General features: G+C 43.5%; 1 protein-coding gene across 1 annotated transcript; it reads right to left on the minus strand.

Annotated features, from left to right (window-relative positions):
• Positions 1-316244: 316244 nt before the first annotated feature.
• On the minus strand, positions 316245-317039 carry LOC133768205 (translation machinery-associated protein 7-like). Its single transcript, XM_062202576.1, has 2 exons — positions 316863-317039; positions 316245-316313 (listed from the first exon to the last, which is right to left on the minus strand). Exons 1-2 carry the CDS (start codon positions 317037-317039, stop codon positions 316245-316247), a joined length of 246 nt encoding a protein of 81 aa, XP_062058560.1.
• Positions 317040-576716: the final 259677 nt, after the last annotated feature.

Below are 576716 nucleotides of genomic sequence, written 5' to 3' on the forward strand. Positions count from 1 at the left end.
CCTTGAAGGTTGACTGAAGGATGAGGGCCAGGGAGAGGGACCCTATCCCAAGGACTGTGGCCTGGCTCAGGAACCTGGCATTCTGAGAAACAGCACTTTGGAATCAGACCTCCCTTGTATGTGGCTACATCCAAATGCCTAAGTGTGGTGGTTCCTGTTCTGCAAGAAGATTGAACTTTTTGTGAATGATCACCTTTTATTTCTATAAGTATTAAGTCTCAGAGGAGTTGTCTTCTGGTCCAAAGAAAGAGAAAGGTCAGAATTCAGTATTTGGCTTTGAGATGTGTCCGAACGGGAGTGGTTGGAAGGCAGAGTGCACAAAAGGCCCCTCCAGTAACGTGGAGAATTTTCTTAACCTAGCTGGGAAACCAGCCTGAGCTAGAAAGCAAGTTTGATATTGAAGGAGACATAAAGAAGTTCATTGATCAGTAGGGAAAAAAGCAGGCTCTGGATTCAAGGTCACATACAAGGCCAGGTGACTGGGGTTTTCTGTGACCAGTCTTGGGAGTGTGGTGAAGATAAACAGCTCCCATGACAGGGCCCAAAATGGAACTTTTTCTTTGTTCTGTAAGAAATGTTTCATGATTTACATATAAACCCCCAGCGCAAGAAAGCTGTGGAACTCTATCCGCTTCTGATTATATTCACAGGAATTTCTTATCTTCCCTTCCTAATAAACTTTCTTTTTTCTTTTTTTTTTGACAGAGTTAGACAGGGAGAGAGAGAGACTGAGAGAAAGGTCTTCCTTCCGTTGATTCACTTTCTCTTTTTTTTTTTTTTTTTGGACAGGCAGAGTGGATAGTGAGAGAGAGAGAGAAAGGTCTTCCTTTTGCCATTGGTTCACCCTCCAATGGCCGCTGTGGCCGGCGCACCGCGCTGATCCGAAGCCAGGAGCCAGGTGCTTCTCCTGGTCTCCCATGCAGGTGCAGGGCCCAAGCACTTGGGCCATCCTCCACTGCCTTCCCGGGCCATAGCAGAGAGCTGGCCTGGAAGAGGGGCAACTGGGATAGAATCCGGTGCCCCAACCGGGACTAGAACCCAGTATGCCGGGCTGTAAGGCGGAGGATTAGCCTGTTAAGCCACAGCGCCGGCCAAGTTGATTCACTCTCCAAATGGCCTCAACGGCTAGCGCACTGCGGCTGTTGCGCTGCCCCGATCCAAAGCCAGGAGCCAGGTGCTTCCTCCTGGTCTCTCATGTGGGTGCAGGGCCCAAGCACTTGGGCCATCCTCCACTACCCTCCCGGGCCACAGCAGAGAGCTGGAATGGAAGAGGAGCAACTGGGACAGAATCTGGCGCCCCAACCGGGACTAGAACCCAGGGTGCTGGTGCCACAGGAGGAGGATTAGCCCAGTGAGCCGCGGCGCCGGCCCCTAATAAACTTTCTTGCTAAAATCACCTTCTCATGTGTTCATCTGCTGTATCATACTTCGCTGCAGATAGAGCAAGTTCCTGAGGTTCATTCATCTCAACTGTTAGCTTGCCTTTCACTTCTTGTTTGTTTCTAGGGGAAATAATGGCTTCTGTAATGTTTCAATTCACTTTTCAGTCAAATCAATTGATAACTTTGTTTTTCAATGATAGATGCTGTTTGAAAGCCTTGTTGCAGGGCCTTGATTATGTTCTGTTCGGCAGCTGTCCCTGCACATAGTGCTGGGGGAGTGGTGATATTTCTGTTTATCTGGCTGTGGATCTCCGGCTCTTCCTTTCAGTCTCTGATTCATGGACCCTTTCCTGACCCCACATCCTGGACTTGTGCAATCTTTCACCATACTTTTGTTGTGTCTTTAAGCACTCATACCATTTGTCTTGTGACCAGTAGGGGCAGCAGGGTGAATGTTGTTCTGTGTCCACCTTCCCTTTAAAGAGTATTCCCTCCGTGAGCAAGGAAACCTCCACTTGGTTCCCACCCCCCGTTGCGTTGCTAATGCTAGACATTTAGCCAATAAGAATTTGCCTATCATTCAAAGCACCTGGGACTGCCTGCCTCAGGGCTTTCTCTGGCTGTCTGGGCATGCTTATTGGGGCAGGTGGGATACCCCATGTAAATAATTTGCACCCAAGTGTTTGTCTCAGGCTTTCCTTCTGGAGGACCTAGATAGAAAATATATGTGGGGCACTGTGGTGCAGCAGGTTAAAGCCCTGGCCTGAAGTGCTGGCGTCCCACATGGGCGCCGGTTCTAGTCCCGGCTACTCCTCTCTGCTACTCCTTGGCTACTCCTCTCTGCCATAGCTCTCTGCTATGGCCTGGGATGGCAGTGGAAGATGGCCCAAATCCTTGGGCCCACGCATCCATGTGGGAGACTCGGAAGAAGCTCCTGGCTTCTGGCTTCAGATTGGCGCAGCTCCAGCCATTGCAGCTATCTGGGGAGTGAACCAGTGGATGGAAGAACTCTCTCCCTCTGACTCTACCTCTCTCTGTAACTCTTTCAAATAAATAAAATAAATCTTTTAAAAAATATATAAATGCTTACCAAGTAACCTGCATGTGGACGGTACTAGACCTGGTTAATTCAGTGGCTCAGCAAGGCCATCAAGCACTTAGACCTCTCTGTTCCAATTGTCCATCCTCAACAAATGACTTTTCATCTTCGGTGATATCTTTTTTTTTTTTTTTTGGACAGGCAGAGTTAGACAGAGAGAGACAGAGAGCAAGGTCTTCCTTTTTCCGTTGGTTCATCCCCCAAGTAGCTGCTACGGCTGGTGCGTTGCGGCCGACGCACTGCGCTGTTCCGAAGCCAGGAGCCAGGTGCTTCCTCCTGGTCTCCCATGCGGGTGCAGGGCCCAAGCACTTGGGCCATCCTCACTGCCTTCCTGGGCCACAGCAGAGAGCTGGACTGGAAGAGGAGCAACCGGGACAGAATCCGGCACCCCGACTGGGACTAGAACCCTGGGTGGCGGTGCTGCAGGCGGAGGATTAGCCTAGTGAGCCGCGGTGCCGGCCGGTAATATCCTTTTATGATGGCAAGATGGCAGGGTGGCCATGCAAGCTTCAGAGAGAGCTGCACCATCACAGTTGGATGTTCTGAGCACGGGTAAGAGTAGAAGAGCAGCAGGTAGAAAGGGTCTTTCTTTACATATATCTGTCCTTGATACAGGAACACAATCTTTCCCAGAATGCTCTTCTTCATGTCCCATTGACCACAAGGCCAGCACTTGTTGCAAAGGAGGCTTGGAAGGTAGTCACCGGCGGGTCAAGGTGTTGGGGATGGGCAGGCATGGCCACAACATTCACTGGGGCAAGTTGTGTTTTTCTCTTTTTGCGTAGTTTTGTAGCAGTGGGTGCTGAGAGCTACAATCTATTTGTCAGTGAAAAGAGGGAACACAAAGCCAAGTGTGCCTCCAGAAAGGAATTTTAATCTGTTCAGGGCTGAAAAGTTTAAATCTTACAGCAAAAGTTTGAAATCTCTGTAAACGACAGAGATGAAAAGGTCGGCATTTAAATCTGTTTCCTTAACAGATGGTTCCCCGAGTGAGCTGAGATCGGAATTCGCTTTCCAGGCTCCGTCACTCTCCATAAAGCTGGTCGTGCGGAGTATGACATCAGCGGAGCCCCGGAGTGAATTACGGCTTACCCTTGTGTTCACTCTGGTGCCATCTATTATGCTCCTGTGTGTAATGTTGATTAGCAAGGTGTCTTTGATAGCTCAGTGGAGGAAGAAGTGCTCGTGTGAGAGGCCTGAATTACAATAATGGTTAAAGACAAAGGTTTCGAAAGAAGAGGTTGGACCTAAACAGCCTTTCATACATTTTTGTGTCTATATGAGAGAGGGCAGAGTTGGATGATAATTGTTAAAAAGAACATTCTCTGTATATTGATAAACAAGGACTTTCCTCTTCCCTCTTCCTCAAATAATTGTTGATCGAGCTCTATGCATCCCTTTAATAGAGTCCTGCCATTTATCTAATGCTAGGAGCAATACTTTTGAGTCTGAAAAAAGAGCTATCACTCCTGACCTCTCAAAGTCAAAATAATAGGTCAGAGTTCATTGCCAGAAATCCAAAAGAATGGTCAAAATGCCGTTTCTTCTGGAATTTTACTGGTGGGGGTATTGCTTCCAATAAGCCATTAGTTGTGGCTGGGATATTTTTTGTGGTAATGGAATTCTTCTAGTTAGGATACTTATGTTATTATTGGGCCTGGCTGGCGCCACGGCTCACTTAGCTGACCCTCTGCCTGCGGCGCCGGCACCCCAGGTTCTAGTCTTGGTTGGGGCGCCGGATTCTGTCCAGTTCTCTGCTATGGCCTGGGAGAGAAGTGGAAGATGGCCCAAGTGCTTGGGCCCTGCACCCACGTGGGTGACCAGGAGGAAGCACCTGGCTCCTGGCTTCGGATCGGCGCAGTGCACCGGCCATAGCAACTATTTAGGGGGTGAACCAACAGAAAAAGGAAGACCTTTCTCTCTGTCTCTGTCTCTCTCTCACTGTCTAACTCTGCCTTTCCAAAAAAAATACAATTGACCTCTCAGACTTTTAGGTCTACCAGATGCCATGGAAGTTTGTAAACTTTGTTGTATCAGAATCTTGGAGGGCAGGGTCAAGGATACCTGTGGTTTTAACAAGCTCCTCAGGATATTATTAGGCATATCTAAGTGCCATAGAATTGCACATTAGCAGGGAGCCAGATTAGAAGTGGAGCAGTGAAACTCACACTGGCATCCATATGGGATGTCGACCTCACAGGCTTCTTATTATATCCCAGGGCCATCTACCAGTTTCTGTGCTGGCCTTAGGGATTAGACCCATCGCATATAGTAGCCACCAACCACATGAGGCTATTTCAGTATTAGTTTAATTAAAATTAAGCAAAATAAAAAATTCAGTTCCTCAGTTGCAGAAGCCACTTTTCAAGCATTCAATGGCTGTGGGTGGTGAGTGGCTAACATACTAGACTGCAAAGATATAGAGCATTTCCATCATCACGGAAAACTCTGTTGGACAGCACTGGATTAGCCAGTGAACAAGATGGGTACAGTGTCTGCCTGAATGGAGAAAACAGATCAACCCTTCCTGCCCCCACCCCCATAAACTGACAAATCAACAATTGTGAATTCTGTTTTATCAAGGTAACAAAGGAGTAGGATGAAGACTGGCTTCCTTGTCTGTGGGACTCAGTGGAAAATGAAAGTGCAGGGTCCTTTGTTAAAAAGATGTTATGAATTTCAAGTGATTTTTGCAGAGCATTAAGCCATCTCTTCTAGCACAAGTTGCACCCTCAATCTGGCTGTAGCAGACCTAGGTCAAAGAGGATGGAGACCTTTTATGTTAAAAATGTGATAAATGCTTCCATGAGAAATGACAAATAATCTCAGGTGGAAAAGAGGAAAAGGAAGTAGAAATGCAAAGTGTGCAGGAGAAGAAGGCTTTTGGCAAAGAGAACCCAGGTGGTAGAGAGGGTGGGTCCCAGCACGATGGAGGGAGGGAATGACAGCAGGACCCAGGGCAGAAGAGCTGGGCAGGGCCAGGCCAGTGGTTGTGAAGTCAACCACAAACCCTTGCATCTGCTCGCTTGCGTGGTTTGGTATAGGGCTCCAGTTTTTTGTTTCATTTGTGAGGCTGTGCACTCCCTAACTAGTAAGAGACCTTTATAAAACAGACAGGATTCTACTTTGTATTTTTAAGAGGGAGAGGCACAGGAAGCTGCTTGCTCGGATTCACAATCTGGTGCAGTAGCAAGGTAAGGAAGTTGCGGAGAATACCGAAGGCTTCTGTGCTCCTTTGCAGCGACTCTGGGAGGCAGGCCCTGGCATGCAGACTCGTGACTCGCCCATGTGTCAGAGACAAGCGCTGCCTTGCACCTGCTACTTCTCAGAAAGGTGTTTCACCAACAGAAATGCTGATTCTCTGGCTTCCCGATGCTATATTTAGAAATGACATTTCCGTTTGCACAGATCCACAGCCCCTGTTTGGACACAATTCCAAGAACCTTGCTGAGACTCTCTGCTTCCCTGTTTCCCTGTCCTAGCTGTTGGGAATTAATGAAATTGCAGGAGTCTGTAATTGGATAGATGAAAATAGTTGAAATGATAAATTCATACATTTTTAAACAGGTCAAAATGAACCAGTATCTTGACTTTCAAGAAAGTTTGGGAGAAAAGTTATCCTACACTGCACTTTCCATCTGATTCTTTAAAAAAAAAAATACCTGCACAGGCTCTGGCCAACACATCTCTACAACTCCAGATTTTTTCTTTCCTTTTTTTCAGCCAATTCTGAATCTGAAAGGGTTTCCAATACCTCAGGTGGCTTCCTTAGTTCAGATCCAAAGAGGAGCTTATTTTACCCAGCAGTAAAGTACCATTTCAGTGAGACTTTATGTCTGCAGCATTGGGTGCGTGTTATTTGTGTCTGATGGAATTCAAGCATCCTAAGGCTTATGCTTTGACGTATTTCCATCTTGGCACAATAGCTCTCACAGTATTAATAACAAAGGGAAGGATCAAATGTCTTCTTTGTCAAGAGGGTCGAAAAAATGGAAATAGGAAGGATAACCCTTGGCTGTCATCAAGCCACAGGATGATTGATCTGCCTGTGGTAGTGACATCCTACAGCCTCCTGGAACCTGATCAAGGGACCCCATAAACTTATGAGCACCTGTCACCATAAGAGGGCAGTGTGCACTCTCGCCAAGAGCCCATAAAAATTACATGTTTCCCTGCCATAGTTAAAAGGATTTGTCTGGCAAAGGGCAAACCCATTAGATATAAACATTTGGCATTTTTTGCTGTTGCTTGTCATAATGGAAACAATGATTTGAAAGTTCTGATTAAACACACAAGATTTCCTATCTAGTGCATGTCTTCAAACATATACTTACTAAGATTACTTCTTTTGATTTCCAACTGTGCTAGAGACATGAGTTAGAGCTAGGATAACTTTTTCAGGACTTTGGTAGGGAACACCCATTTTAATCTCAGCATTGAAATCCTCATTTGAGTATATGAATAGATGATTATTATGTAACAGGAAAGTCTTTAACAAAAACGCAGGACCTGGGGTAGGTGTTGTAGAGTGGGTTAATCCGCTGCTTTGGGACTCCCGCATCCCATATTGGAGTGCCTACTGTGAGTCCCAGCTACTCCATGCCTCTGATCCAGCTTCTTGCTTCATGTGGGAGACCCAGATAGAGTTTCTGGCTCTTGTCTTCAGCCTGGCTCAGCCCCAGCTGTTTTGGATATTTGCAGAATGAACCAGCAGATGGAAGATGTCTCCCCGTCTCTTTCACTCTGAGTTTCAAATAAATAAATAAATCTTTAAAAAAACCTATAATATCTTAAGCTTTAAAAAAAGTTATGTCTGCCTCCCTATCTCCCCCAAATGTCATTATTAGTTCTAACATGTGCTGGAAATTTCTCACCTACTAAAACCTAATACTAACATGAAGAATTTGTGAATTACTTTTTCAGTCCTGGTTTTTCTGCACTGCATAAAAAAGAAGATTTGGTATATGTAACTGTTGTAACCCAGTAAACAAAGGCCAGAGAAGACATTTGTACAAACCTGGGTATTTGCATTTAAAATATAGTCTAGTGTGACTTTGTAGAATATCAGAATTTGATTCATCTGTGGGCATAAAATCATTGTGTTGGCTGCTGGACCCAGAATTGGCAAAATTACGACTGCGTCAACATGCGGGCCAGAATCAACTCCTTGCTCAGGTGTGAGATTGTAAAGGAAGGGTCTGGTAGACTCGTCTTTCAAAAAATTCAGCAAATAAATTGTTTGCTTTACAACTGCCAGGCGCAGTTGCCTCTGGCAGCGTTGTTTTTCTGCTGACTGCGACAGATTGAGCTCTTCTGCTGGAATTTCTCTAGAGGGCAGTAAGGATTCGAGGCTCTTTCGGTATTTTTCTGAAATGACGGATCATCATTGTGCAGCTGCAAAGGTTAGGGAGGGCAGCCCAGGCTCTGGTGCTGGGAGAGTGGCCGAGTATTCCAGAAAGGAGCCACTGCTGCTTCTGGTGCGTCCTCCAAGCTGATGTTTTGTGATAACCTACGGAGAAGCAGTTCTCCTTTTTCAAAAAGAAACATCTGGGCTGATTAATAGAGGATCACTACAGATACAACATCTATGTGTTAATTGTTGACCAAGGATTTAAAAATTAAATGACTCCTGGGACGGGGCCTTGGAAGTTGGGTGAAGCCAAATATGGTAAATCCAAACAGAGTAGTCAAGAAACAGAAATTCATAGAATCCAAGTTCCTCAGCCAGGGACAGTTTCTCCCAGGGGTTTTTGGAGACATTTTTAATTATTGCAACTGGGTCAGGGGGCTCGTGGCATCCTGTGGTAGAGGCCTGGGATGCTGCTCAACATCCGACGATGCACAGAACAGTCCCCTGTAAAGTGCTGCCTGAAATATCAATAGTGCTGAGGTTGGGAAGCACTGAAACAATCCGGTTGCCAGGAAGGAAATGTGAAAATAGATTTTAGAGAGCTAAAGGGAATCTAGTTTTTATTTTCTGAGTCTCGGACTCTGAAGATGAAAAGCCAGAATGTTTGTGATATTCAGGGTCGTTTTTTCTGTGCCTTCCATGTCAAAACCTTAAGTTCTGGGACCCAAGGGAGTTTGAGTACACTTAGCCAGAGATGTTTAAGGGAAATTGTACAGTGGCCCTCAGTGGTTCCCAGGCTGAGGAGGTCCCCGTGGGCTGCAGTTTGAGTTTAGCTGCTGCTTTATGTGCTCCCAGGCTCAGACCCTCCAGATGCTCATCTTTTTTTTTTTTTTTTTTGAAGTCCAAGTTCAGCTTGGATACACTGATGGGCCCCTGCAGAACTACTCTTTTTGGAGGCAGAGGGACTCAACGTGGGATCTTTTGCAAATGGTAGATGGTGATTGAATGTTTCAAAGCTTCCTGACCATAATGCTCAACCAGGGGAGGTTTTGTCCAAAGGGGCATATTTGACAGTGTCAGGAGACAGTTTTGGTTATCATGATTTGGATGGGGGGGGTGCCACTGGCATTGAGTGGGTGGAGGCAGGGCATGCTGCTATTGATCTCGCCAAGCCCCAGTCTACAACCTCAGTAATGCTGAGGCCGAGTGAGACCTGACATTGGGTCCTGATGTTGCATGATGGATTTTCCGTCTGCATCAACTTGAGTGTCCACAGTTCTGAAAGTTCTCTGTCCTCCAGCATTCCATAGATGGCTCTCTGTTACGAAACACGAGAAGGTCATTACACTCATGGTGTTTGTAAGGATTGGCTTTGTATTTATCTGCATTGAGAGAGACAGCTCTGCGCCGACACTTAGACAAGAAAGCAGCCTGAGGACATGTACTTGCTTCTTTTGCCTGGGTTACCCCTGTGCTCAGTGAACTAAAGTGAGCAGGTACAAAATGATCTTGGAAACAATTAGTTTTTGGGAGGTCCAGGCACAAGACCAGCCTTTGCAAAGAACTAGAAGGTGACATGACTTCAAAGAAATATCCTGGAAAGAGTGGATGTGATGACCTCTCAGGAGACAGGTGGGAACAACAAGAGCAACACAGGTGCAGAGCTTGCAGTTCGGAGTTGAATATCAACCCCACTGTTTACTAAGTCTCTCAGCTGTAGTTTGTTCCTCTGCAAAGTGGAGATGATCATATGCTTTAATGTTAATTAAACTAGGACCATCATTGTGGTAGCATATTACATAGCTCTGCAGAGTGCTTCTAATAGTGTTTAACAACTCCCACCTCCTATATGATTATGCTCATCATTAATGTCATCGTTATTATTTTCATTTTATGCATCAAGACTTTATGCATTCAAAGACACTGCTTATTCTCCATTTCTCCCTTTTTCGAACATCTGAGAAGTTAGAATTTTAATTGTTTGATTTTTGGGGAAACCTGTTTCATAGAGTTCTTGCATTCTGAAGAATAGGCTGCATAATGGAAACATTTTAAAAGATTAGGTATGGTGTAGTCATTTTGGTTATTTGCTTATGCAAATAGAAGAAGATGCATTTCTTTGTTGCTGTTTGGATTAAAATGATCAGAAATTAGATAAATAACGTGGTAAGTAGAAAACATTTTCCTGACAGGTGGCACTAGAAGTTCTCAAAGATGTGAAAATTAATCTTTGGGAAAATAATTTCAAGATGTACTAGGGAGCAGCAGAGCCCCTGTTGAGAAGCAAAATATAGAGGAAAGAGCAAAAGTTCTCTGCAGGAGACAAAGAGAAGAACTTGCTTATTTGGCTTGGGAAGGGAGGTGGGCAGGTCAGAGAGAGAGGGAGGAAACTGGTGGGGTAGTACTAGGATGAGCATATGACCCAGGCCTGGCCAATCAGGTGAGAGCAACTCCCGAGCTCCAGAGGATGACTCTGGGATAAATATGCAGAGCCTATTTGTGTGATCTCCGGGACATTACAAGGAGCCAATGAGAATGTGATGGTCTCTGTGTGGATGTGAGCCATGAGGATGTTAGTCTGGGTCTGCTGCAGCTATTTTGTCACCATGAAGCATGAGCTCCGAAACAGAACCTAGAGGCAGGGAGACTATGTCTGATGACACGGTTGAACCCCTAAATCCAGCTAAGCCAGATCTGATCCACCTAGGTTTTTTTGAAGGCCATTTATGTCTTGTGCTGAAATCAGGTTTGAGTTGGTGTTTCTGTCACCTGAAACCAGAGGAGTGCTGGTAATACAGAGAGGCTTCCAGTGAGGGAGTGAGATAGTTCAGAGCCACTCCAGCCTGACTCTGAAGTCTAGGTCCATCTTACTACCAGGCACTTACTCTGTAATATTAGGTGGAAAGAGAGTATTTAGACTCATGTTATTCATCTGTAAAATGGAAAACTTGGAAATGAATCAGTGGTTTCCAGTCTAGGGTATCCAGACCCTTAGGCTACTTGGAGTTAAAAATGAGGATCCTAAAGTGTAAAATTTTCTGTTTTCCGGAATTTTTTTTTTTTTTTGACAGGCAGAGTGGATAGTGAGAGAGAGACAGAGAGAAAGGTCTTCCTTTTTGCCGTTGGTTCACCCTCCAATGGCCGCTGCGGACGGCGCATCTCGCTGATCCAAAGCCAGGAGCCAGGTGCTTCTGGTCTCCCATGCGGGTGCAGGGCCCAAGCACTTGGGCCATCCTCCACTGCCTTCCCGGGCCATAGCAGAGAGCTGGCCTGGAAGAGGGGCAACCGGGATAGAATCCGGTGCCCCAACCGGGACTAGAACCCGGTGTGCCGGCGCCGCAAGGCAGAGGATTAGCCTGTTAAGCCACAGCGCCGGCTGTGTTTTCCGGAATTGAAATCCTAGATTTACATAATGTAAGTATCCATAAATTAACTGTAACATCATATTTCCTTGCTTTTTCTTGGGACTTAAAAATCATGGAGGAAATGCCAGTGTGCTAATGCCAATCAGGACACCGAATGTGTAGTTCTGAACTATGTGTTTTTAATTAATTTTTCAAAATGGGAACACAGATAGAGCTAGATGTTCATCAACTGATGACTGGATAAAGAAAATATATATATACTGTGGAATATTACTCATCCGTAAAAAGGAATGAAATTCTGACATTTAGAACAAAATTGATGGAACTAGAGATCATTATGCTAAGTGAAATAAGTCAGACACAAATATCACATTTTCACTTATGTGTGGAAATTTACATATATGTGGATATATATATATATAGAGAGAATAAAAATTACTTGGATGTCATATTATTTGGTATATAGATAGTTGTAACTATTTTCTTCACTGAATTCTACCATGTACATGACAATACACCCCTCTTTTTCACTCTGGTTGTCATGAACCCTACATTTTGTGATGTTAAAATCCCTGTTCTTAAGAAAAAATAGTATATAGATATATGTATATACTATGTATATATGAAGTGAATACAGCAAAATGTAAAAAAGGTTAAATCTTAAAATTAAAAAATATTTAGGAATGCATTTTAGTAGATGCAAACTTTTGAGAGCCCTAGAGGGTAAAATGTTGGGAGAATTGTATCCTTCTGATCTAGACACAGGTGATAGGAACCCAGCCCACCTGTCAAGGGTTTAAAGTCTATGCTCCTCCATTTATTTGTTCCAGGCTGAAACAGGCTGGCATGCTTCATCATTAATTATATGTGAAATGAGTTTACTGAAACACTCTTCCATTTAAAAAATTTTGGGTATTATTCACTTATTCTTTTAATACATCACTTTGTGACTTCATTCATTCATTCAACCAACATTTATTTCATGGCTTCTCTGTAATCATGCATTTTCCTAGGTGCTGGGAATGAAACAAGCAGAAATATCCCTACCTGGGGGACAGGTGACACCAAAATAAAGAGGTAGAATATATATTTTGTGATAGAGTGATGAATACTGATCAGAAAGCAAAGAAAGGAGAGTGGAATTGCTAGGTGGGATGTTATTTCACGTTGGTTGGTCAAGGATGCCTCAGACTAGGGAACTTTTACCAAGAGGTGTACAGAGGGTGAGGGAGGGGCTGTGCAGATGACTGCGAGTGCTGTCTCCTGGGCTCAGGGAATGGCAAGTGCAAAGTCCCTAAGTAGCATGAACCTGGAATAGTCAAGGAGAACCTTGGAGGACAGAATGGGACAGAGTGGGGTGAGGTGAACTCGGCCAAAGGTGATGAGGTCAGTCACAAGGCAGAGGTGGGAAGTGAGACCACCAAGGCCTTGCAGAGCTGAGTTCCCACCTGTAGCACTGTTGACACAGGTACTTGATCATTCTTTGTTGTGAGGGCTGTCCTGTGTGTTGTAGGATGGTTAGCATCCTTGGCCTCTACCTCCTGAACACCAGTAACACCCTCCTCCTCTCTCCAAATGGTAACCACCCAAAGTGTCTCCAGACAGCATCACCAGCCCTCTGATGTTGAAAGCAGCCCTTGGTTGAGAACCACAGCTGTAGGGACCTTGTGAAGACTTCAGCTTTTAGCCTGAGCAAGATGAGTGGCTGAGAGAGTTTTGAGTTCAGGAGACAGAGTGGGTGAGAATTCTTCCCTGGACTGCCTGGGATTGGCTAAGGAGCTTAGGGCAGAAGCTGGGTGCCTAGCAAGGAGAGCTCTGGGATGTCCTAAAGGAGCAGGGAACCATGGGAAGGGAGGGAAGGAGGACTAGCCAGTGAGGGTTTGTTCTGGGTTCCATTAAAAAATATTTAGGGACCCAAGAGCCATGGTGCTGCAGGATCAGAAAGGTAGATGGGGCAGCGGCATCCCTGGTACGGCTGTAGGGGCAGTGTCAGGGCGACTGTTTTGCATCAGTCCTGGTTGCTTGTCTATCTGCTTATAATTCTGAGCTACTTACAATTCTGAGCTGCCTTATATATTTTGTGCTTCAGGCCAGGCTTGATGGGGTAAAGCAGACAGCCTGTTATTTGTATGTAGTAATAGAGCCAACTGTAACACAGGAAAGACCGGATTCCCAGGATGCTTCTTGAAGGCACACGTGCAGAGCGTTTTTGCCCCAAGACAGCCTGCACTGGGTATCTCAGCTCCTGATGGCTGATGGCTAGGGGTAAGGGTTGTTGTCCATTCCTTCCTTTACTCAGCCATTCCAGCATTCAGTGAGGCATTCTCTCGAGTAAGACGAGCGGCAGCCTAGCCATCGAGATGAACCCGACAGCCACTTTGTCCTCAAGGAGACTGCAGACCTATGGGCCGTCCCAGTAAGTTCAGGTGTCAAGTGCCTTCGGTGCCTCCTCTAAGCTGCGTATCTGGCCACGTGGCCTCTGCTCAAAACCTTCCCAGCTCCTCGTCTGACTTGTAAGCACAGCAGTGTATGGGTACACTGCGAGGCCTTGCTCCGAGGCAGACAACCTTTTACTTGAGAGTAACTGTTTTCTGCTTTGGGTCCTTTAGTCTCTGACACAACTGCTCAGCCCTGCGCTTGTGATTTGGGAGCAGCTATGGGCAGCCTGCAAGGAGATGGGTGTCGGGGCCAGTGGCCCTGGCCCGACATGAGATGCAGCAGGCTGAGGCTGTCCCTTATCTAATCCTGTTTCCTGCACTTATTGTCCTGATGGCCGAAGGCACAAGATTTTTCATCCCACATTCCTGCAGGCAGGATGTGACTTCTGATGAAGGTCTATGATGTTCTTTGCTCTATCTGCAGAGCTTGTACCCTGACCATTGCTACTTTGTAAACTTGCTCTGTTCCTGTGCTATGCATGATTGCACACAATGAATGTTATCTGTATGGGGTCTGGGGTATATAACCTTGTCTTTCTGTGTGCTCGGGGCTGGAGGCTGAAGAGTTTCTTCAGGGAGACTGCCTTCAGTCCCTCTCGCCGGGCCCCCTACTTTGGCCTGGAACGCGATGAGGCAATAAACGTGGTGATGAATTGACTGAGTGCTGCGTGTCGCCGTGTGGTTTGTCGGGTGGCCTCCGACAGATGGGCATGGCTGTCTTTCAATTCAACTTTATTTATAGATGGTGAAGTCTGAATGTCATGTAATTTTCATGCAATAAGATATTACTCTTAAATTCTTTTCTCAGTTATTAAAAAATGTAAAAGTCATTTTTGGCTCCTGGGTCATCTGAAAAACCGGTAGCAGACTGCATTTGCTTCTGTCTGCCTCTTGCATAGGACATGACAAAAAAGCAAAAACTCCATTCTTCTTCTACGTCCACCAGTTCCCCTTTTTCTTTCTGTAAGTTGAAGGACACCACCCCAGGCATTTGGGACTTGGCTTGGTTAACACTACAGAGATTCATCTCTGAACTTCTTGACCAGATCATCTCAGGTGCTGCTACTCAGCCCTGCCATTTGAAGCAGGGACAAAGCATAATGGGTGGTACAGCTCTGTTCCAAGAAAACTTTGTTTATAAATCCTGGCAGATTTGGCCCCCTAGTCCTGATTTGCTTACTGTTGCCCTACATGATCTAAAAATGCCCATCCACCCTCTGATGTTCTCTTCTTCCTCTTGTTGTTTCTCTCAATTTGTTCTGTTCCTTTAGGAATTCTGTTCCTAGGTACACCATGCATGTGCCTACATCAGGGATTTGACACCTGTTGCATCAGCTTGAAATGTTCTTTCCCAGGTGTCCCTGGAACTTACCCTACCTTCTGTAAAATATCGTTTCACCTGTTACTCCTTGGCCATGTCCTCCCTGACTATTCCATATGATAGCAAGGCCTGTTGTCCTAGCACTCCCTACCATCTACCCAGCTTTATGTTCTTCATACTTCATATTCTTCCTAGGCTGTGAGTTCTTGGAGAAAAGGGACTTAATTTTTTCCACGACTGTTTTCAGTGCTTAGGAAAGTACCTTTTATGTAGTAGGTGCTCAATAAATATTTCTGGAAGGATAAGAAAAGATATTTATTAGAGGCAGGCATTTGGTCTAGTGGTGGAGCTGCCAGTTGGGATGCCTGCATTCCATATTGGAGTGCTTGGGTTTGAGTTCTGGCTCTTCTCCTGATTCCAGGTTCCTGCTAATGTGCAGCCTGGGAGGCAGAGGTGATGGCTCAAGTAACTGGGCCCCTGCCACCCACATGGGGGATCTGGACTGAGTTCACAGCTCCTATGTTCAACCTGATCTGTCCCTACCAATTGTGGGTATTTGGGGAGTGAACCAGAATATGGGAACTCTTTCTCTGTATCTCTCAAATTAATAATAATAACAACAAAAAGAAAATACCATTTATAGTGTTTATAATCCAACTGTAATCTCTTATCTGAACCTACTAAAAATCTTTAGGTTTATTTTATTTCAAATGCTTAACTTTTTAATTTTTCTGTTTATGGACACAACAGTCCAGCAACACTGAAACTAAAAATAATGGAAGCCAAAACTACAATAAAAAGTTTTTTTTGGCAGCTATATTAAAAAAGTAAAGAGAAAACAATGAACTTAATTTTAATAATATATTTTACATTATCCACTAGATGCAAAATATGATTTTAACACATAATCAATGTGAGAGGTTTTTGGTACTTTTTTGTACTAATCCTTCAGTGTTAGATGTTATTATATCAGTGGAGTACTTCTGAATGTTTGGATCAGTGACAAGTCAAACCTCACTAGCCAAATTGGTTATTGGCTACCATATAGGATACATATATGCATTATATAGCATATATAATATACATATATATGCTATATATACACATACACATATGTATATATAGCACATATATACATATATACATATATAATTTATGTATTATATATTACATATATACATATATAGCATATATAACTTATGTATTATATAGCATAGCATTCAACTATAGGGTTTGAGCTTTTTTCTTTTAAAGATTTGTTTATTTATTTGAAACTCAGAATTACACATAGAGAGGCAGAGACAGAGAGGCAGAGGCAGAGAGGGAGAAATTGAGAGAGATTTTCCATCTATTGGTTCACTACATGGCTGCTACATCCAGGGCTGGACCAGGCCAAAGCCAGGAGCCAGGAGCTTTTTCCGAGTCTCCCATGTGGGTGCAGGGGCCTAGCTACTTGTTTCCCACCTGGAGACAGGGGCCCAACCACGTGGGCCATCTCTACTGCTTTCTCATGCATGTTAGCAGTGAGCTGGATTGGAAGTGGAGCAGCTGGAAGTTGAACTGGTGCCCATATTGGGGTACTATACATGGTGGCTTAACTTGCTAAGTCACAGTGCTGGCCCTGGGCTTGAGCTTTAGAATGACATGAGATAGCATTGTCTCCTAGTGACTCATAAGTAGCTCTTCAGGAGCAGTTAAATACCTGTTTTTGGCCAACCTTTGTTGTGATTCAGTCTGCCAAAGTTTTGGGTTTAAAACATAACTGTCAAAATTTATTGGCACTCAGAGGGAAATCAAGCTTTCTGTGGCATAATGCAGCATCATAAATTAAAGCAAATGCTTTAAAAACTTATGATGTTACATCATGCTTTGATGTAATGTAATGTGACAGGCTGTAACTTTTTGTAAGATTTCAACTATAACATTTAAAGAACAAACTCCAGTTCTTCTCAAGCTATTCAAAAACAGTTTCAAGGGAGGAACTCCTTCCAAATACTTTCTATGAATCCAGTATCACCTTAATTACTAAACCTGAAAAAGATGCAACAGAGAAAGAGAACTACACACCAATTTCCCTGATGAACATAGACACAAAAATACTCAACAAAATACTAGCCAATCAAATGTAACAACACATCAGAAAGATTATTCACTTGAACCAACTGGGATTTATCCCTGGTATGCAGGGATGATTCAACATTTATAAATCAATCAATGTGATACATCACATTAACAAACTGAAGAACAAAAACAATATAATTATCTCAATAGATGCAGAGAAAGCATTTGATAAAATACAATACACTTTCATGATGAAAACTCTTAAGCAAATTGCATATAGAAGGAACATTCCTCAACACAATCAAGGCAATTTATGACAAACCCACAGCAAGCATCCTAGTGAATGGGGAAAAGTTGGATGCATTCCCACTGAGGTTCAGAATGAGACAAGGATGCCCGCTCTCAACATTGTTATTCAATATAGTCCTGAAAGTTTTAGTAAAATCCATTAGTCAAGAAAAAGAAATCAAAGGGATATAAATTGTGAAGGAGGTAGTTAAACTATCACTGTTTGCAAATGACATGATCCTATATATAAGAGATCCACTAAGAGACTATTGGAACTCATAGAAGAGTTTGGTAAAGTAGAAGGATATAAAATCAACACACAAAAATCAACAGCCTTTGTATACACAGTCAATGCTGTGACTGAGAAAGAATTTATACGATCAATCCCATTCACAATAGCTACAAAAAAATCAAATAACTTGGAATAAATTTAACCAAGGATGTCAGGGATCTCTACAATGAGAATTATAAAACATTAAAGAAAGAAACAGAAGAAGATACAAAAACATGGGAAAATCTTCCATGTTCATGGATATGAAGAATTGATATCATCAAAATGTCCATAGTACTGAAAGTGATCTACAGATTCAATGTGATCCCAATCAAAATACGAAGGATATTCTTCTCAGATATAGAAAAAATGATGCTGAAATTCATATGGAAATACACAAGACCCCAAATAGCTAAAATAATCTTATACAACAAAAACAAAACCAGGGACATCACAATACCAGATTTCAAGACATACTACAGGGCAGTTATAATCAAAGCAACCTGGAAACAGCAGAAATCAACTCAAGCAACTACAATGAACTTATATTTGACAAAAGAGCTAAAATCAACCCCTGGAGCAAGGACAGCCTCTTCAACAAATGGTGCTGAGAAAACTGGATTTCCACATGCAGAAGTATGAAGAAAACTCCTACCTTACACCTTACAAAAAAATCCACTTGAACTAGATTAAAGACCTAAATCTATGGACTGATACCATCAACTTAGAGAGAACAATGGGGAAACCCTACGAGACATTGGCACAGGCAAAGAGTTCTTGGAAAATGCCCCAAATGCACAGGCAATCAAAGCCAAAATTAACAAATGGGATTACATCAGATTGAGAAGTTTCTATATGGCAAAAGAAACACTCAGGAAAGTGAAGAGGCAACTGACAGAATGGGAGAAATTATTTGCAAACTATACAACTGGTAAAGGATTAAAACCAGAATATAGAAAGAGATTAAGAAATTCAACAACACAAAACAAACAACCCAGTTAAGAAATGGGCAAAGGACTTAAACAGACATCTTTCAAAAGAGGAAATACAAATGGCCAACATACACATGAAAAAAATGCTCAGGATCACTAGCCATCAGGGAAATGCAAATCAAAACCACAGTGAGGTTCATTCACTTATGAATGAAAGATTGGCTTTCATTCATAAATCAACAAATGCTGGCGAGGAAGTGGGGAAAAAGTACTCTAATCCATTGGTGGTGGGAATGCAAACTGGTAAAGCCACTATGGAAGACAGTATGGAAATACCTCAGAAATCTGAATATAGACCTACCATATGAGTCTGTCATCTCACTCCTGGGAATTTATCCAAGGGACATGAAATCACCAAATGAAAGAGTTATCTGTATCCCTATGTTTATTGCAGCTCAATTCACAATAGCTAAGATAAGGAATCAACCCAAATGCCCATGAACTGAAGATGGATAAAGAAATTATAGAATATGTACACCATGGAATACTACATAGCAGCAAAAAACCCCAAAACAACAAAATCCGGTCATTTGCAACATAATGGATGAAATTGTAAAACATCATATTTAGTGAAATAAGCCAGTCCCAAAGGGACAAATACCATATGTTCTTCCTGACCTGTGACAACTAATAGAGCACCTAAAAGGCAATCTAGATAAGTGAAATTCGTACTCTTGAGAAGCAGTGTCTTTGAACAGCCCTTGTCTTGACTGTTAAGGAGCAGTTTTTTTCTCTTTCATACTATTTATCCAACTCTTTACTTAACATAGAGTTAATCATATATGTATAAAGTTAATTGAAAATAGACCTTAGTAAAAAAAATAAGGATGGGAATAAGAAGGTGGAAGAGGGGTGGGAGGGTGGGCACAGTGGAAAGGATCACCATGTTCCTAAAGTTGTAATTATGAAATGTATGAAGTTTGTAACTGTAAAGCTGTATAGTTCTGCAAACATTCCTATGGTCTTACTTCTAAGAGTACAGTTTAATAACTTGCCATGGGATGCCAAAGCTCCATAAGCAGGATAGTAAAAAAAAGTGTTTTAAGTGTTAAAGTGATCATTGGGATAGGATTAAGTGTAAAAGTGATCATATAAATAGAATGAAGTGTTTGGTAATAATAATAGATAGAATTAAAAAGGTGTGAATGCTTCAACATGGGAAGCAGTCCATACAGCCAACTCAGGATAACAGTAACTTAAAGGAGCACTCTGACCTCAGAATCAGCCCTTAAGGCATTCTGATTTGGCTGAAAATCTCACAAGAACATTTCAAGCATGTCAAGCCAAAACACTGTGGCAAAAAGTGTCCTACATGAAGGACCTCTGTGGGTAAGACCCCTGTGGAAAGAAGTGGTCATCAAAGAAGGATGTACTTTTCTCTGAAGGGAGGAGAGAACTTCCACTTTGCTTATGGCCTTGTCTAAATACTGAAGGAGTTTGTGGATTCAAAAGGCTTCTGTAGCCTAGGCAGCTCATGTCAAGAGCCTTGGGGGATCACTGACATCATACAGAAGAACGTTAATTGTTAAATTAACAACAGTAGGCTGGCGCTGCGGCTCACTAGGCTAATCTTCCACCTGCAGTGTCGGCACCCCGGGTTCTGGTCCTGGTTGCTCCTCTTCCAGTCCAGCTCTCTGCTGTGGCCCAGGAGGGCAGTGGAGGATGGGCCAAGTGCTTGGGTCCCTGCACCTGCATGGGAGACCAGGAGGAAGCACCTGGCTCCTGGCTTCGGATCAGCGCGTGCCGGCCGTAGTGGCCATTAGGGCTGTGAACTAACAGAAGGAAGATCTTTCTCTCTGTCTCTTTCTCTCTCACTGTCTAACTCTGCCTGTCAAAAAAAAATTAACAACAATAGTCACTGTGCACTAACTTCCCATGCAGGACATCTGTCTTCAAAGAGTTGTATTATGAGAGTTAACAGTAAAACTTGTTCTCAAAGATTTACTTCATTTTAGTGTATTAAGTGGAGGGTATTCTTATGTCTGATAAGTTTTAGATAAGCCTAAGTGCCCAACTCCTTTGCTTGTTTTCTTAGGTGCTTTGCCAATAAATGATAAAACTTGTTCTCAAAGAAAAGGAAAAGTTTATTATCGCAAAAATTAAAAGAAAAATAAGGAAGGAAGTAGGAGGAAGAGTGGACATGAGGGAAGGAGGGAGGATGGAGTGGGAAGTGTCATTGTGTTCTTAAAAACATATGTATTAGATACATGAAGTTTGTTCCATTTATATAAATAAAATTTATATTTATTTTTTAAGATTTATTTTATTTATTTGAAAGACAGAGTTACAGAGAGAGGTAGAGACAGACAGAGAGGTCTTCCATCCACTGGTTCACTCCCCAGAGGACTGCAATGGCTGGAGCTGCACCAATATGAAGCCAGGAGCCATAAGCTTCTTCTGGGTCTCCCATGAGGGTGCAGGGGCCCAAGGGCTTGGGCCATCTTCTATTGATATCCCAGGCCATAGCGGAGAGCTGGATTGGAAGAGGAGCAGCCAAGACTAGAACCGGCACCCGTATGGGATGCTGTTGCTTCAGACTATGGCTTTAACCTGCTGTACCACAGCACCTGCTGAAATTTAAATTTAAAATAAGATGATTTCCTCTGTAAAGAAGAAAGTAGATTGGGGAAAGTTTGCCCTGCCCAGGACCTCGGAATCTAGTCTACTTTTCTAGTCAGCCACAGTAATGTGGAGTATGTTGGCGCAGCATTTCCTGCTGGTTTCTTACTCCTCTTTGCTTGTGGTCCCTCTGTGGTCCATTTTGTTGTTGCTGTGCTCATTGTAAGAATCTTGTAGGAATCAACAAAGAGAATTCTTTGCAACCTAATTCACTCTACAGAGCTGTGTGATTTTGGACCTTGAATTCCCACTGATTGATGTGGCATGACTGGCAAATAAATCTCATCTCGAATGTGAATGGAGATTGAGTTCTAGGTTAAGAAAATGTCTCAGGATGTATGAGAGAACTCTTAATTCCACTGGTAATGTTTGCTGAGGGCTTCAGAAGGGGAATTTGTAGTTTACTATTATTTTTATTATTTTTTGAGAGTCAGAAAGTGAGAGCTCCTATCCTTTGGTTCAATCTCCAAATGCCCACAATATGTGGATCTAGGCCAGGCTGAAGCAGAGCATCGTTAATTAAATTGAGATCTTCCACATGAATGGCAGGAACCCAACAACTTGAGCCATTATCACGTACTTCCCGGTCTACATCAGCAGGAAGCTGGAGTCCAGAACCAGAGCCCAGCACTTTGAAGTGGGACGCTGGTATCTTTTCTAGCGTATTAATTTCTAGGCTATATATCATCCCCAAATTATAGTTTCAAGAATAAGTATTTGAGTCTCCTGATCCTTAGTGTATGTTTTGTGACCCTGAGATGGACACATCATGGGAGTTTGATAAAGTAAAAGGGAGGCAGGCTGGTACCCTGGCTCACTTGGCTAATCCTCCGCCTGTGGCGCCAGCACCCCGGGTTCTAGTCCTGGTTGGGGCTCTGGGTACTAGTCCCGGTTGCTCCTCTTCCAGTCCAGCTCTCTGCTGTGGCCCAGGAGGGCAGTGGAGGATGGGCCAAGTGCTTGGGTCCCTGCACCTGCATGGGAGAGCAGGAGGAAGCACCTGGCTCCTGGCTTTGGATCGGTGCAGTGCTGGCTGTGGCGGCCATTAGGGGAGTGAACCAACGGAAGGAAGACCTTTCTCTCTGTCTCTCTCTCACTGTCTGTAATTTTGTCTCTCTCTCTCATTGTCCATCTCTGCCTGTCAAAAATAAATAATAAATAAGTGAAAGGGAGGCTTCCATGCATGGGTTGAGCTCTGAGAAATCAGTTTGCTTAAAGCAGCATGGTTGTTTGAAATGCATGAACTGTGGCCAGTGCCTAATGGAAGTCGTTGGGTGAGAAACAGTACCAGTGCTACGTCCACAAACTGAGTACAGGATGATGTAAGTCTGAAGACTAGGAGGAGTGAGAAAAGAATGGAATAACGTATGTAAAATAATAAGAGTAAGCAGTTCTGACAGGATGAGAGTCAGTAGAATAAGGAATTTAATTTCATGGTAATCCAGATTGCCCAGCAGCATTGCCTGGAGCTCTCGAGTTGGAGGGATTTTCCCAGGGTATAGGGAAAGAGAGTCATGATTGACTGGTAATGTTTGCCATGGGTGTAAAAGCTATGCAAGACAACACATGTGCTACATATTCGCAATCCCTAATTTAGAGAAATTGCTTTGCTGGGGATCAGAGAGAGAACCATGATTGATGGGTACTGTTGGTCATGGGTGGAAGAGTTAGGAAAAGCAGCACGCATATTCTATATCGGCAGTCTGTGATTTAGAGGCTTGGTATAGTGATGGCATAATGAAATTCCCCACTTGTCTTTGACAGGCACATGTTTTGTTTTCATTCCCCTTATGTGCTTTTCATTTAACAAATGCCCATTAGTTGTCTAATTTTGTTTTAGCTCCTCTTACGTATTTTTTCATTTAATAAGTCTGTGCTTGGACTAAGCTATGTTCATTCAGTAATAATAAAACAAGTCTCTTAAAAAACATGAAGTGTCATTGAACAGTTGGAGGAACCAGGGGTCAAAGAAGGTTTTCATGAAGGATGTGGCAGTTGGAGTATGGAAGACTGAGATGATCTGGCTGTATGTGGACAAGGGAAAGGGAATCTGGGTGGAGGTGGGACAGCTGGAATGTTTGTTGGAGAGAGCAAGAAGGTGCTACACCAGGAATGGTGTGTAGAAAGCACAGGGAGATAGGGTACTGAGGTTGAATGGGGCAGCCTTTGGTGAGCTTTGACTACCAAAATAAAGAATTTGGACCAACAATTGACTCTATTGAGCTAATGGAATGTTCAGATGTGTCTACAGTGCAACTTCAGGAAGCACCAGGTAGGTGCCTCTCTATCTGGCATAGTTTAAATTCTTAGAACCTTAAGAATACTTTAAGTTCTTGGAGCCTTAAAAAAAATCTGATTTTCAAGGCTCCTCAATGGATGACAGGTAAAAATTGTGTTAGTTATGGAATGTTCTTCACCTTTCCCACATTCCTGGCCCCCTAGAGAAGCTCTGGCTTAGCTGGTTCCTCTCTCTTCCTTTTATGGCCTTCCAAATGGGCCTGGTGTCACTTAGATCATTGCTATGTGAACAGGTAAGAGGAGAAGGAAGGTGAGACCAGGTGTGTGGTGGATGGAGTGATAGCATTTCAGAGTGGCTTGAGGTGAGAAGGTAGGCTGTGTGAGGCAATATGGGAGACAGGAGAAACATTTAAGGGATATTTCCTGCAGTCAGAGATAACAAATGAAGGGTTGGAGTAATTTCGGAGTCACTTTTGTTTACATGAAATTTGTTCCTTTAATAGAGACACAGATCAGAGCTCCATAGGAAGGACCCTGGTCCCAGTTTGGCAAGCATCACCCATGGAGGTCACCTTGGGTCACACTTCTTTCTCCTCAATCAGTATGAAGACTCACCTGCAACAGGAGTCAATTCTCAAGTCATCACTGATGAGGGTATTCCCTTGGTGTCAAAATCCCTCAGCAGCAACAGAAACACGCAGCCCCTCTTGGGGCGTCTGAGCGCGTCAGGCTTTCTTGCAGAGTTGGGGTGGATCTTTGGGGCAGCTCCAGATGCAAGAGTGGGCTTGTGTTGAAGGGGGACGTGCTGTGTGAAAACTTTGCATCTTTCAACACGAACTCTGTGCTCGGTGAGGTGGACTGCTCGCCCTGTGGGAGGGATGGGGAGAGGCCCAGGCTCTCAGCCCTCTGCTGCACCCATTCTGGGCCACACACTCCCTGAGGGAAACAGAAACCAAATCCCCCACAGGAATGGCTGTTTTCCTGTCTGCCTCTCTCCCTCAACCTTGTGCAGGAGCTTAAGGCATGTAGTCTGTGACTCCATGGCATGGCAGTCTCATGAGATGGATTCACAGGACTGCGGCTTGGGGGAAGATCAGGAACCTCCCATTTCGGGCCGCCCACAGCCTATCTGGTTGGGGACAGAGTAGTGCTCAGGCCGATTTCGATGGTCGGCGGAGGAAAGTACGTGGAGTTTCCACAGACTGTCTCCTTCTGGTGCTGGTTCTTAGGTTCTCAGTAAATGCAGCCCTGAGTAAACACAGTGAACACACTGCAGCATGTGCCGGGGCCTTACGGGTGCCCACTCTCTGGAAGCCAGCTAAGACCTTCTCGTTAGCAAGAACAACAAATGCTGTTCTGCCAGAAGCCTGTGGAATCTGATAAAGGAAGACCCACCCACCACCCCTGCTCCCTGTGCTCGGTTTGTGACCAAACCATGCACCTCCCTGCCCCCTGCAGGCAGAAGCTGCTCTGGAAACAGCAGTAACTCTGCAAGACCACAGCGATGGACATGCTTATCTGGTCCTCAGAATGGCAGAAATGAGTGGGTGAGGCGGGTGCTGTGCACCCCATTGTTTCCTTGCCAAATGTGGTGGGATTGGTCAGGATTGGCAGGCTTTCTGTGTTCCACCTTTGCTCTTCTCTCATTTCTCTCCGGCCTTTTCCTTTCACCTTTTGAAGTCCCTCCTGTCTGCTTTTTTCTCTCAACCTGCCCTTCTGTGGCTACTAGAAGAAAGACTGGAATTTTGCTTGGGAAGAAAAGGTAGTCTGCAGCTTTCATGCTGGCATTTGTTCTATGAGGGCAGGGACGGGAGGGTGGGTAGAAGTCCGTGGCAAGTATCTGCACTCCTGGAGGCTCCGCCCACATGGCTCTTCATTCACCTGTGCCACCAGGCCTATGGAAGCCCCACGTGACAAGCAGCAGGTGTCCTTTGGCTTCTCTGGGAAGCAGAAGAGCTGGAAAAATGAGCTCACTCCACCACATCTTCTTAGCCACAGAAGGCAAACCATTTTCTTTGTTCTTAGGATTCTTGACTCCTTTAGGTTTTAAACATTTGTGGTGTTAGAATGGAACATATCTAAACGTTTCCTACAAACTCTGTCAGTGACCTTCTTTTTTTGTATTCTTGGATTTGGGAATTGTATACAGTAGGATATTAAAACTGTGAAGCCATAAGCATCAGCCAATCAGAAGACATGCTGAAAATGAAAAATTGGTACTGCCTGGCCAGGGCCCCAGCTGAAAGTGGCCTTCAATGTGCTCCATGCTGCTAGTGCACTTCGTGTGTTTTGCTCACGCAGGCAGGGACTAGTAGAGCCCATCATATTTGCTTTTAGAATATATCCATTACGGTTACACAAAGCAAAGAACAAGAGGAAAATGATCTAAATAAACCTAGTGAATACACTCACCACTCTAATATTCTAAGCTCCAGAGGGAACGTGGGTTGGGATATGAAAGTTTGCTGTTTCTTCAATTGGTCTTGGTTCCTGTTTTTTACTCCAAAAGTGAGCTGTTCACCCTGTTTGCTGGGGTTCTAGCATTGACAGAGGCATAGCAGTCTTATAACATGGTCCTTAAATGTACGTGGGCTGTACTGTGAACCATAAAAACAAACATCTGTTTCAGTTCTGTGGGAAAAATGGACTGTGATAGGTTCACTGGGAGTTAGTGTGCAGTTGATATGATATCCTCCCTTTAAAAAAAGATTTATTTATTTATTTATTTATTTGAACGGTAGAGTTACACACACACACACATACACACAAACACACAGATAGAATCCATCTGCTTGTTCATTCCCCAAATGGCCTCAATGGCCAGAGCTGAGCTGGTCTGAAGCCAGGAGCCAGGAGCTTCCTCCAGGTCTCCCAGGTGGGCCCACACACTTGGACCATCTGCTGCTGCTTTCCCAGCCCCATTAGCAGGGAGCTGGATTGAAAGTGGAGCAGCTGGGACTTGAATCAGCACCCATAAGGGATGCTGATGCTACAGGTGGCAGCTTTACCACCACACCACAGTGCTGGCCCATGATGTGACACCCTCCTTAAGATAATTTTTAAGGAGTGAGCATTGTGGCGCCATGGATAGGCTCCTACATAGGGTATCTGCATCCTACATTGGATTTAAGGTCTTGACTTTGCTTCTGATCCAACTTCCTTTTTTTAATTTTTAAATTTTTAAATTTTTTTATTTTTAAAATTTATTTTTTGCATACATTCCATAAATACAACATTAGGAACACTCCGCCCCCCCACACTCTCCCACTCCTCTTCCTCTTCCCTCTCCTGTTCCCTGTCCTGTTTTTCACTAAGATCTATTTTAATTTAACTTATTAACTCTATTCTAGGTAAAGAGTTCAATGCTTAGTATGAGAAAGAAAAAAAGACAAAGACAAAAACAAACAAACAAACAAACAAAAAAACCCAGCAGCAACAACAAACTGTTCCTCAATGGTCCAGACAAGGGCTGTTCAAAGTTATTGCATCTCAAAGGTGATTTTGCTTCCCCCCTCCTTCCTCTTTTCCCTTCCTTCCTCCCACCTCTCCTTTTAGAAACTTAATTTCTTTAAAGAAAAACTCAAGAATGATACATCTTCTGCGAGCTCTTAGACATAACTATAACTTCTGAGACATAAAAATATCCTCCACTTAATACACTAAAAGGAAGTGATTCTTAAGAATAAGTTTTACTGTTGAGTCTCATGATACAACTCTTTGAAGACAGAGGTCCTGCACGGCATGTTAGTGCACAGTGACTCTGCACATCCTGAGAGAGGCAGTAGGTGACAGCTCAAACATGGATCCCTGCCACACCCATGTGGGAGAACCAGGTTGAGTTCCAGGCTCCTGGCTTCAGCCTGGTCAAGCCCCACCTTTTGCAGGTATTTGAGAAATGAACCGGAAGATAGAAGATACGTTTCTCTCTACCTTTCAAATAAACATGAATAAATACAACTTTGAAAAGATAATGTTTCAGGGTAATGGTGACCATTGGTAAATTGCATATCATATGCTGCCTTTAGAGTCCAGCTCCTGGGTAAGTTGTCACTCCGTGTTCTTTGCTTCTTAGTTCCTGGCCATTCAAGAGATCTTCTCTTTAAAGAATAGACTGAAGCTTCTGGAAACATGAACATCAACTGAAAACCATGCAAAATCATTGCCTTCTTACAGTCATTATTTATTTCTTGGAGTATCTAGGCCAAGTAATCCCCACATTTCATCATTCTGTCTCTTCTCCCTGGAATAAACCAAGATAATCCCAAATTTCTGGTGGCTTCAAGTGTTGTGCCTGTAGAGTGCAAATAACGTGGATGTGTGTTCAACATCTGGATCCTCCGCTTCCCATGTCCCAGATGCATCTCAGCAGCTGGGCTTCCCACTTGTAAACAAGTTCAGATTTACAAAATAGTTTAAATTATGATTTTGTCTACATAAATAGCCTCACAAATCTGGAAGGAGAAGATTGGTTTTCTTAAATTTGTTTGCAGAATATGGGCTAGTAGAGAAGTACTTAGTCTATCAGTTATTTATTTTTTCCTGAATCTTTGGGGCAACTAATAAATTTTAGATCCTAAACAGAGTTTAGGAAGTTCAAAACAAAGTCATATGTGTTCTCTGTGTGCTGACAGTACTGTGTATTTTGAATTAAAATTCTATTATTCACTTTAAATCAAAAGATATTGGATACAATTCAATGAAATAAATAAAATTCAAATAAAATGTGGATTTCAGAGCTAAAAAGTAGTAGGAAATACAAAAAGGCAAAAAGAAAATTTAGTCTCTTAGTCCTAGATGTTTTATTAATAACCACTGTTCAATAAGGCTTGTTGGCTTGATTTAAATTGAAAAGAGAAATGAATAATTGGCATTTCTTGTTTTAGTGACATCGGTGAAGATCAAAATGGAACTTCATAAAGCTGCGTAAAGGTCAAACTTTGAAAGAAAACCATATGTATTTCAAAGTAATGATACCAGCAATATTCCAAAAATGGTATGAGGAATATACATTTGCGATACAGATGTTGTTACCTAATCCCTTTAGTAGTAAACAAGCTTTGCGTATGCCCTGGAATAAAATAAGAGTCCAGGAAGACTTTAGGCGTTTACTGAGCAGAGTGTGAACTCTTTTCTTTGAAGGCTGAAGTCCTCTTGACTAATGCTTGTTTTAAAAATTATGAACATTTCTATTTGGGAAGCAATTGACTAATTCAAAGAATAGCTTTAGAAACCTTCCATTTACATATTCATTTTTAATTAAAAATAAGTTATAATTAAAACTCTTCTTTGAAAAACACAGGTGTGACAAACTTTACTTCCTGATAAATGGAACCAATTGCTCAGATGAGGTTTCCCCCTGACAGTCAGTCATGGGCATGGGCTGTCCACAGTGATTTAGAGGTGGTTTTAGTGTTCAGTTTTTTTTTTTTTTTTTGTTTGCTCTAAAGAGGTCAGCAAGCAGCAGCCTTGATCATTTGGTCTTTTCTCTAAAGACCGAAACTAACTCCCTCCCTCCTTCCCTCCCTCCCTCCCTCCTTCCCACCCTCCACTCCTTCCTCTGTTTCTGGAAAACGGAAGCCTTAGAGGACTAGTCCAGCATGGCATGAATACAGGGGCCAGTGGAGTATGTCTGCACACTTCCCTACCTGGTTCTGCCCTGGTCACAGCTAGGGTTGTCTCATACTTTCTGTATGTATGTTATCTCATTATTCCCACTCTCTGTCCATTACAGATAAACCTACCTGAAGACGACACAGCTGAACCAGTCAGCAATTAGGCTCCCCTGACTCATTTAGATGCCACACCTTGGCTGTCTCCTTGCCCTCTGGAAACACTTTTGTGGTCACACGTTGGTAATCAGTTTTCCACCAGCACATCTCCCCACCTACTCTGTGTTGTTGTTCTTCTTTTTAAATATTTATTTATTTGAAAGGACTAGAAAGAGGAGAGACAGATCTTCCATCCTCTTGTTCACTCCTCAAATGGCCGTAATAGCCGGGGCTATGCCATGAGCCAGGAGCTTCAGCCAGGTCTCCCATGTGGGTGGCAGGGACCCAAGGAGTTGGGCCATCTTGCACTGCTTTCCCAGGCACATTGGCAGGGACCTGCATCAAAACTGAAGGAGCCAGGACTCAAAGCAATGCCCACATGGGATGCGAGTGCTGCAGACAGCTGCTTTACCTACTATGCCACAGTGCTGGCCTCTTCTGTGTTCTTAAGAGTGGTGAATTTATCTTTCATGTTATCCCCAGCATCCAGGAAGGTCTAGAATATTGTGGATCTCACTAGATTCTCCAGTCAGAATAATACAGTATCTTTCATATGCTTTTATTTTTCAGTGGGGGGAGGAGTCTAAAAGTAGGTTCATCAGGGCACTGTGGTAAGCTTGGACTGAGTGTGTTTGGCTAACAGTATTGTGTTTTATTTCATTGTTGGAGTTTATCTTCCACAAAATAACAATTTTGGAGAGTATGACTTTTTTTGTTAAAGGGAGGAACCTCATATTTTAATTATAAAAACATATTTGGAAATGTTTCTTTAATCATAATAACAGTAAACATTTGTTGATCATTTCCTATGGGCTACACCAGGGGAGGTGTGCCAAGAGGTCACCATTGAAATCCGGCCTGGGTGGATTTCGTTGCCTGAAAATGGGCCATTTGCCTGCATCCTAGCTACAAGGGCCGTTTGGAATATGAATAGCTGGATTTTTAGCCTTTATAGCTATACATGGCCACTACCTCTCATCAAGACTTATAAGTAGGAGTTTATCAGTCACATGAAAGAGAGTTCATATTTGGGACAGGCCAGAAAGCATGGCAAGGGCTTCCTTGTCTTCAGCTGCTGCAGGGGCTTGCCTCTGTCCCCTTGTTCTCACCACTTCACTGTACACTAGCCCAAATCCAGCCTCCAGGGCTTGCTTTTTTTTTTTTTTTTTTTTTTCCCCTTGCCAAAGGACTTTCTCTTGTTGTTGGAACAAAGCAAGCCAGAAACAATGGGAAATAAACACCACTGGGGATTAGCCCTTCACCAGTGACCAGCAGGAGTCACTGATGTCTAAGTAACCTTTATACTTCATCCCTTCCGTGAGAAAACTGAGGTATATTTTACCCTGGATGCTGGAGTTCCTGAGAAGGCTAAATCTCTAAGCAGCCAAAACTGTGATTGCATTGCAAAGAACCCTCTCCTGGTCTCTTCCCCTCCTGGGTCTCCCTTTCTCACTCCCCTACTGGCGACCTTGGGCTCACATACAAAATAAACTACTTGTTTTCTGTTAGTCCATTTTCTGTTGCTGTAACAAAGTCCCAGGAAAAGAGAATTATTTAGCTCACAGTTTTGGAGCTGAAAGTACACTATTGGGCAGGCTCCAGCTGTTTGGCCTCTCGTGAGGGCCTCAGGGTGGAGGGAATCGCAGTGGTGTGAGTGCATGAAGAGGAGAGGGCATGGGGAGACAGGAAGACAGTGAGCTTCCTGGTTTTCACTCAGTGAGTTCCAAGGGCAATCCTCACCCCCTGGGATGTAATTACCTCGCACCAGATCGCACCTCTTCATGGTTCCACCAGCCCTCAGCATCATCACACTGAGGATCTAGTATCCAACACATGAACCCTGGGGGAGAGAAGTTCAAGCCATATCCAAACCGTGGCTCCCTCCAATGCTTATCTCAGAGTCCAGTTCAGGGGGATTCAAACTAAGACCTAAACTGGAAGGTTAATGTTAATAAGCTTTACTCTTTGCACTTTGTATCATCAAGTAAAGCCAACTGTACCTCTTTGATTTTCAAATCTAAAATTAAATTGTAATTTTGAATGCTATTCCAGATCACTTCTTCTGTGATTGAGACTTATCATTCTGAGATTGCCCTTCTCAGGAGTGTCTCTGAAATTGCACTGTGGGCTGCCTTGTGCTCAGGAGGGTTTATGTATATGCCGTTGTAGAATGAACATTGCCTTTATCTGTGCGCAGGTGCAATTCAGGAAGGCGGTCATGTCAGAGCTATAGATTTGGTAGGCAAATATTGATCTGGAAGCCATGGGGGGTGGAAGTGGTTGCCTGGGGCAAAGCAATAGGAAGAGAAGAGTAGAGAAAGGATTTGAGGACCAACTTGGCATCTATGTATTTATTTGGATGGTGAGAGAAAAAGAGAAGGCGGTTAGGAGGTGAGATGTAAAAGGGATAGAAAAAACAAACAATAGAATCGAATGGCGTCACCAAAATCAGAATAGGGAAAAGTTTTGAGGAAGTTATGAATCACAGCATCAACTGTCAGGCTATATTGGTTTGAGTGAAGGGAGGATTAGAGTTAGAACAAGGTTGAAGGAATTGGGAGGAGGAAAGTGAGTGGCTGTGAGAGAGACACTGGGGTGGAGAGTTGGGGATGGAAGACAGACTGTAAGTGGTACAGGAGTGAGTGCTGACATGATAGAGCAGATAGAGCTTGATATCCCAAACTTCTGAAATCCCCAAAGTGCTGAGTAAATGTGAAGCTATTTATATATTGTAATTCATCCCTTTTAGTGCAAACATTTCACGTTTTCCTTGAGTATTAACATGATTGAGTTTAGAGTGCTGTCTCAGAGACCCAGGGTGTTATAGAACACACAGGAGATGGGGCCAGCGCCGTGGCTCACTTGGTTAATCCTCCGTCTGCGGCACCAGCATCCCGTATGGGCACCGGGTTCTAGTCTCGGTTGCTCCTTTTCCAGTCCAGCTCTCTGCTCTGGCCCGGGAAGGCAGTGGAGGATGGCCCAAGTGCTTGGGCCCTGCACCTGCATGGGAGACCAGAAGAAGCACCTGGCTCCTGGCTTTGGATCAGCGCAGCGCCAGCCATGGCCGCCATTTGGGGAGTGAACCAGCAGAAGGAAGACCTTTCTCTCTCTCTCTCTCTCTCTCTCTCTCTCTCTCTCTAACTCTACCTGTCAAATAAAAAAAAAGAAATACAGAGGAGATGCCCCAGTGTAGATCAGGATAGGGTAACTCATGCTGCAGTGCAAACCCCTGACAGCAGGGGCGTTACATGCCCATCTTGGGCCAGCTGCAGCTCTGCTTCCTGTTATCCTCAGGAAGGACCCAGGCTGACAGCATGGCCACTAACTGGAATGCTGCTGCTGCCTGTCAGCAAGAAGTGACATCACACTGGGTCTGCATGGTGGCTCTCAAGAGCTCCTTGCAAATGGTGCCTGTTGTTACTGGCCACCTCTCATGGCCCCAGCCAAGTCACAGGGCCATCTGAGCTTAGCAGAATGGAGATAGTCCTTTCTTCTTCTTCTTTTTTTTTATTTTTGACAGGCAGAGTGGACAGTGAGAGAGAGACAGAGAGAAAGGTCTTCCTTTTGCCGTTGGTTTACCCTCCAATGGCCGCCGCGGTAGCGCGCTGCGGCCGGCGCACTGCGCTGATCCGATGGCAGGAGCCAGGTGCTTCTCCTGGTCTCCCATGGGGTGCAGGGCCCAAGCACTTGGGCCATCCTCCACTGCCTTCCCGGGCCACAGCAGAGAGCTGGCCTGGAAGAGGGGCAACCGGGACAGGATCGGTGCCCCAACCGGCACTAGAACCCGGTGTGCCGGCGCCGCAAGGCGGAGGATTAGCCTGTTGAGCCACGGCGCCAGCCTGATAGTCCTTTCTTCTGTAGGGAGGGCCAGCCCGGGGGAGAGTGTGAACATTCTGAACAATAAAAACAGTCTTTTGGGCTGGTGTTGTAATGCTACAGGTTCAGCCACTTCCTGTGACACTGGATACAGTATGGGCACTGGTTCATGTCCCAGCTGCAGTACTTCCGATCCAGCTCCTGTTAATGTGCCTGGGAAGGCAGCAGAAGGTGGCCCAAGTGCTTGGGCTCCTGCACCCATATGGGAGACCTGGAAGAAGTTCCTGATCCAGCTGTGGCCACTGCAGCCATTTGGGGAGTGAGAGAAGATCTCTGTCTCTGTCTCTCCCTCTCTCTACAAGTCTGCCTTTCTAATAAATAAATAAATACAGTATACCATAATTTAGGACCTTTTAAAAATCTGAATTCTGTAACTGCCTAGCTCTCAGAGTCTCAGATAAGGGGATATGTACTTGTATAATCTGCTCTTCCAAAAAGGAAATCTGGTGTATGAAGAAAGAGCAGCTTGAGCAGAAGCTGGGATGAAGAAAGGATGTTCTTGGAAAGATTTGAATATGGAATGAGTTGAAAATCATTTCATTGTAAGTGACATAAATATGACTTAAGCTACCTTAAGGAAAAGTAGGATTTAAAATTTTTTCTTACTGTATTGGTTTCCAGTGGGTGCTATAACAAAATACCATATATTTTGTGCTTTAAAACAACAGAAATGTAATCACTCTCAGTTGCCAATGTCAGTATCATTAGGTCAAGACCAAGGTGTGGCCAGCACTGTGTTCCTTCATAAGCACGTCTGTTCCTTCTTCCACCTTCTTCTTCAAAAATTAACTAATTAATTAATTAATTAATTTTTTGAGGGAGGGAAGGAAGGAGAGGAAGGGAGAGGAAAGGGGAGGAATAGAGAGGGAGAGAGAGAGAGAGAGAGAGAGAGAGAGAGAGAGAGAGACTGACAGAGAGCTCTTATATCTATCCACTGATTCACTCCCCAAATGCCTACGACTGCTGGGGCTGGGCCATGCTGAAGCCAGGAGCCAGGAGCTCCATCTGGATCTTCCAGGAGGGGGACAGGGACACCGTTACCTTCTGCCTCTCAAGGTGTGCATTAGCAAAAAGCTGGATGAGAAGTGGAGCCGGAACTCAAATCCAGGCATTCCAGTATGGGATGCAGGCATCCCAAGCCGTGACTTAATCACTGTGCACGTCATCTGTCTGATGGTTACCGGTGTTCTTGAGTGTATCGCTTTAGTCACGTTGCCTTTTCTATTGCGTGCCAAGTTTCTGTCTCTCTGTCTGAAGATACTTGAGTGAATCCTATCTGCGAAGTCCCTTTGTATTATACAAGGTCACATTTACAGATTTCAGTGATGAGGCTGTCTGTGTCTTTGGGAAAGCCATCCTTCAGTCTACCACACTCGCATAGCCAGTGAGCCTTGGGGGCAGCTCTGACTTTAGGCACAGCTCAATCCAGTTGCTCACAAGGAAATACTTTCCTCTCCTCTGCTGCTGCTTCTGTTTGGCTTCATTCTCAGATAGCTTCTTTCCAATGAGTTGGAGAGGACAGCCACCAGAAACTCTAGACGTGGGATTAGCAAAGTATAATTTTCTGGCTAAATATTTGTTGTTTGTTTTTGTAAATAAAGTTTTACTGGGACACAGGCATGCCTTTTTTGTTTACATATTATCTGTGCCAGAGTTGAATAGTTTGACAAATTTTATGGCCTGAAAATTCTTGTATATTTTCTTTTGCTCTTGACAGAAAAGACTTTGCTGACTTCTTTTCTAGACTAACGTCTTACCAGTTTAACAACTCAAGCAGAAAATTCCAGAACTGAGATGTATTGGCCTAGCTTGGACCAGGTGCTCATCCTTGAACCAGTCATTGTGGTCAGTTGAAGGAGAGCTCTAATCAGACAAGCTGGGGTCCTCTTCCTATATTTGACCCACACATGGAGGGGTGGATGTTTAGTGTAGCAGTTAACTGCAGTTTGGGGGGTGGTGGTGCTATGGCTTAGCCAGTAAAGCTTCTACCTGCAGTGCTGGCATCCCATATGGGCACCAGTTTAAGACCTGGCTGCTCCACTTCAGATCCAGCTCTCTCTTATGGCTTGGGACAGCAATAGAATATGGCCTAAGTGCTTGGGCCCCTGCACCTGTGTGGGAGACCGTGAAGAAGCTCTTGTCTCCTGGTTTCAGATCTGCCTAGTTCTGGCTGTTGTGGCCATTTGGAGAGTGAACCAGCAGATGGAAGATCTTTCTCTCTCTGCCTCTGCCTCTCTGTAACTTTGTAACTCTGTATTTATTTATTTGAAAGAGTTACACAGAGAGAGGAGAGGCAGAGAGAGAGAGAGAGGTCTTCCATCCACTGGTTCACTCCCCAGTTGGTCACAATGGCCAGAGCTGTGCCAATCCGAAGCCAGGAGCTAGGAGCTTTCTCCAAGTCTCCCATGTGGTTGCAGGGGCCCAAATGACCTGGGCCATCCTCCACTGCCTTCCCAGGCCACAACAGAGAGCTGGATTGGAAGTGGAGCAGCCAGATCTCAAACCGGCACCCATATGGGATGCCGGTGCTTCAGGCCAGGTTGTTAACCCACTGTGCCACAGTGCCAGCCCCAATAAGTACATCTTAAAAAGCAAGAAAGATGCAGCTTGGGATGCTTGCATCTCATATCAGGGTGCTTGGGGTTTGAGTCCTAGCCCTGCTCTTCATTCCTGCTTCTGGCTAATGCATACCCTGGGAGGCAGTTGGTAATGGCTTAGGTACTTTGGTTTCTGCCACCCATGTGGGAGACCCCACTGAGCTCCCAGCTCACTGCTTTAGTCTGGCTGGTCTCTGGTTGTTATGAGCATTTGGAGACTAAACCAGAAGATGTGAGATACCTATTTCTCTCCCTCTCTCCCTCCCTCCCTCCCTCCCTCCCTGCCTGTCTCCCTGTCTCCCTCTCTCCCTCCCTCCCTCTCTCTCTCTCTCTCTCCCTCTCTCTCGCTGTTTTTCAAGATAAATAAATAAATAAATAAACCACATGGACCATAGATGGGGGAAGCCTTGTTTTCCAAAGGATATCTTTGTTGACATTAATAAATTGAAGAGAATGATGGTGTACAAACAGAAGAGTAAACCAGGAAAAGCACGCTGCTCAGCAGATAGAAAGCCCCACTGGGGAATGGGAAAGCCTAGAGGTGTGAGAGAAGACGAGGAATACGGGATAGCTATGATGTGAATTTTGATCCCCAGAAATTCCTCACAAGAAGGGCACGTGGAAGATTCTAGAAAAAAATGAGGGGAAAAAGTGTACAGAATGTTAAGAGAACTTAGAGAGGTCGGAGCCACCAAGAAAATTATTCAGAGAATAAAATGCCACTGTGAGGACCAGAGGAGGGTGGAGCTGGGGTGTCGAGCAGGGGTGGGGGCAGGACACTGACAGAACAGCCTGGCTGCGGGTCTGGACTGAATGCCACTGTGCTTTCCCAGGTTGGCTCTTAAGTGTTTCTCATGCTCTGATGCGGCCCTAAGTGCAAGTTTTGCTCGTCACTGTTCCCTAAAACAGGAATTGCTAAGAATAATAAAACTCTTACATTCAGAGCTGTGAACTTACAGGAAATTACTGAAAATGTGCTTAACTCTCAATCCTCATAACCAAAGAACTCTTAAAATACTTCATTTTATCATAATTTTACTTCTCAACAAAATATTTTGAGATAATTTTTAATGGAAGAGTCCATATAAAAAGAAATTGGTTGGAAATGGCAGGGGCTTTAAAAGATTATAATAGATGGATAAAGTGGGTCACCTCCTTACATGTTTGGCATGATGCCCAGAGAAACAAAGTAAGAAAGTAAGAAAGAGGAATAGGGCAGGGGGCATTTTAGCTAAGAATGGCAGCCACACTAATATTCAGTGAGAATAGTAACCTTCCAACTTTCAAAGAGTGACCTTTGTCCTCATGCACAAAATATATTCCAGTGGCAAGCACTCCAGCAACCTTAGGGTTTATGAGAGCTAAAAATAGTGTGTGTGTCGATGTGTGGGAGCTGATGTAGAAATAAAAAGCCGATTATGAGCTATGATCGTCTCCACTTAATATTCCAGGGAAGCTGGAAAAAGTGGAGAAAGTAAGAACCTTTGTCCTTGGGTGGTTAGTACCAATCTAGGAAGCTCGGCTGGTTGTCAATATATTGATGTTTTCCTTTGCACACCTGGTGAAGTCTTTTGGATGCCAGTGAGTATGCCTCTTCCCAGCACGAACCCTTTTAAAAAAATATTGACTTAAAAATACAATATTAATTTGGGCTCAGTACAGAGCCCACAGAGCAGCACAATGTGCAGACCACTCTAGGACTGTGAGACTTTAGACCATGGTTTCATGGGGAAACTCTGGCCTTGGCACCCCTTGAGCTAGTTGCTAAAAATGCAGTGTTTGATTTCACCTTAGACTAAGTGTGTCAGGAAATGGAAATCTGGTCTTTCTTTTACTTCAGATTCCAAAGTTCATATACACACTTAAATTTTATTTGGATGATATATGTTGGTAAGTGTAAATACAGAAGATTTAAAAGCATAGTAGGGAAATCAGGTCCCACCCCTGATTTTTCGAGTATTCGTTCCCTCATGTGGATTCCAACCCTGGAACCAGATCCATAATGGTTGTGCAAGCATATAGGACTCTCTCCCCAATGCATCTCTACCTATGTGATGAAAAGTAAGCCTATGTATAAACACATGTATGTATAGGACTACATGAAGGTACTTCAGAGAGTTCATAGGAAACTGGAATTAGCATAGAATTCATTTTGGTGTAAGAAATTGAAATCCATGTATAGTCTTTTTTTCACAGTACTTATTTTCCAAGAACGTTTTGAAGATCTCTTGTATATGCCTATGAGCTCATATCTATTTATATATATTTCAAATAGGTAGTAAGCTATAGACATGGTTCTGCTTTTTAAGAAAGTTTAATTTTGGAATAATTTCGTATATGCACATTCAGAGCCATCTTGTTAGTGTTCTGGTATTGACTTGATGCTTCATCAGTGATCAAACTCCTACTGATGGATATTTAGCTTGTCATCACATTTGCCTGTGACAGACAATGTCATAATGAATCTCCTTGTTATGCTATCCATAAGCAGAAGATAATTCCATCTGCCAGTTGGCCCTTTCATTTCAAGCCACAGAAAATGAACTCTGGCTTATTCAAACAGAGAGAGGTCTTCAGAGGGACCAGAGGACCAGAGAAACTAGGAAAAGCAATAACATCAGTCTGAGGGAGGAACTGGTTCCGTGCCGCAGCCTTCAGTGCTGGGCCCAGAGCTGCTGCTGGAACCATTGATATCCCCCTAACTGGAAACCGGTTCTCATCTGGAGTCACTACGCTGCCCTTCCCAGAAACCAGCTACAGCTCTGTGGGCTTCGCTGGAGCTGACTGTACACAAAGTTTGCTCTTTGTGTCACAAACTCCTAAAGACTCACTGATCTGCTGTGTGTCCTAGCTGCAGGGAAAGCCAGGAAAGTGAGATGAAGCTGCTTTCTGCCTTGAGTTTGCCTCTGACCCTCACCACGTTTCATAAGGAGATCAAGTCCTGACATCAACGGTGTGGTGCTGGGGGCGGGGGGGGGGGTGGTGTTGTTTGAATTTCTCCTGAAAGCAGCCCCTGGGCCAAGGGTTTGAGCGTGAGAGTGTATTTGGAAGATGATTCCAGGAGGCGTGAGTGAAGGAATAGAGAAACTGAGACAGGAAAGGGAGGAGAATCAGTAAAAGAGACGTTAGGGAGTGGCTGACCCTGGTGGGCATCTGGGCCTCACTGTGTTGAGGAGGTTCTGAGCAATCGTGGACCACTTCGGCACTGGTCCACCACGCAGCGGGAAAGCAGGACGGTGCATCCTCTGACTCTCATTCCTCACTGGCTGAGGCTGGGCTGCTGGGGCCGGAAATCCCCGGCTGAGCAAGCTGTCTTCCCAGGAAGAGGAGGAGTCAGAGCTCTGGGGAGCACTTCAGCCACGGAAATTCCACTTTGGCTCCAGGAACACACGCAGGTGGCCGTGAGCGTGGGAATCTGAGCCTCAGTGATGGGTTCCTACCCAAGAAACACAAGGTGAGAGACGGACAATATCTCAGCAAAGAAGGAAGAAGATGACCTCGTAACAAGAGCGACCATGGGTATGGTTTACTCACTAACTGCTGAACAAGTGCCCTCTTGAAAAAACATGATCGGTGATGAAGAAATATATAAAAATACTGATGTTCGTAGGCTTAATATTGTTAGAGTCTTCCAATTTGTTTACTATTGATTGATATCAGCTAATATGAGGACACTAGATACAATATTTTTCAAAATAATTATCAGCTGGTGAGAATATATTTCTATATGCCAATTTTATTTTTTTCTGAGCAGTACTGATGAGTACACACGAAATCATGACTGCACCATTAGGTTTGATGAATCCATGTAATTGCTGCACAAATATTTTGAATTTAATTGCATGTAATGTAGTTAACACTCAGTTATCAGTGCCAATGAGGGGAGCAGTGGCATGGATAATTCAAAACAGTAGAAAACCAAAAATCATTTATCTGAGACTTGGGAGGCCCACATTGGACTCAGAGTTACAGATTCACCTTTCTAATCATATTTTGTTAAGGCAAGTAGGAAGATTTATTATCATTTGGTCAAACATGAACTGATGGCAGAGGAAAGTTGTTGAGATGAATTCTGGGTGTTGGTAGAAGCTGGCATTAGAAGTTTTCAACAGATACCCACATTTAGGTAATTGAGGGTTTACTGGCTTAAATCCCATTACAGTCAGCTGATTTCTCCTCATTGCTCGTGTATATTAAATCCTTCGCAAAGATGATCTCATTGCTCCTTCACAGCCACCACAATTAGGGTACATAGTGTGGTGAGAAGAATGAAACTTCTCCATCCAATGGTAAGAGTTCACGCCTCCTTTCTACCAAGTTATTATTTACATGAGACTGGTCATGTTGCCAAGCCAGAAGAGTCTCATCTGCTGTTAATGATGGTGATAATGCGAAGAGGAGGTTGTTGACAGCCTGAGGTGCCTATGTTAGACAATCTTCCTAAAGTGTGATAAGGGGATTATGACTGTGATGTCCATTTTGCAGACAGAATTAGTTTCAAAGTCAGTATTGAAGGTTTGTTCTGTTGATCTTTAACTGGAACGTTCAGCGTCCCGTTGGAGTAGAACTCCTTAACCTCCATGCCTATTCAGATCACCTGAGGCCCAAAGACCTTCTGGCTCAGTGGGTCTGGACCAGACCTGAGAGTGTGTGGTTCTGATAAACTCTCAAATGACTCTGATGGTGCTGACCTGGGGCCCTGTCATTGGACAGGGAGATGCTAGGTTGTTCTTATAGAATATTTTAGCTTTCTTTAAGTTTCTTTGTATCCATGACAGGTTTATAGAGGAAATGAGGCTTTCTATCTGTTGTTTTTTGATATGTAAGAAACAACATGTTCTTTTCCCACTTTGAAAACCACTACACACACATACTGTGGTGCTACTCAGACTGGGGCTTGAGTTGAATCTCTGCTACTTACTGACTATGTAACTGAACTTCTGAAGTTCAGAAGTTCTCTGAACTTCAATTTTCTCAACTGTGAAATGAGGTTAACCGTAGCATTCACATGCTAGGGTCACAGGAGATACTTGATAAAGTGTTAGCGGAATACCTGCTGCCAGAGAGGTGCTCAGTGAAGGCTCCACAGGTTGTACACAATATGCACATGCCCACTGTGAGCATTCTGTTGTTATTTTGCCAAGGAGTCTAATCCAAATGTGGCAGATACTCTTTCTTTCCCAGAAATTCACTTTCCCAGCTTCGTTGGTGAGGGGCAGCCATGTGACTAAGTTCTGGCCAGTGAGATGTAAGACCCAGTTTTCTAGGGGTGTTTGGGGTAAAAAATCAAAGATCTGTGAAAGAACAATCACTTGAGGAGATCCCCCTGTCCCCTTGTCTCTTCTGTGTGGGTTTTTTTTTTTTTTGGACAGGTAGAGTGGACAGTGAGAGAGACAGACAGACAGAAAGGTCTTCCTTCCATTGGTTCACCCCCCAAGTGGCTGCTATGGCTGGCGCGCTGTGTTGATCCGAAGCCAGGAGCCAGGTGCTTCCTCCTGGTCTCCCATGTGGGTGCAGGGCCCAAGCCCCTGGGCCATCCTCCACTGCCTTCCCGGGCCACAGCAGAGAGCTGGAGTGGAAGAGGAGCAACCGGGATAGAATCTGGAGCCCCAACCGGGACTAGAACCTGGGGTGCCGGCGCCGCAGGCAGAGAATTAGCCAAGTGAGCCGCGGTGCCGGCCTCTTCTGTATTTTATACATAGCATGTACTGCGATGGTTGGGATATGGCTGCTCTCCTGTCACCACAATGCTACAAATCCTTTATTTATTTTTTATTTTTTTAATTTATTTTTATTTTTTATTTTTTGGCAGGCAGAGTGGACAGTGAGAGAGAGACAGAAAGGTCTTCCTTTTGCTGTTGGTTCACCCTCCAATGGCTGCTGCGGTAGGCGCGCTGCGGCCGGCACACCGCGTTGATCCGATGGCAGGAGCCAGGTGCTTTTCCTGGTCTCCCATGGGGTGCAGGGCCCAAGCACTTGGGCCATCCTCCACTGCACTCCCGGGCCACAGCAGAGAGCTGGCCTGGAAGAGAGGCAACCAGCACAGGATCGGTGCCCGGACCGGGACTAGAACCCGGTGTGCCGGCGCCGCAAGGTGGAGGATTAGCCTAGTGAGCCGCGGCGCCGGCCTCTTCTGTATTTTATACATAGCATGTACTGCGATGGGTGGGATATGGCTGCTCTCCTGTCACCACAATGCTACAAATCCTTTATTGAGGATATGCTGCAGCCCAGCCTTTCCTTTCTCCCTTCCTCCCTTCCCTCCTCCCTCCTTCCCTCCCTTCCTTCCCCTTACAGGTGTCAATCCTAAGGGTACTTCCCAAAGTCCTGTATGATACTCTTCTGTCTCAGAGTCAACTTACGCAGGAACACGATCTATAAAGATACATTTGTGACTATATAAATAAAATGACTTGGATTTTGGCTACCCAGAAGGAATTCTATGCCTATACATAAAAGGTAAGATTTATCTTTTGTTGTTGTTGTCTGTTCCTTTCTGAAAATTTTGTTTGTTTATTTGAGAGGGAGAATGAAAGGGGTGGAGGGTGAGATGGAGAAGGAGAGGGAGGGAGGCAGAGAGAAAGGAGCCCAGATACCCTGACGTGGAATGTGGGTGTGTTAACTGCCAGGCTAAATGCTTGCCTCTAAGTAAAAATTTTTAAGTCATAAAAGAAAAACAAGTGTTTCTTGATTCAAACCATATAGAAGAAAAAAGATAAAAAGGTAACCAGAGGGAGCACATGCTAGCAGTTTCTTTTGTATTCTTCTAGACATTTTCTGAATATGTTTAAGCAGATTGAGGGTCTTTTTTATTTTCTACAGATCAGAGCATATTATTCATAATGTTCTTCAACTTGCTTTTTTCTTGCACTTGATGAAATATCTCAGACATATTGTCAATATCATTGTAAATAGCTTTGCTTAATTCTAGCTGGCGTTCATTATTATATGCTTATACTTTAATCTAGATGGTCAGTCTTCTGTTGATGGGCGTTGTCTTAAGCATTAGTTATGAAGGGAATGAATGAGGCAGGCCAGACCAAGGGAAGACCCCGTAGTCCTCTATGGGATCCTCCAGGGTGCGCTATAATTCTCTAGAGCAGACTGTGCGTTTTGTCTGTTAGCAGCCAATCCTCACTGCTTCTGGAGGCAGGGCTACCCGCCTGCCCGAGGGATCTGGGCAGTTCATCAGCAGCACCAGCTACAGGTATTTGTGTAGTTTCCAACCTTCATTTCTCCATATCAACCACATTGTGATGAGCTTCCTCACATTTATATCCTTGGGTGCTGTGCAGGATTCTTGGAGGTGAGAATTCTAAACTGGAAAAGCTAACTGTCCACTGCCCTTCCTCTTCCCTGATTGATTGCATCATCATTCCTAGTTTAAAAAAAAATTATTCTTCTCAGCCTGCCCTGAACGACTTTTGGCCACTGTGGTATACGTGAAGTCTCTGTGTATAGTTTTTAGGAAACTTCCATGCGGTGGGAGGCAGGAGCAGCCACACTCATCTGTGACAGGTCCTTTGCTCACTTGACCCACACCTTTTTGCTGACCAGAACAGGGATGTGATGTTGGAGGGAATGCAGCCATCTTGTGATCGTGAGGCAACAGGTTCTTATTTATCTGAGGAAGAGACTTTATGGAACATTATATGGAATGTTTAGCAGCCCTGGATGTCCCAATACTGTATTCCATTCAAATAAAGGAGAAAATGCTGCATTTGTTTTAAGCTTATGAAGGATACAAAATACGTGCATTTAAATGTTGGCACACAAAGTGGGATTTGATTTCATGGGACATTTGGCTCTCTCCACTTTAGCATTTTTGAAATTTGGGGCAGGATAATTATTCTGGAGGGCTCTGCTGTGTGTGGCAAGATGTTTGGAGAACCCCTGGCCTTAACCCACCAGATGTCAGAAGCACTACCCTTTCTCAGTTGTGGCAAGGAAAAACACCTCTATACACAGGTGAATGCCTTTTGGTGAAGAGGTGTTGTTCTAAAATCAAAGTGTGAGTAAATCGCATATACTTGAAAATACACTTGAAAATCCATCAAAGTATTGGTAAAATACAGGATTCATTCATTCATTCAGATATATTTACTGAGGAGTTATTATGTGCCACACACTGTTCTTGGAGTTAGAGAAGGAAAGGTATGCAAGGCTCACAAAACAAAGATCCTGACTCTGTGGAAGAAAACAAAACATTTATAGTCTATTTATGCATCCCTGGGAATTTATGATCTTTCTGCATCTTTATCATCACCAATAATTGCAGTAGCTCATGGTTCAGAGAAGGGCAAAAATCTATATATTACAGCTCATGCCAAATCTGGCCCACCACATGGTTTTGTTTTGTTTTGTTTTTAAAGGGAGGGAGGGAGGTGGGAAAGAGAGAGAGAGAGAGAGAGAGAGAGAGAGAGAGAGAATGCGAATACTCCCACCTTTTGGCTTATTCTCCAAATGCCTACAGCAGCCAGGGCCTGGTTGCCCAAATCCAGGAGCCAGGAACTCAATCCCGGTCTCCCATATGGGTGGCAGGGACCCAGCCACATGAGCAATAACCTGCTGTCTCCCAGGGTACATATTAGAAAGAAGCTAGAAAAAGGAGCTGAGCTTGGACTCAAACCAAGGCACTCTGATATAGGATGTGGGCTTAGCAAGTGGTAACTGCTGTGCCAAATGCTTGTCCCCTGTTTTTGTAAATAAAGTTTTATTGGAACATTTTCATACCCATTCATGGTGAGTTGTCTACAGTTACTTTCATGCTACAATGGCTACAATGCAGTTGGATAGTTGCTACAGAGACCCCGTGGCCTATGACGCCTAAACTATTTACTGTCTGGCTTAGAGATTTACAGTAAACAGAATATGTATACACACATTATCTTGTTTATTCCTCTAAGGAATTCTCTGATGTATTTGATTCCCCTCTTGTTTTATAGGTTAGAATTTGAGAGAACTTCATTCAGTTAGCAGTTTAGGGTATCTGGCATGTTGTTAAGATGGAGATTATACATGGTGTGGTCTTGGAGGGACACACCAAGAAGATGACAGAGATGTGGAGGCAGTGACAAGGACAACCATGGAGTATCTGAGGATCCAGTGTTGTGAGCAGAAGGAGGGTACCTCACATACCAGGAACAGTGAAAGGCCAGCTGGGGGCTGATTGAACAAGGGGGCCTACCGGACATGAAGGCTGAGAGAGGAGTGGGTGGCATGGGGGTGGAGGCTAGCAGAACAGAAGTTGCTGTGGGAGGCTGGGGGGATTTGGAAGTCACTTTGAGGGGAGACTGGAGCCCAGCTGGACTGGATGGGTGGGGTAGTTTGGGGGAGAAAGGATTTTGACTTGAGACCTGGAAAGAGGAAGTGGTTGACGGAGACAGAAGAGCCAGTTTGGGAAGAGGTTGGGAATCAGAGTTTCAGCTTGTGGTACTTTGGTCTGAGGTTCCCACTGTGGGCGTCGTGTCTTGGAAACAAGCAGGAGGACAATGTGTGAGCATCTGTTTGGGCCTCCAAGCCCAGCTACCCGACTTTGAGAGAACTACAGGTTTCCCAATGGTGACTGGAAAATGGGTGGGGAATTCCTTATGACTTCAGCTTGCTTGGAAGGGTTCTGAGGATCTGTAAAAGGCTGGGTAGCGAGTACTTTGGGCTCTGTGGGCTGTGTTAATGAGGCAGGGCTACCGTCATGGGATGCTGGGGTGGCTTACACAACAAAGATTTCTGAAATAGTACTGGAGGCCAGAAGTCTGAGATGAGTGTGCCAGGATGGTCAGGTTCTGGGGAGGGCTGTCTTCCCAGCTTGGGGACAATAGCCTTCTCAAATGGTAGGGAGAGGAAGGAGGGTGTGGGAGGAGGGGAGAGAGAGATCTTCTGCTTTTGAATAAGGCCACTGTCCCATCAGATTAGTGCCCCCATCCCCATGACCTCTCTTAATCTTACTTAAGGTTCTATCTCCAGATACAGTTATATTGCGGGCTGGGATTTCAACACAAGGATTTCTAGGACACAGTTTTGTCCATTGCATGGGTCATATAACCTCTTTCGCAACAGCTCAGTGACTTTGTGCACTGCTGAGGCACAAAAATAGCTACATACAAGGTGTCAGCAAATGTGTAGCTCTGTTCCTACACAGCTTGCTTATCAAACAGGCAGAAATATGCATTTGTCTCCTGGGTCAGAGTTTGCCAACCCCTGGCTCATGCCATGCTGCTTAAGTACAAAGCTCCTGTAAGTGTAGCGCACTGATAGATTTGTTTGTGTGAAGGATTGAGGGGATAATAATGTGTACAAAAGCAGCTTAGCATAGAGATTGGCATATAGGAAGATGCTTTCAAAAGTAAATGGAAACATGGAATTAAAACATGTCTTTTTGGGTTCAAAAATTCTTTGAAATACATGCATATTTTAAATTTTTTTTAAAAAAAGTTTATTTAGAGGAGTGACAGAGTGACAGGAAGATAGAGAAAGAGGGAGAGAGAGGGGAGAAAGAAAGAGATCAATTTTCCATCTCTGGGGTCACTCCCCAAATGGCTGCAACAGCTGGGGCTGGTCCAGGCCAAAGCCAGGAGCCTGGAACGCCATCTGTATCTCCCACATGGGTGGCAGGGGCCCAAGTACTTGTGCATCTTCCACTACTTTGACAGGCACATTAGCTGTATTGGAAATGGAGCAGCTGGGACACAGCCTTCTGATACGGGATGCCGGTGTCACAGGTGAGAGCTCAACTGCCGCAAACTGGTGCTGGCTGTTGGCAGGAAACCTCGGCATCTCACCACCCGGGCCTTTCTAGAGTCAGCACAAGAGCCGTCCTGGCGTGAAGCTGACCACGGCTCGGCCGCCATGCATGCTTTTTTCTCAATGTGCATTTCCACGAACTTTTTGAACACCCTTCAGAAGCATGCATTTCAAATATTTTTTCACCAAAATATTCTTGTTTAATCCATTTCAAATCAACTTTTTGAGGTGCCCACATAGTAGGTGCTCAAAATGAGTTGTTTGAATCTCAAGTTGACGTATACATCTTTTCTTAAAGAAAGAAAGAAAAAAAAGAACATGGGTGCCCGTTTTTCCAAGTTGGCACTTCCTGTTCTGTCCTCATCATGTTCACGATCCCTGAGGACCTTCCATGGGATTGCATCTGACATATACACTGGGGTCTAAAGTCGGTGTTGAAGGTAGGCCTGATGCAAAAGCATTGTCACTAAGTTGTTTCTCACATGGCTGTAACCAGTTACAGTCCTGTCAACAGTGTAGGCTGCAGAGGGTGTATCTGGGTCACAGGAGTTTGATCATTTACTCAAGGCTGTGTCCCTACATTTAGGACGAGACGAGACAGAAGGAGATCACGCATCACTAGAATCCAGGGAAAAGCAGAAGCTTCTCTGGTTCTGTAACCTTTCCTGGAACAATAGATGAGGAGTTGCGTACAAGGCAATGGAACCCGTAGTGTTCAGACTGGGTGATAAGATGGGGATTTATTTTGTTGTGCCTGCTCTGGCTTCAGAGGACTGCTACTGCTATGGGCCTAGTTAATAGAAAAATATTAGGCCCATTCCCGCTCTCTGTGAGACTCCGATGGGAAAGATACAACATACAGGAAAAACCAAATTCTTTGCCCAGAGTTATTACCTTATGTGCTTCTCTTCATTGTTTTGTGTTGCTAGGAGAAACCAGAAGAAAAGAAACAAGGCAGTGTTTCAATGGCGGGAATCATAGGGACAGATGGCATATTTGGGATCTGTAAATGGATATTGAAAAATGCAAAGTAGCCTGCTGAATTGTGGTTGTATCAGGGCAGGCGCCCTAGGTGGTGGTGTTGGTAATGGGGTTTTGAACCTCTCAGTGGATATGGTCTTGTGTATTGAATGAGGATTGTGGTCACCTGAATAACAACCACACGAAAACGCAACACATTCACACACACAGAGACAGACACGAAATCCCTTTATTATTTGCTCTTCCTACCCTGAACTGGAGGGAGTAAAATTTATTATGATGGGAAAATGTGTGTTTGGGTGAAGTACAAAGACTGTGGACTTTAACTCCTGCTAACTTAGGGCTTGCTTGAGCGCCATACTGCATAACAAGGTGTGGCAAAAGTTAGTGGCTTGAAGCACAATACAGATGTATTGCCTCACAGTTTCTGTGGATCTAGCAGTCAGGAGTGGCTCAGCTGGGTGTCTCTGGTTTGACGTCCCTCATGAGATGGCAGTCTAAAGGTCAGCTTCCTGGACCACTGTCCTCCTGCAGCTGCACTGTCATGGCCCAGGGATTCCAGTTAAAAGAATTACTGTTATGACTGCAAGCTGGTGCTGGCTGTTGGCAGGAGACCTCAGCATCTCCACATGAGCCTTTCTGGAGGTCCACACAAGAGCCTTCATGGCGTGATGGATGGCATCGCCCGCAGTGGGCTCAGCTACAGAGGCCTCTATGAGCCAGTCCCGGGAAGCATGACCAATGCTTCCACAGTATTCTACAAGGTGCAGCCCTATTTCATGTGACGGTGGTGTGTGCAAGGGTTTCAGTATCAGGAGGTTGGAATCACGGGGGTCACCTTGGAGGCCAGCTACCAAAGAATATGCCATGTGTCTGGCACTGCCTCGATGTGCTTGATCTCATTTGATCTTCAGAGGAAAAGCAGCCATATAAGGAAGGATCTTCTGCCATGAGAAACTGAAGCTCAGAGTTTCACAAATCTTCCATGGCCATGTCTAGTGAGTGGTGGAGCTGGGATTATAATTTACAAACCTGGGGCCAGCACTGTGGTACAGCAGGTTGTGCCATCTGCTTGCAGTGCCAGATGTCCCCTGTTGGAGTGTCAGTTTGAGAAGCTTTGCTTCTGATCCAGCTACCTAATGTACGTGAGAAGGCAAAGGAAGATGGCCCAAATTCTTGGTCCCCTCTTACCCAATGGGGAGACCTGGTTGGAGTACCAGTTTATTGATTTTGGCTTGACCCAACCCTGGCAGTTGTGGCCATTTGGGGAGGAAACCAGCAGATGGAAGATCTCTTTCTCTCTGTCTTTCCCACTCTGTGTCACTCTGCCTTTCAAACAGATGAATAAATCTTTTTATAAAAATTAATTTACAAATCTGAGTTCAGAGCCTGTTGAATAATACAAGCTTCCTTATCTTTCTCTAGCTCTGCCTGTTGCTGGCACTTGATTTTATGATGTAACCTGATTGTACTTGTGCAAGCCAAATGCAGTAACTGTTGGAAAGTACAAATGCATTTATTTGTACTCTGACATGTCAAGGCATTCAGCAGATTAAAAAAGGTCCTTTCTCTTCTTGAATTTTCTAAATGTGGGACACATGTGTAACAGGTAACATAAGATCTAAATTTTACGTCGTGATGGATGAAGTGTTTTTTACAAGTTGTATATTATTGTAATGTATAGTTAGAAAAAAATTAATGGATTTTACTTGACAAGTTGCTTAACTGAAACTTAGTTTTGACATCTGTAAAATTAGCATGAAAATCCTTGCCTTGGGGCCGGCATTGTGGCAGAGTGGGTTAAGCCACCAACTACAACGCCAGTATCTAATATGAGCACTGGTTTGGGTCCTGGTTGCTCCACTTCCAGTCCAGCTCTTTACTATGGCCCAGAAGAGCAGTGGAAGATGACCCAAGTCCTTGGGACCCTGCACTCACGTGGGAGACCTGAAAGAAGCTCTTGGCTCCTGGCTTTTGCTTGGACCAGCCTAGGCCTTTGTGTCATTTGGGGGAGTGAACCAGTAGGATCTCTGTCTCTCTGTCTCTCCTAAATTTCTCTGTAACTCTGTCTTTCAAATAGGTAATAAAATAAATCTTAAGAAAATACAGTTTTATGGATTAAAAGAGATAATGTATACCAAAGGCTTACCAATTCATAGTTCATGACAAGCACTTAGTAATATTTACTACTGTTAACCCATGATAAATGTAAAGTGTTATGGGAAATCTGGAGGTAGTATCGCAGGTTAAGGACATGGAGCCATAATCACTAGTGCGTATTTCGTGCTTTCTGTGTCTGAGGGAGACTTCCTCAGCAACTGGAGTTCCATTTAAGATTGTGAGCCCGTGGTGGAGGAAGCTAAGTAGGAAATGAGATTTTCTTCTTAGTTATGTTAATGACATCAGTGAGAATTAACTTTTACAGCTGCAATCTTGATAAGGTGAGATGTGTAAGGGGCAGATGTTTTTATATTTAAGAAAACTGATTGGCTTCATTGGGTATATAAATGTGCTTTTGGACATTTTTTGCTCTCCATTCTAAGGTTGTCTAATTGCCACAGATGCAGATGTTCTGGTTGCTTGTTCCTTAGGGTCTGGATTCGCATCACCCTGGTTTACCTTAACTAGAGAGACTTACTCTCCCACAATTTAATTTCCGAGCTCTAATGCAAAGCAGGCTCATTTGCTTTGACAGGCAACCACAGGATAAACAGAGAGAGGCACATTTATATAGTCAGCCAGCACTGCCATTATGAGTAATATGGCCTAACAGGAAAGGAAATGAAGAAATAAAAAAAAGATCCCAGATACCATGAGATTTCCCCTAAAGAACTTATTTCCAGTGAACCCTAGAAAATAGAACCAGGCCAGGCTCTCAGAAGAATGGGAGAAACAAATATTGATTGATTGATTCATCATTTGTGTCACATCTTCTGCAAATAATTTGATATAGTTTTAAAAAAAGAAATGTCATTGTATCTTTTTTTTTCCCAGAATATTATTGCCAGAGGCATTCAGATAACTTTGGAATTGATGGTCAAATTTCATGATGTCAAGACAGTGATCTGACTTCCTCTGAGCTTGACATTTTTTAACTTAGTAGATAATATCAGGAATGAAAACAATTGATGCTGAAAGAGGATAATGTGACTTAAAGTGTACTATTTTCCCCTTTAATATAAAATCAAAAGCAATGCACTTTTTTTTTGAGAAATTCAGACAATTAAGTGAAAGTAAAGTGTGCAAGTAAGACGCAGTCCTTTTTCATGGATAGCACTGCTAATTCAGTATGGAGTCATTTCATAGTTCCTGGTCACCCTGCGTCTATTTTCCCCTTCTAAGAACACCACAGTTTACTTTTTGTGGCATTGTTTTCAGCCTCATTTCACCCTCATTTGAGGAACTTGGATATTGGAGACTTCCCCACGTTGTTTGACACACACATTGCTGTTAACACTTTATATATTTTTAAAGATTTATTTATTTATTTAACAGCCAGAGTGGTGGGGAAAGAGAGAGAAAGAGAGAGGAGAGGGAAGGACGGTGGGAGAGAGAGACAGAGAGAAAATCTTCCATCTACTAGTTCACTCCCCAGGTGGGCAATGGCCAGGGCTGGTCCAGGCTGAAGCCAGGAGCCAGGAACTTGGGCCATCATTTTCTGCCTTTCCAGGTGCATTAGCAGGAGCCTGGATCAGAAGTGGGGCAGCTGGGACTTGAACTGGTGCTTCTATAAGATGCTGGCATTGCCTTAACCCTCTACACCACAATACCAGCCCTAGTAATACTATAGCAAATGTCTTTGCCTACTGTGTTTCCTTCTATAAGGCTGGAAGCCGGCATCCTTAGGGGAGGCCCTGAAGCAAGGTTTAGAGTTGTGTGGAGAATTAAAGGCACAGGGAGCTGAGAGGTGACAGGAAACACACTAGCGCTCACTGCGACCTGTCCATGTTCTGTGTTTTACAGAGCAGAGAGGCTACCCCCTGTTGGCTTGGACTGGTTCTTTCTCCAAGTGGAAATTTTATTGCTCTCTGGCCAGAGTCCATTCTGCTTTGATAGCAGCAACTTGCCTTTCCTTTGGGGACCACTGCCCCACTTTCTGCCTGTGTCATTCTAGTGGGCTGACCTCTGAGCCTACCTCCAGGGATGGGCACATAACTCAGATCTGGTCATTGGGCCAGTGGCATTGTCTTGGCCATACAGGTGGCTTCAGGAACAGGAACATGACTCACCTTAGGCCCACAAGACTCAGTTCTATTCCTGTTGTTAGAATTGTCAGGCAAAGGCATTCTTTAATTTGGTTGGATTTGTTTTATGGCTTTGGAAATGCAAGTGCTGATGTCGGCATGGACTCCGAGATTGCACCTAGGACAGAGCTCCCAAATGATTTGAGTAGCAGCAGTGATGGCGAGTTGGAACCCTTGAGCCCCTTTGTCAGTTATGTCAGCCAGGTCATTTCTTTCTTCTGTTCTCTTACTGTTTTTTGCCAAGACATTTTGAACTGCATCTCTGTTATTTTCAACCAAACAAGCCTGAGCAGTAGATGCCACCTCTGACAGTTGCAGTGCCCTGTGCCTCCCGCCCTGCCCTGGTCCCCATGAGCACAGCCCCTTGTGCCCCCCGCCCTGCCCTGGTCCCCATGAGCACAGCCCCCTGTGCCCCCTGGGTGGGTTTTATATGTACTTAGGAATGGATGTTGTTGGTTTTCACAGTGTCTCAGCCGTTTCATCCTCATCCCACCCTGGTTCTCCCCCGCCTGCTGTTCATCACCACTCCTCTGGGAGACCACGAGCTGTCATGTGGCCCTGCCCCCATGTACCTCCACCCTCAAATGCTAGAGGTTGTCTAGCACTCTACTGTAAATTGGGAAAATAAGCCAATCCATATCCCCCTAATTGTTTTTGTTTTTTCATTTAATTAATCTTGATTTTATTTGAAAAGCACACAGAGAGAGGTAGGGTGGGGTGTTGTGTCTTCCGTTTACTGGTTTACTCCCAATGCCCGCAAGGCCTAGGACTGGGCCAGGCTGAAGCCAGGAACCTGGAACTCACTTTGGGTCTTACAAGTAGTCAAACAATCATCTGCTGCCCCCTGGAATGCACATTAGCAGGAAGTTGGATGGGAATCAGAGTAGCTTGATTTGGAATTATGGGCATCCCAAGCTGTGCCTTAAGCTGCTGTACCAAATGCCCACCTCATATTCTCTTTTCTTGTATTTCTGTGTTAATGGGTCTAAGATTTTTATTGCTTGGGATCTCATTGAGTTCTTAGCAAGTAGCTCTTCAGTTTTTATTTTTCTTGTAGCTTTCTCTTTCGTCCACATTAGATATGAATCTGTGGGAGTTAGTGTTTGGAGAAAATTGCAATGTTGAGATCTTTTCTTTTTTTAAAATTTTTGTCAGGCTGAGTTAGAGATAAAGAGAGAGAGAGAGAGAGGGAGAGGGAGAGGGAGAGGGAGAGAGAGAGAGAGAGAGAGAGAGAGAGAGAGTTATAGACAGTGAGAGAAGCAGAGAGACAGGTCTTCCTTCCGTTGGTTCACTCCCTGAATGGCCGCTACGGCTGGCGCTGTGCTGATCCAAAGCCAGAAGCCAGGTGCTTCCTCCTGGTCTCCCATGTGAGTGCAGGGACCCAAGCACTTGGGCCACCCTCCACTGCCCTTCTGGGCTACAGCAGAGAGCTGGACTGGAAGAGGAGCAACCGGGACTAGTACCTGGCACCCTGATCAGGACTAGAATCCAGGGTGCCTGTGCCGCAGGCGGAGGATTAGCCAAGTGTTCCATGGTGCCAGCAAGATATTTCTGTTTTTAGAATTTCTCCTGGCTGGCGCTGCAGCTCAATAGGTTAATCCTCCGCCTTGCAGCGCTGGCACACCTGGTTCTAGTCCCGGTTGGGGCGCCGGATTCTGTCCCGGTTGCCCCTCTTCCAGGCCAGCTCTCTGCTGTGGCCCAGGAGTGCAGTGGAGGATGGCCCAAGTGCTTGGGCCCTGCACCCCATGGGAGACCAGGAGAAGCACCTGGCTCCTGCCTTCAGATCAGCCTGGTGCGCTGGCCTCAGCAGCCATTGGAGGGTGAATCTACGGTAAAGGAAGACCTTTCTCTCTGTCTCTCTCTCACTGTCCACTCTGCCTGTCAAAAATAAAAAAATAAATAAAGAATTTCTCCTGTCCCCACTGACCAAGCTAATCTTTAAATGGTAAAATTTTCTCCTCAAGATCATGATTTTTGCCTAATAATATCCCTGATCTCTCTGGCTTCTGCTGGCCTTGCTCACATAGAGGACACTTTACAAAGCCAGCAATGAGAGGAGATGATGCTCAGCCTAGATCTCATATCTGAGAGGGTCTCTAACAGGGACAGAATTTAGGATTTGACGTCTTCCCTCATTGTTTGACCATGGAGACCTTTTTTTTTTTTAATAGGTTTTCTTGAGGTAAATATAACAATGCCATCTGTCTCTTAAGAGTGAATTAATTACTTTTAGCAAAATAGACACTTGTTACAGGCAGAACTAAAATGCACATCTGCCGCCCAGAATTTGGGTGGCAGACACTGTTGGTTGCTTGCAAATCCATGTCCCTGGTTCCTTCCTTTTCCCCTTGATGCCACCTGTACAATGAGGGCACACATTGCAGACATTCATTCTTCACCCTGCCTTGTACACAGGGCATGGAAATGGGACTTAGTCCAGCTGACGATCCTTCAGGACATGTGCTTGGGGGCAGCTGCTGTTGATTATGCAACTGTGTTTGTTCCTTCTCTTCTCCTTTTTGACAGTTTTATGGAGTTGAGACTACTATACTATAGACTATGTGACTACTATGCCATAAACTACACATATTTAATGAATACAACTTGATAAATTTTTTTTTCCCAAAGAAACCTTTTATTTAACAAGTACAGATTTATAAGTACAACTTTAGAAATATAGTGATTCTTCTCATCATTCCAAGTCCTAGGCTATGGAAACATTTTGAATCCACAAACTCCTTCAGTATTTAGACAAGGCCATTAGCAAAGTAGAAGTTTTCTCTTTCCTTCAGAGAAAAGTCCTTCCTTCTTCGATGGCACTTCTTTCCACTGGCGTCTCACAGAGATCCTTTATGTAGAACATTTTTTTTTTTTGCCACAGTGCCTTGGCTTTCCATGCCTGAAATGTTCTCATGGGCTTTTCAGCCAGACCAGGATGCCTTGAGGGCTGATTCTGAGGTCAGAGTGCTACTTAAAGTGATTGTAATTCTTATGAGTCTGCTGTATGGATACTTCCCATGTTGGGAACCATCTCTCCTTTATAATTACATTATTATTACCAGACACTTGATCCTATTTATATGATCACTTTAACACTTAACGCTATCTATATGTTCACTTTAACACTTAATATGATCATTTTAACACTTAAGATGACATTTTACCACCCAGCTTAATGGGATTTGGGATCCCATGTCAAGTTTTTAAACTGTACCCTTGGAAGTAAGACTGTAGGAATGTATATAGAACTATACAGCTTTACAGTTACAAACTTCCTCCCCCCTCTTTTATTCCCACTCTTATTTTTTACTGAGATCTATTTTCAATTGACTTTATACACATATGATTAATTCTGTGTTAGGTATAGTGTTCAACAGATAGTATGAATAAAACAAACAAAAAAAGCTGTTCCTTGAAAGTCAAGAGAAGGGCAGCTCAAGTCATCCCTTCTAAAAGTGTCATTTTCACTTCTACATACTTCCTTTTAGATGCTCTGTTAGTTATCACAGATCAGGGAGAACATATGGTAATTGTCCTTTTGGGACTGGCTTATTTCACTAAGTATGTTGTTTTCCAGATTTATCCATTTTGTTGCAAATGACAGACTTTTTTTTTTTTGTTACTGTTGTGTACTATTCCATTGTGTACATATCCCATAATTTCTTTATCCAATCTTTGGTTGATGGGCATTTAGGTTGATTCCATGTCTTAGCTATTGTGAATTGAGCTGCAATAAACATTGAGGTGCAGATAGCTCTTTTATTTGCCTATTTAATTTCCCTTGGGTAGATTAAGAGGAGTGGGATGGCTGGGTCATATGGTAGGTCTATATTCATATTTCTGAGGTGTCTCCATACTGTCTTCCATAGTGGCTTTACCAGTTTACATTCCCACCAACAGTGGGTTAGGGTACGTTTTCCCCCACATCTTTGTGAGCATTTGTTGTTTGTTGATTTGTGTATGAAAGCCATTCTAACTGGGGTGAGGTAAAACCTCACTGTGGTTTTGATTTGCATTTCCCTGATGGCCAGTGATCCTGAGCATTTTTTCATGTGTCTGTTGGCCATTTGGATTTCTTCTTTTGATTTTGACCTATTGCAGATAAAGCTGTTTAAAACATTTGTGTACAGGCCTTTGTGTAGACACATGGTCTTGTTTTTCTTGGATTCTATTGTAGGACACATGTGTGATGACCTTTAAAAAGGCAACTGTCAACTGAAATTTCCGGTGGTTGCACATCCTCACCAACACTTGGTATGGGCAGTTGTTTTACATTTAACCATTTCAGAATGTATGCACTGGTATCTCCTTGTGACTTTATTTAGAATTTCCCTAAGGACTGATAACATTGAATGTCTTTCCATGTGCTTATTTGCTGTTCATATATTCTTTGGTGATGTCTCTGTTGAAATCTTTTGGGTTGTTTCCTCTTTTTGTTACTGAGTTTTGAGAATTCTCTCTGTGCTGTAAATACAAGTCATTCATCAGATAGATGATGTGCAAATATTTGCCCCCAGTCTGTGGCTTGTGTTTTCATTCTTTTTTTAAAAACTTATTTATTTATTTGTCAGAATTACACAGAGAGAGGAGAGGCAGAGAGAGAGAGAGAGAGGTCCTCCATCTGATGGTCCACTGCCCAGATGGCCGCAACGGCCGGAACTGCGCTGATCCAAAGCCAGGAGCCAGGAGCCTCTTCCTGGTCTCCCATGAGGGTGCAGGGACTCAAGGACTTGGGCCATCTTCCACCACTATCCCAGGCCACAGCAGAGAGCTGGATCAGAAGTGGAGCAGCCGGGACTAGAACTGGCGCCCATATGGGATGCCGGTGCTTCAGGCCAGGGTGTTAACCCGCTGTACCACAGCGCTGGTCCCTGTTTTCATTCTCTTAACATGAACTTTCAAGCGCAGAAGTTTAAAAAAATTTGGTGAATAGAGCCACTTCAGCTTTCTCTTAATAAGTATTAGCACTGCATATCTCTGTTGCTTGTTTTGCTTTTAATCTGTTTGTGTCTTTATATCTACCCTTGATCTTTGCCAAAAGGCTGAGAAGTGATGTGTCTTTATATCTAAAGTGGTTGTTTTGTAGGCAGAAAAGAGTCCAATCTTGCTTCTTAAGCCAATCTCTTGATCTTTGTCTTAGCACTTGCTTCTTCTGTGAATATTGAGAGTTACGTTTAAATCTATCCTCTTGCTATTTGTTTCATCTATTCTTTGTTCTCTATTTCTGCATGCTTTTGGATTAAATAATAATTCAATGTTTGTTTTGATTCTCTTTTATCTCTTTTATTGGCTTATTATCTGTAACCCTTTGCTTTATTTCGCTGATTACTTTGGGATAAATAGTATAGACCTTTAACTTATCACAGTCTACCTTTAAGTGATGTTATACCACTTCACATTCATTTAAGAACCTTATAGCTGTTAACTTCCATTTCTTCCCTCTTGGGAGAAATTATTATGATCATTCATTTGACATTTAAACATATTGTTGGTTCCACAATATACTGTTAGAAGTTTTGTTGACTACTTATCTTTTTAAGACATTAAATAAGAAAACATGCAGGGTTGGTGCTGTGGTGCAGCAGGTTAAAGCCCTGCCCTGCAATGCTGGCATCCCATTGCTCCATTGTGGAGATTCCAGTTTCCACCTGATACCATTTTCCTTTGGCCTAAGGCATCCTTTAGCATTTTTCTGCAATGTGGTTCTACTGATTTTACTTTTAGAAACTCTAATTTTACAAATATTTAGTCATCTTAAAGTTTTCTGCATGTTGTTGGTGCTCTGTTTCTTTGAAAAATTATTTTAGATAATGTCTGTTGCTGTGAATTCAGTACATATTCTTTGCAATGTCTAATCTACCATTAATCCCATCTGGTGTATTTTTCGTATCAGATATTGTAGTTTTCATTGTTTTATATTTTTAATATTTGACAGATAGAGTTGGACAGTGAGAGAGAGACAAAGAGAAAGGTCTTCCTTCCGTTGGTTCACTCTCCAAATGGCCACTATGACTGGTACTGTGCCGATCCGAAGCCAGGAGCCAGGTGCTTCTTCCTGGTCTCCCATGCGGGTGCAGGGCCCAGGCACTTGGGCCATCCTCCACTGCCCTCCCAGGCCACAGCAGAGAGCTGGACGGGAAGAGGAGCAACTAGGACTAGAACCCCTTGCCCATATGGGATGCTGGTGCCGCAGGTGGAGGATTAACCTAGTGCACCATGGCGCTGGCCCAGTTTTCATTGTTTTATAATGTTTGTTTTGCTTTTTAAAAATATCTGGCACTTCTCAACTAAGTTGTTTGAGCATACAAAACAGATTTTTAAGTTTTAATTCCTTTGTCAGGTAATTCTAACATTTGTGTCAGTTCCAGGTGATTTCAGTAAATTGATTTTCCTCCTAATTTTTTTAAAAAAAATTTGTTTATTTATTTGACAGGTAGAGTTACAGACAGTGAGAGAGAGAGAGAAAGGTTTTCCTTCTGTTGGTTCACTCCCCCAAATGGCCGCAATGGCCGGAGCTGCGCCAATCTGAAGCCCGGAGCCAGATGCTTCCTCCTGGTCTCCCATGCGGGTGCAGGGCCCAAGCACTTGGGCCATCCTCCACTGCCTTCCCAGGCCACAGCAGAGAGCTGAGAGGAGCAGCCAGGACCAGAACTGGTGCCCATATGGGATGCCGATGCCGCAAGTGGAGGATTAGCTAGTGCACCATGGCGCCGGCCCCCTAATTTTGAATATTATGTTCTTGCTACTTTTTTATGCCTGGTGATTTTTGATTGGATAATAGACATGAATTTTACCATTTATTGAAGAGATTATTCTTTGGCTGTAAGTATGTGGATTAACTTCTGTGATCTCTATTCTGTTTCTTTGACCTCTGTGTTGGTTTTAATGCTAGTACCATCCTGTTTTAATTATGATAGCTTTATAGCATGCTTTAAAGTCAGATATTGTTATGCCTCCAGCTTGATTCTTTCCCCCTCAGGATTGCTGCAGGTTATTTTTGGTGACTCCATATTTCATGAGCTTTTTGAAGATCCCTCATATGTGCAGCCACTGTTCTGTGCCCTCTAGCTGTATTAATTCTTCTTATAATCAAGACAGCTTTATGAGGTATTACCTCAGCTTTACAGATACTGCTTCTTGCTTAAGAATATGCCACTTTTCAGTAAGGAACAAGCTTGGTCCCTGGGGTTGTGTTCTCATTAACACACTACACAGCCTTCATGGACGTGGTTGGGGTCATGGAGCTGAGCCCTCTTTGCTCCCCCAAAGAACACTGCTGTGAAGAGAAAGATTAATGGAACCTTCAGATCCACTGCTGCGTGCATGCCAAGGGCCTATTTCCCCCACACCACGCCATCCAAGGACTGAATGTGGGGAGGACATCAGACCTGTGCTATTCCTGGTCAGTGCCCAGACCCCCTCTGGGCAGTCTCTGCTTGCGTGTTTCTGGAATATCAGCGTTGCCACGGCTCTGACAGGTCCTCAGTGCAGCTCTTCCTCCTGAATCCTCTGGCCCTGTGTCTCCTTTTCCATTGTGGGGCTTGCAGTCTCTCCACGCTTGCCTCTGCTTCATCCTCTTTGCCTTTCACGTTTCTGCCCGTTAATCTCTTGTGTGTTGAATCCCATGCTTGTAACTGCTTCTCAAAGGACTTGAACTGATAAGACATTCTCTACTTTTCTTCACAGTACCTAAATAGACTGTAGTTATACATTTATTTGTATGATCATTTTATTAAGGTCTGTCACCTGCACACACGGTAAATTCCACCAGAGTTAGCTCTCCTTTTTCCTTGCTACTGTATCCTTGACTCTCAGCAGAATGCTTGACACAGTGTGTGTCACTCCACAGTTGACGGATGACTATATAAATCCATATCTAAGCTTTCCCTGATCATTAGCATTCATTTTGTGCCTCGTCGAGGTTGGTGGGCTCCTTCAGGTTGAGTCCTGGACAAAATCCACAACGTTGTAAAAGCTGTACTGACATTGATCATGGTGGAGATTCTGGGAACGAATATGCTCACGTAAGTTTGAGCATTAACTGAGGTTTCCTCAAATCAGCTTTGTTTAGAAGACTTATTCATTTGAAAGTCAGAATTACACAGAAAGAGAGGCAGAGGCAGAGATCTATCTATCTATCTATCTATCTACGATCTATCTATCTATCTATCTATCTATCTACCTATCTTCCATCTGCTGATTCACTCGCTAAATGTCCACAATGGTCAGGACTATGCCTGGTGAAAGTCAGGAGCCAGGAGCTTCATCTAGCTCTCCCATGTGGGTGCAGGGGCCTAAGGACTTGAGCCATCTCTGCTGCTTTCCCAGGCCATATCAGGGAGCTGGATGGGAAGTGGAGCAGCAGAGATGCAACCAATGCCCACATAGGATGCTGTTGTCACAGGCAGCAGCTTTACCTGCTACGCCACAGAGCTATACCCTTCCTAGAATCAGTTTTTAAAAATTCCATTTCTTATTTCTTCCAACTAAACCTTTTTTTTTTTTTCGTTTTGACAGGCAGATTTTAGACAATGAGAGAGACAGAGACAGAGACAGAGAGAAAGGTCTTCCTTTTCTGTTGGTTCACCCTCCAAATGGCCGCTATGGCTGGTGCGCTGCGCTTACCTAAAGCCAGGAGCCAGGTGCTTCTCCTGGTCTCCCATGCGGGTGCAGGGCCCAAGCACTTGGGCCATCCTCCACTGCACTCCCGGGCCACAGCAGAGAGCCGGACTGGAAGAGGAGCCACTGGGACAGAATCCGGCGCCCCAACCTGGACTAGAACCTGGGGTGCCGGCGCTGCAGGCAGAGGATTAGCCAAGTGAGCCATAGTACCAACCTCAAATAAACCTTTTTTAAAAGATTTATTTATTTATATGAAAGGCAGAGTTACAGAATGGCAGAGGCAGAAGCAGACACAAAGATCTTTCATCCACTGGTTCACTTCCCAAATGGCCACAATAGGTAGAGGTGGGCTGATCTGAAGCCAGGAGCTTCTTCCGGGTCTCCTATGTGGGTGCAGGGGCCCAAGCAGTTGGGCCTTCCTCTCTGCTTTTCCAGTCACATTAGCAGGGAGCTGGATTGGAAGTGGAGCAGGTTGGACTCAAACTGGTGCCCATATGGGGTGCTGGTGCTGCAGGCGGTATCTTTACCCATGCCATAGCACCAGCCCCCCTAAATCCTTTTTTAAAGATTTATTTAAAAGTCAGAGTTCAGAGAGGGAGAGGGAGAGTGTACTTCCATCTGTTGGTTCACTCTCCAAATGGCCGCAATGACCAGGGCTGGGTTAGGCTGAAGCCAGGAGCCTGGAATTTTATCTTCGTCTCCCACATAGTTGGCAGGGGCTAAGTACTAGTGCCGTCTTCTGCTGCCTTCCAAGGCGCATTAGCAGGGAGCTGTATTGGAAGTGGAGCAGCTGGGACTCTCGAACTGGTGCTCATATGGGGATGCTGATCTTCAGATGGCAGCTTACCCCCCTGTGTAGTAACAGCAGCCTCTATCCCACTACCTTTTAATGAGAATTTCATTCACACAGCAAGAATTTTCAGTGAAAACTTGTATGCGCTTCCTTAGATTCCATCAACATATTTATTTTGATCACATATATCCATTCATTTATTAGTCTATATTATGTTTTTGACTCACATTATATTTTAATCACTATACTTCTGCCAGAATGGTCAATATTCATATTATTAACTAGAGTTCACTATCTCTCTACATTTTTTCTTTTATTTTTTTAAGATTTATTTATTTATTTGAAAGGCAGAGTTCCAGAGAGGCAGAGAGAGAGAGAGAGGTCTTCCATCTGCTGGTTCACTCCCCAAATGGCCACAATGGCTGGAGCTGAGCCGATCTGAATTGAAGAGCCAGGAGCTTCTTCTGGGTCTCTCACATGGTTGCAGGGGTCCAAGGACTTGGGCCATCTTCTTCTACTTTCCCAGGTACATTAGCAGGGAGTTGTACTGGAAGTGGAGCAGCCAGGACTTGAACTGGCACCCATATGGGAGGAGGAGGCTAAACCTTCTACGCCACAGCTCAGGCCACCTATTGAGTCTTTTTTCTAGCTCTTTCTCAGTCAGCCTGCTTCCACTTTCCCAAAGGCAAATAATTCTGACTTTTCCCCATCACTGATGAATTTTGTCTGTTCTAGAACTTCTGTGTATGGCTTCATGTCACTGTTCTGCTTAACAGTCTTCTGCAGATTCCCATATCCCATGGTACACATAGCAAATCTCCGTGATCTTCAGATTTGTCCCCGACAAATAGCCATTCTTTATTACAGTTCCTGAAACCCACCACTTTAGTTGCTTTTGGACTTTTCTCACCTGGGCACTTTGCCTACTCCGTCTAAGCCTTTGCCTGGCATGGTGGTTGACTTGCTTTTTCTGCCCAGTATCTCTTCTTTTGTTCTGGTAACACCATCCCCTCCTCCTTGTGTGAGTTGTCTCTCTTTTCTCACACAGCTCTGGGCTTTCTATAACAGTGCCTGGTTCCTCCTGATTGCTGTCCCAGAAAATCATGTCTATGCATTCCGTTACCTCTTCCAGTGAGTTACTGGGAAGGGGAGGGTGACCTGTGCTAGTCTGATTATAGTCCTTCCAAAGATTTCATTATGTAAAAATTTCAAATTTATGAGAAAGTTGAAAAACATGTAAATTCCATCTACCTATCATCTCGATTCTCCAGTTACCTTTTTGCTATACTTGCTATATCAATTAACTTTTTAACTGTCCAACTATTCACCCCTGTACTCTATCAATCAGTTTATTTTTTGAAGATGTAGTTCTAAGTGAGATGCAGACATCAGTGAGCTCCATCCCTATACAGTTCAGTGTAGGTGTAATCAACTAGAATTCGTACAACTTCTTAGGAATGTGGTTCCTTGACTTCTTTTTTTTTTTTTTAATCCTCATGCAAGAAAATGAGGCTGAAATACTTTATTTACACCATATAAAAACATTAACTCAAAACTGATCATAGACCTAACTGTAAGTGACAGCATTATAAAACCTTTTTTTTTATTAAACTTTTATTTAATGAATATAAATTTCCAAAGTATAGCTTATGGGTTACAATGGCTTCCCCCCTCCCATAACTTCCCTCCCGCCCGCAGCCCTCCCCTTTCCCGCTCCCTTTCCCCTTCCATTCATGTAAAGATTCATTTTCAATTCTCTTTATATACAGAAGATCAGTTTAGTATATATTAGGTAAAGATTTCAACATTTTGCCCATATAGCAACATAAAGTAAAAAAACTACCATTGGATTACTAATTATAGCATTAAATAGCAATGTACAGCACATTAAAGACAGAGATTCTACATAATTTTTTTTCAAATTAATTAATTTTCTATGCCATTTCCTTTTTAACACCAGGTTGTTTTTTTTTTTTCATTTCCAATTCTCTTTATATACAGAAGATCAATTCAGTATATAATTAGTAAAGACCTCATCAGTTTGTGCCCACACAGAAACGCAAAGTATAAAAATACTGTTTCAGTACTAGTTATAGCATCACTTGGCTTTAGACGACACATTAGGGACAGATCCCACATGGGGTGTAAGTACACAGTGACTCCTGTTGCTGATTTAACAATTTGACACTCCTGTTCATGGCGTCAGTAATCTCCCTAGGCTCTAGTCATGGGTTGCCAGGGCTATGGAAGCCTTTAGGGTTCACTGACTTTGATCTTATTCCGATAGGGTCATAGTCAAAGTGGAAGTTCTCTCCTCCCTTCGGAGAAGGGTACCTCCTTCTTTGATGGCCCCGTTCTTTCCACTGGGATCTCACTCACAGAGATCACTCATTTAGGTCTTTTTTTTTTTTTTCCCATGATATCTTGGCTTTCCATGCCTGCTATACTCTCATGGGCTCTTCCGCCAGATCCGAATGCCTTGAGGGCTGATTCTGAGGCCAGAGTGTTGTTTAGGACATCTGCCATTCTATGAGTCTGCTGTGTATCCCGCTTCCCATATTGGATCTTTTTCTCCCTTTTTGATTCTATCAGTTAGTATTAGCAGATACTTGTCTTGACTTCTGAACTGAAAAATAACATTTGCCTTCTTTTGCCCCTTTTGCCTTAGAACCCTAACTCTCTTTATGGAGATTTGCTAACACATTCTGCTGTGTTAATGCCTACTAACTGGCGAGTGTATTCATCTTTGCATTTCATGGCCTCAGATTCTTCTGTGGCGATGGTTTAGCTTGGAGATGTGACAGGGTAGTGCAGTTTCTCCTCAGCGGGGTTGCTACCTGGACTTGGTGATCTGCTGTACCTCACTTTCACATGTTGCATGTCTTATTTCCTTATCCACATGAAGTCTCCCAGAAATGAAGATAAAAAGGTAAATTTATCAGCCACATATTTATGCTGCAGTCAAAAATAAACACAAGATCTCATTGGCTTAAAACAATGAAATGTATTTCTTGCTCATGTAAAGTCTGTCATGGTTTGAACAACATTTCAGGATTCTACCTTCCACCTCCCCATCAGTAGCTGCTTCCTCACTTGGAGCAGACAAGAGTGGAGGAAGTCATAAAATTGTGCACCCACTTTTTAACATATTTGCTCCCATTTCATTGGTCAAAGCACTCACCAGGGAATACACAGTTTCCAGGTGGCAGGAGAGTATAACCCTATCCGATGCTTGAAAGGAGGGGGACTGACAATATCAGGAAAGAGAGTCAATGGCTGACATTCTGCATCTCTTTGATGGAGGTGGGGGGGAGGTGTTAGAATGGGATCTGATGAGCCTGAGTGATAGTTGGACTCTATGGGATTTGAGGTGGGGGTTGCTCAAAGTAAGATCTTCGAGGGTCTTTTTTTTTTTTTTTTTCTGCTTCCACAAAGCACATGTGCTAACTAGGGCATCTACTTCATTTCTCAGCTAGAAAAGATTTATTCTCCCCCAAGTAATTTCAGTGTTAGTCAGCATTCCACTACCAGCATTATTGTGTAGTAATTTGGGAGACTTTTAGATTTTTGAGAGAACGAATCTTGAAAGGGAAGCTCTTGGGTGCACCCAGACTTTAGCTATTTATCTCGAGAAATTTGATCACAATGCAGTAAATGTTGGGCCCCTGTGTTCATGAAAAAAGAAAGAACAAGAAAAAAAGAACTGCTTTTTGTTTTTGGTTTCAGAGTCTTTCTTAATAAGGAATAATGAACATCAACACCCAGTTATTCAGTAAACCAATTAAACTAAATTAGCACAGCCAGGAAACAAAGGAGCCATCCTTCAACTCTTGCATTTATGCTATAGACTCAGCAGTCACAATATGAGACAGAGGAGTAACAATACAGTCTATAAAGACAATTAATATTAATTTTTCATTTTCATCCAGCTAGAATACTTAAAATGCCTCCTTCCCCCCTCAAAAGACAGCTCTAGTGTATTATTTCCCTTTTCTTTTCAATCACGATAAAATTGAGATAAAATTAGCTTTTTGCCTCTTTTCCCATTGCTGGTTTACGTTCAAGGTTATGCCTTTGAAACAGATTTAACCAATCTCCTTCTGGGACTTGCCCATTGCTCACCCTGGTTAGGCTGTAACAAGAATAGGCCATCCCAGTATAGTAAAGAATGCTGGCTTTAGCGAATGGTCTTAGGTCAAGAATTATTATTGCTGGAGGCCTCCTAGATGTGGTTATGGGTTTCTGCAAGCCCTGTGGGCTCTTATGATAATGCTTTTCTCCACTATTATTGTTATAAGGTATTAAATCAGTGAGATTCATGAGCAACAAGAGGTCAATGTCTGATTGAAATTCATAAGGTCAAAAAGGAAACTAAAAATCAATTTATAAGATATGAAGATTTAGGTTCAAACTATATCCATGAGCAATAAAATTTCACATCCATAAATGTAAGAAAATCAGTTATTAAACTTGAGGGGGGAAAGAAGACTTATTAAGTTTTACACACACATAAGGCAGCTAACACATAATTTTATCAGACATTACTGAAATCCTGTGTGTAATATAAGCGATGATGGGCTAAAATGCTAAATGGTTTAGCACTAAATTATTAAGTGATGTATCCCTAAGGTATTAAACAGATAGCAAATGCAGAGCAGGTGTCTCTCCTAGCAAGACTTGATCACCAGTTTAAGTGCATATTGATAACAAATGCACTTCCGAGGGAAAATAGTATTAGTAATATTTTTGCTGCATGAAAGCCTGGTGTCAGGATGACTAAAAGCTTCTCCCTGACAAAGAAACGTTCATTTCTTCTTTTTTTTTTCCCAAGGAAAAAATTAATCATGTTAAATGTTAGGTCCCCATGGAGCACAAGGGGAGCTCTGGAGGGGTTCAGTGTTTCCTTGTCTCTTTTCCTCTGTCATCCTTGCACGCAAAAATAGAACAAATGGAAAAGAAGCTCCATCTACATTATGCAGTAAAAATTGAAATATGAGCGCAGTTAGTGGGGCAAAATAAAGAGATGATTTTGCCAAGATGAGTGTAGAGAGAACTTCATGAAGGCAGACGTGTGTTTAAAACCAACCGGCTTAGAACCACGTTGTGGTCAACATTCTTTGTTTGTCTTAATATCCATTTGGTCCTCTGAGAAAAGGAAAACAGAACTTTTACAGTCTAGTGGGTAAGGAGAGGCTGTAGTTGAACATTAAGTACAGAACTCACTTGGTGAGGTGGAGGGCAAGTTCTTCTTGTCTGTTTAGACCCTGTATAGACACACACACACACAACTTCTGATTGGCTTGTGGAAACATAGTGTTATGTGGGTTTCTTTGCCTCCTGAGAGGTAAGATGGTCTCAGATCCCATTCCACACACTGTAGGAGTTTGGGCCCCCTCCCCAGATTTCACAAATTCCTACGAGACTAGCGTCTTTTAGTCCACCACCCTTGGGTCTTAGTGCTGTGCGTCCTGCATAACTTTGGCTTTTCAGTTTTTGTGCTATTTTACCTTGACCTGTGTTGGCCCATATGTTGAGCTGAATCCCTTTCTTGAATTACATTCACACATAAATGTGTACACACATCCATGCACACCCTATACTCAGAGAAGTCATAGAGGAACATAAATGCAAATGGTGTATAAAAATTCACCTGATCTTTTATTGCTACACAGCAGGGGCTCTGAGAAGTTCAGTAACATGCTCCAGGCTCTGCAGCCTTGTGCATGGAGCTGGCACTCCAACACTGACGAGCTGATTAAGTCCATGGCCTTCTCTGATGTTGCAGCTTGAAATCTTCTGTTGGTTTACACACAGGCCAGCACACTGACCTACACCTGTGTTTGTGGCCCACGTCTTACTGGAATGCAGTCTCCTTTGGCTGCTTTCAGACTGCAGGGGCCAAGATAAGCAGTGGTGATGGACTATCAGGCCTGCGACACCTAAACTATTTACTCATTGGCTCTTTTAAGATGAAATACCAATGTGTAGATGATAGACAACTAGTGTATGGATATTCACAGGTGTGAAATGATTAAAGACAAGGTGTCATGTGGGAAATACTATTTAAGCAAAGTTAAACAGGCTCCTCTTCAGAGCTTTAAATGTACTGTTGTATACAGTTTCATTTCTAGAACGTGATAGGGTATGTGGCATAATTTGAACTCAGGACTTTGTTGTATAAGTAATATTTCATAGCACACATTCGAGAAAGGCTGGATTGGGTAATAAATTGGAGAAGAGATCCCCAAAATATAGATATTAGAAGAGCTGGCTGTGAGGCTAGCACTGTGGCGTAGCGAGTAAAGCCGTCGCCTGCAGTGCCAGCATCCCATATGGGCACCGGCTCAAATCCTAGCTTCTCTACTTCAGATACAGCTCTCTGCTATGGCCTGGGAAAGCAGTAGAAGAGGCCCAAGTGCTTGGTTTCCTGCACTCATGTAGGGGAACTAGAAGAAGCTCCAGGTTCTTGGCTTTGGATTGGCCCAGCTCTGGATGTTGTGTCCATTTGGGGAGTGAATCGGCACATTGAAGACCTCTCTCTGCCTCTGCCTCTCAAATAAATAAATAAATAAATCTTTTAAAAAAGAAAACCTGGCTGTTCTTTGGATACTGAAAAGTAGAATTTACCATTTATATTTAATACTGCTTAATTTAATCTCTAATATGACTTTATACAAAAGTTCTCAGTCTATGGTCCAAAAGGTCAATGAAATTTTCCATGACCTGGAAAGAGTATGATCTTTTTTGACTTTGTAGGAAAATCTAACCCACCAGATAGAATTCTGTTCACATTATTTTCTTTTCCATAAATCTTGAGCCTTTCTGTGGATGAGCAGCATTTGTAGATGATCTGGTGGATAAATAAGAATCTAATGATTGTTAATAAAAAATTGGTTACAAGACTTATTAAGTTTGATTGCTTTTTTTTTTAAAGAAAAATTGTATTTATGGTTGCTGCACTGTAATTGCATCATGGCTGTTTTCTGCCCAATGGGTTGCTCTTTGGATGTGTGGATTATGTGTGTATTATTATGTGTGGTGTATTTCACCGTACTCTGCAAATAGCACACAGGACTTCCAGGGGTTCTAGAGGGTTTTGGAAGGTTTGAATGAAAGTGTTTAATCCTGGAAGATTGGATTATTCCCAACTCATTCACGTATGTATGACAAAAATGCAACTCAAACATGGTACTCAAGTAACTGACTTATGTAATCCGGAGTAGGAGTAGAGATGTGGCTTCAGGCATAGCTGTTTTCAGGAGCTCAAATGATATCACCAGGACTGTGCTTTTGTACTCATTTCCTCTGGTTGATTTATTTTCATGGAGTATGTTAGGCTGTTGGCATCGCTAGTTCCTACTGCGTCTGTTGATAGATCTTCCAGATTTTTCATTAACAGCTTCATGTCATTTCCTGAGAATGTCTTTGATTGGGCCTTCTGACTTATCTGTCTGACCCTGTACCAATCACTCTGTCCCAGTTACGTATTCTGATTGGTCAGTCTGGAGTGCATGATCAGTTGCTGGGCAAGAATGGGACATTTCATGTTTTTTCAGCCCCCAGGGAGTTTTAAGGGGAAGTTTCTGGAGGGGAAGGAAAGGATTGATTGGTTGAAGAAATGGGAAGGGATCTGCTTATTTGGCTCACTACTTCTAACATTGGACTTGGCATCAAGTAAACAGTAAGTTGAGTGAGGGCAGTATTCAAATGGGCTGTTGGAACCTGGGGTTTGATAGGAGGTGTTGTGAACACCCTGCAGATGATGTGTGGCGGGTTATAAAATGCCCAAATGTCTGTAATTGTTCCCTCCTCTCGGGAAGAGGTGGAGGCTGTTTACCTGCTTGGTGCATCCAAGTTGGAAACGTGACCTGCTGTGGACAGGGGAACCTCAGCCCCCACGGCAGGAGTGAGAGCTTGAGCAGCACCCGTGTGTTGGGCCTGCCTTCTCGCTCTTGGGAGTCTGCCACTGTTTGAGCCTGAGCTGCCTTGTGTGGGAGAGAGAGGGGGCTCCCAAGCCACCAGCCAGCCTACTTCCGAGCCCTTCTGGAGACCCATTCCGTAACCAAGGGTGAGTCTCTGCCAAGACAGACAGGCCTGCCTGAGATCAGCAGACTCTCCCAACCTCAACTGCCAGTTTGCAGACTTGTGAAGAAGGTCAAAGTTCACATCTTAAACCACTGAGTTCTGAGAGAACATGCTTACAACATGCTAACTGATGGTGGGCAAATTCTTGGCTGAAGAGAAATGCACCCCTCCCTGGACCAATTTTTCCCTTTCTATTGGTCTCACTTTCAAGCCCTGAAGGTTTAAACATCTTCAAGTTCATGCCTTGGTTTTTCCTTCCCCCGGTGTGCAAATATATGCCTAACATTTGCATTTTGATCAGTCTTTGTATATTTCCCTGCCAGATTTTCAATGGAGGAGGAGAGAATGTTTTATAATTATTAGCATTATTTTATCGCCACATATATATCTCAGTTAAGGCCAACGTGACTGTTCTTGCTGTTGTAACCCAGTTAGGAATTTTCACAGCTGGTGTTGAGCATTCATACTGTTGCACGATGGAGGGAACACAAGACCCCCCCTGCCTCTGAGAAACCAAAACAGCAAGGAACAAGGATGAGGCCAGTAAAACATCAAAACACAGGTGGTATTTTAAGAGGCACTGACTTTATATTTTTTCCTTAAAAACTGAAGCTATTATTGTTTAGTGAGTTTCTGTTATAATAAATATCAATAAAATGGTTTGTTTGGGAGTTCAAAAATACATGCTTATTTGAAATGATTTCCAGGTGAAGCTTTATAGAATTACTCTTGCTTTATTATGTTACATGCAGTTTTATTATATAAAAATATAAATTATATTGCCTAGTGCTATAAATTGTTATTAAAATAATCTGTGGCATAACTAGGAGAGAACTTGAATATAACTGTAAAAATGGAAATAAAAATCTATTAATGCAATAAACCTACTTAATAAAAGTTACTTTCATATTCAAAAACAAAATATTAAGGCACGCTTCAGATCTGAAAGTCAAAAATGAGGGAATAAATTAGCGAAGGTTAAGAACCTTGTAGCAGCTGACTAACAAAGCTCTGGGGGATTATAAAATTTCATGCTCTTGTAATAAAAAGGATAAAGGATTGGCTCGAAGACCACTAAAAGTTAAAATAAATGAACATAAAGGAGATGAAAAAGTCTGACATGACTGAGACCACTAATGTGTAAAGACTAAAGAGATGGCATTAAAGTGTTAGAGGCTGGAATTAAATGCAAAATGAATTCTGGTAGTAGATTAATAGAAAATTATAAAGGTAAATGAGTTCAGTTTCATGGTTTCAGAAAACTTTATATATCTCATTATTTTTCTTAGCACTTAAGAAGAAGCAGAGTGAGACAAATTAAAGTCTGGCATAAACCATATTGGCCCTGGTAGAAGTGCCAATTATCCCCCAGTGCTCGTCTCCTGGTGTTCCCTATAATTGAGCTTTAGTGGTGACATGGGCACATGCTGGTCCCAGGTAAAGCAAGAGTTCCCATATTCCTTCACGCTCAAGTGGGACCACGAATCTAAGTTCTTGTCTAATTAGTTGGAAGAGGACATGATGACTTGTGGGAAATGTATTTAAAAGAAGGTGGTGTGTGCTTCTAGACCTCTCGCCACCCTTCCATCCTGATGGCTGGAATATGGACGTGACAGCTGTGTGCTCCATAACCATTTTGGACCATGACATAATCACAAGACTGGCAATTGTACATGGAGGGGTACAAGGTAATAGGAATCTGGAACCTGCCACGACACAGCCCTGGGCTTCCTAGGATTAAGGAACTTCACCCCTGCTGTTTTTGGTGTCTTAACCTTGCTGTCAAAAACTAAACTAAGAGTGGGTTTCTACAGTCCTATAATGAAACTCAGCGTATAACAATATCAGCTGCCATGTTAGACTTGGGGTGGGAGGGTTCTTGGGATGTGATCACTGCCTTGATTTGGGTTGATGCCTATCAGTTAGAGTCTGCTCCAGAATCCAGTACAACAGATACTTACAGAGAAAAACCTGGTGGTGGTGGGATTTTCTCTTGGATCTGCTTTTCATAGACAAAATGATGATTTTAGGTTGCCTTACAGATCAATATAAATGGTTATTGTGAAAAGTTGATTTTTGTCTTCTTAAGAAGAAGAAAATATCAATTAATGAAATCAAAGATGTTTTACTCTGGCTTATTTGCAGCGATTTTTGAGGAAGGAGAATAGATTTTATGTGATGGGAGGCAGGCTCAAGCCTTCTGCGAATCCCCACCTCATCTGGGCCCCTATGCTGTTGAAAGTGTGCCCTCTCATACTTCTGCTATGACCTGTTCCAGTTCCTTAGACTCTAAGTGTTGAAGCAGCACATGGTTGCTCTGAAGGGAGCATCGAGGACCTCAGTTTCCGGTAACATTTGCCTTTGATCCAGAGTAGGTTTTCCAAGCCGTTAGAACCACTGCTGACCTGTATAGAAATCCTTCTTGCGGTTTGAACTTAATGATGGTGGAACTTTCTCAGAACAAATGGAGAAAAGTATCTTTTGGCCTTTGTTTTATTGTGTTCTCCAGAGAGGCTTCTACCTGTACCACTCTTCCTTTAGGTACCTTCAACATCCTTGCTCTATGCTTACCTCTGTGTGTGCACTGGGAGGCATTCCAATTCCCCTCTGCTTCTTCCCCTCCCTTCCACTACTTCTCCCTCTGCTTCTGCCTCTACTTCTTCTGCCTTCTTTGTTCCCCTACTTCCTCCCTCTTTATTTCAACACTTATTTGACATTTACTGTTATTAGTATTTTTAGCATTACTGTTTATTATTATTTGTTATTTTCTAGGCATGAGAAATATGGCAGGCAACAAAACACACAAAATATGTATTCTCACTAATTTGATGCTCTCTGGAATGCCCTTAAGAAATATTCAATGATGAACTTTACAAAAGTCCAATTTCAATTGATTAAAGTGAGGTCAAGGTGTAGAATGGAACCCCTTAATGACCTAGAATCCAGATTTTACTTAATTATCAACTCTTCTTGTGTACCTGAGAACTCTTGTGAAATTAACAATGATGACAAAAACAACCACAAATTGCTTCTGCTAACAAATATGATGTGAATAAGAAATCCTACAGGTGGTGGAAATAGAAGGGCAATTGGATCCAAATGCCTTAAGGACTGATTCTGAGGCCAGAGTCCTGTTTAGGGCATCTGCCATTCTATGAGTCTGCTATGTATCCCGCTTCCCATGTTGGATAGTTCTCTTCTTTTTAAGTCTATCAGTTAGTATTAGCAGACACTAGTCTTGTTTATGTGATCCCTTTGACTCTTAGAGCTATCAGTATGATCAACTGTGACCTTAAATTGATCACTTGGACTAGTGAGATGGCATTGGTACATGCTACCTTGATGGGATTGAATTGGAATCCCCTGGCACATTTCTAACTCTACTGTTTGGGGCAAGTCCGATTGAGCATGTCCCAAATTGTACATCTCTTCCCTCTCTTATTCCCACTCTTATATTTAACAGGGATCATTTTTCAGTTAAACACATAAGAATAATTGTGTGTTAATTAAAGCGTTCAACCAATGGTACTAAGTAGAACAAAAAGATACTAAAAGGGATAAAGTGATAAGTTGTTCCTCAACAGTCAGGACAAGGTTGATCAAGTCATTGTTTCTCATAGTGTCAGTTTCACTTCTACAGGTTTCCTTGTAGGTGCAGAGTTAGTTGTCACTGATCAGGGAGAACATATGATATTTGTTCCTTTGGGACTGGTTTATTTCACTCAGCATGATGTTTTTCAGATTCCTTCATTTTGTTGCAAATGACTGAATTTCATTGATTTTTACTGCTGTATAGTATTCTATAGAGTACATATCCCATAATTTCTTTATCCAGTCTTCTGTTGATGGGCATTTAGGTTGATTCCAGGTCTCAGCTATTGTGAATTGAGCTTCAATAAACATTGAGGTGCAGACAGCTTTTTTATTTTCCAATTTAATTTCCTTTGGGTAAATTCCAAGGAGTGGGATGGCTGGGTTGTATGGCTGAAGAGCCCATGAGAGTATTTTAGGCATGGAAAGCCAAGACACTCTGGCAAAACAAAAAACAAAACAAAAACAAAAACAAAAACTAAACTAAATGAAAGATCTCTGCAAATGAGAAACCACTGGAAAGAACAGGCCATCAAAGAAGGAGGCACCTTTCTCTGAAGGGAGGAGAGAACTTCCACTTTGACTATGACCTTGTCTAAATAAGATCGGAGTCGGTGAACTCAAAAGGCTTCCATAGCCTTGGCAACTCATGACAAGAGCCTTGGGTGATTACTGGCGCCATAAACAAGAGTGTCAATTGTTAAGTCAACAACAGGAGTCACTGTGCAATTACTCCTCATGTAGGATCTCTGTCCTTAATGTGTTGTTCAATGTGAATTAATGCTGTAACTAGTACTCAAACAGTACTTTATACTTTGTCTGTGTGGGTGCAAACTGTTAAAATCTTTACTTAATATATACTAAATTGATCTCCTATATATAAAGAGAATTGAAAATGAATCTTGATGTGATTGGAATGGGAGAGGGAGCAGGAGATGGGAGGGTTGTGGGTGGGAGGGAAGTTATGTGGGGGGAAGCCACTGTAATCCAAAAGCTGTACTGGGGCGGGGGGGAAGCCACTGTAATCCAAAAGCTGTACTTTGGAAATTTATATTTATTAAATAAAAGTTAAAAAAAAAAGAAGGGCAATTGGAGATAGAAAAAGGTAGCCTTAGCTAGAAAATGGAGTTTTTGAGTAAACTGAAAGGTAGGAGAAAACATTTGAATGATGGCTTAGTATCTGTCTTTGTTTCTATAAATTAATGTGAAAACTTCTTTTGGAAACCCATTCAGGGCAGAAATTCTATTTTATGGCCGTTGCTGCAGCTCACTAGGCTAATCCTCTCCCTGTGGTGCTGGCACACTGGGTTCTAGTCCCAGTTGGGGCGCTGGATTCTGTCCCGGTTGCTCCTCTTCCAGTCCAGTTCTCTGCTGTGGCCCGGGAAGGCAGCGGAGGATGGCCCAAGTGCTTGGGCTCATGCACCCGCATGGAAGACCAGGAGGAAGCACCCGGCTCCTGGCTTCGGATTGGCACAGCGCCGTCCGTAGCGGCCATTTGGGAGTGAACCAACGGAAGGAAGACCTTTCTCTCTGTCTCTCTCTAACTCTGCCTGTCAAAAAAAAAAAAAAGAAATTATATTTTTATTAGAGATAGATAACAGTATATTCAAGAATAGGGGATAGAACATCTAGAATGTGGAAATTCACAAAGGGTGTATCTTTTACCGAGATATTTGTTATCAAATATCACTCAGGATGGGCTAATAACCAACAACCCCCGAATATCCGTGGCCTCACCCACCAGAATTCATTTCTCCTCTGCTATAAACCCAGCAGCTCGCCTCGGCAGCGTCGGGGAGCTCTCCCCTTGCGTAGTCACCCCCTGACCTAAGTTGAAGGAGACAACACTTCAAGGTGGACATAGAAAATCACTCACTCCCTTTTCAAGCTCCCATTTTAAGTAAGACTTCTAACTTTTGCTTACATTACATTGGCCAAAGCAAGCAGGGTCGTGCCTACCCAGGAGGGGAGCCGGAGCAAACCATGCTGCTGTGCACCTCAGCTGAGCGGCACTGGTGTCTACCGCAGTGTGTGTGCTTTACCCCGAGGATGCCGATTGCCACAGTGCCTGGGCAGCCACTTCAGAGCAGAGACCCCACTGTGTAGGTCCCCGAGTCTCTTGTGTCCAATCAAGCGCTTGGCACATAGGAGTTTTTTCGTAAATGCTTGTTGAGCTGGATTGATCTCTACTCCATATCCTGCTGCAAACCTCTCATGATTTAGTGGTAAAATTTTCACCTTTAATTAGTGAAAAAAGAAATGCCTTCTATGAGTTTATAAATTATTTACCTTACAAAGCCCTCTGAGCTCTTCAAGCACACTGTAAATAATTTATACTCATACTTGTGTGATTTCACATTTGTTTATTAATGTTATCTTGGAGATGGAAAACAACCTAAGTGAAATCACACGAACTTATTTTGTAGATCATTTGGAATAAGAAAAAAAGATGCTCTTCTTCTCATGTGAAAATGTTACTAAGGCACCTTTAATAGAGTGTGACGGCCTGGATCTTTTCCAACGGGAAGCGAATACGTATGCTGATCTAAGCCAAGATGTTCCTACAGTTACCAGTTACCGAATTCCTACTATATGCCAGGTACTGACCTAAGACTTAGAGTCTACACGGCTCCCAGGATCTAGCCTGGACCCTTCTCCTCAACTTTGGCCTCATTTCTCCCACTTCTGTCTCTGAATCTCCATGTGGACATATCTCATAAATCCCTCAAATATAACATGTCCAAAACAGGACCCCTAGTTGCCAACTTCCCACCTAATAGCTCCAGAAATTGTTTCCCATCTTGGTGTGGAAACCCAACCCATTCCATTGTTCAAGCCATAGGCCTTGCAGATAGCCTTGACTTTTTGCCTTCCCTAACACCCCATATCTAATATTCTGAAACCTTGTTGGCATACCTTCAAAGTATATCCAGAATCAGTCACTTTTTACTGTCTGCTCGATTCCACTGGAAGCCCACCTGCTCACTTTGCTCCTTTGTTTCATTTATAGAACTCTAACTGACTTCCTGTTTCCATCATTCACTCCTTCGCATTTATTCTCTGCTGAGCGTCTTGGCCCAAAACTCCCAAGTGGCTCCCATGTCATGATAAGGAAAAGCCAAAGTCATCTGGTGTCCTAGAAGGTCCTATGTGGTCGGCATCCCCACCTCCCCAACTGTCCACGTGAGCTTTCTCCACTGCTCTTTCCTTTGCTCACTGTCCCAGGTGGATAGAATGTGCCTAGCTTGCTTTGACCATTCGTGGCATGCTCTAGCCTGAGGACTTTTTTTTTTGTAAAGATTTATTTTATTTATTTGAAAGACAGTTACAGAGAGGTAGAGCGAGAGCGAGAGCGAGAGAGAGAGATCTTCCATCCGCTGGTTCACTCCCCAAATGACTGCAATGGCCAGAGCTGAGCCAATCTGAAGAAAGGATTCTGGGTCTCCCACATGGGTGCAGGGGCTCATGGACTTGGCCCATCTTCTACTGTTTTCCCAGGCCACAGCAGAGAGCTGGATCGGAAGAGGAGCAGCTGGGACTCGAACAGGTGCCCACATGGGATGCCGGCACTGCAGGCTGGGGCTTTCACCCACTGCACCACAGTGCTGGCCCAAGCCTTAGGACTTTTGTTGCTGTTTCCTCTGACTCCAGTGGTTTCCCTTGAGTTAGCTACATGTCTCCTTCTTTCTGTTTCTTCAAGTGTGTACTCTAATGTCACCTTGTCACCAAGGCCTTCCCACCTAACAAAGCCACCCTCCCTGGCACACCCTCTCTTGCTGTTCTCTCTTTCCCCATAGTCCAACTGTGCATTTGCTTGTTTATATCTTCCTCTCTCCACTCTTCCTTCAATGTAACAGGAGGACAAAGGCCTTTGATGGTTTACTTCAAGTCTGCATCTCCAGCCTTCACACTGAATAGTGTGTAGCTGATGCTCAATAAAGACATGTAAAAAAACCAGATTGTACATGTATGTTATTTTATTATTCATGACCTGTTTCTTGTCATTGAGTGCTTGTATTGGTTTTCCCACAGGATTCTGGCTCCCTGAAGACAGACATTAGCAGGGGTTCTTGGGCATTCTCCTCCATTCCAAATGAAAGGTTCAGCAGTAGGAATGATTGACATCTTCAGCTTTCCCAAGTGGCCTTCTTGTTACTCAGAGTTAAAAAATGCACAATCTCAGGCTCAATCCCGGACTGACCAAAGCATGAGGAAGGCCAGTGCTGGCCTCACTTTATATTCATACAGATCACTTGGGGTCCTGATAACGTATAGATCTGGGTTGCCCAGTGAGGGTGTGAGGGTTTGGAAAGCCTGGCCTCTCCATTCAAGCTCTCAGATCTCCACAAGGTGCATCCACAACTGAGACCGTGAGAGCCTCAAATTCATGATGTTCAAACAGCAGCAGCTGTTGTGTTCCCCAGCCTTGTTGGGTGATGCCTAGGGACGTGGTAGGGATTGATATTTCTGGACATGTGTTTTGGGGATCCTCACATTATATTTTTAAACAAAAATTTATCTTTATTTATTTGAAAGACAGTTACAGAGAGTTAGAGACAGAGAGAGAGTTCTTCCATCTGCTGGTTCAATCCCTAAATGGCTGCAACAGCTGGAGCTGAGCCAATCCAAAGCCAGGAGCTTCTTCTGGGTCTCCCATGTGGGTGCGGGGGCCCAAGCACTTGGGCCATCTTCTGCTTTCCCAGGCAATAGCAGAGAGCTGGATTGGAAGTGGAGCAGCTGAGACTCAAACTGGCGTCCATATGGGATGCCGGCACTGCAGGTGGCAGCTTTATCTCCTACGCCACAGTGCTGGGCAGCCCTGCCCTGACTGGACTAAATTCCCTTTACCCTCACACCGTGCCAGGGATGCACATGGGTGGGGGGGGGGTGGACTTGGTGGAGCACTTATCTTGTTCCCTGTGATTGTTTGGGTTTCTGTCACCTCCTCAAGATTCTCAGGGCACCTGAGGGCAAGTTCTGGGTCTTCTCAATTTTGTGTCCTCAGAAGTTGAGCATTTCTGAGGTGTTTACTGGGTAATTGTCTACACTGACCTCTAAATTGAAGCCAAAAACATAAAACAAATCTGCCCTTCAGCCCCACTAAGAATGCCAACCAAAAATTCCCTTGGTGTCCATGGAGATTGGTTCCAGACCCCCCTGCGGGTATCCACGTCACTGGATGTTTAAGTTTCTTGTATGAAATGGTTATATTTACATATAACCCATGTACATCCTTTTATATATTTTATTTCTTATTTGAGAGGCAGGGGGAGAGAGCGCGAGAGTGAGTGCTCCTGCCCACAGTATTCCCCTTCTACAGCTACTGCTTGAGCCATCATCTGCTGCCTCCTAGAGTCTGGATTGGCAGGAATCCGGAATCAGGAGCTGGAGTGGGGACTTGAATCCAGCACTTTGATGTGGTGGGCAGGCATCTCAACCACCAGGCCCAATGCCTGCCCCCTCTCCGATGCTTCAGATCATCTCTAGATTGCTGACTTCTAATACCTAATACAGTGGAAGTGCTATGCAAATAGTTGTTTTGCTATATTGTTTCAGGAGTAGTGAGAATGGAAGCAAGTCTGTCCATGTTTGTTGTTACCTAGGCAATCTTTTCCCAATTATTTATGCCCCTCAGTTGGCTGAATCTGTGGATGAAGCACATAGAACCATGGATGTGAAGGGCCGATTGTACCAGAAAGCACAGAAAACCTAGCAGGGTTTATTTAACAAAGAGTCGGTGTGAAGAGCTCAGAGAAACATCAAAGGCCATTTTTTCAACAATGTGCAATTCTTCCAGGCAGAAAAATTTAATTTTAGGAAGAATAAAGCAGGGATGGATGGAAAACTGTTTGAACAATTTGAACACAGAATGTTTTGGCTGCAGGGGCCGTAATAAACAGAGAACAGACCCTGCAAAGACATGGTGCGTAGACCTACTGCAGGAAGGGATGCCCCACACGGGCGCTTGTCTATGGTACAAGGACGTGCATTGTTGGTTTTAGTAATATCCATTTTAATGAGTTAATCTTACTGTAATGAGAAAAAGAAATGTGATCTTCATATTATCCTGTTTCCAAACTTAATGCTTTAAGAAAAAGCGAGTCAGGTCCAGAAAAGGCAGTGTAGACGGATTCTGGTTGGCTGGGATACTAATGAGTGATGCTGGGAAATATTTATTTCCAGGGAGTTGGACTGGCGGATGAGCATCCCCTTTTGCTGGGTAGGCGACCATGCAGGCAGTGCTGTCCTTGATATTTGAATTCTGTGAGGCTGCACCTTTAATCATCGCCGATTGGACCATTGTTGTCCTCCTGACTTGAGCCAGGCCAATCAGATCCTCCTCTTCAGAAGTTTAAAATTGGGATCAGGGAGACCTCGCAAGGTTCTCGGCGTAGTTTGGTTTGCAAACCTGGTTTCTTGGGTTGCCACAGCTTGCTGTGTGTGTGGAGAAGCCAAGAGCTGTGGTGATACAGGAGGGAGAGAGGGCAACATAAAACAACTAAGCAGATGCTTAGGGGGAGGCAGTGGGAAGAACTGGTTACTTTTGCTCTCCAGGTTCTGCCCTGCCCTGCCCTGCTCTGTATCCCCCCACCCCCATAGGTCTCCCTCTACTCCGCCTTCTTTTCTCCTAGTCCTGTTTGAGCTGTTGCTGTTGCTTGTACCACACAGTCTGTCTCAATACATGCCGAGCAGTAATTTAGTTTCCGTGGGCCTCATCACCTTGTTAGGAAAATGACAAAAGCCGGCCAGTGTTTTGGAAAGTGCAGGAGAGGTGGCCCCTGGAGAAAGGTGAGAAGATCTTGGGAAATATTTAGATTCAGCATCAAATAACACCGAACGACAGTGATTCCTTTTGCAATTGTCCAGTGCTTCCCAATGTCTATCAAGGAGGAAGTCAGGTTGATTCCATCACATGCTTGAAAGCCTTTCTACTGCTTGTTAATCTTTTTAATAAAGAGGAAACAGACACAAGACTGAAAGCTCCAAAGACCTTAGTATCTAGTTAGAAACTTCTATTTTTTCAGTGAATTATTTTATTATCTTTTATTTATTTAATTTAATTAATTTGTTTTTTATTTATTTGAAAGACATAGGGAGAGATAGAAACAGAGAGAAAGGTCTTCCATCTGATGGTTCACTCCCCAAATGGCCACAATGGCTGGAGCTGTGCCAATCTGAAGCCAGAAGCCAGGAGCTTTCTCTGGGTCTCCCATGTGGGTGCAGGGCCCCAAGGACCTGGGCCAACCTCTACTGCTTTCCCAGGCCATAGCAGAGAGCTGGATTGGAAGAAGAGCAGCCAGGACTAGAACCGGCGCCCATATGGGATGCCGGCACTTCAGGCCAAGGCTTTAACCCGCTGCGCCACAGTGCCAGCCCCTCAGTGAATTATTCTTTACAGTTATTAGTTATCACTAGAATTCTTCTTTCAAATCTTTTTTTTAAACTGATACAAGAGAATGAGGCAAAGTTTCGTTTAAAAATAACTTTAAAATGGAGGAGAAAAAAGTTACTCCTTATAGTGAAATTCCAATTATAAATGTAGAATGACAGAAATAGAAAATCACCATTTGGCAAACACCACATTAATAATTTCTGCAGGCAAAACTCATCAATGGATGCTAAAATTAGTGGGCAGAATTAAGGTGAGAAATAGGGTATTTGCATAGTCTAGCAGAATATCCCTACAAGACACTTATTAAGCACAAATGAAGAAATACTAACTTTTCAGTGGAGGAATCCTACAGACGCTGCCTTCCTCAGATGACCAAAGTTAACAGAGCTCTGTACCTCCTGATATGATGCACAGAGAAGGCATAAAACTACTCTGGCGTTCTTGTCAAAAATGCATAACTTCAAATCACAGGAAAATACCAGACTAAACCCAAACCAATGGATATTTTCCAAAACAATTGGTTAGTGCTCTTCAAATATGTCAACGTCATGAAAAAACAAAGACCCAGGAACTGTCACAGATTGGAGTCGGCTAAAGAGACGATGGCAATCATTGTGCTATCCTGATTGGATCTTGGGTTGAGTTCTGGACTAGGAAAAGGGCATGGGTGGGCACTTGGTGATATTCAAGTAAGACCTGTCCATTATTTAATCATATGGTACTGACATTAATTTCCTGGTTTTGGGAAATGGAAAAGTATACAGGAGTACTGTTTTTGCAACTTTTTCCCTTTGTGTCCAAAGTTATTTCAACATGAAAAGCTCCAAAAAACTCAGTTTTTGGTCAGTGGAAGCAATTTTGCCCCCTGGGGGACACATGCTCTGTGTGGAGACATTTGGTTGTCACAGCTGAGGGGAGGGTGCCACTGGGAGCTCAGTGGAAGGAGGCCAAGGGTGCTGTGTAGCATCCTTCAGTGCACCGGGCAGCCCCATCACAGAGTCAGCAGGTCCAACATCACGAATGTCGAGATGAAGAAACTGTTCTAGAGCTAATCAGCTGTTGTAAAAACAAGGACTGTTAGGAGAACTAATGGAACAGGAGTTAGGACACTACGTACAGGCTCAAGCCTCATGGGAACCCGCTCTTCACAGTTCTACTGGAGTCGAACACTTTGGCCTCTGGGACTTCAGCGGCCGATGCCCTTCAAGGCGAGAGGAGCCAGTTGGGAAGCCTGGTGACCACACACTGTGCATGGTCACCATTAGTAAACTGTTTTCTTTCTTCCTCCTGGCCCAAAGCGAGCACATCAATCTGACCACTTCTAATGAGATGTAGGATAGCGCTGTGTGCACGGGCCTTGCTGTCAGCCAATGCCTGGTGGGCTTATAGAAAGAAACGATCCTTCATTAATTAACCTTCACTTTCTATGGAGATGCAGGTAATTAAACCAAGGACCCATGAGGGGAAAACAGCAGTTGGACAGTGGTGTGGTTTTTTGGGTAGAGGACTTGGAATTCTATTTTTATCCCTGTGCAGAATTGTGGAATCGTGTGTTCTTGACTTTTAAATAATCTGGACTTTTTTAACCAGATTCTTAAGTTCACCTCAAAACCGTATCTCAGGAATTTTTAAAGATTAGGTTATAGATACCTTCTGCAGGTTTTAGAAATAAATGTTAAGGCAAACATTTAATTTAGGAGACATAAAACTGTGAGTGAGAGGAAAGAGAATTATGCTGGAGTGAGGGAAACGCATGTTTAGGGGCAGGAAGAGTGCAGTTGCTGTTATCTTCGTTTGCACCATGTATTGCATGCTTTGCATTGTTTGTAGCAGTGGTCTGTGTAATATAGTGCTTAAGAACACGGATTTAGAGTTAGGGAGATGTCAACTCCTAACAGCTCTGCCTTCAACTCAGACCTTGGGAAAATAACTTCACTGTTTTGGCATCTGTCTCTTCATCTGTTAAATGGATCAAACACTGATCCCTGTTCCCCAGTGTTGTTGTCAGGACTCAGTGAAATATGGCCGGCAGTGCAGTAACCAAGGATTCACTCACAGGGTGCTCAGAGAGACGACAGCCCCCTCTTACATAAGGGCTTCCAGGTGCCAGGCTCTGCCTTCAGAGCGAGTACTGCTATTCTGTCTGCTTCACAGATGACAGAACTGAGATACAGAGAGGACCAGGGATTCCCCCCTTCAACACAGCCAGTCAGTAGCAAAGTTGGGAGTTGAACCCAGGAAGTCTGGCTCTGGTGTCCAAGCCTCCTGCCACCATGTGGTACCATTTCAGAAAATCGTTGCCTCTTGTTATACCAGTCATTCCTGGCCAGGCCTTAACAATACACTGATAAAGCAAACCCACTGGGAAATGCATTCCTCTAGAGCTAATGAGTTCTTGGGGTCGACAACCGCCGTTATCACGTAGGTCGGAAAAAGTCCGCTTTCCTTATTGAAAATAGGCACTCGCTGTTGAGAGGCATCGCCACCTGGTGGCAGTCGGCGGCACGACAAGGCAATGTTAATTTTTTTGGCACTACTGTGGATTCCTTTTTCTAGCCTGGCTCCTAACTCTTGCTTTGAAAAAAGATGTCTGCTACGCACTAGTCTTAAGCCGTTTCAGATTCTGACACAAACATATTTGGAATTGAAGTGTCACAGTACAGTACAGTATTACAGCAAAAGCCAATGGCATGTGGCTTGTTAGTGTCCCTTAAAGAGATTGTTCGAATCTCTCAGCTGGCTGCTCTAAGCACTTTTTTTTTTTTTTTTAGAAAACTTTTATTTGTAATAAATAAAAATTTCAAAAGTACAACGTTTGGATTATAGTGGTTTTTCCACCCATAATCACCCTCCCACCTGCAAACCATCCCATCTCCTACTCTCTCTCCCATTCCATTCTTCATTAAGATTCATTTATAATTATCTTTATATACAGAAGATCAACTTAGTATATACTAAGTAAAGATTTCAACAGTTTGTACCCACACAGACACACAAAATGTAAAGTACTGTTTGAAGACTAGTTTTACCATTTAAAGTACTGTTTGAAGACTATTTTTATCATTAATTCTCTTAGTTAAACACATTAAGGGCACAGGTCCTACATGGGGAGCACAGTGACTCCTGTTGTTGATTTAACAATTACACTCTTATTTATTACGTCAGTAATCACCTGAGGCTCTTGTCGTGAGCCGCCAAGGCTATGGAAGCCTCTTGAGTTCACCAACTCCAATCTTATTTAGACAAGGCCATCATCAAAGTGGAAGTTCTCTCCTCCCTTCAGAAAAAGGTACCTCCTTCTTTGATGGCCCATTCTTTCCACTGGGATCTCACTCACAGAGAGATCTTTCATTTAGGTCATTTTTTGCCAGAGTGTCTTGGCTTTCCATGCCTGCAAAACTCTCACGGGCTTTTTGGCCAGATCCAAATGCCTTAAGGGCTGATTGTGAGGCTTAGAGAAGCACTTTTCTTTAGTAATAAAGATAAAATGCTTATTTTGCTAAGCACATACAGAATCAGAAGTTTGGTCAGTCTATGTAACATAGCTTACAGTTATTAAAATCAGTTTTTATTGTTCCAATAGATCATAGACAAGAAATCTGAAAGAAAGGACCGACCCCCTCCCTACACGTTCAAAATTCTGATTGAGGGGTCATTGTTGTGGTGTAGTGGGTTAAATTGCCACCTGCAATGCCAGCATCTTGTATCGGTACTGGTTCATTCCTGGCTGCTCCACTTCTGACCCAGCTCCCTGAGAATGGTGGGGAAAAGCAGCAGGGGATGGTCCAAGTGTTTGGGCCCCTGCCACGTAACTGGAAGACCCAGAAGAAGCTCTTGGTTCCTGGCTAAGGCCTGGCCCAGCCTTGGCCATTATGGCCATCTGGGCAGTGAAACAGTAGATGGAAGATTCTCTGCCTCCCTCCCTCCCTCCCTTTGTTTCTCCGTCTCTCTGTAAGTCTTTCAAATACAATAAATCTTAAAAAAAAAATTCTGATTGAGAATCAGGGCAAATCAGAAGGGTGAGAGCAGCTTAAATGGCAGATGGAAGTTTCAGTTTGGTTGCCATTTGCGTTCTAGGCATGGCTGGCCCCTCTCCACAGGCTGCAGTTTTTCACCAACCCACACAAAACTACATCAGACCTGAGGTCTTCCCCACACACCCAGTTACAGCCCTGGTGTTTTCTCCTTCCCTCTGTCCCTCCCTCCCCCCTTCTTTCCTTTTTGTTTATTTGAGAGGTTGGGTAACAGAGAGAGGGAGAGACACAGAGAAAGGTCTTCCATCCACTGGTGCACTTCCTAAATGGCTGCTATGGCTGGAGCTGGGCCAGTCTGAAGCCAGAGCTTCTTCAGGTCTCCCACGTGGTTGCAGGGGCCTAAGCGCTTGGGCCATCTTCTACTGCTTTCTCAGGCCATAACAGAGAGCTGGATCATAAGTGGAGCAGCCAGGACTGAACCAGCGCCCATATGGGATGTGGCACTGCAGTCAGCAGCTTTACCCGCTGTGCCACAGCTCCAGCCCCAGACCTGGTATTTTCTTAGCCCGCAGCCTCATTTCTGTCCCCTGACAGCTCCTGACCACGTGTAAGCTGAGCACATGCACTGAACTTGTTACGCTTTTCCGTCTCACTTTTCTTCTTTTTGCTCTTTTCACTGGTTCTTCCATTTTGTGATGTCACAAGGGGCTAAGAGCCAATCACCTTATAAACCAAAATGACTCTGCATAATACCACTGGCTTTTGCAACATAACTGTGAGCCCGTTGCCTTATGGGAGAAATAGATTTTTTTCTTTTAGAAATTAATTTTCTTAATCTAAAGATTACCCTGAGGTTTTGTAATAAGTCATGGAGACCTGCATGCAATCCCCGCTCCCCAGTTCTAGTGTTCCAAGAATTCCATGCAGAGAGAGAGGCATCCATGGGTCTGTACTGTGTCTGTTCTCATCCACAGGTGCACAGGCAAATGCGTACACGTGGAGCCTCCCTACTCCTTGGCTTCACTGTGTGTGTAATAGTACAGGTTTCTGATTTGCTTTTCATACTTTTGCAATACAAAAGGTCCCAAAAACCAAAGGTTTTTTCATAACTCATTTGGGAGCAAGACTGAAACTTAACTGACATGAGGCTATTTGTAGCACAGGGATTTGAATGTTTTGATACGGAAATATCAGTGTTTGTGACTCTAAAGGTATTGGCTCCACTGCACACGTTAGGAAATCCGTGGACTGTGCTGCTGCGGTAGGTGGCCTCCAGGGTGGCCCCAAGATGACCTCCGTGCTGGACCTCGTGCTCTTGTGCAGTCTCTCTCTCTGAACTTGAGGTGGGCCTGCCAACACGCAGTATATGGCAGTGGTGACAGAATGCTGTTCCCAAGATTAGATTGTACGGGATGTCACTTGAGTCTGGGCTGCTCTCTCTCAAACTGCTTGCTCTGGGGAAGCTGGCCACCATGTTGTTAGAGCATCTGTGGAGACATCCAAATGGTGAGGGACTTGGGTAAGGCTGGGATTGGAAGCAGGCTCCCCCACCCCAGTCAAGCGTTCAGATGGGCTGCAGCCCCGGCCAGCGTCCTCCTGGTAACCAAGGTCCAGGCGCCCAGCGGGGAGGCCCCCCCAGCCACGCCCATATTTCTGACATTGGAGACTGTCCACGTAATACATTTTTGCTATTTTAAGTTACTCACTGGGCATTTGTTACACAATAGTAGACAACTAGTACAACACCACATTGATTTCTTTATTTTTTAATTTCATTATTTTTAAAATTTTTTTGACAGGCAGAGTGGACAGTGAGAGAGAGACAGAGAAAAAGGTCTTCCTTTGCCGTTGGTTCACCCTTCAATGGCTGCCGTGGCCAGAGCACCGTGCTGATCCGAAGGCAGGAGCCAGGTGCTTCTCCTGGTCTCCCATGGGGTGCAGGGCCCAAGCACTTGGGCCATCCTCCACTGCCTTCCCGGTCCATAGCAGAGAGCTGGACTGGAAGAGGAGCAACTGGGACAGAATCTGGTGCTCTGACCGGGACTAGAACCCGGTGTGCCGGTGCTGCAAGGCAGAGGATTAGCCTATTGAGCCACGGCGCCGGCCCACATTGGTTTCTAAAATGTATGTTTATTTAGCACCAAAACATTAGAATAAAAACAAAATGAGAGATAGTAGATCTGTAGTATCTACTCCATATGGTTTTTATGATAATTAAATGGGATTAAAATTTGTATAGTACTTAGAATTCCTTAACGGTAAAGCTAGTACTCAAACTATACTTTGTGTGTCTGTGTGGGTGCAATCTGTTGAAATCTTTACTTAGTATATACTAAGTTGATCTTCTATATATAAAGATAATTAAAAATGAATCTTAATAAAGAATGGGATGGGAGAGGGAGTAGGAGAGGGGATGGTCTGTGGGTGGGAGGGTGGTTATGGGGGGAAAACTGCTATAATCCAAAAGTTGTACTTTTGAAATTTATATTTATTAAATAAAAGTTTAAAAAACTACTTAGAATTATTGACACGTGGAAGTGGTCAATCAATGTTAACTACTTTTAATCTTAGCAAGATCCTCCCCATTTATTTAAAAAATGATATTATAAATCTACTTCAGGCATTTGTATTATCACTTTTACCAACACATTATTCTGCAGCTTCATCACCCCCCCCCAACAATACTTTACATTCCAAGTAAATATTTGCAGATTTAAATAATTTTTAAAAACGAATAAAATTCCCTACTGGTAAATATTTATGTAGTTTCTAGTTTTTTTTTTTTTCTTGTTTTGGGCACTACAGGTGGTGCTACAGAAAGTATTTTTATGAATAAAGATTTATTTATTTGAAAGCAGAGCAACAGAGGAAGAGATTGGGGGGAGGGGAGAGAGGTTTACTCTCCAGATGGCACAACATGGCTGGGCCAAGCCAAAGCCAGGAGCCTGGAACTCCATCTGGGTCTCTCATGCGGTTGTCAGGGGCTTAAGCACTTGGGCCATCTTCTGCTGCTTTCCCTGCTGCACTAGGAGGAACCTGGGTCAGAAGTGGAGGAGCTAGGACTCGAACCAGCTTTGCAATGTGGGATGCCAGCCTCGCAAGCGGAGGCCTAACCCACTGTGCCACAATGCCGGTCCTACAAAAAGGATCACAAAAATATTTTTAACTCAGCGGAGTAGTCAGAATCCAATTTTTTGAATGTCAGGTTTATGGAGGCATAACTTACACACAGTAGAATTCAGTTCTGGAGTGTGCAGTTCTGTGTGTTTTGACAAATGCACCCAGTCCTGTAGCTACCACTGTAATCAAACTATGAAACAATTCCATCATCCCCCAACAAATCCAATTCTGCTTAATATCTTTTGTTTAAAAAGGTAGCAACTGAAAAGCAATATCTGCGTAACCTTTTAGGCCATCACTATGTAACCGCCCTCCTCTCCCTACTCTGACATTTAAAAAAAAAAAAAATCCAGCCAAACTGGAGCAGCTCTTCCCTGGCTCTCAAGTTTTTAAACCTTTGCCAAAAGTGTTTGAGCTTAATTAAGTTAGGAAATTTCAAAGGGAACCCAGTTGTAATAATTTGTTTATGATACAAGCTTCTCTTTGATCATGAATGTTCACTTTTATAGAAACCCTGTTATCATTCTTGGGATAAGGGATAAAGTAAATTAACTTTCTGTTGGAAAAATACAGGAAATTAAAGAAGTACCTGAGGTGAACTGCCTTATTAATAGCAGGAAGATGGGACTTTATTGAGCTGGTGGGTGAGTGGGGAGGAAACAGATGTCCGTGGGGGAATAGAAGGAATTGCCTTGATATTATGGATATAGTTTATTTAAAAAAATAGCTTAAAAAATGTGCTTGACATCCCTCGTTCTGGTCTCATCATGAACCCTCTTGGTTCTTGCAAAAGGCAAACATTGCCTTGAGAAAGTGAATTTAGCCGGTGACAGTGAGGCTCTCTTTCTTAATTTGGCTATCAGGTGGATCTGGGGAGGGGTTTGCCAACTGTGCTTGTGGTGGCCCCCAGCTGAGTGCTGTTGTTTTAGTTTTCCTTCCGAAGGTTCTTATTGGCTTTGAAGAGTGGGTGTGTATGTAACCCAACTGTGTGAAGGATCCAGGTTTCAGGCTTCAGGCTTCCTGTGACTCTCCTGCAAGTCCTGCTTTTCCTGGGCTTAGTTTTATTTTGGTTTATTTACAAGCTGTCAGCATTAAAATAAAGGTAGCAATTTAAAATTAATTAAAGGATAGCTGGAATGCTCCGAGTATTCCGGGTGGGGGTGAGCTGGGATTGGCTTCAAGGTACTGACAATGATGTGTTTCTCAGAGAGAGAGAGAGAGAGAGAGAGAGAGAGAGGATTTTTTTTTTTTTTTTTTGCTAGAGACTTAGCTTAGGATGTCAGCTCTAAGACTTGAAAGCTGGGAGCACTTTGGCATTTAATGACCTTCTGTGTGACTCAGTTTTTGCATCTGTAAAATGGGACTCATAATTTTTTCATCAGATTATTGGAAGTATCAAGAGATTAAATAAGGTAGGGGGCAGGACCTTGAAAACAGGGAAGGACGCTGTACATGACTGGAGAAGCATTTGTGGAATCCAAGCGACAGGATGGACTTGGATTGGGTCCTGGCTCTGTCCCTTACTGCCCACTCAGCGTTCTTGGGTGTCCTATTCTTTGCAGGTAAAATGGGCATGACTACCTCCTCGTTGAGCTGGCGGAGGCTAAAGTGCTCTGTGCACCCTAACACAGGGATTGGAAAGCTTTTTCTGTGGAGAGTCAGATCGTTAATTTGGAAGGCCTTACAGCTGTGTGGTCTCTGTCACAACTAATGAGTTACACCATTATAGTACGCAAGCAGCCATGGAAAATGAAAGCAGAAACACACTGGAAGAAACCATGAGACAATCACTTGGTAACTTTGATCTGGGAGAAGATAATTTAAATGTGTCTCAAAGTCAGGAAATCATAAGAGGAAAAGATTGATAAACTTAAGCATATTATTAAAAATATGCATGGTCAATATGTATGTATATAATGGACCAGTGTTGTGGTACAGTGGGTTAAGCCACTGCCTCCCATATTGAAGTGCTAAGTGGAATCCCAGCTCCTCTGGTTCCAATCCAGTTCTCTGCTGATGTGCCTGGGCAAGCAGTGGAAGACAGCCAAATTGCTGGGCCCCTGCTGGCCATGTGGGAGACCCAGATGGAGTTCCAGACTCCTAGCTTCAACCTAGCCCAGCCCTGGATATTGCAAACATTTGGGGAGTGAACAAGTGGGTGGAAGATCATTCTCTTTTTTCTCTCTCCCTCTCTCTGCCTTTCAAGTCAATAAAAGAAATCTTAAATAAAGTGAAATGATAAACTAGGGAATATTGCAACTTTTATCACAAGTCAGAATTAACTTCCTAATATGTAAAGAGCTCCTAGAAATTGATAAGAAAATTACCAACAACCTAAGAAGAAAATATTTTAAAAGTATGAGCGGTGATTCATCAGGAAAGGGATAGCACAAAGGCAAAACCATGAAAACAGAAGGCAGCAAAAGCCCTGAGGTTGTGGGGCCACTAGATTACCTGACTTGGGAAGTACCTATCTTCCAACTTAGTGATATGAGGTAAAAATGCATATTATTTGAATAATTTTGACTCCGTCTTACTCCATTATTTTAGCCCAAATCATCCTAACTGATGTACAAATTAATGGCTAGGAGATCCTTTCTCTAATTTCAGGAGGTTAAGTAAAGATCCCATTCTCCCCTCTAGAGAGAAGAAAGTAGAGATTCCTGTAGTAATTGACTTTAAATCCTGAAATGATAGATTAATCCCTGATCTGAATGTGATTTCTTCAAAAGAATGCATTGGTTATTTTTTATTATTCAGCGAATTATTTCAAGAGTTAGCCATTGAAAACAAAGTATTTGTTGTCTGACGGTTTCTGAGGGTCAGGAATTGAGCAGTGGCTGAGTGGCTTGCTGCTGAGTCGTGGATTCTCACCAGGACGTGGTCAGGATGCTGGCCAGGGCTGCCACCCCTGCTGGTGTGACTGGGGCTGGATGGTCGGCCCCATCATGGTCTCATTTTCTCCAATATGGACCTCCTCCCACCCGCCATCATGGGCTACTTGAGGGTCCTCACAACATGGCATTTGGCTTCTCATGGAGCAAGGGAGCCAAGAGGGACAAAGCCAAAGCTGCAGCTTGCTTCAGGACCAGAGAGACCTAGTCTCAGAAGCCCCACAGCCTCCTGCCCACAGGGTCTTACAGGGCACCCCATCAGCACTTGTCGGGCCGGGACCCAGGAAGTAAGGGTCACCAGAGGCCACAAGTGGCTATAGTTCTCCTCCTGTTGCTCTGGGTTAAGTTCAGGTGTAGGAAAGTAGAGAAAATCACACCTAGATGTGTGATTGTAAGATCAGCTCAACAGGAGCTGGGTCACAGATGGTTAGAAAGTGAATATATCTTCTCATCAGAGAACGTTCTGTGACACTTTTCTTGCCACCAGATTCCTATGTTTCGTTAGGTAGCATCCAGAGCTGCTTCTGCCGGGCCCCCAGGGTCTTACCAACATGGGCCTCCGAATCTGTGATAGAGGCCACAACACTGATCATTTTCAGCCCCACCTCTACAGACTAATGATCTATCAGTTAACTCTTGAATTTCCTGTATTACAGAGCAGGGCCAGGTAATTTCATCTTGAAAGATTTTCACCACAGCTGTTATTGTCCCCTGGGTCAGCGGTTGTGGAAAATCTCAATAGCACGCTTGTGAATCATTGCGACTTAAGCCACAACTGTCGTGGTGAACTCACAGGGAAAAATTAATTGTAATATGTGCCCCCAAGTGGCTCAGCAAGTTAACTTGCTGTATGGGATTGCAGGTGTTAAACCAATTAAATTTTAGAGCTCATCTGTCAAAATTAATGATTTTTATTTTCAGAGTAGTTAATATTAAGACATTTCTAAAAGTAGTTAAACAGCAGGACCAATGGTCTATTTAGATGGATCCAAAATTGTGTCAAGGAAATTATCACCGCAGGGTTAGGAGGCCCTTGTCCTCATTTGTGCTGTAGCGTTTACCCATGCCTCCAACAAGTATTATGGAGGACCCACTGTGTGCCAGGCACTGCACACAGAATATTCATAGACAGCCCCAGAATGGCTTTATGTAACTACAATAATTAAGGCAAAATTTATTTTCAAACAAAACGGGCTAGGCATAGGGAGAAAGTTTAACGAAATTATTTTTCCTTCTTTAAACTGCTTGACATGATTTGCTTCTCCGTGAGCCCATTCCAAATAGTCCTTTTTATTTTAGGGAACACAACATGCATGTATATATATGTGTGTTCATGATGCTTTTTTTTTTCTAAAGATGTATTTATTTACTTGAGAGGCAAACTTACAGACAGAGAGAGGGAGATACAGAGAGAGAGGTCTTCCATCTGCTGGTTCACTCCTCAGATGGTGGCAGTCGCCAGAGCTAGGCCGATCTGCAGCCAGCAGCCAGGTGCTTCATCCAGGTCTCCCTTGTAGGTGGCAGGAGTCCAAGCACTGGGGCCATCTTCCACTGCTTTCCCAGGCCATAAGCAGAGATCTGGATCAGAAGGGGAGAGCAGGGACACGAACTTGTGCCCATGTGGGATGTTGGCATCACAGGCAAAGGCTTAGCCTACTGTGCCACAGCACTGGCCCCCATGATTTTTTTACAGATTATTGTAAGCATGTATTAGTTTTATGAAACAGTAGAAAAACAGAAAAAAAAAAAATAGGAAAATACTCTATTTGCCCATAATGTCATCTTACAGCCATTGTTAATGTCTTATTTCTATTCACATTTTCTATCTTCATAGAGATGCATAAAATTGACTGTTTTAAATATTCTCATTGACAGGTTAGTGGGTTGTTGCCAGACACTCACTCTAAGTAACACCACAGTAAGTCCGTCCCTGTGTGTTGGACACACACGTTTCTCAGAGAGGATACACATATTTTTGTTTGTTTTAAGAGCGGAAATGATGATGGTTCTAGTTCATTTCTCCATCAGCAAAACATGAGTACGTGGCTCATGGTGGTACCCTTACCAATAATAAAAATCATCTTTTTTCATATTTGCTAATTGTTCTTTGCTTTTGCAGTTATTGACAACAAATAAAGTTGAACATTTTTTTCATTTTCATTGGCAATGTCTTTTTTTCCTTTTATGAATTGGCCATTCACATTCTTGGATAATTTTCCAAAAGGAGCTATTACATTTCTTGTTGATGATTATCAAGATGATCTATTTTTGACAAAATCATAACTTGTATCTCCTATTGCATTATCACATAATACTTGGATTTTTTCTTTTATTTTTATCACTTGGGGTTTTTGACATGTATATATTTAAATAAACTTAGTTACAAATTATAATTAAATATAAAAATAGTTAATAAAATTAAAAATTCAAGAAAATCTCAGATTTAAGTTGAAATTGCCTCCTGCCTTCAATTTACCAACTCTTTTATTGGATAATTTATAATTTCCATACAAATGTAAAGATTGTCTAATTGCACCCCCATAAATTGTCAGCTGCTATTAGCTTTTTTTTTGGACAGGCAGAGTTAGACAGTGAGAGAGAGAGAGAGAGAGACAGAGACAGAGAGAAAGGTCTTCCTTCCATTGGTTCACCCCCCCCCCCCCCAAATGGCTGCTACTGCCAGCGCTGTGCCGATCCGAAGCCAGGAGCCAGGTGCTTCCTCCTGGTCTCCCATGCGGGTGTAGGGCCCAAGCACTTGGGCCATCCTCCACTGCCTTCCCAGGCCACAGCAGAGAGCTGGCCTGGAAGAGGAGCAACCGGGACAGAATCTAGCACCCCAACCTGGACTAGAACCCGGGGTGCTGGCACCGCAGGCAGAGGATTAGCCTAGTGAGCCATGGTGCCGGCCAGCTGGAATTAGTTTTTACACACATGTATTAACTCTTTATTATTATAATTTTTTCTTGTGAGTGTCATGGTCCACCTGGTGACTGGACTCAGAACTCCTTCTCTCCCTATAGTTTGTTCATATGACGTATTCCTCTCAGCTTCGGCAAGCATTATCTTTTGACCTCTATTGGACTGAACTAATTGTAGAAGGTGAGGGACTAAGGAGAGTGATCTGCAGGCTGCTGTAGCTGGCTGGGGAAAGGGAGAGTGGCAGTGCACGGGGTCACGGTGGGGGCCACAGAGAGAATTGCTAGGAGGATGTGTGATCTAGGTTCAAGATCTGAAATCTGAGATATGTCCTGGACAGATTTGTTGGGAGATAGAAAATGGATGGTGAGAGAAAGAGATGGATCAAAAAGCTTTAAAAATTCTAAAAGTAAACCCTGTTCATTATGGAAAACTTGGAAATAGAATGAAAACATAAAAATTAAAAAAAGAAATCCCAATCCCATTATAAAAGTTTTAGAGTATTTCATCTCGAGCTTTGATATACTGACAAAAGCAGAATTAACTTTGTAATGTTTGGTCCAGATTGATTTAAACCAAATTTGGAGGGAGGATTTATTTCCCTTGAAATAAAGGCTGTGTACCACTTACAAAATCCACGTTTGAAAGACAATTTGAAAAAGTAGATGATTCTTTTGTAGAGGAATTGCAATTAAAATAGAATGTGGGGGGATGGGCAGTGCTGTGGCATAGCAGGTGAAACTGCCGCCTGCAGTGCTGGCATCCCATATGGATGCCGGTTTGAGACCTGTCTGCTCCACTTCTGATACGGCTCACTCTATGGCCTGGGAAAGCAGTGCAGGATTGCACAAGTCATTGGGCTCCTGCACCTTCGTGGGAAGACCTGAAGGAAGCTCCTGGCTCCTGGCTTCGGATCGACGCAGCTCTGGCTGTTGCAGCCAATTGGGGAGTGAACCAGTGGATGGAAGATCTCTTTCTCTCTCTCTCTCTGCCTCTCCTTCTTTCTCTGTGTAGCTCTTTCAAATAAATAAAAATAAATCTTAAAAAATAATAGAAAGTGGGGCTTCTCGAGCATTGACAAAGAGAGATCTACATGTTTATGAAGGTTCTGTGTCCAGAAGAAAAAAGTGATTTCAATTATGGGTCCCTGGTTGAAGAATTCAGTTGTATTTGGGTGTGCTCCTGTGATTGGGATCAAGTTCTTGCAATGAAATTTTTACCTGGGCTGCATGACACAGTACTCATAGGTGAATGGCAATCAGGACTTCTTAATCTGATGTTGTTTGCCAACACTGGCAAGGTTAAATAATTTAATTACATCTATCTATCTCTACACATCTATTTCCATTTATATTTCAGTACTGAGATAATTGTGGTTGTGTATATATGGAGATTAAAGTCTGTGTTTTTCAATCACATTATATCATAAACATTTTCTAACTGATTATCCTTGGCATGTTTTCAGCATTTATGTTGCATCTGGTCAATTTACTAAACTTTTATTTCTAATTGTTTTTCAATTGATCTGCCTGGATTTTCCAGAAAATGTTCAGATAATTTGCCAATACTTCTGTCTAGTACTTTCCAATAATCATGCTTATAATTATTTTCTCATTTAACTTTATTAGCTACATTTTCAGAAAAGAAGTTTAATAATAATGGCAAGAAAAGATGTTCTTTTTTGTTGTTATTCTGATTCTGGTTTTCATGGGTCTGCTGTTAGGGTTTTAAAAGCATGACATTGTTGATTTGAGATAGATATTTTTTATTATATTTTAAAGTTTACTTTTATCTCATTTGTTAAGATTGTATCAGTATTGCTAATTGGAAATTAGTATTGAATTTTATCTAGTGCCCTTTGAGATTAAGATGACTATGATTATGTTTTGTGGTTTATGTTTATATTTTAAATTTATTTTGAGCTCCAATAATTGTAATTTTTGGAAAAAGTTTCAATTTTTATTTTAAGCATGCAAATTCTTAGATAAACTATTCATTGATTATCTTCTGTATGCAGACCCTGGGATACAACAGTGAACACTGTAGACACATTGTTTTCCTTAATGACTTAATGAACTAAGGAGAGAAACAAGAAAAAAGTGTGAGTTTTGATGTTTGCTGTCTTCTTGCAAGTGTTTTCAGGGCTCAGCATTGTTTTTAGACCAGCAGAGCTCTCATTTAAAAATGGAGAAGAGGAAGCAATGCTCTAACTCAGAGGATCATGCCATTAAAGCCAGTGGTTTAGGAATGAATTCTTATGATGAAAAAAAGACCTATTTAAATCTACGTTAAATGTTCCTGGAGATACATTTGTGACTCTGAGAAAGGTGATGTAGTCCAAAGTTTGCGGATACTGGAGGCTCACTGGTTCCAGCAGTTAGAATTCCTGCTTTGATGCTGTGGCTAACGCTGCTTAGGATCCTGTTCAAAGTAGACACATCTAAAGGAAAGGAGGTTTTAATGTCCTTGAGGTGCATGATTTTTCACTAAGAGACAACTAACTCTCTTTCTTGGCTCTACTGTGGCAGGCACTACTAGTTGCCTGGACATTATCCATATTCCTTTCTTAAGTACTAATAAAACTCCCCTTTTCTCTGGGGATCAGAGATGCTTAACAACAGTGCTACATCTGATGCCCTTACAGCCTGAGATGGCCAGTTAACCCAGTTTTAAAAAAATTTTTTTTCAGGGGCTGGTGCCGTGGCTCACTTGGTTAATCCTCCACCTTGCAGTGCCGGCATCCCAAATGGGCGACGGGTTCTAGTCCCGGATGCTCCTCTTCCAGGCCAGCTCTCTGTTGTGGCCCAGGAGGGCAGTGGAGGATGGCCCAAGTGCTTGGGCCCTGCACCCACATGGGAGACCAGGAGAAGCACCTGGCTCCTGGCTTACATTGGATTTAAGCGGCCATTTGGGGAGTGAACCAACGGAAGACCTTTCTCTCTGTCTCTCTCTCTGTCTATAACTCTACCTGTCAAATTAAAAAAAATTTAAAAAAAAATTTTTTTTTCAAAGATTTATTTGAAAGGCAGAGTTACAAAGAGGTAGAGGCAGAGACAGAAAGAGAGGTCTTCCATCTGCTGGTTCACTCCCCAGATAGCCACAACTGCCAGTACTGTGCTGATCTGAAGCTAGGACTGCACACAGGTGCAGGAGCCCAAGCACTTGGGCCATCTTGTACTGCTTTCCCAGGCCATAGCAGAGAGCTGGATCAGAAGAGGAGCAGCTGGGACTTGACCTGGCGCCCATATGGGATGCAGCACTACAGGCGGTGGCTTTATCAGCTATGCTGCGACGCCAGCCCCTATTTGAGGATAAAAAAATTTTTTTTTAACTTGCAGCCAAACACTTTTGTAACCAATGAAAGGAAGAAAACTCTGTCACAAGATGGAACTAATTCTGTCAGGACAGACTTTGTGACAAAATGGACTGGATAAGGGTGCATAATTTTCAAAGGACTTGCCCCTGAAAACTGCGAAACGTTTTGAGAGAATACTAGGGGAGGAGATTGGGAGAGTGTCCAGACTAGAAGGCACCCTGCGGTCCATGCCTTTCTATGAAAACAGAGTCATCCGGTCAAAGATGAAGTGGCTGTGTTAGCCTAGAGCCTTGTGAATAGCGTTTACTGCTGATCACACAAGCAGTTCACCTGTAGGCCCTAACAGCCCAGGCTTCAAAGGCTCCTCCCATTGAAAGGGAATTTGTCCCCTGCAATTCAAATGATATAAATGCTCCATGAACTCTGGACATGGCCTGCTGCTCTGGCTTTCATCTTTGAAAGAGCAGGAGACAATATCATGGATCGCGGATTTAAAAATTCATTTGTAAAAGGAGACGTCTCCCTTTTAAACACTGAGTGTTATTAATTGCAGTTTTGTTATTGATCTTTTAAAGAACACAAATGTTTTTGAAATGATCTCTTTGAGAACAACTCAGTGGGTGGAAGTGTATATTGTATGGGATACCATAGGTCAGACTCCGGTCTTGGCCTTGAAGAAACCAAGGCAAGGTGAAACCATGTATATGTGGCAAAATTCAGCAATGTATATTAGACCAAAAAAAAAAAAAAGACCCAAAACACAGGAACAAATCACGTTTGATTACCAGCTAGCCTCATAGAATTCTTAACAATTGCTGCTGGTGATCACGGCCATAAAATCAAATTTCTTACTTTCCCATAAAGAGAGACGTTTTACAGTTTGCACAATCCTTGTCAAATGGCCATTCTGTCCATGGAAATCAATAATATGTGTCTGGGGTACAGTGTGCACTGTGGGGAAAAATTTCTTTATCTTCCTCTGTCAAACCCTCGGCCAACCACTTTCCTCAGGTCACCTGGGAAGCTATAGGGGAAGGAGGGTACCGGGTGGACGAGGCACAGGAAAAAGAACTCTGGGAGGTGAAGAGGATGAGAAAGAGCCCCATGACCTCTTAGAGGGCAAGATCCAGGATGTCTTAGGAGAAGAGCTGCTGCTGCATGGAAGTGTTCCTGGCAAAACCAGGGATGAGGCTCCAAAATACAACCCCAATCCCGCCCCAATGCCACCCTGACTGTGGCAGCCCCAGCCCCGGTGAACTTGGTTGCTGTGTCCAGGTTCCTCAGGATGCTGGTTTAGAAGTTATGGCTCAAGAGAAGTGAGGTCAGAGGACATGGGACTGCCACGCTGCACAGTGCTCATCTGTCAGCATCTCTGGTCTTCTGAGCACCACTGCAGACAGTGGTTGGCTCAGCAGCTATGAGGTGTCCCTGACCAAGGAGAGAGTAGAGATGAACTTGGGACAGGCATACATTGTCAGGGTTGTAGCAGGAGAGCTGCTTCCAGTGCAGAAATTTCTTAGTTGAACATCTGACTTCATCCAAGTGAAAAAGTTTCTCATAAAATGTAACCATAGCCCTGAGAATCTCCTCAATTCATCATCTTTTTTTTGGGTACAAACAGGATAATTTTGAAGTGAAGATTAGAGAGATCCAGAGGTTCCCTCCCCAGAATAGTGTCTTATAAAAACATGTTTCCAGGTCATTAGATTATTAGCATGTTCAGTGAAACTAGAGATCTCTCAACTCATCACAAGGATCAGAGCTGCAGCATGACACTGAGAATTTCTCAGTGCTCTAGGAAGAAAAGCCATATATTGAAAATGAAGCTTTGCAAAGCAGAAAGGGAGCTCCTATTTGTTGGTCACCTGCTCCTAGGTACTCGGCAATATGCTTTCAGGTAGTAATGCACACAATAAAAACGGTACTAGTGCTTCTCTTGAATGATGGCAAATGGAAACTCAAGGTCACCATTGGTGCACAGCTGTGTTCACATGCACGACTGAGTGGTAATACTGCAGAATCACGGGCCTCAATTGAGTCATGTTGGCTCAGTCTCATTGTAGACAGCACAGCCTAGTAGGAGATGTAGACATGAACACAGGAAATGTTAAATAGCAAAGCAAGTCTGAAGACATGACAATGCAGCCTGTGACTAACTGGCGAACCAGAAATAAGAGAGAATTGTGAGCTCATCCTGAACTAGAGTAATCTTAGAAGTAATCTGGCTTCTTTGGTTACAGTGAATTCCAGGAAGTCATAAAAGTGTGAGTTTTGTGGTTCCTGGTTCAGTTTGACTATAAGATGCTATGCAGGAAGCTTGAGGGTAGACTTTGAGGATCTTGAACTTGAGGCTCTCTGGACCTTCAGTCAGTTTCTCTCTTCCCTAGATCAGTGGATTGCCTTTCCACTCCCTGCACCTTGGGGGCCCTAGCATTTATTGTCAGGGATTATGAAGCTTTCTACAAAATTTTGCTTTCAATTGAAAAGATTTTTGATAATCATAAAAATACTAAACATATTATGGAAAAGGAACCCTATTACTGTGTGCCATCTTGTGATGGTCTTGCCAAGTGAATGCTGAATTCTCTCCCAGTTGCTAAATGCACAAAGTTTTCACAGTTGTTTGTACAGAGACAAGTGTGGGAACTGACTCTGTGTGCAGCATCCAGGAGGACAGACAGAGCAGATCCCTTTCTCCAGTGGAGGCCCACCTGTGGGAGTGGGTTCTGTGAGTTGAAACACTGAGTATTGGAAAGGGTAGCTGCTGATGCCCCATGCAGAAGTTATCTGCTCCCAGGCCAGGTGCTTGCTACAGGTGCATTCTCTGTATCTCCTTGGTGCTAACTCTGTGTGTACCAAGCTGTCCAGTTACAGCACCTCTGATTTTTGTGGGCCTGGGACTTTTTCTTGGCAGGTATGTACTTGGGGTAGACCAGATGTGTTAATTTGGGGGGCATGCATTCACCCATGACAAATTGGGGGCTGAGGATACTACAGCCTTCTAGGCTCTCATGTAGGTTTCTTCAGAGAATGCTTGCTGTGTCTCCCTGAAGGTCCCAGTGGGCTATGTCCCAGTGGTCTGTGGCTGGAACCTACTTCCTCATGCATGATGTGTTGGCCTCCCTCCTCTGCCTCACTTGCTCTCATGGCTGAGCAGAGCTGACAGGTTGCTTCCCCAGTAAATGCTCATACTCAAGTATTTCTCAAGTTTTCTTTGGAGGGAACCTAGCCCAAAATAACTACTGATTGCAAATACTCGTCTGGTGGAGATTTGTAGAATCCAATGCTAGCCTTATCTTTAAGTGAGCAAAATAGCTGTGCAGAGCTATCAGTGGGTACCTCAACACAGCTGTCCTGTGAGGGTTATTCTGAAACAGGCTTTTGCTTCTGATTACCCTGAATTAGAAAATAGAAAATGGTAGTGATCAATGCAATTTTATACAGTGTGCTTTTGAGAATGGTTATTCCTTGCTTTATTGAAGTTGAAATACAGAAACAGATTAAATATACATACAAACCTGAGTCCGTATCTTTCCTCTATTAAGCCAAACATCAGCTATTTTGTTTCAGCAAAATAGCATCATCTGTCATGTTAAATTAATGTTGGGAATGTAAATTTGATTGGTTTTGTAGTTGTGTTTGAATATAATTTGAAAATTTATTCTGGATTTATATTTATATCAAAGTTGTCATTATAAAGAGTTTATAACTAGTTTTGTGTTTATGTATTGAAATTAAATTACAATGAATTTAAAAAATTATATTGTGGTTCCACCAGAACATGTATATAATTGTGTGTTTTCCTTTAGAAGGGAAACTCTTTAAGCCTGAAGAAAAACCTCTTTTGGTGATTGGGAGCCATTGAAAGGTTTTGATCAACCAGGTGATCTCATGAAAATAGTTTCAGGATGAATAAGAGGAAGATGAACTTAAGTAAAAAGTACCAGATCCTAGAATATCATAGATACACAATACTGTTTGCTGAATAGATGGATGAAATAAAAATAAACCAAATTGGCATTCTCTGATAGCAAGCAGTGAAGTAAATTATAGACTATATACTGTGTGTATGTGTGTGTGTATCTGACTCAGGATACTGGAATCAGAAAACAGTTAAGAACTTGATGACCCTGTGTGTGGGACATGGGTTCTTCTAGTTCTGCTTAGCAGAACTCTGGGACAAGTGTTCATGTGTGAGTGATTTTACAGGGACGGGCTCCCAGGAGAAACCAGTACAAGGAGGTCAACAGGGAGAAGAAGCCAAACTTTAGCTCAGACGCCTTCTTCTTGCAGAGGCTTTTGTTGGGGCTGTCCATTCCGGGCATGGTTAGGGTAGAACTTGCTGCTCCCTGTGGCTGAGTGGAGTGCATGTCAAGTGCTAGCTAGTGGCCCCTGAGCACGAGTGACAGGTGTTAGTTTCCGGTTGCAGCACTTAGTGGCTGGTGTGGGACCTTCCAGAGCTTTTGTTTCTCTGCCTGGGGAAAAACTGTGAGGCCTGAGTTCATAGCTTCTGTACCAGCCCAAGTTCCTGCATCAGTTGGAGGTTGGTTGGGGAAGTAGAATCCCATTAATCATGTAGAGTAAGGCATTTTCTATAGAGATTTGCATTTACATGGTTGGGGGCATTGGTCAAGATGCCCACATAAGGTAGCTGCCTCTGCAGATGGGTCTGGGCCTGCAACCTGCATCTGTCTCTCACCTGCAGCCTTGCCGCTGCACCTGAGCTGCAGAAGGGGCTGGTGCCTTTGCCCTGGAGTTGCTTATGAACCTGGCTCAGGACTCTGAGGATGCTGACGGAGGCCCAGTGGGCTTTTCACCTCTGTCTTCCAGATCACACCCAAAGTCTCTCGTGGCCAACCATGATCTTCAATTATACAAGAGAGGAACCCTGGGGAATGTAGTTCAGGGTAAATTGATTTGCAGAGTATGAAGCTACCACAGTTTTGGGTGAATCCAAGTAGTGGAATTTCCCTACCGCCCTGTGTTGGACATGTGGTGTAAAGGAGAAACCAACCTTTGCTGTTTTAATCCTCTCATATTGGGGACTATTTGTTATCACAGGATAACCTGGCCAGTCTGTCACACCTTCCCCGCCCATGATGTTAAGGAGCACAGCCTTCTCTCCCCTGAGCGTCTACTGTGCCAACCAGTTTCTTTCACAACATTGATTACCATTCAAGATTATTTCACATAGTTTCTTGCTTTTTACAAGTTTCTGCTTTCCCTGTCAGCTCCATGAGGACAGGGGCTTATGTATCTTATTCATGGTTGCACTCTCATTCCACGAATAGTGCCTGGCCTTACTTGGGGCCCAATTGATATTTGTGGGATGGGGCAGTTGTGGCACAGCTGGCTAAGCTACCACTTGGAACACCTGCAACCCCTTGTTGGAGTGCCTGGGATTGAGTCCTGCCTGTGCTTCTGATCCAACTTCCTACTAATGAGCCTGGGAGGCAGAAGATGATGGCCCAAGTACTTGAGTTCCTGCTACCCATGTAGGAGACCCAGATGGAGTTCCCGGCTCCTGGCTTCACCTTGGCTCGGCATTGGCTGTTGGAGGAATTTGAGGAGTGAACCAGCAGATGGAAAATCTGTCTCTCATTCTAACACTCTGCATTTCAAATAGATAGGAAGATAGATAAAACCTTAAAACTATGTGTGGGGTTAAAGAATGAGTTTGTAGTGCTCATCCTCCTATATTTTAAGGTGTCCTGTTTCTCTGCCTCTCATCCATCCATTCTATTAGAATAGAACCCTTTGGAGTCTGGGGCATGTGTGGGTCTCAGTGCCTGTCATAGTTCCTGCCATATTGAAGCTACTCATCTTGGTTGAAATTAACTTGAGGGAATACATAATGGCTGGGGATGTAGACTCATGAATTGTGCAAATGGAGGTGACAAAGCCATAGTGTGGGTGTGACTTTCAAGTTGCAGATGTGGTCTGAGATTTTTTTTTTTTAATTTTTTGACAGGCAGAGTGGACAGTGAGAGAGAGAGACAGAGAGAAAGGTCTTCGTTTGCTGTTGGTTCACCCTCCAATGGCAGCTGCAGCCGGCGCACTGTGGCTGGTGCACCGCGCTGATTCGAAGGCAGGAGCCAGGTGCTTCTCCTGGTCTCCCATGGGGGTGCAAGGCCCAAACACTTGGGCCATCCTCCACTGCCTTCCCAGGCCACAGCAGAGAGCTGGCCTGGAAGAGGGGCAACCGGGACAGAATCTGGCGCCCCGACCGGGACTAGAACGCGGAGTGCCGGTGCTGCAGGGAGAGGATTAGCCTATTGAGCCATGGTGCTGGCCTCAGGAGATGTTTTAAAGAGTTGCTTTAGTTCCAGTTTAGATACCTGCTACATTTGAGTGGTTGCTGACTTCCCCTTCCGCCAGTCCCCTCCCAAGAACAAGCATTATCAAATTGATTATAGAAAGCTAAGAATTTCAGAGCTTACCATTCCACACTCATGGTCTCATTACATAAATGTTTACTTTCATGGTACACCTATAGGAATTAATTATAAAATAGTATTAGATAATCCACATAATACCAAATTCAGCCATGATTAAACAACAGTTTTTAGGTACAAAAAGCAAGTACTTGTATGATATTACTCACCATATACTTCACTTATTTTTTTGTGTGGACTCCTGTTATAGCCTTTCCTGTTTCAGCTCATTCTAAGATGATAAATATTTTATGGGCTGGTATTTAAATAGCCCACGAATACCTCTTTAGTTGATATTTGCAATAAGCTTTAAACAGTATCTATCTGGTGTGATTCTTCTCTGCTTTTCAAAGCAGTTTGCCTCTGTTGAATACTTTTGAGTCTTCCATCAAAGCCTTCTAAAGATGCCTATGTGTGTTGTTTTCTAGAGCAACCCTGCTTCCTTGCCTCTCTCTTCAGAAGCATTCATACCCCACTAGGGAATAGTTGTAATATTTGCAAACCAACATGCACTCACTGTTCACCCTTTTATTGTCACAATATTTTGAATGTTCACCAGGAAACCAATTCCAGACCACAAGCTTTGGATGGGCATGCCACCCGACTTACTCTCTCAGTGCATGGTATTTCTCTGCTCCCTACTGGGCACTTGGCCCCGGTCTGAGCTAATGAGTTATAGTATCATGAGAACTTCAAGAGACTTCTGGGAAAGGGACTTTCTTTTCCCATCAGACATGCACTTGTGAAAACGTGAGTTCCTGGAGTCACCTTGTAGATGTGAGGGGTGACCCTGCCTGGGAGAGGAGCCTTATGACTGAAGGCAGAACCCACAGGTACAAAAAAGTAGCTGGTACCATCATTTATATCTTGCTTGAAGTTATTCCTGCTTTTGGAATTCGCAGAAATAAAACCAATAAATTCCCATCATATCAAAGCTGCTTTGGCTTGAGTTTCTGTAACTAGCAGCCAAAGACGTCCTAAGGCATACATTGCTCAAGGAGTTGGTTTTTACAACAGGTAGGGAACAATCAGATCTCCACACTCCTGAAAATGGATGGCCTAGAAAGGAAGGCTGGGAGTCAAGGCTCATAGCTGAAAGAAGTAACACAGATGGGATTGAAACCAAAGAAAGCATTAGGGTCAACAGGGACTATGATTCTTGCATACTGCAAGACCCCAAGGGGGTTTCACAACATGGGTGCCTGCGTCTCGCCCAGGGTTGCTGATTTGGTTGGTGTGGAGTGCAGCCTGGCATTAGGAGTTTTCAAAGTGACTTCCATGTGCGGTGAAGTTTAAGATGCTGTGCTCTAGGGGATACTTGAGTTTGACGGAAAGCAAAAATAAGCCAGAGGAAAGGGAACAGTTGAAGATACTGCAGAAGGATTAGGGTGAGTTAGTTATGTAACTCTCAAAAGCAGTGCTGAAAAATACTGAAGCACTGGAAAATTTAGCACCAGATTGGTCACTGGTAGAAAAAGTAATGAGTATGCCTTGTGTTTTCTCAGAGTTACATCTGTGAAATTTAATCTTTTAAAATTCTATCATTGGATCCAGTCCTAGACAGAGCTCATATTCACTTCAGATGATTTGATCATTCCAATCATTTTGCATATTTTTCTCCTTTGAGTGATGGATTTCAATAATAAAATGAGCAAATAATGATCATTAGATTGAGGATCTAATAATAACCCTAAAATCCTCCATGTTTTATTTTTAAATTCAATGATAGCTTTATTTTGAAAAATATTGTTTTTGAAAGTTCTAAATCAAATTACTCTCTGAACATGATTCATTTTAAGTTGGTTTAAACACATGTGATTGATTTTTTGGTATATACTATAGGAGCTTTCAGTTCCTAAAAACTCTTTTTTTTTTCTTTAAAAAAAAAAAAGGTTTATTTATTTGAAAGAGTTGGGGAGAGGAGAGGAAGGGAGGGGAGAGGAGGGGAGGGGAGGGGGGAGAGAGAGAGAGAGAGAGAGAGAGAGAATCTTCTGTCCACTGGTTCACTCTTCAAATGGCTAGAGCTGGGCCAGGCTGAAGTCAGGAGCCAGGAGCTTCATCTGGATCTCCCACATGGATACAGGGCCCAAACATTTGGGCCATTTTCCCACTGCTTTCTCAGGTATATTAGCAAGTGGCTGGGACTTGAACCAGAGCCCATATGGGATGCCAGAGTTGCAGGCAGTGGCTTAACCCACTACACCACAACACCTTAGTTCCCCCAAACCCTAAGGAGACAAAGATTCTTTAGAATTAAAGACACAATTATATATATATATATATATGTATATATATATATATATATATATATATACTTATATATATGGTTTATAACAGGCAGAGTGGACAGTGAAAGAGAGAGAGAGACAGAGAGGAAGGTTTTCCTTTTCCGTTGGTTCAGGCGCATCGCACTGATCCAAAGCCAGGAGCCAGGTGCTTCTCCTGGTCTCCCATGCAGGTGCAGGGCCCAAGGACTTGGGCCATCCTCCACTGCACTCCCGGGCCATAGCAGAGAGCTGGCCTGGAAGAGGGGCAACCGGGACAGAATCCAGCGCCCCGACTGGGACTAGAACCCATGGTGCTGGCGCTGCAGGCAGAGGATTAGCCTATTGGGCCGCAGTGCCGGCCTGACACAATTCTATTTTAAATAATAAGTTGCAAGGATGGACATTCATCCCGTATTAGTCCCACATTGGAGTGCCTGAGTTCCATATCTGTCCCCACTCCTGACTCCAGCTCTCTGCCGATGTAGACCCTGGGAAGCAATGGTGAAGGCTCAACTGGATGGGTCCCTGACACCTGGGGAACCTAGATTGTGTTTCCAGGCCATTGTGGGTACTTGGGTAAACCAGGAATGCACGTGTTCTTTTTCTCTCAATTAAAAATTACCCATAAGGTAATAAGAATGTATTTTCTTTAAAAAAATGTACAAAATTTAGATCATCAAAAGAAAAGTCAGCTGCCTAATCTTTATCTCCTAAAAGCAAGTAACACTATTTTAACTTGTTTTTTCTATTTAATAAAAAATTGAGATTATCATTATATTAACATTTCTAGATTATTTCCTGTAATGATTTATTGCTTCAAATCTTTTGTACATGGAAGAAAGTTTGGAATTGATAAAAAAAAAAACAGGGAAAAAATAAAGCACTATAATTTCATGATACAAACATTCCTATTTAAATTGGAGATGAAAAATGTTTTTCCTTCTCAGCATTGCATAAAATAGTGACAGCCTGCACCTTGTTTAACTCACTGAATCTATAACTTAACAGTATACTGTGAGCATTTTTCCAGGTTAAAATACTCTTTTATATCAAATTTTTAAATTGAATGTGTATTATAGATGGGCTATACTTTTATTTACCCAACCTCTACCCTTAGACATTTGACATTCTCCAATATTTTGCCATTTTGTGATACTGTAAATAAATATATTTGTAGCCAAGTCATTGTACTCACACAGTACTGTTTCCCTGTATGCATTCTATTTTTTTAAAAGATTTATTTCATTTATTCGAAAGTCAGAGTTACACAGAGAGAGGAGAGGAAGAGACAGATAAAGAGTCTTCTATCCACTGGTTCACCCCCCAGATGGCTGCAATGGTTGGAGCTGCACCCATCCGAAGCCAGGAGCTAGGAGCTAGGAGCTTCTTCCGGGTCTCCCACACAAGTGCAGGGGCCCAAGGACTTGGACCATCTTCCACTGCTATCCCAGGGCATAGCAGAGAGCTAGATCAGAAGAGGAGCAGCCGGGGCTAGAACCGGTGCCCATATGGGATGCTGGTGCTACAGGCCAGGGCGTTAACCCACTGCACCACAGCACCGGCCTCTAGAAGAGGAATTGATGAATCAGAGGATTCGAAGTAGAAATTCTTGATGTGCAGTTTTGGATTGGGCAAATAAGACAATTAAGAGGTGATCCACACTGGGAATCATTGAGATGGAGATGACGTTGGAGCCTCTCAAATCAAGCGCATGTTTCTCAGGATCATCAACTTGTTCATGCTCTAGACCACAGTGTCCTGCTAATAGACCCCTTCCCCCCACCTCGCTGCCCCACCATTGATGCCCAAATTCCACTGAGTTCCCAGCCTTACAAGTTGCTTTCTTTTGCCCAGCTATATTATGGGTGTGTTTATACCTCTGTGCCACTTTGTTTTCTTGAGAGAGCTTTTTCACACTGTCTGTCTTTCAGTACTTACCTCAGGAGAAAGTCAGTCAACACCTCCTTTGTCTTCCCATTGTCTTTGAATCTTACTGTTAGTAGAGCCCTTAGTGTTCTACACTTTACTTCTGTTCCAGGCACCTCTTCAGGACAATGGGGACCATATCTTGTATCTGCTATTCCCATCAGAGACTAAGATTCTACTCTCCACCATCATCTTCAGTCTTCATTAACTGTAGCCCATGCTAAGAAATCTATTTTTGATTAATAATCTATTATATATTTTTATAACATACATATGCATGTACACACATGCAAAAACCACATATAGTTGAAATGAAGTTTTGTGGAATAAAATTTAACCATAACTTACTCTCACATTTTCTATTCTGTTCTATTAGTCATCAGAAAAGTTCTGGTCACAGTCTACCAAATCAATTTATGTACTAGTGAGTCATGATTCTGTTTGCAAAAATCTACTTAGCATAAGCTCAACGATTATTTTTGAACTGAATTGCAAAACATTGGCTTATTTTGAAGCAAATCTCAGACATTATGCAATTTTATCCAAAAATACTTCAGTATTTATTTCTAAAACAAAATTTTTATTTTTTTGCACTCAAATATAATTTTTGCATCTAAAATAGAGGTTAATTTATTGATATAATCAAGTATACAGTCAGTGTCCAGTTTCCTCAATGATTTTGCAAATGGTTTTTAAAAATTGCATCTGATTAATATTTCTTTCAGATTGCTTTTAGTCTATTAGATATTCCTCTGGATTTCTTTCATCTTCTCCCCAACATTTTAGGCATTTTGTGATTTGGATTTGCTGTATTGTTATTCAAATTTGCTATAGGAGACATGAAAGCAAATGGGGTGGATGTAACCTCTGAGAAATTTTAAGCATAGATGCTAAGTAAGTTAGTGGCTTGTGAAGCGTAGGTGGTCCTCACAGGCTATGTTAAGAATAAACAATGAGTAAGGAAGAATCTCATGGGATATATATCTCATGGGATGCAGGTAGAATTCATAAGATATGCTAAATAGACCAAGTTGGTACAAGACTAAAAAAAGGAACAAATGGAATGTTTGCTGGAACAAACAAGAATCTTATTAGGAAAGCAAAGTCATAACAAATGATAACATCATCTCTACCCTGACAGCTATGACCTCCTTGAATCATTTCTCAGTGGAGGCACCCAGGATGCTGCCATTCTGTCCTTGCTTGTGTTCTACACAAGAAATGCAAATAAAACCCATGGTTGCTTGGCAGGCTACTTGGCTAACTATGACTGTGGTCAGATATATTTGCCCAAGTCTCTCTGGTAGACAAAATATGTGTCTTTGGTCTTAGGCCTCTTCTATCTGTGGATCCCTGTTCAGATCTCAACTCTGGTTTTTATGACACCACCACAGAGTGGGAGAGGCCAGCATAGGTGAGAGAGATGGGAGGAATGAAGGCTTTCTAACCCATGATCAAATGGTCTTTGCACTCACTTGCTTCCTACCTTAAGTGTGTTGACCAACCCATCTCTTTCTCCTTGCTTTTCCTCTTTTTCTTCCTCTTTCTTCTTTTGATTGTGGTAACTCTCCCCACCCCCACCTAATGTTAAATTTACCATCTTAGCCATTTTAAATGTTCATTTCAGTGGTTTAAGTATATTTACAGTGTTGTGAAACATCTTTAGAACTTTTTCATGTTTGGAAAACTGACACTCTGTACACTTTAAGCACTAGTTCTGCCTTCCACTCCCCTGCCCTTGGCAACCAGCACTCTTTCTGTTCCTATGATTCTGACCACTTTAGATGCCTCATATATGTGGACACATGCAGTATTCGTCCTTCTGCAAAACATCCTTGAGGCTCATCCACATTCCAGTGTATGTATAGATTGTATTTTCTTTGTCCATTCAATTATTGATGGACGTTAGTGAATAATACTGCAATTGAACATGGATGTACAAATATCTTTTTAAGGTTCTAATCTGAATTCACTGTATACTCGGAAGGGGAAGAGCTGGATCATGCAGTAAATCTATTTGTCATTTTTTGAAGAACACCCATACCATTTCCCATAATGATTCTACCCTTTTAGATTCCAACCAACGGTGCACAAGGGTTCCAGAGCAGAGAGCTGGACTGGAAGAGGAGCAACTGGGACTAGAACCGGTGCCCATATGGGATTCCAGCACCTCAGGCGGAGGATTAACCAAGTGAGCCACGGCACTGGCCCCGTGACTCATTTTTTTAAATGCACTAGTGGTGGACCCTCTCAGTTGCTGGTCTACTTTTCTCCCTACCCCTGTTTCTCCTTCCTATTTAATAGAATGTGTTTTTTTTTTTTTGGACAGGCAGAGTGGATAGTGAGAGAGAGAGACAGAGAGAAAGGTCTTCCTTTTTGCCTTTGGTTCACCCTCCAATGGCCGCTGCGGCCGGCGCATCGCGCTGATCCGAAGCCAGGAGCCAGGTGCTTCTCCTGGTCTCCCATGCAGGTGCAGGACCCAAGGACTTAGGCCATCCTGCACTGCCTTCCTGGGCCACAGCAGAGAGCTGGACTGGTAGAGGGGCAACCGGGACAGAATCCGGCGCCCCGACCGGGACTAGAACCCGGGGTGCCGGCGCCGCAAGGCAGAGGATTAGCCTGTTAAGCCACGGCAACGGCCAATAGAATGCTAATTTCTTCAGATAGCCACAACTTCCACATTCAGTCAGTTGCCTCCAGGGTACTCACCTCATCCCTGTACTTCAGTGCACCTGACTGATGTAAGATATTTTCATTCCCCTCCTTCCCCGCCCCCTTATTACAGATTGGCTGAGGAATGACCCGGTGATATAATTCTGGTGGGGTGGGGGTTTTCTGGTAAAGATTTTTCCAGTCCTATGAGAGGAGGGGCTCAATAGGAAGAAGAGGCCGTCTGTCTTCTACCTGTATGGGTTGGGCTAGGAAGTGACACTCACGGTGACTGCAGGCATCCTGCCAATAGCCCCTGGGGATGTAGAGAGAGAGGACAGGCCCTGCCTTGCTGATGTAGATTCCCCTGAGCTTCCGCATCACCTCTTTTTTTAAAATTTATTAGTTTATTTGGAAGAACTACACAGAGCAAGAGAGGCACAGAGAGAGAGAGAGAGAGAGAGAGAGAGAGAGAGGTCTTCCATCTGTAGTTTCACTCCCTAATTGGCTGGAGCTGCGCTGAACCAGAGCCAGGAGCCCTTCCCGGTCTCCCACTCAAGTGCAGGGGCCCAAAGACTTGGGCCATCTTCCACTGCTTTACTAGGCTACAGCAGAGAGCTGGATTGGAACTGGAACAGCCGGGACTCGAACTGGCATCCATATGGGATGCCGGCACTGCAGGTGGTGGCCCTATCTGGTATGCCACAGCACCGGCCCCCACATTATCTCTTTATTTTCTTAAAGTTTCTTCATTCTTGAAACCAGTCTAAGTCCACATTTTTCATTTCTTCTAACTGAAGGCATCTTTAATGGAAAGAACTCCCTAAAGTTATGACTTAAGTCACTTTATCTGGGTGTTTCTTAATGTGAATGTAGACTATCAGCACTAGAGTAATTTTTAAAAATTATTTATTGAGAGTGTTCCCACCTACTGGTTCACTTCCAAAATGCCTGCAACAGCCTCTGGCTGGGACTAAAGCTGGGAACCCAGAATTCAATCCAGCTCTGACATGCGTCACCATTGCCTCCCAATGTCTGTGTTAGTAGAGGCTGGACTCAGGAGCTGGGGCTTCGGATTGAACTCAGACACTCTGATGTGGGATGCAGGTGTGTTAACTGCTAGCCCAAATACCCTCTAGACTCATTTTGGGAGTTACAGCATACTTTCTGGGCCCCCTCTACAAACATGTTGAACCATAATCTTAGTAAGACACCTGCATTATTATACACACTAAGACATTAAAAATAACTGTGTAAACTTGAAGAGATCATTAAGAAAAATTATCCAAATACAGTTGAAGATGAGCCCATTTCCTTTCAGTGTGAGTGTTGAGCAAATTCATGCAAGATTAATTATCTAGGAGAATGCACCTGTGTTTAGTTTGCAATTTGCTATTTTGTTAGAACCAGATACTTTAAGTTGTATGTTGACTTGTAGGTCTCTATCTGGGTGAAAAAATACCCCCAACTTGTTGAAGTTCAGCAACTCTACAGGATATCACCCAGTTTTAAATTCTTAGCTGACCCCTTTCAGCATTCTTTTGGCCAACTTGTGATGTAAGTCTGCACTCTTTGACTTCTTTGAACCAACCCGGACCTTGTAATAGTTTCTTCATTAATTGATGAATTGCACATTTTTGGACACATGTTCATATATTTCTGTATGAATCATTTTTTTCTTTCTTTTCTTTTTTCAGATTATATTTTAATGGAGTCTTAACTCCTTGGTTATTTTCTCCCTCCCAAGGAGGTATGCTGTAACTCCTTCCTCATTACCAGTCAACAGTTGCTTCTTTTGACACCTGCAAGAGAAAGGTAAGGAAAAGACTCGGGTTTTCCTGCAGTCCAATTCTAAAACAAGCTTGATTGAGGCTATCATTTTTCCCTTTGGCTACTGTCCTTTGTGATTTTACACATTGTCTCAAATGCAGTTAGGTGCTGAGCCAATTTCCTGTTTTACCAGCCAAAGACTAGTGGTTCTAGAAGGGCTGTGGTTAACTCAGTGGTAGGCCTGGGTTTGGGAGGTTACTAAGTATCATCACGTAAGTAAAGACTAACTAGGAGTATAAAAGATGTGTTTACATTCAGGTCCAGTGTGACCAGAAGTTTTAATTAGGTACTAGTTAAAACCTAGTTTCCAACAGTTTGTATAATCATTTAGAGTAAGTTTCTTTGGAGGAGGGTGGCATAGTGGCAAGCATCCAGCCCTTCGGACCTGGGTTAGAATCTCAGCTCTGCTCTGTGATCATAGTGCAACCTGGGAGAGGTTTCTAAGTCAGTTTTCTTTCATGTGGGAGGGGATCAGAGCAGCAATTTTCAAGTGAGGGGGCAGAAGTGGAATGGAGGAGCCCAGAACTCACCTTTGAGATCCTGCTCAGGTCCTACCACTGTGATACTGAGTAAGTTATCCAATTTCTTTGAGTATCATTTTCCTTGAGTGAAAAGTAAAGAATAGTTCCTAACTTGTAGGGTAGCAGTGAATACCTAAGGAGAGGAGGACATGTTCTTTGACCTTAGTTGTCTCTGTTCTACTTTCTCATATTTTATCTCCATCCCAATTTGTATGCAATTTGTCACAAATGTTGCTGCATTTGTACCACTGACACTATCATTTACTTAGTATTTCCATTTAATTCATTTCATTAAACAATGCCAAAAGACTATATAATGCAGTGCACAAATAAGAGGAAGCTCCCTGGCTGCATGGAGTTTATATCTCAAATGAATTTATTTGCACTCAGTATTACTGTCACCAATGGAAAAACAGTGTCACTTGAAAAGGGTGATGATTTGAAAAATAAAAATAATGAAACAGATCCTCACAAATTCCAGCCAGATATAGTTGTCCTTTCTTTATAAAAGAGATCTTCCAGTATTCCAGAGGTGTTCGAGACAAACTTACCACACGGAGACTTTCTCCTTGATGTTATTGGGAAAATCAATAAAGAACCAGAAGGGGGGTCATTTTTCTGTGTGGGACCGGCGTTGTCGAATCCTGTCATCCACGTTGACTTGGCGCTGACTTCATTCATCAACAGGCAAACAAGACGGGCTCCGTGCTTTGGGGCCACCATTAGCATGCATGTGTAGCTGTGAGCACAGGTGCGGGCACAGAGCTCGCGGAAGGTCACTGTCGACTGCAGCTACGTTCGTCATTAAAGAGGGTGTTATCCTCTGCACCTGCGAAGGTAGGCAGGGTCTGAGCATCCCTTGCCGAGCCGTTAATTACTCATGGATCTCATGCGTGTTTCCATGAGGGTGCTGTTTAGTGAGACCATTCTAGAGTGTGCCTGCAGAGCCCGGAGAGCTCCCGGGCGTCTTGTCTTTGTATCATTTGGCTCCTAGTACTAAAAGCCACATCCTGTTATGTTTGGTTGCTAGGTGGAGAAATGTTATCATGGGCTTCAGCAATAATTTATCCACAGAGCTCAAGGAGTTGTCATGTCCTCCTGACAGTGAGCTGCGGCACTTCATCAGCTCGCCTGTAAATCAGGCGTGTGTGGGTGCGGATGCCAGCACTGTTTGATCTCTTGCAGACACTGTAATAATCTGCTTTTGTCTGATTGATTCCTTCACATCACCACGCACATTGCAACAGAGAGTGGAGTGCCCTCTGTTTATCTCGCCTGGTCATCTGCAGGAGGCCAACAGGGCAGAAAATGCTCTCCGTGCCGAGATGTAAGAGTTTTTTGGAATTAGGGCCTTTCCATCATATCCCCAGGCTGGTTTTGTTCAATAAATCAATGATAGCAGAATTGAATGCACCATAAATACCTCAAACCATATCTCTTACAAGAATGTAAGAGTAATTCATAGAAACAGGAAAGGTAACTTTGTGGGAAAGAATTACGAGCCCTACAAGCCACAGACGTTCGGGGCTTTTTACTGCCGTGTTCACATCTCACCCCTTGAACTTGGGGGTAGTGGGGGAAGGAGAATCCACAACTGGCTGGCATTTGCTTCCAGGAAGTGCACGGGTAAGACTGAGAACGGATCCTGTGCAGACTGATAACGGCCTTTTAATCTCAAAGTCAGTTTTCCGCCGTTTCCGTCTGCTCCCGTTCCGTGTGTTCTGGCTTTATTTCCAGTGTCGAAGGACACCAGCCTGACCACAATGGATCATATGTGGACTCTCTCATTTGATGGTTTGAGGGTCACCCTTCTGCTACCCCCACCCCAGGCCTGCTCTTGTCGGGAGTGGGGGTCACCATATTTTCTGATACTTAACATGTCTCCCTATTGGATGAGCCTGGTCCCTATTTCCTGGGCTCTTAATTGCGGGCAGGTACTCTGGGGCACATTTTGGCATCCCAAGCCCCAGGAGTTGGGTTGAAGTCTAAGAGCTGATGACTTCCTGGTGCGTGGCAGCAGCTTTCTGTGCCGTGACCCCAGAGCAGGCGCCGACATTCACGCCTGCCCCAGTTGAACGCAGAGGTCAAGCTGCATTGTCGATGTGATGGACTAAATCCCATCGGAGAGGAGGATTCGTTGTGGCATCCCCCTCTCAGCACGTAGCCAGATGAAATTACATGAGGAAGCCTTTCTGCTCAGAAATATATGAATGTAGCTGTAAAAAAAATTCTGGAGTCAGATGTTTGGTGCCTTGAAAGACATACAATTTTCATACTGATGGTCAATAATAATAATTATCCCAGTCCTATTGTGTGGACATTGATGTTTCAGGCACCCACAATGCATTAGTATAGGCAGTGTTATTTAGTGGTTGCAGTAGGAGTGGGCAAACCACAGCCAATGGGCCAAATCCTATTACTTGTTTTTGTCAATAAAGTTTTATTGGAACTCATTTGCTTACATATCATCTATGACTGCTTTTCCATGTAGTATCCCAGCTGACACTGCCTGCAAGGGTGAAAACATTACAGTCTGGCAGCCTTTTACAGAAAACATGGGGTTAAAGGGTTAGCTCTGGGGCCAGATCGCTTGTTCGAGTCCTGGCTTTACCACTTACCAGCTGTGTGACTTTGGGCATGTTACACAGCCTCCATGCCTCTTGGTTTCCTTGTGTGTAAGATGGGGATTAGGGTAATACGGATTTATCTTGTGGAATTGTTGATGGGTTGATGAGCACTATAACCCAGCTGGATAGCAGCATTCCCTCTGAGCTGCTCATTATCTGTTCTCTGGGTCCACTTGGGGCAGGAGCACCTGGCCTTCACCTGGCGTTTAGCTGATGATGTTCTGCAAATGCTGTCCCTGTGCCTTTGCTGGCATAGATTTATGGGAGCGAGCGTGTGCAGCCTGGAACTCTCAGAGACCAGGGTGGAGTCACAAGCTCCTTAAGCCATGGTGCTTTTCCAAGACCTCACCTGTGTTCCCAGAATTAGTTGAGAGATTTCCTCCAAGTTTTGCACAAAATCCAGTTAATCTGGCAGTCCAAATTAGAATGATGGTGGTCTCTGAGGTGTATGAGAATGTATGTTTTTTCTCTACAATTTGAAAAAGATTGAGATGTAGTTTAAACAGAGTAAAGGTTAAATCACCTATGTGAAACCCTTGAGTCCTGAAGACTTATCATGAAATCTGCATCTGTGCTCTACTGTAGGGGTCAACAAATTCTCTGTAAAGGGCCAGAGTAGAAATACTTTAGAGGCAGAAAGAGATCTTCCATGCTTTGTTCACTCCCCAAATAGCTGCAGTTGTCAGGGCTGGGACAGGCAGAAGCCAGGAGCTAGAAGCTCTATCTAGGTTTCTCGAGCACTTGGGCCGTCTTCTGCTGCCTTCCCAGGTCTGTTGGCAGACAGCTGGATTTGAAGCAGAGCAGCCAGGACTTGAAGCAGCACTCCAGTAGGAGATGTGGATGTGGCCAGCAGGAGCCTAACTCTACACCACAATGCTGGCCCTGCCCCCCAAGTGGCTGCTATGGTCAGTGCTCTGCGCCGATCCAAAGCCAGGAACCAGGTGCTTCCTCCTGGTCTCCCATGCGAGTGCAGGGCCCAAGGACCTGGGCCATCCTCCACTGTTCTCCCGGGCCACAGCAGAGAGCTGGACTGGAAGAGGAGCAACCGGGACAGAATCCAGCGCCCCAACTGGGACTAGAACCCAGGGTGATGGCGCCGCAGTCGGAGGATTAGCCTAGTGAGCCATGGCATGGGCAAATCCTCTTAAGGTCTCTTTTCCTTCTGCTCCCTTTCCCACCATTGTCTGTGCTGCTCTAGAGGTTGAAGGTGCACCCTGCTCTTGAAAGATGTGATATCGAGCCGGCTTTTGACTCTCACCCTGGAACTTTTTCTTTGATTCTTGAACAAGTTTTGCAGCCCCTTGTCTTAACTATTTACTGCTGCATCAGATCACCCATAATAAACAGTTTTGCACATGCTTATGATCTTACAGCTTCTCGGGATCAGGAATCTGGGCACCTCTTTCCTGCTCTGTCCTAAGGCTTCAAGGTTGCAGCCAGGCCTGGGATCTCCTAAGACTCAATCAGGAAGCACCACTTGCGAGCTTCTCCTGTGGTCTCTGGCAGGATTCAGCTCCCTGAGGGTGGCGGCTTCTCTGCTGCCCTTGGTCAGAGGTCAGCCTGTTCCCTGCCAGGCCTGTCTCTGTAGTGTGGCAGCTTGCTTCTTCACAGTCAGCCGGTGAGACTATTTTAAGTGTTCAAAAATGTGAGTTGTGTTTCTCTTGTTACTCTTGATATTTTATATGTATTATTTTTAAAATTTCATTTATTTATCTAAAGGCAGATGACAGGGAGAGGGGTAGGGAGAGAGGGAGAGAGAGAAAGCAAAAGAACGAGAGAGGGAGAGAGCGAGATATTTTCTGTCTGCTGGTTCACTTCCCAAATGCCTGTAATGGCTGAGGCTGAGACAGGCTCAAACCAGGAGCCAGGAACTCCTTCCAGACCTCTCTCTTGGGTGGCAGGAACCAAGTACTTGGGATATTATCTGCTTCCTCCCAGATTGGTTAATATCTGGATCAGAAGTAGAGGCAAAACTTGAACCCAGCACCCTGATAGGGAATGCCCGGCATCTCAGGTGGCAACTTAACCTGCCGTGCCACAATGCTGGCCCTGAATCTGGAGTTTGAATTCTAATTTAGCTATTTACAAACAATATGATCATGAGCCATATTCTGAGTTTGTTTTTTTCTGAACACAGATTTGGTCTATTGTAGCCACAATGTCACATGGTTGTCATAAACATTAAATTAGAAATCATATATAACATATTTGGCATGGTATCTGGCATATCTTATTAATTCTTTATTTGTATAATATTGACAATAACAACAACAATAATAATAGTCAGCAAGAACTGCTTTAAAAGATTATATAGTGTCAGTCATTGTGTCAGCAAGTTAAGCCACCGCCTTTGCCACTGGCCTCCCATATGAGTGCCAGTTTGAGACCCGGCTACTCCCCTTCCAATCCAGCTGCCTGCTTTCTTGGGAATCTACTGGACATAGGAATACCAAGGAAGGCAAATACATAGATGATTAAGTTACTTGGGTTTAGGACACTGGGATTTGCATATCAGCTTGGTACCCGTGTGAACTTAAGCAAACTTAAATATCTCTAGGTCTTGGTTATCCCAGCAGAAGATGGTCCAAGTACTTGAGCCTCTGCACATACCTGGGAGACCTAGAAGAAGCTCTGGACTACTGGCTTTGGCATGGCACAGTCCTCACCATTGTGGCCATTTGGGGAGTGAACCAGTGGATGAATGATCTCTCTCTCTCTCTGTCTCTCCCTCTCTCTCTGTAACTCTGCCTTTCAAATAAATAATAAAATAGTCTTTTAAAAATCCCCTCCAGATTCATGCCTTTTTCTGCCACTGTACAGTCCTATACACTTTATTTGTTTATTTTTCTAATTTGTATTTATCTCATAAATACATTATGAACATAGTAATTCTTCCCATCTTACCTGCCCTCCCACCCATTCTTCCCCCACTTTCTGCTCCCTCTCCTGTTTTATCCAAGAAAAAGCAAAAAGAACAAATAGAGTAAAAAAAAAAAAAACAAACTAAGAGAACTGTTCCTCAACAGTCTATACAAGGGCTGTTCTATGTTATTGCTTTCCAAAGATGATTTCACTTTTTTCCCCCTTCCTCTTTTTCCTTTCTTCCTTACTCTTCTTTCCTTTTAGAAAACTCATTATCTTTAAAGAAGAACCCAATATGGTACATCTTTTTTGAGCTCTTAGATATAACCATAACTCTTGACATGATCTGTCTCAGGTATGGGAAGCCTTTTGGATCCACTAGCTTGACAACACCATAAGCAAAATGGAAGTTCTCTCCTCCCTTCAGAGAAAAGTACATCTCCTTCTTTGATGGCCCCTTCTTTCCACTGGGGTCTTACCCGCAGGGGCCTTTCATGTTGGACATTTTTTGCCAGAGTGTCTTGGCTTTCCATGCTTGAAATGCTCCCCCTGGGATTTCCAGCCAGACTAGAGTGCCTTAAGAGCTGATCCTGAGGTCAGAGTGCTACTTAAAGTGATTGTCATTCTATGAGTCTACTGTATGGACTGCTTCCCATGTTGGAGCCTTCACTCCTTTTTAATTCTATTATTGTTTCTATACACTTAGTCATATTTATATGATCACTTGAACCTATCTGTATGGTCACTTTACCACTTAATCCTATCCAATTGGTCCTTATAACACTTAAACTACTATTTTTATCAGCCAGCTTAAAGGATTTTAGGGTCCTGTGGCAAATTGTTTAGCTGTACCCTTAAAGGTGAGTCCATAGGAAAATATGTAGGAGTATATTGCTTTGCAGTTATGAACTTTATACATTTCAAAATTATAGCTTTAGTCTTAAAATTTATAGAAGGCATTGGACCTTCTGGTAAATGTTTTCTTAAGTTGTTATCTAATGGTTGAAACTGTTTGCTAAGTATTCATGTGATATTGCTATTGTCAGCAAGCGATCTAGGACTTGCTCCCTCATTTCTCTATTCTAAGCCCAACTTGTTCTTTCATTTCTCTATTCTCTTCAAGGTAGGAAACTAATTCTATTATGAAGGAATCTGTAGGATGCACAATTTAATCTTTAGACCTTATAAAAGAGATGGCTAACATTTTTCTGTAATAGCATAGCCAAAATAAGAACTTAAATAATAATCTCATAGCTAGATTCACTTCGCCATCAGCAAAGTATACAGTAAGTAGAAAAAACCTCCCTTTCAGACCAAAGGGAAAGAAAGTTTTAAAGTGAGAATATGATTTTCCTCATGGGCATTGTCTACCTTAGAAAAACTACTACAGAACATGCCTGTGACTATAGACTTGTAGTTCAGGCCACCGAAGATTAGAGATGGGACACGGGCACTCCCTTGACTTGCATCCTCTGGTCTGCTTTAACACAAACCAGGAGGAAAAGAAAGCTCGGCATCAGAAGCAATGGGTGGCAGGCCTATTAATGGCTGATCTGTACAGTGATCTGCCCTCAAGGAGACCCAACAGGCCAGTCCACTGCAGTGGCTTTCAATGTGGAAAGCCTGGGCTTCAGCAGAAGTCAGCTTGTGAAGAGCCCTGGCAGCTCTGCCAAGAGTTGGCTCACTGGAAATGGACCTGCCCTGGAGTCGAAGGATGCCCAGGTCAGAGCCACAGATCTTATTGGCTCTAAGCTGAAAAGCCCTTCACTCAGCCCAACTTCCAAAGTGACCACTGCAGCTGAGGGGATGGTCAAGTAGGGTCAGCAACATTGCAGGCAGAACTGTAAATTTCTTGTTAGAGATGCCCCCTGCCTTTACCTGGCCAGCTCTCCTCCCAGGCCAGCCAAGTAATGAAAGTCAACAGAGTGCCTTCCCCTAGGAGGTTCACACCTCCCTTAGGATATACCCCATGTGAAGAGATAGGTAGGTCTGGGCCTCTTAACTTACAAGGCCTAAAGCCCACCAGATTATTATTAAGCCCCTTCTGTCAGGTTCTATTTGCCTCTCAATCAGAAAACTTAATTGTAGCTTAGACAGCACCTTTCTTAGCTCCTCTAATAATGACTCTGTCCTTTGTTCTAGACCCTGTCTAGCGTACTTGGGCCTCATTCCTTTGTAATCATAACCTCTACTCTACCACCAATGGCTCTACTCCCAACCTGTGTGTACTGATGGTCCTCTTCCCCACTTAATGCTGTATCATTGTTCAAACCTGGTTAATGCCACTCTTAGGATCATTGGTTACTATCCTCTGTCTTTTATGACCTTGTCTAAATATGATCAGAGTCGGCAAACTTGGAAGGCTTCCATAGCCTTGGCAACTCATGACGACAGCCTAGGGTGGTTACTGGCGCCATAAACTAGAGTGTCAATTTGTTGGGTCAACAACAGGAGCCACTGTGCACTTGCTCCTCATGTGGGATCTCTGTCCTTAATGTGCTGTACATTTTGATTTGATGCTATAACTAGTACTCAAACAGTATGTTTCACTTTGTGTGTCTATGTGAGTGCAAACTGTTGAAACCTTTATACTAAATTGATCTTCTGTATGTGAAGAGAATTGAAAATGAATCTTGATGCAAATGGAAGGGGAGAGGGAGCGGGAGAGGGGAGGGTTGCGGGTGGGAGGGAAGTTATGGGAGGGGGAAGCCACTGTAATCCATAAGCTGTACACTGGAAATTTATATTCATTAAATAAAAGTTCAAAAAAAAATTATAGCTTTAGGATCTTGGTAATTCTTCCCACCATGCCTGCCCTCCCACCTCCTTTCCTCTTCTCATTCTTATTCTTTACTAAGATCTATTTTCAATTAACTTTATACATATATGATTAACTATGTTACATATAGAGTTCAGTGATTCATGTGAAAGAGAAAAAGATAAAGAAAATATTATAAAGGAAAAGAAAGGAAAAGATAACAAAAATATAGAATAAAAAGCTGTTTCTCAACAGTCAAGAAAAGGACTGTTCAAAATCTTTGCTTCTCAAAGTGTCAATTTCATTTCTACATGTTGCCTTTTAGGTGCTCTAATAGTTATTGCAGGTCAGGGAAAACATACAGAATTTGTTGCTTTGAGACTGGCTTATTTCGCTAAATACGATGTTTTCCAGTTTCATCCATTTTGTTGCAAATGAGCAGATTTTGAGTTTTTTTTTTTAACTGCTCACACTGTATTTAATGCAGACCATCTCCCACTGTCATGCAGAACTTTTTCTTCCCACATAGGGGACCTTGACAGAAGCAAGCAGTTGACAAGAGTAGTAGCAATGGCTGGCCTGCTACGTTTTAATGGAAAAGACACTAAGTAGATGTATTTCATAAACAAATGTGTTAATTTTTCATTCATTGTCTCCCCTCAAATAGAAGACACTGCTTTTGTCTGAATAGGATATGCACACTCTCCCCTCCCTGCCCAGCTCACATGTTGGAAGCGGATGTCCAGTGTGATAGGATTAGGAGGTTGCACCTTCAAGAGGTGATCAGAGCCCTTGCAAAAGAGGGAGCCTGCTTCCTCCCTCTGCCACATGAGCACACGACTGGAGGGTGCCATCTCGGCAGCTCTCACCAGACACCAAGTCTACAGGTGCCTTGATGGTGGACCTCTCAGCATCCAAAATGGTGAGCAATAAATTTTTGTTTCTATATTACCCAGTCTTGGGTGTTTTTGACTGATCCTGGCTCCTGCTATGGGAGAGGCACCCCTGAGGGTCAGGCCCTGAACTGCAGGCTGATTAAAACATCATTGTCCTTGTCTTCCACAAACGTCCAGTCTGATGACCATGCTGTGCTCTGCCTGCCGTGTCCTCTGGAATGGAGATCCCAGATGTCCCCAGCATCCTTTGTTCCCTTGAACCTTTACTAACAGGACTCGGGTTCTGTCTGGAATTACCGCAGCCCACTGAAGACTGCACCTCCCAGCCTCCGCTGAGCTGCAAGCTGGTCAGCAGAACACAGTGTTCTGTTGGAAGTCGTATGGACCTTCAAAGGGCTGTGGCATTTCTTCGGTCTTCCCCTTCCCAGCGGCTGCAGTGCAGAACTGAGGGGCTGAAGAGGATCAGCTGTGCTAGGCTAGGAGCAGTTGCACGTGGAGGAAGCCAGTCTGCCAGGCAGAAGAGCTTGAGTTCCTGCTGCCACATAGCTGCCCTGTCAAGCCAGATGCCAGCACTTGGCCAGTTTCCTTGGAAAAGATTCTTTTCTTTAAGCCGTTATACTTTTTGTCTTTGTTACATCAGCTGGATCAGTTCTCTGATTCATACAGTGCTGAATGCCATGCTTAGAGGTATGATTGGTTAACTCTTTAATCTTTGAGGGTAACAGAATCAAACTGTTTAGATTTATATAATAAATGCTTATATGCTCAGGGCAGTATTTGAAACAGTACATTTGTAACCCATGGAATAATAAAAATAATAATTATATATATCTTACCATCACTACGAAGTCTAAAACATTGTAAATCAAGGGGGACGGCCCTGTCACATTCAAAGTGCTTTGGGATAAGGTTCGATGACTCACAAGATTGCAAGCTTCCTTACTCAAGTTTGTATCCCAGGCACACAGCCTCATGATGGGAAAATAGAGGTGTACAATCAATGTCTTCTGGACCAATAATTGACAAGAAGAACAACCCACATCCGGGCCTGGGTGGTTGTATGTGCCCCAGTAAGTGGTTTAGCACCTCCAGGCCTGAATCATCTCATCTTAATCCCAAATCATGCGGCTTCTAAAATGATTTCTAGCTCTAATATTTGATGTCGCTCTGTGCTTTGAGGCAGTTTTCTATATCTTAGAGGTATTTTTTTTTTCTTTGGTCTTTCTTGGGAATTTACTGGACACAGGAATACCAAGGAAGGCAAATACGTAGAGGATTAAGTGACCTGGGTTTAGGGCACTAGGATTTGCATATCAGCTTGGTACCCATGTGAACTTAAGCAAACTTTTAAATATCTCTAGGTCTTGTTATCCCAGTTGTCAGTAGGGGACAGTATGTAGCATGAACATCTGTTGCTTTTACCTGTCTCTTAGCCACCATTCCCTCCAGCTGGTAACAAAGGCCCTGCTTTCTCTCGGAATTGTTCTTCCCTTCTCTCTCTCTGTGGTTTGGCAGGTACAGGTTCCTTCCTTGCTCCAGGGCTTGGAACTCTGTCCATCTTACCAGCTCCTTCCAGATCGCTGTGATGTGGTCATATCCCAGATACCCAGGCCTGGACCCCCAAGTATCCCATTTCTCCCTTTCTTGTGAATGCTTCAGGAGTGTGTGAATATGACCCCAAATCTGGGCCACAGCTCTGGATTTTTCCCCACAATTGGGAAAAAGGACCCTTGATCTGTTTGCTGTGTGAAGTCTTAAGAACTGCTGAGTGTCCTGTGTAGATGGAATACCGGCAAAAGGAAAGCTGATATTGGGGCCAGTAGAGCTGAGAAGTGAACATGGTGAGTTCTGCACCCATGGATTCTGGAACTTTGCAGCTTTCTGAGTCAACACTTTCCATCTAAAAGTGATTTTTCAAGTATTTTCTTAATTTAAAATTTTTAATATTTATTTTTAACTAAGCCAGCTTAAGCTGAAGTCTAGTCCCTTGAATCTGAAAAAAAAATTGTTACTGAGAATAGTTCCTACACTTTGAGGTTGGGGATTGTTAGAAAAATTAGATGAGGTTACCCATAGGAAGTCCAGATCTTTGTTAGCTGCCTTAGTTCTTAGATTGGAAAGAGAAAATGCAAACTCTTTTTATTTTTCAAGTATTGGAACCTACTTGAAAAGGGTTTATGGTGACTACATAGGTTTGTAGACCTACCACATTCAACTCATAGGCCTGCTGTGTCTGTGGGTACCTGCTTGTCTTGTGTTCTGACCTGGGGGACACCCATGGACAGAGTACAGCCCCTTCCTAAGACTGTTGTGGGCAAGGCAAGGACAGTTGTGGTTAAAGCATGGATTCTGAAGCCATGGAAGCCCAGCTACAAATTCTCCAGTCATTCATCGTTTGTGTGACGCTAGTCAAGGGACTTCACCTCTGTGTCTGTTTCTTCTTCAATGAATGGAGATAAGGATGACACTGTGAAGGCAGAGGGGTGAACGTGTGTGACGGTGAGTCCGGAGTCTTGCATCAAGCAAGGATTTAATTCATGGGAGCCTTCACTTCCTATCATTCATCTTACATCATATTCTAGATTCCTAGATTGCAAACTCTTGTGACAGGATTCTTATCTGCCTTGTTTTCTTAGTTTTATCTCTAGACCCCCGCCTGGTACTTGGCACAGAGTAGCATAGGAGTGAAATGTGCTGGCTCTTTTTCCTCTATCAAATCCTTTTGACTCAGCTATTACAAGTCACCTGCTGCCTGGATGCCCTGAATGCAGCCTGGTTCCTCGTTTGATCCATTCTCTGCTAATTCATCTCTGAGCACAAGGTCACTGAGTATCTCTCAGGGGCTGGGCACTTGGGATACAGTCAAGGAACCCATCCTGTGTGGGGCTGAAGAACAAATGGCAAGATCCTTTGTGATGAAGAAGGTTGAATACCCTGGAGGAACCCAGAGCAAGGTGGAGGACAGAACCTGGCAGTAGGCATTCTCTAGACTTGCTCCTCAAAGAAGACATTTTTTAAAAAAGATTTATTTATTTATTTATTTATTTGAGAGGTAGAGTTACGGGGGGGGGGGGAGAGAGAGAGAGAGAGAGAGACCCCTTCCATCCACTAGCTCACTCCCCAAATGGCCACCACGGCCAGAGCTGGGCTGATCTGAAGCCAGGAGCCAGGAGCTTCTTTTGGGTCTCCCATGAGGGTGCTGGGGCCCAAGGACTTGGGCCATCTTCCACTGATTTCCCAGGGCATAGCAGAGAGCTGGATCGGAAGTGGAGCAGCTGGGACTTGAACCAGCACCCTTATGGAATGTTGCACTGCAGGCAGCAGCTTTACCTGCTATGCTACAGTCCCCAGAAGACCTTTTTTAATGAGGGCACATTTGAGCAGAAATGTGAATGAAGTGAGGGGTGAAGAAAGACATGTGCCATCTTGGGGAGGGGAGGGCACAGCAGGTGCACATGCCTTGGGGCTGGAACTTGTATGGTTTGTTCAAAGAACAGTGCAGCGGCAGAGTCGAGAGATGAGGTAGAAAAGCTAAGCAGGAGCCTGCTGGTCCCGGGCCTCGGTGATTCTTTATGTTTTAAAGAGATCCTTGAGAAGCGTACATTTGATTTTCACATCAGTATTGGCATCACATCAGCAATCACAACTCCCAGTTGTTCTGTGCGTAAAGTCTTGCATGGATTAGGAACCTATATGTAGCCTCCATCAGAGTTAATTTTTTTTTCTTCAGTAATGCTGATTTTTGAGAAATTTAAAAATGCCTCCTGCATGTTGCCTCAGGGCCTTTGTATGTGCTGTTAACAGCAATATTCCCTTCTATCTTTTGATCCTTTGACCATTCAACACTTGCTTTACTGATTCCTTCCCAGGGGAGCCTTCCTTTAGCTTCTCTGAAAATAGGTCAGCTGCTGTTGCAATGCACCCTTAGGATTTCATTTTTCTTCCTTGAAGCACTTCTTTGCCACTGCGAACAACTACCGAGCTGAACACTGGATTTAATACCTTTTCCTTCGGACTGTAAGCTTCCCAAGAGCAGACTTCCAGGGTGGCTTATTTAGCCATGTCCTCCACGATTAGGAAAGTTCTAGAAAAGAGCACTCAGTCAACGTGCATTTATTGAATGACTGATTATTCTGAGGCAACGCCCATATATACCACCTGAGCCTACCTGGGCTCACCTGTATCCCCGCCTGCACCCGGTTTCACTCACCTGCACACACGCACGCAGGCCACCTACTGGGTGGTTTAAAACTTCAGAGGCAGGAGTGGTAGGTCTTGGTGGGGAGAGGTCAAGGAGGTGTTTGACAAAGTTCCCCAGAGGGGATGTGCTTGGAGAACAAGGGTAGGAACTGGACAACCTGTAGTGTGGAGCTTGGGCAAAAATCTCTTGGGTTAGGGGTGAGGTAGGGCCAAAATTTGATGTTTAGCATAGGAGCGTTTACACAATGAGAAAACACGGAAACATTTGTCTCCCCAAATGTGACCTCCTTGGATGGAGCAGGGAGAGGGAAGCGGGGGCCTGTGAAGCAACACACCAGCTTCAGCACTGGGGTGACCCCCCCGCCCCCCGCCCCGGTGCTGTCAAGCCTGTTACAAGGCCTCCTTGCTGAAGAACTGACCTTTTAGTTTATACCTGAGTGACACTGGCTGCAGCATTTCCTGTAATGAGAAGGTGCGTGAAAAAGAGCGTCTTAAACCCTTCCTATCACGTTTAATGAGAGACGAGTTTTTCTCTACACTTTGTTAGCGAAATGCTTCAGACCTGACTTTTAAATCAGAAAGGGAAGCTTCTGCCTTCGTGTCCCCCCGGGGCTCTGCATCCCCCAGGCCAGATGAGCCGACAGGGACGGTGCGGTGAGGAAGGTGAGGGTCAGCGACCACTCTGGCACGCTCGTCCCCTTCCTGTCTCCCTGTGCCCAGGCTCACAGCACTGGCTCTCTGCCCACCGCCCTGGAGATGCCCGTTGCTGGCTGTGTTGTTGCAAGGCTGCCGTCATCTGCCCATCTCGGGGAAGTGGCGGAGTGAGGTTCAGGAGGGAATGTGTCCCAAAGGTCTGCACGTGAAATGCTGTGAGGAGCATGTAAGCATTTTTAGATCCCAAATCCTGGCTGTTTGACTTCCGGATGTGTGGTCACCATTTTCCTCTAAGAGGGACCCATGAAAAGAGTATCCAGGACTTAAAATATCCACTGCTTCATGTGAGATTATCTAAAGCACCTTTTCAACTGGAAATAATAATAATAATAATAATAATAATAATAAAACCCTTCCCTCTTATCTGGATTTTGTTAAAGCAAGAAAAAAGGTGTTTGTTTGTTCTTTGTTTGTTGCCTTTGGGCCTGTTCCTGCTTAAACTGCTAAGCACTTCATAAATCTTGCATCTGCGTAATGTCATGGTGCACTGTGCTTTCCAACCAGAACATCTTGTTTTCCAAGGGATGTGGCACCGAGTCCCATAGTGGCGGTGCTGAGAACGGGAGGAGGCCCCGCGCCCTGATCCCTGGCCGGAGGGGAAGGGTTTCAAAGCTACATGACTTACTTTCAATTTTGACTTCTTTTCCAAATTTCCTCATTCCTGCAGACTTTTGGAGATCCACTTCTTTCCCCCAAATGGAGGTGTCTCTGACTTCCTCCTCTGCCCCCCCAACCCTTTCCTCACACACCCAAGGATTTTATTGAAAGTCTAACTTTTCTGTTAGTACCTAGTCAGTATTTTCTTTGACTTGGAATAGGGAGAATGAGCTTATACTACCTAAAACCCGCTTTATCCTAAAAGGAATATAAGGTGGTACACACCTAAGGGCAGCAAACATAATGAAGTAATAATAAATACATAAAAAATTAAGATCAGGGAAAACAGAAATTAAAATATCAAATCAAGAGTATATAAAACAAGATTTCAGTAATCATAGCATTGAGCTCATCTATAGCTGAGCTTCAGGTTTGGCTCCGAGATTCCTGGTAGCCAAAGAGAAAAGGAGGTGGGTGACACAACTGGTGTCATAATTTTCATTAACCAAGAGAATCCAAAGCATTATAAGTCGTTGGTATGAAATGCTTCTCACACTCCTGAATTTGGAAGGGAGCCTCATGGAGGGCCATGGAGGGAGAGATGAGTTAAGAATGTCCAGGATGGTGATTATCATGGATAGTGTCTCATAGCATAACAAATGCAAAGGGCACCATTAAAACAGCTCAGTAAGGGGGACTCCTTTAAGTAACTGTGTTTAAGGACAAGGCACACCCATAGAAAGACTATTAGGAGAATCTGCTCTGTGGCACAGCTACATGGGGACATGTCATGTCACTTCTATGGAGATTGTCCCTTGTGGTGGCCATCAAAAGACATAATGAAAACCATTTATCTGGATTGTGTAAAGTGCAGGCGGCTTGCTGAGGTCTCCCATGGGAGCACTGAGCTCACGTGCAATTCACAGGGACACAGCTGACCTCCTGGGTAGATCAGTGGCTTAGCTGACGGTGACTGCGTAATTTAGGCATGATATGATGAGGGTCTCCCAGGCAGAGGATTGCACAGCTGGCTGTGAGTGACATGCCTCTTGGGTAGGGCCTAGAGCTTCTACTATGCTTCGGACAGGATGGTAAACACCTTGTCAGGCCTCTGTTTTCTTAATCATTATTAATGATGATAATTAAAATAATGACAATATTCAAGGCAGAGGCAATCAAAGACAGGGATGACCTGTAGAGTCGAAGGAGGTGTCATAGAAAGCCAGCCCAGGGTGGAGATGTGGGGTTCTGTTTCTGGCTTTGGCTCAAATGTAATAGGCAACCTCGGCACTTCTTTTGTGTTCTTGGTTTTCCCCATTGGCAAGTGAGGTCTCACGGTGGATCTCAAACTGTCGTCTCCTGGCAGGTAGGATCAGTAGCAGCATCAATAGAGAACTAATTAGCAATGCAATCCTATTCCAAGAAGCCCCTCCCTTAACCTGCTGATCCTGAACACTGTGGAAGCCCCACCATCTGTTTCTAGCAAGTGCTCCTGGTGATTATCCTGCATGCTGATGTGTAACAACACGGCCTGTGGATTAAATTGTCTTCCATGCGTGTGGTAGTTTGATATAAAAATGGATATAAAAATGGATATAAAAATGGATATAGGGTGGAAATTTAGTGTAGATGCTTGTTAGGATACCCATGTGCCACGTCACACTATCTGGGTTTGGTGCCCAGCTGTGGTAACACAGACCCTGTGGTGATGGCTCAAGTGTCCCTGGTTTCTTTCTTTGTCTCCAAGTTTCTTTTTCTTATAAGAGTACCCACCGGCTGGCACCGCAGCTCACTAGGCTAATCCTCCGCCTGTGGCGCCGGCACACCAGGTTCTAGTCCCGGTTGGGGAGCTGGATTCTGTCCTGGTTGCTCCTCTTCCAGTTCAGCTCTCTGCTGTGGCCTGGGAAGGCAGTGGAGGATGGCCCAAGTGCTTGGGCCCTGCACCCGCATGGGAGACCAGGAGGAAGCAGCTCAGTGTGCTGGCCGCAGCGCACCAGCCGTAGCAGCCATTTGTGGGGTGAACCAATGGAAAGGAAGACCTTTCTCTCTCTCTCTCTCTCTCTCTCTCTGTCTAACTCTGTCTGTCAAAAAAAAAAAAAAAAAAAAGTACCCACCAGACTGGATTAAGACCTGCCTTAAGGGACTTGGTTTAACCTAATCAGTTTTAAAGTCCCCCATCTCTTAATTTAGTCACACTCTGGTACTGTGGGGTCTAGGGCTTCAACAAACAGATGTTGGGGGTCAGTGAGTGGTTGAGATGGAAGAGCACATCAACTTTAGCCTCTGTCCTATGTAAAGATTGCTGGCAGATTACCTAACATCATCACTAGGCCACCAGGCTTCTGGTTGTCCAGTCTACGTGTATCGTTCCTGCATCTGCTTGCCCCATCCACATGGCCGGTTCAGCCACTCTCTTGGTCACATTTGCACTATTCCTCGAGCAGGAGAGAGGGACAGAGAGAGGATGGGAGATTGGGGGGGGGGGAGGTGAAAAATAGATTGATGGGCATAGCAAGCACATGTATCAGGAACATCCCCTGACCGGTTCTCATAGGAAGCTAAGTGAGAACATCTCCAAAGAGTTTGCCATCTCTTTGAGTTCTGTCCAGGGAGCAAGTTCCCAGCCCCTTGTCTTTGGGATTCCTTCACGTTCTCTGGGTGTTCTTTCATTTCTCTCCCTCTGGGACTATGCATGTGAGTTTGCTGCTTGCAGACCCTTCCCAGGAACCCACAGTTCCCCCAGCAAAATAAATCTATTTGCTTTGCCTCTTTCTCCCTGAGTCTCTTAACAAATGGAAAAACATACTTTACCTATTCACATGTTCTTTTTAATTTTTAAAAAATTTGCTATATTCTTGGGTCTTAGCTTTGAAGCTCAAAAGGTGAAACTTTGACACTTTCATCCTTTAGACGTTTTGCAGTAAACCCAGATGGGGGCAAGATATAGCAACCTCCACTTCCAATCAAGAAGAGCCATGAGGTGGGAAAAATTACCAGGAATTAAACACACCTCACTTAACATATCAAAATACTTACCTCCTACATGAGTGTGCATACTTTTGCTTAAAAGGATTCCTTCTACCAACAAATAAAACTATATCCCCTGAAAGAATTGAGCTTTCATAGTGAGAACCCAGAAGCTTTAGTTTATAAGGCAAATTCAGGATGCAGAAATGGGGGAGGAAGCTATTTGAGTTTAGCTGACCATTGTGAAAACAAAAGTAGTTCTTATGGATGCAGTGTCTGAAATATGGTGCTAAAAATGGAGTATTTCAATATAAGAGCTACACTGATATCACACAAACATTATGAATTCTCCCAAGCAAAGTAAGAACATTTTGAGTGCAGAAATGAATTTGTGATTGATAAAAAGGAGGATGAATGAAGAATGATCTGTAATATTTATCTGAAACCCAACAAAAGTGGTATCTAAATTCTGGATTTCTTTAGTTTTGTTAGTTGTGAATCACTGTAGAAAGAATGTGTGTCTGAGTTACATATGAAGCCTATGGATTATTATATCTTTAAAAAACGATGAATTCTCTAGGATGGTTTTCTTCTTATGATCAGCTGGGCCTTATATGTTGAGATTAAGGTGCTAAACATAGGGTTTCTCATTGTTCCTCATGAATCTTCATTTTCCATAGTCACTTAGCCTTTCCCTAGCATCTATCCTATCTTCTTAGTGTTGCCCAATCTTGTTTTTTTTTTCTTATTATTTTCTTATATTCTGTTCCTGTTTTCTTCCTCTTCAGAGAGGAACTGAAAGAATCATATATATAAAATGTATTTTAACAATAAAGGATACCATGCAGGTACTTGCTTCGGCAGCACATGTACTAAAAAAAGGATACCATGCAGGCTAATATCTACAGATGTAGGACAAGCAGAGCCTGATCATTTTCAAAGCTCGCATCAGGAGGCCGAGGGGAAGACTGAGCTCTGGCAGTGGTTTCCCACAGCGGTGACTTTGCCTCCTAAGGGACGTGTGGAAATGTATGGAAATGCTTTGGGCCCTTACAGCCAGTGCGAGTGGTGGGGGTGTCAGCTGCCCATGAGAATGAGTTATCCAGCCCCAAATGTTCACATTCCCAAGGTTGAGAAGCTGTGTTTGTTTTGATTCTCCCCAAATTTGAATGTATGGCAGCATTTTTCATACCAGACAGAAATAAACTTTTTGTTTTTTTAAGTCAGGGAAAGGGGCTGGCACTAGCCACCATGGCTGAGTGGAAGCCACATGCTCTGAAGTATGTCACTGTCTGCCATTTCTGGTCATACAACACAAAGCTCACATCACTTATTTCTGTGCTGATTTCATTTCCCTTGGGTAAATTCTCAGGAGTGGGATGGCTGGGTCATATGGTAGATCTATATTCAAATTTCTGAGGTATCTTCATACTGTCCTCCACAATGACTGTACCAGTTTACATTCCCACCAACAGTGGATTAGGGTACCTTTCCCCCCACATTCTTGCCAGCATTTGTTGTTTGTTGATTTCTGTATGAGAGCCATTCTATCTGGGGTAAAGAGAAACATCATTGTGGTTTTGTTTTGTACTTGCCTGATGGCTAGTGATCCTGAGCATTTTTTCATGTGTCTGCTGGCCAGTTGGAGTTCCTCTTTTGAAAAATGCCTGTTTAAGTCCTTTGCCCATTTCTTAACTGGGTTCTTTGTTTGGCTGTTGTTGAGTTTCATGGTCTCTTTATATAATCTTGTTATTAATCCTTTATCAGTTGCATAGTTTGCAAATAATTTCTCCCATTCTGTTGGTTGCCTCTTCACTTTGCTGATTGTTTCTTTTGCAGTGAAGAAGCTTCTCAATTTGATATAATCCCACTTGTCAATTTTGGCTTTGACTTCCTGTGCCTCTGGGGTCTTTTCCAAGAACTCTTTGCCCATGCCAATGTCTAGAAGGGTTTCCTCAATGTTCTCTAATAATTTGATGGTATCAGGTCATAGATTTATGTCTTTGATCCATGTTCAGTAGATTTTTGTGTAAGGTGTGAGGTGTAAGATAGGGGTCTTGCTTTATACATCTGCTTGTGTAGATCTAGTTTTCCCAGCACTTGTCCTTGCTCCAGGGATTGATTTTAGCTCCTTTGTTTGTAAATTGGTTGTAAATGTGTAGATCAATTTCTGCAGATTCTATTCTGTTCCATTGGTCTATCCATCTGTTTTTGTCCCAGTACCAGGCTATTTTGATTTTAATTGCCCTGTAGTATGTCTTGAAATCTGTTTTTGTTGTATAAGATTGCTTTAGTTATTCAGGGTCTCCTATGTTTCCATATGAATTTCAGCATCATTTTTTCTATATATGAGAAGAATGTTTTTGGTATTTTGGTTGGTATCACATTGAATCTGTAAATTGCTTTTGGTAGTTGGACATTTTGATGATAGTAATTCTTCCAATCCTTGAACAGAAAGATTTTCCTATATTTTGTGTCTTCTTCTATTAATTTTTAATGTTTGGTAATACTCATCTTAAAGATCTTTGACAACCTTAGTTAAATTTATTCCAAGGTATTTAATTTTTTTTACAGCTATTGTGAGTGGGGTTGATCTTGTAAGTTCTTTCTCAGCCCTTGTGTTGTCTGTGTATACAAAGGCTATTGATTTCTGTTTGTTGATTTTATATCCTGCCTCTTTACCAAACTGTTTAATGAATTCCAGTAGTCTCTTAGTGGAGTCTTTTGGATCTCTTATATATAGGATCATGTCATCTATAAATAGGGATAGTTTGATTTCCTCCTTCCACGTTTGTATCCCCTTGATTTCTTTTTCTTGCCAGTTGGCTCTGGCTAAAACTTCCAGGACTATATTGAATAGCAGTGATGAGAGTGGGCATCCTTGTCTAGTTCTGGATCTCAGTGGGAATACTTCCAACTTTTCCCCATTCAATAGGATGCTGGCTGTGGGTTTATTACAAATTGCCTTGATTGTGTTGAGGAATGTTCCTTCTATACCCAATTTTCTTAAAGTTTTAATCACGAAATAATGTTGTATTTTATCAAGAGCTTTCTGTACATCTATTGAGATAATCATATAGTTTTTGTTCTTCAGTTTGTTGATGTGATCTGTCACATTGATTTTTGAATATTGAACCATCCCTGCATCCCAGGGATAAATCCTACTTGGTCCAGGTGAGTGATCTTTCTGATGTGTTGTTGGATTCAATTGGCTGGTATTCTGTGGAGGATTTTTATATCTATGTTCATCAGGGAAATTGGTCTGTAGTTCTTTTTCTCTATTGGAACTATTTTGGGGTTAGGAGTTAAGGTGATGCTGGCTTCATAGAAGGAGTTTGGGAGGCTTCCATCCATTTCAGTTGTTTTGAATAGCTTGAGAAGAATTGGAGTTAGTACTTCTTTAGATGTTTGATGGAATTCAGCAGTGAAGCCATCTAGTCCTGGGTTTTTCTTTGTTGGGAGGGTCTTTATTACTGATTCAATTTCCATCTTGGTTATTGATCTGTTTAGGTTTTTTATGTCTCCATGTCTCAATTTATGTAGGTTGTTTGTGTCCAGGAATCTATCCATTTCTTCTAGGTTTCCTGATTTGTTGGCATACAGCTCTTTGTAGTAATGATTCTTTTTTATTTCTGTGGTATCTGTTGTTACATTTCCTTTTTCTATCTCTAATTTTATTGATTTGGGCCTTCTCCCTCTTTTTTTTTTTTTGGTTAGTTGGGCCAATAGTGTGTCAATCTTATTTATTTTTTCAAAAAAGCAGCTCTTTGTTTTGCTGATCTTTTGTATTTTTTGTTTCAATTTTGTTTCTTCTCTAATTTTAATTATTTCTTTTCTCATACTAATTTTGGGTTTAGTTTGCTATTGTTTTCCTAGGTCCTTGAGATGCATTGCTAGCTCATTTAGTTGGTGCTTTTCCAATTCTTTGATGTAGGCACCAATTGCTATAAACTTTTCTCTTCACATTGCTTTTGCTGTATCCTATAAGTTTTGATATGCTGTATTATCGTTTTCATTTGTTTCCAGGAATTTTTCAATTTCTATTTTGATTTCTTCTATGACCCACTGTTCACTCAGGAGCATGTTGTTCAGTCTCCTATGTTTGCATATATTCTAAAGATTCTTGAGTTGTTGATTTCCAGCTTTATTCCATTGTGGTCAGGAAAGATGCCTGGTATAATTTCAATTTTTTTTGAATTTGCAGAGACTTGCTTTATGGCTTAGCACATGGTCTATCCAAGAAAAAGTTCCACACACTGGTGAGAAGAAGGTATATTCTGCAACTGTGTGATGAAAAGTTCTGTAGATATCCATTAGGTCCATTTAGTCTATAGTGTTAATTAACTCTTTTGTTTCCTTGCTGATTTTCTGTCTGGTTGATCTGTCCATTACTGAAAGTGGGGTGCTGAAGTCTCCCATTACTATTGTATTGGAGTCTGTGTCTCCCTTTAGGTTCTTTAACATTTCTTTTAAATAGCCAGGTGTCCTGTAATTAGGTGCATATAAATTCTTATAGTCACATCTTCCTGTTGAATTGATCCCTTAATCATTACATAGTGCCATTCTTTGTTATTTTGACAGTTTTTTTTTTGTCAAAGTCTATTTTGTCTGATATTAGGATGGCTATCCCAGCTCTTTTTTGGTTTCTAGTAGCATGGAAAATCTTTTTACATCCTTTCAAATTTAGTCTGCATATGTTTTTGTTGGTGAGATGTGTTTCTTGTAGTTAGCAAATAGATGGGTCTTGTTTTTTAATCCATTCAGCTAGTCTGTATCTTTTAACTGGAGAGCTGAGACCATTTACATTCAAGGTGACTATTGATAAATAACAACTTTCCCCTGCCATTTTCCCATACACATTCCTATTGTTTACTTTGGATTTCCTTTGTATTTTTACTGGGAGATTTTCTGCTTCCACCTTATTTCACAGTGATGACCATGTTTCTGTGTCTCTGTGTAGCACATCCTTAATTTTCTAATGCTGGACGGGTGGTGACAAATTCTTTAAATTTCTGTTTGTTATGGAAGGTCTTTATTTCACCTTTATTCATAAATGAGAGATTTTCAGGGTATAGTATTTTTGGTTGACAGTTTCTTTTAAGACTTGGAATATACCACGCCATTCTCTCCTAGCTTGTAGGGTTTCTGATGGGAAGTCAGCTGTGAGTCTAATTGGAGATCCTCTGAAAGTAATGTGGCATTTCTCTCATGCACATTTGAGAATCTTTTATGTTTTACTGTGGACAGTTTGACTACACTGTGTCGTGGTGAAGATCTTTTCTAGTCATGTGCATTAGAAGTTCTATGTGGCCGGCACTGCAGCTCAATAATCCTCCGCCTGCACTGCTGGCACCCTGGGTTCTAGTCCCGGTCAGGGCGCCGGATTCTGTCCTGGTTGCTCCTCTTCCAGTCCAGCTCTCTGCTGTGGCCCGGGAGTGCAGTGGAGGATGGCCCAAGTGCTTGGGCCCTGCACGCGCATGGGAGACTGGGGTAGGCGCCTGGCTCCTGGCTTCAGATCAGCGTGGTGCACCACCGCAGTGGCCATTGGAGGGTGAACCAACGGCAAAGGAAGACCTTTCTCTCTGTCTCTCTCTCTCACTGTCCACTCTGCCTGTCAAAAAAAAAAAAAAAAAGACGAAGTTCTATGTGCTTCCTTGTACTTGTAAGTCCCTTTCTTTCTCCAGATTAGGGGGGAGTTTCCTGTAATTATTTCACTAAAAAGGATTTCTAATCCATTATCTCTTTCCATGCCTCAAGAACTCCCAAGACCCATATGTTGGGTCATTTGGTAGTATGCCATAGATCTCCAACAATGTTTTTAGTGTTATAATTTCTCCTTGTTTTTGGCCTGACTACAGTTTTCAGAGATTTGTCTTCTATCTTGGATATTCTTTCTTCTGCCTAACCAAGTCTGTTGTTAAGTCTTTCCATCACCTCTTTATTTGATCTAGTAAATTCTTCATTTCCATTATTTCATTTTGTTTTCTCTTTAAAATTTCTATTTCAAGGGGAAAATTTTTCATTCATGTCATGTATGTATTGCTTTAGTTCATGAATATGATTTTGATTACTTCTAAGTAACCCTACGATCAATTTCTTGGATTCCATTTCCAGCATTTTTTCTGTCTCTTCATCTTCACATTCTGGTTTTGAAGTGCTGCTGTGTTCGTTTGGGAGCACCATATTATCTTCCTTATTCTTATTTCTTGTGTTTATTTTTAGGCATTTGTGGAGATACTTGTTGGTCTTTTCCCCCTGTGATGGCTTTTATCTTTGGACTATGCCTCTGTGGCTTAGTGGTGTCTGCTTTTTCAGTGAATGCCCAGAGCCATGTGCTGGGTTTTGCCTGGGAGCTCTGTGAGGTGCTCCAGGGTGAGGGGAGTGTCCAAGGTGACACCCAATTTGGGAGTAGTAAACCTTCTCTTTTTGTTATCAGAGGGGAGGGTTTAATCAGCTCTGTTGGTGTAGTCTCACACTCACCTCTTCTCCTCCAAGAAGGCCAAAGCCCAGAGTCTAGCCTCAATATTCTTCCATGCTGCCACAAGAACCACACAATGGATCTGTGCAGTCCTCTGTATGAGCACAGACCCCACAGCAATGACTCTCACCAGGCAATCAAAGAGCCACCCACAGTGACTGCTCAGAGACCCAGCCGCACGCTGTACCCTCCCATGCAGCCACAGTGTTTTCACAGTCCATCTCAACACAGAAGGCACCCACAGTGATGTGCACCCAGTTCCCTGTCAGTTCTTCAAGCCTGACCCAGGCATTTGCTATAGCTGGTTGCTGGGCACACAAACACAAGCTGGTGCACCTGTTACGTGTGTCCAAAATGGTCTCAGTTAGATATAGGTCGCCAGTGCCAGTGGTTGGCAGAGAGAAATGTGCCCCCCCTCCACCTTTTTTTCCCTCTAGGTTGGAAGTACACTGTCCCCCACTGGGCTCTAAGCCTGACTCACTCCAGGCTCAACCTGCAGTGTTATCACCAGTGACTTGGACTGCTATAGTCTGGTCTCACCTCACTCTCTAAAGCTGGTGATGAGGCTCTTGGCTGCTGGGGTCCTGAGTTATGTACATCCATACCCTCCACATAGATCCACAGTGTCCCTCTAATTTGTGTGGAGTTTTCTCTGCACTGTCCTCCCTAACTGTTATCTGACATTGTACTCTCTCCACTTTTTTTTTTTTTTTTAGCTATCTTCCCCTAAACTAGAGCAGTAAGCTCCCTCCCTATCCCAGCATCTTGGAATTGCTTTTTCGCTGTATACCATCTCTTTACCTAGGTAGATGATTTATTTAACCAGTTCTCTTCTGTTGAAAGTTTCAGTTGTTGCTAGTTTTTTACTGTTTTGAATAAAGGGGGTAACATGCACCTTTGAATTAAAAAAAACTACCCCCATACGTGGCTTAACAGGCTAATCCTCTGCCTTGCAGCGCTGGCACACCGGGTTCTAGTCCTGGTTGGGGCGCCGGATTCTATCCCGGTTGCCCCTCTTCCAGGCCAGCTCTCTGCTATGGCCAGGGAAGGCAGTGGAGGATGGCCCAAGTCCTTGGGCCCTGCACCCGCAAGGGAGACCAGGAGAAGCAGCTGGCTCCTGGCTTCGGATCAGCGAGATCCGCTGTCCGCAGCGGCCATTGGAGGGTGAACCAACGGCAAAAAGGAAGACCTTTTTCTCTGTCTCTCTCTCTCACCTGGCTCCTGGCTTCGGATCAGCGCAGCGTGTCGGCCGCAACGCACCAGCCGTAGCGGCCACTTGGGGGATGAACCAACGGAAAAAGGAAGACCTTCCTCTCTGTCTCTCTCACTGTCCACTCTGCCTGTCAAAAAAAAAAAAAAAAAAAAAAGAACTTCAAAAATCTGAAAAGCTATCAAGGAACATGGAAATGCAATTATGTAAGAGGGACAAGGGAGGTAAGTGAAGAACTTGCTTTGGGTGAAAAGATTTAAAGAAGCACCGGAAAGTTTTATGGAGATAAAGTGGAACATTTAGGGAAAAAAACTAATGCAAAAGAAAAAGTCTGACAGCACGATGTGCCAAATATCAATATTTTAAATAAAGGCTGGGTCTGTTACACAAATTTCCTGTTAGCCTTAGGCTCCAACATGGCTCGCCATAGGGCTGTCACTGATCTTGTCCTGCTCTAGGGAGGATGTAATTCTTGTCTGGAAGGAGAATTCAGAAACACTTCTTTTTTTTTTTTTTTAAATGAAGATGGTGGTGCTCATAGGATGCTATCTGTGATGTATTTTCCTCTGAAACGTGGTGAGTGTGTTGGATACAAAAATGGATGCTTGAGGAAGACTGCTTGGTTTTGAACTAACCCAATGGTTGCACTTGCTGTGCAATCTTAGCCAAAATATGTAAGCTCTCAGACCTCACTTTCCCGCTGTCCTCCTCAGAAAGGATGATTCATTGTTCTTGTCTCCTCTTTGTTAGGAGAGTATTCTGAGTCCTTTAGACCAGTGTCTGGCTCGAGAGGAAGCCTCAGTCAGTGTTGCTGTTCCACTGCTGCACCGTGCGCTTGGGGCTTGGACCTGCCAGCTGACGGCAGCCGCAGGTGTGCACGCTTCCTTAAGTCTTTAAAAAATGGTTGCCAAGGGGCCTGATGGTGTGGTGTAGCAGCTTTAGCTTCCACCTGAGATGCTGTGGTCCCATATGAGCACTGGTTCGAGTCCTGGCTGCTCAACTTCCAGCTGTCTGCTAATGCACCTGGGAAAGTAGCAGAAGATGGCCAAAGTGCTTGGGCCCCTGCCACCTGCACAGGAGACCTGGATGGAGTTCTAGGTTCCTAGCTTCAGCCTAGTCCAGCCCTAGCCATTGTGCTCATCTGGGGAGTGAACCATCAAATGGAAGCTCTCTCTGTGTCTGTTTTTTTCTACCTCTGCCTTTTTGTCTCCAAAATAAGTAAAATTTTAAAAACAGGAGAAAATCGCATTAAAAATATAGACAGGAGTTTAAAATTGAGCTTCACATAAGTGAATAACATTTTAGGGTATGGACGTGTCATGCAATATTTGGGACATACTTAAACAAAAAGAAAATATTTGCTATTTTCCTGGAATTATGAGACCTACACTAAGAGTTACACGTTTTTATGAAATTCAGTTTTAACTGGGCGTTGGTTTTCTCTTTTTCTCATTGCACCATAAAGCTTCATAGGTTTGTGCCTCCTTTGTGACCTCTGTAGGCATTGGTGTCAGGGACACCAGGATGGGGGATTCCAAGCAGAAGAAACAGACCTGTGTGTTGGCACTGATCCGTGTTGTTTTAAGCTATTTCATGAACGCCTCTAGGTTTGAGTCCTTCACACAATAAAACCGTGGGAAGGAACAAAATCCTCCAACACTGTCTTTGCCCACTGAGTGAATTCCTGGACAAGTGCTCACAATCAGCAGAGAACTAAATGAGCTCAGAGCACCCTGGGAGCTTCTTGCATTCCATCGCTGCTGCTGGAATGTGTTTAGATAATCAGGCCCGAGACCATCCCATAGATAAGTAGCGTCTCTCAGGGCCAGGCCATGAAGGATGGTGATGGTTTCCTCCCTCAGGTTGGGAGACCTTGCCCTGGAGCATGGCAGCATTTCAGAAAGTACTGCTCGTGTCGCTGCTTGAGCGAAGACAGCTGCGAGAGCCAGCTTGCTGTGTGCACAGATGGACGCTTCCCCTCCTGGTGTTTACCGGGTGGGACTGTGCAAGCCTTAGCAGGAGAGGGCTGCCGTCAGCTCCAGCATGGTCTTCCAACTTCAGCACCACTGACATGTGAGTTGGATCCTTTGGTAGTGGGGGTCGTCCTGTGCTTTGTAGAATGTTGAGTAGCACCTCTGGCCTCTACCTGCTGGATGCCAACAGCTTAGCCCTCCTGCCACTGCCTACTCATCACTGTTATGTCAGCCAAGAGCATCGCCACACATTGCTCAATGTTTTTTGGGAGGCAGACTCACTCTCAGTTGAGAAACACTGTGCTACAAAGATCTCCACAAGGATGAATTAGGCCACAGGTACCTTACGGGCCTCGTGGCAACTTAACTATTTGAATCAGGTTTTAGAAAATTGGTGGCAGTGTTGGTAGTGGTGGCTGGAACTTCAGAGTGAGGGGCCCATCTAAAGTGCTCAAATTCCATGAACGAAGTTGCTGACCAAATAAAACTCTTCTCAGGCAGGATGTGGGCTAAGAAAACCCAGCTTGCCACTGTTCAAATAGAAAAATTAGCTTAGTCATTATTTTCTTGCTACTAATGGTTGAACTTGTTCCTTGTGCCCAAATTGGAAAGGTCGAGTCTTCTCACACTTTTTGAATTCTCTGCGCAGTTCCACCCTGCAGCCCAGACAAGCACTTCATAGCCAGTGCTCAGCAGGGGTGATTTCCCCCCCCCCCCCTCTCTAGGGGACACATGGCAATATCTGGGGACATTTTTGGCTGTCACAACCTTGGGGATGGAAGTGCTACTGGCATCTAGTGGTAGAGGCCAGGAGTGCAGCAAAACATCCCCTAAAGCACAAGACAGTCCCTGGCAACAAAGGATTTTCCAGCTGCAAGTACTCATAGTGCTGAGTCAGAGAAACCTGGCTGTAGCAGGTGGGACTCCATGGCTCACCACTTCCTGAGCAATCCAGGGGAGAACCTGCCCTATACTCTGAACACTGAGGGGTTAATAGCACTTACCCTGGATCCGTAACTGGGGAAGTATCTGCCTGTGGGCTCTACAGAGGGGGATTTCCTTGTCTTTTTGTTTGGCTCTCGTGCTCAGAAATAGCAAGACCAGCAGTTCTGTGAGGGTGCAGGTTCTAACCTTTCTCTTCTCGCCCTGGGGGTTTGGGTATTTTGCAGAAGTCTCCCTGGGTCTCCAGTCTGCACCTGATCCTCATCTCTGATGAACACCATCAGTTAAAGAGATTCTTTTAACACATTGTGGACATGGACTAAGGAAACTTAGTCTGGGGAGAGGTAAAAGCTAGGGGCAGCACAGGGAGAAAAATAGGCCAACTCCATTTCAAGGCACAACCCTACGTCATCTCAGCATCGTTATCAAAACACCGTTTCTGATATTCGTGTGCTTATAGCCGTGCGCCTCCTTTCATCACCTGTGTCTGAGTCAGTCGCCAATGAACCCCCCCCCCTTGCCTCTGTTCCCTTTGAAATATGATTTGGTCCCATGTTTTCTCCCAGTTCTCCCCGTCTCTCTTCCTTTGTGTGTGTGTGTGCATGCGTGTGCCCACAATTGTAGTTTCAGTAAATAAAACGGCTGCTTGATAACGTGGAACGGCCCAGCGCTTAACTCTGCCCTTGGAGATCCTTTACATCAAACCAGCGATCAAAAAGTGGAGCAGATAAAATTTGTCATCAGGGATTTCCTACAAAAGAATTACAGTGGAGAAATGGCCCGATCGATACTATGGATTTTCACTGCAGGGGCTGGTGGTCCAATTGCTGTGAGACACTCACACAGATAAAAGGGCATGGCTGCCACTCCGTCACAGACTGCTGACTCAGCACAAAGCGTGTCAGGTATTTATAGGCCTGCGCGGTACAGAATTATCACCTTGCAGTGCCCGGCTCGTGTTCCCTCTGAGATTGCCTTCCTTTATGGGATTGCTAAATGCAGGTGAATGGAAAAATGATGGCTAACAGCTGTCAAAATGCAACAGAATGAAGTACTTAAATCTTTTTTTATCCATTAAAAGGGTAACAACCGTACATATATCACGGCAGAGACGTTGTAATGATATTTGGGGGCTGGTAAACGAGAGGGCAGTAAACAGTATATGTTCCGATCACAACGGCAGAGGAAGTAGACTCGGGTAAGGGACATCTTCTCTGAGCCTTATAATTACTTTAATGGCTGAACATTACCTAACCAAAGGAAAACAAAATTGCATTTGTGTCCCCGTCTTTCAGAGCCTCACTCTCGCTTTATGTTGGCATTCAGAAGACATTGAACTGATCCCAAAAACACCTGACCGTGCTCCCTGCCTCCTGAAGCTACTGAGGTTTGTTTCTGTCTGCTTCATCCAAGCATGTGGAATAATAAGCACTTGTTTGTGCATATCCCCAGCCATAGGGTCTGGGAGGCAGAACATTCTCTGGTGTTGTCTCCGAGCTGCACCTGAGCTGGAGGAGGAGACATCTGGTCATCCCCGCTCACCTCGGGCCATGCTGTTCCAGGATCCCCAGCGGATGTCTGAGACTCAGAGCGCACCGAATTCTAATTCCTCTGTGCGTCTCCTCTCTCGTAACATCGTGCTGTTCTCCTCTTTCTCTGGACGATGGTGGTGTGAGATGCCACAGTTCCGACGTGATGAGATGAAGTGAGGTGAAGGATGCAGGCATGGTGGTGACTGTGTGAGGGTTATGTGAGCACCAGTACTGCCAGTGTCGAGTGGTGACGGTCCACTTAATAACTGAGTGGCTACTGATGACTGATGGGCAGATACTGTATACAGCGGGGATGTGCTGGACCAAGGGGTGATTCACGTCTTGTGCTGGCTGGCACATGATTTCATCACGTGACTGAGAGTGGCACACAATTTAAAACTTAGGACTTGCTTATTTCTGGAATTGTCCATTTCCTATTTTTGAGCTGTGGCTGACCTCAGTTAGCTGAAACTCAGAGCAAAGGGCAGACAGCTGGATCTTTGCTCCCCTCTAATCAGATGATTTCCAGAGGAGTTCTATCAGCAAGCTGTTCCTGTTGTGGTAGCCTTAGCTACCCCTTGTATAGTTGAAGTTAGCATGTTTGCCCCAATTTCTGCTCAAGGAAGAATCTTGCCAGTCCACCTAGACCCAGACAGGTGGTTTTTGTCTTACTTTTGCATTTGCTGAGAACCATTTTCTGTAAAGATTCAGAATACCGCTCAGGGTGGCCTTTAGAACCTTGGCTTGTCTGAAATGCTTTGCTCTGCTTTCTGGTGCTCTTCTTTCCCTAATGCATTTTATTTACATTTTCAATGAGCCATTTTTGGTGAGCTTGAGTATTAAAAGAAGATTTTCCTTATTCTCCTCAATATTTAGAAAGTACTATGAATCAATAGGGAAATGAGCCCACAATTTAAAAATTCATCAATAAACAGGTATCTGGAAATTCATTCATGCTTCCTCCTGGAGCGCCTGTGGTGGTGCGGGCCTTGTGTCAGATGCCGGAGAAATACCACGAAGGAAACGGGCTTGCAGGGGAGAAGCTATGGAAAGGAGGACAAGGAAGACATTTATTGAACAAATACTTCGTGCCAGATGTTTGGCACATGTTACAGCAATGCAGAAAGCAGCTCCAAAATGCCAAGCCAGCTCCCAAGAGCTAAAATGACTTGTGAGAGCCTCAAAATCGAGTCCTTACCATCCCCACTTTACAGATGAACAAACTGAGGCAGCAGAGGGATTGATTAATGTGCCAAGGCCATCTGGCTGGTGTGGGGAGACAGGCTGTCTGACTCCTGCTATGCTGCTGAGTCTGGAGGCTTCTTTGTTCCATTCTACTGACAGTCCCAGGAAGTGCATGTTCTTACAAACAAGAGTGAAACTCGGGAATGTTGGACGAGTTGTCCAGCCAGTGAGTTGGAGAGCTGGGCTTTAAACGTGAGGTCACCCCTCCACATTCCCTGTTAGTTCCATTGTGTCATCTTACGGAGGACCTGCCAGCTAGCCAAGGTCCCGCAGCTTCTAAGTTTCAGAAGGCAGAGCACAGGAAGTGCAAGCCGCAATGTGCAATCCGGGAAAAAGAATTTAATTTCAGGAAGTGTACACTGCCTGCAAGGAACATTAACAAGACTTTTGTACCCAGATCGTCCCTGGCCAGTATCAGGTAGGCCTCAGCACTGTAACCCACACCTTCCGGAACTGTCCACGGGGAAATCATCTTTGTGCCTGTGTGCGAGCTGCCGTGGACTGGGAGAAATCACTGCTGCTATTGCAGCCGTGTTGTGTGGAAGTTTACTGTCACTGGCAATAAACACAGATGAAAGGAGGGGGGAATAAGAAAACAAAAGGGAAAAATAGAAGCAAAAAAGGCACCGGAGTGAAAAAAATATCCATAAACTCGTTGTTTTTTGTCTCTCTAGTTGCTCTGATGTGCACAAAGGAAATAGACGGAATAAAATCACATCTCAGGAACACCAACATAAATTCCCCCTTGCTTTGACAAGTACGTAATTTTCTTCAGAGATGCTCTTCACGTCTGGAGAGTTATGAGGCAATTTCATTCCCATCTGACAAATTTACAAAGAAACATTAGAGAGAAGGGATTAGGAAAGCGAGAAATCTTTATAGACTTTTTCCTCGGGCTGTGTTTCCCTTCCATCTTTTGGCTCTTCCTTGAGGACCATGCATGAATGACTCACACAGTGTGGACCCCATAACCAAGACACTTAGGGGAGAAGCAAAATATGAAATGTGCTTTCCATCAACTAATTGTATTTACATTATTGGGGGATGGGTCTGGGATTGGGGGATGAGGATCCAAGGTACTTTTTGGCAGACATTTGAATCAAGTCTCTAAGGTGTGGATTCAAAGTGGTTTCTGTAAAATTGGACAATGTGAAAGAAATGCAGAGGGAGAGTGGGGAGAGAAGGGTGAGAGGAAAGGAAGAGTAAGGGAGGATGAGAGGGAAGGAGAGGGGAAGAGAGAGGCAGAGAGGGCAAGGAGAGGCAGAGAGGGCAAGGAGAGGCAGAGAGGGCAAGAAAGGGAAGGGGAGAGAGGGGAGAAGAGTGGGAAAGAGGGAGAAGATGAGAGGGAGAGGAAGGGTTGGGCAGGGAAAGAGAGGGAGAGAAGGAGGGGGGAGAGAGACAGAGAGAGAAGGAGGGAACTTAAGAATCCTACTGAGTTGTGAGGAAGATATGCATTCCAGGGTGCATAACAATTAAGAACTAATCATAGCATAGTAAACATTTTCCCCCCCTGTGGGATTGTAGATTCTAAGACAACTTGGAGTTCTCTCTTCTTTAAATGTCTCTCTTGATAATTTCACAGCTTTTAGAGTGAGCAGCCATCCCAGAGTGCCCAGGACTGTGCTGGTTGTAGCCCTGAGCAGCTCCAATCCCAGGAATTCTTTGGTCCTGGGAAAGTTGGGATAGTCACCCTACAAGTGATTATCATAATTCTCAGGTTAAGTCATTTGATTTTTTTTTTCAGTTAATGCTGTAGAATTTGCAACCTTGAATTGTCACTTTGGGAGTCTGTTAACTAGCAAAATCAGTATACACACACACACGTGTGCATTCACACATGTGCACTCACATGTGTGTGATTCCAATAAATTTGAGATTCTACAAAGAGACTTTGATTGAGGTCACCATGAGGGCTTGGAGCTTTGAAGGAAAGATCATCATAGTCTCTGGAGTTCTGGAAATGTACCCCTCTCCTGGAGTTCAGATTAAGCATAATACAATGCAGATGCTGTCAGATACAGAGCTCAGATGACAAATGTTTTATAACTGGGACTTAGGGAATGGGGAAAAGTAAGAGATACATAGCTTCCAAAGCCTGAGCTGAGAGCCACAGAGCACTCGTAATACTACATGTGTCATTTGGCAGGAGAAAGGTGAGACATTTGTGTGTGTATTGGTGTTGTCTGTTTTCCAGAGGCAATCTAGTTGCACCCATGACTCACTGGCCACATCGAAAGACCGGAGTGGAACCTCACCTGTGTCATTCATTGCACCTTCCTGTTCTTAAAGTCTTCCCACTGGCAGTCACTATGAGAGTCACTTATGTTTAAAATATTCTGTTTGGTTACACTATTTCCCTCCTCTAAAGTTGCAAGAATATCTTCGTTCACCTTGTTAAAAAAATGATACCTGTATAGGACTGGACTGCTCAGAATCTTCAGGACAGAATAGAAACCCAAGTTTTTGTTTGTTTGTTTGTTTGTTTGTTTGTTTTTTGTCTGAAAAATCCACAGAGGTCTTGTATTTTGGGGTCTATGCTTAACATCCTAAACTCAAGTGTTGAAATTTAATTTGGGTTTGATCTCTCCTGTACTGCTTATAACCAAACTCTGTTTTCAGTCTGCCTGCTAAGCATGAAAAGCCAGGCTGTCTGAACCACAGATGGTTTCTGTGGCCTGAATGTAGAGTGATAAACAGTGGTAAGGTATGTTAATATAGAGAGAGCTTGGTCCAGAGGAACATGCCACTTGTGAGTTTTCAGAACTACCTGCCTCTGTAAAACCCACCTTGTACTTTATAGAGGACAGTCTATCCCAATATAACCCATGAGATACGCAGATGTCTTTTTGCTTACAAGCAACCTTAAGTACAGTGTTGCCAAGAAATTAGATTGATCGTGATGAGAGATATAAAAATTTAAAATATCCCCCAGTGGGGAAAATTTTTTCTTTTTATTTCTGCATTTGAATCTTTTAAATACTGTAACTTTTGGAGGAAAGTTATTGAGACATAAAAGGAATATTTGAACTGCTTTGGAGTTTATGATAACCACTGTATAATACATTATCTTGAAAGCCTTTATAGGACGCAGTTACAAACTTCCCGGAAATCTTTTAAAATGCAGCATTAATTAACATAAACTTTTTATAGTGTTACTAATATTCTGCAAACAACTAAGAGTTTAAAAGCCCTTTTTAACAGGCGTTCTTTGCTGCCTATACCCTGCAATCAGAGTGAATTATCAGAAACACTAAAGGAATGGAGAGAATTGAATTTTCACTGATTATTCTGGATGGGAACTCACCCTGGGTACGTCTTTAATTTGAACAAGTGTAAAGACAAGACACCTGCCGGTTTGATTAGTGCCTCTCTGTAAGATCATGTAACTGACCCAAAGCAACACGTGATGCATCCACGTGCATTCTTCCGAGGGCTGATACATAAGATCTCTGAGATAACTTCAGAAATCAAAGCAGTTTCCTTGAGTCCTGGGAGCTGGAATTTGGCCCTGTCCTCTTCCAGGACGGGTATGATCTCCCAGGGCTCCAGACTACATTTCAACACTTACAGGCGTGTCAAGCAGCTACAGAAATTGCAGCAGTACTTTTGTTTTTCGATGTCTGGTTCCTGGTTTCTCTGGCAAATCTCCGAAACCTGAATCTTGACCTTTTTTAAAGTGATGTTTTTCATTTTTGTTTTGAATCCCAAAGGGGAGGAGCCATCTCTGTCTCCATGCCCAAAGGGCAAGGCCATCTTTATCCAGGACTGAAATGGAGAGGCACTGGCCCTCCCTTCTCAGCCATCATGCTTCCCCAGCTGTCCTTATTTAACTGTGCTGCTCCCTCTTTGCAGAGCCATTTCTTGTTTATAAATTCTAGACTTGTGACTCTGATCAAAGATCCCCTGTTCTGCTAGGTCTTTGGTGTCATCTAGGTAGGACTGATGATGTTCATGTCAGGGCAAAGGTTTAACCACACTCCCACTTTCTATCTTCTAAAAATAAAATATTTTCCAGGTCCTTTGGATACATAATCCTTCAAAAGCTTCTTGTCATTCTGCTTTTTCCTCTCCTCACAACCTCACTTGATTCTCAACCAGGATTCTACTATGACAGTCACAGAGCAGATTACTATGCACAGACATTATTTGCCATGCACTTTTCCTCCATGAAGTCTTTTGTTGATCCACTCAAGAGATATTTACTAAGTGTGTATTACATGCTTGATATACCAATAGTGCTGGTGAACAAGAAACATGAGCTCTCTCCTTTTGTAGTTTGTCATATGCGTAGGTCAGCCAAACAAAGGGCAAGCAAACAAATGAATGACAAATTGCTAAGTCCATGGAGGAAGTGAACTGGGATGTGATTGAATGTGACTGCCTGATGGAGGTAGTTGACATAGGGAGGCTGGGATGTCATCTGTAAGGAAGTCCCACCACAGCTGGAGCTTCAGAGATGAGAAGAAGGTCATGATATCTAGACCTGGCAGTCTAGTGTTCCAGGCAAATGGAACAGCAGGTGCAAAGGCCAGGTGGAAGTGAGCTGGGTATGGTCAGGCCAATGCGGCTGGATCAGGGTAAACAGAATATATTAGGGGTGGGAAATTGGTAATATCTGTGATAATACCAGCTACCATTTATTGATGTGAGCATTCAAAATACATTACTTCCAAACCTTGCAAAAAGCCATGAGGGGAGATGGTTGTTACCATATATAGTAGTTGATTGAACAGAACCTCAGAGAGATAATGTGACTTGTCCAAGATCATGCAGCTAGGAATTGTCAGAGCTGGAATTCAAGTATAGGTTTGTCTAGTTCTAACATTTATTTGTTCAACAAATATTACTTGAGTACCTACTATGTGCCTTTTACCTTGTAGGAGCTGCGGATTCAGTAATGGACAAAATAAAATTCTGTTTTTTGTGGGGCTGACCTCCAGCAGAGGGGTCAGAAAAGAACTCAGAATTTAGGGTGTCAGGGAAGACCCAGGAAGAAAGATGAACCAGGGAAGAAAGGGTGGGAGGGGAGGTGATGGGAATGAGGGTGCTCTGTTACACAGGAGTTTCAGAAAAGTTCTCATCAGTGAGAAGAGCTCTGAACAAGAACTGAGAAATACAGGCAGGCCAACAAGTTCTTCTTGAAAGACAGTGCAGGAAGAACAAATAGCAAATGGAGAGATTCTGGAGGGGGCATGTGTGTGCCTGTTGAAAGAGCAGCAGGAATATGAGTGTGGCTGGATCCAAGTGGATGTGAGAGTCGGTGGGCATCGTATGAATGCTGGCTTTTACTCGGTATGAAAGAAGAATCATTTAAAAGTGCTAAGAAATATAGAGATAAGAAAAGTTTGGTTTGAATGTAATTAATCTTGACACCAGGTTTTTTAGAAAACTTTTATTTAATAAATATAAATTTCCAAAGTACAACTTTTGGATTATAGTGGTTTTTCCCCCCATAACCACTCTCCCACCTGCAAACCATCCCATCTCCTACACCCTCTCCCATCCTATTCTTCATCAAGATTCATTTTCAGTTATCTTTATATACAGAAGATCAATTTAGTATATATTAAGATTTCAACAGTTTGCACCCACACAGAAACACAAAGTATAAAGTACTGTTTGAAAACTATTGCCATTAATTCTCATAGTACAGCACATTAAGGACAGAGATCCTACATGGGGAGTAAGTGCACAGTGAATCCTATTGTTGATTTAACAATTGAAACTCTTATTTATGATGTCAGTGATCACCTGAGGCTCTTGTCATGAGCTGGCAAGGCTATGGAAGCCTCTTGAGTACACAAACTCTGACCTTATTTAGACAAGGCCATAGTCAAAGTGGAAGTTCTCTCCTCCCTTCAGAGAAAGGTACCTCCTTCTTTAATGGCCTGTTCTTTCCACTGGGATCTCACTCACAGAGATCTTTCATTTAGGTCGTTTTTTGCCAGAGTGTCTTGGCTTTCCATGCTTGAGAAACTCTCATGGGCTTTTTAGCTGGATCCAAATGCCTTAAGGGCTGATTCTGAGTCCAGAGTGCTGTTTAGGGCATTTACCATTCTATGAGTCTGCTGTGTAACCTGCTTTCCATGTTGTATCGTTCTCTCCTTTTTAATTCTATCAAATATTATTAGCAGACACTGGTCCTATTGGTGACACCAGGTTTTAAAAATAAAAAGGCTATGGAGGTGGAGGGCAGAGGCAGCAAATGAGGTAATGTGCTAATTCAGCTGGGTATCACAATGACTGAGATCAGGGTTATGGCCATGGAGATTGAGAGAAGGGGCCAGATTTAAGATGTATTTGAACAGTACAGCCAACAGATTTTGATGTTGATTTGGCTGTGAGGTGTGAAAGACAAGTCTAGAATGATGACACCATTTACAGCCTAAATTATGAGGAGGATAGAGTTATGATTTATTGAAATGGACAAAACCAATGAATGTGAGCATATTTTGGAGGAGAAATAAGGAACTCTGTATTGCCTTCACATTTTTCTTTTTTTAAACTTTTATTTAATAAATATAAATTTCCAATTAAAGTGGATTTTCCCCCATAACTGCCCTCCCACCTGTAACCATCCCATCTACCACTCCCTCTCCCATCCCATTCTTCATCAAGATTCATTTTCAATTATCTTTATATACAGAAGATCAATTTAGTATATATTAAGATTTCAACAGTTTGCACCCACACAGAAACACAAAGTATAAAGTACTGTTTGAGTACTAGTTATACCATTAATTCTCATAGTACAACACATTAAGGACAGAGATCCTACATGGGGAGTAAGTACACAGTGACTCCTTTTGTTAATTTAACAATTGACACTCTTTATTTATCACGTCAGTAATCACCCGAGGCTCTTGTCATGAACTGGCAAGGCTATGGAAGCCTCTTGAGTTTGCCAACTATGATCATATTTAGACAAGGCCATAGTCAAAGCGGAAGTTCTCTCCTCCCTTCAGAAAAAGGTACCTCCTTCTTTGATGGCCTGTTCTTTCCATTGGGATCTCACTCACAGTATCTTTCATTTAGGTAATTTTTTTTTTTTTTTTTTGGCCAGAGTGTCTTGGCTTTGCCTGCCTGAGAAACTCTCATGGGCTTGCCGGATCCGAATGCCTTAAGGGCTGATTCTGAGGCCAGAGTCCTGTTTAGGGCATCTGCCATTCTATGAGTCTGCTGTGTATCCCACTTCCCATGTTGGATCCTTCTCTCCTTTTTAATTCTATCAGTTAGTATTAGCAGACACTAGTCTTGTTTATGTGATTCCTTTGACACTTAATCATATCATTATGATCAATTATGAACTGAAACTGATCACTTTGATTAGTGAGATGGCATTGGTACATGCCACCTTGATGGGATTGAATTGGAATCCCCAGGCACGTTTCTAACTCTCCCATTAGGGGTAAGTCTGATTGAGCATGTGCCGAACTGTACATCTCCTCCCTCTCTTATTCCCACTCTTATATTTAACAGGGATCACTTTTCAGTTAAATTTAAACACCTAAGAATAATTGTGTGTTAATTAAAGCGTTCAACCAATGGTACTAAGTAGAACAAAAAGATACTAAGAGGAATAAAGTAGTAAGTTGTTCCTCAACAGTCAGGACAAGGTTGATCAAGTCATTGTTTCTCATAGTGTCCATTTCACTTCAGTAGGTTTCCTTGTAGGTGCAGAGTTAGTTGTCACCGATCAGGGAGAACATATGATATTTGTCTCTTTGGGACTAACTTATTTCACTCAGCATGATGTTTTCCAGATTCCTCCATTTTGTTGCAAATGACCGGATTTCATTTTTTTTTTTTTTACTGCTGTATAGTATTATAGTATTCTATAGAGTACATATCCCATAATTTCTTTATCCAGTCTTCTGTTGATGGGCCTTTAGGTTGATTCCAGGTCTTAGCTATTGTGAATTGAGTTGCAGTAAACATTGAGGTGCAGATAGCTCTTTTATTTTCCAATTTAATTTCCTTTGGGTAAATTCCAAGGCTGGGTTATATGGCAGGGTTATATTCAGGTTTCTGAGGAATCTCCAAACTGACTTGCATAGTTTGCCCTCACGTTTTATCCCATTTCTCTGTTTATACTGTCATGGCTGCCTTTTCTTTTTGTTAAGTGTGTCAGTTGATGTGCAGACATTATTTGACCCAAGAAATGTCAACATTTCTTTTTAAAAAACTTGTCAGTAATGTGTGCTAATGTGTTTATTAGCTTTTCTCCCTAATAAACACTCTGTAAATTTCAGAGGCTTCCAGTAACATTCATTGTTATTAAACCAAAGTCCTGGTTATTGTGGTTCAGGTCAACTCTCCTCCATCTATCTCTTTGTTCTTGAACTTCTGCCTACACATAGCTGCTTGTGTTCTGTCATCCAGAGCACATGGCCATTGAAGAAGTAGGAATGGCACTGCTCCCACAAGTGGCATGGCTATGCAGTAGCTGTCATCCTGACCAGCTCAAAACAAAGAAGCTAGATCCAAAGTAACAGGCAACAGCATCCAAAGAGGACGAGAGCCCAGAGTCCTTGAAACTCAGGGAGGAATAGCCCTTGCCTGAGTTCCTGTTACCCAAGCAGTTCTTAGGAGCAGCTTTCACTTTGCCAGTTTATTTCTCCCATTATGACTGTGAACTCCTTGATGGCTGGCCCACATTTACCCAATCTTTTATTGTCAGGACCTGGTGCAGTCCTGTTCACTAGACCCATTTCTGGGTGATTGGTTGAGATGCTTGTAAGACAGTTTCTTTTGAGAACAGTCAATACAGGAATGGAGAAAATAAATAAAGTCCCAAGGTGCCTATAGAAGCTGGGGAGACTACATGTGTACCTGCTGCTGTGGAGTTGAGACACATGGGTTTTTAAGTTTTTTTATTTATAAAAAGGAAGATTTCATGTATTTCATTTACACACACACACACACACAATTTTAAGAGCATAATGATACTTCCCACTCTACCCTCCCTTCCTCTCTCCCACCTTTCTTCATTCTTTTCTAATTTCCCTTTTAATTTCTACAATGACATACTTTCAATTTTCTTTATAATCACAAATTTAACCCTCTACTAAATAAAAAAGTCAACAAGTAGTAAGCAGAAAAGCCATTGTTCCCCAGGAGTGTAGACAAGGACTATAAACAATGATCAAGTCTCAGAAGGAAAGAACCCACCTAGAATGTGGTAAGTATCCCTCTCCTATCTATGTTCACTAGCTAGTGGAAAAAAAAGACTTTGTCTGTTTGAAACTGAGACACAAGTGAGACACAGAGAACACCTTTATTTCTTTTGCCAAAGATAACTCCTGAAATTTTGTTTTTAATCCTCTTGTGTCTTCATGAAGCCAAGTCTTCATACAGGAAACCCACAAACTGAGAGCCACTTGCATGCTGTTTGGGTCAGGGTAGGAAAGTAGGGAGGAGACATTTATGCAAACTCCCAGGGGATTCTGTCTGCTTGCAAACCCAATCCAAGCCCACACTTCTGCCAGGGGGTGGGTCTTGGGCTCAAGGAGGGCATCCAAGGCCTGGGTTATGAAATACTCTACCCTGTAGAGGATTCTGGGTATTCTACTACCAGTGTTGAGACTGGGATCAGCCAGGAGGTAGGTTCAAAAGAGTGGGCCCCAGTAAGTCCAGCATGAAAATACTGGTCTCTTGGGTCAGCACAGCAATTCTAAAATTCTACTTACAAGTATATTGACAATTAATTCTGTATGTGCCACTACAGAATTCAGGAGCTTTTCCATGAAAATCAGAATGTCTGGCTTCTTCTGAAGTGTGGAAATCCTGCCAGTATGGGCCACATCTGCCGTACCACAAGCAGCTATGAAACATCTATCTGCTCACTTTATTTATTTGAGTGAGGGAGAGAGACAGAGACAGAGAGAGAGAGAGAGAGAGCGCACACAAGAGCAAGCGAGGGTGAGCATGAGCAAGCTCTTGTCTTCTGGTTTACTCCTCAGATGCCTTCAATGGCCGATGCTGGGCTGGGCAAGAGCCAGGAGCTGGGAACTGCGTCTTGGGTTTCCCACATAGGTGGCAGTGTCTCAACTGCTTGAGCCATCACCTGCTGCCTCTAGCGGTAGGCACCAGCAGGAAGCTGGAGTCAAGAGCTGAAGCCGGATATTGAACCCAAGTACTTTGATGTGGGGCATGTTTGTCTTAACTGCTAGGAAGCCTGACCTCTTGCCCATTTTATTGGCAACGTGCTCTAGCTCACCTCTGTCCTTGTCCAGCCCAGCACACTCAATTATCTCACCTGGATGGCTCTTTGAGACAACTGAGAGTGGACTCCTTGTCTATCTATTTATGTATAATGTCCACGGCCATCAAGTATACTGCTATAATGCTTCAGATATCATCTTTAATTTAAAGAGCAGCCTGCCCTTTAGATAATCAACTTTGGCTTTTTAAAACCAGAATTGTTAATTATCCTGGCAGTATTTTCTCTGCTTTAGACCTGATAAAGTCACTGTTAAAGGATGTGATTATTTTGTGGGTTAATCTAAAAGATACCCTTTCTCCCTGTTTCCTTCTTTGGTATTTTCTCTTCACTTATATCCTCCTTGCCAACCAATCCAACAAGCAAGAAACCCTTCAGGTGTTTGGGAGCTGGAAAATATTCCAGGAAATGCTGAAAGTTTGCCACGTTGTTAGAGGATAAAAGCATAGTGTTCAATCCAAAGGCTTTGTGTAGTTTTTTTTTTTTCCAGTGTAAGTTCCAAGTTAAATTTTTGGATGCTTTATCTTCTCTACATTTTAATGAGAAGATTTTGCTAAGGATTTTTTTTAAACAAAGGCATAAAAGTTTAAACCCTTTGCACAATAGCAGTGAGTACTGAAGTGATGTGCTATTTCCTATTTTTTGAAATACACCAATGTTCAAATAATTAGCAGGAGCAAGAGTATTGGACAAGTAAATACAGAGTATTATGCTCACAAGTAATAACTGTCTATTAGAGTTGCAAGCCGTGCAGTATCATATGGATTCTCTCCTCCCACTATGTCATTTTGTAGGTATGTGTGTATGTGAGCCTGGGTGTATAGTAAACTTTTGGAGTTAAATCATTTTTCCATTAGTTTTTGTTGTAATTACCAAGATGCTATTGTAACTTCTGATTGGTCTTCAATTGACACTGCTTTATAACACTGCATGTTGAAAATTCTCTGCCTGTTAGCCTCTCTATTGTGTAGTGAATGATTTATCTATAAACTTTCAACACCAAGGAGTTCAATATGCAGAGGGATACGTGTGTAAAGTGTAGAATGCTCTATAAAGCAAATAATATGGTGGTGGTTTCTGCATTTAGGGAAATGAGTCACAGAGCAATTGTACTATGTATGGTTATATATTAATTTCTCAGTTTATTTCACATCTGTCCTCCCACTAGATTGTTTCTTTGAGGGCAGAAATCACACCTTTGGTGTTTTGTTTCTCTTTAAAAGTTATTCAAAGCATAGTAAAATATACAAAACCTCAGATGTACCATGTTCGTCACTTCAAAGTGTGTGGCTCAGTGGCATGAAGCACCTTCACACTGCTGTGCCATCGTCACCACCGTCAGTCCCCAGCACTGTTCATCTTCCCTAACTGGAACTTTGTGCCCATTGAACAGCAATTGTCTGTTACCTCTCCCCCAGCTTCTAACAACCCAGTTCCATTCTGTCTGAGAATTTGACCACTGCAGGAAACTCATGTAAGTGGAATCCTGTCGTTTTTGTCCTTTTGCAACTGGCTCATTTCATTTAGCCTCAGTCTTCCAGGTCCTTCCATGTTTAGCATGTGTCACAAGGTCACTTTATTTTGATACCCAGAACTTAATTCCATGCTTGAGTATAGTAGGAAGTAGTTTTGTGAATGAATACATATGAAAGAAGAAGGGAGGGAGCCAGGGAGGGAGGAAGAGTCATCTATCATATTCCTCTTCCTAGTTTTGGGACTAGGCCCATAGTAGGTCCTCAGATACACTTTGTCCCTGATTTCTGACACAGACACAGGAGGGCCATTAAGATACATATTGGGGCCAGCGCCATGGCTCACTAGGCTAATCCTCCACCCGTGGCGTTGGCACCCTGAGTTCTAGTCCTAGTTGGGCGCCGGATTCTGTTCCGGTTGCTCCTCTTCCAGTCCAGCTCTCTGCTGTGGCAGGGAGGGCAGTGGAGGATGGCCCAGGTCCTTGGGCCCTGCACCCACATGGGAGACCAGGAGGAAGCACCTGGCTCTTGGCTTTGGATCGGCGCAGCGCACTGGCCGTAATGGCCATTTGGGGGGTGAACCAACGGAAGGAAGACCTTTCTCTCTGTCTCTCTTTCACAGTCTAACTGCCTGTCAAAAAAAAAAAAAAAAGATACATATTGGAACAGGAAACAGTCACCATTCCCCCTTGCATATATGCTCAGATTCCACATAGGCAAAGCAACTCTGTGGCGTATTTCCTTGGGCTTGTAATTTGGGTTGCTCTGTGCTCGCTGCTAATTAACTAGCTGGTGATGTGCTGTTTGTCTTTTCGTCTGTCTCTGAGCTTGTCAGGAGTCAGTGTCAAGCCTGGTGAAACTGGGGGTCACTCTGATAATTAAGGTTTGTAGGGTTTCTTGCCAACCCCATCATGTACCAATCGCTTTCTCTACCTCCACTGATGGGTGGCTGACATATGACAAAACAGTGGCCTTCTCTCATATACACAGCAGCAGGACACTTTCCCACCTTTTAATGGCTGAGTGAATTTCATCTCAAGCAACCCTGACAAAATGAAAGTGTATTGTCAAAGTTGCTTGTGAAGATGACTGTGTTTAGAAAAGAAGAAAAGTCTTGGTATATCAGAATTGCCACACACACACACACACACTCACTCACTCTGTCACATGGGGTCTTTATTATTAGCATAGAAATGCACAAATTACAAAGCTTTTTGAATATTTAAATGGTATAAGGAGAAATGGTTTGGAATTCTATATTGTTCAGTTCTATATTGTTTATTGATCCGTGTCTTATCCTCTAAGGAACAATGATGGTAGAGGAGCACTGTTTCTTTAAAACTAACAATATCCACATATTCAGAACCAACAAAGAATTCCAAGTCTGATGTGGAGTAGGGGAGGAGGACTCTAAGGTTCCCTGCTAAGGTTTATCTTGTGCTTCCTTGCAGCTTCTAAATGCAGTGTGATCTGGCACCAGGAGACACTGTAGCCTCCTAAGACCCACAGAATCAGAATCTGCATTTTAGCCAGAGCCCCAAGCAGCTCACATGAAGACAAAAGTTTGAGCTGCCCTGTGTTTCTCTGGCTTCATATTATTCTTGTTTGAATCCCAGAGGGACCAGAGTATGGTTAAAACAGACAAAATCACAAACCTGAGGATTCTAATGAGCAACCATGACGGAGAACCGACCTTAGCCCAGTAAATGCCTTCAGTCCCTTGGGGGCTGGGGCCTTCTCTACTTTGTTCTTCCTTAGGAAGGTGCTTAGCATACAGTGGGAAATTATTTATTTGTTGAATGGTTTAGTCTCCAAAAACCTAGGTTTAACTTATATGTTCACTGTGTTTCCATGTCCTCATTTGTTCACTCAGTAGATATCTCTCTTGGTAAAGAAGGCACTGAGACGGAGGAGTCTAGGGTGTGACGTGTTCATTTGGAATCAGCACCTGCCACACCCAGAGTGAAGAAACAGGTTGGACAAAAGCCGAAATTGAGCTAGGATGCCTCCCAGTGGAGAGCTCTGCAGAGGGCATTGCTCCTGAGATGTCCTGGGTGGGGCTACAGTTGCAGGACTTCCCACCCATACTCTGCTTGGTCACTGGGAGGCCATACGAAGGGCATGACCTTGGGGAGGGGCATTTTGTGCACACGCAGTGCTGGAAGAAGCAGATAGGTGGTAGTCTGCTGACCACACTCTCAGAGCTGGGCTACAAGTCCTTCTTTGAAGGTAAATCTGAGTTGCCCATCTCTGTGTCTGCCTCAAGTGAATAAGAGACAAGTAGAGGATGGGCATTTAGCACAGTGGTTATGATGCTGTTTTGAAACCCACATCCCATATCAGAGTGCCTAGGTTCAAGTCCTGGGTCCACTTCTGATTCTGGCTTTCTGCTGATGTACACCTTGGGAGGCATGAAGTACTTGGGTTCCTGCCTTCCACGTGGGAGACCTGGATTGAGTTCCCAGCTTCTGGCTTTGGCCTGGCCCAGCCATGCTGTTGCATGCAAACATTTAGGGGAGTGGATGGAAGATCTGTCTTTCTCTGACTCTCTGCCCTTTGGATAAATAAAAATAGATACCCAAAAGTAATAGAAAAGGCAGGTAGGTTTAGGGAAATAGGTTCTAGAATTTGTCTGACTCTGATATCTGGACTAGTTACTCCTTGGATGAGTTATTCATGTTCTTCGTGGGTCAATGTTCTTATCATAATGCAATATTAATTATATTGAGCTGACAAGGTAGTTGAGGAATGCAATGAGAAAAATGGATTTAAGGTACATATGGGCTCTTTTCAAAAAAGATTTGTTTATTTGAAATAAAGAGAGAGAGAAAGAGAGACTGAGACACACAGAGATTTTTCCATCCACTGGTTCACTCTCAGTGGCTGCAACAGATCTTGGCCAGGCCAAAACCAGGAGCCAGGAACTTCACCCAAATCTCCCATGAGGGTGGCAGGAGCCCAAGCACTTGGGCCATCTTCCACTGCCTTCTCAGGCATATTAGCAGGAAGCTGGATTGGAAGCAGAGCAGCTGGGACTCAAACTGGAGCTCCTGTATGGGATGCTGGCATCCCAAGTAATGGCTTAACCTGCCACACTACAATTCTGGCTCCTCCTAGTGGGCTTTTAACTCAGGTTAGTTATTATCATCCATATTATGATAATATCTTATATACAATTTGAAGTTGACATTAAATAATATAAGAATAAAAAGGAGTCTTCTTTTGCCTGTACAAGAACACACTGGGAAGATGCAGTGTTGTTGAGAGGGAGGACAGTTTTATCCACATGGAATTTAATATATTTTCCTCCTATGGGCTTGAGGACCATTTTTGCCTCCTCACACGCTAGATGAAAGACATTTGTTTGTGGCCTATGTGCAATCTTTCTTTTGTCAGAGCTGCAAGACCCTTGACTCTTGCCTTTAAAGGACATCTTCTGGGAGACAATATGGTGATCAGATTTGTAATTTGTCCTCTGCGGGATCTTGGCCTCCTCGTCAGCTGTGCCTGCTCTGTGTAACTCGACGATCTGCTGACTTCTTTCGGGTTTCAGCAGGGCTGCAGGAACGCCACCGATGAGTGCAGTAGTGAAGATGTAATGCCATGATTAAGCAAGGTTGGTTACATTTGTAAATGAAAAATACTCAAAGCTTTGTTTGACCAAATCGACGCAGTAGATCTTAGGAAGAGTAGAACTCTAGCAGAACTTGGAGCTTTCGTGAAAACCTCCACGCCAGTGACTGTTAAAGTTCTAAAGTTAAAGGTGCAGTGTAGGCTGACTATGACGACTACCTCTGGTTCTTGCCTCCATTCCCCCTGAGCTAATAGAACTCAAACTCCATGTACATTAGGATGAGAGTCTGTTTTGCATAGACACTCAAATGCGGTGGCTTAAAAAGCAGGAGTATTTAATTTCAATGTCATAGAAGTAAATGTACATATATTATATAATTATATATGAAATATAATTGCACATGCATCTATTATATATAACATGTAGATATATGAGGGGATATTTTAAAAATTTATGAAAAATATGTAATTATGAAAAAATTTTGAGTCAATTTCAAAATGGTTTTGCACCAAAACATATATTTTTTTAAAAGATTTATTTATTTATTTGAAAGTCAGAGTTACACAGAGAGAGAGAGAGAGAGAGAGAGAGAGAGAGGTCTTCCATCTGCTGATTCACTCCCCAGCTAGCCACAATGGCCGGAGCTGTGCTGATCCGAAGCCAGGAGCCAGGAGCTTCTTCCGGGTCTCCCATGTGCATGCAGGGGCCCAAGGACTTGGGCCGTCTTCCACTGCCTTCCCAGGCTTTAGCAGAGAGTTAGATTAGAAGTGGAGCAGCCAGCACCCAAAGCGGTGCCCATATGGGATGCCAGCACTGTAGGCAGCAACTTTACCCGCTATGCCACAGCACCAGCCCCATATTTATCTTTTAATTCCATTTTACACATATTTTTTGGTGTCCCCTTGTATTTTTTGTGTGTATATATATATATTTACAGGTGAGTTATAGACAGTGAGAGAGAGAGAGACAGAGACAGAGACAGAGACAGAGAGAAAGATCTTTCGTCCAATGGTTCACCCCCCCAAATGGCCGCAGTGGCTGGAGCTACACCGATCTGAAGCCAGGAGCCAGGTGCCTCTTCCTGGTCTCCTGGTCTCCCATGCGGGTGCAGGGGCCCAAGGGCTTGGGCCATCCTCCACTGCCCTCCCGGGCCACAGCAGAGAGCAGAACTGGAAGAGGAGCAACCGAGACCAGAACTCGGCACCCATATGGGATGCTGGCGCCTCAGGCGGATGATTAACCAAGTGAGCCACGGTGCCAGCCTATAAATATATTTTTATATGTGGCAGACCCCATGGCAGAGCAGATCAAGCTGCCACTTGGGGATCTGCTTCTCATCTCAGAGTGTCTGGGTTTGTGTCCTGCCTCCTCATCCAATCCAGCTTTTTGCTAATGTGCACCCTGGGAAGGCAGCAGGTGATGGCTCAAAGACTTGGGTCCCTCCTTCCCACTTGGGCATCCTGGTTCCTAGCTTCAGCCTGACCCGATCCCTGGCTGTTGAAGGGATTTGGGGAATGAGCCAGCAGTTGGAAGATCTGTCACTCTGCCTTTCAAATAAATAAAATAAATAAATAAACTTTAAAAAATGCATGTATGTATGTGAATACAAAATGTTTAACATATCCGCACAACAGCTGAGGGCCTTGTGGATTTACATCGGACCACACCATCTTTGGCTGGAAACCTGCAGAGCCTTTCCATCTCATTGTAGGCCCTCTGAAATCTGGCTTTCCCTTGCAGCTGTTGATATTTTTATATTTTTTATATTTTTATGTTTTTAACTAGTTAGTTGAAGTTTAGGTGAGCTGGAACTTTTGTATCCCTGGAAAATAATGCTGTCTCCTTAACTGTCTGTTTGATACACCCACCTTCCCAAGATGCTCCTGTTGCTTCCGGGACCAGGACACATGCTCAGACCCCTCCCCATTTGCTCACCCAATTGGGGTACCACCTCCTTTTCTATAAAGGGAGGTTTAAGGTGGGATACAGCTCTGTTCCTGCCATGGATGTGGCTTAGAGGTGCTGCTCCTGTCTTTCTCTTTCCACTCTGGAGCCTACCTGGATGCATCACTCTCCTAGGCTCTCTTCCACCGCGGGGCTCAGATGGACCTTTCCCACTGTCCTGCTCTCTGTCTCTTGGACGGGCCTACCCAATTATAGGTACCATTTTCAGTCTTTCTTTCCTCTCTAGTTTATGGGCAATGCTTTGATTACTCATGATGGGTATTTCTCAGAGTGCAGTGGCCCACACTTGTGTGTGAATGTAAGTTTATTCCCTCAATGCCAAATAAATTCTGTTTCTTTTTGCACTTGGTCTCCACTTAGTATTTCAGTTTCTGCAGGAGGCAAGAACCTGGATCAAAATGTACTCATTGCACACATCATGGCCATCTCATCCCCGCTCCTGCTCAGACACATCTACTGTCCTCTTCACTATTCCTACCTCAAGACATTTGTTCTTGCCCTCTTGCCTGGGAAGCTATCTGGGCAGGGCTTGCTCCCTCTCTGGTGGGTTGGGGAGAGCTCTGGGGCAGTTAACACCTCTGTGAGCAACCTTTGGCCACTGATTGATGGAAGCTGGTGGTAGACACCTTGGCTGTTTTGCTCCTGGATGGGATCAGTGAGGCACTGCCGTCTCCCAGAGGTCCCAGCAGGTCACGGGTCCCACCTGCCATACAGTAACCTGCTGTGAATTCAGCTCACACTGGCTACCTTCTCTTGCCTGCCTCACTTTCCTCACTCCATTCACTGTGCTTCCTGGGATCACATCCCAAACTCAGCACTCGCGCCTACAATTTTCCTCTCAGCTTCTGCTGGGGGAACTTGTTAGGACACCCCTTGTCCTTCCTTTCTCCTGCCCCTGCCAGCATTTATAGTCTGTGTACCGTGTGTCTGTGGTTCTAATGCCCGGTCTGCCTGCCAGTGCTATCAGCATCACCTGGGATTTTTTGGAGATGCAACTTCTCAGGGATCTCTGACTTTGACTTGTGTCTGTCACCTGAGGGTGGGGACTTTCAGACGAGACTGCTGGGCTCCATCCCCTGGGTTTCTGATTCATTCGGACTGGGTGAAATATAAAAGTTGGTGTTTCAGAAAAGTTCCAAGGTTTGTTACTCAGGGTTCTTTAGAGAAACTTTAGAGCCAATAGACTATGCATGCAGAAGAGAATTTATGATGGGAATTGGCCCACTCAACTGCAGATGCCAAGATGTTCCACGATCAGCTGTCTATAAGCAACACCGACCTGGAGTTATTTGACTTACTTGCAAATAGAAATTGATGAGAGACCAAAATTCAATCTGGACAAGGTTTATTGGGGGCTTCAGCTCCAACACAAGGAAGCTGTCAGCTTGTGAAGAGGTTCCACCTACTGGCTCTCCAACTGGTGCTGAGCAGGTTTTTTTTTTTTTTTTTTTTCCGGGCTGCAGAGATGTGGCTGCATTCTCTCCATCACGTCCCTCAGCACACAGCACTTTGATTGGCACCCTGCTTGGTGTTTTGACAGGTGTAGTTGCTTCTTTTGCACGTCTCTCTCAAAACAGCAGTGTTGCTCACTACCGCCTCCCCAGGAAGTCAGAGGTTGTGCAGGGATTTTCTAGGCGGGCGCAAGGGTTGGGGAAGTCCCCACAGGGCAATAAGGAGTCTTTTACAGTTAGGGTCTGGATGCTCCTTGCTGCTGATCGGCTTGAAGCTGAGTGGAGTGAACTGTGGTCAGAGATGGGTGTGTTGGGCTGGGAGTGGCTCGATTTTCTGAGTTCTGTTTCTTTCCTGTCTCACAATCTGGGGACCCAGGAAAGCTGGTGGCACCATTCATTCTAAGTCCAAAGGCCTGACAACCTGTGGAGCAGATGCTGTCACTCCCAGTCTGAGGCTGAAGGGCTGAGAACTGGGGCTGGGGCCACTGATGTAAGTCCAAGAGTCTGACTTCAACTGAACTATCTCAAAAGTCGGGGTCTCTAAAGTCAAGGGAAGGTCAGTATCCCAGCTTGAGGAGAGAGAATTCAGGCTTCCTCCACCTCCTTGTTCCACTGGGCCCTCAGAGATTGGGTGATGTCTGCCCATGTTGGTGAGGATGATTCTTTATGCAGTTTTCTGGTTCAGGTGTTTTTTTGTTTTTTTTTTTTTAAGATTCATTTATTTTACTTTAAAGTCAGAATTACACAGAGAAGGAGAGGCAGAGAGAGAGAGAGGGAGGTCTTCCATCCTCTGGTTCACTCCCCAGCAGGCTGCAACGGCCAGAGCTGATCCAAAACCAGGGGCCAGGAGCTTCCTCTGGGTCTTCCACACAGGTACAGGGGTCCAAAGACTTGGGCCAGCTTCCACTGCTTTCCCAGGCCCTATCAAAGAGCTGGGAGCTGGATTGGAAGTTCCGAGCTGGATTGGAAGTGGAGCAATCAGGACTCGAACCGGTGCCCATATGGGATGCCGGCACTGCAGGTGGCAGCCTTACCGCTACGCCACAGCGCCAGCCCCTCAGGTGTTAATCTCTTCTGGAAAGACCCTCACAAGTGCTCCAGATACTGTTTATTACCAGCTGTCTGATACTCCTTAACCCAGTCTTGTTGTCACACCATAAACCATCACACCAGGCGATGCAAGTGTTGCTGACCCAGGAGCCACGTTTTGAGAACCACTGCTCTTAATTACAGCATTTATTTCTATTTACAGTTCGTCTGTCTCCCACTGGACTATAAGCTCCATGACGGCAAGAATTTTAGTCTCTTCACTCTGCTGTCTGAGGTCACTGCCTGACACAGAGTAAGGAGCCACTTTATTTTTTTTAAGATTTATTTATTTATTTGAAAGGCAGAGTTACAGAGAGGCAGAGGCAGAGAGAGAGAGAGAGAGGTCTTTCATCTGCTGGTTCATTCCCCAAATGGCCACAACAGCTGGAGCTGGGCCAATCTGAAGCCAGGAGCCAGGAGCCTCATCCAGTGTCCCATGTGGGTTCAGGGGCCCAAGCACTTGGGCCATTTTCTAATGCTTTCCCAGGCCATAGCAGAGTGCTGGATTGGAAGTGGAGTAGCTAGGATTTGAACCGGCACCTACATGGGATGTCAGCACTGCAGGCAGTGGCTTTACCTGCTACACCACAGTGCCACCCCCCCCCCCTTTATAGTTTTTGAATGAATTTATGTTAGGTACACATAAAGTTTACCTGAACCAGTGAAGTGATCAGCATAGACAACAGGCTTCGAGTTTGTTCACTCATTTCCTGTTCTTCAGAACTGTTGCTTTACGTTTGCCCTATCCATGCTGTCAACATCTGTGACAATATGGCTTATATTGTAATTGTTGAGAGCAGCCGACATTTATTGAAGACTTAGTAAATAGCAGTCATTGAGCTAACCACTAAAATGTGTTGTGCAATATTTTCCTTACATCAACCCTAGGATGAAGGTATTACTTAATCTCCATTTAACAGATGAAGAAATTGAAACTCAGCTTAACTGACTTGTCCCCCATTCTGTGGGGTGGCTTGAGGTGCCAGAATTCAAGTCCAGTTCCTAAAAGTCTTTATTCTTAACATACAACTGTTTTTTTTTTATTTTTAAAGATTTATTTATTATTTGAAAGTCAGAGTTACACAGAGAGAGGAGAGGCAGAGAGAGAGAAAGAGAGAGAGAAGAGAGAGAGAAAGGTCTTCCATCCGATGGTTCACTCCCCAATTTGGCTGCAGCTGCACCTATCCGAAGCCAGGAGCCAGGAGCCTCTTCTGGGTCTCCCACGTGGGTGCAGGGGCCATCTTCTACTTGGGCCATCTTCTACTGCTTTCCCAGGCTATAGCAGAGAGCTGGATCAGAAGTGGAGCAGCCAAGTCTTGAACCGGCGCCCATATGGGATGCCAGCACTTTAGGCCAGGGTGTTAACCCACTGTGCCCCAACATACAACTGTTAAAGTTCTACTTCAGGTGCCTTTTTGCTATGTGGCCCACCATAGCTGTCCACAGCTGAGTGCTCATTTGTAACTTGATCCTAGACTTGACTGACTTTGAGTCACATTTCCAAATCCAAAGTGACACGAATGTCCCTAACTGAAATAGAATTCAGCCAACTCATAAGTATTTTTAGTCATAACTATAGGCCTAAAGTTTTCCAGACAAGATATCCTTTGTGTAGCATATTTTATTTACTCCTCATTCCCAAATTAATGGCAGAATGAAATTCCAGAACATCACATGGAATATGTGTGCAGTAGTTAATTGTGTGTATTCCTTCCAAGGTCATTAACATTTGTGTCTATGCTCAGGCCCACCACCCTGCCCACTGCCATTGACTGTCAGTAGTTCCCGCCTCAGAAGACCGTGGCAAGAGTTCATGGATCTTCCCTTTCAGCATAGCTCATGGAATCTGCCTTTATTTGACCTCTCGGATCCATACTCGCTCCCTTCAGACCATTTTTTCTTGTGGAGGCTTTTGTATTCACTGTGCCTTTCTGTCTTCATCAAAGAGTGTCCATATTATGAAGACTGAGAAGCCGAGATGGGTCATACCATCATGCCAATTGTACATGAAAGAAGTCAATTCTTTAGATTTTTAAGGATAATGGCTATATAATCACTTGACTAGCTTATCTCCTGTGGCTTCTGTACCACATTCACACGAACATTTTTCTATTTTAACTTAGATTTTCTCTTAAAATGTAGAGAAAGTAGTTTTTATCTCTTCCATGTTGGTCAAATGGCCTTCTGCTAATGATGCAATTAGCGAAACTATACAAGACAAAAGGGGAGATCTTTCAGTTTTACAAAGTCAATGAAGTGGTAAAATTTGCCACATTTGCTGTATGTGCAAAATATTTCGCATTGCTCAACTGTAGTAATGTGTTTTTTGACCGGCTACTGTAGTTGCTGCAGCTAAATTATAATAACTTGATGACTATGTGCAAGATGAATTTGCTGAAATACTGCCTTCCCAATGCCTGTCACATTTGGTTTGGAATGGGAAAATGCTCTCTGTCACCCTTGGTCATACCCAGAACGTGTTCTGAGCCAGAGATTTCTTTACCTTGCTTCTCGGATTCCAGCATCACAAGTGGTGGGTTAACCCACTGTGTCACAACGCTGGCCCCTCAGCATTGGTGAGATATTGAATTGGTTTTTTAACTTCCTTCCAATTAATTAACATAATCATTTGTAAGAGACCATGTTTACTCAGATAAGTAGTCTAGCTTTGCTCTAGAATATCCCCATTTTTTCCCCCTTTAGAGTTTTGTTTCCTAGTAAACAAAGTCTTTACCTCTTTAAAGAACTTTCTTCTTTTCCTACCTAGTTGAATCCTTAAGGTTACCACTCCATCCAGGGAAGGTGTTTATCCCTGCATCCTCATGTCCTTCTGGGTGGGGAAGCTGGGTTTGTGACATCTCACCCACAGTGCATGTTTCAGATGATTGTAAAAAATTGCTGTTGAGTTGAAGGTCATGCCATTTGCCTGGGCCAATCTCTACCCATCCCATTGGTTTGCTGGAGCTGGCTTGTACTGGTTCTGGAGAGCAGTTTGAATACATGTCTTTCTCCCATCTGCATCGGTGATATATCAAGGTTGGCTATTGAGGGAGTATTTACACCATGGAAATTGGCCAATGCTGTCCATCAGAGCCAATTATTAAACACTTCCTAGCAGAGTGCTGCTCCTTCCTCTGTGGTTATCTCCCTCCCTCAGGTCACCCTCCTCATTTATTAAAGACTTTGGTTTCTGGATCACAACAATTTTTCCTTCCAGTCTGTCAACACCCTCAGAGATTCTCCTATCTCTGTTGAGTTAGTGGGCGATTAGTGGGCAAGGGCCAGGGTTACTCAATATCCTGCCATGTGAGGGATTGCGCAGCACAAGGAAAGATTGTTCCACATCCTGCACAATTTCCTTGCTTCCTGTGAGACAGTCAGGTGATTGAAAAACCTGATTATAATGATCTGGACCTAGGACCAAATTCCATTTTAAATATAGCACAAAGTATTCTTTGTACCATTTTGACACACTGTGCACAAATTGAAGGATAGAATCATACTCTGTTTTATTTGGACATTCACCAAAAGTCATTCATTATTTAAAAAATCGTGTCCCAGATGGCAGTGCAGCCCTGGCATTTGAATCACCTATTCAGCCACCTTATCAGACTGTATTTGAAACAATTGCATTCAGGAGATTCTACATGTTAGTGTGGACATTAGATTATTTCATTAGGTCTTCTAACACAGTTGTGCCTCAGTTATACAAAAATATGTTAATTACTATGTTACATCTTTTATTGTCCTATTTATAATAATGTTGGGGCTTTATGATGAGTTTTTTTTAATCACGCAAGTATGAAGTTTATTTATTTCATCTCAGGCTAGCAAAAGGCTGTTTTGGGTTGGATATTGTTGAGAAGATCTGTTGAAGTCCCCTGGAGCAGTTTTGATTTCCCAGTTTCTAGTGGTGACCGCTTCTGCTTCATTTTATTCCTAAGGATTTGCTTTGAACAAACTCAACATCCAGATGATCCCCCTCTCCTGAAATCTCAGACGCATATTTGAAGGCAGCCATGGATTTTTTCAATACTTTCCTTCTCTTACACTTCTTATACCTGGCCTTCTGTTTCATAGAAATTTTCTGCAATCTAGACCTCCCCTTTTCCTCCTTCCTGTCTCCTTATTGATGGTTGCATAGTATGCCAGGGACACATTCTCTCTGTTTGGACACTTACGTTCTTTCCTAGTCTTTGATTTTGTACGCAGTATGGTGAATCATAGTACATTCATATTTAATGGTAACCTGGAGGAGGAATTTGTTACTTCCTTTAAAGGGTTTTGATACTACTATCAAACCAGCGTTCTTGAACTCTGGCCAGTCCTACTCCATGAAAAGAAAAGTATATTCACTTAGTGAAACAGGCAGTGTGTTTACAGAGGTGTTTGTCATTCCTTCAGGGCCAAAACTGTATCTGTTTTTCCAGCTACCAATTTTGCTTTTTTTAGTCCTGCACTGCTACCTCCCTTGTCCAGGTCACCTAAAGTCATGCAGTGGCCTCAGAGCAGTCTCCCGCCTTGGCCCTTGCCCCACCGCAGGTTATTTTCAACCCATGTCCCTTCTCTTCTCAAACACTTGAATGCTTCTGCCTCCCCTAGAGTAACACCCACACATACCCTGGCCCTGTGCTGTTGCCAATAGCTATCCTCCAACGACATCACCCCTACCTGCTTCTCACTCCTACTAAGCCACACGTATCTCCCCAGGGCCTTGGCACTTGCTTTCTTCCAGGTCTGCCCTACTCCCAGCTACCCACAGGGCTCCGATTTCCATTGTCCTCCGCACATGGGTCAAGGAGGACTTCTCAGCCACTCTATAAAACAGTACTCCCTTTCTTTCCTCTGATTTACTTTTCTCCATAGCTTTTATTTACTGCTGCCCTTAATAAGTACAGGGCTTATTCTGTTTTGTTTCTCAGCTCTAGTACCTGGCATATTCAATCAGGCTAGACAGTAAATAGTTTAGACTCTGGGCCACACAACTCTGTTGACCTTACTGAACTCTGACACGTTAGCATGAAAGTAGTGATGGGAAGCATACAAATAAATGAGTGTGACCATGCACCGATAAAATTTTATTGATGGACATAGTACATTTGAATTTCATATGATCTTTACATGTCCAGAAAATTTTGTTGTTCCTTTGTCTTAAAAAATGTAAAAACTATTTTTAGCTTCTGGGTCATACACAAAGAGGTTGAGGGCTGGATTTGATCTTCAGGCTGTGGTTCTCTAACTCCTGTGCCAGGTACTTACAGGTTGTTTGTTTTGTGAATGAATGACTAGGTAAGGGAAATATACACGTTAGTAAATATACCAGGCACGTATCAAAACCCATGTTTAAGCCCAGGCTTTTGGACACGAAAAGTCCAGAATCAAATGTGCCTTTTGACTATGCATGTCTTACTCATTCTAACTACCTTTCAATAGACAAAGGGATTAATGTTGCAAAGTGGTAAAACGGGCTCTGGGTTAGCCAAAGTCTGAAAACTGTGGTCTAGCCTGTGGATCACCCCACAGCTCATCTCTGGTCTATTGTACCCATTTTTAATGCGCAGGGGAGGGTGGGAAGGTTCTGTACATTCTCAGCTGGAATGGACATCCCAGCTTTTCTCTTTGACTTTCAGAGTTTATCTTAAGTGAACTCGCAGCACCGCCTTCGTCTTTTTCTGCAAACTCTGTTTGGAAAAATAGACCTTAAGACCCCAGTAAGAGCACTCAAACTCCTTGTAGCAAATAACTTAAACATAACAAATTGAAGCTTACAAAAGTTGGAATTGTAAAACTAATAGGGCTGTTAAAGCCAGCTTTCCTGAAAATTACGAATTGGTTGGCCTGTTTCTCATAATGGCAGATAGTGAATCTTGGTCGTTCATCAGCACGCATGTCATAAATTAGGTGCTGAGAGAGGCTGCAAAATTCTTTATGGCATCACAGAAAGCTACCGGAGCTGCCTTCAAATCACAGTGTTAGATTCCAGTGGTGCCGGCACGGATCCGGCAATGAAAGTTTTAAAATTGTAACAAGTTGTCAAATGTTTATCAACGGAATTTTATGAAGGACTAAAAAGTTATGTACGATACTGCACAGACCATTAGGGGAATAATAATAGTAATAAAGAGACTTTATTCTCATCAAGACTTATGTGGCAGCCAGCTTTTCTCCCCAAACTTGGTTAATGGAGGTTGGGAGAGGCAAATAATTCAATGCTGGAAGTAGAACAGCTTGAAGCATTAGATGGAATGTCTGTATTATGTGTTGAACAGAACAGAATGGATATGTGGGGCTGTATCTCTATAGATATGTAGATCTTGCTGTGTATTTATGGAGAAAGATATTCAGAATTGAAACACAGCCTTAACAAATGCCATGCCAATTGTGTTTTATGGGTTCTGTAGCGACGTGGGAAGAAGGTGAGCACTGGGATTAGCCCGGGCTGCCTTCACTTCCCAATTCCTTTGCCTAATATTTTGGTGTCTGCTCTGCACTGATACTCTCTCTTGCAATAAAGGAGGGAGAGTAATATAACCTACCTTATTGGATTTTTTGTAATATTTTTAAAATTTTTATTTATTTATTTGAGAGGTGGAGGTACTGAGAGAGGCAGAGAGAGAGAGAGAGAGGTCTTCTATCTGTTCACTCCCCAGATGGCTGCAATGGTCAGAGCTGAGCCGATCTGAAGCCAGGAGCCTGGAGATTCTTCTGGGTCTCCCATGTGGGTGCAGCAGCCCAACCACTTTCCTCCACTGCTTTTCCAGGCCATCAGCAGGGAGCTGGATTGAAAGAGGAGCAGCCAGGACACAAACAGGCACCCACTTGGGATTCTGGCACTGCAGGTAGAGGCTTAGCCCACTATGCCACAGTGCTGGCCCCAGGTTTTTGTAATCTGAAAAAATACAGCATTTGTTTGTCACAAGTCTTCCTACACTTACAGCCAAGACCAAAAATAAAAATCCCATCTAGTTCCCTTATTAGTTGTGTGACTTTGGACTGGTCACCTCACCTCTCCCCAGCCTTGGTTTCCCCACTTATTTAGGGAGTAATACTTTCTACTTGCTCATCTTGTAGCTTTATGTGAGCATTAAATGAGATCTGGAAAAATCCTGGTATAGAGACAGCCACATGGTCTGGTTCATTACAAGTCCCATTTCCTTTTCTTTGAGGGCATATTCTTAAGAAAGAGATGAAGTAAACTGTATCTTTGGAGATACAGTTATTTCATAATAACTAGGTTTTAAACATTTTATTTGAAAGGCAAAGTGACAGGAAAAAAGAGGGAGGTACAGAATGAGAGAGAGGATGAAAGAGAGTGAACCCTCTTCCATTCACTGACTCACTCCCCAAATACCTGCAACATCTGGGGCAGGGCTAGGCTGAAGCCAGGAGCTAAGAATGCCATCTGGGTCTCTTAAATTGTGGCAGTGGCCCAAATACTGGGGTCATCTTCTGCTGCCTCCCAGGTGTATTAGCAGGAAGCTGGATCAGAAGCAGAGGTGGGATTTGATCCCAAATACTCTGATATGGGATGTGGGTGTCCCAAGTGGTAGCTTAACCTGTTGTGCCACAACCCCTGCCCTAATAACTGTGTTGTAATAAGTCACCACTAACATTCCTTCACGAGGTTTTAGAAGCTTAATGAACACCACACATTTACATGTCTACTCCATTGGGCTGCAGGAAGCGTGTGTGATTCATACGGACTTCCACTACTAGACTACAGGCTCCGTTACAGCAGGGAGTTCAAGTCCTTTGTCCACCTCTGTGTGCCCAGCATGCTTGTCTTTGAGCAAATAGGTCTTCAGCAGGGAGAAGCCATAAACAAACTCAACAATCCACGTTCCATGTGTTCCCCGGCACCAAAGCTGGCTGTCTACTCGTCAGGACACTCACAGAAGTGAGGGGAAAGGCAGTAGTGGGTGACCAGCGGGACCTGATGCTCTTCCCTCTGCATCCTGCTAGTGCATCCCACAAAGCAAACCGTCAGAGTGCAGCTGTGCAGCCTCCTGGAGCCCCAAGGAGAGTGCAGGGGGACGGAGAGAGTGTCTGCAGGTACAAACCTTCTGGGGCCACATCCAGCCAGGACCTTTAGGTGACTCATTGAGTCAAATTCCAGAAGCATTTGTTCAACACCAAAGGCACTGGCACTGTGCTGAATGCTGTGGCATTCACGCACACGCACACACACCCCTGTTCTAATGTGGCAGGTAATTTATTGGGTATTGCCGCATGTTTTGTTCTTCCTGATGTATTTCCCCTGCCATGCAAAGAAGGGAGCCGAGGCTTTGAATTTGCCTGGTTGAATTTCAACAAGTCTGTTTAAATGCCTCATTTAGCATTTTACAGCAGCTTGTGTGTAGTAGGGCCAAAGGCACAATTTTCCAAGCTTAAAATCTGAAAAATCTAAAGTCGTTTGAAGGGTACTGTGCTGGAAGGGGTGCAGAGGAGTACTTGTGGGAGATGCTAGATGAGCAGATTGACCCAGGGGGTCCGGAGAGCATCTTCAAGGCCTGGAAGGGGACGTAGGTTTGCCCTTTGGCTGGTTGGGTGGCCCTTTCCCTCTTGTGTGGTGCTCTGGAAGCAGCTGAATCTTACGGGAGCTGCCTGCAGGGCAGCATCCGTGGACACCATTTTTGAGGGGGATTGTGGTGTGCAGCTTTGGGAGAGCAGCGGCTGTTGCTGATAAGACCTTTTTTCCCCTGTGTGTTCTGAGCTGCATCCGCTTCCTGGGGTTTGTACATGACTCAGGTAGGCAGAGTCCCCTCCCAATGACTGAGATTGAGTTTCTCAGCAGCCCAACCAAGGGGGCTCAGAACAGATTACACTTAATCTGGAGAACTAAAGAAATGTCACATCTTATGTACTGGATGTTGCCAACTAAAATTTACGTTTTCACTATGTTTACATTTGTGGCAGCTACTTTTATAGACCACCTACTAAAAGAAAAGCCCCCTGCTAGGTGCTTTTATTCTTTAATTCATTAGCCCATTCAGTAAATACTTACTGAGCACCTATGTTGTGTTAGAACTCTGCTTAGCCCTGGTGGTATCAACAATGTCCTCTGTGGCATTTAAATTATTGTGGGAAGTGACAAGAGATGAGAAACTAAAGATTTTCAGCATTTCACATGCTACTCGACACTTCTGATACCAGAGGCATAGTTCCCCCAACCATTCCTCATTTTGAGAGCCCCCTGCTAAATTGGGATTCCAGCACCAGTGTGGCTGGCAACCCTGTTTCAATGGTTAATGGAGGCAGCTGGGTGTGGGTGTTTGCAATGGCAGCCAGCCTAACGCTTAGTTGTCCTGCTCATGACCAAGGGGTCCATCACCAAGGAGACTTGTTTATGCCGGCAGAGCCGCTGTGGCTCCTGCCTGGCCCGTGTGCCGTTCATGCCTGTATGACTGTGGCTCTGGCTCTGAGAGCCTGACCTGTCCACCCCCCCCCCCCCCCCCAGCATCCTGGGGAAAGTCTGGCCTGCGGTAGCCCAGGTTCTTTCAATGGAAGATGTAAATTCAGTCTACTGCCATGACAGAAAACATGTGCAGAGATCTTAGACCCTGGGCAGGGAGAGTGCAATGGGTTGGAAGGGTAGCCCTGGGGGAGGAGATGAGCAACTAGCAGTACATGTGTATGAGGGACTCCAAATAGTTTAAAAATCCTTTGTTTTGGTTTAAGATCTTTGAAATCCATGCATAGGTTTTTCATCATACACTTTTTCTACGAACTTTTTGAAGATTCCTCAGATAAGGGAATAGGGTGGGGGCACTTTAAGTTCACGGGCAAACACCTCTATGCTCTGTGTAAAGGAAGCAGATGGAACACAGGGAGATGGGAGATGCCCCTGAGGTCTCTGGGGTCACCAGCAGGAGCCGGTAGGGGGTGTGGTGCAGGTCCTGCTTCTGATGGCAGAGAATTAAACATGTCATTAAAAGTGGATGCTGGGGCAACATAAAATAGTAAGATGTCTTCCAAAAACAAAACCAAAAGGCAGCAGTGGCGGGCACTTAGCCTCGCTGTTGAAATGCTGGTTAGGATGCCTGTGTCCCATGCTGGAGTACCCGGGTTTAATACTCGGTTCCAGCTCCTCACTGCAGATTCCTGCTAATGCAGACCCTGGGAGTGGTGATGGCTCAAGTATTTGGGTCCCTGCTACTTATGTGGGAGACTTGGATTGAGTTCCTGACTCCTGGCTTTGGCCCAAACACAGCCCCAGGTATTTCAGGCATTTTGGGGAGGGAAACAATGGACAGAACTGTTTCTGTTTGTCTACCTCTCAAATACATAAATAAAATATTTTTTAGAATAGTAAGAATTCACTGACCTACAAGCAGTTCTCCAGGGTTATTCTGTGATTCAATTCAATCCTGAAATTACCTATCTGGTGCTAGTGTCAAGTCTCACAGTTAAGAGCTCCATCCCCAAGACTGAGCTGCCCACTTTGAGATGCCAATTGCATGTATAGTTTTCTATCTATACTAGCTACCAGATTAGCCTGGCAGTTTTCTGAGTGCTGGTAGAAGATGTAAGATTACTGGGTTAGAGACAAAAGACTTTATTACTCACATCATAGCGCAGCATGAGCTTTGCATTTGTTCCTCAAGACCTGGGTGGTAAAGAGGAGTTGTCCAGGTAGATACTGTGCAGTGGGCTTGTGGCACAGGTGGGGAATCCCGAGTTTAAGAGATCCCATCTTCAAGGGCCTGCAGGAAACCTGTGCCACCTTTGTCCTGGTCAGGAAGCACACCTGTCTCCTTCCCCAGAGCGAGGCACCATCTCTGTCTTCCAAGGCCGTTGGCTGTATGAAGTTAGGAAAAATGTTCCAGGACACAGACTGTCAGGGCCTCTGCTTATGGGACACACAGAGTGCCATGGAGAACGGCCTCCCAGCTGAGCTCAGCTCTTAGCTCTATGCAGCATCTTTATCAGTGGGCCAGGTTAGATATTGGAGTTCCAGGTTAGATATTGGGGTTCCAGTTTTCCTGACTGTTTAGAGTTCAAGAATGAGGCAAGAGGACTATTGATCATCAAAGATCATCAAAGATGAGTGAGAAAATGATCAGGGGGTAGGAAATTGCTAAGTCAAGACTGCAAGTTTTAACATTCTCTTGCTTGTAATTTTTTTAAATAACTGTTTCTGCACGGCCTACCATGTGCCAAGGCACTGAGCTACAGGCCCACTGCTGATGAGAAAATGGATGGGCAGAAAGTCCACAGGGCAGGCTACAAAGGGGTCGAGCCTGGAGGCCAAGCCTGTTGCTAGGTTGGGTTTCTCAGCCTGGATGCAGATTGGAATAACCCAGCCAGCCTCTAAAACTTTTCTATGCCTGTCCAGAATACTGAAATCAAAACCTCTGGAACTGAGGTTCAGGGATTTAGTTAAAAACAACTCCCCAGTTTATTCTGATGTGTAGCCAGGATTGAGAACATGGCTGTGGGTGAATGAGTGAACAGGCCAGTTGTTTCCTACCCTGGCTGTCATTCTGCCTCCATCAGTTCATTCCATTATGATGGTTTCTCAGCCCAAGCTGCTGTATCCTTGATTTTGTTCTGTGAGGGGCTCTGTGTTCTCTGTGCTGGGACTTGGGTCTGTACTCCCAGGGTAAGGTCTGATTCCAACATGAGATGGATTGTTCTTGTTATAGAAAGTGTGAAACAATTTTTCCCCAGCCCCAAAGTCTAGGTTGGATATCTTTTTTTTTTTTTTTTTTTTTTTTTTTTTTTTTTTTAGCTTGGATATCTTAACGTGCCTTTCATCTGGGCACGAAAGCATTTTTGGGCCTTTGGGAATTATCCCAGACATGTGATTTACTACTAGTTTTTTTTTTGACAGATAGAGTTATAGACAGTGAGAGAGAGAGAGAGAGAGACAGAGAGAAAGGTCTTCCTTCCGTTGGTTCATTCCCCAAGTGGCTGCTGTGGCCAGCACTGCGCCGATCCGAAGCCAGGAGCCAGGTGCTTCTTCCTGGTCTCCCATGCGGGTGCAGGGGCCCAAGCACTTGGGCCATCCTCCACTGCCCTCCTGGGCCATAGCAGAGAGCTGGACTAGAAGAGGAGCAACCGGGACCGAACCTGGCGCCCATATGGGATGCCAGCGCCGTAGGTGGAGGATTAACCAAGTGAGCCGCGGCGCCGGCCCCTGATTCACTAGTAGTTTATGTTTGTGTAGACATCGGTGTAGGAGTGGAAGCTGGACTTGGGACTGAGTGGGAAGTGGCTTCAACATCCAGTTCCAGGGCAGGTGCTCCGTGCAGGAGTTAAGGTGTCATTTGTGATGTCTGCATCCCAAATGGAAGTGTCTGGGTTTGAGTCCTGGCTTTGCTTCCAGTTCTAGTTTTCTACCAGTGTAAACCATGGGAGGCAGCACGTGATGGCTCAAGTATTTGGGTCCCTGCCACCCTTGTGTGAGACACAGATTGAGTTCAGGCTCCTGGTTTCAGCCTGGTCCAGCCCCCATTGTAGTGGTGGGCATTTGAGGAATGAACCAGCAGATGAGAGATTTCTGTCTGTCTGTCTGTCTCTGCTTCTTTCCCTTTTAAATGAATTAAAAAAACACAGTTATAAAATATCAAAAAATACAAAAAATCTGGCTCTACCTTAGCTGTGTGAACTTTTCAAGACCCTAATTTCTCCTCACCATGAAGGGGATGAACCTGCTTTCCTCATGGGGTTGCTTAGCAGATTAAATGAAATAAGATGTCTAAAACAGCACCATGTGTAGGTACATAGTTACGATTCAATATATTTGAACTTTTAAATTTGCTTACTCCTGAAATCAACCCCTTGAGCACCAACTGTGGACTTGCCCTTTGGGGGACGAGGACAGTACAGGGCCAAGGAAGGTCCTTACTTGTTACATTCTGAGACAACAGGACTCTCTTGGAAGAATGACTATGAAAATCAAAGTTCCGTTGTGACCATTTAATAGTGAGTACACTGGGTGCAGTGTCTTCCAAATGTGATATGGAAAAGACTCTGGGGAAATAGCTGATCTGCAGACCCCCAGCCCATTCGCAGCAATTCTGGTCCTGGAATCAGAGCTCTCCTCTTCAGTATGCAGACGGCCGCAATGCTCTGAACAGGGATTAGTCAACCACACGACAAGCAGCAGTCTGAGAATTCCTGTTAGGAGCAGCTTCTTGGGAGAGCTGGGCTTTGAAGTGAGCCCTAAATAAAATCTAGGCAAAATAGACCTGGGCGAAGAGGATAAGAGAGGACGTTTTGTTGGAGGTGATATGTTATGAGCAAAAGCGGGAAGACACGAATGGTTCATATTTGCAGAAATAACCACATTAATATACATAGCCATTCAAATTTATTGGTTTTATTGGACTTTAATAAGGTAAGTATTTTCTCATTTTTGTGACCTTTTTTTCTGGCAAAGAAACTTAATTAACAAATCTTTCCATTTCTTGAAGGTCTTCTCTCTAGCTCCATATCTCTTTTGCTGAGCGGTATACTACAGTGTATTTAGATTTTGATCATCTAAATCGTGCAGAATGTGAAAGGCAGGCAGGCAGGAGAGTTCTCTTGATTAATGGTGAGGCCATTTAGTTCCAGCAAATCAGCACCTCCCAGGGATAGGAAATTTGGGGTGGATTCCCACAGCTTCCGTTGTGAACTGAGAGTTAAGGTGGCAATCTAGGTTGTGAGTTGAAAAAAGTGTACTCCCCTGTCCCCATCCCACTGAAGTTTATTATAATGAAAGGCACCCTTGCATTAAATGTTAAGAATTAGAGGCTGCAATTTTTAAAAATGGAATTTCCTACTTCTCTTGAAAAGTTGGAAGAACGGTAGATCATTTAAGGTGCTTTTGTCTGTAAGTAACCAATGAAGCCTTACTCAGACCTTCTCAAAAGATAAGAACGTTTATTGCTTCCTACCACATGAAGCTGCAAGTGTGGCAGCACAGGGGTCAGTGGCTCCTCCTTCAGGTGCCCTGAGCTCTGCCTTTCTCTCTGTCTCAGGGCAGGGTGGAGCCCGCAGTTTCCAGAATCACAAGAAGACTCAACCTCTACAGAAGAGAACGATCTCTTCCTGTGTCTTTCTTTGGAAGTCCAGTCATTGAGCTGGCCTTCCTTCACATGTCCTGGGCTAGAAATAAGTCACATGCCCAACCTTATACTAATCAGGGATTCTCTAATTGACTTTGATAAATATGGTGAATAGAACGGAAACAGGACTGACTTTCCTTGAGTCGTGTACAGGAAACAGGTTCTGTGGAGAGGAGATTGAGGAAGATCCTGGGAGGCAAGGAGGCAATCATGGTGTCCAGGCCTTTCTGGTTCCGTAGTTCTCTCACCAAGAAGTGTGTGGAGCTGGGTCCATCTTGTCCCTGTAAAGGGAGAATTAGGTCTTCATTTTGCTGTGGTGCCCCTCCCATCGATTTTATCATGTGCTCCCTTGGCCTCACTACTAGGTTCCCTGCATAGTTTCTGCAGGCATTTGAGTGATGGTGGTGGTGGTGGTGGTGGTGGGGGGGCTGTGCACACTTCAGGCTAGCCATTCTTTTGGTGAGTGGTGTTTTCCGTCAGCACCCTCCAGCATGCTTGTATAATCAATCAGAGATTGTTTACTGGCTCCTCTGTCTCTTTGCCCATTAGGCTATTCTTGTCAACCTTCCAAAGGATTGATCTCTTCTTTCCTCTTATGGCCAACTCACATCACTTTTGGTGATGTTCTGATCCTGTGGGCCACCAGGAAAACACTCACACAAAAAAATCCTTGGTCCTATTCAAGCAGCTGTGAAAAAGTGTTCAAGAATTTGAGTCTTCCAAAAGCTGGATCCATAATGAACTGTCTTAGTGAAGAGAGAAAACATACAGTGTCAATCATGGCTACTGACAGGGTGCAATTAACCCGGGATCAAATTGCAGCAAGAAGGCTGAGGCCAGATGGTCCTGTTATCCTAACAAAGGGATTCGATGGTAGGTGTCCTTCAGAAGGGACACATCTTTCTACATAGAACTCCAGAATGAAACAAAACAAGAGTGAGCTCTTCGTGGTTTCCAAACAGATATTATAGAGTGGGGAAACTAATAAATGGTGTTTTAAACAGTCATTCCAGTTCTTAATTGGTGACTGGTAAAGCATACATATGCTATCAGCTTTGATAATTATTGAAGCTGTAGCTACTGGCAAATTCTAGGATGAAAATAATGTAATCACAAAAGATCTCCCCTAGGAAATTCAGAATCTTAAATAGAATGGGGCCAATTCATAGACTTGGGGATAATTCAGTAAGAATTTTTAAGGTTCTACACATGCTTCTTCTAAGTGTTAGGGATGTAGCAACAGACACATTGGTTAATGTCTTTGGTCTCTTTGGATTCCATCCTAATGGAAAGAGAGATTTAATAGTAATAATAAAAAAGTAACCAGCACATAGAAAAAGCAAAGGTAGAATGATGGATGCTGTGAAGGAAGTGGAAAGAAAGCCACATGTTACACATTGGCAGGTGGGGAATAGAAGTGGGCGAGGTGCTTGGTAAACCCTCCACTACTGGTCTTGCAGAGGAAGTATCCTGATTTGTAGAGCACACTAATTTCTTTGGTTTCACCACTCCCACCTTGGCAGCTGTCATGCTGTCAGTGTGACCAGGAGTTGAGGGGAGGTCACACGTAGAGGACAGCCCCAGCACACTTCGGGGAGGGTGTTAATCTGCTTTCAGAAAGGACTATCTTGGAAAGTGGTGCTTGGGCCACCGTGTGAATGATGAGCTTTCCCAGGCCAAGGTGACCTGTTGCAAGTACCCGGGCCTTAAAATGAAAAGTTTGTATTCCAGGAGAAGAGAGGATGGTGGGGGGCTGAAGTCTAGAAACTGAAAATGGAGTGGTAGATGGGAGTAAGTCTTGTAGGGCCCCAAAGGCCACTTTTAGACATTTAAATGCCATTGTAATGGTGATGAAAAGTTGTATGAAGCTTACACAGGTGATTTGCCATATCCGTTTAGCAACAGATCATATTTAAGTTTTCACTGGAGGAGTTCAATATATGGTTGTCTCAAAGCAGGAAATGATGGAGAAAGAGGAACAGCCAACTCTTGGTTTTTCAGTGTAGCTTTTGACTTAACTTCCATCTTCTCAAAGCTGTATGTGAACCAATTAGCAAGATGCCTGGCATACATTAAGTACTAGTTAGATGGTAATTATTGTTGATACTGCACAAGATTAATTTGTATATGAGTCTCAAGGAAAGCCAGTGATGTCTGAGTCACAGAGCAAGGACATCACGGAGTAGGGTTGCGGTTTGTGGAGCTCAAATGTTGCAGAAGGTGTGGTTAAAACCAGTTGTTCTGTCCAGCTTTTGAAACTGAATTCAGGTTGTACAGATATCAGGTTGACATCCCTCAGGGGTGAGACGTGGCCAGATTATAAACCATGGATAAGTCCTAAATTATAGGGTATTTATTCATTGTCTCTGCTCAGGGACTCACACTCAGCCACCAAAGCAGACCACCGTCTGGCACCTTCACCCAGGACATTTTAAGTGCAAGAGTATGAAAGAACACTGCCTGGTGGGTCTTTCTCTATTGCTGTTGTTGGTTTTTCGTCCTCCTCCCTTTGTTAACTGGTGAATGGGAGTACTTTTAAAGGGAATGTAGCACAAATAATGTAGGATTATTTGTATCAACAGAAACAGAACATTGATGGTTTTAGTAGGTAGAATTTGTGCAGTGCTTACTACATACATGTGCAGTATGCTGAATACTGTGTATATTTAGTCATAGCCCCGTGTGTTACTTTGCATCTTATTTTATTTGTGCTGCTATAACAAAATCCCGGAGACTAGGTAATTTATAAAGAACAAGAATTTTATTTTCTCCTAGCTCTGGAGGTTAAGAATTCCAAGATCATGGTGCTGGCAGGTTTGATGTCTAGAGAGGCCCCAATCTCAGTTTCCAAGATGGCGCCTTGCATACTGCATCTGCCAGAGGTGAAAGCCACTTTGTCCTCACAAGGCAGAAGGTGGAAGGGTAAAAAGGGCCTGCAGCCTTTAGAAGGTGCTCAGCCATTCGCAGTCATTAATCAAGGGACGAATGACTGCTTGTGCCTCAGTCTTGCTGTTTGATATCTACCTCTAAGCAATGCGTGCTTCGTGAGGATTAAAAATGGGCATAAAGGATTTAGAACAATGCCTCACAGATAGTAAGTGCTTAATAAATGTTAGGTAAGTTTTTTTTTTCCTCATTTGTGGATCTTACCCTCACTGGAGATGTGGGATTAGGAGAGTAGTACCTGGGACAGAGACTCCAGTTTCCCCGCATTGCTGACAGATTGTGAGCCCTTCTCTCTAAGGATGGTGAAGGTGGGGTTACTCAGCTTCTCAGTGCCCAGTTTCTTCACCTGTAAATGGGAGTATAAGGTAACCTGTAATGTGTTGGGAAGCTCCTTTGCACACTTAACACAGATTTTGGCACATAATAAGTTTCAGGATTAAATTCAGCAAGGAGGGGCTGGAGTTGAGGTATGGTGGGTTAAGCTGCTGCCTGCAATGCTGGCATCCCATACAGATACCAGTTCCTGTTCTGGCTGCTCCAAATCCAATCCAGCTCTCTGCTAATAGCCTAGGAAAAGCAGAGGAAGGTGGCTCAAGTGCTTGGGCCCTTGCCATATGGGAGACCCAGATGAATCTCCAGGCTTCTACCTTGCTCAGTCTTGGCCTTTGTGGCTAAATGGGGAGTGAACCATCAGATGGAAGATCTCTGTCTCTGTCTCTCCCCATCTCTGTAACTCTGACTTTCAAATAAATAAATCTAAATAAATAAGTAGATAAATAATGCCTGGAATATGGTATGCTCAGCACAGTGTCTAGCATGTAGAAAGGGCTCCATGAAGGCCAGCTATCACCACTGGTTCGTTGTCTCCATCATTATCATTATCATCATTACATCTAATCTCATTCATAATTCTGCTTGAACATTGCAGTGAACAACACATATTGGTTAACTAACACAGTTAATTTGGGAAACTACAAAAAAGGAGACCTTATCTCAAAGAGAGTATTTTGCCAGAAGTTGAATGCATAGACAACTCTTTTATGAAATTATTTCTTAATAGTTAATTCTCAAGGTTTTGCACTTAATGATAGCTAAATAGATTAAAAATTTGCCTCATAGGCCTGAGTGATTTAGGATTTTGATCAACCTTACTTGTTCTGGCAATGAATTGATTCAGTTTAAATACTTTGTCTAAAAGTTATTTGGTCTGGAAAATACCAATCTAATTCCCTTTCAACTAAGAAAATTATGAAGAGAGAGATCTAATCAGTGGGTAGAATATAGCCTTAGAAAATGTGTATCAGCATACCTTACCGAAAGTAGAATAAATCTTGAAACTTTAATATCCCCCTTTCTTGGACCTAAATAGGCCCCTTTGGAAAACTATTTTATTGTTTCTCATTAAATTAGAATTGTGCTGAGGTGCCACTATCTACCGTGTCCTCTTATTATTAATGTAAAAGAGAAATCACTGCATATTCAGCATTTCCCCATTTAAAGTCAACAGAAATCCTCCCCACTTTTGCGCTTAACCTGGCTCACTTTTAAAAAAGTTCCTTTTTTTCCCATTTACATCTGCATTTAAAGATAGCAATCCTTTCTAGTGACAATTAAGGAAATTTAATGTATAGGTTTGCTCCTGCTCGACTAAATTACCAGCTCTTGCAGAAGCTTGGAAAGAGTTACAGAGGCAGGCAGTGTCTCATTAACCTGAGGGAGGCTACAGTCATCTCTGGGAAGCAGAATTTTGGAAGCATCATTTTTCAAAGCACAAGGAGCTTGATAGTACCCAAGGGAGAATTCACTCCAAGTTTTGGTCCGTAAGTGAGATGAAAGCTGGGTGACGGTTGGTTCTTCAGGCCTTGCTGCTGTTTAGAACAGTCTTTCTGTTCATAATAGTTCTCAACAGAGCTACACTGCAGTCTTCTTGATTCATTTAAGAAGCAGACACAGTGACAAGGGGCCGTGCCCTGGTGGACAACACCACCCAGCTGACCCAGAAATGTGCAATGTTTGGGCCCAGGGACCACATCTCACCTGGCTGAAGTTGCTGGGATCTGTTACACCATGCATCTTTCTCCAGTTCCCGTTCATACTTCCTGGCATTTCTTGGCTCTATAGATGGAGTTTTCGATCTGCATCAAAGGCACGGAGCATATCCTATAGCTCGGATACTATATGCTGTCCCCAGTGTGTCCCCCAGATGCATGTGTTCACATGTAATCACCTATATTATAGTGTCTACAGGTGGGGCCTTTAAAAGTAAGGAAGTCATGAGGAGGGGGCCCTCATGGATGCAGTTAGGGCCCTCATACGTGGGTTCATTCCCTGCTGTCCCTTTTCCCATATAAGGATGCAGCATTCATCCCCTCTGGAGGACTCAGTGGTCAAGGGGCCAACGTGGAAGCAGAGACTGGGCTCTCCCAGTGAACTTGCCCACACCTCCATCTTGGACTTTCCAGCTTCCAGAGCTGGGAGGAACAAAGCTGTTTATACCCAGTATCAAGTATTCTGTGTGTAGCTGCAGCAGCTGACTACCATAGCCTCCAGGTTACCACAAGCACAGAAAATAAACAGACTCTTTTAGCCTACCGAGGGAATTGGTGAAGTTCTCAACAAGGTTTCAGTAATAACAAGAAGCTCCTAATGATATCTCCCTTCTCTGACCCTTTACCTCACCGTCCCCTGCTTTCTGCGCTGTTCACTTGATGTCAGCCACGTGGACCTCCTGGCCACGGCATTGATGCTGCTGTTTTGCCTCTTTATGGCTGTTGTTCAGAGGCTGCCATGATGGTGTGGCTCTCTGTTGGTACCTTTTTTTTTTAAAAAAGATTATTTGTAAGGCAGAGTTATAGAGAGGCAGATGCAGAGAGAGAGAGAGAGATAGAGAGAGAAAGGTCTTCCATCCACTGGTTCACTCCCCAGATGACCGCAACAGCTGGAGCTGAGCTGATCCAAAGCCAGGAGCCGAGCTGATCCAAAGCCAGGAGCCAGGAGCTTCTTCCGGGTCTCCCATGCAAGTGCAGGGGCCCAAGGACTTGGGCCATCTTCTACTGCTTTCCCAGGCCATAGCAGAGAGCTGGATCAGAAGTGGAGCAGCTGGGACTCAAACCAGCACCCATGTGGGATGCCGACACTGCAGGCAGTAGCTTTACCTGCTATACCACAACGCTGGCCCCTGTTGGTTCCCTTTTAAAACTTACAGGATATTCCTCCATTCTTGCACTCACTAAGCCCTTTCCCAGCTTTATTTATTTTTTTTTTTACCAAATTCCTTATCCCGATCCAACATACCAAATATTCAATTTTTCATTCATCGTCTGTCTTTTCCAAATTAAACCATAGGGTTCATGGTGACAGTGGCTTTGTGTTCCTTGCCACTGTCTTGCAGCGTAGGACAGTGACTTGAAAAACACACTGAACAATGAAGGCCTGAGCACAGTGGGTGTGGAAAGAGGCCCAGGGTGCCCTGGGAACTGCCAGTAACTAGAAGCCAGAGCTGGAGTTGGAGGTCAGAACAGTGAGAGATGAGAGTGGAGTAGTAATGACCATGCACTCAAATAGGGGATCAGAAAGGCCCCCAGATCAGTGAGAGACCAGAAATCAGGGAGAGGACATTGCACATGGTATTTTCCAGTCACTGTTTTGCAAAGAAGCATTTGTTTTGCAAAATAGTGTTCAGCTATTAATCTTCAAGAGACTGAGAGTATGAAGTTTTACAAAATGACTAAAACAAAAATAGAAACACTCAAGGATTTGCTTAGATAGAATTTTAACAATCTTCCAAGATTGTAGCTTCACCCAGTCTTCCCCCAAGACACTGGTTTGATTTCAAGCTGTGTGAAGCCTTGGAGAGCTGACCAGAGAAGAAGTTAAAACAATAAGGAAGCTCTGGCGCATGACCACAGTGTCGTCCTGATGGGGCAGGTTCTGGCTCTGCTGCTTGCTTGTCCTCCCTGTGACCTCAGAAACATTTCTTAACTTCTCTGAACCTTTTTCTGTCATCTGAAAAATGGTATGAAATATACTGATTATTCCAAGCTGTTGTGAACATCGAATAAAAAAATTAAATGTAAACCAAATACTGCTTATAGTAGTACGAATTGAATATATAGAAGCCATATTTATTAATTATGCATTGTCAATGATCATGCAAATTAATGTACCTCATTTTTAATGAATATTAAAGGTTAACTTGCTTTCACAAGAAACTATGGGGAGGCAGGCATTGTGGTCCAGTGGGTAAAGCCACTGCTTGAGACACCACATCCTATATTGGAGGGTTGGTTCAAGTTCCAGGCTTACAACTTCCTGCTAATGCAGCTGGGAAGGCAGCTGATGGCCCTAAATACCTGGGTCCCTGCTACCCCTGTGGGAGACTCAGATGGAGTTCTGGGCTCCTGGCTTTGACTTAGCCCAGCCTCGGCTGTTGTGGGATTTAGGGAGTAAACTAGCATATCGCAGATCTCTCTCCCTCTCTCTCTCTGTCTCTGTCTCTCCCTCTATCAGTCTGTATTTCAAATAAATACGTAAGTAAATCTTAAGGAAAATGACTAAAATATAATATTGTTGCTTTTTGTCATTTTTTAGTATACTACAAGTGAAGCACAATATAAAATACATGCAATAACATTCATATGTTTTATTTTTCCTATTAGTATCTCACAGGACTGTTTTATTGCATTAGGCATCCACATGACAATGGGTGACCCAGAACATGGCGAGGTGTTTCTATCTGTTGCACTTCCCAGGGTCATGGCTGCTTTGCTGGGGATATTTGCTTCAGTTGTAGACCCCAGTGCTGTCAGTACCTCTATGTGAGGAATCAGAGTCTGCTCAGAGACAAGGGAAGAACATCTCATCATTTCCTTGAATCCTGTGAGTACTGTGGATGGCACTTTATTTAATATCTACAGCATGTAAATAAGTTTCAGAGGCATAAAAGCTTCAAAACTAAACGAAAAGGAAAATTTAATAACCAGCAGATTTTTAGATTGTGCACTAAATAATCTGCTTTTCATTCTAAGAAAGGGGAGGAGGAAGGGAGAGTTTAACAGACATATATAACAAATTAAAATCCAGTATCTGGGGGATGTAAATCACATTCCATGAACCGAGCAATGTGGTTCTCATCAGATCTCCTCCAGCCAGGCTCTGCCGCCAGCTGGTGCCTCAGTCAACCCCCTGTAAGGCAGGGAGATTCTCCTGATAAGGGGGCAGAAAACGACACTCAGGGCATGCTCCTCCCCACCCTGTGCCCAGCCCAGTTGGGGTTATAATGCCGCGTCTATAAAGTGGTGTGTTTGCATGTATCCATCTAGGGCTGGGGTAAAAGGAGAGAAGAATATAAAGGAAAATAAGGAATTCACAGAACTGTGCTTATTTCGGGGTCTGCAAGCCAGAACTGGGACCAGAACATGGAGAGCAGCAGTTCAGCTGGGGGTGATTTTGGCCTCCAGGAGACGCAGGACAGCATCTGAAGGTGGTTTTTAGAGGTCACACTGGGGAGAGCTAGTGGCATCTAATAGGCATAGACTGGGGACACGGTCAAACAGCCTACAATGCACAGGACAATCCCTGCTAGGGCTGAGAAACCCTTGTGTAGGGTTCAGCTCTCACTGTTGATGGGTTTGACATGTTATTCACGTGATTAGGCATCTCCAGGCCTTGGAGTGATAAGCTGGTGTTTCTACTATAATACCCACTAGTTCTGGCTCCACTGGGAAGGTTTAGTTTCTTTATTTTTTTTTTTTTTAAGATTTATCTTATTTTATTTTTATTTAAAAGACAGAGTTTCAGAGAGAGGTAGAGACAGAGAGAGAGAGGTCTTCCATCCACTGATTGACTCCCCAAAATAGCTGCAATGACCCAAGCTGAGCCGATCCAAAGTCAGGAGCCAGGAGCTTCTTTTGGGCCTCCCATGGGGATGCAGAGGCCCGAGGACTTGGGCCATCCTCCACTGTTTTCCCAGGCACATTAGCAGGGAGCCGGATTGGAAGTGGAACAGCCAGGACTCGAACCAGTGGCCAAATGGGATGCGGGCACTTCAGGCTGGGGCTTTAACCCACTGCCCCACAGCTCTGGCCCCCATGGGGAGGTTTAGTTTCAGCATTGTCTTTCTCAGGAGATGATGCCTGTGCTGTGAATTCATTGTGTGCTCCTCACTGATCTCTTTCTCTCTCTCACCTGTCTATCTATGTAAATATTTATATTTTGTGGGAGATCAGTGAATCGGAAAGGATCTCTGGGTGACTGGTTCAGACACATAGTCAGTGGAAGGGTATCAGTGGTAGAAAATCATTCTGTGTCCCAGGAGAGAGACATGAGTGGTCTTTTTTCACACAGATACAAACTTACATCCCACAAAGCTAGTCTGTGGATGAATCACAAGCCCACACCACAGAGCCTCCTTCTTCCCCAAAAGTGTCTCTCTGAGCAGGCATGCTAGGAAGGGAGGGTAGATTGTCGCTGCCTCTGTCTGTGCAATACCCGGGTTGTGGTTAGATGCAAGACTTCAGTCTCCAGGCCAGTCACTCCATCACTTTGTAACAGCATCAGATTTGCTTTAAAAAATTCATGATGTGGGTTCAGAGGAAATATTGTAGCTCCAGAAAAGTTTGTTGAAGATTGTATTAGATAGACTCTTTTTAATGGACAGGCTATGTGCTTATGCATTTATACTTTTTAATAGTATATTTTGTGAAGAAAAAAAAGTATGGGAGCTAGAGATTTTTCAGCAAATTTCCCTAAACTGTTGTTGTCTCTGAAAATTTTATGGGAGGAAGAATTTTGTCCTTATTATGCTTGACTGGATAATCTGTTAAATTATATTTTAAATCAGCATTTCCTCAAATTGAAGAACAAAATATGCTAAAGTCCATCATGGATTATTATACATGCAATTTGCATAAACGTTAAAAAGAAGTCAACACTTCTGTAGACCTAGGGTGCTGCCCAGAGAGACTGCACAAAACCATGGCTGAGACGAATGCTTTGGTGTGCAGACCTCTGTCGTCTAATTATACAGAAACAGCAAAGACACCCGAATGAATAGACTCAGAATCAAATCATAACCATTTGAAATAAAATGGAAGCTTAATGTGAAGCTGCTGATACAGCAATTTTAATTAAAACTCTTTTGTATTTTGAGCTTAAAATTCTCAATTTCAGTATCTTGATGTTTTCCAAGTTATCCTCAAGAATGCAAGTGGCAGCCTAGGGCACTGCGGGGATTCAGAATGGCAGGGTTGCTGAGTGGTTGGAAGTCTGGGGTCCAGGCCAGCCATGCTTATCAGTCCTGCTTCCCAGTCTCCACCTAGAACTTCTCCAGGGAATCAGCTTTGTTTATGATACTCCTGGTCAAGATTTTGTGTGAAGACTGGAATCTATGGCTAAAAAAGTTGAAAATCTATTGGAATAGCTCTTAAAGGTTCCCAGCTGGAAGGACTGTTGCTTTTTGTTTTCTTTTTAATGCACCTTGCTGCTCCTTTGCCTCTGCATGGTTTTTGTTCAGAGGTTGCCTTGATGGTGTGGCTCTCTGTTGGTCCCTTTTTTTTTTTTTAAAGATTTATTTATTCATTTGAAAGGCAGAGTTATAAAGAGGCAGAGGCAGAGAGAGAGAGAGAGAGAGCGCGCTTTTATCCGCTGGTTCACTCCCCAAACGGCTGCACTGGAGCCAGGAGCTTCTGGGTGTAGGGTTCTAAGCACTGGGCATCTTCCACCCCTTCCAGGCCGTTAGCAGAGAGCTGGATTGGAAGAGGAGCAGCTGGAACTCGAACCTGTGCCCATTTGGGATGCCGGCACTGCAGGCAGAGACTTAACCTACTACACCACAGCGCTGGCCCCTCTACTTTTATTTGATAGAAGGTTACATTTAGTCAGATCAGCGCCTAACCAGAACCTACACACACTTTGCAATTTCCTACCTCCCTTTGTTCCTCCCTTATTTTCTTCCTTGGAATGCATATAAGCAAACCTCAAAAAAATTCACGGAAAATGGAATGAGGAGATAAGTATTTTGGTGCAAAATGTGAAATCCATGCAAATGAGGCATCTTCAAAAAGTTCACAGAAAATGTGTGCTATGAAAAAAACTGTGCATGGATTTCCATTTTTTTTGCACCAAAATAAACTTATCTTTTCATTCCAGTTTTCCACAAACTTTATGAAGTTCTCTCAGGTCTGTTGAGTATCAAATTCAGAAAGGAAATAAATACATACATGAAATAATTTCAAACAGTGGAAAATGCCAGGAAGGAAATGAAACATATGATCCAATAGGAAGAGCCAGAGCAGAAGGTCGAGACTGTTTGGACTGTGCTTCGAGCAGGAAAGTGATATAAGCTACTAAAATTTATTTTATTTTATTTTTTGATTTATAATTATTAATTTATTTTTGTTTCTACCTAGAAATCTTTTATTTAAGTTATATAAAATGCATATATTTCATAAATACAAATTTAGGAACATAGAGATTCTTCCCACCCTACCCTCCCTCCCACCTGCACTCCTACCCTTCTTCCTCCTCCATCTCTTATTCCCATTCTTATTTTCTACTAATATCTATTTTTTTAAATCATTTATTTTACAATTGGACAAATAGAGACAAAAATCCCATCTGCTAGTTCACTCTCCAAATGCCTGCAAGAGGTGGGAATGGGAGGGACCTGGAACTTAATCCAGGTCTCTCACCAGAATGGGAAGAACCCAAATACTTGAGCCATTACCTACTGCCTACCAGGTGCACATTAGCAGGAAGCTGGAATCAGGAGCCAGATCCGGGTATCAAACCAGGCACTCTGATGTGGTACATGGGCATCCTAACTGGTGGTTTCATCACTAGGTCAAATGCCTGCCTCATGATAGCATTATTAATTTTTATGCTCAAGTTGTTCCAGATTGGATGCATGAGAGTCATTTAGAGAGGGCTCCTGTGTCCCTTTGACAAATCCCTCTGTTATTTTGGTACCATGAGGAATGGTCCACCTCATCTTTTAGTTTTCCTATCCCAGTGCAAGAATCAGTCATTTTCCCAAGGACTCCTGGTTTCTTTTTTGGAGAATGGTACTTAAAAGCCAAGATTTGACCACTAAGTGTGCTCATTGATACGGAGGCCCCTTTGCTTCTTGGTTCTCCCAACGGGCAGAGGTAGTAAATACCAGCAGAGTACTCTTTTCTTTCCTTCACAATCCTCAGCCAAACTGTATATAGATTTACTTTTTTGTTGTTGTTGTTATTGATTGTTTCCTCCATTAAGCTCTGAATTTTATGAGGTAGGGAATTCATCCCTGTGTACTAAAACACGTCTTAGGTAGATGTGACCAAAGTGAACTTGTGAGGTGGGAGTCACGTGTACTCAGTGGCGCTTGAGAATTCCTCAAAACTCCCATAGATTTCAGAGCTTCATCAACCCACATGAGCCAGTTTTACCTCCAGCCTCGAAGGCATTGCTGCTTCACTCTTGGAACTACAGATGTGCACCTTTAATCAAGGGAATGCGGGGCTGCTCATGCTGAGGAGACAAAGTGAGTCCTACCCTCCCCCAGAGGAACACCAGACTCCGATCTTCCCTCTCACATTTCTGGCCATGTGTTCCTTTGGTAACATATCGGTGGAACATTCCGCACTGTTTAAGTTGTTCCCACTCTCACACTCTGTCTTTTGTTCTGAACATGTGTAGATGAATTTAAGGAAGTGAAAAGCCTTGTGAAAGCTATTTGAGTGCGTATCCAGGGTCTCAGCAGAGCTCTTCTCTATGAGGGTGAGTGTATAAATGATCGTGTGAGGGTTGTGTGTCCTTTAGACTCCAACCTCCTTCCCAGGAGAGGAGCAAGGAGAGGAAGGGTTCTCACGACCTCTCTGTCCTGTCTGTCCTTTCGTTTCCTTAAGGACAAATGTTATTGCTCTCTCCACAGTGTTCCTTATCATTGTACTTGAACTCCCCCACCATGGCATTGGTATTAGAACCAGAGTTAAAAATTCAGCCACACCTGTATAGTTGGTACACTACCTCAGAGAAGAAATTATGGACTTCATAATTTCATTGGAACTTTGAGAAGGAGCAGCTGTGAACTGTTTTTAAAAACACAGGAACTGTTCAAGCTCTCCTCGAGGATCTCGGCTTATTTATTGCCAAATCTGCAGCTTCTTCTCTTGCAGAGTTTTCATTTTCCCATTTTCCTCAATTCTGAAAATAGTGATTTAGCAAATATTTCCTTTAGGTTTATGCTACTTGGGGTATCTTTATGGAAGACAGAACAGTATAGCAATCTTCGAACAGGGCTGGGGCCACCTCATTCTTTGTTATGTTTCTAAATATTCATATGAAATATTTGGTTCTGTAATTCCTACTTTCTCTAACTGCGGAATAAATAATGGAGTCACAGAGTGCAGATTTTAGATGATCTCTTAAGACATAAATTGGATATAGTTATCAATACGATTGGAGAACCCACATGCCACCACACAATCATGTGTATATACTTATACAGTCTGCATGTTGATTCATGTACAATTTATAAAATAAAGAGTGTGCACACAAAATATAATCTTATACTATATTGGATAGGCCTTTAGATTGCTCTTTTTGTTTATTTTTTTGCCCCAGTTCACATAGTTGAATTCACATGTGGCACAACTCCATATATGCGCCTTCTGGAAAAGTTGTGAAGAAGAAAGGAAATTGTGTATTATTGGAAAGTCGCTAATTCTGTGTAAATGATGCAGGAGATGATGTGGAGGTGAATGAAGAGGGTGCTGTGGACTTGCAGATTTTAAACCTATTCAGCTTCCTTAGATTATTATTGTATGATTTTTCATACAAAGAAGATGAAGATGTCAATCAGAAGATAATATTCTTTTTATCAATCTAAATGAAAATAGTGTAAGACTATAATACCTAGTACTTAGAAACCTGCAGTTCATCTTACTTAAGATCGCACAAGCTGGTACACTCTAACCTGAACTTACTGACTTTGATAGCTTAAACCTTAAACAGATGACAAAGATCAGTTAGAACATAATTTTGTTATAAGACAGTAAATCCAAAGTGAACTTTATTTCCCTAAGTGGTTCCTTAGGAATGTGATATGTTGAAAATGTATACACATGAGAGCAGAAAGCAAGGGGCCACTGTGAGGACAGAACATTCTGGGTCAAGGATTAATGCAGGACTCTTTTTTTTTTTTTTAATTTTTTTGACAGGCAGAGTGGACAGTGAGAGAGAGAGAGACAGAGAGAAAGGTCTTCCTTTTCTGTTGGTTCACCCTCCAATGGCTGCTGTGGCCAGCGCACCACGCTGATCCGAAGCCAGGAGCCAGGTGCTTCTCCTCGTCTCCCATGCGGATGCCACAGGTGGAGGATTAGCCTAGTGAGCCATGGCGTCGGCCTAATGCAGGACTCTTGGTAGAAAGATGCAAAAAATCTTTTGTTTCCTCAGAAAACAAATGGTATGGCTAATTCTTTGCATATTTTCAGATAGTAAATATTTTTCAACATAAAAATATGCATTATTATAATCAGATGAGTTTTTTTTTAAAGATTTTATTTATTTATTTGAGAAGTAGAGTTACGGACAGTGAAAGGGAGAGACAAAGGTCTTCCATCTGCTGATTCACTCCCCAGATGGCCACAATTGCCAGAGCTGTGCCGATCCAAAGCCAGGAGCCAGGAGCTTCTTCTGGGTCTCCTACATGGGTGCAGGGGCCCAAACACCTGGGCCATCTTTTACTGCTTTCCCAGGCCTTAGCAAAGAGCTGTATTGGAAGAGGAGCAGCTGGCACTAGAACTGGTGCCCATATGGGATGCTGGCACTGCAGGCAGAGGATTAACCTACTGCATCACAGCGCTGGCCCCAAGATTTTTTTTAAAGTTAATGAAATATCAGTCACATGCTAGAGAAAGGTCTGCTGATCCTCCGCAGACTTGTCACCCAGCTTCAACAGTTAATGAAATTTTGCCACATTTTTTTCCTCTTTGCTTCACTAATGCCCCTCAGCCACACTCCTCCATTTTTCTCTGGTATATGTGGGAGTCTTGAAAAAGTTCATGGAAATGTGTAGTATGTAAAAACGATGCATGGATTTCAAAATGTTTTTGCACCAAATAAAACTTATTTTTAAAATTCTGTTTGAAGTCCCCTTATAGTTTAAAGGAACTCCCAGGTGCTGTATATTTTCACTGTAAATTATTCAATTCTGTGTTTACTGAGTAAGAGTTTAAAAAATGTAACCACAAATTAACAAAAATTTCTTAATGTAATCAAGAACCAGTTATAAAGTCCTTTTCAACGGCAGGGGTTTTTGAAGTTATTCGCAGACCTCACCTCATTCTGCTCTGGGTTTGGCACACAGGTTCTGGGTCTGTCATGCGACAAATGGCCAGGTCAAGATGCATAAACCTTCCTGTGAATGGCCAGACCACAAGCATGTTCAGGATTCTTGCCATCATTAGGTCTCTGTCATGGCTACTTAACCCTGATGCTGTGGCTCAGAAGCACACATACATATAGAGAATACATACAACAGGTGGAGCTCTGTGTCATTAAAACTTTATTACAACACGCTGGATTTGGATTTTGACTAGTATTTCCTGACTCAGGCTGTAGATAAGGTAATCCAGCTCCTACCCAAAGAGATTTTGCAAACCCTGGAATCATTAGCACCCTGAAGACTTGCGTGTGTTGTGGCTGAGTAGTGATGTGTTAGGACTCACAGCACCTGGGCTTCCCTGCACAGGAAGAAGGATCTCTGACTCTAACATCTGGAAAATCCTAAACAGGCCACTTCTTGTTGGGTTCATAGCTCCTCACAGATGAAGATAGAGGCATCTCCTCCTCTAGCATACCTGGGCCACGGCAGGACCAAGTGAGACCGTGGATGTGGAAGCGCTCACTGGGCCATATGGTGCTGCTCAGATGCACGATGTCTTTATCCGCTTTTTGTTGAAAGTCTGGAAGTTTGTCCACCAGTGAGTCTTTCTTTTTTTCTTGTTTTTTGACAGGCAGAGTAGACAGTGAGAGAGAGAGAGAGAGATAAAGGTCTTCCTTTTGCCGTTGGTTCACCCTCCAATGGCCACTGTGGCTGGTGCGCTGCAGCTGGCGCATCATGCTAATCCGAAGCCAGGAGCCAGGTGCTTCTCCTGGTCTCCCATGCAGATGCAGGGCCCAAGGACTTAGGCCATCCTGCACTACACTCCCTTTGCATGCCTGAGAAACTCTCATGGGCTTTTTAGCCGAATCCAAATGCCTTAAGGGCTGATTCCGAGACCAGAGTGCTGTTTAGGGCATTTGTCATTCTATGAGTCTGCTGTGTATCTGAGGATCTCTTTTAGAAAGGACGACTCAGCTCTGTTCCTGAGGTTGAGTAGGAGTCACTCGGGGTGGTGACTGGCAGAGAGCTGGCCTGGAAATGGGCAACCGGGACAGAATCCGGTGCCCCGACTGGGACTAGAACCTGGTGTGCCAGCGCCGCAGGTGGAGGCCAGTGAGTGAGTCTTAATCGTATTTTTATGCCTCACCTTCTGCTTTTCTGGACACCAGACACATAACAATCATAAGCAAGCTCTACATTTACTGAGCACTTCTACCTATATACCAGGAACAGCAGTACCAAGAGTTTCACATATGTCATTACATTTAATTAATCAAGTATTATTACCTTGATGTTAATGGTGAAAAACTGAGACTGAGGAAGGTTAGGTTACAGCCTAACACCCGCTGGGAGTAAGTGGCAGAGGTAGAACTTGAACCCACCTCTGTCCGAGCCCATAGCCTTTGATCCGTGCTTCTCGTGACACTTAGAGTATACTGTCACCTTCCCGTTTTGCATTATTACCAGCTAGCATTTTTGTGGTTTACATCATGACTTTCCATCTATGTCAGCCCATTAAGTTTTTTTTTTTTTAATTTTTATTTGACAGAGTTAGACAGTGTGAGAGAGAAACAGAGAGAAAGGTCTTCCTTCCATTGGTTCACCCCCCAAATGGCTGCTATGGCCAGAGCTACACTGATCTGAAGCCAGGATCCAGGTGCTTTTCCTGGTCTCCCATGCGGGTGCAGGGGCCCAAACACTTGGGCCATCCTCCACTGCCTTCCCAGGCCACGGCAGAGAGCTAGACTGGAAGAGGAGCAACCGGGACTAGAACCCGGTGCCCATATGGGATGCTGGCACTGCAGGCTGAGGATTAACCAAGTGAACCACGACTCCAGCCCCAGCCCATTAAGTTTTGACTATAGAGAATTCATGAACTCATTCAAGTCACCACCCCGAGTGACTCCTACTCAACCTCAAGAACAGAGCTGAGTCGTCCTTTCTAAAAGAGATCCTCAGATACACAGCAGACTCATAGAATGACAAATGCCCTAAACAGCACTCTGGCCTCGGAATCAGCCCTTTAGGCATTTGGATTCGGCTAAAAAGCCCATGAGAGTTTCTCAGGCATGCAAAGCCAAGACACTTTGGGAAAAAAAATATGACCTAAATGAAAGATCTCTGTGAGTGAGATTCCAGTGGAAAGAAGGGGCCATCAAAGAAGGAGGTACCTTTCTCTGAAAGGAAGAGAGAACTTCCACTTTGATTATGGCCTTGTCTAAGTAATGTCAGAGTTGGCAAACTCAAGAGGCTTCCATGGCCTTGGCAGCTCATTACAAGAGCCTTGGGTGATTACTGACGTCATAAGTAAGAGTGTCAATTGTTAAATCAACAACAGGAGTCACTATGCACTTACTCCCCATGTAGGGTCTCTGTCCTTAATGTGTTGTACTATGCAAATTAATGGTAAAACTAGTCCTCAAACAGTACTTTAATACTGTGTGTGTCTGTGTGGGTGCACACTGTTGAAATATTAGTATAGAGTTGATCTTCTGTATGTGAAGATAATTAAAAGTGAATCTTAAAGAAGAATGGGATGGGAGAGGGAGTAGGAGATGGGATGGTTTGTGGGAGGGAGGGTGGTTATGGGGGGAAGAACTGCTATAATCCAAATGTTGTACTTTGGGAATTTATATTTATTAAATAAAAGTTTTCTATTTAAAATAAAGAGAGAGCCTCAGACTGGGCCAGGTACTTGTGCTGTGAGCTCTAACTATTCCACCTCTATTTGTTTTGTTATGCATATTCCACTCCTATAACTGAAGTGCTATCCTGGAGAAAACTCCACAAGAGCAAAAATTATGTTGTTCTGGTTCACCTTTCTGTCACAACTCTGGCCCATATGTGTTCCATAAATATCTGTTGAGCAAATGAGTTTCTAAAAATTGTGAGGATGGAAGTTGTATGATTTTGAGTGAAATTTGCATCATAGTGGGTTTATAGCATGTGAGTTAAGTTGGACATGTGAACCATCTAGTGGGAAGCTGGTGGAAATTCCAGAGCAGTGACTATGCTGGCCAGGGTGGCCTTCTAGAAACCAGGCCTACTACTGGCTGCTTGACCTGACCAGTTCTGCTTCCTGTGCAGAGAAACTGGGGAGGCAGCACAGGGTTGGGAGTGCTCAGACCATTGTGCTCTCTCTCTGGAGAAGAGAGAGACTCTCTCCTATTTGGGACTGTGGGAAGTATATGTGTGTGTGTGAACATATGCATGTTTATTGTGTGTGTGTACATGTGGATGTGTTGCCTCCTCATGCCATACAAGGAAGGGCCATAGTACAATGATCATAAAGGAAGGGAAAGAAGTATTGCACACTGAGATGTCTTCAGAGGCTTAATGGGTCATATTGATGTGCGACGAGTTAAGAAAGGGAGTGACGAGTGTTTCATTGATCTGCAGTCCAGAGTCAACCCAAACATATTAAAATTCACCAAGTGAAAAGAATTGCTTTGTAGACAAGATACAGGGAGGCGCCAGGCTGCCTACGGAGTTCAACTTTGCGTTTCCCCAGAAGAGGACAGCAGCGGATGGAGGAGGACTGTGTGCAAGGTGGTGAGTCGAGGGTGGTCCCTCTCTGCTTTTCCATCCATAGAATTCACATCTATCTCGGGTCTACGACAGTGGTATGCAGAACCCCACCAATTACACATACTACCATTTCGTAGAGATTGTGTCCTAAAATTTTGGTTCTGTGCACTACGAGTGAGAGGTGGGACTAACCTAGTGAAACAAGATAATGTTTTCTTTTTTAGTGTGGCCTCTTGTGATATTTCTAAACGCAGGTGACTCCCTTCCAGCTTACCAAATTCTAAACAGATCATCGGAATAATTCTGATGTTCCCAGGTGCCTCTTTCACAGATATTCCTCTGTTAATTCCTGAATTGGCTTCCAGGGTATGTGCAGGTCATTCTACTCATATTATCTTTAATGAAGCTCATTGCCATATCTCATCAGCAGAGTCTGGATAGGTGATGCCATGGCATCTGAGGACCCTGTGTGGACACCTGTATTAATGTCAGGCCGTGTTAGAGTCACAGAGTGTGCAAGAGTCACTCACTGGACTGGACCTCCATTTTGGGTTTAATTATCTTACCCATTGCAAGCTCAGCTCTTTGTCTGCCATGGTCTGTAGGGTAGAGAGAGTGTTGATTCAGTTTCCTTCCAGTTCCTCCAAAGGCCCAGAGGTTAGCCTGTTATGAGACTACTGAAGCCAAAGGGCCTTGTAGCAGGACCAAGATTACAGACCTGGACAAAATTAACAACTAATCCAGCACTTACTTTTATGCATACATCCAGAGGCATAAAATTAATTGAATCAACCACTCGGAGACACGGGTATTGAGCAAGTGTGAAAACCGAGGATGCTTAGAGATGAACTCCTGGAATTGTTTTCTTGCTCTGTGTGTGAAAGGATGTGCAGGGGGAAGAAGAAATGAACACAGAAGCCCAGTCCTCCCTGGGGAGCATAAACATGGTTTGAAATAATGCAACGAGGGCTGGAACACGCCCTCCCCTTCTCCAAGCATGTGTCCTCAGCAGTGGGAAGCGTTGAGGAGGAAGGGATCCTTTCCCTGGGAAGAAAGGAGTGGGGGAATGGAGGCCTGGAGGCTTCACGTGGTAGTCCTCCTGATTACTGACACCGCGTGCTCAGAACAGCCCACAGAGCTACAGCCACCAACTCCCGTATTTGTCACTGTCACTTCCCGAGCGCCCGGCATTGTTCAGGAAATTGTATGTGTGAAGTAGAGCTGCCTGCGCCCAACTTCGACAAGGGAGCAGCCTGGCAAGGGGGCTTGAGACTGAAACAGAGGCTTATATGTCCTATTATGTGCCCCAGCAAGAGTCATAAATAATTGTGACAAGTTTTTTTTCCCATCCCATGTGACAGTCCTCGGCTCTGCCTCCTTTCCCCACTCCCCTCTGCCTCATAGACTAGACCTGCCAGGCTGTGTGATGATGGATGTCACCGGGCAGCCAATGACAGCTGGATAGATTTTTTAGTTGGTGCTTTAGAGGGAATCAGATATGCTGTATAAAGCAATAAAAAAAGCACACTCACAAGGTGGATTAAAAATAGCTAGCACAGCAGTAACCCACTTTGTTGTTTATCAAAAGTTAAATCTCACAGGGTAAGTCCTAGTGATATGCTAATTTTTCAGGCTCCTGTCAGAGTGACACTGAGGACAGCTACTAAAAGAAAAAAAAAAAAAAAGGAAAAAGGCAGTTGACCATTTCTGTGTGATATTTTTGTTTGTCTAATGAGACAAAAACACTTTCTTCTTTTAATGGTATCTAAGGAGAGAAATGGGCTCCTGGCACTGTGCCATATTGCTGTGATTTTTGTTTTTATTCTTAATCTTGAATTTTCAACATAAAATTGGAGATATATAAGGTAGGGAATTATTGAGCCCCTATTCAATTAAATAACTTTTTTTCTTTTAGCATTGCTCATCTTCCTCCACGCACTCTATTGATCCAGATTCTGTGTAACAAATGGTCTGGTTTCCTAACCACCTTGGAAACGTCAGGTAGGAGTCAACATACGTTCGTAGTGTATTTTTGTAAAGAATTGCAGCCTGCTCTGAATTATTCAGACTTTCATCTCAGGCAGGTGGGCTTGGCTACCCGGTGTCTTGCTGGCTGTGTGGGCCACTGGCATGTGGTTCAGTGAAATACCCCAGTCCCTGACCCACGGCCCTGACAGGCTGAGGCGCGCTTTGTCCTTGCATTTCTGTCTGCCCCTGCACCAGGTGGGAAGAAGCTGCCATGTAATTTAAAAGTGCTCTGTCTAGCCCATCATGACTGCTTTCCTCTTTGATTTTTCTGATGAATCACGTTAGGAAATCCATAGTTTTCACGCAGCAGTGTGTGGCAGAGAGAGGGAAGGCAGCACAAAATGTTTATTAAAAAAATGTCTTTCCATGGGGGTCCCAGGCAAAGAGGGCCACTGGAGTGGTGCCTGTATCATTCAGATCTGGGGACAATGCAGTTCTGGTACCATTACATCTGGTACAATCATATCAACTCACTCGTGTGTTACTAGGTGTTATTTATTGCTGTGATTGTTGTTGTCTATTTTCTATGGCTTTATCACTGAATAGGTTCATTTTATTTCCCCAGCAGACATGAACTGATGAGACAAATGAGTGCAGGGAAAACATAATTAAATGGTCAAAGGGCAGGTTTGGAATTCTTGCTGCATGGGTTCAAATCCCAGCTTCTCTCCCTCCCTGAGTGACCTTGGTCAAGTTATTTAGCCTGTTTTTTGCCTCTGTATCTTGAGTTGCAAAATGTGGATAATTATCCTCCCATAATAGAGTTTTTTTTAGGACTGAAAAAAATGAATTGGCTTAGTAAATAAATTTTTGCTGATAGGTGTTAAATAAAGACTACTTTGGGTTACAATAATAATTATTTAATTATTATAATTAATACTGAGATAATTTTACTCAGGCCACCTGGATCTTTCACTTCAGATCTTCCCGCATTTTATGCCTGTGTGTTAGATGAGTGGATGCAAGTTATTTTAGGAATGGAGTCCTCTTTAAGAATAAATAGTTTTAGCATTGGTTCCTAGATTTGTCGTTGGTAAATTCTCTCAATATAGGGAAGAATATTCTGTATAGCAGATCACTGGTACTGTTTTTAAAACTATTAGCTCTGCTTCACTGGAAAAGAACCTTCAAGAGATGTTTATGTGGACATGGCTGGTAGTGTACTGGAACACGGCTGATCGAGTCCTGGACTGGCTGGCAGAGAACCTAAACATGACTGGTAGAGCATCCAGACATAGCTGGTACGGTAACTGGATACATGGACACCTGGAGGAGTACCTGGCAGACAACCTAGACGTGGACAGTAGAGTACCAGGGCATGGCTGGCAGACAACCTAGACGTGGACAGTGGAGTACCAGGGCATGGCTGGCAGACAACCTAGACGTGGACAGTGGAGTACCAGGGCATGGCTGGCAGAGAACCTAGACGTGGACAGTGGAGTACGTGGGCATGGCTGGCAGACAGCCTAGACGTGGACAGTGGAGTACGTGGGCATGGCTGGCAGACAGCCTAGACGTCGACAGTAGAGTACGTGGGCATGGATGGAAGACAGCCTAGACGTGGACAGTAGAGTACCTGGGCATGGCTGGCAGACAGCCTAGACGTGGACAGTAGAGTACCAGGGCATGGCTGGCAGACAACCTAGACGTGGACAGTGGAGTACCTGGGCATGGCTGGCAGACAGCCTAGACGTGGACAGTAGAGTACCTGGGCCTGGCTGGCAGACAACCTAGACGTGGACAGTGGAGTATGTGGGCATGGCTGGCAGACAGCCTAGACGTAGACAGTGGAGTACCTGGATATGGCTGGCAGAGAACCTAGACGTGGACAGTAGAGTACCTGGGCATGGCTGGCAGACAACCTAGACGTGGACAGTGGAATACGTGGGCATGGCTGGCAGACAACCTAGACGTGGACAGTGGAGTACCTGGGCCTGGCTGGCAGACAGCCTAGACGTGGACAGTAGAGTACGTGGGCATGGCTGGCAGACAACCTAGACGTGGACAGTGGAGTACGTGGGCATGGCTGGCAGACAACCTAGACGTGGACAGTAGAGTACCTGGGCATGGCTGGTAAAGAACCTAGATGTGGACAGTGGAGTACCTGGGCATGGCTGGTAAAGAACCTAGACGTGGACAGTGGAGTACGTGGGCATGGCTGGCAGACAGCCTAGACGTGGACAGTAGAGTACCTGGGCATGGCTGGCAGACAACCTAGACGTGGACAGTGGAGTACCTGGGCATGGCTGGTAAAGAACCTAGACGTGGACAGTAGAGTACCTGGGCATGGCTGGCAGACAACCTAGACGTGGACAGTGGAGTACGTGGGCATGGCTGGCAGACAGCCTAGACGTGGACAGTAGAGTACGTGGGCATGGCTGGCAGACAGCCTAGACGTGGACAGTGGAGTACGTGGGCATGGCTGGCAGACAACCTAGACGTGGACAGTGGAGTACGTGGGCATGGCTGGCAGACAGCCTAGACGTGGACAGTAGAGTACCAGGGCATGGCTGGCAGACAACCTAGACGTGGACAGTGGAGTACCTGGGCATGGCTGGTAAAGAACCTAGATGTGGACAGTGGAGTACCTGGGCCTGGCTGGCAGACAACCTAGACGTGGACAGTGGAGTACCTGGGCATGGCTGGTAAAGAACCTAGAGGTGGACAGTGGAGTACCTGGACATGGCTGATGGTACCTGGATTCCTTACTTGGTTCACTTTCTATTCTTTCCCTCTTGCCACCACATAGCAACCACCTACAGACCTCCTTGAGTTGTGGACTTCAGTCCTATGCAGGCTCTCATCTGCTTCTAGAATCATTAAAAATATTTGGTTTTGGCCTTCGATTCATAATAAGGAGTATATTTTCCAAGTCACCCAGAGTATGCATACATATATAACATAGGGGTTTATGTTTTGTTTAAGCAAATGTCCAATGAAACATTAGCTATCTTTGCCACATGTGGCATTTTCTATTCATTTTTATTTCGTTTTAAAAAGTTCTTCTTTTGACCAGGATTGACCAGATCTTTCTGTAAAAGGTCACTTTGTAAATATTTTCTGCTCCGAGGGCTCCAAGTGCTTGTTGCAACTACCCAATTCCAGTGTTGTAATTGAAGGCAGCTGTAGATGAAACAGGAATGGATATGCACTGCTGTGTTTCAGAAAAAATAGACACTGAAAGTTGTTTATTTATTTATTTATTTATTTGAAAGAGAGATCAAGAGAAGTAAACAGAAAAAAGAGATCTCCCATCTACTGGTTTACTCTCTAAATGCCTGTAAGAGCTGGGTCTGGGCCAGACCAAAGTCAGAAGCCTGGAACTCCATCTGGGGCTCCCACATGGGTGGCAGGGACGTGAGCCATCGCCTGCTGCCTCCCAGGGCGTGCATTAGCTGGAAGCGGAGCTGAGGTTTGAACCCGGGCACTACAAGATGGGACAATGGGTATTTCAAGCTGTGTCAAATGCCTGCCCTTGGACCCTGAAATGTGAATTTCATATACTTTTCTTGTGTCACATGATCTTCTTTTGGTTCTTTTCAACTACTTAAAAATGAAAAAACCATTCTTAGCTTGCAGACTACACAAACGATAGACGGTAGGTGGATTTGGCTGTGGTCCACAGCTTGCCAATTCCTGCTCTAGTCTACAAGTTGAGTTTTATGACCCGTAAGCTGCAGAGCACTCTTCTGGGACAAGCAGGGATGCAAAGTGTGCTGCTGGAGGGAAAGCGTCGGTCTCACGTGGGTTTGTGAGACCCCGGAGTGATCAGTGGTGCCTGCTGTTCGTAGAAGCCCTGTGACTGCCAGGCTCCACAGCTTCCCGAGAGTGCAGCAAGCGCCGCCCAGTCCCAGCTGTTGGGCCACGAGACGCTTCTGTTTTTTTTTTTTTTTTTTTTTTTTTTAAGATTTATTTACTTATTTGAAAGAGTTACACAGAGAGAGAAGGAGAGGCAGAGAGAGAGGTCTTCCATCCGCTGGTTCACTCCCCAAGTGGCCGCAATGGCCGGGGCTGCGCCGTTCTGAAGCCAGGAGCCAGCAGTTTCCTCCAGGTCTCCCATGTGGGTGCAGGGGCCCAAGCACTTGGGCCATAGCAGAGAGCTGGATCAGAAATGGAGCACCCGGGACCCAAACTGGCACCCATATGGGATGCTGGCACTGCAGGCGGCGGCCTTACACTCTATGCCACAGCGCCGGCCCCCACAAGACTTATTTTGCAAAAAATCTCTGGCATTTAAATTCTGAGGAATGCACGTGGGGGAACCCTAACTCAAAGTATGAGTTTGAGAACACCACTCCCTCTCAGAGGTGGCTGTTACTGGGCAAAGACATCACAGCTTTGCCAGTAAGAAAGGTCTTTGGCGATTATTAATTTCCCAGTTAAGGAACACATTTTGGGGCCTACAGTGAACAGAACACTGTGGGAATCACATTGAAGAAATGATGATCCCAATTCTGTGTTCTCAGGGAGTGGATAGTCAGATTTGAACTTGGTGATAGGCAACAAGCACAAACTAGTGTGTTCTCAGTCAGACCAAAGGCCTAAGTGTGGGTGATGTCATCGTAGGAGTTATAATGATACCTAAAGGCATCTCATAATTTCCCATTGTTTTCACAAGTGTCATTCCAGTGGATTTTAACAACAGTGGTGTGAGTTGGAGGGTCTAGGGGTTTGCCAGCCCATTTTATAGGCAGAGAATTTGCATGTCTTGTCCAAGACTATCCTGTCAGTGAGATGCCAAGTCAAAGGTCCACGTCTTCTATAGAATTCTTGGAGTTACACCAAAATTAGTGGGAATGTTTTGAGGAGGAAAATTTTGAGTGATGTGTGGAAAGGACTTATGGACATGGGTGTTTGAGAGAATCTGGAGGCTGCACAAATGTATGTTTGCATGTATGTGTGTGCACGTGTCAGTGTGTGTGGTTATGTGTGTGCACATTTGTGTGTATATGTATGTGTGTGTTTTATACGTGTACACATGTTTACGTGTGCATGTGTGTGTGTGTGCTCCCACGTAGGTGTTGATTTTGAAAAAGGCACAGACACAGACGTGAAAGTCACGCGTGCTAAAGAATCATGAAGCTCTTTAACAGAACTGTCAATAGTTCCTAAATTAAAACAAAATAGCCAATCAGCAAAACAAAGCTTTAAGCCCTAACTCTCAAGCCTTGAGGTCAAATGTAACTCCTAATAGGATTCTCAGCACCTGCTTCCTCTCAGAGCTTTTGGAAGCCCCATTGTTTGAAAAAACATTTGAAAACGTAAGTGCTATCAACTCCTTTGGCACTAGGTTGGATTTAGCCAGCAGATTGTGAGAGGAGCAAAGATGCTGTTCATGTGTGGCCTGTCCCCTAAAACTCATATTTTACAACAAGTCCCTTTACGATTCTGTTTTCCCCAAGAGAACTTTCACCAAGATCACTTTGTTTCTTTTTTTTTTATTTTTTATTTTTTTTTTTTTGACAGGCAGAGTGGACAGTGAGAGAGAGACAGAGAGAAAGGTCTTCCTTTGCCGTTGGTTCACCCTCCAATGGCCGCCGTGGTAGCACGCTGCGGCCAGCGCACCGCGCTGTTCCGATGGCAGGAGCCAGGTGCTTCTCCTGGTCTCCCATGGGGTGCAGAGCCCAAGCACTTGGGCCATCCTCCACTGCACTCCCTGGCCACAGCAGAGAGCTGGCCTGGAAGAGGGGCAACCGGGACAGGATCGGTGCCCCGACCGGGACTAGAACCTGGTGTGCCGGCGCCGCAAGGCGGAGGATTAGCCTGTTGAGCCATGGCGCCAGCCATCACTTTGTTTCTTTTAAAAAAAAATTTAACATCTGTGAAAAATAAAATTACCTAGTTTGATAGGATGTAAATAAAAGAGGCCCAGTCAACTCAAGGCTGTAATTTGAGAAGGCACCATGGTTTAGACTCTATGAAGATGGAAACAAGAATAAAAATGAACTCAGGTCGCGGCATTATCTCCAATTAAAAAATGAAAACCTGCTTTGAGAGACCGAGCTGCATATTTATCTCCTATCTCCAAGTGCTGGGGATTAGCACCTGCAGGTCCATTAGTGCTCATCGGTGTGATTGTTCTTACTAGCATGTGCTCATCTTCTACAGTTTTGACAGCGGCCTTTGGTGCATCCGTTGCTCTGTTTTCCGGAATTGATAATTAGGCCTAAGAGCATGTGACGTACAGAATTAGCAGCACACTCAGAGGGAACAATGGTCCCTTTGTCACCCAGAGAGCCTTCCTAAGGGCTCTGACTGAAGCTGCCACCACTCCAGTATTTTAGGTTATTTCCCGTATGTCACGTGTTGCAACCCGATGTCATCTTGTGTACGTGTTCTCCCACATGTCTGCCAGCTATGTCCCCTCCATGGCATCTGCCAAGATGGGCAGAACACAGTCCATGGCCCGTGTAGCCCCTCTGCCTGTTTCTGTGTGGCCTGTGAACTAAGGATGCTGCTTCGGTGTTCAGACACCAGAAAACAATCCAACATTGTGACGCAAGACATTCAAATTTCGGCATCCACAGGGAATGCTTTATTGGAACATACCATGACCACCATTCCTGTGTTGTCTGTGGCTGCTTTAGTCCGACATCGAGTAGTAGACTTGAGTGGTTGAGACTGAGTCTGTATGGTCTAAAAAGCTGGAATCTTTGCTCTTGTGCCCTGTACACCAAAGGTTAGCCACTCCTGGTCGTTGGTAAGTGTTCAGTGAATGTGGAGGAATGAACAAAGAGCAGAGTTTGGTAAGAGGTTTTACCAAAAGACCTTTCCCTGCCACCAAAAATAAGAAGGAGGTGACCCAAATTCAACAAAGAGCTGGACCAAAATTAACGTGAACTCTGAGCTCTCAAACAATGATGCAATAAAAGGGAGGATGCACAGGGTGGAGTGGCCTCTGCTCCCAAGTTTGGCTCCACATTTCTTGCAAAGAGATGGCCGAGAGCCATCTCAGGAATGTCACTGCCGGGTCTCGGGCTCTCATTTCCAGGAACTGGATGCTGCCAGTGATCTTCCGGTCTGATAGATTTTCTCTAACCCAGTTCCTCTCCCTCCTGCTTTTTACCTGCAACCTGACTAAAACTCCGATTTTTACCACCCCAGACTTGGCTAACCTCCTTTCCCCAAAATGCCAGCCTCTTAATCCTTTTCATAAAAAGGTCTGTGTCACCCAGAGAATACATTCAAAAGAGCCCACGGCACCAAAAGACGATCTGAAAATAACAAGGGGAAAAATGTACTAAACGCATCTGCACACACACAAAGTTGCCAGGGAAACATGACAGCTCCTTGCGGACTGCCAGCGCCATCGCACTTAGAAAGAATTGACAACAGCTGACCTCTGTCCCCGCCTCTCCTGCCTGCCTTTCACCAGGCTCACAGAGATTCGGGGCTTGAATGATACTTTTGATAGGCAGATTTTCAGATCCTGTGCTTGTCAGCCTGGATGAGGGGTCCTGGTTTACAGCTTGACTAAGAGCTAGAAAACCTTTTGTGAGCGTCACCTCCATTATGACCCAGTCTGTGCAACTGAAAGGTGCATTTTCACCTCCTATGGTCCTGAGGAGAAAAATGACATATTTGCTGCATTACTTAAATATTCCTGCTGAACTCCAAATTAAAAATATCCGTTAATGGTTTATTTGATCTCTTCCTAATTATTGCCCATTGCACATTCGACAAATTATTTACACATTTTAATAATTGCGACTTTCTTTGGAAGTGGCACAAAAACAATTACTTTTTCGAAATTCCACTGTGTCTACGCTTTTGAAACGACATAGCCATTAAAAACAGTCTGTCGAATTAAAGGTTGGGCAATTAATTAAGTGCAAATTCTGTAAAACCGGACCAAGGAGAAAATTCATCAAACCCATGAAATATGACCTATCTTGTCCAAAAGACAAATATGTTTAAACAAAAGATGAAAATTGATGACAAAATTACGGGTAGCAAAATGCACACGGAGCAAATATAAGACAGCTGTGCTTGGTTCCAGCCTGTGGGGTCTACTCTCACAGCATTCATGATTCATTACCGTCACCGTCTTGTAAAACTTTTCGGAGTTAATCTCCAAAATACTCTATCTGGGGTAATGAAAGTTCTCAGGGCTTGGAAGCCCATTCTATTGATGACTTGCTGGCCTTGAAAGGAGCTCCATTAAATGGGATGGAAGTTGGGGATGGTAGCCGAAGGGTGGATCTCCCTGGGACAGTTGAGCTCCTGTCGCCTGTGTGGTCTTTCCGCTCTGTTTCTGTCTTTGATTCTCTGGTATGGTCTCCCTCCCTTCCTCACACCACCTCTCAGTATTGAGAGTGCCCATTCCTTTTTTGTCTCAAAAGGACTCTGCCCATATTAAGACCTTGGCTCCTGGCATGAGCCACAAGCTCTGTGTGTGATTTCTGGCAGGGGTGGGGGACCTTTTTTCTACCAAGGGCCATTTGGATATTTAAAACATCAAGTGTGGGCCATGCAAAATTATCAACTTAGAAATGAACCGGCTGTAGATTTATTGAATTTCCAGTCCCTCCTGCTGTAGCTTTGGCAAGGCCAGACCACGGGATTTTGTGGGCCTTATACAGCCCGTGGGCCAGATGTTCCCCATCCTTAGTTAGATGCTGTCCATCCAGCAGGGGCCACCAGGGTGCAGAAGAGTGTTTTACCTGGGGTGTACCCATCACGAGGCCCGGACTGGATCCTAGACTCAGGCATTCAGGTTCACAAATCAACAGCAATGCTCGTGCAAAGGGGGAGGTGGGTTTGTGGACTGTGGGGATTGTTACAGAACCAAGGCTGTTATTTCCATATTAAAATGTAATGGTCTCATTAAAGTTAAAACCACTGTTAAAGTTGATTGAGTAAATTAGTTAATTAACCATAGCATCCGGAGCCTTCCTCAGGGGCATACCTCTGCTCTTCAAGATGCAGCACAAATGCAGACTCAGCTCATAGGGTCTTACCAGGGCAGTCTGATAACACTCGCCTTAGACTGGCTTACTGCAGAATCTGTTAAAAAAATTAGGAGCTAGAAGGTGAGGGTGTTACTTGGTGTTAAAAGAAGGTGGAAATAGCTTACCAATGAGAGAAGATGTATTTTATTTTTAAGCTGAAATCTCTGAAGATTTTCTTGATTTACAACAACACCTGGTAAGCAATTTGTGGAGCATTGAGGCTGGCTCACCAAGGTGCTTGCCTTCTTTTACATATTCTGCCTCTCCAAAGACACTGCCCCCAGGCTGGTGGAAACATTTCAGGAGCCTTTTTGGGGGGTGATTTTTGGGTAAGTGGCTCTAAATCAGGGTTGCACTGAGTTTTTGTGAGTGAAAGGGGGAGCATTTAGGAAACACCGCCAATTTGTCTGCCCAAAGCCTAACTTTGAAGTTCTGGTTTGCAATACAAAGGTAACCCTTGACACAAATGGCCAAACTGGTTTTTAAAATTTTTTTAAAGATTTATTTTATTTATTTGAAAGGCAGAGTTACAGAGAGAGAGGGAAGACACAGATAGAGCGAGTGAGGTCATCTTTCTGTTGGTTCACTCCTCAAATGGCTGCATCAGCTGGATCTGGGTCAGGCTGAAGCCAGGAGCTGCCCCCAGGTGCAGTGGCACAAGCTCATGGGCCATCCTGCACTGCTTTCCCAGGCACATTGGCAGGGAGCTAGATGGGAAGTGGAGCAGCCAGGACCCCAACCTGTGCCCATATGGGATGCTGGTGCTGCAGGCGACAGCTTAACCTGCTACGCCACAACTCCGGCATCCCAAACTGGTGGACAATTGGACAGTAATAATAGCCAACTTCCTACAATGGTTGTAATGGTTCAGTAGTTGAATATATATATGTATATATATTCATATAAAGTGCTCAGAAAGATGTCAGGCCTGAGCTTAGATCTCAGTGAGTATCAACTCTTATTATTTCTGAGCATAGAGAAAGTGAAGGGACAGGGATGGAGAATGGCCGGGAGAAAAGAGGCTGGACCCTCCCCCAGCACATCCCTGCCCAGGCAGGCTTCTGTTTGGATTGTGAGTCATTAACCATGTAGGGGTGCCCAGACACTGAGTAACAGGAACTTAGGTTTAATTTAATAATTTAATAATATAATAATAATTTAATAATAATAATAAATTGCCTTCCTCCAGCCCAGTCCATTGCCTGGTCATAGTCTGGAGAACTGTGCTAGGGTGTTGGTGCTGGTATCATATCATGGTCAACACTTTGAAAGCCAAGCATTGTAAAGCCCAGGTGTAGTGGAACTAGAACCGAGGTGAAGCAATAAACCAAGGATGAAGATGACTGGAGTCATTACCATATTCTTTTATTTTTTTTAACATTTTATTTATCTTATCCATATCCTATTTCCCCTAGTTCCTGTCTGTTTCCAAATTCTAATCTGCCAATCTGGTGATCGCCACTATGAGTTGGTGAAGAGTTGGGAGGGGAACTGTGGATGACAGATATTTGGAAAGGGAGATTTTTTATTTTTATTTTTATTTGACAGGTAGAGCTATAGACAGTGTGAGAGAGAGAGAGACAGAGAGAAAGGTCTTCCTTCCGTTGGTTCACCCTCCAAATGGCCTCTATGCACTTGGGCCATTCTCCACTGCCCTCCAGGGCCACAGCAGAGAGCTGGACTGGAAGAGGAGCAATCAGGACTAGAACCCAGCGCCCATATGGGATGCCGGTGCCGCAGGTGGAGGATTAACCAAGTAAGCCATGGTGCTGGCCCCATTTCCGTATTCTTAATTGAATTTGGTACACGTGTAGCTACACACTGTCAAAGTGCATCTTTATATTTTATATTCACAGTAGTTTCAGTCTGCCGCCCAAAGGAGAACTTGTAGGATTTGGAAATAAATAATTTATTTGGGATGTAGAGTGTAGAAAACAGAGAAAGTGACGTGAAGAAGGGAGGAGAGCCCATTTATAATTTAAAAACTATGTAACCATACAAACTGGCTTCCAAGAAGTAAACCAGGTCAGACTCATTATTTTCTAGAATGGTTGGTTTGGAATGAAAACCAGATTACGAGATACCTCCTGAACTGGTGCTCAGCAACTTTGGGGCCGGGGGATGACTGCGTTTACTGGACGCTTATGTAGTGGCTTAGAAAAGCCAGCTGTGAGGCATCTATAAACTCCAACATGGCTTTCAACACTCCCAGGTGCCATAGGTGCCATGCACGCCCCCTTGTTGATGTGGTGAAACTGAGGCACGGAGAGGCTAACAGACCTGCCCACAGTTACCAAGCTGGCAAGCGGTAGTGTTCAAACTTGAAATGATACAATTTGACTTCAGAGCCCGAAGCCTGGTCACTGTGCCGCCCGGCCTCTGTTTATTCTAGTGGCAAAGTCCTCTTCTGTCTGTGTGCTAACTTAAGAGAATAGCCCCTGAATCAGGTGGCTTGGGATTTTGGTCCCAGCTCTTTCGTTATTGTAGGCATAATCTTAGAAAACATCGCTGAATGCCCCAGAGCTTTCACATCTCCTTCTCTGACATGGAGATCGTGTGGTTCCTGGGTGTGGGAAGGCAGCAGCCATCTTGCCTGTGTCCCCCAGCTGTTCAGAGAGCAGTCACTGTGCCTGCTGATGGCCTCATACTCCAGTGTCTCTGCTCGAAGGCTTTCTGTAGCTCTAAGAGTTACAAGGGCATTGGAGGGCTGCGGGTGCCGGATGTGCTGCACCCAGAGCACAGTTCTATGTTTCACACGGTCTCAGGCTCCCCGGCTGGGGTGAGTTCGACACCACAGGTAACCAGCTCACTGCAGCACCGTCTGTTGGCCTCCTTCCCACCCAGACACTTCCCCACTTCTTTGCTGTGTTCCTGCCTTAACTTCCCGGATAAGTAACTTTCACATCCTCCAAGTCCTCCCTCGAGGACTCAGACACAGATGCTAACTTTGAGGGTTGTTGTGAGCATTCGATGAATTGTTTGCAAATGGTGCGTATGTCTGGTATGTAGTAACAACCCAGATAAGCCCGTTTTGTTGTCTGTTAGCACTGTGCCCATATCTGGGAATTGTACTGCAGCTCTGAAGCTGTAACATGGTGTGATGCCATCTTTTGATGTTTGACTGTTGACAGCTTTCAGGCCTCATCTCTCCTTCTTCCTTGTCTGCTCCACATCTGGGCAAACTGATAAGAAAGACCAGGGAATCCCTACTTTAGGGAAGTTTAAACCACTCCGGGAACCTTCACGTGGGCCCATCCTTTAACCACCATAAAAATCCCGAGACAGTCCCCTCTCCCTGCCCCCTTGAGGCGTCTTGGATCTGCTTGGAAGCCAGCCCTGCTCCCCCAGGAAGCCTCACTGTGACAGCAGTAGGCCTGTTCACATCTTCGTGGTACATGTGTGGTGCCAGGAGTCTTGACATCAGAGTTTTGGGTCAAGTCCCTCCCATTTCTGTGAACTGGTCCCAGTAGAAACGATTCTTCTGATCACACACAGCACCACTGATCCCCTCAGGTAACAAAAGCTTCTGGAAATTTTAAAAACTGATGTTTATTTAAGGAGCAGTCCACGTAACAATGCTGAGGGACTGCCCAGGCTCTGAAGCTCCAGGGCCGAGACAGAGGGCTGAGTCCTGGGTGTTGCTGCCGACTGGAGCACGGATCAGAGAGAGGGAGTTGCCGTGACTTTCCCAGCAGCAAGAATGAGGAGATCGGAGACCTACACACAGCCTCTGTGTAAAGGAAGCACACTCCTCTGAGCACTGCGGCACACTGGGGCTGTGGTAGACTAGGATTTTCATGAGATGTGTTAGTGTTCCAGCGTACAACCTACATCATAACTTGCAGGCAAAACATTTATTTGGAGCTTAGGCCACTGAGTGGGCTAGAAATACTGATGCCCCCAAATAAAACAAGAACATAAGTGCTCTAAATTCATACTCCACAGGCTGTGAAAAAAGAATCTCCATTTTGTTTTTCACAATTGCTGAGCAGGTTGACCGAATCCAGGGCAGTGAATTACATAAGGTGCCTCCCAGCTTCTGCAGTCCTCTATTTATAGCAGTCAAGTGTTGGCATGTATGTGAAAACCTAAAGACAGTGTGACTCACGATCTTGTGATGTTTAATTTTTACCTGTAATTTAACAAAGATTTCCTCATGAAAACTTCATGGGTAATGAGGAAAAACTCTTTCCAAGAATATAAAATCTTTTTTTTAAAGATTTATTTATTTATTTGAAAGAGTTATACAGAGGGAGAAGGAGAGGCAGAGAGAGAGGTCTTCCATCTACTGGCTCACTCCCCAGTTGGCCAAACCAATCCAAAGACAGAAGCCAGGAGCTTCATCTGGGTCCCCCACAGAGGTGCAGGAGCCCAAGGACTTGGGCCATCTTCTACTGCTTTCCCAGACCATAGCAGAGAGCTGGGTCAGAAGTAGAGCAGCCAGGACTTTAATTGGCTCCCATATGGAATGCAACACTTCAGGCGGCAACTTTACCCACTATGCCACAGCACCGGCCCCAAATTCATTCTGTTGGTTAGTTTTAACTAATGCAAAATGCCACTTAGTATAAACATTTAAATGTAAGTGAAGCTAACAGTCAAGAATACTGTACAACTAGTTTCTGGAAACAACATGAATTTACATATTTAGTATATACATGTGAGTATATCTGAAGCATGAATGAAGTTAGAATGTTATGAATAGATTTAGTCCAAAAATTGCTTTAGAACCAATGCATTCGTTCACATGGAGATTACAAAGAGAATGTTCATGAGGGAGACCAGGAGTCATAATTCAGAGTCCTTGTTAACTTGAAATCATGAGAATATTTGGCGAAGAGAAAACAGCCTGAATCTCAAGGTGTTCAGAGTCTCTCATTGTGAGATCAAGTGAGAGTTAAGTTATTTTTAAGGGAAAGAAAATGGGAAAGTGCCAGCTGGTCAGATCAGGGATGATTTCTCAGAGCAGGTAGCGCTTGGGCTGGGTTTGAAACGACAGACATTTGCCTCATGTGTGGAGGAAGGAAATAGTGTAGCTCTTAACATTCTACCACAGAAATGTCTGCTTTGCCTTCCTTAATCCCAGGACACAGCTCCTGTGGCTTTTACTTTAATCAACAATATAGACTATCTGTAGCGTGGAAGCTTTTGGAAAGAGGAGACCAAGATCCACTCTATCTAATGCTTATTTGAGGTAGCTGGTATTTGGGCAACACAATTCAGTGGCACTTTTTCCTGCCTGTTGGTTTTGTCTCCGAAAGATGCATTAGCTATTATTGATGTGCGTCTGTGTTCTCTGGGAGGCAGACATGGAGGCAGCCTCGGAGACATGAGACTCACCAGGGGGACATGCTCACAAAGGACCATGGAGAGGGACCCGGGGTGATGTGAGGCAAGCATCAGAGTGGAGTGCAGTTCCCATCCTGTGAAGGGGAGAAGGGAAGAAGAGAGGCTGGAGGGGAGTCTCTGGGACTGCAGAGCACTTCTAAGGATGTTGGCTAAGTTCATTTGCCAAAGTTGCTCATCGGAGGTGTCCCAAGTCTCCAAGAAATAGGCCTTCCTCTGTGCCCCACTGCACTCAGTTGCTGGCCTGGACCTGCCTCCCAGCAGTAGGAAGTGTGGCCCCTTCAAGAACATTGGCAATGCACATCAGAGAGCAGTCTGCGTTGTTTGGTCCGGTATGGTTCCTGTTGTCAGAGATCTGAGCTGCTACTTCAAGAAATGCATGGGAAGTTGAATGGGGCCAGTGCCGCGGCTCAACAGGCTAATCCTCCGCCTGCGGCGCCGGCACCCCAGGTTCTAGTCCCGGTTGGTGTGCCGGATTCTGTCCCGGTTGCTCTTCTTCCAGTACAGCTCTCTGCTGTGGCCCAGGAGTGCAGTGGAGGATGGCCCAACTCCTTGGGCCCTGCACCCGCATGGGAGACCAGAAGAAGCACCTGGCTCCTGGCTTCGGATCAGCTTGGTTACCCGGCAGCAGCAGCCATTGGGGGGTGAACCAATGGAAAAGGAAGACCTTTCTCTCTCTCTCTCTCTCTCTCACTGTCCACTCTGCCTGTCAAAAAAAAAAAAAAAAGAAAGAAAAAGAAAAAAAAAAAAGAAAGTTGAATGAACAGATAAGTGGAAAGTGTGTGTTATCAAACAAGTAGGTGTGGATTTCAAAATTTTTAAATTTCATTGTCCATGAGCCGTCCCCTCATATTTCCCATATCTAAACACAGAGCACAGAAAGTGCTTGAGATGATTTCAGGTAGTGCAGTAGATTGCTTAGTGTGAAAATTATTTTCTTTATAATTCTCTTTTAGTTCTGGTTGAGGAAACTTAGGTTAGTCTATCATTTTATAATCCCCCTTTTAACAATAAGCATGCCTCAGACTTATAAACTTTCTCAGGTTATAATATCCAGATCAAATGGAACCATCTTGTTTTGTTTTCACGTGCATTGACCATTACTGGTCTTCCCAGTTTATTTCTACTGATGTCTAATGATACTGGCTTCCGGTGCATGCTACTGAAATCAGTTTTTAAATTTGGGGAAAATAAATTGAATTAAGTCTATAAATGGGAATCAGTTTAGAGAAAATAACAGGTAACTAGAGAAGAGAGAGCAGGTGGCCATGGGAAAATTGTGAAATGACTGGAGTTTGGGTAACCCTGACACAAGTCAACTGAAGGTAACATGCTTGGTCTGTGTTTCTCGTCTTGACACAGAAAATGCCTTCACTCCCTCCCTATTTTAAGCTATACATTTCCTTCTGGACAGGGTCACTGGGAGGGCTGTCCAGTTTTACAGCATTTCTGTGGTTTTGCGGTGGAAGATGCTGTTAGGTCTCTTACTCCTCCTTCAAACAAATCCCCAGAGGACAAATCTCGCTTGAATTCAGTCCAAACAGGTGGCAAAGTATCGCCACTCGGTGAAGGTATACTGTCCAAGAAAGACACGTCTACTTGTCATGGTGCTTGCCTTACTTTCTGGAATTCTTTGGGCTGAATTTGCTGCTTTTGTGTTCTCATCTGTCCCAGTCTGGCACCTGAATGCACATGTCTCTCTAATTCTTTCGGAAGACTTTGCTATTTAAAATGCTTTTTAGTAATTTGAGCCATCGCTGGGTCTTAGGGCTTCCTAAGTCCGTCGACATAGACTGACTCCTTGTGTCGGGGAGAATAAACCAGGCGGTGCTCAGCGTGAAACTACCCGTGGATTTTGTAGCTTCTCAACAATAAAGGTTGATTTCGTGCTCATGGTTCATCTCCATTCCAAGCCAGTTTGGGGACGGTGGGGGTGGAGTCTTCTTCAGATCTCTTCATGGGAGAAGCTGCATAACAGAGGCTTCAGCACCTGACTGTTGCCGGTTGCAACGGCAGAGCAACAGGAGAACGTGCTGTTGAGTGGTTTTCTTCTCAAGGTACTAACATGGAAGTCACATAGTTTGCTTCTTCTCCTATTCCATTGATTAAACCACATCTCAAGGACATGTTGAAGTTGAAGGGGGCAGGGAGGGATGTGTAATTTCACCATTTCCGTGAAAGGAGGAAAATGGCACCGTTGGTGAATAACCTGGAAGAGTACCTCACGTTGGGAGAGATCACTAAGACTTTGTTATCTATTCTGAGGCTTCTGAGTCAGCCTTGGGTCCTGCCTGTCTGACCTTGCCTGCTGTTAGCCATTACTTTTGCTTCCCGAGACTCTCATCTAACATTGTTAATTTGGTTTGAACTCACATTGGATAACAGCTATTGTCCTCCTCCCATCCATGCACTATTAAAACAATGTTCTTCTTTGAAGCCGTTTTAAAAAAAGACTATTCATCTATCCATCCATCCATCCATCTGAGAAAGTGCTTCCCCAAATGTTCACAGCAGCTGGGGCTGGGCTGAAGCCAGGAGCTGGGAAATCAAGCCAGATTCCTAGGTGAGTGGTAGAAATTCAACCACTTGAGCCGTATCTGCTGCCTCCAAGCCTGTGTCCCAGTAGGAAGCTGGAACCAGGGGCTGGGACTCAAACGTAGGCCCTCTGATGTGGGACACGGGTGTCTTAACTGCTAGGTCATTGCCCTCCCCTGTAGCAGATTTATTGCGGAAAATTGCCTCCGATTGTTGAGAGTGCCTTTCTGGTAGTCTGTTGCTTTGTTGGCTGCTGTGTCCTTGGTGCCTAAAACAGAGCACGGAGCACACAGCAGGGGCCCAAATATCTGGTAAGCGACAACATTTCAAGACTGAGTCCAGGTGTTCTGAGACCCTTCCTGCCAGGTGGAACGTCCTGCTGCCAGACACCCTTTGGACACCCAGCGGTCACTCAGGGTCCCCCTCTGTTCCCTTTCTCTTTATGCCACATCTTTTCTCTTCCAGAGTTGCCAACAAAGTTGCCATTGGATTCCTTTATTTCTACCTGGAGTGAAAGTGTTGCTTGGTTTTTACATTCCACTCTTGATTTCTGTCCTGTGAGCTAAAACACTTCAATTTTCATGCTCAGAGACCCCTATGGAGGTCATTTCCTCAGTTATAAAACAGAGGGTTGGGACCCTCCTCACCATGAGCTGTGTCACTTTTTTTTTTTTTGAAAGTGGCAATAATTTCAGTTAGTGCTTATTTTCAATAGTATTTCTTGTCTTTTTGCCAAAGTATATTTTAATTTGAATCCTTTGGGCCAAGATTTGTTTTTTCAAAATGGATGTGTATAGCAACAAACCGTTCACTCCTTTTTCTTACTGAGTGGTATTCTATTAAGTGGGCTCTACTCTACCTGGATTATCCTCTCACCAGTTGCTACATACTTGGATTGTTTTCATTTTGGGGCTATTATAAATGATATAGCCATATATTTTCATTTCTACCTAGTGTGGAATTATTGGAGTATATGATGAGTTTATATATTTTTAACTTTTTAAGAAACTGCTGATCTGTTTCCCAAAGTGGCTGTATCACTTCACATTTATACCAATCACAGAGGAAGGCCCCAAGTGTTCTGTGTGCTCACCAACGATTGGTATTGTCCCTGCCTGTGGCATCCTTATTTTAAAATAGCATTTTCAGCAACATGTTTGGTAGAAAACACAGGAGGATTTTGTAGTCAAATTCATTTAGGAAATGTTTATGAACTACCTCACTCTATTTTCAAGACATATTAGCATATTGAAAGCTCCAAAAAGTTCCTCAATAAATGAATCCACTTAAATTTGTTGATCCAGCACCCAGAACCTATTTGACTACGTAGCACATTTTCTCTTACAGATGTATATCTATTAACATATATTTACATGAAAAGATTTGAAATCTTTAAGGTATGATTTCCCTGGGAGGAAGCCACAGGAAGGAGAACTTTTCTGTGGATTCCAAGCCTTGCCAGATGTGAGTGTTTATGAACTCCTCAGCAGAATATCTGGTTCTACCCAAAACATTAGCCTAGATCAGATACTGGCAAACTATATCCTGTGGGGTAGCACCCTTTATAAATAATACTTTATTAGAACATGGTCATGTTCTTTCATTTACTTGTTGTCAGAATTTGGGAAGTGAATCACTAGATGGAAGATCTCTCTCCATCTCACCCTCTCTGTAACTCTGCCTTTCAAATACATAAAATAAATCTTAAAACATCTGATTTAATGCTACAAAGGCAGGATTGAGTGATTGTGGCAGGTGCTGTGTGGCATGCACAGCCTAAAATATTTGTCATCTAGCCCTTTACAGAAAAACTGCTAACCCCCAGCCTGATGATAAGGTGACATCTGTAAAAACTACATGAACTCTGAGTACATATTTTTGCTTCATCTTGGTAAGTTCTTGTTTTTTCAGTTAATACAGTGAGATGCTATCTCTTTTTGTATTAATAATTCTGACTTTAGAAATGATACCAAAGCACTCAACAACTTTTCTACCCAAAGAAAGTAGAAGAGGGAAACTCCCTAAAAAGCCATACGTTAGCTCACGAGAACTGAGTTTCCTTTCAGCTATTCTGACCCTAAACTCCAAACACATCACAGCTTCCTATGAAATTTTCTCATGTTCTTTCCATGTAGTACCAAGTTGTCCTACGGAATAAAAATATTAATTGTCGCATACTCCTCTGTCTTTCCTGACATCTACTACGGTTCATGGCACAGTAGTCTCCCTTATTCATAATTTTTCTTTCTGTGGTTTTGGTTATGTGAAGTCAGCTAGGGCCTGAAGATATTAAATGGAAAATCCCAGAAGTAAATATTCATAAGTGTAAGTAAACTTTATTATTGCAATTGTTATAATTGTTCTATTTTATTATGCCATTTCTGTTAATTTCTTACTGTGTATAATTTATAAATTAAATTTTATCTTAGCTATGTATGTATATATGCATGTATTTTATCATAGGTATGTATGTATACACAGGAAAAAGCTTAATGTATATAGGGATCTGTGCAGTTGGGGTTCAGTCATGCACCAGGGGTATTGGAACTTATCTTTCCCAGATAAGGGGCACTACTGTAATTCCTGCTGAATTACATAAACAGTTTCTTTACAAAGTGGCTAAGAACAGCCCTCATTAGGCCTTGTGGCTTTGGATTCATTCCTCTCAGGGAAATGGATGGATCTTTTGAGAAGAGGCACTATGTTTTTGATTCGTGTCATTTCATAAGGATGTTAAAGTGGATCATATAGATACCTGGCTATAATTTCTCTCTTTCAAGTTTTGGGAGACAGAAAGAAACTGCCTTATCATACAAACCAGGAATCTTTGGTCTCACAGTGGATTTGCTTGTGGATGCAGGAATTAATTTTGACCTCTGCGTTTTGTGTCTCCATTCGTTCACTCATTCATTCATTCAACAATTGATAGAACCTACTGGATACGCAGCAGAGGGTAGAAGGCAGGCAAATTAGACAAAGGCTCCATCTTTATGGGGATGGAAAGTCCAAAGGCTAAAATGTAGGGTGAGAACAGGTCTCAGAACTGTGTAGTCGTTGTGAGAACAAGGGTTGACAGGAGGGGTCAGTCGAGGAGATAGGGTGACCTGGGTGTCATAGCTGAGGACCTTGCCTGAGCCCTGAAGGATGTGATGGGCCAGGTCTGCTGGGGAAGGGAGGTGGCATTCCAGGTGGAGGGAGCCCCCGTCAGGGAAGGATTTTAATCTGTGGTCCCACCTTGGATTCTGACCTTGACACATTCTTTAGTTATTTATTTATTTTTTTTGACATGCAGAGTTAGACAGTGAGACAGAGAGAAAGGTCTTCCTTTTTCTGTTGGTTCACCCCTCAAGTAGCCACTATGGCCAGCGCGTTGCAGCCGGCACGCTGTGCTGATCCGAAGCCAGGAGCCAGGTGCTTCTTCCTGGTCTCCCATGCGGGTGCAGGGCCCAAGGACCTGGGCCATCCTCCACTGCCTTCCCGGGCCACAGCAGAGAGCTGGACTGGAAGAGGAGCAACCAGGACAGAACCAGTGCCCAAACCGGGACTAGAACCCGAGGTGCCAGCGCCGCAGGCAGAGGATTAGCCTCGTGAGCCATGATGCCGGCTTTTTTTTATTTTTAAAAGATTTATTTATTTATTTGAAAGTCAGAGTTACACAGAGAGAGGAAAGGCAGAGAGAGAGAGAGAGAGAGAGAGAGAGAGAGAGAGAGAGGTCTTCTATCCAATGGTTCAGTCCCGAACTGGCCGCAATGGCCAGAGCTGAGCCAATCCAAAACCAGGAGCCAGGAGCTTCCTCCAGGTCTCCCACATGGGTGCAGAGACGCAAGGACCACTGCTATCCCAGGCCATAGCAAAGAGCTGGATTGGAAGTGGAGCAGCCAGGTCCTGAACCAGCGCCCATATGGGATGCCAGCACCTCAGGCCAGGGCGTTAACCTGCTGCACCACAGTGCCAGCCCCCTTCAGTAAGTTTTTTTTTTTTTTTAAAGATTTTATTTATTTATTCGAGAGGTAGAGTTACAGACAGTGAGAGGGAGAGACAGAGAGAAAGGTCTTCCTTCCTTGGTTCACCCCCCGAATGGACACTATGGCCGGCGCTGTGCTGATCTGAAGCCAGGAGCCAGGTGCTGCTCCTGGTCTCCCATGTGGGTGCAGGGCCCAAAGACTTGGGCCATCCTCCACTACCCTCCCGGGCCTCAGCAGAGAGCTGGACTGGAAGAGAAGCAACCAGGACTAGAACCTGGCACCCATATGGGATGCCGGCACCGCAGGAGGATTAACCAAGTGAGCCATGGTGCCGGCCCCATTCAGTAAGTTTAATTTCAAGTAACTTCACCACTCTGGGACCCAAACCTCTCCTCTCTTAAATGGCAAGAACAATTTCAACATGAGTGAAATAGAAAGTCATGGGAAATCTTGGTAATATTTTCATCAGAAGTGATGGGAGAAAAACAGCTTTTTATGTTAATTCGACTCCTATTAAAATCTCGGATAAAGATGCCAGATGGAATCTTGGTGGTCACTCAAGCATCTTTGTAAAAGAATATTTGTAAAGAGGTAGGGTGGGGGCAGATTCCATTCCACATTTCTGTCATTTCAGTCAAATATGGCAAATCTGAAATGTTCCTTTCTACCAAACTGAGTGGAAGAAACATTCCCAGTGATATTTTTATATAATGTATTGTGAGTTGAAGATATAAAAATAAATAAAAAATTCTTTTATTAAGTAATTTTCCCCAAACCCAACTGTACTAATTAAGCTTCCATGAATAAACATATTCATAAATAGTCATGTTTGATCAAAATCAAATATAGGGCAAATACTTGTGTTCATGCACTACTAAACCAAAGTTATTAAATAAAATTTGTGCTATACTCTTGATTCCATCCACTAATAAATGTTTCAGGGAAAATGTAAAGATGGAATGTTATTTGAAGACGAATTATATCCCAGTACTTCCAGTTGAATCCAGCTCAGTGAAATGCAAATTTTATGAATTCCAATCCATCAAATAGAAATTTTACTATAAAAGGTTTTCATGGAAATAATAGCTGTCAACTATCAATTAATGCACACAGTCCCATTTTCCTTAAGTACTGTATTGAACTTTAATGAAAGGTTACTTATTCTATCAAATTGCTTTATACTTTGTAAGATTAAACTTAACCAAAAATTAACATCAGCATTTTGTGAAGAGAGCAGGCAAACAAACCCACCTAAATGACAGGGGCCTAAATGTTGTTGTTGCATGCTGGGAAATTCACTTGCACACACATAAAATAAAGGCACAGAACTCAGTTTTTGAACCCAGGCGATCAGAAAACTTAACCCATTCTGCACCGTGTACCTCTCATGTGTTCTTTGCCTCCTTACTTGGAGCCAGGGGTGATGCATGGACATCATTTTTACCTATGTCCAGAGAGCAGATGCTCAACTTGGTAGCAGCCAGTCAGCAAGGGATACCATTGGCTTGACCAGGAGCTTGAACCCATATATGCCAGTTCAAACCTGAGTCCTGTCATTCACCTGCTGTGTCACCCTGGTCTAGTTGCTTTGTTTTCTGAGGCTTATGTTCTCTGTAAAATGAGAACAAAAACCTTATCTTTAGGGGTAGGTGTTTAGCACAGTGGTTAAGCTGCGGCTTGGGATCCATGCATCTCATTTAAGTGCCTCAGTTTGAGTCCTGGCTCCACTCTTGATTCTGGTGTCCTGCTAATGCACACCCTGGGAGACAGCAGGTAATGGCTCAAGTACTTGGGTCCCTGCCACTCATGTCTTAGAGATTGAGTTCTGGGCTCCTGGAGATGGCCTGGCCCAGCACAAGGTATTGTGGGCATTTGGAGAACAAACCAGCAGATGAAAAATATCTCTGCCTTTCAAATAAAAACCAAGCAAACAAAACCCCTGATCTTTGCAGATGACTGAGTGTTAAGGAGAAAAGCGTAAAGACACAACTTGGAACACAGCAGGTGTCCAATAGGTGGTAACTGTTCTTACGATTGCAGAATCAGCCTCAGAGTGGGTAAGGATGTCAGTATCCTAAAGGAGAAAGTCACTGTCCACCCACATCAGAGGGGAAGGTCTTAATGAATTTTTGTAGGTTTGTAAACTGATTCTTAGATCTTAGGAAAGTAAAAAGACACATGGGCTATAATGAAGAGTGATTGACAATAATTCCTACGACCCAAGCATGCTCTATACCCTTTGACAACTCCCTAAACACAGCATTCAAATTTTCCTCCTAAAACCATCTGCATATCCATGTGGAATAGCATCGAGTGATGCTAAATACACGAATAGAGCAGAATCGGGAGATTTGCATTCTCATCCCAAGTCTGAATACGTGTCCTTGGCTAACCCTTTCTTCCTCGACATCAGGTTCCTCATCTATCAGATGAGCAGTGGGCAGGTGGAAGTGGGCAGGTGTGAATGCCAGGGAGACGTGGGGGCTGTGGCCAAATGGTGAGCGCATGTCTCTCCCATAGGGCTATCTCCTTGGTTAGCCTTGCTGGAATCAACCTAGTTTGAAGTGTCTTGGAAAAGTTCATGGAAGAGGTGTATTATGGGTTTAAGGCCTGTTTTGCACCCAAAGAAACTTTTCATTTCCCACACACTTTTCAAAGAACCTTTCTTTTGCTCTATTTACAAGAAAAATGAGAAATCTTGATATGCCAAGTAATTAGCAGTGGTTCTTTTGAAATACTGTGCTGTTCCAAGAACTCTCAGGTTTGAGGGCTGCCTGTTTAGAACGCTGGGCTAGATGTTTTCAGAAAACCCTGTACAGATCTGCACTTTGATAATTTTAGGGAAGTCTCCGTTTTCTCTGTCTCCTGTAATCCTGAAAAATGATTTACAAAACCCAAATAGATTTTGGCATGAACTGAGCTTAAATTGACTGCTTTCTATCATGAATTAATATTAAGCAGAGTTTGTCAGATGCTAAATATTTGTTTTAGGAATACGCACAGCCTCCACTTTCATCTGCCTGTAGCTCTAATCTCTGGCCTGTCAGTTGCCGGATATAGCACTGGATAAATCATGCTCTTTCCAACAGACAGATGCCAGGGTGGCTGTACACAAACGGAGCAATGTGTCAATGAACACCCGAGTTTGGGTTACATCTACTATAAACATCGACATTCCTTTGCAATGAGCCCGTTTGCTGGGTTAAGCAGTTACAGCTTTGGAAGGTTTGATGCTCCTGTGCTCAATCAGAGTCTAATGATTTCAGATGTTTGCAATTAATGACCCATTAGTTTCACTGGTAGAGCTCCTTAAGAAAGGTTTAAGAACTGGGTCGGAACCACAGAGGAGCTTTTCCCCTTGGGGACAGCAAGCAGCAGCGGCAAAGTGGTGAGAAGCTGAATTAGTGCGTGTATCCACTGCTTCTCGCCCTTCCTTCCACACACACTTGCTTTCTCTGTTAAACATTAGCATCGACCAGTGTCTGAAAAAGGAGGAGATGGCTGAGAGGAAAAAGAAAGAAGAATTATTGCTTCGTGTTCCTCCAGTTAAGACGTGCTCTTCTGAAAACTGGGATCACTGCTGGTACCAAGAAGTGACACTCTCTCTCGGTGTCTGCCCAAATCTCTCTCTCTCTCTCTCTGGGCTTTCGTCCTGCGCGCCTGTGTTTTATTAATTATGTAACACATCGGCCATCTTAGAAAAATGATTAATGGTGCTTCAGATACATGGAAATAAATAAGCCAAGCTTCAATATATGATTACGTAGGCTTGATATAAACCCCAGGGTAGCCATCTTTTACGAAGTGAGTGTAAGGAGTTTAACACCAGCCCAGCGCTACAGTACTTAAAATCTGGCAGCACCGTGAGTGATCGCCAGGCACTGGATGCTGCGTTAGATGAATCTGTAATTTGAAAAGTTAAATTAACCCTGAAATATATTATTTGTTGTCTGTTTTCCACTCAGGAAAGAGATCCCCATGTAAACAGACTTTCTCTTGGTATCTGATGTAAAGAGTCATTCTGAGGTGAGCTAAGCTCAGATACTCGCTAAATTTATGGGGCTGTAATTTCTCACAGCACAGAAAGTCAGTCTTTGGAGAAAGCCACCACTACCACCACCACCAAACATTCTTTGAAGAAAATTCGGATGCTTTCTACGTTGCTTGTGTTGTTATCCAACATTTTAAGATGCATTCATTGGCTTCTGTGGTCACTTCCAGTCACCCCACTAGACTGTAAATTACGTGAGGCTGGGAATGTGGCCGTCTAGTCCATGGCTCTGTCCCCACTGGCTACAGGACTCCTGGCCCAGAGCTGTTGCTCAGTAAATATTCGTTGAATGAATGCAGAAAGGAATATATGTGGTTCAAAGAAAATGACTTTGGGATTCTGCCTTGTCCTGGGGAATACATGAGAATATGGGATACTGGGTCTAACCTTAACCTGAGGAGACTGGCAAGGCTTCTCTGGGGAGGTATCAGGACCTGTGGGATGAAGAAGAGTGGGAGGGCATTTGGAGCAAAGGGAAGCATGTGCTAAGGGCCTGAGGGAGGGGCAACTTTATGTTTGATAGACACCAAGCAATCCAAGCTGGCTGCAGCAGAGCAAGGAGGGTGAGAGCCCTGTGGTTGGAAAGAGAGCGTTGGGTCCAATTACAAAGTCTGTGGAGGGCAGTTTCTGTTTCTATCTTGAGAGAAATAGGATGTCCTTGAAGTGTCCCAGGTTAGCAAAGTGATCAAGCTTAGATTTCTAAATTTTTAATCAAATGAATTAAGAGTAAAATTATTATTTTTTAATAGTCAGGGGAGTCTGTTTTTAGTTTTCCTTGGATTACTTTACAAGGAAGAAAGAAACCAAAATGATTCTTAAAGTTGGCTCAAAGAATAAAGAGCTGATGGTTGGGAGAGGAGACAAAAGGTCTGACGAGTCCAGTCCTACTCCAGGGGCATTTTTGAATGAGCCTACTTCTAAAAGCAGAGATTTTTGTATGTCTGACTGGTTTTGTTTCAGATTAAATAAGGAATTCTAAAGTGCCAGGTGTTCAGAATGAAAGTTTTTCTCTTTGCTTCATTTGCATGGATCACTTTTGCAAATTTAAGAAGTTATTTGGTTGATGCATTCTTCCTTCAGTTGTATCACAGACTTACCACAGCACCTCGTATGTGTCACGCCTTAGCTGCTAAGGCTAGACTCGAGCATAACACTGTTCTCTGTGAATCATGTAAGTGGGCCGCAAAAAGTGTTCCAAGAATGGCTGGGTGATGAGTGAGATGGTCTCATCAGGAGTGGGTATATGAATATCAGAACCTGGTCCTTGTTCAAACAGATGGAAGACAAAGCGCTCCGGAGAAAACCCCACCAAAGCATCAGAAGAATAGACCAGAGAAGACACCAGTGAGAAGACATTTGATTAGAGCTTTAAGAACCATATACATAATGATCCTGAGCAAAAAGCACCGTGTAAACAATGGCCAATATGCATATTTGCCCAGACTTTAGTCATTTTGCAATTTAATAGTGTGTTAGCTCTTATTTAATTAATATATTTATTTAAATAGACAAGCATTTTGCCTTATCTTAATTAATACTACGAAGCATAGGTTCAACAGGTTAAATTTAATCTACATATAAGGAAATGAACATGCTATCGATTGTCTATTCAATGTCTATTTTTCCACTTCTGTTTTTTCTTTTTTTTTTTTTTGGACAGGCAGAGTGGACAGTGAGAGAGAGAGACAGAGAGAAAGGTCTTCCTTTAACGTTGGTTCACCCTCCAATGGCCGCCGCGGCCGGCACACTGCGCTGATCCGAAGCCAGGAGCCAGGTGCTTCTCCTGGTCTCCCATGGGGTGCAGGGCCCAAGGACTTGGGCCATCCTCCACTGCCTTCCCGGGCCACAGCAGAGAGCTGGCCTGGAAGAGGGGCAACCAGCATAGAATCCGGCGCCCCAACTGGGACTAGAACCCAGTGTGCCAGCGCCGCAGGTGGAGGATTAGCCTAGTGAGCCACGGCGCCGGCCTCCATTTCTGTTTTCTCTAACAGAACCTCAGATGGGTGATGGCTGCCTGCATGCCATCACCTGCTTCAACGAAGGCTGATTCCACTCCCAGCTCAACAACGAGAACCTAGTAAGTCTAAGCCATTATAGAAATTGCGGTCCCCTCTGCAGTGATTGATTCTGGGGAGGCCACGTGACCCAGCTCTGGCCAATGAGAAGCAGGAGAGATGTGTTTGGCATTTACCAGGAAAGGCTCTCTTATGCTTAAGGAGACACCACAAGGTGTTTCTGCACCCCCAAAGCTGCAGGAAGCACCTTCCCACCCTGACAAGAGGCAGCTCGCTGGTGATGCTCACACTGCAGGATGGATGCACGGAGTCACAGATCCACTCTGCTCCACTTCCAGACCCCCTACTGTCTGATACCAGGAAAGACCAGAGACTCATTGTTTCAGGCTTTGCAGGCCAAAAGGCAAAACCAAGAACATTATTTGCATACTTATGTGAGTGCAACAAGGGGAAAAATGAACTTCCGATTTTTTATCAATGAAATTTGAAATATAATGATAATAGCGTATTTTTAAATGCTACAGATTTACCAGTGAGACACATAGGGTTCTTTTCTTTGAGGTTCTCACTCTCATCAAATTGTAAAAACATCCTTGAATGGCAGACCATGCAAAATCAAGCAAGGGGCCAGATCTGACACATGGGCTCTAGTTTGCCAACCTCTGTTTTAAGGCAATTTCTATTTTCTAGTTTTTATTGGTTGAAAATTATTTTTCCTAAATAAATCCTGCTGTTCATAGCCACGGTCATCCTAAAGTGCCAATAGCCAATAAACATTTCTTTGTGAATCAGCCCAAACCATCCTCCATCCAAGGATGAGCAGCAAACTTCGGAAAAGAGTAGTTTACATTCATTAGGTGCTTACTATGTGCCCACTGCTGGATTACAAGTATCTGATGCATGTGAGCTAATTTAATCTTTGCAGACTCATCGGGTGGGCAGTATTATCTCTGCCATTTTGTGGATGGAGAAATGATGTCACATTCTGTGCTGACAAGAGGCTGGTTAGTAAGTCTCTACTGCTCTGAGGCTCTGCTCTGGTCTCTCATTCCTATTTATGTGCAAATGAACCATATACATAAACCTGTTTCTGATTCAGACTTCTTAAACTAACGGGCACATTGTGGGGAAGGCAGATACAGAAACAGATGAGGCAGCTTTAAAAAAATTATCATTATGTTTCTTTATGGTTAAGGAGCATCTGGAACAATTTAAGAAGTCAGAAGGGGAATAAGATGTTTTACAACATAATATGCCCCAGGATTGCCATACAAGTGGTAAGCGTGTTCGTTGAATAATATCTCCATGCTTGGCTCTTTTAGTGTGCTTTATCCATATCTCACCAACATTACTGTAGTGACGTGGGCTCTTTATTTACTTAGTTTTGTAAAATTTTCTTTAATTCTAGTATTCCTGGGAATAAAGGAGCACTCCAAATAATAATTCACAGTAAAAATGGAGAAATCGTACCCTCCACAGGGAGAGAACAAAAATAAAAATGTGGATCATTAAAAAGCAAAAAAAAAAAAAAAAGTGTGTAAATAAATCTCGATAATTATGCATCACCAAAGAGAAGCCAACTCCAAATGGTTCAGCAATCTCATCACCAGCCTCTCTAATAATCATTGTAAGACTTTCAGTTGTTTCTTTTGAAATAATGAGCAGCACACATTGGAAAAAAAGTATAAACATGGGCAACAATTTCACCTAAATACCGAACAAAATGGAGTGACTCACCTTAAGGTTTGCTGTTGAACCCTATATAGAGAAAATTTTAATTTATAATCTGTCTCTTCCTTTAAGAGGTTAACCAAGGGGAAAATACAAAAAAAGAAAATTGGAAAGTTGCCTTTCTAACTAGACAATACATTTCACCCCAGCCTCCCCTGGTGGTGGTCCCATCTGAAATGAACCCCTAACAGTAATGCTTCAATAATTGACCAAATTTAAAGACAATAATTAGGAATCAGCTTTGTCATCCTTAAAGCTGTGTGGCTGCCATGAACATTTCTGTAGCTTTCCAATTACATTATAAATCAAAAGCAATCCAAAAAGACAGTGTGATAATGAAAATGCAATAGCTGCATCAGAAATTCAGGTATCAACGTCCTTTCTCTTTGCCATCCCGCTGTTAATTTATTTTCTAAAGCAACGTAGCCCAGGACACATCATCAGAGTGGATGTCCTTTTACCTTTGGAAATGATTCTTACTAGCTTAGCCAAGAAACAGAGCAGAGTGTGGAGTTTCTTTCTGTTCGTTACATACATCCTTCCTTCTCTAGAATTTATTTTGAAAGTCCAGAAAAACCTGGATGGTGAAGAAAAGACTGTAAGGGCATTATGCAAAGCAGATGTAAAACAGCCTCTGTAATATCACGTGCTGCTATTGATCCTTTATTTCTGTCTTTTTTTGCCTGTTAAGCCAATCCATTGCGTTCTGCTCCAGACTCATATCTTTGTTTCCTCTCAATTATGGTAGTTCAGCATAAAATTGGATCATCTCAAACATACTTACTGAGAAATAGGAAGAAAGATAAGTCAGATTTTTATTTTTACTTTTTTAAAGATGATGTTTTATCTGTTGGAGTAGGTTAAATTGCTCTACTCTTGAGCACATTCTATTTTTCTGCTCCTTTAAGAAATCATCTGTGCTTCTGCTTCTTGGGTATGGCATCTACTTCATAACATAAAGAGTAGCTCTAAGTTTTGTTGCATATACGTGGCTTTCTGGAATGCTTACACATTTGTATATCATGTTCAATGCTGGACCTCCTTAACTCTCTATGCTGGACAGAACAAAATCATTCATTCTTTCATCTCTGCTTACCCAGATGCTTGTTTAAGGATATTATTATGTATAAATGACATTGATCATGAAGATTTTATTTTATGTATTTTTTAAAAAAAGATTTATTTTAAAGGCAAAGATAGACATAGAGATAGGGAGAGGCAGAGAGTAAAAGAGATCTTCCATTCACTGGTTTACTTCCTAAATGGCAGGAATAGCAGGAACTGGGTCAATCCAAAGCCAGGAGCCAGGAGCTTCTTCTGGGTCTCCCATGTAGGTGCAGGATTCCAAGTGCGTGGACCATCTTCCTTTGATTTCCCAGGCACGTTAGGAGGGAGCTGGATTGGAAGTAGAGCAGCCGGGACTCAAACCGGTATCCATATGGGATGCCAATATGGCAGGTGACAGCTTTACCCACTACACCACAGTGCCAGCATCAGTCATGAGTATTTTAAAGTCCATTTAAATTGGATACCTAGTAGGAAGGATCTCAGCCATTCTTGCCCTGTGATCTTGCAGATTTTTAAACATGATCCACTCTGTCTCTTTTTGCCCAAGGCTCTGACCCACTGTGGAGCATCAGACTATTTTAATCAAATCCTTTGGTTCATTGATGCATCAATAGCTCTGTACTGAGTATTGGCAATATCCCAGGAACTGTTCTAGGAACCAACACAATGATGTCCCAGACTGACAAGCTTCCATGGGACTTTAGTAGGAGTAGCTATGAATAGAAACTCTCAAAAAAAAAAAAAAAAAAAAAAAAAAAAAAAAAAAACCTTTCAAGTGAAAAGTATTTTGCTGAAAAGTTAAGGAAGCCATCATTGGAAACTGCAATACCTCAGGGTATTTATAGCTGGAAACTATTCCATGAAGTTGAAACCACTGTTTTACCTTCTCTGAGTGCACTCTGCTTTTGGTCTTCTCTTTTTCTCTAGAGTTTTCTTCTGTCTGAGATCCTTGTTTTTTGGTTCTTATGTCAAGGGGATACTTGGCAGAAAACAGCCACCACAGTCTTGACTTGACGCGATCCGTAGTCCTTGGGCTCAGTCCCTAGAGGACACACTTGGCAGAAAACAGCCACCACAGTCTTGACTTGACGCGATCCGTAGTCCTTGGGCTCAGTCCCTAGAGGACACTCTTGAGGGGGACACAGACGGGTCACTGTTTGGTCCAGGACGTCACCGTCTGGGCTAACCATCCCTTTTTGGTGCAATGTGTGATGGCCACGCCGCAGACATGTGTGTGGTCTTTTTCTCTGTACCTGTACCAGACCCTTAGGGCAGGAAAATGTGTGCAGGGAAGGGGGTCGGGAGGTGCCCTTAAATGTGTCTGCAAGCCGGGCGACTGTTCATCTGCGACTGGGGAAGCATTACTCTTTTCCTTTGTTGTCACAATTGTTAGATTGTTCTATGTGTTGTGCAAAGCACCCAGTCTGTGTCGCTGGCCCTGTGGATTCCAGGAAAGACGAAGCATGAGTAGAAGAGACTCCCTCCCTCCTCCTCTCCCTCCCTCCCTTCTTTCCTTCCTTCTTTCTTCCCTCCCTCCCTCTATGCCTGCCTCTCCCCACCCTTATTTTATTTTACTTCATATTAGGATATTTCTAAAGCACATTAAATTCTCAATATTACAAAAGTAATATATGTTCAATGGAGGGAATTTGAAAAATAGAAAAAAGTCATGAAGACGAAAATGAAACTCCTCATATTCCATTAATAGCATATCACCACATTTACATGGGAAAACAAAAATGGAACCTTATTCAACATGTTTCTTAAAAGTATCTTTTTTTTTACTTTTATTTATTTATTTATTTTTGACAGGCAGAATGGACAGTGAGAGAGAGAGACAGAGAGAAAGGTCTTCCTTTAACGTTGGTTCACCCTCCAATGGCCGCTGTGGCCAGCGCACCGCGCTGATCTGAAGCCAGGAGCCAGGTGCTTCTCTGGTCTCCCATGGGGTGCAGGGCCCAAGCACTTGGGCCATCCTCCACTTCCCTCCCAGGCCACAGCAGAGAGCTGGCCTGGAAGAGGGGCAACCGGGATAGAATCCGGTGCCCCGACCGGAACTAGAACCCGGTGTGCTGGCGCCGCAGGCAGAGGATTAGCCTAGTGAGCCATGGCGCCAGCTTAAAAGTATCTTTTAAAACTGTAATACCCGTATGTTGTATGTTCATAATATGAGATGATCCAATAGAGACACATTAAAAAATAGAAAATAAAAATTTCCTCAGATTTTCCACCTACCAGAGATAACCAGTAGTACAGTTCAGCCTACATCCTTCCAGATTTTTGAGATATGTGTATACAAGTGTATATTTTTCTACATAATCAATAAATGTTACTCTTTCATATCCTTTTAAATTTCAGCATGGATTTCTATTGAATAGATAAACCACATAATTCAATTTTTAATGGACACTTAAGATAGTTCTGTTTTTTCTTTAAAATTACAATTCAATTTTGCATAGTTGCCTAGATGTTGACCTACCACCAGGAGTGGGCCAAAATGTTCTATTTTCAGTCAAATAGGAGAAAGATCAAATCTGGTAACTAAGTGTCCAGGACAAATACAAAAATCAAATGAAAGCTGTAGCAAACAATCCAAAAAACCAAGAAACAAAACCTCAAGCCTCTGACACCTGGGAAGGTCTATGAGGGAATTAGAATCAAGACTGTGCGATGCAGTGCGTGATGCTGCTGAAACAGAACAAAAGGAAACCCCAGACGTCTTGGAAAGGCGTCTGGGAGTACCGCGGTACAGATCTGATGGTGGAATGGCCCCAGGCCTGGGGCCTCTGCGTGGAGGGAGTGACTGCTGCAGCTGCCATGTAGCCTGGACTTGTCAGCAACAATTCATCGCTTTGTGCTGCCAGTCTGTGCACTGGCAGAAAGGTGTTTCCTGGAGGAAACTTGGCATCGTTTGTTAAGTGTCCACTGGAATGCAGGACAGATCACTTTCTGGAAGACCGAGGTGATGTTGCCCCCCAATTTACGATGATTAATTTTGTAATTGTTCAACTGTGATAGAGGGAGTGGGTACCCATACAACCATTCTGGTTTTTTCGCTTGCAGTCCTGTATTCAATCAATTCCTTATCAAGTAGACTTTGTGTTATATGATGCCACCCAACTGTAGGCTGATATAAGTGTTCTGAGCACAGTGAAGGTAAGCTAGGCTAAGTGTGATGTTTGGTAGGTGGATTAAACGCATTTTCAACTCAGGACTATTTCAATTTGTGGTGCGTTTATTGGATGTATCCCATTATAAGTCGAGGGGCATCTATAGTTGGAAAAGCAGATGGGTGCTACTTTGTGAAAACTCCAAATACATAAATCCTAACTTGAATAAAACATACATGTTTAGAAGGAGAATGTTTATGTTATGAAAGGACTGTTCACCTCTTGGGCATGTAAACACAAACATTGCTCTAGCTGAGCAGAGCCTTAACATATACATATATATATCTGAAAGAGGATTTGACCTTAAAATCATTTAAAGGTGTCTATTGTGTGCACTTTAAAATATACCACTTGTGGTGTGTGTGATATTTAGCCACAAGCATTTAAGAAAAATTAAGGATAAAATTTTGTTTGTGTTTTTTTGTCATCTTTTTACTCTTCATTACTTGAATAATCTTAACTAAGAAAAGTTACCATCAGAAACAGCTCCCAATCAGTTGTCCTGGTTTGATTTTGTGAGTTCAGAAAACCTGAGCGAGGGTCCTGAAAACATTGTTATTTATTTTTCCCTCGCATCACCCCACTCACCTGTGAGTCCTTGAGTGATTTATCCCCAGTATATTGAATCTTTATTCTCCCTATGAGCCTTTATTCACTATAATAAGCTCCTGGAAAAAAGACTATAAAAGAAATATTAAAGGGAAGGAGAGAAAAGAAAAAGTCCTTAACAAGAAATCCCTTTAAGCCAGTCAGACTGCAAAAGACCCAGGGACATCAGGAGTTCCTGAACTGCGAAACATATTTTCTAGTCTTATGCATTCTAAGCCTCTCTGAAGCTCAATATGGCTCCCAAATATACCGATAGCATCAGAAACAGCATTTCCAATAAAAAATGCATAGCAGAGGAGGACATGAAATAACGTATTTCTCTTTGAAACCAGGAAAATGCACCATATTTGTCTGGAAATGTGTATGTGAAATTTAAACAACCCCTGAAGACATCCATCCTATTTTTTTTTGAGTTTGTCCTCCATTGAAATTCTACTCTCCCAAAGTTTGCGCTGCCAGCTCCTAACTTCACTCTCTGCCTCTCGTCTGTTTCCCTCAATTTCCTTCCTTTTATGACCCTTTTCGGTGGCGCCCCTTGATTTATGGTCATTTGTGTGATTGCACTGCTTTGCTTTATGGCAGTTTATGTCATCCTGGTCTTGTCATAAATGACTACCATAAAGTGAGGTAAAATATCATAAAACATTAGTGAGTCCCTGATACTCAAGGTTCTTCAGAATAAGCTCTGACAGGTACCAACCGTAGGAAAACAGATTTGACCATTTGAAAGGTGCAGCATGTGTTAAAGGAAAATAATAATAATAAAAAAAAGTCACTAAGGTTTGCTAAACTCTTTCTGTGTGCCACTTACTGGGTTAAGCTCATTTTATACATTAGGACTTAGAATACTCATGCCCTCCTTTCTGGAAAAAAATTATGATTGCCCCCATTGTACAGATGAAGAAACTGAGGCATCATCAGCACAGCCGATGACTGCTCCAGACTCTGACTCGGAAGCCTGAGCCCTTGGCCCCTGTGCGACTCACCTGGATGCAAATAAGGAGATGAGCTGATTGACAGGTGGAAGTTAGCATTTGGTAGATGGTTTTCACGGCTTGTAAATTCTTGTCACCTTCTGCGACACACTCTGATGTGGCTCCTGCCACACGGCATGTGTTTTCTGACCTCCCACATTCTCGAGTCTCCAAGTTATTTGCAAAACCGTTTCCTGCCCGTTCACTCAGCTGGCCCCTGACCTTGTACATGACGGTGTGTCCCCCAACATTCACGTGTTGGAAGCTGGGTTTCCAGTGCAGCGGTGTCGGGAGGAAGATCTGATGAGAGGTGACTGGATCATGTCACTTTCGCAGGAGTGGGTTAGTGATTGAGAGACTGAACTCCTAGGAAAACGAGTTCAGTCTCCTCATGTTCCCTTGCTCTCGCCCTCTGTCCTCCTCCCTCCCACCTTCCACCGTGGGGTGATGCTGCACAGAGACCTGGGCAAGAAGCCGGTGCCACACTCTTGGACTTCCCAGCCTCCAGAACTATGAACCAAATAAGCTTCCTTTGTTTATAAAGTACTCAGTCTCACGGATTCTACCATGGCCGCACAACGTGGACAGTACCTGGCCCTTGAGTGTCCCAGCCTGGCCAGCACTTCCTCGACTGGAAGCTTCTGAGCTCCTTGGACTCCTCCTCTTCCCAACAAGTGAGCTTGCCTTTGCCACCTCGGAGGCATGCCCCTCCCATTGCTGACACTTTTATGTTTTACCCTCTAGTAGGTGGGTCCTGCAGGCCACTGTCATCACTTTCCTGTGTTGCTACAGATCAGTTCCTGCAAACACTCCCAGACCCCAGTCCTTCATGTTATGCAGGGATTGAAGCAATCAGTCTAGGGTGGGATTATGTGTGTGTTTTCTTGAAGATTTATGTATTTATTTGAAAGGCAGAGCTACAGACGGAGGGAAGGAAGCAGGGAGGGAGGGAGAGACAGACACCGACAGACGAAGAGAGAGAGATCAATCTTTCATTTACTGGTTCACTCCCCAAACGGCTGCAATAGCTGGGGCTGGAAGTCCATCCCAGTCTCTCTCATGGGTGGCAGGGGTCCAAGGACTCAGGCCGTCTTCTGCTGCTTTCCCAGGCACATTATCAGGAAGCCGGATTGGAAGTGGAGCAGCTGGAACTCAAACCAGCCTCCATATGCGATGCTGACATCCCAGGCAGGGGCTTAATCCTGTGTGCCACAGCTTGGGCCCTGGACTTGGGGGTATGTTAGTCTCTAAGAGTCCCTGCACTGGTTCCTTGTGTCCTGTCTCTGACTTTGCCCTCCCTCATTGGTCTGCCCCTGAACCGGGTGAATTCCTTTCTAATTTAGAGTCTTCACACCACAGCTTTTCTCCCTGCACTGTGTTCCCACTCCCTGGTGCTGGACCTGTCCCTGCGCCTCACTGACCTCCTCGGGCTAGTTGATCCTCCACTCTGTCTTTATTCCCAACCACTGTAATCTTTCCTCCTGGATCTCGTTTTGTGTGGTGATTTGTTTACTTGTGGATAAACTGTTTTTCCATCTGGATTGTCAGCTCCATGGGGACAGGAATGAGCCTCTGAGGTCCACAGCCATACTCCTGGCACCTGGCACAGAGCCCAGAATGTTGTCATCGTAGATGCTTCTTGAGTGGGTACATGCAGCTTCTAAGTGGAATTGGGAAGGCTAGAAGGACAGATATGTGCAACACACTTCTGTTGCATATGCTATAGCATGAGCAGTCACATTGCTGGCACGACACGTATGTTCATGGAATACACAGTGGTTGACTGTATTACAGCAACGCTCACAGAACCTTGGCTCATCAGCTAAGACTGCTGTGTCCTGAGAGGATGGAGGTGGCCTAAGAAAGGAGGAATGGGTCATCAGATTAGCACAGCAGTTCCTACTATTAACAGAAATATTTGAGCATCTTGATTAAAAAATTAACAGGAAAAAGAAAATAAAAATAGGAACCAGGAGGAAAAATAGAATCTGTGTATTTCTTTCTTTATTTGCCCCTTCATGTACTGTCTTCTCCAAAAAAATCTCTTTAGGTTTCCTCTGTCACATCCATAGCGAAGTGTAAATTATAGTTTCCAATATAAACGGCCATTTTCAGTGAGTTTTTGCAAGGAAGAAAATTTCATTTGAGACTGAAATTTGGCATGCCTTTGCCTCTTCATGCTGGGAACTATTTTTTGTCTTTACAAAATGTGATGAGACATAAATCCTGTTGCTTTCATTTCTAAACGGTACTCTACCAAGCTGAAAATGGACTGGGAAACTAGGAGTGCCGCCAGACTAGGGCCAGCCTTCGCAATCCTCGTTTACAGCGAGCGCTGTACTACAAGGGGGCAATCAAAGCAGGGTCCTATAAAAATGGGGAGCTATTTTTAATTGTACTCAGTTTCAATCCCCTTCCTCTCTTTGCACATTTCTTTTCGCCCTGGCACTGCTTGCTAACTCTGGTGCCACCCACAGAGGAGCCTGGGATACCCAACAGCCAGTATGGGATGTGATGCCACTGAGAAGGCTGGCAACTCAAGAGCATACGGAGGATTTCAGATGGGTTTCAAGGGATGTTTGGCTCAGGGTGTCCCATGACTGGGAACACCACTAGCACGTGGAGAGAGCCGGTTCTTCATTGTGTCCCCTGCCTGGCAAGATGTTTGGCATCCCGAGGTTCCCAGAATTACCTGCTAATTGATGCTCCCAAGTCACTGTGACCAATAAAATGTCCCTCCCACCATTGTAAACATAGTCTTATCTATGTTCACTGAGAACCATCCAGAGGGTGTTTAAACTTTTCCTAGTCATCTCAAGATGAAAATTCCCAATTTGTACCTATGATAAAATGTCAAGGACAAATCCTTCGGTGTTCTTAGGTGGTACTAAGAGCAACTGCAATCATGAGTGCCCTCTGAGCGTTTATCACATCCTAGGGACATTCAAAGCCCTTGTATGAGTTTGTGTCTGTGTGTTGTCCTCCAGGAAGCACCAGTGCTCCAGTGAGATCTGCCCAATAGTTTGGACAAACATGTCCAAAGACCACGCAGAGTCACCCTTATAACCTGAAGATCAGATAACACGGAGGTCATGGCAGGAGTCTGTGCTGACTCTGAAGCTTGCCCCTGCCTTTACTTGTTCCATTTGCTTTTCTCCTTGCATCTTTTTTCTACTATGTTATTAGTATCTTGAAAGATTTTCTTTTTCAGTAGCCTTCTGCTCTTTCAAAATAATTTCATTTGTAAAAACAACTGAATTTGTTATATAATGATTACAGTCACATTTAGATGGTCTGGTTTGGGACATTTGCACTTGTCGTTGATGTAGGGTTGGTGGAATTCACTTTGTGGTGGTAGGGGACCTCAGAGAGATGGTGTTGATCCTTACAGTAGGCATGTGATTGTTAATCAGAGGAGAAATGGTTTGTATCAAGATGTTATGGTTGGCCAGCGCCACTGCTCACTTGGCTAATCCTGTGGTGCCGGCACCCTGGGTTCTAGACCCAGTTGGGGCGCTGGATTCTGTCCCGGTTGCTCCTCTTCCAGTCCAGCTCTCTGCTGTGGCCCCGGAGGGCAGTGGAGGATGGCCCAACTCCTTGGGCCCTGCACCCGCATGGGAGATCAGGAGAAGACACCTTGCTCCTGGCTTTGGATTGGCGCAGTGCCGGCTGTAGTGGCCATTTGAGGGGTGAAACAATGGGAGGAAGACCTTTCTCTCTCTCTCTCTCACTGTCTAACTGCCTGTCAAAAAACAAACAAACAAGAAAAGATGTTGTGGTCAGAGTAACTAACAGCACTTTCAAGGTGAATTCTAATCAAAAAGATGCAGGACAGATGCTTGGATCCTGGCCTTTGGAATCTGAAACCGAGCTGCTGCTTTGTGGTCAGCTCCCTTTGGCATCTTCTGGTGAGGGCAGAAGGGATTGCTCATAATGTTGAATGATATGCTCCTGTGCAGACGTGCTGAGACCTGTGCTGTCTGCATTCAGGGACGTGCAGGGATGAAACGATGGGACCCCAGCCCTGCAGGAGATTATCCCCAGTGCTGCAGAGGGACTCACGAATGTGTCATGCCCACTAGCACCACTGACATTTGAGTGGGATGACTGTTGTGGGAACTGACGCACTGTGGGGTGTTCAGCCACATCCTTAGCTTCTACCCACTAGATTCCAGTAGTGTTCCCAAGTACTGAAAGCCAAAACTGTTTCTTGATGCTGCCAATGTCCTCTGGGGGTAGAATTACCATCTGGTTGAGCATCACTGTATTAGAGTTTTACATTGAAAAAAAAAGTTTATTTGAAAGACTGAAGAGAGAGAGAGAGAGCGCTTCTACCCGTTGGTTCAGTCCCCAAATGCCTGTAACTGAAGGGGCTGGGGAGGCTGAAGTCAGGAGATGGGAACTCAATCTGGATCTCCCTGGTGGATGCAGGGGTGTAACTACTTGAGCTATCACTTGCTGTCTCTCAGGGTGCACATTAGCTGGAAATTTGAATCAGGAGCACAGCTGTGACTGGAACCAGGCACTCTGATATGGGGTGTGGGGGTCTCAAGCAGAATCTTAAGTGTAGGACCAAGTGCCCGCCCTATAATAGAGTTTCGAGGCAAATGTTTGGGGCCTCAGAAGGATTACTGGTTCCTTATGATCACGAATTGGTATGGTCTGGCAGATGCAAGGAGTCCATTGTCTACTGCAAATCATTGATATTCAGGGCATGTTTGATGGTTGAAAGATTAAGTAATTCTGCTCAACATGGAGGAGCACCATCGGGTTAAGGCAGTGGAATGGCAGGAAGCAGTGATGGGTGACGAGGGGTTTGTCAACAGGAAGGCTCGCCATGCAAAGGAGTGGCACAGACTTGGACCAGAGGTGAGAGAATAGGGCTTTCAGGCAGCCCAGGGCTGCAGACCTCTCACTGCTCACCACTCAGGTGATGGGAGGCGCTGAGAAGAAGGGTAGGCTATAAACCCAAGAAGGAAGCCTGGGGTCCAGAATTTGGAGATACTTCAATATTATCCCCCATGATATTGAAAATATTTACCAAGAACAATGACCAACCTTAGAGAGAGGAAAACTGATGCTGGCTGTAAAAACCCTGTATTGAGAAATTTTTGCATTGGGACAATGTGAATTTCTTAAAATCTTCATATTTTTGTTTACCAAGAAGTCTTATTAAAATATCAACATATGCTTACTGAGAAAAAGTAGACTGTAAAGATAAACAATACGGAGGAAATGAAAAGCATTCATGGTTCTCCCATCTAGAGATCATCACAGTCATTCATTTTGCATTTATATTTCTATCCCTGCCAACCCCACGAGTGAGCGGGGGACAGGCTGTCCCTGCCCCCTGACATCCATGTAGGACTGGTAAACTCGGGCCCCAGCCTGGTAGGAAAACCTGATGCTCTCTCCAGGATTTCTCTGCATCCCTTATACAATGGTTCCAAGTTCACTTTTCTGCTGAACTGTACTCTTTCTTTGAAAAAACTTATCTTTATGTATCATACACACTGACTCTGTTTTCTACCATATTGACAGAAATAGAACTCAATGCCTTCCTTAAATTTCTGTAAATCTTTTATTCATACAAGGCATTTCTGCATATATCAGACTGTTCTGAAGGTTTAGATGGATAGAGGGGGCACCTATCAAAGCTAAACCATGTCAGAAGTAATATACTTTTGTTCTTACTCTTTCAGCCAAAAGAATCACTCTTTTGACCTCTGTGTAGTCTTCCTACCTCTTAGCCTTTTTATATCCTCTCTTCTGCTATGCTTCCTCTGTTTCCTTCTAAGACATGAAGTTTAGCTCTATCTTTCATTGGCTGCGCTTTTACTGTTCACACCTTGGGTTGAAGCATTTTCTTAACAAAACTGGACTCCTGAGGATTATTTATGCTGTAGGCTGGTAGGCTGTTAGATTTTGAAAGTTTTGTGTTATATATATAGTACATATATATAGTATATATATATATATAAAACACACATATATATTTATATATATACTATATATATAGTACATATATAGTATATACATATAAATATATAGTACCATATATATATGGTACATATATAGTATATACATATAAATATATAGTATTATATATATAAAACATATATAGCATATTTATAGTATATATAGTATACTGTATACTATGTATATAGTATATATATAGTATACTATACTACTATGTATAGTATTATATATATATATAAAATATATATGTAGTATTTAAAATACAAAAATATTTTAAATGTGAAAAGATTGTGTTATATTGCTTTAGGATATTTTCTAGACAGGTTTTTTTTTTTAGCTTTAAAAACTAGAGGTACTTTAAACCTGACTTAGATTAACCAATGGGAACAGAGAGAAAGCAGTAAGCAGGTGCCATGGCGCTGAAGAAGCAGCTAGAGGGCTAGAAAGTGCAGAGTCATTCAGCAGGTGGCCCAGAGTGCTGAGTCATCACAATGCCAGGAGCACCAGCAGGCAGCTTCAGAGGGCACGGCTCCCAGAGCCGCCACAATGTCCCTGGGCTCCTGTTGGATGACATTGCAGCTCCTTGGGTCCTGGATTTGAGACAACTCCTATCTCCTTTATTTCCTTCTGCTTGCAATCGTCTGTGCCACGCTACCAGGAAAGTCAGTCTCTTGATGACTTCTGCTTGTATTTCTGTCAATGTGAGGGAGGGCAGGAGGAGAGGCACTTGCTCACCTCTGGGGGCCAAGCCTTACTTTGCTGAGGTGGGTGAAACCTTTGAAAGTTCACTGTTCCAGGACCCTGGGTTCTTTGGGCACATCGCAACCCACAGCAAAGTGTGGCACAGAGTTCTATGTGCAAGAAAAATGGTTTATAGGACCAGGTTTGCCTTTAAGTCCACAATGGGTAGATAATCAGGATTTCATCCAGACAATGAGAAAAATATTTGAACATGAAGGAACATTTCCAATGTTTCTTTCTCAGGGAGAACACTTTTGAGGTTCTTCCTCTCTCTCTTCCTCATACAGGCTGGCTTTCCTTTTCTTTCTTTCTTTCTTTTTTTTAAAGATTTTATTTATTTATTTGAGAAGTAGAGCTACAGGCAGAGAGAGGGATAGACAGAAAAGTCTCCCATCCACTGGTTCACTCCCCAAATGGCTGCAATGGCTGGAGCTGAGCAGATCAAAAGCCAGGAGCCAGGAGCCTCTTCTGGGTCTCCCACATGGGTGCAGTGGCCCAAGCACTTGGACCGTCTCGCACTGCTTTCCCAGGCCACAGGCTGAGAGCTGGATCAGACAAGGAGCAGCCAGGACACGAACTGGCACCCGTATGGGATTCCTGGGCCGCAGGTGGAGGCTTAGCCTACTATGCTACAGTGCCGGCCCATGACTTTCAAAAAACAAACATATTCATTTGTTTTCATCTTATTTGAATGAGAGAGAGAGATCTTCCATCCACTATGTACTCCCAAAATGCCTGCAACAGCCAGCCATGGCTGGTCCAGACTGAATCCAGGAGCCAAACACTCCATCTGGGTCTCCCATGTGGGTGGCAGAGACCTGCGTTCTTGATCCAAAACTTCCTGCCTCCCAGGGTGCCTTAGCAGGAAGGGCAACAGTCAGAACCTGACCCACGTACTCGGACTTGGGATGCAGGCATCTCGAGCAGGGATTTAACTGCTGCCCAGACACCTGCTCCACAAGCCTGACTCCCAGCCCCTTTTCCCAGGAGCCCCCAGCACCCCTGCCCACTTCTATCTGTGGCCATGCTGCATTGGATTATAATTGTCTTGATGATTTGTCTGTCTCTGTCCTGAGTGCTTGGATCCCTGGAGGCAGGGCCTATGACTCATTCATCTTTATATCCCCAGTGTCTAACAGATGGCTTTCACAAAGCAGGCGCTCAATAATTGCAGAGCGAGTAGAGCAAGTGCACGAACACTTTCACTCCCACGGCTTAGCCCGTCCGGTTGTTAAGGTGTGGACAAGAACTTGTTTTAACTTGAATATAGGTTTTCTTCCCCGAAGAGCATATTGATAAAGGACAGCTTGGTTTTCTTCAGAGGAAGAAAAATGATAGAACAGGCCTTTGTGCTATATTTCAAACTTATGTCAACTTTTCTTGAAAAAAAAAAAAAAAACTGTCCACCAGTGCTCGGATCATTTTTCAAATTTCATGTCGTCCTCTTGCAGATGCTGCCCATCCGTCATCGCGGGCAGAGAATATCCATCATGGGCCGAGCGGGATCATTTCCACAGCTGTCAGGGAGTGGACACAGCAAAGATGCCAATGGTGGCTGGACAGAGTTGTCCAGGCCTGATGGTGAGGGAGCTTCCAGGAGGGTACGGAGGGCATCCGGGGGCCTGTCTCCAATGGCTTCATTCATTTCCCGAGTGGGACCTCTGTTCTCCCCATCGATATCACAGTCAGGTAAGAGTTTATTTACAGAGTTTACGTCAAAATGAAGTCCATTTTCCTAATGACTGCTTTCCTATAAACATGGTCGTGTATATAGTTTATAAAAAAGTTTAAAAACTGAGTGATGTTTCTTTGCCAAATGTAGAAAAGCATAAGGGAGAAGATAAAAATCCTACATTATTCCACTAGGCAGAGGTGACCATTATTAATATTGTTTGGTGCATTTTTCTTCTAATCATATTCACACACAATTGTGCCTGCAAACGCACACAGAGAAACTGTGTGTGTGTGTATACATTTATTTGTGTGTAATTGTGTGTATTCTTTATGGAGTTTTGTCTCCTGCTTTTCTCACTAAATTATATTTTAAACATTTTCCTGTGTCATTAAGCATTCTGTGAAACATGTTTCTTTAAGGCTACATTAGATTTGATTTTATGGATACGCCATAATTTATTTATCTATTGTTAGACATGCTGATTGTTCTGGCTTTTTGCAATGTGGTATTTTATTTATTGCATTTCCCCTGTCTTTTAGCTATTCTGTGTTTATCATCTATATAATTCTCAAGAATCATAATCTTATCTTTTTATTAGGATGTCAAAGATAGGTAAATGGATTTTTTTATAACTCACAAAGATTCAAACTACAAGAAGCTTTTTTGTTGTCTCCTAAATCAGTAAGAGTGATTATATATGTTCACTTTTATAATATAGATTAAATTCTGTCAATTAAGTGAGTGAGCCTGTATTTCTTTCCTGTTTACCGGTTTGTTGTAAGTTGATGTACAAGTCCTGGTTTCAGATGGGAAGGGCTACATGTATGCCTGAAACAAGTACAGGAGATTTCCTTGGGAGGGAGGATGTGGGCTGGGACGGCCATGCCAGATCAGAATCCCTGCTTTGCTGTGGCTTGCTGGGTAACTGGAGGCATCTTTTGTCACTTTTGAGAGCCTCAACTTTCTCTCTATGTGCTTGTGGGATGTAATAGCACTGAAGTGCTATTGGATGGGGCACTGTGAAGACCAGCATGGCAGGTGTGTTGCTCAGGACACAGCAGAGGCCGTCACTGTGCTCTCTCCTGGTTTCTATCTTCAAACAGGTCGAGTGTTAGATGTTTCTTCTTGGGATAAGGACAGAGACGTGGCAGGGCCCTGGCCTATTTGACCAAGCAGTTTGAAAGGCAGTTCTTTTTGAGTAACCTGATGTCTGACTTCTCTTTTTAATTGTTCATAGCTTTATTGAGTTGTAATATGCACACCATGAAATTTGCCAATTTAAGTGCACAATTCAATGTTTTTTTAATTGTTTTTTAAGATTTATTTTTTGTTTATATGAATGGCAGAGGGACAGAGAGGGAGGAGGCGAGAGATGTATCTTCCACCTGGTTCAAACCTCAAATGGCCACAATAGCCAGGTCTGGGCCAAGCTGAAGCCAGTCTCCCCATGGGTGGCATGGGCCCGCTTACTTGGGCCATCGTCCAGTGCCTTCTCAGGTACGTTAGCAGGGAGTTGGATCAGAAGTGGAGCAGTTCAAGTCCTGGCACTCCAATAGGAGATGCAAGCATCACAAGTAGTAGCTTAACCCAGTATTTCACAACCCTGGCCCCTGCACAATGACATGATAATAACGTTATGGATATGTACAGTCATCACCACCATTTAATTTGTGAACATTTCCACACTCCCCAAAAGATCCCTCAGACCCATTGTCAGTCACTCTGTGTGGCAATTGGTATCTACTTTGTCTTCATAGATTTGCCTTTTCTGTACACTTCATAAAGATGGAATCATATAATATATGGCCTTTAGAATGCAGCTTCTTTCACTTAATGTAATATTTTTGAGATTCACCCAGCTCATCCTATGGATTTGGTCTTTGTTCCTTTTCATTGCCCACTAGTATTCCGTGGAGTGGATAGACCATGTTTTGCTGATCCATTCACCATTGATGGGCTTTTATATTGTTCCTATTTTTTCTATTATAAATAATCCTGGCATAAATATTCACACATGCATCTTTGTCTATCTGGGTTTTCAATTCACTTGATTTATACTTAGCAAAATTGCTGAGTTGTATGGTAATTTATATTGCAGATAAATTTTCAAAAAATTTCCTAAAAGTGGCACACAATGTCAAACAATTATCCTGCATTCTTGAATATTCTATTTATCAAAAATCCAAAATATACTCATACATTCTCATCAAACCAGAATCTTTTGATTACACAAATAAGGAGAAAAGCTAAAAGACAAAGTACCATATAAATAACAATCAGTATCTGTGAGCACCTTCTGGAGGTAAGGCCCTTGCTACTTCAAATGGATTCTCTATACATTGAAAATTATCAGATGAAATTCTTGTTATCCTCTTTCCCGGATCAGTCAGCGAGAGCGATGAGGACTGGTGAGGTTTTGGAGCAATGCCGTGACTTGTCAGTAGCAGTGTCGGAATCTGAACCCAGGTTCATTGATCCCCAGACCAGCACTGTACTGATTTCCAAAGCAAGAAGTAATCCATAAGATTAACTGGGGTGAGAAGTGCTCTTCAATGACAAGAATTTTAAAATAACTGATTGTGGGATGGGCATTTGTTGTAGGATCCCACTTCAGAGTGCCTGCATTCACATTTTGGCTCTGATTTTTTTTAAATTATTTATTTATCTCAAAGTCAGAGTTACACAGAAAGAGAAGGAGAGGCAGAGGGAAAGAGAGGTCTTCCATCTGCTGGTTCACTCCCCAGTTGGCTCCATTAGCCAGAGCTGTGCCAATCTGAAGCCAGGAGCCAGGAGCCCCCTCTGGGTCTTCCATGTGGGGACAGGGGCCCAAGGACTTGGACCATCTTCTACTGCCTTCTCAGGCCATAACAGAGAGCGGTTCGGAAGTGGAGTAGCCGGAACTCGAACTGGTGCCCATATGGGATGCTGGCACTTCAGGTGGCAGCTTTACCCACCATGCCACAGTGCCGGCCCCATGGCTCTGATTTTGGTTCCAGTTTCTTGATGAAGCACACCACAGTAGGTAGTGATTGGTGGGCCAAATATTTGGGTCCCTGCCACCCACATTGGAGACCTGCATTGAGTTTCATGCTCCTGGCATTGGCCTGGCCTGACACTGGCTATTGAGAGCATTTAGGGCATGAACAGGTAGATGGACGATCTTTCCCTGTATGTCTCTCTCTGCCTTCCAAATACAAATGAATAAAATGAAAATAGCCGGTTGTTCATGGCCCCAGAGTTATGCTTTCTCTCCCTTAGCCATAGACTATAGTCTTCATTAAAGCAGATGGAAGGAGAAAGGCCTCTCAGCTGTGCTGTGCGTGTGCAGAGAGAGGATGGAGCGGGGAGGAAGGTGGTCAGTGAGAGCAGGTGGCTGCCCACGGTTAAGTGGGCTTCTGTTTTCATACCTGGCTCCAACACACACCTCTGCCTTTTTCTACCTGGGTGACTTTGGGTGCTCGGTCATACTCGCCGGGCCTGTTTCCTCCTCCACTCATGAGGGTACCAGTTGTACTTCCCAGGGCTGCTGAGCTTAGAGAATACGAAGTATTTGAGGGATGGGCCTCACAGTATGGGTGCTGTCACCACTGTGCAGTCCCACCAGGACTGAGAACGGGTCCCTTCCTCTCTGTCTCAGTACGTTCAGGCTGCTCTACCAGAACTCTGTAGACTGGATGACTTTTACACAACAGAAATTCATCTGTCCGAGTTCTGGAGCCTGGCATGTCCAAGATCAGGGTGCCAAAAACAGGAGCCACTTCCCGGTTCCCAGACAGCTGTCCTCGGGAGCTGGGAGTTGCCCTGCGGGGTCTCTTTTGCAAGGGCATTCATCCCATTCATGAAAGCCCCGCCCTCCTGGCCCAGTCACTTAGCAAAGACCCTACATCTGAGCACCATTGCCTTCTGGGTTTGGATTCTTCAGCACGTGGATTTAGGGAACACAGCTGTCCAGTCTCCAGCACCTCCTCACTGCCACCTTCCCTCTCTCGAGTGGCTTGTGAGTGACCTGAGGTGTCCAAGACAGGATTAGCCCTTTGGGAACAGGCCTGAGGGGGCTCAGCCAGTGTTTGGGGCACATGCGTGAGTCACTGCTGCAGGACGATGCACACGTAAGGAGACAAGGCGGCAGGTGGAGCCGCCCCTTCCGCCTGAGCAGGCGATGGGCGGGACGGCTCCCATCCCAGCAGAGGGACAAGCTCACTTTGCACAGGGCTCCCACCTGAGGCAAGTGCTGCGCATGGACTCTGTCAGGGCTGCCTGCCCTTCTGCGTGGCCCCACCTTCTGACTTCCTGTTCCAAAATCCCTCCAACCTCATGAACCTGCCGTCCCTCACTTAGAGCCCTCAGCTGTGTGGCTCTCATGCCATCCCTCCGGGAGCAGCCTAGTAATCCTCTGTCCATCCCAATGGTTCTCAACCTTGGCTGCACATTTGGGTCATCTAGGGGAACACAAAGAGATAATGATGCCCACGCACTACTTCCAGAGATTTTGATTTAACAGGAGGGGCCCAGACATTGGGATTTTTAAAAGCCACTCAGGTGATTCTAATGTGAAGCCAGATTTGCAAATTACTGCTTCTCATTGCAGATAAATATCAGGTCATTCCCTGCCACCCAGGTGAGCTGGAGCTCTACCTGGCTAATACTGGTTTATGGGAGATAATTGTTTTATTTTCAGGATTAATAAATAGTTTTATGTAAGCTTTCAATTAAATTATATATTTTTAAAGACATTTATTTATTTGAAAGTCAGAGATACACCGAGAGAGGAGGAGAGGCAGAGAGAGAGAGAGAGAGAGAGAGAGAGAGATTCCATCCGCTGGTTCACTCTCCAACTGGCCGCAATAGCCAGAGCTGCGCCAATCCGAAGCCAGGATCCAGGAGCTTCTTCCAGGTCTCCCACACGGGCACAGGGGCCCAAGGACTTGGGCCATCTTCTACTGCTTTCCTAGGCCATAGCAGAGAGCTGGATCGGAAGCAGAACAGCCGGGACACAAGCTGGCACTCATATGGGATGCCAGCACTGCAGGCAGCAGACTCACTGGCTACGCCACAGTGCTGGCCCCATAAATTATATTTACAAAGATAATAAATTTCAAAATCTCTAGTTGTTTGTAGATTTCACTATTACCTGTGCCCTGGGGTTACCCACATCTGTCGGATCCGTGTTCTGTGGTACGGTGCTGCTAGACAGGGGCGCACTACACTGCTTCATTTCCCAGCTTCATGTGCAGTCATGCTACTGACCCATAGCTTGAAACTGTCCATTAAAGGGGTATTTACATCACAGACATTAGCAAGTGCTCCAAGTTGAGACTGTGTATTGTTTAGGTGTTTGGAAAGACTTAAGAAAATGACAAACCCTTAATAATGTAGATTAAACTTAAAAATGTGTTTTATATATAGAATATTATCAATAGCATAAGAAACTGGATAAGTATTTTTCCAGGTTTTGAAAGTTATTATTTGATTAAGCAAAACAAACAGCCCTCATCATGGATGGATAAGTGAAATTCCAACATGCGTTTTTGTATTTTCACTTTAATTTACTCTTTACTGTAAACAAAAACATTAGCCAATAATTATGTCCCAACTACACTCATTTATCAGTTGTAACCACAGGTTGACTATGGATACAAGGGCTGGGGAGAAAAATCAATGAAAGCATTATGTGAGAATCAATTAACTCTATGGAATTTATAATAAAGAAGTATTGCATATTTTATTATTTGTAAATTGTGTGCAATACGTCCTTTATATCAGCAAAATTTCGACAAACTTGTATTTGTTAAGCATTTACCAGCCTATTGCTGTTGCCCTCCATTCCTTAACAGAACTGTATGTCCCGACTCACTCTCCTTCCTCTGTTCTGTTGGTGAGAGCGTCCTTCCAGAAATCAGATCAGAGCCCACTGCCCCTCATGCAGAGGGTACAGGGGATCTGGAGAGACAAGCAGAAGTCAGCTGACACAACTGCCTGTTCTTTCCTTGTTACTGGAGTTCAGCTGTGCTGGAAAGCCAGGTCAGTTCTTCAATCCCTCCTTGGCTATACATTGTTCCTAAAGAGGAGTATTTCAAAAAGTTCATTGAAAAAATGAAGCAAAAGATAAGTTTATCTATAAGAATACTTAAAACCCATGCATAACTTTTTTTAAGATTTTATTTATTTATTTGACAGGTAGAGTTATAGACATAGAGAGAGACAGAGAGAAAAGTCTTCCTTCCATTGGTTCACCACCCAAATGGTCACTACAGCCGGCGCTGCACCAATCCAAAGCCAGGAGCCAGGTGCTTCCTCCTGGTCTCCCATGCAGGTGCAGGGGCCCAAGCACTTGGGCCATCCTCCACTGCCCTCCCAGGCCACAGCAGAGAGCTGGACTGGAAGAGGAGCAACCAGGACTAGAACCTGGCGCCCATATGGAATGCCGGCGCCGCAGGCGAAGGACTAACCAAGTGAGCCACGGCACCGTGGCTCACAGCCAGCACCAGCATGCATAATTTTTTCATAATACACATTTTCATGAACTTTCTGAAGACCCATTGTATGTGTGAAATGTTGCAATAAGAACAAAGTATGTAAAACACGTTATTTCCTTCTGTTTTACTGATTGTTCACATGGATAGTGGGGAATACATCCACATAGGCCCTGCCCACACCTTAAAACCTCTGCGAAAATAAGAACTACAAACACCTCTGTAAAATGTGGGTTTCTTGGCACACCCTAGGATGCTATCCTGGTTCTAACAAGGATGCTATCCTAATGAGCCATTCCCAAACTTAATGGCTGAAAATAAAAATAATAAACATTTATTCTGTACAGTGGTCTGCAATTTGGATAGGGCTCTATGCATGAGGCCTGACTTTGGTCCATGTAATGTGAGCTGGGGACTTGGCTTAGAGGAGGAGGATCTGCGTCCAACCTGGGTCTCTCCTATGTTGGCAAATTGGTGCTGGCAAGCAGATGGGAATCCAGTGTGCTTGAGGACTTTGACTCTTCCTCATGAGGACCAGGCTTCCTACTTTATGGTGGCTGGGTTCCTATGACAACTGTTTCAATGTAGGTCACATTGTCTTGGATGACCTAGCCTCAGAAGAGACACACAGCATTATTTATGCCTTACTCTATTACATGGGGCCGACCAGAAGGCCCATCAAGTTTGAGGGAAGAGACGTGGACTCCACATCTCAACGAAGCAGTAGCAAGTTCTGGAAGAGCAGGTGGGGCAGTAAATACTATGTGGCCATTTTTAGAAATGATCAGCCATCACAGGTGGAAAGGAAAGAACTCTCCGCAGAGTGAGTACTGCGTGTCCTGTTTTGTACAGTAAGTCACCAGGCCATGCTTCATGATTATCCAGAACCACAACTTGCAGGAGTGGAGTAATGGGGTTCACCCGAGGTGAAGAAGGAGCCGTGTTTTTTTTTTTTCCCCTCATAACAGAACTATCTAAATAACTAAATAATTAGTAATTCCTTTGGTCATTTTTCAAGAGTCACTGACTATGCGAAACAATGGAAGTTTTCCTTTAGGGAAAGCTCTAGAGATGGCCGATGGACATATGGAAAGGTGATAGTGACACCGTATTTGCAGAGGAATAGCTGCACATCTTTAAGATTAAACTCCAAGTCTGCGTGATGCATACAGCTCTCCATCTGCCTAGAGGCTGTAAACAGTTAGCGCTCTCCGTATCATCTCCCTTGGAATGGATAAAGACAGGTTGTTCACAATAAAATTAAATAAAATGTGCCAAAGATAAGCACGTTCCTCACACTAGGCAGAGATGAAGTTCTAGTTGCAGAGTACGTTTCAAATACCTTCTATTTCTTAAATGAGAAAGAGACCAAATGTTGAGTAGACTCAAGACTCCGAGATAAAGGGACCCTTTCGCAACCAAGAGATAAGCTATTCCTTTTGTTTGATTAGTGAGAGGGCCTTACATGGCTAGGAGTTAAACTCCAGAAGGACTTCTTTAAGAAAACCACCCATTTTTAGTTAAAAAGGGAAAGGAATGTTGAATGTCTCTTTAAAAATATTTTGATATAATTTCTGACTTAAAAGTTGCAAGAAAGTACAACGTATTCCCAGGTAACTTTTACCCATATCCCACCAGTTTAATATTTGCTACTTTTTAAAAAAAGTTTTATTTTTTATTTGAAAGTCAGAGTTACACAGAGAGAGGAGAGGCAGAGAGAGAGAGAGAGAGAGAGAGAGAAAGAGAGAGAGGTCTTCCATGTGATGGTTCACTCCCGAATCGGCCGCAATGGCCAGAGCTGCACTGATCCAAAGCCAGGAGCCAGGAGCTTCTTCTGGGTCTCCCATGTGGGTGCAGGGGCCCAAGGACTTGGGCCATCTTCTACTGCTTTCCCAGGGGCATTAGCAGAGAGCTGGATTGGAAGTGGAGTAGCTGGGTCTCAAACTGGTGCCCATATGGAATGCCAGTGCTTCAGTCCAGGGCGCTAACCCGCTGCGCCACAGCACCGGCCCCAATATTTACTACACTTTTTCATCTTATTCTCTTTTTAATATATCTTTACTTTCATCTCTGTATGTTATAGATCTATATGGATAGATCAATGGACATATTCTGATTGAGCATCCCTAATCTAAAGATCTGAACTGACATATGCCACAATTGGAAAATTCCACACCTGACCTCATGTGATAGATCACATTCAAAACATAGGCACACTAAAAATATTATAGAAAATTACCTTCAGGCCATGTCTATAAGGTATATGTGACACATAGATACATTTTGTGTTTAGACTTGGATCTCATCTTTAAGATATCATGTATGTGCAAATGTTCCAAATCTAAACGGAAATGTAAACTTTTGGATAAGCACACTCAACTTGTGTATAGAGATAGATATGTGTGTACATTAAATATAAATCACATATATAATTTCTTTCAGAATCATTTAAAGATAAATTGCAAGCATGTCCTAATATAATTCAGTTTTTACTAAAACCAAAATCTCAGATCCTCTTACATAATTAAATACAAATGTAACTAGAAAATTAATATAGATATACTGCTATTGAATGTGCAAATATCATTCACATGTCCCCAATAATGTCTTTACATTAAAATCAAATTGAACCTCATGTGTTCTAACAAAATGAAATCTAAGGTCAAATATAGGGTTGATATCTTGATAGGTTCAGTTTCCTCACTGTACCTGAAAAATGGGTCAAAAGGCATGTCGATTCTTGGATACATTCACACACTCACAGGTAATCCATTTGTAGTGACTTCGTGGGCACGTCCGTCTGTCTATCCTGAAACTCTTTCTGTTTGGCAGTCAGGGAAGGATTTCCTCTGAGTGATTCTAGAAGATAGCACCATACGTGGTACGCGGTCAACACTTGGTAAATGTTTCTTAGACAATTAAACCTACAATGCAACCAGTTTCTGTGTAACTGAGACAAAGATATTTCAAGGCTAATTCATCTCAGGCTTGAATTTTCTACTAGAAAACTAGAGACTTGGGAGGACGTACAAAAAAAAAAAATCTTTGTATTACTTAGATACCACTGGGGGAGTTATGGTGCTGTTGATAGTAATTGTCACAGTCGCCGTCAGAACCCTCGACGTTCTAACACGTTGCTGACAATGAAAGATGTTTCTCTTGAGCAGAAATAGTCCTTCTGCTAGAATATGAAGATGTCCTTCCAGCTCAAACTGAGGACTTTTTTTTTTTTTTTTTTGTAAACTACAATCAATGATCTGAATGTGGATAGCTCATGTGGAAGGTGATCTCAGTAAACACTGGTAGGAACGTGGAGGTGAGAGACAGGAAAAACAAACAAAAGATGAATTATCAAGCAAGTCAGGATTGTGGGTAATCATGGAAACAGTATAGGAGACTGGTACTGAGTTACTCCAGCAGAGGATCAGAGTGTGTAGCGTCTTTACCCACACATCCAATTATTGCTTAACACTCTTCCAAGGGTACTAAGTCCATGCATAGCCAGCCCACCCCAGGTGAAGGGCCAATCAAAACATTCTCTGGTAGCCTGAAAAAACTCTCTTGCAAGGAGTCCCAGGTGCTTGTGTTTGGGATCTCTCATGCAAACAGGCACAGGCATAAGTGCTTGCCTAGGGATATGGATGGAGCACCTTTAGCATCTGCTCTGTTTTTCTTCTTACCATTTGGAATCAGGTTTAAGATAATGATAGAAGAATTTGTAAATATGAGATATTTGTTGTTTAAGGATATGAGCAACGAAGAGTCAAGCTTTTCTTTCTTTAATGAAACGCACAGGTAAAAATCTTCCTATAATTAAGCCATCCCAGCGTCCGGAGGAAGATTTAAAAGTAGCTGCATCATGCCTAACTAGTAGGAGGGAGCATGAAGCTAAGTCAGTTGCTCCAGGGAATGAGTAAATTAAATGCTGATGACACTGACCAGGCAGCAAACTACCTTCATTGATTATTTTAATTTTCTCTCTTTTGCAGTCACCTAAACACCCATAGCAGTGAACTCAAAGGTAACTAAAAAGTTGTTTTGCACGTTTCTAGAAGAGTCATAGTCACACATTAGTGTACAAAAAGACCTCTACCAAACCCAAGAGAGAGCAGTTGGCCCTAGGTGTGTGCTATGCGTGCGGGGGCACAGGAGGGAGTATTTCCTTCTGCGTATGGTTGTGTCTGTCAGAGGGGAAGAAAGAGAAGAGTTTACAAGTAGAACTCTTCAGTAAAAATGAGAGAGAAATGTCTTAGCTGAGCCCAGCCTTGTATGAAAACATAAAGCCACGGTGTTGCGTGGGAGGAGAGAAGGACAACTTCAGGAGAGAGAAAATGAGTGGAGAAGGGATATGTCTCTAGTTACAGCCTCTTAAAATGCCCACTGTCTCTGTCTGAACGAGGAACTCAACTTGCTTGGAAATCTAGGCTTCAAAAACCAAAATAAAACCAGACAGCTGAAAGGTGTTTTCAAAACGATGAATTGGTTGTTGAGTTTTCATTGGGATTCAACTAAGTCAGAAATGATGATCAATGTTTAAAAATTAATAAAGCAACAGTTTGAGTTGTGGTGAAGGGTCTTTCCAGGAGAAAATCAATCTAACAAGATGCTACGTAAATTTACTTTTCTGTTCTCACTGTCCAGTGATACACAGGGAGTATTTTGTCGAAGGAATAAGGCTGTGTGGGGAGATGCCTGAAACAACAAAACTAGAGGCTCAGAGACTTGTACACAGATGTTCAAAGTAGCACTACTGACAACAGCCGGAAGCTGGAAGCTGTTCAGATGTGTGCCGGAGGATAAGCACACTGTGTGATATCTGTATCATGGAGTATTATTCAGCTGTGAAAGGATGGTGTTCTGATACACGCTAAATTTGGTTAAATTCAGAAAACATTATGTTAAGTGAAATAAGTCATACATAACAAGTCACATAAAGGAGGATTCCATTTATAGGAAATGTCCACAATAGGCAAACCCACAGAGACAGAAAGTAGATTAGTGGTTGCCAACAGCTAACTGGAGAGGGGGACAAGGAGTGACTTTTTTTTTTTTTTACAGAGAAAGTGAGGTCTTCCAACTGCTGGTTCACTCCCCAAATGGCCACAGTGGCCAGAGCTGAGCTGATCAGAAGCCAGAAGCCAGGAGCTTCTTCCAGGTCTCCCACATGGGTGCAGGGGCCCAAGGACTTGGGCCATCTTCTACTGCTTTCCCAGGGGCATTAGCAGAGAGCTGGATTAGAAGTGGAGCAGCTGGGACTCCAACCAGCGCCCATATGGGATGCTGGCTCTGCAGGCCAGGGTTTTAACCCTCTGCACCACAGCGCTGGCCCTAGAAGTGACTTCCTAGGGGGTGTGAGTTTCCTTTCTGGGTGATGAGAATGTTTGGAACTAGATAGCAGTGATAAGAGCACAGCACTGTGAATGTTCCAAATGCCCCGAACTTTTACAGTTTGAAATTATCGACTTTATGTCTTTTGAATTTTAACTAAAACAAAAAAGAAAAAGCAGGGAGAGAGAACCTGTAGCAGGGCAGTCTACAAAGCAGCTGACCCAACACACTTCAGAGTTGACAACATAATCAAAACCAGAGAAGGACTGAGGGACGCTCACAGACAGCAAGGTCCTAGGGATTCACAGCTAAATGTCTTCTGGGGACCCCGGAAGACAAGGGAGATGTTGGGCAAAAAGCACAGGAAACGGAAAAAAGTATTGATTTTAGTTTATGATAAGATATCAGCATTAGTTCACTCATTGTAACCCATGTCACACACTATTGTAAGATGTCAATAAGAAGGATAATGGACGCAGGGAGTATGCAAATTCTCTATGGTGTCTTTCCATTTTTCTGTTACGAATAGCCTGGAGGGGGAGCTGCCCTTATGACCTCATCCTATCTTGATTACATCTGCAAGGACCTCATTTTTAGATATTCCTCACATCATATTCATAGACACCATGGGTAAAACTTTAACATATCTTCCTGGGAGACATAATTCAACCCATAACAGAGCATTTATTTTTTCCCTCCTATTGTAGACACATAAAAACATTTTCAGAAACCAGCATGATCCCATGGGCAGGCATTTGGAATGAATGACCTGTGTAGTTTTTTAAAATCTCAACAAACTTCGGAGGTAGGATCCTAGTCACGCCCCCTCACTTTTTACTCCATTCTACAGGCGATGGTAGTAAGGCCCAGAAAACATGAGCCAGTTTTTCCTGTGATGCACAGTTGGGAAATGAGGAATTGAAATCTAGACTGTTTTCAAAGTTCTGCCTCACTCCGCCAAATTGTTCTCAGCCTAGACAAGTTTTTAATGACTCAAACCAGGAAACTGAAAGATAACAGGTTGCCGACTGGAGGCTTCCGAAACATTCTCGTGCCCCTCCATATGGGTCGTAATGTCTTCCTGTCTCGCGGCTCCTGCCTCTGTCCTGATAGAACCAGGGGCTTGTCGCACACCCTGGTTTCTAAGCCTTTCTCCCCCTCCACCACCCTGGCTTTTAAGTTTGATTTACTGATTTCTACTTGTCTAAATGATAAAGTCGAGAAAGCTTTTACCAAGTAAGTTTATCATAGAAATGTAACTAGTGCAGATATTGTGCAAAATGGTTCTCTCTTTAAAAAAAAAAAAAAAATCCAGGCAAATACATTGGCGTCATTAATTTGAATACTAAGTACAACGTTCTGCTTAAAAATCCACGCGATGAATAAGAAATCATAATTCTGGCAAGGCAGAGGCATTCTTCAAAGCCATCGTTTGGATAACCCGTTGACGGTGCTGTGATAGTTGCCCACTGATGGCTGATTTAGAGTCTAGCACGTGTGCCATTACCTTTCTGGAGGCATATATTTCATGCATCCTCGCATTTTACAAGCAATCCCTGACTCTGAAATGGACTGGGTTACAAGGTTCATTGCATCTTTGGAATTCAGAATGTTGAGCACACCCTTATAAAGAACCTACTGTGTGCTTGGCTGTGGAGACAACGCATTAAGAAAAGGCAGCTTAGGGTCCTTGCTTTCAGTTTAAATGTGATGGATGTGATTCATTGAATAACTGGTCTGAGGTATTTAGGCCTCTCTAGGTATCCTGCCCTTGGCCTTCAGTTCCTCTGACACAGGCTAAATGTACTGATCCTTTTCTTTGGCTGTGGGGTTGATCATATGACTTGATTTTGACCAATGAGATGTTAGCAGATACTACAATGTAGACATTGAAAAGTTCCAGTGCAATTGGGCTTGCCCTCTGCCAGGGATGTGAGAAGAGCTCTGTTAGGTACTGCTGTCCTTCATCCCCAACCCTGGGATCCACATGTGTGCTCACCTCCTCACTGCTCTGAGGACCTATAGCATGGTCACAGGTGCCACAGTCAGTGCACAGGAGGCCAAGAGAAAATGTATCCTTGTGGTTGCCTTTTAAAAATATTTATTTATTTATTTATTTATTTAATTGATCTGAAAGGCAAAGAAGGAGAAGTTAGGGGAGGGAGAGAGAGGTGTCCTATCTATGGGTTCACTCCCCAAATGCCCACAATGGATAGGGCTGGGGAAAACTGAAGCCAGGAGCAAGGACCTCAATGCACCTGCTCCACATGGGTGTCAGGGACCCAAATACTTGAGCCATCACTTGCTGCCTCCCAGGGCGCACATTAGCAGGAAACTAGAATTGGGAGTGGAGCTGAGACTGAAGCCCAGGCACCCTGATATGGGATAACTGTGAAACTGTTATGCCAAATGACCAACCACCCTCCTTACTATTCTAAGTCACTGGGATTTGATGTTGCCATCAATGACAGAGGTGAGGAGAACTCTCCCTCTATACAAATTGTTCCAAAAACCAGTCTGTAATTACTGGGGGCAGAATGATGTTCTGTCCGTTCTGCATCCTCTATTTCATATGCAAAGTTTCCTATTAGCCCCTCCATCATCAAAAGGGGTCCTTCCAGAGATGTATCTGGCATCTTTGATGAAATGGTTGAGGCATGGCTCATTTTTGTGTTTTTAGGGTATTGGTATTTGTCATTTTTATCCATGCTCATACTAGTATCTTTATGAAATAGAAAGTATATGGGTGGCTTCTTTTCTCTTTTCTATAATGCATTCTTGTGAATTTGTTATGCTTTGGGAAGTGATTTGGAGGGTCTATAAAAGAAGTATAAGCAACATGTCATTTGGCCAGGACTAGTTGCAGTAGAGTCTAAGAAACTGACATTTCTGTCTTCCCACAATGCTCAATAAGTTAGATAGGAAGGGAAAATGGGTAATTAGTAGGAAAACTACAGATGTCTTCCACACCAGAGAGTCACAAATCCAAATGCCTACAAGGACTGCAAGACACGGAAATGAGTGCTCTTGCCATTGGCAACACCAGAGATTGGTGAGAATTATGAAGAATTTAAGAGGTTATCTCCCACCAATAGATGTATAACTTTGAAATTTCTTAAAATAATCATCTGTGGGGGTCAGCGCTGTGGCGCAGCAGGTTAATCCCCCACCTGCGGCACCAGCATCCCATGTGGGTGCCGGTTCTAGTCCTGGCTGCTCCTCTTCCAGTCCAGCTCTCTGCTATGGCCTGGGAAAGTAGTGGAGGATGGCCCAAGTCCTTGGGCCCCTTGCACCCACGTGGGAGACCAGAAAGAAGCACCTGGCTCCTGGCTTTGGATCGGCGCAACTCTGGCCGTTGCGGCCATTTGGGGAGTGAACAATGGAAGGAAGACCTTTCTCTCTGTTTCTCCCTCTCACTGTCTATAACTAACTCTCAAATAAAATAAATAAAGTCTTTTAAAAAAATAAAATAATCATCTGTGGATTTTGAGTTTTCAACATCCCCCTTGGATGATGCCTGTTACAATTGAAAAAGATGTTTCAAGGGTCATTGTGTATTCATTCTGTAACATTAATAAACATTTATTTACCATCCACTTTCTCTGGATTTTCCAGGTTGTGGTGTGTGGGTCCCATTCTATGGTTATTGTATTCAGAAACCACAAATTCACAGGTGGCACAAATTGTCTAAGCTAACTAGGTGATGTGTTGGCACGATACATATGACGTCGAAAAAGTTGGTGGGGCCCTTCGTGAATCATAAAATACAAATTCATTTAACTAAAGAGTCCCTGGTTTCAGTGTAACTTATTGTTATGCATTTTCTCACTCATCAGGTTAAAAGCAAAATCACTAATGTGTGATGGTCTTGATAGTTTTATACTACGAAGAGTTCTCATAGCTTGGGAAACTCCACTAAGCACTGGGGAGTGTGGAAATGATGAGATGAATGTTTCAGAGGCTCAGTATTTCGGAAGCTCACAGCATAGTAGAGGTATAGGGTAGTCTAGACCCGAATCCCAACTCAAACTTACCTAAGGGAGAACAGGCATGCATTGAGTTATTTGGCCGAAAAAGCTCAGAACTAAGCACTTAGCGTATTCAAGTTTGCCTGGATCCAGAGTCTAAACCGTATTTTCAAGAGTTCCATTCTCCCTGTTTCTTGGTTTCTCTGTTGGATTTTCTCTGGTCTTCATCCCTCCCTTAGAAGCTCCAATAAGCCTTTACTGAAATTTTTATTTTAGCCATTGATGGCCAACATTTACTCCCACTTTCCATTTCTTTTTCCTCTTGGAGCCATTGACTTTGTTCTAAGTGGCTGAGTGTCTTAGAGACGGCTGCTCCAGCTCCAAATTTAGGGGTTGGCCTTGATTGTCCAAGCCAATTGTCTTGGTCCCATTCCTTTTTCTATTGATTTAAGGCATGAACATAAGCAACATTCAGGCAAGGAAATGTGAAGTGAAATTCAGGAAAGCTTTTCTTTTCATTAAAAAGAAATACAATTAGGAGACCTTAGGGTGTGCTACCTCATAGCCCTAGCCCAGGCGAGAGAAATATCGACAAGGCATGGATACCTGAATGATGTAGAGGAGACTAACAATTCCAAGAGCAGTCCCAAGTCTAGACTCCTAGTGCATGATAAAATAACTTTCCATATTTTGAATTATGCAAGGTTTTATGTTATTTGCATCAAAAGCACCTTGGATATGGACTGGGCCTTGGGCCAAGTATTGAAGACAGGGAATACCCTCTGCTGCTACGATGCTTACCCTCTACTGGGGCAGAGGTGGCTATCTTACTCCAGTTTATTAAACTTCTCCCTCTCTGTAAAGTTAACCAAACTGCCTAAAGGGAGTGAAGGAAGAAAGACATGAGGGAAAACTCAATATGTTACGTGCAGAGTGGTCCCTGATCAAATGCTGTGGCCTTGCTGGGAGAATCAGAAGCCCTTTGAGCAAATGTCTCTGCTTTCCCAGACACAAATTTACAGTGCATGGCCCTCCCCTGGTGGGCCAGGAAGTCCATCCCTCCCACAAAGGAAAACACACTTCTCCATTCCCACTTTTAAAACTCCAATTATGGGCACAATGAGGATCAGTGGAACCCCACCAGCACTAACAAAAATAAAGCACTTAGCTCATGCAATCTTGTCTCTTTATTTTCAATATCACTTACAATGTAAGCTTTTTTACAAAATCAAATCCTTTCTCACCAATGATATGATTTTCCCTGAAAAGGCTTTGAAGTATCCCGCCGTTATCACTTCTGTACACAAACATTAGCAGAAGCCCTGCTAGGCAGAAGGACAAAAATAATTGTTGAGCCTTCGTTTTAATTTAACCTTTTGTGAATTCCTACTTTAAAAAAGTTTCTCTTGACTTACTGGCATCATATTGAGATAATTTATGAGGCAGTCCATTCTTGTGAAGACAGCAAATCCCCATGAATCTTTTCCCCCATGAAAGACTGTCTTGGACCCTTCACCCCTTTTAATTTAGGTTTCTTGCTCTCTTTCTTTACCATTTGCATGGGTCCTTTTGTCACCTTAACATTCTTGTCTAATGGTTTCTGTACAATTAAGGCATTATGAAGGTGAGCGTTAATATGTCTCTGAAAATTTATGGAGACCATATGTCTTGGTGTTTGCAAAAGGATGTGCCAGAAATGGGTTAGGATGCAGGTGCTCTGCTCTTCCAGTTGATATGGGAGTGAAGTTCATGATCTTTCATATTGGTGGTGGGAGTAAGCAGAGACCATTGTCAGGAAAGTGTGACGAGACAGTCAGTAGCCAGCTGGTATAAATCAGGAGAGAAACAGTTCAAGATGTGTTAGTATCAGGTTTGGTATAAGAGTGGTTAAAAATAGGAAAAAGTGCTTGATCCAGTGGTTAGGATGGCTGCTTCCATGGCCACACATGAGTACTTGGGTTCAAGTCCCAACTACGATTCCTTACTCCATCTTCCTGCTAATGCAGCCCCTAGAAGGCAGTGGTTATGATTCAAGTAATTGACCTCTGTTGCCCACATGGGAGACCTGAATTGTGTTCCTTGTTCCCAGCTTCGGTCCAGCCCAGCCCCAATCATTGTAGCCATTTGAGGAATGAATCAGGAGCATGCACTCTCTCCTCACTCTCTGCCTCTCTCTCTCTCTCTCTCTCTGGTACATAGATGAAAACATTTTTTAAACTTTGGTATTTGTAGAGCCTTTGTGATTTATTAGCCACGTGATGATGTCCTACAGCCTTTGTAATCTTTAGTTTCTTCATTTATGAAGTAGAGGTACATTAGAACACAACTCCTTACTGAGGTTCACCTGGCTCACCTGCACTGGCCCCTACCTTGGTCTCAGCTCTGTCTTCAACTTTTCATTGGGCTCTCACCACACTGGCATCTTTCATACTCTCCAGTGTTATGGCCACTGCCTCCCACCCCAGGGCCTTGGGCCATGCTGTAAAGTGCTTTCCTCCAATTGCTCACAGGGTGGGCTCCCTCTCTTCCTTCAAGAACCAGGTTAACTTTTATTTCTTCACATAAATCCTGATGCTAGCATAGCTCCACAAAGGCAGACTTGAATAGTTTGTTGGGGAGGCAACGCTACAAATAAAAAATGTAGGACAAGAGAGTCAGACGAGATGCTATTCATGAGAGATTTACCTCTGTGGGCATCCCAGCCTTATGTTGTTGGGGAGACTGTGTAAACCTTCCTTAGAGTGGTCCTATAAACAGCCAGGAAGCCAGGCTGGTTTTCTCCCGGTTCCCACCCTTCGCAGGTAGACAGTCACTCTGGTGGGTGCTGATGGTTTGACATTTCCAGTCTCTGCTCCCATATACTGAGCATGATGTGGGGTACTCCAGAGAATGCCCTGTGAGAGGGAGATGCAGGTGCTGGGGCTGTTGGTATGTGGGAAAACTGGCCGTCATGGCTATAGGTGACTCCACAGGGGGGCCAAGGGAACATGGGTGGGATTCTATCTCGTACAACAGAGGAGTCCTCCATTTTTCTCTGTTCCTCCACTTATCACAATTGGTAATCTTACCTTGCTTGTGTATTTGTTAAATTGATGTATCATGGGGTCCAGGAGCCCAAGAGTGATGGGGTAGCTTGAGTCATTCAACACCAGTATGGCAAGGACATCAGTCACACAAAGCTTTGCCCACACTACGTGAAATTTCTACAAGTAGAACTGCTATGTCTAAGCTAGGAGATTAGATCATGCCTTTGTTACTAATGTTTTTGAGATTCTTCATGGACTCAAATAGTATAGGTTCAAAGTTTAGGAATGGTGGCAATTTAAGTCCTGAGGATCTCAAATATTTTGAGCCTCTTGTTAATGAACCCGAAAAAATATTTTTTCTTTTCTAAATTGCATAATCACAATGATTTTTTGAAGGTTTTGATAATTTTGCGTGCCTCTGTGTGTGTGTGTCTGTGTGTGTGTGTCTGTGTGTGTTTGGGTTGCACTAAATTCCCATTCAAAACTTCCCTGAGAGCTTTTCTGTTCTGTTGACAAGTGTTCTGATGAACACTTTCCAAATCTCCAGTTTACTCAAAGCCTTCACCCTCTCCAGCCAGGATGTGTGACTACAAACTCAAGAAAAGGAGAATTTCACATTGACAGATGGAACACCTATGATGGGAATATGCCGACGAGCGTCTCTCTCCAAGGTTAACTAGAGACAATAATTACTTTCTCCAGAGATCGCCCAAGTGACATGCTGCTGTCTTGATTTCATTGCTGTTTTACGATGTGCATTTCTCGCCACTTATAAATGAAACAAATGAGGTTAGATGGCAAAGATTATGAAGGGAATTAGCAATAATGAGCCTAGTAACAAAAAACATTATTATAGAAAATTGAGTTGACCTTACTTTCATAATTATTCACCTTAATTGTTTTTTGTAGTGTAATTTGAATGAAATTAAATAATACTAGTATTCCCTCTGCCACTGACAGGGGATTTCATGTAAAGATTAATAACTTTCAAAACTAAAGATTTGGCTGCCATTTCAGAGGTCATTGATGCTATTCCAAGAAGCCACTTGCCCTCCACATGGCTGTGAACCAACTATGCCAACACTGTGATTTACCCTTGGAGCACCTTAGGTCATGTGCCCTGGGGCAACTACTTCTAATCTTCATGGGATTCACTTCTCTCCTGATCCCAGACCCTTGCTCTTCCTAATTTTCCCACCAGAACAGTCTCTGTTAGTTATCCATGGTCACATTTATGTGTGAGGGAGCCAGAATTTTTTAATTAACCAGGTGGGCATAATTTGAATCAGAAGTATAAAATATTCTTAGGGCCCTCCTTGAAGGCATCACACTCAAGACATTGGGATTTAAAGGTGACTGAATAGAGCACTTTTGACTTTTACCTAATTTTGGACAAGAGTGACTTCAAGATGCATGGGTACTTCCTGTGTGTCAGACACGGAGTCAGGTGGTTCACCTGTGTTCTCTCAGCTCCCCCTCCTCCTGACCCCTGGTGCCAGTTCTGTTGTCATCCCACTTTGCAGACAAGGAAAGGGAGGCGTCACAGTTAAGTGAGTTGCATGGGTTCAAGCAAGGGGGAGTTAAGTTTTGTGTTTTTATCCCTGACCCATAAAGCTGAGCTCTTAGTCAATAGCGTGGAACCAAGGAAAGCCCTTCAGCTGGCATGCTGGTGCTGGGTATCAGGTAACTTGGGCTCCATCTCTGTGCGCTCACTTCATGTCTTTGCATGTAACAGACTTCTCTCAACCTGAGTTTACACTTGCAGAATTGGAAAAATCACCTGACTTACTGAGCTGCCTTTGGTACCTTGGATAGGGTAGTGATTCTCAACCTGGTGGTCATTTGTGGTAGTTACAGCTCAGGGCCACCCTGCAGTACACAGGGCAGCTCCCCACAGAGGGTGAGCTGGACCAGAAGGTCAGTAGTGTGGAGGTTAGGTTTTAATCCCTGAACAAAAGGACCAGAGAAACAAGTCTCACACTAAGTAACTCATTAGTCATTTACGTTACTTAGTTGACAAGGAATCAGTTAATTAGCTAATGATATAGACCGCTTTGGATTGAATTGACTCACAATTGTTTCCCAATTAATATCTGATCAACTTATGGATAAAAAAACCTGTGAATTTGTTTATTTTATGAATTGGCCTCTTTGTTTAGTGAAATGACAGTGTGTCTACATGTGCTTACTTGTCTATGTGGGTGTGTGTGTATACAGGGATATTGCACAGTGAATGAACAACTTTTGCCTTAAACTTTTATATCAGCAGAGCCTTGGACAGTACATGGATGATCTGCCTTAACCCTTATCACAATACTATTGCCATGGTCAGCCTCATTCACGGATGATATTCTGTGGATTAGAGACCGGGAATTTGGCCAATGCTGGCAGAGCTCTGGTCGCTGAGAGACCAGAGCTCCACTAGGCCTGTGCCGGCACCAAAGTCCAAGCTGTTAGCTAGGATGTTAGAAGTACCACCCAACCCACACCCCTTTCATTGATTTTTGCTATATCCATAAGAGACATATATTATTATTTTCCTGAATTTTAAAAACTTAAATAAATTTGATCCCCACCCCCGCCTCCCCAGAATAACCTGACGTCACGGGTTCCCTATACCGGCATTTGCTATTTTCCTAATAAACGTTGGGGGAATCACTGCTGTAAAACCACACCTGTATCAAAGTGAGTTTGTGATGGTCAAGCGCTCCACAGGTGGACATTGTAATGATGGACTAGGTCATCTCGGGAAGGGCCTCTCGGTAGTTCTGAATGGCAGAATTTGGTGAGATCAGCAACATCCAGAGTGAGGATAAAGAAGAAGGTGAAAGGGAATGCTTCCCAGGGCCCTGCGATGGAACGCAGTCACCGGAGAGCGGAGGGCAGTCAGCTCCTCTCTGCCGCGCTCTTACACGGTGCTCCATTTGACAGAGGGCCGCGCAGTAACTTCCAGATGGAGAAATGGGAATTAGCATCATTCCCTCGCCAATTACTAATTTCACAGAAACACAAGCAGCTCAGCACAGGGACTTACTGTCTGTTCCCAGGCTTCCGGTGAACAAATACATTTGATAGTTGAGACGACACTTGGTGAAATAAGCCCTGATCTTCAATGAACGCTCGAGTTCTTTCATTTTGCTGTCAATAGGTTTCATAATTGATTGTGGGGGGAAACACAATAGGGTAAGAACAATACCAGGTTATCTCAAGTGTTCTAGAGGAATGATTTGTGTCAAATTAGGTATTTCTTTCTTTTTTTTAAAAGCATATACAGTGCCGTTCACAAGCTAAATTGTTACTGATTTAAGCTTTTTTTCTCCCCCCTCCATTTAGCTGGGATAAACCCTTGTGGCCAATCTTCTATGAATAAAATTGCCTGCCTCTCCTAGGGGTGAGTCAGTCTTTCCACGCGCAGACTTCGAATGGAAGTGCGGCTGGCGTGGTGTCAGGAACATCGGAACCAGAGTGAAAAGAAAAGGAGATGGATTCTTCCTCCTCGTGATTAACACACTTTCTCGGTCTTTCCTGGCCAACATTTGTAAATAATGACTGTATGGCTAATTGAAGTATTTCCTGCACTTCCCCATATATGTTCAGCTTGCACTGAGGCAACATAAGGAAGTGCTTTGGTGACATAGATTCAGAGCAGTCCCATCTTGTATAATTCTTACTATTTTGATCCCCACCCCCAGTGGCCTCGTGAAGGGGGAAGGGTGTTTAACTTGGGGTTCCACAGTATGAAGCCAAGTGACAGCTTCGCTCTAATGTTAAATGCACTCTGCTGAACTCTGATTGATGTCTGCCTTTGTGGCTGTCCTGTGGCCTTGCGGGACGTGACCTTACACAGGTGTTTAAAAATAGCAGGTATTCAAAAAAACAAAAACAAAAACAAAAACAAACCTTAACTACATAAATGAATTCTTCCCTCTCTGAACTCTGTTTCTAGAGCAGTTGTTTTCAGCCGGTAGTGATATTGTCCCCAAGGGGACATCTGGCAAAGTCTTGAGATAATTTGATGATCATCAGCAGGATGGGTGTGGGAGTATTAGGGGCATCTGGTGGGCAGAGGCCATGGGTGCTGCTCAACACCTGCAATGTGCAGGACGGCCCCACAGCCTCCGGTTTCACTAGCACCTGAGGGGGGAAGCTCTAGAGACATCTCCGACAAACCCAGGTTGGGAGAGGATTCTCTGGGAAGCTAACAAGGCTCCCTTGCACCAGCTCTTCTAAGACCGTGGGATGTATCCTAGCAATGTAGTCATACAATCGTGCATTTTTGTTCAATTTGCAGATGTAGGTGGCTACTGGTAGATTTTGGATGTGATTCTGGGGAAGACCTGAGACTTCATTTGTGTTTAGTGGAATATTCACATGTTTTCTTTGTGTTAGATAAGACATTGCTCATTGTACTGGTGGAGGAATGGCTCCCAGAATATTCCTAAGCACCACTTTCCCATCTTTCTCAGCAAAATAATACAAAGGTGAAGCCCGGGGGGTCCTCAGAGGATATTTGTGTTTTCCAGGTGCTCAATGTGAGTGGGCAGTGAAGGAGACACAAGGTAATCTGTGTAAAAGTTTTTTAATAATCAAATGTGTGAACTGAAGTGGAGGATTAAGTTCTCACTGAAGCCAAGGCAAGACAGGATTTCTTTCCTGCCTGAAACACACTTGATAGTGCAGTGTATACAAATAAAGGCACTGGGAATTTTTAAAAAATGATGTCAAACGAAGTTTATCAGAATTGCTGAATTGTAAGGCACGAACCTATAGTTGCGTTGTGAAGTCAGATACATCTATCTAATGTGAAGTTACAAGTTTCATGTAGCCTGTTTATAAAAATATGAAGCCAATTTCAATGAGCAATTAACCATGTAAAAGGAAAGCTTAAATTATATTACTATTTTTTATGGAAAATACTTTAAAAATCAGGTTACCAAATTGTAGACAACCTAAAATGTAGAAAAGACATATATTATAGAAACACATCAGGCAGTTAATTGAAAAGATTAATAAGAGCTGTTATGGGGGCCAGCGTTGTAGCATAGCAGGTTAAGCATGATTCAAGTCCTGGCTGCTCCACTACTGATTTGTCTCCCTGCTAATGTGCCTGGGAAATCAGCTTAAGATGGTCCAAGTGCTTGGACCCCTGCACCCACATGGGAGACCTGGCAGAAGCTCCGGGCTCCTGACTTTGGCCTGACACAGTCCTGGCTATTGTGGCCATTTGGAGATTGAACCAGTGAATGTTTCTCTCTGTCTCTTCCTCTTGTCTCTGTAACTCTGCCTTTCAAATAAACAAAAATAATCTCCTTTTAAAGAGGTGTAGGGGTTCAAGCACTTGGACCATCCTCTACTGCTTTCCCAGGCCATAGCATAGAGCTGGATTCAAAGAGGAGCAGCCGGGAATCAAATCGGCACTGCAGGTAGAGGCTTACCCTACTATGCCACAGCGCTGGCCTCCTCAAAATAAAATCTTTTTAAAAAAATAAGAGCTGTTATGTTTTCTGGACCTTGTGATGCCAGTGGTATTTTCAGTTTTTAGAATTTGTGATTTGTTGTGATTTTTAAAAAAATTCCTTCTAAATAAATATACACTTCTGTACCTAATTTTGTATTCTTATGTTTTGCTTCTAATTAGGGTTTCCAAACTGTGTAACCTCAAGAATCTTCCTCTACTTACAGTTTCACAAACCCCTAACCCTGAACAGCTCACATCTTTATGTCTCTAGACTAGACCTTTCCTATGAGCTCCTTGGAGTGATAAACTCTCATTAAATCACCTTGACATCAGCTCTGGGAAACCCGGAGACATCTTCACACTCAGCATGGCCAAGGTCAACCTCACATACAGCTCCCCAGCCCCATGTTCCAACCTGGTTTTCATTCAGTGTTCTCCCTCAATGACTGTAACACATCTAGGACTCTTCCTTGATGCCTGCTTCTTCCCACCCTGCACCTAATTCATGGTATCCTGTGACTCTGATCTTTTAGAAGTGTCCTACATTCACTTATTCTTCCAATCTCTCACCCCCACCACTTCTTGGGTCCAAGCCACCATTGTTGTCCTCTTAGACTCAGAATCTCCAGCTGGTCACCAGTTGCACTGTTGGCTCCCTTCCAAATCACTCTCCAAGGAGTCAGCTTGGCAAAACACAAATCTGATCATGCCAGATCCCCTGTGCAAAATCTTCCATGTCTCCCCGGCACTCTTAAAATTATTAAGCAATCAAACAAAGGTCTTTAAAATGACCCACATAGCATAGGATGATCTGGCTTTCCCCTCTTCTCTCTAGCTTCCTCTTGCATTGCCCATAGCATTCTTCCTCCCTCGCTCTGGCGTTTTCCTGCTATAAGGTCTTTGCTTGTGTTCTAGCTTTGTCACGTCTACTTGCTGTACTCCTCTTCATTCTTCAGATCCTTGCACAAACATCACTCTCTATGGGAATCTTCTTAGCTTCCTGCTTGGTTCATAGCCACAGGATCTCATTAGAGAGGGTGCATTCAGAGCAACTGTAGCTGCAATTGTATATTTGGATTTGACACTTTTTTAAAGGAATAGCCGTTTCCCCACTAGATGGTAAGTTTATGAGGGCTGGGCCATGTATGAGTTTTCTCATCGCTGCATCCTTTGCATTTGCACAGAGCAGGCAGGCTATACACATCTGCTGAATGAATGAATAAGTGAACGTAGGCAGTCACAGGAGATAATTCCTAGGAAAGTTACCATGAAGACACCTCACCCCATGTGATAGTTTTAATGGATTGGATCGAAGGGCTTCCTCCTGTGAAGATCAGTCCCAAAGAGGAGGCTCTTAGATCAGACCAGGCCGCGGTATGGCCATGGTATCCAGGCTGGAGTTTTTTCTGGGAAGAGCGAGAGATTTAAAAAAATGTTTTTAAACATATTATTTGTTCTTTCAATACTTTTCTAGAATCCTCATTTTGTCTTTTGTTTACTCCCTTCCATTGTTTCTCTTGCCCAGAATGCCACACGGCCTTTATCTGTAGATTGACAGATAGACTTGAGGATGGCTGCCGTTTAAAAAAGAGACCCTTGTCATTGAAGCACCTAGAAGACCATAGCAAAAGTGAAAGGAAAATGACGCAACATAAAAGCCTCTGGACTTAGAAAGAGGGGAGGGCTGGACGGCAGCTGCCATGGTCTGAACCGTGCTTCCAGAAGGTTAATATGTTGAGGCGCTTCCCTCTCAAGTAGCTGTTTGGAGTTAGGGCCTGTGAGACATGATAAAGGTCAAGTGAGGTCCTGAGGGTGGGCCCTGGATGGATAGGGTTTATGCCTTGATAAGAGGAGACCCTAGAGTTCTCTTTTTCTACTGTGTGAGGACAGAGCAAGAAGATGGCCATCAGCAAACTAGGAAGAGAGTCCACCCCAGAGGCTGACTGTTGCTGGGACCTTAATCTTTGATTTTCCAGCCTCCAGAAAACACATATCTATTGTTTAAGCAGCATAATCTGTGGTATTTTATGGAAACCTGAGCAGGCTGGGATGGTTGCCCCAAAGATACTGGATCCTGTAAACGTTATCTTATTTAAGGGAGGGGGAGGAGTTTGAAGATGTGATGAAGTTAAGAATGTTGAGATAAGGATGTGGTCTGAGATTACTCAGGTAGGTCCTAAATGCCATCACAAGTATCCTTATAAGAGACAGATTGGGGACCGGCGCTGTGGCGCAGCAGGTTAAAGCCCTGGCCTGAAGCGCCGGCATCCCATATGGGCGCTGTTTCTAGTCCCGGATGCTCCTCTTCTGATCCAGCTCTCTGCTATGGCCTGGGAAAGCAGTAGAAGATGGCCCAAGTCGTTGGGCCCCTGCACCCACGTGGGAGACCTGGAAGGAGCTCCTGGCTCCTGGCTTTGGATCAGCGCAGCTCCAGCCGTTGCAGCCATCTGGGGAGTGAACCAGCAGATGTTAAGACCTCTCTCTCTGTCTCTACCTCTCTCTGTAACTCTGTATTTCAGATAAATAAAATAAATCTTTTTTTTTTTTTAAAGAGACAGATGGAGGGAATTACACACACACACACACACACAATGCTAAGATGGAGGCCGAGACTGTGGTTATGTGGTTACAAACCATAAGATTGCCAGCAGCCACCAGAAGCCACAGGATCACCTAGGGCCTCTGGAAGGATTTGGGTCTTTTGTTCCAAGCTTTTGGTCCTAGAACTGTGAGAAAATGAATATATGTAGGTTTAAGCCATCACGTTTGTGGCAAGTTGCTGCAGCAGTTGGAGGAAATGGGTATGGAAACAATGTTTCCATTGCATGCCTTTCTCTGTGACTTTTCACCTTTATGGTGGTAAGAACTTGCTGGTCTTCATCAGGCTTGGCCATTAAGGAGAGAAGGCAAGAGAGAGCCTGTGGGCTTATTTCTCTGTGGAATATTGGGCCCAAAATCTTGGCTGGTAATAAAGAGTAAATTTGCTTAGAAGATTAGGAGGTTGGTAAACACTACTTGGAACCTAATAAAACTTAGGGCAGATGGGTTCAAAGCTTCAGCTCTTCCCATGATAAGAAAATCTCTTATCTAGAATTAGTGAGCTAGTAAACAGCTCCAAATCTTACTACTAGAGGGGACAAATTACATTAAGTGTTCAGGTCTCACTAAGGGGTTGATATTTGGGTAGAGGATGGAATAAGATATAGGATATAAACTTATAGGAAGTGAGCTTTTGGCAGAAGAAACTATAGCCACAAAGGCCCTCGGTTGGAAACTACTTGGCATATCCCAAAATGTCCCAAAAAGCTATATAGTTTGGTGCATATACGTTTATGATTATTGCATGTTTTAGAAAATGTTTTAATCATTACCTCTTTATTATAAGATTACTTTGACCTTAAATCTGGCTTGTTGTTAGCATTGACTTTCTCACTTGAAGTATCTTACACATAGCTTTATTTCCAATTTTAATAGTAGATATCTAGGATAAATCATGCTGCATCTCTTCTATTTGAGAAGGCAGGAGAATGTGAATTGGATTTAGAAAGACTGCCATCAAAATTTTTAATATAAGAATATCCTAGTGCTGAGGAGACACCTCCATTATGTGAACATAATTTACATATACAAAATAACTCATTTCCTGATGAATTTAAGTAACTGAGGTATCACTGCATATGCCATTCAATACCTTGAAATTTTAGCAACTCTCAATACATTTTTAAACTAAAAGTCACAGCTCTGTTAAGCCACAAAGATTACATCCAAATTTATATAATGTAAGCAAAAATTATTAATTTATTCAAATAATAACAAACAATGTTAGTTTTTATTTATACTTGCAGTCACACCATCAGTATGGCTTGTGTTCAGAGTTGCTCCAAGAATGGTTGGAAGTAATGTGATTTAGCAAGATTTCTCAACTATGCTTATGACCGATATCACGCTCTTGGAAGGGGACCAGCTGTAGTCCAGGCCACAGCCTGTGGTTGTGGGGAGCAAGCATCAAGTTTCAGCCCACAGGGAATTGAGTCCCTGACCCTGGCCTCATTAGCACCGTGTTCTAGCCAACTGTGCTAATTGGTCACACATGGTAAAAGATTTAGAGATAGGAAAAGATGTGAGAGTACAGGATTCTTGGTATGAACTGTTTTGATCTGATGGAGAAAACCTTTTACTTGGGGGTCAGCCCGAGTTTTGTTTTGGATGGCTGAGTTACTTTTAGTTTGTGTGCATTTGAACAATGAAGATAATGATGCTGATCTCAGAAGATTAAAAAAATAAGTGTAAGTAAAATGACTTCCATGGGAGTGTGTGTCATGGAGTGCAGCATGTAGTAGTTGTTCAGTAAGTAGTCTTCCATGGATCGGTTTAAATCACTATAGGGTGAGCTGATGATGCCAAAGACCATAGCACTTGGCCCCAACTTGGAATTTTTCCCTATATTTCTTCATTCCCTCCTATCTTTGGTGACACAGCTAACAGGCTGAAGGCACCATACAAGTGCAAAGTGACATAATGATGTGATAAAAGTAAATCCAGGTTGAGTAGAGCCCCGTGAGTCCAAAGTGTTAAATCTGCTTAGCACTGCCTTGAGGGCATCGTGGCAAGGTGGATTTGGCACCCTGTCCTCCCTGATGGTGGACACCTCAAGAAAGAACAGACAGCACAGAGGCCGAGGGAGCGTCTTTGAGAATGACCTCTGGGCTTTAAGTCCTTACTTAGTAGCTGTGCAACCTTGAGACTCACATTTAACTTCCTAAACCCTTGGTTTCCACATGTGTGAGTGGGGATCATAACTATTCTTGCCTCTGCAGATAACTGTGAGACAAAAGGAGAGAACACAAGTGAATGATTTAGCTCAGCACACAGGTGGGGCTCAGGAGTGCTCAGCACTCTCCTGTCACCACCCTTCGCACTTAAGGGAAAAGTCCCTGCCACCACCACCTTTTTTTCCCCCTAGGGAGACTGTGAGCCCCATGAACATTTCTACTCAGAATGCAAAACTTTTCTACAGGGTGTGGGCTCCACACACACAGGTGGGTTTTTGTAGGAATGCTGTGCTGTGTTCACCTCTTGAAAGGTTAATCTTGGGGTCTGAGCCCAGAGTCAGCCTCGGGCTTACTCCAAGGGTCTCCTGGATCTCTTTCTTATCCCTTGGCTGACCCCTTCATGTCACATCAGTTATTCTCCCCTGGGCCAAGGGTGGTGCCCTCTCATGGACTCCACGGAAACTGCACCTCATTTCCTCTCGGTTACTGGGGCTGCTGAGTCCTTCCGGGCGTGCGTTGTTCATGTTGTGTCTTCTCTAGGCTATGCCATTTTTTTCCCCTGGAAGATTTTCCAATTCATCCCTCCCACTGCCAACACCTCTGTTCTCTTCTGTGTCTTGCATGAACCTTGTGGCTCACAATGACCACCTTTTTCTCCTGTACAAATGTTGAGCCTTGCAGTTCTCCATCTTCAACCACTGTGCTGCTTCCTCTTCCCCATCCTGAGGCCTTTCTTCTCTTGGGGTGCAGATTTCTTAGCCTCATGGCGATTTCATCATCAATGGTAACATTTTAAATATTATGATGATTTTTTTCCACTGCCTTTCTCACATGCACACACACACACACACAATCAAGACATGCATGCAATCAGTAGAGAGCAGTGGTCCTTAGTGAGAGGTAGTTTTCCCTACTAAATGACATTTTCAAGTTTCTGGAGGTATTTTTTTGGTCACAACCGTGGGCATGCTTCTGGCCTCTGGGAAGCAGAGCTCAGGGATGCTGTGAATGCTCTACAATGCCAGGAGAGCATCCCCCCCCCCCAAACCCAGCCCCAGCCCGACAAAAACTATGGGGCCTCAAATGTCAACAGTGCTGAAGTTGAGAAACTCTGATAGGCTTATAAAGTATTTATCTTAAAAAAGTAAAAATCAAAAGACAAAGCAGGCCTAGGGCACTTGACAACAAATAATAGCTAACGCTTGCTGGTCACTGGTTATATGGCAGGCCTTGTGCCATCAGCTTTCCTTCTCTGGTCTCATTTGATCCTTGTGCTTCCCCTGCGAGAGAGCAACTATTGTGATCCTCACTGCGGATGATAAAACTCAGGCCCCAGTCGTGTAAGTAATGTAACCAAGGTCACATAACTGATTAAGAACCAAGCTGACACAAGCCCCGGCATCCCATGGAAGGGCTTCTTGACTGGGATCCACTGTGGTGAGCACTGATGCATTTAGTACCAGATGTGCCATAACTAAAGAGCGTGGATGCCTAGACTGGGGTGACTCAGATGATGTTTAGCAGTGAATCCTCTGAAATATGTGCAGTGTTTTCATGAATATAATTTTCTAGGCAAGTGGATATGGCTCAGAGGACCATATTCTCTCAAAGAGATTTGCAACTGGTAGTACACAGAAAAACCATAAGCACCTTGTCCTTAACTTTCAAGGAAAGGAGTGGGACACGGATGAAGGCTGTGTTCCTGGAAAGATGGGATTCTTCACTAAGGGAGCCAAAGCTCTGGTTCAGCCTAGGAACCATCATTGGTTGAGCTTGAACTTCCAAGGACTATTAAACAATGGGCACAAAGCAAACTGAATAAAGCCTAAGGAGTGGGGTGATCTCAGTTGATTTTGCTAATATTGAAAATGTGATGGCTTGAGGTGCTGTTCTCAGAGTACTGGCATACTCATGGCACACGACCGTGTTTGCTTGGCTTCACTGATGTTGTCCTCTGATTCTCATTGTTCACAAATTCATGGCTCACCGCATCCCCTAAGTATTTGCATATTTGCTTATCTGTGTTAATACCCTCAATCTGTTTACCTCCAGCTTTGCTGGTTTAGGAGTCAATGGATGTATCTTTATATTTTCTAACTATTTCTAGTGTGTAGGACATATGAAATGCCCATCTTTTGTCTATCAATTTTGATAAACATTCTCCTTAGTTGCAATCATTTGCGGATTCTGTTTTCCTCATGGATGGACTTTTCAGCTGTAAATTACTATATATTTATCTCATTTCACACTCTTATACCTTTGGCTTGCTTTTCTTCGTGTATTGGCTGGGACCTTCAGAACAGTGTCTAAAATAACAATGGTGAGACCTGCTTGTTTTCTTGCTAACTTCGACAGTAATTCTTCCGTATTTCATGACTGCTATAGACTGAATATTTATACCTCTCAAAATTTATCTGTTGAAATCCTAATGCCCATCCTAAAGCACTGCATTAACAGGTGGAGACTTGGGAGGTGATTAGGTGATTAGGTGATTAGGTGATTGGTATGGCAGAGGCCATACCAATGAGATTAGTATCCTTAATGAAAGAGACCCGGAAGGCTCCCTTCCCCTCTGTCTGCCGTGTGAGGACAGATGAGAGACAGCTGTTTATGGCCCAGGACGAGGGCTCGCTCTCGACACCAAAGATGTTGGCACCTTGATCTTGTACTTCTCACCCTCCTTGACTCTGAGGAATAAATGTTTAAAAGTCACTCAATTTATGGTAGTTTGTTACAGCAGCCTGAACGGATTAAGACAGCCATTAAGAATGAGGCTTGCATGAGGTGTTTATCCTGTGAAGGATTTTCCCTTCTACTGCCGTGCTGCTAATTTCCTATTATTGTAAAAACCATTTAAATGATTCAATTTTGCATTAAAATGATCCATTTTGCATCCATTAAGGAAATCAGATGGCTTTACAATTTTTTTTATTTCTTGACAATATATTCTTATTGGACACATTAAAAAAAGAAATGGAGAGGGGGGGAATAGTGCGGACCGTTGGAGTACCAATAATGCTTTGTTCTTCATTTGTGTGTCAGTTGTGAGTGTGTCACATGACAAAGACAACTCATTTATCTGTACACTTAGGTACATTTCTTGGTATACATGTTTAAAAATGTTTATATTTCTAAGTTGGCTTTGCATTCCTGTGCCTTGGTCCATGATATTCTACTTTTCCAGAGAAGAATCCTACTTGAAGGACGCTGAGATAGGCTGTCTTCATTGCTACCTCCTATGCGCTTCCCACAGCTACCTGCAGTGTGCTTTTTTGGAAATACATTGGTGAAAATATATTAACTACTCCAGCTATTACCAACATGACCTACTTAGACATAAGGTAGGGGAGAAAAAATATTTAGCGTTTTCCATAAATATATATGTCTCCAGATGTACGTGTTCACAGGGAGTCAGAACAAAATAGCATTGCAAATGTTCCATGAGGTCTCCAGGGCCACAAATCAACTGAACTCCACCAGCAGTGTGTCTTCTTCTGGATCTTTCTATCTTTAGCGTTTGCGTCTACCTGTGACCAAACAAAGGAGCCAAGAATCACAGTATTTTGTAATAGAGTTTTCTTTTCCAATATTGAAGAACTGGCAGTCCTTTCTTTGCATGGTTCCAATATGCACAGATTTGAGTTACCACGTTGCAGTTAATAACTCAAATCTCCCAGCAATGTGGCTCAATTTTTAGTTACCATGTTATGTTGAGTATGAATTGTTTCATGGAGTACAAACTTCATGCTGGCTCTTCTGTGTACAAATTACTACATAAATCACAGATGCACAGCATGATCTGTGAACGATCATACCACTTCTCCAGAGCATCTCTGTAGCTGGTCACTGTATACTTTTGTGTTCATTCCATCCACAGACAGCAAAGTATGTAGTGGCGCCACCTCCTTGTCTCCCAGTGGTAAACACAAGTGCCACTTTATCAAAGCGAATAATCCAAAGAGAGAACAGATAACAAAGATGAAAGAGCAGCAAGGAAACACAAACTGTAATGCTGGGAGTGAAAGTTTCGTGTTAGAGGAACTTGCGGAGGTATTTCACAACACTGAAAGCACTTTTCAAAACGCAGATCCAAACTTGGAAGTTAGAGGCCAACCAAGGCAAGGGGAAGACGCTTACTTTGTATCAAACTGAGAAGTCAAGAACTATTAAAACGACTCTTGATCAGTGTTTCACAAGGAAATAAACACTGTAATTATCAATGTTTATAATGTTTAAATTATAGTGTATTAAACAAAAATTAGTTTTACTATTTTCTATGCACTTATAAAGGACAATAAGACATGTTTTAATGTTTTGACAAACATTTTCAAAGGTTATAGAGCACTTGGAATTTTTACTGCTAATTATTAAGATGACTTGGCACAGCTGCAGCTGGCACAGGTATTTTTATGGTCCCACACTGCTCTGCAAAGTGAGAACAGCTGGTACAATGTGCTCATTGAAGAAGATCTGGAAAATAGAGCAAGAGGAAAAAAAAATTACACATAGTTCCATCCTCAAAGGCACTTTGTGTATGTGTGTATTTCCACTACTCATTGGTAAATTTTATATTTGTTACCTATTTATGATTACTCTGCTTAAAGAATTTTATTTCCTGCTTTCTGACAGATTTTATTTTTTGGAACAACTTTAAGTTGATAGCAAAATGGAGTAGAAAGAACACAGAGTTCCAGTATGCCCCCAGACATTCACAGCCTCTTCCATATCAACACCCTCATCAGAGTGGTGTATTTGTTAACAGTCAGGGAACCTACATGGACACATCATTGACACACGTGGTCCGTGATGTACATTAGGGTTCACTCTTTGTGTTGCACATTCTGCAGGTTTGGACAGATAAATGACATGTAGCTGGCATTATCATATCATACAGAATAATTTTGTTGCTGTAAAAATCCTTTGTGTCCTCCTTGCTTATTCATCCCTACCTTCAACCGGTCTCTGGCAACCACTGATCTCTTTGCTGCCTCCATTGTTTGGCTATTTCCTTATTAGATGACTTTTCTGCATCGATATTATAGGCTTTATGAGCAATTGTTTTAGTCTATGTCATAATCTTTTGAATGTATGCAACCTAGCTTATTTAAATTTTCAAATTTAACTATGTTGTTTACAGAGTTCAGTACTTTCTTTGGTATTTTGTATCCTTTTCATAGGATTGATTTCAGAACAACAACTATTAGGTAAGAAGCTCTAACCGGAGCCAACGTACGGAATCAGGTTTACACACCAGTTTTGTCTTGCCAGCACACTTGTTTATTTTGTATATTTTACTTTTAATTGAACCAGGAGATACTACAGTTCACATACAAATCTAAATTTCCTTTTTCTTGAAAAATCAGGAAATTTGTTAGTACCAGGTGTTCTCACATGTCAGCAGGGAGCCAGACCTGAGTAGCTCCTGACACTGTGAACAGTTGAGTCTTTCACTCATCATGATCAACCAATGACTTTTTTTTTTTTTTTTTTTTTTTTTGGACAGGCAGAGTTAGACAGTGAGAGAGAGAGAGAGAGAGAGAGAAAGGTCTTCCGTTGGCTCACCCCCCAAATGGCTGCTATGGCCTGCTTGCTGTGCCGATCAGAAGCCAGGAGCCAGGTGCTTCCTCCTGGTCTCCCATGTGGGTGCAGGGCCCAAGCACTTGGGCCATCCTCCACTGCCTTCCCAGGCCACAGCAGAAAGCTGGACTGGAAGAGGAGCAACCAGGACAGAACCGGCGCCCCAACTGGGACTAGAACCTGGGGTGCCGGCGCCGCAGGCAGAGGATTAGCCTAGTGAGCTGTGGTGCCAACCCAACCAATGACTTTTAATGAAGAATGAGCCACATCTTATTGGTTGCTTGATATTTTTATTTATAGTCTTTATTTATTCCAAAGGAATTTAAAGTCTCTCAACAAACTGGTCTATAAATGTGTGTGACAAACTTCTGTAATAATCAATGACTCCGAGTTGTGGAGCATTAAAAAGTGTTTTGATTCAATTTATTCTATTTTACCATTTCAAAAGGTAGATTTTTCTCTGAATCACTACACAGTGAGTGATTTAGCTCTATAAATCATATGGTATTTCATGTTTTTCCTTCTGGTTTGAACTTCATACTAGCCACCAGCAACTATACATTTTTATTTTTTAAAAAAGCTTTTTATTTATTTATTTGAGATGGAAGGAGGGAGGAAGAGGGGAATGGTGAGAAGGAGAGAGGGATGGAGGAAGGATCAGAGAGAGAGAGAGGAGAGAGAGAAAGGAAGAAGAAGGTAGAGGCAAATAGAGCTCCCACCCGCTCAAATACCCATCATAGCAAGGATTGGGGCCAAATCTAAGAGTGAAGAACTCAGTCCATGTCTCCCATGTTTGTGGCAGGTGCCCACCTCCTTAAGCCATCATCTGCTGCCTCTCAGGGTCTGTATTGGTAGGATGCTGGAATTAGGAGCCAATGCAGAAATCAAACTTATGTGCTACGGTTTAGAACACAGGGCTCTTAATCACTAGGAAAATACCTACCATGCATCTTTAACTTTTTGAAGTATTCTGCATAATCCTGAGCTGCTTCTGGACTCTCACACGATAGCTTACTCTTGACCTACTCCGCCACCTTCAGTGGGTCCCCATAGCCTCTGCAAGGTCCCTTGGGTGGGCAGTGAAGGAATCTGTTAGCTCCTCCCACCCTAGCTCTACTCACTTACTAATTCTACTGTGCCCATCTGTGAATATCTTATGTCTGCTTGTTTTAAAGATCCGCTTTAAGTGTAGTCTTCTGTCTCATCCTCCAAGGGTATCATTTATTCCCTTGTGTATGTCCAGTGCCTTCATTTCTGCCTCTGGCATGGACTTTTCGGCTGCATCACTTTATAGTTCAGGTGGTTGGGTGGATGATTTACATCTCCTACAAGACTCTTGAGGGCAATTTTGTTTCACTTAAAACTATGTCTACAAGATGCTTTCAGAATCAATTTGATCCCAGGGTCATTTTTGCTTCCCCCAAAGTTTATGTCTGAGTTAAGCGTATGAACAACATTTGAAAGAATAAATGGGAAATTCTCATACCTACATCTCAGTATGAAGAAGAGAAGGGAAGTTAAGTTTTGATTGACAAGATTAGGATGTTACATGATAGTGGCTTTGAAATAGGGAATCGAGGTAGAACCAGAAGTGATGACCAGGTATTAAAATGTTGAGAACACAGTGAGTCGGCTCAGCTACATAAGATCACTCATTCTATCTTGTTGACAAGCTCTGTTTTGGTTTGGATAATAGTTTGGGTGTCCCCCAAGAGCCCATGTACCGGGGCCTTGATCCCCAGAGCCTTATGTTAATGGTGAATAGATTAAGATGGAGCTGATCTAATTATCACGTGTAGGAGGTGGGGCCAGTGGGGAGTTTTAAGGTCATTCAGACACCCTTGGAAGGTGATTCTCCTGAGCTGGACCCAGCTGCCCCCTGCCTCCTGGCTTGTAGTGTGATTCTTCCTTTGCACCTGTCCCACCATCCGTTGCCTGGAACTGCCCAGTCTCGGACTGAACCTCCAAAACCATGAGCCAAAATAAACCTTTTGCCTTCCTAAGTAACTCCTCTCGGTGTTTTAGTTAAAGTTATCAAGTGTTGAATAGTACTTGCTCTGATAATAGATGAGAAAGTGTAGGAGAGAAACTGGGAGGCACAGGGCTGTACCCTGCGTATGTTTTCCTACTGCGATTCTGTCTTCAGAGAAGTTTCCCTCTGACATAATGAGGGCTCTGTCTGAGTATGGAGCATGGATATTTACTGGGAGAAAAATTACATGGAGAAATAAAATACCTAAATAAATCAAAGCATGAGGGATGTTTGATAACAACCAGAAATTTTATTCCCCAGTAATTTATTTCCTATATGCATAAATTTGATAAATATTATGAGAGTTGGGATTATATTGTGCTGAAAGTAGCAAAAGCAGATGCCTTCTTTTTCTTACCTCGTTAGTAACAAGTCCAGAGGTATGGATTACTGACCGTGCAGTCTAGGCCACTACGTTTTCCTGGGCTTTTTCCTCATGGTCACAAAACTATTGCTTCAGTACCAGTTTTTTTGGTCTGGATTCAAGGCGGACATAAAGAAGCAGATGAGGACTTCTGCAGCCTGCATTGTCCTCTTACCAGGAAAGCAAATGTGTTGCTGGAAGACTGCTTGTTGTCTTGTGACCACATGGTCTCATGTAGCTACACTCAGCCAGAAAGAAACCTGCAAAGGTCAGAGTTCACTGCATATTTCTGTACTCTGGCGAAAAAAAGTCATTGTTATTATGCATGACGTGAGAGGGACAGGTCACTAAACAGTAGAAGTCAAAGTCATTTTCATATAGCCACGGTGTCAGGGTTCCTCCAACATGGCAGTCTAGGACTATCCTTTCCTTTAAGCCTCAAAATGTATTCGCCAGGCCCTACTCTGTGTCCCTCCACGCTGGGCATCTGAAAGTCTCCCCTTTGCTCAAACTCTCTTTGCAACAACTGCCCCTCCTCTCACTTTTCACAGCCAAGAGATCCATCAGGAGGCTTCCAAAGCAAATAGCCACCAGCACTGATACGCAATTACACCTGGCATAGAGACACAACTCCAGCCAGTCATTTTAAGTAATCTTTCTTCTCTGTTCTTACCACAAGTGAAAATAACAATTTTTATTCCCAAGAACTGAAATACAGTGTTGTTTAAGACTTGAGTGTCCAGGAATGTCCACATCAGACAGTTCAAAAGACTTGGGGCCCTTGCGATGTGAATCTGCTCTGCTTAAATCTACAGTGGCTTTTCTACTTATTGCTTTTTGAATTCTTTATTTAGTGGAGGGCTAAGCTTGTGATTATAAAGCAGATTGAAGTATGTCATTGTAAATATTAAAAGCAAAATAAGAAAGGAGGAGGAGGGAGAGTTGGACTGAGGCAGGGAGGGTATGGTGGGAAGTATCATTATGCTTTTAAAACTGTATTATATATTAAATTGTTCCCTTTATATAAATAAAAAAGAAAAATCTATATTGAAGTATCTTTTTAAATATATTTTTAAAATATTTATTTATTTTAAAGTCAAAGTTACACAGAAAGAGAAGGAGAGGCAGAGAGAGAGAGAGAGAGAGAGAGAAAGAGAGAGAGAGAGAGAGAGAGAGAGAGAGGTCTTCCATCCACTGGTTTACTCCCCAATTGCCCACAATGGCCAGAGCTGTACTGATCCAAAGCCAGGAGCCAGGAGCTTCTTCCAGGTCCCCCTCATGGATGCAGGGGCCTAAGGACCTGGGGCATCTTCTAGTGCTTTCCCAGGCCATAGCAGAGAGCTGGATTGGAAGTGGAGCAGCCAGGACTCAAACTGGTGCCATATGAGATGCCGGCACTGCAGGTGGCAGTTTTACCCATTATGGCACAGCGCCAGCCCCTTGAAGTACCTTTAAAAAAATTTTTTTTGAAGATACATTTACCTATTCATTTGAAAGGCAGAGAGATGGGGGTGGGGTGGAGTAGGGGAGTGGAGAAATCTTCCATGTCTGGTTCACTCTGCAAATGGCTGCAACAACAAGGTCTAGCCCAGGCAGAAGCCAGGAGCCAGAATCTCCATCCTGGTGTCCCCCCTGAGTTCAGGGACCTAAGCATATGGACCGTTATCTTCCGACTCTCAGTATGCACATTAGCAGGAAGCTGAACTAGAAGTGGAGCATCTGGGACTCTAACCGGCACTCCGATATGGGATTCTGGCATCATAGGCAGGACCTAAACCCACTGCCCCTAGCCATCCTGTTTATTGAAATATGTTAAGGTCAGTTTTTCATGCAACCATTACTTCTGCAGGTTTACCTTACTACATCTGAGTCAGGAAAATGTGACTGAACGTTTTATTCTCAAGATTTATGGTGATAAACTAGCACCAAACTCTGCCATGACTACTGCTTGTACATGCTGTCCACTCACCCACAGGCAAATCATATGCAAATGTACTAACCATATGCCAGTCTCCTTTCATGATTGTCACTGCCACTCGTAGTTCAGCAAGGATTGTGGTTGTTTCTCCTGTGAGCTCCAGAGTGGGCGAACCCACCTGATTTGAACCAGTCAGTAGATTTCATTGCTCTTGGTGATGGGCAGTTTCTGATGTGGGTGGCTCCTATGCCCCACCTCCTGGGTTTCACACCCTGTGGAATCCCCTCCCCTAGAGTGTGACATGGACTTAGGACTTGCCACTGAAGAATCAAACATGGACAAGGTGATGTGACTTTCAAGATGAGGTTATTAAAGACTGACCTCTTTCCTACTGCAACCCCCTTTTCCCGTTTGCTTGCGCTGATGAATCCAGCAGCCTTGTTGGGAACTGTCTCATGGAGAGGCCCATAGGGCAAAGTGAGGCGTGGCCTCTGCTCAGAGCCAATGAGGGGCTGAGGCTCTCATGCCAACTGTCCACAAGCAACTGAATCCTGCCAGCAGTCACTGAGTTAGGATCCCACCCCACTGAACCTGGAGATAACTGGAGTCCTCGCTGATTCCTTGATTGCAACTCACGAAGGGGCCCTGAGCTGCCATCATTGGATTTATGACTCATAGAAACTGAGATAATAAGTGCATGTGTCGGTCCACTGCTCAGTTCTGGGGTAATGTGTTATCAGCTATAGATACAGATACACATTTGGTTATTGTAGTTGGTTCAGGTATGTGCATGTGAGCACCTGAGCCAATAGTAAGCTGACCCTCGACTTTTCTTCCACTGATAGGGCAGAGAGAGAGGGAGAGAGAGAGAGAGAGAGAGAGAGAGAGAGAAAGAGAGAGATTATTCTGTGCCAGGTATGGCACAGAAGCCACTCTGTGGAGCTATTGTTTTTATCTTGTGACATTGTGGGGAGAATGTGTCTTAAAAGGAAGCTAAGCCAAATCAGGAAGCAAAGCTGAGAGATGGAGAGGTACCAGGTTCTGGGGACATCGTTTGATTTCCTTCATCAGGCTGTGTCTGAAGCCAGTCCTACACTTATGTGAGCAGAAGTCCCTTTTTTACTTAAGTCAGTTTCCATTTGCTGCAATCCAAAGAGCTTGACCTGGTACAAATTGTAATTACAACCTCAACTGTCCAGAGAAGAACTCATCACCCTGAAACAGATGCCCCAAGTTTTATCTCAACTGATACCATTTGGAGCATCTGTTTATAGCTTTACAGAAAGGGAGAAAAGATATGTGCGAGTTTGTGAGTTCAGGTTAAAAAAGTAATTGGAAAGTAAGTAAGTACAAAAACATCTTCAATCAAAGAAACATTTTGTAAGCTGAAATATTGTTCGTTTTTATGATGGTACATGTATATCTTCATATATAAAACCTCACTATCATTAGGAAATGTCACACAGAATAACAAACACACCTTTTCCAATCTGGTTGTAAATATGCAGAATGGAGTTTATTTCACCAAAGCATTACACGCTTCCAACTGATAATATATCAATAAAAGCTCTCACTCCAAGATGTCATTAAAGCCACATTTGTTCATTTCTATTTATTACAAGGGAAAAAAAGCAAAATGAAAAAAGTGGATTTGAGTCATATTTCCTGTGAGTTCATCATTTGCTGGCATATAACACTTGTGAATTTTATTCAATTCATTTAAAATGATTTCTAACATGCAGCCAGAAAGTTAAGGGCGTCAAGGAATTCAAAATGATCAGCAGGCATCCAAGATTTCTCAGGAGACAGATTTAGAATCACAACTAAGGTATGTTTTCCTTAAGGAACTGTATCTTAGAAAAATTAGCTCTAATGAACCAGGATTTTTCCTAATAAATTCAGCTCATTTGTGTTTTGGAATCAGTACACTCAGATGACCTCCTTAAGATAAGGTTTTTCTTTTTTTCTTTTTTTTTCTTTCTTTCTTAAGAACAGGTCAGATACAGGCCAAGATCTATGGTGTGCCTTTCAGATGCTCTCCGAACTCATTCTTCTTTTCCTGTTTATTTCCTAACTATGTATGATTACAAAGACGTCAGCTGGGCTACAGTGGTGGGTGTAGACATAAATCCTCACCCAGGATGTGGACTAAGCCTTTCAGTGGTTGAGAATACCCAGATAATTTTCAGAGGAAGAGGAATTTAAAAAAAGAAAAAGAAAACTTAATAATGCTGAAAGCAAAACAAGGTGGAAAGGCTCCTCTAAAATGCTCCAGTTGTCCTTGGGGCTTGAAATGCCCTGAAAACCAGATTCTTTATAAGGATCCTGACCTTTCAAGGCTAGCCTTTGATGAGTCAGATATCTGTCTGCCTTTCATTTAATTTATTTTAAAATATTTATTTGTTTATTGGAAGGTCAGAATGAGAGACACACAGAGATCTTCTAGCCATTGGTTCACCCCCCAAATGGCTGTAACAACGAGGTCTGGGCCAGGCTGAAGCCAGGAGCCAGGATCTCCACCTTGGTCTCCCACGTGGGGTACAGGGCCCCCGGAAACGTGACCTGTCTTCTGACTGCCTTCCCAGCTGCAGTAGCAGGAAGCTGGATTGGAAGAAGAGCAGCCCAGACTAGAATTAGGACTTCGATGTGGGATGCTGCCATCACAAGTGTAGACTTAACCCGCTATGCCACCACGCTGGCCCCTGCCTTCACTTTTAGCTCACCTGAGGAGAGGGTTCACGACCTGAGAACCTGGTAGTAGGGCACATTGATGAATCTGAGCCCAGCCCTAGCACAGCCACTAGCCTGCACACACTCACAAGCCTGATTTCATAGAAGCCTCTCTTGTGCTCCATTTCTCCCTCCTCCCTGGAGAAGCTGGGGAGCTCAGCCCCATGTTTCCTGGATTCCCCTGTGTCCGGAGTTCCGGGTTCAAATTCGGCTTCATTCATTAGCTGTTCTCAGGGGAGCTTAGGAAGGTGACAGAGGAACCTCCTAGTGACTGTGATGGCTGACCTGCAAGCACTCGTAGTGTGGCTGCAGGCCAGCCTGACACCCTGCTCCTGGTTTTGGGTGAGCTCCTAGTGTGAGTGGCAGTGGAGATGGCCGTAGCAGTGCTAAGGTAGCAGCACTGGTGCACGACTTGTTTATTTTCTTAGTTCACATGACTTTTATTTCATCTTCCTGCCTAGCTGGCTAAAATAATAAATAATAAAGCACCATTTTATTTATTATTTATTTTATGATGGTGATGATATTTATTGAGTGCCCATTTAATGTTAGGCACTTAGATGCATTTCTTTTTGATTTTTAATTTTAATTTTTAATTAGTTTTTTTAACAGAGTCAATGTAGTATGTAGATACCATTCTAAGAATATAATGATATTCCCTTCCTCTTTCCGTCCCTCCCCTCCTCCCTCTCATGGCTTTCGAACCAACAGTCTCTCCTCCAATCCTTCTACCAATTCGATAGGTAATTTCTCGGTCCATTGTATAAGGCTCTAATTTTTCAGCCCTCATTTTATCCATGCCTTTACTGCATAAATCTGCAGTGCCAGCAGGGTGGCCAACCTGTCTTGGATTTTCCATTATTCCCCCAGTTTTAGTACTGAAAATCTTGCTTTCTGGAAATCCCCTCCAACCCTGAAAATCCAAGATAGTTGGCCATTGTAAGAGCTGGCCAAGCTGGCTGGGGCATTCTATTTATTCCAGCCCTTCACAGTGGGCCATAGTATATAGCCTGTGCTGTCCAGTGAGATGTTAGCCAACATCATCAAGGAGGTGCCCTTTGGCTCCTCTGTCTGTACCAGAAAAAATCTCAAGCTATCTTGCTGGAGAATTGAACATCATGCACAGGCCAACAGCCAGCAAGATACAGAGTGAGCCCAGCATGACCAGAAGAGCTGCCTAATCAGGCCCAGTCCAAGTCTCTGGCCAGCAAATCTGGGGTCTCATTAAGTGTTTGTTGTTTCTTTCTTTCTTTTTCTTTAAAAAAATTTATTTATTTATTCATTTGAAAGAGTTACAGAGAGGGAGAAACAGAAAGAGAGGTCTTCCATCTGATGGCTCACTCCCCAAGTGGCTGAAATGGCCAGAGCCGGTCCAGGCTGAAGCCAGGAGCCAGAAGCTACATCTAGGTGTCCTACTTGGGTAGCAGGGGCCCAAGCACTTGGGTCATCTTCCACTGTTTTTCTCAGGCCATTAACAGGGAGCTGGATCAGAAGTGGAGCAGCCAGGACAAACTGGTGCCTATATGGGATTTCAGCATGTCAAGTAGCAGCTTTACCTGTTACGCCATAACACTGGCCCCAGTGTTCATTGTTTCAAGCCAGTGTGTGCATGTATGTGTAAGCACATGCATACACACATACATTTCCAGCATTATTGTGGTAATAGATAACGGGTGCATACCTGACACTCAAATCAACTCATTTCAACTCATTACAGCGTACCTACCCCCTTGTCCAAGGCTTCACTTTCTATAGTTTCAGTTACCCATGGTCAACTGCACTGCATAAGTATTAAATGGTACAACAACAAAGAGAAAGAGAGAGAGAAAAAGAGAGTGAGCGAGAGAGAACATTCACAGAACTTTTATTACGGCATATTGCTATAAATGTTTTGCATTGTAAGTTATTGTTAATTTCTTACTGCGCTTAGACTATAACATATCCTCCTGAGCATATGTATAGGGAAAAGCTTAGCCTGCATAGAATTCAACACTCTCCACAGTTTCAGGCATCTACGAGGGATCTTGGAACATATTCCCAGTGGACAAGGGGGACTACAATATATGTTCGAAATAACCAGAGAGATTTCTATTTCCTGCAGTGATTCCGAATTTTACACACAATTGCTCATTTACTTGTCACAGCCGCCTAATGAGGCAAGTGCTGTTGCTATTCCCACTGGACAGAGGAGGTTCAAGGGTGGTAACTAAATATTGCAAGTCCATGTAAGTGCCATGCATTACGTGCATCACCCCTTAGTGCTTGATTTTACACAGGACATGCATACACTAGACATTAAGCTATGTACCCCATGCATATAAACATGTACATGTATCTTTTAAAGTACACAGAACCTTAAATTATTACCCTACACAAAGCAGTTTACCATCTGAATATTATCCAACCTGTTTAATTCTTAATCTTGCAAAGAACATAGTGTTATTGATCATACATAGCACATTAAGTTAAATCAATTATTGACAACATGCTTATCACCTCCAATATTAATTCTTTTCTACCAAACTTGGAGAAATCCACAACCCACTCAGGAATTATCCCTTTTTTCACCCAGAGCCCACATATCTCAGAGGCTCCTCTGCAGAAACCAAGCCTGGCATCTGATTTGAGGGCCCTACCCCTCACATGGCTCATGTGCTCCCCTTTTTAGTAAGACATCTCAATGGACTAGAGAGTAATCGGCACGGTTGCTTCTGGATGTAACCAGAAAACAGCGGAACTGGAAAGCAACCTGGGATGGCTGGACTTGACGGATGATGCTCTTGGCTCCCAGACTGCATGGACTGACTCAGTTCCCACATCTAGGGGCAAAGAAGCATTTCCCCTGGAAAGTGTCCCGCGGAGGACAGGTTTACGAGACCTGAGGGGCTGGGAGCGGAGGCCCAGGATTCACACCGAGAACCTGAAACTTGCCTTTGAGGGCAGTGCAGCCTCTTCATCTATTGCGATTGGACATGGCCTCATCTTCCGATTTGCTCTTTTCTTCTGTGACAGCGTATTAAATGACAATCTCCAATAAAGACCCACTCATCTGAACAAAGAGAATTCGCCTCGCTCGGGCCTTTCTTTGATTTATAACCAATTCTCGTCGAACATGTGGACCCAACAATCAGGAGATCGCTGACTAGCTTGAACAATGAACTTGTTAGTTAACGGAATTAACAGTGTGTTGTTTCACTGTGATGACAGTAATAAAACAGGAGACGTGGAGCCGATATAGTCACAACTGAATCGTAATGGATGAGATATTTACAGCAAAGCTGTTAAAACATTGAATAAAATATGGGAAGAGCAAAAGCAGATGTGTTTTTATTCTTCTGAGTTGAAGCTTGTAAGGTAAAAAGATAGTTTGAGTAATAATCACAGGTTCTGATTCACAATGCATTAATAAATATTCATACGACACCAGCCGCTGAAACTTCCCAGACACAGAAATAAAGTGAGAAAGCCTGCTCTTGCCTTGCACTTCGCTAAGTTTAGACTTCCAGACACACATGTCAATATCTCCATTAGGTTCTTGTGAAAGTTCTCGTTTATCCCACCCCGTTCCAAGCCTTGCTGGTGAAACACTCATCTCTCCTTTTCTTCCCGGTGTCACAGTATTTCCCCCACTCAAACCTCAAGAAAGCAGAAAGAAATGATGGTCTATTAATAAAGAAGAGACCTATAATTTAAGGAAGATAGAGATAGAAGGAAATGAGAATTTCTTTTTTAAATCAGGCATAGGTAAATGAGCTTTCTATCCCACTGGAAATCCACAACCCCATATGAATCCGAATGGTGGGATATCTGATTTTTGCAACAGCAAGCAAAACATACTAATGTGCGTTTTCTTCTGTCACTACCCTTGTCTTTGTTTTCAGAGGACCAGGGGATGTTCTGAGGGCACTGGGGAAGGCTGCCACTCTACCCAGACCTGAAACAATTCAGGAAACCTAATTTGGTGGTAAGGGGGGCAGTGAATGTATTGGGATGCTGGATCCAGGTTATGTTTCCTTGTATTGCAGACAAACAGCTGTTGGAAAAAGGAGAGGGGGAGAGAGAGAAAGAAAGAGAGAGAGAGACGGGACAGACCTTGGATTTTCTGGGAGAGCGGAAGGAAGGAAGGAGACACAGGGTGCAGAGGCACGGACGCCCCCGGCTGGGGGCTGCAGCCCTCCCGGCGTGAGCACCTCATTTGCTATCGGAGGCTCCTTGATGAATGACCATGTGCGCTGCAACAGGGCTCGCTGAGGTTGCTATGACATCCTTTGTTCCCCGTTTCCCTGCTTTTATTGGCTTCTGTATGGACCTTGGCTGTATGCGGAACCGCGGTGCTTTGTGTTGTTTCCATTTTTCCTGGAGCCTCACGAATGCTTGTGTCCTTTTGTCTTTTCCGCGTGTCACCGAGGCTTCTTACTGCGCTCGCTGGGATCTTTCATTTGGGTTCCTTTCTTTGCTTTCCCCAGCATGCTCTCTGTTGGCTCCAAATGGGTTTGGCTGTGGTTTCCCACCCCCTCCCCAGCCCTGGCCTTCTTCTTCTTCTGATTATTTTTTTTCCTTTCAACTAATTTCATCTCTTCACGCTTACATTGTGTTTCTCATGTCCTTGTGTGGCTGGGTCTTCTCTGAAAACACTCATGTGATGTCCTTGCCACTTGTCTCTGACCCCAACTTCTTTGAAGGCAGAGGTCAGGTGGGTGACTCCCGAGGGGGAGAGCAGCACACCAGATTGGGGGACCCCTAAGCCTTCTCTTACCAAAAACGTTCCGGCCAAGAGAGGTCCTTCCTCAAAGAACCTTCTCGCACGTGAATCCTGGAGCAAATCCCGCCTGTCAGGAGTCCTAGACAGCATCTGTCCTGGGGGCTCCAGATGTGTTACACAATGAAGACAGAGACCAAAGGAGGCTCCAAAAATTATGGTACATTTAACATTTTTATACTTGACAAACTCATAAAGGCTCTGTATGTCATTTTTTTTTTTTACTTTTATTTAGTAGATATAAATTTCCAAAGTACAGTTTATGGATTACAATGGTTTTTTCCCCCCATAACTTCCCTCCCACTCGCACCCCTCCCATTCCATTCACATCAAGATTCATTTTCAATTATCTTTCTATACAGAAGATCAATTTAGTATATATTAAGTAAAGATTTCATCAGTTCGCCCCCACACAGAACACAAAGTGCCAAATACTGTTTGAGCACTAGTCATATCATTAATTCACATTGAACTAAAGGCTCTGTATGTCATTGTGATACGTGCAGGTAAATTAGCAGATTGATAACGTTAATCCGCACGCACACTGATAGCCTGGCAAACAAGAAGCACTAACGTAATCCACCACACGAGGTGTCTGAGAAAGCATGTGGCGTGTAAAAGCGGACATCCCTTGGTTTATTGGCAACCCTGAAGGAGCTGGTTGTTCTCCAGTCATTCTCTGTCTTGCTGCTCTGTGCGTGACCAAGAAGGCATTTCTTCCTCAGTTGGGGTGCTACGAGTTTTAGAAGGCTCACTTTGTTTTTTCTTTAGTAACTTCAGTACAAGAATTAATATTACCGAGAAATCAACTTTTTTTTGAAGAATATTTGGAATGTGCTTCTTATCTCTATTTCTTTCAGATTTTTTCCTTCTTTGAATTGGACAGCCTAAATGTCAGCTTTCCCAGAGCTGAACATCCTGTAACACTTAACCCAGGTGAAAAATGACTGCTTGCCAATGACTTTTACATCTATATTAAGACCATACTGGTTATATAGCACAGTTAAATATAATATGTTCAAAATGCAGAGTGTGGTAGATCCAGGCGTCAATGATATGCTTCCTTTGAAAATGCAAAGATTGCAGAAAGTGAGCCAGATATGGCTTCTTAGAAATTTGTGCAAATAAGAAATATATAGTTATTACTTTTTTTAGGCATCAGGCTGCACCTAACTTTACTCTGTGTTAAATTACTTATTCATTGACTAATAAAGATTTCCAGCTACAGATAAGGGTTTTTTTTTTTCCTGGATAATTGGTAAATGAATAGAGCCAAAGTCTAATAAGTAAATGATGCATCTGATAAATTGAATAAATGATTCAATATTGTTGGCAGAACTGGGCTATAATTTTGTCCCACTTTAAATCTTCAGTGTACTATGCTCCAAGGACCTCATTCTCAAGATACGAGGCTTTCTTTATGAATGAAATTTATTTACAGCGAACGGAGCATTTGGCTCCGTTTGTGACTTACTCAAGATTGGACAGGGTCTGAATTAACTCTGTGTAACAAGTTCTAATCCCATGGTCCAGCAGTTGAACCATTCTCCCTTAGCCTCTTTGAGAATTAATTTCTCATTATAGATGAATACATTCTGTACCACAAGCTGAACAAGCCAGTGCTAAGCATATTTCCTAACAGACATTTCAAAGATAAAGATCCACTCTTGCATCTTCCCAACAGCCACACAGCAGGTGGAAAAGGGGTCCCCTCGGCAGGAGGCGGGGTGCAGAACTTCTGCGCGATCAGGTTTTTCTGACCACACGTGTCGGTGCTGCTCTCGTTAACATGCACACATTCACCACGCAACACTGGGCCCCCGGCTCTCACAATGAACCTGACAACCTGGCCAATCGGCTCCAAGTCTACCATGTTGCCAGGGTAACTAATACACAGTCACAAAAACAGAATGATCACAGTGGGAGAAAAATACAAAATGCAGCATTTTCATAGTTAGAGAGAGAAAGAGAAAACGCAGGCTGACCCTAGGTTGCAGGAACTGGTACTTATTTCTCCCTTACGTGAGCCCCATCAGTTGAGGGCAACATGCAGACCTCACATGTGTCCATGTATGTTTCCATCCAGTCATAGAAAACACATGCCTCACCTCTGGAACAGTCAGATGAGAGAAAGATACAGATTATGGTTTGAGGTGGGAAGATGAAAAGGTGTAAGGGAACAAGCACCTGCCACACTATCTGAGCACCTCCTGGCTTTACAGGCTTGTCTCGGCTCGCTGTACACAGTGCACGCCCACCCACTGCAGCATCTAAATGATGCTACCCTGTGCTCTCCGCACATCCATCGCTGCCTGCGGGCTCACTGGTCACATGCTTCCATGTCTCAAGTTCCCAAGTGGTTTGGAAAAACACCTATCACAGGGGCTGGCATTGTAGCTTAGCAGGTAAAACCGCCACCTGCAGCACTGGCATCCCATATAGCTGCTGGTTTGAGTCCTGTCTGCTTCACTTTGATCCAGCTCTTTGCTAATGCACCTGGGAAAGCAGCAGAGCATGGCTCAAGTCCTTGGGCCCCTGCAGGTGGGAGATCCGGAAGAAGCTCCTGGCTCTTGGCTTTGGATCAGCCCAGCTCCTGCCATTGTGGCCATTTGGAGAGTGAACCCATAGATAGAAGCGCTCTCTCTCTCTCTCTCTCTCTCTCTGTGTGTGTCTCCCTCTCTGTCTCTCTGTCTCTGTAACTCTGCCTTTCAAATAAATAAATAAGTAAATCTTAAAGAAAAGAGAAAAATGCCAATCAGACGGTTCCCTTCCCCTGCTGACGGTTCCTCCCCCCTGTTTCCCTTCTCGGTGCAGGCACGGTTCTCCTGGAGGCCCCCAGGCCTGGGAAGTTACTTTCCCTCCACCTGCCCACCTTTCTGAAAGCTTTTTGCTGTAGTCTGCATTGCCAGGTTTCCTTTCTGTCTCTGGAACAGGCCACGCTCATTCCCACCTGTATGAGTTTCTGGGGCTAAAGCAACAGAAATGGCTTCCCTCTCAGATCTGTAGGCTCGGGGTTTGGAATCAAGATGCAGACAGGCCAGTGCTGCGGCTCAACAGGCTAATCCTCCGCCTGCGGCGCCGGCACACTGGGTTCTAGTCCCGGTCGGGGTGCCGGATTCTGTCCCGGTTGCCCCTCTTCCAGGCCAGCTCTCTGCTGTGGCCTGGGAGTGCAGTGGAGGATGGCCCAAGTGCTTGGGCCCTGCAACCACATGGGAGACCAGGAGAAGCACCTGGCTCCTGGCTTCCGATCAGTGCGGTGCGCTGGCCGCAGTGCGCTGGCCGCGGCGGCCATTGGAGAGTGAACCAACGGAAAAAGGAAGATCTTTCTCTCTGTCTGTCTCTCTCTCACTGTCCACTCTGCCTGTCAAAAAAAAAAAAAAAAAAAGATGCAGGCAGGCCGCGCTCTCTGCAAAGTCTCTACGGTGATTGGTTTTGTGCCCTTCTCTAAGCTTTGGTGTCGCCAGCAATCCTTGACCTTCCTCAGCTGGTGGACGTGTGGCGGCAGCCTCTGCCCCATGGACCACATGGAGGGCTCCCGGTGAGTCTCTGTGTCTCTTCTCTTCCTATTAAGACACTGATGCTGGCCACTGAATTAAGCCTCATGGGAATCCAGGATGGCCTCATCTTCACTAGATTGCACGTGCAACAGCTCTATCTCCAAATAAGGTCGCATTGACAGGTACTGGCAGTTGGGACTTGAGCACATCTTTATCTGGGACACAATTCAACCCATAACATCACTTTGGAACTTCATCTGCAATATCTTTTTTATTACTGCATTCTCTGGCTGCCTTCTTTCCATCTTTTCGGGGTCAGCTTGAAAGCCACTTTCTCGCCGGCGCCATGGCTCAACAGGCTAATCCTCTGCCTTGCGGCGCCGGCACACCGGGTTCTAGTCCCGGTTGGGGCACCGGATTCTATCCCAGTTGCCCCTCTTCCAGGCCAGCTCTCTGCTATGGCCCGGGAAGGCAGTGGAGGATGGCCTAAGTCCTTGGGCCCTGCACCCGCATGGGAGACCAGGAGAAGCACCTGGCTCCTGGCTTAGGATCAGCGTGATGCACCAGCCGCGGGGGCCACTGGAGGGTGAACCAACGGCAAAAAGGAAGACCTTTCTCTCTGTCTCTATCTCTCTCTCACTATCCACTCTGCATGTCAAAAAAAAAAAAAAAAAAAAAAGCCACTTTCTCAGGAGGCTTCTCTGACCACACACTTCAAACTCCCCGCCCCTCCACACTCCCCATCAGCACTGCACTTGATTTGTTTCTCAGACCCTGTCACCACCTGATGGACAGCTGCCTTCCCCTCATCCACAGGAACACAAATTCCCAGGAGCACCTGCTCTGTCTGTCCTCCTCACTGCTCTGTTCCCAGACTATAGATGAGCAACTGAGACAAAATGGGCACTTGGTGACTATTGTGAAATATAAAATCCCAATTGGAAAATTTGGGAACTACGGGATACTGTGGAAGGAGAGGTCTGAAGTTGAGGGAGCATCAGATACGGGGCAGGTATTTGGCTGCTTATTTAACCACTATTTATTGAACATCTGTAACATGGCATGCACTGTTCCAAGTTAGATCTTATGTGAGTCGGCTTTTTCTGGTTTAACTACAGCACCCAAAAGGAGCTTCTTGGGAGGGAAAAGGTTTATCTTGGCTTAGAGTTTAGAGGTTCACAGATCAGGAAGGGGCAGGCCCATGAGTCTGGTGTCTGGTGGAGGCCGGCCAGTGTGGAATGCGTGTGCAGGAACACTCACATGGTAGCCAGGAAGTAAAGAGAGAAGCTAGGCTGTACTTGGCTTAGGTAACCAACTCCCTCCTGAGAAGGACCTCTGGGGACATGCCGCCAGTGACCTAAAGTCCTCCCACTGGCCCGCTACCATAATTAGATCAAGTCTGCACCCTAAATCCATCAGTCCTTAAGACTTCAGAGTTTAAACATCTGCATGAGTGTGGGGAGCCAAGTTCTCTTCTACCCATAACACAGCTCAATCAAGAGAGGCACAAATCTTTGTCCTCCTGGGTCTTGCATCTGAGTGAGAGCAGAGCTCCTGTTCGGCACCAGCTGCTAAGTGTGAGTGCGGAGTCTGCCCTGGGTACACTGCAGAGCACCTGGGATCTTAACCAAGAACCCACAGGAGGCAAGTCTAGGGATTAGCTGTAGTATGTCCCAGTGAAGAGACCACATTGGGGCCAAGTTCACCTAGCTGGTGAGCAGGGGGTACAGACTCTTTCCCAGGAGCCAGGCTTGGTTCCCCACCTTTGCTGTCCCTTCATGTAACTCTTGAAGAAAACACTGTCTTGCGTAATGCTGGCTGGACGCCCCAGCTCTTGGTCGTCAGCTCCCTCTTCCTGATGACCAAATGAAGCTCGGAGAAGCTACATCACTGATGCACATCACACAGCTAACAGGCGCCAGAGTGGGAGGAAGGTGGCTGGGTTTGCCTCCATGGGCATCAGCGCTACTTTTGTGCCCCTTGTCCCAGGCCTGTGAGTTTGTGAGCACACAGAGCAGGGGTGACCCTTGTATCAGAGTTCAGGTTCTAAGGCCCTTGTAAGCTCTAGGACGCAGAGACAACCAGGGCTTCCACATGTAGATTCCCATTAAGTGTTGTCCCTAGGTGACCTGGCTTCCAGGGGCTCCTTTGCTTAGCTTGCCACAAGTTCTGCCCTCCTTCTTCTGACAACAGCATCTCAAATTTCCTTTTGGGGAAGCTGCCTCTTTGCAGAGGGAGCAGAGCTGGGACTTGAACTTGGGCATCACAAGTGGCATCTTAACTGCTGTACCAGACACTTGCCCCAAGTGATGGTTTAGATGACATCCAGGTATAGTTGAGACTGCCCAGCACTCACGTGTCCACAGAGAGCACAAGGGACAGTCAGTACACTTGGAGAGAAATAGTCATGAAACAGGACACCCAGTCCATCCCACGCCTCCATGACGATCCAGCTTCACTTCTGTACCTTCCTGGAAACGAGAGGATACAACCTGGCCATGTCTTAGGACTGCTGTGTTTTCTCCTTAACCTCCAGAGTCAACTTGTCTTTAAAGGGAAAATTCATGGAGCCCTTCCTTGTACCCTTAAATTAAAGTCTTTGTCCCAAGAATTCTATTCCAGGCAGCCCTCGGAGCTTAGCTGGGACTGTTGACCACATGTTCATGTGGCCTCTGAATGACAGTGGTCTCAGTGTAGCCAGACTTCTTAGGTAACAGCTGCTCCTTTTAGAACAAGCACCCAGAGATAGGTGGATGGAAAAGCAGTGTGGCCTTCTTGACTTAGGCTCAGAAGTCACACAGCATTCCTTCGACACGATCTGGTCAAGCAGTTATGAGCCTTCCTAGAGTAAAGAGCTGGGGAATTAGACTGCACCTCTTCTTTGTTTACTTATCTATCTATCCATCTGTCTATGTATCATACACACACACACACATACACACACAAAACACATGCGTACTCACAGAACTCCCCTATTCTGGTTCACTCCCTAAATGCCTGCAATGGCTAGGGTTAGGCCAGCTGACGTGGGGCACTGGAAACTCAATCTGGGTCTTCAACACGTGCAGCAGGGACCCGACTACTATGTTCATCAATGATGCCTCCTGCAGTCTGCGTTAGCAGGGAGCTGGAATTGGGAGCAGAGCTGAAATTCAAAATAAGCACTCTGATATGGGATGTGGGCATCCTACCAGCATCTTAGCTGCTAGGCACGTAAACCATACCTCTGAGGGAATAGTATGATCACGTGGAAGGCCAGCACCTGGAGCAAGAGCTACTGCGGAAGCCATCTTTGGGAAATACAATCTGCCCCATTCATCACTGTAGAATCAGTCATTTACTAATAATATTCATGGCACACCTGGGGAACCATCATTGAAAAACCCAAGTCCCCCCCCCCCCCCTTCTGGAGCCTGTATTTCAGTATGGAAAATATCAGACCGTGGATCTAAGTGTGAAACTGTATTTCAAGTTTTTTTCTTTTTCTTGGTAATTTCATTTTCCTTTGATTGCTTAGCAGGTCTGAGTTGGTCACCACAGTTTGTGCCATGACAGTGGAGCTGCCTGAAGTTCACAGTCAGCAAGGGTGGAGCTCCAGGTCTGCCTTTCCTGTTGCTGCAGATGCTTGTGTGGTGGTGTTTCCTTCCACACAGGTTGCCGTGCAGGGTTCTTTACGCCACCAGGCAGCTGTTTTTGTGAGATCTGCTGTGGTTAAGAGTAGATAGTGGGCCTGCGAACCCTTATTCCTGGCCATGTGTACACTGCAAGAAACTTCAGACAGCTGTGGCTGGAGGGAGTAGGAACTCCACTGTGCCCCCCCAGCCACCACCCTCTAGGCTGTAGAATTCCCGTCTTTTCTCAGAATTCCCGCGTCACCACATGCAGCCAGCAGAGTGAAGGCGACAGAGAGCTAAGTGCCAAGCTGCTTAGCACAATATAACCCAGCTCCATTTCTTCCTTATTTTTAGTATGAAAACAAGTATAAATAGAAGCCTAATCCCATCTTTTATTTATTATTTTTGTTCTGATTTCTCGTCTACTTGGGAGGCCACTGCCCTAGACAGAATCAGAAAACGCTTCTTTGTCTCACGCCAGCTGAAGGGGGCGGTGCTTCCGGAAAGGACAGGGTCCCCAGTAATGACACAGCCCCCACACATTGTCCCCTTCAGTGCCTGCTCTTGAGGGCAAAGCAAAAGGCACTGACATGAGCTGCGTCTCGCAGGAAGTGCGGTGTGCAACACTGCTTAATGAAAGCAGATGCAAAGGAGAAGCTCCTGTGGTTTCCATAGCTCGGGAGAGGGGCACTGCCCCGTGTGCTCGCCTGCGTTGGTGGAAGCTCTGTGCTTTGTACCATCCCACAAATGCTCCTGTCCATCCGCTAGAAGGTCTGAGGCTTCCTCGGGGGAGGCCATTGGGCTTCGGCTGTCTGAGGAACCGGTAAGGAGTGATTGGGTGATGAGCCATCTTGTAGATGGGCCCAGAGCACGGGACGTCCTCACTCCTTTCTTGCCAAGGGCCACTGGCATTTACTTCTGCACCAATGGATCAGGGAGCACCAGGGTTGCGGCTCCCAGAATCCATGTGCAACCACACACGTGACAGAGGTCGTCTCAGCTGTGCCAGGAACTCAGTCTAGGGCCATCTCAGTCCCGGCTGAATCATTCCAATATGAACAGACGTGCTAAGAATGAAGAGCTACACGGTGCCTACTCTGCACCAGGAACGTGTGCCACGTGGCCGCCTGGATTCGATTGTATTTCCTCATGGCAACACTATGAGGCGTGTACTCCACCTGTGCCACATCCCAGTGAGAGAGGCTGGGCAACCTGAGCGACAGAGGCTGAGGCCAGGGACCAGGGAGAGCCCCTTTAGTCTGACTGCAGGTGTCAGGGAGGATTCCTGCTTTCAGGAATGTGTGATTTATCAGCAGAGCTTTGGGCTGTCTCCACTGCTCCGTGACCCGTCTACACCAGTGCCTCACGCCGAGGGTGGCTAAGGTGTGATAGGCAAAATTCTAAGATGACCCTCAGTGATCCCCTGCTGTGGTTAGGATGTCAAAGGCCCATTCATTAGAGTCTTGGTCCCCAGGGTGGTGCCATTGGGAGGTGGTGGAACCTTTAGGAGGTGGGGCCTAGAGGGAGGAAGGTCCTTCGGTCACTAGGGGCGTGTCCTTGGAAGGTTGCTCTCCTATTCTCATGAGAGGTTGTTATAAAAACCTGAGCATGGACCCTCCCATTCTCTCTGCTTCCTGACTCACCACCCAATGCTTTCTTCAATGAGCTCCACCATCTACCGGGGCCCTTGAGGAGGGTTGCATCATGCTGTTTGAATGCTAAGCCTCCAAACGTGTGAGCTAAATGAATCTCTTTCCTTCCTATGTAGCTTGTTTCATTATTTCATTGTAGTCACAAAAAGATGACTTAAACACTCTCACACTTAGGTAATTCCCTTTCCTTGAGTGTGGGAGAAACCTGTGACTGTGATGATATTCACTCCTATAAAAAAAGATTATTGCATTGTAATTACAACACTTAGTTCATTGACTTTAAGGTAGAGAGGTGGGGCAGGTGTTTGGTGCAGTGGTTAAGGTGCTTCTTGGGACACTTGCATCCCTTATCAGAGTGTGTCGATTCAAGTTCTGGCTCCATTTCTGATTCTAGCCTCTTACTAATTCATGTGCTGGGAGACATGTGCTCAAGTACTTGGATTCCAGACACCCATGTGGGCGACCCAGATGGAGTTCTCAGCTCCTGACTCTGGCCTGGCCTAGCCTTGCCTCAGCTGTTTGGAGAATGAACCAGTAGGTGGAACCTCTCTGCCTTTCAAATAAAACTAAACAAATAATTTTTAAAAGATGGGGAGATTATCCTGGGTGAGCCCGACCTCATCAGGTGAACCTAGAAAGAGATTGTTTTCCAGGAGAGACATTGGGATACAAAGAAGAATTCATCATGAAGGGGCTTCGCCCCTGCTGCTGTGCAGAGGGGTGGGGCCACATGGCAGGAAGGGTGGTGTCTGCGCTGTGAGTAGCCTCTGGCCACCAGCCAGCAGGACAATGCAGACTTCCATCTTAGAGTCTTACGGAGCTGAGATTTGCCGACCACAACCTGAATGAGCTTGCCGATGGAGCTTTCCCTACCTCTGCAGACGTGGGCATCGCTCAGCCAGCGTGTTGGCTGTAGTCTGATAAGATCCTGGGCGGAGACCCCAGCCATGCCATGCCTGACCTTCTGACCTGCTAACTCAGCGCCAAGGGATGGGGGTGTGTGTTAGATTTAATAACCACACATGCCTGCCTGCCTTTTCTGTGCTTTAGGTTCACTCAAGTGCCACCAACATGTTTCCTTCTTTAAAACAAGTGTACCGTCCTTAGCACTGTGCTGACCTGGGGCAGGTGCTCTGAACCTGGACTGGGGAGGCTGTGCGTCTGCACGGGAGCACTGGCCCTGGAGCCTGAAGTTCAACTGGGCACTGTGTGCCAGGGCCCTGGGTGAATTGCTGAGCTGTCGTGCGTGAAATGAGAATGGAAGAATGATACTAGCTAGGCTGAGGATGAGATGAGGTCTGTCTATAAAGTTCCTGGTGTGTAGTAATATCTCAATAAAACATTGTGTTTCATGAATTAGCAAGTGCATTTTAAGCTCAGTGGAAATAAATAGTATAAAATATCCAACTTCTGTCTTTACTTTCTGAAGATGAGTTTGTGTGATGCTTTTGAAGCTTTTCTGGGCTACTTGGTTTGAAAAATTTTAACTGCATAGCAGGAATGTCTTCTGGCACCATGGATTCTTATAGCTCAACCATGAATGGTCTCATTCCATATGATTTTTATTTGAATTCCTTTGGGGAAATAATTTTCTAAAAAGTATTTATTTGCAAAGCAGAAACACAGAGAATCAGAGATAGACAGACAAAGAGGTATCTTCCATTTCTGATTCATTCCCTAAATGTCCACCACAGCCAGGGCTGGGCCAGGCTGAAGCAAGGAGCCTAGAACTCGATTCAGGTCTCCTACGTGGGTGTCAAGGACTCAGGTATTAGAGCCATTGCCTGCTGTCTCCCAGGATGTGCCTTAGCAGTACGCCAGATCGGAAGTAGAGCTGGGACTTGAACATGAACACTCTGATATGAGATGTGAGTGTCCTGAGTGACGTCTTAACCACCGTGCAAAATGCCTTCCCCGGGGAGATCCGACTCTCTTGGTATCTGCAGTCAGAATTGGTTTCTCCTGGCCGGCGCCGTGGCTTAACAGGCTAATCCTCCGCCTTGCAGCGCTGGCACACCGGGTTCTAGTCCCAGTTGGGGCGCCGGATTCTATCCTGGTTGCCCCTCTTCCAGGCCAGCTCTCTGCTATGGCCCGGGAAGGCAGTGGAGGATGGCCTAAGTCCTTGGGCCCTGCACCCGCATGGGAGACCAGGAGAAGCACCTGGCTCCTGGCTTAGGATCAGCGCGATGCACCGGCTGCAGCGGCCACTGGAGGGTGAAACAACAGCAAAAAGGAAGACCTTTCTCTCTGTCTCTCTCTCTCTCTCACTATCCACTCTGCCTGTAAAAAAAAAAAAAAAAAAAAAGAGAATTGGTTTGTCCTTAGAGATGTCAGATGTTCTTTTCTGAGCATGGCCATGTGTTGTATCCAGTTTCCCACAAGTGCTGTGGATGGAGAAGCTCGCAGGGACACACACAACGTGCTTGCCAGCTCCCGTGTGCCTAGCAGGCCCCAGGCTCCTCTGGCTGGCTCTGCCGCCCTACTCTCTGTCTGCGAGGCTGACCTTTAGGGGCCATACCACTGATTCCTTTGCTCCCTAGTGCTGAAACAAGAGAGAAGAGAGGGGCTGGGCTCAGTGCTCTTCCTGTGGGGCTGCACTGTCTGGTTTTTTCTTTGTGAGTCCCCTTTGTCTTCAGGCAGCCCTTCTGCATGGTTCTTCCTTGTTTCTGGTTCTGGAAACTTGTCCCTTCCAATTTAGGGAGGTGACAGCTCCTTGACTTCCCCACGTGGCACCCCTTTGCAAATAGGCCTTGGCTGACTGCCCTGGACTTACCTTAATTTGAGTGTCTCTTCTGGTTTCCCCTAGGCCCTTGCCTGATACCCTGAGAATGCAAGGTTTTATGAAAAGTCAGGGCGGAGTCCATGGGTTCTGAGTGCAAATCTCTCATTAGTGACCACCGTGAGCATGGCCACATCTATTTGGGACATTGTTTTGCTTCTTCAGTGGGGCTAGATTCCGGATGATGGACACAGGCAGAGGTGACCTCTGTGTAAATTAGGTATTTGGAGAATATTTGTCTTCAGGGAACCCCAACGTACTGCATCTTGTTTTGAAGCAAGCTCCAGTTTGAATCCATGAGGACAGGGGCTTACAGGTGCAGGGGCAGGGCCTCAAACAGGACGATTTTCAAAGGCTGTGCTCATCTCTAGCAAAACCGAACTGTCCTTTGAATTCCATTTTCTGCAGATTATTTTGGGAACCTCCAGAAGCGGAGAGTGCATGCAGTGCTGCTGTGGAACACTGCTGTTTTGCATATTGACATGCATTTTAACAAGGAAAAGGTCAGGGATGGGGACAGCGCTGCTTGTTGGTGTGACAGCCGACATTTACCTGAGCCTTCTCGATACACTCCGGTGTAAAATAATTTAGTAAAATAATTGTCATGATTGATTTTTATTTTCTTTTTGCACCCAGAGTTCACTGTTATTGCTCTCAGGCTAGGTAACTTTCAGAAGCTTAAATTTTCTTTTGATGGAAATTCATTTCTTAAGTTCTGGGTGGATGACAAACTTTGATTAAAATCACAAACTCTTTTATGATCCAATGGCAAAAGCTGGTGAACCCAATTGCTGCTGACATATTCTTTGACCAACATCTGTTCACTGGGTGACATTAGAATAGCAGAAAGTGAATGGTTGGGATTTTTTGAGTATAATCTTCTTACTTGTAAATCACATAGTTTCTGAGGATTTTCATGGGGTCTGCAAGAAAGTTTGCTGTCATCACAATCATAACAGCCATGGAGCTTTGCTTAATCGTTCTTTGCCCACCAACAGATGATCAGACCCTAGGGAAAGGAGAAGAAAAGGCCATTCATGTTTGGAATGGTTTCCTGCTTCCACTGATAAGAAAAGATGGGTACATTCGGAGACCAACACCTGCACTTAGATCCAAGGAAAGAAAGAAATGCCATGGAGGGCCAGGTAAGTACTTGGAAAAAGTACGAAACTTCAGTTCAACCACAAAAACTTTTATTGACCCCTACTGTGTGTCAGGTGCTTGTCAGAGACACAAAGACGAGCTCCATATTTTGCATCGACCTGCTTGGCATCTCCCAGGAAGGAAGTAACACAGACTTACGTGTAGTGAGTGTTTGCTGACTTGTCCAGCCACCTGTCCATTCTTCCTTCTGATTTTCCATGATATCATTGTTCTCCATTCTCAGGCCATCGGTTAGAGAGAGGCCCAGCCCCATTTCTGCTCCCAACTCCAGGGCTGGGCATGTGACGAGGCTGAGCCAATCAGCACACCAGAGGTTCAGGTACCCATGCCGGGAGCTAGGATTTCCCCTGCGATGGTGCCTACAGTTCAGCTGGGGAGTGTGCTGTGAAGAGCTGGGGGCCTGCACACGTCTATTCCCACTTCCTTCTTAGTAACAAGCCCTCATTTTGAGCAGAGCACTCATTCCCTTGGAATCAAACCCTTCCTCTGCTGTCTTTCCCTTGAACACTTGGCCCTGTGAGTAATCAAGCCAATGAGGTGTAAGTGACAACGCCATGAGCACTTCTGGAAGGCCCCTGAAAGCATGTAGAGGTGGTGACAACTGTGACTGCTTGCTCTCTCTGCCACCTGGAATGTGGATTTGAAGCCTGGAGCTCCAGGTGCTGCCCTGGGGAAGGCAATACAATAGTAGGCAGAATAATAGTCTCCCAAAGATGTCCACACCCGAGCCCTGTGACTGTGTCACCTTCCATGGCAGAAGGAGTATGAGGACCGCAAGTTAAGGATCTTGAGATGGGGAGGTTGCTCAGGTGAGCTTCATGTCATCAAAAAGGTCTTTAAAAGAGCAAAGTAAGGGGGAAAGAGACTGAAAAAGGAGAAGTGCGGCAGAAGCAGAGGCTGGAGTGGTTTGCTCTGAATGTGGAGGAAGGGCCGCCAGCGGAGGAACCCGGGCAGTTCACGGAAACTGAACAGGGACGAGGAGGAGCTGATTTTCTGCTGGAGCCTTGAGCAAGAACACAGCCTTTTAACTGGTTGTGGGGTGGGCGTTGTTGTAGGATCCCATTCCACAGTGCCTGCATTCACATTTTGGCTTTTTTTTTTTGTAAGATTTATTTGTTTATTTGAAAGTCAGAGTTACACACAGAGAAGGAGAAGCAGAGAGAGAGAGAGAGAGAGAGAATGAGAGAGAGAGAGAGATCTTTGATCCACTGGTTCACTCCCCAATTGGCTGCAACGGCCAGAGCTGCGCCGACTCAAAGCCAGGAGCCAGGAGCTTCTTCCAGGTCTCCCACATGGGTGCAGGGGCCCAAGGACTTGGGCCATCTTCTACTGCTTTCCCAAGCTATAACAGAGAGCTGGATTGGAAGCGGAGCAACCAAACTCGAACCGGAGCCCATATGGAATGCCGGCGCTGCAGGCAATGGCTTTACCCGCTACGCCACAGTGCCGGCCCCGCAGACCTTTTTCTTAGCCCTGTGAAACCTGCTTTGCATTGTGACCCCTCAGAACAGTAGGATAATAAACCCGTGTGGCTTTAAGCTGCCAGGTGAGTAGTGATCTGTTTCAGCAACAAGGGAAACTGACATAGAGAGATTTTTAATTAAAAAAATTTGTTTTCATTTATTTGAGAAGTAGAGTTACAGAGAGAGGGAGAGACAGAGAGAGGTCTTCCATCTGCTGGTTCACTCCTCAGATGGTCACAATAGCCGGAGCTGGGTGGATCTGAAGCCAGGAGCTTCCTCTTGGTTTCCCATGCAGGTACAGGGGCCCAAGCATCTTCTACTGCTTTCCCAGGCCATCAGCAGGGAGCTGGATTGGAAGTGGAGCAGCCAGGACACAAGCTGGCGCCCATATTTGATGCTGGCACCACAGGTGGAGGCTTAGCCTACTGTGCCGCATTGCCAGCCCGACACAGAGAGATCATGAGAGGAGAACCTGTGCTGGTTGACGAGCAACAGGGTGGGATCGCTGTGCTGTGGTGTAACCAGGAGTGAACCTTTAGGTGATCTGTAATTCTGGCACCCACTCCTGCAAAGGAATGCTTCTCTCTTTCCTTTTAAAGATTTTATTATTTGAAAGGCAGAATTACAGGGAGAGAGAGAGGGAGAGAGACGAGGGCAGGGCGAGAGACAGACAGACAGAGAGAGAGAGGTCTTCCATCTGTCGGTTCACTCCCCAAATGTATGCAATGGCCAGGCCGAAGCCAGGAGCCAGGAGCCAGGAGCCAGGAGCCAGGAACTTCATCCTGGTCTCTCACGTGAGTGCCAGAGGCCCAAGCACCTGGGCCGTCTTCTGCTGCTTTCCCGGGTGCGTTAGCAGGGAGCTGGAGCGGAAGTGGAGCCATCGGGACATGGCGCGGCCTGGTGCCCATGTGTGATGCTGGTGTCGCAGGCATTAGCGGGACCCGCGGCGCCATAGCGAGGTTTCCATCTCTCTAATCGTCGGCCTCATCCTTCCCGACTTCCCAGGATGCACCGGGCTCGCCCAGGACCAGGGCGCATGCGCAGACCCTTCATGGTCGCTCCAAACAAGTACGGCCGCCTGCCTCAGGAGCGAGGGGACAGCAGGAGAGGCCCGTGTTCGCCGCAGGCTGCACTTCGAGGTACCGGCTCGGGGTTTTTGTTTAGATTTCCCCCCCTCTCTCTCACGGGCGGCCTGCGGCGCACGCTGAGGGGTAATTCTCCTCAGGTGGCTCCGCTCTCGCTCGCCGCGTGCCCGTGTATTCTTCCCTCAGGGTTGGACAAACCCCGAGGCCGGTTTGCGAGCCGCTGGTCTGCGGCGAGGCGAGACGCCGGACTGGAGGTGCGTGCGCTCCTTGTCCGCGTCCGTCGGCCCCATGAGGACGCGGAGCCCGGGCCGCCCTCGGGGGCTGTGTCTGGACTTCCTTTGTGCCGGAGAGAAGTAACGGCCGCTGCCCCGTGTTCTCTTAGACTCCGCGGGTGTCTGGCATCCATTACAGAGCTGTTCTCCCGTGCCCCGTGGTGCCTGCCCCACGGCCCCCTCCTTGACGTAGCTGACCCGCACTCTCGCTCTGTCCCCTGCCCAGACCCCCGGGACCCGGGACGGCCTCGATGCCCACGGGGCCGCGCCGCCCTCAGACCAGACACTGCCCCGCGGAGCCGTGCACCTGCGGACCTCCCTCGCCGCTTCTCCCCGCCGCACAGCGAGACAAGCTCCTGTCTCTGGGGAACTGTGAGTAGCTTGAAGTTTTCTTTCGATGGCAGCGACTTCTCTGGGCCGTTCCTCAGTCAAGACCTGGCACCCTCAACCAGTGGCCCACATGCTAACCAGTACAGCACAATGAACGGTTTAAAAAGCAAATACGGGAAGCCATGTTCCCGAGAGTGACAGTGCTTTGGAAAAATAAGCAGGGTGATGTGACAGAGCGAGCAGATAAAGGTGGGGTCAAGGATCTGTTCGGCTGAAAGCTGAACGCTACAGAGGCGGCTTTAGGGTGAAGGGTGGGACTATCTGGGGCACATGGCCAGGAGCTGGATGGATTAGAAGGCCAGGTGGCCAGAGCATCAGGAGGAATGGAGAGAGGTGAGGTCAGGTGGCACCAGACCGAGATAAGGAATTTGGCCTTTCTTCTAGGTGCTATGGGAAGCCACAGGGGGGGTTAAGTGGAAGCCATCGGCTCCGGTGTGCATTTTAAAGGGCTTGCTCTGGATATTGCTATTTTGAGCATGGGAAAAGCCGACCCACCATATGGCATGGTCCAATTCTGTCACACCAACTTCCCGTTGGTCCCTCCTGGGGCCTTAAAAATTATATTATAGCTGACTACTAACGTTCACAAGAATTATGATCTAGGACACCAGAGCAATACTGCTTTGCTTTGCGTGTGTGGTTTCTACATCAGATACAGTCTTTGCACGAGGCTGATAAATATGAGTACTTGGGAGTATTTTATGGATCAATGAAATATTAATGGGGCTGGAGGTACTTTAAGTTTATTTATAAAGCTGGGTCATCTATAGGTCAAATACCATTATAGCAAATGCAATTGTAATGAATATCTTTGATAAATTTGGTTTTTAAGTCCCAACTCATGTCCTACTTATTTCAAACAGTATGAGTGGTAAGACAGTAATTTCTTACATGTAACTCTGAAACCCAAAAAACAGCCTGAAGGCCCAAATTGGTTTATTTTAATTTTTAAAAGATTATTCATTTGATGGTCAAAATTGAACTAAATGTATATGAGAATATAGATGGTCTTTATTCACCCTGCTGAGTGAGCACATTCATGTTTCACTGTGGAAATATTGGGTTTAATTTATAGGAACTGTCCTACTTTCTTTGGGATTGTTACTTAATAGATCTGAACTGAATTCCCCAAGGTCCAATGGTACCTAAATTTTGAATAAATTCACCCTGAAGAGTTCCAGATGGGGATTGTGGAACTCCACAACCATTCAGGGTCACTTCTTCATAACGTAGGAGAAAAGCCTTTGAATCATAATTGATAATATTAGAAAATAGATGGAGACACTTAAAGACTATAGGTAGAGAAATCACACAAATGAAAATTATATATACACTTGCTCATCCTGTTAATTTTATAAAAACATTTGGTTTGTGGATGGGGGGTGAAGATTTGGATTCTCCTATACATTCTGTGAGATTTAGGGGACTAAGATGGTTTCTTCCTTGCATCTTCAATATCTTTCTAAACCTGGAGAATAATAGATACTCAATAAATATTTATGAAATGCAATTATTAAGTCAGCTGAGAAACCTGGGGATCAGAGGTTGGGTGAACTACCCAATTGCTGGATTTGGTGGACTGGAACTCAGGTCTTCGACACCCACCCCAGTGTGCTTTCTCCCTTAGCTGTCACGGTCTTGATGAAATGAAAAGAAATGGAAGGCTTTTCTGAGGTAATCAAAGGGATCTCAGCATAAAGGAGGAAGAGGAATGCAAGGGATTTCTGTTCCAATTAGACAAAGCTAACCAATCTGTGTAAATAGCCAAGGGCCTTGTTTCTAGATAAAAGAAGACTCTCTAATCAGTTCTAATCCAAGAGCATCCTTGGCAGTGAGAGATTGTAAAAGCAAAATATTCACTTTGAAAAATGAAACCCATTAAATTCAGGGTATTGTAATTTCCCATTGTGAGACTGTGGTACTAGCGATTACATTCTATTGTGTCTCTACAGTCCTCGTTACTGACTACAGTTAGTATTATTAACTGAGATTCTGAGAATTTCAGCTCTCTGTAGCTGGGGTGCTGTTCTGCTCTTCCTACAAAATAATTTGCATATATCTTAGATTCATCCTTGATTTGTCTGTTTCCTTTATTCCCTGTATGCTATTTAAAGACTGCTTCCAAGTATATTCTGTATGTCACTTCTTTGCACATGTGGTCCACATCTGGGCAGCTCTGGCTGATTCTTAGCTGCTCTATCTTATGTCTGCTCTTCACAAGGCAGCCAGACTACTTTCTTAAAAGGTGGAAGCTGTCTTGTGTTTCCTAGAAGAAGATCCTTAGAATTTGTATGAGAGTAATTCATTAGGAAATAATCCCAGAAAACAAAAACAAAAACAAAAACAAAAAAACAGAAGGGGTTAGAATGTGGATATGAGGCCAGGAAGAGAAGGAAGCCAAGTTAGCTTTCAACATCAATCAGTCTTGGGAAGGTAACTTGTGCTCTATCCCATGGGGACATTTAGAGTGTGGGCGACACCTCAGATTGTTTCAACCAGGAGCAAAGGAGCTAAGGGATTTATACTGCTTGTAGCCATCCGCCATTTGGGGCATCAAGTCAGCAGCTTACTGTAATAGTTTGGAGAGTAAATGATTCTTTTTTTCATACTTACAACTTTCCTGCAATTTTGAGATGGCTCTGAAATTAAAAAAATAAATCTTCAAGCAACACTTATTGAAATCTAATTATTTGAATAACAGTTCTTAGCTTTGAGTATTTAGAAAGAAGGTAGCCTTGAATGTCAGTTATCTAAACATCAGGAACTAAGGCTTACTGAGAGGATTACCAAGTATAAATTAGAGCGGGGAAGTTTAGGTTGTGAATTAAAATGCATTTCTGATAATATGGGAGGGAAATCCTTGGGAATCAGAAGAAAGAACTTAGAAATGTGGCCAGGAGAGAATAGGGCAGGGAATTGTTACAGCCTGAATTCTAGGTCTGAAGTCATCTAGGACATTGGGTCTGGAATGCTAGTTTTTATTTGAAGTTTAAGGACAATGTGAGCCCTGTGGAAAGGCACTACATTAGGTGCACGGCATGTCTGACATGGCTTCGGACAGGACAACACCATTGATCCACCTGGGTAGCGTCATACACAGCCCCCACATTCCAGCGTACAAGCAACTATTTGTAGAAAAGAGGGTGTGGAAGTGTTGTATGAGCCATTAACCCAGAAGAAGACTGGGTTCAGAAAGGAAGTTAAATGACTAGGGCTGAATGGCCCCGGGGCAATGGTAAGAACCATGGCCATTAATGACAGTTACCAACACCCAAAAGGCTAGAGGGACTGAGCCTTATCTTTGTGGACACCAGCCTGGAGTGTCTGTTGGGCAGGGAGGCCATGGCACAAATGGAAGTATGGTCAGTTAAGGGGGCGAAGACTAGAAACCATGAGCAGCAGGACCTATGGGCCTGCATATGTTGCCTTTTCCAACATATGCAGAGTGGCCTTCCCCTGTATGCAGGTGTATATGTATGGGAAGGGAGAAACAGCCCTGAGATTGGAGAGAAATTCTGAATGGGTAGAAAATAACCCAAAAGAAAATTTTTGAAAAAATAGTATTGATGCCTTGAACTGATCAATAAAGGGATTTCTGCTGTCAGTAGAAATGAAGCTTAAAAAGGGGTGGGTATACGTTAGAGAAAATGATTTATATGCACCATCCCCCCTTTCTTTAAACACTACAGTCATACTTAGAAATGTCAGCTTCTTTATAGAAAGGAAAAACAGGACCAAAGCAATGAAGAGGTGTGAGGGTGAGATTAAGGGCATCATTTGATGTCCTGTTCTGGAGACTGATGGCTGGGTACAGAAAAGAATCAGTGTTAAATAAGGCTGGAGCAGAAGTATGCCTGCAAGAAGAAACGGCTCAGGCGAAGGCCTTGAAATGTTTTGGGTCACACAAGGAGGCCAATGGAACTGGAATAGTGAGTTAAGGATGCAGTGACCGAGGATGGGGACGGAGAAGTACCTGGGGTCGGATCTTGTAGGACCAGTCGTGGTAAGAAGGTCTGGCATTAAGTGCAGTGGCACTCAGGAAGGAATTTTCAAAATAAGTATGATAGAAACCAGTGTTGTGGCTTAGGAGGGTGGTATCCTGTATCAGAGTGCTGGTTCAAGTCCCGGCTATTCCACTTCCAACTCCTTCCTGGTGTGTCTTGGAAGGCAATGAAATGGCCCAAATGCTAAGTGCAGTGAATAATCGGGGAATGAAGTGGGTAGATTCAGGATATAATGTGGAGCTAAAGCTGACAGAATTGGATGTGTGTGTGTGTGTGTGTCTGTATAGGCAGGGGGGATGGATAGATTAATGATAATTCCTAAGAATTTGTCTTGAATTAAGTCACTGTGGTGGGGGTGGGTGGCGGGTGATAGAACCAAGATGGGAAGACTGGGACAGAAAAGTTGGGGTGGGTTGGGGTTGCTAATTCCATTGCCAATATGTGGCTACTCATTCATCTCTAATCAGTACTAAAGAACATGGATATGTCAAGGGGTACTCTCCCCTTCCAACATCAAGGATGATGGCAAAACATACAATAGAACAGATAAAAACCACATCTAAGGCCATGTGTTTCCAGTATAAGGATGTAATTTAGTTGGTAATTTATTAGTGGCACTGTTTACTTTTGCACTTGGGTACCTTGCTATAATTAAAATAGCTTTTGAATTTATCTACTGAGCCCTAAATTAAAGACCCACCAAAAGCTCTACATGATGAAATAAATCTTCACCCTCTGTTCTCTTAGATATGGACAACCATGTACATTTTTTGACACATGTAATGCTTGACATCAGTCAAAAGAAGGTACAAGAGAAATACTGCATGTTTAAAGCTGAACTGAGGGGAAAAAAGGCTCAGAAAATTCCATATTGCATAAAAGAAAAAGTTAGATTGCCACCAAAGTGAAAGGAAATCAATGGGACGACTTTGGAGACCCGTTTCAATCTGTTGTTGACATTGTTTTCTGGTAGTAATTTTCTCAAAATGTTAACAGTATTGAGTTTGCCTATTGATTCTATTATTTTTGACCTTGCATTAGTGTGGGCTAATCTTACATGCCATAAAATTTCCTTTCACAGCTAAAATTATTGTATGACTCTGGAGGAAACCTCCAATCAGGTCAGACACCCCCCTCAGGATTTTGATGGGCGTATAAACGGCAATAATGAGTTATGTTGACTTCCAATATGCTTTCATGTTGCTTACATTTTATTAAATGGTTTAAGCAGGGTCATCATATAAATGATCAACATATTGACTAAAACCACTCAAGCCTGGATGAATTGAAGGCCACAGACAGCCAACCAGATTGGTCAGTTTGAATTTGAGTCAATAGCATAAATATATATTTGGCTACAGAATCGAAGTCGACTTCATATTAATTATCCTGAAAAGCCTTCCAGATAAATAGCTCCAAAGTTTCCCACTGGAAGATGTGTGTTCTACTTCCCCAGTAGCCCCCTGCCACACCTCCTCCCCAGATAATGCAAACAATAAATTCAGCACAATTGAGGACTGAGTAAATGGGAAACCAAAAGCACTTTGAACGGTTTTCCTGGGAAAAGATGAGATTTATTGTTAGCTCTAGGTAGGGGAAATTTGGCAGCTAGGTTTCTAAAGGGCTTATCAAATAGAGTCACCACATGCATTAACATCCCACCCATTCCCCCACTACCACTTCCATATCCCTCTATGGGAGGGCAAACCACACCATGCTCCCTACCCCACCTCTTGCCTGGGCTGCTGTCACTAAGTCTGCATGTAAAGAAACTTTGGGATTTACTGGCACCATGCTAATGGGTTTGCCCACAAATACTTAGAAGAATATTGTTAGAGAAGTTAATTTTCCTCTTAATGATTTAATTATATGCTACAGTTCTGCTATACAAGGATAACAATGTTTCTTGCTTTCCTGTTGCTGGTACTGGAGATTTTTGGGTAAGAATGACTTTGTTCTCCTTTAGAGAGGGAGTACTGAGTCATTAGGAAAGAGAGGAACATTTTTCCTATGCTACAAATAACTATCCCCATTCATCTATGAGGGAACCAGAGGGATCTGTGAAGGTGACAGTGATGAGCAGTTTTAAATGCACTCTGATATTCATTTGCTTTGTCTTGATTGATCCCATGTAATAATATTAGTTTTAATTTTCACATAAAGTTCAGTGAGGTCACTTGGCTTTCCCAACACAGAGAAAATGGATGAGGCAGGAACTTCAATTGGGGTCATTGACTCCCAAACCCAAGTTATGTTTTCATAACCTGAGCCTGCTTTTTCATGGCTTAAAAGGCTCCCTGGTTCCCCTGAGTGCACATCATTGTGTTCTACCTTACGATTAGAATCAGTCTGCAAATGGTACTTGGTGCCTCACTGTGTGGTACAGACAGGTGGGGTTCCTTGGAGTCAGACCCTGAAGTAGAACTGGAAATTAAAGATGCTGATTGGAATCAATGCCTATAAAAAGAGGAGGAAAAAGCAAGACAGGGCAGAGGTTGTCCTGATAGAACCTCTGCCTGCCTCACAGGATGCTTTGGGGCTGGTATTGCCCATCAGAGTGTCCTGTATTGGGCAGAAATAGCCAAGACTTTATGATCCCACCTCCTCAATCACTGTGGGAGCTACCCAAGAACAGGCTGAGCCCTGTTGGCATTCCTGTTCCCCCAGAACAGACAGCCAGGGCTAACTGCTGACCACATGGTTGTCCCCTGGGCACCATGACCTTCCCTGAAGGGTGTTCCTGAGCTTTGCATCTCTGTGTCTACCACACACTATTTTCTGGTATACCTATGGAAATACTAATCACTTGAGAGATACAGAAGGGAGAAGTGAAAAGATTGTATGATTCTTGGCCAAGACATCTCAGTTGATATTCTATATCTGTCTTTCAGCAGCTGGGCCACTGGGAGTGGTTAGATACCTACACCTGCAAGTCAATCCAACCTGTAAAACAGGAATAATGATGCCAGTTTGTTAACTTATGATGAGGACCAGCAGTAATTTCCATAAAGCATATTCAGTGAGTTGTGGATATTATTATGAGCCTCTGGAGAAAGAGCACATATTCAGACCTGGCCAGTAGTCTCCCTATTGCCTACCATTGTGCATGTCTTCTCCGCCTGCTGATAAGCACTCTCTTCCTACCCAGCACACCCTGAAGCACCAGGAGAGTCTGTGCACACTCGACTGTTCTCTGGGCCCTTCACTGTAATATCCCATCCGGAATGCTGGGCATGAAAGAGAGGACTCCCATGACTTTGGAGCATTGCCAACGGATGTATCATCAATGCAAGAGTCCTTCCCTGGACTTCACTGTGGAGGCTTGGTGAGAAATCTGCCCTGGACTCATCTCCTTTGCTCTGGGTAGCGAGGAGGCCCTAGATGACTGTGTGCACCTGCCTGCCTGTGCTCTCTGGACTCAGGTGAAGGCAGAAGGAGATGCCTCCCTCAGTATTATTGGTTGTTTATTAGGTACCATCCACCCAGTCATGTATTTCACACTGAATCTTTATGACACTTTGAGGGAGGTAGAATCCCTTGCCACGTTTTAGTGAGAGAACAGAGGCTCACAAAAGATGAGAAACTTTTCAAACTCCTCCAGCTAGTGCATGTGGAGCTCAGAGTTGAACCAGGGCAGTCTGACACCAGGCTCAGAGTGTGAGGCAGATGGGGAATGGGAGGGGAGCTTAACACATTTCACTTCTCAGGAAGCTGTGAGGTTTCACAATTGCAGTGTTGGCCTCAGTGCATGGGGACAGGAGTCTCTTTCCCTCATTTTCTCTCCTGAGGCTAAATTCATCTCCAAGTCTCATTTTTCTCTTAATCCAACTAATTCTGACTTTGATTTAATCTTTCTCCAGATTAGATTCCTCAGCCTCTGTGTTAGAGGTACTTGTGTGTTTCAGACACATGAGAAATTAAGTTCACAATTACAGAATCTTAGATGGAAGACTTTACTGGCAATCTGCAACAGTTCTCAGTCATAGGACTTCTCCCTTGGATGACTATCAGTTTTTATTTAACTGAAAGGCAGAGTGACAAAGAGAGAAGTGGGAGGAAAGAGAGGGAGGGAGATGAGAGGGAAGGGAGAGAGAGAGGTCCTCCAGCCACTAGTTCATTCCCCAGCTGGCTACAATGGCATCCGGATGGGCCAGGCCAAAGCCAGGAACCATGTGGTTCCTCCATTGGGGTCTCTCATATGCATTACAGGGAATCAAGTACTTGGGCCATCAGCTGCTACTTTTCCAGGGACATCAACAGGAAGCTGGATCTACCCTCTGATGTGGGATGCCAGTATTGCAAGCAACTGCTTAGCAGGCATAATGCTGGCCTCTGGCTATCAGATTTTATATGTTCCCTGTCTTTAGCCTTGATGTCTAGGGAATCAATGATCACCTTTACTGAGATTGTTTCACATAAGGTAATCACTGAGTATATATTTCTTTCCTTTTTTTAAAAAAAAAATATCATTTCTTTATTTGAAAGTCATAGTTACAGAGAGAGGTAGGGGGTCTTCCATCCGCTGGTTTCCTCCCCAATTGGCCTCAATGGCTGGAGCTATGCCGATCCAAAGCCAAGAGCCAGGAGCTTCTTCCAGGTCTCCCATGTGGGTGCAGGGGCCCAAGGACTGGGGCCATCCTCCGCTGCTATCCTAGGCCATAGCAGAGAGCTGGATCAGAAGTGGAGCAGTCAGCTCTCAAACCGGCGTCCATATGGGATTTCAACGCTTCAGGCCAGGGCGTTAACCCGCTGCACCACAGCGCCAGCCCCTGAGTGTAGGTTTCTAAAGCCAGACTCTCTTGGGTTAAAAATTCCAGCTCTACTATTTATGAACTATAAGACATGAGTTTAGTTAAGTTTTTAAGCTTTGCTTAAAACTCTCCATCTGTTTTTTTTTTTATTATTATCCTAGGTTTTTTAAAATTTATTTATTTATTTATTTATATTTTTGACAGGCAGAGTGGACAGTGAGAGAGAGAGACAGAGAGGTCTTCCTTTGCCGTTGGTTCACCGTGCTGGTTCACCTTCCTTTGCGTTGGTTCACCGCGCACCACGCTGATCCAAAGCCAGGAGCCAGGTGCTTCTCCTGGTCTCCCATGGGGTGCAAGGCCCAAGCACTTGGGCCATCTTCCACTGTACTCCTGGCCACAGCAGAGAGCTGGCCTGGAAGAGGGGCAACCGGGACAGAATCCGGCACCCCGACTGGGACTAGAACCCGGTGTGCCGGTGCCGCAAGGTGGAGGATTAGTTTATTCAGCCGCGGCGCTGGCAAAACTCTCCATCTGTAAAATGGGCATATTTCTTATCTCGTGGAATTGTTAAGAGAGGTAACAAATTAAAATGCCTGACACAGTGAGTACTCATCAAATTCTTACTACTTTTACATAGTTTTCCATTAAGGCTAAAGGGATAGATTTGAGCTTCTATTTTAATTACACAGTAGGATGAGTTCTTGTTATTGCTTTGTTTCCTTTTTATTTTATTCAGATCATGAAGAACAGCACTGACTGGTATCTACTTTCAGCTCTCTAAGGTTTATTTTCAGAATGATCTGTGGTCTTGAAGGGGCAGGTGACGGAGAGTCAGACCTCTCTTGCACTGCAAAGAGGTCCAAGTAGACTAAATTTCTCAGTGGGAGCAATGGAACTTCCTTCCTTCATGGAAAAGAGGCACCAAGCGATAAACCAAGTGCTGTCTTTGAATATTTCCCAGTGTATTTGTCCCCAGAGGAACACGCCTCGGGGAGATTTATTGTTGGAAGCTTTTAGCCTCGAGCTTAATTTCTAAAAGAATGTATTTCCCTAGAAACAGAGTAGCTCCATTTGAAAGTCATAGGTGCCCCCAAGCTCTGCTCGGAAGATTACCTCAAGTTTCATTTAATACCAGTCTCAGACCTGGAGGCGAATTATTTATGTCATCACTCTGGGAATGGATTTCTCTCTCCCACTTCCCATTTCAGCCCTTGCCATCTTGTGGACAGGGACACACTCCCTGAGATAAGAAATGAACAGGAGAAGATGGAGCCCAGTGCTCTGTGAGTGTGATTTCTTCTGTCCCATTCCTCTGCAAGAATATTTAAGTCAAGAACATCACCTTTCTGGAACACGTGGTCTATCTTCCTCTTGTAGCACCAGGTTGGTGGCAGGCCTCTAAGGGCCAACTCTGAGACCACGATCAGATCAATATGGTCATTATTGGTTCCAGGACCTCCCAGGATACCAAAATCCAGGGATGTGCAGTCCCTTACATGAAATGGTGCAGTGTTTGTATATAACCCCTGCACACCCTTCCATACATTTTATTTTTTAAAAAAGATTTATTTATTTATTTCAAAGTCAAAGAGAGGGAGGGGTAGACACACAGACATTCTTCCATCCACTGATTCACTCCCCAGATTGCAGCAACAACCAGGACTGGGCCCGTCCAAAGCCAGGAGCTAGGAGCATCTTCTAGGTCTCCCATGTGGGTGAAGAGGCCTAAGCACTTGGGCCATCTTCCGCTGCTTTTCCCAGGTCATTAGCAGAGAGCTGATTTAAAAGTGGAGCAACTAGGGCATGAGCCAGCACCCCTATGGGATGCCAGCACCGCAGTCAGCAACTTTACCTGCTACACCACAAAGCCGTCCCTTCTGTATGCTTTAAATCATCTTTAGGTGATTTATAATACCTAATACAATACAAATACCATGCAACTAGTTGTTATGCTGTATGCAGGGTCTTCAAAAAGTTGGTGGGAAATGTGTACTATGAAAAATATATGCATGGATTGATTTTTTTAAAAATTAAAATAAATTTGTCTAGAAATTCCATTTTTCCATGAACTTTTTGAAGTACCTTTGTATTGTTTAGGGAATGATGACAGGAAAAAAAATTGTGCAAATGTTCAGTACAGATAAAGCTTGTTTTGAAATATGTTTCATCTGTGGCTAATTGAATCCAAGGATGCAGAACCATGGATACAGAGCTGTCTGTAGTTTACACTGGCAGTAAATCCAGAAAACACTGGTAGAGGATTGGAAAGTTAGACAGATGGAAAGGCAGCTAGTAGAAGGTGTGTTACCAGTCACATTACCACTCCAAGCAACTGGTATTTCCTGCTGGAGAACGCTGGTAGGCAGTGTGGAATCTGTGCCTTCAGTGAGTCTTGCAGTGGGTGAGGGCATGGGGTATTGATCTACCAATTGCCATCAGTTGTTGGCTTCAGTAGACAGAGAGGATCTGGGGGTCGGAGAAAGCTCTCTATGAAAAAGGGCATGAGGCCACAGTTCCTTGAAGGGGCAAGGGGCTGAGCAGAAATGGGTGGGGACCAATGAAAATGGCCGCAGGTACTCGCAATGGACTGAATCCTTGGCTTCTAATTTGTTTTCAGTCAATTCAGGCTCTGTGCTTGGTGCAGAGGTGACACACAAGCAAGATCCAGCTCTGCCCAGAAGGCACTCAAAATCCTGGGAGGGGTGAGTGAGGGAGCTGAGGAAGCTCGTCGAGCCAAATAATTTCAAGCCAGTGAGATTAGTATTATATGAAGTTATATTTAACAATATGTGCAAAATGTGTGAAATTGTGCTAGCTGTCGACTAAGCTCATACCTGTATTAATGTATTTGATCTTCATTGGAACCTACAAGGTGCATGCTATTGAAATCTGTTTTTGATTTAAGGATATGGAGGTAGAGAAACAATAACTGACCAAGGGACGGGCATTGTGGTGTAGCAGGTTAAGCTGCTGCTTAGGACACCTACTTCTTTTATTAAAGTGACAGTTCCAGCCCTGGACACTGTACTCTTGGATCCAGCTTTCTGTTAATGTGCCTTGGAGGCAGTGGATGATGACCCAGGTGACCCAGCTTTGCTACCTACGTGGGAGACCCAGATAGAGTACTAGGCTCTTAGTCTAGCCCTGGCTGTTGTGGACATTCAGGGAGTAAACCAATGAATGGAAGATCTCTGTTTCTCTGTGTCTTGTCTGCATCTGTCCTTCTCTTTTTCACTCTGCCTTTCAAAAAAAATTAATATTTTTAAAGGGAAACACTAAGATTTTCAGCTTGTCTCTGGTAAAGTCAGGATTTAAACATAGGCTGTCTGGTTCCAGAGTCTTCTTTTCATCTACTTCTCTCTACATAATATTTGCTTAACATTAGCACTACAAGTCCTTGTTCTGGGAGCTGTCTTGCGCATTGTAGTATGTTTTGCAGTATCCTTGGCCTCTAGAAAAAGCCAGTAGTACCTTCCCTAACACCCCCTACCTCTGCCCCAGCTGTAACAGCCCGTTATGTCCCCAGACATTGCCAAATGTCCACTGAGGTACAAATGGCTCCATAGCTATCTGTTACAAAACAATCCATTTTTACTGGGAATCTGTTTAAAGAATGCACAAGAAAATTCCTTCTTTCTTATTTACTTAATTTTTCCTACAAAATGAGGAGAAAGTGGTATTTTGGAACTGGTGGCATTTGTAAATCAACAGCCAATTTTCAGTGCAGAGGCAATAGAAGTAGGAATCAGGCTACCAAGTTAAGTAATTTTGTGTATTTGAGTTCTGTGCTGGGCATTTTTGCTCTTTGCGCCTTGTTGCGCACATTCCAAACAGCTGTTTTTGTGATCACATATTTCAATGTTGTCTTGAAACTTGATTAACTGAAAAACTAGTGGAAAGACCATTAGATGAAAGGGACAATGAGTCCACAGGGAACTGTTTCTTTTATTGTTTCCCACTTTCCTTGGGCTATTTTATTTGTGATTTTTTTTTCCCTGAGTCCTATTTTAAATCATGCTCAATCAATTAAATAAATCCTGTTTCTGTTGCAAGCCTGGTGATTCCAAGCTTTATTCCCCAAATCCTCCTAACCCCATTTTATCCATGTGACTCTGTGGAGATGGTCCAGTTTGAAAACTGATCCTTGAGATTTGGGGTGTTCTGGGTGAAGACAATGGCTGTAACTTTGGCATTAAAATGTCCTGATTTGTCTCTCTTTTTTCTTTTGGCCAGGATACTCTAATTCAGTCTTCTCCAAATTTGATTTTTCAGCTAATCTATGTGATCAGAGAAGCTTCATTTTAGCATTGCAAGTGTGAAGAGTCCAGTTTTTCAACTGGCCGTGGAAATAAAATCCCATGATATGGAAGCATTCTTTTCAACAAAGCATTTCCATGTGCCTTTGTATAACTTACTGCGTAGTACTTTGTTAATCTGCTTCCAATTCTCTATGACCAATGCTTTTAATAGTCCCTGATGATGCTCCTAAAACAAATAGTCACCCTGATGACTCAAATTCTGTTGGTGTGCATTTGTGAGGGGTGAGTTGCCACTGTGGTCAAGAGCATAGATTCTGGGGTCAGATGGAACTGGATTGGCTCCTGCCTGCTTGTTACTTGAGTTTGAACAAATGTGGCAGACAGAATAATGACTCCACAGAAATGCCACCCTGTTTTAATCCTTGAAACTTGTGAACATACTTCCTAACTTGGCAAAAGGGAATTCGCAGATATGAGTGAAGGATCTTGAGGTGGAAAGTAATACTGGATTATCTGTGGGGGCACAATGTCATTACAAGATAAATCAGTCAGACAGAGATTAGAGATGCTGTACTGTTGGCTTTGGAAGTGCAAGAAGGGCGCACAAGTCAAGAAAGAAAAGCAGCTTCTGGAAGCTGGACAATGTAAGGAAATAGCTTTTCTACTCTAGCCTCCAGAGGGGTGAAGCTCCTCCCACACCTTGATTCTAGTCCTGTGTGACCCCTTTAAGACTTTATTTTTCCCAATGAGTAGGCTTAATTCCAGATAATATGGAATTGGAGGAGAATGAAGACCAAAGAGCAGACTCTGGAAGGATTCTTGGCTGGGTTTACTGTAAATTCACAGTTAAGAATGGTTGAGTGAAAACAATAATGAAACAGTGAGCCACTGGATGATTTTTCCCCCTTTTTTACAAAAGTTTATTTGTAAAGGTACAGCAGGCTCCAGGATGACACTTCATTCTAGCTATGGGTGACATGAGATGCTATGGCATGGAATGCAGATGTTTAAATAGGAATGAAATCAATGTCACCATCACTTCAGGTAGAAGGAACAGCTTACTTTTGCTGATTTCTTAATTCCACCTGTGACCAAGGGACCTTTCCCCATTTTTAGCTTCTTGAGTTTCTTCTGCCCCTCCTTTTGTTTTTGCTTAAAAGCCTGGTCTTTGTCCATCTCCTTGGCCTGCTTCTTGTGCTGTTTCAGGGGCTGCTTCTTGCCACCTTCCTGTCCAGACATGGTACCTGCCGTCCCTTCCCCAGATACTGCCACCAGAAACCCCATTTCAGGCTTTTGAACTCCAGAATTATAAGATACTGAATTTGTATTGTTCTAAGCCACTAGGTTTGTGCTGATTTGTTATACCAATGGTAGGAAATTAACATAGCAAGCCATGCAATCTCTCTAAACCACTGTTTGCTCATGTTGAATGTGGGGTACTGACGATGTTTATCCCCTAAGGCTGCTGTGGGTGCGAATTAGGGAAATGCTCAGCTGAGTCCTGGGTAGAGTGCATCTGCTTAAAGGTACTGCATTAGTCATGGGTGTTTGATTTCACCATTTAGCAGCAACCCACCATCCTGCCTACTATTATATTTCCAAAATACCCATCTGTGATAGTTTTGTGTCAACTTGACTGGGTTCTGGCCCCCAGTTTTTGGGTCAAATGCTATTCTGGCTGTTGCTGTGAAGGTATTTGTGGATATGATTAATGTTTATGGGTGACTTCAAGTAAAGTGAATTGCCCTCCATGGTGTAGGTGATCCTTTTCCAGTGAGCCTTGGAGAGCAAGACTGAGCTTTCCAGAGACGACCCCATTCGTCCTAAGATTGGAACTTAAAACCCTGTTTTCGGCCGGCTGGCTAGTCCTATAGATTCAGACTCAACAACTACATCAACCATCACCTGAATTTCCAACCTAGTGACGTGTCCTCCAGACTTAGCACTACGAGCCCCCACAATTGCATGAGAAAATGTCTTAAAATTGTCCTTGCCCATTCCACTGCTTCCGTTTCTCTGGTGAACCCTGATTCATACACCACCCAAACCAAAAGCAATGCACCAGCACAACAAAGAGCTCCAAAAAGGAAGGGGTGGTAATGACAAGCACTGAACAGTAAAGCTTCCTCCTCATTTTGCTAAGAACTTCGCATTTTCTCATTGACATTTAAAGGGACTACACCTCAGTTGTTTTCTTTACCTTTCAGCCAAAAACCTGCAACTAAAATTTGGTAATAACACAGTTGCTTACGATAAAACGTTAGCAGAATTGGGGTGGTTGTGAGCAGGAGCAGGGGGAAGAGGAGGGGGAGGGGGAGGACGAAGCCTTCATAATGAGGTTTAACTCCAAACTTGAATGTATTGCCATTCTAATTTGCATATCATTCCTTCTCTGTTCTCTTTAAATGCCCCCTACCTTATCCTTATCACTTAAGGCCTCACCTTAGAACTCCTCAGTGTTAAAGCAGCTAATTAATTAATTAATTAATTATTTGACAGGCAGAGTGGATAGTGAGAGAGAGAGACAGAGAGAAAGGTCTTCCTTTTTGCCATTGGTTCACCCTCCAATGGCCGCAGCGGCCGGCGCATCTCACTGATCGGAAGCCAGGAGCCAGGTGCCTCTCCTGGTATCCCACACAGGTGCAAGGTCCAAGGACTTGGGCCATCCTCCACTGCCTTCCCGGGCCATAGCAGAGAGCTGGCCTGGAAGAGGGGCAACCGGGATAGAATCCGGCGCCCAAACTGGGACTAGAACCTGGTGTGCAGGTGGAGGATTAGCCTGTTAAGCCACAGTGCCAGCCAAAGCAGCTAATTATTTAATGCCTTCACCAGAGAGTATTTGTTTTGATTGACTGGGGCCATGCTGCTACTATATGGGTTATTGATAATTTCAGTACTGCTCTTGCCTAAAGGTAATAACTAGTGAACAATATACAATAAAGAATTACATGGGGGCCAGTGCCGTGGCTCACTTGGTTAATCCTCTGCATCCCATATGGGCACCGGGTTCTAGTCCTGGTTGCTCCTCTTCCAGTCCAGCTCTCTGCTGTGGCCTGGGAAGGCAGTGGAGGATGGCTCAAGCACTTGGGCTCCTGCACCCACATGGGAGACCAGGCCCCTGGCTTCTGGCTTCGGATGGGCGCAGCGCTGGCCGTAGCTGCCATTTGGGGAGTGAACCAACGGAAGGAAAACCTTTCTCTCTGTCTCCCTCTCACTGTCTGTAACTCTACCTGTCAAATAAAAAAATAAATAAATAAAAACAAGAATTACTCAATTATCCAAATTGTGAAAGTTCATAAATGTGCAAATGTAACATAAGCTATCAATATATAGGAAACGAAGTAAATAATCTTTATATGTTATTCCTTTTCTTGGATATACTTTTAAAATTTTCTAGCCGTGCTTTTCAGGGTTAATATACTGTGTTTCTTATTTACTTTTTTCTTAAACAGGAGGTGAGTGTGACCATTTTTTATTAGAAAAATATTTAGATTTTCTCCTCTGAACATAAGTCCATGTGCCTCACTTACTAATTAACATAAAATTCTTCTCTATAAATTATTTTTCTATTGGCCGTAGAAGAAAAGATCAAGTCATTCATGCTGCTGGATCATTTTCTTCCAATTTCATAGGGAAATTCATTTGCCAAACACGAGGATTTGATCAATAAACAACTTGCAATCCCTGGGAGGCCTTCAAAGGGATTTGGGTTGTCAAACACTGACTCAGGATTTGTTCTAGTAGTTGTTAAAAATTACATAAACATAAGTTTTCTTTTTTTAACCTCATTCAACCAAAGAATCAGTAGTAGAAGAGATGACTCGGACCTGTTATTGATTAGTTGCTATACATGCTCTTCCAAAGAAGTTAATCAACAAGGTCACTGACAATATCAGCAACGTCTTGCATCTCTCTTGGAAATTATTGCTTACAATTGCAGAGTTGTGCCATACTACTCCTTCCTACCAATAAACTATAGAGGTGAGCTTTTTTGCTCCACACTAATTTTTCTATGAGCCTGGGAACCACTCCTGTCTCCAACGTAAGGGCTGTAGTAGAGACAAGCAGGTCTTCTAGGCCAGGAGAGGGAAGTCCTTCCCCAGCACACTTTCCAACCTAAGTGTCTTAATGGTAAAGGTCTTATCCATCTTGGTAACCTGAATTCCCAGCACCAAGGATAGTACTGGCCACGTGAACTCTGTATAGCAGAAGATTTTTTATATAATCCAAGGTTATAGCCTAGAGAAATTTGGGAGAAATGATTTGATTTCTTCTGTATGTTAAAGTTACACAACAGGAAAAGTGCAATTTATAGTAAATGAAAAATCTTTTATCAATGATGATTATTTAGTTTGTAATGGATGTTGAAAGTATAAAAGAAGAAAACACAGAGAGAAAGAATGGATATGTGACAGCTATTTTCAGAGAACTTAATAAGATGAGCCACATTCACAGATCTTGGATATATAACATTAATTCTGTTAATACTGCCCCATACCTGTTAAATAGTACTTAAGATAAATTACATAAATATTCCATTCAGATAAGAGTAAATACAAATGGCTAATAAATATTTGAAGTTGTTTATTATTAATAAGAAATAAATTCACATTAATATAACTTTCTACCTATTCTATGAACAGATTTTTAGAAATACTCAAAGCTGAGAAATATGTGTGAATCTGCTTGAGGAGAGTAAGCTATAGACAATTTCTACTTCTCACTGTGTGCCCAAGATAGAATTATTATTTGTCTTTTTTTTTATGTTTTATTTATTTGAAAGGCAGAGTCACAGAGAGGCAGAGGCAGAGGCAGAAGCAGAGAGAGAGAGAGAGAGAGAGAGAGGGAATCTTCTATCTACTGGTTCATTCAGCAAATAGCTACAATGGCTAGAGCTAGGCTGATCTGAAGCCAGGAGCCAGGAGCATCTTCTAGGTGTCCCATGTCAGTGCAGGGACCTAAGCACTTGGGCCATCTTCCACTGCTTTACCAAGCCATAGCAGAGAGCTGGATTAGAAGTTGATCAGCCAGGTCTCGAACTGGCACCCAATATGGGATGCAGGCACTCCAGGCGGTGGCTTTACCAGCTATACCAGCTACACCACAGCTCCAGTCCCTACTATTTGCTTTATCTCTCTCCTGATGTAGTCTCAATTTTTAGGACCTTCTCATTAAATTTATCTCTTGGGTCTCTTTATCCCTTCTTGCCACTGTGCATTGGTTGAAGCTACCATGTCCTATCCTGGCATTTCTCCCTAACTTTACTCCTAAAGATTAGCAACTTTCTTCTTTAGACAAATGAATGTACTTCCTTGTTGGAGCTCTGCCGGCTAAGGGAAAAGGCTGCCACACAAAGTGATCGACTCATTCTAGTTTTCGTGGGATTTTTTCTATTTCAACACTAGAAGTCTCTGAGAAAACTCCTCAGGCCTGGGTAGACTGGGAGAATTGGTTATCAAACTGTCTGTGAAATTCAACGTGAGATCCTGTGCCTCTCTTTTCCTAGTGTATGAGTTTCCTAAAGCTGCTATAACAAAGTATTACCAATTAGTGGCCTAAAATATCAGAAATAGGATCAGGTGTTGTGGTGTGGTAGGTAAAGCCATCGTTTGGTATGCCTGTATAAGTTGCCTGGTATAAGTCGCAGCTTCTTCTCTTCCAGGTCAGCTTCCTGCCAATGAGCATTCTGGGAGGTGATGGCCCAAATACTTGGGTTCTTACTACCCATGTGGGAAAACTGGATAGAGTTCCTGGATCCTGGCTGCAGGCTGACCCAGACTTGGCTGTTGTGGGCCTTTGGGAAGTGAACCAGTAATGGGAGATTCTCTCTCTCTCTCTCTCTCTCTCTCTCTCTGCCTTTCAACCAAATAAATAAATCTTTAAAAGAAAATCCAGAGATGGAAGCTGCAAGTGTGAAATCAAGGTGCCAACAGTGTCCTGCTATAGGAAAGATGGCTTCCTTGACTCTTCTAGCTGCTGATGTCAAGGACAGCAGTGCTCGGTGTACCTTGGCTTGATAGATGTATCACCCCTGTCTTTGTCTCCCTTGTCATTAGGCTGTGCATCTCCTTCTGTATTGTGTCTGCATTGAAATTTCCCCCTATTAAAAACACTAGTTATATTGGGTTATGTTCTATCCTGGTGACCTCATCTTGGTTAATTTGGCAAATACACACACACACACACATATAGTAGGAACACAATTCAATTTCTAATGCTTAGTTTTGCATTCTTTCATTTTTGTACAATGAACCCTTAGTGTAAATCATGAAAAGTAGTAAGTACAGGACCGAGACACTTGTACTTCATCTACTAGGCATCAATGAGCCATTGATGACTTCTGAACAAAGGAGTGACATACTGTTAGCGTCATTTTAACAACATTAACATGGACATAGTCTGCATGATGGATTGGCTTAGGATGGAAACTGGTTATTGAGCTCTTGAGAAATCTCCTCGGCCTAGTGCCCAGCTACAATCATTGCCTCCTTCTGAGCTCAGCCTTTTGTTCAGGAAACATGTCTCGTACCAGAAAGGTATGTAGATGAAGGTGGTGTACAGATCTCCTTGCCAGTGCTCAGAATCTGGATCCAGTTGGCCTCCTGCTGGAGGATCCTCTTCTGTACACCCTCTTGTGAAAAACTTCCTTACTAAATAATTGTTAAGAAACCCATTTCCTCATGCTCAATTCGTATGCTGATTTCTTCCTGCTTATCTTGAATCTCTGAGTGTTGATATTCCCTTTTCTCTTCTACTGCTTGCTCCCATGCGTCTATCCAAACAACCTTCAGCCTGGAATATGCCTATTTTGAATTTGGACACACTTCCATAATGCCTTCTTGATCTTTAAGATATATTTACATTTTCTTCCTTGAAAAATTCCTTTGACTTTGATCTTGGCATCTTGCTTTGATCTCAAATTTAGAACTCACAAGCCAGTCATGGGGAGGCGAACTTGGCACCCACTTCCTTTGGCCTCTGTCCTGTGTGTTACCTTAGCCATTCCTCTCTGCAGACATGACTCTGAGCTTTGACCCTCTGAAGGGATTTTATTCTCTCATAGTAAACTCTTACAGTAATGACTGGGTAGTTGAAATACCCAATACCAAGATTCTAGCATCTTAGCCTGTTTCATAGCCATCTCTTAGAGAATCTCCTCTTGTTTATGCCTTAGAAATTATAGCCTTAGGAACTAGCTTTCTGACACTAGCTTGTTGGACAAGGGTGGAGACCCAGCCAAGTCAAGTCAGATAGGATAGTTCCCCCCGCCCAAATTAGAATGATACATGGACTGGAGGAGTCAACTAGAATGGGGCCTGCTTATGGTCTCACATATTCTGTGTCTATGGTTGCTGTTTTGGAGTTTCCATGATGAGTGACCAGTGTTGAAGGCAGGGATCCATTATCCAGGAATGAGTTTGGGCAGGGACTTGAATGAAGTAAGGGAGTAAGCCACATGGGTTTCTGGGGAAATAACACTGAAGGGAACAAGTGCAATAGTCCTGAGGTGGAATGGAATGGCAAGAATGTTTTATAGCTACAGAAGGAGGAAAGGAAGAGGCAAAATTACAGGGTCCAAGATGTAGACAATGGCCAGATCAGGAGGTCTCTGTGATCATGGTAAGGGCTTCTTTTTTTTCTTCTTCTGCTTTTTTACTTTTTTTCTTTTGAGAGGCAGAGAGATCTTATATCCATGGTTCGCTCCCCAAATGGCCACAAAGACTAGGGCTGGGCCAGGCAAAAGTCAGGAGCCAGGAGCTTCTGCTGTGTCTCCCACATGGATGCAGGGGCCCAAAGACTTGGGCCATCCTTCACTTCTTTCCAAGGCACATTAGTAGGGAGCAGAATTGGAAATATAGCAGCTGGGACTCCAGCCGGTGCTATATGGGATGCCAGCACTGTGGGCAGTGGCTGTAAGTTGCTGAACCATGGTGCCAACCCCCATGGTAAGGACTTCTAAGCATGATAGGAAACCATGGACTCACATGGCCTGATTTATATTTTAAAGGGGTTATTCTTGCCACCATATCGAGAAGAAATGTTGGGGAGAGGGATGAAAGAGTGAGAAAAATGAGATGGACCACTTGTACATTCTGTGAGGCCTGTAAGTCTCCCCTTTGTTTTTTTTTTTTTTTAAATTTTTTTGACAGGCAGAGTGGACAGTGAGAGAGACAGAGAGAAAGGTCTTCCTTTGCTGTTGGTTCACCCTCCAATGGCCGCCGTGGCCGGTGCGCTGCGGCCGGTGCACTGCGCTGATCTGAAGGCAGGAGCCAGGTGCTTCTCCTGGTCTCCCATGGGGTGCAGGGCCCAAGCACTTGGGCCATCCTCCACTGCACTCCCGGGCCACAGCAGAGAGCTGGCCTGGAAGAAGGGCAACCAGGGCAGAATCCGGCGCCCTGACCAGGACTAGAACCTGGTGTGCCGGCGCCGCAGGCAGAGGATTAGCCTATTGAGCCGTGGCACCGACCCCCTTTGTTTTCTCAGACCATTATTAGGATGTACACACATAATTCTTTATTGATCAGTTGAATGGATTTCTATTCCTTGCAACCAGATTTCTCTCTGATTAGGACAGCTCCTAAGAGCCTGAAATACAGAAGGAGTAATACATAAGAAGAAGAAAGGATGGCTATAAAACATGCAGTGGTGATACACTTATAGGACCTGAGTATGTATTATTTGTAACTGGGTAGAAAAAACATAATTCAGTTTTTGATAGGAAAACTCATTGTACAGCAGCAGCACTCAATGGGGGATGATTTTCCTGCTTTTCCAGTATTATTTGGAAATAACTGGAGACTTTTTGATTGGGAGGATTGTGCTACGGGCATCCAATGAGTAGAGGCCAGGGATGCTGATATACATCCTACTATGCATAAGATGGCCCCACAACAAAGATTTTTCCAGTCCTAAATGTCAACAGTGTTGTGGTTGAGAAACACTGCTCCAAAGTATTGTGGAAGCAAGCATAATGTGTTCAGACAGAAGTATGATTATCAGGAAGGGCTCCTGGAACTTCACGATCTCCCCTCAGTTGAAGGAAGAGACAGGGTAGTGAAAAATATGCTTACCATTCAGATGTATTATGCGTCAGCTGTTGTGGCTCCTCCTCCCCAGTCTCTGCACCTGCCTTGAAGCAGCAGTCTTCTCTGTGAGATGACCAGACTTCCAGGTGGAGAATGAAGGCCTCTCCAGATGCATTTAATAACATTTGAGAATGGACTTCTTGCAAATGTGCATGTTCCCATTTTTTATCCCTTTGTTACAGCTTTGCAGATAAACTCCAAATATTTCCAAATTACCATCAGTGATTTTCACAGAGGATTTGTGCAAATAAGGCCATCAGATCATTGCCCAGTACTTGTTGTTTATCTTCATAATGAGTGGAAGAAAAACTCTTTGCAAGACTAACTTAACAATTTTTCCCTTTCTGTCACAGGGAAGCCTTAATGTACTTGCAAATTCAATTCACTAAATAAATGTTTGTTGAATTCAATTGCAAATCAATCCGTTTTGATTCTTGGTGAAAAGGAGAGAGAGAGATTGACTGACGGACTGACTTGAAGGTAATTCACTATCTAACTACCCCCGTGTAGAAGAAAGGGTGGGAGTGACCAGGATACCACCATGGCAGTCATACTTCTTAGCTTTATTACTTTCAGAACCTCCATTTATTCTGTTTGTGTGGGAGACTAGTATTATCTCACCACATCTGTACAGCCACTTGGAAGGGAATGGGGGCTGTTAGCTGAACATATTTCAGACATATTTAATCAATCCTTGTTACATGTTCTTATAATCATCCTTTCCCCCCTTATCTTTGAATTATGGCCATGTATTTGATGAATATTTATTAAGCACCTATTACATCCCAGGCATTATTCAGGGTAGTTGAGTGATAATAGAGAACAAAGTAGACAAAACTCCCTTTTCCCCTGGAATTTGAAATCTAACAGGTGAGGCAGTAATCCATTTAAGAAATAGTAAAACTAGTGAATTGCTTAGAAGAAAAGTGGAGGAGGAAAGAGAACAGTGTAGATATGACTAGGATGAGAAGGGAACTTAGTTTCAGATAGGTCATCTGGGAATGGCTGCACTGAGAGGTGGGCCTTTGAGAGAGGACTGGAGGTAACTGAGGAAACAAATTCTAAGATTGCCTGGAGAAGAAAATTCCAGAAGGTGGAATAGCATGTATGTATTAGTACTCCAAGAAAGAGCTGATGTTCTGAAGCACGTCTACTTGATGTGCCTGGAGTAAGTGAAGGGGAGATAGGTAGGTAATGAGGGACATGGAGCTGGAGGTTTCACAGGTCGTGGTGGGGATGTTGCCTTCTAGGACTAGTGGACAACAGATGATTCTGAGTTGAGGGGTCCCTTGATAGGAGTTGTGTTCTAAAGGATTATTTTGACTGCTGTGAAGTTAATGAGATGTGGGACAGACAAGTGAGCAGTCTGTTGAGTCACAGGATAAGGAAAGATGTTGGTACGTTAGACTAGTGATGTAAAAGTAGACAGAGCTGTTTCCCTACACAGTGTTGTGTTTTGTTTTGTATTGGTCTGCTTACTCGAGTTTCTCCATTTCTAGTAATGATTAATAATTCATGATGACCATTGACATTTCCTTCACTTTCCTGAGTTTCTGGAGTCCTGTCAGTTCCCAGGTTTCCTTATGATCAAATAGCTCAGCTGTGATAGACTGCTACTCTTCATCTTCATATTGATTAATTTCATTTTCACATGCATCACCTGCATTACACCATCTTCAGCTCAGTTTGCACAAAATGAGTCATTTGCAAATGACAGGTTTTCATTACAAGAGTCATCTTTGGAGCAGGAAGTGTTGGGCTAGACTCAGGTAAAATGTTTGCTCAGTTCTGCTTAGCACTCTCTCTCCTGAAATGGGATTTGATGGGTTTCCTTGAGCCCAACCACTGTCGAAATAATTACAAAGCTGTTTTCTCTTATTTATTTGCCAATCAACTGGGAATTGTGTTATTGTTTTACAAGAGAAATGTAATTCTAGCAGTCACTACTTTTAAATGAAATGATAACTGATACATTGTGATTATCTCACATTCCCACCAAGGACAAAGGACCTTGGTCCCATGAGCCTAGGTTCCAGACAGCATGGGGAGGGGGATCCTCACTGCAGTTACCCTGAATGAACTCTTGTATATGGCAGTGATTGCTAATTCAAATACTTCCTCCAGTCAATTAGCCAGTGTAACTGGGTGAATCGGCAAGTATGAAAAAACAGGAAGTAGGGGGACCAAGCCACACTGTGTATTCAGTGAGAAGCCAGAGCTGTACCACTTACTGTTTGTCTTCTTGGAATGTGGTCTCAGAAATGACACATTTTCTAAACAGAAGCTGAAAATATGAGTTGTTATAGAATTCCGATTTTTAAATTGCTTTTCACTTTCAGAGCGACCAAGTAAGTTTTTGAACCATATAAAATCCAGGTTGTCTAGCTGGTAACTCTTGGGTCACAAGGACATCTTGGGACTCCCTGTGTAGGTCATCCTGGCTCACTTGCTGCCCGTGAAGACACTCGTGTGGGATTATGTACAGCTGGGTTTTGCATAGCTAACAGCAAGACATCTTCCTGGGGGAATGGAGGTAGGGTTAGTATAATCAAGTTTCTGTGACAAAACACCACAGATGGAGTGAATTCCAAACAACAGAAATTTGTTTCCTGTAGTTTTGGAGTCTGGGGATTCCAGGGTCAAGGCATTGGTGGAATCAGAGTCTGGTTCACAGAGTGTGCCTTTCACTGTGCCCTCACATGGACAAAGGCCTGAATGAGCTCCCGTGTGCTTCTTGGATAAGCTCCCTTGGACATTCATTCTATTAAAAGAGCTCTCCTGGGTCTGGCTCCGTGGTGCAGTAGGTTAATCCTTCGCCTGTGGTGCTGGCATCCCATATGGCTGTGGGTTCTAGTCCCGGCTGCTCCTCTTCCAATATAGCTCTCTGCTATGGCCTGGGAAAGCAGTAGAATATGGCCCAAGTCCCTGGGCTCCTGCACCCATGAGGGAGATTGGAAGAAGCACCTGGCTCCTGGCTTTGGATCGGTGTAGCTCCGGCCATTGCAGCCATCTGGGGAGTGAACCAACGGATGGAAGACCTTTCTCTCTGTCTCTCCCTTTCACTGTCTGTAATTCTACCTCTCAAATAAAATAAATAAAATCTTAAAAAAAAAGCTCTGCTTTCATGACCAAATCTCTCAAAGGCCTCGCCTCCTAATACCTTCACCTGTGGAGTTAGGGTTTCCACAGATGAATTTGGAGGTGACACAAACATTCAGACTGTAGCAGAAGGGTTTTGAACAGGTGGACTGTGGATGGGTTGAGCACTGAGCCCTGACCTGCAAACACCCATAACCTCTAGGTTCTGTACTATACTGCCCACCAGGTAGTCATTGCTAGTAGAATTTGGACTCAAGCTGCTGACTCCAAATCCTCTGTTCTTTCTGTTGCACTCCCAACATTGCCATGTAGGGAATATTTTATAAGTAGAAAACATATGGCTATTCTTACCAGTGTTCACTTACTGTGTCTGTGTAGGCAACTCATTTAGCTTCTATCAGCTCTTTTCCTTCATTTATTTAATGACATTCATAGTAAGATGTACCTTAAAGGATTATTTAGGAATTACATGAGATAATATACACAAAGTGTGTAGGATGCTCTCTAGTCATTTGTTGTCTTTATGGTGACTAATCCTGGGTAAAATGACTCATCTTGGGACAGTCACATAGGTATCTGCACTGATGGTTTTATGGACATAGTTAGACTCTAACACAGGGATTGTGGGCCTCCAATTCTCCTTATCAGTGTGACCTGCAGGTGAAGTTTACTCAAGGACTTAAAGGCTATAGTCCTGATCCTACTTTTCTTCAAAATCCAGTAAAAGGCATTCCACTGAGTTAGGCCTGGAGCATTACCTGGCTTATTTGTTTGTTTAGATTTGTTTTATTAAAATAAAAGGCAGAGTTACAGAGATAGAGAGGCAGAGACAGAGAGAGATCTTCCATCTGCTGTTTCACTCCCCAGATGACCACAATGGCTAGGGATGCACCAGGCCAAAGTCAGGGGCCAGGAGCTTCTTCTGGGTTTCCCCTGTACATAGCAGGAGCCCAAGCACTGGGACAATCTTCTGCTGCCTTTCCCAGGCCTTTAGTGGGAGTTGGATGAGAAATGCAGCAGCCAGGACACGAATGTCATCTGTCCATATGGGATGCCAGAATTGCAGGCAGTGGCTCTACTTGCTATGCCACTACTCTGGCTCCCATCACCTAGCTTTTAAAGACATTCTTTTTAGGTCATCTTTGCTTGACCACATGGGACTGCCACCATGGAACTCAAAAGAAAGAACACAGAGAAGAGCCCTGGCAGCTCTGCCAAGAGTTGGATCACTGGAAATGGACCTGCCCTGGAGTCCAAGGATGCCCAGGTCAGAGCCACAGATCTTACTGGCTCTAAGCTGAAAAGCCCTTCACTCAGCCCAGCTTCCAAAGTGACCACCGCAGCTGAGGGGATGGCCAAGTAGGGTCAGCAATATTGCAAGCAGAACTGTAAATTTCTTGTTAGAGATGCCACCTACCTTTACCTGTCAGCTCTCCTCCCAGGCCAGCTAAGTAATGAAAGTCAACAGGGTGCCTTCCCCTAGGAGGTTCACACCTCCCTTAGGATATACCCCATGTGAAGAGATAGGTAGGTCTGGGCCTCTTAACTTACAAAGCCTAAAGCCCAACAGATTATTTTCAAGCCCCTTCTATCAGGTTCTATTTGCCTCTCAATCAGAAAAATTACTTGTAGCTTAGACAGCACCTTTCTTAGCTCCTCTAATAATGACTCTGTCCTTTGTTCTAGACCTTGTCTAGCGCACTTGGGCCTCATTCCTTTGTAATCATAACCTCTACTCTATCACCAATGGCTCTACTCCCAACCTGTATGTACTGATGGTCCTCTTCCCCACTTAATGCTGTATAATTGTTCAGAATTTCTCTACAGACAAACCCCTCTACCTACAAAAGATGAGTGACTTTTTTCCCAGTCTTGGCTGGAATCAGCTTTAAGCCACATCCATCAAACTGTCCCCACAAGGGTCTAAGGACCCCCCCCCCTTTCCTCTCCTCTATGAAATCCTCTCATTACCTGGTTAATGCCACTCTTAGGATCATTGGTTACTATTCTCACCCTGTCTTTTTTACTACAGTGTCTAAGTGTTTACAACAGGTTATAATGGAACAAACAAAGGCCTTCAACAACCAGGCGGTCAACCAAATGCTGCTACAAGGATATACTCGGCTCCCCACCCAGGAGACAGTGGCCTAAGACATCACCCCATGCCAGCGAAGAGTACCTTGTTGCCCCATGTCAGCAGGAAGTAGCTCTAAAGACAGATCATTGTCCCTCTACCCCTCCTGGACTTTTGGGACGAATGTAATCCCATACAACTCCTGCTTTATAAAAAACAAAAGGGGGGAATGTTAGGAAACTTTGGCAGTTTTAGCCAAGTGGCTGCATGGCCCAGCTACCTGAGCCAGGCTCCACCCCCCCATCCTAAAGTGATTCCCTGCTCCTGCTTCCCTGCCCGCCTCAGGCAAAGTTTTAAAAGGGCCTGTTCCTGAACACGCGCTCTCTCAGCTCTTCCCTCCTGCTCTCTTGGTTCTTCTCTCTTGGCCCTTCTCTCCTGCGCTCTCTTGGCCTCTCTTGGCTCCTCTCGTCTCTCTTCTCTCTCCTCTCTTCTCTCTCCTCTCCTCTCTGTTTCTCTATTATACTCTCTTTCTCTCTCTTTCCCTTCACTGCCCCTTCACTCCGGTCTGTTGGGTGTTCCCCAATAAACCCTTTCCTTTAAAAAAAAAAAAAAAAAGAGGGAGGTGCCTTTCTCTGAAGGGAGGAGAGAACTTCCACTTTGACTATGACCTTGTCTAAATATGATCAGAGTTGGCGAACTCGGAAGGCTTCCATAGCCTTGGCAACTCATGACGGGAGCCTAGGGTGGTTACTGGCACCATAAACTAGAGTGTAGAAGGCTTCCATAGCCTTGGCAACTCATGACGGGAGCCTAGGGTGGTTATTGGCACCATAAACTAGAGTGTCAATATGTTGGGTCAACAACAGGAGTCACTGTGCACTTGCTCCTCGTGTGGGATCTCTGTCCTTAATGTGCTATACATTGTGATTTAATGCTATAACTAGTACTCAAATAGTATGTTTCACTTTGTGTTTCTGTGTGGGTGCAAACTGTTGAAATCTTTACTTAATATATACTAAATTGATCTTCTGTATATAAAGAGAATTGAAAATGAATCTTGATGTGAATGGAAGGGGAGAGGGAGCAGGAGAGGGGAGGGTTGTGGGTGGGAGGGAAGTTGGGGGGGGGGAGCCATTGTAATCCATAAGCTGTACTTTGGAAATTTATATTCATTAAATAAAAGTTAAAACAAAACAAAACAAAACACAGAATCTGAGTGGAATCCAGTCTGGCCCAAATCTCAGCCCCACAGCTGGTCTGCTCCGCAGCCAGGGCCCAGGCACATTAACCTCCGAGACTAGCACTCTAATAATTCAAGCAAAACTGTCTTGATCTGTTTGTCTCTGTCCCTCACTTTCTCATCACTGTCCTCTTCAACTTATTTTATAAATCTTTAAAAACATCTTCATTAATGCTGATAAGTATAAAAGTTCTGCTAATGAGACAGGGATCTTAGAAAAGGGAACCCATTATTTCCGAGGTGAAAAGTGACTTCAAGGAGAGCTTGCACATACCAGCTTCAAGTCCTGAATACTGAGGAGCATTTAAAGTGGGTAGGCCTTACAGGAGGTCTTTGGAAGCACAGATTCTGATTCAGCAGGGGTTGGCGAGGAGCCTGGAATGATGATTTCCTTACAAGCTCCTAAGTGACCCTGCTGCTGCTGTTGTGCAGACCAACTTGGAGTTGCAAGTCCCTAAAGATATCCATCTTTCTCCCCACTCCCTCTCTTCATCCTCAAGTTGTATCTATTGCCCTTCAAACTTCAAAAAATCCATAATAAATGAGAAATAATATTTTATTCAATATATTTAATTTTTTGTTTCACTTGAAAGTGACTACATTTCACTTATATTATGAATTATAAGAGTTTTCTGTGTCTGTGTGTGTTTGTATGTATGTAGGGGTGCTTTTACTAGGAAGCAAATTACCATTGAGAACATTATTTTTGTGTTCCTAGATCTCAGTGGCTAAATAATAAATCCCATACTGGGATTATTATTATTACAATGAAAATGTTCACTTAGAATATTTTTTGTCAGGTACTACACTAGCAGTATTTTGCTTGTGATAACAGTAAGAGTTGGGCACTGTTGCACTTAATTGCTTTATACATGACCAATACAGAAAAGGAATGAGACTCTGAGGAACTGGTCCAGGATCACAGAGCAGGAATATGGTGGAGAGAGCATTGAACCAAGGCCCAGGGTACTTCAAAACGTACAGTCTGGTGGAATGCAGGGTAGTGCCAGTCCTGCAGGTAGGTATTCTGTGTCCTGAATGAAAAGAACAGAGGGAAGAGTCTTGTGAGCATCCACCCAAAGGCTCCTGGTCTTTTCTTGCTGCTGGGTTTCTCAGAGGATGAACTGTTTCAGGAAGTTCTCTGGAGTATTGGGAAAGGTTATGCTTACTCCTGGCCAGGAAGGGAACTGAATTGTTGAGAAGAGGTTCTTGAAAGGCATGGATCAATCTAGAGAAAAATGTATGCAATGGTATTTCCTTATTCTGAATCTTGCAGAAATGTAAAAGACCTCTGGAATGTAGCCTAATTGCTGGAGTTCTTCTATACCAAGGAGTAAGACAGGGATTGAGGTGACAGTCTGATCAAGCCCTGACTGAAGATTTGGCTATTGGAATGGGCGTCTGGCTAATCAGGTGGTCTCCTAAGTAGAATCAGGCCTGCAGTATGGGTAGTAAGGATCTAGGGGATGTCAACTTCAGAGAACTTAGGCAGAGGGCTTCCTTCCAACCAGATATGAGAAAGTTGTGAAGCTCTGGCTCCCACAATCAGCCTGAGAGCCCATCACCAGCAGCACTTCAAGGAAATGCATCATGGGCTCTGGAGCCAGACTCTGAGTTTCAAATTCTTCACTGGTATATGGTGCCATCTTTGCAGGCTGTTGTAAGAGTTAAATGGGGATATTTTTTTTTTATTGTTAGTAGGCTACAGATAATCCCTAGTTTTGTTCACTATAACATTCCCAGACTTAATGGTTTTTAATACAAAGAAGGAATTGAAAATATACGTCTTACATGAATGACTACATGAAGTCCTTCCCCAATAAACACTTGGTACATGTCCTGGCCTAGAGTAGGAATTCAGATCCTTGCTAATAGAAACAGGGAATTTCACATACAGGGGAGACTTGTTAAAATTGGGTATGCTGTGGTATTGGTACAGAAACAGATGGATAGACCAATGGAACAGAATAGAAACACCAGAAATCAGTCCAGACATTTACAGCCAACTTATATTTGATCAAGAATCTAAAACCAATTCCTGGAGCAAGGACAGTCTATTCAATAAATGGTGCTGGGAAAACTGGATTTCCATGTGCAAAAGCATGAAGCAAGACCCCTACCTTATACCTTACACAAAAATCCACTCATGGATTAAATATCTAAATCAATGACCTGACACCATCAAATTATTAGAGAACATTGGAGAAACCCTGCAAGATATAGGCACAGATAAAGACTTCTTGGAAAAGAGCCAGAGGCATAGGCAGTCAAAGCCAAAATTAAGAATTGGGATTACATCAAATTTGAAGTTTCTGTACTGCAAAAGAAACAGGAAAGTGAAGAGGCAACCAACATAATGGGAAAAAATATTTGCAAACTATGCAACAGATAAAGGATTAATAACCAGAATCTGCAAAGAGATCAAGAAACTCCAAAACAACAAAACAACCCACTCAAGAGATGGGCCAAGGACCTCAATAGACATTTTTCAAAAGAGGAAATCCAAATGGCCAACAGACACATGAAAAAATGTTCAGGATCACTAGCAATCAAGGAAATGCAAATCAAAACCACAATGAGGTTTCACCTCACCCCGTGAGAATGGCTCACATTCAGAAATCTACCAAGAACAGATGCTGGTGAGGATGTGGGGAAAAAGGGACACTAACCCACTGTTGGTGGGAATGCAAACTGGTTAAACCACTATGGAAGTCAGTCTGGAGATTCCTCAGAAACCTGAATATAATGCTACCATACAACCCAGCCATCCCACTCCTTGGAATTTACCCAAAGGAAATTAAATTGGCAAATAAAAGAGCTATCTGCACCTCAATGTTTATTGCAGCTCAATTCACAATACCTAAGACCTGGAATCAACCTAAATGCCCATCAACAGTAGACTGGATAAAGAAATTATGGGTTATGTACTCTATAGAATACTATACAGCAGTAAAAAAAAAAAAGAAAAAGAAATCTGGTCATTTGCAACAAAATGGAGAAATCTGGAAAACATCATGCTGAATGAAATAAGCCAGTCCAAAATGGACAAATATCATATGTTCTTCCTCATTGGTGACAACTAACCAAGCACCAAAAAGGAAACCTATTGAAGTGAAATGGACACTATGAGAAACGTTGACTTGATCAGCCCTTGTCCTGACTGTCAAGGAACAACTTAATACTTTATCCCTTTTAGTATTTTTTTTTTGTTCTAGTTAATACTATTGGTTGGACTCTGTAATTAACACACAATTATTCTTAGGTGTTTAAATTTAACTGAAAAGTGATCCCTGTAAATATAAGAGTGGGAATAAGAGAGGGAGGAGATGTACAGTTCGGCACATGCTCAGTTGGACTTGCCCCAAACAGTAGAGTTAGAAACATGCCTGGGGATTCCAATTCAATCCCATCAAGGTGGCATGTACCAATGCCATCTCACTAGTCAAAGTAATCAATTTGTGTTCACAATTGATCATAATGATACGATTAAGAGTCAAAGGGATCACATAAACAAGACTAATTTCTGCTAATACTAACTGATAGAATTAAAAAGGAGAGAACGATCCAACATGGGAAGCGGGATACACAGCAGACTCATAGAGTGGCAGATGCCCTAAACAGGACTCTGGCCTCAGAATCAGCCCTAAATGAAATGATCCCTGTGAGTGAGTTCCCAGCGGAAAGAACGGGCCATCAGAGAAGGAGGTACCTTTCTCCAAAGGGAGGAGAGAACTTCCACTTTGACTATGACCTTGTCTAAATAAGATTGGAGTTGGCGAACTCAAGAGATTTGCATAGCCTCGGCAACTCATGACAAGAGCCTAGGGTGATTACTGATGCCATAAACAAGAGTGTCAATTGTTAAATCAACAAAAGGAGTCATTGTGCACTTACTCCCCATGTAGGATCTCTGTCCTTAATGTGTTGTACTATGTGAATTAATGGTAGAACTAATACTCAAACAGTACTTTACACTTTGTGTTTCTGTGTGGGTGCAAACTGTTGAAATCTTTACTTAGTATATACTAAATCAATCTTCTGTATATAAAGATAATTGAAAATGTATCTGATGTGAATGGGATGGGAGAGGGAGCGGGAGATAGGAGGGTTGCGGGTGGGAAGGAAGTTATTGGGGGGGAAGCCCCTGTAATTCCAAAAGCTGTACTTTGAAAATTTACTAAAGAAAAGTTTTTTGAAAAAACTGGGTATGCTGGGGCCGGCACTGTGGCATAGTAGATAAAGCACCACCTACAGTGCTGGCATCCCATATGGGCGCCAGTTCAAGTCCTGGCTGTTTCACTTCTGATCCAGCTCTCTGCTGTGGCCTGATGGCCCAAGTCCTTGGGCCCCAGCACCCATATGGGAGACCTGGAAGAAGCTCCTGGCTCTATACTTCAGATCGGCGCAGCTCCTGCTGCTGCAGCCATCTGAGGAGTGAACCAGCGGATGGAAGACCTCTCTCTCTCTCTCTCTCTCTCTCTCTCTCTCTGCTTCTGCCTCTCTGTAACTCTGTCTTGCAAATAAATAAATAAATCTTTAAAAACAAACAAACAAAAAAACTGGGTGAACTTAGGGGGACCCAGCAACAAAAATAGAATGCCTCGATGTTAGCTAACATTTAAAGAATGTTTGCACTGTGTCAAATGATCTTGGAACTAAGCACTTCACACTAGTTAATACATTTACTTTTCTTTTTTTTATTTAATAAATATAAATTTCCAAAGTACAGTTTATGGATTACAATGGCTTCCCCCCCCCATAATTTCCCTCCCACTCGCACCCCTCCCATCTCCTGCTCCCTCTCCCATTCCATTCACATCACGATTCATTTTCAATTCTCTTTATATACAGAAGATTGATTTAGTATATATTAAGTAAAGATTGCATCAGTTTGCACCCACACAGAAACACAAAGTGTAAAATACTGTTTCAGTACTAGTTATAGCATTACTTCACATTGGACAACACATTAAGGACAGATCCCACATGAGAAGTAAGTATACAGTGACTCCTGTTGTTGACTTACCAATTTGACACTCTTGTTTATGGCATCAGTAATCTCCCTAGGCTCTAGTCATGAGTTGCCAAGGCTATGGAAGCCTTTTGAGTTCGCTGACTAACAATCCTATGAGGTACAGGGTACCTTTATCACCCCCTCCCATTGTGCAGATTAAAACACTGAGGTACAGAGAAGATAATTATCTCAGAGCTAGTAAGTGGCAGAGCTTAGACCTAAAACCAGGAGTTTTGGCTCCAGAGTCTGCCTTCTTGACCTCCATCTTCCATTGCTGCTTATTGAAGGTTGACTTTTTTTTTAAAGATTTATTTATTTATTTATTTGAAGGCAGAGTCATGGAGAGGGAGAGGGAGAGGGAGAGAGAGAGAGATCTTCCATTCACTGATTCAACTTCCCAGATGGCTGCAACAGCTGGAGTTGCACTGATACAATGCCAGGAGCCAGGTGCCTCCTCCGATCGCCCACGAAAGTGCAAGGGACCAAGGACCTGGGCCATTCTCTACTGCCTTCTCAGGTCACAGCAGAGAGCTGGATTGGAAGTGGAGCAGCTGGGACTGAAAACTGGCGCCCACATGGGATGCTGGCACTGCAGGCGACAGCCCTACTCACTATGCCACAGCACCGACCCCTACCCCCACCTTTTTTTTTTTTTAAAAGATTTATTTATTTGAAGGCAGAGTCACAGAGAGACAGAGACAGAGCAGAGAGAGAGAGAGACTTTGTCTTGACACAATGTTTTGCCGTGATCCTCCCACAGAAGAGCACTTGCCTCTGAACTTGCACCTTTGGCCAACACTGATTTGCATTCTCCAGATGGTCTGGGTCTTGGGGAAGAGAGCTGCATTAGCTGGGGAGTTGAGTTTCTGTGGAGACTGAGAAAGACCATGTGGGCTATGCAAAAATTATACTTTTTAATACTCAAGCAAAATTAACATTTATTAAAATTGTATTTTTTCTAAGAGCAGTTGTATTCCTGACCGTTCAATGGAAAGATCATACATAAAGAAAGCAAAAGATGCATAGTGTTCAACAACTTGGGTATTGGAAAGAACAATTAACTAAATCATGTTTTACATAAAACAGCTGGATAAAAGTTGGTATTCTGATGTTTTTAAATTTTTCTTTATAATATTTATGTTTTAAGTTTTAAACATTTTGTTATTCATATATATTATTTGAAAGTCAGAGAAAGAGAGATCTTCCATCCAGTGGTTATTCTTCAAATGCCTGAAATAGATGGGCTGGACCAGGTAAAAGCCAGGGACTGGGAACACAGCCTGTGTCTCCCATGTAGGTGGTAGGGATCCAAGTATTTGAGCTATCACTTGCTTCCTAACAAAGTATACCTTAGAAGCAAGCTGAAATCAGGAGTGGAGCTGGGACTTGAACCCAGGTATTCCATTATAGGATGTTGCATCCCAAGCAGTGTCATATCAAATCCCTGCCCCTTTAACCTTTTTTTAATATAAATTTTTATTTTTATAACTCATATGTTGAGTTTTTTGTACATTTTTATACATATTTCTTTTTAAAACTTTTAAATTAGTTTTTAACAGATTCAGTATAATTTGTAGATGTAAGAATATAATGATATTTGCTTCCTCTCTCACTTTTTCCCTCCCACCCACCATTTCTTCCTCTCCTTTTCTTTGTGTGTGTGTGTTTTTTTTTTGGTGTGTGTGTGTGTGTGTGTTTGAGATAACATCTTTTACATTTACATTATGGTAAAAAAAAGCTTCATCTGTCACCTAAACATCCCTCACATTTTTAAAAAGATTTATTTATTTATTAGAGTTAGAGACACACAGAGAGAAATATTCCCTCTGCTTGTTCAGTCCCCAAATGGCCACAATGGCTGGAGCTGGGCTGGTCTGAAGTCAGGAGCCAGGAGCTTTTTCCGAGTCTCTTTTGTGGATGCAGGGATCCAGGCACTTGGGCCGTCTTCCACTGCTTTGCCAGGCACATTAGCAGGAAGCTGGGTCGGAAGTGAAGCAGCTGGAACTTGGCTGCGGCTTTACCCGCTACACTATGTACCAGCCCCCATCTGTTAGTTTTGATGATAAAAATATGTAACTGTAAAAAACTTTTCACTGGTGATGATAGCGAAACCTTGGTTATAGACTCCCAGGGACAGCTCTATGGCAAGGGAAACATCTGGGCAGTCTGCAGCCTTCTTTCCCTTGCTCCATGTGTGCTTCCCCAGGGCTCTGGATCCTGCCCTTCCTGTCTTTCAGGTACATCAGTCTGTTTGTCATCTCCATTTTCATCTCATCCCCCTCCATCGACTTACTCTCAGCAGCCTTTGGGCCAAAGTCTCTACTATCCTAGAAATATTTCTTAACTTAAATTTTTATTGTTTTAAAATCATTTGCCATTTCATAAATGATTGAATTAATTTCAATTTATTCATTGACTGTGCCATTGTATTTGTATCATTTCCTTATTCTTTTTTTTTCAACTCTGACTTTTATTACTAGGTTGGATTTGTTCATTTTCTGTGTTTCTAGAGCAGTTTCATATTTACATGCATATTTTTCCATTTTTGGGTGTTTTAAGTTATATATATGAGAATTACTTTTCTAACTACATCTTGAATCTATCAGTTTCCCTTGAATGGGCCAGATACCTCAAGAAGCTTCACTTCTGTCTTCCAGTCACACTTCCTAAGCTTCTAAGTAGTGATCTTTCAGAATTTCAGTCTCAGATTCTTAAGAAAAATATTCAGATTACTCAATTATTTTTAATTTTTAAAGTGGATTTTATGAGAGGGCTCATTTGTCACACTTCAGGAGTGTTGACGCCTGGCTATGGATGTATCCAAGGACCAGCGAAGGATCAGATTGAATTCTGCCACAAAAAGTGATATTTTTCCTTTTTCCTGTTGTAAATTTTAAAATTTATTTATTATTTTTATAGTGTATGTTTATTTATATTGTGTATATTTAATGTGATATTTGCAATATAGATATACATAAAAAATAATCACTAAAGGTAAGCAAATTAACATACATCATCTAACATTTTTTTTTGCTTGTTTGGGTAAGAATACCTCACATCTACTCTTTTAAAATTTTCAGCAGGCTGGCACCGTGGCTCAACAGGCTAATCCTCTGCCTACTGGCGCCGGCACACAGGGTTCTAGTCCTGGTCGGGGCGCCGGATTCTGTCCCGGTTGCCCCTCTTCCAGGTCAGCTCTCTGCTCTGGCCCAGGAGTGCAGTGGAGGATGGCCCAAGTCCTTGGGCCCTGCACCCCATGGGAGACCAGGAGAAGCACCTGGCTCCTGCCTTCGGATCAGTGCGGTGCGCCAGCTGCAGCGTGCCGGCCACGTTGGCCATTGGAGGGTGAACCAATGACAGAGGAAGACCTTTCTCTCTGTCTCTCTCTCACTGTCCACTCTGCCTGTCAAAAAAAAATTTTTTTTTTAAATGTTGTCTCTAGCCCCTGCCGTATGTTGGATCTCTAGACTTACTCATCTTGTTTACCTGCAAGTTTACGTGCTTAGGCCTACATCTCCCGTTCCTCCTCATCCTGGCACCTGGGAACCGCTGTTCTACTCGCTTCACACGAATTCAGCTTTTTGTTTTAGATTCCAATCAGACCTTATATATGTTGAGCTTATTTCTTGTTCTCCAGTCTTTCTCATGTGTCATTTTCCTCTGTCATAGGTTATTGGCTAATTTTTCCATGTGTTTCTTCAGGGCATTCAAAGTGAACCTATGGATGTTAAAGTTCCTGATTTCTTGCATGTCAGCAGACATCTAAGTTTGATTAATTGCAGAGTTCTAAGTTTGCAAAAACTATTCCTTTCAGATCCACTGTCTTCTGGCCTATACAGGCTCAGAGGTCTCGGTTGTCAGTGAGATCTCGTGACAATCAGAATTGTCTGGTTTATATATAAACTATTTAGCTTTCCAGTGTTTTTTCAGACTTTTGGCTTTTGTTTGGAAATTTCATCATTGTGTGAATGAGGGTGGGCCTCTTCTTTCACTGTTCAGAGTTTTGACATGGCCTGGTGTTCAAGGCTCAGCCAATGTAAAGACATTTTTCATTCTTCACCTCCAGGGACACCCTCTACCCCCTTCTTCTACCTCCTCCTTCCTTGTTTTATAATTAATTCCTTCTTGAGGAATAATGAAAAACTGGGCTGTGCCTTCTATCTTTCTTTTAATTCTTTCTACATCATTTTGAGCCAAGAACATCTGACTGCTTCAAGATCGTTAACTGTGTCTTCAGGGACCATGTTTTCCAGATGAAGTGACATTTCCAGGTTCCAGGCACCAGGGTGCCATCTCTGAGGGCCTTGTTCACTGTTGGCAGGGCCACTGTGGACACCAAGGCGAGAGTTCTCTGTTTCCTCATCCACTGTTCACTTCCTTCTGCTTTCCCATCTCCCACACTTCCCCTGCCCTTCCCAGCATTCCCAGCATGGCCCTCCTTGCTGTCGCCCCCTCTGCCGCTGTCTGCAGTGTCTGCCCCTTTCCCTCCATCTCCATTCTTCGCTCCTCTCCCTTTCCCCTTCCCCTCTGCCCCTGTGTTGTCTCCATTTTGCCTCCCCGTCTTTCTCTTCTGGCTTCCACCTGCCCCTCCCCAGGCCCATTTTGCTCCTCTCAAAGGCTGTCTCAGCCTCCTGTCTCCACAGCCCTAACCAGATGCTCTCCCTACCACCACCCGCCCCACGACAGGAATCCTTCAGCTTTTCTGACTTCCAGACACTGTTTTCTGTTCTTGCTTTCTAGTATCTTGATTCATTGAATCATAAAAAATTAATTCCTGAAATTTCACTAAATTTAGGGTGGAAGAGTGATAGTTTTTATGATTCTAATACCTAGAAGCACCTCTTTACTATATTTCTTTAGACTGTGAGCTCCCAGTGGCAAAGAATCTACCATATTTGTTTTTATTTATTTAATGCCCAGCACATGGTGTTTCTCTTACATGTTTATTAAATGCATGTCATTGCAGATGTTTTTTAAAATGAATTGCATATGGTTGTTTTAAATGATCACCTAAATTAATTAGACTGCCATGTCCCATGCTCAGAGGGTGCTGAGAAACCCAGTGATTATCTGGGTAAAAATTTGAGGATAGTGCTCAACTCTCTATTGGTCATAGTTGGCTGAACTTGACAGTGGCATTAACCCTTTCTTAGGAGAGCAGATTGGCAGTGAGTAGCAGCTTTGTGGCTTTTTGGTATGCAGCTGTTCACTTTCAAAACTTAATTTAAAACAATAAAAAATGTACCTCGAAATCATTTTCTTTCCTTATTTATTTAATGTGATTTATTCTAAATGCATTTCATATCACCATAAAGTATCGCAGCTCAACCACCACCTGTTATTTTGTAGGGGAAATAAACAAGACCTCTCTCGTCAGATGAGTTAATTACACTGACATATTCACTCCTCCCCAGAGATACCATAAACTAAAATGCTGCAAAGCTTTAATTCAAACAAGCAGGCTGGAAACAAGAGCTATGCAGTGGTGTAATTTTCTCAGGAAGAATCAAAAGCTCAACCTAGATTTGATCTTAGAGGGCAGGATAGCTTGAATTTATCAAATGGAGGCCCAGCTAGGGTCACACAACACATCTGTAGGTGAGTCAAGCTTGAACCCATTTCTCAATATTTTGGCATTGTTTTCCAACCTTTGTGCTTCTGAACATCGTGTGTTCGTGTTCCTTACCTGTCTCATGTGGTCATTGCTCCTTCCTCCCAGGCACCTGCATGTTGATAAATGTGCACAAAGAGGCCCTTGCAGCACGAGGGGCAGAGTGTGCTTGTCTCCTCTTGCACCCTGTTCTGTAAAAGACCCCACTGCAGTGGGCACAGTGACTTCCATCTCCCATGGACCCCAGGTAAGCATGTGAGTCAGGAGGCTATGTGGTGTCTTAGCCCTGGAACCTGAATACACACACAAGGGAAGGATCATCTGAAGAGATGGGAGACTCCGGATAGGGAAGGGAAAGAAGTAAGGCAGGGCACGACCATAGATGACCCCCAGCCTCAGCTGGATCCCATAGGGAGCTCTGGGGGGTATTAATCACACTTCAGACTTTCTTCTCAACTGGTGGCACAGGACTTGGGCTCCACACTCCCCCTCTTGCTGCTCCCTGACTGAGAGGCCCTTGCCAGGAGAATAAGCTGGTTCTTTCCCCTGTAAGCAAAGTATCTTCATAGCCTGGGGCAGCTCCTTACCAAGTCACAGATCCCAGACTTAGGAGTTTGGCTTGAGGTTTTTTGACTTTGCAGTGATGCGAAAGTGAAAAACAGTCAGTAAACACTGCTCTTTCTCAATATCTCCATATATCCTATCGGTTCTGTTTCCCTGGAGAACCCTGACTAGCACGGGTGGCTGCATTCAAAAGTGCAGGATCTATCTCTAACTGAGTGGCTTTGTTCCCTCTAAACGTGGGGCTCTCTAACAAAAATTAGGAGGTGGAGGATGGTTTCTGGGAGACAATTAGCATTCTCTGCTACACATAATGATTTCTGGGAACCTTTGACCGAAAGTAAATTAAATGAGTGATTCAGAGCTAAATAAGCAGCTTTATAAACAGTCTTTCCACTTAACTTTTAACAAAATAAATTTTATTCAATATGCAGTGGAAGAAGGGCCATGCTTTGTGCAATGCTGGGCAGCTCCATTCACCGCTGGGCTCTTGCAACCTAGTAGCCCTGGAAGGGAGTTACTGTAATTTTCTCAACATAGGATAAGAGTGGCTGGGGTTATGGAAATCTTAAGAGTCATGCTTACTTTGGTCACGTAGTACTGCAGGTCTACAAGTCAAATGATAGTGCACCCTAGGAAAGTGGTGTTTGTAAACTGACTGCTTGGGAGGTAGATTGATAAATCCACAAACCAATTTATTCATTTATAGCAGGCGATAGAGCCGGCACAATAACTCAACCAGTCCCTTTCCCGGTATTGACTTACCTGAGAAGCCAAATTAATTATCAGAAGGTTGCTCTGCTAAGTATGGAATTAGAAAGAAAGGAAATTGGATGGTCTTAAGGGATTGCTCTTACAGGCTTGGATAAGTCCTGATAAATTGCCTCTAAAGAGAAAGGAATGTACCGCTTACTGAGAGTGTGGCTCAGGCCTAACCATCTTCTCCTTGAACTCTGATATTGACCCAAGTTTATCATCCAAGCCTTTTGATTTACACTTGTCATTATCATGTTACCTGACTTTTTAAGAAAATCTGAAGTATGTTTTACACTGACGTGATTTAATAGTGCTGTGTTCTGTGTCTAGGGAAGTACCTTCATCTCATGGACAAATGGGAATCCTTTATCAAAATAATTCCCTCTTTTTGATCTTTCTCTTTGTTCCTTGGTCTGTCTCATTTTAGCTCTCTTTCCCTTTTTTTTTTTTTCTCATCATCATAGCATATGTCTCAGAAAGCTGGGAATATGTGCTTACAAAATATACAGATAGGGCCCAGTGTTGTGGCATAGCGGGTAAAGCGGCTGCTTGCAATGCCAGCATCCCATATGAGTGCCGGTTTGAGTCCCGGCTGCTTCACTTCCAATCCAGCTCCCTGCTGGTGGCCTAGGAAGGGCAGCTGAGGATGGCCCCAGTGGTTGGGCCCCTGCTATCCACGTAGGAGAACCAGAAGAAGCTCCTGCCTCCAGCCTGGTCCAGTCCCACCATTGCAGCCATCTGGGGAGTAAACCAGTGGATAGAATATCTCTCTCTGTGTCCCTCCTTCTCCCTCTGTAGCAAGAACATGCAGATAAAATCACACCTTCATTTCATCATGGGAGTAAGAACCCACATTGCAACCAAATCCTGGTCCTTTCAGTTGATGGGTGCATGATCTTAAACAAGCTTGCTTTGCCTTAGCTTTCCTGTTTATAAAATGGGACTAGTAATAAAATGCATGTCGGAGAGTCAGTGTGATGAGCAATTGAGTGTGTGGGGTGATTTAGAATGGCATTCCTCAAAGGAAGAGGGTTATGAGAAGCCCTGAGGGCTCCAGGGACCAAGGACCCACACATCACAAGCATTGTTATCAGAATATTAAGAGACCACTTATTTGCCTTTCCACTGGGTTAGCTTTGGTGTTAATAGGGCCACAGCAACATCAGGTAGAACTGCTGGTGCTGTAGTATGGATCATGGTGGGTACCAACTATATCAGTAGCCGAGTTTTTCTTTACATCGATGTACTTGCAAGGGGGAGAATAACCAAAACACTGGTGTCGTGTAAGATGGTCCTGGAATCAAGTAATGATGTTTCTTCATTTAATGAAGTCTTGGTATGTTTAATTTTTGTGTGTTGAAATGGAAATATGGATAAAACCGATCTGTTGTTTGAAGAATCATGATGGTTGTCTCTAGGCAAGGTGTTTGTATGATTGGCTTGAGAGCTAAAGTAGCTGCAACATGGTTTTTCCATGGAAGAATGGCTGACAAATTATTGTTATTCAGATCTCAAGATGTTGCAGAGATTTTTTTTAAGTAATCAAAACGAGCTATTGTTGCAAGGAAGACAGCCAATGAAATTTGTTGCCAATGATAACATTATTTTCAAGCAAAAATTGGAATTTTGAAAAACTTGAATCCACATTCTGAGCATCACAGCTTCCCCAACCTTAAATGCTTTTCTGATGGGAATGGTGGCGATATGAAGTAAGTCAGCGTCCTTCATAACTTGGTAGGTTGATGTTTTCCAGTGTATGCTATTACACAATCATGTATGAGTAAAAGATCCACTTATATTGCAAGGGAGAGTGTGGAATATTTATTGGTATGGTTTCAGATTCCACATTGCAACAACTTTTAAAAAGTGGTTTCTTGCTGAATTTTGATGTAGTATCAAAGTATACCCATACTTACCTCAGAAACTTCTTAAAATATTTTATTTTCCAACCACACATCTGGGAGGCCAGATTTTCCCCTTATACCTGCTTCAAACAGAATGACATAATATGACAAATTAAATACAGATGATATGAAAATGTATTTTCTAGAACTAGAAGTTAAACATATACTTCTCATTAAGTATTTGTAAACTATAGTTATATTTATACAAGTGTATGTTATTTATGTTAACATATACTGCATTTGCTATCTTTTATTATTATTTTGGCATGAATTTTATGAACACATATTTTGAAACTCTCCTAGTTTTAATTTCTAATATTGTAAGCCACATAAGCAAACATACTTTGGGAAGTTCAATAATTTCTTATAAGGGCATCCTAGGACCTAAAAATGGAAGAATCACTGGTTTAGAACTTAACTCTTTTATAATCTAGTCATTCATACTACACCTACTTATTCCCAAATTATATATCATTTTAATTATAATCAACCTTTATTGAGGATTTATTAATCTGGGCTACAGACAAATATGCTATTTGCTTTGAATGTATAATCTAACACAATTTTTAATAAAATACAATGAGATGGGTACAATTGCTAGATTAATTTTTAAATTTATTTATTTATTTATTTATTTATTTAACAGAGTTAGACAGTGAGAGAGCGAGAGACAGAGAGAAAAGTCCTCCTTCCTTTGGTTCACCCCCGAAATGGCCGCTATGGCCGGAGCTATGCTGATCCGAAGCCAGGAGCCAGGTGCTTCTTCCTGGTCTCCCATTTGGGTGCAGGGGCCCAAGGACTTGGGCCATCCTCCACTGTCTTCCCGGGCCATAGCAGAGCTGGATGGGAAGAGGAACAACCAGGACTAGGACCCGGTGCCCATATGGGATGCTGGTGCCGCAGGTGAAGGATTAACCAAGTAAGCCACAGTGCCGGCAAGCTAGCTTTATTTTATAGATAATGAAAATGAGGTACAAAGAGGTTATGTTACTCCACTCAGCTGTGGAGTAGCAGAGGACAGTCTGACTCCAGAGATTCTGCCCCTCATGACTTTCCCACCCACCAGTGAGTTGTGTTTATATAATGCCTCCATTTAAAATTTCCAGGTCCCCCACCAACTTGATTGTAGGACCAAAGTCCATTCCCCCACTTAACCCAAACAAATCCTTCCAGTACCTTCTAGGAACTCCTGGAAGGGCACCCCTCATGGGGCCACCCACAATTCCCATGGGCAGCCCCCTCTGTATTCTTCTCTCTTCCTCTTGCTAATTAGTGATCATAGGGAATGCACCAGTAGCAGGAGTTCCCCATCACTCACCTGATGATTCCCTTTGCGTGGGAGTCCCCACCTCAAACTTCTGGGACACCAGCAAGCACTGGGTTCAATCAGGAGCAAACTTACGCTTAGCAGAACACATGGAAAATTGGGAATGTGGGGCCATGTCTTCAAATGCTTTTTCAATTTCAAGATGTCAAGAGCACAGCATTGGGCCAGGAGCATGGGGTCTTTTACAGTTTTCTATAGAAAGGGGTCCTGCACTTCTGGTCTGCACCCCTCTAGCCAGAAAGAATCAAACCCACTCAAGAGAGATGGAAGGTGCTGATGCTGTGACATTCTCTCCTATTGCTTTTTCCTCCTCATTTGAGCAACAGAAGCAAAGCCCTTGCACACCTGTTGTTGTGCGCAGGTGAAGAAGACTTAGACTACTGGGTGCTGTTTACTCTTCACAGCTGGACCAAGCAGGGGCTGATACTCAGTTGTGGAAATTGATATGTGGAGAGAATAGAGAATTCAATTTTACTAATGTTATTAAGAGCATGAATATTCATCAGGACTCCTTCTGGTTATAGAGATTTATTGTCTTATCTCACTAGACCATGAGAAGGGTGGAGTAGACTAGTTTCAGGCACAGGTCCAGGGCCTTCACCCAGTCTGGACTCCCACTCACAGTCTTATCACTGTTTGTCTGCGTGGCCTTGGCTTTGGACCTGGAGCCATCCATAGACCCACCACTCTGATCAAGGGATATGGTGGAATCATTGGCCCAGAATGTGTCCATTCACGTGGTCAGGAAGGGAGAGAATGTTAAGACCAGCATTTATCACTAGAACAAGACAGAATGGCAGAGGAGCCATTTACCCCAGGGGTATGTAACTAATCTGGACAGAACCCTTATGGAAAAGCAGTGATTCTGCCAAATAGCCCTTTGCAGAAATGTAAACCTGAATGTTGGTAAACATTTAGAACAATGATGGCAAGTGCAGGAGATTCCATTTGCAGATATCTCTGGTTTATTAGGAAGGTAAATCCTGATGTTTTTATCTCAATAGCAAAAATCAGAGCTCTAGAAAAAGGAAGGTAAAACCAAGGCAAGCCTGCTTTCCTCTGAGAGACCTGTGGTGTCATCTGTGGATCATGTTCATGTTTGTGTAGGGTTTTAGAGATCTTCTCAGGGCTTACCAGTGCCAGGGTATGATAAGACAGTTCCTATTTCCAAACTACCTTTCAGAACAAAGTTGATCCAAATAAAGATAAAAAACAAGCCATGACCTAGACATTTTATCAGTCAGATCTCTATATTGCATGATTGATTTATTGCCAAAGCACATCATGTGACAAATGGCACAAGTGCACAAGACAGGCACATGAATTGTGAAAGTCAGCCCTCTTCTGTGAGCTGGTGGTCTGAAAACGATGAACTCAGTGAGGAATTAGCATGTTTCTGTCTTCCTGAGTCCTTTGTTTTGCACCAAATGTAGTGTCTGCAGGAAATGAGCACCCCGAATGGAGATGAAATGGAGGCTGAGAGTGTGGGGTGGGTCATTCTCCTAAGGGTGGACAGAACCAGTGAGAACTGGCTGATTTGCAGTGATTCAGTGATTTCTTAAAATTCTTTTCAAGGCTGACCTGTCTCTTTGAACCGATAGCCTGAAAGGTCATTGATCTGGGCTCAGCTCAAGATGCTCATGCCTAAGATTTCAATTTCTTAAATGCCAAAGGTGTGTCGGATTGCTGTTCCAAAATGTTAGTACTTCTGTTCAGGTGTGCAGTGCTTGGGAAAGAGGTACATCAACCTTTCCTTCCTCATGGAAGCATTCCCCTAACCAAAGAAGCCACCTGTGTGTGTTTGGCTGTTTGGATCTTTGCCATGGATGAAAAAGACAAACCAATCTCCTACGCGCACTTGCTTGTTGTCAGGTGCAGGGACAAGCAGGTATGTGTTTGCTGAAAGGTTGACAGCATCAAGGCTACTTCCTGGAGCCAAGTTGGAGGAGCGTGACAGTGCCGATTTACTCTGTCACTCTTCTCCCCCTCTCCAGAGGGTGGAATCTCAGTTCTCTGCTGTCACAAACATGACATCTTTTGGTTCTCCCTTTTTTCTTTCACCAGTCTCATTCTTGCCTCTCCCCAAACTTACCTTTAACCCCCAAGCACCAGCTGTGCCTAAAACCTCTCTATCCTCTTGCCTAGCAGACTTCCAGGTTTCCGTGTAGAGGTTCCTTCCTCAGAGCTCCCTACCTGACTTCCCAGGCCCGAGGCAGGGACTGCCCTCCAGTGTTCCCTGAGTAGCTGGTGCTTGCTTCAGCAACACACTGAATTTCACCCCGTTTACCTGTCTGTCTTACCCTTTTACTGTCTTTTCTTCTTCTTTTTCCTATTTCTCCCTTATTGCTTTCTTGTTCTCCCCATTCATTTCATTGCATTCTCTTTGTACAAAACCCATGCATCACAGGTGAAGAATGCAGTCTCTCCAGGTCCACTGATGAGTCCCCCTGCCAGTGTCCTGAGAGGCTAGCCATGGAGCTACGCAGACAGGTTCTTGGGAGATCAGAGGCTGAGAGGAAAAGGGTTTGGGGGTACTTTCCCCCCATCTGCCTCCCTTCCATGTGCCCACGTGGTGAATGTGTCATTCCAACATACACTACAGGTCTTCTCATGTGTTCCTTTCCTGAAGTCTCCTGTCTGGGCTCTGGGGACACTTTTTCTTCTTGTACTTGCAGAGCTGGAGTTGTTCACAGTTCCCGTGTTTACTATTTGGAAGTTTGGGTGTGTCTCACAGTGCTTCAACATTGTGGCTGGCTGTGTGTGCTATTCAGAGTTCCCCATACTACACAGTTCATCCTACTGCCATTCATTGCTGACCTCATTGCCCTGCCTTCCTTTTGAAACCCTGACTGAACCATCACTACCCCTTCCTCAGCAGTCACTCCAGTTACAGCTGTGTCCTCTATGCCGCTGTAATTCTTAACTTGAACTCAGGGCATCACACACATAGGAAGGGTGTTGGGTAAATGCCATTGCTGAATCCGGAGCTCCTAGGAGAAGATGGGTCAAAAGTTGTGAATGCCAGGCAAGCACTCATTTCCCCTGCACATCATAAAGATGAGACAGGATCACAGTTATTACAGTGGAACATTCTCTCCCTGTTGCGGTAGCAAATAGCCATTATATGTTCCAATGAAAGACTCAGGAATGGGTATAAAAATAATCCACTGTGCACCTCAAAAATTGAAAGCACATTCTTTTCCTTTGAAATGAGATCAGCTTCTGGAAGCTTTCACTCCAACACCCATCCATCTAAAACTTCTCTCCAAGGACATGGGTAAAATGCAATTTGTTTCATAATAAGTCTCAGGAGTTTACTTTAAAGACATGATTACCCAGAAGGCAATGAGAACTGTCTACAGTTTCATCTGTTTCAAGAAGATTTCTATCCTAAAGGAAGACAGGATAGTTCCAAAGTTTCACTGGAAATTCTAGCTTGTGAGTTATACAGAAAACGACAATCTTGCATATTTGTGGTTTGCCCTGGGTTGGACCTCATTCCCCCTGTCAGAGTGCTCAAATATAGTGCATACGACATCCCCTCTCCCTGCCCATCACAGAGCCGCTGCTCTAACGCAGCAGGTAAAGCTACTATATGGGTGCCGGTTTGATTCCCGGCTGCTGCACTTTGATCCAGCTCTCTGCTAATGTGCCTGGGGAAGCAACAGATGATGACTCAAATACTTGGGCCCCTGAACCCACGTGGGAGACCTGGAAAAAGCTCCTGGCTCCTGGCTTTGGACCAGCCCAGCTCTGGCTGTTGTTGTTATTTAGGGAAGATATTCTCTCTCTCTCTCTCTCTCTCTCTCTCTCTCAGCACCCTGAAGAGGTGCTGATAGCATCTCCATTTTAAAGGTGCAGTTAGTGAGGTTTCGCAAGAATCAGTATTTCCTTTGCAGCCCGGGTTCTTGGTCACTGTGCCTGCTGCCTTCTAAGCCAACCCTGTCCATCTGGGGTGGGAGAAAAAAGGAGTAATCAAGCCAGTGTCTGGGATGCCTCTCCACATGGGTACTTACTTCTATACTTACCACACAGTGTGTTGTACAAAGATAGAAAAGTTAGGCATAAGTTATATTTTCCTACAAACCACCTCCCCTCTAAGGTCCTTAAAGAGCATGAAATTTTACTGAATCACACTTTGGGGCTGCTCACAACATCTCTGATTTCCTTTAATGACCTCTGTGTCAGGTTCTTGTGTAGGACTTCACAGAAAAGGAAAGACCTGCCTTCAGCAAGTTGTTTTTCTTGTCTAAGTCTTGGTTTCCCCTAGATGGAAATGGGGAGAATGGGTACATCCTAGTTTTTAAATGAAATTTTAATGTGATGATGTGTGTAGAACACTTGGTTTATTACCTTGCATGTAGGCAGCACTCAAGAAAATAAAAAAGTTGTCTTTTGATGTTACTGTATCTTGTTTCCGAAGAGTTGAAGCTATTATTGGATGAGCTTTAGTCAAACCCTGGTCAAAATACCACAGAACTGGAAAATAAGCCTTCTCTTATTCGCAAATGGTCTGGTTTCATTGTATCAACCCTGAAGTGTCTGCACCAGATAACAGCTCCTGCTAGTTCATTACAGTCAGATGGATCGGCAGCCCATCTAAAACTATTGTTTTTGGTCTATTCTCTCCCTATTGTTTTTGGCAGATGTTCCTTAACATTTTCCTGGGTATATAAATAATGATCCCATACAAGAAGTAACTTCCTTTAGTTTCCTTCATGTACATTTCACAAACGGTTTGTTTTGGCAGATAACCCAAGAAGTTGCCTTATCATAGCTACAGGTGGTTTATTAAGACTTCATTTTGGTTATGGAGGGCACCTGGTGGTACCTTCCTTAAACATCTTCAGGCTGTAACTGGGAAATATTAGATGATCTTGGCTCTTGACTGCCTATTCTGTGTTTGGGGGCAGGTTTAGAACCAGATTTGGGGTAAAATTTTGGAATTCCGGCTTCAGAACTGGGTTGCCCTGTGTCTTCCATCCCAGCTTCTTGCTGCTGCCTTCTCTGCTTCTCAGTCACTCTAAGAATGAAGTACATTTCACCAGTGATGTGAGGTGGAGCCAAGTGCTGAAAGGAGGGGTGGTTTTGAAGTGCTATCAACTAGGAAAGACGTGTCCAATAGTGAAGGAGCTTGGAGAAAGGAAAGGAAGTGGCACCTTTTTGGTGCCATTGCACTTTTTCTGTTGCTATAACAAAATAATTGAGACCAGGTAATTTACAAAGAATGGAAGTATGTATGGCTCACATTTCTGGAGGCTGGGAAGTCCAGGAGCTTGGTGCCAGCATCTGCCTGGCATCTGGTGAGAGCCTTCTTGCTGCATCCCAGTGTGGCAGAGGGCAGCACGTGGGGAGAGAGAGGTCCCTCTTCCTCTTATAAAGCATGGCTGCCATCACAAGGGCACCTACTCATGACCTTATCTCATCCTGCTTACCTCCCAAAGACCCTGTTTCCAGATACCATTAACATGAATTTGGGGATTAACTTTCCAATACACAGGATTAGCATTGGCCAGCATTGCCATGCAGTGATCTGAGTGCTGGTTCAAGTCCTAGCTGCTCTGCTTGGTGTTCACTCCCTGCTAATGTACCTGGGAATGCACAGGTACATGTGGGAGACCTTCATGGAGTTCTAGGCTCCTGGCTTTGGCCAGGCTTAGCCCTGGCTATTGCAGCCCTTTGTGGAGTGAACCGACAGGTAGAGGATCGATCAGTCTCTTTCTGACTCTCTCAGTTGTCTTTCAAATAAATCTTATAAAAAAGGAAGGAAGAAATAAAACTTTTAAAAAAAGTTTCCAACACATGAACTGCTGGGGGACACACTCAAACCAACAGATAAAAGGGTAGACTCACAGGATTGGTTAGTGGTCAGGTACATCTCTGGGACAGGGGACAGATTTCCTCCACTCTGGGTGCTCTTTTAGCAAGGGACTGTATTCATTAGCACAGAGGTGTGCCCACTATTGTAGGAACCCAGTGTGACTCTGGCTTAAATCAGAGAGAAGTCTATTCTCTCCCTAAACTGGAGGCTGGTAAGGAATCCAGTCAGGTACCCAGCACTTTCTTATTGCTCCTCAATTGTTGGGCAACTTTTTGTTTTTCTGACTCCAAATGGTTCACTACCATGTACAAATTCCAGCCAGGGGAAGAAGTAAATGGAGAGGGAAGGTCATGGCCTGGAATTTGCACAGGGCACTTACCTCAGAGCCCTAACAAGGATGCACCAAGCCCCTCAGTCCCAGAAACCATAAATAAGGCACATCCTGTTTCTGTCTCCAGCACAGAAGGCCAGCTAGCATTTTTCAGAGGGCTGTGAGCTCATTTCCTTGGCCACGAATATTCGTCACATTTTGAGGAAAGCATAATCATTGTTGCATATGTGCATTGTTGTGTGTGAGAAACACTGTGGAGTGCTGATGTGACAGCAAAGGAGAAACAGGCAGACTCTCCCATCAGGGTATGTAAGTCTGCAGAAAAGCAGCAATGAGCATGTTCAAAAAGTGATTAACTTGTGGCAAGTGTTTGGAAAGAAAGAAATTGGAATGCTTATCTAGAGAACAACCAGAAGGGGCGCCTTCAGAGAGATGGCTGCCAAAGCTCTTTTATCTGTGTTGTTATAAAGCTGACCCTTGAGGGGTGAGCCACGTGAAACTGAAGCTGTTAGACTACTAGGTGGCCGTGAAAAAGGAAAGAGCCACAGCTGTGTGCAACAGTGTGGACACAGTTAAGTGAAAAACAAATCACCTAGGACTGTATACCCTGTGATGTCATTTCCCTAAAACTGAAATGCAAACAAAACTGAGTTATGTATCATTTCAGGGTGTATGCATATGAGAAAAAAAAATACAAATGCGAAAGTGTGGGAGAATGATAAATACAAAACCCTGCACAGTGCACCCTTGAGTAGGAGAGGGGAGGAAAAGAACAGCAGGCTAATCAAGCTCTAACTTCCAAGTTAGGTAGGTTTGTGAGTTTTAGTTTTGTAACATACATGTTAAATGTGTATTTGAAACTATCAAACGCTGCTTCATAGCACATTTAAAAAACACCAAGGAGAGCCCTTTAGCTGAAGCACCTACCAAATCTAGGCAGGAGGTATAAATGGAGATGTGAGCTTGGTGTGTTCGTGGTGAACAGTAGAGCACCTGCCCCACCTACAGGGGTGTCCTCCCTTGATCTCAACTCAGAGTTGCCCCCCAGAACTTCTGTTTTTTCTTATGAAGGCTGGAACCTATATTTTTGAAAGAAATATCCCAATTTCCAAATACTGGCAATGATTCCCAATTTTGAAAGCTCTGTAGGGGCAAACGGTACCTTTGGGGGACATATTGAGCTTCAGAAATAGACAAACTTTATTGCTACCACACTGCCCTACTCTGAAGGCAGACAGATAAGCAGCCCAGCCCTCTACCTCCCCAGAGTGTGTCATTTGCAACCTGTCGCTCTGCTGGGGGCCCGCACATCTCTCACCTGCAAGCTCTCACCTCTAAGATTGGAACCTGTGAAGCTGGTGTGAGCACAGCTGGGACCCGGTGGGCAGCAGCTCGCTTGGTGCCTGTGCCAGGGCAGCTGTCTCTCCTAGGGGTCCTCCCTCAGCCTTGCAGGGCTGCCTTTGTAGAGCACTTATAATACCCCTATTCTCCCTAAAGGACCTTGGGGGAGGAATGGTGGCACTTACTTCTCCAAGACCACATTCCCCAGATCTGTTTTCTGGTGCCTGCTGTTGGCACTGAGTGTTTTTTGTAGAGGAACATATTAGTTTGTATTTCTCTTTAGGAAAAACAGTTGCAACTGAAAGACTTTATTTCTACCAGTGGTTCCCTCGCCCCTGGCACCTCCCCCCCCCCCCCCACACCTTGAAATGGCCAGCTATTTTCTCATTAACCCGGTCATTCTCAACAAGGGCACTTGGCATCATCTGGGGGTATGTTTGGTTCTCACAGCTGGGATGGGGATGCTACTGAAATTGGAGAAAGACAACACTGTGTATGATTGGCTGGCGGGTAGAGGCCAGGGACGCTCCTAAGTATCCTACCATCCACAGGACAGCCTCCTCTCCCCATCCCAAAACCCCAACAGAGAGTTCTCTCACTAAAAATTTCAATAGCTAGTAGCACTGTGCCTGAGAAGCTCTGCCTCTACAGCATACCCCCACCAAAAGGAACCAAAAGACAAAGATAAATAAAGCTGTGCACCATGCATTCCTTGTGAATTATGAAAGGTGTGTGTTTGGGGTGGAGGTGTGGTGAGGGGTGTAACGAACGTGAATTTACAAACATGCCCTTTAGCTAGAGCTGGGATTTGTGGCCACTATTTTGGTTTTTATTAAAGCATAATGCTCACAAGCAGAAGAGGAGATTTGTTATTCTTAGGACAGTTGCACACCAAAGCGTGCTATTGTATAATCTGGCATTTTCCTCACTAGGGAGCTATGGCACATTACTCACGAGTGACAGAACCAACGAGCTTCATCTCCCAAGAGGCTGGCACATCTGTTTAAACGAAGCAGGCGCCACGCGGCTCCGCCCCCGCCTCAGCCCCTGGGGTGGAGCGTAGGGGTGAAGGTGAGCCACTTTTCAGGCACAGTGAGGGGGGGGACTAGGCATGGAAGCTCTGTTCAGCCCCACGCCAGAGAGGGAAATGTTGAGTCTCACTGAGTTCTAGTAGTGGGACCACAGGATGGGAGGCAGGTGCGTGCATTTTATTCTAGATTCCAAGTGGCCAAAATGCCAGCAGGGAAGTCCTGGCTCTTCCTATGCCTTGGTTTCTCTGAAGATCTGTGCACATCTGGGCTAAGAGCTTGGACTTGGGAGTCAGTTGGGGGTCAGTTCAAATGCAACTCTAGAGCTTACAGTGAGTCCCTTTGGCTCTTGACATCTATTTGAACCTCAGTTTTCTTATCTAAACAGTGGAATGATAACAGTGTCTCATAAAATCACCATCAGGATAGAAGAGACAAGGATTATTAAGCATTTGATGCTTTCCAGGCAAGTAGCCAAGATCCAGCAACCTTTGCTACCAACGCATCCCTGTAATATTCAAAGATCAGAGGAAGTTAACATGTCTTCCTTTGCATCTCACCAAGCAATTGTGAGCTAAAATAAGACTGTGGCTAGAAAAACACTCAGAAAATTTAAAAAATGCAATATCAATGTAAAGTCATGAAATCAGTGGAAATATCAGTATAAATAGTTGTAGTTTTTATTGTGTTGATCTTGAGAAAACAGAGCAAAACGATTACACACTATAATTATAGCTAGTTACGTAGGGAAGCAAATTAGTACTGCTTAAGCTCAAACCTTCCACTTAAAAATAATAAAAGAGAAAGAAACCAACTTTAGTAACAAAATATCCACAAGTCCCAGCCCAGTGCTGTTTTCCCACGAGGTTAACTGGCCAGAGTTTGGCAGCCTAGTCAGCGATGTCAGTATCAGCAGGAGCATCCCTGACCTGCAGCCGTAAGTCTCAGTTTCTTTGTCTGTGAAATAGGCAGGATGACCAAACCCAACTCCCAGGGTGGTGTGGAAGAATGAGACCATGCATGTAATGTGTTTCAGGGGCAGCCCTAGCACACAGAAGCAGTAATCATCACTCTCCTTATTAACAAACAATAGAGATGATGCCACTGCTCGTGCTCCTCCAGAATCTGACATAAACACGGGGCCATATGTGGTCACTTAGATGTTAACAGGGTCTCAGTGTGCTGAGAACTATTGGCACTGAAGAATTCAACATGACATTGTCTGGCTCCTGGATATCGCTGGGGAGGGTCCAGATAGACTGGTGACATCCATTTGTAGCTGTAGAGACAGGAGAGCTGTCTGTAGATCTAGAATTGTGCAGGGATAGAATTCTACAAGCTGAAGGCCCTGAGGCTAATGTTTGTTTTGCATTTTGAGGATTTGTGAACATATAGGGTGGACCATGTTGTGATGGCCCCAAACCAGCAGTTCCCAAGCTTTGGCCTGTATCATCGTTATGGAACAGGCTTGCTAAAACACAGGATGCAGGCAGTACCCCTCACTGGGTCTGGCTGGAGCCTGCCAGTCTGCATTTCCAACAAGAGCCCAGCTGATGTTGATATTGCATGACAAGGGGCCACGTGCAGAATCCCTGTCCCACAATCTCTCTCTCTCTCTCTCTTTTTTTTTTAAGACTTTATTTATTTATTTGACAGGCAGAGTTACAGACAATGTGAGAGAGAGACAGAGAAAGGTCTTCCTTCCGTTTGTTCACTCCCCAAGTGGCCGCAATGGCCAGCGCTGCGTCGATCCGAAGCCAGGAGCCAGGTGTTTCCTCCCAATCTCCCATGTGGATTCAGTGGCCCAAGCATTTGGGCCATCCTACACTCCCTTTCCAGGCCACAGCAGAGAGCCGAACTGGAAGAGGAGCAACCAGGACTAGAACCAGCGCCCATATGGGATGCTAGCACCACAGATGGAGGATTAACCTAGTGTGCCATGGCGCCAGCCCCCCACAGTATCTCTTGACTCAGTGCAGGTATATTCAGGGCTGGGGGCCCATTAGTGATGAAGGATACTCTAGGATGTTTAGTAGCACCTCTGGCCTCTATTCCCTGAATGCCAGTAGCAGTTGTGACAACTAGGAAGGTCCCCAGAAGTTGCCCAGTGCCCTCTGTGGGGTGAAACTGCCCCTGGTTGAGAGCTTCTGCTGTCAAGTGAGACAGTCTAAATCTAGCCATGGTCACTCCTTGCAGTGATACCATGATTATTACTGTCCCCTGCTAGGCTTCTTCATCCATGTCATGGGTACAGGAATGTCAAGGGTCAAGTAGGAGTCAGGAGTTAATGTGGAGAGCAGTTAGTACCATGCCTGGAACTCACTGAGCAATTGGTCAATGTGAGTCATTACTTTGAAGCCCACCACATCAGATCTACTTAAAGCAACTTTTTCTTTTTCTTTTTTTCCAGCAACAAGTTTTTGCATAGAAATAATCAGCTTGGCTTCTGGTTTAAGTAGAGACTTTGAAGACTAACTATGAATAAGCAGTTTTAGAAATGTGCATTCAGGGGTGGGTGTTTTGGCACAGTGATTAAGCTGCTGCTTGGGATGCCCACATTGCATATTGGAGTGCCTGGGCTTGATTCCCAGTTCCCCACTTCTGATCCAGCTTCCTACTAATGTGCCTTAGAAACAGAAGATTATGACTGAAGTGCTTGGGCCCCTGCCACCTGGGTGGGAGACCTGGGAGGAGTTCCTGGCTCCTTTCTTTGGCTGGGCCTAACCCTGGTTTTACAGGCATTTGGGAAATGAAACAGTGGATAGAACATCTCTTTCTCTCCCCTGCCCCCCCATCACTCTGCCTTTCAAATATGTGAAAATAAATAAAATGTCCATTCAGACAAAGGACTCCAAGCAACAGTGCCCTCTGCAGAGTTCCCAAAACTAAGGTCCCAATGCCATCTGGGTGAGTAGCCCTCGACCATTGGCTTTGGGGTAAGGCTACCAAAGCTTGTTCCATCTTGAGGAGCCCCCCTCTGATTTGGTGGTGCAGGTGACAGAAGGAGGATCTCTTTCAAGTTTTTCTATTCCAAACAACGATCTAATTCTGCCCGTTTTCTTTTCCAAATTTGCTCTAGAAGTGAACTTTGGAATCTGGAGTTCTGCTGCATTCTGAGTTCCCAACAAGTGCTGTGAAAGAGTGATATGTGCTGGCACACACAAGGGATCACAGATTTCTCTTTGGCTGTCAGCTGTTGAAATTACCCAGCAATCCCAAAATGAATTTCCACTAATCTGACAGTTTTGCATCCCCTGATGTGATGCACTGTATATTCAGTGGTCAGCAGGGACTGTTTAATTGCAGTTAAGCCTGTGCTGCTCATGGTAGCATTGAAAACAGAGCAGTGTATAACGTGGTTAAACTTTGCAACTCTTCAGGCCCAGATGGGTGGGAGGAACTCATTTTTTGGAAACTTTCTACCTGGGAGCGCTTATTAATTAAGCTTTATTGGCTAAGCAACTCCGATTTTTTCACTTTTAAGATTTATAGATGCTAGAATCAAAACTAAAAAATAAATCCCTCTAGAAGGCAGAAGGGATGGGAGTATCATATGAAACTGATGATTATAAGAGAGGAGACACAATGATAGAACACACCACATTTTATGAGGATTTACAACATGCGAGGTGCCTTGCAGATGTGATGTCACTTTGCTCTTGAAGCGTTCCAGAAAGGAGGGACAGTGCTTGCTTCATTTTACAGATGTGGAAACTGAGGCTTAAGGAGGCTAAGTAACTGCTGAAGATCAGTGGATGTGGGGCGGAAGCCCAGGTCTCTCTGATTTTTTTCTTCTACATTCTTAAACTGCAGATTTCCTCAGAGGGGCTAGACATCTTTGGATTTAAACTGCTTATATGTTACAAATGGGGAAACTGAGGTCCAGACTCTCCAAAGTGAACTGCTCAGAATTAAGTTACCCCAGATTCAGGAAATGAGCACATGCTTATTAAAATTATTAATCATAGTGTAGGGTTTTGCACCTTAGAAAGGGCTATAGAAATTGTTATTCATATGTAATTTTGTTTTTCAAACAATTCTGCAAGATGAACTGATAACCCCAAAGAACAATATTTTGTAAAGTGCTTCTTTTCATAGTTGAATTTAATGAATTGTCTCTGCAATATAGTCACAAAAGTGGTACTGGAAGGTGCAGTGAACATCCAACCAGTAAAGACTTAAACAGATACACTTGTTCAGCTGATATTAAGCTTCTGATATGTGCCAGACATCATTCCAGGTGCTGGAAAGATATCTTTGAGGGGCTGGTGCTGTGGCACAACAAGCAGGTTAATCTGCTGCCTGCAGCACCATCATCCAATAAGGGTGCCGATTCGAGTCCCAGCTGATCCACGTCTGATCCAGCTCCCTACTAATGTGCCTGGGAAAGCAGTGGAAAATGGCTCAAGTGCTTGGGCCCTGCACCTATATGGGATACATGGAAGAGGATCCTGGATCCTGGCTTCGGCCTGGATCAGCTCTGGTTGTTGCAGCCATTTGCGGAGTGAACCAGCGAATGGAAGATCTCTCTCTGTCTCTCCCTCTCTCTCTGTAACTTTGATTTTCAAGTAAATAAATAAATTATATATCTATATATCTATATGTATGTGTGTATATATATGTATGTGTGTATATATATACACACTATAGCTTATATATATAAGCTTATATATAATATATATTATATATATAAATATATAAATAAATATATATATATATATATATAGGACTTAATCTCACACTCAGTATGGGTTGCAATGTCCCAAGCAGTGAGTGACTTAACCTCCGTACCAAATGCTGGCCCCAGTGCATACAATGTTGATGAATCTCAAACTATTAGGCTGAGCAAAAGAGCATGCTACATGATTGCTCATATAAAATTCTCTAAGATGCAAACTAAAATAAAATATATATAAGCTATATATATATGACTTATATATATTTTACATATATAATATACATATACACTATTGCTATAGCCCTTTATAAGGTGCAAAACCCTACACTATGATTAATATTTTTAATAAGCATGTGCTCATTTCCTGAATCTGGGGTAACTTAATTCTGAGCAGTTCACTTTGGAGAGTCTGGACCTCAGTTTCCCCATTTGTAACATACATATATATATCCTTGAGCAAAACAGTCATAAAGTCCCTGCTCTAAGAGAGCTTACAATCTAGAGGGCAGAAGCAGATGATGATTAATAAGATAAATAAGCAAAGTGTGTAAGATGTCAGGTGGTAAATGTGAACCAGTGAAATAAAGTTGGGAAAGGAAGTGCTGGGGGAAGGGGTCAAGGTTATAGAGAAGGTGATATTTTAGCAAAGACATCAAAGATACAGGAACAAGCTTTCTGCATGTGTGGGGAAGAGCATTCCAAGCAGAGGGAGCAACACTGCTAAGTGCTTGGCACAGGACGTGTGTGCTGTGTTGAGTTAAAGGAATTGTAAGGAGGGCAAATGGATGAGAAGTCTGATGATGTTTGTGTTATTTTCTTACAGTGTTTTATTTTAAAAATGAAGGTGGTGTTGACATTCAGTGAGATACACAGTTAAAATAGACAGTTTGGCAAGTTTTGACATATGTATAACACCACCACTACCCCCACAGTCATGATGTTGCACACAGCAGGCAGCCCCATGAGTTTCTGGGAGCTCCTTAGGAATCGTGCCCTCCTCAGACTTTCCCATGGTCTCTCCTCACCACCCTACCCTACCCCACGTGCCCTCCTCAGACTTTCCCATGGTCTCTCCTCACCACCCTACCCTACCCCAATGCAACTCCTGATCTGCTTCCTGAAACTATCTTTATTTGAGATTGCATCTTAGGGCATTTTATATGAGCAATCATGTAGCATGCTCTTTTGCTCAGCCTAATGGTTTTGAGATTCATCAACATTATATGCACTGGGGCCAGCATTTGGTATAGAGGTTAAATCACTGCTTGGGACCCTGCAGCCCATATCTGAGTGTGAGATTAAGTCCCATCTCTGCTCCCAAGTCCAGCTTCCTGCTAATGTGCACCCTAGGAGGCACTCAAGGCTCAAGTACTTGAGTCCCTGCCACCTATGTGGAAGACCCAGATTGAATCACTGGTTCCTTGCTTTGTCCTGGCCATTTCTTGTTTGTTGATGGTGAGTATTTGGGGTAGGAGCCAGTGGGTAGGAGATCTCATTTTTTTCTTTCTTTTCCTTTAAAAGAAGTAAAATTTTTAAAAAGTATGTATCAATAATTTATTTCTGTACTATACCAGAGAGCTTCAAAAAATTTGTAGAAATATATTTGTCAGTGAGCTGTTGGGCCATTTCTGGTTGGAGCTTTTTTTTTTTTTGGACAGGCAGAGTGGACAGTGAGAGAGAGACAGAGAGAAAGGTCTTCCTTTTGCCGTTGGTTCACCCTCCAATGGCCGCTGCGGTAGGCGTGCTGCGGCCGGCGCACCGCGCTGATCCAATGGCAGGAGCCAGGTGCTTCTCCTGGTCTCCCATGGGGTGCAGGGCCCAAGCACTTGGGCCATCCTCCACTGCACTCCCTGGCTGCAGCAGAGAGCTGGCCTGGAAGAGGGGCAACCCGGACAGGATCGGTGCCCCGACCGGGACTAGAACCTGGTGTGCCGGCGCTGCAAGGCGGAGGATTAGCCTAGTGAGCCGCGGCGCCGGCCTCTGGTTGGGGCTTTTACAAATAAAGTTTTATGAACATTCCTGGAGAAGTCTTTGTGTGGGCTGATGCTTTCATTTTGTTTCCATGGTGACTAGCAATGTTGACAATTTTTTATGTGTTTATCAGCCATCCATGTTTCTCCTGTAATGAAATACCTGTTCAAGGGTGGGCCTTTGGCTGAATGATTAGGACCCAAGTTAAGATGCCAGTGTCCCATATGGGAGTACTTGGTTTCAATTCCTGATTCCAGTTCCTGCCTCTAGCTTCCTGCTACTACAGATCCTGGAAGGCAGTGGTGACCATTTAAGTAGCTGGGTTCCTGCCACCACCCACGTGGCAGACCTCGATTAAGTTCTGGCCTCCCAGCTGTAGTCCAGTGCACCTCCAGCCATTGCAAGCATTTGGGGGAAGTGAACCACACTGGGAGCTCTTTCTCTCCATGTGTCTATCTCTCTGTCTCTCAAATAAAATTTTTTAAAAAGAAATATGCCTGTTAAATTTTTTTTTTGCCTTTTTTTGTATTGGTCTGTTTGCTTTCTAATGATTATTATTTATATAATCATAGTATAATTCCTTCATCAGATATATGATTTGTAAATATTTTGTTGCTATCAATGGTATGTCCTAATCATTTTCCTAATATTCTTTCACAATTTTGACCATATCTAATTTATTTTTTTTCTTTTTGAATTGTGTTCTTGTGTTGGATATAAGGAATCTTTATATTTGATTATTTTAAAAATTGATCTTTCTCATCAACTAAAATAAAATGAACTTTAAAACTTAATTACAACATGCTGCTTTGGAAGTCAGGTTATTTATCAATAAGTAGCCATCTGTAATGATTTATTGATAAAGAAATTAAAAAATATTACTTTCTGTGACGCTTATTCAATGAAGGTACTTCAAAAAGTTCATAAAAAAAGGAAAAATAGAATTTAAAAATAATTAAACATAGAATTAAAAATTTTGGTGCAAAAAAATCTTGACATTTATGTATACTAGGGGTCTTCAAAAAGTGCATGGAAAACTTATATTTTATAGAACTTTGCAGAGATTCCAGTTTTTTGCATCAAAATACACTTATCTTTTAATTATCTTTTCCATGACCTTTGTGAAATTTGAAGCATCCTTGCACTTCTGAGGGCTTCCCCTTAACTTCAAGGATGCCCAGTTCCCATGGCCAGCTTGGAAGACAGGTAGTTGTACTTTGGTGGGAAGAGCTTTGGTGCTGTAGACCTGCATTTTCTCCTCTGCTCTACCACTCATCAGAAAGCCAATTCTGCACCAGTTGGATTCTCTTTTTTTTAGCTCTAGGTTTCCAATTGCAAAAGCAGAGAGTTTCTAGATTTTTCTGTACTGTCTAATCCTATGTTAACAGTGAATGAAAACTCTTTGATAGTGTGGGACTAGAGTCAGGCAAGACATGTTATGGAGATGTGTACTCTCAATGTTGTGCAAGTTAATGCTGTATTAGTGCAACCTGAGTGGCAGACATTTACATGATACTGAGTATGGGGAGCCTCCTTCAATTTTAGACTCACATACCTCTCAGCTGTGCCCAAGTCCTGACCCTGACCTTCAGTGAGAGAAGTGGACAAGGCCTGGATAGAGCCAGTGGTGAACCAGCCCACTGCTTCTTACATTTGTATATGCATTCATGTAGCCTGATGATTTTGTTCATTCTGATGCAGGAGATCTGAGATGAAGCTTGAGATTCTGCCCCTCTAACAAGTTCCCTGGTGATGCTAATACTGCTGGTCTGTGGGCTATCCTATGAGTAGAAGGAGGTAGGACACACTAGCTTTGTCTAACGGAGCCAGGCAACTCCATCAACTGCCGTATTAAAATTCAGTCCCAAAGTGTCCAAATGTCCCATTTTTGTCAAAAGAGACACAAAAGCCTGGGATATAATATAATATAAAGTATCCTTATTATTAAATATTGGGCTAATTAGGTTTTACAAATCATTGTGGAGTCAAACAAGGCAATCTGAGAGCCAAGTTTGTCCCCATGTGAAACTGCTTTGTCACTTTAGCTATAAATCAAGTTTCAGGAATTTTCCTAAAATTAAACTAAGAGAAAACGGAAAAAGAATTAACAGGATCTGAGAATAAATTTAGCATCAAAGCCAATATCCTCACCAAAAACATTAGTCTGGAGTTAGGATATAAGGAAAGGTTTGGCTGGGCTTGGTTTGAGTTCTTGGGTACCCCACCTGCATAGACAGCAGGAAAGAGGATGCATGGGCTCCCCCATTCTCCCCTCCCATTCTCTTTCTCCAATGCTGTTTATTTTTGTTTTACTTTGCCTTTAGCTATCACCTCCTTTCTCTCTGCTTCTCACCAATCCTTACATGCCCAAAGTCCTCAGGAATGGAAAACTATTTTGCTTGTCAACCCAGCATCCAGTTTTTCCCCTTCTGATATTGACCCATTTTACTTTGGGGATTCACTCTCCCCACACTTATAGCTCGAGGGAGTTAACAGACAGCATCCACCCTGCATCCCATGGGCCCTGCCCAAGCCTGGTGATCAGGGTGCTCTGTCATCCAGGCTCCAGGGATTGGCTTCGGAACAGTACACGCCTCTGCAGGCTTGCACTGTTTTTTAGTTTTTTTGTTTATTATTATTATTTATTTATTTATTTTTGCCTAGTCTGGGTGATTGGGAAAATGGAACTCTATCCTCACTTATCTTTGATAAGCTGGCAAGGAAATTAGCAAACATCTACTGAGTGTCTACTCTCTACCAGGCACTGCTTTATCAACATGCTTTTATTTGAATGATCTCCTTTTAACCCTCACAACAATGCTGTCTTGTCTGTACACTTATTGTCCTCATTTCACAAATAGGGAAGCTGAGGCACTGAGAGGTTAAAGGAAGAAGCCGTGAGATGCCAGAAGTCACACAGCTTGCCAGGAGTGGAGCTGGGATTTTAATCTGGTAGCTCTGGGAGACTTTGTTCCTGCCTAGTGGTATGTGAGGCTGGAACTGCTGTGGTCATTTTTGTAAATTCACAGAGAGAGCCTCAATGACCATGAAGGCAACGAAGGAGAAAACAGGGTCCCAACGCCAGGGTCTATAGTCCTGGATTGGCCACTTCATGCCCAGATTCACCCTTTGGACGTGTCAATTGTAGTACTTAAATTCACCATCTTTTTGGGTTAAGTTGGAATTGAGTCTTTTTGTTTGTTGCAGTTTTTGTATCAGAAAGATCATGATTAATACGAAGTGTGACCTTGGGCAAGGCACTTCTTTTCTCTAGGACTCCATTTTTTTCTCTAAATTAAAGGAGTCATCAACATTCTCTAATTGGATGTTTTCTGAAACATTTTTTTCAGCCTTCATCAGTCTCACATAGGCCTTTTTTTCCATTGAGCTTAACTATTTCAGGGAGGAGGGAAACCGTCATGGGGTGTTTCTGTCTCAGGTGCAAATCCCAACTCTGTATACGTTATGTTGTTCATTTTCTGTCTCCTGCTACCTTAGCGTAAGTTCTATAAGAATGGAAATTGTGTCTGATTTTCTGACTGCTGTATCCTTAGTACTTTGAGTATGACTCTAAAATATTTCTTTCTAAAAATTTTTTATCTATTTGAAATACAGAACAACAGACTAAGAGAGATCTTCCACCCAGTAGTTCACTCCACCAAATGCCCACAAGAGCTGGGGCTAGGCCAGGCAGAAGCCAGGAACCCAACCCTCAATCCAGGTCCTTTTCTTGAGTCACAGGGACCCAACTGTATAGCCCACAGCACACCTGCTGCCTCACAGGGTGTGCATTAGCAGGAAGCTGGACGGGAGGTAGAAGGAGGATTCAATCCCAGGCATTCTAATATGGGACATGGGTATCCAGGCAGTATCCTTTTTTTTTTTTTTTTTTTTTTTTTTTTGACAGGCAGAGTTAGACAGAGAGACAGAGAGAAAGGTCTTCCTTCCGCTGGTTCACCCCCCAAATGGCCACTGAAGCCGGTGCTCTGCGCCGATCCAAAGCCAGGAGCCAGGTTTCTCTTCCTGGTCTCCCATGCAGGTGCAGGGGCCAAGCACTTGGGCCATCCCCCACTGCCCCCCCGGGCCACAGCAGAGAGCTGGACAGAATCTGGCGCCCCAACTGGGACTAGAACCCAGTGTGCCAGCGCCGCAGGCGGAGGATTAGCCAAGTGAGCCACAGTGCTGGCCCAGACGGTATCTTAAGACCTGCAGCATCACAGTGCCTGCCCCTCAGATTGTTTGTTTATTTACACACATATACACACATATTATATATTATATATAAAATAATTATTAAACTCCTATACTGTACAGCTTTACATGTCGTGGGCATGATCTTCAGTCCTTTCTCTAGCATAAAAATGGTTAAGAGACAATTGTCTCTGCTTCATGGTTCTCTCTTTTTGGCTTTGCTGACAGAAACAATAGACGAAGAAAGTAGAATATTCTCTGAATAAAACACTGGCTTTTAATGCTTCTTAAAGCCTGTAACTTGTGATCACTTCTAAATTCATGGTAAGCAGTTAAGTTCTTATGATGGATGGATTTCCAGTTTTAAATGATATAAGAGAGGTCTATGTCTGAACTAACTTCCTACTTTACTTATATTTCAATATCTTAGTGGAGCTATTACATGAAATTGATCCCTTAGCTTTAGGAAACAGGATGTGGCTGACACTGTTAAATGCTATTATATAATGCACCATTATTTGTCATTTTTTGTCATGACATCCAGCCCAAGCTTCTCTCTTGCTAATAAACCTCAATTTTGTTTTGGGTGGGAATACGCTCTAACCCAGGCAATAATAATGGCAATAATAGCTGTAACTTAAGTATTTCCTACCATGTTCCCAGCATGGTTCCAAGTCTGTAATACGAATAGATGAAAACAATGGGTTGGGATTAGGATCTGTTTGTCCTGTTATCACTGCTCTTGAACTTGTGCAGCCAAGTGTGGCCGTGGGGCTCCTCTGCCCAGAATGAGGCAGGGCAGCAGGTGGACAGGATACCAAGGTGGGCTCTGGTTCCAGCTTTGCAACCTTAGAAGATTTACTTAGTGTCAGTGGCTAAAGTTTTTGTTTTTTTCCTCTCCCCCCCTAAATCTCTGAAATGGGGATAATAACACCTACCTTATGGGGTTGTTAGAAAGTTGGATGAACTAACGCGTGATTCTGCGGACCCTTCCTTGACTTGAGCTCCTAAACTGAGGCGAGTCTGCTCTTCCCCCCATGCCCACGCTGACACACACCAGGGGAGACTAGTCAGTGTCTGGAGATGCTCTTCTTTGTCCCAACTGGGGTGTATGTGGGACTGGTGGCTCTGGCATCTAGTGGCTGAAGAAAAGTGATGTTGCTGAACATCCTTAAATGCACAGGGCAGCCCCAAAACTCAGAATCATCTGACCTCACATGTCAGTAGCACAAAGTTGAGGAGCTCTGGCCTGGACCTCAACATCACTCAGAAAATGTGAATGGCTTGAGACCTTCCAGAGCACAAACTCCTGAAGGGCAGGGGGCCTTGCCTGCTTTGTTCCCTGTCCCATGCTCAGTGCTTGGCAGATAGCAGTCACTCAGTAAATATGTGTTAAACCAATGAATGACACATAGGATGACGCTCGGGAAAGCTTTGCCCATGCTTCTCTGGTTCCTTCGTGCGTTGGTCTCAGTCATGGCACACTGACAGTGGCACCCATCACACTGATGGAAGATGGGCAAGATAGAAGGAACCTGAATCTTGGATGATCTTGCTGGCCACCACACTGGCTGGGACAACCTGATGCCAATGTCTTGTCCTGTCCCCAAACCACTCCCGATCTGGTAAGCCATTGTTTCCTGTAACCTTCAGGTGAAAATATGCCTAACTGACAACCAAGAAAAAAAGCCTTGGGTCTTAGGCTATAGACATCATTTTAGTCTCTCAAACCCTTCAAAAAACAAAACAAAACACCCTTGAGAGAAACGAGCCCATTGGTTAATTTCTTTCAGCAGGCTTTGCTGATTATTAAATATCCAGAAATCAGCATCTTTGTACTTGGCAAGTAAGCACCAGTATTTAAGAGGTGACACTAAGTGATCTATTTAAAGCAGAAGTATCAAGGCCATTGATCTTTCATCTATCTATCTATCTATCTATCTATCATCATTCTATCTATGGAAGTGCTTGGTAAGTAGCAAATTTATCCTGGCATAAATTTTGGGAGTCTGTCCTAATAAAAAACAACTCTTGTATTTAAAGCAAGTTTTTTTGAATGCCTATAGCATGCTCTGGGGTATAACAGAAGAGAAGACAGAGAACAGACTAGAAGGAAATGTGGATGTTTTAGGTGTGAATTCCCAGGGCAGTGAGCACACAAGTCTAAAACTGGGAATCTCCAACTGTGTTGGGGATCAGGAGATTTCTTGAGGAAGGGAGGTGTGCATTGAGATCTACAGAGGTCGTGTAGTACAGTGGTTATGTATCTAGCTCTGGAGTTAGACCATGAGCTCTGAATCCACCCTGGACTTGTTCCTTACTGTGTGAACCTGAGTGACTAATTGCTGAAAGTCTTGATTTTTTTATTTGTTGAAGGAGGGAAAAGTAATAATAACCTTTTAAGGTTGAGGTAAGAATTAAATGAGATAATACATGCAAATAATGCACACAGTGAGCCACAAGTATTGTAAGGCTTCCAGAAGTGTAAGCTTTTATAAGTATTAAAAATTAAGTGGGCTGGCACTGTGGCGTAGCAGGTTAAACCACTGCCTGCAGTGCCAGCATCCCATATGGGCGCTGGTTTGAGACCGGCTGCTCCACTTCTAGTCCAGCTCTCTGCTATGGCCTGGGAAAGAAGTAGAAGATGGCCCAAGTCCTTGGGGCCCTGCACCTGCATGGGAAGACCCGGAGGAAGCTCCTGGCTTCTGGCTTCTGATCGGCGCAGCTCTGGCTGTTGCAGCCAATTGGGGAGTGAACTAGCGGATGGAAGATCTCTCTCTCTCTCTCTCTCTCTCTCTCTCTCTCTCTCTCTCTGCCTCTCCTCTCTGTGTGTAACTCTGACTTTCAAATAGATAAATAAATCTTTTAAAAAAAATTAAGTGGTGAGGGAAAAGGAGTAGCATGTGGAAAATTATCTTATGGTTTGATAAAACTTACTCCTAGCTTATCTTTGCATGGTGTATGCCTCTGGAAACTGGGGCCTGTGTTTGTACCTTGTTTGTCCAAGTGCTGGAACAAACCTGAAGTTCTTTCGAGCAAATCCTGGGCACTGTCTCTAGGATTTGTGGGTCTCCCTCTTGGATGGGTCAGCCTCCTTGCGGAATTACATCACCGACCTGCAGAACCTCCTTCTTGGTGTCCTTACAAGGGGACTTCAAACCCCTCATGGAAAAAAGGATTCAAGGATGTTTATTTGGGTGTAAAAATTTGAAACCAATGCATATTTTTTCACTGCACACATTTTCTGGAAACATTTTGAAGTCCCACTGTATAATAAAGATTATTCAAACAGAAATGCATGTCACTGTGTTTTATCCTTCACGTGGGTAAAGTTGGAGACATTAGCTATTGGATGGCTTGAGGTTTCCAAAATACCAACTCATGTGAGAGTGATCTGGGGCTGTGGAAAGTCTTCCTCTGGTGTGCTTGTGTCTTTTCTCCTACTATAAGTGTGAGACACACAATTCTGTGTGGTCTTCTTTCTGACCTCTGCCAGGCAAAGTCAACATCAGTGATCATTGTTGTTGCAGCCCTGATGCAATGATGATATTTGTCCTCTTTTTATTTTAGCCTTCTTTTCTCCTCACAATTCTATATTTAATTGTCCCATTTATATGAGGGGATTTGAAACATTCATGGAAAAACCACATTATCTTTTCCTTCCATTTTCCATGCACTTTTTGAAGTGCCCTTCTATTTTACTGAATTTAGTGAGCTTCCTTACATTTTAGGCAATGGATGGGTTGCAAATAAATGCGAATGTGTAATTTTGTACCTTTGCAATTATGCTTTTGTGCTTCTGAAATTAACCAACAGAGACAGTACTGTGGTGGTGATTTTTGTCATGTACACTGACTTGTATTTTATACGCATGTATACATGTGGGCATTTTGATGTATTAGACTTACAGATATAGGTGTAAACATGAATTCTCAGCTAGAAAAAATAGGAGCATCCAGTGAAAATTTGTGGCTAGATTTAAATCTTGAGGCTGTTCTCTGGAAAGGATACATTAGTGCAAGGTAAATTTTACCAGGAAGAACTAAACAATATTTCTTTTATAAACTGTGCAGCATTATAAGAGAGTTAAGTTTAGATTACTTTAGAATACTTGTGGTTCAGATTCTATGATTCAGACACAATTGTTTCTTTTAAAATTACTTCTCATGACCTCGATATAATTTCAAGGGCATCTAATGCCTAAGGAGTCAGATCAAAGATGCCACTTGAAATTTCAAAATACGATACTAAGTTATTCCACTGTAGCCTTCTGGCAGCAGAGACAAGAGTAGTGTTTCAGTCTTTGAAAACTGGCCTGCCATCTCATGAAGAGCAGTGTGAAATTGAACTTGCAATTAAAAAATAAGCTGCATTTCCCCCCATCCTGCCCACAAAACCTCTCAACACGACTAAATCGAGGGTCATCAGGAAACAGAATGAGGAGAATGTTGCAGTGTTTCAAAGATGCCTGGTAGGAATATTTCTTAATTGAGCCGTGCGTTCGAGCTGCGTGGAATTGTTCTTATTAAAAATTAAATAAGAACAGCAGAGAAGTACATGGGAGGCTCTTCGAGATTAGAGCTTCATGAGATTTACTTAAAAGGCTTTCATTAGGCACTGGGGGTTCTGTAGCATATTAAAATCTCACCTATACACAATGTATGGTGCTCTGGCTTTTAGCCCCTTTTTGTAGGAAATAGCAAACACTGGAGCTTAAAATGAGAATAGGAGAAGGATATGTTCACAGTGTGTGTTGAAATAAAGGTCTACATTTCCAGATTACTAAATAATTAGCCCCTTTGTTCTCCTCCCTCCCCCTCTCCCTCCCTGCCCACCCCCACCCACCTTCCTTTTTTATTTCCTGCCTTTTGTCAATGCAGGTTAGTACAGGTCCTGTCTGTAGGTTGGTTGCTTATTTTGTTATTCTTTTTTTTTTAAAAAATCAATTTTCTGTCTTGGATGAATGAAGAGAAGGTTTTCGGCAGGGCTTCTCAAACTTTAATGTACACACGAGTCACCTGGGATCTTGTGATTCAGTAGGTCAGGGGTTGGGCCTGAGGTTCTGCATTTCTTTTTCAAAGAAGCTTTTTCTAACAGGCACATAACAATTGTACTTATTTGTGGGCTACTGTATGATGTTTCAATGCGTTTATACCTGGGTAATGTCCAGTCAGGATAAATACAGCTGTCTCCTCAAACATTTAATTCTTTATGGTGAAAATACAATGAAACCTAAAGAGCTTGTGAAAACATTTAGAATCCTTTCTTCTAGTTTTATTTCCTACAAAGAAATATGCAGTGCATTAACATTGTCCATTGTCACACCATAGTGTATTAGAACCCCAGAACTGCTAGCTTATGTCTCACTGTCACTAGCTACTGACTGATCAACCTTTTGCCATCCCTCCCACAGCTGTTTTTCTCAGCTTCTGATAATCACCATCATACTTGGAGCTTCTATGAGATCACCCTACTTTAGGCTCCACATGTGGATGAGTTTGTGCTGTACTTGTCTCTGTGCTTGCCTTATTTTACCTGACATAATGACCTCCAGTTCCATCCATGTTGTTGCCAAAGACAAGACTTCGTTAATTTTTTTTGCCTGAGTAATATTCCATAATATACCACATTTCCCTTATCCATTCATTAATGGGTGGACACTTAGGTTGTTTCCATTTCTTGGCTGTTGCAAATAGTGCTGCAATAAACAGGAGTGCAGGCGTCTCTTCAAGAGACTGATTTCGTTTTCCTTGCATATGTATCCAGCAGTGGGATTGCTGGATCACTTGGTAATTGTGCTTTTTTGAGTTTTTTGAGGAACCTCCATGCTGTTTTCTGCAGTGTCTGTACCAACTTAGATTTACACCAACAGTGTGCAAGGGTTCTCTTTTCTCCACATCCTCACCAGCATTTGTTATTATTATTATTATTATTATCTTTTTGATGATAGCAAATCCAGCTAAAGTCAGGTAAGATTTCATTGTGATTTTGATTTGCAATTCCACAATGATTGGTAATGGTAAGCCATTTTTCATGTATCTGTTGGTGTTTGGTACAGTAGTTAAGTTGCTACTTGGGTTGCCTGTATCCCATTTTGGAGTTTCTGGGTTGAACTCTTGGCTCTGCTTCCAATTCCAGCTTCCTGCTGATATGCACCCAGGAAGGCAGGCAGGTGATGGTTTAAGTAGTTGGGTCACTGATTTCCAGACCCCTAGCCTTTGCTTGTCCCATCCTTAGATGTTGTGGGCATTTGGGGAATGGACCAACAGATGGAAGATCCTTCTGTCATCTATGGCCACACCACCCTGAATGTGCCTGATCTCATCTGATCCTTCTGTCTCTGTCTTTTTAATAAATAAATAGAAATTAAAGTGAAGAATTATCTATTTGGATCTACTGTCCATTTTTAAGTTGGATTTTTCTTTTGCTATTGAATTGAGTTACTTATATATTCTGATTATTAACCCCCTTTCAGATATATAATTTGAAAAATTTCTTGCCATTCTGTGGGTTACCTCATTATTCTCTTGATTACTTCCTTTGCTATACAGAAACTCTTTAGTTTGATGGAATGCCCAAATGCTTGCCCCTGAAATTTCATTTATCTATTTTAGCTTTTGTTTTCTGGACTTTGGGGTCTGTTCCAAACCATCATTGCTCATTTCTATGCCTCAAAGGATTTTCCCTATTTCTTACAAGCTACCAGGGAAGACCCTTGCTGCTGACCTGCAGATTATTCTAGAGTAGCAAAGAACTGCATTATTCTATAAATTAAATTAGATTCATATGATTCCTGTACATGTATATGGAGTTAGGGAATGGACTGACTGTGGGAAGATGGGGATTAAAAATAAGGAAGGTGAAGAAGAGTTAAGGAAAACAAAAAGACTGTGCCATACTCACAAATATAAGCAGTCTAATTATCCATGTTGCTTCAATTGGATGATTTATCATTCCAGAGTAAGTGATGTCTATAATGTGAATTTTGTCATCTCTTTATAATGTGACTTGGTTTTTGACAAATCAATTGGTGTTCAAAGAAATGAGCTTTTCAGGCACTGAATATGGAACACCTCTCTCTCCCTCCCTCCCTCCCTCTCTCTCTCCCCCTCCTTCCCTCCTTTCCTCCCTCCCTCCTTCCCTCCCCCCCCCTCTCCCCCTCTTTGTCTCTCTGTCTCTGTCTCTTTCTCTCTCTCTCTCTCATATGTCCCTAGTGCTGCCAGTCAGAGCAGCCTGCTCAATTGCTCAATGGAATTCAAAGATAAGTTTATTTTGGTGCAGAAAAATGTTAAAATCCTTGCATACAAAAGATCTTTGAAAAGTTCAAAACAAATGTGTATTATGAACAACTTATGCATAGATTTCAATATACTCTGCATCAAAATAAACTTAGATTTTAATCACATTTCCTTGCATTTTTTGAAGTCCCTTTGTGTATGTGAGGCTTCATAAATTTTCCCCAAGAATACAAAGAATCTTTTTATTAAATGTAACAGTTTTGCTACAGGTAGAACATGCGCTAAATATGATATGTAACAGAAATTTCAACATTTTGAAGCTCAAAATATGCCACAGCCACTTACCTCATTTTGGGACCAAGAGTTTAGGACAAATTTCTTCAACAGTAAGATTAAATGAAAAGATGCATTGTTGGATAAATGCTGCTTGCTATTTTTTCCTGTTTGAATTTTATTTTCTAATGTTTTATTTCACAGAAAATATTCTTTTGAGTTGTTTCTGGCTCATGCAGCTCATGATAGTTGTCTTGCCATTTGGTGATATGCATCAAAACTAAAAATCAAAAGTGAGCATATAGCCCATTTTAGCAAAACACAAGTAGCCCTTCATGGATTGTAGAAGCAGTGCCATCCCAGTGACCCATCATGGGAGTCTCTTTCCAGGAAGTGGGACAATGTGTCCTAGTCCTTCCTGTGTCCCCATTGCCTCAAGTTGGCACAAAATGTGGGCTCAACTAACACTGGATGGATGAAGGAAAGGGGAATGAGTGAATGAATGAATGTAGCATTTCTCACTCAATGCCAATGGCTTTAAAAACTGATTCTTCATCGTTTCTATGGGAAACAAAAACAATTTTCTGTTGTCATGTATCAAAATCCTTTGTTCAATTTGGAATATCCTTCTTTGTAAAAACCCAAATCCAATTCCTCTATTATCACAAGGCTTGAGTTTGCACAGAGGGTGATAGAATTGAGGCTACAGTGTAGGCTGTTTGTAGAATTTGTAAAGGGAGAGAATTAACTGTACATCCTATATGTATTTGCAATAAAGTCAGCACTAGAAGCCTTTTGTTCTTATTTAATTGTTGCAGAGTCTGCCTGGCTAAAATGCTTTTGAAAAGTTGTCAGTTATATAAAATCAGAGGACTTGAGTCTTGGGATTCTAAAAGCTGCCCAATTTAAGACCATTGAAATTCACATAATATTAATTCCAATCATGTCTCCACAGTGGACTTTTGCAAGATCTAAGTAGACCACAGGCTAAGACTCAGGAGAAATTATATATATATATGTATATATAATTATATATATATAATTGTATACATATAATATACACACACACATATATATATACACATGCATATACATGTATATAAATATGTGTATGTGTGTTCATGTATTCAAACACAGATACACATTAGTATATACCATACCAGCATATCCAAATTTGCAACAAATATGCAGAATACTAGACTGAGTTACCAACTATTCCAAATTCTGGGTATTATAATCCTTTTCTTAGTATAACTGACATAATTATTGTTTTCAATGAAATCAGAGATTTTCTTTATGCAATCTATTTTTAAGAAAGAGATAGATATGTGCAATCTTACAGCACACACATACACCTATCACATAATTATATTCTTTCTGAATCTTCATACTCTGGCTGTGATTTCCTTTATGTCTTATTGGGGATTTCATCCAGCAACTGAATGACTAGAGGGAAAAAAATAGAAGTTTTCTGTCTGTCAAAAGCATTAGTGTGGTTGGATTACCATTAGCTTATGTACGAGTAGGATTTTTTTCCTCATGCTATAAATATTGCATTTCTCAGAGCTGTACCATCTCCCCATACCTTTTGGTTGCAGATATCTACGGTTGTTTTATTTATCTCTTTGTGTGCGTGTCTGCGTGTGTGTATGTATTTTGCCACCCCAATGTTCACCTGTTTTTGGTAGCACAGCTCCAGAAGTAACACTGGGGCTCTACTACCAAATCATTGTCCCTACCACCCTCTCAGCACAACTATTTGGGTGTCATGGGCCCCAGCTAGGGTTGTTAGATAAAATATAGGACATCAGTTACATAACAGTTTCAGGAAAACAAATATTCCCAACATTGCATGGAATATGTCACTTTGAAAACAATTCATAGATTCATTGCTTACCTGAAATTCTAATTTGCCTATGCATCCCATAGTTTTATTTACTAAATTGGGCAACCGAAATACCAGTCCTCAACACCAGACCTGAGTCCAACTTGGCCTAAATTAAATCAGCATCTCTCATGGCCTCGAGAGCCAAGGTAGGACTTTTGTTGGGAGATGGAGAGGGAGAGATGAAGTTTTCTTCCTTTGGACCTGGGTCTGAGGGTGTCATGGTCCACAGCTGTTGCTGCATCCACACTGAGATCAGCATGGAAGCAGGGTACAATGATAACTGCACTCTTTTTTTTTTTTTTTTAAGATTGATTTATTTATTTGAAAGGCAGGCAGAAATAGAGAGAGAGAGAGAATAACTGCAATCTTGATTGAGTACTTTCTATGTTCTGGATTTTCTTGTAACTGAAAAATACTAGCTCATTATTTTGTTTGCTGTCTTGTGCTTGACTCTGAAGGTGAAGGTTACACTTAGATTTATTAGCTTGAACCATAGCAGCTTTTCTGGTGCAACTGAGCAGTTTTCTCCCAACCAGGTGTGATGGCTAAGTGATAACACCAGGGACCTAGGCTCCTTTGCTTAGCCACGATCCCCAGCATGTGGTTTTCATCTTCATGATCATGAGGTGGCTGCTGCTCTCCCAGGCATCCTTTTTATGAGGCCAGAACAAGGGGGTAAAAGCCAAATGGCAGTCTCCCAGGAAGGCTCTGTGCTCTGCTTAGGAAAAACCTTTCTCAATATATTGGGTAAGTAGTTAGATATTTTTTTTATTTGCTACAGTTATTGAGCAAATTGACTAGTGAAGCATTTGGACCACAGAAATGGTGGGAAACTTGTTCAGGGTTACACATTAGTGTATTAGGGTTCTTCAAGTAAACCAGTTTGTTGAAATCTTTACTTAGTATATACTGACTTGATCTTCTGTATATAAAGATAATTGAAAATGAATCTTCATGAAGAATGGGATAGGAGAGAGTGTGGGAGATGGGATGGTTGCGGGTGGGAGGGAGGTTATCTAAAAGTTGTACTTTGGAAATTTATATTTATTAAATAAAAGTTGAAAAAAAAACACATTAGTGTATTAGGGGTCTTCAAAAAACCAATAGGGTGCTTGTGTGTGTGTGTGCATGTATATATGCATATCTATGTGTATGCATGTATGTACATGCACACAGAGAAAATATATTTACACATATTTAATGGTACTTCAAAAAGTTTGGAAAATGGAATTAAAAGATAAGTTTACTGCAAAAAAAATTTGAAATCCATGTACATAAATGGTCTTCAAAAATTTCATGGAGGATACATATTATGAAAAAAAAGCAGGCATGGCTTTCAATTTTTATGCATTAAAGTAAACTTACTCTTAATTCAATTTATCCATGAACTTTTTGAAGTACTTCATATATGTAGTGTTACAGAGAAATAAAACCAATAGGAGAGCAAGAGAGAGTGAGAGAGAAGTCTTGAGGAGTTGGCTCACACAATTGTGGAGCTGGCTAACCCAAAGTTTGCAGAGCAGGCCAGTCAGCTGGAGATCCAGGGTAGCGCTGATGTAGCCACTCAAGTTGGAATCACAATTCCCTCCTTGTCAGTGAGCTTCAGTCATCTTTCCCTATGACCTTCAGTGATGGGATTGAGACTACCACATTGTGGAAGGCCATCTGCTTTCCTCAAAGTCTAGCGACTTAAATGTTTAGCTCATCCTAAACATACCTTCACAGAGACACTTAAGCCAGTGTTTGGCCAAATATCAGGATACCATGGCCCAGCCAAGTTGACACCTGAAATGGACCAGACAGGCTAGCAATGGAGTCCTGGCACTGCCTAGACTGTTGCTGTAGGCCACCCTTTCCATGACTCACTCAGCTTCTTTGAGGACAAAGCATGAAGGGACAGTGAAGTTATTGTGCATAGGAAAACTGAATAGCAGCATATCGTTATTCACTTTCTTTACAAATCACTTGATTTTACCCTTTTGTTTGAAAATAAAGCACAGATATTGAAAGAATTATATAGCTTAGGCAGATTGTAAGCTGGACATCCCTAGAATAAGTCATCACTCACCTCAAGTAGCAGAACTCTGCTGGCTATCTCAGAAACCCCTTCCTGTAGTTCATCCTGATCCCCTTTCACTTGTGTCCTCCCAGAATAACCATGCTCTTGACCAGGAATCGGCCCAACACTCGTTTTTGTGAAAGAAGTGTTATTGGCACACAGTCGCATGCATTCATTTACCTATTGTTTATGGCCACTTTCACACTACAGTGGCAGAGTGGACTGATTCTGACTGCGAAACGTTGATGTATTTGATCAAATCAATGCCTTTTTTTTTTTTTTTTTTTTTTTTTTTACAGGCAGAGTGGACAGTGAGAGAGAGAGTGACAGAGAGAAAGGTCTTCCTTTTTGCTGTTGGTTCACCCTCCAATGGCCACCGCGGCCGGCGCGCTGCAGCCGGCGCACCGCGCTGATCCGAAGGCAGGAGCCAGGTGCTTCTCCTGGTCTCCCATGGGGTGCAGGGCCCAAGGACTTGGGCCATCCTCCACTGCACTCCCGGGCCATAGCAGAGAGCTGGCCTGGAAGAGGGGCAACCGGGACAGAATCCGGCGCCCTGACCGGGACTAGAACCCGGTGTGCCGGCGCCACAAGGCAGAGGATTAGCCTAGTGAGCCGCAGCGCCGGCCCAAATCAATGCTTTTTAAGTATGCTTTGCCTTGTCTTCCATTTGACTTCCTGGAGGTTCATAAGGAAAGGCAGATGAAGGCTCGATTCGTTATCAGTTTTTAAATATGGAATCAGATCTCTGCTTCTCCCATAGGAGGCCAACCCTTTTGTTCTATTATTATTGATATTCCTATTAATGTCATTGTAGCATTAGGAGATACGTGATAGATTTTGAACCATGAAAGTTATTATCACATTTCTGCCAGTGAGAGCTTTTTCAGGTTGCTTCCTGTATCCTGCAGACAGGATGCTGAAGTCTGATAGGCTTTGGCTATTCCCATTTGAAGTCTGCAATTCATGGGGTCCCTGCCTTTGTTTTTAAAGATGTATTTACTTATTTCAAAGGTAGAGTTACATCAAGAGATGGACACACACACACACAAACACATGCATACAAAGAGAGAGAAAGAGAGAAAGAAAGAGAGAAAGAGAGAGAGAGAGAGAGAGAAAGAGAGAAAGAGAGAGAGAGAGGTCTTCCATCTATTGGTTCACTCCCTAGATGGCTGCAATGGGCAGGACTGGGCCAGGCTGAAGCCAGAAGCCAGGCGCTTCACCCAGGTTTCCCACATGGTTGGCAGGGCCATCCTCTGTGGTTTCCCAGGTGCATTAGTGAGGAGCTAGATTGGAAGTGGTACATGAACCAGTGCCCTGTGAGATGCCTGCATTGCATGCAGTGGCTTAATCGGCTGTGCTATAATACTGGTCCCTGAGGGTCCTGATCTTCACCTTGATTTCCCACTTGTGGCAATCATTGTGCCCTTTGTTCTTGGTATTCAGTTTTGCTGGATATAGAATCCTTGGCTCACTTTCCATTTGGATATTTTAAGTATGGTAGTCCATTTTCTTCTGGCATTGATTATTGCTGTCACAAAGTCTGAAGACATTTTTTTCCTTTGGAAATAATTCTTCTTTACCTGAATGTCCAAATGGTATTCCTTTCTTTTGCTTTGAGTAGATTTTGGAGATTGCCATTGCTGGTTAGTAATCTCAGGTGTGTGGTGAGTCCTGCAATATGCAGTTTAAAACATGGAGATTTTTAATTTTAGGGGAGTTCTCTTAAATTATGTTACTGTTGAATGTGTTCTGTTCCCTTGTTTTGGTTTTCTTCTTTAGAGAGTCCCCTTTTCCATTCATTTTTGGTTCTTCTGTACATTTCTTCAATATTTGCCACTTTTTCCTGAATTTTTAAAAATCTCTTTTAAACCTTTTAGTTAGGTTTACATTCTGTATTGTATTAATTCTCTCATATTTATCATGATTTTTTTTTTTAATTTTTGACAGGCAGAGTGGATAGTGAGAGAGACAGACAGAGAGAAAGGTCTTCCTTTTGCCGTTGGTTCACCCTCCAATGGCTGCCGCGGTAGCGCGCTGCGGCCGGCGCACTGCGCTGATCCGATGGCAGGAGCCAGGTGCTTCTCCTGGTCTCCTATGGGGTGCAGGGCCCAAGCACTTGGGCCATCCTCCACTGCACTCCCTGGCCACAGCAGAGAGCTGGCCTGGAAGAGGGGCAACCGGGACAGGATCGGTGCCCCGACCGGGACTAGAACCCGGTGTGCCGGCGCTGCAAGGCAGAGGATTAGCCTATTGAGCCACGGCGCCGGCCATATTTATCATGATTTTAACTTTGTATTTTTCCTAGTTTTGATTTCATTTTTAAAATGATATTTCCTCTGTTCTTTTGCTTCGTGTCTTAGTTTATTCTGATTGACTCTGTGTTTTCCGGTCTTGGGTAGTTTCACCATATCATGCAGTAGGCTGTAGTTCTGATCTGTTTGAGGGCCCGTCTTCCTGGCATGTTTTCATCTTTGTAAGCATGTTTGGGCTTCTTAGCTCTCTCTTTTCTCTTGTAGTGTTGCAAGGGATCTGACCTCAATATTTTTTCTGTTGTCATTTTGATATGAAATTCGTTTTCCTGAACTTTGGGAAGGAGATATGGTTCAGGAGTATTTTTCTCACCTCCCAGAGGCTCCTCTTCTGTGGTTTCCACACCATGTTTACAAAGAGAGGGGTTTGCTTCCTTAGATCTTTCTGGCTCTTAGTCTAACCCCTCATCCTCTCGTTCTTATCTGAAGCTTCAATTTTTATTCTTTTCCAGATTTTTCCTCTGTGTGAGGCCTGGACCTTGAGGCAAACTCTGGCTGTAGCGTTGAGGGCACATTGATCCAGAGAGCTCCCGCCCCTTTCAGAACTCACTCTGGCCTCTTGTCCTCACTTGCTCTGAGTATGCGCAGCACTGCCACTTGTGCCTGCTAACTTAAACGGGCTCACTGTGCTTCCCAGTGAGTCCCTCTGGGCAACACAAATCTTTGATTTTATTATTTTGTTGCTGTATTTGCTTTTTGGAAGAATTTCAAACAATTAAAATACTACTCTGGTCCTGCTACTGCCATCTTCCCCAGTTTGCGCTCTCTCCATACTAATTATTCATGCTATGTGACAAATGACCACAAATTAAGTGACTTAAAAGGACACTCATGTATGATTTCACAGTTCTGCGGGTGGGATACACTGGGTCCTGTGTTCAGGGTCTCACAGGGTTGAAATCAAAGTGGCTGGCTGGGTGGGACTCTCTCCTGGAGCACTGGGTAAAGGCTTTCTCCCAAAAGCTTATCCATGCTGCTGCTGGAGTTGGGTTCCTGGGGTCTCTGCTTTCTGGCTGGCTGTTGGCTGGCAGCCACTTCTGGCCCTATGGACGACTTTCTGGTCCTTTTATGGCTTCCTCCATTTTCACAGTCACTAAAGCCACTTTGAATTCTCCTGGTATTTGGTAATTCCCATTTTGCTCCCAGCTATAGAAAGCTGTCCCCTTCTGTGTGATTCTGTTGCATCTCTGTAGACAGTCTCCCCATCTTAATCCTCACATCCACCAAAATATCCCCTTTCTATGTTAAGTAGCAGTAACATTATCACCAGAATCACACCAGGGGATGAAAGTTGTGCAAGTCATGTTAGGATTCTTCGTGCCACATCCTCATTCACCTATTTTTTAAAAGCTGTTTAAAATGATTGATTTATATGATTGAAAGGCAGAGTGCAGAGAGAGAGAGAGAGAGAGAGAGAGAATCTTCCATCTATGGTTCACTCCCCAAATGGCTGTAACATCCAGTGCTAGGCTAGGCTGAAGCCAAGCACCAGGAACCCCATTCATATCTCCCACATGGGTTGCAGGGGCCCAAGTACATGTGCCATCTTCTGCCTTCCCAGGCACATGAGCAGGGAACTGGATCAGAAGTGGAGCAGCTAGAACTTGAATTGGCTCTCCAAAATGGGATGCTTGCATCGCAAGCAGAGGCTTAACCCATGGCACCACACACTACCCACCTCCAACATTCCCTTAGTTTTAATCCCAAGAGTTTACTGAGCTGCTACTATGTCCTAAGTCCTTGAGCTAGGAATACAGCAGTGTACAAGACGAGCATGTTCCTGTCGCTAAGAGTAGAAAATGAATGCTGGGTGTTTAATGAATGAATGGGTGGGTGGATAGACAGATCTACGAAGGTCTAAATGTACACTCAGAGAGAAGCATTAGAAGACTGAGACACTATATTATTATGTTTCAAAGGTCCATGTATCATCTTGAATGGAAATGTTGCTCAATTTGTGATGAGGAGACTAATTCATCAGTATATCTGTTATCATTGACTGATGACCTCACACAATGAAAGACCTTGACTTGTGTGTATGTGAACAACTAGTGGTATGGGTAATATATCACACAGAGTATATGGGAAGAATAAGGAGATATAAATGACAGTTACATGGCTTGGTTGGTGCTGCTTATGGTTCCTTTGTTCTGCTGAGCACAGACAAGGAGACAGGGTTGCAGTCCTGGTTGCCAGAATGACTTCAGCCTGCCTATTCAGCTTTGAGGAGATTTCCCATTGCAAAAGCCCCTATCTTAGGTTGTTGACCATGCAGTCTACTTCTGACCTTCCCCATTTCTTGATACTTTCAGGAACATTAGCTGTGTAGGGACTCATGTACTCTATAAGAGAATGGTCCTACTCATAATTATTTGCATCATTTTCTCATAATTCTTTATTTCCCAGTAGGTTTCTAACTCTGTATCCAGCCCCTAATGAAATAGAATGATAGTGATCAGTTTCACAATAGATGCTACTACACATGGGACCCTATTTACTTATTCAGAAATATATGTCATAAAGATTGAATGAGAAGCTAATGTTCAGAGCTGGGAAAAGCAATACTGTGTATTAGGGAGAATCAGCATTTGTTAGCATAAGTAAGATTCAGTCTTGATTATAAGTGTCAGTGTGTTAAAAAAACATTGACTAAACCCAGTGTGAAATTACAAGTCTGTAATGCAAATATATTTGGGGAAATGCAAACACATTTATCCGTGCATTAATTCATTCATTCAACAGCAATTTGTTGAGTGCCTAGCTTGTGTCAAGTGCTCTTGTAAGCACTGGAGATACAGTGGGGAAACATGTAGACAGTGCATTGCCCTTTGAGAGCTTCTGTTCTAGTGCAGGGAATCAGCAGGTGCACAAACCAAAGACATCATTCATTGTCATTGATTAACAGACAGTAATGACCCTAGTGTTGGCAAAGGAATTTGGTTCAGACAAACTCAGAAGGTTTGTAATAGAAATATAGAGAGTTGTACTGTTTGCATATAAATTTGTTCTTCTGTGGATATTTGTAAGAATTGTTTCATATGTGTTGGTTCACACATTTTTTTATATGCATTTCAAGATGCCAAACCATCAGTTGGTGGAATCGATTTACATTGATACTCAGTAAATGTTTATTGAATGCATGAATATTACTGACCTTAATTTTTATGCAAAAGAATTATTGTTGTAGAGATATTTTATAGATGTTTTTGAATTATGTACTTGCAATTTTATCCTAGCATGAGTGAGGAATTATAGTATCAGAACTATTAATAACACTGCTACAATTTAATCTTTTGGTCTTGGCTTAATTGTCATCTCTTTAGAGAGGTTTCTTTGATCTTCCTGTCTACCAGGTATATGAATCGTTACCTAACATTGCATCCCTTTTAGTTTCTTGAGATTTATCTTAATGCATGAATATATTTTTATTTTTATGTGTAATCACTTGTCATCTTTCTTCCTTGCTATGTTGTAAACTCCAGAAGGGGAGAGGTCAGATCTGTTTTAGCAGTGTATCTAACCTTCATGATGACTGGCACACGTTAGTCCCTCAAGAACATTTGTTAAAGGAATGAAATCTGTTGCCCCCTCCCTGCTTCATGCCTCTCTCTTTTCCTTCAATTTCCTTCTATTCATTCATTGATTATTTTACCTATTCTGCAAATATTCATAGAGCTAACAATAACAGATAATTTATTTGCTGAGATTTATAATGTAGCTCAGATACCATGGATGCACAATAGTGGTGATCCTAAAAGATGAAAACAGGCACAGTTTATCAAGTGTGTACTCTGGAGCAGGCCGTATGCCAGGCTCTTTCCATACATTACTCTCTAGCCTTGCCACAACCTTGCACAATGAGAGCACTGTCCTCACATGACAGAGTAGACTCTTAATATACAAGATCAAGTGCACAGGATCACACAGTAAAGAGATGGGTAGATGTATAACTACAATGAGGAAACATCAATCTGAATCACAGCCTGTGTATTTCAACCACTCTTTCCCATCTCAAAATAAAACATCAATTTATAAAGAATCTTGTTGTCTGCATTTCTATAAATGGGTGCATTGGTGTTTATAGTGATGTTGCTCTTGTGAATAATGTTGTATCTTTTGTTCTTCCATCTTGAACATAGTCTTAAAGATAAGAACTTCATCTCATCATTGAACTTTCCACCCTTCAAATTTCAAGGGATAAATGTCCCCAGGAGAGTTATAGAATGACACCCTGGGGCTCCTAAGGAACACGAGACTTGTGACTGCATCCCACATTGTGTCATTAGAGGCCACTTCTACCTCCCTAGCTATTCTCCCTTTTCTCCTAGCAACAGGCATGTGGCTATGTGGGGAACCTCTGCCTTCCCAGCCTTGGTCCACACATGCTGGGAAGACTTCTCCCTCAACTCCAGAGTTAGAACAGAGGACTGATGCCCAAGTGACCATGATGTTGCATTCTTTAGCCACAAGGATAAGCTGAAGTTCAGGGTAATCTGAGCTGTCCTTAGCTGATCATAGTAAATCCTGTGGCTTTTGTAGGTGCTACCAAAAAGAGACTGACATTCTCTGGATTTTTCAGTGGAAAGGTGTAGCTGTTGTCACTAAATAGAAAGAGCCCAGGGCTTCTGCAGGCCTCAGTGCACCATGAAAGTGAAACCCATTCAAGGCAGGGATGACAGACGGAAAGACTTTGATTCCAACTTACATTGCTAAAGCTCTGGGTCCACGTGTGCCTGGGTGCTTTTTTTTCCCTTAAGCTAGTTTGAGTTTTCTATCACCTGAATCTGAAAGAATCTTTTAGAAATATTTATTTGTTTGTTTACTTGAGAGGGATCTTCTGACTACTGGTTCACTCCCCAAATACCCCCAACAGCTGGAGTTAGGTCAGCCTGAAGCCAGGAACCTGGAACACAATCTGTGTCTCCCAAGTAGATGGCAGGGACTCAACTACTTGGGCCATCACCAGCACCACCCAGGGTTTGCACTGGCAGGAAGCTAGAGACAGGAGCCAGAGCAGGGCATTGATCTCAACTACTCTGATGTGGGACACAGACATAGTAACCTCTGCTAAACCTTGAGAGGACTTCATTTAGCAAAGCCAGAGTGGGGTGATGACATATGACAAGTCATGCTTGCCGATGCTAACAGTGCCAAGGAAAGCCTGAAAATTCAAGGACTTAACAACAAGGTGGGGGATTCCTGCCTTACATCACAGTTGGTAGGGGTTCAGGGGAGCCCCTCATGGCTGTTCCCTGAATATTGATGCAAGATCCCGCCTGCTTCTGTCCTTGAGCTCTGCATTTGGAGCACGTAGCCTCTGTGGGCACCGTGGCAGAGTGAGCAAGCCAACCTCAGTGCAGACTGCATCCTTTCCAGGCTAAATCTGCTGGCCACACCCCAGCCACGCAGCCCCACCCTAGCCACAAAGAGACTGGGGAAGTGTCAGGGGCACTTGGTGACTGATTACAGCTTCCCCTACAGCTGCTCTTTGGAGAAACTCGCTGCTCTCAGGGTTGCCTAACCTCTTGTGAGAACAGAGGTTGTAATTCACAACCATCCAAGCAATATTCCTGAAGGTGCACTGGGGAGAAAGTGCAGAAGGCTTCCTCCTGCGTGGCTGTCAGGCAGCTCTGATGTCACCAGAGTGCTTCTGTTCACATGGAGAACAGGGCACTGCCTGATGGTGGCCCACAGACATCAGCTTCTGCCACGCAGAGAGCTGCTTTGAAGTCCCCCCATGTGAGGGTTCATTTAACCCAGCACACAATTCCTGCCCCTTACGTGGAGAGTCGCCTTGATGTCCCAGGATTCTCCCACACAGATGGAGTCCGATTCTTCTTCATGCTGCCTTGGACTTCATGGGCTGCTTGGCTACTGCTCCCTCCTTCCTTTACTCTCCAGCACTCCGCAGGAGAAGTTAACTGGCCTTTAGCCTTGGTGGACACATGGATCTTTCTGGTTTCTCACTGGTTTTGTTTGTTTGTTTGTTTTTACATGATAGTGCCCTCCTTTCTTGTTCACTTCTTTTCTTTGACTGATACTCACCAGGCACCTAGAAAGTGCCAGGTATTGTGCTAGAAGCTGGAGATATAGAGGTAAATGAAAACTATACCTTTCTCTCCAGCAGATCATACTGGCTGCTTTCTTATATCCCTCCCTGTTGCCCTCCCTCCTTCTTTCTCCCTCTTTCCTCTGCTTCCTTTTTTTTTTTTCAAAGCACAGTAATCACTATGTTCCTAAATTTGTATTTATGAATTGCATGAAGTTTGTATACCTTAAATAAAAGGTTTTAAGGTTAAAAATATTTGAAGAAATAATTTAAAAAATCACCTATTTCAGTATGCATGGTTTACTTCAAGATTATGACAATTTCCTCCTCTCTTATTCTGCTGCTGTCTTGGCTTGCACGGTTCTGCCCCTGCAGTAGTACTGTGTACCCTATTCTTAAGCCTGAGCCCATGAGGAAGTATGATTCCCTCTGTGTTCCCAAGACTCCCCACAAACTCCCCCTTGAAATCCCTCCCTCTGACCTTCCTTTTAAATTGGGTGCCAGTGGCAACACTGCTCTCTCCTTGTTGCCTCCCTGCATCTATGTAGAGATATCCAACAGCAATTGACTGGGTTTTTATTAGTTCTCTGGGTACACTTCCCATCTCTCAAGGATCTCTCATCAGGGGTTCTTTGCCAGTAATTACTGTAGCACTGAAGATTTGAAGGAGTTTCCTCTTAGCGCTGAGTGATGGGATTTCTTAATATGACTGCTTTTTATTTTTGGAGGGGAAAATTAAATTAAATGTGCTGCTCCATACTAGCCTTATTTAGTCTGCAAAAACATTGGGATAATTTTGTTAAAATGAGCAGCCTTTTCGATCATTCTGTCGAGTCATAAGAAAATGAAAAGGCGGCTATGTATTTATCATTTCCCTGTGGATATTTGCACAGAATGGGTCAGACAGGAGTGACAAGGGCAGATAATACATACCTAAGGCCAGGGATACCAAGAAGGCGGCATTCATTGGGGTGGGCAAGCCAAAGCCTTTGGATCAAATAAAACCACTGGCCTCTTTTTGTAAATAAAGTTTTATTGGAACATGGTCATCTTATTTGTTTGCATGTTTGTGGCTATTTTGTGCTGAAGAGTTGAATTGTTGCAATAGAGACTACACAGCCCACATATCTTAAATAGTTACTCTCCCACCCTTTGCAGGAAAAGTTTGCCAACCTTTAAGCTGGATGAACATACTCTCAGGACTTCCACGTTTTAAATTGTTTTGCATGGTAATGCCATGTTTGCCTGCACAGTCATGCCATTTGTTGGCAAGCATAACTGTGGGGTTCACACATAAAGAGAAAGGCTTGTTAACAAGTGGGTGGTCCATCCATACTCTGTTATTCATATCTTGCCCTTAGTTGGCAAAGAAACAACTAAGATAATTGTGGTGTGGCAGGTTAAGCCTGCAATGCCAGCATCCTATATGGGAATGCCAGTGTGAGTCCCAGATGCTTCACTTTTCATCCAGTTTCCTGTTAGTGCATCAGAGAAGAAACAGATAATGGCTTGAGTACTTGGGCCCAGATGGAGTACCAGGCTCCTGGCTTCAGGCTGGCCCAGCCCTGGCTGTTGTGGTCATCTGGGGAGTGAACCAACGAATGGGAAATCTCCCTATCCTCCTCTACCCCCTGGCCCCATCACTCTGCCTTTTAAATTAATAAATAAAAATTAAAAATAAAAAAATTCTTTTCCGTATCCCTTTTGATCTTCCACATGTCCCCTAATTCTAACACACAGGTTGGAGATTACCTAGGGCTGACATTGAAGACATGATTTATTTTAATTTAGATGCTAATGTGAATTTTTAAGCTAAGACCCTTTTAGCCTCTGGTGTGTGGCACTTAACAATTCCTGTAATGTCATGCTGAAAACTTACAACTCCATGACTATTTATGGCAAAAACCTGGCTGCTTTAACTGAAAATCAGTTCTACCATTAGATAATAGGATGCACAGCATTCTGTTGTTTCATTTGAAAACTGACTTAAAGATGAGAAAAAACAATGAGCATTCTCCCGCTCCCCTTTTTCAGAAGGCAAATATCTGACGATTTCCTAATATCCAAAGTATTTGCAGTGTGAGGTTAAGTGCATTCAGGGACATTGAACTCACCTGTAAAAAATTCCATGATGAGTTGTAAATTGTTGCTCATTAGCAGGAATCAGAAATAAGAGCATGTAGAAAAATAGCCTTTTCCTTCAAGTTATTTGAAAGAGTTAAAGCTAATACAAGTGTTCAGAGCATGGAGTTATCTGCCTGGGCAACGGTCAAATGAAAATAATAAGAGTAGGGAAGGCTGATGCTGGATGAGTCCTCGCTATGGGCAAGAACTGTGTTTGTGGTTTACACCCTTATCCGTTACATGTGTTCCAACACTCTTTGAGATGCCCGATACTTACACCCGTTTTACAGATGAAGAAATGGAGGATCTGAAAATTAAGCCTAGGTCCCTAACTGTAGTCCATTGGTGGTTTCTAACTGGAGTTTACATTTGCCCTCCCCCTGCCTCATCCAAGGGGGTGCTTGGCAATGCCCAGAGAGGTTTCAGGTGGCAATTGGGTGAGGGAGGAGCAACAGGCATCCAGCAGGTAGATGCCAAGAGGCTCCTAACATCCTACAGCATACGGAACAGCCTCCATAACCAAGAATCATCTGGTCTCAAACGTCTTGGAGCCGAGATTGGGACTGCTCAGGAGCTTGGGTAATTAAGAGAGAGTTCCAAGTCTTTAAATCTAGAAGATATCACAAAGGGATCCTAGCTAAGCATTTTGTGGCTCCAGTCATCCATCTTTTCATAAACCACCTCTTTTCTTCTCTAAGTTGTATTCCCCCAACAGCCAGCAGTTCCATATCCTGTATGCACTTGTTGAGAGCTCCCTCAGCTTTCCATGGTCCCGTGGTCCCTCTCATGGACTTGCAACATGATCAACACAGGAAAATACCTTTAGAGAACAAAAATACCATTGCTGTCATTCAGTAAGTTGCTCTCCTTTATCCTTCTGTTATTCCATGTTAAAGTCTTAACCTCTTGAGAAAATTTCCTTTGTTTCCTGCCCACAGGAAATAAAGACAAGTGGCAAGTCCAATTCTTTCCAAACTTCGTGTATAGTTCTGGTGGTAGTTTCACAGGCAATGCAATAGGTGATGCAGTAGGTGATGTTGATGTCTTTCCCCTGTCACTGAGTTTGGTTTTCTCTGGCCTCAGTCCTGTAATTCAGAGTCCACTTTTTTTTTGCCAGGCAGAGTTAGACAGTGAGAGAGAGAGAGACAGAGAGAGAGAGAGTTGTAGACAGTGAGAGAGAGACAGAGAGAAAGGTCTTCCTTCCATTGGTTCACTCCCCTAATGGCTGCTATGGTCAGCGCTGCGCCAATCCGAAGCCAGGAGCCGGGTACTTCCTCCCAGTCTCTCATGCGGGTGCAGGGACCCAAGCACTTGGGCCATCCTCCACTGCCCTCCTGGGCCACAGCAGAGCTGGACTGGAAGAGGAGCAACCGGGACTAGTACCTGGTGCCCCAACCGGGACTAGAACCCAGGGTGCCAGTGCCGCAGGTGGAGGATTAGCCAAGTGAGCCATGGCGCTGGCCCAGAGTCCACTTTTAAACCCCACTTTGCATCAACATCTAGTTTATCTATAGCTAAACCAAGATTGCAACCTTCTCCTTTGAGCTGCACCCTCCAAAAGGCGTGACTCTAAATCCCTGACCTCAATCCAGGTTAGAATTTCAGAGCACACGATCAACAGTGCATCGAGCTTATTGCATTTCCATATCCAGTTCTACTTACAGCATGGCATTATTTGTAGGACTGAAGCTTTCAGGGAAGCTATTAAGAAAATAGTGTTTTAAAAAAATCTCCAACTTTTGGCACCTTGCTGTGATGTTCCTGTTGCCTCTGAGAAGTGATTTTCATGCTGAGTGTACAGCAGACCAACATACACTGAGTGCCATGCTGTGGGTATGGCGTGGTGCCAGGCACTGCAGGGAGTTGAGGAAACATAAGGAAAATTTCTACCCTCAGGGACTTTCAGCTGTGGCTGGGTAAATAGGACATATGCACACACATGGAAAAATGAGAGAACCAAACAAGAGGTAAACGATAACATGAAGCAGTAATCCACAGGGTGGCAAGAAGTATATCTGCTTTTTTTTAAAAAAAGTATTTATTTATTATTTGAAAGGTAGAGTTACAGAGAGGCAGAGGCAGAGAGAGAGAGAGAGAGAGATCTTCCATCCGCTAGTTCACTCCCCAAATGGTTGCAATGGCCGGAGCTGGACTGACTTGAAGTCAGGAGCCAGGAGCTTCTTCCAGGTCTTCCATGCAGGTGCAGGGGCCCAAGGATTTGGGCCATCTTCTACTGCTTTCCCAGGCCATAGCAGAGAGCTCAGAAGTGGATCCGCTAGAACTCAAATTGGCACCCATAGGGGCTGCCAGCACTGCAGACAGCAGCTTTACCCATTAGGCCACAGCACTGGCCCCAATATCTGCTTTATTTTTAAAACAGGTGCATCCCATGGTTAAGGAAGGAGAGAGTTCAAGAGTTTCCATGGGAAAGTGAGATTTGAAGGAGGACATGTATTCTTAGGAAAACTGGGAAATGTGAAAGCTAAATGCTAAAGGCTGGAGTGAAAACATTTAACGTGAGTTCAAGGTGCTGTGTACCAGCCAGATGTAGAGTGAGGACTCCTGGAGAGTACTCAGAAGTGGGCCTGATGATGTGTTGGGAGCTGGAATTTAGGGGTCTTACATGTCATGTAATGGAATTGGAACACATTCTATAGGCAATGGGGAGTCACTGAAGCTTGTATCCAAATTAAAACAGCTTCCCAACTGACCTTGGCCTTCATCCATGGTCTCCATCTAATCAACCATCCAACAAGTAGACAGGATGATTCTTCCAAAATAAAAGTATGATCATGGTGTTCCCTCACTTAAAACCATCAGTTGTTTCCCACTGCACATAAATAGAACCAGCATTCTAAAAGGTTGCTTGTATGATATAGTAGCCAGATATCTCCAGAGAAATGGAACTAACAGGAAATAGGTATAGATACAGGTACAGGTATGGGTATATGTATAGGTATAGGTATATTAGTTTGTGATGGGAATTGGCTCATATCACTATGGAAGTTAGGACATCTGCTCATCTGCCCTTTGTGAACTGGAGAAGTGGGGCAACTGGTGATGTAATTCAGTGCAGGCCTGAAGGCTTGAGCCCCAGGAGCTCTGATAGCTGAGGGGTGGGAGAGGGGGATGGCAGTGCAGCAGATTCATCCTAAACCTTTCTGTTCTATTCAGGACCTCAGTGGATTGGGTGGTTCCCTCCAATGTGCTGAGGGTGATTTTCTTTACTCTATCTATTGATTGAGAAGAGATACCAAGAAAATTTATTCCAGAAGAAGCTCAATCTCTTCAGAAACACTCTCCGCAGGCATGCCCAGAGTGTTTTGCCTGCTATCTGGACATCCCTTAGCCCATCAATTAGACACATAAAATCAAGCATCACGCTTGACCTTGTGTGATCTGACCCCAGCCGCATCTTAAACATCTGTGCTCCAAAATCACAATGCTCCTGCCACATAGTCTTTTTTTTTTTTTTTTAACACATGCATCTTATAACCATCACAGGAGCCGTACCTGCTGCCCTCTAAATCTTTCAATGATTATTCCTTCTCTGCATTCAGATCTCTGTTCTTACTTTACTTCCTTGAAGTGTGGGGATATGATTCTGGTGTGTTTTCTCTATTGCTCTTGCTAAGATCTTATTATCTTATATGGGCTGGTGTACTGCATCGGGTCGGCACCTGGGACAATTACATATTGTATCAGAGAGCTGAGTTGAGTCCTTATTTATTTATTTGACAGAGTTATAGACAGTGAGAGAGAGACAGAGAGAAAGGTCCTCCCTCTGCCGGTTCACTCCCCAAATGGCCACCACGGCCGGTACTGCGCCGATCCAAAACCAGGAGCCAGGTGCTCCTCCCTGGTCTCCCATGCGGGTACAGGGGCCCAAGCACTTGGCTCATCCTCCACCGCCCTCCTGGGCCACAGCAGAGAGCTAGACTAGAAGAGGAGCAACCAGGACTAGAACCCGGTGCCCATATGGGATGCCGGTGCCTTAGGCCAGGATGTTAACCTACTGCACCACAGCACCAGCCCCATGCATTTTTTTTTTTCATAAAATATATGTTCCATAAACTTTTAGGAGACTTTTGTATATTTGGGCTTCAAACAATTTTGCACTGAAATAAATAAACTTTGAATTCCATTTTTCATGAAATTTTTGAATGTCCCAATATATGATCAATCAGTTGGAAGTAGTTGCAGTAATCCAGGTGATTAATTAACAAGGGGTACTGGGAATGATAGGAGAAACTATTCCTATTTACAAACCATTTGTAGGTAGATTTTTTCTTGATGATCCTTTGGATATAGGTAGTGGGTTTCTGGTTCTTAAGGAAATGAATGGACAGGTAGTATCATTCCCTGAGAGGAGCAGTTCCTGTGTGGAAGGTCATTTTAGGTTTGGATGCGTTGATTCAGGATGCCTCAAAATACTTGAACATTTCCTTTTACAGAGATGTCAGGCTGGGAAACAATAAAGGAATGGGGTGATTGTGGTTTGTTGAATGGGAATGCTATAGGAATGTAAACAAAGGACACAAGATTTGTTTTCCCTCCCAGTGCTTTTTAGCAACCTTCTAATTACAACACCTACCCCTGCCAAGGCTTAGCTGCAGTCTTAGTTATTAAAAATGTAAGGCCCAGCGTTGTGGCATAGTCGGTAAAGCCACTGTCTGCAAAACTGCCATCCCGTATGGGTGCTGGTTCCAGTCCCAGTTGCTCCACTTTTGATCCAGCTCCCTTCTAATGGCCTGGGAGAAGCAGTGATGGATGGTCCAAGTGTTAGAGCCCCTACTGCCCATGTGGGAGATGTGAATGAAATTCCTGGCTCCTGGTTTCGATTTGGCTCAGCCCTGGCCATTGTGACCATCTGGGGAATCAACTAACAGATGGAAAATATCTTTCTTTCTCTGTCTCTGTCTCTCTTTCTCTCCCTCCCTCCTCCTCACCCCTCCCTCTGTTTGTAACTCTGACTTCAAATAAATAAGTAAATAAATCATTAAAAAGTTTATAAAAATAAAAATGCAGAGAAAAATCCCAACCTTGAGGAGGCTAATAGAGGAGAAGAATACCAGGAAGAACCCAATTCAGTGTTCAAGTTCATGGGAAATCACTTTGTCTGCAGGAGAAAACGTGACTTTATAAATCACACAAAAAAATTGAGTGTCATTTAAAATTGTGTTAGATCCTCTGCTCCAAAGAACATTTCAGTACTGCAGAAATTAGTATGAATGTTGCTGTATTTTATGGCTGAGGGAGATGAGGGGGACATGGCAAGACCAGGTCTTTTTGAAACTCAGAACAAATTGGGGAGGATGCTTCCTGCTCTGTGGAAGAAGAGACTGATCCTCTTCTTTTGTGTTTCTACGGGGAACGCCAAGGGGGAAGGGAGGCTGCAGAAATAGCCTAGCATAGTTCTATGGTGCATTTGGCAGGAAGTTTTTTTTTTTTTTTTTCATGGAGAAATTAGGAAAAAAGGTGACTTTTATTGCTGAAATTAATTTTATCGCCATACTAACTAGCCCTTTCCTCGCCACTCTATGGCACCACACAGAGATAAAACGGTGAGGAGAAATGCCTTTTCAGACAGCGGCTTCTCACGCTGCTGTGGAATCTCGCAGCCCAATGTTAGGTTTATAAATACATCCTGGAAAACTGCAAAGCTACCACCAGATACATAAAGAATGAGGAACCTGATTAAGAAACGAGGGTTTGTATTTTTACTGGGTTTTACTTTTAACATAAAGCATCTTTTAAAAAGTTTTATGATTTAGCATTTGTGAATGACTGGATTTTAAGAGAATTGTAATATTTTTTTAGGGTATTTCAGCTCCGTGAGTTATTTCTTATAGATTCAGATAATGACATTATAAATCTTTCTGTGGAGGCAATTACTAAGGCAGAAATGGCCTGGTCCCCATTGGCTTTTAGGTTCAGCTCACTGACATATTACAAGCAGGCTTACCGTGGTCATTAAAACCTGATCTGGGATTTATTGTACCTCTTTAAACTCTCAGTACTTTGAGAAGTATTGAACAGAGAGGAATACAAAGTGAAGTTACAAAGGGGGCCAGCAAGGCAAGCAGGAGAAAAGCAGATTTAATTTATCCATCCAAGACCACCACAAGTATCGTGAAAATATCTGAAATTGGAGCATGAAGTTTTTAATAGAGGCAAGGACATGCTTGCTAAGCACAGGTTTCCACCTGAAATCGTTTCAAATATGGTGTTAGAATTGAGAGCTAAAGGACTTGGCTGTGAGATACCCACAAAATGTGAATGAAGACCCAGGACGCTATGGAAGAGGAAGAAAGCTCTCTGGACAGTAATGCATCCACCTCCCCCAGCAACAGAAGCCACTTACAGCACAGGTGGAAACAGAAGTATCTCGTAGATGGTCTGGATTTCCTCATTGTCTTATTTGCTTAGATTCCCTGCCCTTGATCTTTCTTCTTCCCCCAACATGATACTGGCTTACCTTTTCTCTGAAAAGATGTTGCCCATGGCACCCAAGTAGATGGGTCAAACAGGCACAAAGGCACAGGGATGAGAGAAAGTACCGTCCCTAGAGGCAAAGGCGAGTTCACAAAGAGAAAGTCATCCTAAGGAACAGATGGGAGCATCTCACAACAGTCCGGGGACAACTGGGTTAAAAGAGAACAGGCATTGCCGTGGGCTTTTTAAAGACCCCTGAAGAACTGTGGCTCCAAATCCTTTCTAAATTTTACTTTGTTCATTTGAGAAACAGAGTCAGGGAGAGGGAGGAGAGAGGGAGATTTCCCATCTGTTGGTTCACTCCCCAAATGCCCACAACAGCTAGGAATGGGCCAGGCCAAATCTACGAGCTGAGAATTCAAGTCTCCAATGTGGGTAGCAGAGACCTGCTGCCTTCCAGCGTGCACATTAGAAGAAACTCAGATATGGGGCGCAGGCATTCCCAAGCAGTGTTTCAACCCAACACCTGCCCCTGACTCTAACCCTTGACTAAAACTCAGGGCTGTCATCCAGGAGTGTGCCATGCATTCCTTCTTTGTAGATTGCTCGTCGAACTATGTGAACTTTTCCTCCCTCTTTCAAATGAGAATACAGAGAAGACTTGAAAAATGCTTTTATCACCTTGTACAGGAAGCAAGCTGGGAGCTGAAAGTTTCGTGTTTATCTCACCATTAATGCTATAGCCTGGCAACTGGTTCATTACCTCTAAGGCAGTACTTTAGTATAACCAAACAAGCAAAACCTGCAAAATCTCACCCTGTTCTGTCTGTGTAAAGCACTTGGCTTCCCATGGCTGGCTCCTTAGCACCTAGGTCTCCGCTCAGCTGCCACTGTCATTCCTTCCCAGACCTTATGCGCAGTTCCCCATCCCAAGCACTTCAACATGATTGCCCCTTTTGTTTCCTTACAGAGGTCAGCAAACTTGCCATAAAGGGTCAGAGAGCAAATACTTTGGGCTTTGTGAGCCACATAATGCACTCTCCATGGAAGCACAAAAGTGGCCACAGATAATGTGGCCAGATACTCCATTGTGGTTGTGGACTTGGACTAATGAAACTTTATTTGCAGAAGGAGTCGGGGGCTATAATTTGGCAACTCCTGCTTTGACACAACTTATGTCTGAAATTTTTGTGGGATTTAATTTAATTTCAAGATTTCTATGGCTCTCTTACTCCATTAGAATTTGAAGTTCATAAGACCAGTGATGAAATCTGAGTTACCTACCACTATGGGTAATGGATATATGTTGTGGGCCTGGCACTGTAGCATAGTGGGTAAAGCTGCCACCTGCAGCACCAGCATCCCATATGGGCACTGTTTGGAGTCCTAGCTGTTCCACTTCTGATCTAGCTCCCTGCTCATATGCTTGGGAAAGCAGCAAAAGATGTCCCAAGTGGTTGGGCCCCTCCACCTGCATGGGAGACCCTGGGAAGTTCCTGGCCCCTGGCTTAGGCTTGGCCCATCCCTGGCTGTTGCAGTCATTTGGAGAGTGAACTAGTAGATTGAAGGCCTCTATCTCTCTGCCTCTGTCTCTCCCTCTCTGTAACTGTGGCTTTCAAATAAATAATCTTAAAAAATACATATACTTTCCTACTATAACCTGAGCACCTAAAGGCTAGCACATAGTAGGTATTCAAAAAATTATGCTAAATACATGAACCAAAATGTTTCCCTTAGGTGATAGTTGTATTACTTTGCTCTAGTTATTGAAATTACAAAGCAAGTCTATGAAAACTTTGGAAAACAGTATCAATTATTTTGTTTAAAAATAGGTTTATTTGTAGCACAAAATATTGTAGTTATCTTCATTAATTGGGGATTTTCCTTGGCAGTGTGTTCAAGCCCCTGCTTCAGATTCTGTTCAGACTATATTTAACATCTTCATTCCCCAATTTGAGCACATTCTTGTTTAACAGTTTCATGCAAATATTACAAGTCTGAGTCTTTAATCCATAGTGAACGAAACAGCAAGGAATGGTATGAATTCCAAGGGGTTCAGTCACCCAGTGCAATTTCATTCCTTGTCTCTAGGTCCGTGTGTTTGACTGTGGACTGATGTAGCAAGTCTGATGGAGCATTCTTTATCTTGACACATGGAGATGTGAAAATTCTCCTAGAGTCAGAGATTCTTTATTCCCAAGTATGGTGAATTTGGAAGTTGGACTTCTCTGGTTGGGCTTCTGGGGTGTGTGTGTGTGTGTGTGTTGTGGGAGTGGTATCAGGGGGACATCATTCTGACAGAATTGCTTTGTAAAGTTCGCTTTGTGAAGGCTCTTGGCTGAACGTCCTCACAGAAATGCTGCCGTTTGTACTCGTGGTATGGGCTCAGTGTGTGAGCTGGCTTGGAAATCAGCGCTTGGCCTCTTGTCCTACAACAGACTTGCCAGACTCCTAAGCAAGGGGTCGCTCAAGGGTTTGAGGTGGGCTTTTATCAGAAATCACATGACAGTTAGTTAGATGCCTCCCTTCTCTGGGGCTCAATTTACCACTAAGAAGACAATCCTTAGAATGGGAGAGTTCTTATGAGGCTTCAGGGACATGGGACACCCAGACTGTGCAGCCTATGAGACCCCTGCCTAATGAAGAAGCCTCCTGCTGTCCTGAGCACTCTGCAATAGCCCCTAGGCCAGCACCCTACACATCAATTTGCGCTTGAGCAGTAATAAGATTTTGTCGTTGTGGGTAAGCATCTAATCCATTTGGGAGTCATTGACAGACCATAGAGAGTGAAAAATGAAGGAGAGTCTTCCTGGGCGCTCAGCCCACGCATGATTGTCATAGTTATAGGTTGATTTTCATCTCCCTGTAACCCTGCTGAGGGGCTGGAGTGGGAGGAGCTGACCTCTCCTTAGGAATTCTAATAGAATTCTAATTCTGTCTAATTCTGATTCTAATAGAATTCTGTGTCCCACTCTGAAATGTGACTCAGAACAGGCATCTCATGATAGGACCCATTCTCCTTGTCATTCTGCCTGGTCCAGGCATAAACTAATGAGACCAGCTGTTTAAAGTTTTCTCTGGAGGTGACAAGTAGACATCGAAGATAAGAAATTCTCTTTCCACTAGAGTTGACGGAGCTGAAGCAGTAGACCCTGAGGAGGAGGGGACACAGAGTCATCTCCTCTTCCACACTGAAGGGTATGTTCAAGAAAAGCTAAGCAAGACCCAGGAGGGTCCTGCTCCCAACAAGTTTGTGGGAAAATGGAATTAAAGGATACATTTATTCTGGAGCAAGAGTTTTTCCATAACACACATTTTCCACGAATATGTTGAGGGCCCCTTGTAAAATACAGGAAAGGAGAACCTGAATGCCACTGTTTGAACTTCTGAATCCAGCCTTACCCAGGCGTGACTGTACTCCTGGTCTCCCGAATGGTGTAAGCCAGTCAGCGCTCCTGTTTTGGGCTTAATCTTCTGATTTGGATTTTCTGTCGCTTGGAACTAAAAGAATCCTGCTAGTATGGTTATCTATTTCCTGTCATTCTCAACTTTAATCTGTTCCCCTAACTTACAGCTCTATAATATGATATAAATTTTTGTTGCAAGAAATACCTTTTAAGTTGTATTTCAAAGAAGTCTTTGTAATTTTCCCCACTCATTTTCTGAGAGTTGAATAAAATGTAACAGTACAGTTCAGATACCCACAGAATTCTCATATCTCTATATAACTGCTTGTTAATTAGAGAGATGGTAGGGTCCTCTTTTCATGAGCTACTAATTTATTAGGTTTATTTGGAGTAGACCAAGTATGTGCTTGAAACAAATAATCAAAAAATTAAAAAAAACTCTCTGGTAGGCTTGGTTAAGAACTACAAGTCTACAGGTTCTATGCCTTATTTTATATTGATAGTATTTTTATTGATTCCTGGGCTTGGGCCTTATAAATTATTTTTATTGAAGCATGTTTTTGATAGACACTGGTCTCAGGGAGAATTCAGCTTGGGTCATATGCCAATCACAAAATATTCACTGTGGCCAGAGAAGAAGAAATTTCTGTTTGGTGTGATCTGGGTCTTTTGAGAAATGCAATGAAGTAGCCCACCTCACCCCTATATATAGTGGACCAGGATCTTTTTCGGGTAGAAGAAAGCTATCGCCAAAGAAATAGGTACTGAGGAAACGAGATGAATCCATGTCCAATTCTCTTATCTGATGCTTACATTTTCTGTGGAATGGCAGTGCAATGTGAATGTTTTTGGTTTCTGTATATCAGGATCTTTTACATTCATTGTACAAATATGTAATTCTCATGACTCTGTGCGGTGGGTTCTATTAGCACTATACATTTGAGAATATTTATTTGAGAACACTAAGGCAAACATCTGGTTATGTCTGCCCCAGATCACCCAGTTAGTGGTAGGGGTAGCTAAGATTAGATACCGAAAGACAGACCCCAGAACATATGCTCTATATGGGACAAGAAACTACACTTGCAGGAAAAATCTCCATAGTTTTCTTGGAGTATAGCCATGTTCATGTGTGTGTGTTTTCTGTGTTTGTTTTCATGTTATAGTGGTAGAGTTAGAGCAGTTGTGACAGAGACCACAAAGCATGAGATATTTATGATTGGGCTTTTATAGAAAAAAAGTGTTTGCCAACCCCTGTACCAGCCCTCAAATCACTTAACTTTTTTGAAAGCAGTTTTGAGACAGGAAATTCACAGTTCTTGCATAGCCTATTGAATTTCCACATACAATGAACATCTGTACTACATTTTGTCTGGTGACCATCTCAAACCCATATTTTAGTCTTAAGGAATTTCCCATAACATGTCTCCTAGTGGGAAGTAGAACTCATAGAGTACAAATAAGCCGTGAAGACCAAATATTCATTTTCCTGGTTCCCTTACTGCTAGGTTTGTAACGTAAGTCCAACATCTAGACTTGGCCAGTCACACTTACCTTGGACCATTAAGCCTGAAATATTACACAAAAAGGAACAATGTAGAGCTCTGATTGCATTAGCAAATGAGGTGCTTAAAATATTTGGATGACTTTTGGATTCTCAGGAAAGGTGCTGCTAACTTCAACTCCGTGAAATAATTCTAGTTTCGTCATTAGTATGTATAATCACTGATAGTTTATCAGGATACTGATCTTCATGGTTGCTCCCTTCCAGGAATTACTTTGAGATAGGATATTGTGCCTAGCTTTACCTTCTGGTATGTCTCCACTGTGGAATCGATAGATCTTTTCATGTTAGCTTTTGTTTAGGCTTCTAAATTTGTTTTTATTTAATACTGATGTTTTTTCATTGATATATAAGAATAATATATATATATTTTACTGAGTTATTTTACTTGGCCAAATGCTTCATTATCTTAGGAAGAATATGTTCCATTGAAGTTGCCTTAAATATATTTTTTATAAAATTCATCTAATTTCTCATTCGTGCCTACTATAAATTTGGAATTATATTTCAGTGTGGGGTAGGGAAGTGTCCTTCCCTCACCTATCAATTTCATTGACAACTTTAAAAAGTTTATTTATTTGAAATAGGGGGGCAGAGAATAGAGAGAGAGTGAGTGTGAGTTGCTCCTGCCCACTGATTACTCCGCTTATGCCCACAATGTCTTGGATTGGGCTGGACAGAAGCCAAGACTGGGACCTCAATTCAGATCTCCCATGCAAGTGGCAAAAACCCAGTTACTTGAGCCATCATTGCTGCCTCCCAGAGTCTGCCTAAGTAAGAAGCTGGTTGGAGTCAGGAGCCTAGGGATGTGGGCAACTTAACTGTTAGGCTAAATACCTGTCCCATCACTGACTGCCTTTATTTTTTTCTTTAATGATTTACCTATTTGAAAGGCAGAGTCAGAGAGAAAGAGAGAAAGTGAGAGAGAGAGAGAGAGAGAGAGAGAGAGAGAGAGCGCTTTCATCTGCTGGTTCACTTCCCAAATGGCCACAACTGCCATGGCTGGACCAGGTCAAAGCCAGGAGTCAGGAGCTTCTTCTGAGTCTCCCATGTGGGTGGCAGTGGTCCAAGTACTTGGGCCATCTTCCACTGACTTCCTGGGCACATTAACAGGGGACTGGATTAGAAGTGGAGCAGCTGGGACACTAACCAGTGCTCAAGCTGCTGTGCCACACACCAGCCCCAACACTGACTATTTTTTATACTGGGAGAGCAAGCCAGCACATAAAACCATGGGATGCTGAAGAAGCAAATGAGTGGATGGGGAAAGGAGGTTGTGCCTTTGTAGCACTTGCTCTATTCTGTCTCGCTCATGCCACCTTCTTTGTTCACTGTCTACGACAGAGATTTCTTCTTGAGACTTGTTCACTCAGCATTTTGAACACAAAGGTCTTGAGGCTCTTTTTTTGATGTCTCAGGCTGGCGGGAAAAGACCTCGTGGAAGTATACTGCAAAGCTCAATGTTCCTATCTGCATTCCTTGAACGGCAACTTGACATTCTCTCATCCCCTACACGATTCAGTTGATAACCCACAACCAGGCTCCCTAAGATACGGGAAAGCCCTGTAATGAGGCATATACTGCAATGAGAGGCAAATGGAGCTGAGACTCAGGTCATGGTCTTTGCTTGTTATATGAGTCTTGTTTATTGTTCATGTAAGAGAAAAGAGGGGTGGGTTGTGGTGCAGCAGGTTAAGCAGCTTCCTCGGACACGGGCGTCCCACATCAGGGAGCCTCGTTTGAATTCCAGCTACTCTACTTGCCATCCAGCTTCCTGCTGCTGCACATCCTGGAAGACAGCGGATGATGACTCAAGTGCTTGAGTCCTTTCACCCACAAGAGAGACCAGGTTGGAGTTCTGGGCTCCTGGCCTTGGCCTGGCTCAGCCTATGCTGATGGAGACATTTGGGGTATGAAGAAGTGAATATAAGATATCTCTCTCCCTCTCTTTCAAATAAATACAATTAAAATAAATATTTTTAAAAGAGAGAAGAAAATGAAGACTCTAAACCACTACATCAGCACTGGGTCTCTCAGCTCCTAAAAATGTGTTTTCTGTCCTTTTTTAAAAAAAGATTTATTTATTTACTTGAAAGAATTACACAGAGAGAGAAGGAGAGGCAGAGAAAGAGAAAGAAAAGGGTCTTTCATCTGCCGGTTCACTCCCCAGTTGGCTATAACGGCCAGAGCTGCACTGATCCAAAGCCAGAAGCCAGGAGCTTCTTCCAGGTCTCCCACGTGGGTATAGGGGCCCAAGGACTTGGGCTGTCTTTTACTGCTTTCTCTAGCAATAGCAGAGAGCTGGATCTGGCGGGCTTGAACCAGCACCCATATAGGATGCTGGCACTGCAGGTGATGGCTTTACCTGCTACACCACTGTGTCAGCCCCGAAAATGTGTTTTCAAAACTCTTATTTATTCCACAGATATTTATTGTTGCCTTTTGCCTGGCTGACTACTTCAATGTGATTGCTTAAGAATGGCAGTGAGGCTGCCCTCAGGGGGCTTGTAATCTAGTTGGAGTGACCCCCCCCCCCCCCAAAAGCTGCTAAAAGCAAGGGAATCTGTGAAAGAGTTGTGAACTGCATGTCCAGCTCGGAAGGATGCATACAGCGCACCCAGGGAGAGAATATGGGCAGACGGTGGGTGCCGGATGTTCAGGGGAAGCCCCTTAGGGAGAAGTGGCCACTCCACAGGGCAAGCAAGAGCAAAGCCCTGCAGGCAACAGAACATGAGAGAGGCACCACCCAGTGACAGCAGGATAAAGCACAATGTCCATGAGCACGTTACTCAATGGCCACTGCCATCTTGTGAGGCTGATGGGCTTAAAAAAAGTGACAAGAGATCTGGAGACCTCACCTGGTGATGACGCTGCAGTGCCAGGGTGGGTGCCTGTGTGTGTGTGCTCTAGCAGTCAGGTTTTCCTAATGCCATCACACAGCAGCCTCACCTACATGGTCGCTAAATGATGCGGCAGCTCCAGTTCCAGGGAAACAAAGGGGAAGGTTGCCATAGTAACAGAGGCCACAAGGAACACCGTGAACAGCTCCTCCTCCTGCTCCCCAGAAAGGATGTGGCAGGCGGAAGCAGTAGATGGGCTCTCAGCCAGTGGATTGTCTTCCCAGCTGTGGGCCTGCAGGCGTTTCCCAGGTCCCCCCATCCGTTCGGGAGTCACTCAGTCCTCAGTTTCTGAGCACGGAAGGGAGAGATGACATAGGTTAGGTGATTCCAGACTGGAGGCTGCTTTGGAATTATCTTGCCCTTCTTCATTCCCACTGTTCTTTCTCTCCCCATCAACCTTCATCCACATGCATAAAATAGGCCTCAACTTGTCTTTGATACCTGGCGCCCGACAACATTTGCCAGAGAAAGCTGTAGCACTTCCTGCAGTACTTACTGTAATATGAAAAGTTGCCCAAAATTCTATGACATATCGCTGTTCCCACCGTTGGGAAGAGTGTTTTTTTGAAATATTCATCATGTTCTGATCAATTTGAACAGATCAGGGTATCTGTAAAAAGATAATACTTGACAGCAAATGAATGGAAGCTGTTTTAATTGGACTGAAGTTCCCTTGTGAGAATTTAATGTTTTTTTTATTGACATTTCCAGGAATCCATCCCAGATAAGTTGAAATCTCCTTATGAAATGCCATCCTCTCCTATCTTTTCCTACTCAGAAATTACTCCTATTTTTGGATGTGACTAAAAACTCTCTTAACTTGTAGTTTTTCCACTATAATGCTCAGCTCTCTTGGATGATTTTCTAGAACTTAGAATACTACTTACCCTGTAATTACTTTATTCTCAGTGGTACCTGGGACACAATAAAAAGAGATGGATTAAGAGCATAGAATTTAGGGTCAGGTGGAATTGTGTGCTGATGGAGGCTTCTTCACTTACTGTTTCTTACTGTTTAAGTTGGGATCTTGGCCAGGTTACTTGAGTAGCTTCAGTTGTTGCAGTTGTAAAATGGAAATAAAAATAGTATCTGTTTCTTTTTTTTTTTTAATTTTTATTTGACAGGTAGAGTTATAGACAGAGAGAGAGACAGAGAGAAAGGGCTTCCTTCCATTGGTTCACCCCCCCAAATGGCCGCTACGGCCGGCGCTGCGCTGATCCGAAGCTAGGAGCCAGGTGCTTCTTCCTGGTCTCCCATGCGGGTGCAGGGCCCAAGCACTTGGGCCATCCTCCACTGCCCTCCCGGGCCACAGCAGAGAGCTGGACTGGAAGAGGAGCAACCGAGACTAGAACCTGGTGCCCATATGGGATGCTGGTGCCCCAGGCAGAGGATTAACCAAGTGAGCCATGGTGCCAGCCCCAAGTATCTTTTCTTACTGATGATTTAGTGAGTTACGACACCTGAAGCATTTAGCTCAAGGTTGGGCATAATACCTGCTGCAATGATAGCGTGAGGATGCCCACCTTGTCTGCCCAAAAGGATTATAGATCCCCCAAGGCAGAAGTCAGCATCTCTGTGTTCTTTCCCCTCTTCCCATATCACACAGGGCAAAGATAGAGAAATAGACTTAATAAGTGATTAAACATTGTTGCTCAGTAGAATTAAACTAATTCTATTAATAGTTTATTTCTTCCTCATCCCAATTATCTGTCTCATGTTAGAGAGGGAGGGCGGGGGAGAGCCAGAGAGAAAGAAAGAGGTTAGAGAGAATGAACATAACTCTAGAAAGTCCCAGTTAGACCAGGTGTATTTACCAGCTCACCATAGTCTGTCAACTGTAAGGCTCTGATGTGAATTTTCAGAAAGGGTGCAATCATTTGGTATGCGGCAGCCACCCTCTACTGCCCTCTTATTCTCCAGTTAGCCAATCCCTTTTATATTCCCGGTTGCCACCAATACCAGGGCTTTCATTGCAGGAAGCAGATGGGAACTTCCCCACCCCACACGGATTTTTCCCATGATACTTTCTAATACTGTTTGCTTAACAGTGGCAAGTAGCTAGCTCTACAGAAAATATTCCTCAGTAAGGAATTATGTGATGCCAACATGTACATAAGTAAATTTGAATATACAGAAATATTCTCGAAATAGTGACTTAGCCTTTGAAACGATTCAAAGGCTTATCTGGCTAGATCGTATTCTCTTGCTCCTTCAAGCAGGGACATAGATAAGAGCTCAGATCCAGAAGGAAGGAGTTAGGGACACTCATCCAAAGCAGGATGGGCTTGTGGAGAGAGAGCTCATTCTTGCACTCACTCCAGGTAATACGGGCAGGTCGGTCCATCGCAGATGACTGCTTCTCTGAGTAGGATCCAAGACCCCCAAGAGGTCTAACAATTTTTTCTCTGGGTTGACATATTCCCATGTTTGAAGTGTTTCCCTGATAAATTAAATCACTCTTTGTGGAAAGAGAATGGTGTCTTTACATAGATTTACAAGGGAGTTGAGAGATTCATCGTGGAGACCTTAAAATACCTTGCCTCAATTTGCTTTCCAGTGTGTAAGAATTATTTTTTCTTTGCTTATCATTAAAAATAAATAAGTGGATCATTTTTGTAAGGCTAAAATAATAATGTTTGTTGGTGTTTATTGGAACATTAAGGCAGTGATGAGGCATTGCTTATTGAGAATTATGTACAGTAGGAGACACAGATCTGAAGTGTACTGTTCAATGAATTTTGACAAATATATAGAGAGCCATATAGCCAGCCCCCCAGTCAAGATGCAGAGCAGAGGTTGGTGGGCTGCTACCGTGAGCCACATCAACCCTTTGGAGTGTGTTTTGTGTGCCCTGTGAGTGAAGCATAGTGTTCATGGTGTTTAAAGTTTTAAAGGGCTGTTAAAATACACAACAAAGACCACATTTGAACCTCAAAACCTAACATTTTTAACTCTCTGGACCTTATAGAAAAATTTTCCCAGCCTTCCCTAATACCAGGACCACTTAATTTCCTTCCTATTCTGCCCGCAGAGAAAAGAACTCCTCTGGTTTCCATCCCCAGAGATTAGTTTGCAGGTTTGTGAAGTTCAAGGAAATGGAATCTCATGAGGGGACTCCAAAACTCTCATGGAGAAATAGTCGCATGATAACATGCAGTTCCCATGAGCCCAACCCCATGTATGGCTTGTTCTCTATGGGGATCGAGTCCTTTGATGAAGCATTGTGTTCTCACAAAGATAGAGAGGCAGAGAGAGAGGTCTTCCATCCGCTGGTTCACTCCCCAAATGGCCACAATGGCCAGAGCTGCACCGATCTGAAGCCAGGAGCCAGGAGCTTCTTCCTGGTCTCCAATGTGGGTGCAGGGGCCCAAGGACTTGGGCGATCCTCCACTGCTTTCCCAGGCCATAGCAGAGAGCTGGATGGGAAGAGGAGCAGCTGGGACTAGAACCGGCACCATATGGAGTGCCAGGGCTGCAGGCAGAGGATTAGCTTCTGCGCCACAGCGCCGGCCCCTAAAACATTTTTAAAAGATTTATTTGAAAGGCAGTATAGCATGGAAAGAGGAAAAGACAGAGAGAGAGGTTTGTTGTTGTTGTTGTTTTTTTTTTTTTTTATTTGCCTATTTTCCTTCTGAATGGCTGCAACAGCCATATCTGGGTTGGGAGGAAGCCAGCAACCAGAAACTCCATCTGTGTCTCCCATGTGGGTTGCGGAGGCCCAAGCACTTGTGTCATCTGCTGCTGCCTTCCCAGGCGCATAAGCAGGAAGTTGGATCAGAAGCAGAGTGTCTAGGATTTGAAGTGGTGCTCAGATATGGGATGCCAGGATCACAAGCAGCGCTTAATTTACTGTGAAGCCACAAGGCCAGCCCCAGTTTAAAAACATTTTCATCACCCCCAAGAGAAGTTTGTACCCATTAGCAGTCACTCTTCCACCCACCTCCTAACTCCTACTCTTCCTGACTCTGGAGAGCCATTGATCTCTTTATGTTTGTACAGAAGTCCCTTTTCTGAATGTTTCACATAGAGTCATAGAGTACACCATCTGTTGTGTTTGGCTTCTTGCATTTGGCGTAATTTTTAAGGTACATCCAGGTTGTAGCAGACATGGTTTCTTTTTAGGACTGCATAATCTTCCAACACAGGGGTAGACCATAGTCTTTATCTTTCCTTCAGTTGACATCCCTTTGGGGTTGTTTCTGGAACCTTTCTGATAATATTGCAAATGGTACTGCACATGCACATGCATGCACATGCATGAACAGGCATTTGAATACCTATTTCCAGTTTTTTGGGGCACATACAAGATCAGTGTCTTTGAAACTACAGTCTGTGAAGATATATGGAGCTGTTTGGTGTCTATGATGGTGATGGTGAAAGGTCCTAGGAAGTCTCAGGTGTGTGAGTCACTGTGTCCTTTCCCTACACATAATATAACAGCAGGAAAGTCTCCTTGAGGTTAATATGAAGCAAACATCATTTAAAACTTGCTTATCCATGTGGGACAAAAGTGACCAATAGTTTATTTCAAAGCTCACTGAAGCCTGCTGTAATTTGCTGAATGAAAACCCTCCACTGAGAATCACAGATGCAACACACTTCTTGTTCTCCTGGCGTTTCCACGTGATGCCCTCGATGTGGTAAAAAAAGGTCTCCTTCCTGCCTTCCTTTTCATTTAGGTTTCCAGATGATATGCAGAATGCCCAGTTAAATTTGAATTTTAGATAAGTACCAGAAAACATTTAATATACTGTGTCCCAAATGTTGCTCTATTTGTTGCCTATCTGGTATCCAGATTCAACTGAGCAGCCTGTATTTTTATTTGCCAAATCTGGCAACCCCATTTTTGTTCCCCTGAGAGAGGGTATCTGCTTTGCAATGATTTTAGGAGGCATTCTGTCAGTACGGACACCATGCTCACTCGTTTTTCTGTAAGAGAACCATTTCCCTTTTTGTATAAATAATGTAAAAATTTGGAGATAAAGTATCTAGGGCATAAGGAAGGTGAAATGGAGCCTTTACAATGTAAAGTGCTTTCTCCCTGGTCCTAGTTCATTAGTGAATTCTAGTGATTTAAATTACCCAGCTAACCTCTTCCGCCGCTCTAGGATTATAAATCAAGTAGGTGGCTACTACCTGAAGGAGTTGTAGGGTCTTTGCCGCAGGTTCTCATCAAGTTAAGAGGGGCAGAAAATTTCCTATTACTGTGTCTTGCATAAATGGTAATACTTGATCCTCCACTTACAGCATATAACCTCTGTGCAATGCACTTGCTAAAATAAAAGAAACAAAATAGGAACACATTCACTATTTTGCATTACAGAGGAATAGATAAGATGGCTGGAGTCTGCACAAATGGGCTGATGCTCTGTAATACTCCAAATGCAGTCAGGCAGAAGCAGACTCACTCAGATGCAGGAAAAGTGTTAAAGGTACTTATCTGTCTGTTTTTCTCCCTTATGTTTCTCTGTCTCTGTGCCTTTATTTTGTGTGAAATTTTGGAAGATGAATTCCATTTTCTATTAATTCAATGGCTGTCATATTGCGTTACATCATGCAGCTTGGATCACAACAATGAAATGTTAGGGTTTAAATTAATAATATTGCAACACATCACTTGATAAAGCAGTACGCTTAATCCTATCTAGTCTGCTCAGGTAGCCTGACTTGTGCCCAGTGCCTCGAATCTGCAGAATGCAGTAGAATTACCCAAGTTCAATTGCAAACAACCTGTAATTGCTAGCTGAATACTTGAGCTTCATGGTAGAAAGCATTAATTTAATATGCTGGTGAGATTTAGCAAGCCCAGGTTTTTTGTTTTTTTCTTTTTAATAACACAGTTGGAGGGGTGGAGGAGGGACTTTAAGGTTTCTAGTAGCATTATCTGGTTCTAGAAATACCCAGAGCAAATGGCTGTTCTATGTACAGTGGCTTTACACGCCTTGCAGCTAAGGCCACCTGGAAGATGGGAAGCTGAGGGCAGGCGGGTGAGAGGAAAGGATGGATTTGGTGAACCGTTCAGAACCCATTTCACCCCGTGGCCCCCCAGTGCCAAATGATGACTGCAGTGTGAAGACACAGCCCACACTGGTCCAGCTCTGAAGAGAAGACAACCAGATGCCCACAGAGGAAAACGAGGCCAAAGCACGGCAGAAATCCTCCCTGTCCAGAGCAGATTGTTCCAGGGGTGCTTTTCCTTTCACATGCAGATGCTTTTACTGTGGAAACAAGATGAAATAATTAATAACTATTCATTTTAGGGACCAGGTGATGCATTTTGGAAATCCACATAATTACACAGTGGGCAGTGACACAGAGGGGCTCTGGGAGCCACTGCCATCCTCTTTGCCTGTAAGAGGCTCCCCACCACCCTGGGGAGCCCCTGCTACCCTCCGGAGGCCATATACATTTCAAAAATCACCAGCACAGGGTAAACAAAACAGGCAGAGGATTGTAGGTGGCCTTCATTAGGGTAGGTCGCCAATTGTCAAATTAGTTTCTGCCCAACCTGCAGAGTGCGAATGCAAATCCACCACCCCTGGCGCTGCCTCATTTGCAGTTATTGATTCATGTTTGTGAGTTCAAAAAAAATAATAATAAAAAGCTGTCTTTGAAGCGTCCTCATCCAGGCTTGGCTTCCTCCGTCCAGGTGGCTCAGGGAACCCTGGCAGTCTTTTTGATCTTTGTGTTCCCAGCGCCAAGGCGGGTCATCCCAGGTAACTTAAAAGCGAGATACAATCAGAACGGATTTGGAAATGAAGTCTTTGCCTTGTCACATTAATGCGGTCCTATCAAGTGGCAGTTTATCAAGCGCCACCTCACAAGGCTTTAATGAGCAGGCTGCCTGTTCTTGTACAATACTAATTAATCCCATTTTTTCACACTGCCGTGATTGCTTCATGAAACCCACATTGTTTTATACTCAGTGGCAAAGCGGCTCTTACTGATTAAATCTCCTTGCCTGCGATGGAGCCTGACAACTGAATTATACCTTGCTCAAAATAATAATGGGTATCAGCTAATAAATACGGTTTAACACACACAAAACTATGCAGCCAAAATCACACCACAAAATAGGAGTTTGACTTATAGGCTCAGCAGTGTTTCATTAAACATCTGTATTATAATTCACTGGTTTTCCAACTGATGTAATAACTTAATTGATGAGAACAAAGACAAGCTTATTTATTCACCCAATTGCTTGCTTCTTGACTAACGTTTTTCCTGGTTGTTATTGTGGAAATAAATATGCAATATTCTTTTTATAGAAGTCTAATTTAGGTCCTTTTTTTCCCCTATTGAGAAGTCAGCATCACCATCTGTATCTGACAAGTTCTTGCTGTTTTGCCACAGAAGCAGTTTGATCAGATGGGTGGTGGATTCAGACTGGCTGGCCAGGGTAAGAGGGCAGGGATTAGGCCTCCAGCAATCCGATCGTGTGTGTGATAGTTGTCCACAGGTGCCTTCACAGGGGGTGAAACTGTGCTTTGATTGAACACACACACACATGTGCACACAGACACACACTCAAAAAGCTTACCAGTACCTGAAATGAATTCTACCGAAGCTGGTTGATTCTGTACATCCCACAATGACATGGACACTGTCATCTCCAGTGTGGGTCCCCCTTGTCTCTCTGTCCCCACTTAAGTGACCCCAAGGCCAAGTAAATTTAGTGAGAAAATCACACCCAGCATTTTTTTTTTTTTTGTTCTCTGTAGAAGGTGTGTGTTCGCTGGAGATAGAAGTCAAAAATGGTGCGATTTCATCACCCCTGTAGCGTTGGGTTGTGAGTCTTGTGGTGCGAGCTATTAGCAAATATACAAAGAGAATCAACACTCTTGTTTCTTTCTCCATGAGGAGGTCATCAGCTGGACTGGACCATTGCTTGTCTTCCAGGCCTGTGCCTCTGTGCTGCCCTTGCTTTGTGAATGTCTTGTTTTAGTCCCACTGCCTTGTAAGGGCTTTTTTGGAAACATTCTCAGTCCTAAAGACAGGCCAGTAAACAAGAGAGGAGTCTTTGCTCTCACAGAGCCTGCTGGGGGAGGAAGCAAGGATGGAGAAGATAAGTGTAGATCACGCATGGTGTGGATCTGGCTTTGACAAGTGCTCTGAGGACAAATAAAGCATTAGGGACACACAGTGTGTGTGGTTCACTGAGTAGGCATTTATCAAATATTGATTGTGTCAGCCCAAACTTTGTTATACTGATCCTGCGTTCTTTAGCTGTGTCTACTCTTTCCTTGGAACATGGCTTAAGAAGAAGCAATTCTTTCAAGAAACTTCCCTGGAATGAGCAGTCGCCCCCTTGGTTTGCCTTCCTCGTGTGTACACTGGGCATATGCAGCTACCACTATGTCTGTACCTCTTTCTTCTGACTCCATATAAATGCCTCATGTGGCAGGTTATCTCTTGCTCTTGTTTATTTTGATGCAATCAATAGAGAACCAAACAGTTTTCCAAGATCTCTATTTCCTACCTCTTAACACAGATCTTGTTTCTGTATTTCTAAGTGTCTATAAGATACCAACTTGGAGACTACACTGTTGTCTAAAACATTTAAATAATTTCCTTTACTGACCTCTTGTATCACCATCATCCAAAATACTCCAATGCAAAACCGATATGCTCCCCAGTCTCTGATGCTTCTGGTGTGGCCGAGGTCCCTCTTCAAACCCCCTCTCTTCAGTTGTGGCGGCTACAAGACCTGGAGCCTCGTTCTTGACTTGACTTTGTAAGCCCACCCTCCTGTTTGTGCTTATTTCCTTCTTTCTTTCCATCCTCTCTGCTTCTCAGGTGGCCAGGACCCCGTTATCTCTGACCAGACTTTAATAAAGCAGTTCTGATTCTTGCATCTTGTCCTCTCAATGCCGTCTCCATGTTACTTGCTGAATGGTTTTCAGCAGATCTTCTCCTCCGCTTTAGAACTTCTATTGACAATGTAGAAATGTAGGCCAGTATTTTCAGACTGATGTATTTTTATATGTTTATCTATCTTTTTCTGTGTGTGTGTTTCCAAATTCTTTTTTTTTCTTAAGATTTATTTATTTATTTGAAAGAGTTACACAGAGAGAGGAGAGGGAGGGAGGGAGGAAGGAAGGAGGGAGAGAGAGAGAATCTTTCTTCTGATGGTTCACTCTCCAAATGGCCGCAATGCCTGGAGCTGCGCCTATCTGAAGCCAGAAGCCAGGAGCTTCTTCTGGGTCTCCCACATGGGTGCAGCGGCCCAAGGACTTGGGCCATCTTCTACTGCTTTCCCAGGCCATAGCAGAGAACTGGATTGGAAGCAGAGCAGTTGGGACTCGAACCCATACCCATATGGGATGCCGGGGCTTCAGGCCAGGGCGTTAACCCACTGGGCCACAGCGCCATCCCTTGTTTCCAAATTCTTATAGATTTAATTAACTTGACAGGGTTTGTTCCACATAAAATTATCTCATTTTGTTACTGTGATATTAATTTAAAATATTTTATATATTTGATTTGTAATTGATTTCTTCCTATTTTTCATGAATGTTTATGTTTATTTATCTTACAATTTTTATTTTATTTATGTGAAAGTCAGAGACACAAATGTGACTCACCCTTTAAAAATCTGCAGTGGAGACTCAATTGGGAGATCCCAAGCAGGGGTCAGGAACCCAGGTAGTTCAGCCATCACTTATTGGCCCAGGAGATCTGCTTTAGTTGGAAACTGGAATCAAGAGCCAGAGACAGGGGTCAAACTGAAACATTCCAGTTTGCAACAAAGCATCTTAACTGCTACAATAAATGCCTGCCCCTTTTAGTTTATTTATTTATTTTATTTTTTTTGACAGGCAGAGTGGATAGTGAGAGAGAGAGAGACAGAGAGAAAGGTCTTCCTTTTTGCCGTTGGTTCACCCTCCAATGGCCGCCGTGGCCGGCACATCTCGCTGATCCAAAGCCAGGAGCCAGGTGCTTCTCCTGGTCTCCCATGCGGGTGCAGGGCCCAAGCACTTGGGCCATCCTCCACTGCCTTCCCGGGTCATAGCAGAGAGCTGGCCTGCAAGAGGGGCAACCAGGATAGAACCTGGCACCCCAACCAGGACTAGAACCCGGTGTGCTGGCACCGCAAGGTGGAGGATTAGCCTGTTAAGCCACGGCGCCGGCCCCCTTTTAGTTTATTTTTAAAGTAACCTAGAAATAGAGATTTTTTTATGTGAAATCTTAAGAGTTTTGATTGTTGACAAATCATTTTGAAAGGTTTTAAACCTTATGCAAACCAAAGGTGTATTTAATATCCAGTTAATGTTCAGTTTATTTCCAAATTTTAGTGTTTGGATCCTGCTTGAATTAGTATCCAAATAGCACAGTCTACATACTGCAATTAGTTAATATCTTTTAATTCGCTTTCCATCTGCAGCTTTCTGTTTCTCTATTTTTCCTCTGAGATTTATTTGGTCTTTCATTTTGCAGAGCTTGTAACAGTCTGGATTTTACTAATTTAATCATCACACTGCAGGTAACAGATTACCTTGGCCCCTGTATTTCCGTAAGTTGATCAGTAGTGGGAGAGGCCTGATCTGATTCCCGGAGCTTTCAGTGGGAGGGAGGACTATTCTGGTAGTATGGTGTGTCCATCAGGAAGCACTTCCTGTCCAGTTATAAATATTTCTCCCAGTCTAGCAGCCCTTGGTGATCCTTGTCTAGATTCATTCTTTTTTTTCTTCTTGCAAAATGGTGGTATATTCTCATTCAAATGAACTTTTGAAAGTGTTAAGACGAAGCAAATTGCTTTATTAGCTTTGCCTTTATTTCCAGCACCAGCCTAACTTCTCTACCAGTAGGCTTGGTGGGAGCAGATTCTTCCCTTCATTCACTGGTACAAGGGGATGCACTGGTGCCTGGGATGGACACACAGACAAGCTGTTTCTGCTTTGGAAAAACATTGACACAAGTAGGAAGCAGGGGGGCCGGCGCCATGGCACATTAGGTTAATCCTCTACCTGCGGCGCTGACGTCCCATAAGGGCGCTGGTTCTAGTCCCGGTTGTTCCTCTTCCAGTCCAGCTCTCTGCTGTGGCCCAGGAAAGCAGTGGAGGATGGCCCAAGTGCTTGGGCCCTGCACCTGCATGGGAGACCAGGGAGAGGCACCTGGCTCCTGGGTTTGGATTGGTGTAGCTCCGGCCGTTGCAGCCATTTGGGGGGTGAACCATCAGACAAAGGGACAAAGGATCTTTCTCTCTGTCTCTCTCTCTCACAGTCTGTAACTCTACCTGTCAAATAAATAAATAAATAAATCTTAAAAAACTAAAAAAAAAAAAAAAAAAACAAAAACCTAGTAGGAAGCAGGGATCAGGTCGGGAGGTAAATGTAAGAGCAAATCACAAGTGCATTTCCTAAGGACTCAAGATGTCTGAAAGCACAGAGAGGAGATGACTGACTGTGCCCATGAGAGTCACGGATGCATCAGCTCCTAGGAAAGCACACTAGGAATTTCCTTAAGCGAAGAGATAGCAATGACAGCAGCAGACGTGGAACTACAAATACGTCCTGAGCATTTTGCAAATATTAACTTATTGAATTGCATCTTTACAGCATCCCCATCGTTTAACAGGCTAGGAAACTGAGGCCCAGAGTGGCTAAGCATCATGCTGATAATGCATAGATAGTAGGACACAGAGCATAGGGAAGAATTTTACAGCAAGGTGTGCTGCTCAGGGTTTGTATTCAGGTCATCTCAGAGGACTGGGTAGCCCACGTTTCGTGGTCTTGGTCTGGGCAGCATTTCATGCAGTCCTAGTCCAGATTGGCTTTGTCATGACTTGAGAGTCACTGTTAGCTTGCCCTTGATCATCACAGGGCATGATATGGTATCAGTGATAACCATGAAATAAAAAGTGTGGCTGACAAGGGGATCTGATTTGTTACCAAGGAATTAGACATGTCGCCAAATCATGCATTCAAAAACAATTTTAGGGGTGGGGTTTTAGCCTAGCAGTTAAGATGCTAGTTAGGGTGCCCGTGTCCTATGTTGGAGTGGTTGCTTTAATTCCTCGCTGTGGCTCCTGACTCCTGCTTCCTGCTAATGCAGACTCTGGGAGGCAGCAGGATGACTCCAGCAATTAAGTTCTTGAAACCCACGTGGGAGACCTAGATTAAGTTCCTGGATCCCAGCATCAACCCTGACCCAGTTCTGGCTGTTATAAACATTCAGGCATTTGGGGAATGAACCAGTGGATATGAGCTCTCTGTCTCACTGCCTCTCAAAATTAAAAAAAATAATTAAAGAACAAAAAGAGAGTTGGACCTACACACATGACAGTGTTCCATTAATTATGTCGATTGTAATTCACTGATCTCTTAAGTGACTGAATGACTAACGGTGAGTTTTTCTTGTCTTTCTTCATTACTAAATTTTCTTCATTACTAAATTAAACTTTGCTCCATTGGTGTGGGCAAAATTAATGTGCACTCTTGTTTTTATTTTTTTTTAAATCTTTTTTTTTAAACTTTTATTTAATGAATATAAATTTCCAAAGTACAGCCTATGGGTTACAATGGCTTCCCCCCTCCCACAACTTCCCTCCCACCCGCAACCCTCCCCCCTCCCGCTCCCTTTCCCCTTCCATTCACATAAAGATTCATTTTCAATTCTCTTTATATACAGAAGACCAGTTTAGTACATATTAGGTAAAGATTTCAACAGTTTGCCCATATAGCAACACAAAGTGAAAAAACTACCATTGGAGTACTAATTATAGCATTAAATAACAATGTACAGCACATTAAAGACAGAGATACTACATAATAGTTTTTTTTAAAAAATTAATTAATTTTCTATGCCATTTCCAATTTAACACCAGGTTGTTAGGGGCTTGTAGGCTCATGTGTCCTACAGTACACCTGAAAAGCAGTTGGAAGGGACTGTTTAAGGTTAGTGACAGCCAAATCATGAAATGATGGCAATGAGAGGCCATTTTGTCCATCCCTCTGCCTCTGGGAAATGTCATTTGCTTAAGAGCTCTTAGGTTGAAGACCTGCAGTCGCTAATAAGAAAATACTTATACTTCTCTTGCCATGAACCCTGGGAAACTGAGTGTGTTCACCTAAATTTGCACTTAACTAAGTCAAAAATGTTAGAGAAATATGTGACAACATTTGATGAACTTCAGGGAGGTAGCAATAAGCTCCTTTCTCCCTACGGATATTCTTCTCATTTTTCAATTTAGATATTAAAGTTATCTGTGCACTTAAAAAATCAGACTTAGAAGTCTTAAAGGCAAAAAGAATAATTTTCCCCCCTTAGGTAGTTGGACCTGTTAAGAATTTCTGACAAATGTAAAAGAGTTACACTGAAATCATCCAAATCACCCATCTGTATTATTACAAGCTTTGATCATACAAACTTGTGATGATGTTAAGGGGAAAAAAAGTACCATTCCATTGTTCAGATTTTTTTCCTTGAGTTTGTTTCGTTGATTGTAATTATGATGCGCGAAGTAATGAGCCCATACATGATGGGTGAGACAGAAAGATGATTTATTGTTTGGGGAGCTTTATGCAGGAAAAATATGCAGACAACAGGGAACTCATCTCAAGATGTAATTTATTAGATGAGATTTCACCCAGGTCTTTTCCTTGACAAGGTGTGACTGCCTCCTGAATGGCATGGGTTGTTTAGGTATTTTGAGGCTAACAGATGTATGCGAAAGGTTGTATGTTCACTCTACTCACGTAAGTGCCAAGGGCAATTTTCAACTTTGGAAACTAGAAAAGGACTGAATAGAGGTTTGGGAGCCATGGGTATTGGGAATTTGATTAGGGAGAAGCAAATGTGTCTTAATTTAATTGAGACATATTACTGTTGCCATGATTGTTGTGTTGTATTTGGATGCATCACGTCTGTATGGACGGCAGAATACAGCCGGGTGATGTTCACCGCTTCTTTCTCACCATCAGCTTTGACTGCCTCTGCGTGTACATGGGAATGTCCACATTCCAATCAGAGAACATGACTGGGAGACCAGATCTAAACGTTCTCAGGAAGCAGACAGTGTACGTTTCCAAACCCCTGTTTCTCCCTTTGTCATTCAAGTGTTCTGTCCTTCCCACTTAATTAATGGATTTGCTTCTGCAGACTTTGAAATGGATCAAAGACACAAGGTAAAACCAAGTCATATGGTTTCATACTTAAGTAGACTCATACTTGCTGATCACCTGTGGTTCCAGGGAGGGCGTTTCCTGACACTCTCAGCTCTGTTCCTGGTAATCTGTCCTTACTCACCTCCATCCCAGACAAAATTCACCCTGAAGTCTTATCAACCTTGACACCAGAGCATCTCACCGAACATCTTCTTTGCTACATGCCTGTAGCCACTGTCAGCGCCTGACCAACTGGCTGAGCTCTTCCTCTCCTCTGCACACCGCATCACAGCCAGAGCTGTGGTGTGTTGGCAGGTTTGACCCAGGTCAAGTGTAAACTCTAACAGTCCCTGTGCAGGATGCTCCAGTTGCTTCCCATTTCACAGTACAATACAAGCACCTGCCTGTGGCCACCAAGACCTTGCATGCCCACTTTCTACCTCTACTCCCTGTACTCTTCTACTGACTCTGTGCTCTAACTACATGGGTTTATTTCTGTCCCTCTGACCCCATGCCCCTTTTTGCCTTGCTGTACATTTTGCTTAAAACAGTCCATTCAGGGCAAGTGTCTGGTGCGGTGGTTAAAACACTGCTTAGGGCACCTGTATCCCATATTGGAGCGTCTGTGTTCAAGTCCAAGCCGTGCTTCCAATTCTATGTTCCTGCTGATGAACACCCTGGGAAGCAGCAGATGAAGGTGTAAGAACCTGGCTTCCCACTAACCATGTGGGATATCCGGATTGAGCTCTGGGCTCCTAGCTTCAGCTTGTCTCAGCCCCCGCTATTGCAGGCAATTGGGGGAATAAACCAGCAGATGAGAAGTCTGGTGTGTCTCTGTCTTTCTCCTTTTCAAATAGAACAACTTTAAAGAAAAAGAAAACTCCTGTGACTGTCTTCATTTCTCCACTCCTGTCTGAAGTCTCCCTGGAAAGGTCTTCCCGGAATCTCCCTCTCCTTTGGTCCCTCACCTTCTGAGAACAGTCTTTGGTTGTTTTGTGCCCTGTTCTGCCTGTATTTCTGGGAATGATGCCTGTTACATGGGAGGAGCTCCAGTACGTGGTGCAAGAAGGCAAGAACAAAGCTAAGGGATGAAGGAAAGTGACCACTGCTGCTCTGTTCTCAGCCATGGCAGCATATTGGAAGAAGCACACGGACATTCAGACCTGCATTTGATTCTAAACTCTACCACTTGGTTGCTATCCTGTTGAAATCCTCTAATGAATTAAAAATGGCTATAAATTCTTGACCACACCTGTCATTCAGAGGTAGACTCTAAGTGCCTGTGCAGACTGCACCTGGCCATGTGACTTACTGTGGCCAATGGAACATCATTGTCTGTTGAAATGGGTGATGCAAGCTGACACTCAATAATCACCAGCTCATTGGGACTTCCCTTTGGGCCCCATGCCCTGTAAGAAAGAGAGAGAGCATGGGGGAGAACCAGAGTTTTCTTACTGATAGCCAGTTGCAACTGCTGACTTGGGAGTGAGGCCTTTTAAAATATTGCAGCGTATCTACCTGTGAAGTACAGTTGTATGAATAAAACTGCCGGAGAACCTGTGCAACCAACACACACAGAATTATGAAAATATTATTTCATTGTTGTTTTAAGCCATGATGTAATGAGTATAGTTCATCATTCAGGATTATTCAGAGACAAAATTAAACAATAATCTTCATTGTGTTTTTTTTTTCCTGTCCCTGGATCTTTTTTTTTTTAATTTATTTTTTAAGGAATACAAATTTCATAAGTACAACTTTAGGAATAGTTATTCTTCCCACCATACCCACCCTCCCACCCACACTTCCACCCAGTCTCCTCCTCCCTCTCACCTTCCCAGTATCATTCTCCATTAAGATTCATTTTTAAAAAAAAGATTTATTTATTTCATTTCAATATCAGAGTTACACAGAGAGAGAAAGAGAGGCAGAGAGAGAGAGAGAGGTCTTTCACCCGCTGGTTCACTCCCCACTTGACTACAAGGGTCAGAGTACACCGATCTGAAACCAGGAGCCTGGAGCTTCTTCTGGGTCTCCCAAGCAGGTGCAGGGGCCCAAGGACTTGGGCCATCTCCTACTGCTTTCCCAGGCCATAGCAGACAGCTGGGTTGGAAGTGAGGCAGCCGGGACCCAAACTGGTGCCCATATGGGATGCTGGCACTGCGGGTGGCAGCTTTACCTGCTATGCACAGGGCCAGCCCCAAGATTCATTTTCAATTAACTTTGTATACAGAAGACCAACTCTATTAATGTAAAGATTCCAACTATTTGTGTGCGCACACGTGCACACACACACAACTATTTGAGAACTAATTTTACAGTTAACTCTCATAATGCAGCTCATTGAAGACAGAGGTCCTGCATGAGGAATTAGTGCACAATGACTCATGTTGTTAATTTAACAATTAACATGCTTATGTATGAGAACTGTGCCTCTCCTTGTTTTTCTCCTCTAGTTTGGCAGGTACACTATCCCCCACAGTGCTCCAAGCTGGGCTCCCTCTTGGCCCTCTCTGCAGCTTTATCACCAGTGGCTTGGGCTGTTGCGGTCTGGTCTTACCTCACTTTCCAACGCTGGTGTGTAGGCCTTCGGATGCTGGAGTCCTGAGTTGTGGGCATCCACGCCTTCTATGTACTTCCACTGTGTCCCTCCAATTTGCGTAGTTTTCTCTGCCATTTTCTCCCTAACTCTTCCCTGAGACTGCACTCTCTCCACTTTTTAAAAACTCTCTTCTCGGCCGGCACCGCAGCTCACTAGGCTAATCCTCCGCCTTGCGGCGCCGGCACACCGGGTTCTAGTCCCGGTCGGGGCACCGATCCTGTCCCGGTTGCCCCTCTTCCAGGCCAGCTCTCTGCTGTGGCCAGGGAGTGCAGTGGAGGATGGCCCAAGTGCTTGGGCCCTGCACCCCATGGGAGACCAGGAGAAGCACCTGGCTCCTGCCATCTGATCAGCACGGTGCGCTGGCCTCAGCGCGCCTACCGCGGCGGCCATTGGAGGGTGAACCAACGGCAAAAAAGGAAGACCTTTCTCTCTGTCTCTCTCTCACTGTCCACTCTGCCTGTCAAAAAACAAAACAAACAAACAAACAAAAAACAAAAACAAAATCTCTCTTCTCCTAGACTAGAGCAGTGAACTGTGCTCCACTCTGCCATCTTGGAATTTCCTTGTTCATTGAGTTGTCAGTCGATAACAGGAACTCAGTCATTCTTAGTTCCCTGTGATTATCCTTGCGCTGCACTTGGATGGTTAAATTTTCCCAGTTGTGAATCTGCGTGTGCCTTCTGCTCTAATGTGGCCATGTAGGTTATTCTGTGTTCAAGATATGTCTGGGGGTTGATCCAAGCATGCATAGATGTGGTAAGACTTTAGTCTATTAGACTCCATGCCATTTCTTAGGGTGATGGCAGTAGGATATTGAAGTAGACTAAAAGTGCATGTAATATTTAAAATGATGGCCATCATTTGTTAAACATAGACCATGTGTCTGGAATTCACTGAAGCGTTACACACACACACACACACACACGCTGCCTTCTTTATGTTTGACCTCAGCTCTATTTTGTAGGGGAGAAGACTGAAGTTCATGTAAGTTAAGCAGTGTTCCTTTAGATTCAAAGCTAGTCACGGCAAAGCTCAGTATTGGATCCTGAACTGGCTGATTTCAGAAAAACTATCTTCAAAAGGGAGTTAGAATCTTAATGGGGGATGAAGACAACCTGGGACATTGGGCTACTTAGGAAGGTAGACAGCCAGTGCAGGTACTGTGTGGTTCAGATTCAGTGAACACAGTATCACTTTTAAATGTCATAGAACCCCAAAGAGTGGCAGTGCAAGCCATTGTTCAGTGGAATTAGGAGTCTGTAGAGGAAGGAGGTTGAAGGAGAACCTCGGTGACCTGTGGCTGTCCTAGTCTGTAGGTATTGGGAGTTTAGGCTCTGGTCATAGAGTGTCATATGCGTTCTTTGCTTCACCTTCCAGTAACTCCCTGAGGTAGAAACAAATGGGATCCCATTAGCAGATAAGGATATCAAGTTATTTGCTCAAAACTATAAAACCGATGTTTGGCAGCCCTGTGTGTGGATCCAGCACCATGATGCAGTGTTTCTTTTCTTTTTTTTTTTTTTCAAAGATTTATTTATTTATTTGAAGGTCAGGGTTACACAGAGAGAGGAGAGGCAGAGAGAGAGATGTCTTCCATACTCTGGTTCACTCCTTAATTGGTCTCAATGGCCGGAGCTGTGCTGATCCGAAGCCAGGAGCCAGGAGCCTCCTCCAGGTCTCCCATGCAGGTGCAGGGGCCCAGGACTTGGGCAATATTCTACTGCTTTCCCAGGCCATAGTGGAGAACTGGATCAGAAGTGGAGCAGCTAGGACTCAAACTGGCACTCACGTGGGATGCCGGCACCGCAGGCAGTGGCTTTTACCCGCTACGCCACAGTGCTGGCCCTGTTGCAGTGTTTCTCAGGCAGAGCGATGCCTCCAGAAGAAGAGAGGCATTTAGGGGAATTAGGACAGCCTTGGGCAGAGGAAAGAGCAGGTTGTATATGTACTGATTGTGTATACAGATTTGTACGAGTACAGCATTGGAAACAAGCAAATAGTTCTGCAGAGAAATAATAGTAGTTTAGGTAAAAGTTGGGGGAGAAGATAGTAAAACATCAGAGATCCCTATGGTGGGGCAGCATTAAACACAGGAAAAAGGCTTGTGGTGAACATTTCTATTGTACTACTACAATATTCCATTTCCTGTTCTTTTTGGAATAGAATGCTGATTGGACTCTTGAGAATCACATTTATTCCACCTATACAGATGTGGCCTGGCCAATCAGAGCCCTGAGCCCTTCAGGACATGGTTCTTATTGGCAAACAGATCCATAAAGCAATCAAGCCAAGGAGTATTGGAATGATACAGGATGAGATATAGGCCTGGAGAGACTGGCAGCTATTTTGATATTGTACGAACCCTGTGAGTAAAGCCTACTTGGGGAAAGGCTATGCTGAGAAATGGCAAGACCCGTGCTCTGGGGACAGTGCTGCAACCCAGGGTAGAGCCAGAACTAAACTAGTTCTGCCTGTAGACTTTCCAGTTGCATATGCCAATAAGACTCCAGGGACAATTAAGCTAGTTTAAGTTAAAGGTTTCTTTTTTTGGCCACAGAGAAAAAAATCTTAGTTTTTTAATTTTCAATTTAATAAATGGAAAATTTAAAAATATTTTTGCAAATACACTGGAATTTTTACTTGTAAATCTAACTCATAGAAGCCCAATTAATGGCATACTTGGGGAACAAAAAAAGTATAAAATTTACAATCACTGTCTTTGAAGTCAACCTACTTGAGTCCTGATCTTGAATCCAGTGATCTGTTTTAATGATATAGTCAGATTCAGTTACTTTGCAAATATTTGCTGAATGCTTTTCTGTATGCTAAGAATTTATTCCGCTTGAGCATATGAGGCGTTTCTTTTTTAAATAAAACAAAACTCTGAAACTATTAGCTTTGAGATTTAGGGCAGGTTGTTTACCTCACTAAGCTATAGCTCCTTTGTTTGGAAGATGGTAACAATTATGATCACCTCATTGTAAGTGAATGAATGACACTTTGAGTCATATTTTGTCTCTCAGAGAGATAAGACTATTTGAGAAAAGGTTTTTAGCTCATATGGCATGATTGGGAAACAAAGACACATGTGTCTGCAGAGTAAACACACCCCCATCTGTGGGGACCTCTGATGAACTCTGAAGGTCATTTCCAAGTGCACAGTACTGGTTAGTACACAGAAAAAGCTGCTGTTATATGAGTTCCAGCATTACAATGGCTTTAACCAAGCAATAAATAGCCTCTCTCTCACAGAGCAGTCTGGAAGGACATCCAAGATCAGCAGAGGGGCTCAGTCGTATCAAGGGCTGGTTTTGTCTTACTCCTTTGCCACCTCTGGGGCTCTGTTGATCTCATCCCCATGGCATAAATTTCCTTGTGATCAAAAGTGCCTTATGACTATACCTATGCTCCTGCCCTCAGGAAGACAGGAGAGGAGAAAGGTGAGAGACCCTCCTTTCTTGGTACAGACAGGACATGGAACTGGAAAACGTTCCTTTCTCTTGGGCCTGGTTGGCTGGAGCCTAGTGATATGTTACCTCCAAGTACAAGGGAGCCTGGGGAACAGAGTCTCCAGCTGGGTGACCCTGTGCCAAGCAAATAGTATTGTTACTGCTGAAAAGGGAGCGTGAGTGTGGGGACATCCATTTTATGCTGCCACCCCATATCATCCCATATCTGGAGGAAGTAAGCCCATAGTCATTCACTCCAACTCTGTACTTGGTTCTGGGTGGCAGCCATTTCTTGGGCAGCCAAATGGGCCCACATCCATCTGGCCTGTGTGTAAAGCTTCTTTCCTTTGCAAAGAGCATTTCATGCGTGGGAAGCACAGAAAGCCAGGGACATTTGCTTCTCTTAGGTGTGTCATTTGCTCCCACATTGTGTGTGTGTGTGTGTGGGGGGGTATGTGTGTCCTTCCAAAGTCATTCTTCAGTGGAAGGCTACCTCTTTGCAAATCAAAGGCCCACTTATATTTTATATTAGCTTCTGCTTTATTTCATAATTTTTTAAAGGAAACTCTTTCCTCTCACGCAGGAAAATCTAATTATGCAGTGACAGCAGTTGGCTGACTTGGGCACAACACAACATGTCAATTTTCAGTTGCTTACACGGTCTCACAGAAACTGTTAGAAATTGTTTTGAAATCTGGCATACATTTCAGTCATGTTAATTCCTACAACTGTGCCAAACTTGATGAAATTTGGCTCCTCCACGCTCCAGGGAAGGTGGGGAATTGGGAAAGGCAAACTTTTTTTTTTTTCCTTCCTGGCAGTGACATCATCTCTTCATCCTCCCCCTGTGATGAACAGTGTCCTCAGATCAGCCAAGAAGTAATATAACTTTATATTTACAAGACCGTGTGACAAAATGTCTGCCAGAGACTGGAGCAGTGCTATAAAACGATTGAAGAAATACAGATGGCATAATGTTTTTTTTTTCTTCTAACAGATTTGTGCCAGATGTGTGAATATTGATAATTTCTCTGGGGCTCAACTCAAGGCACAATATAGATTTCTGTTTGACGGGGGAGTGGGAGAGTGAGAACCCATCTCAGCCATGGTATTTACAGGAAATGTTTTGCCTCTTCTTCCAGATCTGTCAAAGCAGAACCAGAAATCCCAAATTTCCAAATAAGCCTCTGAGTCACCCTTTGTCCTGGTCCCAATTTTTATCTCCCCAGTAATTGACAGACTGGAAAATTCATTTGTGAGAACATGTGGTAGAATTCGGAGAGCAGAGTCTCTCCACTGCTGACAGACCCTTGAAAATACAGAGCATGCGTGGTAGCAAAATATTAGGAAGGTATCTTAGAAAGGTGTCCATCTCACCTTTACCTTCTCCTCTGTAATAGAGTAATACGAATATTTTAACAGAATGATCACTTGCAATAGTTGCATTGAGGGAACTTGAAGGAAAAAAATTGTTTCCAAAGCTTTTCTAGGTTTTTATTTTATTCTTTCTAGTATTCTACTGTGCCTGAACCCATTTTAAAATACATTCTCAGAGCCAGAAAATTTCAATAAAGCTCAATTTCTTAATCCAACATTTTTTTTAATAGCAGGGAGAATCATTGAAAAGATTTAAAAAGAAAGAAGAATGTTTATCTTTCCAAGACAGATTCAGTTTTGATCAATTAAGACAATTTCAAAATCAGTATAAAATATTTTTGTATTTATGCCTTGTTATTTTATGTAAAGTATCTCAAATAACTTTAAATAGTGGAATACATACTGTGACGGGGAAAAAATTAAGTAGAGGAATTAAAAAGGCAGGGGGGAAGACAGAGTAGATTCTGGATTGGGAAACAGTTGATGGGAAAAGTTCAGGACTTAATATTTGCTATAGCCAAAACTTAAATTTGTCTTTGAGCTCCTTAGCAGCCACAGCAAAAATGGAAACACCATCAGTTACATCAGAAAGGAGAGACTGCAATAGTTCCTTGGGGGAGGATAGTGTATTTCCAACTTTAGGTCAGAATACTGGTTTTCACTTGAGGGCTGCATTTCCTCCTAGGAACGTTTAGCAGTATCTGGAGACCTTTTGGTTGTCACAACTGGTGGAGGACTGGTGCTCTGGCATCTAGTGTATAGTGGCCAGGGATGCTGCTCAACATTCCACAATGCACAAAATGGCCCCGTAAAACAAAGGATTATTTATCTGGCTCTAAATGTTAATAGTCCAAGGTTGGAAAACCCTGGGTTATAAAGTCATTTTTTCATATGGATGTTGCAGTATTCCCTGTAATACTCCCTCAGCAAGTGGCTTTGGAACAAGCCTGATCTGAGTTTAAATTCATGTTCGGCCACTTACCAGCTATGTAACTTTTGGCAAGTTGGTTAACCTCTCTAAATCTCAGTTTCCTGGAGTCAATTATGTAAATCCTTCAGGGTTGTTATAAGGATTAGCAGGAATAATGTTTATAGGACATCTTGCACCGTGCTTGGCACATAGTAAAAGCTCAATGAATGTTGATCATTAAAATTAATTCCACAGGCAGAGAGGATAACATGGAAGTGTCATTCGCTGAAGAAGGTGATGGTTTAGCGGGGGCTGTGGGATGCATCTCTATTGTGAGCTATTCGATCCTTTGGCAAACCTAGGAAGGCCTAGAAGTGTGGGTGAAATATACGGAATAACCTTCCGTTAGTCCCAGCCCCCTGACAGTTGCAGGCTGAACCCTGATGGGAGCTCGGAGGGCCGTTTGTAGATATTGGTTGAGCGAAGCACCATATTCTCTGGAAGTCAGACAAGCAGGTGGCAGAACAACACAGGACCTGTCTGCCTGGAACCTGTGCCTGTCACCTAGGTGTTCACCCAGCCAGCTTCTGATAGACTTGTCATCTAATGCAAGCCATACAGAGCCACATTGTGTTCTGTTTTTGGAAGCGCATTCAGGTCTCACTGCTTCAGAATCTGGGAGATCGCTTTTGAAATATAAAATAAATATGGGATTCCAGAGTACAAACAAAACAAGTTTTTGCTACTATTCAGACTTTTAAAAGATCACTTTTTTGGGATATTGCTAGCTTCCAGACCAATTTCAAATTCCCATCATTTGACACAGTAGGAACACATTTTTTCCAGCGTGCAACAGCCCAAAATGTTGGTGTTTGTGGTTTGCTTTTACTCCAGGAAGTAGTGCAGGGTCCTAAGTTCACTGTAGCTTATGGCCCCATCATTTACCTCCTTGAGTCCTCTGCAAGAACATGAGACAGTAGAGAAGACATACGGGCGCCATAAAACCTCTCCCTGGATGTGACTCGTGTCATTTCCTCTCACGTTGCTTTGGCCAGAACTCATCACCTGGCCATTTCTGGGTGCGAGGCTAGGAAACGCAGCCCTGCTGGCCATCTGCCACGGCATGGGGGCAGGGTGAACTCTAGCAGACTGCACACCCTCTGCATGATTCCCAGACACTAGTGTGGCTTTGCTAATCGACTTCAGCTCAGCAAAGCATTTCCATTTTCAAATCAAGGATAAAATACCCATGTCTAGAAACCATCCATAAGATTTAGTTCAGCCCTTTCCTTTTCAGCAGGAGGAAAAATGTAAAAAGTGGACATGTGACAAGTTTGATAGACTGGTAAAACTCTGAAAAGGCCATTATTCAAATATTTATGGATCCTTTTAGCTAATGGATTCAAATTTATAATGCTGCACTTGTCAACAAGATAATTTTGCAAAAACATTAAAGGCTGAACAGTTCGGTCCCTTCTAACCCTGAGGCCTCTCTTCTCCACAGCAAATGAGCAGCTGTTCTCAATGAAAATGGAACACCCGGGCACACTGGGTTCTTCTGAGACCCACGGCACGTTGTGTGCCAGCCTCAAAGCTGTGCCTCCGAGAGGAATTTGGCATGTTATGAGATGTCCAAGACTAGGCTAAGGCATCTATTTTATCAAAAGAAGAAAGAAAGGCAACATGGCAGTGTTGCCACAAATACATTTGACAGTAGCTGGATCACAGCAATGGGAAGTGAATTATAAGCCACTGTTCACTATGTAAGCCACTGTCTCACATCCCCCAGGGCATCTGGGTTGACATTAAAGAGCATCTGACATGATTTTTGATACTAATGTGTTAGCAAAAGAGGGAGTACACTGCATTGCGGGTGGTAATGGCTATGAAGCAAACTAATAATAGGGTTAAACAGCATTCATGGAAAAAATAGACCTTGTAGAGAGGTCTAGGAAGCACATATGTTTGGGAATATTTTATACTTGGCTAAAACAAAGTGTACTGAATCAATAGAATTCAACAAAGTTGTCCTGGTGAGCATGATACTTTTAAGATTCAAGACAAAAGTGGATACCTGACATGCTCACCAGAGAGAAGAAGAAACCAGGATGAAGTTTTGAAAGAGTTTGTTCAGAGAACACATAGTAAAATTGTACATGTTGGTGTGCTGGGGGCCCTTGGATCTTCCAAAATATTCTGGAACTCAAACTGGATTGCTTCCTAGGTGCAGTGTCTACATCCCACTTTCTATTGGAAGACTGACCAGCACAAATATCCCATAAATAATCCCTGACCTCACTTCTGAGTTCAGAGTCAGAAGTTCTTGGAGACCAAGAATGATAGCCACATCCTGTCTGCCAGCCCCATCAGCCACACCTGTGCGGAGAGATGCATTTTCCTGGTGACCCCATGGTCAGCCTGTGCTGCTAGTGGCTGTGGCCATCCCTCCATTCTCTAATGGCCCCTTCTTAAGAGAGAATGATATGAATCAAAGCCCAGCTGTGAGGAGCCCCCACAGTAGAGTAAAGCACCCAGATGCCTCCTTACTTCTTTTTTTTTTTTTTTTTGACTGAACAGCCTTGGAAAAAATTATTTCATCTCCCATCTTCCATTCTAAAAAAAAAAAAATGGTGTTGAAAACTTCCCTCCTTCCCCAAAGAACCTAAAAGGCCCTATGTTCCCTCTTAGTAATAGGTTAGGGGAAACTCAGTGTCTGACAGGGGGATAATATTAAGTAAGTTTGTATATATTCATCTGAAAAGGGGTCTTTTACAGCCATTCAAATCTCTTTACTAAGAGTTTTGATAACCTTGGGGGAAATTTTAATAATTTTGTTAAAATGTTATATTAAAAGGCCAAATAACATATTTGTGTATTTACATAAATGTTGTGCATAGAGAAAATTCTGGAGAACTAATGGTTCATAGGGCAGATTCAGCAGCTGTGTGAAATTCTCTGGTCCTACTTCAATGTAGAAATGTTGGGAAGTCACGTGACTATGTAGCTAAATTAGGAATCTCAAGCAGAGTATTCACTTAATACTGAAGGTTGAGGGTTATGTAGGGAAGGGAGATGAGGGGCTGGTTTGTATGGAGGGGCAGGGCTAGGAATCAGCTTCCTGCGTAAAGCCAGAACCTACCAGTCAGTGAATGGAGAGCTCGAGAAACTCCCCTACCTACCTCCCAGCACCATTGTAAGGTTGCTTACTTGTGATTTCCCCAGTGTCACCAGTGGAAAACATTAACAATGGGAAATCAGAATTCCAAGATTTCAGCAAGCATGAATGTGGGGTCCATGATCACATTTTCTACTGGATATGAGAGACAGAAATCAGAATAAAACATAAAATTGGTCTGAACTACCAGGTCCTGGCAGAGGCACGTGTGAATCTACCCACAGGGAGGCATCTTTGACCAAGGGACTCACTGACCTGACTTCTGAATTCTGAATCAGAAGTTATAAACCACACAAGGCAATGAACCACCATGGGAAGTGTCAACACCCAAAAAGTGAGAATTTCGGTTGCCCCTCTTCCAGGCCAGCTCTCTGCTGTGGCCAGGGAGTGCAGTGGAGGATGGCCCAAGTCCTTGGGCCCTGCACCCCATGGGAAACCAGGAGAAGCACCTGGCTCCTGCCATCGGATCAGTGCGTTGCGCCGGCCGCAGCGCGCCTACCGCGGCGGCCATTGGAGGGTGAACCAACGGCAAAAGGAAGACCTTTCTCTCTGTCTCTCTCTCTCTCTCACTGTCCACTCTGCCTGTCAAAAATAAAAATAAAAAATAAATAAATAAAATAAAAAATAAATAAAAAAATAAAAAAACAAAAAGTGAGAATTTGATCCCTGATAACCATAGACAATGGGGTTAGACAAATGAGGTTTAAACATGTGATGTTGAAATATTTAAAGTGATGGAACCATGTTGGGCCTCATTCCTTTGTAATCATAACCTCTACTCTACCACCAATGGCTCTACTCCCAACCTGTGTGTACTGATGGTCCTCTTCCCCACTTAATGCTGTATAATTGTTCAGACCTGGTTAACGCCACTCTTAGGAACATTGGTTACTATCCTCACCCTGTCTTTTATGACCTTGTCTAAATATGATCAGAGTCGGTGAACTTGGAAGGCTTCCATAGCCTTGGCAACTCATGACGAGAGCCTAGGGTGGTTACTGGCGCCATAAACTAGAGTGTCAATTTGTTGGGTCAACAACAGGAGTCACTGTGCACTTGCTCCTCATGTGGGATCTCTGTCCTTAATGTGCTGTGCATTGTGATTTAATGCTATAACTAGTACTCAAACAGTATGTTTCACTTTGTGTTTCTGTGTGGGTGCAAACTGTTGAAATCTTTACTTAATATATGCTAAATTGATCTTCTGCATATAAAGAGAGTTGAAAATGAATCTTGATGTGAATGGAAAGGGAGAGGGAGAGGGAGAGGGGAGGGTTGCGGGTGGGAGGGAAGTTATGGGAGGGGGAAGCCATTGTAATCCATAAGCTGTACATTGGAAATTTATATTCATTAAATAAAAGTTAAAAAATTTTAAAAAAGGTAGAAAAAAAAAAAAGAAAGTTTCTGATAAAGGGTGAGCCTAGAGGAAAGGACAAACAAGCCCTAAAAGAAATAATAGAAATTATACATGACCATTTGTTGTCATCGTTTTAGTTATTGAGTGCTATGCAGTATGTTACCCTGAAACTTACTGGCTTAAAAAATAAACATGTATTATCTCATTATCTCTGGATCAAGAACTTGCAAGTGGTTTAGCTACATTATTCCAGTTCAGGACCTGTCAGGAAGTTACAATCATATGTGGGTGGGACCTGCCTCTTGGCAGGATCCTCTTCCAGTGAGGTTCAATGTCAGGACTGGCAGGTTGGAAGTGATTGTGTGTTGGAAGCCTTAGCGCCTCCTAACATGAGCCTCTCCATAAGTGCTTGAGTGTCCTCACAACATGGAAGTTTGCTACCCTTGGAGTGAGCAAATGGGTGAAGTACGCATAACAACACTGTGACTCAGCCTCGGAAGTCACTCAGCATCACCTCGTCCATGTCTTGTGTGTTAGAATCGAATCACTAAGTCTGGCTCCCATTCACAGCAAGGAGAATTTGGCTCTCTATTTTGAGACAAGGAATATTAAAGACCACCAGCATCATTGAAATAAAAAAAATGTTTTCTTTATAATAGTAGGAGTTATCTCTGGATATAGGGGTAAATGTGATCCTTTTCCCACTAATTTTTTAAATCTCTGTTTTATTTTTTAATTTTTAAAATTCTATTTTATTAGAAAGGCAGAATGAGGAAGACACAGAGGCAGAGATCTCCACCCACTGGTTCATTTCACAGATACAACAGCCAGGTCTGGAACAGGCCAAAATGGAACTCAATCCAGGTCTTCCATGTGGGTGGCAGAGACCCTACTACTGGAGCCATAACCTACTGTCTCCCAAGGTTCACGTTAGCAGGAAGATGGACCTGGGAGCAGAGCTGGGACTCAAATCCAGGTACCCTGCCCCCACATATGATGAAGGAATCCCAAGTGGATTCTTAACTGCCATGCCAAATGCAGGCCCCATCTCCAATTTTAAAGGATAAGCACAGAACACAACTGCTAGACATGTCTGAGAAAAACATGCATTTCCATCTACTTCTAGAGTCTTGTGCATAAAACCTTCTCATGCACTGAAGTATACAAAGTATCTCATAAGTGCCATGGAGCTCCCACTATTTGATGATATTGCCTATCTGTGTTCTGATTTTATAGCCTGCTTCCTGTCTTCTACTCTGTGGAATAACAAAGTGTTCAGGTGCCCTATTGCGAGGATGTTAATTACCATCAACTCAACATGAAGAAGTCAGAGTTGCCCAAAAGGCATTCAAAAAAGCTTAACAAATCTACAAGGGCTCCCTGGCTGAGTCCAATCATTCAAAAATTAAATGTATTGAAATTCACAAAAGGATTTGTAATCATTTATTTCTCTAAACAGGCAGAGTAATTAAAAAAAATGATGCTGCATTGGATGGGAATTTCTTTTCCCTCGTTAGGTGAGCTACCAAAAGGAAGTATCCTTATTTCTCTCTTCCTGAATCTAATCTCAATGCATAGAACTGGTGTCTAATTCTGAGGATTCACAGGGAAATAGAGACATATCAGTTTTTCATTCAATATGTTCTTTATAAGCTTCTATATGTGCCTGGAATCATGCTTAGAACTAGATATATGGGAGAAATAAGACAAATATGATACTTTCCTTATGGAACATACAGTCAGACAAAACATTAATAAAGATTATTAATGGTTAGAATTAATGTTAATAAACAGGAAGGCTCTCAGCTACCTAAACCATGCTGGATAAACCCAATATATCATACCAAAGATGAGGAAGAACATTGTTTGGCCTGTGATCCAACTAGAATACACAAAGCTACATTGTTGGAGTAGAAATATACCCTCTTTTTTATGTTATTTTGTTTGTGTCTTAATAAGTACATTCTGTTTTTGCTTTTACTTTCATAGTACTGGAAACATTTTTCCTGGTATGTCAAAATCTTATATTTTTCTAAGAGGATAGTTCACAGTATTACCTATAGTGCAATCTAATGTGCAAGACATGCATAGACAAAAGCCACTTAGGAACACACTGAAATATTCAGATTTGTTATTTTGGGGTGAGAGCATTTGTCATGATTTTAAATTTTTTTCTTCTTAGCTTTCTGTTTTTTAAAATACTGTTTTTAAACAAACTCTATGTACTTTAGTTTCTTTTTTAGAAAAATAAGTTGTTGTTAGATAGATGCCAAGTGACATGCTTCTGTTTCTATCTTTGGAGAGGAAAAGATTTTGCTGAGAGTGTGCACATGTTCTAAGGGTGATTTCCTAGGTTTGCCCCTCATTCCAGGGAAGACAGCATGGCAGAGGCAATGTAGACTGAACACTGTACTGAATTTTAGTGTGAAAGTTGGGCCAATGCAAAAGTGATTGCAAAGGGTCCAGAGAAGAACATAGAATCTGATAGAGGATGGCTCAGTGTTTGACATATTGAAAGTCCATTGTGTGAGTTCAGACAGTGATCATGATATGGAACAAAGTTTGATTAGGAAGCCTGAAAAATAAGTAACGGTCACTAAGGGTTTAGACAGTTTCATATTTAAATAGATATTTATGAACTATTGCAGGACTTGGAGTGGCTCTCCACTCCTCCCTGCCCCTCTCATAACAGCCGAGGGAAAGAAATGCGTTCTAAAAAAAAAATGCAGACACACTTAGGACCACATACAACCTGTTCATTAAAAGTGAATGTGTGAGTTAGCACAAGTTTGGGCTGACAATTTCAGTTTTATCTCTACCTCCGGTAACTGCTTTAGAAAAGTATCCCAGACGGGTGCAGCTGAATGCTAGACATCTTGTTACAGAGGGCCTTTGATGTAGAAGTGGTGTGAGGCATTTGGATGAGGATCCCACATACACACCCCAAATCCTTCTCTGTTTCAGGGCTCCAAGTTATGCACTGGAGAGACAAAGGGTAATGCAGCATACTGCTACTACTATATTTGCATGTTTTGTTTCACTTTGTTTATTTTTAAATTAAAGCTTGTTGACAGCCACCCTGAAGACGACCGCAGTGCACAATTATTCAATTCTGCTATTTCTTCATGCATGCATTATCTGAGATGTCCCGGGGTGCCGTCTACCAATATGCAGGAGCATCTGGGAGTGTGAATACGTACGCACATTGCATGTGTGAGATGAGATTAGACAGCACAATTTTAAGAACATGCGCCTTAAAGAAAGAACTGACCTTATACTACTCACCTCTCCTTACCGGCTGTGTCACACTGTGCAAAAGCCTTACCCTCTTCCAGCCTCAGTTTTCCTCTTTATATGCAAATGTTGATGGTTGTCAGTATCATATCAGATAGAATATTACGTGGCACCCAGTTAGCATTCAATAAATATTATCTATTATTGCAGTGGACTTTATATTTTATATATTAATATATATTTATGTCATTTTATGTTTTGTTTATATAGATATTTTATAGATGCACATTAATACAAGCCAGTGTTTATGAAAATAGTAGCAAGATATGTCTTTGAAGTTTATCCTGTTGCATCTGCATTCTAATAGATTTGCTTATGATTATTTACATTGGTTTTTCTACCTGCATTGCTTTGAACCCATTTTTATGGAATGAGAATCATCTTTCCTATATCTCTGACCTATAATGAGAAGGCAAGAAAAGTCTGGAGTGAAGCTGGTTCTTTGTTTGGTCTGACAACCTTTCTTTATTCCCTGAAGCATGGGAGAATTTGCCTAAACAGGTGTGCAAACACCCATCTCTGCCCCAGCCCATCACAGTGGAAGTATCTGTAATCCCTCTTCCTGGGCGTAAGAGACACTTGTATTTCATGATCAGTTATCTGCAGACAGGTGTCTTAGAAAAGTGCCTTGGCTTGAAATTGTCTGTTCCATCATCCTGTCCATGGAATAGTACACAAAAAGATTGTTGGAGGGGCACACACACTTTTCTTTAAGTAAATTAGATTTTCTTTGAAAGGTGTTCTCAGTCTTCCCCATGACAGGTGTGACTCCCAAAAGACACCAAGTCCTCAGAGATAAGTGAGTTCATTCAGTGATAAATGAGCTTCACCCTCTGAGCATCTCCTGGACCACCTGGGGGTGAGATTCTCTGAGTTCAAGTTTGGCAGAATGAGGAATCAGTGCCTTTATGCCTGTCCCCCACCATGCTGGCACTTCAGGCCTGCTAAGGATTGTGTAGCACTTTTAGTGGAAAAAACAACGTGTCCCCCTTGCATAGATGGTTTTAAAGGAAAATGGTTTCATCTTCAGAATTTGATAAGGATAAAACATGACTTCAGTCCCTAAGGAGATTCCCAAGCCATATCAACTTCTGTTGATATTCAACTGTAAGCTCGCAGTCTGGTTACAGACTTAGTTCCAAATCTGTGATTATGGAGAAAGGCTCACTTCCAACTTGAAGAGGTCCTGTTGTGGAGAAGGATGCTACAGTGAGTGCCAAACCTCCAATTTAGACAGAAATCCCAACATTGATGTTAGAATTATATGAAAATCTTTACTTGCTGTGGAAATGTGAATGGGAAAGAGGACAAGAGCTCAAGAAATGCCAAGGATGATTTTCTGAACAAAAGGAAATCAAAATTCTAGGAAGGAAGCCTTCGACCTAAGTCTGAAGTATGTAGTGTTAGACCCGGGTGAAAAAAGTGAACAAAAGGATTTTGTAAGTTGAGAATAAAGGAGGTGATGTTTAGAAGTAGGATCCCAATATGTTCAAGTGAGAAAGAGAAACCATTAATTGGTCCCCATGTACTAATATTATGCTCAGTGCTTGTTTCAGAATCACAGGACTCCAAGACAGATTCACATGGTGGTTTGGCTGGAGCATGAGTATAAAGGCAGCCTGGGTTTGTACCCGATATCATGATGTATTAGCTACATCGTCCTAGGCAATTTGTTGGCACCTCAGACCTTTGTTTTTGCTCATGGAATTGTGCCTGCCCCTCGTGGAGGGTTTGAGAAGGTTCCATGAAGTGGTACATGAAAAACACTTATCTTGGCTTAATAATAAATTCTCAGTAAATGCTAACTGGTATGAAATCATGGTTTATAGATGAAGAAACTGAAGTTTGGAGTGATTCAGCAGTTTGTTCAAGGCATCCTTGAGAATTAACTTTACAGTGATTGTAAATCACTTCTTCAAATAATATCTGGAGCAACTTCCCCCTCCTATGCTCGCTTTAACCTAGATACTGAACAAACAAGCAAAACTCTACAGCAACGTGTGAAATTCCTGAGGGGTCACAGCAGAGAGTAGGGTGAGAATGAGAGTGATCAGGTCAAGTCTCCTTGAAGATGGAGCATGGGAGCTGAACGTAGTGCCCAGTTAGGACAGTAGTTCTTAGCTAAGGGTGACTCTTCTGCTGGGGGCATTGGCAATGTCTGGAGATGCATTTGGCTGTCACGTTGAGGGGTCAGAGAAGGACTACTGGCATCTAGTGTGTGGAGTCCAGGGTTGCAGCTAAATATCCTGCAGTGTATAGGACCCACCAGCCCCAAATGTCAAGGCCAACACACTTGAGAAACCCTGGCATAGGCTAAGAGCTGGAGGAATGTCCCAGTCACACAGCCAAAGTGCACTGTTTTTGTTAAGACAGACCAGAAGGAAATACCCTCCAACACAGTGTAGCTTGTTCAAACTGATGATCCCGGGGGGGGGGGGGGGGTGAGCACAGGTGTTGATGCCTGGGAAGATCTGGAGTTGTGACTGGAGAGAGGCCAAGTCAGGCTGGGTGGTGCCACTGAGCCAACTGCATGTGCCTTGGGTGAGAGCAAGACAGTCTAAGCGGGAAGCGTGCATCTTGCAAAGTTGAGGAGGGCTTCAATTCTCAGATCCTCATCCATGAAGACAGCTACCAGCTCCCCCCAGAGTTGCTAAACAGTATGCATCTTGAAAGCCTATATCCTTAAGATTTATATCTTGGCAATACTTTGTTTTAATCATCTTTAACTCTGTCAGAAAAATATCTTTGGGTGAAATTTTGGTTTGCAACATCTGAGTTGGAGACAGATTGAAATAACCAGTTTTCTCACTTGTAAAGAGAGATGTTTGGACACCATGATTTCCCAAGTCCCTTCCGATTCAGCACCCCATGACAGTAAAGGGCACGACACTCAGGTCGTCCTGGACCATATGGGGCTGTGATGTTAGGGAGATGTCTTCCATCCACCCCTGTATCTTCCACTCCTTGTTTCTCTGTACCTTCTAAACCCAAGCAAGAGTCAAGTCCTAATCCCACTGCCAAGACTCAGTTAAATAAGATGGACGGAAAAGACAAAAATCTTCCTTCGTCCCCGCTGCTCTGTGACTTTGCTTAGCACTTTGAATATTATTAAGTGTTTGAATTTCTTCCTGTGTCTTTTTCACTGAGATGACTGTCTTTCTGTTTCGTTGACAGCTTCTGCAGGACCAAATTGACAGCTCTTTAAAGGCGGCTGACGAAAAGCAGCATTAATTAAGTCATTGCCGGACTGTAATTGTGTTAAGAAGTAAAAATCTAATATGAGAAAAGGTTAGTGAGTCCTCTCTTGTGTCAGATTTTCTACTCCCTATGAATATTAATGTCCTTAATGAAGACAATCTTTGCCTCATCAAGCCGTTGTTCTGCATTCAGGTGCCAAACCCCTGTGCCATTGATTTGTTTTTAAAGAACAAATATGTCAGGAGAGAGTGACTGTCCTGTTTCTTATCAACATCATAGAGGATGCTTTTGTATTCCTGGGAAGAGTTTATAGATTTTGTGTGCATGTACAAGCTCTTGCCAAGCGGAGGGGGCTAGGAATGTGCAGGCAAAGTAAATGAGTTACAGTAATTTAATATGAGTGTTGGGGTTGATAGCATTAGCTCCTTTTCTGTGTGGGTGTGAGCAGTCTTCCTGTGTTAGTGGGGCTACGATCCACAGCGTTGGTGATAAAATTCTGTCCAGAAAAAGAGAGGCCTGCCGCTGAAGCCCTGAAATGAGCCTGCTGGAAAAGCTGGTCCTTCTCACTGATGCCCCGCGCCCATTGGGCGGACAATGGCGGTGCTGGTGAAGGCGGGGCCTTGAGCAGCTTGCAGGCCCTGAGCCTCGTAGCTGTGCTGAGCACTCCGTGTCACCTGTCCCCCTCTCCCCGCACCTCTCCTACTTCCTCCAGTCAAACACAAAATCTCACTCCTCTCAAGAAATCTTGGGCAACAAGGGAGTGACCTTTTACATATACGCCTGACTGTTATATCTATTTTATCTATAGCTATCTACATGTGCTATATATTACCTTTTATATTTGTATTATATCTGTATCTATATATATAAATTTTAATATATTTATACTATATAACCTTTTATATCTATATCTACATATTGTATAATCTCATGTCTATATCTATTATATCTGTATCTAACTGTGTATTTATACTATGTATAACTTTTATATCTGTAACATCTATAAACATATCTATATTTTATATATAAATCTTTGTACCTATATCAACTATATATGTCTTCTATCTATCTATATTTGTATCTATACATCTATATCTTGAATTCCTCTGTTTTGGAAAGGCCAGTGTCTCTATCCTTCCCACCTCTGTCAATATCTCAGTGAGTGGAACCTTCCAGTAGTTAGAATTGGGTTGGGTTGGGAGTGAAGAGACTCCAAAGGAGTAGCTCGACTGTGAGCCTTGTTGCTTGCCAATCCAAGTGTGTGTTGGTGTGGTTGTTCTAGGGTGGCCCAGGGCTCCAGGCACCCTCTGACTTTCTGCTCATCATCTCTTATCCTCCTTGGTGGGTGGCTTCTGGAACTCCAGACATCATATTCACTTTCAGAGCTTCCAGGTCTGATGGTTCTCATCCGGATCATTGTCCTGCCTCTCTGGTGGTTTGCATGTTCATTTCCTTGTGGGTGGAAGACTGACATCTCCTTTCCTTTCTGGCTGGCAGCCAGGACCTGCCGTTAGCTCCCAGAGTTCTCGGTGGCTCCCTGCTGTGTGGCCCCGGAGGCACTTTACAACAGAGCTGGTTGCTTGCTTCCCAGCCAGCAGAAACTCATTCCTAACACTTTGTCTTTTAAACAATCCTCTGATTAGGTCAGGCCCACCCAGATAATTTCCCTTCTGTGTGACTCCAAGTAGCTCATTAGTAACCCAGTTACATGATGGATACCCCATCATGTAGAAAGGCTGTGTAATGCCAGGACGTGAGAGTCTTGGGGGCCATCTTAGAAAATAGAAATTGAGGCTCATAAAGACTAAGGAACTTAACAAAGCTTCTAAGTGGAGTGGTCTGTGACCACATGAACATCTTTACGACTGCAGATCCTTGGTTATTTCTCTGGAGAAGATCATCTCACTTGCCAATATACCTAGAGCAGTTAACCGGGCTGTTGGCTTCATGTACAATGTCAGTTGGATATACAATACTGATTACTTCATTCAGGAAGTGTTTATTGAGGGTTTTCTATAAGCTGAGATCTAGATGGAAGAGATTCTGTTGTGATGCAGAATGGAAAAATGGTCTCTCTGGAGCCAGATGGTTCAAATTTGAATTGTGACTATGCCGCCAGTTAGGTATGGGACTTTTTGCAATTCACCCAATCTCAGTTTACTCATCTGTAAAATGGGTTTGGTAATAGCAGGATTTAGTTCCTAGAGTTTTTGAGATACATGGCACTCAACCTTTATCACTATTATGAAGCATTATGTCTATTTTTAACTGCAAACTTTTGGAAGTAAGGGGTGGGGCCTGGATGTTTTTTCATTGTACTTTCAAGCTCTTCCATTAAACACCAAGAAATATCAGAAAATCAATTCCTGTAGAAGATGCTGATAGCACTTTTTTGCCATGAGGCAGATTTTCTCCATCTTAACACAAACGCCTGGGCATTTGGAATAGAGGAAAAAAAAAACCTGCACATTTTCCTACGTCTCTCCAAATGCGCACGGTGCCGACTGCTAAGCTGTTTCTTCAGAGGGGGAGAATGGAATTGGCTGCAGACTCCTTCCCGGCTGCCAGACCGTGGGAAGTGCGAGAGAATGTCAAAGCTGGCAGTTGACAAACAATGAGATTGTTCCAGAAGGAGGAGGACTGGCCTACACAGTGGCCTTCACAAATGTTTTTCTCAGCTTTTGATGAAGGAGGGGGTGGGGGGAACCCCAGCAAGGTATTCTGGAGCCCTGGGGTCACGCTTGGTGAAAGTTTGAAGTCTCGGGCTGTGCCGACCTTCAGCGTAGGAGAGAGTTCCAGTGTGCAGGTGATGCTGCCATCCAGCACGCTCCTCCTAAGAGGAGAGAGAGACCCTGGGAGCAGTGCGAGCCCTGTGGGAGCCCAGCCCTGTTTGGTTGTCTTCTCTTGCTGTAAGCAAAACAGTTCCGAGCCTTCTGATCTTTCTCTTAAAAACCTCATCATCGGATCTAGGTTCCACCCCTTAGAAAACATCCCTGTTTGCCTGGGTGGTTCCCTTACCTGTGTACAGAAGTGTCGCAATGCACAAACCATTCTGCGGTTTGCTTTTTCTCCCTTTAACCACGTTTCCAAGGTCCCCTAGTGCCCCTTCATGTGATTCTTGCTCGTTCCTTTCCGGCTGCTGAATGTCCTCCACTGACCATCTCTGTTCCGCTTCCAGCTTCCCAGTGTCCTGAACAGCACTGCAATAAGCATCCTTTGGGAAAAGAATGACAACCTGGTTTGTCTGTCACTCTGCTTTTGTCATGTGTGTCAGGGTTAGACATTTTCTGGGTTTTGTTTTGTCTTGTTTTTGTTTGTTATGATGGAAGTTTATTTCATTTACCCAAAGAGTACACATTAATCTTACATCAGGCACAGGGCTAGGTACTGGGGGTATCAAACAGTGAGACATTCTCCCAAACAGCTCGTGGTGCTGTGTATGACGGTGATGTGTACAGGGGACTCTGATGACAAACAGCAGGATGTTGAGTGCAGACGGTGGAGGTGGAGAGTGAGAGGAGCTTTTCAGAAGAGGGTTGCCCATTCGATTCCAGTCTTGGGACCAGTCCTCCAGGAAGCACAGGCCCTTCCTTCCCACTTTGGTAGAGACCATGGGTGCATGACGCTTTGACTCACTTGTCGGTATCACTGAGGGTGCTAACTGGATCCTTACATAAGGCTGTGAAGGAAGCCGGCACCGCAGCTCAATAGGCTAATCCTCTGCCTAGCGGCACCGGCATCTCAGGTTGTAGTCCCGGTCGGGGTGCCGGATTCTGTCCCGGTTGCCCCTCTTCCAGGCCAGCTCTCTGCTATGGCCCGGGAGTGCAGTGGAGGATGGCCCAAGTGCTTGGGCCCTGCACCCCATGGGAGACCAGGAGAAGCACCTGGCTCCTGGCTTTGGATTAGCGCGGTGCGCCAGCCGCAGCGGCCATTGGAGGGTGAATCAACGGCAAAGGAAGACCTTTCTCTCTGTCTCTCTCTCACGGTCCACTCTGCCTGTTTAAAATACAATAAATAAATAAATAAATAAGGCTGTGAAGGGTGAGGAGAGAAGCAATGGGCAAATAATAGATCGTAATTGTTCTTATATTGACCTAGGATGTGTCTCAGAAATTTTGAAAGGTACCATTATTGTATATCAATGCATGAGTGAATGTGAGAGAGGGACATCTCTCTCCTGGTTAATTTAGTGACTCCATTAGTTATGTTTCTAGACATTAAGGTTTCAAATTCTAATTTTTATGATTAAAAGTCCTTTTCAATCTTCAGCACCAAATTTCCTGTCATCACCCTAGGGTTTCACTTTGTGTCTGCTGGGTGCTAAGCCTGTAAACAGAAGCTTCTCTTCTTTAATTTCTGCTCATTCTTCCTTCTCGAGCTGTGTGTTTTTTCTCTGAGATGCCAGTAGGTGTGCCCTACACGACAGCAGTGGGAAGAGTCCAGGTAAGTCCAGGGCCAGGCGTGCAAGGGGGCAGGTCAGAATCTCCTGGGTTCCACAGTCCCAGTTCTTCCTGCCGCCCACCCTGAGTCTGGCAAATCCCAACGTCATAGGTGCTAAAGTGAAATTATTTCCCAACTGAGAGAACATCAGAAATGATTCTGCATTGGAAAACTTCCATCTTTATTTTGAAAGGGCTTTAGTGGTTTCTCACAGTGTGAACTTTCTTTAAAAAAGAAAAACCTGTGTTTTTGTGGGAGAAATTAGAATATATTCTGTGGTGGTTTTGTTTTGGGTCAATAAATAGAATGGAAACAAAATCAAGACAAATGTCCTTAGCCATAGTTTTTCACCTTTCTTTTATGCTCTGAAAAGTTAGCTTAAAGCAAACTGTTTGTCCCCAAGAGTGGGTGATAGGTATGGGAAAAGTAATTTATTGAAATGTAAATATGTACATTTTATGCAGACAAGTAATAAAGTCAGGATGAGTGGAAATTTGTTCCTGAAATAGAAGTGCTATTGTTTATTCAATTGACAATGGGGTTCCTGCTCCTCACCAGTTAGATTTTCATGGGTATTGCTTTAATGAATGTCTGCTTAGGTAAAAAAAAAAAAAAAAAAAAAAAAAAAAAAAAAAAAAAAAAACATCTTCAAGAAGAACATGGAAACATGTTGTACTCAGGGATTTTTGAAAAATTTCTTATTTTGAAATGTAGAACAAGAACCTCCATTTCCAGAAAGACAGAATTTTCCCTCTTTCTTCCACCAAGTTCCACCGAAAACTCTGGAAACGCACCTTGTACCCATGCAGAGAGGGCATCCAGAAGTTCATGAAATGCGCATTAAGAAAAACTATGCATGGATTTCAAATTTCTTTGACACAAAAATAGCTTATCTTGTAATTCCACGTTTCTACAATTACCTTTCATGTATGTGTGTGCACATACACATATCACATGTAAACACAAAAACACACATCACATGTGCACACACACACACACAAAGACTCAGAAAAGCAAGTGGAGAAGGCAGGTCATCACAGGAACCCAGGACTTGGGAATGACATAGTGGTGAACTTCCCAGGCTTTCTCAGTGCCTCATGTATCCTGCAACTTGGAGCTAAAGAAGCCAGACACCAAGCACAGGGGAGACGAAAGCCTGCTCTCTCTGTCCAAAGGACCAGGAGAAGGCAGAGCATGCTAAAAACAGAAAACTTTGAAATAATAACCATTCTACTTCACCCTGGCCCTAATGCATCTGTGCCTGCCGAGGCCAGGTGGGAAACTGAGATCCCCACTCTCACTCACTGTTACGAGGTGATGGTGTCCAAGAAGCCCAGTGGAGTCTCAGGACTTCCACCACTGCCCAGTAGAAATGATCCCATTACCTCCCCAATGGGATGTCACTGCAGGGCCCATAGGAGCAGTACTCAGGCGCCCCTCCCTCACCCAGTGAAGGTATAGTCAGAGGAGCCCAGTGGGGAGCCAGCACTCCCACCTACCCAACAGAAACCAGGAATCCTAGCCTCCTTGTTGGTGGCGGCTGAGTGGGGAACCTGGGCTTGTTCCTGGGAGTGGGAAGGAGGTGGCTACGAAAGGGCTCTGAGGGATCCCTGTGGCGTCGACCACGCTCTGTGTCTGCATCCTGCCTGTGATTTTGCACTGCAGTTTTACAAGATGTTGCCTCTAAGAGAAACTAGGTCAAGGGTACGTGCTCGCTCTCTGTTGTTTCTCAACAGCTGCATGTGAGTCAGCAACAACCTCAAAATAAAAAAGTGCAGTTTAACAAGTGTGGAGTGCAGGGGGGAAACGTGCCGTCTCTGGTCTGCGTTCAGGGCCCATGTTCGTGAGCATTTATTTCTTCACAAAGGGATTCAGGCGAGCCTTCCCGACACAGGGCTGCGAGGATCCGAGGGTGTGTCACTTCAGTTTTTGCTCTCAAGGATTTATTCATCATTTGAAGAAATACCAACATGAGAAACATTTAAAAAAAAAAAAAGAAAAAAATACTCTTAAAAATGGGTTACTTGGAGGATCCATATTTTATCACCCTAAAATCAACTGGTAAGGATTAAATGAGAAAAAGGAAAACAAAGACAAAAAAACAACAAAGAGCATTATTTGTTTCAGGTTCCTATGCAGTGTAACTCAAGAAATTGGCTCCATTGAGAAATCACAGAGATGAGCCAGAGACTACAGTCTCTCTGGGTAATGGATAGTGGGGCCATATTTCTGTCTTGTGTTGCCGTCTCCTTAAAATCCCCATAGATGCCATCATCTTTCTGCATTGTGAGGTGGTTTAATGAGTGTATTTTCATGGTGTTAGCCTAAATTTGCACCACTCTCCATGTGAGGTATTACTTCAGCTTCTCTTTGTTCTGGTCCAAACTATAAAGTTAGTCAGTTTGTATCCTGGTCACCAAGCTATTCGGCCCCTCTAGGTCCACACAGGTCATCAGGCAAGATCCCGAGCCCTCCCGCGTGCGGTTCCAGTGCAAGACCAGCTTCGGTGGCACAGCAGGTGCCCCTCGCAGGACCTCTTAGTGCTTCCTTGTGTGCATTGCCCAGTCTCGTGGAAATCCTCCCTCAGAAAGCTGCCGTCTCTTCTCTCAAGTGTGCACTGTTTTTGCAGTGCTTGTGAGTTGGTGATGTTTCCAGATTGACTGCAAGGTAGACCGAGGTTTCTCAATTTCAGTTTTGCACATGGTGACAGTCTGTGACAAAATTTTTACAGATCTTCAATGAAGTAACAGGAAGAAGGGAAACAGCACATGTTTAACAAGCCACACACTTTCCAGTTATGTGGTGGCCTTTTATCCAGAGAGTGTGTTTTTCCTACTTTTATTCTTTAAAATTACTTTTCTCGTATGCACAGGTATTTCTTGTTGATGGTCATTACATCTTGCTTTTTAATGATCTTGCTTTGTAAAATAAAAAGTGGTTGCTGCATGATGGTATCTGCCTCTTTTCTATGCAGCATATTTGTGATTGAAAACAAATTACCAGGAGCCGGTGCTGTATAATAGGTTAAGCCTCTGCCTGCATTGTCAGCATCCTGTATGTGTGCTGGTTCGAGTTTCAGCTGCTCCACTTCCAATCCAGCTCCTTGCTGGTGTGCCTGGGAAGGCAGTGAAGGATGGCCCAAGTGCTTAGACCCCTGAACCCGTGTCGGGGAATCAGAGGAAGCTCCTGGCTCCTGGCTTTGGATCAGCCCAGTGCTGGCCATTATAGCCATTTGGGAAGTGAACCAGTGGATGGAAGACTCTCTCTCTGTCTCTCCTTTCTGTCTGTAACTCTGCCTCTCAGATAAATAAATAAATAAATCTTTTAAAAAAGAAAACAATTCCCAAAAATTTTGCAGACTATCAATTTGAAATTTTAAAAGGTAAACAAATGTGATGACTGAGTGAGCTTCCTGAAGTTTCATGGAAAACTAGGAGCCCACCTACCCTGCTCATTCTTGGAGAGTCACAAAGCACATCTGTATTTTATAGGCTCTAGAAGTTTAGCTGCAAAGAAACCTTTTTAAAAATTATTTATTTATTTGAGAGGCAGAGGGACAGACAGAGAGGGATCTTCCATCTGCTGGTTCACTCCCAAGATGGCTGCAACAGCCAGGGCTGAGCCAGGTGAAGCCAGGAGCCTGAAACTTAACCCAGATCTCCCGTGTATGGCAGGGTCCCAGACAGCCGAGCTGTCACCTGCTGCCTCTCAGGGTGCATATAAACAGGTAGCTGGACTGGAAGCAGAGGGGTTGAACCAGGCACCCTGGTATGGGATGCAAGTGACCCAAGAAGCATCTTTTTATTTTTTTATTATTTTTTTAAAGATATATCCATTTATTTGAAAGTTAGAGCCACACAGAGAGAGAAGGAGAGGCAGAGAGAGAGAGGTCTTCCATCTGCTGGTTCACTCCCCAGCTGGCCACAATGGTCAGAGCCATGCTGATCAGAAGCCAGGAGCAGGAGCTTCCTCTGGGTCTCCCACAAGGGTGCAGGGGCCCAAGGATTTGGGCCATCTTCCACTGCCCTCCCAGGCCAAAACAGAGAGCTGGATCAGAAGTGGAGCAGCCAGGTCTTGAACCGGCACCCATATGGGATGCTGGCACTGCAGGCGGCGGCTTAACCCACTACACCACAGCACTGGCCCCCCAACCAGCATCTTAACCCATGTGCCAAATGCCCAGCCAGGTGCTCTTTTACTTATTGTTAACTCATTCTTAAATCATTCTGCCCGGGACTTGTTACATCTTCTCTGCATAATATATATTTGTTTCGGGGCTGGCGCTGTGGCATAGCAAGTAAAGCTGCCACCTGCAGTGCTGGCTTCCCATATGGGCACCAGTTCAAGACCTGGCTGCTCCACTTCCAATATAGTTCTCTGTTTTGGCCTGGGAGGGCAGTGGAAGATGGCCCAAGTCCTTGGGCCCCTGCACCCTCGTGGGAGACCCAGAAGAAGCTCCTGGCTCCTGGCTTCTGATCAGTACAGCTCCGGTCATTGCAGCCAGTTGGGGAGTGAACCAACAGATGGAAGACCTCTCTCTGTCTCTCCTTCTCTCTGTTTAACTGTGACTTTCAAATAAATAAATAAATCTTTTTTCAAATAAATAAATCTTATATATATATATATATATATATATGTATGTATATATTTGTTCCACACTGTACATTTTGGGAAATGCTGCCATCAGTGAATTATGGTATATTTGAGTGGAGAAAATTGTAGTAGAAGAAATTTATATGAATCAGGAATACTTTTATGAAAGTAATGAATTTGGGGCAAGATCATTTGCAACTGAAAAGTTGTCTTTGCTGCTGAAAGAGGTCAAAGACAAATATATAATTAATCTATGCAAGAGACTGCAAACAGAGATGACAGCATGTCCCAGGCGGCTGGTGTCAGTGTGTAAAATTGGTAAGGTTCAGGCATTAGGGCATGGTGGGGAGTGGGGTAAACAGCAAGCACAAGACCTATTGCTCTTCTTTGGTGGATTGTCATCATGGAAGAAGGTAGAATCAGATCTTTCAGATCTGGAAGACAAGCCTGAGACTCAAGTTTTCTCATGAAAAAATTTTCATTTTTTTCAGCATTGACAATTAAGAGCTAAAAATAAAATGTGAACTCTGTGTGTGTGTGTGTGTGTTATGTAGTATAGATATAAAATACACATTTGGTATATATACTTGTAGGTTGCTAACTTACAGCCTATAACCCTTCGTATGTTAGGAAATTATTGCTGGGATTCTTTTGCAATAAATATCACAATAGTATCACAATAAAGTATCACAAATAAGTATCACAATAAATAGAGTGAGAAACTGTATTATATGAAAAACCACCATGATACAACTGTGTAATTTTGCGCACACTAAGAAGCCATGAATGTTTAGGTTCAATAGGCAATTAGGCCAAGATGGTACTCCTCTGAATTTCCCTTCCTGAAAGGTCAAATCAATCTCATTTCTTTTTTTGTTGAACAACCAAATCCACCTAGGTCCCTGCCACATTCTTTCTTCCTGTTTCTTTTGCTCTGGGCTCTCCTCCAGCTCATCTTGGCAAAGAGCGATACCACGTATGCACCTACTTCTGGTGCTACATCTTGCCGAACATTTGCTGTAGGCAGGCGGCAGATATGGTTCAGCCTCGAAGACTTCTTATCACTGCTGGTCTAGGAGTGGTGTGGGGATGACAGCACTCAGATTTCATGTATGCCCAAGTGTCCATTTGAAACAACTACCACCGCAACATCCCAAGTCCAAGGCAGGCACACAACTCTGGACTTCAGGTTAAACAATTTAAAAAATTACAAAACATTATTCTCCCCTATAATTCTTTGGGAATTATCAACACTACCATTTTTAATTGGCATCTGCCCCCCAACTGGATCTGAAAATACTTCGGGTGATTTGAAATGAAAGACTGGCCACTCAGTGTCAGCGCTCTCTATATATTAATTGTGAGAGCTTCCAACACCTAAAAGTTTTCACGCTGGTACTTCCCAGAGGAGGACGATGTTGTTTGCTGTCCCTTCTCACTGTGACACCCAGGAACACTTGGCAATGTCTCGAGATATTTTTTTTGACTGTCACATCTGAAGGAGGGGCTGCTGCAGGCCTCAAGCTGGAAGAGATAAGAGATGCTGCTAACTCTCATGCAGTGCACAGGATGGTCCCACAACAAAGACTTGTCACACCCCTAGTATTGACGGTGCCAAGGTTGGGATGCCCAGGTGTATGCCAGGCTGAGGGGCCACAGCTTTGCATCAGCACCACACAGGACCAGGCTATGTACGGAGACAGCAAGGGGGTGATTCTCTTGTCCTTCAACACTTGCCAGACTGGTGGCATCCTCCAGAACCACCGCTGATGGCCAGCCCATCTTGACCTAAATACGGTGCAGGAAATCCCTGTGATGGATAACGGGAAGCTCTCAGCTGGCCACTGCTTTACAGTTCCTCTTCTTTGTGCACATGGGAAAAGATGATGTGTTCCTGGAAGGCAGCTGTGTGCCCTGAAATCATTATGTCAAGAATTTGACTTTTTTTAAGTCCTTAAAAATAAAAAACAAACAAAAACCATTGTTCCAAGCACATGATACCTCACTTTGATTCTCTCTCCAGCTGGTTCCTGGGGTTTGTTATGTCAGGCACAACTAGGAGTGTAGAGAACAAGAGAACCAAGTGTGGTCGTGCCCAGGACCGGCAGGTTTCCTGCAAAGGGCCACAGAGTAAACACCATGGACTTGCAGGCAGTGTGGTGTCTGTCACCACTACTCAGCTCTGCCAGTGTAGCTTGAGAGCCCCCAGGACTGTGAGTAAATGAATGGAAGAGGCTATGTCCCAATAAAACTTTATTTACAAAAAACATCCCACTGGCTAGATTAGTCTCATGGCTATAGTTTCCTGGTCTCTGGTCTAGATGAGCGAGACAGATATCATTCAGGTCAATGTTTGATGAATAAAACTTCCATCTGTTGGGAAGTGTGTTCCCCTGGCTTTCTGTGGTCACTTCTCAGAGAACTCCTCCCTACTCCCTATTCACCCATCAGAAATTGCCCCTCTTGAAGTTTTCTATCTCACCATTCTGCAGCGTGAGCTTCGTGGTGCGCGTGCACCAGATCATCTTGTTCATACTCATATCCTTGTTAAATCTTTTTTATTCTTGCACAAAAACAGTCCTGTCTGTCTTTGCACCTGTATCCCTCCCTCTTCGAGCAGTGCTTGGCACAGAGCAGTTGCTACCCACTTTCATGCCATTTCATGCTACCCACTCTTCTGGGGTGGCATGAAAGGCTCAAGTTTTTCCCTTGGTCACTGTAGGCTATCACTGAAGGAACTACTTTTTCAATAAGCTAACATTAAATTATGAGAAGTTTAGGCCAGGCAATGTTCTAACAATTTATGTGTTTTAACAGTTTTATGAAGAATTAATAGTATCATTCATTTTGTAGATAAGAAAATTCAGAGATTACGAACTTGCCCCAAATCACTAGTCAGTTTATGATTGAAAGCCAGGGCATCTAATGCTTTCTTAAAATAAAAATATTTCTTTTTTAAAAAATTTTTATTTTGAAAGGCGGAGAGCCAAAGCCAAAATAAAATGATAATGATAATAACAACCCTACTGTACCCAAAAGCTTCAGAGAGGAACCCTTGAGAAATGAATAAAATTTAAAAATGCGACCTTGCCACCTTTGGCTTTATTTGGAGAACTCAAAATCTGAATCCCCAAATGCCTAAGGTACAACTGAATGGGGATGTCTTGGAGCTGTTGGGAGGCAGAGCCCGGGGCTGGAGTTCTCAACAGGGATACCAGCCCAACACTCCACAGAATGGCAAAGGCACTCTTCACATGTGGAACAGGCAAGTGACAATAGGGCTTTATGGGGCAGTATAACAAATGCTCCCAATTTTTATTGCCAATAAATATTTATTGCCAGTTACATATGTGTGAGACAAGACATCATCCCTGGCCTAAAGAGCTATCAGGCCAGGAGAAGATGAAACAAAGGAATGCCAATGGTATGTTTGTATGCAGAGCAGAGTGGGGGGAGGAGGGGAAAAGCAGGGTTCCAGGGACGGTGCATTAGTGTCAGGAGTGTGGCAAATAGGATTCGGACTTTATGAGAGGCAGGTGGCCTGAGGACATGGTGATCATGAATGCCAGTCCTGCAGTGTCATTGAGACAAGCCCTTGTGTGGTTATGTGTGGTCTTAACACTCATGCCCTAACAAAGTGTTTCAGAATACAGAATGGTTTGGACTTTAGAGTATTTGCATATAGATAATAAGATACCTTGGGGATGGAATCCAAACTTGAACTTTATTTATGTTTCATATACACCCTGTATACACCTCCTGAAGGCAGTTTTGTGCAATATTTTTAGTGTGCCTATGTTTTTCTTTTCTAAACCTGATTTGTATTTTTTTTAAATTTACTTGAGAAGCACAGGGGGTGGGGGTGGGAGGGGGAGAGAGAGAGAGAGAGAGAGAGAGGGAGGTACCAATAGACCAAGAAAGAGATTTCTAATTTACTAATTTACTCTCCACATGCCTGCAATGGCCAGGGCTGAGCCAGAGCCAGGAGTCAGGAGCCAGGAGCCAGGAGCCAGGAACTCAATCCAGGTCTCCTGTTTGCCTCTAGAATCTGCATTAGCAGGGAACTGGAGTCAGGAGCCAGAATTGGGAACTGAATACAGGCAACTTAACAGCGAGGACTTCAATTTTTCCTAAATCACACAAGAGAGCCCTATTTGACTCCAGGATCCACAGTTCATGCTGTAAAACACTGTTACTAGAACAGGTGTGACCTACCTCCTTCCCCATTTTCCAGATGGAGAAAACAGGCTGATAGAAGGGCAGTGACTTCTCTGAGATTTGGACCCTACTCCACTTTGCCTGGCTTTCCTCTCCCAGACTGCTAGAAGAATTGCTTTCTAAAGAGAGCTAATGAATACTGGTCAGAGTTTGTTAGGCTAGGAAAGGGCTGGAGAGTAGAGGTGAGAAATTCAACAAGATATCAGCACAGCCTGGATATGGCCAACAAGGCACAAGAAAGAGCTGGCTCTGCTAAGTGGGTAGGTGGCAACTTGGAAATGCCATTTTCCAGAGAAAAAGAAGATGAGAGGAAAGAGGTGGAGAATTAAGGCCATTTTATTATTAATCATTTCAAATAATTTCAAGCAGATATTTTCCTCCTAGCTACTAATTTCTAGGAGGTTTTCACTCTTTGAATCACACATTGATAATGGTATTTCAAGTTCAAGGATAGAACATTTGATCACACACTCTGACCTCTAGTCTTGAGGACACATGCTCTGATCTTTCAAAGTCTTCTTCCAGGGGTGGCCATTTGGTACAGCAGTTAAGATCCCACTTGGGATACCCACATGTCATATCTGAGTGCCTGGGTTAGAGTTCCAGTTCTGCTCCCTATTCCACCTTTATGCTAATGTGCAGCCTGGGCGGCAGCAGGTGATGGCTTACTTGTTGGGCACATGCCACCCATATGGGAGACCTGGATTGAATTTGAGGTTTGGCTTCAGTCTGGCTTAACCCTGGCTGTGGCAGGCATTTGGAGAGTGAGCCAATAGATGGAAAATAGTGTGTGCTCTCGCTCTCTCTCTCTCTCTCGCTCTCTTTCAAATAAACAAAATACATATATTAATTAAAAACCTTCTTCCAGAAACAAAGTCAACCATTCCATTAAATAAGTCCAAGATGTCCAGGCAGTGTGACCAGAATAATATAGAATTACTTAAAAAGAAGACTTTTTGTGAGAAAATATACTAAGGAGATGTAAAATCACCTGTTTATGTTAGACTCACTGAGAGGGGCAGTAAGTGAAGTACTTTGGGGCCACACTGCGGGGAGAGGGCTGTGGGGCTGCTCCTCAGTGGCAGGATGCTACCTTCCATCAGGCAGCAGCAGGATCGTGCTCCTGACTGAATTCTGGCTTTGAGACAGGCTGGGTTCCTGTTGTGTGACTCCCACCTTTTTCACTTGGGACTGCTAATTCTTGAGACTAATTTGGATGTGATCTTTTATCATTTGTTGATGCTTACTTGGGCCAGGAAAGAATCCATTTTGTTGCCCAAACGAAGAGCTCTTCCTCCTCTTACCTTGAAACTGGGAGGCTTGATCAGCCACACTTCCTTGGCTCTTGGAATGAAAACATCCCTAAGGGGGAGTCTTCAAAAGTTCATGGAAAATGCATCATATAAAAAAAATACAGAAAACTGTGCCTGGATTTCAAGGGTTTTTTTTTTTTTTGCACCATGTTCTGTGAATTTTTGAGGTGCTTTGTATGTTCTGACTTTCCAGGTCTCAGAAGACCTGGGCTTTGTCTGCCTTCCTGGCTTCACCTGACTCTTCTCTCTTTTTTTTTTTTCTTTTTTTTTTTTTTTTGACAGGCAGAGTGGACAGTGAGAGAGAGAGACAGAGAGAAAGGTCTTCCTTTTGCCATTGGTTCACCCTCCAATGGCCGCCGCGGTAGCGCGCTGCGGCCGGCGCACCGCGCTGTTCCGATGGCAGGAGCCAGGTGCTTCTCCTGGTCTCCCATGGGGTGCAGGGCCCAAGGACTTGGGCCATCCTCCACTGCACTCCCTAGCCACAGCAGAGAGCTGGCCTGGAAGAGGGGCAACCGGGACAGGATCGGTGCCCTGACCGGGACTAGAACCCGGTGTGCCGGCGCCGCAAGGCGGAGGATTAGCCTGTTGAGCCACGGCGCCGGCCTGACTCTTCTCTCTTGGTCTCCCTAGCTCCAGCCTCATTACCTTCTTCCATGTCCATGAACCAGAAACCTCCCTTCCTGCTCCTGCTATGAGTACCTTGGGGCTGGGATAATCTTCCTTCTTGACTCAGCCTGATTGTTTCCAATTCATCCTCTCAGTGTCAGCCTAAATACAGCCTCCTCAGCAAGCCCTTCTCACCTCCCCTAAAAGGAGCCGTCTTCACCTGTCACAGATGAGGGGACTTTGAAGACTTCGTGGGAAAGTGGAATTAAAAGTTAATGAGAATTCACTATGAACTTTTTGAAGACCCCTTTTATTATCAAATGTCATTGTTCTCTCCTCTCTAGAACTTACAAAAATTAGAATTAAATATGCATGTGGTTGTTATTTATTTAGAATTTCCAACAGGCTGCCAGTGCCCCATGTGAGTTACCTAAGGCATCTTTAGTGCCCAGTGCAGTGCTTGGCATGTGGTAGTTGCTCAATAAGTTAGAGGATAAGTAAATGATGAATGAGTAGGTAAATATTTGTTTAATCAGTTGCCTTATCTCACTAATTATGATTTGAGGAAGTAGTAAAAAAAGCAACTCAAGCTCTGAATTCTGACATTTATATTAAGATTTACATAAAATATTTGCATTATTTTATGAAATATTGTTTTACCAGTTTTGACAAAAAAATTAAGCAACTAGTCTTAAACATATCAAGATTCTCCTTTATTACAAAATATGTATCCATTAAAAGTACATGCTATCATCAGAAAATCAGAACAAATTTGTTAGGCAATATCCCCAGTGTGGTTTTTGGAGTGCTAGATTTGCTGGGTGTTAGAGAGACAAGAGTTACATGATCAAGTGCAATTGGGAAACTAAGAAAATGTTTGGTTTAAATATTGTAATGTGCATTATAAAAACCAATGAAGGGGATTTAGAATGAGGTGCTAAGTATATCTGATCACAGAAAATCACCTTGTTTTAGACCCTCTTTTGCAAATGCCACTAAGTGTAAGGGAAGGCAGGTGAATACTTCATACTTATGCCTGCTTTGGGAGAAAGGACTGTTGATTTTGTAGAGAAACTCCACCTTTCCCACAGACCAAATTCTATGGATTATGCTTTTGTCCTCGCACTCTTTTCCTCACATGGGCAGCAACTGCCCATGAGACGCCAACTGTGGGTCATGGTTTGACCATCAACACTCACTCTGCCGATAGAGTGGAGGCCTGGTGTTCCCAAAGTCACATTCCACAGCAGCTCTCTCTTGGGGAAGGGAATGGCAGTGAGCTTAGGGGTATTTCACAAGGGAAATCAGTGCTTTACATGACACTGGCAATGCAGGAAGTGGAGCAGGGAGAAGCAATGTTGAGATCTAGAAAAATAATCAGATTCCAAAATGTAGCCTCAAAACTGGACGGTCGAGAAAAACTTCTAGGGGTTAGCTTCTAGCTGGAGACCATTTTGGAAGATGAAATCAGGACTGTATGTTAGCATGGGGCCTGATGGACAACAAATGACTTCATAATAGTTCATTTCACAGAGACCCTGCCGATAGGTCCTCGTGAACACTCTGGTGAGTAATATTTTTGTTCAGTTTAATGACTGTAGGGCATGACTGGTGAATTTGATGGTAAACAGGGTAGTCTTGTAGCCTCAAGTATTTTTAACTAAGCAGAAAGGGGGAATATTTAGGGTATAAAAAGCACATGAATTTTATAATAAAAATAGCATGAGTGTTTGGTAGATGGAGTTTAGGTCTCTCCATGGAATACAGAGTTAAACAGATTACCATATGTTCCCTTCAGGAGCATTTGAAAAATGAAGAGCAAATGTGTTTTATAGAATGATGTTCTTCATAATGCAGATAGCCACTGATTTGAAGCTGCAGCTAAAATAAATATGATACCTTTGGAGTGCTATTCACAGACACTAGTGACCTATCAATTTCCCTATCTCGGGAAAAGCGAACTGGAGGATGACAGCTCTCTCCCAGAAGAATGGTTGATATACATTAAGTGGCTGTGTCTCTGCTTCTGATTATTAATTGTGGCTAATATAGAGCGAGGAGATGTCCCCAGACGATGCAGGCACTTCTGGGGCTGGGGAGGTCTGTAGACAGGGGAACGAGGCCCTGCTTTGTTGGTAGGAGTTGCAGATCTGGTTTCTGGGTATACCAGTAGACCTTGAGGGCTAACAAGTTAAACTTCAGAGACTCTACATTTCAGACCTGGAAGGGGTCCTACCAATGTGTTACCGTGATTATACGCATTTGCAAGGCCTGTAAAAACAAACTGTGTGAAGCTCAATTGGTTATGATACTCTCCTGTGCCATTCCAACTCTCCCTTCCTCATGTTTTCCTTTGAATTTGGTGGCATGGGAATTCTCATTGGCATTTTAAGGTGTGATTATTGGAAAGGTGAATCGAGGGTGAATTTATATGGAAGACAATTTATATGGGAGAGGTCTTTGAAACTTAATGGAAATACGTGTATGCTGTACCTGTATTATGAAAAAATTATGCATAGGTTTCAAAAATCTTTGTACCATCTTGTAATTCCGTTTTCCACAAACTCCTCAGGTTCCCTTGTAGGAACAATTGACGTGGATTTCTGTCACTCTCATTTATGGTTAAGGTACTGCTAATGCCTTGGTGTAGGAATGGATTCAGGAACACTCCTACACATGCCCATGGAGGTGATGCAAGGGCGGGCAGGTTCTGGTCTAGTTAGACTGCAATACAAATACCTCCCTAGTGTCTGTACCGGCACGGGATGATCGAGGAGAAATCCCATTTGCAATGTCAGGAGCTGGACACTAGTCTGTGGAAAATCCTTCTGAACGTCAGACATGTCCCCTGGTAAGTGGAGAGTTTGATTCTCATCAGCATTTAGTGAAATAGAAGTACTCATTGTTGCCACTATGCAATTATAAAGGGACCACATGTTATTCTTTTGGATGGAGTTTTTTAAAATTTTCATAATTCAATTGTTTAAATTTCTTGCTGATCTGACACAGATTACTAATATAGTTGAAGATAAAACTCAGTACTTAGTATATCAGTGACAAACTGGTAACTGGGAATCCTTAAATCCAAGAGTGTTTAAGATTAGTCACTATACAGGGCCAGTGCTGTGGCGCACTAGGTTAATCCTCCGCCTGCAGCGCCGGCATCCCATATAGGTGCCGGTTCTAGTCCTGGTTGCTCCTCTTCCAGTCCAGCTCTCTGCTGTGGCTGGGAAAGCAGTAAAAAGATAGCCCAAGTGCTTGGACTCCTGCACCCACATGGAGACCAGAAAGAAGCACCTGGCTGCTGGCTTCAGATTGGCGTAGCTCCAGCCCATGCAGCCATCTGGGGAGTGAACCAACAGAAGGAAGACCTTTCTCTCTGCCTCTCTCTCTTTCTCACTGTCTGTAACTCTACCTGTCAAATAAATAAATGAAAGTCTTAAAAAAAAAAGATTAGTCACTATACACATAGAAAAACTTTAAATTTCCCTGAAATCTTGCAACTCACATGTGAAAGAAACCTGATAGTGGCTTTGCCAAGTGTGACAATATTCTAAAAATGTATACAACATCACCAATAATGTGTTATAAAGCTCACATAAATATTTGTAAACTATCAATAATAGAAAAAGTTTTGATCAACTATGCTAGGAGAAACACCAAATTATTTTTCTATTTTCTCTATTGAAAAATATTTTATAAAATTCTTGTCACAAAGAGATGATCAAAGAGCATGAAGGAAAAAAACGGAAGAAAAATATTTTAGATGTCAGACAGTTAATAAAATATTAAGGTATTTCTCTAGATTTTGTGATATCTATGGTTTGTTAGCTTTTTAAAATTTGTAAATCACCTTGATTTGTTCTCATCAAATGAATACTCCTTACCTAATTTGATATCAGAGATTTGGATCCCTTGTTTTGAAAGAGGATCCGATTGAATAAACTGGAATATCAACAAAACCTGCATCTTGCTCCATGGCCGGGTGATGCTGAGCACTTCCTCCAAGTTGGTTTCTGTTCCCTCACCTGGAAAATGAGGAGGCAGTAACAGCAGCAGGTGGTGTTACCTGCGGAGGGAACATTGATTGGATGAGTCTTCAGACAGGGCCTGCATAACCACATTTGTGGATGGATGCAGAGTTTATTCAGAGCCCACAGAGGCTGGAAACATCCTGAAGGTGCCAGGGACCCCATGGCCTTAATTAAGCTGCTCAGCACCTATGTAGCAGCTACTGCCCCTGGGGGCCTAGCTGCATCCAATCACCACGGGTCCCCTCTCCAGGGCCTTGGGAGAATGAGTTGGAAGAGACAGGGTGAGAACAATTTAGCAGTTGTCTCTAAGTCCCTCCCTCCCCCCTCCCTCCTTTCCTTCCATCCTCATCCTGTTCCCCTTTGCATTTTCCTGAGAAAATTGGGGGGGGGGGTGAAGTTGCACTCCTGCTGCCTCTGCGGTTTCTTCCAGGGCAGAGGACAGCAGTCTCTCCATCAGACACTTGTTTTGCAAACATCAAGAGGCAGAAGGCAGAGTGGCTCTGCCTGGCAGGCACTGTGGGGCCCTGGGCCCTTGTGGAAGGCACTTCTGACTCCTGAATCGGGAAGGGTCCCTGAGGCCAAGGCCTCCAGTGGCGGCTTCCTGATTCACCACAACCTGAAGCTTTCCAGGTGCCACAGCTGCAGTGCCATTCCAGGGCTACAGGGCTGTTCGAGAAGTGACTCCTAGAAGGTGATCCTCCAGGCCTTCCCATGATGTGTGAGCACTGTGATGCGATGGATTTTCCCTGCAGCCACATCTTGACTGTTCCGGAATGGCAGGCAGATCCAAGTTCCAAGGCAGCTGCCCAGAGCCTTTCTCTACCATCTCACCAAGTGAGGAGGACCAGAGGGTCCAACATGGCTGGAAGTGGCAGGGATTGCTGATAGCCAACATGTTTTATATGGAGGAAAGAGAGCTGCTTTAACGCCTGGGGCCAAGGCTGACCAGAGCTGTATGCTGTACCTGTATGAAAGTAAAGTGACTATTGACCTCTATCTCTGGGATCTAAGATTCAACTTCAAGGAAAGGGGAGATATGAGCCCTCAAGTCAGTCTTATGCCACCTGGTGAATGATGGCTTGACAATGAAAGTGAAGGTTACAGATAGAAAGTCAACTGTACTTCTGTGCACCCCTGACCATATGGACTGAGACCACACACACTAGGGAATAAATGCCACTGTGGGTTGAGTAGTAACAGCTGCTGGTCATGGTGTCCCCTGTGCTCTAACACTCACATTCCACTGACTTCCCACCAACACAGTGAGTCAAGATGTTTACTTTCTCCATTTGACACACGGAAGAAATCAGACTTGGGATTTATAGAGGGAGAGCCTCTCAAGTAGAGGAAGAAGTATGAGAAAAAGCGGTTTAGAAAGAGTTAGATAGTTGGTTGATTGTTAAATGATTGTGTGCTATAAGACCATATTGTCAGGATGGGAGCTGAGCTTTAAGAGCCTCATAAAGTGAGAAGAGACTCAGCATCTTTCAGAGTGAATGTGGGGTCACCCTCCTCCCTTCTTCGTCAAGGTCATAATAGCTGCTATGCAGGCCATGTGTGCCCATCTCCTTCCACGTGGGTGCTGCAGAGAGTCCACCATGAGCCTGGTTGTCCAGGAGCACATGGGCCCACCTCACCTCCACTTGTGTTGTTCTTGGAATGAGCTCAGGGAGATGTGGCCACCTCCATTGCAGTGGAGAGAGATGGGGCGCTTTCCAGAGCAGATGCCTAGGAATGCTCCCCCCCAGGGGTATCCTGGCCACTGCACTGCTCTGGCTGAGGAAACGCAAGATGAGGGTCACTCACAGCCCCCTTCCCGGTCCCGAGTCATTCCCAGGATTAAGGCAATGCTGGAACACTGTGCACACACAGGGGATTCTTGCCCTATTCATGGAGAACCATGCATTCCCAAACCCCCTATATATTCCAGTTTCATGATTTTTGCCTTATTCAAATTCCTTCTATAGTCGGGCTGTGTCTGCTCGCTAATTTTGCTTAACTCATATTGTCCTAAAGTAAAAATATCAATGATATAAAGGATTTAGTAGCAAGTTAAATTTTTCTAAATCTACTGATTCATTCCTTAGCAACTAAAAGTTAAAGGTTTGTTTATTCCCTAAAATGGTCTTGTCCGGTATTCAAGGGATGGGTACTACATGTTAGGAAACCCTTGTGTGATCAGCAGTTCTCACATTCACTGTAGCTTGCTGATTCCTCTGGCCATTCAGCTACTCACAGTGAGTAATTAATGAAATCAGTTTTCAGTAGCCATTTACCAAGTGTCTGAGGTGCATGCAGATACTGGTCAGGTGATTCTTTGCCCTGGGGAGTGCGGTGAGGGAGCCAGCCCTGCGAACATGCAGTTCCAGCACAGGGTGAGGGCGGTGCCTCCGAGGGGTGTGTAGTAGGGGTGTGGGAGGCTGGGGAGTTGATTCTCCCGCAGTCAGGTGATGCCCCGAGGGCACACGTGCAGCCCTTAGCCCTCCTCCCTCCTGACAAAGTTCATGATGCAATCAGTCCTGACTGTTGCCAGGTGGTGTGCAAGTCAGTGAGGAAAGGTGTCTCTGTTGCGTCAGCTGGTAGAGAAAGTGCCAAGAGGATAGAATTCTGCTCAAAAATGAAGATGCTTCACGCGCTCCTTCCTGCAGCCCTTTCTTTCCCTTCACCCCCTATTTCGTTGGCATGGTTTCTAGCATTATGGAGATTAACAGGCAGGCACTTGACACAGTGGTTAAGGCACCAGCACCCTTTACTGGAGGGCCTAGCTTTGAGTCCTGAGTCCATTCCCAATTCCAGCTTCCTGAGAATATGCACCTTGGGAGGCAGTAGGTAATGGCTCATGCAGTTCGGTCTCTGTCACCCACACAGGAGATCTGGATTAAATTCCCAGTTCCAGGCTTCAGCCTGGCCTAGCCCTGATTATTGCAGGCATTGGGAAGTGAACCAGCAGATGAGAGGCCTCTCTGTCTCTGCCTTTCTACCTTCCATACAAATAAATAGGAATTTAAAACACACAAACTCGACTGTGGGGCCAGACGTTCTAAGAGAGACAATCCTACAGATACTAATTTTCCTGTGATTGTGGCAATTGCAAGGTGTTATGAAAGCATGGAGACTATGCAAAGTCAACTCTGAAAAAGCTAAATGGAAGGGAAGATTCAAAGAATATGAAAAAACTGGTCCAGTTAGGGGGTGCAGGTGGTGGGAAAAGATGGCAGAGGCATCCCAGCACATCCAAAGGCTTGAGATGGGATGAGATTGGCAAGTTTGTGGAGCAAGATGCCATCCTGCACTGGATGTTGGTGGAAGATAGACACAGGGGGATGCAGGAGACAGAACTGGGAGGGGCAGGTGACTTTCCCGATCACCAGGGACCCTGTAGGCAATGTGCTGTCCATCTTGATCCTAAGTGCGAAGGGGGAAAAGTGGAGATTTTAGGCAAGGGGATTTTCCAACTTGATTTACGTCAGGAAACTCTCTGATTGCAGTGTGGAGAATGAATTGGCAAGGGCATGAACTTGAGCTGAATGCTCAAATCAAGAGAAGGAAAAGTGCAAAAGAATGCTGACGAAAGTGCTGAAGTGGAGGAGGAAAGCATTCTGAATGGGTTCTCTAAGTGAATTAATTGCCAAGGTGATCCCCTAGAGAGTGGCAGGGGCGAGGGTGCTGTGGAAACCAATGTCACAGTCATATTTAGGGTTCCCTTTGAGTTCCGTGCTCTGGGAAGAGCCTGGATTTTGGAGCACAGTAGAGCTCATCTCCTACCTTTATTTCTTTGGCAGCTTGTCCCTAGCCTCTCAGTCCTGTATTTTTTTCAGTCACAAAGTGAAGAAAACAGCAACACTGCCCTTAGAGCATCGGGTTTCAGTGAAGAATTCTTGGAAATTCTGGCACAGAGTGGATGCTCAGGAAAGTGTAATATGGGGAGAGATCTGCACGTGCTCTTTTTCTCCATCGTGCCTGCAGGAAAACAAGCTTTCGTGTCAGTTTTTCAGTGTATTCCAGAGAAGCAGCCATACTGTAAAAATATTCTTTCTGATATGCTGCACATTATCGTAAATGGCATTATTCATGGATGTGTCAAAGCCATAAAATAGGAGAGTTTGAGACGATCACAGCTGTGAATGATTAATATTTTCATCCCAAGATGCCACAGAGGTACCCAGGCTATGTTAATTATTACATGCCTCAGCCTCATACTGTGGGCTTCCTCCCCAAGTGCCTGTTAATTTGCTTATATGCTGTGCAGCTGATGGGACTGGAAAATTCTCCACCCAGAGCACACAGTGGATCACTGGAAGTTCCTCACGTCTCTCGTAACTGCGTTCTACTTCTGAGGGAGGCGGGGAAACAGCCTCAAACCCAGCCGCCGTGATGCGGCTTAAGCAGAAATGTTAGTGGAGAAGTGCCTTATCAAAGACGGCTTTGAGCTTTTCTTTGTGTTTGCAGTTTTTTTTTTTTTCCTTTTCCTTAATTTCCTTTTGAAAATTCAGATGCTTCCCTGAAATCATGAATATTTCATCTGCAAACACTATCACCTTTTATTCTATTTTCCATTGGTAGGAAATTTTAAACTCCTCAGAATCGTCTTCCTATTATGATTGAAAATGTATTTTTCCATCTATCAGTTGTTTTCTTTAAAAAGCAGCTGCATTTTGACGCAAGGAGAGCAACTTCTCCATGTGAATACTGGTGTGGGCTTCACAGTTGTGTCTCTGTATGGTGAGCAGATTTCCTCCTGTCCCCTTCTGAAACTCCTTTCAAAAATGTAGGTGGATTACAGCAAGCAAGGGCCCAGGACTGAGTCTCATCCTCGAGACAAATCCTGTATTTCTCTAAGACCTGGCGTGCTCTATACACGGAACCAGTCCCTCCTGTAATTTCTGTAAATCTCTCTGTTCACTTGATTTTGCCAGGATCAGTCTCTGTTGAAAAATCTAGTTGAAGCTGCCAGGGAGTCCACAAAGAGGAAGATCTATTAATTTAATCATTTGTATGAATCATGTCTAAATGATCTCAGCAGAGAAAATGTGTTAGCCATTTAAATCCCATCACTACCTATTATATAATAATTACTGCTAATTCTAGTTTGGATGGGCTACGACTTGGCTTTCCATCCCCTCGACGTGCAGGGTAAGATGACCTCACCAAATTTAGCTTCTGCAGCCTTTAGGCTCTCTCCTGCCTTCCTCATTAAGGTCTTAATAGCCACACTCCGCTTCCAGCGTCCAGTCTGCCTACGGTCTGTTGTGTGCTCTTAATTAGTATTCATTTGGTGATCGTGGAGTTCACCCTCAGCACAGAGCGGACCCTCATGTTAATCACTGCTGTGACTCCCTCCCTTTCGCTCTGATCTGTCAGCATCGCGTGGCTTGTCCCATACCTAATTTTTTGCCCTTACAGCCGACTGGCACCTCCACGTCGCGCGGTGTCAGAATTAGAAACTTTTGACAGATCTGTAATCACGCAGTTCTCATCAACTCTATGCATGTTAGTCATTTCATTTCCACATTCTAACAGTTAATATGCCTTAATTTCTCTCACTTTGTGAATATTTAATTCCTCCCTTTTCAACATCATTTTTAGGTTGTGTGAATCATTTTCAAAGCCTTTGCTCTTCTCGGAGCACTATCATCTGCATATTTTATGAAATGGCACGGTGGAGTCTCGGAGGGCTCTGGGTAAAAATGGAACTGGCAGCCTGCTCATTAGCTGTTTACCTGGAGCCGTGTGAGTCCCCGATAATGGCGAGCTCCCATTTGGATTGGAATTAGGATTCTCTGACAAATAACAACCAGGAGCTATCTCGGGACGTCCGCCTGCCTGCCTTCCAGTGCTCTCCTCTCCTCCTTGCAGAGAGTGTCTGGAAAACTTGCTGCTGGGGGCTGTCCTAGGCATCTGAGGCCGTCTCCATTTTGAAGTGAAGACACAAAAGCTTTAGCAAATTAGCACCTGCCAGGAGAGCAGAATTCCCCGGAAAGGACACATGCTAGAGATCGGGTTGTTTGACCTTCTGGAGCTTTGCAGATGCCAGAAGCCAGCCCTCTGTGCATGGGACTGGGGTGGCCCACGGCCTGGGGCTTAGGGTTTTTTATTTTATCTTATTTTTTTTATTTTTTGACAGGCAGAGTGGACAGTGAGAGAGAGAGAGACAGAGAGAAAGGTCTTCCTTTTGCCGTTGGTTCACCCTCCAATGGCCGCCGCAGCTGGCGCACCGCGCTGATCCGATGGCAGGAGCCAGGTGCTTCTCCTGGTCTCCCATGGGGTGCAGGGCCCAAGCACTTGGGCCATCCTCCATTGCACTCCCGGGCCATAGCAGAGAGCTGGCCTGGAAGAGGGGCAACCAGGACAGAATCTGGTGCCCTGACCGGGACTAGAACCTGGTGTGCTGGCGCCGCAAGGCGGAGGATTAGCCTAGTGAGCCATGGCGCCGGCTGGGGCTTAGGGTTTTGAAATCATCCAAGTCCCGGGCAAATGAGAGTGGGCTGGTCATCCTCGCCAGAGGCCCTGTGCAGTGTCTCCAGCTCTCAGATAGATGGGCAGGTGCTTGGAGGAACCACTTCTGTGCGTTTCTCAAGGGGGCCCAGGGAAGAGCACAGACCACAGCCCCCAGGGTCCCCTCACCCAGCTTGTTGTTATGGACGAACAGCCTGCATTTAAAAACGGAGAGATTCATATATAAAAACTCGGATTTCCACTTCTGAAAAACTGAAGATGTGGTTCCACTGTGTCCTCCCACCCCCCGCCCCATTGTTCATGAAAATAGTTGATCAGCTGATTCTAGACAGTGACTGTCCTGTTAGGTGGAGTGCCTGCTGTCCAGCTTGTCTCTTCCCTGTCTTGCCCCAGCCGGATCTGTTAATTCTGAGCCCCTCTCTGGTCTCAGGGAGCATCTGACCTTGTACTTCTGGATAAGAGCTGAAAAGGTTGCAGTAGATTCAAATTCAGGCCTAGCCCCTCTCAGCTGTTTGACCTCGGGCAGGTGAATAGGCATAGTGGGTTTCAGTTTTCTCATCTGTAACTGGGAGTGATGAAGATACACTCATACAATAATATGTTGCTGTGCATGTTAAATTATATAAGATATGTATACTGAGGAAATACATATGAACAGCTTAACGTGGCTATGGAACGCAGTCAGTCTTTATTAAAGGTGTTTTTCCTTATTATCACTAGATTTAAAGGGAAAAAAAGCTGTTATATAAATATATTAATAGAAATTATGTGAATAAAACAATAAATGGAAAACATTGTCATTTAGAAAAATACTTGGTAAGGCCGGCGCCATGGCTTAACAGGCTAATCCTCTGCCTTGTGGTGCCGGCACACTGGGTTCTAGTCCTGGTCGGGGCGCCGGATTCTGTCCTGGTTGCCCCTCTTCCAGGCCAGCTCTCTGCTATGGCCCGGGAAGGCAGTGGAGGATGGCCCAAGTCCTTGGGCCCTGCACCCGCATAGGAGACCAGGAGAAGCACCTGGCTCCTGGCTTCGGATCAGCGAGATGCACTGGCCGCAGCGGCCATTGGAGGGTGAACCAACGGCAAAAAGGAAGACCTTTTTCTCTGTCTCTCTCTCTCTCACTATCCATTCTGCCTGTCCAAAAAAAAAAAAAAAAAAAACTTGGTAAAGTATTCTGTAATGTACAATAATGTGTTATATAATATGTAAAATAGCGTATAATGTAATATCTGTTGGGTCCAATATCGATGCATACACAAAGCAATTCCAGGTGACCACCTGGGGAATAAATGAGACATTGGCTGTGCTACAGGAACCAGAGCATTCTTTTCTCAATGTACAGATAATCCTGTGTTCCTCTTTGCGTAACTAAATCCTCTAACGCCTATTTGGATTCTACAGGTCTATGCTTTTTATACAAAGTAAATTCCTTTGTAGTAGAATCTGTTTCCTAAAGATTTCCTCTTGCTGAAATGCTTTTATCCGATAGTAGTAGCCTTGTGTCCCTGAGGATTTTATCCCCACGTAAAAATGATATAATATTAATACCTAAGATTTACACAGGATTGTTCTTTTGAGCTGTTCAGTATGTTCTTAAAGATATAGTATTTGATATTAATGAGGAGCATAACATACCATTGTAAGCATTGTTTTTTTAAAAATATTTTTTCCTTTTCTTGACAGATTACTGTAACATCACATGCTTAGAGTATTTCTAAGGAGATATTTGGAAAGCCTGATAGTTTGTTGAAAAATATTTTTGATTCCAAATCTTTGGGGCCTAGGTTTCACCCTCTAATTGCTCCCTGCAGCTGTCTGGACCCAGTGTCCTCATGCTGTGTATTTTTGCAGAGAGTTAATAAAGGGACTGTTTGCAGAAATGTGGGTGGAGTACAGGAGAGTCACCAGATCCAGGGAAGCAGCTGAGGGCCAGGGCCACAGGGGTGCCTTTGCTGCCTGGGGGAAGGAGGAGGAGAGGTGAGCAGACAGAGGACAGAGGGTCACAGCCAGCTCGTTAGGATTCCTCGGGATCACTCCTCCACCCCTGCAGTTTCCCAGTGGAGTTCCCCATTGGCCAAACCCAATGCGAGGCTGAGAGGAAAGGAAGCCTTTGTGGTAGAGGGTACTGCAGAGTCTCCCAGGGCAGAGCCGGTGCACCCGGAGCCCCGGGAGCCAGGGAGGGCCCACAGCATCAGATATGGCTCTGAGCGAGTCTTTTCTCTGAGCCTCGATTTCCTTCCCATTGAGATAAGGCTGTGCAACACCTACCTCCAAGTGTTGTGTGGGGATGAAGTGGGATGATGCGTACCATCACTGGCATGGTTCTCTGACATGTGTCAGTCTTCACTAGATGACCTGTGCTTTGAATAGAGCCATTTTGTCCACAGGGCAAGGTGAGCCAAAGAGGGATTGGGTGCTAGAAGCTTTATGAAGCTTTGTGACGTGTTTGAACCCTGAGAATACAAATGATGATCCCAAAACGAGGGTCGGTTATGATAGATACATCTGTGGTCACTTGTATATGCAGCATAATAATGTGTTAATGAATTAAATGGTGACGTGTTCCTATGTAGTTCTGTATCATCTATTGAAAGTGGGGTGTGTTTCTTATGTGTTACTGGCTCTTACAAAGTTATTATTTCATCTGTCTCCTGCAGTGGTTTTCCTGGGGAAGAGTTTGTTTATAAAGTTTTATTTAGAGGTTAAGGCATCTACATCACCTTTCAAGGTGCCTGGGTTCAATTCCTGCCCCCAGCTATTGACTCTGACTTCCTGCCAATGAAGACCTGGGAATTCAGAGGTGATGGATCAAGTAATTGGGTTCCTGCCACCCATGTGGGAGACTTGGATTACATTTCTAGCTCCCAGCTCTAGTCCAGACTTATCCCTAGCTGTGGTGGGCGTCTGGAGAGTCAGCCATCAGATGGAAGTGTTCTCTCTGTGTGTGTCTCTTTCCCTCTCCCCTCCTCCCCTCCGTGTTTCTCTCTGCATCTCAATTAAATAAATTAAAAAAAAAACTCTTCATACACTACCCTCTCAATGTTGTAGTGAGTATAATATATAATATATACAATATATTATATGTTAATATATAATGATATTATATAACATAAATAATAAATAATAATTAAATATTAGAGTTATGGAGGGATAGCAACTAGGCAGAAACAAAAAACTGGTGGCTTCTAAGTTATCCTGTCTCATATCCTTTTGCAAATAAATGTACATTTTATAGAGAATATTTAATTTAAAATTATGAACCAAGAACTTTTTAAAAAATATCAACCCACTATACTCATACTTCATTAATTCCAGGAAATATCTTTGTTTTTTGGCTCCTCAGAGATGAAGACCCATCTTAAGCAATGGTGTCTTAGACTTGGTGAACTACACTGGGAGACAGTTCCAGTGTTTAGCAGTGGGGCCATCTCCGTCCTGATCCTGGTCCCCATATGGCACCTGTGGCAGAATGGAGTCACTCTTAGCTCTTGAAGGAGGCCCAAGCCTCCTGTGACCCACGCCTCCCTAACTCATTGGGACATCATTCTGGCGCTCCCAGCTTGGGGTTCTTAGAGCTGTTGTTGAATCAAAATCCACTCTGGAGAAGAACAGAGCAGTGTTGGCAGAGCAAGAGTGAGCAGGGTGAGCCAACGAATGGAGTTGTTGGTTCACTTGAGAGTAATAATGACGGTTGTGTTGTAACCAGAAGTTGTAATTGGGCAGTTGATGAGCAAATGGCAAAAACAGTGAACTAAGAGGTGAGGGGTAGCAGGTCTGCTGTGGAGTGCATTAAGTGTGGCAGGTACATGTGAATCTCTTAGGATGGGGAAGGAAAAGGGGACTTCTTGGTACTGAGAGTGTCAGGAAATATCCTCCAGGAACATTTGGTAACCTATCCCAAAAATCCCCCGGCTAGCCAAAAGCAGCAGGTCTCCTGGTCTTCCGACTAATAGTCTGCTTTCAGACTGCATTCTTACTTTGCAGGCAGATTTACTGAAGAGGCTATGTTCAGACTGCATATGCAACTACTCTCTAAGAAAACGACTTTCAGAAAAAAAATTTTCCCATTTTTGTTGCGGTTCATGCCAATAAAAAGGCCTGCATAAAAATAGCTACACTGTATTGCTTACATAGAATATTCCTAATAGATGTTTTGGGGACATTAAAATTTCCCCAAGGATTATTGTTTCTCATGGAGGATCCTCCCTATATTAAATTCTGTGTTGCATGCTGGTGCAGCCCTTTTGTCTTAGATTCTACATCTGAAAATTTGGGGTTACAATAAGTAAAGTATTTTGCAATGGCAACTGGAAACATGGAGATAATATGTATGAAGATTCTTTAAGTTCTTTGATTGAAAGACACATTACAAATGTGAGCAATTATTCAATAGTATTTTTTAAAGAAATATAGATCATCCAATCTTGCAAATAAAAGATAATTCCACAGAGGATGTTCTCTGTGTCACCTTTCCAATCTGAAATATTTCAAGCCAAGAAGCTTCTAGGCCTCTGTGTCTGTGACTGTTCCACAATCTAATTGATCTCACTGTCTGAATTGTCCTTTCTTAATTTCACCGCATTACTCATTTACTGTGCTCACTGTTCAGATATCTGCAAGAGGTAGCAGGCTTCCCCCCAGCCTTAGTCAATTAGACAAGCTATTGTTTCTGATTAAGATATCACATCTGAGAGAATAATAGCAATTAGAGTTGGAACAGAGACCCTGTGGGTCGCACAGTCCACTTCTCTGGCAGCTCCGAGAATGTTTTACATTACACTGTAGTTTTATGTGGTTTTCCTGATGTTAGTTTTAAAAACTCCAAACACCCATCAGCGTTAATTATATCCTTGTCCTACATCCCCACTATGACTTAATTCCCTACTTTGCATTGCTGATTCTCATGAATTGGCATTGAATGATGGCTTCTTGATGATATCATCTCATCAAAATACAGGGTCATTGGACATTTGGTGTTTTTAGAAAGGAAACATTATTTGGTGTCATTTGTTTTTTGTTGTGTGTTAGAGGTGCATTTTACGTAGGAAGATTCTTTTGCCGGCTGGCGCTGCGGCTCAATAGGCTAATCCTCCGCCTGCAGCGCCAGCACACCGGGTTCTAGTCCGGTCGGGGCACCGGATTCTGTCCTGGTTGCCCCTCTTCCAGGCCAGCTCTCTGCTGTGGCCCGGGAGTGCAGTGGAAGATGGCCCAAGTGCTTGGGCCCTGCACCCACATGGGAGACCAGGAGAGACTCCTGTCTTTGGATCAGCGCGGTGCGCCGGCCGTGGTGGCCATTGGAGGGTGAACCAACGGTAAAGGAAGACCTTTCTCTGTCTCTCTCTCTCTCACTGTCCACTCTGCCTGTCAAAAAAAAAAAAAAAAAAAAGATTCTTTTGCCAAGATTCCTGAGCTTCAGAATGCCTGCAGCAGAGTAGATCTTTTTATAGTTGTCTCCTCCTAAAATCAGGCATCTCCATTGCCAGTTATCCAGAGTGTCCTGTTGTGTCAGTGAGAAAGCTCAGCTATGTCAAAAGCTTTTTTTTTTGCACCTGGTCCTCCGTCGTAGCAGGTCAGGAGCATGGTCATCATAGGGGAAAGTGACCCTAAGTTGAGCTTGCTAGAAGAAGGAGGAGGAGGAGGAGGAGAAGGGAGAATGGGAGGGGAAAGAGAAGGGGAGGAGGGGAGGAGGAAGAGAGGAAGAAGAAGAAAAGAAAAAGTCGATAGAATGTTGTTATCCCTGTGCAGTTTGGAGCCTTCCTACAAGCTGGCAGTGGGCAAAGCGCTGTCCATGCTGTATCTCATTTAATCCCTAAAGCTCCCCAGACCTAGGACTTTTATTACACTCAGTTCACAAATGAAGAAAAAGAGGTCAGAGAAGCTTTTACATCTGCCAATGTCACTATGCTTGTAAGTCGTAGTGATGAGTAGTAGTTAGGTGCTATAAATATTTGATAATCAACCTAATTACATAAATTAAATTTTAAACAAATAAGCACTTTATTAATTATATTTAATAAGTACATTTTACATATTAAATTTGTTAAATAAGTTGTTCACCACAAGTTATTAATAAAAATTTAGAAATATTAAAATTTAAAAATAATCTTATTATTATTATTTGCTATTAAAAGCTAGTTCCCTTTTAAAACGTTGATTTTCAAAATGCCTGGAAGCCTTTCCTGCCTTGTAGGTGCTGAACTGAATGGGAAATGGATGTGGCTGTTTTTTCTGAATTTAAGTTTCCAAACCTGTCTCGTCATTATAATAACCTGCACATTATCGCAAATCACAATTTTTATTAAATATTTTATTTGTAGAAGTCATCTTATATAAATCCATCTCATCAGGATTTGGTAAATAAATATGGTTTGAACAGTATTAACTTTGTTGACTTTTGTCAAATAAAGCAAGTACATTATTTGTTTTCATTTTAAACAATGCAGAGGGAATAGATGATGGGATGGCCACAGTACTGGGCAGTCTACAGCCTTTATTCCAAGTCCCTGAAATAGCTCCTGCTGATAGTTCCTTGTGGCTTTTTTTAAGGAAATATTATGAATATTGAAGCAATATGAGTTAAGAGTGAGTGTTTTTAAACAAAACTAGGATGACATTACACATAATGTGCTACAAGTTGTTTCTCTAACTGAAAACAGAATATCAAGAATGAATAAATACTCTAGTGAATATATTTCATTCACTATTTTAAGCCTTTTATGTATATTAACTCACTTGATCTTCATGATGACCCCGAGATGGAAATTTTCTTATTCCCTGTTTTACACACAAGGAAATGGTAGAACCAAGAAGTTAAATGAACTGCTCAAGACTCAAGTTATTAAAGGGAATGGAGTTGGGATTTGATTATACTTTGGAGAGCTTTCAACATCATGGGACAGCAATGAATGCTATTTCTTTTAACTTGAATATAATAAATTTCACCAATTTGCAAAATCAGTCCCCTAAAATGAGCATTTAGACTATTTACTTTTCCCCCTATTTTAAACACTATTGCAGTGACCATGTTTAAATACACACAGCTTTGTGTGTGTGGGCAAACATTTCTGATTCCAGTTCCTAGAAGCAGAATTTGCTTGGTCAAGGCTGTGTACATTTAAACTGAGAGATGAAGGCAACTATCCTAGAGAGAGCTGTCCAAGTGTTCCTTCCATTCCAGAAGCATCTATTTAAATCATTAAGCCGTATCTGGCTCTCCCTGAGTTCTTCAGCAGCAGGGAGTTTTGGGCTTTGAGCACAGCTGCTCACAGGCAGCTAGAAGGATGTGTCGGTGAATTCTTGCCATCTGTGGCTTCTTGATGTGAGTCAAGAGGATGCGAGAGGTGTGCAGCAAGCGATGCACTTTAGCACCACTGTGATATTCACGCCCTCGTTTAGCAGGGGCTGCTCTTCCCCCTCTGCCTGAACTCCTGACATTTAGACACTGCTTCTCACATGGAAGTGATTTTGTCCCCAAGGAAGTTGTGGCGATTTCACGGAGACATTTTTGGTTGTCACACCTGGGTGGTGGGCAGCTGTTACTGGCACCTAGGAGGCAGAGGCTAATGCTATACAATGTGCTCAACATCCCTTTCTGCCAATGGAGGAGTTCCCAATCCAAAATGTCACCAGGTCCAAGGTGGAAAAACCCTGATTTAGGCTCCAATTCAGTTGTCACCCTGTCTGTGATACCTTTAGTCCATTGCCCAAGCCAAGAGGAGATGCTCCCTTTTGGGGGCCCCATAGTTTTCCGTGCACATTCTTTTCATTGTAGTGTGCTGTTATTGCCTGGTTATAAGATGTCCCCTGTAATAAATTACCTACTACTGATGGTTGGCACTGCTGATTCATAATTGTATACTCACCACCAAAGCCATTGCACAATATGCAAGTATTGCCGAGTGTGTAGAAGTATTTGCTGAAAGGAAGGGAAGAGAGAGGGAAAGAAGAGGGGAGAAAAGGAGTGAGGGAGGAAGAAGAGGAAAAAGTGAGAGACTGGAAGGAGACAGGAAGGAAGGAAAGGACAAAGGGAACAAGTACATACGTGAAGAAAGGAGCTAATTTCATCCTCAGGAAATACCTTGGGAGCGGTGTCATACAGACTGGAAGACGTTATTAAGCCATTTACAAACACTGGCTGAGAAGCTGCTGTATTCTAGGCATTGTAATAGGTGCCAGTATGGTGACTCAAACAGACCTTGTTTCTGTCTGCATGGAGTTTGCCCCTCTTGAGCAAGACAGACGATATAAAATGCAAGGCAGTTGTGACATAAAGTGAGTCTCGTCAAGGAAGGGTGCAGATGGCTTCTCTGAGGGAGTGGGGCAGGAGGTCCACTTGGATATTTTTATAATTTTTAAGTGAAAAAAAATCAACAGACATATAAAATTATGCATATTCGTGGGGTTCTATGTGAAGTCTCACAGCTTATATACACTGTGCAATGTTCAATCAGGTGAATGTACTTACCCTTTCAAGTGAAAACATCCAGAATCGTATCTTCTAGAGTTTGGGTTTAAATGAGGTTTGAGATTTGTGTGGCTGTCGCCCTGAACGTATGAAGAGGTTGTGACCCTGGAGGCGGAGGTACTCAGTGTTCAGGCGTGGAGCCAGGAGGATGCGAGGTGCCAGAGAAATTTCACACCGGCAGGGGCAGAGACAGAAGCTGGGTGAGTAGTGCTTCCTCATCACAACCACGCCACAGAGGTTTACTGAGTGATCTGGGGCGTCAGGGCCTGCCAGAGATGCCAGACCAGAGGCAGGCGGGGCCCTCATCCTCTGCTCCTGTCTCACTCCATGACTGCCTGCCGAGTCTCCCTCCACGACATCCCTTTGGCCCTTGCTACCTCCTGTGACGCCTCCCTTGCTGTTCTCTCTGCCATGGGTTCTCAGCCATGGCTACGTAATCACTCTCTTGAGAAGCTTTCAGTGATGTCAGTTCTCAGGCCTGGCCTCTGATCAGTTGATCCAAATCTCTGAGTAGGAGCTTTGAGTGTCGTGGATTTCAAATGGTCTCTGGGCTGGTAGGATATCCAGGCGCCCTCCACCTCCACCTCGACGAGAGCAGAATTCTTAGAACTGTTTCTTCTTCAGCTTCCAATTTTCTGCTTTCAAAGCCTACAGGGTTGAGTCTGTGCTCTTTGGCTTAAATTTCCCTGATTTTTCAGCTTTCCTCCCATGGAGAACCTTCTGCTCCAACTACCCTGATCCCCTTCCTTTTTCTCCCATTGGCCCTTGCCCTTCCTCTCCTCTTTTCCTGAACACTGGCTGCTCCTTCTACCTGGAATTCATTGTCCACCACCTTCAGCTAGTACAGTCTTCCTTCTGTCTCACGACCCAACTCAATCTCCTTTCTGTTTCCCTATGGGAAACCTACTCATTCTTCTTTGTAGCTCTCATAGTGTCTGTGGTATAACAGTGCAAACATGGGCAGTCACAGACTTGGGGCTTCAGAAATGCTCACTTAGTTTCCTACGGATAAAATAAAATTTTTACTCAAAGGAGGCCCTTATTTTCACTAATGGCTAAAAATCTCATCACCACAGGAACTTTCAGATTTAATATTCAACTTTCTCTTCCTATTTTCCCCATCCACCTTCGTTCTGTAATCAGCAGAGAATTGGGGTCTGATGCCAAAGTTACCCCATAATCAAGATAGAAGCTTCTAGGGCTCACACCGTCCTCTGACCCCACTGGCCTCCACGGCAGGTGGATTATCCTTTATGGTGTTTGAAGATCAAGCTTTAGACGCTGCTTCTCACCCCTAGAATCACTACATTTTGTCCAGTTTTGCACCTTAGTGTGTGTCTGCCACTCTGGAACGCTTGGTTTCTTCTCACTGCCTTGGCAGAGCAAGACTGGAACACTTGCTCAGAACTCTGTCTTACTAGCGGGCTGCCTGGAGGCCACGTTTCTCTGGGGCACTGTGCTGCAGCAGGTGCTGAGGAGGGCGGGGCCTCTCTGAGACTTTCATGCTGGCTCAGCTTTCCAGGAGAAAGTGAGCTGCTTGACCCAGGATTTCCCAAAACCTATCTGGGTCTCTCTCTCACTCAGCTTCTCCCACCATGGGTGGTTCCCCATGAGGAGAGAAGGAGGAGCTGATTCCTAGACAATGACCAAAGGCTTTGGTCTCCAAAACTCTCCTTCCCTCACTGTCATTTTTTAAAATTTCCTTTCTGGATGAGAATCAGGCTACAATGTCAGCATAGATATGCCCCTCTTTTCTGCTTTATTTATGAACCATAAATGCTTACCCAGTCCTCTAAACTTTAGCATGGGTATTTATAATTCTGATAAAACCTTCTTTCGTTTTCTGTCAACCAAGCCTGGCTCTTGAAAATCAGAAGTACTTTGGTTTTCAAGGTATTATTTGTTCTACAAGTTCAATAAATTGCAAATCAGCTTTTTTTGTTGTTGTTTTTGGTCTTTGTATCTGTGTACCTTCCCCTTGAGGGTGTCCATGGAAGTCATAGACGTGGTAAAAGGTGTTGGAAATCCACATATTGAACTCTCCACATCTCACCGGACTGCAGGGCCTCTCAGTATTCTAACGTTTATCAAACTGCATTGCCCGCCTTTGTTTACCCTTCACACCTTACCGGTGAGCTCCTCCAGGAACAGCTCTTTCATCCTCTCAGGAGCAACCCTCTTGGTGATACAGGCAAGTGCTCAGTTTATCAATAAGCAAACATTTGCTCTGCACCCCTTTGTGCTAGATGCGGGGTAGGCAGTGAGGTCCCCACTGATCCAGTGGAAGCCAGGCTTTGGAGGTCTTACGTGCTTCTCATTCTAGATTCGAAGGCATGCCATGGGGATTCCTGATTAATTATCTGAGGAAGGGACACTTGAACAGGGACATGTGGAAATTAAGAATGGAGTGGGGAAGGGGAGTGGGAACCACGGAAGTTATGTCTGGGGGAGGAAGGACCTCAGCTTGTTCAAATCTCTAAGAGGAGGCCCATTTGGCTGGAAGGGAGAGCAAAAGCAAGCGAGAGAGAGAGAAAATGAGCTGATGAGTGGATAGGGACTAGACCAACATTTGAATGTTTATTGAATAAATAAATACATGAATGAATGGGCTTAGGAGCAGGCTGCAACTTTGACTTCTGCTCTAGTTAAAAACCATGGTTGCCTACAGTCTGTAGTTACGTAATATTGACTCACACAATCACACATAGTACAATCATCAAATACCCCAGAGATGGAAGAAGGACAGAGCTGTTGAAAGAATCCATTGCCTTCGGAGCAGATCCCAGCTGGTTGCATCTCAGCACAGCAAGGTCTTTAAGTGCAGCTGAGGCAGAAGTCTTTGTCCCTTGCCCCTGCCCCTAGGCGGCTTCCAGGCAATGAAGCAATGCTTTAGAAAGAAAGTGTTCCACAGCCTGGATCCTGTGTCACAGCGGAGCAAGGCACCTGCTGGGGAGTGGAATGTTGGTTCAAGTCCTGGAGGGGGACAGGTGGAATTGAAGGGACGCGCAAGACATGCATGTATCCTCAACTGATGGTGAACAAACACAAATGAGAAAAGAATTGACTTGGGGTATAGATGTCAGGATCAAGATGAAACTCTGGGAGGATGGATCCCCAAACCACTGCTTTGCATGAGTAACCCAGAGATGCCAAGGGAACATGGCAGGTACCTGGCCGATTTGGTGTGTGGCAGCTAGCCAGGTAGAACAAGGAGTTTGCCCTCACTTTATTATCATATGGCTCTAATAAACGTCAGATGGGAGAGCTAATCAGACCGATCCCTTGGCCGGGGACTTTTTAAATCAGAGAGAGGTCTGTTTTGGCTCTCCATGTTAAGTAGACCCAGAGACCTGACATTCTGTGTTTATTTGAAATGATAAACTTAATCATGAGCGAAATGTTAAGAGATGACAGAACTGGCCACAGTAAGGTCGCATCGTGTCCCTGCCAAACATAATACAGGCTTTCGCCTTCTCTGGGCTGCCAGTCCCTGCCACAGGAGCCCTGCGGCACTTGCAAATGGAGACCAGAGTCTGTCTATGTGATAATTAATCCATGGCGCTCGGCTGAGACTGCCAAGTCTGCCAGATGGCAGTTTGATGACCTGGACCGCCCTTATCTCTTGAGAACGCGCATGGCATCCTCTCGTTGGCTTGTTCTCTGGGAGGAGAACTCGCGCTCCTACACAGCGAAATGCAAGCACTGTGAGGCACCTAGGCTTCCAGAGCCCCGAGTGTCACTGGGAAGCTTTCAGAGCAGATGTGTTAACGCCATCAGTGATGTGCAGGGAAGGACTGGAACTCTGACCCTGGCATTTGTGTGCGTCCTGGCCTCACAAGGCTTGGCCTTGTGAAGAAACCTGATGTGTGTTTTGCAAGAACTGATGTCTGTCTTGCAAGAGCGCTCAAGAACACTCCTGTTCATGTTCAGAATCACCTGATTTAAGAAGGCAAGAGAGGCTGCCTCCTAGAAGTATCATGAGATTGGGTGACAAGTCTTCCTCTTTCGTGTTTCTTAGGAATGGGCAGGCTGGCAGTTCTTGATCGCTGTTTGCCAGTGTCGCTTGGGTGATGGAGTCTTCTATAGGACTTGCTGAGCTGATGGAGACTCTCCGAACTCTTGAAGGGATGTTATTGAAAGGTTAAGCTTGGAAGGGACTTGTGCTGCCGGAACTAAAATGTCCTGCTGTCATAGTCACTCAGCCGGGCTCTGCTGTGGAGAAGACGGGCTGTGGGTTATTCCTCGCTCTGTGTGGTCTGTCTGTGCCTGTGTCCTTTTGTCTCCTACTCAAGGAGGGATGTTATTGAGGATGAGGCTGGCGTGACTATCAGGCCACTGACTCTAGTCTGTAAGAAGCAGCACATGCTATCTGATGTTCTCTAAGCCTCTTGCTTTGAGGAGCCTTGTAGTGAGAACTGCCCATTGCTTTCCCAGCATCTATTCTGCTCTTCCTTTCTTTCAGAGAGATATCTAAGTTTATTCAGGGTGACCGTGAGGCCAGCAAAAAGGCAACATTTCACAGCCGCACTTGAATTTAGCATGGCCATGTAATACAGTCTGGACAAAAGACAAATGTGAAAACTGGATTGTAGGAGTTAAAAAGGACACCTAACTCTTCCTTGTATTTCTCTTACTTCATGTCTTTCTTGTTCCTAGAATATTGATGCAATGCCTGGTGTTCTAGCAGCAATATTGGACTCCCAGGAGGCGCTTAAATCTGAAAGCCTCGTGCTAAGGGTAGAGGAGCAGAAAGAAAGGAACCCGAACTGCTGGTGGTATGCTGGAGCTGTGGAACCATCCCAGAAATGCCGAATGACTGGCTTTGCTCATGTGAGGAGGAAATTGTTCTCTATCTCATCAGTCACTGCTACTTAGGTTTTCTTTTATATACTTCTGGACTTAATTCCTAAGTGATCAATTCACTATTATGTCAAATGATGGAAATAATACAATTCCCTTCCCTCTGCCTTCGAGCCATTTTTAAGTTCAAGGATGTTGCGTGGGACTCAGACGTTGATGTGTGATGCAGTCTGGGGTCTGGTCTTCGGGGTCATCCTCTATGCGTACTGCATCCACTGCCTTGTTCTTGCGCTAGTGCAGCCCCAGATCATCAGCCATACAGACTACAGCTGCGTCCTCCTTGTTTCGACCACAGAACAACTTTGGTTCTTCTGTCTCTTGCTACTACGTCTAGCTCAGCAAGACAGAAAGCTTACCCTACTTCCAAATATTTCTTATCTGAATGAAAAATTCTTGAATTTGCTCAGGGCCATTTACTTGGGCCCTAATGAAAGAAATACTGTGCTTGTCACATATGTTTAGCCATTGAGATTTCCATACACCTGTCACATTAACATGACTTTGAGTCTGCCATGAATGTGGTGTCCCAAGTCACATGTAGGCAGATATAAGGTTACATCAATTTGAATCTATTATTATTACAGTTTAGATCATTACAAGTTTCAGTACCTTTTTATCGGCATTGATTAGCTTGCAAACCATTTCACTGCTGACAGTTGACTAGTTAATGAGCAGACACGCCATGGTTGACGATTGAAGGAGTAAGATGTTCTTGCAGTAGCCTGCAAATCCCTTTCTTGGAGCTGACTCATATCATTCAGTGTAGGCCAGAAATAGAGAACCTGTGTCCTAGCACATCAAGTGTCAGAGGCCATGGGCATCTGCCAGGCCTATAGTCACCTTGTCAAACTCACAGGGGTAGAGTCATTTAAGCCCTAAGAGGTCCTCAGCCAGGGAAACTGCTGTCCCTCCTTTCAGTAAAGCATCCACATGCACAGGAGGGCCATGGTGAGGACAAGAAGTTCCTGCCTGGCGTTATACACACAGCTGCCCCTCAGTGTTCCTGGGGCTGGATCTAGGGCAACCTGCATGTAGCAAAGCCTGCCAATGCTCAAGACCCTCAGGGTGTAGTATTTGCATATAACCTACATGCATCTTCCTATATACTGTAAGGCACCTCCAGATTATCAATAATACCTCCTATAATGCCTACACATCACCTCTTCATGTAGATTCAGCGTAGTACTCGGTACAAGGCAAACTCAAGATTTGCTTTTTGGAATCTCCTGGTGTGGTTTTTGGACTCTTTTTGATCCACATTGGTTGAATTTGTGGATGTAAAACACATGCATATGGAGGACAGATTATACATGTATATACACATGCACATATGCTTTTACATGTAGATGTGCATTTTATATATACATAAGTTTATATATAAAAATGGACATTTATATGTACTTATGTTTCTTTTTATTATTTTTAACAATATTTTTATGTTTAGACAGATATTGTTCTTTTAACATTCTTCTTGCCTCTCATAACCTTTAGATAAATAAATAAAATTTATATGTATATATAAATAAATATATATGCTTATGTATATTTTTGAGAGAAAGAGAGAGGTCACATTCACATACAGTGAAATGTAAGAGTATGAGCCTATGGGTTTTGAGCAGAGTGTATACCCAGAGTGACCACATCCCTAGGCTAGACAGAAATACCTCCACTGCTCTTGCTGGTTGCTGGATAATGAATTCCTGGGGTTGTTCTGGAGCCTTACACACGTGTGCATGCCTGACAGCCCCCTGGGGTCCTCACATTGCTGCTGGGGACTTGAACTGGGCGAGACTGGCCAAGGAGGTCAGGGTGTTGTTGCTCAGAGGAGTTCCTCAGAGTGGTAGCCTTCCTCCTGATGGTCTTTCAGGTGGCCACTCTTATCAAGAAATTACACTGGGCTGTTTTCCACTGGAATATTCTGGTGATGGGAACCCGACCACGTGGCCTGCAATAAATCACCCTCATCGCCCCTTGGTGTTTTGAAAACTGATGAAGCCTCTGATTCTTGGCTCCTTACTTTGTATGCAAATGATGAATTATAGAGGGGAAATAGGAGAAAGAAGGCTGTCCCTGGTTTGCAGGTTGGAAGCAAAGTGGATTAGAGCTAGAACACGGCTACTCTTGACTATTTATTGTGACATTGCTCAGACAAATTTGAACCCCAAAGACTCCAAATCTCTGGGGACGTTGTTAGCCTTCTGCTGGAATTATTAAAATGTACAGAAATGTAGGAGCTGCACTTTATAATAATTAATCAGGGTCTGTTGGTTAATAAAGCTCATTCTTTAGTGGCGATGATTCAGAGTATCATCCAAAGGACAGTGTCCTTGTCATTTTGATTAAGAAAGCAGACTTTGCAGGGGAGAGAAGTACAGGAACAGTCGTGCTTCCTCCGTCTCCCCATAAAATAAATATTGAATGAGAATATTAACTCGTTAACCTTGACAACAATTTGTAATTTTCATAAGGGGGAAAAAACTCGCATATTCAGCAAATAAATCGCTGCGGGGATTTCAGGAAAACAAATTGGAGAGAATGAAGAATGCTACCATATGAATTCTGTCATTTTTATGGGCCAGGGTGATTAATTTGTTTGTTTAGGTCCCTCAATTAAGGCCACAAATAGTGTAAGGTGTCGGGAGCAAGTTAACTGCTCCGTCTGGTAAGGGGACAGTCAACTGCGAGTGAGACAGAAAGGTCGTTTGGGGGAAGTGAGAAACCCCGGCCCCAGCCTGCAGTCTTAATACCGTAAGTCCCACAACCGCTTTACCTGGGGTTAGCTGCTGAAGCTGTAATTTTACTCTATTAATAGTTTAGAGCTTGTTTTAACAGATAACCCCTTTCACTGGGCAACTATGCCGGAAAATCATTAGGTGAAATTAGCAGTACCAGTCACAGCTTTTCCAGGGTTATCTAATTATTTTGAACTCAATTTAACCAGGAATAGAGATAAAATAAATAACCCATGAACTATTTACCTTGCCAGTTAGAAGGCTTCTTTTGTCCATTAAAAAAGAGAGCGAGCGGGGAGAAAAGAAGTCAAAAGCGTGTGAGGCAGAACCAAAGCCCTGTTTGCTAATTTTGCAGTCATGTCGGGCCCTGGCACATATTTCTTTCCTCCTCTGACCTCTCACACTCTCACCCTCAGGATGTCCTTTGTTGAGCTGCTTGTGTCTTGAGCACATGTACTGTTTCCTCCCAGCTGCCCGGGGTAAACGTCCCATGTGGGGACTTGGGATGATCTGCATTTTTGTTTGTGAGCTTAGTTTGCGCTCCTTGCTGGCTCAGCTCCCACCCCTCTGAAGGGATTGAGGAGTTAATGTGGCCATTTGTAATTTTACCTGAACACAGGTGTTTTGAAGGAGAGGCATGAGTTAGTATGTTTGTGGCATGGTGAGGGAAGAGTTAAGTGAAATAAATGGGCGTCATATTTTTCTCAGAATAAAATGAGCAAGAGGCAGGGAAACAAGCCTTCAAGTCAGTGGAAGAACTGAGATTCTCTGCAGGACCTTGCTGCAGTGTTGGTGCCAGCGTTGCCGCTTCCTGGCAACATGACCTTGACCAAGTCCCTTAATCTCTCAGAGTCTGTTTCCTGTTTTGAAAAAATGGGGTGAATGAATACCTACATTTAGAACTGATATCAAAGCTAGATGAAACTTTTTTTTTTAAAAGATTTACTGTTTATTGTATTTGGAATACAGAGTTACAGTGGGGCAGGGCAGGGAGAGAGGGAGGGAGAGAGAGAGAGAGAGAGAGAGAGAGATCCCCCTTCCGCTGGTTCACTCCCAAAATGGCCGCAGTGGCCAAGTTGTGCTGATCTGGAGCTGGGAGCCAGAAGTCATGATTTTCTTCCACGTCTCCCATGAGGGTGACAGGGGCCCAAGGACTTGGGCACATTAGCAGGGAGCTGGATCAGAAGTGAAGCAGCCAGGAATTGAACTGGCAGCCATACAGGATGTCGATGCCAAAGATGGTGGCCTTACCCGCTATACCACAGTGCTGGCCCCAAATGAAACATTTTTTAAATACTTAACAACAATATGTGGGCTGTACTTGTTTGTTTGTTTTTAAGACGTCAGACTTGGAGAGTAAGTGCACTGTTGTTCCGTGGGTGGACCCCTAGAAAAGGATATTAGGTAAAAAATGGGGAAACTGGTAAAGTATGGCCTTCAGTTCATAATAATGTGTCATTAGTGGTTCACAAACTCTGAAAATGTGCTTGACAAATATAAGATTTAATAACTAAGGGCCTTTGAGTGTCGGTATATGGGGACTCTATCTTGCCTTTGTAATTTTTCTGTAAATCTGAAACTATTATAAAATTTTAAAAGTTCATTTTGGACAAGCAAACAACTGTAACTTGTGTAGAGAGTGATGAAGGAGGAGTCAGGCTAAGTTTAATAACCCATCGAGTACAGAACAATGGGTCTAGCTCCCATAAGGAGCTCAAAGTGTCAGTGTGGAAGTGGAGCAGACAGCAACGCTCTGCTTTCTGTTGCTGAAGCAAAGCTATTCTTTGGGAAAATCATAATTTCTGAACAAGAGAGATGTACCTAGCACCTTAACAACGTTCAAGATTGTCAAACAGAGACTTCGAAAACCCCTCTTCCTCCTCCTCTTCTTCCTCTCTTGAAGCAATTTACCTAAATTCCTTTTGGAAATGGCACTTAACTTCTGTGGTTTGTAGAATTGTTGCAGCGATTTGGTGAGACAATTCATGTAAATCTCTTTAAAAAGCTGCTAGCTCTAAATTGCATTATAAATGCCAGTTTTCATAGCTCCCACTTTGCTTAACAATATAGTTCAAATAATATTTAAAATAATAGATCAAACATTGGTAAATTGTTCTTTAATTGTTAAAAAAATTTAGAGTACTGCCAATTTTTTGATCAATATGTAAAGCTGAGGTTAATACCTTTGTACATAAATATTTGCTCCTCAGATAACATCCTTCAGATAAATTACCAGAAATGGGATTATTATGAAGTCAAAGGATCAGAATGACGGTAAGCCCCTTGCAGCGTGTTGTGAAGATGTTCTGAGATAAAGAATGAACCACTGTACTATCATGCGTCCTGTTAGGTGCTGTTCTTCAGTCGTGCACATACGCTTTGGCCTTTTTGTTCCCACTAGACCATAAACGTCTTCCTATATTTAAGGAAGCCCTTAATTTCCAGATAGGCCACTCCCCCTCGTCACCCTGCTTAGTTGCTAAAACTGCCAACAGCATTCTTCTCCATGCTGCCTTGGGGCACAGATGTCATCTCAGCTCTTCCAAAGACACACCCAGACCTGCCCAGACCTGCCCAGACTCCGAGTGGGAAGCAGGGGCCTGCAGTGATGGGGTTCTGAGCTTCAGATCAGATTCCTGCAAAAGCATTGGCAGGCGGCTTGAGCAGCAGCCAGCAGGATGGGGAACCAGCGAGCCGTGAGGCAGCCCCTACTGCTGGACCAGTTCTGCCCATCACCCGAGGTTCATGTATGGCTGCTCACCCTGAACGTAGTGTTCTAGCTTTCCCACGAATGCTTCGAGTGACCCAATAACATTATAATAAATTACCTTCTTGCTAAAATCAGCCCAAATATGTCATGGCTGCTTGCAATGGAGACCCCCTAATGTTTATAGACACCATTACACCACCCCTCAGAAGGAACTGAGTACTAAAATAGTTTTTATCTCTGTGCATTCGTTAGGTGAAAATCTGACCACTCTTTGTTTTCAAGAATCTGATCATATGTCTACTGTTCACTTGGATTTTGCTCTCGCCTTCATTTTCCCCATAGAATATGCTCCGTTTCCTCTATAATGCATGAAGCTAGCGAATCCCAACAGAGGAAGAGAATATAGAAAGCTTGGTTTAAAACCCTTTACGTTCAAAATAGTAGATCTGGCTCTCCAGCAGCAGATGTTGCTTTCTTCCCTCCACATTTTTTGGTTTTCTTTTCTTTCTTCATAGTACAATAGGTAAATATTTCATGTATAATTCTTATGTGATTGGAAATTTTCTAAGGGCTCTCATTCATTCTTTCATTTAATCCTTTAGAAATCCTATGAGACAGATAGTATTGCTATCTCTATTTCGTGGATGAGAAAACTGAGCCACAGAAAGCTTATTATTATTTAAAAAATATTTATTTATTTGGAAGGCAGATTTACAGAGAGGCAGAAGCAGAGAGAGACAGAGAAAAGTCTTCCATCTGCTGGTTCACTCTCCAAATGGTTGCAATGGCTGGAGCTGTGCCAATCTGAAGCCTGGAGCCAGGAGCTTCTTCTGGGTCTCCCACGTGGGTGTAGGGACCCAAGCACTTGGAACATCTTCTACTGCTTTCCCAGGCCATAGCAGAACCCTGGATTGGAAGTGGAACAGCCAGGACTTGAACCAACGCCCATTTGGGATGCTGGCACTGCAGGCGGCAGCTTTACCAGCTACGCTACAGTGCCAGCCTACCAGAAAGCTTATTAACCCATGTAAGATTACCAATCTAGCAAAAGGTAGAGGCCGGGATTATGGCCTCGTTACAGAGAAGGAAGCCTGTTTTGTTTCACTAGGCCATACATTTCTTCTGGATTGATTAAAAATTATCAACTATTATGAAACCCCAAGAAGCATGACCACACGAGGAGACCATCAAAATCACTAATAAAGCTTTTCCAGAACCTGTCTGTTATTGGGGATTTTGTTTGAACACATTTATGGGCACAAGATTTTCAGGTTCCACAGTGTAGTTGAAATTTAGGGTTTCCCAGAGATCAGTGGGATCTACAACTTTTTATATACATCCTTGCTATAGCTTATTAAAATGAGGCAGTGGGGAAAATGCTGAGGGAAGCAGTCATTCATTTACAGCAGGTTTCATTGACTAATGCCAGCGACAGTTTCTGTGCTGCTTTTGTTTCTCAAAGTGCTAATAGCAAGATCCTGTCCCTGCAATCCTATTACTGGTGGCCGTGGAATATAATCAGGCAGTACCTGCAGGATAAGTCAAAAGATTAAATTAAGTTGGGATTTGAATCCCCACTAAACACAGAATCAAACAAAGATTAGATTTCCGGACCCCAGTCTCAGAATGGCTTTCAAGGGCTTCTCTTAAACAACAACAAAAATATATCATTATTCACTCTGACCACTGGCATGCTAAAAGGAAATGCAGACAGAGAGAGATGAAGGAGGGAGGGACTGCAGCGATATGGACCCTGGGTCTTTATTCCCTAAGCATTTTTGCTTGCTGCAGAGCTTGTTCATTTCCTGACCCACCCTGGAGAAGTCCTGGGTCGAATTCACATGCAGCACACCAAGGACTCCCAGAAATGCGACAATCCCATCGTGATCCATCTGCCCCTGACATTTCAGCATCTGATGTCAAATTAGCATAGGCTCCTTTTGGTTTGGGAAAGCTACCGAGAAGAAAGTCAGAAGAAGCTGTGCGTATTGCCCATGAAGATGTGAAAACGTTAAAGATGGAGAGGGGGCTGCTTTTTGCTTCCTTAGCTTTTCCTGGTTTTGCTGCTGATGGTCTTGCTGTTTCTGTATATACAACCTCATCACTGTTTAAAAGCAGACCAATTATTTGCAATTGAGTACTGATGGGAAATACCTGTTCAAGTTCCTCCCTCCCTCTTTTGAGGATCTCCATCAGGAGCCATGTCTTCCGGAACAAATCCTTATGCTGAACTGTTTTTAAAGTTCTCCTGGAAGCTGCACTCTTCTTCCATTCCTTTTCATAAAGAAACAGAGGTTGAATTGCTTTATAATATTAGGAAGCAAGAAAGCCTCTGTGCAGTGAAGATGCCAATGGATGCCTTAGGAAAGTTGCAAATCTCTGCACATCAATAACCGTCAGAGCCACATTTGAATCTGATAAATCCAAAGACCTGTCTATTGCGCATTGTATAAATCACTGCTGTCAATTCTTGTAGGGATAACTGAAATTTCTGGATCACAATAGAACTCGGAACATGACGTGCATTGGCTTATTTGATCCCGATAAGAACCTTCTGAGGCAGATTTGATTCTTTGATGAGGACTTAAGGTTGATACAGAGGTGTCACTCATGCAACTGGCTAGCAGAGGAATTTTTTAAACCCAATGGGCTCTTAACAGTTACATAAAGTCCTGCCTAATTAAAAACCAACTTATATTATATATTGTCATTTTCTGCTCCCCCCAATATTTCCATTTGAAAACAAGCAAGCAAACAGTTTCCATTATTGGCAGGAAAAATTTATGTCCATTTATTTGAGAGTCAGATTGGCCTACAGTCATCCCCATTTCACCATTATGCTTGCTCACATTATGTTCACTTCTGCTCTGCATTTGGAGTGCTGGCTGTTTCCCTTTGATTTCACAGTTACAGTGACTGTCAGTCAAGCTGCCCCACCATTCTTTGGCCCACGGATAGGAACTCGGTCCAAGCTCAACCAAAAGCTTCCATGTCCTGACAATTTGCATCTTGACAGAAGTGACTCACTCCCTGGTTTATCCTGGCCTTGTCCATGCAGTATCTTCTTTGCAGTCCTGGATCCTGTACTTCTCTGACCTAGGCTTATGGTTTTCATTTTGGTTTTGTTCTCTGTTATGGTCTCCTCCAAAGAACATCCTCTCCCCCCATTTCTCTCTCTCTCTCTCTCTCTCTCTAACAGAGAGAGCCAAAATGGCCATTTAATGGATATATCTGTCAAGACAGACAGGTGTTGAAGAACACAGAACATTTCCCCATGGGAGTCCTTTTCATGCCCACCCTAAATTTAAAATAACGGTGAAGGGTTATTTATTGAGTGCATTGTGCAAAGTGCTTTATGTGCATTCTTTACTGATGATGAAACTGGTTTGCAGAAGTAAAATTCCACCAAAAGGAGATGGATACTGTTGGAAGAATGTAAAACAAACAGAGCTTCATCCCCACGTGGAGTTTTAGGAGTTAGAAGATTCACTGGTGCCTCTGACTCAGAATGAAGACTGGACAAAGGGAGTAGCCGTGTAACATTTACAGTTCATTAATGACTTGCGATGTAGACGTCCCTGTAATACTGAAGAGCACCTTGTAGGTAGGGGTCATGCCCATCTGCCCTGAACATTGCCACCCAGGCTTTCCTTTGGTCTCACCTCTTTCGCTACTGAGCTCTCCATTCAAAGGTCACCTCTCCAGGAAGAACATCCCGCCAAGCTCATCTACAATGCTTGCCCCCATCTCCAGTCACCTACTGTCCCCTTCATTTACTTCCTAGCTCATTCCTCATGCCAGAAATTGTATTCCTGAGGTTTCTTGGGTGTTATGTCACCCCATTAGGATGCAAATCCTGGTGACTATCTTGTTCCCCTTGGTATTTTTAGCATCTATAACTGTTTTTTGGCATAGAGCAAACACTAATTCATATTTGATAGAGATGCACACATGTGTTTTCATGAGATTGTAATTCTTCTACATTTACAGCTTCAGAATTGCTGGCTGTAGTTTCCATTTTTTCATCTGTTAAATGGGAATGATAAGAGCACCTCTGATTAGAGCTGGTGCTAGGCTTACAGATGTGATGGTCATGCAGCATGGTGTTGTGTCTAAGGAGAGGCAAGAGGGGTAGACAGTGGTACACGGGAAAGCCCTCTATGTGCTGTTTCTTCTTTTCCCACCTGCTAACGACAGAATGCATTTGACTCTTGGGTATAAAAATGCAAAACTGTAGTCATGGGTAGAAGGGGTACTTATTTAATATCAGAATTTTAAAACCAACTCAGAAATATGGGAAGTGAGGTATATAGAATTTAATTTCTAACATACTGTATTGATATAAATTTGCTAGGTTAAGACACATTGGTTCCACAACAAACTAAAGTATAAGAATGTATTCACTTCCCTAAATCAGCCAGGGCCAGTGTGTCTGGGCTCCCTCTACTAGCTTCATCTACTCCCTCTCTGTCTCAGCTCTGCTTCCCTCTGGGCTGATGAAACACCTGAGAAGGCCACTTCTCTACATGTCTGCCCTTACAAGATCAAACTCATATCTAGCCCCTAGAAATTCTGATGAAACAAGAGCATACCTCCCTCCCTAACACCAACAAAGTTCTCAGAATTGGACCTTATTGGCCTGGGTTGGGGACACAACCATTTCTATACTAATCAAACCAGTCCTGGTTTGATGGGATGGGTTTTTCTGATTAACCAGGCCTGGGTTATGTGCTCCAGCTTGAAGGAAAAGGTGGTGTCAACCACTTGGAACCAGATTGAAAAAGGAAAGGTTCCCTATAGGAGAACTGGAGTCCTGCTACCAAAAGGGGAAATGGAAGTCTGGACAGACACAATCCACAGACACCCTCTCTGTTTGTCCAGGCAGTGCTAAATGGTAGCTTTGAAAGTGGTGATTCTGACAGCACCACCAATAATAATAATCAAAGAGAAGAAAGGGTGACGTATCAGAAAACTTGTGTGAGACCCCTCATCTAGAAACGAGGCGACCAACCATCCAGGTTTGTCCGGGGTTTCCATTGTTAAACGTGGATTAGTCCCAGTCACACAGAGGTGAGCTGGTCACCCTATCCAGAAAGAACTAGTAGACTCATGCCATGTACTCTGCTTATGTTGCCTTTGCTTCTTTGACCTTCATGCCCAACCACTCCCTATGCTTTTCCTGAGCATTTTCAAAAGTCCTGATCTAGGTGAACAGTGGGAGCTCACAGGTAAAATACTGAGTTTTTAATTGTCTGTACCTCTTTAACCAAACAGGTACAGACAGTTAGACAATAACAAGTCTGTGTACACTTTAAAGTTGTAGAGCTGTCCTATTACACAGTTGTATTGGAATGTGATCTACCCATGATGACAGTTGTATGTGAGGTTGGACATCACAATATTCCAAGATGTCACTATTGCCAGAGAAGTTGGAGCAAGCCCACAATTCCTGAATTCAAGTCAGTGTTCTTTCCATTAAGCTCTGCTATAAAAGGTGGGCTACATCAACAGAAATGCATAAAGAGACTTTGTTCAGCCCAAGAGTGATCTTTTTTGGATCCATACCTTAAAACAGGCCATCCAAAGAGGGATGTGCAGAGGTGTGGACACAATCTGATAAAAACATGTGCACTCATCTGAATTTTAGAAAACTGGTTATTGTCTTGTTGGCTGATCCTCCCCAAGAAAGAGAACAAATGTCCTTGGAAAGTTAGTCCCCTCTCTGCTATTGAGACTGCTAACTATCTATCCCTTTAGTGCTGTCGCACCTGCCATGTCAGCGCTCTGAAGCTGCCCTGCTGCCATGAGCCCCCAGTTGTCTTGGCTCCCATCTGTGAGCAAATGAAGGAAGCCTTTCAAGACAAGCCCAAAATATCAATTTAGAGCAAAATAAACACATACACATACACACACACACACACCGTGTGAAAAATCATTCTGAACACTCTACTATTTCAAAAAGATTGTACATAAAGGAGGATTTGAGTCAGGGAAAAACCAAAGCATTTTGTTTCATAAATAGAATTGGTGTGGGAGTTGATTGTTTTCTCTCCTGAGGGATAAACATTTTAATTTAATAACAGTCAGAAAATGCCTAAATGTTCTTGAGTAAAAAATATGGTGTTCCTAGGAGGGCAGAATCTATTCACTTGCTGAATACTTGGAATGAGGTGTTTCATTATAGTGTTACACAAGAATAGCAACCAAAATTTCTAAGTGTCAAACTTTACTAATAAAAAAAAAAACACTATTACCACTTATTGGAAATTCTCATGTGCCACATCTGTGTGTCATTTGCTTTGCATATGTCATTCAACATAGCCCTCACATCAAACCTGTGAAGTAGAGAACAGTTTAATCCCCATTTTATAGGTGGAAAAATTGCAGCTAAGGTAAGTTAGTCAACTTACAAGTAAGGGAGGAATTAAAATTCAAGTCTGTTTGGCTTCAAAGCCTATATTTTTATTCATCTGCATTTATCTAGCAGGTCTGTTTGCAACACCTTCCAACAGCCATGCTAGGTAGGTCACAGATTTACAAGAGGGTATGGGATTGAAAAAAGATCCAAAATAGAAAAACAAGTTTGCACTGTATTTATTAAGAGAATGCCGCCACAGCTGAGCCAACAGACAGTGATGTGGTCAGGCAAAGAAAATAAAATTATATGTGTGGAACACACACTTATCCACAGATACACAGGGAATTTTCACATTAAGTGGAATTTGGTCATAAGTATGGTTGAATGAATGTTGCTGACCTGTGTAAAGAGTCTAGTTGTTTTACTATCTGTCTGTCTGTTTATCTATCTATCTAAGATAGATAAAGATATCTAAAGATAGGAGGTAGGTAGATAGATAGGCTTAGAAGGGCATCACCAGAGAATTTGATGTTGTTAGCTGTTCCATTTCACCTGTAGCATATCTGTTCTGCCTTCATCTTGCTCACATTCCATAGCCAAAGATAGACTCATTCCAGCCAGTTTTTATAAGCAGTTCAAATTCATTTAATAAATAAACACTTATCCTATATTAATAGTAATAATATGTATTAACATGGAGTGATTACCCCATGCTAGGTTCTAATCTAAGTATATATACACACACACACACACGCACACAGATAGATATATACCGATTAAAATCCTCACCACAATCCCATAAGGAAGGTACTCTTCTTATCCCTAAATTTTTACAAGAAATTGAGATACAAATAGGTTAAGTCCTTACTCAAGCTATCACCACTATAGCAAGTGTTAAAGCTGAGATCCAAACTCTAGTAGTCTGGCTCCAGAACCATACCCTCAGCATCATGCCACACTACCTCTAGACCAGAGAGTGGTATACAGAGCCAGATAGCAAATATTTTAGACTTTTCAGCCATTGAGTCTCTGTTACAACCACTAGTCTTTGTTGTACAACTACAACTGCCAAATAGTACAGAAGAAGTCCGCAGCAACATAAACAAATAGGATCTGTGCCAATAAAGCTTTATTACAAAAATAACCAGTTGGCTGGATTTATCAGACATTGGTCTAGAGTACACACCTCCCATATAATGGCTTAGATTCTTGTTCATATACATAGGTCATTCCAACTGTACTTTTAGTAGAAATTTCCCACGTGTCTTTTGGCTTTCCCACATTTTGATTCTTCTGCTTGAAACATATCCCTTTCCTTTGCAAATTGACAGTGTTAATGACAGGGATTCTTGCTGATATTTCCTCGGGTTTCAATGTACCAGGCATACTGCTTACATCTTTTCTTGCTTATTCTTGTTTTCACAACAACCATATCAGGTTGGTATTGCTATCCCTGTGTGTGTGAGGAAACTAAGATTAGGTAAACTTCACCATACAGCACAGTGTATAAGCAGAGCAGTGATCAACAGAATTGTCCCAATCCATAGACCCTACTTTTACCTACTAAGCACCGTTTTCTGAAGTGTGATTTATAGACCATATACATAAGGATCTTGGGGAGGGGATTGCAAATCTACATTTCACAAGCTTCCTTGGTGATTCTTGTATGTATTAAAATGTAATGACATGTAATGACCATGGCGTTACTATGATGTGACCAATCATTTCTGTGATCCCCTCTTAAAGTTTCTAGACTGGACTTGGACTTTTTTTCTGGGTCTTTCCAACTCTGTGTTTGTCCCTTTTGCTATGATTTACTCTATGTTATTATTGCCTGAATAGCTGCCTGTCTCCTCCATTAGACAATCCACCTCAAAGGTCATGAATGGTACATAGAGTTCCCTTTTCCACAGCTAAAACACATTGTGTAGTTGAGCCTGTACGAATATTTACTGACTGAGGGAATAAACTAATTAATAGTAGCACTAACTGCATGGACTTTAAAGTGATATTCATAGCTACATTTTCTGTGTCTGCTGTGTGATTTGTATTGATTTCCACAGGACTTCTTTGTTTTGCTAACTATCCTTTTGTTTGATTGTCAGTACACTTGCTTTCATTTCTGTTTTCAGTTTTGTATTATGTTGACTATAACTGAAGAGAGCTAGTGATATGATTGTCCAATAGGAAGATTATCCTAAAAGAGATATTTGCTTATAATGGGTATTTATTAGTACCTGCAATGATCCCAATGAGGAATTATTGGATCCTCACTTTCAGGGAGTTTTTAATTTAGTTGAATTAAGACCCCAAATGCTATTAAGTGAAAAATGATATATGCAATTTTATGCTAAATGATGTTGTACCAATATATTGGTTTGTGTCATTTCAGGCTTCTATAACAAATTACAATATTCCAAGTGTCTTAAAACACATTTATTTCTCAAATATCTGAAGTGCAAAGTGAAAGTATTAGCAGATCTAGTGCTTGGTGAGGGTGCACTTGTTGGTTTGCAGATGGTCATCTTCTCGTTGCATCCTCTAACAGAGAGGAAAGCTATGAGTGAGCAGAATATCTTGTGTATCTTTTTTTATTTTTTTTTAAATTTTGACAGGTAGAGTTATAGACAGTGAGAGAGAGAAATAGAGAGAAAGGTCTTCCTTCTGTTGGTTTACTCCCCAATGGCCGCCATGGCTGACGCTGTGCCAATCCAAAGCCAGGAGCCAGGTGCTTCTCCCTGGTCTAACAGGCGGGTGCAGGAGCCCAAGCACTTGGGCCATCCTCCACTGCCCTTGCAGGCCATAGCAGAGAGCTGCAGTGGAAGAGGAGCAGCCAGGACTAGAACCCGACGCCCATATGGGATGCTGGCGCTGCAGGTGGAGGATTAACTTAGTGAGCCATGGTGCCAGCCCCCTCTTGTGTATCTTGTAAGGGCACTCATCTATTCATCAGGACTCAATCTTCATGTCCTGACTATCTTCCAAAGACTCCACTTCCTAATCCCATCACATTGAGGGTTAGGATTTATACATATAAAATTTGTGGAGAGGCCAGCGCCGTGGCTCACTAGGCTAATCCTCCGCCTAGCGGCGCCGGCACACCAGGTTCTAGTCCCGGTCGGGGCACCGATCCTGTCCCGGTTGCCCCTCTTCCAGGCCAGCTCTCTGCTGTGGCCCGGGAGTGCAGTGGAGGATGGCCCAGGTGCTTGGGCCCTGCACCCTCATGGGAGGCCAGAAGGAAGCACCTGGCTCCTGCCATCGGATCAGCGCGGTGCGCCGGCCGCAGCGCGCCTACCGCGGCGGCCATTGGAGGGTGAACCAACGGCAAAAGGAAGACCTTTCTCTCTGTCTCTCTCACTGTCCACTCTGCCTGTCAAAATAAAAATAAATAAATAAATAAATAAATAAAATTTGTGGAGATACAAACTTTCAGTCCCTAAAAATTTGTTTAACAAAGAAATATTTGTTAAGAACTTAGACCTTCTAGTCACAGTTCCAAGAAGTAGAAAACCTCCCAGTAAAAGATCACAGGAAGTTCATATATTAGAAATATCTTTGGGAAAATGGCAGGGCAAAGTTACTACTTATCAGTAGTCACATTGAACGTCAATGGCCTCAACTCTCCAGTTGAAAGACCCAGACTGGCTGAATGGATTAAGGAACGAAACCCATCTATTTGCTGCTTACAAGAAACACATCTTTCCAACAAAGATGCATGCAGACTGAAAGTGAAAGGTTGGAAAAAGATATTCCATGCCAACAGAAACCAAAAAAAAAAGCTGGTGTAGCCATATTAATATAAGACAAAATAAACTTTAACACAAAAACTGCTAAGAGAGACAAAGAGGGGCACTATATAATGATTAAGGGATCAATTCAACAGGAATATGTAACTATTATAAATGTATATGCACCTAATTACAGGGCACTGGTTTATTTAAAAATGTTAGGGGACTCAAAGGGAGACTTAGACTCCAATACAGTAGTACTGGGGAACTTCAATACTCCACTCTGAGAAATAGACAGATCAGCCGGACAGAAGATCAACAAGCAAACAGCAGATTTAATTGACTATAGCCCAAATGGATCTAACATGAGGGCAGTTTCAATCATACAAGTAAGAAAGTTTGGTTGATGGTAGTGGAGATCGACAAAAGTAAACAAATGGAAGATATTCTGTGCGAAGAAGGTGGAGAATGAGGCCAAGAGGGGCCTCAAAGATGACTCCCAGTCTTTGGCTTGAGAAGTAGGAGTAGAAAAATATAGGAGAAACACTTTCAGCAGAAAATTGAGAAAGTTCTTTTTAAGACATGCTAAGTTTGAGATGCATCTGTGTGGTTATTGAAGTAGAGACACCAAATATAAACTAAATGCAGTTAAGAAAATAATCAGAGCCTGGGATAAAATATGGACGTCACTGACCATACAGAGTTTTAAGATCAGAGCCCTGATGCAATCGCCTAAGGAGGGATTAGCTGGGGAAGAACAGAAAACTCGAGAGCTCTGCCCTGGGACCGGGCAACATCCTGAACCTGTGGTTCATGCTATGGCCTTCAGAACCAGGGTGGGAAATGACACTTAATCAAATGTTTCCAATGAATTCAATCTTTCCTTTGCTATCAATTAAGTAATTTCTTACCTAATGTTCAATTTTCTTCATTTTATACTTCTGTCATGATGTAGCATACCTTCCATCCTTAGCAATGGATACCATAGGGAATTGTCTTGCCAATACCCACCATATACATGTACTTTATATATACATTTGTGAGTGCCAAAGACACACGTCCCTTAAAACACATCCATCAATTGATTCAGACCTTTTAAAAGAAAGTAGTTAGAAACAAAGGGCAACCCCGTTTTGTACATACAGCAGCCCAAAGTAAGAGTCCCTAATGAGAACAGCAGCCATCTGGCAAACAAACCATTAAATTGGAGCAAAAATGTCAACATAGGCAAAATATGTGAAGTTGTTGATCATTGACAGACAGCCTGTTGATGGGCATCTATTTAGCTTTCAAAGCAGTCTGGCAGATAGATTAAAAAAATCCATCAGACCTGAAAGGCCTTAACAGGCCAAATTTCCCCAGGGGGGCCTTTCTATATGGTACTTATCATTTTCAGAGCAGTGATAGCTCTGATTGTCCCAGGCATCATTAGCCTAAATAGAAGAATGATACCAATGTGGAGAGTCCTCTTAAACACATACTCTGGGGCACATGTGTGCGCGTGTGTGTGTGCGTGTGTGTATGCGCAGGCACGTGTGCACACTTGTGGTCTTGTCCCTGCTACTTGGGCTGTGCTAATTTCCATAGCTTCATTAGAGCTTTTTACTTGGTAATTATCTTCCTGCTGTCACTGGATCCCTTCGTGTGAGTGCACAGAGTGGACCAGCAACACCAGAGTCCATGTGCCAGGCTTGTGCACGTTGTCTGGAACCGCACCGTCACCCCATTACCCAGCACCTTCTGCTAAGAAAGTTATCTGTGTGCAGTTTCTGGGTCCAACGACACTGGGCCCAGAATGAAGTGAAGCTGTTTCCACAGTCACTTGGCTTCCTCACTGAGCCCATGCCTTTTGGAGAAAAGGGAAAAACCTGAGTTGCCTCCGGCTTGGCAGTTGCTAAAGTGAGAAGCCATGCAGATGTGGTATCCGAAGAAGCAATTGATTTGTTTCACACATCACCTACCTTCCTCGAAAATTAAAAACACTCACCGACAAAGTGGCAATTGGTCAGGACCTCAGGTGGGGGAAAATACAGGAAAAAATTAATTTCAAACTGTGAAACTCAGCCAGCGAGAGCTAATAGCCTGCTTCTGACACACAGCATTCACCTCTTGGTAGACTCAATAGAGCTGGCGTGTGCGTGCATGGGAGTGTGCATGTGTGTGAGGGGCTGGATATTTCTCTGTTTAATTGTAGTAATCTGGGAAGGCATGTGCTTCTGATGCTGCTTTCCTTACTCTCACTCCATGTGCTCAGTGTCAGTATCCTATCCTACAGGAGGATTTGCTAACCCAGGCCTCCACCATTCCCTACACCAGCAGTCCCATGGTGATGCAGACACTCTACTGGTGGAAACGTAGTAATTAACCACATCCCCCCAAATGTTGGCTGAATGTCTGGCCCCTAATTTGTATACTTTCTGCAGAGGTTTCAGTGTCCTGTGAAATTTATTACCATACTAAAGTCACCTTTTAAATTATGGATCACGATATTGGTATGCTGCTAAAAATGTTCACAGCATTGTAATTTTATGCACTGGCAATAAACATGAAAAATGCATTTTGGGGTTGTTTAACATTAAAAATAATGTTTTGGAAAATAAATTGTAGGAGAAATTTAGTGCTAGGGAAAAGGACCATATTCAGTCTTGGAGATACAGATCCATAATCCAGGAGCGCTTGGATAGGGACCAACTTTGCAGCCCAGATAGGTCAAAAGTGATTAATTTAGCTGGGGTTGGGTATACATGGTAGTGGGATCCACATCTTCCTGCCAACTCCTGGCCTTTAAGGGCTCCCCTTATTGCTCTCTTGACAATGGCAGGGTTTATTTCCAGAGTTGGCAGGTGATTGCTAAGCAATTGGCAGCATTACAACAAATCACTTCTTTCAGAAACAGAAATGATATGACACAGGCTGGCTTTCTGAAGAGCACTTTAGCTTGGTCACTAGGGGCAATAGCTTGTGCACTTGGCTTCACCTGGAGAGTTAATTCAGTGGCTGAAGTCATGGCCATGGTACTTGGCTGGACTAATGGATGTATGTCTTGTTTTTGGGGCCAGTGGCCAACCATGAACAAGTCGTCTTGAGAGTTATCATGAGTCTGATTAGCCAGGTCTGAATCCCATTGTATGTCTCATTAACAAGTTACTTATAGCTTCTGTTCCTCAATTTCTCCATTTGCAAAGTTGAGATAATCACAGAATGTAGTACTATTGTGGTTTTGAGCATTAAAATTAAGAAACACACGCACATACAAAAGTCTGCAAAGGTCACAGTAAGGTACCAGTAATATTGTTGATGATGCTGTTGATGAGAATAGACTGAGCCCATCCTGCATTGCACTATATAAAAATGATATAAAACAGATGATATGAGAAGCAGCAGGAGTTGAGCCTAGAGATAATGAATTTCCTTTCTGCTTCTCCCCTCCTTTCTCTGTCTCATAAAATTCCACTCATCTTTCAAGGCTCAGCCTGGCAGGTGAGAATCTTTGCTGTGTAGGCCTCCTTTCCATCACTCACTACTTTACCCCAGCGAAGGAATGGCTCTCTTCTTGGGTACTCCCATAGATTTTCCCCAGAATTCAATTTTTTTTCCATTTTACACATTATGCTATATTTAATTGTTTTTGCAACTCTGTCACATAACACTTCAAGCTTCTTTATGCAAGCAATATATCTTATTTATCTATGTGTCCCACCGTGCACAGTGGGACTGCATAAAGACTGCTCACAATAGAACTCATTAAACCAGGTGTTAAGCAAATAAGAAAATTCAGGACACATGCACAGGGCTGTCTGACCTTGGCCAAAACTCTTTCTTGAGCCTTCCTGAAAATCAGGATAGGGGTTGAATGTCCGTCAAACTTAAGACAGGGGCCAACGCTGTGATGTAGCAGGTAAGGCCACTGTCTGCAGTGCTGGCATCTCATATGGATGCTGGTTCGAGTCTCAGCTGCTTTACTTCTGATCCAGCTCAAGTCCTTGGGCTCCTGTACCTGCATGGGAGACCGGGAGGAAGCTCCTGGCTCCTGGCTTCAGATTGGTGCAGTTCTGGCTGTTGTGGCCAATTGGGGAGTAAACCAGTGGATGGAAGACCTCTCTCTCTCTCTCTCTCTCTCTCTCTCTCTCTCTCTCTGCCTCTCCCCCTCTCTCAGTGTAACTCTGACTTTCAAGTAAATTAATAAATCTTAAAGCAAAACAAAACTTAAGACAAATATCAAATCTGTACCTGGTTCCTCCCCACATTGGCACAAAATATTAAGAAATAACACCTATATGAACAGTCTTGCAACCACTGTTGTTTTCTGAGAGATCTGCATTTGGTTTTAGCTGTTACTTGCTGGGCATGGAGGCCGACAGCAAAGTTTACAAGAGCAGACCTTCTTGGGAGGGAAGGTCTGTAGAAACATTCCCATTTTCCTTGTTCATGACTCACAGCTAAAAAATTGGAAAAAGCTTTTCTAAACTTATAGTGTCTATTTCAATTAGGTGCTAAAATGGAATGATACAATGGTATACAAATGATATAAATGTTATAAAATGACACAACAAAAATCTTGATAGTTGGGTGTGGGTGAAAAACAACGGTTATAGTACTCATGTTCTGGGGAGTAAATAAACATCATTGGATATCACACTCCAAACAAAGTAAGCAGAGAATGGCTTAACGCAGTCATTCTGAACTTTTAGCATGCAGAATTGTCCATGAAGCTTGTCAGGACTGTAGATTTCTGGGGTTGTTTCCATACATCAAGGTGGGGCCAGGAGATCTGGATGGTTAATTAGTTGCACTAGATGATCGTGTTGAAGGTGGCCTGCAGACAACACGCTAATGATGATTAGTGCAAGGCCAACATTTTGACAATGGAGCCCATCTCTAGAAAATTCTAAGCATGCACACCCAATGTGTTTGTAAGCTTTATTCATTTGTTGTTGTATGATATTGCACGCATTATTAAGAATCACAAGACACAAACTATGCAAGGATGTGACAGATGTGAAGATAAATAAGTTCCTGTTATTATTTACATTCTCAGTGGATAGCCTTGTGTACCTCTTGGGGTAAATGCATCCCACTTTGGGAAAAGGTGCGCTAAAGTAGTGCTTCTCAAATTTAAATGTGCATATGAATATCCTGGAGATCTTGTTAAAATGTAGATCTGGATGCAGTAGGTCTGGGGTGAGATTTGAGATTCTGATCTCTAACAAGCTCCCAGGTGATGCTGATACTGCCAGTCTGGGAGCCACACTTTATGTGGTCAGGATCAATGCGGTAGCTTCTCTATTACTGACCTAAATCCCAACACAATGGCAGCTTTTACTGATCTGGGCAGTGTGTAGGTGGTGCATAAAAGCTAAAGATCATCGACCCCCACATCCCTCCTCCAGATTTCATTCTAGACAACTTGGCGTAATTCTTCTTTTAGATTTCAGTCATGTGAAATAAGTAAAAAATACCCTAAATAAGCTTCCACCACCCCTGGCCCTTTTTGCACTTTTCTAGAAGGGTTCTCTTTCAGCCTATCTCTTAAATTAACAAGACAGCACTCCCTGAAGTCATAAACAATGACTTTCCTGGATGCAACAGTGGGCAAGATTATTCTCCCTGATTAAGCCTTTGACAGGCAGCATCTTTGCAAGGAGCATCATGCCAGGTTTTATTAGTAGATTGGCCCTACAAAGTTTTCTTACCTACAGATGCCCTGGCTCAGCATTCCTTCCCACAGATTGGAATGAACACGTTTAAGAATGCCATGCTTAGAGGTATCAAGAGTGATAATTAGACAAATTTCCAAATCATAAAGAGATAAGTGTAACACACTCATCTATGGAGATTATTAAGTGGAAATAGGAAACTTAAATAATTAATTCTTAAAATCATACCAAGAAGGCTAGGTTCTTCATGACGCACAGGCACTGTGATTAGGTTACTGTGACAAGCCCGTTTCAGCTGAGATGGGAATTCTTCAGTGCGCTTATTTAATAGAGCTGAAATGTGTTATAAGGAATGATTTCATTACCATATCCTTCCGATCTGAATGAAGCCAGAACTCCAGAATATGCTGCCTTCTGCGTAATTCCACAGCATGCCATGGACTGAATCCTCAGGTAGAGGTGCCAGAGGCCTGATGTTCATCCACAATCAACATCAGAAGCCCTCTTTATGTGTTTTAGTAAAACATGGACTCTGTATCAGTTCACATCAGTCACCTACATGTCACTTGTAAATCAATCTTAAGATGCAGCCACTCACTTTAAGAATATTAGAAATCATGCAGTAATATATAGAGGTGACATTGTTAATGCTTAGATATGTATGTGTATATTTTACCATTTGTGATATGTATTAATTGACCCTATTTGAAAGGCTCTATTTTGCCAAGCATGCTGTTCCCTGGAACCCCCAGAGAAACAATCAAGAACATTTATTTGGAGATAGTTGTTTTTTTATAGATGACCTAAGTCTGAAACAAGTCCGTGACACAGGCAAGTCGTGTAGACAAATTTCCCTCACAAATGATGGAGAAAATAATAATTACTATCTAGAAGGATGAGATCCAAATACAATTGATTTTAAAGAGTGTAGCCCAAGGTCAAATTAAATAATACTATGTTTGTTTACTTCTAGATTCTACTTCTTAGCTTTCCCTGTTATTGATATAAAGAAGTATTTCTATATTCTCTTTCCAACTAGGTTGTGTTGAGAATGCAGTAATGATTAAAAAAAAAAAACAACAACCAAATAGATGGTGCTAGCACAGAAAGTTTGCCATATTGTTCCCATCAGAAAGATGAGGTAAAAGTGTGCGGCACTGAGCATGCCTGGCTCCACTGGCACTGCACCCTTCTCTGAGTTATCCACTTGCAAGTGAGGTAAATGATAAGCAGAGGAGCCACAACACATGGAAGGAGGCTAGATCCATGTCAGGCAAACAAGATCCAAGAAAGTGCTAAGAAAAAAATGCACCCAGCAATGGGAAGATTGTACTATTGAGTACTTGCTAGCACTTCTTGTATCTGTTGCTGACTTCAGAGATGAAGAAAATAAACTAAGTAATCACATCTCTCTGTCTGACCTGGCCCTTAGAATCGTTCCCTCACAGAGAACTGAAGCCGAGTGGGAGAGTCCACCTGAGTCAACTTTCAAGAGGCAGATTAACCGCAGTGCCCTCGTCTTACATGCAACTTATGTTCGAATGTTTGGTAATCAGCACACAGCCATTTATGCCTCTACGACACTTTTTTGAAGTTCTCTTTCATTAAAACTCATTAGGTTATTAAGCATGCTGCCACCACCATCACCAACAACAATAAAAATACATAATTACATACACACAAGAGCTACTGGTTTCCATATTTCTTTATAGGTTATTCCTTTAGATTAACATATCAAAATATCTGAGAAGATGTTTCTCTAAAGAATCATGTTTAGGTTTTTATTTTTTAGTTATTCTAGAATTTTCCAAATATCAGTGACCACAGAATGCTATCATAGCAAATTACTAGCTTTGCATCATGGGAAACTAGGGTCTCTGCTGCTCCCTAGTGCATGGCCCCTGCCCCTAACACACACACACACACACATAATAGTTTCTCTCCTCTGCCTAGGAGGGTTGTTGGAGCAGCAGTGCACTGGCCATGCTCATCAAGACAGTTTCTATTGTTCCAATTCTTGCATTAGAAAAGAGTCTCTGAACTTGGAGCCTTAATAAATCTGGTATTCTGGATATCATTATGCTACTAACCATTTTTAAGTATCTTTTTTCGCACCAAATTCTGATAGAGAAGTGCAATGAAACATCCAACTATATGTTAAAAGTATACACCAAGTGCAATCTCAGGTTATGGTGTCTGTACTGACTCTCAGGGACAGGAGTTGGGGTTCCTCAGAAAGAATTAGGACATGAGGTTGGACATGATCAAAGGCCCCGCTGGGCTGGGATTTCAGATGCATGCTCTCATTCGATATTTGCTGCGGGTTTAAGGTGAGCTGAGTTTGGATTTGAGTTTGGTTACTTCCCCTCCCCCTCCAACTTTTACATAAGCTTTTTATTTTAGAGAAATTTTTAGATTTATATAAAAAAAAAAACAGTGAAGGTATGTAGTGTGTTCCTTTTATCCCACACTCAGTTTTCCCTTTTGTACCTGCTTTGTTTATCAATAATCAATGAACCAGTACTGACACGTTGTTAATGAAAGTCAGTAGTTCATTTGGACACCCTTGGTTTTTCCCTTAATGTTCTTATTCTGTGCCAGGACCCCATCCAGGACTCCACACTACACATAGACACTGCTGTGGCAGTGTCTGTCTATGCTGTGTAACAGAATACCTCAGACTAGGTCATTTGAAACTACTAGAAACGTATTTCTTACAATTCTAGAGACTGGAAAGTCCAACGCATTGGCGGGTCAGGTGCCCAGTGAGTGGTCTCTGCTTCCATGGAGGCAGCTCATTCCTGTGTCCTCCAGAAGGAAAAGACATTGTGTTCTGTTAGCGCATTGATGCCATCCCATGGGGCAGAGCCAAATGCCCCACCTCTTACTACCACCACCTTGGTGATTAGGTTTCAGCATGAATTTGGGGTGGGTATATACTTGTAAACAATAGGAGGCATTTCCTCAGACTTCACTTGTTCTTGATGACCTTGACGGTTTTGTGAAATACAAGTCATATTTTTCAGATTGTTCCCTTATTGGGATTTGTTTACTGTTTGGCTCCTAATACACTAGCTTCATGTGTTGCAGAAGACTATACACAGGGAAAAACCACTTTCATCACACCATGTCAGTGGTAAATGCTCTTAACCTCACTCATCATTTTTGATATTACTCTTGAGCACTTGGCCAAGGTAGTACTCATCGAGTTTCTCAACTGTAAGATTACGTTCTCTCCCACCCGCTATCCATACTGTATTCTCTGCAAAAACATCAGGCTGTGTATTGATGCCCAATGCGTGGGAAACTGTGTTCTACCTTCAAGAAGGTTAAGTACTGCATAAATTTTGGAATAGTTGGAATGCCATGTTGGGGTTTGGTCCGTTATTCCACATCTGTGTATCTCTGTGTGTGCTTTTATCCATATAATTATTTGTCATATCAGTGTCAAGTTAGGGGTATTTGTTTATCCTTTGTATTATAATCCAATACTACTTTATGTATTTTGTGCCCACATCTTTCCAACTTTGGCCACTGGGCTGCAAAATCTGGTGTGAAAGGAGTTCTGTTGGCCTCGCTGCACGAGGTGTGTGATGGTCTTTCTCCAGAAGTCTTTGTAAGGAGAACGAGCTGGGTTTATTTTACAGGGATTCCTCTTTCCCAGAGCAGGAGTGAGTCCTTGCGGGATCTTCACCAAGAGAACCTGGCGGTAAAGCCCATGACTGTAAGGGCTGCCTGTGACCCCTGAGCCCCAGGAGTTCTGGCCCTCATGCTGGTCCACACCCAGCCCCAGCAAATCATCAAAAATAACCATGTAAAGTTCCTGCCAATGTGGGGCTCCTGCAGCTTTTGCTTCAGGGAAGAAGATCTCCCCCTCTGACTCTGCCTTTGCCTCTTCCCCATTTCCTGGCCATGGTTTACCTTGAGACATCCTTCTCCGATGGGTCCAAGAATGTGTTGATTTTCAATTCCTCCAGGTTTTTCTGGCTTCCAGGATAGATGTACTCCTTACATATAAGAGAAAAAGCTAGAAGTCAGGCTGTGTGTTTTATAAAGAGGTATTTGGCTTTGCTAGGTATGGAGATGTTTATGTCAGGGTGTGTGGGTTCCTCACCTGCCTTCAGTGTATCTCATGCCCAGCCAGGACACATGATACCCACTTCCTTCTGAAAGAGCTGTGGGCATAGACTGTCCATGACTTGTCTGTGGTTCTCCAGTGTGAGATGGCACTGTTGAGCTTCCGTCTTCACTCTGGTTTGGTGGAAGGGAATTCATGATTTCTGCAGCTCCAGGGATCTCTCTCCACGCCTGTCCTTCTGGAAAAAGACAGGGACCTTGGGCCAGTTAAGAGAATATGTGATAAAGATGGTGTCCTCAGAGAGACAGACGCTGCTGCTCTGAAGCGCTCTGCCTGTCGAGCAAGACGAGCCATCTATTTGGGATAAAGTGTGGATTCTAGAAATTTTCCCAAAGACTGTAGTTGAGGGGCTGGTGCTGTGGTGTAGCGGGTAAAGCAGTGCCAGCATCCCATATGGGCATCAGTTCTAGTCCTGGCTGCTCCTCTTCCGATCCAGCTCTCTGCTATGGCCTGGGAAAACAGTGGAAGATGGCCCAAGCCCTTGGGCCCCTGCACCCATGTGGGAGACCTGGAAGAAGCTCCTGGCTCCTGGCTTCAGATCAGCACAGCTCCAGCTATTGCGGCCAATTGGGGAGTGAACCAGCAGATGGAAGACTCTCTCTCTCTCTCTCTCTATATATATATATATATATGTATATATATATATATATATATATATTTGAAAGTCAGAGTTACACACACAGATATACAGATATATCTGTATATCTGTGTGTGTAACTCTGACTTTCAAATAAATAAATAATTTTTTTTAAAAAAAGACTGTAGTTGAAGAATGTGTGGCATTAAGCAGTGAGCTTCTTTTAATGTGAGAATGTGAGGAATTCCCCAGGCTCTAACCCTTGGAACCCTGTTTTTCAATCAGTATCCACATGTCACTTATGCTAATAGCCCTTAAGCAGTTTTTTTCTAAGGCTCTTCTAAGGCTGCTTAAACTCAGAGATGCTACTTAAATGTGAATCCATACAAGAATAGTTTCATGCTCTAGTCATGTGGCTGGTTTTACATTTTCTATCTATTCAGAAGTATAACTTTGGGGGCCAGTGCTGTGGTACAGTAGGTTAATCCTACAGCTGTGGCACTGGCATCCCATATGGGCGCTGGTTCTAGTCCCAGATGTTCCTCTTCTGATCCAGCGCTCTGCTATGGCCTTGGAAAGCAGTGGAAGGTGGCTAAGTCCTTGGGCCCCAGCACCCATGTGGGAGACCTGGAAGAAGCTCCTGGCTCCTGGCTTTGGATTGGCACAGCTCTGGCCGTTGCGGCCGTTTGGGGAGTGAACCAGCAGATGGAAGACCTTTATCTCGTCTCTACCTCTCATTGTCTGTAACTCTACCTCTCAAGTAAATAAATAAAAAATTTTTAAGGTGAATCACTCCACAGATTTATACCTCAGTCACATATATGACCACACCTCCCTGAAAGTGCCTGATCTTGTCTGATCTTGGAAGTTGAGCAAGCTCAGGCCTGATTAGTACTTGGATGGGAGATTTATACCTCAGTCTCATCTAGTGTCACAACAAAGATTCAAAATTTAGGAAAATACAAGATTGATTTGGAAGATGATTCAGCTGAGAACAGACACCTATGAGAATGAAATATAAGACAAGAAGCTTCTAAAACTTTATTTTATTTTATTTGAACAGGAGTAAAAGATAACACTTCCATCTGCTGGTTCACTCCCCAAATGCCTGCAATAGCCAGTGCTGGATCAAGCCGAAGCCAGGAGTCTGTAATGCCATCCAGATCTCCCTCTTGGGTGGCAGAGACCCACGTACCTTAGACACTACCTGCTGCCTCCCAGGTGCATGTTATCAGGCAGCTGGGTCTACAGAGTAGGGACTGAAACCCAGGCTCTCCAAAATGGGGTGGAGTTGTCTCAAATGGTATCTTGACCATTCTTCCTCATGCACTCTCCAAGTCAGGCAGGCTTTCCTACGAGGGTATAGATTATCAGGGGAAAGGATGGTATGGTCCATATGAACACGCCAGCTTGAGGCTTCCTTATGTGTCTTAGAACTGAGTTGTGATTCCTTGATTGAAATGGAGTCAACATGAGGATTTCCATGCCACCACATATTTTTGGGGCAAACGCAAAAGGAAAACATGTTCCTTGCCTTCCTATGATTTTGCCTGATGTTCCTCACTTGATTGCTTACTGGGACTATAATATCTGCTAAAAATGAGAGAGCTTCCTTCTTTTAAAACAGTGGTAGGAAAGAATGGGAATAAAAAATGTAGACACTTTGGTTAATATTCCTACGTCTTTTTAAATCTGGGTTCAGGCTACATTATTTTGTGGTCTGTTAGTTCTCCTGGTGAGAAATATGAGTTACTGATAATCTGCCATTCTCCATTTTTTGTTTCACTCAGTAAATATTTATTCAGCACCTGTCATCTTTGAGACTGTGTGATAGGTGCCAATTTTACAATGCTAAAAAAGATACACGTGATAGTCCAAGCCATCATGGAGATGATAGTCCAACAGAAAAAACATAATAAACAGTATCTTCTCTTCTAAGTTGACAGTCTAAGTGCATGCTTCAGGCTCAATCCCTCTGCATTTAGTCCCTAGAAATGGAAGGAAAATATAATTTTCAAAGAAATCCGTAATCACACATGAAGATATGAAGTAGATTTCCACTGAAAATGATCCATGTCCAGAGGTGGGAAGGCAGAAATAAGAGAATCCACGGTCAAATGACTCAGTGGTAATTCACCGAAGTACCAGGTCAGGATGAAGGACCCTGCAATGCTCCCTCTTAAACCAGGAAATAGCTAGGGAGGAATATGCTTGTAGGCTAATGCAGAGAATGTGGGAACTTGGCTCAGAGTGGTTAGAAGGGGTGAAACACTCAGAAGAACAGCTGCATAAATGACTCTAGTCCTCAACTCTCATTAAAATTAAAGTCACAATTTCAGGTACTTCCTCAGTGGGTGACACAAGCAAATGAATAACCTCAGGTAGAAAAATGGAGCTGGACATTCAGTCATCACCATCCGAGGGAAGCAGAAACCATAAAAAGAAAGGCAGAATTTACAATGGAAGAAACAGAATGAGTAGAGCGACTTCAGAGCCTTCCAGCTATGAGAAAAATCTAAAACAACTTTGGCAAGGAGAGTAAGGACAGGCAGGGAATGTTCTAGGTAGCAAGTACAGCACATGCAAAAGCTCAGAGAAGAAAGTGCATGGGAGTCCTTGGGAAAACTAAACTAAGCCCTCTTGTGTGTCTGGGTTAAGATAGTGAAGTCAGCATGGTGGGGAGAGGCCAGCTGGCAGGTCTTCTAAGTCATGTTTGAAATCTGAACTTGTCATGGGGCAACACTGTCATTTAAGGATTTTAAGCAAGGCATGGGAAGAGGAATGGTTTTTTTGATTGACCTGGAACTATAGCTCAGGGGTCAGCAAATTCCCTGTGAAGGACTAGATAGAAAATATTTTAGGCTCTGTGGGTCATAAGGTCTTACATAATACTCAGCTCTGTGGTTGTAGCGTGAAAGCAGCTTTGAACAACACATAAATGAGTGAGCATGGATCCATCCCCAAGAAACCCTTATCTGTAAACACAGAGTGGCCTGGATCATGGGCCATAGTTTGCTAATGCATGATACAGAAGCAATAAAACCTTAGAAAAACCTTAGAGAAACCCTCACTCAGTGTCTTTAACTTACTTAGCTGTTGAGACAGAAGGTTTTTTTTTTTTTTTTGTCTTTTTTCTTTTTTCCTTTTCTTTTTTTTCTTTTTCTGAGTGTAAAAAGAAAAGTTTGGGACTTTTGTTGATTTCTTATGCTGAGAGGTTTAAAACTGGAAAAATCTTGCCTCCTTCATCTTGGCCTCATTGTCCCCTGTCACCTGAGTAGCACTTCTCTCACTGCCGCCAGAATGGCTACTTCTGCTGCTGGATCAGACCAATTATTTCCTAAATGGTTTGCATTCACCTACACTTAGAGTGCATGGCTTTGAGGGAGGGGGGAAATAATAGTGCTTGGCATTCGTTCTACTCCTCACATCCATTATACGAACAACACCTCACTCTGCGCAATTAAAGAGCGCGTGACTGCAAAGCAAGTGTGTATCATGTACATTACCCCTCTGCCACAGACACTATTCAGATATCTGACTTTGAGAGTCCTTGTCTGCCTAGCTAGGTTCTTTTTCCTCGTTAAAAAATATAGTGTAAAAGCATCAACAATATTCCTTAAGTAAATCTTCCTATGCATACTCACATTGCAGAAAATATTTTGGGATTCTTTCCCCCCTCTCTTTCTTTTTCCAATTTCATTTTTAAATTACCATGGAGACCTTTGAATGCCAGGATGACAGTCAGATCTCGGCCAAGCTAGCACAGTAAGCCTTAGATAACTAAGATAACTGCCTCTTAAAACTTCCCTGGTCTCTCCCAATTCTTTTCATACGTATCAAAATGATGATGGAAATACGAAGAATGATGGTAGTTAACATTTATTGAATGCCCAATCAGCATTATTCTTGAAATATCTCATTTAATTCCCACAACAAGCCGATCGGGGGAGATGCTATTAAAATCTCTGTTTTATACCCTGAGGATAATGAGGGTTTGGCAGAGCCAAGCCTTCCTCCCTAGGAATCCGCCTGCAGACCCCTCACCCTCCAACACCTCATACTCTCCTAACCTGCCTGCCTGACTCACCAGGTAGCCTTGTTGTTGATAGAATAATTAGATAACAGTTTCCAAAGTGATACTGTGTTTCTATATCAGGCCTTTCAGGTTCATATGCATTGTCACATTCTGTTATCTCAAACAGATAAAACAGGTCAAAATAGAACTAAAGAGAAACCAAAAATATAATCATATTCAAAGCCTCAGAGACAGAAACCAGTAGAGCTGGGACCTCAATCCAGGCCCTGTAGTGGCACGTGAAATGCTCTTTCAAGACAGTATTGTGGCTCACATAGTCCCTCTTGGGAATTCTCCTTCCCTGGGTAAAAGGATGCCTTCTCTTGGTTAGAAAATTCATGATTTGAGAAGCCCTTAAGGGTGAGCCCTCTGCTGGGCCCTGTGATGCAGCCCTGGAGGAGGTATTTTGGGTCTAGGTAGCTCCCATACCCCAGCCCACAGGATCTATCTTTAGGAACCGCTGATCCTAGTTTCAACCAAAATTAATGCCTTGTCTGACTATTACCAAAATATATATCTAGAAATATTTTATGTATTGATTCTATATAAAATTATATCTCACTATAGTATATCACCTGTTCTGTCTAAAATTTTCTTGGGGGAACCCTAAAAAAAATATGCCATGACACTTAGTGGGGTAGGCAAATTCAAACCATCTAATTATCAGTGGTACAAAGTAGACATATTATGTAAATGAGAACTGTGCATAGAATAAGATGAATCTACATCCAAAATTTGGTTTGAATAAAAATGATAATGCCTGGCACTGATGATGCCACACAAACACCAAGAGGGCAGCAAAAGGTTTATTGCTCGCATTTGGAGGTCGTCTGCCGGAGAACAAGGCCACTTCCCAACAGATCTTCAGTGGCTGGAGAGAACAGGGAGAAGCCACTGGCTTGGGATTTACATGGTTGTTGGATAGGGCTGGGGTGAGGGTTCCCTCCCATGGCTTGGGACTTACATGGTTCGAACTTCCCATCAACACAAAATGAAGGAGCATTGGAGCCTTCTTATGAGTTTGCATAGACGTCGGGTAAAAGAGAAATCTCGGGAAATGATAGGCTTGATATCTGTCAGCAGTCTAATGCCAAAAATGGAGAGGGCACTTAACACAGACCTGTCCACATCCTGCTTCCTTCATTTGTAGCACTGGTCAGGATGTGTTTTTAAAGACAATGGTTTCCTTGCTTGTTGTAACCACCTCCCCTAGCTGTGCACTCCCTGGGACCATTGCTTTAGCAGGCTTATTTACTTGTAAACATCTAAAACTGATCAAGACACCTGGCACAGAGAGTGATCAATGGGGCCAGCATGGTGGCATAGCAGGTAAAGCTGCTGCCTGCAGTGCCGGCATTCCATATGGGCACCTATTCGAGTCCTGGCTGCTGCACTTCCAAACAAGCTCTCTGCTATGGTCTGGGAAAGCAGCAGAAGATGGCCCAAGCCCTTGGGCCCCTGCACCCATGTGGGAGACCTGGAAGAAGCTCCTGGTTCCTGGCTTGGGATCAGCTCAGCTCCAGCCATTGTGGTCAACTGAGAAATAAACTGGCGGATGGAAGACCTTTCTCTCTCTCTCTCTCTCTCTCTCTCTCTCTCTCTCTCTCTCTGTGTAACTCTGACTTTCAAGTAAATAAAATATTTTAAAAAAGAAGTGATCAAAAGCATCCATTAGTTAAGTAAAGTTATGGGCAGCTCTGTGCTAGATACCAGGAATACAGAGATGAGAAGTTGCAATTTTCCACTGAAGCCCCCACGTTTTTCACTATGATCTAACCACTAGGTCAAATGGTGTGGCCAAAGTTATATGGCAAGGACACAGAGGAAAAAGATAAGCAAATCGACAGATTACAATATGATATCACAAGCACTATAAAAACCTTCATATTCCCTGCCATTTTAGGTATACAACTTACCCTGTCCCAAGCACCGTGGTCCTGGCAAACAAGGCCATCAGACTTGGCATCCCTGCATGTCGGCCTAGGTGTGTGTTTTGGAGAATCCAGTGAGAGTCTATTTCTGGCATCTCTGTATGGGGAGAGTGAGCAAACAAATACATGGATTTCAGGCTCCATAGGAGCCTCCCAGGAATTTCGGAAATTGTAGCCGCTTTTCCTTTTCCCCCATCACTTCACACCATCTCTTGTCAGGCACCTACTGCAAATCGTAGGTGTGAAACAACACAGCAACCTAGAAAAAGAGGGGGAAATGCTAACACAATCAGATTTTCATTCCAAATTCTATTTTTTAAAGTGAATCCTATCACTTCTCCCTGCCCATTTTAGGTCTCCACTTAAAATCGCCCCACACGGCAGGGTCTCTTAAGCTGGTGTTCTCTTGAATGCTAGCTCCACATCAGCTCCGTGAGGACGTGGACTCACTGGTCAGCCAAGTCTGAGGAACTGCTTTGTAATGTCCATAGCACATTCCCGACCCTGGGGTTTCCTGCATTTTCCAAGCTTCCACTGAACACTTCTCTGGAATAGTTAGCAAATTCTCAGGGAGCTAGTGTTTGCAGAGCATGTTCTGGGAAATACTGAACTGAAGGATTAAAGTCTGTGACTCATCCAGGCTCTCTCAGGCTCTTAAAAATTCTCACCCCTTCACTGGCTTGCCCTCTCCTCCGTCTCTGCCCTTTGGAGTTGAGGTGCACGTGCACTCCAGGTGCACAAATTTCTGTCTCGCGTCTGCTCGTGGCGCTCTTCTGCCTTTCAGCCATAGAGCCTTGGCCAAAGTCCTTTGCCTCCTGTAGGTCTTGGCTCATTTGCGAAGTGGAGAGGTTCACACACAAGTGGTCTTTAAGCTCCGTCTTTCGCCCAACTTGTGATTTGTTTTTCTCAGTTGTCTTTGAGTGCTTATTGCCTCCCTCTAGGCCTCAGGTTTTTTTGGCTGCAAAATGGGGGGGGGAGGGGGGGAGAAGAACGTGCCTTGTAGGATTCTGTGAGGAGTGGATCAAGAGCAAGGACTATGAAGACTTGGCACAGGGTCCTCGGTGCATCCTCAGCACCTCCCTTCATGAAGCCAGGAAGAAGCCCCACCTACTGCATGTAAGGAAGTGATTCCAGAATTACCTAGGGTTGGCCTTCCTTGAAAATGGTACATCCTGTGTGCTCTCCGGCTCTGAAAGCCTTTTACTGATTTAAAAAATAATCCTTAAAATGTTCTTAAGAGTATAGTTCAAAGAATGTTAATGTGTCCCAAGGTCAAATAAAAGGAAGGCCAATTGCTATACACTTAATTTTTAAACACCCTAAATAAATACACGTTTTTCCCCGAGGGCAGAGTCGGCTCTCCGCAGACTCTCACAGGGCCGAAGGAGAGGCCTTGCGTCATGTTTTCCCAGGAAATTGCACAGAGGGAGCCCAAAGCCCTGTTAAGTGATGGGACTTCGGAAATAATGTTTGCATATGAGACTAACTCGGCTGTGTGGGTTTCCTCCGCGGTGAGAGTTGACGTTCAAAGAGCCAGGTAAGGAGATGGAAGAGCTGCCATCACGGCCTTGGGCGGGGCTGTGGCTCGGCATGTCCCAGCCAAGCCTGCCTTCTCCCCGTGGCAGAAGGCACCTTTCCTGTCAGAGCTGGACTCTGCCATTCACCAGCCGCCTGGCCACATGCCCAGGGCCACCTTCCCCTGCTCTTTCTTTTGTCTCACTTCCAGCCAGCCTTCAAGCTCTTTGGAGTCCAGCTCTAAAATCCTTGCCATCCAGACTCCTACCTCTTTTCCCCTGAACTTTCTCCCTTAATTAATTGTAATTCCATCCTTGAAGCTGCTCAGGCCTCAAACCGCAGAGTCAACCCTGAACCTTTTCTTAGCCCACAGTCCATGTTCAGTCCATCAGCAAATCCTGAAACCCTCTTCTTTAAAGCCTTTGCAGAATCCGATAACCGACCCTCACCTCCTGCACTCCCACCTAAGCAGAAGCACCATCTTCTCTGGCCTGGAGTCTTTGTTGTTTTTCCAGCAACTTCTTAACTTGTCTCGTAATTACTGCCCATTTTCCTATAGAGCAGGGCTCTTAACCTTGGTGTTACTGACATGTGAGTGCCTGTAATGCTTTGTCATGGGACCCTGTGGCCATGTCAGATGTTTAGCAGTGTCCCTGGCTCCTGCCCACCTGATGTCAGTGCCACCAACCACCCCCCACCAGCAGTGAGAGTGCTGAAACCCTAGAGCACCTTGCCTTATCCCTCAGCGAAATCTGTAGTCATCTTAGTGGCCATGGTGGTTACGCTGCCTGGCCTCCCATTAGTGTTCTGGTTCCACTTTCTGCCTCTTTCTGCTTTGCTGAATCCGCTTTAGCGGTGCTACCAATTGGGTGAGCTCCTGCCGCCGAGCCTGTGCACCTGCTGTTTCCTCCGCTGGGAAAACTCTTCCCTCGTGTAACCACTTGGTTTATTCTTCCATCTCCTTAAGGTAGAGCCTCTGTGTATTCATAGGAAGCTGTACATTACATGCAGCAAAATCGTTGTTTAAGATGACATTTGGCTATCTGGGTGTATGTTCCCACATACTGTTAGATAATAAAGGATTATTTGAAAAAATATATGTCATACATTCCCCACTTTGCTAACAGGAGCACCCAATGTGTCTTTGAAAATATATTGCTTACTATTAATAGAGAAAACATTCCCAGGAGGGTAGACACACAAATGTTAGCTGTGCTATATCTCTGTAGAGTAGCTATACAAGCAACTCATTTTCTGAATACCTTACTATATTGCCTAAATTTTCCATTATGAAGCCATCTTATTTTTATAATCAAGGAAAGGCATGAACCTCATTATAAACAGAACAGTATGGTGATCTTAAGTATTTCAGAATTCAAAGACCAGTTGGGAAAATATGGCAAAGTGGAACATGGCAAGTCTGGGTGTGGCCTGGCCTGGAAACAGTGTTAATGAAAATCAGGGGCAGCTGTTTAGATGCCTTGAGAGAGAGAGGCAGCTGATTAAATGACCTAGAATGTTTACATTTATGGGGACCTTGGCAATCATAGAAGATGAGACACCCTCTTCTTTAATAAGATGGTGCTCCAGAGAAATCAACTAATCCGAAGTCACATGGTTAAAGAGTGGCAGAGATGGGATTGTTCAATTATTTTTTCATCAAACATTTATTCAGCTTCCACTATATGCTGGATACTAAGGGTAGAACAGTGAAATATAAATATAATCCAGCCCTTGAGTGCAATAGGCAAGAAACACAAGTGCACCACATCCAAATGCTATAGCGATGTGGCATCCAGTACAGAAGCTGTTGGCCATGTGTGACCCTCCAGCACTAGAAATGTGGCTGTTTTGAGCTGAGAAATGTGCCAAGGATAAAATGTTCACTGGAATTACATAAAGGATGTAAAACTTCCTTTATGTTCATGTTTTTCATATTGATTATGTGCCAAAATGATACTATTTTGGATACAGGGTCATTCCTCAGTGTCCACAGGGGATTGGTTCCAGGACCCCCCTGTAGATCCCAAACTCTGTGAATGCTTAAGTCTCTTCTATAACATGATGTACTATTTGCATAGAACCTGCCCACACCCTCCCATATCCTTTAAATCATCTCTAGATGACTTCTAACACAATATAAATGCTCTGTAAATTGTTGTTACATTGTATTGCCTGGGGGAATGATGAGGAGAGAAAAAGTCTGTACATGTCCAATACAGACACAATTTTATTGTTTTGAAGTATTTCCAATCAGTAGTTATTGAAACCAGGAATGTAGAACTTACGGGTATGGAGGGCTGACTGTACTCAGTTAAATGAAATGTGTAATTGTAATGACTTCCACTTGCTTTTTTTTTTTTTTTTTTTTTTTTTACTTTTCAAAAACATGGCCACTAGAAAATTTCAAGTATACATACAGCATGCCGTGTGTGCACAAGGATACCTTCTCCCAGGGATGTGGGATGCTAGAGTGCACATGCCAGGTAGGAGACTCAGGCGGGAAGCTCCTTACTCAGTCTGGGGGCAGCGGAAATCCAGGGAAGGCAGTGCCATGTAAACTGTGACCTGGAGAGGAAGTGATATTTAGGTCAAGAAAAGAGTGGTGGTGAGGGTGGGGAATAGGGTCAAAGGCAAAGCCAAATATTTAGAGAAGATTGCCATTTGCAATATCAGAGTCTTTCATGATTTTCATTTTTATTAAATAGTGAGTTGTAATCCTTAAAAAAAAAAAAAAAAAAAGGATTTCCCTTCTAATGGAAGACTTTGACAATCCTTTAATTCCAACCCTGAGAGTGGAAGTGTGGATTTCAAAGACTCTAGCTTCACCAACATTGTCCTTCCTCCTCTAATTTCTTATTATGAGATAAGCTCATTTCAGGGAAGGGTAAATTCTGCCTAGACCAGAGAAAAATAATGACGTTGAATTAGTTAGATAGATGGCAATGAGTAATCCGCATGAAATTCTTAAATTTGGGCTGAGAAGAGCCGTTTGGCATTGGCCAGAGCGTCTTTGAATATGCAATTTATTCTCAGCCAAGAAAATGAATGTGCTCTATAAAATATTTCTGGAAGAACCTTTTAGTGAAAAACAATAGAAATTTGAAGACAGATTAAGGTTTAGTGTCGCAGAAGATTATAGTGTGAACTGGCTGTCCTCACAGGGGTCTGTTAACCGTTGACAAGCTGGAGGAGGGAGAACTGTAAGGATATTTGACATGAAAAATGTGAATTCGCTCTCTGAGTGTTTACTAGCATTCACAAGTAGCAGGAAATGAGCCATGAAATGTATTGTCAAACATTCAGTGTTCAAAATATAATGCATTACTTTAAGTTGGGCTTTTTGCTTCCTGAGATCCTCGTTCTCAATTTGTCCACCTCCAGGACAGATGAGTTGGCCGTGTAAGGTGCCCTCCCCGAACTGCAGTGGTAAGCTGGGGCAGGAACTGGGAACTGGCTTTCCGAAGGGCATTTACATCTTCCTGGTCTCTTACTTCCCTGGATTACAGAGGCTGCAAAAGCTCAGAGGTTCCCCCTCTGCAAATCAGCGGTGGTCACATGACTTGCTTTTCCCCAGCGAGATTTGGGCATTAGTCTAGGAAGAGTGTTCTTCCCACCTGGAGACATAAAATCCTGTTCTAAGAGGACGACCCCTCCACCCCCGCCCCCCTGTTCCTCTCTGCTTCTCCTGCCTGCTTTGACTGATACTGAACTGCTACCTGTGTAGTTGTGGAAACTCTGGAATACTTCCCTGTTGGTTAGAAAATACACACTTTCTTGAGCTCCCCAAGTGCCCCCTTTTGCCTTAGTGTCTTGATCAAACCCACTGGACTCCCCCCCCACCCCGCACACCTCCCCCCACTATGATTTTAAAGGGGAAAATCTGGCAACAGCCGGACCTTCCAGATCTGTACCATTCAGTAAATATTTTGTCACCACTCTTGGAAGGGCAGTAGTTACCTTGTGACCGTGAGGTCTTTAGCTATACACAAGGACTGGGAATAGAACACTGAACAGTAAAGAAGCCTGTTTCAGTGGGACTTCCTTAAGCTACAGTACTAGCCTGCATTACCACTGTGCATGAGCCATGGAGTGTGGTTTACCCTTACTCCATTTCTCACAACTCCTTGCCACACTGTTGGGTTTGAGACACCAAGCCAAGCAGTCAGCCCAGCCACATGTGCACACGTTGTGTGTTTCTTTACTGTTGTTACTGGGGTCTTTTTCTTTGGTCTTGCTGTGTTTTCCTTGAGGGTCTTGACCTTAGAGACCTGGCCTTCTGTATTCACTCCCAGAATGGAATGTGATCTGTTGTTCAGACAATATTTATTAGAGGAATGAGTGAATGAAGCATGGACATTAACTTTAAATGTGAAAGAAATAGATTTTTATATTTCACCTGTTTTTTGTTTGTTTGTTTTGTTTTGTTTTGTTTTTGACAGGCAGAGTTAGACAGAGAGAGAGACAGAGAGAAAGGTCTTCCTTCTCTTGGTTCACCCCGCAAATGGCTGCTACTATGCCGATCCGAAGCCAGGAGCCAGGTGCTTCCTCCTGGTCTCCCATGCGGGTGCAGGGCCCAAGCACTTGGGCCATCCTCCACTGCCTTCCTGGGCCACAGCAGAGAGCTGGCCTGCAAGAGGGGCAACCGGGATAGAATCCGGCACCCCAACCAGGACTAGAACCCAGGATGCAGGCACCACAGGTGGAGGATTAGCCTAGTAAGCTGTGGCGCTGGCCTCACTTGTTTGGTTTTTATGATCCCCTTTTTGCTCCTTTAACTGGAGTCTATAGGCTATTTTATTCCCCTTCTCTCTTTTCCTTTCTCTCTTATTCTTTAATTCATTCATCCATGTAGTCAGTATTGATAGGAAACCTACTCTCTCCTATTCCACGCTCCAAGGAGACAGTGTTTGATGAACTGAGCAGAGAACGTACCTTCATGGAGCTTATGTTCTAATGCAAGCTCAGGAAGACAGTAAAAGCAACCAATCAACCAGTCATGTCATGTCATCCTGTCAGGTTGTGAGAAATGCTACAGGAACAAAAATTAAAAGCTCTGTCAAGGTTAGACAGTGATAGAGCTGCCATCACAGATGAGATGGTCCAGTCGCCCCTTGCAGGAGGTGCCATTTCAGCAGAGATTTGGATAGAAGAAGTTAAGCCATCAAGACTGCAGGGAGGAGCAGTACGGGCACAGAGACCTGCACATACAAGGGACCCAAGGGGTGGACTTGCCCCAGCACAGGGACAGAACCCTGGGGAGAGCACTGTGCGGTAGGAGGAGGCTGGGAAGTGAGTTTGGAGACAGAGATCAAGGGCTTTCTTTTTTTGTTTATAAATAAACCTTTTATTTATTTATTTATTTTATTTGACAGAGTTATAGACAGTGAGAGAGAGACAGAAAGGTCTTCCTTCCGTTGGTTCACTCCCCTGACGGCTGCTACGGCTGGTGCTGCGCCGATCCGAAGCCAGGAGGCAGGTGCTTCCTCCCCGTCTCCCATGTGGGTGCAGGGACCTAAGCACTTGGGCCATCCTCTGCTGCCCTCCTGGGCCACAGCAGAGAGCTGGACTGGAAGATGAGCAACCGGGACTAGTACCCAGCACCCCAACCAGGACTAGAACCTGGGGTGCTGGCACCGCAGGCGGAGGATTAGCCAAGTGAGCCATGGTGCCGGCCAAGAGATCAAGGACTTTTACTTTCACTTGCTCTCGCTATATATATATTCCCTTCCCATCCATTATTATTCTTGTTCACTGTCTGCCTGTCTTGTCACCGTCCTCATGTCTGCTCATCACTTGATCCTGTCACATTTTCCAGTCTGTTTTTGGTTTTATTAATTAAATGCCAGTTACAAGCAGCCAAAATTACTCAAGCTAGTATACAGAGGTGGATTTATAAGGATACTGGGGACTCTGTTTGGAGTCTGGCCCCTGGCCAAAAATCTGCGTGCACTGTTTCACATCCAGTCACAAGCATTGCAAAGGTATTGCCTACCAGGTTTCTCACAGCAGGATGTGGGGCCCAGCTCTGCATTGTCCTCTCTGAGGGGTCAGCCCCTCTGGTGGCCATGCTTTTAACACATCTGTATCCTGACCTCAACATCTGCACTTGGAGACCTCTTTATCAGGGACCTTTGGCAGAGGCCTTCCTGGGGCACATTTGCAGAGATCCCCTTGCTGAGGTGGCAGAAGAGAAGCCTTGCAGACATTTTTCTCCTCTCTGACTCAGCATTCAGTACTTTCCACTGAGAGTCCTCCACCCCTCCCCTCCCGTTGGCCCCATGGTCCATGAAGCGGCAGCCTTTGATTCAGGGCTCCTGAGAAGTGAAACGATCCCCTCACATCTATCCTGATCCATTGGAGCCTCGGATGGTGCTGGTCCCTGTGGGAAAACGGAGCAGGAGGATTCAGCGCTTCCTGTAGTTTAGCCTCTTGTTTGGAGCACTGTGGAAAATGATTAAAGGCTGGGCTGTTGGCTTCCTTAGTGTCTTAACTGTCTGCTCTGATTCCAGGTGGCTCAATTCTTTCAAGATCAGCAAAGTGCTTACACTCTGGTGGTGTCCCATTGCACGCAGACTGCCTTAACAAAAATGCCTTACACTGGCTCATTTAGAAACAGGAGGTTGGGGTTGGCACTGTGGCATACTGGGTTAAGCTACTGTCTGAAGCACCAGCATCCCATATGAGTACCAGTTTGAGTCTTGGCTGCTCCACTTAGAATCCAGCTCCCTGCTAAAGCACCCGTTAAAGCAGCAGAAGATGAGCCAAGTGCTTGGGCCCCTATACTCATATGGAGACCTGGAAGAAGCTCCTGGCTCCTGGCTGCTGATCAGCCCAACTCGGGCTGTTACAGCCATTTGGGGAATGAACCAGTGGATGGAAGATTCTCTCTCTCAATCTCTCTCTCCCTCCCCCACCCAACCCTGTAACTCTGCCTTTTAAATACATTTAAAAATAAATCAGTTTTTTTTAAAAAGAAGCAAGTTCATTTCTCACAGTTCTGGAAGCTGGGAAATCCGTGATGAAGATGTCAGCAGATTCCGTGCCTGGGCAGGACCCGTTCCTTGAGGTGGTGCCCTGTCTGTGTCCTCACATGCTAGAAGGGACAAGGCAGCTCTCTCAGCTCCTTCTTCAGGACACTCAGCCCTCTTGACTTGATCACCTTCCAAAACCCCAACTCCTAATGCCATCACCTCGAGGGTTACGATTCTAACACATGATGTCTGGGGAGATACCGCCACTCAGACAGTAACAGGTGAAATTCTAAGACAAGCCTCTACCTTAGACTCACAAGAGAGAAGAACTGGAAGTCTGTCATTTTATTCTCAATCCTCTTGGCGTAACATGGCTGCCTGAAACCCCATACAAAGACTGACTGAACATGGACCTTTTATTTCAAAATTCAAGTCCCTTAGTGGAAATAATTACATTGGGTCTAGTGACTACTTTCATTTTGATCAGCTGTGGCCACGGGCTAGGGGCGTGGGTCCCTCTGTTTGCTCTGCAACAGCCGGGATAATAGCATTCAGGTGCAAAGCAGACTGTGTCACCCTCTCGGTTAAAACTCTCTAGTGGCCTTTCATTGTATTCATCACATGTATTAAAAAAATTAAAATCCTCCCCGTGTCCTAAAGACCCCTGCCTGATCTCACTTGCCCATACTCGTGCCCCTCTCCTCATTATTTTCAGCCATGCTGGCCTTTGTTCTGTCCCTTGGCCTGAGCTGGCCTGGCCCCCACCTCACAGCTTTTGCACCAATTGTTTCTTCTGCTTGAAGCATGTTCCCATGGGATCTTGGTATTGTTGATTTCTTCTCATAATGCACACCTTAGCTTGACAATTGTCCCCTTCCAAGATAAGATACCCCTGACCACCCATCCAAAAGTGTCCCCATCTCTAACACAAGGTTTTTTTTTTTTTTTTTTTTTTTTTAAGATTCTTATTTATTTGAAAGAGTTACAGAGAGAAGGGGGAGAGACAGAAAGAAAGAAAGAGAGATCTTCCATCTGCTGGTTCACTCCCCAAAGGCCAAAACAGTCAGGGCTTGGCCAGGTTGAAGACAGGAGCCTGGAACTCCATCTGGCTCTTCATGGGTGTGCAGAGGCCCAAGCACTTGGGCCATCTTCTGCTGCTTTCCTAGGTGCATTAGCAGGGAGCTGGGTAAGAAGTGGAGCTCTCAGGACATTAACAAGTACCCATGTGGGGTGCCAGCATTGCAGATGGTGGCTTAGCCCACTGCACCGCAATGCCAGCCCCTAAAAGATCTTTAAAAAAATCTCCTCTGTTTTGCTTTTGTGTTTAGCATAAACATCAGCTCCACAGGCAGGGATTGGGTTTGTCTTGCTCATTGTTGTATCCTGGTGCCCAGAATTCTATCTGGCGCATGGTACATGCTTAATAATATGTGTTGAATGAATAATTGTTTGCTGGATCCCCACTCCTGCCCATGAGAGTTGGTTAGTGAAGAGACAATTCACAGAGGAAGAAGTCATTACTTCTTGAGTGGGGAAACAGCATTGGTGGAGGGCAGGTGTCTATGACATCAGACACCTTTGTGCATATTTCAGAAAGAATTGCTAATAATTGCTAATAAACAGATGCCAGGAAGATACGCAAATGGTCTGAGAAAATTGGAATTCAAGGTTCATCTTCCCACTGCCTCTAGTCTGTAGAGAGACCCTTGCTCAACACGAGTGATGCTTTTCTTTTTTTCTTTTTTTTTTAATTTAACAAATATAAATTTCCAAAGTACAGTTTATGGATTACAATGGCTCCCCCCCATAATTTCCCTCCCACTCGAACCCCCCCATCTCCCGCCCCCTCTCTCCCTTCCATTCACATCAAGATTCATTTTCAATTATCTTTATATACAGAAGATCAATTTAGTATATTTGCACCCACACAGAAACACAAAGTGTAAAATACTGTTTTAGTACTAGTTATAGCATTACTTCACATTGGACAACACATTAAGGACAGATCCCACATGAGAAGTAAGTACACAGTGACTCCTGTTGTTGACTTAACAATTTGACACTCTAGTTTATGGTGTCAGTAATCTCCCTAGGCTCTAGTCATGAGTTGCCAAGGCTATGGAAGCCTTTTTGAGTTCACCGACTTCGATCTTATTGTGACAGGGTCATAGTCCAAGTGGAAGTTCTCTTCTCCCTTCAGAGAAAGGTACCTCCTTCTTTGATGGCCCCGTTCTTTCCACTGGGATCTGAGTGATGCTTTTCTTACGAGATTGGAAGGGGCTGAGGATTCCACAAGGAGGTTCTCTGAACTAGTTTATGTAAGCAGAAGTCTGTCTTCTTCCATCCCCATTAAATGACAAGTATTTGCAGAGAAATACTAAAAATTTAAGAGCCATTACCTTTTTTGAAATGGTTTGTTAGATGTGATTAGCAAAATCCGTAGATTGGGTTAGATTAGTTAGCTGGGAGTCAGAGCAGATGACCTGAAGTACTAGGTTTTAATAATTAATTGTAATTTCTTCATTGGATATAAAAATCACCCCACTGACTCTCCCTCTTAGACATGGGATGCATTGTTTATCTCTGCCTGCTCTTCATTTAGTTTCTGGCAAATGTCATCCCAAATATGCACATATATAAGTGTACACACATACAATATATACCATCCACAAATGTGATATGGATACACTCTGCATGTACATACCAGCTATTCACATTTCTATATCTGACACGGCCCACAAAGGATTTCCCTTCTGTGCACAGAAATTCACAAGAGCCCCGCCTACATTTTTCTGGCAATCTCTGGTCTTTATTTATAGCGCTACATCATAAATGTCTCATGTACATAAATGACTTGTACTTGACATTAAGGATGCATGCAAGTGCCACTCGCTTCAGGGGCGAAGGCATTGCCATTTGTGGAGCAGCTCTCACAGTCCCTGGCCCTGAAACTGAGCTTTCCCTCAACCATTGCTCTGCTCTTTGGAGGCGGAGTTGGAATGCAGGTGGTGGAACACAAGACTTAAAGGGTTAACAGGGCCCATTTTTCCTGTGTGAGGCCAATAAGTGCTCTCACACTAGTGCCCCCTCCTCTCTGAGGACTAATAAATTCAGTACAGAAAAATAAATGGAATAGCATCTGATGGTTATATCTATGTTAGCATAAAGTGCTTTTGGCTTTCAAGTGTTCCTATGTCCGAATTCATTGGATCCTTATAAGGACCCTGTGGTGTAGACAGAACAGCAACCATAATTGCCCTTTTAGAGATACATAAGAAATGTTCAGAGAGGCTAAGAGATCTGCTTGAGGTCACCCAGCTAGTAAACTGCCAAAGAAGGAAGAGAAAGTCAACCACTTACAAGCTCCTCATCCAGTCATATTTTCACTACTCCCTTCACCCTTTAGCCAAAAAGCATATTGTTTCTCCAATCATTATCCTAATAGAAAACTCGCTGGCTTAATAGCACATTATGAAACCTGAAGAAGTACCTTTCCATAATGGGACATAGAAGTGTGGCTTCTGGAGCTACCTAGCCTTATCTGCTTCATTTGGGTCTCAAAAGACCCCATTGGAAGAGCAGGCACAGTTCACTCTAGTTGGAATGGCTGCACCAAAATGAAGTTGCACATGAGAAACCATTGGCTTGCATCCCATCTGGATTCTGTGCAGATCTCCGTGTGCACCCTCTGCCTGCATGACTCAGCTATGTTTCCTCCTGCCCATCATCCATCAACATATGCCCTTGCCTGTCCTTCCCAGGACTGTGCTTGTCCTACTGCAAGGCATACCCTTTTCTTTCCCATGACCCTTTTGGGCATGAGGGATGTCTGACTAGCACCACGGGTGCACCTGGCTCGTCTTGTTTTCAGATTTCTCATACATTTATTTCCTGCGTAGGGACAATGTCCAACTTGGGAAATAGAACTCAATGTGAAGTTAGGGAGACATGAGAAGGAGGAGCAGGAGCCAGGAGCCAGTGAGAGCAGGAGTCTTTGAGGGCTGAAGGTAGCGACCAGTGCAATTTTAAACACTTTAAAAAAATCCATGTCAACTGGATATCAGAAATGAATTTTAAAAATCTCACCCTGCCCAGGGCTGCCAATAGCAAAGAGTCCCTCGGGGCCAAAGCAGTTTAGCCTACAGTGCTCCCTGAGCTAAGAAAATCAAGTGTCTAAATCCATATCTTATCCTCCCTAAAAATGGAAGGATACGTAAGCCAATTTCTATTTTTGGTCAACCCACGGAAGTCAGCCAAATACGAGCTCCAGTTTTAGTGTAACTTCTTCCGAGGAAAAGGTGCTTCTATTGTTATGAGATGTATAGGGATACCGTCACATGAGTACTATTGAGAATTACTTGTTTGAGGCCTACCTCTTCCAAAACACGTTTTTTGAAAGTAAAGCTCTGACATTTTTTAGAGAGAATTCATTACGATTACTTTCAGAAGTGGAGTGAGCCCTGCTCCTTTAAGATGAAAATGGAAGGTGCAAGACAATTATTCTTGACTTCCTCCCTCAATCAGTGTTTTGTTAGGTGACTGCTTCCTGGCGGTTTGCACTATGAGGCTGTGAGGGATGCTTCCCCCCCACCCCCTTTCACTAGGGCTCTTTGATGCAGAAAACCAGCAGGATTGGTGAGGTTTGTTTGGGTGACACTGACAGCTTTGTCCCAGGCAAGAGTCCAAATGTGAGTGGGTGAGACCAGGTAAGAGGCATATGGAAGGGTAGAGTATCAACTTCTCTCTTCAAGTGGGAAGGTCCTTCTCTTGTATGTGGGCGAGTCTTCTCTATGAAGTGGCCTGTCAGCCACAAAGCGTGTGATGGGAATGGATTCTCCATGCAGGAGTGCTGGGAGTTGGGGCCTAATGGGAGGTGTTTGGGCCATGAGCGTTCTACCCCCATGAGTGGGTGAATACTGACGACAGAGGGCTACAGGCTGTAACCTGGACCCCTTGCTCTCTCTCACCTTCTGCCATGGATGACCTGTGCCAGATGCTGTCCCCTGATCTTGAATTTCCCAGCCCCCAGAAGCATGAGCCAATAAGTCTCTCTTTATTAGGTGTTCCCCAGTCTGCAGTATTTTGCTATGGAATCACAAAAGAACTAAGGCAGGTGGCCTCAGACACAACCCAGACTCCTGGTTCTGTAGCTTAACGATTTCCTGACTTTGTTGCCTTATAGCCCCATTACCCCTATCAATTCCCTGTCTATCTTTTTCATATTCCTTCAAGACCTTGCTCTCTGACAGATAATTTGATTTAACTGGTGGATGACAAAAGTGTGCAACTGTTGCACCATTAGCTGTCCTGCATGCCCCACCCCAGCACACAACAGGGGCTTAAAGATCAGGCAGTTGGGCTGCAAATGACCTCCCTTCATGCAGTGAGCCACACAGCCCATCATGGACTGCGTGCTGCCCAGGACACTGCTGCTCACTCCCTTGTTCTGTAGATTTTGAAGCTGCCATGTCCATTCTATTATAAATTATTTGATTTCTCAGCACCTACCTCTTGGTAATCATAAAAATTTGGCAAAATCAAACAAATCATCTCATTAGGACAAGGAAAGGAGCAGTTACTTAAATTCAGTGAATGACGAGCAGAAATTTCAAACCAGCTCCAGATTATTTTTCCGTGATGAATAACTATAATTGCAAAATCTCTATTTTTCTTTCCTTCTTCTCTCCCTTTCCCCCCTTCTTGCTTTCTTCTTATTTTTATTTCAAATTCACATAATTTGTAAATCTGCAACAAAGTGTTCTGACAATTAGAAAAAAGAGGATACTGGATTTAAAGAGTCAGAACATAGGATTTGTAACTCAAGGCCTCATGCTTACAAATGTCCTTGAATAAATAATTTAAAGTCTCTGTGTACCCTTGACGATTATCTTCATCTTATGGATATAAAACAAACGTTCAAAGAAGTTAGCTAGATTGTCAAGTGTGGTGTAAGTGGTGAGTGATGGAGCTAGACTTTGAACACAGGCCTTCTGGCTCCAGACTCCACTTCTTAATCACTATTCTCTAATGAGAATTAAGTGAGGGTAATGAATACTAAAGGGCTAGATGCTGAACGGATAGCATTTAATCCACGTTGGAGTCAGATGTCCTGTCTACCACCATGCTGAATTTCCAGGTGCACTTCCATGTCAGCCCACTTGTTGGTGTTGCCTGCAAAGCTCTCTGGATCAGGGGTGAGTCACCGTCTGCAATGCACTGGTCTTGGGGTACCAAGGAGACCAAGGGAGATGGAGTCAGTGAGACTCAGGAGCCTCCTCCGTGTTTCAACTTGACATTCCCATTTTCATCACTTAACACCCAGTAGATTTCGACCTAAAATTTAAGTTGAAGAAAGCCATCTACTACTTATACTCCCCACGCACCCCATATTTGAAAATCTTTGACCAACTTTTCTATGTGTATTCAGTAAGAATCTGAGGTCTTAGAAGGAGAGTAGGGTTTGGAAAGTAGAAGCAACACGTCCCTGAGCTGGGCAGAGGATCTGCACGACGATCCGAAGCTGACGCCATTTAGGAGTGGGCTGTCAGAAGCAGGCTGAACAAATTGTCCTGCTTGTCTGGGCCGAGATGCCAAATGGCAGAGTTCTGGTGATCAGTATGGCTGTCGTTTTGCAAGGAAGGGGTTCACACAGTGCTGTTTGGAAAGGGTCCTTTCTGCCTGTGTCCTGCCTATATTGGTGGATCTCACCATTTTTAACTTTTTTTAGTATATGTGCTGCCGAAGCGAGCACACCATTTTTAATTTTTTTTAAAGCCATGCTTAAATAAACAGTGATCACTCCCCCTCGATCACCTCTCAGTGTTCTCTTGCTCGCCGCCATCATCGTTCAGGTCTTCTCCTGACAGTCCTGGCACTGAGCCACTCGTGAGTGAAGCTCCTCACTTCCCTGACTGAATTCTCTTACAAACTTACAAAATGTAGTTCTCACATTTTGAGTAAGTACTTGCTCTCCCTTTGGCAAGCTGACATCTCTTCTGAGCCCCTTGCTTGCCACGCTATTTTAAAACAAGTTGGATTTCCCCCTGTTACATAACAAGAAGGCTGGATGCAGGTGGTCGCAGAGCCAGGGTGTCTACTCAAGGATATGTGAGGTTGGGATCAAGGTCTCGGAGGTGCACTTCCTTCACTGTTCCTGGTTTTAGATGGTGGCCTTAGGTTTCCCCTGCAGACCCTCACTCAAGGCAGGAGAAGGAGGGCAGGGCCTCTCTTACTCAGGATGAGTGCAAATTGTGCTCTGTTTCACACCACAGTGGGAATCTTTTTTTTTTTTTTTTTTTTTTTTTTTTACAGGCAGAGTGGACAGTGAGAGAGAGACAGAGAGAAAGGTCTTCCTTTTGCCGTTGGTTCACCCTCCAATGGCCGCCGCGGTAGGCGCGCTGCGGCCGGTGCACCACGCTGATCCAATGGCAGGAGCCAGGTGCTTCTCCTGGTCTCCCATGGGGTGCAGGGCCCAAGCACTTGGGCCATCCTCCACTGCACTCCCTGGCCACAGCAGAGAGCTGGCCTGGAAGAGGGGCAACCGGGACAGGATCGGTGCCCCGAACGGGACTAGAACCTGGTGTGCCGGCGCCGCAAGGTGGAGGATTAGCCTAGTGAGCCGCGGCGCCGGCCCACCGTGGGAATCTTTTATGCTCCCTTGCTGCAGCTGACAGACTTTGCCTTACACACATGGATCCCCCAGGAGAGCAAACGCAAATTTACGCATCGATCACCATTTAGCAAACTGTTTATGCCCCAGAACATCAGCAGTCATATTGCAGTGGTATTTCTTGTTGTCCTGAACGAGGAGTGAAATATGTGACTCCCTTCAAGCACAAAAGCAATGAGATACAAAGGCAGGCCAGGCAGGCCTGGGGTTGCATCCCAGCTTTGGTTGTCTTTGAATGAGCTCACCCACACAGACTGCTCTGATCTCAATTCTTATCTTCCTGGTAGTTCAGTGGCATCTTGTCACCCTGGACTGCTTCCTGCCCAAGCTTGTTCCTGCCATCAGTCTTTATACCTACCCTTGCCTTGGCCTGAAATGTGCTTCCTTGACTGCCACATGATTGGCAGGCCAACATTCATTTTTAGCTCAAATTTCACCTCCTCTCAGAAGTTCTTTGTACAGAAACCATCTGTATTTTCCCCTCACTCACTCTTGATCACAATACTTTGTTTCATTTCTTCATGGCAATTTTCACCATCTCAGACTTTTAAATTTGCTTATTTTCTCTCCATCACTCCTACTAGAAAGTACATTGTATGACTGTTTAGATGGTGCCTGACTTAATGCTCTTGTTGAGCATTTAGATAAGCAACTAGACATGTGTTTGTTGCACACACACACAAAAATGAGCAAATGATTATCATCAAGGAAATGACTGGACTTGAGGGAAAGTGGGTGATTTATTGAAGATAATTCATTTGTGAAAACATACACAATATACACAGGGCATTACAATGTGACAAAGGTCTTAGCTTAACCCCTGCTCTATGTGTGCTGGTCAGGATGTGCGTACTTTGATCTCTTTTGCAGGTGTGGGTGGAGCAAGTCTATTATTTCAGGGTCCTTGATGCAGCCCTTTGAGCTGTTCTTGGCAGCTATTTTATGCATTCATGACTTAGGACAGAATGACAAAGCCATTTATATATAAAGAAAAAAGAATCCTTCAATGCTCTTTAGCGTATTGTCTTCCAAGAGAACCCATAGTTCTCATTACCTGCCAAACAAGAGCTAGTGCCAAAGCGATGTAGAAATAAAAGACTCAAAAGAAAGAATGGAAAAAACGGGATTAGCATGGAGCAGCACTTCCTGACTGTAGGGGTACAGACACAACCTTTTGGATACTTTATGCTGGCTTTTTTGTTTGTTTGTTTGAATGAAGACATTGCAGGGACAAAACAAAGCTTCATGGAAAAACCCACCTGGAAAGGCAAGTCATTTCATCCAGAGTGGATGGGCTGATAGGGTGGTATCTTTCCAGTTGTGAACTTTGAAGCATTTCCCACAAGCCAAATGAGATGCTGACAATTCTGTCAGCTGAGCAGTTGTCCATTTGTGAGTCCCCTTCCTTAAAGAACATGTTCTGTATATCCTTGCTGACATGCCAGGAGCAAAGTGACATGCCCCCGTGTTAGAGCAAGAGCAAGGACATCCTGGCTAGTACGGAGCTGTTGTCTGCATGTATAGGAGCTTATTCATGTGCTGCACCATTGTCTTTTAAAATAATGAGGCCACATGTGAGTGGCCTTGTGAGCATCCATGTGTAATCAAGAAAACAAAACAAAGCGACACAATACACCTTCATTTCTTCCCCTCTCTTTACGTAGTCACTTTTCACCTAAGAGAACCTTATAAAAAAGGAACATTTTAAACAAAAGCAATATAAGCATATAATTAAAATGGGGCTAGCAATATATCACCTTAAATTAAATTGAAAATATTTAAAAGTTAAGTAAAACAAAATCCAAACTGAGTCCAATGCCCTTCTGAGTCTCAGAGCAAGTATGTCAAGAGTTAAGAGCATCCCTTGGATAGAAGACTCAGCAGATGAGATCAGGATGTAGGGTGTTGCTCTTGTCCCCTCAAAGAAAAGAATAAAATTCTTCAAGGGAGAGGAAGCACAGGAAGCCACGACACAGGAGTCACTAGATTATAATGGCAAGGTGGTTCTTACGTGGTGACGCCATGGGTAGGGTGGGTGCCGTAAGTGGTAGTGAGAAATGGCAGCTGGGAAGAGGTTCCTCAGTGCTCAAACCTCAGGCCGTGCAGAGTTGAACTTCAAAAGCTTAAAACCCGACAGTGCTGAGGGTGTAATTGTTAACATTCTTCCAAATATCTCCATGTAAGATGTTATAATCTTGGGGGACATGAAAGAAGAAATGGTGATTTTTTTTTTTTTTTTTACCAACTGCATTTTCTTTCAGTAATTTGGTGAAGTAAATGACATGGATTTTGAATTTGCTTTGGTGCCCTTAAAAAAAAGAAGAAGGAAAAGGGGAAAACGAAGTTCAGCCTCCTAAGAAGTGGAAAAGTAGTGACACAGGGGCAAACGGAGGATAGGCCATTTTATTCTCGTAGCCACCTGTTCTCAATTCCGATTTTTCTTCTCAATAAGAACTCCAGTCAGCTTGTGTTTTGATGCCTGCCACTCCACATTTTTCAGACGACAAGACCGTTCTGCAGTCACACCTGCAGTTCTGGACGTGTGGCCTGCAGAGTGAACGCTCTGGAATCAGAGAACTCTGCCTGCTCACATTCAGTTGGGGCTCAGAGCCTCACCTAGCATCACCCCAGTTCTGTCGGCACCAGTCTTCTTGCATTATTTCACCTGGCAAAGTCAATATAAGGATTAATAATAGCTTTCCAATCTACAAATAAAAGTATGCCACTTTAAATTTTTGGCAGTGAGCTGGCATTTTGTCATTTAATCATTTCACATCATTACACTGCAATATGGAATGTAATGACATGACACTCGTAAATGACAAACACTTGGTCTCTCCTGTACAGGAAGAAATAATGTAATAGGAAGCAAATTATATCCTTAAAGGTTGCCGGAGCTTCACTCCCACAGTTTGGGATGAGGAGAGTGGGCAAGGTGAAGAAAGGGAGACTCTCTCCTTCAGGCGTCTGGGTGAGACGCAAAAGGACGAGTGGGTGGCCCCCATGCTGAAGCGGGCAGAATGCTCAGACATCGCCAATGTCGTTGCTTGTGAGGGACCCCCCCTGGAAAGCTGTGCCCAGGATGCTTGCTGGTGTTGAAGGCCTCTGTGAGATGGAGGTGAGGGGGGAAACTGAGGTTGGCAGGTGCCAATGTTTTGGTTATTTGTTTCTCAAGTCTGTGTTAAGTGCTAAAAATTATCAGCCCCTGCCTAATCATTGTTCAGTGTACATCAGGGAGTGGCTAAGGGGGGTTGTGCCAAATGCCCACCCCAGTTAATGGTTATTTTCTAGAAAGCTCCTCCCTCACAGGCTGCCCACTAGGACCTAACTTTTTAAAATACTTATTTTATTTATTTGAAATGCAGATTGCCAGAGAATAAGAGAGAGAGAGAGAGATCTTCCATCTACAGGTTCACTCCCCACATGGCTGCAAAGATTGGGGCTGGGCCAAGCCAAAGCCGGGAGCCAGGAACTCCATCTTGGTCTCCCACATGGGTGGCAGAGACTCAAGTACTTGGCCCATCACCTGCTGACTTCTCAGGTGCTTTGGCAGGAAACAGGACCGGAAGTAGAGCAGCCAGGACTTTAGCTGATGCTGAGATGTAGGATGCTGGCATCGCAGGTGGTGGCTTAACCTGCTGTGCCACAATGCTGGCCCTCAAAGTCTCTTCTCTCTGTAAGATCCTAAAGGCACCCCAGATTCACCACATCCACTAAAAAGTTTGCAATTTCCTGAAACAAACTTCTTTCTCCCCTAGTGTCACTCTGTTATCAAATGATGCCAGCGGCCACCCATCTTGGTAGGCTCCCAACCTAGGCGGCATCCTGAATGGTTTCTCCCTTGACTCCATCATCACCAGTGGCTCGCAGGGATATCAGCAGCAGGTTGAACACTGGCTCGGCAAGGGTGCTCACAGCAAAGCAGGCTGCCCCGCTGAGGCATTCTGATCGAATCCTTCACCACATCCTGTTGTCTCTCTGTCCAGATGACACCATTCTTTCTCCTCTGTCCTTTCTGAATGGACCCTCCTCGTCCAAGCAACACCCCTCCCTTGTTGGAACAATTGCCTGCACTTACTCTCTGCCACCGTGTTTCCCTCAGGCCCCCTTCCATCCTGGCAACCAGGACATCTGCACACTCAGGGCTTACCTCTCCCCCAACTGCTGAAACCCAGCTACACACACCCACTGCTGGAGCACGGTACAGCTGGCTTGCCAGAATGCACTGCGCCCAGGAACCTTAGCCATGCGGTCTCTTCTCACACAATCTCACCCTGCATTTTCTCTGCTCCAGAGCCATTATTCTTTCTGGCTTTCGCAGTTTCTCTTGCTCATGTCATTCCCTCTTTATATTATATAGGCTTTTGTACCTGCTGGTCCCTCTGTCTGAAATACTCCCTCCCTGCTTGCCATAGTCAGCTCATATCTGTCTTTCAGGGGTCAGTGCAAATGTCATCCCCAGGGTTGCATGTATGGGATCCTGTGTGTTCGCTGTCACCTCTTAGGGCCTCTGAAGCATACGTGTGTGGGATCTGTCATTAGTTGCAGGTTCACTGACATAATTATTCAGTAGGTATCGTCTTCCCTCTGGACTGTAAGTTCCATGATGGTAGGGCCTTGCTTGGCTTTGCTGTTGAATATATTTCTAGCTGGAGCAGAGAATGCAGCACACAGCTGTCCATCAGTCACCAAATGGGAAACATTTATTAAAAGAATAAATCAGCAGAGGGTCTAGTGTTGTGCCCAGACCACTTGGGTGCTACCCTTGCTGTAGTCTTGTTTTTCTGCTGGAAACTGTGATTTACAGAATAACTCTGGACTGAATTTGGATTCCTCCATCACGTGGAGATGGGAAAATCATGACACTTCCTCCACCATCTGTGTAAAGAAAGTTTCTGACAGCCTCCACCCCAAGCTGTATTATTACAAATTTCACACCAGGGGCAAGCAGACTCCAGGAATACACAGGTGTGTGAGGAGGAGGAGGGGGAGGAAATCTGTATTTCTGAACCCTAAAACCACAAACAATTCTTCATGCAGGACACACAATGGAGATCCCTTCTTTGTGTCCTCACCAGTGCATCACAGTGATAATTTAGGGGAATGGTTATCAACCAGGGCTGCTTTTGCCCCCCAGGGGCACTTGGCAATATCTGAAGACACTGTTGGTTGTCATGACCTGGTGGGGGTCACTACTGGCATCTCAGGGATTGAAGCCAGGGAAGTTGCTGAACACCCTCCTGGGCTCAGGATGGCCTCATCTCACAATCACCTGGCCCCGGAGGTCGGTCGTGGGGAGGGTGAGCTACACTGGTTAGGGCGTGTAGAAATCTCCCAGCTCATTTCTAAAGAGCGACCGAGCCTGTTTTGGAGACAGGATTCCGAGGGCAGTCACGGGAGGCATTCGCTGCTGCTGTGGACTTGGCCTCTTCTGATCTGCACTGTTCACAGGCCAGCAGAAGGCAGCAACCACGGAACAGAGACACATTCGGAAAAGGCAGGAGGGGGGCACAAGTGTGCTTTGTAAATATTAACCCAGCTGTGGAGGCCACATGTATCTTTGAGTTATGACCTGATAAGCATTTTGAGAGCTTGCCAACTCCATGTTCAAGAAAAACACAGGAAAAAAAATGAGCTGATGATATCCTTGATGCAATTTCCCTTTAAGCACAGCCTCATAAATACCAACTATAGAGTCCAACTGAACTTATTGGAAATTTCCCAAAAACCTTGGAAAATAGACAAGTGCAGGTGGTAAGATATTTACTGAAATGAACTGTCTGTGAATGAAAAATATGTGAGCAAAATAGATATTTTATCTGTCATTTTATTCACAGAAAGAGATCCATTAAGTTTCTCCATTTCATTGTGCCCCTGTTGGTGAAAGCACTTTAAAGTAGATCTTCATTTTCCTTTTAAAAAATCAGTATGGAAAATAGGGGGCGTGGCACCACCTCCCTCTACCCCTCCATTCCCCTGCCAAAACACAAAAAGTGATTTTTCGAAAGCCTTGGAAGCAACTTCTGAAAATGCCCCAAAATGTCTCATTACTGATGTTCAGTCTGCTAGGTAGAATAAAAAAAAATACAGGGAAATTGTTGGTTTGATAGAGATTTGAAAATGATCCTTTTGACATTTTCCAGGCAAGTAGAGTTGGTCACTGCAAATCTATTAATAAGCCAGAAAGTCCCACAATGGATCAGTATCAAATAATAATCTGTAAATATTTACTGAGCAACTTTTCACCTGCAAAGTACTCTAAGTTAAAAGAGGTATTAAAAATTTTGAGTAAATTATGATTTCTGACCTCAGAGAACTTCACTTTATGGAAGTAGGAGCATTTACATGTAGATAGTTAAATGAATACAGTATTAATTAAATTTTCTATCTCATTGCAATTTAATTACCTTATTCAGCAGAGGAAATTAGTGTATTTAAAACACACACATACAACTTTCAGAGTAAAACAGATAAAGCCTTCCCACCAAATGTTTTCAGGTGATTCCTGGGCACTTGGGTGCTTGCTGGGTGAACAAGCAGATCGATGACACTTTGCTCATGGTGGGATAGGTGTCAGTCTCTCTGCAGTTGGCATTCATGCTCCAGCTGCAGCATTACCCATGAACTTCTCCACATGACATCACTGGGTCCTCCCATGAGGGAGGTGCTATTCTGGTGCCAGCCTGCACCAGCCTGTGAGGGTGAACTGTGTGTGCATCTCTTTCTGAGTTTGCATCCTCTGACGTCATGTGGGTGTCCTGAAACTGGACGTGGTGGGGACGTTTATCTCACGCTACGTGGCAGCTACTCGTCCTGGCTTCTCTGTTCTGGAGAGCTGGTTCTTGCTTATTTACCAGCACTATTGGGTAAACTGAGAACCCAAGTCCCTGTTCCAAAGAGACGTCCATTTCCGAAAGTCTGCTACATACATTATAAATTATCAGGGGCAATGCTGGGAAAGAAGGTAGAATAAAATATGAGGCTAATGGGTGGTGGGAGGCAGCGGCCTCTGCATTGTGGTTGGTGAAGGCCTTCAGAGAAGGTGGCATTTGAGCCAAGAGGTGAAAGGGGGAAAATCTGACTTCTGTCCTTTAGATGTGAATGTTTCCCAAGTCCTTTGTTGACATCCAGGCGGGATCATGAATGAAAAACACTGAAGTGGGGCCAGTGAATTGAGAAGCAGCAAACCTAACTACTCTACAATTACAGACCAACGTGGAAGGAAACACATTGACCTTTGTTATCAGCCACTTGCTTCTGTTGGGCAGAGGTCCAGTCAGGAAACATGAAGTCAGACTTGCCCAGATGAACTGCATCGCTGGGTCTCAGCAAGCCCCTCTGCAAGGGCCGATAAAAACACTGATGTGAAGGCTCTCCATTCCCGCCCCCTCGCCATCGCCCTGGACATCTCCAGCTCCCTTCTCTCTTTGGGGCAGGGCATCTCTTGCCTCCTTCTTGGCTTTGGACATAGTCAACCTCAAGAGCCTCATGAGTTCACCTGTTACTACAAGGACTTAAAGAACTTTTATTCTCCTCAGATGCAATTCTCTCTCTTAAATCCAATTTTACAGATGAGGAAACTAAATGATGAATCTGTCAAAGCATATTATCCAGACTTGAAATTCACAAGTGGAAGACATGGGACTTGAACTCAGGTGTGCCTAGTAGCAACTCAGCAAACTTGTCACCACACTTTTCCTTGGTTGACTTAGTGAAAAACAAGGGGTGATTTGCAAATGCTTACATCTAAATGCTTTTTAAAGAAGTAGTTGTGACCCAGTTGTGAGATGCAGGCTTCCTGCTCTCATAAACTGTTTCATGGCGTCCAATTCCAGTGGGTGCCGAAAGCCTTTCCCAAGACTGTGGCTAATTTTCCCAAGGTTAATACTTTCACACCTTTCATGTGTTTTGGGATCTTTTTCCTCATCTGCTATTTCTGTCCTGATAAAAGAAGTCCATTAAAGGTGAGCTAAAGGCAGTCAAGAGAGGCTTGGGAGAAAAGACAAGCCACGAACTCACTCATGGAAGTGCTGTGGATTCCAACAGAAGTGTCCCCAGTTCAGTGTTTCCTGTAGGCCAGAAGCATAGGCATGTCCTATATAGATTAGCTCAGTTAATACAACTCTGGGAGGAAATCCATTTCCACAACTGAGGATAGTGACATTAAGAAAAGCCGTGTGTCATCCATCTGGTCAGACATCCAGGGTGCAGTGAGGGTGGGATTCTGACCCAGATCTCTGCTGTGTTTCAATGCCCCTTAAAGTAATAGGATTTAGAGCATTAAATAGTCACATTTTGACACTAAATATTAATATTTTGTTCTTTTATCTTCCTTATTGTTTTCCTCCGTGGTCTAAATGAGAGTATCCAAGCAGGAATATACTGAAGTATTTGACATTTGGCCTCATTGTAACTATTTTAAACCATAGCAGCTTCTTGACTGTCTATCTGCAGTAGTAAAGTAAGCTACTCTCTTAATGAGGGAAGAACATGCCCACCACCCCTAAGGCTTGTTAATTGAGGACCTACTGCTTACCAGAGCAAAACAAGAGGCAAAGTTACCAAAAGAGACACTGCAGCTTCTGGGAAAAGCATCGCAAAGTTGAGAATCACTTTGTCATAAATCCCTTTTCACATATCAATCTTATTAAGAAGAACCTTGAAAATCTTTATGATGCTATGAGGACATCAAAAGTTCATATCTTCTTAGTCTGCCAGGCTGGTCACTCTGGTAAACAAGAGAATGAGGTTAATTTGGACCCTCTGTTCCAGCTGACCCTGTGTTGGCTACTGAGGATCAGTGGGGGTGCTTGCTGTTGACCAGCATCATTGCCGGCTTGTCTTGGGATTTACTTGGAGATGATGAAAGTTGAACTCACTTATGTGTAGTCTCCAAAGTGGAGCTGTCCAAGATGGTAGCCACTGGCCACATGTGAGCCCGTGATGAAAATCAAATAAGAAACTTAGGTCTTTCATTACACTGGCCATATTTCAAGGCTCGATCTCCACATCTGACTGGTAGCTAGCATAGATGAGTCACACAGAGTGACATTTCCATCTTTGTGAAAGTTCTATTGGACAGCTGTATTCTAGAGTAAACTTTATTTTCCTTAAAAAAAGAAAAAAACCTGAAAGCTTAATCATCCCTGAGTTTCTGACATCTTTTTCTTTTCCCCATGATTTCTCTTTTTTTTTAACTTTTATTTAGTAAATATAAATTTCCAAAGTACAGTTTATGGATTACAATGGTCCCCCCCCCCCCATAACTTCCCCATGATTTCTCAAACAACACATATAGCTGGGAGCAGCAGTGGTATTGCATAGAATTTAAGATAGTGGACTTTGATGTGGCTCAGACTTGAGTTCAAGTCCAGGCTTTGTTATGCATTTCATCTTAGTCACATAAGCTTCACTGTGCTCACTTTAAGAGAGAAAGAGATCATGATAGAACTTGCTTCCCAGGGCTGTCGTGAGGATTCAATGAGATACTACCCACAAAGAGTCCAGCCAGTCAAGCATTCAGTGTCATGCTGCTGTTTTTGCTATTGTCAATCATTGCAACTCATCAGCGTGCCCAAGACAAGGATGTTCACACAGTCATCCGTAGCCTTTCTCCTTTCCCAGTTATCTTGAAGTAAGTTGGGTGATGGGACTAGTGCTGTTTTGAAGGACACAATAACGTGCGTCACTGCTTGACTTGAGTAATGCAGAGTCCCTATATAATCTACATCTCTAATTTCCTTTCCTGGAGATTATGAGGGAAATGAGCTCAACTACCAGAATCCCAGGGAAGAAGCAACTTGGGCCACTGAGTCACAGCACAGAGTTGCCCTGGAGAGTTGCTAACCATCAGAGCACGGAATGAACTTGATGATTGAAGTCACTGAGATGTGGAGGTAGTCATTCGTCTACACTGGAACTCACTTGAGATTAGATCATCTCTGATCATGCATTCATCATCCGAAACTCCTCAGTTAAAATTCTTGAAAGGTAGAATACAAAGAGAGAGAGAGAGAGAGAGAGAGAGAGAGAGAATCTTCTATCCACTGGTTCATCACCTAAGTGCCCACAGCAGCCAGGCCTGGGCCAGGTCGGGTCCAGGAGCCTGGATTTCCACCTGGGTCTCCATTGTGGGCGGCAGGAGCCCGTACACTTCAGCCATCAACTGCTACCTACCAGGATGCTTTTGCAGGGAGTCGGATCGTAAGCAGAGGTGCTGGAACTCAAACTGGTCCTGGAATATGGGATGTGGGTGTCTCAGTGGTGCCTTAACCCACTGCACTAAAATACCCACATGGACTTCATACTTTATCCTCATTCAAGCTATACCAAGAGGCTCTTCAAAAAAGTCATTATAATAGATACATGGATAATAAGCTTTCTTGGGCTTCAAAATTCTGGATATCTGAGTATCCAAAACTTCAATAAGACAGGATATATTTATATATATATATTTATGTCATAACTGATTTATGGGGAATAATGGATGAAGAGCAAAACTACCTCATTCACTGGCTACTTTTAAATTCCACAGACTTGTGATGAGGAAGAGAAGGAGGCAGCAGAAGAATTATAGATTGCTTAGGACCCCTAGGAAGAAGCTAAGTCCCAGTTCTGCAACCTAGCATCTGAGTGACTCTGAACAAGTTATATAAGCTCTCTGAGTCTTCATTTGCTTAGCTGTGAAACAGAGCATGAGAACATGTCAGAGAGTTCTTAGGGTGCTAGATGGCACCTTATGGGCCAGTTCTGGTCAAAATAACTTTGGTTGATGGTGGAACTCTTCTGTGTCTGCATGGTTCTGCTATGACAGCTTCTAGACGAGGGTGCCCCCCTGGAGCACTTGAAATGTGGCTAGTGCAAACAAGAAACTGAGTTTTTAATTAACTTAATTTGAATCCATTTAAATGGGGACATGTAGCCAGAGGTTCCTATCTTGTCCTGCACAAGTCTAGACCAAATGCCCCCATCCCCACGCGTTTGCTCTGCACAGACCTCAGAGTTTCACACAACTCAGAATCCGTGGAGGGACCCAGAATCGACTGAGATTGTTTCCCCAGCAAGCAACATTAAAGCTTGCTATCAAAAGGAATTTGCTATTGTAACACAACATTTTGTTTTTCATTCTTGGTTTGTGAATCCTGTGTGGCACCTTAACAATAGGGACCTGCTTCCTTCTGAGAGTGACCAGGAGGGCAAATGGATTAACCTTCTGGCTGTCTCCCTCTGCATCTGACTCAGCCAGGAAGTCTGTGTGCAAGGCTGCATGGCTGGGTGGCAGGGAGGGGTAGCTCCTGGTGGTAACTGGGGGCCCCATCAGCTCCTCCACACTGGCGGGGCCCTTTGCTCAGAGCCACCTCCTGGTGCCCAGGTGAGCTCCAGCTCTTTGATTTCCGTGCGTCTTCATCTTTCTCTCTTTTAATCTTTCCTACATGGGCTCACCCCTGCAGACAGATTTGAGGCAGAGAGTAATTGTCCACCATGAGTCACTCTTACAGGAAAGGGAGGAAGATGAAGTAGCCAAACGAGAGGGGCAGATGCACGTGTGTTTATGTCGCTGCGTTCTCCACGGTTTGATTAAAATGGTTGTTCTCCTGGCTGTCCCCACTGAGTGTGCTCCTCTGTAACGAGGTGCGTTAGAGCAGGCAGAATAGTGGCCTCGGCTCTCCCAGGCCTGGCAGTCCCTATGACCTGAGACTTGGCAAATAATTCTTCCCCTTTCATCAGTCGGTGTTCCTGGGGCCGCTCCTCTTCCAGGAAGTCCTCCTCAAGCAGAGGAGAAAGCAAGAGCAGCAGCCCCTAGCCCTTAGCTAACCAGTCCCAACCCCCAGCCTCTGTTTGTGTTTGTGGTAGATAATAGCAATTAATTCTTTTATCTACCAAATAAATTAGGTCCTTGCATCTGTGTACAACAGTGCTCTTTCAAAGCTCCCAGGGAGAAGGAGTGTGTCCATGAGCCCTCTCTGTGTAGCACTCCATTAGATAAGTGGGCTGCATCCTCATTTTTCTTACCAAACACTCCTGATGGATTGCACACATTTGCAGTGATACACACTGATTTGCTGTCCATCCCCCACACATATCCACAAAGATAATCTGCCGCTGAATAAAGAAGGCTCTTTTTTATCGTGGTATTCATAAACGTGCATCATCACGAGTGCATATGCAGCGCCAGCACGGCAGGCTTTGGGTTCATCGTCGTTTCTCTCAGCCAGCTCTAACGGACCCTTACCTTTTTCTATCATGAAAAAAGATATATAAGGCTAATTGTGTGATTTGTCATTTTATCTCAATAAAGCTGAGGGAGATGGTGATTGAAGAAGCGTGACAGTGTCATATGCGTAACTTTTAAACCCTCCAAATTTATAGAAATGGAAAATCATGGACAAATTTGTAGCACGAGCACATTAATGGTAGCAAGCTCTGACTCAACTGAGGTGTGATGGGATGTGTCCGAAAGTAAAGGACTGTAAGTAAAGAAAATACAGCTCTTGAGACCTGTGGTGGATTTTTATTACTCCTTCATCCCCCTGAGCCTAGTAGAATCCATGGCGCCACATAACTAGTCAGTAAATGTTTATGAACTGACATGAATACAACTAAGTTGTTAAACGTGATTCCTCGACTGTTGTGTGAAACATGGTGTGGTTCATGGTTCCAAACGAGATGAGCACTATTCCCATCTTAAAGATAAGGAAACTGAGGTATAGAGGGACTAAGGCACTGGTATGCCTGTGTTTGTGAGCTTGAGGTTGATGCCAGCAGTAAACCCCGCTGATCCACAGACTCCCATTTTGTGCAGTGGCTCAATGCACATAGCATTCACACAGACATTTCTGAGGCTTTCTGCTTGCAGATATACTTTTGGATGTTTCAGAGAAGGGAATGTGGCAAGAGGAGTAACAAAGCCCTGCACATTTCCTTGTGGAAGAGGTTCTCTGCCGACACCTGTGTCCCTCAGAGTGGGTTAAGTGCACACATGTGGACGGCTGTCTTCGTTGTGGAATGTCGGCCTCCAGAAAGGATTATCTTGACCTTGTGCAGTGCTTCATTTCACCCAAGTTGCTTGCTCTTTTATTTCCAAGATCCTTTTGTATTTTTAATCACCATCTTGATGTGCTAAATGCTCTGAGTGAAAACAGCTAATCAGGCAAATGAAGAAAATAAAATGAGTGAAGGACTAGAAAAGTCAATATCTGTGAAATCAGTTAATCCCATCACTATTGGTGGTAATTCGATGGCTGATACTACTGCAGTGCACCTTGCATGTTGTATGCCTCATACCCTTTCCAGCCCTGTGTAAATAACATTTACTGGGGGGAAGGGGAAGTTGACTACAAAATCAATGCCTGCTTATTATTGTTTTAAAAAATATATAGAAGTGTATAGAGTAGAGAAATAAGCACCTTTACCCACAAATTCCCCTTCCTGCCTTATCTGGAGAAAAATAACTTTGAGCAGCTCATATAAATTTTTCTCAACTCTTTATTATGCATACTATAAGAATATGGAAATGGCATCTTAAAAAGCCTGCCTTTTAAATATATCTTGAGTATCTTAAATATATCTCCTATATAATATGTGCATGCCTATCTATGACATAGGTGTGTATATACACGAGCACTTCAAAAAGTTCTTGGAACATGTGATTAAAATGTTTATTTTGGTGCAAAAATATTTTGAAATCCATGCATTATTTTTTCATAATACACGTTTACTTGAACTTCTTTTGAAGTACCTTTATGTATGCATATATATGTGCACACATATTTATACACACACATGCACCTATACACACACACACATACATGTATAAATGCTTTCACATCCCCCATTGGTGAAGTTTTTTCTAGATTTTTCTATGTCACAGACTTCGCTGCAATGTTTTTTCAGTACATACATCTTTCACAATTGTTTGATAACCCTCTTAGGGAAAGTTCCTGGGAATAGAATTGCAAAAGTACATTTTGTCAATTTTAATATTTTAAAAGTAAATACCTTTGTGTGGCATGGCAGGGATGCATCATGAACCCTTACTTAGAGCATTTAAATCCTAGTGTTAGGATATTATGGAAAAATTAGTTTCCAAGCCCAGATAAAATATAGAGAATGCATAGCATAGTGTCAAGCATCTAGGAAGTATTTAAAAAAAATATTCATTGTAAATGCAAGCAAGCCATTGTCAACATGTGCTGAAACTCCTTGTTCTCTTTACTGCGAATTAACTCTGTGGGAAGACCCAGGCAGACAGGCTGGCTCTGTGCAGGCTGAGAGATAACTGGATGGTGTCACTCACAGCCCCGCCCTTGACTAGGAGCTGCTGCTGTCTCTGGACGCCCATCCCACCGTCAAACGTACACATCCATCACGTGCCACCATGCAGAGTTTATCTTTGGTGCCAGGGTGGCAGCAGCAAGGGGTAGAATCTCTGGGTGAGAGGCCCTAAATTGTCTTCTGTGTGTGTGGGCAGTGGACTGGGAGTTTGGGGAGGGTTTGTCTGGACTTTCCCAGCAATCCACAGGCAAACACTCAAATGTAGAAGCTGGGGAGTTGATGCATCTCGCACTTGCCATGCATGCCTGCTCTCAAAGTGGTCCCTGCCCCAGTATTTCAGACTCAAGGAAGACAGAGTCAACCCTTGCCCCAAGAAAAATAGGAAGACGTTTATCTCTATGAACCCCTCATCTCCTGCTTTGTTTTCCATCTTTGCTTTCAACAATCCCACAACACCTGCAGCCCAGATCACAGCGCTTTATCCTCTGCAACCCTGCATGCAACAGTCCCAAGTTCCACTTGACTGGGGTCCTGGTGGAGACCAGGCTAAACCAACACATTAACTCAAGATCTGGGCCCAAGAGCAGCTCCGCGTGTGTCCCCTTCCTGGATTAAAGACGCTTGCCCTCAGATCCTTAAAGAGAGCAGTGCCAGACTCTGTGGTGAGGCTGCTGGGGGAATAATCGTTAGCAAGGAAGCACACCTTCTGGTATCCTGCTTCTCAATTCTTCTGGGTTCTCTGCTTCTCAATTAGATGGGGGGCGGGGGAGGGGAGGAGAGATTTGGATGAGGGCTGAAGTTGAGGAAGCTCCCATGCACGTTAGGAAGCCATCTGTATGATCAAAGAATATTCTAGCACCTACATGATAGTCTACAGAAGGCATAATGCGATACTCCCTCTAATTTTTTAAAAGAATTATCTATTTATTTGACAGGCAGAGTTACAGAGAGAGAGGAAGTGAGATGGGGTGGGGGAGGGAGGGAGAGAAAGAAAAAGAGAGATCTCCCATCTGCTGGTCACTTTCCAAATGACTGCACTGGCTAGGGCTGGGCCAGACTGAGGCCAGGAGCCAGGAGCTCCATCCAGGTCTCCCAAGTCGGTGCAGGGGCCCGAGCACTCGGGCCATCTTCTGCTGCTTTCAAGCACATTAGCAGGGAGCTGGATCAGGAGTGGTGCAGCCAGGACTCCAGCTGGTGCCCATATGGCATGCTGGCATTGCAGGCTGCAGGTTAACTTTCTGTGCCACAACACCAGCCCTAATACTCCCTTTTAAAGTGGTATGAAAGGGGGAGACATTTGGCTGAGTGGTTAGGGCAGATTGAGTTGCAGGCTCTTGGTTTTGGTCTGAAACATGCCTGGTGGCTATTCCAGTTACTTAGGGAATGAACCAGCAGGTGGGAGTTTGTGTGTGTGTGTGTGTCTGTCTCTGCCTCTCAAATAATAATTATAATAACAATAACGCTTTCCAGCAAGATTATCTGATCCATTTCAAGGAAACACTGGTAAGTCCACATCTGGAACACAATGCTGTGGAGAACCAGTGAGTGGCACACAGGGAGGAAAAGGGAGGAAGATATGAGGGATGCAACCAGACGTTAGTTAGGGCTGCTCATTTCTCTACTAAGACCGGGACATTTATTGAGACCTTAAATGTGTGACAGGTGCTACACTGAGTTATTTGCACACATGACTCCTTCAAGCCCTGCCATCAGCCTTGTTAGGGAGATAAACATATTACCCCCAATTTACATCTGAGGAGGAGAGGCTCAGGTGAATCCCCTGGCCCAGGTCCCTCAGCAGCTACAGCTGTTGTGGAACTTGTACCGAGGCGACATGTGTGGCTCTGGCGCCGTGTCAGCCTTGATGTGATGCTGCCCCCATGACTTGCAATCTATCACACTGACGTTGTGAGGAGGCCTTTGTGCAACATACTGGTGCTGGGGCCACCCTTGCTTTGCACCCTCACAAATGTTTTTAGGATGAGAGATGCTTCTTGCCTTTGCTACACAGTACGAAGAGTGCCTTATCCTTAGCAAATGAGTGAGCCTGGCTTCCCTGGCTCCCATTTCATTCCCAGCAATGTCCCCAAGAGAGCTTGTGCAGTCCCTCCCATGGGTCTGGTAGAATTACAGCTTTAACCAGAGCTGACAGTATAGAAACAGTAATTGGCAGAATATCCCCAAGGAGCAAAGGACAGTCATTTCCTCAGGCACCCAAAAAGTATAACCCAGTTGTGAGCTTCCAGAAGCCGATGGCTGGACTGGTCCTGAAGCCTGCACCACCAGAACACAAGTGTAGCCCCACTGCTCCCCTTTGATAGCTATAATCCTGCACATGAAAGCAGGCATAACTTGGAACCATTATTTTAGATGACATCCCCTTTTTAACTTTAAGCAGTGTTCTTTAAACATTTCTAAACTTTCCCAATTCCTCCCCAATACCATGCTATGAATTTGCTTGTCACTGTAAGCTGTACACAAAGAGAGACACATTCGGCAAGCACAAAGATATCAGGAAGTGGTTTTCCTAGCAACAGTAATCATCTGAAAGATCCCAGAACATCCTCTCTATTCATACAGCATTTCGTGTTTTGAATAGTGCTGACAGGTGAAGTGGATTCATAGTATTTAATACAAAAAAATATCGCTGAGGATTGGTACTGCACAAAAGCTCAAATATCCATACTATTCACAAGCCGCTGAATTCACTGTTTTTATATCTCTCTAGATTATTTAGTGAGGCACAATTGCAAAAGCAAATACTCACCTGCTCACCGAATGACTAATCCAGGGAGTATTATGGAAAGTCTGATTCCCTAGACCTCATTCAGGCAACTGGGACACAGCCCTAAATCAAGTCCAGCTCTCTCTATGCAAGACAGTCTCACGGATGGTTTTGAATGATAAAGAGACAGCCCCCTTGCCAGGCCCCTCAGCAGAGGTGTCCAGCTTAAAATAAAAATGAGTCAATGCTGTTGACAAAATCATCCACCCCCGAGGAACTCTAGCTGGTTATTGCCTTAATTCTATCAAAACACTTTCATAGCACTCCTCCAGTCCTCACACAGACGGTATCCAAAACAAATTCATTCCTGAAGGTAAAAATACAGAACAAAAACCAAAACAAAACAGATCTACACTCAAGTTGCATCAGACAGTGAGAGAGGGATGAGAGAGAGAGAGAGAGAGAGAGAGAGTGAGTGAGGGAGGGAGGGGCAAAGAAAGACAAATGGGAGAGGAGAGAAAGAAAATGCTTCCAGAGTATGTGAAATAACTTCATTCACAGGATTCTTTTTTATTTTTATAAATTTATTTGACAGATAGAATTAGACAGTGAGAGAGAGAGACAGAGAGAAAGGTCTTCCTTCCGTTGGTTCACTTCCCAGATGGCTGCAATGGCCAGCGCTGTGCCAATCCAAAGCCAGGAGCCAGGTGCTTCTTCCTGGTCTCCCATGCGACTGCAGGGGCCCAAGCACTTGGGCCATCCTCCACTGCCTTCCCAAGCCACAGCAGAGAGCTGGACTGAAGAGGGGCGACCGGGACTAGAACCCGGCGCCCATATGGAATGCTGGCGCCGCAGGCGGGGGATCAACCAAGTGAGCCACAGGGCCGGCCCCATTCACAAGATTCTAACATTTGTAGAACTTACCTCCAAAGGGAGAGCACTTAAGCAACACAACCTTACGGTCCAGAGGAAATCCATTAGGGTTTTATTATCACCATTATTGGCTTTGTTATCAATAGCCACACACAGTGAACCCACTATAGATAGAAACCTGCGCTAGGCATTGAGGGTAAGGGGAGTCTCCCTCCAGGTTCAGAGTTAGTTCATGAGGTAGGCTAAGGAGAGAAAGTGCAAAGCAGCCGTTGATGGTTACATGTGCTGAGTTCCAGTCTTCAGCAATAAGCAGCTGCACACATGTCCATAGAGCAAGAGGGGCAATGGCTATAATAGGGCAGTGCAACACTGGCTTTGGAGTCATCGAGTTCTGCATCTAGCTGTGTGACTGAGAGCAAATTTGGAAAATATGGCAATTGTACTTGCTTTATAAAACTGTTGGGCAGAATGACTCTGACCATGTCCTTGACACATCTGAAGCACTTAAAGGGAGCTGCAATTCACAGGAGCTACCAATCACAGATCCATCATTTCATACTCCCCACATCAACAAAATGTTAAAATCTAACACCTAATATCATCAAGGGTGTGGAAACATGGCTACTCTTCCACACTGCTGTTGGGACTGTCAATGATACACTCAGCTATAGGGTGAATTTGGTTTTAGCTGATGCTTTTTAAGGTAAACGTGCCCTGTGACTCAGAAGTTCCACTCTGAGGTATAGACATCTGGGAAGTCCTCACAGATACACCCAAGGAGACCTGTGAAAATGAATGCCATCTGTCAACAACTGAGAGATGAGAAAAACCCAACATGAGCAGATAAAACAGTGGTATGTCCATACAACAGTTAGAATGAGTGAGCAAGGATTGTATTTCTCAATATAGCTACAACTCCAGGACATAAAGCTGAGCACCAAGATCAGGTTGGGCAGATGGACATGAGTAATGTGAGGCCATTTGTAGGACATCCAATGTGGGTGAACTGAAGCCCTTTTTGTAGGGTACATATAAAACATTTTATGATGACATGAAGAGACCATAAGTCAAAAGAATGGGGAACATAGGCAGAGCCTGGCCCATAGACCACAAACTTGCTAGCATCAGTAGTTTAAAAATAAGTGGGGTAGGGGCTGGCACTCAGGTGCAGTGGGCTTAAGCCTCCACAGTATCCCATATCAGATGCTCTGCTTCTAATCCAGCTTCCTACGAATAGGCCTAGGGGGCATCAGAAGGTGCCCCAAGAAATTTGGGCCCCTGCCACCCATGTGGGAGAACAGGATGGAGTTCCTGGCTCCTGGCTTCTGCCTGGCCCAGCCCTGGCTATTGTGACAATTTGGGGAGAAAACCCATTGATAGAAGATATCTCTTGCTCTCACTTGCACTCTCTTTCTTTCACTCTGCTTTTCAGATAAACATGCAAATCTTGAAAAAAAAAAAAAAAGATTTGGGATAGTGCATGGACACTCTTAATGAATATTAGAAGGCATTTTGTGATAAATGTGCACAGGAGGGAGAATCAACCCAGTGGGTACAGCAAGGGTGAGGATGGAAGATGATCTGAAAGAGACTGATCTGAGCTTTACAATTGCGGGTCAGCTGGACGCTGGAGTTCCTTTCTTCCTCGCAGCTATTTGTTGAGCACTTGCTAGCGATACAATGGCAAGAAAATCAGGCATGGCTCTGTCTTTTTAGAGCTTATGGTAGATGGGAAATTCAAACACAAATCTAGACTCCTTAATCCAAGTACAAAGATGGAATTCAGCAGGGAGATGGGGAATCTGTGAACTTGGAGAAAACATAAATGACCTCTTTATTTTCAAAAACCCTTAACTAAGTTCAGCCTTTTATTCTATATGAATTTGGCAAAAAATCCAGTAGAATTAGCAATATCTGTAATTTTGCTCACCAATTTAAATTCCAGATTTTTGTATCTCATTACATTGTTGAAGATGCCCTTAAAATACCATTTGTACTCATCACCACTTCAAAATTACAGTAGTTATTAGACTTTCTACTAGGTCTTGTTATTTAATGTTCTAATAAAGAAGCACATTTATTACTATGCTACATTTTTAAAAAATATTTTGATAACCAATTACATTGAAATCCAAGGTTCTTTGTAATCCTATGTATTTTATATCACGCATTTGATAACATTATTCTGGCTTTTCTAGACTGCTTTAGGGATCCATGGAACAAAATTATTAAGAACCTCTGAACTGATTAAATAATAACTGAAACTGATGACAATTGCAATTGTGACAAGTACTGGAGAGGGGAGGATAGATGTGCAGTGAGAACACAGTGAGGGAGGCCAGGGAAAGCCTCCTTGAGGAAGTAATGTATGAGCCGGGTCGTGGAGGAGGTGTGAGTTTGAGCAGCAAAGGATGAGAGAACATTCCAGGGGAAGGGACCAACATGTGCAAACATGCCTCAAGATGGGCAGGGCGGCAGGAAGCCAAGGATGCTGCTGTACAGGACAGATGACGGGCAAGTGTTTATGAAAGCCGGCTGGAGCACTGGGCAGAGGTCCGGCGGTCAGAATCAGAGAGCAGGGGCACAAGGCATGGAAGAGGAAACCGAGGTAGTGCATTTCAGGGGCCACATATCACTGGGTTTGGCTACAGGCTAGACTCCCTGTCAGAGAGTCAAAGGGTGAGGCTGCACCTGCCTGTGGAGCTCAGGCATCTGTGATAAAGTTTGGACCTCATCCTGAAGGGAGGAGCAGCCACTGAGGTGTTCCCTGATGAACGTGCCCTTAGAGAGCCCAGGCCTGTGGAGCTGATGTCAGGTTCTCCAGAGCGACAGTGCCTGTGTGTGTACAGATCCACATACACACAGATGCATGGCTCTGCCATTCTCAGTACTTGCAGTAGATTTGTTCTATAAAGTTGCCCCAAACACTGAATTAGTGGCGTTATTCTCAGGAGGAAATGCATGGTTTGGATCCTCTGGGCTTATTCACAATGCTTTCAGCAACTGGTCAGCATATAATCTTGTTTCGTGTGCATTCTGTTTAATGACACCTCCTTTAGTCAGTATTGCTTAGTCATTATTCCTGAACTCACAACCAGCAGCATGGGCACCCATTCCTGAACAAGCTTATCTAACACACATTTTTCCCTGAAATGTTCAACACAGCCTTTTTGTGCCTTTAACACTAGACCATATTAAACAACAAACTCACCAACACGCAGCCCAGCAATGAAATTTGTGTGGCCCTCCATAAACCAGCAAAAGGACACTTACAGTGTGATGACTGAAACAGAGGGCCGAGCAGTGGCTTGTCCTGTCTCAGCTGGGAACAGGGGTGTTGGGGGACGCAAATTGCTTGCCACTGTGCAAATTCGCGTGACTGTGAAAGTGCTGTGAGTATGGATTTTAGGGTTACAAATACAAGGATAATGAAGACCAACCCTATATGTCTCTGTTAGGGAATCAGCTCACATGGTTGAAGGCTGCCAAGACTCAAAGCCATAAGGCAGGGTAGTAGCCTGGGAAGTCCCAGGCAGGCGCTTATCCTGGGCAGAAGGTTTTCTTCCTGAGGGAAACCTCAGCTTTGTCCTTAGGGACCTTCCACTGGTTGGGAAAAGCCCACCCACACCATCAGGGATAATCTCCTTTACAAAGTTGACTGGTGGGGGTGGGGGTGGGGGGTTAAGCACATACAAAATACCTCCTCAGGAACACCTGGACAGCATTGGATTGCATACCTGGGTGCTGTAGCCTAGCCAAGTTGATGCACAAGACTGACAAGATGGCAGTGAAAGGAACATGAGATGCAGGCTGCAAGCCATTTGAATTGTTCAGGTGGGAAGACGCTGCTAGCTGGGCCTGCTGTAGGATGTTTAGAATCCGGTTTTCCCTCCTAGCATTTCCAAGAGCTCTGCCCACCCAGCTCTCCGCCCTTGCTCTCCACAGCCCTGTCCCTCCATGCAGCCCTGTTCCTCCAGGGCAGCAGCCACTACACTTTGAGAAAGAAGCCCTGGGCACTCGTAGTAAATTTCCCCTTGGCCTTTCAAATACTTCTTCAGCATTATCTCCGTTTCCTTAAGATCTGGACTAAGTCTGAGAAAGCGGATGTACAGCCATATTATTGGGAGATTTTTAACTGTAAGTTACAGAATATCTGACAGAGTAGCTTAAAAATAGTTTGTTTTCATTTTTGCTTTTTGAAACATCATCTTCTTTAATAAGGACTCTGGAGATAGGTGATTGCTAGGTTAGTTTAGAGAGGACGTTTGCAAACTAGGACTGAAACATGCCCCAGGGGTCAAGTCCACCCTACAGGCTGTTTTTTTCTACAGCCCCCAAATTAAGAAGTGTTGCAAAAGAAGCAGTAGCAGCTGAAACAGACACCTTATGTGGCCCACAAAGCCTAAAACATTTACCGTCTGGCCCGTCACAGCACAGGTTGAGGACCCCTGGTTTACAAATTTAATCACATCTTCAAGGACTCTGACTTCAACTTCCTGCTCTCCTCCACAGGTGTCTCTTCCCTTAGGGACAGCTCCAATCATCATGCCTGAGTATGACCAGGCTGAAAAGGAGCAGAACTCTGCCTCTTGATTCCCTCCCTCCCTCCCTTCCTTCCTTTTTCCTTTACTATTGTATAGTCAGTGCATCTACACATACACACACAGCAACGGTAGCTAGCATATGTTGGGCTGTAAAGGCATCTGGTCCGTTGTGAGGGTCAGCAAAGCACGTTAGGGACATCCGGGCTCGTTCTCAGGCAACCATAGCCTAGAAGAAGCTTTCTCTTTCATCTCACATCCGCCCCTTGTCTGTGTCTCCCGGGTTTGCATGGTCATAGCTAAGACATACAGCTCCTCCAGCAACAGAGTATGTGGGTACCTGAGAAAACCAAACAGCTGCTCCTTTATGAATCTTCTTTTAATAATCAGTATCTTTGTAACAGTGACTTTAGTTATGACAGTTTTCTTTTTATGTAACTTCCACCTTTATTTTCCTTCTTGGAACACAAGGAGCTAATTAAAAGTGAAAAAAAAATATTGTTTGATCAGGAATTCATTTGTTTTGAAACAAGAGAAAACTCTTAACATTCAGAAAGGGCATATGTGGATTTAAAATTATCAAATTCTCTTTCCTTCTTTGGGAGAGGACAAGTGGTCCTTTCTCTGTGAACCCTCAAAGAAAGGATATAGCAACAAGACACAGGAATCAGGGCCCCAAACCATGGGGCCTGGGTTTGCAGTTGCAGGATGGGCTTTTGATTGGAATCTATGGGATTCTCTTTTCACTTAACTCGGTGTGATTCTTCTCTGAGAACCTCGTGTAAGTCCTGGTCTTTTGGCTGACTTCTCTCCATAAATGACTTTATTACTTGAGCAGTAAGCTTGTTTATTGAGGAAGATGTGTGTGGTGGTCCCTAATGGAGCATGTCAGCATAAAAGCCCCATTATACTGAGGCAGGCCTGGTCCATCCATTTCTTGTGGCACTCTCTCCGGATTTATTAGTATTAGTGCAGGAAAAGTGAGTGCTCTATGTAGCACAGCCTTTTGAAACTGATGTGCTTCCACCACTAGAGAAGGCTAGAAAAAGAATTCCCTGGGCTCACAGGTGCTGCTACTGAGAGGAACCATAAAGTTCATCCAGTGATGAATGGTGTTGAAGTCAGAACAAAATAGCAAAATGTTCTATGTATGGTAAATTCACCAGTGCTGTTTTCCAGGCAATGACCCTAAACATCAGTGTGTCTGTTGGAGAGCAGACTGTTTTCAGTTCTCATTTGTTGATAAGTGGGATGATGAAGGTGGTGGGACAGGGGAAAGTTATCCCCAATTCAATTTAGTATTGGAATTTTTCGTCTTGTAAAGGGCCTATCTGTTGGCTCTGCCAATTCTTGTTTAATAATTAGAGCAGGGACCTATATATCCACAAACTGCCTTACACGGAGGTATTTATTGATCTGGAATGTTGATGCAATGAACATACTCCTGCTGTCTTTCCTGTACATTTTCAAGTTACTGGTACTGTCACCTAAGTGAGAAATGCCGATGAGGGTGACTTCGGGGCACAGCTTCCCCCAGGAAGGAAGGCAAATGTTACAAAGGGAATGAAACACAGCAGCCCAGATGGAGCGGTGGTTCCTTATGGGTTATCTGTACTGAGCCTGGTTATATACTTGGAAGGTGTATTTGATCCCCTGCCAAATTTTTGGAACTACCTGTGAATAACAGATGAGGCATTTGAGTTGTCTTAGGTTTGTGATGCCTTGTCTTATCTTTAAAAAAAGCTATGGCGTATGTTATTTGTTACCCATTAATACACTACCTACTCCCCAGTCTTACTTAAAATGTACCAGTATTTTTGCTGTGCTGTTGTCCAGTGCAAAGATCATAAAACTTCACCTTAATAACTAAGATTTCTGGGTTAAGTGTGAGAGGTACCTGGCTATAAGTGCTGGTGGACAGTTAACTAAATAATTCAGGAAGATCTTATGGGCCCATAAAATGAAGCACTGCAACTCTAGAGTCTTTATACCCTTCCGTGATCTTAGGAGCACATAAAGAAGCGCTTCATTTGGTGGAAAGTGATCAAAATCTGCCGAACATGGCTTAGGCAACACAAAAGGGATTTCTTTTTTTTTTTTTTTTTTTTTGACAGGCAGAGTGGACAGTGAGAGAGAGACAGAGAGAAAGGTCTTCCTTTTGCCATTGGTTCACCCTCCAATGGCCGCCGCGGTAGCGCGCTGCGGCCGGCGCACCACGCTGTTCCGATGGCAGGAGCCAGGTGCTTCTCCTGGTCTCCCATGGGGTGCAGGGCCCAAGCACTTGGGCCATCCTCCACTGCACTCCCTGGCCACAGCAGAGAGCTGGCCTGGAAGAGGGGCAACCGGGACAGGATCGGTGCCCCGACCGGGATTAGAACCCAGTGTGCCGGCGCCGCAAGGCGGAAGATTAGCCTGTTGAGCCACGGCGCCGGCCAAGGGATTTCTTTTTAAAATATTTGCTGTTTCATGGGGTGCGGGGCAGTAAGGCAATTATGTCTCAGGAAAAGGTCTGAAACCCAAACTGAAATGTCAGTGAGGTTTTGTTCCAACTCTCAGGGCATCTTCAGCAAAGTGATCCGAACACGTTGGGCTTCACACGGCCACTTGGTTCTTTGGGGTCAACATCGTTAGCACTCAACAGTTACAGAAATGTGGTGGCTCTTTGTGTGCTGACAACTGACAACCAAAAAGGAAAGCAAGACTCAGGCCAGGTTAACTACAGACACAAAAGTACCCCCTCCCCACTCTCTGTGCACTGTGATTTCAGCCTGTCTTGACTCCATCAGAATCCATCTTTCATATTGATGCCTCTCCCTGCCCCTGAATGGAAGTTCTATGAGAGCAGAATCTTAGATTATCTGGGTTGTCGGTATTTCAGCAATGCCTGCTGTGGTGCCTTATAAAGACTTGTCTGCAGAAGTCAAAAATATGCCAATGATCAAAAAATAACAACTATAGGGGTGCAGATTTTAGTTTTATCATGAAGAAGACTTTTATATACTTGGAGTACATTCCATATGAAAGAAAAAATTAGGGAGAAGTAATGAGTTTCCTGTGGTAGGAGGAGTCCATGCCAATACCAGGCCATGTTGCCGAGGAAACAATGAAGAGTGCACTTGCACATCAGTTCAACAGTACATCTGTGACCTCGAAGGGCCCTTTAAGCCCAGAAGTTCTATATTTCCATATTCAAGCAGAGCTTTTTAAGAAACGCTGTGTCTCAAAGAAATGACTAATGGTGGAAACTTGAGGCAGGCGTAAGTTTCCTGTTATAGGTTTCTGACAGGTGCAATCTTGTGACAGCCCTCAAATCACATTACTTTTGCAGCCTCCTTTGTGTCTCATGAGTCTATTCTTAAGCATAGTTTGAATTTCTTCTTGTTTTATTTATTTATTATTATGTTTTGTTGGCACATTCCATCCAAAGGAGACAAAGAGGAAGGAGATTTTAAATTTCTGTCTGGGATCCCTTTAATGTCTCAACTAAGCCTGTTACAATGAGAAATTGTATTAAGTTGGTCTTGTCTTAAGAAAGGAACGCCTTCTCTGTTGAAAGCTCTTGCTGCCAGGGGACTCACTGTTACCAGAGCAGTCAACTTTGATTTGTGTATCAATAATGTCGTGTCAGTAGCCAGAGGGTATGGAGCAGGGCCTTCCAGAGGCTTTTATTGGTGCTTTTGCTGGAGTATTATTTCAAATTAACTTCAGTCTCTTGGAAGACACTGAACAGTAGAATGCTATTTCCCATTTGTAAACAAAATGGAGAATAATTATGGGAGAAACTAAGACAGGCTGATTTCTAGGAAATGTCACATCTGCAGATCTTAATTTTCTCCAAGCACTGTTGGCCTCTTCTTCTCTTCCTGTTGCTTGTATCCTCCCAGGTATTACACTGAACAGAACCTGGTTACAGGGCAATTGGTGGCTTCACAGTCACTCAACAAAATGACTAGAAATTCTTCTGCCATTGCCAAACCCAAGAAAAGAGATTGGGAGGCTGAGGGAAACTGCTGAAGCCGAAATAAAGTGGGGTGTTTTAAACAGTATGACACAGTGAAGAAATGTTTTGTATGGGATGGCAAAAGTCACAGTCATTGTGTAAATTCTGGAAAGTACTGACAAGCAAAAGGGTACACATAAAATCATGTTATTCTATCACCTAACAAAACCACTGTTTGTCATTTTGTACATATGCTTTAAACTCTGTGTGTATGTGTGTGTGTGTGTGTGTGTTTCCAGGAAAGAGATCTTGTTATGTCATCACTTGATGACATAGGACTTGGTTTGGCAAAATTTTTCTGGAAGGGACCAGGTCCTGGGTATTTTCAGCTTTGTTTCCATGAGATCTCTATAGCAGCTACTTAGGTCTTCAGCTGTAAGATGGAGTCTTTGTCATGGCTGTGCTGCCACAAAGCTGTTTGCAAAAATAGGTGATGGCCAGGTTCTGTCCCATGACCATAGCCCACTGACTCCTGATACAGGATGATTTTTCTTGAGTGTCACTAGTATTTTTTCAACACCACTTTCAATGATATCCTAGTATATCATTTCATTGATGTACCATAACTTTTTATCTCCTTCATTTTTCCTGAACATTTAAGTGCTTTCAGATTTTTCATTATTATAAATAATGCAATAATGAACATCTTATAGCTAAATCTTTCAACATACTCATGGCTGTTTCCTTAGCATAAATTAATTAAAGTATCTGTAGAACTAAGGTGTGAACAAAGCTGTCATCGATTGCAGTTTCACTGATGGAATGCAGTCAAGCTTCTGCCTCACAGTTGGGTAATTATTGATTGATGCTTTCCTAATATTGATAGTAAATTCTACATTTGGTTTTAAAAGGGACCCATACAATTAGTCTCAATAATAACTTTCATAGAGAGACAGGACAGCAATTCCTAATGCAGTGTTTCATATTTCTTTTTGAGTCATCAGTACTTTGAGATTCTGAAGAAAGCAAAGACTACTCTATGAAGGAAAATGCATATAACCAAAAAATTTTTACATATAATTTCAAGCAGTTCAAAGAGTCCGCAGACAGTGAATCTCATGGTAAAAATAAACAAAATCAGTTAACATGAAAATTTACTTTCCTGTAAACACAGACACAAATTTGGTAAGAGTTTATACCTGTTTATCTGCCTTCTCTTTTCTAACATACTGAATTCAATGTTCCGTTCTAAACTTCTTAAATCTAATTCTACATATTCTTAGTTTCTGAAAGCTAGTGTACCATGTGTGCAATGAAGCAGGGAAAGAAATAGGGGAAGTAAGAAGGCAGAGGAAAGACAAGAGGATGAAACAAACAGGAAGTGACTGAAGAAAAGGAAGCCAGGAGGGGGAAATGAGGCCTACAGCCACTGGTTCTGCCACCATTTCTGAGGATTGAAGAGTAGGTAACACAAGGGCACGTTAGCACCAAACTGGGACACGCCAATCTTTACCACAATGGGAGGCTAAATGTGCCATGGAAGAACAAGAGCTCAGCTTTTCAAGTTCAATTTAAAAATCTGGATTTTTATGTAAAATATCCTAATATTTGAATGGTGGCAATGCACTTTAAGAAAAATAAAGCTTTGAGGAGCTAAGGGAAGCACACCCTTGAGACTCTGTAGTTCATGGGGAAAGAGTCTATGACCCCTGCATCAAGTTGATGTTTTCTGACATTGCAGCTGAGTCACTTTCAGTGCCGTGTTGGTGTATACATGTCCTATGTTAGACAGTCCGCAAGTTCTGTGTATTCTCCCAAATATGATTACATGCTAAAGGAGCATCTTTTCTTGGTCACTTTCTTCAAGCAGCTATACACAATGTGCCAAGAACAAACATACAGAGTGACTCCAGATGGCTTCTCCATAAAATACTGCCCCCCATTTCCACCTGCTGAATTTCATTGGGGGTATAATTCATAAACAGTAAACAGTAAACAACAGTAAAATGATCCAATTTTCAGTGTAGGGTTCAGTGAGTTTTCAAGCATGTTTGTGCCATGACACATTGAAGATACAAAACACTGAAGTAGCGCGAACAAATCCTTGTGCTTCTGCAGCCAGTTCCCATATACCACAGCTCCATCCACAGTGCCAGAAAACCCATGATCTGCTTTCTGCCACTACAATTTTACCCATATTGGAATTGGACTTAATTAAATCATTCAGTATGGTCTTTTTGTATCTATATATTTCACTAAGCACAATGTTTTTGAAATTCATCCGGGAGGCGGCAAGATGGCGGAATAGGCAGGAAGCACACTTAGTCCGGGGGGAGAGAAAGTTCAATATAAGTGGAGATACTGCAGGGTCAAGGAAGAGTAGCGGATGAAACAGCAGAGGAAACTCTTCCGGAACTAGTGATTCACAGTGGACCTGCGTGGAGAGCGTGGGAGCCCAAGTTCGGGACACCAGCGGCAGACTCAACGCACCAGCGCTGGAACGCGAGGTGAGCCGAACCTCCATAGCCCGAGATACCAGCAGGCAAGCGGAAAGAGGAGGCTAGAGGGAACGAGGCTTGAAACTCCGTGGGGAAAAGTTCACCAGGCTAACTAGAAGAGAGAGAAAAAAAAAATAAAAAAAGTGACTGATACGGACACAAGTTTCTCTCTCTCCGCTCACCTCTCACAGGCGAGCAAGACAGAGCAGGCGCCATTTTGGACATACGTCATAAGCAGGGCGACCTCAGGTCTGCACCAGCCCTGAGCCTAGCAGAAAAACCTGACTCTGTGGGGAGGGGTGAAATAACAGGAGATTAGCATCTAACTTGGCAACCCAGTGGGAGACTGCAGGAGAATTGGAGCCCACACTGAGGGCAAAAGAGATTCCCTGTGTGGCCCTCGGGAAAGAGCTTCCGATCTCTGGCTCCTGTGGGTATATCATTTGCCTGCTAACTACCTCCAATTACGTTCAGCTGTGCGGAATTACTTCCCTTTTAAATCAAAAAAAGAAAGAGAGATTTACCACACCTAACCTGGGAGTGTCATCCTTGACACACCCTCAACCCTGAGGAACCAAACACAGCTCTCAGTCCACACTCATCTCAAGCCTCTAAGGCTCCACTGAAAGCAGACAGTCCACTTAATATAGAGCCATAGTGTAACAAGAAAAAACACCACAGTGAAGAAACCAAATATCTCCAACATGCCAAACAACAAATGCAAAAACCAAGCTAACAAGAACAAGGAAGAAACTATGACGCCCCCAAATGAAAAAGACACCCCAATTCAAGATTATGAAGATGATGAGATCGAAGAAATGCAAGAAGCGGATCTCAAAAAATTGATAAGAACATTAAGAAGTTCTCAAAAACAAATTCTTGAACTACAGAAATCCTTCATGGACAAGATAGAAAATCTCTCTCTTGAAAGTGAAATATTAAGGAGGAATCAAAATGAAATGAAACAACTACTGGAACAAGAAACTCTGATAGTGACTAGAAATCATAATGAAATGAAGAGTTCAATAGATCAAATGACAAACACATTAGAGAGCCTTAAAAACAGAATGGGCGAAGCAGAAGAGAGAATATCAGACTTAGAAGACAGAGAACAGGAAAGGAAACAGGCAAACCAAAGAAAAGAAGAAGAAATTAGAAATCTAAAAAATATTGTCGGGAATCTACAGGATACTATTAAAAAACCCAACATTCGGGTTCTAGGAGTTCCTGAAGGCATGGAGAAGGAGAAAGGATTAGAAGGCATTTTCAGTGAGATACTAGCAGAAAATTTCCCAGGTTTGGAGAAGGACAGAGGCATCTTAGTACAGGAAGCTTATAGAACCCCTAATAAACATGACCAAAAGAGATCCTCACCACGACATGTTGTAATCAAACTCACCACAGTGAAACATAAAGAAAAGATCCTAAAAGGTGCAAGAGAGAAACGTCAGATCACTCTTAGAGGATCTCCAATTAGACTCACAGCAGACTTCTCATCAGAAACCCTACAAGCTAGAAGGGAATGGCGAGACATAGCCCAGGTACTAAGAGAGAAAAACTGCCAGCCCAGAATACTATATCCTGCAAAGCTCTCATTTGTGAATGAAGGTGAAATTAAAACTTTTCATAGCAAACAGAAACTGAAAGAATTTGTTGCCACTCATCCTGCCCTGCAAAAGATGCTTAAAGATGTCTTACACACAGAAACACAGAAACATGGTCACCAATATGAAAGAAGGTAAAGGAAGGAAACCTCACAGCAAAAGATCACAGGAAGCTCAATTTCTCTTTGACATAGAATTAAACTCTGATGCTCTGTTAAAGCAATGTGTTAAAGTAATCTATTATGTTCTCTTGATCTCTGTTAAATTCTAATTGTTCAAAAACAGCTGAATTTTTATTAAGAGCTATGGGTTATTTAAATATGTGCTTTTTTCAAAAATTTGAATAATCACCTTGTAACAATGATCAAATTTGGTCTATGTTATGTCATGATTTTAAGGAATCTTATTTCAACCAGATATTTTGGATTTTGAGCCTTCTTGGCATTCTTGACAGGCATTCAAAAAATCAAAGTTTCAAACAATCTGGTCTCTAAAATTTCCAGTAAATCCTGGACTTTGGTTTTTCCAGTTTGGGCCCAACTGAAAAAATCGAAGGACCTATGGCTCTCATCTTATAGAGACACCAACTAATCAGTCTATTTGGAGTATATTAGAAGTACTGTCAAGATGTGATGTGGTACCAGACTTTAAGTTTCTATAATGGAAAATGCTATTAATACAAATGTTTGAGAATTAAAAAGTCTAATGATCTTGTGTTACTAGACATGATAGTTATCTTAATGAGAAAGCCCCAGAGGCTTAAAGGGTTAAATACTTGTAAAATCCTACAGGTGCTTTCAAAAATACTGTGAAGTAAGCAAGTGCCTCTTGTTGGTTGATGAGTTTATAATTTTAAACATGGCAACTTAAAGTCTTTTGTCATCCACAGTTATATATGATCTGCTGCTCATAAAACTAAAGCGTTGTTGGTTCTGTGTTTAGCTGTCCTCCTATAGGTTCCTATGGACTTTTTCCAGCCACTTTTATTGTATTCAGTACTTTGGGATGGCTCTATAAACAGATGAAGCCAATAATGTATTAACAGTACCAACTGAGAGAAAGTATGGTTAACTGAGGTTACTAAAAAGAAAAAGCAATTCAAATCAATTGGCAATCTACAAAAAGAGTTAAAGATTTTAAAAGCTATTATTAAAATTGCTATATTGGTCTATTATGCTATATTATATGTGTGTACATATTGTATGTCCACATGGGAAAATTTTATTAAGAGTTTTATTTTAAATGGCTTATAGATAAGATTGTCCATAAATTTAAGCTGCTAAAATCAATCAAAGATACATTTTAATTTGTGGGACCTGAATCTGTGTATCATATGTTTTAGACTTGTTGGTAGAAAGAAACTAAAAACATTTTAGATGGTTGTGCTTAAGTTTACTGGCTAAACAAACTACACCATGCTAGATATTTAAGAGGTGTTTTCAAATACATGATTCTTAAAATTTATAGAAGGCATTGGACCTTCTGGTAAATGTTTTCTTAAGTTGTTATCTAATGGTTGAAACGGTTTGCTAAGTATTCATGTGATATTGCTATTGTCAGCAAGTGATCTAGGACTTGCTCCCTCATTTCTCTATTCGAAGCCCAACTTGTTCTTTCATTTCTCTATTCTCTTCAAGGTAGGAAACTAATTCTATTATGAAGGAATCTGTAGGATGCACAATTTAATCTTTAGACCTTATAAAAGAGATGGCTAACATTTTTCTGCAATAGCATAGCCAAAATAAGAACTCAAATAATAATCTCATAGCTAGATTCACTTCGCCATCAGCGAAGTATACAGTAAGTAGAAAAAACCTCCCTTTCAGACCAAAGGGAAAGAAAGTTTTAAAGTGAGAATATAATTTTCCTCATGGGCATTGTCTACCTTAGAAAAACTACTACAGAACATGCCTGTGACTATAGACTTGTAGTTCAGGCCACCGAAGATTAGAGATGGGAAACGGGCACTCCCTTGACTTGCATCCTCTGGTCTGCTTTAACACAAACCAGGAGGAAAGGAAAGCTCGGCATCAGAAGCAATGGGTGGCAGGCCTATTAATGGCTGATCTGTACAGTGATCTGCCCTCAAGGAGACCCAACAGGCCAGTCCACTGCAGTGGCTTTCAATGTGGTAAGCCTGGGCTTCAGCAGAAGTCAGCTTGTGAAGAGCCCTGGCAGCTCTGCCAAGAGTTGGATCACTGGAAATGGACCTGCCCTGGAGTCGAAGGATGCCCAGGTCAGAGCCACAGATCTTATTGGCTCTAAGCTGAAAAGCCCTTCACCCAGCCCAACTTCCAAAGTGACCACTGCAGCTGAGGGGATGGTCAAGTAGGGTCAGCAACATTGCAGGCAGAACTGTAAATTTCTTGTTAGAGATGCCACCTGCCTTTACCTGGCCAGCTCTCCTCCCAGGCCAGCCAAGTAATGAAAGTCAACAGAGTGCCTTCCCCTAGGAGGTTCACACCTCCCTTAGGATATACCCCATGTGAAGAGATAGATAGGTCTGGGCCTCTGAATTTACAAGGCCTAAAGCCCACCAGATTATTATCAAGCCCCTTCTATCAGGTTCTATTTGCCTCTCAATCAGAAAACTTCATTGTAGCTTAGACAGCACCTTTCTTAGCTCCTCTAATAATGACTCTGTCCTTTGTTCTAGGCCCTGTCTAGTGCACTTGGGCCTCATTCCTTTGTAATCATAACCTCTACTCTACCACCAATGGCTCTACTCCCAACCTGTGTGTACTGATGGTCCTCTTCCCCACTTAATGCTGAATAATTGTTCAAACCTGGTAAATGCCACTCTTAGGATCATTGGTTACTATCCTCACTCTGTCTTTTATGACCTTGTCTAAATATGATCAGAGTCAGCAAACTTGGAAGGCTTCCATAGCCTTGGCAACTCATGACGACAGCCTAAGATGGTTACTGGCGCCATAAACTAGAGTGTCAATTTGTTGGGTCAACAACAGGAGCCACTGTGCACTTGCTCCTCATGTGGGATCTCTGTCCTTAATGTGCTGTACATTTTGATTTAATGCTATAACTAGTACTCAAACAGTATGTTTCACTTTGTGTTTCTATGTGGGTGCAAACTGTTGAAATCTTTATACTAAATTGATCTTCTGTATATAAAGAGAATTGAAAATGAATCTTGATGCAAATGGAAGGGGAGAGGGAGCGGGAGGGGGGAGGGTTGCGGGTGGGAGGGAAGTTATGGGGGGGGGGAGCCATTGTAATCCATAAGCTGTACACTGGAAATTTATATTCATTAAATAAAAGTAAAAAAAAAAAAAAAAAAAAAAAAAAAAAAAAAAAGAAATTCATCCATGTAAAATAAGGTCCTTCTTTGTTAAACATCAAATAGCATGGAAATTTGTTGTATACATATACCACAATTTTTGGATTCATTTGCCTGAGGCTAGGCTTTGGATTATTCTCAGTGTATAAGTTGTTGTGAATAAAGTTGTTACAAGCACTTATGTGTAAATCTGTGTGGACAGATTTTTCACTCCTCTTAGATAAATACTTTTTTTTTTTTTAAGTAGAATTGCTGGATCACATTCTAAATATGTATTTAACTTTATAAGAAATTGTCAAAAAGTTGTCCAGAGTGCTTGTACCATCTTAAGCCCCTAATTTTAAAGTTTGAGAAGCCACTAGGATGCCTAAAATTAAAGTGACAGACAACACCAACTCCAGTGGCTGTACATTCTCATCAACACATCGTGTTGTTCCGTTTTATGGTACCACCACTGTGTAGAACTCTTCGGCAGCCATTCATGAAGTGAAGTATATACTTAGCACACGATCCAGCAATTCCACTTCTAAGTATTTACCTAAGAGAAATGAAGCTACGTGGTGTGGCAGTATATAATTGTGGTTTTCATTTGCATTTAAGTCTGTGATCCAACTGCAGGTTCATTTGGGGTGTGGCATAAGGTAGGAGTTAAGGCTCATCATGTTCTCCATATAAATAGCCATTTGTTTAAGCACATTTTTTGAAAAGCCTATTCTTTTACCCACCAATTTACTTTTGTGCTTTGGTCAAAAATGAGTTGACTTAATGTAAAGGTCTATATCTGTACTTTCTAATTTATCCTGTTGTTCTGTGTGTGTATTCTTACATTACATGCATTGTGTTAATTATAATAGATTTATAGTAAACCCTGGAAGTAGACAGTTTAAGACCTCTAATTTGTTCTTCATTGTCAAGATTGTTTTGACTATTCTATGTCCTTCCTATTTCCATATAAAATTTTAAATCAACTTGTCAAAATCCACAAAACCTCAATGGCATTTTGAATCAGATTGCATTGAATCTATAAATAATTTTAGAGATAACTGACATCTTTCTTTCATTATTTTATAATGACTATGATAGCAAAGATATTTATTAAGTAATTATCATATGCCAGATAGCATTTACATATGGTAACTTTCATTTAATTTTCACAGTAGCCCTATGAGGTGGGTACAGTATAGTTTAGGATCATAATACAGATATGCCACCCATGTGAATTCTCATCCATCTTGAAATAAAAATAACTAATATTTATTTAGGCCAAGCATTGTGTTGAGCAATTAACTATCATTATTTCATAAAAGTTCACCAAAAAAACCTAGCAAAGTAGATATTATTAGTTCCATTTTCCAAATTGGGAAATAAATTCAGAGAGATTGATTGTCTTCTCCAAAGAGTCCAGCCCATAAGAGGCACTAAATCCTTGTTCACACCATGCTATGTACTATAATGTCTATTTTATAATTTTTAACTAATTTGACTAGAGCAGTTTCCTTCTGGGGATTTGTTTTGTTGTTGTTGTTGTTAACTAGCAAACAATAATGGTGTATATTTATAGGGCACAATGTGATATTTTGATCTATGTATACATTACAGAAAGATTCAATCAAGCTAATTAACATGTTCATCATCTCACCAGTGTATCATTTGTGTATGTGGTAAGAATGTTATAAAGCTGATTTAACAATTGTGAAATACGCAATGCATTACTATTAACTGTGGTCATATTGCAATGCAATGGATCACTGAACTTATTGCTGCAGTGTAACTGGAACTGTTCCCTTTCATCAACACATTTCTTTTCCTTACCCCCTCCTTCCCCACCCAGACGCTAAAGGCTACCTGTCTAATCTGTTCCTCTGAGGTCAGCTTTCTTGATTCCACGTACAAATACGATCATGCAATATTTGTCATTCTTGCTTGGCTCACTTTACTTAGGATAATGTCCTTTACTTCCTTCCATCCATCTCATTACAAATGACAGAATTTCCTTCTTTTTTAAGCTTATATGGTATTTCATTGTGTAGACATACCACATTTTCTTTCTCAATTCATCCATCAATGGGCACTTAGGTTGCTTCAATAGTTATATTGTGAATATTGTTGAAATGAGCATGGGAGTACAGGTTTCTTTTCAATATACTGATTTCAATTCATTTGCATATGTAATAGCTTTTTATAACTATACAATGGAAACCTGAGAGAAGCTACTTAGAGAGGTTTCAATTTTTTTTTTAAAGCTTGCAGTTTTGTAGGCTAAAAGTCCAAACAACAAGTGCAGGCTTTGGCAAAGGCCCTGAGGCATAGTAGTGGTAGAAGCACATGGTGAGGCAGGAAGCAGAGAGAGGCTGGGCCCAAACTCAGGCTTCTATTGGGACCTTCTTATGAGAATGACCTTCTGAGGTCACGCCCCCAGTGACCTTCAAACCTCCCCCTGGGCCCCATCTCCTTAAAGTTCCAGCAGCTCCCTATAGCGCTACCTGGGGAAAAAAGTCCTTAACACATGGACCTTGGGGGGAATACCCAAACTAGTATTCAAACCACATCAAGAGACATAACCAGAAGAGGAATTGCTGGGTGATATTGTAATTCTATTCTTAGTTCTCTGAGAAATCTGCATACAATTTTCTAAAATGACTATGTAATTTACATTCCCACCAACAATGTACAAGTTCCCCTTCTACACCCTCACCAACAGTTTTCATCTTTTTGAAAATAGCCATTTTAACAGGCATGAGGTGATAACTCATTGTGGTTTTTAACTTTGCATTTCCCTGATAATTGGATATGTTAAGCATTTTTTTCATATAGCCGTTGACCAGTTGCTTCTCTTTCGAGAAATGTCTGGTCAGATCCTTGCCCATTTTTTAATTCGGCTATTTGTTTTCTTCTATTGAATTGTTTGAGTTTCTTACGCATTTAGTGTATCAGCCCCTCATCAGATATATCATAACAATATTAAGTCTTCTAACACATGATCATGTATATCTGCCCATTTATTTATATCCTTTTTAAATATCCCTTCCCAGTATTTTATGGTTTTCAGTGTGCAATTCCTGCACATATTCTATTAAATTTATTCCTATATAATTTGTGTGTTTTGGTGCTACTGTAAATCATAGTTTTAAATACCACTTGCCAATTTTTATTGATAGTATATAAAAATACAACTGACATCTACATTTTAGTTTTCTTGCCTGTGGCTTTAATAAATTCATTTACTAGTGTTGGTAGCTTTTCTGTGGAATTCTTATGTTCATGATCATGCCATCTACAAAAGAGACAGCTCAGAAATTTCCGTTCCCAGTCTACGTGGCGTTTATTACTTTTCCTTGACTTATTGTGCTGCCAAGGACTCTACAACAATTTGAATTGCAGTGGTGAGATCAGACATTGTTGCCTTAACCTCCATCTTAAGGAGAAAGCATCCATCCTCCACATGAAGCATGAACCATGTGTGTTAAGTGCGAACAGTGTGTGTTATGCATGAACAGTGTGTGTTAATCATAAACAGTGTGTGTTAATCATGAACAGTGTGTGTTAGGTGTGAATAGCGTGTGTTAAGCATGAACAGTGTGTGTTAAGCATGAACAGTGTGTGTATTAAGCGTAAACAGTGTGTGTTAACCATGAACAGCGTGTGTTAAGCGTGAACAGTGTGTGTTAAGTGTGAACAGTGTGTGTTAAGTGTGAACAGTGTATGTTAAGCATGAACAGCATGTGTTAAGCATGAACAGTGTGTGTTAATCATGAACAGTGTGTGTTAAGCATGAACAGTGTGTATTAAGCGTAAACAGTGTGTGTTAACCATGAACAGTGTGTGTTAAGCGTGAACAGCGTATGTTAAGTGTGAACAGCGTATGTTAAGTGTGAACAGTGTATGTTAAGCATGAGCAGCATGTGTTAAGCGTGAACAGTGTGTGTTAACCGTGAACAGTGTGTGTTAAGCGTGAACAGCATGTGTTAAGCATGAACAGCGTGTGTTAAGCATGAACAGTGTATGTTAAGCGTGAACAGTGTGTGTTAACCATGAACGGCGTGTGTTAAGCGTGAACAGCGTGTGTTAACCGTGAATGGTGTGTGTTAAGCGTGAACAGCGTGTGTTAACCGTGAACGGTGTGTGTTAAGCGTGAACGGCGTGTGTTAACCGTGAACAGTGTGTGTTAAGCGTGAACGGTTGTGTGTTAAGCGTGAACAGCGTGTGTTAAGCGTGAACAGTGTATGTTAAGCGTGAACAGCGTGTGTTAACTGTGACAGCGTGTGTTAAGTGTGAACAGTGTGTGTTAAGCGTGAACAGTGTGTTTCAGGTTGCTCTTGGTGCCTCATTCAGCTTCAGAAAGCCCTTTTGATACAGACTCTGCTGAGAGTTTATATATTGAGTGAATATTGATTTTAGTGAAATTTTTTCCTGTCTCTGTCTGGTTATTAGCATTTTTCTTCCTATTTTCTTCCTTAATATAGTGAATGATATTGATTTATTTTCAAATTACAAGCTTACATTAAACCCTATTTGGTCATGCTGTTATTTTTACAAGATATAATGATGGCTTCCATTTGAAAATATTTTAAAATGTTTATATTTATGTTAATGAGATTCATCTTTACACCAATGTTTTTCTTGTATCTCCATCTTTTTGTACCAGGGCATTGATGACCTCAAAACATTAGTTGGCAAGTGTTATCTTCATTATCTTCTGGGTGCATGTAAGATTACTTGTACTGATTCCCTAAGTATTTTATAGAATTTATGAGTGAAGGCCAGCGCCGTGGCTCAAGAGGCTAATCCTCCGCCTAGCAGCGCTGGCACACCGGGTTCTAGTCCCGGTTGGGGTGCCGGATTCTGTCCCGGTTGCCCCTCTTCCAGGCCAGCTCTCTGCTATGGCCAGGGAGTGCAGAGGAGGATGGCCCAAGTGCTTGGGCCCTGCACCCGCATGGGAGACCAGGAGAAGCACCTGGCTCCTGGTTTCGGATCAGCGTGGTGCGCTGGCGCCGGCCGCAGCGGCCATTGGAGGGTGAACCAACAACAAAGGAAGACCTTTCTCTCTGTCTCTCTCTCTCACTGTCCACTCTGCCTGTCAAAAATAAAAAATTAAAAAAAAAAATTTATGAGTGAAGTCACCTGAGCCTGGAGGTTTCTTTAAGAGAAAGTTTTTTCATTGCAAATTCAGGTTCTTTTTTTTAAAGATGTATTTATTTATTTGAAAGTCAGAGAGAGAGAGAGAGGGAGAGAGAGATACCTTCCATTTGCTGGTTCACTCTCTAGATGCCCTGCAAACAACCTAGGCTGAGCAAGGCTAAAGCCAAGGAACCAGGAGCTTCTTCAGGTCTCTCATGTGGGTGCAGGGGCACAAGCACTTGCGCTATCTTTTGCTGCTTTTCCCAGGCCATTAGCAGGGAGCTGGATGGGAAGCAGAGCAGCCGGGGCTTGAACTGGCATCCTTATGGGATGCTGGTGTCACAGGTGGTGGCTTTAACCACTATGCACAATGCTGACCCCAAATTCAGGTTCTTTAATGGATTCAGGATGATTCTGATGATTCTATTTCTTCTTGTGCCAATTTAAATAATTTGTCTCTGTTAATAAATTTGCCCACCCACTCTAAGTTGTCATATTGATTGACATAAAGTTGCTCATAATATTCACTTATTATCTATTTAATGTCTGAAGAATCTATAGGGATTCCCCTCTTCAATATCCTGATACTGGTAATTCAATTCTGCCATCTGCTTTTCTTGACAAATCTAGCAAAAGGTTTACTGGTTTTTTGGATTTTTTTTTTTTTTTTTTTTTTTTTACATTTTCACAGGACCAGAAGAATACTGAAATCTTCAACTCGTTTATCTTTTTGTTCATTTATCTTTTTGTTCCATCAGTTTTGCCTCATGTATTTTTTTAAACTTTTATTTAATAAATATAAATTTTGAAAGTACAACTTTTGGATTATAGCGGCTTTTCCCCCATAACCTCCCTCCCACTCACAACCATCCCATCTCTCACTCCCTCTCCCATCTCATTCTTCATCAAGATTCATTTTCTGTTATCTTTATATACAGAAGATCAACTTGGTATATACTAAGTAAAGATTTCAACAGTTTGTACCCACACAGATACAAAAAGTATAAAATACTGTTTGAGTAGTAGCTTTATCGTTAATTCACATAGTACAACACATTAAGGACAGAGATCCTACATGAGGAGCAAGTCTACAGTGACTCCTGTTGTTGATTTAACAATTGACACTCTTATTTATGACGTCAGTAATCACCTGAGGCTCTTGTCATGAGCTGCCAAGGCTATGGAAGCCTCTTGAGTTCACAAACTCCGACCTTATTTAGATAAGGCCATAATCAAAATGTAAATTCTCTCTTCCCTTCAGAGAAAGGTACCTCCTTCTTTGATGGCCCGTTCTTTCCACTGGGATCTCACTCACAGAGATCTTTCATTTAGGTCATTTATTTATTTATTTATTTGCGACAGTGTCTTGGCTTTCCATGCCTGAGAAACTCTCATGGGCTTTTTAGCCGAATCCAAATGCCTTAAGGGCTGATTCTGGGGCCTCAGGTATTGTTTTTAAAGATTTTATTTTTTATTTGACAGAGTTACACAGAGAGAGAAGGAGAGGCAGAGAGAGAGAGAGAGAGAGAGAGAGAGGGGTCTTCCATCCATTGGTTCACTCCTCAAATGGCCGCAACAGCCAGAGCTGTGCCCATCTGAAGCCAGGAGTTAGGTGCTTCTCCTGGTCTCCCATGGGGTGCAGGGCCCAAGTACTTGGGCCATCTTCCACTGCTCTACCAGGCCACAGCAGAGAGCTGGATTGGAAGAGGAGCAGCCAGGACTAGAACTGGGGCCTATATGTGTTGCCAGCGCTACAGACAGAGGATTAACCTACTGCACCATGGCGCTCTCCCCACCTCATGCATTTTGAAGCTCTATCTATAAAGTGCATATATTTTTAGAATATTTTTGGTCTTCTTACTGAAAAGACCATTTTATCATTATAAAAGTTCTTTTTTCATCCGTGAACTGTACTTCAAATGGTATTAATTGACTCTAGTTTTCTTATTACCACTTGCATAATACATTTTTTATCCATTTTTTACTTTTAGATTGTCTGGATCTTTAGATTTTAAAGCATTACTTACTGATCATACTGTTTGTTTTACTTTTTTATCCCTGACATTTTATTGGAGTGTTTAAGCCATTTATATTTAATGAAACAATTAATACAGTGGCCTTCTTTCTATCATCTTATTCTTTATTTTCTATTTATTCCATGTTTTCCCCCTAGCTTTTCCCCTTTCTTGCCTTCTTTTAGATTAATTCAACTTTTGAAAACTATTTTGTATTCCCTCTATTGATACTTTATGTCTACTTGTTTTATTTTTAGTGATCTAAGTGTATTATATGCAACTTCAAATGATCACAATCACACCTCAAATAATAATAAACTACTTAACATATAATAAGAACCTTAAAACAGTATGTCTTTGCATTTCCTCCACTCAGTCTTTTGTACATGCGAAATGTTGTCATGCATTGAATGTTTACATATGCAGGACACTTAGAACACATAGATATGAATTGTTTTTGACTTGATTATTTGTAACTAAGATTATCTAAAAGAAATGTTTAATGAGAAAAATCTTTCATTTTTACATACCTATTGCTTAGTTTATTGCTTATTGTTTATTTTTTACTAGCCTGAAAACTTTTCTAGGAAAATAAAAGCATTTCTTGTGCTGTGCATCTGAAGGAGACCAATTCTGTGTGCTCTTATTTGGATGAACACCTTTTCTTCCTTCGTTTTTATAGAGTGTTTTCACTGGTTATTAAATTCTAGGTTAGTTTTCTCTTTCTTTTGCCATTAAGTGGCAGTGCTTTCTTGTTTGTGGCTTGTGTTTCTGATGAGTAATCAGCAGTGATGCTTAGCTTTGTCCATTTATGTAGGAGGTCTTTTTTCTCTGGATATTTTTAAGATTTTCTCTTTATTACTGTTTTTCAGAAATCTGATTATTATGTGACTTGATATGATTTCATTTATGTTTATCTCACAGTGGATTTATTGAGATACTTAGATCTTGGGATTCTTGTATTGTCAAAACATGAGGAAAGGCTTTAAACAATTGCAATGGTAGCAGTATGTCAGAGAGACACAGGAGCAACCAGAAGAGCTCCCAATAGGCAAAGCTGGAGCACTTTGAGTGACAAAATAAACTCAGTAGAAGTGGATTGTAGCCCAAAGTACAAGATCAATATCTGTGATATATATGAATATAAAGATGTGATTGAATAAATAGATGAATGGGATAAAATAGACAACTCTCCTGTGCAGAAGAATTCCACATAGTGATGTAGAGACTTTGCCTTCAGCTACAGGAGGCGTAATAACTCCCTACTCCACAAACATGAGCTGGGAATAGTAACTTCCTCCCAAAGAACACCAAGTAAAAAGGGGACAGGAGGAGAAAAATCACTTACACTGCAGGAAGCTGCTCACGGTCAGCAGTACAGGGACCAGTCCTGCCAAGAGGAGACGCCCTTGATGTGACATGATGAAAATTCCTCTACCTCTGCAGTCTTCCTCCTAAACTTATAACCCCAGTCTAATCTTGAGGAAAACCCAATCGAGGGATGCTTTTTAAATAATCTGACCAGTACTCAAAAATCTCAAAAACTATCAAAACCAAGATGGGTTTGAGGAAATGTGACAGTCATCAAAAACCCAAGAAGTCATAGCTAAATGTGGTAACCAAGAGGGACCCTGGAGCAGAAAAGAGACATTAGCAAGAAACTGAGGGAATTTGAATAAACTATGGACTTTAATGAATAATAATATATCAATATTGATCTATCAATGGGACAAATAAGGTGAACATAAGATGTTAACAGTATGGGACATTGGGCAAGGGTTATATGGGAATTACCTCTAGTATATTGTAGTTTTCTTTTTTATAAAGTGTTTGTTTATTTTCACCTTCTTGACAAGCTGAGAGAGATCTTCCATCTGCTGATTCATTCCTCAAATTTCTACAATAGCCGGGGCTGGACCAGGTCGAAGCCAGGAGCCAAGAACTCCATCTGTGTCTCCCAATGGGTGACAAGGGCCCACGCACTTGAGACATCTTCTACTGCCTTCCCAGGCACATTAACAGGACATGGGATGGGAAGCAGAGGAGCAGGGTCTCCAACCAGACTCTGATATGGGATGCAGATGTCCCAGACAGCAGCTTAAACCACTGTGCCAAAACACCAACCCCCATCCATTGTTGCAATCTCCCTTTGTAAATCAAAAACCATTCTAAAAGAAACACCTTAGAAAAATGATACTGGCCTTGACGCATGAACCTTATTCTAATAGGAGAAGTTGACAATAAGCAAAAGATGGTGATAGATGCTCTGGAGAGTCAGGGCCTAGACAAAGGAGAGTGCAGGGCAGTGGCCTGCTGTTTATATATGGAGTGGGGAAAACTTCACTTAAAGGGGAGGGTGCATTTGCGGGCTAGCATCATGGCATAGCATGTTGGGCTGCTGCCTGTGGTGCTGACATCCCATATGGCTCCTGTTCTTGTTCCAGCTGCTACACTTCCAAGTAGCTCCCTGCTAATGGGCTGGAGAAAGCAGCAGAAGATGGCCCAAGCCCTTGGGTCTCTGCCACCCAAGTGGGAGACCCAGATGAAGCTCCTGGTTCCTAGCTTCAGCCTGGCTCGTCCTTGGCCCCTGCAGGCCTCTGGGAATAAATCAATGGATGGAAGATATTCTCTCTCTCTCTCTCTCTCTCTCTCTCTCTCTCTCTCTCTCTTCCTTCCCTCACTCTGTAACTCTGACTTTTAAATATATGAATAATTTTTTTTAAAAAAAGAGAACATTTAAAGAGTAATGTGAAGGAGGCAGGAAAGAAAACTATTCCAGTATCAGAAAGAAAGAATTTCTAGATGGTGAGTGAAGGAGATTCAAAGGTCTTGGGGTGGAGCATAGTCATCCTAGGACTAGCAAGGAGGCTCCTGGGGCTGGGGCGAAGTGAACAAGTGGGATAACTGAAAGCAAAGAGCTAGAAAGGGAAAGAAAGGAGAGCCGCAGTGCAGGGGTCTTGGGTCTTACAGTACTTAGGCATTTACTCTGGACGATGTTAGAAGCCCTTAGTTTAGAAAAGAGATGTGGCGTGATCAGACCTGTGTTTTAACAGCATCATTCTAGACCCAGGAGAGCATCCAGACTGGTTAGGAGGCTATGGGTGTGATCTAGTTGGGAGATGACACTGACTGACCAAGATGATAGTTGTGGTGCTGTGACTGTTGGGCAGGTTATTTAGGCAATGGGATTTATGGATGCTTTGGAAGTGGAGAATGACAGAATGGGAGACACCTGTGTGCCAGTAGGGAAAAGCAGGTGTCTGGGGGAAAGAGCTTGGTTTTGGTCAGTTTTTTAGATGCTTGATCTTAGATGCCTTTCTTTTGGTGAGGGCATCAATCAGAGTTCTTGGGACAATCTCATCCGAGGTGTGACAATTCAGCATGGGGACATTGTAGAGGGTATTTAAAGACACACGCCTGGGCCGGCGCCGTGGCTCAATAGGCTAATCTTCCGCCTAGTGGCGCCAGCACACCGGGTTCTAGTCCCGGTTGGGGCGCCGGATTCTGTCCCAGTTGCCCCTCTTCCAGGCCAGCTCTCTGCATTGGCCCCGGGAGTGCAGTGGAGGATGGCCCAAGTGCTTGGGCCCTGCACCCCATGGGAGACCAGGAGAAGCACCTGGCTCCTGCCTTGGAATCAGCGTGGTGCGCCGGCCGCAGCGGCCATTGGAGGGTGAACCAACGGCAAAGGAAGACCTTTCTCTCTGTCTCTGTCTCTCTCACTGTCCACTCTGCCTGTCAAAAATAAAAATAAAAATAAAAATAAAAAAAGACACACGCCTGGATGAGCCTCCTCCAAGGCGAGTGCCACCATGTTCCAAGCATGATTCTAGGTTCTGGGGATTCCACATGAGCAGAAAGAATCAGCTCTTGTAGAATGGACCATCTGGTTTTGTGATGCTGTCTCAGCTGGGTGGACGTGATGTTAATGCCCATCTCCAGCTGACTTAATCACATTCCCTCCTAGCGAATGCAAACTGAAGCACAGGGAGAACATAACTCCAGGACTGGCCGGGCCTGCACTGAAGAAAGAGAGAGCTAGTCTCTGGAGGGCAGGAAATGAGTGAAAGATGCACACAAAAAGACAAGAGAAGGTTGTCACTAGAGATGAGCTCAGACTGTACTGTCTGTGGTTCCAAGCAATTACCCTCCACCTTTGGCATCATCAACTGCCCACACTGGTGAGCTTAACTTGGAAAAGTTCCTGAACTTTCACCACTTTCCAGCCCTGGAAATAGATCAGGAATGGAGATGGGTGAAAAAAACAGTGGGATCCAATTGAAATCTCCCCATTGAGCATACCTTCGGAAGAGTTGTTTTCATTTTGGTCACTCTAGAATTTACTTGTTACCAAGGGATATGTCACAAATAAGAACATTTGGGTGGGTGTTTGGCCTAGCAATCAAGATGCTTGCATATTATGTCAGAGTACCTGGATATGATTCCTGCTTTGATATCTTAGCTTCCTGCTAAGGCATACCCTGGGAAGCAGCAGGTGATGGCTCCAGTACTTGGGTCTCTGTCACCCAAGTGGGAGACCTGAATAGGGTTCCCAGCCCTGTGCTGTGGTCTGGTCCATCACCTGCTGTGGCAGGCATTTAGGAAGTGAATCAGTGAATGGGAGAGATCTCTCACCCTTCTTCCCCTGCCCCCCCCCCCATTCTCAAAAATGTAAAAAGGAAAAAAGAAAGTCAGTTTAAAGAGTAACATGTACCCAGCCAATTAGGAGAATTAAATGTGATTTTGATATTCCCTACTGTTTTGCACGGCAGCCTTCTTTGGTGGTATCTTGAGACAGGGAAATCCACTTTACAGATCACATACCTGGCATGGCATCTTAGGAAGTCCTCTTGGCCCCAGTTTCCACGTGGGCAGCCTGGATCCCAAGCCTGGCCCATGGATTTCTTTCATTTGGTCCACATCACATTATTAAAATAGAGGAACAACATTTAAAAATCTGGGAAAAAGTTAAAAACTAGACCCTTGACTTGTTCTGAAAATTTGGATGATCTGACAGTCAACGGGCCTTATTCTCCCCCTGCAGCAGTCAGCTGGAGCTGAGCAGTGGCTGCCCGCTCTGATGAGACAGCGCCCTCACTTCGGCAAGCAAAGGACTCACACAGGTAAGCTTGGCCTTCATTCATTCATATCAGTGGTTCCCAACTGGGGCCAATTTCGTCCTGCAGGAGACATTTGACAGTGTCTCAAGACATTTTTAGCCATCACACGGGGGTGGGGGGAGTGGGTGCTCCTGGCATGGAGCTGGTAGAGGGTGGGGATTCTGCTCCACATCCTCTTGGTTGCCAAAAGTCAGTAGTACCAGGGTTCAGACACCTGATTTACACGGCTTCGTGGTGCCTCTAAGCATGTGCGTTTGCAGTTCCAGCTGCCGTCTATTCTCTGAGCCTGGGCAAGACTCAAATAAACAATTCCCCAGCCTACAGTCTTCACTCCTCTCAGTTTCCCTGCGTATTGTGGACAGTAGGGCACAATGATTCCGTAGCAATACTAACACCCAACCTGGGGAGAGCGGTTATGGGCCAGACACCAGACTAAGTGAATCCACGTCTAGAAATCCATTTAAGACTCTCAACAACTTTTCAAGGTAGAAACAGTGTTGTGATTATGGACCTAAAATTACAGGGTTGCTGATGACAGAAACCTTTCTCAGCCTTTAGAAAGCTCTTCTTACTGGTACCAACTGCTCCACATCCTAAAAGTCACTTAGGAACTGGGGCAGGGCAGCCTGGGTTTGAATCCTGGCTCCTAACTGACCAGCCCTGTCACGTTGAGCAAGTGCTAAAACTCTTTGATCCTTAGTTTTCTCACCAGGAAATGGAATACTGGTTATAGAACACATCTTGTTGGATGACTACTGAGACTGAAAGACCTAATGCAATCAAAGTACACAGAACAGCATAATACACACACAATAGATGCCCATTATCATAACTGTTAAGATTTTGGTTGTTGTTGTTTGGGTAAACACTCAGACTATAATAAGGTGAGTTTATTCCGCATAGTCGAAGCATTTCATCCAATTTCTCACTCAATTTCTCTTATCCTCTTCTAGTTCTCAGCTTTTATTTCCTGTGTGTTCTCATTCTTAGACCGATTCTACCCAATCATTGACGGTTCAGCCATGTACACTCCATGTCCTAGGAGTTTAGCAGAAAAACTAGGATCCAGAAAAACTCCGAGCTAGTTTCACTGTTCCAAAAGAACTGTCCTTAAACAAACTCTGTTGTGGGTGGGGAGAGGGTTGGGTGAGGTAGTCAGCAGCCCTGGGTTAAGCATCCACCCCTGGGCTGGGGAAAGGGCAGATCACCCCCCACCCCGACACACACACACACACACCAGTGGACTGAGAGTGGGAGAGATTGGCAGCCCCAAGCAACACAGGGAAGTGAGTTCACAAAGAAGGAGAATGATCCCAGCAGGCTAAAAAGACAGCTCTATGGTTACTCCCATTTTACAGAAAACTATCTCAGTAAGATGAAGTCATTTTCACCAGGATACAAGGCTTTTAAGTGTGAGATTAAGAATTCAGACCCTGGCTTCTAAACATTCCGGAACAATTCATTATCAGGAAAACCCATATCAATAGATCAAAAGAAAAATGACGCTGCCATCACAGAGGCTGAAAGGCTTTTGATAAAAGTCAATATTCTTTCTTGATAGATAATCCCTTCCAACATTAAACTTAAAAAGCTATGGGAGAGGGGTTTAAGAAGAAGACTTCAAATTGCTGCTAAGGGACTTAGAAGACTTGAAAAAAATGGATAATGGTGGTTTTCCTTTTCCATAAGTAAATCTGTGTCTGTACTATAATTTCAGGAGAGGGGCTATCACTATCTTTGAAGTAGAGGTTCCAATCCTAATGTTCAATTAAAATATATCAATAACAGCCAAGATTATTCTGCAACATATCTTAAAACTGAAGTGATTAAAATATGATGGCTGTTGTACAGGAAAAAACAGACCAATGGGATAGAATCAAGTATGGAATAAATATGGAAACATATTATGCAACAAAAGCAGTATTTATATCAATCTGAGAAAGATTCAACATACAATATTAAGGCATTGGAATTCAACGTGAAAACAAAAATGAAACTCCATCTCCTATACTGCACTGTAGGCCAAATGTTCTAGCAATTGGATGTAAACTATCCAAATGAACCCATTGTTACCCAAAGTCATGGAAAAACTTTTCCCATAGTCCTCTAAAGAAATGACCCCAAATCCAGAATCCATGAAAAAAAAGGTTAATTCCGTTGACTTTGTAAACACTGTTTTCAGTGGAATTTTGTCCTGCAACAAGATTTGCTCAAGTCCAAACCCCAGAACCTATAAAGATGACCCTACTTGGAGAGAGTCTTGGCAGAGGTAATCAAGGTACGACGAGGCCACACTCAATTAGGATGGGCTGTGATCCTACCACTCGTGTCCTCATGAGAGGAAGGAAATTGGACACATAGGGTAGAAGGTCATGTGACGATGAAGTGACACTGCCACGAGATTGCCAAGGATTGCCAAGAACCAGTAGCACCTGGGAGAGACAAGGAAGGCCTTACCGTAGAGTTTTTGGAGGAAACAGCCCTGCTGACACCTCAGTGCTGGACTTCTGGCCCTGAACTGAACAAAGTTTTGTCATTCCCAGCTACCCAACAGGCGGTCATTGATTACAGCAGGCCTAGGAAACTAACAAGGTTAGAATTCACATGGAAAACATACATCAAAAGTAAAATTCCCTAAACAAATGGGAAAAATGGTTGCAACTCACAGAAGAAAGTGCTAATTTCCTTGGTGCATAAGGAATTTGTGTAAATTAGTGTTTTTTCAGAAGTCAATTGCTTGATAGAAAATGGACACATGAAACTATGTGACATGTTCTCATCACTTTGTTGAGAAAGTTCGGAGAAATCATTTGTGTGTAGCACAGATATGTTGCCTAACTGGTGGGCAGTGTCTGACCATTCTTTTTGTCTACTTTGAGACTGTACACTGCATTTTGTCATGCCCTTTCTCATTACTTCAGTGACTAAAATTTTTGTTGGACATTTTGAGGAGAAGGAGGAAGGGGTAGACTTACATCACACCATGTGGCAAAGCATCATTGGAAAAATTGCCGTAAAATTCCACTCTGGTGTCTTCTGGTTCTCTTTGCTTTTCCTTCTGTTCTGTAGTTCCCAATCCTTCCTCAAACATCTTTCTCTCTTCCTTGGTAATTTAGCTCAGAGCTTGTGTACTTTCAGCCAGCAAAGCAAAAGCCACACAGTAAAGGTAGCTCCCTCCTTAGAAAACAGTTCTGGAGCCAACCATTGCTCGTCTCAGGGAGCCTCATCAACCAGGTCACAATGTCCCTTCTCAGTGCAGTGAACAGGGAGAGACCCAGCTGCTAAGAAGACGAGGCCTTCCCTCTATGGTCACACATTAAAGAGTTAACACAGTGAGGTTCCGCAATAGAGCCATGCCCTCTGTGACAAAGACGGGGATGCCATGCTGGGTGCTCTGCCAATACCATGTGGAAATTCCCGATCCTTGTTGGACCAGAGCTCCATGTAGGCATTTGCACTGGGCCCTGCAAAGTGGATCATCCATCCTGACCCAGAAATTCCCAGAGGGCTTCAGAAAATCTGTGGAAAATGTGCATTATGACAAAACCAGGTACGGATTTCAATGTTTTTAAGCCCCCAAATAAAATTATCTTTTAATTCCATTTTTCACAAATTTGTTGAAGGACTCTAGTATTTAATAAATTGTTTCCATTATCATTATTCAAAGCACAACGGCTTTGTCTTCCAAGTTGTCCAAGACACAGAGCATCTCAAAACTTGATATTCTAAAATTAAAAAAAAAAAAAAAAAGCAAGTGGGAAAGAGGGGGAAAAAAAAATAGCTGCATGAACTCCGAAGCCAGGAAAGCTGGCACCGTTGCCTTTAGCAAGATGTTATCTGACATCTTTTGGCTGAATGCGTCCTTTCATGGGGTGATTAAACAGCAAATATCTCCGAGCAGCATAATGTTTATTAGACGTTGCTCTGTTAGGGCAGCTTGTGTTTTCCCTGTATTCTGTTTCCGTATTCAAGTGTGTACAATTTGTTGATTTAAATAAAATTTAAAATAAGCCATGCAGCTTGAAGAGCTGCTGACAGGGCCTTGCGGAAAACTTGGGGAGGTTTTTTTTTTTAATCATTATTAGGAAGCAGTTCTGTTTCTGTGTTGTGTTTCTTTGCCTCGTGCCTCTCCCTCAGCCCCCTCCCTGTTCTTAGCACCCAAGGACAGCAACCTGAAAGCTGATATTTTTACTTTTCTGAGTGTTCATCTGGCGCTCTGAGTACTTCATCCCCCATGTGTCCAGGGCACCTCTGGGCCGTGCTGTCTCCCATGTTCTTGGAGAGAAGGAGGGAACCTGCCCTGCCAGGGACAAAGATCGTCTGCACTCCATGCCATGACTCACACTCATTCCAAGTGTTGGATTTTCCGGAGTGCTGATCATTCCTTACTCATTATTTCCCTTCACGACATATTTAATGAATGGCAAGGTACATCGGAGTGAATACCCTTATATGTCATTGGATAGAATGGCAATGTGGGTGTAAAATAAAAGTACTTGTGATCTTGGCCAAGTCACCAGTTCCTGTGCTTGTGCCCCATGGAAAGTTCACATGTGGATGCAGGGGACGCATGCAAGGAAGTGCGCCACATTCTGGGGAGCAGTGCACCACCTGGAACCTACGTGCCCATTAGCAAGGGGGGTGGCTCAGTAGGGGACGAGACTGAAACGTGATGTGGTGTCAGCAAAAGAAAGTGGATCTGTATGTACCTACACGAACATACCCTCAGTACGTGATTATTTCTTACAGAGTTATTTATTTACTTGAAAGCCAGAGCAATAGAGAGAAAGAATGAGGGAGGGATGGGGGGGGGGAGGGGGGAGAGAGAGAAAGAGAGAGAGATATCTTTCACCCACCATTTCCCTCCCAAATGGTCACAACAGCCTGGGCTGTGCCAGGCCAGTCAGAAGCCTAGAACTCCATGTGGGTCTCCCATGTGTGTGGCAGAGGCCCAAACACTTGATTCATCTTCCAGTGCTTTTCCAGGCACATTAACACCTGACCAGATCTGAGGTAGAGCAGCTGGAACTCAAACCAGCACCCATATGGAATGCTGGTGTTGAAGACTGGCTTAACCCCCTCACCACAATGCCAGGCCCTCATAAGTTTTTTAAAAATTTATTTATTTATTTGAAAGAGTAAGGGTGGGGGGAGAGACAGAGATAGATCTTCCATCTGCTGGTTCACTTCTCAAATGGCAACAGCCAGGGCTTGTCCACATTGAGGCCAGGAGCTCAGAATTCCCCCTGGGTCTCTCACATGAGTGGCAGGGGTCCAAATACTTGGACCATTTTGCACTGCCTTCCCAGGTGCATTAGCCAAAAGTTGGATCAGTAGCAGAGCAGCTAAGACTTGAAACACTGCTCTGATAATATGGGATGCTGGCATATAGTTTAACCTGCTGTGGCACAATGTAGACCCCATCAGCACATATTTTTGTGGGAAAGTGTCAAGTTACAGAAACATCATACACCATGGGAGGCTTTTTTTAATAACCAAAATATTCTAAAAACAAACAAAAAAAACCACTTTGTATTTCCTTATAGCTATCATTCACATAAAAAAAAAACATCCATAGGAACTGAGTTGGAAGAAGTAGCTATTGATACATGTTACCACAGTGGGGGAAGGGCAAGAGGGAAGGGAGATGCCAAAACTGCATTTTTTAAAGATTTATTTATTTATTTGAAAGTCAGAGTAACACAGAGAGAGGCAGAGACAAAGAGAGATCTTTCATCTGTTGGTTCACTCCCCACATGACCCCACTGGCCAGGGATGGGCCAGGCCAAAGCCAGGAGCCTCTTCCAGGCCTCTCAAATGGGCGCAGATGCCCAAACACTTGGGCCATCATCCACTGCACTCCCAGGCACATTAGCAGGGAGCTGGATTGGAAGTAGAGCAGCCAAGACTCGAACCAGTGGCCACATGGGATACCAGGGTCCCAGGCAGCAGCTTTACCCTCTACACCATAGTGCCAGCCCCCAAAAGATGCATTTTTAAAATCATCCTTTGCATTCGCATCTGGCTGAAGAGCCCATGAGAGTATTGTAGGCATGGAAAGCCAAGACAGCCTGGAAAAAAAAAAAAAAAAAAGACCTAAATGAAAGATCTCTGTGAGTGAGATCCCAGTGGAAAGAACGGGGCCATCAAAGAAGGAGGTACCTTTCTCTGAAGGGAGGAGAGAACTTCCACTTTGACTATGACCCTATCAGAATAAGATCAAAGTCAGTGAACCCTAAAGGCTTCCATGGCCCTGGCAACTCATGACTAGAGCCTAGGGAGATTACTGACGCCATAAACAAGAGTGTCAAATTGTTAAGTCAACAACAGGAGTCACTGTGTACTTACATCTCATGTGGGATCTGTCCTTAATGTGTTGTCTAATGTGAAGTGATGCTATAACTAGTACTAAAACAGTATTTTTACACTTTGTGTTTCTGTGTGGGTGCAAACTGATGAAATCTTTACTTAGTATATACTGAATCGATCTTCTGTATATAAAGATAATTGAAAATGAAAAAAAAAAAACCTGGTGTTAAATTGGAAATTGCATAGAAAATTAATTAATTTTTTAAAAATATCATGTAGGATCTCTGTCATTAATGTGCTGTACACTGTTATTTAATGCTATAACTAGTACTCCAACAGTATTTTTTCACTTTGTGTTGCTATGTGGGGCAAACTGTTGAAATCTTTGCTTAATATATACTGAACTGATCTTCTGTATATAAAGAGAATTGAAAATGAATCTTGATGTGAATGGAAGGGGAGAGGGAGCAGGAAAGGGGAGGGTTGTGGGTGAGAGGGAAGTTATGGGGGGGAAGCCATTGTAACCCATAAGCTGTACTTTGGAAATTTATATTCATTAAATAAAAGTTTAAAAAAATCATCCTTTGTATATGACAGGCTAATATTTTAGTTTATTAGATTCTAATTAGTTATTAACATTTTAATTAATTAAAACTTTAATATGTTAGCTGATACAAAAAATGTGTTATAAAATTCAAGAAATCGATTTTATCTAAGAGATTATCCAAACTACATTTGATTCTGCATGTCAGATATATGCTATAGAAATAGAATTTATATAATACAATATCCCAGTATTTCCTCACTTAGAAATTGCAAAGACTATTGGAAAGTATTGTAGGAAAATATGATGGTTGAAGCAAATACCCATGGAGAGTAAGTCTCACACAGGCCTCAGAGGAAAACCATGACCAAGCAGGATGGTCTCTAGCCTCAAGGCCATCTATTCACTCAATTCTTTACAAAGTATGCCCCAAAGACCATGATAATAAAGCTGGAGAAACAGAATCTGCAAACATGAGACTTAGGAATCAGTAGTTTGAAGTCTCTTTGCACACCAGTTTTCAGACCCCTGCCCCCCCAACACACACACAATGGGAAGAATTCCCGGCTCGGTGGCCATCCCTCAGAGAGATGGCCCTGCTCCCTAGCACACTATCCTTTTTGTTTGTCACAGTGTGGCCGCTGCATTACTAATTTGTTTACTTGTTTATCTTCCTGACCCAGTGGACTCTCCACATGACCAGAAACTATGCCTGTCTTGCCAAGCCTGGCACATTTGCATCCAATAAATACCCAAGTATCCAATTGGCATCCAATAAGAATCACTAACATCCATGGGTGAATGAGCGAAAGCTGAAAAAGCACATTCCCTTCCATCCCTTAGGGGAGGAGGCCCTGTGTTGATGTTGTACCACCTCTTTGTCATTCCTGAAATCCATTTCATAGAAGACAATAAAGCATAGAAGTAGAACTGCCACTTACTAAGGGTCCTACCATGTGTAACTGGCTTTCAGAAATTTTACTTTCCCAGCCTTCTTTGCTATTATTATTGCTGCATAAAAAATCACCCCCAAACTTAGTGGCACCAAGCATCGACTTTTATGTGTTGTGAGACTTTTTGGGTGACTGAGCTCAACAGGGCACAAAGGGCTGGCTATTCTCTGATTCACAGAGTCTGGACACTTGGATGGAAGACTAGAATATGAGTGGTGACTTGAACTTGATGGTTGCAAGCTGAAATTATCTGGAGTGACTTCTTTCACAAGGTTTATGGTTAACGCTGGCTGCTGGCAGGGACCTCAGCTGG

Source organism: Lepus europaeus, chromosome 10 (genome assembly GCF_033115175.1).
Source record: "Lepus europaeus isolate LE1 chromosome 10, mLepTim1.pri, whole genome shotgun sequence".
In the NCBI taxonomy this organism is placed as follows: domain Eukaryota; kingdom Metazoa; phylum Chordata; class Mammalia; order Lagomorpha; family Leporidae; genus Lepus; species Lepus europaeus.

Excerpts from the sequence above, each read along its gene's own strand:
- LOC133768205 (XM_062202576.1), bottom strand. The coding sequence starts at position 317,039 with ATGTCTGGACAGGAAGGTGGCAAGAAGCAGCCCCTGAAACAGCACAAG. Across the intron at positions 316,314-316,862 it reads GAATTAAGAAATCAGCAAAA|ATAATCCAGTATTACTTTCC; the intron begins GTAAGCTGTTCC and ends GTGCCCCCACAG.